Source organism: Thunnus maccoyii, chromosome 10 (genome assembly GCF_910596095.1).
Source record: "Thunnus maccoyii chromosome 10, fThuMac1.1, whole genome shotgun sequence".
NCBI lineage: Eukaryota > Metazoa > Chordata > Actinopteri > Scombriformes > Scombridae > Thunnus > Thunnus maccoyii.
In genome coordinates this window covers 28,962,373-29,539,088 of record NC_056542.1, presented here as the reverse complement: position 1 = coordinate 29,539,088, position 576,716 = coordinate 28,962,373, and the positions used below count along the sequence as shown (strand labels likewise).

At 40.8% G+C, this 576,716-nt stretch overlaps 11 protein-coding genes and 1 long non-coding RNA gene across 24 annotated transcripts; 8 read left to right on the top strand and 4 right to left on the bottom strand.

Annotated features, from left to right (window-relative positions):
- The first annotated feature begins 20,937 nt into the window (after positions 1-20,937).
- On the top strand, positions 20,938-93,578 carry LOC121905409 (neurocalcin-delta A). 4 transcript variants are annotated; one of them, XM_042423626.1, is made up of 7 exons: positions 20,938-21,039; positions 23,357-23,488; positions 43,352-43,417; positions 79,281-79,691; positions 89,137-89,242; positions 91,849-91,968; positions 93,123-93,578. In XM_042423626.1, exons 4-6 carry the CDS (start codon positions 79,314-79,316, stop codon positions 91,944-91,946), a joined length of 582 nt encoding a protein of 193 aa, XP_042279560.1. In that variant the 5' UTR covers positions 20,938-21,039; positions 23,357-23,488; positions 43,352-43,417; positions 79,281-79,313; the 3' UTR covers positions 91,947-91,968; positions 93,123-93,578. The 4 variants fall into 4 exon arrangements, with proteins under 4 accessions (XP_042279560.1, XP_042279562.1, XP_042279561.1 ...); XM_042423628.1 differs by lacking the exon at positions 43,352-43,417; XM_042423627.1 differs by lacking the exons at positions 20,938-21,039; positions 23,357-23,488; positions 43,352-43,417 and adding an exon at positions 56,276-56,573.
- Positions 93,579-98,325: 4,747 nt separating this feature from the next.
- Positions 98,326-112,583, bottom strand: LOC121905733 (grainyhead-like protein 2 homolog). 2 transcript variants are annotated; one of them, XM_042424215.1, is made up of 15 exons: positions 112,167-112,583; positions 111,229-111,415; positions 110,716-111,123; positions 110,293-110,348; positions 109,158-109,314; positions 108,772-108,883; positions 107,264-107,358; positions 102,747-102,905; positions 102,555-102,612; positions 101,301-101,440; positions 101,121-101,158; positions 100,080-100,171; positions 99,906-99,991; positions 99,668-99,732; positions 98,326-99,556 (listed from the first exon to the last, which is right to left on the bottom strand). In XM_042424215.1, exons 1-15 carry the CDS (start codon positions 112,178-112,180, stop codon positions 99,436-99,438), a joined length of 1,788 nt encoding a protein of 595 aa, XP_042280149.1. In that variant the 5' UTR covers positions 112,181-112,583; the 3' UTR covers positions 98,326-99,435. The 2 variants fall into 2 exon arrangements, with proteins under 2 accessions (XP_042280149.1, XP_042280147.1); XM_042424213.1 differs by having other exon boundaries at positions 109,056-109,314; positions 112,167-112,579.
- Positions 112,584-113,217: 634 nt separating this feature from the next.
- LOC121905734 (zinc finger protein 706-like) lies at positions 113,218-117,503 on the top strand. The gene is made up of 3 exons (XM_042424216.1): positions 113,218-113,350; positions 114,326-114,474; positions 115,880-117,503. The coding sequence occupies exons 2-3, from the start codon at positions 114,340-114,342 to the stop codon at positions 115,973-115,975; spliced, it is 231 nt and encodes a 76-aa protein (XP_042280150.1). The 5' UTR covers positions 113,218-113,350; positions 114,326-114,339; the 3' UTR covers positions 115,976-117,503.
- A 4,072-nt stretch (positions 117,504-121,575) lies between these two features.
- Positions 121,576-136,895, top strand: LOC121905826 (14-3-3 protein zeta-like). The gene is made up of 6 exons (XM_042424355.1): positions 121,576-121,683; positions 124,228-124,539; positions 131,410-131,533; positions 134,862-135,025; positions 135,268-135,363; positions 135,746-136,895. Exons 2-6 carry the CDS (start codon positions 124,237-124,239, stop codon positions 135,800-135,802), a joined length of 744 nt encoding a protein of 247 aa, XP_042280289.1. The 5' UTR covers positions 121,576-121,683; positions 124,228-124,236; the 3' UTR covers positions 135,803-136,895.
- Positions 136,896-139,969: 3,074 nt separating this feature from the next.
- LOC121906115 (polyadenylate-binding protein 1A) lies at positions 139,970-146,153 on the top strand. Its single transcript, XM_042424789.1, has 15 exons — positions 139,970-140,794; positions 141,084-141,277; positions 141,444-141,559; positions 142,440-142,579; positions 142,680-142,774; positions 142,890-143,027; positions 143,332-143,427; positions 143,527-143,799; positions 144,006-144,096; positions 144,277-144,399; positions 144,517-144,659; positions 144,977-145,061; positions 145,222-145,352; positions 145,574-145,664; positions 145,787-146,153. Exons 1-14 carry the CDS (start codon positions 140,602-140,604, stop codon positions 145,661-145,663), a joined length of 1,908 nt encoding a protein of 635 aa, XP_042280723.1. The 5' UTR covers positions 139,970-140,601; the 3' UTR covers position 145,664; positions 145,787-146,153.
- A 24,081-nt stretch (positions 146,154-170,234) lies between these two features.
- Positions 170,235-186,812, top strand: LOC121905683 (E3 ubiquitin-protein ligase RNF19A-like). The gene is made up of 9 exons (XM_042424122.1): positions 170,235-171,231; positions 177,985-178,193; positions 178,488-178,632; positions 179,041-179,203; positions 180,411-180,525; positions 180,885-181,046; positions 181,415-181,628; positions 181,734-181,877; positions 183,917-186,812. The coding sequence occupies exons 1-9, from the start codon at positions 170,513-170,515 to the stop codon at positions 184,713-184,715; spliced, it is 2,670 nt and encodes an 889-aa protein (XP_042280056.1). The 5' UTR covers positions 170,235-170,512; the 3' UTR covers positions 184,716-186,812.
- A 668-nt stretch (positions 186,813-187,480) lies between these two features.
- Positions 187,481-200,967, bottom strand: LOC121905651 (sperm-associated antigen 1-like). The gene is made up of 19 exons (XM_042424069.1): positions 200,878-200,967; positions 200,426-200,573; positions 199,988-200,147; positions 199,740-199,862; positions 199,577-199,647; positions 199,288-199,379; positions 199,062-199,167; positions 198,730-198,860; positions 198,422-198,528; positions 197,841-197,982; positions 196,405-196,863; positions 194,184-194,283; positions 193,547-193,699; positions 192,631-192,788; positions 191,365-191,506; positions 190,323-190,449; positions 189,866-190,024; positions 188,694-189,014; positions 187,481-188,474 (listed from the first exon to the last, which is right to left on the bottom strand). Exons 2-19 carry the CDS (start codon positions 200,569-200,571, stop codon positions 188,346-188,348), a joined length of 2,826 nt encoding a protein of 941 aa, XP_042280003.1. The 5' UTR covers positions 200,572-200,573; positions 200,878-200,967; the 3' UTR covers positions 187,481-188,345.
- A 48-nt stretch (positions 200,968-201,015) lies between these two features.
- Positions 201,016-205,676, top strand: fbxo43 (F-box protein 43). Of its 2 annotated transcripts, none has more exons than XM_042424071.1 (6): positions 201,016-201,117; positions 202,265-203,095; positions 203,243-203,992; positions 204,255-204,357; positions 204,632-204,826; positions 205,014-205,676. In XM_042424071.1, the coding sequence occupies exons 2-6, from the start codon at positions 202,287-202,289 to the stop codon at positions 205,260-205,262; spliced, it is 2,106 nt and encodes a 701-aa protein (XP_042280005.1). In that variant the 5' UTR covers positions 201,016-201,117; positions 202,265-202,286; the 3' UTR covers positions 205,263-205,676. The 2 variants fall into 2 exon arrangements, with proteins under 2 accessions (XP_042280005.1, XP_042280004.1); XM_042424070.1 differs by lacking the exon at positions 201,016-201,117 and adding an exon at positions 201,774-201,910.
- Positions 205,677-206,061: 385 nt separating this feature from the next.
- On the top strand, positions 206,062-222,039 carry LOC121904924 (regulator of G-protein signaling 22). Its single transcript, XM_042422735.1, has 24 exons — positions 206,062-206,190; positions 206,274-206,302; positions 206,435-206,497; positions 206,620-206,802; positions 206,926-207,011; positions 207,578-207,762; positions 207,871-208,606; positions 208,853-209,014; positions 209,237-209,423; positions 209,681-209,803; positions 210,023-210,124; positions 211,625-211,819; positions 212,445-212,537; positions 212,958-213,151; positions 213,383-213,545; positions 214,967-215,131; positions 217,566-217,634; positions 218,282-218,440; positions 219,060-219,239; positions 219,328-219,513; positions 219,645-219,785; positions 220,086-220,185; positions 220,867-220,974; positions 221,065-222,039. The coding sequence occupies exons 1-24, from the start codon at positions 206,169-206,171 to the stop codon at positions 221,091-221,093; spliced, it is 3,660 nt and encodes a 1,219-aa protein (XP_042278669.1). The 5' UTR covers positions 206,062-206,168; the 3' UTR covers positions 221,094-222,039.
- LOC121904923 (vacuolar protein sorting-associated protein 13B-like) lies at positions 221,423-563,865 on the bottom strand. Of its 7 annotated transcripts, none has more exons than XM_042422730.1 (68): positions 563,720-563,859; positions 561,872-562,030; positions 559,986-560,129; positions 537,555-537,672; positions 530,010-530,177; positions 528,587-528,768; positions 526,852-527,026; positions 521,121-521,395; positions 517,305-517,400; positions 515,434-515,556; positions 514,718-514,855; positions 511,092-511,179; positions 508,591-508,776; positions 506,133-506,302; positions 504,797-504,991; positions 501,366-501,490; positions 484,875-485,059; positions 468,478-468,612; positions 467,157-467,336; positions 418,520-418,629; positions 415,912-416,044; positions 402,686-402,819; positions 385,573-385,807; positions 384,082-384,299; positions 378,423-378,626; positions 372,980-373,151; positions 370,958-371,072; positions 367,011-367,077; positions 364,539-364,811; positions 364,116-364,272; positions 363,576-363,690; positions 337,785-337,988; positions 332,678-332,804; positions 331,051-331,194; positions 314,345-314,686; positions 313,210-313,618; positions 312,763-312,900; positions 305,733-306,128; positions 291,657-291,859; positions 290,171-290,387; positions 288,069-288,253; positions 279,782-279,978; positions 277,094-277,275; positions 276,218-276,438; positions 275,954-276,085; positions 270,574-270,735; positions 254,404-254,559; positions 251,465-251,731; positions 249,387-249,470; positions 248,634-248,809; positions 244,217-244,387; positions 241,039-241,246; positions 239,075-239,263; positions 237,421-237,567; positions 235,625-235,911; positions 234,747-234,874; positions 234,432-234,628; positions 233,175-233,293; positions 232,035-232,485; positions 231,321-231,485; positions 230,562-230,790; positions 228,549-228,725; positions 228,224-228,394; positions 226,956-227,132; positions 225,015-225,117; positions 223,329-223,497; positions 223,087-223,167; positions 221,423-222,558 (listed from the first exon to the last, which is right to left on the bottom strand). In XM_042422730.1, the coding sequence occupies exons 2-68, from the start codon at positions 562,016-562,018 to the stop codon at positions 222,310-222,312; spliced, it is 12,123 nt and encodes a 4,040-aa protein (XP_042278664.1). In that variant the 5' UTR covers positions 562,019-562,030; positions 563,720-563,859; the 3' UTR covers positions 221,423-222,309. The 7 variants fall into 7 exon arrangements, with proteins under 7 accessions (XP_042278664.1, XP_042278662.1, XP_042278663.1 ...); XM_042422728.1 differs by lacking the exon at positions 367,011-367,077 and adding an exon at positions 365,951-366,092; XM_042422729.1 differs by lacking the exon at positions 367,011-367,077 and adding an exon at positions 365,951-366,092 and having other exon boundaries at positions 363,576-363,687; positions 563,720-563,858.
- On the top strand, positions 415,188-416,014 carry LOC121904926. Its single transcript, XR_006098312.1, has 3 exons — positions 415,188-415,284; positions 415,420-415,589; positions 415,936-416,014. It is a non-coding gene; the product is annotated as an uncharacterized LOC121904926 (long non-coding RNA).
- A 4,133-nt stretch (positions 563,866-567,998) lies between the features above and the next one.
- Positions 567,999-572,261, bottom strand: osr2 (odd-skipped related transciption factor 2). Of its 2 annotated transcripts, none has more exons than XM_042424283.1 (4): positions 572,014-572,261; positions 569,236-569,925; positions 568,787-568,886; positions 567,999-568,484 (listed from the first exon to the last, which is right to left on the bottom strand). In XM_042424283.1, exons 2-4 carry the CDS (start codon positions 569,886-569,888, stop codon positions 568,302-568,304), a joined length of 936 nt encoding a protein of 311 aa, XP_042280217.1. In that variant the 5' UTR covers positions 569,889-569,925; positions 572,014-572,261; the 3' UTR covers positions 567,999-568,301. The 2 variants fall into 2 exon arrangements, with proteins under 2 accessions (XP_042280217.1, XP_042280218.1); XM_042424284.1 differs by having other exon boundaries at positions 567,999-568,402.
- Positions 572,262-576,716: the final 4,455 nt, after the last annotated feature.

Genomic DNA, 576,716 nt, shown 5'->3' with positions numbered 1-576,716 from the left:
GGAGCATGAGAGAAAGCCGAGCATGCAACACAGACAGAGATTCAACACGGGGAGAGTCCACAGTGAAAGACCATTTGACATCAATCAGAGTGACAGCGTGGCATGGCACACTGCAGTTCCTTATACTGTAGGTGTGAATCAAAGGCTTGAAATGTGCAAAAAGAGAATCATATATAAATCCCATAATATTTCTGATGGTATAGCATCCATGATATTTTCATTATATTCATTTAGTTTCTCTGACATGAATCTTTTCTCTTTTCGTGCTGTATGTCCCTCTCTTTTCTGTCACAAAATAAAGAAAGAATAGGAAGAAAAGAGATTTGAGTATCCTTACAAAAGAAGAAAAAAGAGATGGAGCAAAGAGAGAGCAGAGAAGAGAGGAATAGACATAGAGAAAGAGACAGCAGAAGAAAGAACGTGAGATAGCAAGAAATTAGAGGAAAAAAGAAAGGAGGATAGAGAAAGGAAGAGAGAGGGGGGAGGGAGGAAGGGGAGAGGTAGTGAGGGGAAGGAATGGAGGGCACACTCCACTTTCCTCTGAAGAAAAAAAAGAGAGAAAAGTAGACTCAAGGATGACAGCAGGGTCTGAAAGCTGCAGCCTTCTGAGAGGATCATACCTCCTGTCAGACCATCACTCTGACTGTCATAAATTTTCACATGCAGACACTCACACACACACACACACACACTCACACACGCTCTCTCACACACACACGCCCAGAAGCATAAAAGCAGACAGCTCAGTAGGACCTGTCTGAGGAAAACACGAGTGAATAGAGGCGAAAACACTGGGGTCAGCAGAGGATAATGGACACACTATAGTACACAAAACACACACACAAACACTTCATACACCTCAGTTTCCATTCAGTGAAAATTTGAGTGGCATGACGGGGAAACCCTGTCTCTAAAAAATTATGTTTTTATATGATTCATTTGTTCAGATTATGTTTTTTTAATCCACATAATGAGGAAATGTTTATATTGAACATATGTTCAACTGTTTACTGTAATGATTATCTTAATTTTTCCCTTCAATATTTACTCCTGGCTGTAAACATTTTTATATTTGGGCAACTTTGCGGGTGCATCTTGAAAAAAATACAGGGGGTAAGATGTGTTGGTGATGACATGTTGTTTTAGGTAATGTGAGTGATGAAGTAGGATTAAGGAAATCCAGTTTGAGTAACAGATCCATGAGTTTGAAAGCTTATCACAAACAACTCTGGAAAGTAATTATGGCAGCAGTTATTTTATCTTAGATTACGTAAACAGTAGAAATACATTGTGGAAAGTAAAGGAATGTGGGCTTGCATGTAATTAATAGGCTAGCAGTACGGCAAAACTTGAGCCAGGTTCAACTTTTTTGCTGGACAAAGCTGCATATTTTTGTTAGAGCCCTGCGTGTTGGTACCTTCACTGGGTCAACACAGCAGTCCCATTTAAATAAACGAGGTAGCTGTGTTTTGCTACACAGTGCTAATGTCTGTCTGAACACGGCCTTAAAGCCTTTAATTAATGTCAGGGAAAAATGTGCCCTTGGTTTGGTATTGAAAAGGCCAATTCTGACTCGATGCTGGTAATATTCTCTGTTTTTCTTATTGACATCAAATCCAATAAAAAGACCAGAAGAAAATAAACTGATCCTATTAATAAGTACAGTGTTGTCTGTGTACCCAAAGCCTGATATACTATATCTTATTCCTCTGCATCATAGAGCTTCATTGTAGCCCATAAAACTTAAGTCCACTATCACAATGGTAGACATGTTCCTTCATTGATGAAACTATATATTTGTGAAGATCTATGTCTTCAGATGGAATGAATAAGCTTGAGTCTGAGAGCCACAGACAGGGTAAGCTAAATACTGAGAGATGGAGAAACACTGTTGGTTTTGGGTGTTTTTTTGTGAAATTTGTGGACAATAAAATTTTTTTTTTAAAAACACGGAAACACGTTGACAGTTTGATCTCTGGCTCCTCCTGTCCACATGTTGATGTGTCCTAGGCCAAGACAATGAACCCTTATTGCTCCTGATGCTTCGGTCAGCGCCTTGCATGGTAGCTTGCTGCCACTGATGTGTGATTGTGAATGGGAGAATGAGAGGTAAACTGTTAAGTGCTTTGAATAAAAGTTCTATATAAATGCAGTCAATTTTCTTATCTTTTTACCAAGTTTTTTAATAGCCTAAACCTAACAATACATAATGTGCAGGACATGAATATGGGTGTTTATGTCTGGTGCTTTTTATGGCCAGCAATCCATCCCAACTTACTCCCTACAACTTCAGTGTAGTAGAAGGATGTCACACCTCCTGAACTGGTAAATTGAATGTAATGAATTGACTGAATGTAATCCAGGCAGCAATTATTATGTATTTTGTAGCAAGTAAGATTGGAAGGGGTGATACCATCATCCTTGTTAACAAAAATGATGGCAGTAGACACATTTTCCTTGGTAACTATGGAGGCAATTTAATTATAACCCTGTCTGAATTAGCTCTGTCAAATTCAAGATTAAGCGAGCAAACTCATTTCTGAGGTGTGCTTAACTATTCCATGGTGGCATTAGTGTGTTTTTTAAGTGTCACTGTATCCAGAGAGGGCCAAACCTCTCTGAAACACAGCAGAGCAGCAAGGAAGAGCCTCTTCATGCCACTCCTCTTTGTTCATTATCTTGTTCTGTGGTACACTAGGTGTGTGTTGTGTTGTGTTGTGATGTGTTGTTCCCTGCTGCATCGCACCGAGCTGTGTTGGTTGTGTACACTTCCCTCCTCTCTGCTGCGCTCCCTATCACTAATGCAACAGACATTAGCATAGTGTTTGATGTCGAGTTAGGAGACATTTAGCGACTCTCTGTTTAACAACTGTGTCAAGTGTTTGCCACGTCTATTTACTTCTAGAACGACATCAAACAATGCACACACAGGGCCACAATGACGCCCTGGCTGTGGAGGATGATGAGAGGAAGAGAGGGAGAGATAAAGAGTGAAAGGAAGAAAGAGAAAGAAATGAGAGAAGAGCCCTCCTCCATGCTGTAGAAAATGTGAGCGCTGTGAATCAGCAGTCCTGTGAAGAGGCCGTGGTGTCCACTGCAGGTCTTCATCAGAGCACAGTCAAGAGAGGAAGAGCCCACTAACAACCAGCTGAGCTGTTCAATACAGTTTCTTCTTTTTTCCTACTTTATTTTTGGATCAATCTGCACATTCTTCTTCTAAATGAAAGGATAAAAATGTGTTTATGTATGTATGTAAATAGTATCCACTTTGTGATACCTTTGAGATCGTAGTGTTTTCCTGCTGCATGGAAACAGTGGCACAACTACATCTGTGTCAAGTCAAGATAAGTTTATGCATAAAGATTTTAAGAGGATAAAAGAAAAGTCTAGACAAATGATAAATCATTTTGCAGATTTTCAGGGAGCCTGAAGACACAAGACAGACCAATATTACAGTCATACATTTTCTGGTTTCCATCAATACTTATAATATAATTTCTGCTGCTTTCACACTGTGAGAAATATAATCAGCTTCTCACCGAAAGTCTGCAGATTTTCCATGGAGGTGAATTAATGAACTGCATGAATAGTGGATCAATCAACTGGCAAGCTTGTCTGTTGGTAAAAGTTTCTTAAAAGCCAGCGCTCAATTTCCACAAAGGTATCAGCTGTCAAGACCCAATTATATTTCTGTGTTTCTTTGGTTCCCTAGCATGAATTGTTAAATTCAAATTAGTTTTGTTATTTTTGATAAACACAAATAACTAATTTGTGCTCTCAAGTTAATCATCTGTGCTTCTGATTTTACGGATTTCAACCTCATGCTATTCTCTCTCTGTGTGTACACCCTCACTATGGATTGTTTGGATTTAATAAGGTTTTATTTTGATTTTGACTGATATATGATATATTGATATACATGAGGTTTTGACTTGTAAGCACAACACTGTGTTATCTCTGAGATCCCTTGATCTATGATCTATTCTATATATGAATATGAATATCCTGTAGAGACTCATTCTAAGGGATAACTGACTGGATGTTCATTAAAAGTCAGCTTCAGGGTTGTGGAGTGTTTCACTGATATAGGTGGATGCACAATATGTGCAAAGTACATGGCCTTATAGTGAGAAAGGACGTGTGGCTAATCCTGGCTGCTTTGGATCTAGCTTGGATCAGTGATTGACGTTACAGGGGAGATGTCTTCTTCATAACTTTCTTCATACTTCCAGCTGACTGAATACGTTTGGTTAGGGTTAGATCACAAATTATTAAATCAAGAGCACAAATTAATTTTTAGCTTCGTACCCCCCTGATGTGATTTAATCTCATAAAAAACAGTCCCACCAAGAACAAAAGGGTTTAGATTTAAACGTTACCCAGTTCTCCACAACTTTTACTTGGCATGCTGCAGGAGCAACTAATGGGATCTTGAACATGAGAAATAAAGAAGAGTTGCGTCCATGGTTTGGTTTTATCTTAGGCTCAGAAGTGTGTTTTTTTTTCATTCAGAGCTATTTTATTAGTGTTAGCCTGTATGTAGGGTTAGCTCATCAACACCATGAAATCAGACCATTGAATTTTCTGCAATATTTGTGCAACATTTTGTGCATTTTGTATTGCCTCTGTATGTAAAGTGAAAACAACTGAAATTTCAGGGGGTGTATTTCATTCTTTCAGACTGAGATTATCAAACAAGATTCAAATTTATACATTTAAAGCTGCACTAATCCATATTGATCAAATTACTATGTGTAATATAAAAGGTGTCGCTCATGGTGAAAAGCCCACAGAGAATTATCCCCTGACTCTTCTGTTCCCCCCAGCTCCAGTGAGCCCTTAAGCATCTTTTAGCTCATTGCAAACTTCGCTCTCATCAACTTCATTTCCAGCAGCTGCAGGCAGCTGTTTTCAGCTTATACAGCCTATACAGCACCCAACAGCTGACAGACATTAGCTGATTAGCTGGTGAACATAGTGGAGCATTTAGCAACTAAAAAGCCACATATTTTCCTCAGGAGTTGGTGAAGAATAAAGCAGGTAGCAAGAAACACAACTCCAAATGAATGGTAATGTTGCTGGATGTGTAAACTGTATGCTCACATGTTCACCATAACAACTTTATAAGGTGACATGTCAGTGTTGTGTTTACAGCTTATTGCGCTGCCCCCAAGTGGCCAAAAAATTAATAAGTGCAACTTTAACTAGTGTGTTCATGCTTCTTTGGCATGTAAAATTGTTTATTATCTGCATAAGTGCGCGTGCCAGAGCATGTATGTTTGCGTTTCTTCGTATTTTTCTTCTCTCCACCATGGAAGAGTCCAGTAGGTGAAGGAGGGAGATAAGAGGACTCCGGAAGAAAGAAGACCGAGGGAGAGCAAAAAAAGAGAGAAAGCTCTGTGGAAGGAGGGAGATAAGAGGGAAAAGGTGAACAGCAACACTTGTCACAGCCGATGCTGCTTCAGATTGGGACGGGAAGAATTTAATGGAATCAAGGATGGGATGGGCTGAAGGCACAGGAGCTAGTGGGATGTCTCTGGTTGGATATGTGTTACACAGCACTGTAACCAAAAAACATCTGTATATTATTTGCAAACACCTGATCCATCATACATTTAGTTCCACCATACTTTGAAGTAAAAAAAGCTCATTTAAAAAATCACTTCCAACTCTACATATTGTGTGAGGATTTTTTAAAATAATGTTGGTTGATGGTAGAGTAACAAAAGCAGTAAAGAGTAAAAAACATATTTACTATTCTGATTATATTAAATGTAAAAATTAAAGTATAATTCGTCAGGATTTGTAAGATTGTTTTTAGTTTCATTAACACCTCTATGGCCATGTCACAGGCTCTCCATCACATCATTATGCATGCCTGCACTTTATCCCTGCAATCAATATCTGTCCATCATCTTTACCACGCACAGTATTTAAGATGTGTGGTTGCGTCCAGCTCTGGCAGGTGTTTCTCTGTTTGGGCTGTCAAGGACAAATAGTGGGAGGTGGGAAGGTCAGTGGTAAGTGATGAAGAGCAATCTGTAAGGTCCCTCTGCTCGATTCAGCTCCATCAGCCAAAGGCTAAAAGAGGCAACAGTAACTCTGGCAACCAGGGCTGTCAGAGTACGTCAAATGACAATGTTGATGTGTGTGTTTCTTTCTTTTCAAATTATTTTTATTGGTTTTAAAACAAGTACAGATTCTTAAACAGAGTAAAGTGGTTTAATAACAGTAGTAAAAATATTACAGATCAACCTGTGGGAGGGTATTTGGCACCGTACATAATGTCTAACTTGTAGGTATCTAAAAAATTGAGTCAATGGCAGGTTAAACCTCTTAGACAACTGATCAAATGAGGCAAAATAGCTGTCTATGAATAAGTCTTTGAAGGATTTTATGCCTTCTCTGTGCCATTCCTGGCATTGTGTATCCTGCATGGATGGGGAAAAAGATGGTTAAAAGCTATGGGGCCAAGAAGAGGCAGCTGTAAACCAAAGCTTCTCCTGAACTGTGCCCACACCCTCAAAGAGCTGCGCACAACTGCGCCCCCAACCGACCCGTGGAGCAGAGGGTGCACCACCCCCAGTAATGCAGAGAGGGATACGTGTTGGATAGAGTTAGCTTCCATGGAGGCCCATGCTGGGGGATTAGGTTGAAGGTGGAAGTGCATCCAGAGAGCAAAGCTTCGAATGTTAGCCGCCCAGTAGTGAGAACGGAAGTCGGGGAGTGCCATAACTCCACCAGACCTAGGTCTCTGGAGGTACGCCTTGCAAAGTTTAAGTTGTTTATTTTTCCATATATACAATGAAATGACTGAGGCTGGTGAGTTAAAAATGACTTGGGTATGAAAACAGGGATGCACTGAAAAAGATATAGAAACCTAAGTAGTATCATAATTTTCACAGAATTGATGCACCTCACTAGGGACGTAGACAATGGAGACCGTTTTTTTATGTCTTGTTTAACCTGGTTCAGGCATTGAAGATGTGTTTATATTTTCATGCAATGAAAAACCCCAAGGTAAGTGAAGCACTCTTTTTCAATTTTAAGTGGTATAATGGAGTAGTCCAGTTCTAACGCCTATTCATTAATTGGAAATAGTTCACTCTTGGATACGTTTAATTTGTAACCAGAGATTTGGCTGAACTGGTCAAGGAGTGAGAGTGCAGCAGGTAGGTACTTGGGTGAGAAACATATAGTAACAGGTCGTCCACATAGAGTGATACTTTGTGTTAGATACCCCCCAAATGCCAGAGAAGTGGTTGCAACTGCGGAGAGCGATAGCCAGTGGTTCAATTGCTAAACCAAAAAGCAGAGGGCTTAAAGGACACCCTTGGCGAGTTCCATGCTGGAGTTTGAAGGGTTGTGAGTGTATCAAATGTTAAGATTGAAATTCTACATCTGAAATTCTATATTCTTAGTGGAAGGGCTGTATATAGTTGGCTGGCTTACAGGCAGCAGTAGGCTTAGAAGAGGAACGGTCCAACTCTGGGACTACCCAGCAGTTGAGGTCACCCCTGAGTATCCGAGAATGTGTGCCCAGATCAGGGAGAAGGGAGAGGAAGCGTTCCAGAAAGGTGACATCATCTACATTTGGGGCATAGACATTAGCTAAAACCACCTGGGTATTAAACAGCTTTCCTGAAATGATTAGGTAACAACCATGTTGTTTTGATAACACTCGAGGGCTCAAAAGGTATATTTTTTTAAATTCTATCAGTTTTGCTGTCTGCTGCATCCCTCTAGTTCAGTGAGTCCGTCTTGGAAGTCATCTTTTGGTGTTCAGGTGTTCAGAAAATGCTCAGTTGACTAAAGATGTGCACTGCTGGTATAGCATAAGGAGATTGGGGTTAAAACTATAGATGTTTGGAATTGGTAGCAGGAGCTTGATATTTTCTCATCTACTCCATGTGCGCCAAACCGGAAGTCCCCAATGTGTGTGTTTCCAATGCATTTGAGTGTGTGCACCAGTTTGTTCATTTGTATTGTTTGTGTATGTATGTGCACATCTATATAGTATGGTTGCATGTGTGTGTTTTTAAATGTGTGTGTGTGTGTGTGTGTGTGTGTGTGTGTGTGTGTGTGTGTGTGTGTGTGTGTGTGTGTGTGTGTGTGTGTGTGCGTGCGTGCTCTGGAGCATTGCCCTCTGAATCTTTACTTCCTGTATAACAATCCAGCAGAGGTGTGCAGTGGCCAGAGGCCTCTTTTCTTTGATATGAAGAGCAGCCAAAAGGTCTTTGGCTGAAGGCTGATATATGTCAATCAGCTTTTTTTTTTTTTACCCCTCACACAGCAGCATCAGCGTCTGCTGTCCTGTCCGTCTCTCTCACCTACAGCGAATCCCTCTCCAGCACTGATAACACTCCAAATAACAGGTGAGCGACTGCTGGCAGAAAGGAGATTGCCTGACCTTATTGTTTGCCTTCGCCTCCTCTTTGTTCTTCACAAATAAAGGGTTTTTTAATAAACTGAAAGGTCCTCTGCCGTGGCCCATAGAGAAAATGAAAGGGGGCAGTGAGGTATGGTACAATGTGGCGGGAAAAAAAGAGCAGCTCATCAGAAAATAACAAAGGTGCAAGTTAAAGATAAGGCGCCTGTCAGAGATTAATCCAGGCCTGCTTGATTGTTTTCTTTAATACCAGACCTGCTACAGCAAGCGATAAGTTTGCTGAGTAATTTGGTTTTCTAGGGGACGGGCAGCGAGTGGGTGGCTGGGTGCTCGAAATAATATTCAGGTGTGCTCCATAATTGATTTCTTTTTTTCCACCCTCCAGTTCTCAAAGAAAAATGAGATGAAACTCAAAACTGCTTTGACTTGCCTTTCTGTTCACCCTCTCTCTTCTTTTCTCCACCCCTCCCTTTTTTTTTTTTTGCTCTCTTCCCTTCTCTTCTCTCTTTCCCCTTTGGATTAATAAACTGGCTTTGTTGAAGACAATAAAGGGAAGGAGAGAGTGTGCTTGAGGAAGCAGTTTTCTCTTCTTGGTAGCAGCTCCATTGTGATGGTTTCTGAAAGAGGCAGAGAGGAGAGAAGGACGGGTAGCGCACAGTGCAGACAGACAGCAGTGTTTGTGTGTGTGTGTCTGTGTGTGTGTTACATTCTGGTTAGTCGGAGCAAAATGAATGCAAAGAACAATAGATTAAAATCTATTAGCTTGGTAATGAAAAGCGCGGATACAGCCACCCTATGTTAATTTGGCTGCAGAAATAAAATATGTAAATACGGTATGGGAAGGAAAACTAGTTTAAAAAACGTCTCCTAACTCATCTGAAAGGACTTCTTAATTTCTGCAGCAATCTGCAGCAATTACTGCATCTTTTCCTTTTCTATCTCTTCCCTTAGAGATCATTCCAGTAAAGTTTCTCATTTGCTGTATAGAAAATGCTTTGGGAGACCTTGATTCATCTGAAAAGACAGCAGACTCATCAGACATAAGAGTGGCACAATACACACATCAGCTGTGTGCAAAGCTTCCTATATTGTATTTTGTGTTTCTTTATTTCTCAAAGGTGAGTAATAGGCTTTTGCATTTTTGAAAAGTATAGCAGCACACAAGCCAAATCTCAGTGAAATATTTATCGTTAAATTAATCATTCATCATCATCATTTTCCAGCCTCTATATGCCATCAGCACTCTGCCTGTTAACCTTTGTGTATTTGAATAAACAACTTATTTTTACCCTGAAAGAGGAACTGGAGAAAAAGACAAAGAGGGAAAATAAGGCAAGGTTCTTTTATTTTTCATCATTTTGCCATTTTGATGCCAGAATTGATCCGCCTTACAAATCCTTCATCTCTCTGCCTCTCTCCTCCCCTCAGCTCCCTCTCTCTCGCTCTCCTCCATCCCAGCCACTTCTGCAGAAGATGGCCTGTAATCTAGGGCTGTTTTCCAATTACGGCTCAACCTTTTCAGAGAAGGTCATTATAATTAGAGATCCATTTAGCTTTTCTGTGAAAAGCACGAAATAATTTTTTGTGATTGTGGTCCCTGGAAGAAGAAGAAGAGAAAAAAATGCTGTAGTGCTGATCTCAAGTGGCTCTATTATTATGGTTGGGTGGACAGGTTGCATGCATTAATGGCTTCACTTGGGGGAGAGACTGGGCTTTTGCACATTACTACTGCATGAATGGAAAAAGACATCTTGGAAATAGCTCTCCAAATCAATACCAGACCTGTATGTGTCTGTGTGTTCAACTCAGCAAAGAGGATAATGAGCAGAGAAGGACTTCATCGGGAACAGAAGTTGCTGTGGACTATAATGTGTCCAAAAAAATGAATTCTTCAAATGTAAACTGAGAAATGATTATAGAGCTAGTGAGTCCTTTGTTTGAACAGGTCTGGGCTTTCTAAGCTCGCTTTTGCCTTTTTAAGATAGTACCAAAAGCAATGCATTGCACAGGTCATTGTATTTTTCTTAATATTAAATTACCATTTGCAAAACCCTTCCTTTGAACAGTGATTGTCCAATCCTAGCTTTGAAACCGAAAGGCATGGCAGGTCTGTCAAAGCACTATGCAGTGGACACATGGGGTGATACTTTTGGCCTTTCCAAACCAAAAACACAAGAACAAAAGAGTAAGGAAATGTAAATAAGATGCAATCGTTAGTATGTGTCTAATTAGCTTACTACCTACTGCAGTAACCAAGCACTACTTCCAAGGCCAAGTAGCACATATAGGAATTGACTTCATTAGTTTGATAGGTTATGGGTTATGTTAAAAAAAAAAAAAAAAAAAAGCAAATCCACTGTGTAGTATTTCTCAAATGTGTGGAAGCTGGTCCTGGATGCTATTATATCAGAGTTTAGGCTAATATTAGCAGCTTGTCCTCCTCATCTTTTGATTCAGAGAAGTTTACATCCCAGCAACCCCACCAACTCATCTTACTTTTTGTTTCATGCTTATAATACTATGACTAACTAGCTCTACACTGCAGTACAAGAACAATGCTACTCCCAGTAGGTGATTTGTTCATATTTATGAGGGGGGTTGCCCAGTGGGAGGACTGGACTACAGGATTATCATATAAACCTAGCCTTATTCATGATATTATAATTGTGATTATAATTTTGATTTAATAGAACTGCTATTATGCTAAATACATATTTTAATGTAGACCTATTCTTTTACTGGATGTGGACATTAAGCATTTTAACAATGCTTATTTTCCAAAACACACCATAGTAGTTTTGACAGTATAAACTTTAACTTGAATTATGAAACTATAGCAGCTGAGCATGGTGCGATCATTGTAAGTTAATTTCCTCAGTCACATTACCTGCTCCACTCCTAGGTTACACCAAATATCAATAGTAAAAACTATATTTGTAGTCGTGTCTCCCCTAAAATATTTTGTTACAAAGATGGCTAGGTCTGGGGTGTATTTTCGTGTGTCTATGATCCTCTTGCTCTTCCACACCTACAGATTGCTACTTGTCACTTTGATCATGAAGATGACACTATTCTATAGAGTATATAGGCTACAATATAGTATAGAATTGAGTATTTATAGTATATAGTTTAGAGAATAATATAGATCCAAGATTAAACCAATGGAAGGGTGGGACTGAGAGAAAAAGGCACAATTACAAATGTGCCTGCTACTTCAGCAACACGGACAGCATCATGGATTTATCAATACACAGCACAGTTAGGTTAACGATATTTCAGAGCCATGGTTGAGGCCACAGATTCTAACTTGCACAAACCTCAGTCAGAGAAAGGACCAATGAGTCAGGCAGACTAGAGTAACATATTCAACTAAACAACCCCTCTATCCCTGCACTCTCTCTGCTACTGGGGGATGGAGAAAGGGGATGGCAGGTTAATGAGGGGGACCGGTTTTGGTCATTTTGCTAACAAGGGGGATGGCACCCCCCCCCCGTCCCCACTCAAATCGTCTACTGACTACTATTTTATTTCTATGTCTTTTACATGGATTATCAGGATTGTAAACTGCATATGTGCCATGTGAGAACAGAAAACTTGAAAGGCATAGAAACAGAAACTAAAGGGCAGCAAATATTCAATTCTGACTTAAACCAGTAGTCACCCTTCAAACTGTGAGCTAACCCTTTCTCATCAAAAACAGAAAGCATGTCCTACACTGTTGTACTATCGTTACATTATCCAGCCCACGAAGAAGGACTGTAATATTCATATTGATCTACAACACAGTGCATGTGTGTGTGTGTGTGTGTGTGTGTGTGTGTGTGTGGTCCAAAGTTTGTGCTTTTCACAAAATGTATGAGACTGTGATCGTAATTTAGATTTCCTCTGCAGCTATGGATGCACAGATAGGAAGTAGATCCAAGCAGCATACAATGTATACAACAGTATGTTTTCTCCTCTCTGTATTTCTGAAGCAGATGGCTGGGGACCAACTCTGCAAAGTGGTGGTAACCAACTAATTGGTTTGAGGGAAATCGATATGGTGCCGGCAGCAAACCCCTCCTCTCCCCTCACAGTCCATCAATCCCGCTCTGCAATTACCCCATTGATTGGCCAATGCTAATTGCACTACAGGTTTCAGCCAGTCGCTATCACTGCAGCTGAGTTCAGAGGTAAACAGTGCGGAGTAACTGCAGAACATATAGCACGACTGAGAGTGCATACAGGTGCTTTAATGTGCATCAGTAGACTGAGGTCTGTACTGATATATCTGACCCAGATCATGATAATGAAATATTGAACCTCATAGTAAAATTCCTCTCAGCAGAGGAAGGTTAGAAATATGTGTATGAGACATGCAAGTACATTAAAAAGTTGCGAACAGAACAAGGTTTGGACTCAAGTCCTATGTAACAAAAGCAGAAATAATTGATCGATAGATCCCAAATGGTGATGTTATATTTGCCCAGCACTGCTACCAACACCCTCTCTCAACAGCTCTGGTATCAATATGTGACTTGACTGGCTATGTCAATATAGCCAGTCAGGTATAGCGTTCTTCTTTGTTGTGTGTCTATGGGAATGATATTGAGTGTGAACCTGACAAAATGGACCCTAAAATAAAAGTATCCTTTTTTGACTGTTTCAGAAACTAACATGGATTGATAATATTTATATCAGTTTTGTAATTGCAGTTTTTGTGATTTAATGTTTTAATACGTACTGGATATTGACCAAAAGTTGTTGTATATGCATGACACTTAAATGTTCAACAAAGCAAATTTTTGGTGTGACACTGGCTGTGTCTGTCCTGTCCATGAATGTCTATGAATCACTTTATTGGCTCATTTGAGAATGCTCCGCCTATTGTATAAAGGCAATATTTCTGTTGCAATCTTGAATCAGTATCTTATTGTTAATTTGTGAAAAATGTGGTAACGTGGTAAAGTGGACATTTGGTCTCAGTCAAGTAATTTTTAATCTCCGGGGCAAACTGTTGTCTGTGATGTTACTATGATGTTAATAGGCAATCATGCTGTATATATAAATATATAGAAAAAATATATAGTGGTCATCAATTCCCATGTGATATTATTCAGAATCTATTGCATGTTTCACTTTGTTCTGTTTATTTTAATTCATTAGTTGTGCTTCTGATAGAGAGTTGATATGATGAGTGTTCACTGCAAAAATATCCTCCTTAACCTCTTATCTCAGTTGTACTGAGATAATATTCTTAAAAGAAATTTAAAACTCTTATTTAGTTATTTTGTTGATACCAGTTTTATCATTTGTCTCACTCCTCCAAGTTTCATAATAATAAATATGGAGCTAAATAATATGGTAATACTCACATAGTCACAGTGGATGCATAAACAATTGGTGTGTGATTGTAGCAGACTGAATCCACATCCATTCTTCCCACACAGCAGGTGCTAGTCTACTTAACTGTTATTAGGCTAAAGGGCAAGATTGAGATAAACTTTTTTCCTTTCTTTTCTTTTCTTTTCTTTTTTTTTGGGGGGGGGGGGGGGGGGGGGTTGCCCATATCACAGTACAGTTCAGCCTGATTAAGAGTTAAATTTGGGATAGAGAAATATAAGGCAAAACATCTTATTTATGCCCTATGATTGTAAAGGAAGTAAAACGCGGATAGACTGAAAGACACTGGACATTTAGAATCAATCAGTCAGCTATACCTTACTGTGACTAAAATCCACCATGCATATCTTTTGCTGAGAATCTGTAAATGTAAAATGAAAAAGAGGCACTGGGAAGTACAAATACTGCAGCTAATGTGAGTGTTTTTTTTAAATAACTTTATATGTTTCAAGTAAATGCATAAAATGTCAAGAAAAGCACATCCAATATATGCCTCCTTACAGAGTAAATGTACCAACCTGAATCGCCCTGAGCCAAACAAACCATATAGACTGAGAAAAACTAAATTGATTACCACTTTCATACATAATTATTATACTTTCATTTTGATTTCAGTCAGTGGTGTTTTCTTTAAAGCAAACCAACTGGAAATGATGATCAGTTTATCAAGACTATTGTTTTCTTTTCAACAGGTTGTGAACTAGACAGTAAAATGCAGGGTAACAGACGCATCCACACACACATAAATGACTATTCATTCATTCACACACTAAATTCAATCACCATAGTGCAATGCACATGCACACAGGTAAACACATACACACACACACACACACACACACACAGCAGAGTCTCTACTTGTCCTGTTCTCTCCCGTGGGTCTCTGTTAAAATTGACCTTCTCTGCCTTTCATCACAGGAAAATATCACCCTCAAAGAATAATAAGGCTGCAATTAATAAGACACATTAATTAGAGAGCATCTATTTAGATAAACGTCTGAGAGAGAGACAGAGAGAGAGAGAATGTGAGGAGAGTTATTAATATGCAATATAAAAATAATTGCACTCGATTTTTCTTTATCTGTGGAAATTGAATGCAATATCTCCTTGTTGCAACCTTTGTCTTTTTATGGATGTTTATGAAGATAATGTTTGGAGAGGTTTGCTTGCCTATGTATTTCCTGTTTGTGTTATCTTGGTTATCCTGAACATATCTATGTATATTTTAGATTTGATTATTGCCTTGAATAATTTTACTGTTTTGGCAGACATGTTGTGATTTAAATCCTGCTTGCAGTGTCGCATCTTGCTCTGTCAGTCACTGAAACAGCTTGAAACCCTGGCGTTTCCAGCATTGCAGACGTACTGAGCCTCAGTTTTCCTCAGGTTGGGACAGTAACATGTTTTAATGTTGCATGTGTGTGTGCAGGTATATAACATCATGTAAGCTGCCTACATCCTTAAATGTGTATTTGTTGCTTTTGGTGAGTCTGCAGGAGCTCTCACATGCATTTATGTATGTATGCATGTGTGTGACCCTCTGTAAATTGGGTTCTGTGCTCCATCTGGTCTCAGTCAGAACAGTTTGAGGCAGCGTCTCAATCAGAGCTGCTGATTGGTGTTGTTGTCATGTCAGCGCTGCAGCTGCCCGGCCCTCAGCCCAAACACACAGACTGGAACCAGCCCTGTTCACACTTTCTCCTCATATGTGTTCTCAGTCAGCTGCAGAAAAACAGCCCACTCATTCATCTTTTGCCTTCGCTTCATGAGTGTAGTGATTATTGATAAGCAATTAGTGTTGAGTTGAACTCTCTATGGGACACAAAATGTGTAATCTCTATTACACAATTAAAATTCCATTTATTAATCTGTAATAATTGAAGCTTCTGTTCACACACACATTTATTTCCCCTGGTCTTGGTTAATCCTTTGCAGCCTTCAAGTGCCATTGGAAAAATTGCATTTATTAAGAGTTGACACACTATGACAAGGACAGGTTTGAATGTTCCGTCATATCTGTATCTTGCAAAAATAATCATTTAAGACTTGTGAATTGTGATCTATTTTATTGTATGCAACTTATTATATGTTTTATTGTTAGTTATTTCAAATGTTATTCTACATGAAAATTTGCAAGCATTAATCCATCTTTGCCTCTGCTAGAGCACAAAGAAGTAGCTCAGTGCTGCCGACATACAAGTGCTTTTGTCTGCTCTTTAATTTCTTTTTTTTTTAAATAGTCTCTTGACTGTGCGACAGGTCACAAGTGCATGATTTCATACTCTGAGGTTTTTGTTAATGTGCACATTTGAAGTAAGTGAAAAACATCTCTCTCTTGTTGCATGTTCTGTTTTTTTTTATTATTGTTGCTTTAATTCAGTCAGCTACAGAGCAGCTGTCAGTAGAGAGACAGACAAGTTGTATTTGTGTGCTAGGCCAAGGCAGGGGGTAGCATGATGGTTACCAAGGCGACAGAAAAATCTTTTCCCTGTTCTTTTACAGCAGGAAGCAGGAAGACTTCATCAACTCTGGATGACCCCCCACAAACACAGGTGCAACATCTTCCTTCCCTCTCTCTTTGTTTCTCTCTCTCTCACACACACACACACATACACACACACACAAGCATGTCGAGTACACACCACACCCATACTCACATGTACACACAACCAGCAGCACACTTTTACATTGTCAGCTGATCAACTGACTGAAAATTAATCGTTTTTTATTATGTTTATATTATTTTTTATCAATTATAATTTGTCATTTTTTTCTAGCAATGGTTCAGGGCGTCCCTGGTTCCAACTTCTCAGTTAAAAAGATTTGTTGCTTTTCTTTGTCTTATGTGATAGTAAACAGAAATGTCTTTGGTTGAACAGGACTGGCATTATGAGGATGTCATCTTGGGCTTTGAGATGTTGTGACAGGCATTTTTCATTGCTTTCTGACATTTTATGGACCAAACAATTTCATATGATATATGAGTTGCAGCCCCAATGTATGGCTGGCCATACTGATTTCATGTACTTCCAACAATAATGATTTATGTGATTAGTCTACAACAATATTCCTTTTTATCATATTAATAAAATCTAACCTGTTTGGTTCACTTCTCCTTTACTTCTCCTTTGGGGACTGTACACAAATTATTAGGGGCGGAGTCAGAAAAGGGTGAGAGTAACATATTGTTCTTTTTGCAGAAAGGAAGGTAGTATAATTTGGGGGGGTGGGAGGGCTGGGAACATAGAATACATATGGATCTTAATGGGTATTAGTGATTAATTCTTATTGTTATTATTATTGTTACAGTCATTCTCACTTTCACTGTATTCTACATCATAACGGTAAAAGTTATGGTATAAAATTAGCCTATAATATAATATAACATCCCATGTTGCCAACTAGAGTTATTCCAAGAAAGAAAGAAAGAAAGAAAGAAAGAAAGAAAGAAAGAAAGAAAGAAAGAAAGAAAGAAACAAGTAAATTGTAGTAAGTAGTAATAGTAAGTTCATCTTTTATCCATGTTTCAACAGTCTCTAATGTGTGTGACTGGGGGGCAAAAGTGCTTCAACCTGCATTCAAACAATACGCTCTAATACCACTGTACTGTACACTCCCTTGTTTTGACATTTTCACTAATAAAAAACAAAATGACAGAATTTTCTCAGGCAGGGATCTTTGTGTGTCACTCACAAACCTGATTACAGCACCTGATGGAATTATCATATTTACAATAAGACCTTTCCATTATACCGCTGAGCTATTGTGCTTCAGATAGCTGCACTGCATGATGAAATACAACATGGGCAAGATGCGGCCAGTAAATGTCAGACCAATTTGACAGACGGGGAGAAAAAAACCTGAGATAGATGCCTGACAAAATGAAAAATGAAATGGAAAAATGAGCAAAATGACACACTGATTGCAATCTGATGTCCCTGATTTATATACATATTACTGTAAACTGCTCCTAGATCAGATCAATAGTTCTGTGTTTAAGACAAAGTTTTAAGTTTTGTGTGGTCAAAAGGAAATGGAAGGTTAAAGTGTCTCTTAAACATGGAAGACTCAGGGAATGTTTTACATGCCGCACTCTGGTTTGGACCTTTTCTTGGCTCTGTGCCTCATGAGTGTAATTTGGATGAGTGCAGCTCGCTTGCCTTTGGGCTCATTAACAACAATATAAACAGTAATTACTGTGATCGCCTAATTAATTCGTTTAAAAATGCTGCACGGCGTAAAAGGCATGAGCAAATCTTTTCTGGAGATAACAATTTTACGGAATCATTGTTGACATAATTAGCAATTTCATGTTCCAAAATACAACCGAAATAATTAAAAACTTTTTTTTTTGTCCTATTTCATACATTAACTCTTTTATTATTCAGATTGCTCCCGCTTCTTCTCCAAGCCTGCTTTCTGTGAGTTATCCTTCTCTGATCCCGTCTCTGTCTGCATGGCAGCTCTGCAGTCCTGATAAATGTAATCCTCCCCTCTGGACACATCCTTTTGTTTTAGGCCATTTCTATGCTCTCCTCTGATCACCAAGCTTTACTTATTATAGAAATCTTTGCCTTCATTCTGTGGGTTTTGTTGAGGTAAAGAATGGTCATTTGGCCCTCAATTGTCCATTAATTCTATCTACTTTATTGGCCAGTTAATTGTGATTAACAGGCATTAAGATTCAGCTCAACAAAAGCTGGATTTGTTGTGGTTTTGGACAATAGACATTATGAATGATGAAATTTCTCCTACCACACCCACATCCAACAGAGATATTCTCCAAAAAAAGTATTGCAATTAAACCAAGCAATAAGCAGCATAGATATGTTCATGATAATATATTATGGATGAAGCCAGCTTATATAGGAAATTAGCAACAGGAGAGTACCATAGCGCATCCAGGTTTTGTGTTCATATAAATCCCAGTGGCCTTTAATTGTGTACACATTGTTAGATCATAAATGTCAAAAAAACATACCGTATTTTTATTGTAAAATCTATTGTTTGAATTCATCCTTATGCTTTGATCGTACAAACATTAATGCATAAGATGAGAAGCATGTGAGTAGCATGTGACAGAGTGGTTTATGTTACAGCCACAGTCCTCTGACCCTTCAAAACCCCAATTAGTATTCCTGCAGGATTTATGGCCACGCCTGGCATCACTTCTTGTTGATTACCTCGCTACTCATTAAAGTGAAAGTAGATTTATGAACAGATCTGACTGATGCATGGGTGAAGGGTGTGGGGGTGTGGGGGGGAGTGGTGGCAAATCTATGAGTGATCCAGTGCAGTTTGGTTGATGTTTTAAAAGGTGCGAGAGAGATTAATGATAACCATAATTATTTTTGATTTACACAAAGGCAAAGCTAGGTCATACTGGCTAACATACCTTTCCAAAATAGACCAGTGACATTTCAGTGATATCGGAGGTACAGCAAGCCTCTTATCCAAACACTCACACACAATTAAACTATTTTCAGCTCTTAAAGCATGCTGGATTTACACGTAAACATACGTATATAAGGTAATCTGAACTCACTTGTAAACTCAAATTTGTTAACACTGCCAGCATGGAAGTGGGAAAGCTGGATTATGAGCCTATGTTTTGAATGCAACATAAATGAATGGATGGATCTTATCTTTGGCAACTCTGTATAAGTGAAGTGAGGTGCAGAAAATGGGGACATGGAGCACAGCACTTGATCACCACCTGGTGGTCTTATCATCATGTAATACCATGCCCTTTTAAAAATGCAGTTATCCTGTGTTAAGTGTACTTCATTATTGGCATATTCATTCATTCATGTTTGGCATATTCCATATTTCTCTATTTCCCCCTAAACACATCACATAATTTTGCAGTGCTTGTGGTTAATCCACCAGTAATGTAGGTAGTGGCTTTTTATCTAGAATATGTGTTTTCTTTAAACTTGCAAACACTGAACCATTCTGTAATGTGACAAGAAGAAAAGTTGCATCGAGACATATGCCAAAGACATCAAAACTGTATTAGCAAAGAGGCACAGTACTAAGTTCACCAACGATGACCAGTAGTGGAAGAAGTATTCAGATCTTTACCTACTTAAGTAAAAGTACATAAGTATTATCAGCAGTTAAAGTATTGCAGTAAAAGTTGGTTTGGTCCCTCTGACTGATATATTATCATATATGACATCATTAGATTATTAATACTGAAGCATCAGTGTTAGAGCAGCATGTTACTGTTGTAGCTGCTGGAGGTGGAGCTAGTTTGAACTACTTTATATACTGTTAGCAAGTTTAGTCCAGTGGTTCCCAACCTGGGGGTTGGGCCCCTCCAAAGGGTCAGCAGATAAATCTGAGGGGCTGTGAGATGATTAATGGGAGAGGAAAGAATGTTGTATTGTTACATTATCCATTATGTAAAATCTTTATCTGAAAAGTAACTAGTAACTGAAGCTGTCAAATAAATGTAGTGAAGTAGTACAAGTTGAAAGTACAATATTTCTCTCTGATATGTAGTGAAGTGGAAGTATAAAATAGCATCAAATGGAAATACCCAAGCAAATTACAAGTACCTCAAAATTGTACTTAAATACAGTACTTGAGTGAATGTACTTAGTTACTTTCCACCACTGATCATATGAAACTATAGTAGACCCTAACCAAAACCCCACTATACTGATCAAAGATAAACCATTAATTGTTAAATTAATGGTTAAGTTATATAAAGTTGTGTTGTTAGAAAATTGGCAAGATACAATTTAAATTTGGATATTGCTTTGTGAAACCAAAAGCTCTCTCTTCCCTACATGTCCAGTAGATGGCACCAATGTCTTATAAAAAGAAAGATAATATAATAAATCTCCAGCTCTCCAGAGAGGAGGATGAAGACAGAACTCTCACTCTGCTCTGTTCCCGGACGTTATAAATGTAAGAAATGTCTCCTCTCAAAGAAGATGTTTTTAAAATATAGCGCTCAGATTACAGTGCTACAATACACTCTTTTGCAGTAATTCGTTTTTGTAAAAAACGTCTACCATGTGTTACAGGTTTACAAAAACCGTGCTGCATGGCTAAGCAAAGGCGCATGCGTCACAGTAGAATTTTGCAGGGCGGAAGATGAGCCAGTTTTCCTCCAGAGCGGTACATCTTCTTAGTATACTATCTTTGATGTAACTCTCGACACACTGACACTTGTTGGGGATACATGTGTGCCTGTGTGTTGTTCAGTCTACCGACTTACCGGTTTAATGAAGTGGTGGCATCTCTGACCTAGTTTGGTAAGTCGCCTGTTTGAGTTTAGCTAATTTACCTACTTATAGCTTGTTTCCTCTCAGAGACCCTCCTATAGACTCAATACATCGTTAAGCTATGGTATGTTGGGGTAAACTCTGGCTGGTGCATCTTCTTTTCCCGGCCAAAATTAAAAGCAGTGATTTAAAAAATACATTTATCAAATTTACAAATCCTTAAACTAGCTATTCTTCTCAGTTTTGTGTTGTAACATAGGTCAATAATAGTCTATACCAACCGTGTGTAGCTTTTCTTTGGCGTATCCGACAACCATAGCATTTTAGCTTCCTATGCTAATTAAGCGTTGTAGAAACCAACTTATTTGAATGGCTTTTAATGCCAGAAAAAAAGCTTGTGAATATTTCGCATATCCATCGTTATTACGTTTGTAGTACCTACGTTTACCAACATGTCACTGTGTTATTATGCTGTGTTGTTTCCTGTGCTGTAGGCACAAAGTTAAGAGGGATTTAGGTTGAATTGAAGATGTGTTTTGTTACATAAGTTATATAAAATAGGAATTCCCAAATCGTTTCACACCAGGAATCCTCAAAGATTATACAACACAGAGTCATAACTGGGTAGTTTAAAAGAAGTAGTAGTATTTTGTTGTGATTTGGCTCAATCACAGCTCTGTACTTGTACAGTGAAAATGAAATTAGTCATCCTCTCTTCATGTTTTAACTCCCAGGAAGTAAAGTAATAGTAGGGTGAAACCTTTCCTCATTTGGCTGGGGACTGTAAATACAGAGATTTCCCTTTGATCTCCAAGATACAACTTTGCATTAAAAAGTCAGCCACAGTCAAGGAAAGTGGAGACTAGTAAAACCTAAGCACAGTTTACCCACTTTTTATTCGACTTTATTAAATATAATACAATGACATGAACGTTTACTATTAAGATGTATTTATCATATTAAGTAATGTCCAACACCTAGTGGCACATTAGGCTATATGAGAACGCAACTATTTAGGAAAAGCTGAGATTTTTACATTCAGAAGAGGATCTAATTTATATCAGAAACAGTTTAAATGCATGCAGGTTAATCTTTTTTTCAGTTTTACAGTTGCTAGACTGCTAGAACAAGTGGGAATAATACTCTCCTATATTTTTATGGTTTAAGGCTTATGTACTTTAAATATGAATTACCTTACAACCCCCAAGTGTAGATTGGTAGTGTGGTTTAACGTCCCTTCTTAATCAAATCATTTTCCCTCAACAATCAGAAGCACGTCTTTTTCTGTCAGTATGATTACATGTTTTATATGTTGTTAAAGAAGTGAAAAATATCCGCTCACAGTATTATGAAGGTGTTGGCCGGTGCAGATCAATAACAAGAAAGCAGTTGTAGCACCCCCGCTTCTGTATGTGCAAAGTAGCTTTCTCACCTTATCTTCTCAGTTTAGTACATGTAAAGAGAGACAGATGAGCTGACATCTGGGGCAGGTCGCACATCATCAGGCAGTGTAGTACTCTTGACAGCTGTAGTTGGCATCAGTGAGCTAAGTGGGTAGGTGTCTTAGATTGCTACTTCAATAGCATAGATAACCTGAGATTGCGATAAGAGCCGGTCATACAGTAACATCCTACAAGCTTTGCCCTCACTGAGTGTTTCTTCTGACTCCTTGTATCTACTCTGAAGTCAAACCAGGACCTCATGCTTCTGTTGGGTCTGCAGTTCAGTGACCCTGAACCACGCAGACCACACTTGAACTGACCTCAGTCCGCAATACACAAACACCCACTGACCTACTCATTAACTCACCAACACACTATTAACCCATAAACAAAGACTCAAGAGTACGTGCAAGCTTGTGCACATACATTTATGGATACAAATACATACATACAACATACTCACATGTCAAGTAAAGTTAGTGCAGAAACTCTGTACCAGTGTTTAAGATTTAGTGGCATCTAGCAGTGAGGTTGCACATTGCAAACAACTGAATACCCCCCACCAAGCATGTAGGAGAGGCTACAGTGGCTGTGAAACTCGTGAAAAATGCAAAAGGCCCTCTCTAGAGCCAGTGTTTGTCCTTTCTGGACTACTGTAGAGATTTGGCGGTGCAACATGGCGGGCTCTGTGGAAGGGGACCTGCTCTCTATGTAGATGTAAAGGGCTCATTCTAAGGTAACGAAAACACAATGATTCTTATTTTCAGGTGATTATACACTAATTAAAACATACTTATGAATATTATATTCCATTTCTACCAAGTCCGTTCTGCTAGATGCCATTAAATCTTGCACACTGGTTCTTTAAGTCAGAAGTATCTTATTTTCTTTACATCTTTCCTCAGGTGCTGTTAACTTTCCATTAAGGTCATTGGTGGATAAGGAAGGAAAGACACTGTAAACCCAAACACCAGAAGGAGTGACCCAACAGTCTTAAACCACTCACCTGGGCTGCAGGCGTCCACACACTCCACCTGGTGAGTGACAGCTTACTTGTCTGGAGTTAAGACTTATATAAGTGCATGAGTTTGAACATGTGAGGACATCAGTATTTAGACGTCAGACTTATCTTTGGTGTTAAAAGCAGCTGCGTACATTATGGATCCTCTGGGACAGATTGATTTCCCCTACTGTGAATGTGTCTCAATTAGAGCAGCAGTGATTAGTTTTGTGTCGATTGACTAAACAATTCAGTTGATCGTGCCTATAGTTAATTTCATCACAGTGCTTTCTGTCAGGACACACTTAGCGTAAGCTGTGGACAGCACAGTAGTTAACACTGTGGTCTCACTGCATGTGTATGTTTGTTTCCTGAATGTGAAATGCAGGTATATGAAAGTTGCAGTGTCTCTGACTATTGAATGCCAAAAGAAGATGATATCAACATTTCATTTATTCATTTTTGTTTATCTGGAGGTAACCATAGTCTAAAAAGGCACTTTACTTCATCCCAGGACCAGTTGCAGTTGATTTTAAACAGTAGCATACAAATGGTTCTTAAGGACACACAATGTTTTTTCTTTATACAGATAGTGCTTCTGTTATACCTGTGTTTTTTCCAGCTGGGCTGTGTAAGTCAAACATGTGCATTCTATCCAGTTTGTCCAGCCATGTGGTCCCACAAGTATCTGAATACCTGGGCATGTTGTTAGCCAAATATATTGCATTATATCAGTGAAAATGCCCAACTATCAGCACATAATAAGACATCTCTGTAATGGTTTTAGAGAGAAGTACTGTATTATGTTATCTTTTCTTATTATTTCATACTCAGTACTCACTTTTTACAAGTCTCAGTATAATAAGTGTTACATTATAGTGTTACCCTTCAAGACACTTGTACCAGGCCCCAGTATCCCTATTCCAAACATGGTTGGTCAATCAATAACAGTTCTTGAATCACTCTTGGCTGGGCCCGTAGCCTGGGACCAGTTTGCCTTGGGAGATTCTAGCACGTGTTATTTCTCCCTCACAGCTCCCTGCTTCCCAGCAACACAGACACACTTTCACCACGATAAACATGAAGGCAACGCTACTAAGACATCTGGAGGAACCTCATGTAAGAACCTCTGGTCCTTTGGATTAAAGTCTATTAAAGGCTTATAGCCAGTTCAAGTGGTTTGGGCATTTGTTTAGGATGTCCCCTGGATGCCTCTCTGTGGAGGAGCTATTCCAGGGGAGGGATTATGTATCCTATCTGGCCTGGGGATGCCTGGGGATCCCTCAGTAGGAGCTGTAGGGAGTTGCAAGGGAGAAGGTGTCCGAGCCTTCATGACCCAGACAAGCTCCAGAAAAATATTGTACTGACAATGACAAATTATCTTACATTCATACTGCACAAAGTGTAATAATTCACAAAAACCTATTTCAACTAAAGATGGCTAAAGGTTTGTATAGTGTATGTGTAGTCAGTGACAAAAAAAACAGTAGTGAGCAGAATGAGAGCAGCAGACATGCAGTGGACGTGTAGGAATTCAGCCAGGGCTGACAGCATGGCAGCACTTCTGAGTTGGCTGTTTGGTTTTCTTTGGCTGTTTTTTCTTATCAAACACGGACCCACTGTGGGAAACAGTTTCTACATTTGTCCTTCCCTTTTCCCAGGATGGATAGTTCGAATTGTTAGCATTCCACATTGAAACCAAGGACACAGCTACACCGCAGCTCACTGAGCCCCCTGCTCAGAATAAGAATGTCAAACGAGTCAAATAACGGTCAGATTTTATTTATTTTTTTACTTAGCATGTCTCCTTTTATTGGCAAGTTAATTTTAAATACTGAGATGGGAGAGATTTGGAGACATGGGGGGGATCACATGTAAACACGTCAGATCTGACCCCAGAAGTCACAGTCACATAGTATGTGCCTTTAGACCAAGAAGCCATCAAATGCTGACATTATATTCCCATTATATGTGATCAAAAAGAAAAACACCCCACTGAAATTCAAAATGTCAAGGCATGGCCTTCATGAAATATCCTTGAAGCACTACTGTACAGACAAATATCACAGTATCCCACCCACCCTCTAGTGTACAGAGCTCTGTAGTTGTTCTCTCGTGCCTCTGCTCCGCTCAACACGAGGGTGGCTTAGTGGCTGAGATCAAACAGGATCATCAACTGTCAGCCTCATGCTTCCCACGGACATGGCGCTGACAGCTTGAACAAGAGAACATGATGTGCTGCCCACTGCCTTCAGGAGAAGGCCCGGCACACTACACCCCCTCACTCCATCCATTCATAGGCTGATGATTTATAAGTCTAGTGTTTGTGTTGCTGTGTGGCTTACTTCATACCCATTAGGTTCAAATCATTTAAAAATGATCACACAGCTCTGTTCCGCCTATTCTTCAAATTTATATTTCTGGCTCCCATAAGTCACAAAGATGGTCGGAAGCAGTAAACCCAAATGTAAGTGGTGAAATGTCGTCTTAGAAACCTGTGGGTGATATCACTTTGACTACATTCAGGCTTTTTTACTGTCTGTGGTTGTCACCTTCAAGCTACAGCCACAATAGCAAAGCATGTAGTGTTGCACTTGTCATGTTTCCTCACTTGCAACTTTGCATGGTCGTTCAGTGAAATGATATAATGATCAAACCGTATAGCTTGAATTCAAATATACTTCTTTATTTACATTGTTTACAGATGGAAACTACCTCGTAGCTAAATCTGGTACAAAGCATCTCTTCTCAGGATGGACAATGTCTTCAACAGTGTAGATTTTCCAGTTCCACTTTTATATAATTCTGCAACATACAGGTGGAAAACTACAGAGTTCAGCTTTAAGTGAAAATGGCAAAACCATAATCTAAAAAATATTCCATTAAAATTAGACGACCTGCATGCTAAATTTAACTACAAGTCAACAGTACAATGTACTTAAGAATTAAAATGAAAAGTTACTCCCTCTTAAGAAGGATGCATATCAGAACGTCTGTGGTAGTAACCACCGATGTTTCAAAACTTGCTCTCTAAAATTTGAACCATCCAAGTGACATCACTCAGGGGTTTTTCTCAGACTACCCAGCTACTCACAGAGCTACTTCACACTCAATACATCAGTTTCACATGCTGTGTTGAAGTCCCTTCACAGAGAAAATTCATATTGATGGCTACAGTAAGGTGGTTGAAATGGCTAGAATGGTTGTGTGATTATCAAATAGTTTTCATGTAATGTAATCTCATTTAACTGTATTTTATGTCTTGTTTTATGTATAAATATTGGCCCTTCATATTACATGTAGAGAGATTACCTAGAATGAATGGCGCTCGTCATGTCTCGTATGTCAGAGTGAGCCTTCAATCCATACAATGTCGATGACTAAGTGGTGACACCTGGCCTTGTGATTGGTCAGATGGCATTCTCTGACCTGTGAGTCATCACAGCTATACCCTGCCAACCTGTGAGATCATAATAATGGCTGTGACTAAATGTGATGAAAAACTTTGCAGTCTGTCGCACTTATTGATTTGCTTTTAAGCACATGTGCTCTAGTGGCTTATATAATGGATTTGCATTATTGTGCAGTGTTTCCACTAGGATTCTTTTCAGGGGTGTGGTAGACCCCCACGAAACTACTGTGTTGTCGTGGGGCAGCATTTTCAGATAATTTTGAACTATTTTCGATACCGTATTTATTAAAACAACAACAGAGGTTGTACTTTTTCACAAGACATTAGCAAGAAGAAAAGTGAAACAAATATGCTCAATGATGAAGTCAGTGCTGCGCCCTGACCTGAAATTATCCTTTACATTTTTGTGAGTGATTGCTCTGTGTGCCATAAAAAATAATGACAGATTAACATTGGTAAAATGAGGCTTATGAGACAGGCTGTAACCAATAGCCAGTTGTAGGGATGGGTATGGTTAGAATTTTATATTTATCTTACTAAAGAAAACAGGATTAGAATAGATTTGTATTTCAAATATAGCAAAATATTGTCTCTAGAGTAGCAACAGTAATGTTTACAACAGCAAAGTCACCAGATAAACTCAATAATATCTCACTGGGAAGAAATCTAAAATGTCAATAAAATAAATAATATTCCTGACATCAAAATACTGAGTGAAGCTAAGAAAGACTGAAGAACACAGACATTTGTCAGTATCAGTCATTCCTCCTGTCCTCTGCTGCTGAGGTGGTCGGGGGGTGGGGGTGGGCCTGCCAGAAGTTAATTTTACAAGAATTTGACTAGTTTTAATATACCTGACAAACTAAAATAAACAGTCAGACCACATATAGACAGCTTCGGTTTTAGCTTGTTCATTACAAATAGCTGACTAACCAGCGCGCTGTGGTTGTGTAAAACATACCAGGAAACTGCAGACAAAGCAGATGAAAATAGCGCTTTCCCGAATGTTTATGCTTGTTGAAAAGGTGGTTTGATAAATTAGACTTATTGGCTTTTTACATGCAAAGCTTTTATTGCACTTACAGTAATGAGCGTTGTCGTCAACTCGAGTAACATGTCTTCACGTCACTTGGTTCACTGTGTCAGCCGCTGTCTGTCTCTCCTCTGCTCCCCTGTGTGTGAGTATGACTTAAGCCACTTTCAGGGACACAAACCAGACCTAAGACCAGTTGATTGGGGACAGCTTGTGCAGTTGGGGACAAAAGTCATGTCCCCAATTGGTAAAATGCTGATTTTTGGGTCAGTGGTTGAGGTTGGGGTTAGGTTAAGGTTGGGGTATGGGTTAAGTTTAGGCAAGTAGTGGTTATGGTTAGGGTTAGGGTATGTTTCCAGGAAATGAATGTAAGTCTATGTAAATACCCCAAAAGTGACAAACGCAAACACAAACCTGTGTGTGTGTGTGTGTGTGTGTGTGTAGGAGCTAAGCCCTGCCTTCGTGCGACCATAAGTTACACCAAAATGCTGTAGAGACTCTCAACATATTTTCTGTTCATTTGACCAAGGTGCTGTGAAAAACATCGTTGTGAAAGACGTGCACAGTAAGGCGGTTGTTTGTATCGGCGTATTTCTGTACACTGAGCTGAAATGAAACAAGTGCACATAAATTAGGTAAATAACATAAACAAGCATAGCCTATTGTGTTTCTCTCAGGAGGAGCGGTCACCCCCATGGAAATGGTAGGGGAAACACTGTATTCATTGTCACATCAGCCTTTTTCCTTTTTTCATCTCTCTCTTTAATGTTTAAAAATATGAAATTGTTTTTAATAAAACAGAATTCGTACAAAACTCGTACAAACATATTTTTTATAATCTCAGATGGATATACACCTTTTCCAACTATTTTGTTTAAGGGGACCACAGGAAGAAAGAGTGTTATCACTGTCTGTCTTTGTGCATCCTTTACTGGAAGAGATGTTAGCTGCATCCTTTACTGCACCCTTCTGCTGGTATGCATCACATCCCTCTGCGGCCTCTCATTCAAATGTCAGCTGTACGCACCAGCTGGCTGTTATAGCTCAACTCTGAGTGTGTGTGTGTGTGTGTGTGTCTATCTGTATATCTGTCTATGTGTCCATCTGTCTATCTGGCATTACTTCCCTCTATTAAGGTCAGATAGAAAGCCAGAGACCAACTGCCAGTGTCTAACAATGTGGTGATGGGCTTCAGGGCCTGATGCTAAATAGAGCCACATTTCTGTTCCCTCATACACAATTAGAAAAGGGTTTCCGTGAAGTCTCTACTGCATTTGGCTGTTTTTAGCCGTACAGTGCGTATGAATCAGTCAAGCCCATTGTGAACCTGAATAACTCTTCAATGTGTCTGTCAATCATTAAAATACATTGAAAAGCATTGTTTAGACCTACAGAACTTTATTTTGAATTCTAGTCAAGATGCCAAGTTTTCCAAAAATACCACACGTCATGCTGTATCCCACGGGAATGGGAATGATGAAATGTTGATTTTTTTTTTTTTCCATTTGGTTTGTGGTGTAAAACGTTGGGGGAGTAAATGCTTCACTCAATATAGGCATGATATTTGAGCATGGAAGCTCCCTTCTTACTTTGAACAGTATCTGTGACAAAACATCTCAAATCAAAGATCCATGTAAAATCTTTCAACTTTCAGCAGATTACTGTATATGAAAAAGGTCGCTTGCAACTTTACAATTTTGGTTTACTCTAACTGCTCTCATCAGCATCGTTCTCGGCTACAGTAGGCAGCTGGTCTCAGAAAAGCTCTAAAAACTTTAGGTTACTTGTGTAACCTTGGTTCTCAGAGTAGAATGAGTGTGATGTCTCACTATGGGATACGCCCACCTGCGTATTCCTCAGAAGCATTTATCTCATTATGCCAATCCTGATTGGCTGGTGACTACCTTTAAATAGCTCATGCTATGGCGCAGGGTCATTCAAAATAAGAACCTCTTCTTGCTTCACCCCAGCAAGAAGGGTTGTCTGGTGAGACATCTCACTCATACTACTCTGAGAACCAAGGTTACACAAGTAACCTAAAGTTTTCATTCGTAATATTTGTTTCGATGTCTCACTATGGGATATGGAGACTCCCGTATTGCCAGACAAGCTTATCTCAGCAACCACCAGCAATCAACGAGTAGTACTCTGTTCCAGCAAGGGCCCTGAGCCCAGTATTCCGTGAGCCACACACAGAGCAGAGACATCCAGTCTATAAAACCAGACAAAAGTGATGTGGGAAGACTGGCTTGTCGCCGCACAAATGTCCTGAATGGAAACCCCTCTAAACAAGGCCCAGGATGTAGCCAGGCCATGAGTAGAATGAGCTCGCAGGCCCCCCGACGCCTGCAGTCCCTGGCCCATATAAGCTAGAGAAATCACCCCCGCAAACCAGTGGAAGAGCTGTTGCTTCATTTCCCATATGGGGATTAGCCCAGGATACAAAGAGTTGGTTACTTCTCCAAAATCCCTTAGTCCTGGTCATATAGGTGCACAAGGCACAGACTGGACACAGCATGTACAACCGCTGTTCTTCAGGGGGAGGTGATGAAGAGAATACTGTAAGGTCAATGGGTGAGCATGAGCCAACCACCTTGGGCACAAAGGCGAGGTTAGGTTTTAGTGAAAACTCATGACATGCCCTGGGGCTGAGGAAATGGAGGGTGCACCAAAAGCACATGAATATAACTGACCTGTTTAGCAAATGCCAAAGCCAGCAACCACACTGTCTTCAGAGACAGACGTTTCAAGTCAGCCTCATCCGGTGGTTCAAAAGGAACGTCCATCCAAAACCACCGCCAAGTCCCATAGGGGGGCCAGCAGCCTGAAAACAGGAAGGAGGCTACAGGCCCCTTTCATAAAAAAGCAGACCAATGGATGTTGGCTAGCTGTTTTACCATCAAACCCCACATGACATGCAGCAATAGCAGCCAAGTATACCTTAATTGTGGAGAAGGATTTGTGTTTGTCAGTCAAGTCCTGCAATTATGACAAAATCACACCAATCAGACATTGAAGGGAAACATGTTCCTACCTGAGACTACAATCCTCAAACACTCTATATTTACAGTTATAAAGGATGCTCTAGCGCTCTGAAAGGTGTCAGTTACATTCTGAGGCAGCCCCACTGTGCTTAAACTATACCACTCACGGGCCATGCCCATAGAACCAGGCGTTCTGGGTGTGGGTGAAATATCATTCTACCCGCCTGGGACAGCACATCCCTGTGCAACAGGAATTGCCACAGCTGTCTGCACAATATTTGATAAATCTCCAACAGCCAGTGCATTGCTGGCCAGTGCGGAGCTCTCAGAATCAGTGTGCAACCATGCTCCCTCACTCTGGACAGAGTAGAGGGTATCAGAGCCAAAGGAGGAAATGCATACAGGAGGATGGGCAGCCAGGCGTGCTCAAGCACATCCACGCCGAAAGACACTCCTAACCCTCACGTTGACAACAGTGGATATTGTGCATTTTCTTTTGACACGAACAGATCCACCTCGGCCCAGTTGTAACGCATCCACACTTGCATCACAATTGCTGTGTGCGTGAGTAGGGGTGGGCACTTTGGCAAAAATATCATATCACAAATTCAGACAGGTTCATGATCCACAATCTTATCATGATTCTTTTTCATGTTGGTTTTTAAGTATATTTTGCAAGTTACTGAACAGACCTCAAGATTCAAGATTCAAAACTTTATTGTCTATCACATAATGATAGAAGTTTGTCTTAGGTTAGTGGCTCACAAACAGCATAAAAACATACACCCATGAAAGACATAAAGACGTAAAATTACATTAAAACACAAACAATTCCATAAATAAAGAAGAGCAGGTGTGCAAAGCTGCATTAAAAAGTAGTGACATTTGGCCTTGTTTAAAATGGATACTACAGTGGGAAACCAAACTAACAGTACAACAAAACTAATTTCACAGCAGAAAAGCAAATGGTTGATGTTGTGTAGAAGCATTAGTGTGCCGTTTCGGATGCCTAGCAGGATGTGCATCATTTAAAAAAAGGCACCAACAGAGTACACCAGAGCTGACATCATGCTGCTGGCTTGCAGCATGACAGAAGTTAGTGCTACCAGTTAGCAGGGGAGCTAACCGCTAAACAGTGGTATTTACCTGCAGCCCAGTTGTCAGTTTAACATGATGTGCAGCAGGTGAGCTTCCTAGCAGGACATTAAAGCTGCTGTAGATTTCACCAGCAGATTGGAGATGTGGTAAGAGGCACTCACCATGTCGGTGCTGTTACCCGTTAGCCTCCTGCTACTAAACTGTGCTCCATCACAGAGCTGAACTGATACAATGTGCACTGTAGCACAATACTAAAGATCTCTCTGTAAAGGCAGATCACGGAGACATTTATTCGTTCACGATCTAATATCGTCATATAGCACATCCCTAGTGCAGAGTCCATTCTCCGTATAATTGCAGATCCACCCCCAGGTTCAGGACCCCCGGGACGTGTGTCACTCTCAGAGACAGGAGCCCCCCCCCGACGGTTGATATAAGCCACTGTTGTCGTATTGTCCATTTTCAGCAGGAAATAGTACCCACTGAGAAACAGGAGAAAGCACTTCAGTGTGAGAAACAATGCCAAGAGCTCCAAATAATTGATGTGGGACCGCTGGAGACCCCTGCTTTAGAGGCTCCTCACAGACTGGCCCTCGTTTATTCATGCACTCCACTGTGACCGTAACCCTCCGTGCACCACAGCACATCGGATCCAGTCATCTCCTGGAGAATGCGGAGCTTCTCCATGCCCTCGAAGTCCAGAGAAGATGCCCCTTGAGTGGAGTTCTTCCTGCTGAAGGGGTGGTCCTTCCACGAGACCGAGACCTCATCCAGCAGCTTAGGAAAAATAGAGAGAAGCTGTCTTGCTGCCCTCTTGGCCTGGGGAAATGTCATCCCTTCGTAACGGGATGTGGTGTTGTCCGTAACTACTGCAGGCCAAGGGATGTTCAGCCTGAATGAAGCGTGTTTGCACACGTCCTGCATAGCCATGCTGGGGACAGGGGAAGCTGGTGTACTCTCATCCCTGTCACATGAGGCAGACCCAGCTCTAGGCTTTGCAGTCCTAGCAGGAATGAGGAGCAACTCATCCAACTCATCCTCCTCTGATAAGAGGACGTTGAAGTGTCCTCATTGTTGTCCTCGCTCATAGTTCAGCTCCAACACTCAACACTACATGTCACCAGCAGACAGGTAAGGGTCATTACCCGACAAGCTAGCTTGGTGTGTTAGTCATCATCAGAGCCCCTTGACAGTGAAGCAGGCATAGTGCCTGCATGAACCAGGGGCTTCAATGGCCAGACGGGCATGTTCCAGCCCGAGGCAGCATGAGAAGACCTGGTGTGTGTCTTTGCTCGAGATTTTGTTACTACAGCGGCAGAGTCAAGGCCGGAGTCTCCATCTCTCTTGTTGTGAGGTAGGGTGATGTCCACCTTTGCTAGCAGGCATACTGACAGAGAGGAACAGTGAATTAGCTGGTGTGCTAATCCCGTGGGAGCAGAGCATTCCGCTGGCCCACTTGGTGTGCAAGGGTTAACGCTCAACAAAGCACCCGAGCTACTGTGTGGCTAGGTGAAAGAGCACTCCAGGCTATGGTGAAGGCCAGAGAGTTGAAGCGTATCAAGGTAGCTAGCACCCGGCGACGGAGTGTTTAGCTGAAATAGCTCCGATCTGTGGACAGTCAAGCTAGCTATCTATGCAACAGAGTGAGAAATGCTCTGCAGCAAGAGGAGGTGTAGCGAAAGCTATTTAAAGGTAGGTGGAACCACCTGACTTCACGATCACCAGCAAATCAGGACTGGCATAATGAGAGAAATGCTTCTGAGGAATATGCGGGGGGCGTATCCTGTAGTGATAAATTGAAACGAATACTATGAATGAGTACTGGTACTGTACACTACCTGCCTACCATATCAATTTAAAAGGCGATAATAAGTCAGTGTTGTGTTTATATTTTGTTTCCACTGCCACAAGTGGTCAAAACTTGGCTGTTGTAGGTTTCAATAAGCCCTAGAACAAGCAAATGAAGACTAAATTTTGTTTTTGGCTTTGTAGAAATCAGCTTTAGAACTTGGCTCTAAAGATCTAACAAAGAAGTCACATCTGGAGTCCGTTTCACCAAATTTGCAACATGACATAATTTTCTGTTATTAATTTTTACATGTTTAACTAATCAAACAAAACACCATACTTGTTACCTATCCATGAGCATGTGAGAGGGCTCACAAATTCATCTGCAATTTGCAAGGGACAACCATTTGTGAAACGGGACACTAGGACAATTTGAGTTTTGAGTGAAAGCAGTGCTTTCACATAATTTTTGTGGAATAAGACACAGTATCCTATATATACGATACACAGAATACACTAAGAATATGCTCAAAGGGCTGGAGCCATTGGTAGACACCTCTGTCAACATCGCCCAGGTGCTTAAAGTCAGTGTGGAACATTTAACCCAGTGGGGTAACATACCATAGTGCATCCATTTGTGAACCTCCTTAATGGGCAGCAGCTGTGGCATTTCAGTGTGATCTCCCGTTGACTGTCTCCCTATGTCATTCTAGCAGTTCTGTATGTGGCTTCAAACTTATATAAGCACAGGGTGGGTCTCACATTAAAAGGTGAATATTCAGCCAAACATTGACTGAAAGATTTTCATTATGCATTTTTGCTGTTGTTTGTGTCCACACCAGGGCTATAATAGGATGACACAAGCTTTAGCTCCCTTTCCAAATAGTTATGAGCCTGTGTTCCTAGTTACTAGACATGAAACAATCTGCCTCTATAAAATTCACTTTGATATTTTTCTCCATAATAAATGTCACTGACAGAATAAAGTAAACAGCAGCATAGTTATTTTGCTGCTGCTGCTAACATCAGATATGTGTGTCATCTTGTACAACAGCTGCTAAACTTCACTGTGAGGCCTACTTGATCTTAATGCCATACATAGAGATAGACTAATACACAGTGAAGAAGAAACAGAATGCAAACAAGATATGTGATCGTGATTATAAATATATATATATATATATATACAGGTTAAACCACACAATGACATAAAGTAGACAGGCAGGCGGACAGCAAATTGCTAAAAGGAAAAGAGTCAAACGATTACTGGCAAGTATGCATTTTTTTATCAGAACAGCTAAAAATTGCATGTACTCTCACACCCTTAAACCACACAATCCATTACCTCACCAGCTACACATTGACACCCCACAGCCAAGGCCAGACGGATTGTCAGAAGTGATGGCATCAATAGCGGTGGGTTGTGTTGGTAGAGTTGAGAGTAGTTGCTAAGCTTCACTGACAGACGTTGGCTTCACACCCTGGCTGGTCAGGAGTCCATGGGCATGCCCTGAATTAGCACAGGGCTTTCCCACTATGTGAGAATGCGATGCGGCTGGAACGACTGTCACTGTCAGCCAAGTGTAAAGACCTGAGTATGCAACAGACTTCACAGGGGTTTTTTAGGGACTAGGAATATATCTTATTTTTGTAACCCCTCAAGTATGAACAGTTGTCATTAAATACATCTATAAACATTAACTTAAGAGAAATTTTAGATATCTAGGATGAGCAATTGTTTCTGTGTGTGTGTGCAAAAGCACAGCATAAGAATAAGTTGCAGTAATACATTGCACACACTGTCCTACAGACAGTGGAGCATTAAGCTCAAATAACATGGAGAGAAATTAGTCTCAAAACTTGTTACAAATGTGTGTTTCATGATCTGCAAATGAAAACAATAGTTTACCAATGTGTATGATCATTTGTGAATAGATTAGGGTGCTCATAAATGCGTCTTCTCATCCATCACATAGGAAAATGTATTTGTGAACACCATAATTTACTCACAAATAATCATAAATCTTGTTTTCATTTGTGGATCATGAAACACACATTTGTCACTAGTATTGAGACCAACCCCATGTCTTTTTTTTTCTTTTTTTTTAAAGTCATTTTCAAGCTCTGAGATACCTACTGTACATGATTCATTGTTTATAGAGAAAAATCATGAAACAGAGATTTCTTCTTTCTTCTAAACATCCACTGATATACATCAATATATTTTTAACCTTTTGAGAGGCTCATGTATTTTCATGTGGGACTGGTACCACAGAAGTGGATGACTCTTCAGTAACAATAATTCTGGAAATCTTCCATGAGCCCTTGGCAGGAAATATGTACTAAATCAATTCTGCCAGAATGCAATATACTGTATACTAGACTTTTTGTATGTTGTTGTTTAACACAATGCAGTGACAATTAGTTGTAATTTATAAAGTGAGTTTAAGGTTTTTTAAGGCCCTCATCTTTCTTAAGTATAACAGTTTTCTTTAAAAGTCTTTCTGAAGCTAATATGAAGCTTCAGTGGTCCAAATGAGTCAAATCAAGTAGAAACCTCTATCAGTGTTCATATTGACACCTGACTGTTGTTTTAAGACAGACTTGAAAATTTATGAACCTGTCCTTTAACTGGGAGAATGTGACTCCCGAAATTGACATGACAAGAGCGTTTTACTAAAGACTGATCACCATGTTGAAATTTTTGGAACCACAGAAACACTCACTTTGTCCAGTCGCGATTGCAGGGTAGTGTTACAGAATGGAGTTTCTTCCCTCGCAAATGATCTTTGTTTGAGTGCAGACACTGACTGGAAAGAGCACACAAACCTGACAGCATCCAAGTTTAATACTGGCCTTTCATCAAGTTACTCACATTAATGTTAATTAGCAACAGCTGATATAATCAGGCACTGGAGACATTTGTTAAGCTAAAACTTTGTTGTTGTTGTTTTTACATAGATTACTTACTTTGCTACTAAGTGTAAGCAGAAATAAAAGATGTATGAACTGTCAGGGCTTTGGAGTCTATTTTGCCGGTCTGGGTTTTAGATGAGCTCTGATTCACTCGCAAATAATTTTTCACAATCACAGCACTAATTTTCCCCGCATATGCAAGCAAAATGGTTGCACTGTATTGTCCGGCTGTAAAGGAGAGCATTGCTGCAACACTAGCAGGCTGAGGTTGACAAAACTCAGTAGAGTACAGTAATGAAAAGATCCACATCACTAATTCAAGATGCATTTATTACCATAACTGACATTACATCTACAAACCTTTTTAACTAATGCAAGTGAATATGCACAAGTAGACGCACACATGTCTACACACATGAATTGGGCCCACATTCTCTTGACTTCATGTTTCAGTTTTTGCCACCCAGAGTGCAGTAGAGAAGAGGTAGGATGAAAGCTTCTTGGAGCGACAGTTATATGAGAGAAAAGCGGTAATGAGTGGGCTGGAAACCGTGACAGCCGGTCTGCCGCAAGTAGGGGAGCGCGAGAGAAAGAGTGAATAAGAGGAGGGGACTACATGTAGGAGTATACCACAGCGAATATGGTAGGAAGACAACATGTTGCAGCTGCAGCCCAGTTTTATTGAGCAGATGAGCGAATGAGCAAGCAAGCGTGTCTCGTCCAGACACCCACACTGCCTGGGCTGGTGTCCTAGGAGATTAGCAATACATTGTTACGACTTTCTCTTTTTTTTTCTGTATGCATTATGTTGTTTTTTATACCATTTCAATACAAATCAATCACTGTGGTTTTACATTGCCCTGGTTCAAATCTTTCATACTGTCTATTCCTTGATTACAAACAAGACTCATATCATTTCTTTATTTTTGCAAATTTATTAATTAAATTGTGGTTCCACTGTTTGAGCAAGTACATTACTTCAAGGATAACAACAAGCTGAGTTACTAGGTCAGACAGAAAGAATGTTAAGAGATATTATTAAAAGGAGAAAAGTCTTAACTCTACTCTTGTTGACAAAGCTGCTCACATTTGACTGTGGTGGGTCAGGCTTTCTTACACAATAGTGTGAAATATCTAAAACAGCGACCTGTGTAGAATCCAGTCCTCTGAGTAATCAGAAGCAGAGCTACTGGTAGCTGCCTTAATAGGCAGCTTCGTTTGCTTCATGATAATTTGCTTAGTGGTATGAAAACATTTCAGTTCATTTTCATAAAGTATGCCACTCATATGCATACTTTCCATATTGTTTGGATACCTGCACCTTACCACTACTGGAGCAACCGTGATCAGAGGTTGTGATGGGGGCGTGGCACAAGTGGTTTTCCATACAACAATAATGGCAAAGTAGAAATCTCTGTCATACTGAGAGATACCAGGAGCATAACGTTATGACACTAAAATTAAATGTAGTAGGTCATTGATAATACATGTTGAAGCCCTTGAATTACATAATTTCCCTGTTCAGCTGTCAGTATCAGTGGTGTTTGGTCAATTATAAAGTTGCTTTATCCTCATGAATATAACAGGAATAGAGCCTGAGAGCTTCCTGCTAATGAAATGTTAATCCCTTGAATGACACTGTCCTCCTTCTCACTGGACACTGCTGCTGGTGTTTGATGTTTTGCACACACACACACACACACACACACACACACACACACACACACACACACGCTCATTGGGGTTTTTGACCCTTGATCATTCTCGCGGAGTTAAATGTTCTAGTTTTTACACCTGATTCTAGCTGCTTTTTCTTACCTACCATGTGCGCAGAACATGTTGCCATGGCATCAGTGAATAGGTCTCCCTGTTGTCGCATTTTGTTAAAAGAGAACCTGAGCTCTCCAAACTCACTGCTTTTCTGTACCTCAGTACATTTATTTCCCTTATCACCCAGAGACTGAAACCATGCGTCTCCACAGGGGATCTGACCACTTCCTCACAGATTTAGAAACAGATAGAAATTGAAAAACATCATCTTTTACAAAGAATTAACTGGGAAAAATGGAAATAAAACTCTGCTACAGTTGTTGAAAGATCATTTTCAATGTGCTTTCAGCCAGGATATTCTCACATAATTGTATTCCGTTTTTTCTCTGCCAGAATGAACATTGTACTCATAAATCTCTTCACTGCCTGTGGGTATTGTCTGATTATATAATCTCTTTTTAATACTATCTACTTACTATTGGGTTGCTAAAATGGCTCTGGGGTGATGTAATGGCATAGAACGTGATCTCATGCCAGAAAACAAAAGCTGGACTCCGTCATGGATTTTTAGACAAGCTTCTATTTTTAGTTTAGTTTCAACTCTTTCCTCTCTGTCTCTGTACTATATAGCATTAAAGTTATTTAGTAATTCTGTCACTGAGCCAGAAGATACATTCCTTATACAGTCGTCTGACAGGCCCACTTGTAGGTCATTTGTGTTTGTATAGTTTCACAAATGGTGTGTGAAATATGCTCGAGCCCAGGACATATGTATGTTTGTGCGTGTGAGAGAGCAGGCAAGTGAGAGTTAGAGCTTGAATGTGCATAAACACTAGTGCTTCTGCTTTCACTCATGGGACTATCAAAATTGCCCAGAGACAAACCAGCTCTCACTGAACCAGGGGGAATAATGCCCTTTGATTTGAAGGCATCAGTGGATTGAGGGAATTGTTGTTGGCATGTATGTTGATGGATTGACTTTTATCCGTGGTACAAATCCTGGCTTTTTGTCAGGCAGCAAACTCACTCCCTCATCTCTCTCCCTCTCTGATGTTTGGTTGTCAGATGCTGAAGTAAAGTTGAATTTATTGCAGAAAAACAATTGTTTTGTCACTAAAGAAACAAGAGAAATGTTTGCTCCCCAATCAGCAAGATATTTATGGAGAAGCCTCCTAACATAATTACCTAACAAGCGTCGTTATCACATGATGAAATGTGTGCGTATTTGTCTTCATAAGTGCAAAGCCTTCCTACTGAATAACTATTCTGGGAAAGTTACAGAAGCAACACCTCATGTTTGGAGTTGCGGTTGTAACTGTTACGGAGGCCCTTACACAAGAATCTTCCCCAAGAATGGAACAATTGATCTGCACCAAAATAATCATTCAAAAATAAACATTTAAAACTATGTATGTTTCAAATTAATGTAAAATGAATGGCAAAGAAGTTTGCCTGCGAATAAAGGCATCAACTCTCACGCTGTGCAGAACGGACGTCACGTCACAACTCCTTATGACAATCAAGATCCTTTTGATTGTTTGTGTTTCTCATCACCCTGTGTTGTATGACAAAGGACATGGAGACCCCCCTGCATTTTTTTTTTAAACTTTCCAAGTCTATTTCTGTTGTGTTTAGTGAAGTGTAATCTGCACAGACATTTGTTTAAATCACACAAATCCTGCTGTATGTGTGTTTTGTTTACTGTTTCTACATTGATTGATCAAGACTCCCAGTCTGCATGTGAGCTCACCAGTTTCACCACAGGCAGATTCCCCTCACTCGCTATGGTGGGCAGGGAAATAAAATCAATGAATCAATAAAAACGAACACTGCGGATTTCTTCCCGTGGAGCCGACATGAAAACTATTTTGGTTCAGTAAATTTCTTGTGTCAGTCAGCCTGGTGAAGGCAGTTTGGCCGGACGCTGTCTTCTCAGATCTCCAGGAGCTGCTGCTGACAGACGGCTGCTTCTGTGGACAGAGACGCTGAACGCAGGTCGGAGATCATCATCACTGGGTGATGTTACTCGCATCATTTTTTCTGAAGAATGAGCTTTCGCAAATTCATGTTTGTGTTTCAAATTTGTATCGCTGCCAGTATGAATAGTTTTGATGCCAAATATTAGGAGGCGAGTATTTTGCATTTTCGTGTTGTTTATTTGTCATCTCCCCAGTGTGTAAAGACCTTAAGGCTGAAACATGAAAATGTGAAAAAAGTGAAGGGGTCTGAATACTTTCTGAATGCACTGTACACAGTACAATACACTGCCAATAACAAGAGCTCACCCACCCTTGGACTATTTTTTTACAACATTGAATCACAGTTGATGTGATTGTAATTATTCTACACTGGGCAGTAGAAAAAATAAAAAGTATTCACCTTCTTGCAAAGTCTCCTCATGTAGACTCTTAAGCTGGATTTATACTTCACCATTAAGAGTTGCACCGTACCTACTTGGCTATGTGCTCCAAAGCTACGCTGTAGGCTACACTGCAGCTTACAAAAATATAACTACTCAACAAGGCTACAGCAGCTATGAAAATCCCACTTGGGGAATTGGGGAAGGCAACAACTGTGACTGGCTGTCTAGATTTTCTCCTACAAGTTTCTGATACTGGTAGAGATTGAATCAGAGCGAATCCAACATGAAGCAAGTTGAAAAAAGGCTCAGATATCTTCTCCTTTTCAGTAACACACATGTAGCCGAGCCATTTCCACTGCTAACCTTCTGCTGACTGTGAACTCTGCTCTCTATAGTGAATGAAACAGCATAAATACAGCGACTGCACACAACAGTCTCATTATTCAGTAATGAAACAACCTTCCCACTAGTGCTCATTTCACAAAATGAACCAAGACTGTAAAGTGTGGGGACGACACAATCACATACATCCATCGAGTGTTGTTGTGGTAATAACAGCGGACGAAATCCAATGTTAAACTATTAATCAAAAGCTACACCATAAGTTACTACATTGGGATTCCCATTAACCATTCATATCAAGTATGAATCCAGCTTTAATCTTGTTAGAAGACTTTTAATGGAGATGATCTGTGGTGGCACTTCAGCTTTCTATAATGATCACCATCAGTGCTGCTAGTAGCAGCAGTAATAACAGTGGCAGCTCTGTCTCCCATGGGGAGACAAGTTGAAATTGCTGCATCACACTTGGGAAATCTAGTTCCAGCAGTTTAGAACAGCTTTTGTTCTAATGTATGAATGGTAGTTTTAAGTCTTCAAAAAATGTTTTTAGCTCCGACAGTAACATCTATATCTTCAGCATGGATAGATGAACATGTTGATATGAAGCCCGTTTATATACAGACTTTTTAGGTACACATTTTAATCATATTCTGGGAGGTTTACAGAATGGTGTTACATGTGTATAATGTCAGTGACTAAGTATCAGTATTTAATGTTGATTGGTGGATTTTCTTTCACGGACACTCAGACTTGAGTGGGATTTATGCATTGTGCATTTACATTTTACAAGTCTGTGTTTACACACTGTCGATTAATTCCTTTGTAATTATGCTGACTGAAAATAAAACGTGTGTGAGAGAGAGAAAAAATCTTTTGTATGTATGCCTTACAAATTATTCTTCTTTCTTTATATAAGCAGCAAGAATGTTGTATAATGGTGGATATGCTCTTGCACTTGCACTTACACACCCACAAACACGTTCTCACACATGCAGAGTTGTCAGCTTGCCTGCAGAGTTTGTGGTTATCAAGCTGTGCTCTACCAGAGAAGGTGTGTTATTTGAGAGAGCGCAGGGAAGTGAAAGGACAGGAACTTCAGGAGCTGTGCTGTTCCTCAGCCACTGCAACAGGGAAGGTAGCTTTCCTCGTACATTTTCCTGTTGAATGCCTTTCTGCAAGCACCCAACAGGAAATAGCTTTAATGGCATCAGGTTGTGTTGTCATAGGTGAGAAAAACACCTCGCAGGTCCTGTAGCTTCGTATTTAAAAAGAGTACAGAGAGTTGAAGGGTTATTCTTGATGATATGACTCAGCTCTGTAGTAAAAAGCACAACAATGAACTGAAATCCTCCATTGCTGAATCGATACACTGTTGCCATTTTGTCGGTCTCAATTCCCTACTCATTACATTTTATAGTCATGACATCGGTTATAGTTTCATTTTTGTTCTTTAGCGTCTTTATGAAACAGCCTTCCATTCTTTTTATGCGCTCTGACTGGACAAACAAGTTCTTTTAATTTCCGGTTTCATGAAGCTTTCTAATTCTTAAACACTTTCCCTGGGCCATTTATCTTCTTATCATGTAATCTTTTCATTTTGTGCCTTGTATTAACTTCTGTTTATTTTTTCTCATTTACTAAATATTATATTACCTGTCACAAAATGTATAGTTGTGGACTTTTAGTGAAATATTTGATGGTGTGGTTTGGTGAGTCGTGTTATTCAGTCTAAATCTATGAATACAGCACCAGTCTGTTTGTTTGGACACACCTTCTCATTCAAGTGAATTTGAAGGTGTGTCTAAACCTTTGACTGGTACTATATATCAGCTGATATACACGTGTACAATGTACAAGGCTCACATGTGTGGGTTTGATCTGTAAAAACTTTTCTTATTTGCTTTTTAACAGACTTGATAGCACAGGGATGTTTTTTAGCATGAAAATAACCTGTTACAGGCCAGATGAGTTTCGAGGCATTTGTTTTGGCCTAAAGTGAGACTCGGGCTTTGGGATTTTTCCAACTCTCCCCGTACTCTGCTCTAAATATAGAGGACTCACAGACCATGGTTAATTCCAGTAATTCATAGTTAATTAGGCTATTTGACTGTGAAAAGTACAGTAGCCTTGTTCCCCAGCAGACTCTGAATACTTGGATTTATTTGAAACATATTCTTTTTTTTTTTTTTTTTCAGATCTGACTAGGTGTGCCATCTGAGAGGCAGAAGATTTCCCTCTGAACCCAGAAGAAGACGCTAAAGGTTTACACTAAATCCATATTTTCATCCATCTGCCTTAAAACTCACACTTCCAACATTGAAAGTAGTTTTCAGAAAGTCATCCAGGATACACTGACAGCCTTATTGTGCCTTATTTTCTGATGAAAGTATCTGAGCAATTTTAAGGGATACACTGCTCACTTTTTGTGATGGTTCTAACTTCTTTTGATCACATATATTGCATACATCACTGCACTACATTCAACAATTATTTAATAGCATAGATTTTTATAAAATGTGACATGAAGAACATCATGTCAGGTAGGGTTTAAGGCTTAGCAGATAGCAGCAAATTTTAGCTCAAAGTTCTGATGTCTCAATGACTGATAGCAAGTTTTTGAAACACACTAAAAATAAGTTTCCCTTAAAAGGATGAACACAAGATTAACTTTTCTAAATGTTATGGTGAATACTTCCTACCTGTATGTGAGCTACAGAAATTAATTTGAAGCCGTAGATGAGTGGAAAGGACACACTCCTCTCTCCTCTTTTCTCTGGCAGAAGGTGGTGTCTGATGTCTAGAACAGTAAAATGTTGGATGGTCAAGCTGCAGCGTCCATAAGCCCTGTTGTTTTTGGTCAGTGTTGTTTCCCATGACTCAGAGATGAGCCAGAGGAAGCCCAATGTGATTTCCACACAGTTCCCAGGCCCCCAGATCCCTTCAAACACAGGACATTACACACAGTTACACATACACACGCACTCACTCATAAATCAGAGACAAGTATGTGTGTGTGCGTGTGTCTGTGTGTGTGGCTAACATTTAAAGAGATAAATGGCTGAACATCCTTTGCTCTTTGATACACACATGCTCTCTCTAACTTGTCAACCACACACAAACGCACACACACGCACGCACGCGCACACACACGCACGTACGCACACAGGCCTGCGGGGCTGTCAGACTAAGGGACAGCTGCAGCTTGTCCAGTTAAGAGGCCCGCTGCATAAAACAAGGGCAGCCTGCAACTCTGCCTCACACTCTTACACTTCAGGTCACTTGCTGTCAGTGAAACCGCTGAGCTTCCTTAAGATGAAATCCACTTATCTACAGTATATAACAAAACTGAGTACACCACTAGTCACCCTTAAAATGTTACGTAAATACAAATCCTTTCCATTTAATATAATTTTATTTGTTTTTAAGCAATACCCAATAAAAATTAAGCTAACTCACTTGAAAAACAGAATGTTTGACTAATTAAACTATAATGAAAGGTTCATATTTAAGAACAAACTGCAACAAAAGTCAGCACACCTTCCATTAGTGAGACTCCATTATTTTACTTTTTAATATTTTGTATGCTCGCCTTTATTTCTGATGACAGATTCAATCCTCCTGGACATGGATGATGCCAGTTTTGCAGAAATCTGTGTAGAAATGTTCTGTCATTCTTCACAGATAATTCTTTTGAGATGCTCTTTGCTGGAGGGTTTTTGTTGCTCTACTTTCTGCTTTAAAATACTCCAAAGATGTTCTGTTGGATTCAAGCCTTGTCATAGTTTTTTTCACTTTTTTCTTTTTTAAAAAACTCTTATGTCATTTTTTGAGTGTGTTTGGAATCATTGCCTCCTTGAGACTGGGAGTCATCTTTTTATTCAGCATCTGGGTGCCATCTATAAATGTCATCTCCCCTGCGCCTCTTATATTCATGCAGCCCCATATCAGCGCACTCCCACCTCCGTGTTTCACAGTCGGCGCCATGCAGTCACTGTGGTAGTCCTGGCCAGGTCCATGCCAAACACGCTTGACCCCATCTGATCCAAACTAATTTATTATGGTTTCATCTCACCAAAGAATGTGCTGCCAATATTCATCAGGCTTCTTTTCATGTTCTTTGGCAAAGTTTAATCTCGCAGTTATGTGCCATTTTGTGAGCGATGGTTTTTTTTTTTGGACGTCGTCTGTGGAATTTGACTTCATGCTATGTCCTTCGCGCTGTCTGAGCAGTCGCTGAAACACCGATTTCCACAGATGATCTTTGTGCCAAGTAAGAAGCACTTGCCCGTCTGTTTTTCCAATGCAAGGTTGCGAAAATAGCAAATTGTGTGTGCCGTCGTTTTTCGAGGACGACCATTGCACCGTCTGTTATTGGTAGTATGGGTCCCTTAGTACCTCCTATCCACTGCTGCAGCTGTATCTTGCCTCTGTTCAGCAGCTTACTGATGATCTTATACCTTCTCCCGTCTTTATGAAGTCTCACAATCAGGTTTCTTACTTGTTCAGACAATTCCTCACCATGTGGAGCCATGTTGCATTAGAAACAACCGATGTTCACAGGTTCTTTTATAACCTTGTTGACAATAACACATAAGAAAAACATTAAAAATACTTGAAATACATTGTATAAGATTTTGGGTGTAGACTATATGTTGCTGTTGTAAGAAGGGTTGAGTTAAGATTCAGGCTGTTTTTTTCTGTTTTATTTATTATTATAACCTGAGAAATAGTTTTAATGCAGTAATTATCAAGATAATCATTCATGCTAAGTGGAAAGGACCCCAATACAGTGTGTTTCATGTGTGTAAAGTTTGCATTCCTAAATGCTTAATTAATTGCTTTTATTTTATTTACCATCAACACGGAAGTGCTTTATTTTGGGTAGCTAGCTAGTTTCTCCTTGCTTACAGGTTTTATGCTGAGCTAAGCTAACCATCTGCTGGCTTTAGCTTCATATTCAGTGTATAGACATGAGTGGTATCGATCTTTTCATCTAACTCTCGGCAAGAAAGCAAATAAGTGTTTTTGGTTTTGTCATATTAGCTGCACAAATATCTGGTAGCTGCTGCAAAATTAAAACAGGGAAAAAGCTGTAACCTATGCTTAGTTTGTATTATAATATCAGTTAAGTTTTACACATTCAGATTTATTGTATGTGTATGTGCGCGTTTGTGTATATATGTCTTTCACAGACCGCATTTAAAAACACATTTTTAAACTTGAAACCGTTGACTGGGATCAGTTTGTCTCTTCAGCATAATTTAGCACAAACACAGCACAAGTGGTTTCTATCTTCATTAGGGTTGAGGGTAAGGGGTAAGAGCTTTGGCATGTGTGTATGATAGAGTGTGAGAAAGAGGAAGTCCGACAGCTCAATTGGTTTCTCATTTTTCTGCTGTGATTTGTTTATGTTCATTGACCAGCTGTGGTAGCAGTGTGGTAGAACTGTTGCACCTGGCAAATGGATCATCTTAGAGAATTTCACTGCAGTCCTTCAACATTATTTGTTCTTTATGACATGTTTTTCCTTTATTTGACATTATTTAGATCTTTTAAGGGAGCATGACCCCTTTCCTGTTTCATAGTTCAGTGTTTCCCCTAGCTTGACTGCTTTGAGGGGGAGGGGGTGTAACGTGTGGTAACGTGCACATAAATTAGGAAAATAACATAAATAAACATATTTTGTTTCTTTCAGGAGGGGCGGGGGGTCCTGCTGGAGGGGCGAGCCAAGGCGATGGTAGGGGAAACGCTGTAGTTGTTTTGCAGGGCCCCCTGGTCTGTCCCGGAGGTCAGGCTCGATATAACGAAGGTTATGTTGGGTAGGATTACCTCACTCTCCCTGACAGCCTTCCCCTCTTAGCAGGAGTTCACAGCAGTAAAAGTTGGTGTTCTTTTTTTAAGTTTTAATGAGATGCTCTGGGGGAGTTGGTGGAGAAAACACCATTGTACACTGTTATTAGAATACCATTTTTAGACCGATTGTATGAAATTTCTCTGATGGGTCAACAAACATAATCCATCAAAGTCCATTTTAATTGAGGTGTAGAGCAGGTCGAAAACAAGTTTCTGTAATAACTGTAAGATTACTACGCACTTATTATAGCATTACACTAACTATGACGTCCTTATTCCATTATGTATTGAGTAAAAAACAATTTTAATTGCCTATTAACTGACAATACAAATGTTTTGATATGGACATAATACTTTTGGTGTGACATAAAAAACACTCCAGATACATTCTGTTGGATAGCTTGGTGTACTGTGTTGCTTTAAAAGAATACAGAACGCTGAGAGACAACTTTTTTAACAGTTTGACATTTTTGGAAATACACTGATTTGCTTTCTTGTTGAGAGTTAGATGAGAAGATGTCTATATGTTAAATATGAAGCTTCTGGCAGCAGCCAGTTAGCATAGCTTTGCATTAAGGTTAGAAGGTTGTAAAGCCCTAATTAAGTAAGTGTAAATACGTCAAGTCAAGTAGGATCATTCACCAACATTTTTTCCAAACAAATTCAGGGTCAAAAACACAATCAGCTACTTTATATCACGTCCTGCACATCAGTATAACAGCTGACAGTATTTGTCCAAAGGTGGGGAAGAAGTGTGTGACTCACAGGAAGTACCTGGCCCAAAAAAAATCAAGGTGTCATGGATGGCTGCTGCGTGCTTACTCCATGAATCCGGTTGTGTCTGACATTTTATAGGCGAGCTGCATCTGTCCATCCCCTCCATGCCAGTAGACAGTCATCAACATGCAGAGACAATGGCTCTATTTCTGTATGAATATTATTGATGCTCGTGTGGGAGTGTGTGTGTGTGTGTGTGCGTATGTGCTGTATATATCTGTATTCATGGCGTGCATGGAGTCTGTGTGTGCATCAGTAATAGTGAGCAGAGCGTGACTCCAAGGAGAGGTGGTGATGTGTCTTTTTCTTGTTCCCAACCTGCTGTTTTCTGATAAGAGAGGAACTGAGACAGTGGGCTGCGGTTAATTCTCTCTCTGCATCGAGCCTGCCGTCTGCCATGAAGAACAATAGATGGGACAGACTGGTCATCAGTCTTTTCTTCTGGCTTCTGTTTATAGCTCCTGAATCACCAAGGATGGAGTGGGTTGTAATGCTGTTGAGTAACTCTTGAGACACTTTGCTGATTGTATAACAAACCTTTTGTCACTCCCAATTTCCTGTTTCTTCACAGCCCACCTCCCTGGCTATAAATGGGATTAAACAAATTCAGTAAACAACATTCTTCTTGCCACTATGGATTATGAAGAAATATAGACACATCAAAGGTTGAGTCATACTCACTAAGATAATTATTATGACTACAGTACCAAGAGAGATGAGAGAGTCGTAATGCTGCATTGACTCCTGAGAAGAAATTATTTGTTGTTTGTTTGAGTGCTCATTTAGATTTACGTTTTTGAAGTTTTTACATGAAATTCAGACCGTCAAACATCACAATAATGTAATGTGTGAGTGAGAGTTAGTTTATAATCCAGTTCATCTGTTTAAACAGCTCACCTGTTTAAACTGATGAACCATGTAAACAGTCGTCCCTATCACTCTATTCACCATCTCAACAAACTGAATATTTTCCCTCAGTTTCTCTCCCTTTTCTACACAAATTGCAGCATTCATCATTGGGCTGTTTTTGTGATGGTGATGTCGGTCAGTTTGTAAGGCCACAGCTTTGGTTCAGACTGAATGAACAATGAAACATAATGACTTTGGTGATCCCCTGACTTTTCCTCTAGTGCCACCATGACATTGACATTTGTGGTTTTGAGTAAAATGTCTTAGCAATTGATGAATTGAATTAAATTTGGTACAAATGTTCATGACCTCTTCGGTATGAATTGTAACCGCTTTGGCAACCTCCGGACTATTCATCTAGCACCATCATCATTCCCATCAGCCTCAGCTAGGGCTGGGCAATATATCAAATTAATTCAATTAACACAATGTGCACTATGTGTAAAATGTCTAAATCGTGAAAAATTAATGATTACAATATAAACTAAAAGTTTATCTGGTTTATCAGCATCTGGTACTAACAGTCATTATGTGTGTGGGATATCCTGTATTTTATGCATAAAATGATGATGACAGACAGCCTTGAAGGTGATGCAGGTAATAAGTTATTAGTCTTGCTTATCTGTCAAAATAAAATATAATGATATGATATGATATAATAATAATGATGATGATGATGCATTTTGCAGGCAAACAGAAATTAATTAAAACGTAAAATCTACCCCTGTCTTGATAAAAAATGGAGATTTTACTTTTTGGCCATATCGCTCACCTGTAGCCACAGATGTATTTTATGATCAGTACTAATTGGCAAATGTTAGCATACTTACATGCTAAACTACACATCAGCATGTTAGCATTGTCATTGTGAGCATATTAGCATGGTAATGTTAGCATTTAGCTCAAAGCACCACTGCCCCGAAGTACAGCCTTACAGAACTGCTAGCATAGACTCTTAGTCTTGTTGATGTATGTCCATTTTATGCTTTGGTACTGTCACATGCGAGAGTTCATTTTCTTGCAGGATTTCGGTGGTTGCCTAGCGACACTGCTCTGATCATGGTGTATCTGTCGTCCAATACGTTGTCCTCTGTTCTCACTCAGTTGTTTAATGTGTTCTACTTTCTCACTGTGAAGTAAGGTTTGTTCCTAACTTTAATCCTGTTTGTGTCATGAAGGTTATATTGTATTGATTAATCATTAAAATGTAATTATTCTGACCGCCCCAATCCAAGTATAAAACATCCTCAGGCCAAAGTTACAGTGGCTGTATTACTATGGAAACAAAATACGGTCATGAGTATTATAGCTGTGTATCACGATATCTGAATGTGTGAAAACATTTTGTATGAATACATTTTTGAATGTTTAAAAAATATCTGAACAAATAGATTTAATTTTTGATTCTGTAAGGAGATCTGTATACGTGTGTGACCTTTTGTGAACAAATGAACAAGATTTGCACAAATAATTTCCACTGTGTGAGTACGTATAGAATATTTGCACAAAGGTTTATAGTTACACATCAAAGGTTTGTCAGCTGGCTTTGTGTCATCTCCTCTCTCCTGCTGAGTTTTCCATCTTTTCTCCCTCTGTGATTGGTTTTCTTCATGTCTGTCTTTCATCCAGGTGGCCCTTACATTATCTCCCTGGACCATCACAGATCATATATATGCTTCAGTGCTCTGACTCATAAAAATCTGTGTGCGGGGGTTTCAGAGGATGAATCCATTCTTTAGGGACATACTTTATATTAATTGATCACAGTGGTATAATTTCAATTACTGGATTTGGACCACATTATTAAAAGATTTGGTTGAGAAGGACTAAAAATATATAAGAAATGCACATGATGTCTTAACTACATTTTTTCTAAATCTACTCACAATATCACCTTACATGAATGTGTAATTTCACATCACAGTCATTATTTAAATACCGCCTCTTTCGGTAATAAAATTAATCTCTTCAGATTTCAGATTTTTCAGTGCTACACTTGAATTGTCTCAAAATGTGAATGTTTTATGATTTTTCTTTCTTTCTATTTTAGTTTACTGCTCACTAAATTGACAAATGGCTGTTACGTTCGCAGTATTTATCCTGAATGAATGTACATTATCATAATCTGTTTTATTACACAACAACATAGCCCTCCGAGATGCATTTGTCGCTTGTTTTGGCAAGTGTTGCAGTACATCAGATTAGCCTGTTCAATGAGGTGCATCAGCTCGCCCACCTCATGTATTGCAGTTGCATAACACACAAGGAGGAGATTTGTTTTTAAACATTCTAGTGTACTCATTTCAGTGAGTCGTGAATTAACCTAGTGGACTGATATAAAGCTATGAGAACAGCTGTGTGGAAGCTCCTCTTTGTAAGAAACTATAGCTGCTGCAGGTAATCTCTCTTAGCTGACTCTCAGTGCATCATCTTAAAAGAGGCTTTCTTACCGTATGTGAATTTATGCATGGCTGCACATTTACATGTCTGGTGGTGGGGGTGTATGTGGACGTCTTCTCGCTATATCTCCTCTCAGGACAGTGCATAGTTACATTCACAACCATATGGTGTGTGGGAGAGGAATTCACTTCCCTGAGTACCAGCCAGGTTTCTGCTGAGTCCTGTGTGTTGTAATTGGCAGTTACATACCAAGGCCTCTCTTATCATTGTGCAACACCACATTTTCAACGTCATCGTCGTCCCCATGTGCTGTTTCTGTCTTCTGTTGACAAAAATGTTGCATGTCCCAAACAGTTCCTCTTAAGGGTAGAGCAACACTGCGTCAGACAGCTACATCTGCGCTTGATGACTTACGCACAAAGACTTAACTAGAAACTGATGAGGAAGGTTTTTAAGCTAATATAGGCCTTCAGTAAATTGTTGCACAGCAGCTTCCTGAGAAACCCAGTGAGAGCAGACATTGGAATTAGTGGGAGGTAGAGTGAGCTGGGAAAGTGATGTGATAATATGACAGCCAACTACAAAGTGTTTTCTTTGTGGATATCAGAACAGGAAACGGAAATGTCACAAAAGTTTAATGGAGGAACTGCCCACTAATCTCAACCAATTAGGGAACATGACTGACACACTCTCATTAGCAGTGGTTCCAGTCGGAGCTGTAATGAAGTCCGTTGTTTTTAAGCCACTAGTTGTAGGAAGTGTAGCTGTAGGCTTGTGATATACTTGTATGCATACACACACAAGCAGCATTCGTCATTTACTTGTCTACATGTGTGTACATGGAGGATTTAATTGTATATCCAATAGGGGGCAGATAATGTTCAAACTATCCCTAGCTGACGCTGGAATATCTTCCTTGAGAACGTCAGAATCCCAGGATTTAACCACATTGTTCTATTGACTGTTCATGGACATAATTGCATCTTGCAGACACATAGTATTCACTTCTGTGGAACCTTTTTGAGGACATGATAGTATATCTGAGGCATAGGTCACAGAGGTAACTGACTGTGTCCAATTGGTCCGGTTATTCACAATGGGGCCTTTATCACAGGCTCTAATCACTATTGTTCACTGTACAGGATGGTGCAGCTGTAGTATCCCAATTCCTGTATGGAAATTGAGCATTTTAGTGATGTAAATCAAATGTTCCAGATGCTCAGTTTACAGACAATCGTACAGATTACAGGACCAGAACCATACAGTAAACTGTACGGTTCTCTTACTCTCCTTCTGTCACTCAGAACACAAAAATACTCCATTGTAGCTACTAAAATCAGCCCGTTATAAATCCATTCACTAGTATTTTTACTCAAAATAAGGCTGTAAATTTGTCGAGTTGAATGGTGAAACACCAATACCACCCACTAATATAAAAAAATGCTGTAGAATCACTGAGTGTCTGCGTCTGTGTGTCCACGTGCTTTCATTGATTGGTTAGATAAGACCTACTCAAAGCTTGTTAACAGTTCTTGGCATTCCCTCTCCGACAGATGATTACCTAATTTATAATCTGTTGTTATCTAATAGCTCCAAGCCCTGCTGCTGAGATTATCATGACCACTCTCTGACACAGTTCCAACCTTCAGGCTGCAGGTCTCACTGCCCAATAACAACTTTCACTCTCACAAAAACCCTCACAGCGTACATTTGTCATCGCTCACTGTAACCCTTTTAGGTTTAGTCTCCATCTGAGGAATTTGTTGTGGCAGTCCAAGGTTTCACACTGTGTTTTCCTGACTTTTTTTGTACACTCAGCTGATTTTAGTAACATGCTGCAGACAATAATAGGGTTATTTAGAAGTGGGTTTCTAACATTGACACAGTGAGGGGAGTGTTTCCTTTTCCTAAGGAACAACTTCTGAAGGGTTTGCCTTGGAAAGAGAAGTTGTTTTCTCTTCCGCCCATGCTGTTGCTTCCTGAGTCTTCAGGAGGGAGGAATTCCCTCTAGTGCCTGTTACCCACCCTACATCCTAACACACACACGCACACGCATACACACTACAGCTGGGTACATGCTTCTACAAAAACGCTGCCCAAAGAGTCTAAAAGCAGTGAATAGCCCATTTCAAACGGTCATATAAGTGAGTCTACAGATCTTTGTGTCATTCCCACTTTGCGCAATGACTGGCTGTGTACGCAGGGGAGTAAAAATGTCAGACATGCAGTGCAGTGACCTAGTGTTACCTTGAAATGCATACCAATGGATATTTCTCCTTTATAATCCCCCCAACCTCTCATGATATTGATGTCTCACCCCAGTTTCAAAGGCAGTCTGTCTGAACTTTGCCTTTTCAAATTGGTGGATGATGCTTCCCCCAAGGTTATTCAGAAAGTCCATGTATTCACCTGAAGGCATCATCAGTCAGCCCACTAATCCCAGGACTCAGGCTTCAGTCTAAGTTATTTATTCCTCTACCAATTTGCCTACCTGACAGTAAGACTCTCATTTCAGTTTTTTACATCATCTAAGCTCTTTGTTCTCAGCCTCTCTCTCTCCTGATGGCTCTGCTGTGCTCCTCAGCAGGATCTTTACAGTCGTATTTATCCTAGCTGCAGGCTTTATTAAATTATATTTCAGTGCACTCTGTTGATTCTCTCTGCCCTGTGTGGTATTTCATCTCGTGTCTCTGTTCATGTGCCTCTCACTCAGCCATACATACCCTTACTCACAGTAGTTCAGTGGGGGGTGGTGTTCACTTGGCTGACCTCACCCCACCCGTCACACAACCCCACCCTGGTCTGGGCCCCACTTCGCTCCATTCAACTGGCCAGCAGATGCTATTTAGATGAATGTAATCAGACCAAAGCTGTTCATACTCACAGCATGAGTGAGTGGAGTGGAGGATGGGATAAGGAAGTTGTTTGATTGGCCCTGAAATAGTTTTTTTTCTTCTCACATTGCTGCACACCCTCAGTCTTTGTGTGATACTCAGGCCCTGCCCCAGATAGACTTCACACACTGCACAACAAATTTTTGTAAGTGGAAGTGAGGAGTTGCATTTACACTGTTTAGCATATGAAACTATGAATGCAGAGTTAGTATTTTATTTTTAAAATATATAAACACACACACACACATGCAGCAAGGCAGCCACCTGCTCCAATTACATAGATATTTTTAAAACCACAAAAGATGACTCAATGATGATAAAGGAAAACAACGGTGATTATAACTGAGTATTTATAACTGAACACCTGCAAAACTAATGACATTCACATACCTCGCTGTACTTTGTGTTTAGTGGTAATTAACAAGCATTAGCATGCTAACATGCTAAACTAAGATGGTGACCAAGTTAAACATTATATACCTGCTAAACATCAGCATGTTGTCATGTCAGGTTAGCATTTAGCTCAAAGCATCACTGTCACCTCAGTGCTAGTGCCACTAGTGAGGTTGTAGACGCTTCATTTGTATTGACTCGTCATAATTATGCATCAGAAAGTAGTTTTCTCATCACCAGCAAATGTTTCAGTTGCTAAAAGAGAAATTAGTCACAAACTTTGGCCATCAAAATGGTTAAAATGACTATTCAGAGCAAAAACTTTTTCATCATGTCAAAGTTAGCATTTCACTGAAAGCACCGCTGTGTCTAAGTATATTTTCAGACAGCCACTAGTGCAGCTGTAGACTCTCAATCTGGTTCTTTTATTCAAAAATGATCAAACATCATTGTCAGGTTGTTGTTTTCTCTTTGCCTGCAAATGTTTCAGTTGCTGAAAGAGAAATGAATCACAAGCTTTGGCTGTTCAAATGGCTATTCAGAACAACCATCATAGTATCACTGCTTAGAATACAGACCTACTGTATGTGTTTTCTCAGTAACTAGCATAATAGTCATATCCATACTTTAATAATCAAATCCTGTGCATAAATTACTCTCTCATGGGTTTCTTTTACATCCACTCGAGTAACAGTCTAATACTGTGTGAAGACGAACACAGCTACCTGAAAGCATTAGGGCTGATGTGCATCATTAACTCTGACAGAGACAATACACTCATGGGAGATGATTTTGAATTATAATCACACCCACACCCACACTCTTGTGTCTTGTGTTGCTGATTGTTGTTATTCTTGATTCTCTTGTTGCTGTTAATCATAATATTACTTTTGAAATGTAATCTTTGTGTTGCCGTGTGCTTCTTCAGCTCGTCTCACAGTATTATGAAATAACTGAAATAATAACACCATTGAAATTGGCGCTACTGTATTCCCCACTTCCCTAAAGTAATGAAAGTTGTTTAATTTCTCTGGGTAACATTTCTTCTCCACATGCCTTTGTGGAGATATTGTTCTTTTATTAGTGATATGTTCAGTTAATCACAGGAGTCCTTGAGGAATTAAAGATTCTTGAGCAGTCCGTAATGACAACATCGAGGCAAGATTCATGTCTTAAGTCAAATTTTGATTTGCCCTGATAAACAGAAAGTTGAACCGCTATCTTTAGAACCCAATCATGAAAAATATATGGAAATTTCTTACTAAAAAAATCTCAATCCAAACCGCTAAAAATAAACTGACAAAGGGCTTAAAGGGCTTAAAAATACAATAAAAATCATCAGTTTCTAGAAATACTCAAAAAAGTCATGACATGTAAACTTGGTTTTAAGAACAGAACATACTGCTTATTTTGGTTTAAGGAGCCAAAGTACAAGTTCAAAACTGCAGTTTGTCTGGTGCACATTCCTGTTTTAGTTTTTTTTGTTTGTTTGTTTCTGAGAACTGGGGGGGAACCTTTACTCTTTTTTATCAGTTTCTGGTTCTATTTCTCTTTTTTTTTCTCTTCTGCTCAGTCATTCTGTCCAGCTTTTCTAAATGAGTCTGTGTGCAGCACTGAGCTCGTCTTTTACCAGACTCTCTGTATGTAAGAAATTGTATTATGTGTGTGTGTGTGTGTGTGTGTGTATCAGTTGACCTATTGAAATCATTGCGGTGCAGTGTGCCTGTTGCCACGGTAACGCAGGCTTCTCCGTCTCTCTCTCTTTCTCTCCCTCTCTGTCTCTCTCTCTCTGTCTCCCCTCCCCTTTCATTTCCCCTCCACTCCAGAGCGAGGTCATGTGACCGTGCTGACGTCAGGCTGGGGAGGCAGGCAGAGGAGCGAGTTAGGTTGTGGGCTTTTTAACAGACCTCTTGCTCAGACTAGGAGTCTCTAGGAGTCTGTCAGTCACTGCTAACTCTGCCTCACTCACTCACTCTCTCACTCAATTGATCTTCTCCTTCCCCCCCGTCCACTGTGCTATCTCCCTCTTTCTTATTCTCATCTTTCTTTCTTTCTTTCTTTCTTTCTGGTGCTCTTCATTATTCTCGCCTGTTGCTTCTTCTACTGTTGCTGCTGCCACCACAAACTTAGTCTAGAGAGAAAGTGCTGGGTGATGGACTGCTGAACGGCTTGTACGTTGCTACAAAGTGAGGTAAGCTTCATGTGTTTTCTCTTTGTGTGTGTGTATTGTGTGCTTTAGCAGCCGGTGGTTGCTTCCAGAAGGGTGGACAGCAAGTTAAAGCTGGATAAAGGAAAGCTTTCAGCTCATGCATTTGCATCGCTGGAAGAGTCGCATACTTGTGCAGAAGGGAAGTTGAATTCCTAGACAGAAAATGAATGAGCATCTGTGTATGTCAAGGAACACTATTTGTCACCCTTTAATCATTAGCCAAACTTGAACTAACTTAAGCTAAAGAAGTGCAGGAATGCAGTGTAGTGTTTGAGGTTTCGAGAGATCTGTGATGAGGGTTTGATGTGGAAGACTAGTTGCTTTCTCTCTCAGCAAACACTACCAGATCTGTTTCTAAACCCCCTGCAGGAAGTGAGCGCATGATAGAAGAGAGAGAGAAGGCGAGTGTGATCATTACGGGGGCTGAGTGTGTTGTGTAGCCGGGAGTGATGGGCAGCTCCACATGTCGTTTCCTCCCAAAGCGTTGCTAATGTTAGAGGCAGCAGTGGGCTGGAGCTGCTGCCTCTGTCTGCCAGACAGCTAGAGGCAGGGAGGGGGCAGAGCAGCTGCCACCTGCCCCCCTCAGAGGGGATGGGAAAGCCTGAGAGGTATGCGCTGCGAAAAAATGTAGTCTCAAGGTCAGTTTCAATATTTATTTTTTCAGAAAAAAATCAATAATATGGTAAGATAAGGGTGTTTTTTTCAAAGCAGCTTTAGTTTTTTTCAGGAATTTTCTTGACAAGTATCTCGCTTGAGAACCCCCTCTCTCCTCCACCCTTACACACACACACACCACCCCACCTCCCTGCGTGCCGCAAACAAAAGCATGCCGGCCCACATTTAGCCCAAATAGGGTGGAAAGAAAGGGTAATGTCGGTAACAAGTGGTTTGGATCTCCCCACAAAACTCCACTTTCTCATTCCCTCCTCCCTCATCTCAACTTTCTCCAGAACTGATCTGCTGTAAGAGTTTATCTCTTCCTCTCCTCAGCAGTGCCTCTCTCCTCCAATTTAATGAAGTGGAGACGAGCCAAGAGCATGTAACAGGTCTTTGTCACTGTGTCTGAAGTATCCTGCTTGCAGATATCTACTGACTCTATCTAATTAAATGCTCAGCTCTGTGCAGAGGATTAGGACACAAATTAGCATTTGCCGGGCTGATCAGATTGAATTTATGGTTTGGTTCTTATCGAAAGGTTGTTATGACATGATACCTTACATGGTCCGCTGGACTACAAGTATTTATTATCGGTAAATAAAGATAGATACAGATAATGCTTGTATAAAGTAGACTTTAATGAGTTTTTTTAGTGTTGGTCATCTTGTACTTAACGCTTCTAGATAGTAAATATTCCTGCTTTGACAATTAATAGTTCATGCAAGCTACAATTCAAAGCATATTAATCTTCCTCCTGTGTATATTTCCCACGAAAAGCAGTTGCACATATCCTGTAAGCCTGTGGGTTCGTCATTCAGAAGTGTCTTTCTGTTGTGAAATGAGCTGCATGAATACAAGAGGCCATTTTGAGCCAAGAGACAGAAGAGTAATGTGATGTCTGACTTCTGTATCCGTGCCAGTTTAACTAAATAATGTTTTGTGTACCAGCATGTTGTTATCTGATTTGTGTGAGTTTGCATTTTGTGTGTGTAAGACATTAAGTTGCTAAGCCGGGTATGTTGGCAACAGTTACCACACACACCGCTAGCATGCAGCCAGTAGCTTTATCTGACATCCTGCAGCAGTGGATAGTCCTCATTGAGCGTGTGTGTGTGTCTGTGTGTGTGTGTGTGTGTGTGTGTGTGTGTGTGTGTGTGTGTGTGTGTGTGTGTGTGTGTGTGTGTGTGTGTGTGTGTGTGTGTGTGTGTGTGTGTGTGTGTGTGGGTTTTCCAGCCGGAATTTCACAGGCAGTGTGCAGGAAGTGGCCAAGTTTAATATTGATCCAAATGAGTACAAATTTTTCACAATATTATAATCTGGCATGATAAAAGCTTTAGTTTCCAAAGTAATGGCTGCAGTAGATGATCACACACTTTATGTTGGTGCCGCATTGACAAGACAGTACATTAATGTAGTGTTGCAATATCAAAGAGTGATTTATGAATATACTGTGGTTTAGAAATTATTTCCTTTTTATAATGTCAAACCTGTTGTTTAAGCTATCTTTGCACTGTTAAACCAGGGTGAAGATCATTGTGCAGAGTCAGGATTCATTTCATAACCATCAGTTTACTGTAACATTTGTTACTCAACTACTGGAGCTTTTCATCTTTCTTCAGAAACAAACCGGAAAGATCATACATCATCATACACAGATACAGTGTTGAATCTAAACAGTAAACTATTTACTGGAATTTCTTCAATTCATTTTTTAACTTTAAAGTGACTCCTTAATTTCAGCTCAACACACATGCACACACACACACATTAGAAGAAAGGTAATGGGATGGTTGAGCGGGGTGAGATGGTTACCGTGGTGTTTGTTCATTTTGTTCTCTGGCTTTCATTTACACAGAGCACACACTGGGTCAGGTCAGGATTTTTTTCACGTTTTGTCTCTGAGGGTGTCTGTCCTTATCTCTGGGTAAGATGCTCGGTCTAAAGATAGCTTAACTGCTTCACTGCTAATGTAAACATTTTATTCAGTGTTACAATAATAAATAGATACTATTTTATTGCTTTTCTGCCACTATATTACATAGCTGTATCACATAGTGAGCTCGTTACTGTCATCACAACAATCAGGGCAGCAAACCCAGTTTTCTCCGCTCCATTTTCAGTTACAGGTTTTGGAGTTGTAACTTTTGTTAATACATACATAATACCACCTGTTGCTGTTTCAGAGTTAGCTTTCCACTAACTAACCACTGTAAGTCTATAATTGTGAAGCAGCTCCAGCTCCTTGTAGCCTTAGTGAACAATGTTTGCGTCAGTTAAAGAGGCCCTGTGGAGTTTTGTTGTAAAAAAAAAGTCATGTTTACATTGAGTGTAGCGTATTATGTGTGTATCATATCTTTAAGGTCCTACAAACATGTTCAGTGCATTTCCTTAAAATGCTGCATTGTTTACATTCTTGTCTACTAGCTTGTAGTCTTCCTCCCTGCCTTTTCTGGTGCTTTGCTGCTTTTCTTGGCACATTACAGCCACCTGTAGTGCATCCTTGCGCACATTCACCAGACAAACAAAACAAGGACCCACTCATAAAATAACTGTTTCATAGTGCTTCCAGAGGTCAGAAACTCCATGGGGAACCTTTAACTCCTTGCTGCATATAAATAGGTTTACATGAAGCTTAAGAAGACATCAACACTTCATCAAATAAGCAGCATGTTTGGTTAGGGTGCAGTTATTCTAAGCATTTGGAGATTTGGCACACGAAGGGGAATCTTGTCAGCGTCCAGTGGCCTAATGGTTTGTGCACACACTATATCTACTCTGGTTGGATTCCTTCCATGGACCTATGTTGCATATCATTTCTCTCTCTTTCTTTCCTAATTTCCTGTCTGTATCTCTCCTGTTGCTACTAGATGAAGATAAAATGCCTGAAAAATAATCTTTAAAAAATGGTAGTTAACTGCTTAACAGCCTGAAGTGCACTATCCTATTACTGTAGTGAGACCAACATCAATACCGTCATACTCCAGGATTTTCATGGCAATTGAAAATAGACAATAGTACAATATTAAAGAATAATCATAATCATTCGTTGTCATTAGAAGGTGACTAATTCCAATGCTGTCGGTGTCTTTTATCAGCTCTACAGATATTACAAGTAGAACTCTGCATATACATCATCAGTACCGCTTGGATGTAGTTGTGTGATTTTGTGAGCGTGCCATATATATGTGTGGTTGCAGGTGGGTGAAAGTGGAGTGGCAGTTACTTGCATATCACTGAGTGTGTGTCTGTTTTTATACATGTATGTGAAAGTTTTCTGAAGGTCCAGGTGCATGTAAATGTAGCTGCTACAAGTGTGTGTTTGTGTTTAGTTGTGAAACAAATGTAAATCCAGAACTGCATTGATTTAAGATAGTTATATCATGGAAAAAGGTGACTTTTCTCCCTCCTAGTGTTCTTCTGCAGCAGAGCCCACACATACACAGAGGCATTTGAGTGGTGTATTTATGCCCACATCCGTTTCAAAAAATCTGTAGGAAAACTATGTAATTCTGTTACACTCAAGCTTAGCTGAACCGTATGAACCAGGGCTCTAAAACATCCTGTTTTGTACTTAAGGGAGTCTCATGTAACACTGGTGGAAACTAACTTGAAGGCAGTTTATGTAACTGTTGATTTATGACCAGAGTTAAAGAGGGAGACAGAAACTGAGAGTAATATAAAGAAACCCAAAAGATAAGAGAAGAGACAGACACTTGAGCAGGTAGTGAGATATGTTCCTATCTGGATTCCTCTCACTCTTTTATCAGGTGTTAGATAATGGCTGCTTTAAGTGGTGGAGCTTTTTCAAAACAAGGAGACTGTGTCAATGAGTGCAGGACTCTTGAGTGCTTGGTGTACTTAACTGTTATTACTCAGAGTAAGAGAGAACAACAGTATTTTCATTTCGTATCGGTCAAACCTGTCAGGGTTTTTGCTTTCAAAAGCAACAAGCTTCTGACATTCCATCTAAAAGTGTAAGTGTTTTATAGTATAAGTGATAATACACAAGAACACAGCAAACACACAAGAAACACTGTAGGGTGTGTGATGGCCTCAGCAGTTGGCTCATACTGTAAAGTTTAATTGAAGGTACCCAGCCAGTGGAGTTTTCATTGAAAACTAAAACATTCGTTCCGCAGTAGGCAGAAATGTGTATCACATCATGCATGTGTGCGTTCTCATTAGCAGAAAGTAGAACATGAGATGCAAACAGTAAAGGCACCTGTTCATCACCACCACAGGTGGTCAAAAACTCTCCAGGGTCTATTAGTAGAATAAAAAGTGTTTTAAGGTATAATTAATGGTTTATTGTACCACATGGCATTCATTTGAAGTGGAAAAGATTTTAAAATTGACATAAACACCCATTCAACTTGAGCACCATTCACGTTAGAGCTCATGGTTTACATGTGGGGACCAAAAACTCACTGTTAGGCAAAAGGCACGTGACACACAAGGCCTGAAAGTGTTTTGTGATCCTCTGCACTGTTTTTTTCTTTAATATACATTTATAACATAGACATTGTGCCCAAATGTCAAAATGTATTTGTGTTGTCAACATTTCCTGGCCAAATGACTGTAAATGCTTGACTGAGGTGTTGACGCGGGGACCTCTGTGTTCACCGCATTGAGGAGGCTTCAACATCTTTCACTACTTTATCTGCAGTCACATTTCTCCACTGAGGTGTTGCGGTGGTTAGAGTTTATAGCTCAGCGAAGGACTTATTCATTGACAGCGACAGCACAGCCACGCTACATTGATGTGTCATGCATCCCTTAGACAATTTCTATGTTTTGTTTTATGCAATATAAAATGCATATTTGTCTACAATTACTGTAAAAAAGCCTTTTGCTAACCTGCACCGTGGGATAAAACACAGAGCTGGCTTAATGTAGTTTTTGCAGTCTCCATGTAGCCTACATCATCCTCACTATGTGCAGTTAACCATGTCAACTATTGTGAGACACTCTTTGAGCCACTATATGTAGGTGCTTGCATACAGAATAATAATTCAGCCATTACTTTTAAACTGCATTTAAAATCTATCATTCATTTTAGTTATTACGATTTTGTTGTGTTTTACATTTGCAAACTTTACACTTACTTTCACTGGAGCCATGTTTGCATAAGCATTTAGGTAGAAATATGGGTTCATGCTTTGCATATGCACTGCATTTTACTAAATGCAGTAATTTAGTTTGATTGCTGAATTAAAGAGAGAGATATTTTATAATTTGTGCGATGTGTGCACAGCCTCAAGCATAACTGTGGCCTGGGATCCATCAGTGATTGTAAGGAGTGGAAAAAATACATTCAGACGTATAACATTAGACATACTTATGAAAACACTAACAAGCTCACTGGACATGTGACAAACTGCAGTGCTCCATAGTGTTAGTTCTCAGCCTGGATCTTGGAAGAGTTTGTTACAGTTGTATTTATGCAGGAGAAAAGCAATATAGAATCTGAAATGGTGTTTCAGATTTGACCTACAGATCAGCGTATCTGTTGTTTAGTCGAAAGACACTGAACGTGAAAGAATAGATAAATTAAATAAGTGTGCTCCAGAGCAACAGTGTGTAAATAATTTCACTTTCCATCCCTTGTGAAAGCTCCGACACACACACAAGTTGAGTGAGTTGAGTGAGTTTAGCTTGCAGACGGACACATGTTAGTGGTGGATGCGAGAGACAGCTGGTCAGCCATGCTCTTTGTCATTCTCCAATAGGGTTCTTTATGAAAGGGGTCATGGGTCATTTAACCGAAATCCAGCTCCAAGGGGGTGCAGAATACTCTGTGGGATTGCCTGCATTTAAAGGGTCCCACGTAGGGTGATACACTCTGACATGGATGATTTTAAAAGATAACCTTGGCCTATAGGCTCCCATGCATTGGTTTAGGGGAACTATGAGAAACAGATGTTCTATTTTTAGCCACAGAGTGGAATTCACACACGCAGACATGTCATGGTGGACACAAGAGACAAAGAGGAGGAGGAAGAGGAGAGCTTTTTTTGTCTGTTAGCTGTTTTCTAGAATATACTTGCTGGTGGGACTTTAGACCACAACAAAGACCCCCACTGCTGCCATTAGAGAATGTTTCTGAGTTAGTCTCATTACACCACACATCACTATTCACAGTTCACCACTTTTGAATTGAAAGATAAAAATCCAAGAATAACATTATTACGTCAAAGATCACAGTTTTATTTACTTATCTGTCACTGTTGTATTTGTTGTCCTGTTGTTCTATAGAGGGTTTTATCATGTTTCTGAAGTTTCTGAAGACCTGAATTCTGTTGACTGTGTGGTTAACTGCTTTATATTAATGCCGAAAATGTTTTTTTGTGTTCTCCGTTGAGATGTGTTTCTCACATTGTGACGCACAACAGTCGTGGCCACACGCTTTCTCCTGATAGTGTCACAGGGCAAACAAAATGAGGTATTTGGGAATGATTTTCAGTGTTGTAGTAATTGTAACACTTTTTATGTGTATTTGGTCATTTATTCACTTTGGCACTGATGAAAATAAGCTGGTACAGTCCAGTTTCAGCTGAGGCCAAATCATGTTGTTTCCTCTGGTTTATTCCTCAGACAAACTATACATATATAATATGAAGTAAAATAACAGACACATTCTGATGTTCATTTGTTTCCAACATAATATAAAATCAACATGTGATGCAGCTTTTATTTGTTGCTGTGTATTAGATAGAGGGGATGATATCAGTACACATTAGTAGAGAAGACCTTTCAAGTCCCAGTGAAATGAAAAATGCATTCTCCAAGTTTTAATCCTGTGTCCCTGTTTTAATTCATTTATCTTTTGTTATATGCCAAACATATGTCAGAACATCAGTATCACAGTATTTTTACATCAAAATCCCTGTCTTTTCTCTTCCTGTAAAACGGTTCAAATGTTTGATGACTCATCCTGCACTCAGGGGTGTTTACAAAAGTTCATCCAGTCAAATGTGACTTTGAGTGAGTAGCTAGCCACAGCAGTCATATAAAACCACACCTCACTGTTATTAGGTCATAGTAGCAGTATGAGCAATATGGAGAGAGGCAGGAAGAGATGTGTGTTTGGATATCAGTGGGCAAAAACTTTGTTTTCATTTCCAAAACAATGTGGCTGAGGTCTAATTCATTCATCCCTCCCTCGTCTTCCTCCTGATCTAATAACAGGTGAGGGAGGTGTGTGTGGAGCCAACAGTCCTCTCTATCTCCCTTTCTCTCTGCAGCTCCATATCGCGCTAAACTCTAAGCCCTGATCACTTTTTAGAGGTCAATCAAATGTGAAGGATTTAATTTAAATCCCTCTTGTTACCACACCACTCAAATATTCTGTTTCACTGGGAAATACGTCACGGTACAGAAGCTAAAGACGCTCTGACTTCTGTTTCACTGGGACTTTAAAAAAAGGAAGGAAATCAACACACAAGTTCATAGATGTGCTCCATTTTCTCATTTCAATGACCTAATCTAAAAACATTACTTAAAGCCAAAATCAAATTAGTTGTTCTGTCTGTGGGCAAAGCAATGGTTTTCCTGTTGGGTGGGGGGGGGGGGACGACTCGAAACAGTTGAGAACCACCAGTCTGAAACATCATTAAAGATAAGTGAATCAGGTTCAACACTGCATTTATTTCACAAAGTGCTAATGACAGTCTGAACACAGCTTTAGTCTAAATGATGACTGATTAGAAAAATGCTTTTGTAAATCATTTCATCAAGGCTAAATTTAGTACATACAGTCACAGGGGCTGGATGTGGTTTATGCTTATTAAGGCCAAATCCATGATCCCTGTCCAGACTGGGATGTTTACCAGGAAGACTGCATGATGGGCCACTTGGGCTGATGGGGCGCTGTACACTTATCACAGATTAAGGATTTAATAAGTTAATAATGAATTCATCATGGCTTAAAGAATTCAGTGTTACGTTTGAGTCTATTGTTCTTGACAATAGAAATAATATTGAAATTCCTGTAATCATAACAGTTAAGTAATAACAGTTGTTAAAAAAGAATGTCTTGGCCTTAAATAAAGTGTAGCGGGGTCAGTAGAGAGAAGAAATGGTGAATGATGGCATGTTTTTTATAAGGATTTTTGATTAGATACTATGTTCAATTACTTATTTTGAACCAAACTGTTTTTCTACTTTTCACAGAGAGCACAGAAGCAACTCTCAGCCGCTATGGAAGATACTGAATAATTCACAATATAGCATGTGAATTATTTCCCAGAGGGAGTATTGCAGATGACAGTGTGGCAGCTAGGAGGTGATGGATCTCAGAAACACAACTATTTAGAATTCCTCCGAGCTGTTGGCAGTCACTACGCATGCCTAACTGGGAATGTGAGGTGAAAGGGAAGAGCGCTATCCCTGAATTGTCACTTAAACATTACTTGAATGCGGTATCTGTTGGGAAATTGCTTTTCGTGCATTTATTGTGAGCTGTCAGACATGAAGATGCTATCGCGGATAGGGGATATTGAAGTAGAGCTCCTTCTTGTTATGTGCAAACTCATATGTTGTTGTGACGACTGCTCATAATACAGATAGAGATACGGTAAGCCCACACAGATTTGTTTCACTGATGTTGGTTATGAATATCTTCGGCGCAGACATGACAAATGCTGTGTTAGGACTTTCCTTCAGTGTTTATAAAATGCTTTCATTCTCTGTGATTAGTTATCTGCAGAGTAACTGAGACTTCCTCTTGGGTCTTCAGTTATTCGAAGATGAGTGTTAACTCAAACTTTATATACAAGGAGAGACTTTGACTGATAACAGCATTGGCACCAAGTATCCAGTGTGTTATAGTCCATTCTGTCCCTAAACCCCATGACTCTATGCAGCATGTATGTATGTCCTAGTATGAATATCATCAGAAAATTGTACCGTACACACCATAGTTGCGGTGAATGATTGGAAACACAGCACCCTGTTACTGCAGTTTAAATTACAGCCGCTGTTTCCCACTCACACTGCTGAATGATGGCTGAGTGCGACATTTGTTCTGTTTGATCATCTCAGGTGCTAACCTTGTACCTTTTGATGGTTACTCTGCTTTTTATCTCTGACTGAAGGAGAGAGATAGAGTTGTGTGTGTGTGATTGATATAGTCATGGACTGGAGTGCAGCTATTCCATTCACTCACTGAGAGAATTATGACTAGAGATCTCAGTGACTGTTTTGGCTAGAGGCTGTCAGTGTAACGATGTGATTCTTGTTAGATGCTTTCAGTAGAATATTCTCGTTAGTTTATCAATATAGGCCTAACTTGCTGACCTTCATTCATTTCAGCTTGATCCATTACACTACAGTTCTGATTCCTGTTGAACCTCTCTGAGAGATGAGAGGAAACATGGAAAGAAGATATTAATGGAAAAGGAAATTCTTATCAAAATCAGCTTAAAAGTCTACATAAAACATGGAGCAGCCTCATAGTAATCAATGACTGATTTAAAACACCTTCAGAGTTGAAAATTTTCTCCTTGATTTTGGCAACATCTTTGTGATAAGTGGTCAAACATTTGGCGTAGAGATGTCAACGGTTAACGGTTAATCTGCTAATTAGCAGCTAGCAACTAAATAACATGGCTAGCATCGTTAACTGTGTGTAGGCCATTGACTGCATAAAAATAAGGTGTAGCTGTGGTGTCTCCGGTTTAACAGCACCGTGCTGGGCAGGTGACCAGTGTATCTATGGTGTTTGTGTACTCCATGTACACCACGTCACGGCACAGATATAAAGTCACACAGCTACCAGACTGCTGACAGCCTAGCATTCTTATCCTCCAGTCTACATGTAATAACAACGTAGATGTTACTTTGTTATTAGGCCATCACCCAGTTGGTGTGCCGAATGATTGAGACCAATATGCAGCCAATCAGTGTGGTAGAGGGCGAGGGATTGAAAAGTTTTTCTTGATTGAATCATTGTTGTGTGTTGAGAGCAGCCAAACTAATTCTGTTGCAATGACAAGATCCTTACATAGTTCAACATTAGGTCAGGAAATTACTCATTCAAGCTGTCTGTATTCTCAATAATCTTAATCCTCCAAAACATTGTCATTGTTAAATACATCCAAGGTTCTTGGGTTTATCCTGACCCCTGACCTCTACTGTGATGTAACTTCCGTTCTGTTTGTTATTTTCCGTGATGCTATATCCTGTTTCTATATTTTTCTTTGACCGCAGGAAGCAGAGCAAGCTTTGTTGCATCCCCAGGGGCTATCTTCAATCAGAACCATCTCTAGGCTCAGGCTCTGCCCGAGTCACATTTTTTCTCTCCCTTTCTCTTTTTATCCTCCTCTCTGTCTCTGCTCTAACTCTCATAATTCATACACTGTTAGACATTGCCCTCATACTGTACCTACATTACATTCTCCATCTGTTCTTATAGTTTCACTGCAAACATCTTTAATAAGTTATAGCTCAGCTTTGGCCCATTACTTTGGCACATTTTACAGCCATCCCGCTAATGGAAATTTGTATCCAGCAAGTGTTATTGAGTGGAAGACTTTTCTTTTTTATCATAGTCATCAGTTATATGGAAAATTCAGTTTGAACGAACAGAGCAACACAGCCAACAGTTGGTGTATAAAAGACTTAAATTGATGGAATACTTCCAAGTTTCTTCATCTGTTTTCTTTACTCTGCCTATTGTGTGTGATTGATATTTAGCTCAGATAAAACAATGAAAATGAGCACATTTAAGTGTAATTTAGTGTTTTAGCAACAGTCAGACCAGAGGAGATTTATGTTAAAGCTGCTAATGCTAGCAGACTAGATCACAGACACATAATAACTACAGATAATAACAGACAGCCAGACATCTATTCTTTTTCCCTCTGTTGGGACCCAGGGGTTTGTCATACAACCAATTAACCAGGTTCAGTGATCCAGTGCCAGGCAGACAGAGAGCTCCCACCAGGGCACCACAGACAGGGAGCCAAACAAATTAGACACGACCTCCGAGTACAAGGCAGAGAGGAAGAAGAAAGATTCCTCACAGGCACGCAACCAAAGCTGATTCTCATAACGGTCCACAAAATACTTGCCAAATCTGACTCAGCTGAGAAGTTGCTTAATCCACTGTTATCCTTAATGTACTCTGGAGCTTTATACATTTATACATGCAGTGCTAGCAAACCACACCACATAGATGGTAACGGTGTTATGTAATCTATATTTAATACTTCTAATATGGATAAAAGCCCATAGTTGTTTGGGTACAGTGGTCTCAGATCTCTGCACTGTGGATTCACCTTTCAACCTAGGTGACATAACGTAACTCACGTAACCCTCCAAGAGGGCTGCTGTGACGTCAGATAGGCTTCGTCGTTATTCAGGGACCTGCTGGCTAACTTGTGTTTTAGCCCTTCACAAACTTAAATGGGATAAAATGATTCATGATGCGACTTTTCTAGACTTTCCAAATGTTATTGGACCGAATGGATTAAATTCTGATAGTGAAATGATTCATTTGGCAGGGGTTACAGCATTTTACAGCTGTTCCTTTGACCACTAGTGACAGCTCAGCACACCTCCTGAGGGGTTGAGTAAACAGCGCTAAAGAGGGCACTGATTTTAAACCTCATTGACTCTAGACAAGCACGTCATCATTTAAAGACACACCTTCAAGAAGGTAGCCCTGTTGTAATGGAAATGCAGATCCCTGCCACGCCGGGTTGATGTGCTGAGTCAAAACAAGTCAAGCCAAGCACATGTGTATGGAAAACCCCTACAAGAAGTGTGTCATCTTGTACTTCTCACTGGTTTACTCTTTTTCTCCTGAATCAATAGGCACAATATGTGGTTTCCTCCTCCTCCTCCTCCTCCTCCTCCTCCTCCTCCTTCTCCTATCAGGTCTGTTACCATAGCAACCTAATGAAGGCTAAGGAGGCCATTTAAAAGTATAAAGGCTGAAAATAAGAACTGTGGGCAGCATCTAGCTAACCAGCTAGCAACCCCAGTCAATCAGACAAGACTTCAAACACCGTCTGTCTGCTGTCTCAGGTTTGATGTTTAAAGAAAAGGAAAGAGCTTGCACAAGTATAGTCAGCTTTATTACAAAAGAACAAGAAGAACTAAGGATCCTAGAGATCCTAGAAAATGTTGGCTTTAGTCCAAGTGGTACAAACTCATCTGCCCCCCCTTTTGGGTCATCCTCTATCCAGCTACTACCTGGCCAGCTGCCAATACCTGTCTCTGTGTCTTCCCACCTCGCCTCCCAGTGCTAGAGTTTTGTCAGGAAGTTTGAGGGGAGAGGTTTCTCCTTTTGGAGGCCTCTTTGGAACCAGAGCACATTGCAGCCTGGTTTAATGTAAAATGTGGATGGGTAAAATCCCTTATTATGGTTTAGTACAATGCTTTAGGAATCCTGCACTATTTCCTGAAAGAATGTCTAAAACAGGTACATTGGTGCTCAGTTCGGCTAGTTAAACAGTGTGGCTTTTGTCATGAATTATTAGTGAATGGCTTACAATGTCTTAGGGTTTTCCTGCTAGGACAGGAAAAGAGAGAACAGAGGTGTGTCTCTTGGGACCCAGCAGAATGTAGGCAGACACAGTCATCATCCATTCATCAGCATTTTCTTTCTTATTTTAATCTCTATTTCTGTGTGTGTCTTTGTGTCCCTTTCTCCGTCTCACCCCCCACTCCCACCCCTGTTGTTCCTGGTGTCCATTGTTCTGGAGACTCAAGCTGCTGCATTGCACTAAGAGAGCTAAGTGTACAGATGTTTCTTACAAAGAAAACTCACTCCTACTCTTTCCCTGGGAAAGTCTCTCTGTCTTTCTCTGTTGCTGTCTTTTCTTTCTCATTTACTCTCCGCAAACCAAAACTATTCCCTTATAGTTGCACTATCACAGCCCCTTTGTGCGGCCAGCACACATATTATTAGGGGGTTTAATCCCAAACCACTGTGGTTTGCATTGCAAATTTAGCATCTCCACTTTGGTTTCCATTAAACATGTGTGCAAGTGATTCTGGTGGAGATGAACCAATTGAAATAAAGGTAGATTAGTGTTTAATAAGTGCATACCTAAGCATACATGGGCTCATAACACTTTAATGCTAAAGCACATCTAAACAAAACAGAGACACTCCAGATTATAAACTAGCACCATGTATTGCAGAGGACAAAGTGGAAGGAATGTTCCAAGTGAAGTGCTTTCTGAAACAGGTTGTTGTATAGTATGTTGCTTGCTATACGCTAAATAAAATGTATTTTGCCATTGATTGGCTACACTTAAAATGACACACCAGTGAACCTTACAGCACCACCTCAGCATACTGCACTATATGTATGAGTTAGAAAAATAGGCTCTAGAAACATCCTGGACCAATCCACAATACTGGTGTCTTAAGTCTATTTCTATTTTTGGGAGGTTCAGTTTGCTTGTCTGATGTTGGGCTGTTTTGTTCGCGTGTGTGTGTGTTTGTGGGTAATAGAAAGCGTGAAACAGACAAATAACCCTCTGCCACAGTTTGAGCAGACCAGACCACAGCTGGACTGAACAAGGCTAAGCAGAGTGCTCTTTGAATCCAGCTAAGACAGAGTTAAGAAGAAGAAGAAGAGTTACTGAGTTATTTAGCTAAGAAGAGTTATTTCCTCTAAGCTGGTATACAGCACTGTGGGATACATGGGGTTAAGTCATTGACAGGGGCTTGTCCTTGTGTACAGACACCATAGAGGGCCCACTTGTACATACCTGCTGCCTTGCTGTGTTGCAATGTTACTCCAGAGAGGGAGGAATTGTTTGAAACATCCTACAGTATTACTGAAGGTTACAACAGGAGAGCAAGGACACTATTATAACTGCCGGTAGACCAGTGAGTTGTGAAGCCTTCAAATATGAATAAATTGGCTCTGATTGATTACAGCTGTGTCCCACTAAAGGGTCTGAATCCTCCAAAGGATTTTCTGCACAAAGGATAGCCTCGATCAAGTTATCAAGTCAGAATCTTCAAGTTTATCAGCTGGAGGTTACAAGTATGAAAGTGCTAGTTTCACATTACTAGAGTTTCCACTCAACACATGGTGGAAACTGGCAAATACAGTATCAGGCTAATGTTAAATATATCTGTATAACTTCTATTTTGTAAGGAAGCTGCACTTCAAAGCCACAAGTCTCATGACATAATAGGTCTAAAAATGCAGACTTTGAATGATTCAGTTCCTGAAACCATACAAACTAACAGTTCCATCAATCTTGCTGGCTAATGTTCGTTCTCTGGACAGCAAAATGGATTATGTACCCCCCCCATCAGTGCTGGTCACTCGTTGACATATACCAGTTGTCAACATCAAACTGAAACATGCATTTTCTCTCTAAATTCATTTTAATGCACTGTGCTGCTTACTGTTTGTTCTTTTTTTGTTTTGTTTTGTTTTTCCTTGGGATTTATATGTTTTATCATTTTTAAGGAAATTTTTAGATACATTTTTTTATCCTCTGTTGTTGTTGCACTGTACACAAGAAAATGACAATAAACTAAATCTTGAATCTTGAATTGGAAGACAGCCATTGTTTGTCCCAAAATTGTCATAAAGTTGGCAGTGTTGGAGATGGCAGTTTCTTTCTTTTTTTTCTTTCTCAGTTGATTAGATTGCTTACACTTCAACCCCAACATCTTAGACTTCCACAAAAGTCCTTTCACTGTTCTTTTCCATCTGGGATTCCTTCTTGACAGGAATCTGCTGCAGCTGGACCTTAAGCCCTTTCTATCCCTCGGCAACAGCTGCTGCTATAGGTTTGGGAAAGGGGGTAGCCGAGGCTAAAAGTTCATTATAGGAATAATGTTTTTCTGTTCATTTTGTTAGAACAAATGTTAACATTACAGTATAGTAAAGATGTAGTCTTTTAAAAAGTCACATTTTGTAATGCACTCATTGCATCCAGAAGTGAGGTGACAGAGTTATGTGTAAAGGTGTCCCTTTTTTGACTAAAAGGTGCAAATAATTTTCTACCTGCTAATACTTTCAGTATGTCATGTCATTGCATAGTTGTGACACCAAGACCACATTTCCCATAAACCTTGTTGCTTGCTGTCACAAAGAGGATTTTGTTGCTAGGTCCAGTGCAGAAGAACAGTTCTTGCTTCCCATTTTCTACTTTAAATTTGAATAAACATTTGAGGAAATTTTCCACTGAATCTGATGGCACAGCTTGCCAACCTGTTGGCAACGGTCTAGTTCTGTTGCAGTTAAAATATAAATGATTATAATTTAATGTAGAGAATGTTCTTGAGTGGCTGCTCAGATGAAGGATACATATGCAGATTAGATTGCTGTACTGTCAGACCATTTTGTGTCTAAATTATTATTATTATTCGACTCCCTGCTTCACTTCATGATTTTTTTATTGCCTTTGAGGTTTCACAACTCTCGATGACAGTTGGCTGCTTGATACTCATCTCACATACCTGCACCCACACAAGCACCTATACACCTACACACACATGGACACGCAGTCACTGACTCTGTGTGTTTGACTGTGAGCACTGTGTGTACCCATGCGTATGTGTATGTATGTGTGCGCACACTCAGCCGGAAAGCTCATCAATGGCTGTGAGATTTTGCCGGTTGTTACTATGGTAACTGCAGTAAAATTGCTTCATAAGAGAGTGAATTGGTCATGTGTAGGATGCAATAAAACGCAGGATGAAGAGTATGGAAATAAGGTACAGTCAAGGTTGAGGAGAAAGAAGAGTTTATGAATGAGATAGTAGAAAGGAGGAAAGATTTGTTGGAGTGGGATTGATAAAGAACAACAGAGTAAAAATGACGTGTATTAGAGAGAAGAAAAAGAAAGCAGTATGTATGAGTTGAAAAGGTTTCAAATGAAATATATATAAAGTATATATTGTCTCTTTGTGTTTTTATGCTGCTCCGCGTCTCCTCTGCTGCTCTCACCGCTTCAGTCCCCTTCCCTTTCTCTTCACAGAAGAGCCGTCTCATAAATGTATTCATATACTATTAACATCATCATGGTCTTCACAGCCTGTCAGTGCAGAGAGGCCTTGTGTTTTACATAGACATTGTTTTGTCCAACGAAGAAGTGGCTGGAAAATATGTGCAGCTTAACTGGTGAGTGTGTATGTGAAGTGGTTAGGTTGTTACAATGTGAATGTGAATCTGAGCCATGGAACCAGTTCCGCTCAGACTCTTATTAGAATCTGAATCGCTATCCACTTCTGTCTGCATGCTTGATTTGAATGATAATCCGTTTGGTTGAAGTGAGTTCAATTTGAATTAGTGTCCAAATGGTTCTGCAGCTGCACTCAAGTGTGGACATGTGACTGTTCTTACTATTTGTCAAACAGATATAAGCATCCTTTTCTGATCTGCTGTCTGTGTTTTATCAGAGCTGTAATGACGTCACGTCTTCCCTTGTAAAATTTGCCTCACCAAAAAAAACATAACCCTGTTTGGCTGCCTAGCTCACACACTTTTCCAAACAGTATGTTTTCACATTTAATGCTCCAACTGAAAAGACTTTTAGGAGGAATAACAGATATGTTTGGTAAACATATTGCTATCTCAGGTAGCGTTTGCTGGGATTGCCAGTGTAAACTTCCCCCAAATCCAATAAAGAGCAGGACAGAGCTGCTAATGTTAGCCTAAACTATTGATGCCATCCAGGGCCTGCTTCCACACAGTGGGGGGATACTACATAGTATTCATGAACAGGGAAGTAACATAGTAATACTAGTGTTACTGACTTTGGTCTTGGAACGGCTAAAGAAAACACACCATCCTCAAAACTCTTTATATAGGTATTATCACACTTTTACTATGGCGCAGCTGCAGGAAGTGCTTCAAACGTGAGAATCAGAAGACCGAAAGGTTTATAACTGAAAAGAGCAACAATATCAGCTGTGCTTTACAGGAGCGAATACATTTGGATAAAAGTGATTGACATGGAGGAAGTAGCTGTGTGAAGAAACAAAATTGAATCGGTGGACCAACTGAAATTCCTGTAAGACCATCTAAACACACCTGGCTTGTTAACGTGGAGAGTAATCGTAAACTGTCAGATTGGCTGTTTTGGAAAGTTATAGAAATGTTTAGATATACCACCCCCAGCCCAACTGTGAGAGAGCAGCTTTCCAACACTATCTGACATTCTGAAAAACACACTGAAGCATTCAGCAGCCTCAAGGGGCACAGTAATGTTTTCTGTCACTCACCAATGCCTACTCATTTTAATGTCAGCTGCTGTCAATCTCAAATATACAGTACAGTATGTAGCAAGCTCTTGTTCTCTTTTCACCACATATGCACATGCACTGACTGATACTGTTTCTTTCTTCCTTTTACTACATTCATCCCCCAACTCTCTAACTCTTAAATAAAGCAGAAAACAAATTTGATTTTAGGAAATATTTATTTGTGAAATGCACTTATTATTTGCTTTAAATATGAAATTCAAACCTAAATGCAAAGACTAATTATTAAATAACCCCTTGATGGAGTGAGTCCCAAAATATTTATTTAAAGGTGTAAAATTAAAACTGGTTCTCACAAGAATAGAGGTACAAACACACACACACACACACGAAAAAGAAATCCATGTCATCACATAAGTGCATCGCCAGCGGCATTGTCGGCTGGCTGAGCATGTCATCAGGAGTAGCAGAGTGGTTTCATGGCTACGGTTGTGTGTGTATATGTCGAGACTGGAAATAGAGTGTATCATAACAGGTGACGGGGCGCAGTGAGTCAGTAATTGAGGTTTTGTGAGTGTGTGTGCATGTATACAGTGTTACAGCAGTGGACAGGGTCATGGCTGTGGATTCCATTAGTGAAGAGCTTGATGACAGACTGAAGTGTAATCGCTCTGTGGGTCAGTTGCTGTAGCAGCACCTTAAAGAGAAGACAGTACAGTAATTGGCATTAATCGTTCTTTACACTTTTTCCACCAAACCCTCAATTGTGCAGGTTCACCTGCTATCATAGGACCGAGGATGATAAAACAAAACATCATGATACTATTTGTGCCAAAAAACAGACTCACTTGAATGTCTGTGACATGTTTTTGTAGCCATGCTAGCACCATGGCATGATGGATGGCTCTCTCGGTCGATCCACCACTTTGGTCTAAACTGAAATATCTCAACGTCTACTTAATGGATTGGCACGACATTCTGTTCAGACATTAATGGTGCCCACAGCATGATCACGCTGTCATTCTCCATCGTTTCCTTCAGTGGCACCATGAGGTTCACATCTGAGTGAAATGAGTGAAATAATTATTGGAAGAACTGCCATGAAATTTTGACACTCATCTTCCCCTCAGGATAAACATGAACAACAAGATAGTGAACATGGTAAACATTCTACCTGCATAACATCAGTATGTTAGCATTGTCATTGTGTGATGTTAGCATTTAACATTCAGAACTGGCTGTAAATTCTTTTGTTTGTGTCTTACAATACGAAAACTTTTGGTAAAACAGACTAAAAGTAAAATGGAGAATCAGGATATACTGTGGAGAACATATATAAAACCTCCTAATTCAAATATTAATTCAATTTCATATCTGAATAGCATCTGGATATTACAGCTGAGGGTATAGTATTATTATGCATATTAACTTCCACATGGCCTTCAGAGACTCTGCTTTCCTTGTATTACTCTGGATTACAGTCTCCAGGTTATCTTGTTTTTATTGGTATTTGTGCAGCCTGTTAAATTTTCCTATCTAGTTCTGTGTTATCTCCCCACACTGTTTAAATGTTAAGCTTTTTTTTTTTTTGCTTTTTTTTTTTTTGCTATACTACATGTGACTGCAAACAGAGTGTCAAAAATTATGCCCTGCAAAAATCATTCATCCGTGTGCCACTCAAGTGATTGCTCCCCTTGATTATGATTCTGTCCCACCCAGACATCAGAGCCGTTTTCATCATCATGTTTACCAAAGAGAGGTGGAAACTGTTCTGCAGCATTAACCGCATGGTTGGATATTTTACTATGTTTTACAGCACGGCTTGAGCTCAAGCTTTTCCATCTGGCTCTGAGAGTAGATAATTTAACACGCTGATACGTTATCACTTCTCAAATATCCTTGTTCCATTGTGGAATTTCTACTCAGTGGCAGCCTTGGTTGAACCTTGAGTGCAGGTCTATTTTTTTTGTGTCTGCTATGATTTGACTTGGAATGCTGGTAGATTTAAATTCTGTTCTCACTCACCCTTTTTTTCAAAATGTTCTCAGTTTAAAATTGTAGTTGTAAACTCGGCAGGGTAGATGACCCGATCACAAGGATGTGAAAGAGAAACTGTATGCAGTTACTGTCATTTCCTATGGTTTCCTATAGCACAGTAGTATTGAAGGACTTGGTAGGTGGTTTTGAGTACACAAGTGACTCATTTCCTGACACTTTACAGACTGACGGCCAAGGCAACACTAACAGGGCATTGCACAGGGCTGAAGACATACTGGACATAAATACATACAGCCAAAACTCATACAAGATAAACTTTACTCAAACACCAGCTACCCCGATAGCTTGGTAGTGAAATTAAAGCATGTGCTACAGTCGTTTCTATCGTGTTTGGTTTAGTCTTATAATTGTATTTCTTTTACATAAAGGCTCATAATAAGACAGACTAAGTATGTATACTTTCGCATATACACTGAAAGCATGGTCACTGTACGAAGAGCACAATCTCGTAGAGACCAGGAGCAGCCACTTCCTGTTTGTGTCACCAAACAGGCCGACAGAAAACACACTCACAACTTTTGCACTGTGGTTCTTGTCACTTTCTACCTCTCTGACTCTGTTTCCCTGTCTTACTTGACCTCGCCATCTAGGAGCCATCTAGCATCTAATATCAAGGATTTTGTAAATTATAACATTAAGTCTCAGAGACCCAGAGTGACCAGTATTAAATAAAACGGTTAATTATGAAATGAATAAGCATACAAACAAATACAGACAAAATGTGTAAAATAAACATGACATTTTAATACAACTTATAACTGTTAGGATGGGAAGTAAAGATATCCTGCAGTTAACTAGGTTATTGGAAAAACAAGCATAATCATGAATTTTAAAAAGTATTGGATTATTTCATAATTTCATGGTCATATTATACATTTTGTCTGTGTTTTTCATGAGCATTTCATAATGTCCTGTTAATTTATATAAAATTGAGCCCCCATAAATAGATTTTATTTGTGACTTATTAAAAGTATTGATTTGAAGTGAAGATATAATGAGAATGTTGTAATGATATAAATAAACTATTCAATGATTTCTGGCCATTTTGACATATCAACAGTGTCATGGATCTAAGTAGAACAATGAATCTATGAAACATTTGATAGATTCTAGTCAAACAAGTGAATATAGTGAATACATAATTTAACATCTATTCCTCAAGGTGTGTTATGACCTCAATGTCCAGGTGACCGCATGATGTCTAAGCTCCCAGTTAGCAAACAAACAGTCACTTTTATGAGTACTTTGTCTTTTGTTGTCAGAAAGTAATACAGTATGCCTTTATCATGGCTCAACTGCATGTAATTGACTCATCAACGTTACAATTTTGAGTAAATCCTTTATTTCTCACTTTACATGAGCATTTAAATCGACAGCAAACACTACAAAAGGGATTATAAAGCTTTATCCTGTTCATCAAGATCTGTTCAACAAACACTGATATGTCAGTTCCAGGAAGAGAATTAAGACATTGTTTCTCAAGTGGTTATGAATCTAAATGATGTTTGTTTAGCGGCTCAGCTTAAATATCATTTGACTGCACCACCTTTTTCTCCTTGTGCATCTAAGCTGGAGTTTAGTGTGTGTCTAGAGATTTTATAGACTAATTAAACCCATGTTGGGCATATGGCACTGTGTGTACTCAGAGTACACAGCGCTGTTTTCCATGTAATGCTCCATCAGTTTGTAAAAAGGGAGTGATTTGTGTCCTGATAAATATAAAATATATAAAGAAGGGTTGCTTACATTTTTGGTTCATACGCCAGTAAAGCCACTTGAGGACACAGCAGCTGTGTCCTCATGGTTATTCAGCTGATGCATACATAGAGTCCAGGCCTTCCAACCACGTCCCTACATTGGATCCAATTACTGAACTCCCTTTTTATGGTAAGTAGAATTTAATAGGTATAACACAGAACTTGTTTTTCAAAGGGCTGGTTGTAAGACCGATGGTAATGACTTAGGACCACAGAAAAAAGAACACATTTGAATTTTCCTTTACGCTTTTTGGGTTTGGGGGATAAGAGTTGTGTGAGCAAAAAAAGCTGGATATCCGTACTATGGTTATATATCAAAATGATTATTTTATTTATTCCATTCCGCCTGTAATTCTGATGTTAAAGATCTATACATTTTATGTTAAGTTTTTAAAGTTCATCTGTTTCCTTCAACTTGGACCAAAGAATTCAACAGAACAAACATGCAAAATAATATTTTTTATATTATATGTTAATAATAGTATTAAGGATCGTCTTTATAGAGCACTTTTCAAAACCCAATTTACAAAGTGCCATACACAAGGTAGCAAATGAAAATTATTATAAATTTATTATTATTATTATAAAATCAATTATATAATCTGATCAAATGGATTAGATTTTGTAATTAAAAGAAAAGCAATTCCAGTAATTTTGATCAACAAAATAAAAAGTGAGGTACAACTGGGTGTCATCAGCATAATAGTGAAATAGATGCCATGTCTATGGATAATGTAACTTAGGGGAAGCATGTGTAAGGACAGTAAAATAGGCCCCAAAATTGACCCTTGAGGCATACCATACATTTACAAGAAAATGAGGAGACCTGGTTGTGCCTACAGTATTTAAAAGATAGGAGGAAAACCATCGTAAAGCAGTACCACATATAGCCACCCAGTGGCTAAGTCTGTCTGACAGAATGCTGTGATCAATTGTGTCAAAGGCTGCATATTTATGTGTTGCCCTGTAAACTGTCCGTTGATATTCATCACATTCTAAAACCACACCTTTTTATTTTTCTGTCTCCCAGCTGTGAGCCAAGTGATTGACAGGACCGATAGACATGGGGAAGCAGAACAGCAAGCTCCGTCCTGAGGTGATGCAGGACCTGCTGGAGAGCACCGACTTCACCGAGCACGAGATCCAGGAGTGGTACAAGGGCTTTCTTAGGGACTGCCCGAGCGGGAACCTCTCCATGGAGGAGTTCAAGAAGATCTACGGTAACTTCTTTCCCTACGGAGATGCTTCAAAGTTCGCCGAGCACGTCTTCCGCACATTTGATGCTAACGGTGATGGGACAATAGACTTCCGGGAGTTTATCATTGCACTAAGTGTGACGTCACGCGGGAAGCTGGAGCAGAAATTGAAATGGGCCTTCAGTATGTATGACCTGGATGGAAATGGGTACATCAGTAAAGCTGAGATGCTGGAGATTGTACAGGTAAGTGTGCATTCAGACAGATGGACATTTTGCCCAGTGTGTCTTTGCAAACATACTGCATATTGTTCCAAGTGGCTACAATACAGAAGAATGCAGATAAGACAGAAACTTACACTAACAGGAAGAAAGTTCGCAATCCTAACTTTTGTTTTAAGTTCCTATCGCATTATAATCTCGATCAGAGTCCAAAATTAACACCCACCAAGCGTCAAATGTGGATAGATTTTCTGTTTGGCAAGTAAACTAAAGAAACTGTAGGACCATTTGAGACGGTCTGAGGCGAAGGAGCACCAGCCACAGACCGTCTGGAGAAACTAGTTTTCTAGTTTCATGGCACTGTTTACCGTACGGGACATCAGCTACTCTACATCACAGCTCTCTGCTAAACTGTCACTTGCTGCCAGTCTGCTGCTAGCTATCGTTAATTAAATTGCGATTATGTGGTGACATTACATGTTGTGAAATGTACTGAAATGAATGTTTATGTGACACAAAAATGCAATTTATTATTTTGGCCAGTAAAAATATGCTTGGCCAGTGGGGTTTTTTTTCATCTACCAGTCCCCTTGGCAGGTGAGTCAAAAAGTTAATTTTGGACACTGGTTTCAAGTGTTCTGTGACTTATTTGAATTCATTTCCAGCAGGTGACACATACACATGTACACATTCTTTCAGTCATTAACTATAACATTAGCCAGGGGAGTGATTGTCAAACACTGCTGTATTAACAGTACCACCACTGTATCCATAACACGTCCTTTATGAGACTTGGAGAAACTGTGTTGGCATTTTAAGAACAGGAGGACATACATCTCTGCTACAGGGTGGGAGGAAGCTCTTACAAACATGGAGCTGGATGGACATCCATTTAACACATTATTTCTGAGGGATATTCAGTTTGGGACCTTATTCAAATGTCAGTGTAGTAAAAAGATTCATTTAGACATTAAAATTGGAAATGTTCCTTGTCTTGCCAATGAAAGTAGTTTTGGAAACAGCCAGGGATTCATTAGCTTTACTTCATCTTAAATGTGGTTTTTAACCTTATCTACAAAGGAAAAGGATAGATTTTCCATCTACTCTGCACCGTTTACAGGAGCAAAAGGAACTAAAGCTTAGTCTAATCCATGTGTGCCAAACCACGTACCGTACGCTACATTTGTTGCTCCATTCAACATTTTTAAAGATTGGACTGTAGTCTGTATTAAGACTGTACTGTATTAAGTCTTGTTTTATCATGTTAATGCATGCTTGTTTTTATCTACTTCAGCATTAGCATATTTTGTAAAGCCTATTTGGATTTTGGAAGGACATTTAAATTAAGTCCAGGACTGTGTTTAAAAACCTGTCATGTTTAATCTGTTAATATTCATAAAGGTAATGAAGGTAAATGTCCAGGGGGCTAGGCAGCCTTTCAAACATGCTCACCAACATATTAGCACCTTTGTTGGAAAAAAGATAAAACTGACTCAAGCAATTCAATTCAAACCCAGGTCATTTTGTAATAAGGACCATCACTGATTTCCTGATTTTATAGGATACAATGACATTTTTTTCTCACACTACAATAAAAAAATGACATCTGTTTTCTGGGCTGTGCAGCAGGGCACAGCTCACCTTTAAAAAAAGAAAACGACAAGGGAAAATGGGGGGAGCGCGGGTGGCATTTCCTGCACAAGAGCTCCTCATGTAAACACACCATTACATATGAGACTCGTCCCCTCACACTTTTTTTTTTTAACTTCCTCCTGATTTGTGTAACAGCAGCTAGTGTTTCACCTAGTGTCACCTCTCTTTGAGCAGACTTCTCATCCTGTCTTTGTGATGGAAGTCATCTAAGAAACAGGATGTCTCTGTGATGTACGTGAGGAGAAAAGGACAGCCTGTATGAGGAAAGTAGGAACTGCACATAGTGATGGAAAGGCAGAATAGAGGGAAGGACAGGAACAGAAGAGAAGAAAAGATAATATACTTGGAGTGTTTTCTGAGAGGAAGAGGGGCAAACAGTGTGTGAAGTTTGTCTGCATGCCTGTGAATGCACTTCTGTGTGTGTGTGTGTGTGTGTGTGTGTGTGTGTGTGTGTGTGTGTGTGTGTGTGTGTGTGTGTGTGTCTAGCAGATAGGGAGCAACATTAGCATTCATTTGAAGTCATGTTTGTGTCACCTGATACCTCACCTCAGATATTTACTCTGCTTGTAGCTCTGACATGGTCTCCACCAGCTTCTGAGAAAAATATGTCTCTTTAAGAACTAAATGTTCCACTTGTGTTGACCAGCTAGTCACTAAATTTATCTTTGGTATTGGGCAAGCAGTGTAGAGTTGGTTTATCAGAGCTTTTTCACTGAAAACTGCTGTATTTAGAAACAACGTTGGTGAGAGTGAACCAGAATGGTGAAGTTGCTGACTGTAAAACCAAAAAACATTGAGCTGAAAGAGGTTAAAGGTGGCATGGTGGCTTAGTAGTTAGCACTGTTGCTTCACAGCATGATGTTCCTGGGTTCGAACCCCAGCCGTCCCAGGTCCTTTCTGTGTGGAGTCTGCGTGTTTGCGTGGGTTTCCTCCCACCATCAAAGACATGTATGTTAGGGTTAATATTCAGTGCCCCTGATTACTAGCACTGGCAAAAAGAAATGGATTTATTCCCTGGGCACTGCACCACAACTCCCCACTGCTCTTAGTGTACAAGATGGGTCAAATGCAGAGCAGTGCTGAGAAATGCCAATAAAGAAATCTTAATCTTAAAATGCTGTGTAAGACAGAGGGGAACTATAGAGTTGGGTGATGATTCTCTGTAGGTTTTCATATTTAAACTTTTAATTTCTTCTGCATGCATCTGAATCACTAATGGTACAGCCAGCTTCTCTGATCAATTTCCAAGTAACAATAGCCAATCCATAATGCCTCATGTGCCCACATACCTTCACTACAAAGCTAAATTTGCCTCCCTACCTCAAGACAGCAGTGATTCAGACTTCAGCCTGTCACTTCTATATCCTGACGACATAAACCCTCTGCCCACTTTCCATTAAAAGATAGCACTGTTTCCAAGGACAAAAGAATAGAAAGCATGACTCAGACAGTCATGACTAGCTGTCTGCAGTGCTCATCAGGTGAAGCGAATAAAAGGATGAAGAGTGCTGAAAAGTTGATAGTTCTGCCTTAATGATGGAAAATGAGTGCACATTTGTGATCATTAAGCAAATGTGTTTTACGTATGTGGCAGTTGTTAACTAGCCGTAGTTGATTCAGTTGACTATCACCATACATACACAGAAGTGGTATTGTAGGTCTAACTCAAATGTGATAGTAGCTTTTGAAATGCAGGAGCAGGAGCTCTATGTTTTACTCATTAGATTAGACAAGGCCATTCCTCATTGCTGAAGTGCATTTGCAGAAATAGCCCAGGGCCATCTAAGTTTCTCTCTTTCTGTCTCAGACAAACACACAGAAGCTTTTACACATACACTCATGCACACTATTCATCTGTGTTCATGTCTATCTACCCCCTCTCTCGATTTGGCTGACTGACTCTCCTGGTTCAAAGCCACACGCCTCTGCAGAGAGAAAGCAGACTTAAGAGAAAAGTTTTCTGGTAGCGCTAATTTCTGCAAGTAACTGCTGATGTCAAAATGAAGCCTATTCTCACAGTCTTGAGTAAAGTCTGCAGTTTAGCGTGATCACAGTATCTGCTTTCAGGGGTAGCAAAAGGCAGATTAGCAGGTGGATCTCTTAAAGCGAAATCCATCCATTTTCTACAGCTTATCTGGGTACAGATGGTGTTGGTGAATGAAATGTCCTGTTCCACATCTTTACATGCACAGCTTTTAGGCTAGTTTTACCTCAGTATGATTGTTTATAGTAATGTTAGTAAGTGGCTCTTGTGATGGTCGGTCTGTCATCTGTTGGTCCACCACTTTGGTTCAGACTGAAATATCTTTTATACCTAATGGAAGGATGGCTATGACATTTTGTACGAACATTCGAGTTCCCCAGATGATGAATCGTACTGACTGGAGATCCCCAGGCTTTTTCTCTAGTGCCACCAACAGGTCAGAGTTTTTACTTGTCCAGTGAAATGTCTCAACTCCTTCTCAATAAATTGTAAAATAGAAATATTTTAACAACTATTGGATGGATGGCCATAAAATTTTATACAGACATTCATGGTTCTCAGGTGGTATATCTTAATAACTTTGGTAATCCCTTGGTTTTTCTTCTAGTGCCACCATGAGGTCCACATGTGTGGTTTTGAATTAAATATCTTAACAACTATTAAATAGATTGTCATAACATTTGGTACAGACATTTATGTCCCCCTCAGGATGACCTGTAATCAATTTGGGGATCCTCCGACTTTTCATCTAGAGACATCATTAAGTCAACAATTTTATTTGTCCAGTACTTAAGTTTATGACCAAATACCTGCAAAACTAACAACATTCCTGTAAGCCTCAGCTGAACTTTGTGTTTAGTGCTAAAAATGGTAGCATGCTAATACGCTAAACTAAGATGGTGAACAGGTTAAACATTATACCTGCTAAATAGAGCTGCAACAATTAGTCGATAAATCAATTAGTAACTATTAAATTAATCAGCAACTATTTTATTCATCGATGTATTGTTGCAGCTCTATTTAACAGGTATAAAGGTGATCTTTAAGAAAAAGAAAACATCCAATTCTCTGATTCCAGCTTCTCAAATGTGAATATTTTCTGTTTTTTTTTTTTTTTTCAAACCTCTATGACATTAAATTCAATATCTTTGGGTTGTGGACTGTTGTGGACAAAACAAGACGCTTGAAGACGTCAACTTGGGCTCTGGGAAATGACTGGGAAGTGATTGACATTTTTTAACATTTTCTGACATTTTATAAGCCAACAAATGCAGCCTCACAGAGCTCCTAGCATGGCTGTAGACTTTTAGTTTTGTTCATAGTCTTGTCTATACAAGTTTTATTGTATTATTACATTATATTATATTATTGAAAAATATCTTAAAAACAGTTATTTTAATCCTTAGTTGGCAGACACTTTTTTGACATTTTCTCTTTAAGGGATATTGTCCACTGTTCCAGTATTAATATGACCAGCACTTGCCAATGCTTCACCCAAAAGACTGTGTCATTCCTCCCACAGTGGTCTCCATGTTTTCTATTCACACGCGCCTCCATTTGCCGTAGCAACTGGAAGTCAAGGCCCACTCCAGCTAGCTAATGCTCTCTCCTGCAGAGAGTGTGTAAATGCTTGTGATGCTCATAATTGGCCTTGCTGTGGGAGTAATTGAGATGGATCGCAGCCAGCCTCTCTCATCTTCTTCAGATAATGAAAAAATCTGAACATAGGGAGAAAGATAAAACTGCCTCATCCACTCATCAATAGTTGATATCTAACCTTTGTCTACCTTCCATCTGAAACGTGGCACTATCAGCAGAGCGGACAAGCACAGGCGGAAGTTCATTGTCTCAATAAGCAAAAAAAGAAGGGAGAGAGCATTCATACTGATTATTTAGTGAGATTGAACAGAATAGCGGGGTAGATGAATAGATTACTACTCATGCGGATAAAGTCGCCATGGGAAACGTATTCATCTTTGGTGTGAGGGTGAGGCGAGACAGTGTGTGCATGTTGTGTATTTGTGCTTGGGTGTTTATTACCACGGGACAACTCAAACAGTGCTCAGCTGGCTCTGTCAGCGCAAATAAGTCTCAACAAGTGGACGGCTTCCCTCACTCTCTCCCTTTCTGTCCCTCAAACTCTGCCTTTCTACATCTGTCTCTCTGTACTCTCTGATCCAGTCACGGTGTAGAGGGAAGGTAATAACCAGGACATTTATATGATGAAGCGTTCCTCTCATTCTCATTCTTAAATGGCCAGGTAGTGGTCCCGTCAATAGCTACATGCTTTTTTTCTCTCCATCTGTCCTCACTTAACTGTGGCTTTGGCCATTTCCGGCTCCACAGGAGCTGATGTTGTGTTCTTGTCTGGAAGCCCCCCGCTGAAAGGATATAAAAAAACGTCTTTTTTTTTCTCTTTGGAGCATTCAGGTTGTAGTATGTATGCTGATTTGACCACTAAAGCTCAGTGAAGCCTGTCTAAAATGTAAAAACTTCATACTATATGTATGTGAAAAAGAGGAGAGCTGACAGAAATGTCCAGGTAGTTTTCACTGCTGAATTACTGAGAAAAATAAAGAGACTCCATAGTGGGAGGCGAGAGGGGAGAAGGAGACAGACAATCAGCCTTGGATGATACACCAGCTGGCAGAGAGCCATGTGTGAAGAAAGAGAACATAAAAAGCCACAACCAATTAAGACAAGGGTTGTGGTCTCTGGACGCTGGGGGAGACAGGATCAAACCTGAATAACACTGGCTTTACTTTTGATGCAGGAGAGTACTCTGACTTTGAACAACCTCAGATGTGCTATTTAAAGAATGGCTGTGTTAATTTCCTACAGCAGCTGGGAACTGTAGTTTTTAGCAAACATTGCTCGAACATGCAAGAATTATGATCCCTTTATTTTCATGTTTTTCCAGGTTATTGATGTGTCCACTTTTTTGTGTTTGTTTTGAAGCAACATGTTCTAATGGATAAATGAATAGAACAGTAAGTTATGTGGAAAACTAACAGAAATCCATTTTTTATTATTATTTTAACATGCTGTGGAAAAAACAGCCATGAAACAGCACTTTGCATGTCAGATCTACTACCGGCCATTCTGGTTTTTAATTGCACTTAGAATTTCTGGCCAACCACCAGGTTGCTCTCTGTAGCGCTGTGACATTATGTTCACTATAGTGGCTGTTACATAGCTTTACCAAAGAAACCATTGCATGCATATATATATATATATAAAAAGGGTTTTTGATTAGTTGTGACTACTATGCACATATCTGATGCTACAAAATAAACTCCAGAGAGTGGTTGTGTGTTTATTGTAATGAAAGAACATGTCACCCAGTGCACTAGTGTGACTCATTGATGTGTGTTTTAATAGTTTTTGGACAACAATGGAACTCTATAACACAGAGGATATAAGATATATCAGGCTTTGATACACACATAGAATACTTGTTAGTGGATCAATTCATTGTTGGTTTTGGTCTTTTAATAAGTACTTTGTAACTGTGTTTTGAAAGGTGGTATATAAATATAGTTATATAGAATATCTTATCCCTTAAATCAAGCAATCCCTGTCTTTTATGTTTTTAAGCATTCATTGGAATTGTAGATTTAAATTGGTTGAGACTGAACATTTCTCCTGTCTTTGGCTCTAACTGTTTTCATAGCACTGTGTGTAGTCGGGAATATTGAGAGAGTTATAAGCTTCAGATCATTTCACTTCTTATTGGTGGCTTGTAATTTTGGGATTTAGGAATTTAATCTTATTCCACTGCATTGCCCTGGATTAGACCAACAGTTAAATCCCTAACATGTATTATTGGCTAAATGTACTAAGCACTCACAGCAGTTTGAAGGATTTCGATTAATAACAGACCCGGCTCCAAACTGAAATGAAGGCTGATATTAACCGTTGTGCCTCAGCTCCGCTGTGACCCAGGAGCTGAGCCGCCCTGCCACTGAGTAATAGGAGGCATAACCAGCACCTATTTAAAGCTCCCACTGCACTGTAATCACAATCAGCCCTCCTCTGTTCACATGTCAGCTCCCATTCCCCTCAAATCCGCCTCCTTATTAGAGACAGAGAGAGTGGGCTGTGATTTCACTGTTTACTGCCAAACAGCCTGCAATGCAACAGAGAGCAGAGGAGACACAACACTGATAAATAGTCTGTGTGTGTGTGTGTCTCCACCCCACCTTACTGAACCATGAAGATGTAATGGAACGTTGATGCAGTGCAACAAGTTGACATGTTGGTACTGAATGGTGGAAGCACTGTGAATATTGACTCACCTGTGTGTTTGTCTGCGGGTTAGGGTTAGGGTTAGCAGCAGAATAAATGTTACTTATATCAGTAGATTGAATGTCACAGGGACATGTTACATAAGATCCTGTGTGTTTGCCTCCCTGGATCTCTGGTATTATACTTTCACAGTCGTAGAGAGCATTGTGGATGTAGAATAGAGTGTTTTTTGTTTTGTTGACTCCACCGTAGTACACTTGTCAGCAGGGCAAGGTTAGCAAATGAACGACTTGCTCTTTCTCTTCAGATCAGCAGGCTGAATAGAAGCAGCTGTGACTGGACAAACTGAAAAGTACTGCAGAACATTTCCTAAGCATTCAGTGTTAGAGAGAACAGCAGAAATGTTGTTTCTGAATTGAGGTATCAGGATTGGTATCGGTGGAAAAAGTTGGAACTATGGATTTTATTTTTGTTTAACATTTATTTAACCAGGAAGTCGGTTGAGGTACATTTATCTCTTTTACAAAATAGCCGTAATGGTAGGGTAGTTCACACATCCAAAATCATTATTCCTTCATTCATTATTCAATCATTATCATTCTCTGTATACAAGACACTTGATAGTTTAACATATAATGAGCAGTAAATTGAGATTTTGGACACTTGTGAATCATCTTCACAACTTTATTGTTATTGTGAGATTTTGTGGGCAATACAGAGCATAAATTTACACTCAGAATTTGGACACACAAATAAAATGTCAGAGGGTAAATATGGTAGACTGTACAGTAAATGGGGAGTGATTTCAGACACAACAGCATTAAAAAAATGCACATAATTCATTTAGAAAAGGCAGAAGTGTGACTATTAACTGTTTAATTCTTCATAAAGGCAGCATTTCCAAATGAGGTTTGGCATGTAAATTATTCCAAGCCCAGGGTGTATGTAGTATGAAAATGCAGTTATGCCAAGTTCCAAACAGACTAGGGGGCGTTAAAAATCATCCATGTAGATGATCTAGTGTAGCAGTTCCAAAAATCTTTCCATTGGTCTGTATTTCTGACTGCTGTGGATCTAGAAAAGTAACGAGCTGCAAAGAGTTTTACGATCATTTTAACTCATCATGTTGTTAACTGCATATTTAACAGGGTTTTTAATACAGTGATTTGGATATTTATTGCTTATTTCTTCTGTTTGAACATTATCATAAAACTTAGAAGTGAAACGTTAATAGAAACACACAGATCTTGCCTGTCAAGGCACCCAGGATTGGTAACTGCTGCCCTAGTATGATAGAAAAGAAGAGAAAGTTTTTTTTTATAAAGGTAGACAGGACGTTTACCAAGAATGGCTTTAAAGATGAAAAGGTACATATATAAAGGGATAAATCTTCCAGTCAACATATATAGATTAGAATGATTGGTTTGAGATTTTAACATATAAAATAAAAGTGAAAATAACAGAGTTGTGACATTCCTACAAGCAACAGTTTGCATCACAGTACCTTCAGATTTGGAAATAGGTGATTTGGAGATCTACAGATTAATCATTGATTATATGGCTCCACTTGTGTTCTCCGTGTAGGCAATCTATAAGATGGTGTCCTCCGTGATGAAGATGCCTGAGGACGAGTCGACACCTGAGAAGAGGACAGAGAAGATCTTCAGGCAGATGGACACCAACAGAGACGGTACCTCATCTTCTTTTTAGCATCTATAAACTGTTAGAAATTAGTTTGAGTGACTTTAAAACTACTTGTTGGTTGTTTTTGTGTATTAAGGTGTATTAAGAATATAACTACAGGTACTGGCTAGTGTCATTAACTCTCAAAAAAAACCCAGAAATACTGCCACGTTGATTTAGCAGGTAAGAAAAAAAAGAGCAAGTTGTTCGAAGATATTTTGGATTCTAACTTGTGACCTGAATTGACACGTAGTATTAATCATCTAAAATGTCCTTTTGCTTATCTACCCAGATACAGAAAGATAAAATTAAGTCACTGATTATTTGGTTAATTGATTTCATTGAACCGAAGCACAACAGGCATTTCCATTGCAAATGTATCACACAGCTTGTCACAGCCACCTGGCTAGCTGGCCGGCAGCTGTTGTCTTTGTACAAACCAGCCTCATTTTCCATCACAGAAGCACTCCAGCCTGAAGCAGCAATTCATTGACAACAGAATTCACACCTGACCTTAGATTTTAGTCATACACAACACACTTCAGTCACACACAAATGTACCGTATATCCTCAGACAGCAGAAACACTACAGCTGTGATCCTGAGCAAAGGAGACACAGAAATAAGATGAGAGGAACAGAGAGACACATTGAGGAATTGAGGTGAGTAATGTACGTAGGAGAAGATGTAGTGAAAGAAGAAGAAGAGTAGGGGGGAGAGGAACTGTGAGAATAGTGACAGCAGAGCAAAAGCAGCAAGACAAAGTGAGAAGGAGTGTCCTGACCTGGACATGGAAATGTGCTGTCTTTCTTCTGCTTCTTCTAATGAGAATCACGAGTAGTGAGGAACACAGTCTGTCTGCACGTCTGTCTATTACAAGAGGGGTCAGGAGAATGGAGAGCCATCTCAACACTGCCACCTCTTGGTGAGAAGTAGACTATGATTAGGATACACTGTCTCGGTTTATGAAGGCAAGGAAGAAAAGGAATCCTGAGAGATTCATCTTGAATGGTGTGTATTGTTCTCAAGTTTATCCACAAACCTTCGATGCGTTGAACACAATCACAAATCCTGATCATCTCCCACCCCCAGAAGGACTGTTCCGGTAAATAGCCGTAAAGTTATTTGAGGCTTTCTGCCCCATGACCCACCAAGGAATTTCACTAACTTGAGCAGGTCCTTGTCACAGCATGAGATAGCCTATAAAGGAGAGGAGGGGAGGAGAGGAGTCACATATTCACTGTAGAATGAGTAAACAAGCTAATTAGAGAAGAGATCCAACACAAACACTGTTAGTGACGAGCTGAAATGCAGCAGAATACTGTCACTGTCAGTAATTTCTGCCATTTTGTCAGAACAAAATTTGTCCCCCAATAATTTGTTGGAATGCAGTGTTGCTCAGTCAGTGTTGCTCCGTGTCGTTAAAACAGAAGGTCATTTTGTCTTTGATATTACTTATTGTACATTTAATACTCGTTATACTCTACACAGCACTGGACCCTCTGGCAGAACCTGGATCTAGTTTGGCCTAATGTTAATTTCATTAACGAAAACTATGACAAAATATGTTTGTCAACCTTTTTTTCCATGACTAAGATGAACGACAAACATTAAACTGTGACTATATCAACATTCAATATTGTTGACAAAAGAAGATGAGACTAAAATGTTGTTTAAAAAATGAAAACTTTACCAAAATCTCTTTATTTTCTTTGACAAAAAAGAGGAGACAGAATATTATAGACAGGAGTCGCAGCCTGAGCAGCACGTTAGCAGAGCAGCATCAGCAGCGAGTGCTCCGTCTGTGTGTGTCTACACTGGAGGCATTCAGGTGCAGTGTTGAGTGTAGGTCATCCACGTGTTGGTAGCACTCAGAGCCCAATACACACTGACTGTAGTTACACACATAAAGCAGAGGAAAACAGACTTCAGGTCACATTTACATGTATACAGTGTGAGTGAAACAGCCCATGTAGACATCTGTATTGATATAAGTGGCAGTGTATGATTGTTGTTACTCTAGCAAACCTTACCTTGTTTAACCTTTAATATTGATGCCATGTGAACTGGCTTGCTTGACAGCAATTTTGATAACCTTATGTCATTATTGGGCCCCAGTTGTTGAATCATGTCAGTTCAAAATAATAAATAAATAAATAATAATCAGAACATGTTCGCTGACTGAATGTATTCAGATCAGACACTGTCTGCATAGCTGCATTCTTAATGATTCAATCTGTGTTTTTCTTCAGATAATGATAAGATACAATCTTATGTGAAATAAGTTTGACTAAAATGACAATTATTGGTTTGATCAGACTAGATTGACTGAAACTAAACTAGAATAGTTACGGTTTTCTTTGACTAAGATGAGACTAAAATGCCCAGACTTTTAGTCAACTAAAACGTCTAAACTGGTAAACTAACAAGGACATTTGACACAGGACTAAAGGAAAATAGCTGACAAAATTAACACTAGTTCAGTCTCTTTCTGTTCTTCAGTTCTCTGCTATATGGAAGAAGTGCACAAAAAAGATTATATTCAAAATAAAAATATTGTATTCAAAAAGATCATCCCTCTTACCATCTGCTGTTGGTGTTGTGTGTGATTTAGGTAAGCTGTCCCTGGAGGAGTTCATCAAAGGAGCGAAGAGCGACCCCTCCATCGTCCGCCTGTTGCAGTGCGACCCCAGCAGTGCTGGACAGTTTTAAACCTGAGGCATCAACACAACTTGTAAGGCTCACATTCAGCATCTTCACCTGCAGTACAACAAATGTCACCAGACTTGAAACTAAAATTTTTAGAACAGCAAAGTGTAGTGAGTTGGGAGAGGTGAGGGTACTGGTGTTGTTACAGTCAGTTCTATGAAGGTCCATTAGGAGGAAAGGTGAGGATCAGAAGGCGGACAGCCACAGGAACAAAGGTGTTTCTCCTACGAACAGCCTCCCAGGCAGTGAAGACACCTGCTGGAGGGAATCTATTCAGAGGCTGCGTGCACTGTGCAGCATGTGGGAGGGGACTATCTGTATTTCATGGACTGATATGAGAGACTTTGTAGGTGGTGACCTGTTATTTTGAAGCAGGTGTTGCATGCTCCAAAGAAGCTTCTTATTTTTAAAGCCCTGGTGTGTAGGATTTGAGAAATACTGTCTTTGTTTGCACCTCTTGAAAATAAGTAAAATTTAAGTTCTCTGAAGTCCACACATATGATGTAGAAATGAGTTGTGTAAGCTGTGTACTGTGACTTTGAATCTGAGCTGTGTCATCTACAGTATTAGGCTGGTGCAGGCACTGCTGCAGTGATGGTGTTCAAGTCATTGGATTAGCCAAAAACAGACATTCATGTCTTTCTTTTACTTTCCAGAAAATGTAATATATTACTATTGATAGCAATTTTATCTATATTGCCAAACTCTAGCTGGGAAGAGGGAATTGATACATCTTTAATAATTTACCAGTTATATAATTAATTTAACAGTGTATGTATTCAGCATATGAATATTCAAATATGTGAACGTCCTATGTTAAAGGATAAACAAAAGTAGATTTACCTGAAGAAAAGAACACGGATCGATGCAACCTTTTAAAATGGTTGTTGTAATTTATGTATGTATGATAGAGCCCTTCACAAAAACACATTAAATTACCTGGCAGCACTTGACCTGGATCCTGTTTCCTAAAAGCATATTAAGGCTAAAATAACCTCTGGGTCTGATATTTATGGGTTAAGATCATTTTAGTCTTTAGATGCCTTTAGAGAACCGACCCTAATCTGTGTCATATTGTATCATACCTGTAAACCCTGAAATTTAGCATGTGATGTCTAATTACCATATCAACACCTGTTATCGCTGCTAATGTGGTCACCTTCACTTGTCTCCTTGCAGTGCTTCTTTGGGTGACTCTTAACGCCCTTAACTCTCCACTATGGAGCAGACTGATGATGAAGAATGACAAGCTGATGACGATGAAGAAGACAGGCCTTCAATATGCACTGAGGACTTCAAAGATGGGCACAGGAGCCACATTCTCCAGTTTATATAAACCTTCCAAACCCCTGCAGAGACTCAACCTGAAGACTTTCCCAAACCTTCATCAGGTTATCCAACTCCACCGATTGTGTAATTGACCGGGATCCCTCAGTCCTCCTATAAGCATGTCAGAGTGTAAAGAAATGTCTACCGTAGGTTGTATATACAGTTATAAACTGGAGTCTCTGTATCAGTGTCTTTGCTTGGCTCTCTCTCAAGGCTTCAGCCGGGGTGACACAGAGCCTCTATCACTCTAATGTGTATCATAGACAGAGTGTGTGCATGAGACAACGAGAGAGAGAGAGAGAAAGAGAGACATGATGGTGTTTAATAAAAGGACATACTGTAGGTGAGATTATTTAATCTGCAGAGAGGACTGGTGAAGTTTGTCCTTCACTCAGAACAAGTACCACTTTTAGTTTCCTCTTTTCTACTATGAGAATGTGTACGTGTGTTTGTATATTTTGCAAACTCAATAGACTTTGTTTCATAATTTGTGCTGGGGCATAGAGCTGCCGCGGAATTGATTTTTTTTGCTTATCGCACAAATTAGCGAAGCCATTCAAAGTGTTGCGGTAACCGCTATAAAAAAAAATAATTTAAACCTCAGATATTATAAAATAATTGGTTCCTAAATACCGTATTGGCCCGAATATAAGGCGACCCTGATTATAAAACCACCCCCTCTTTTCCAACACCTGTTTTTGGAAAAATACTTTTTGAATATAATTTACATCATAGTATAGTTACATAGTCTCATATTCTCCTACCAGGCTCTTGGAAGTAGTCAAAAGTTATTTTCTCTGTCAGTTAGCATTTATCAGACTGCTTGTTTGTCCTTTTCAGCTCCTTATCATCTGTGACAGTGGTATTTGGCAGCTTGACATATTCCCTTTCTGCAGCAGAGACGTCGGAAGACTCGTCATGAATTTATTTCCTCCGTGGCAGAAAAACACATTACATGAGCCTTCAAAAAATCCTGCAGGTTAAACTGAGCTAACAAAACATTTTTAGGGCTGACTCACTGTAACACACTCACTATAGACAGACTTCAGGACCCTCGCTAGCCTAGCAACATTAATGCTACAAACAACCCATAATGAATCATATGTGTAGGACCGGTACCTTATCTATTCAAAAAGAAAATCAGATATTGTGAACATATAATTGTCTAGACCCTGAGTAGAAGACAACCCCACTTATTCGGACGTATTTCCAGGGGAAAAAAAACATCTTATATCCGGACCAATACGGTAAACCTTTCAAATGCATTTATTCGTCTAGTAATCTATTCTTTATAGCCTCTATAGTCTAAATGTCTATCTTTATGTCATAGCACTCCATTCATCACATTATTCTTTATGTCAAGCCTGAAAGAATAACTAATGTCCCATCACTTGAGCTGCTCACTGAGCAGTGAAGCTGTGATCAGCTTGACTCTGCGGTGGGCGTGATGTAATTGCGATACGGCGGTAATGCAGTAACTGCGGCAGCTCTACTGGGGCAACAAGAAAATGTAATGTTATGCTACTATGCATATGCACCCTAACCAGTAGTTTGATTTTGTGAAGTCTCACTGATGTAATGAAGCATCCCTTTATTCATCATCTGTTCCAGTGGTTTTTCATCAGTAAGAATCTGAGAGAGTTTTGAGTGGCAGTGTATTACTGCACTCTAGCTTAAGGAAACATAGAAAACTAGTCTTTTAAGTATGAGTACAGTGTAGATATGTTAAAGTTCACCTCAATTTGTTAAACAAATTCAGATAGTCCAGAATGCTCTGTTCAACTTTCAGAACAAATGTTGTGAAATAATGAAATTGTTTGTTAATTTAAGCTGTTGCAGGATATCAAGCATGCAAACCAGTCTCCTCTTCTTTTGACATTTACTATGTGAAGAACAAAGACACACTTCTTCATGTTCACTTTTAGATGTTTTTAAGTGCCGCATGTTGAATCAGTCGTTGAACAGTCGAGTACAGGGGGGTATAGACTAAATAACACATATGCATGTGACTTACGCGCATGTGTGTGTTTACGTATGTTTGTGGATACCAGTGACTGAATGACCAGTCACCCATCCAGCTCTGCTCGCTTCTGTATGTAAGTATTGTCATCGCTAGTACTACCAGTAGTCAGTGTTATTGACAGCGAATGGACTGCTGAAGCTGACAGATCTAATGGTTAACAAGAACAACGTCACGGAGGCAAAGCAAGCAGGAGCCGAGGCAACCACCGTGCAGAAAAATCTATACACATGCAGACACACTCACTGTTTGTTGGGGATGCTGGGTAGTCAGAGCTGAGAGCTTTTTTTTCTGTTTCAGTTGAGCTCAATAAATGAAATCACGGCTATAATGTATATGTGACAGAACCAAGCAGTGTACATACACAGAGAGGACTTAAGCAATAGCCCCTATTCTGAGTATGCTGTCAATTAAATAACATGTAAGCAATTTACAGAATTACATAAAATGTCACATACTGTATCAACATCCTAGCACTAACACGAACACTCCTTCTCTGCTTCACTCAGCTGACACAGAAAACTCAAAAAAGCTCTCCCTCCTTTTGATTTTTTTAGGAGGCTCAACAGGACGAGTGTGCCCCTCCCCTGAATGTAACTGAGCCCTCCCCAGGGCTGAGTAAGCCGTTTCAGTTATTGCATTGTTTTCCAATTAGAAAAGCTTTGAATGTTTTATTGAATAACTGCTGTTTTTTGTAAAGAAAAAAAAGATGCAGACAAACAAAACCAAGAATCACAACTACTGCAATGATACTGTCACAATGTGTTGCTTTTATTGTATTTTTATGATTTTTCCTTTTTTAAAAAAAAAAAAAAACAAAAGCAAAAAAAAAGCTGCATCAGGTGTAACATTTCTGTTAAACACAAAATAGCATCTTGTGGTCAAGTGCCAAATAAAAACAAAAACAGTATTGTATAAATTTATACTGTACAATTGTTATCTGTTGAACAAAATGTTTGTAATTGTTGCATTTTGTAGGTTTTGTAAGGTATCCTGTATTTAGTGACTGCAGTTTTGGAACACAGGATTCTGTTTTTCGGTCAACTTTAAAAGGCAAGAATTAAATTTACAATTTATTGTGTGCAAGCATGTATGTGGTGTCTGCTAAATTGTGTTATACTGTATTGTGGTTTGAGTTAAATCCAGGCCGGTAAATCCTGTAGCCTTTTTGCAGATACACTTGTATTGGTATATGTCAGCCAATAAGTACCAGAAATATCAGTAAAGAAATGCAAAAGATAGTTTAACGGCATCACCATTACAGTTTGTGCACCAGAGAGCACAGTAAGATGTCCCGCACAAAAACTATTGACACAATTCTTTAAAAAAAAAAGAAAAGAAAGAAAGTTAGACAATTCTAATCAAAATGTTGTTTATATTTAGTTTTTATGTCTAAAAATGAATATCAACCGATATATCATTATCTCTTTTTAAACTTTAGAGAACTGATATCTATATTGGCCTTAAAAATCCAGTATCTGTTGGGTTCTAGTTTTAGCAATGCTAAAATTAAGTCCACCATATTAAAATGCTCACCAATAAAAATAGTTAAAACACTTTTTATTGTAAAATTAAATGTATATATAGTAAGAGGATATGTGAAGCCTAATTTCACTGCCTTTAAACTACTTTACACTGCAATTTATGTTTTCAGCCATGTTAGCATCTCTGTGAGGCTGTACTCTGCTCAGTGTCGCTTTGAGCTAAATGCTAACATCTGCATGCTAACATGCTCATCATGACAATGATAGCATGCTAATAGCAGGTCATTAGTTTAGCATATTAGCAAACAAAATTTTGCTAATCAGCACTAAACACAAAGAACAGCTGAGGATGAAGGGAATCTCATTGGCTTTTCAGACATACAGACACAGACACAGACATAATGACCTCTACAAGACATGTGGGGAACATTAATGTCTGTACTAAATATCATGGCAGCCCATCTAACAGTTTTTGAGATAATTCATTCTGATCCAAAATCTCAACCTCATGGTGGCGCTAGAGGAAAGTCAGGAGATCATCAAAGTCAGCAGGGGAACTATGTCTACCCAAAGTTTCATGACATCCATCATACTGTCAAAGTCCCTACTGACCAAAACCACCCACTGACATTCTTGGATTTTCAGAGCCGTTTTTCTGAGGTGTAATGTCAAATGACGCCTTTTGCCAGTTTGGCTCGCTGAAACAAGATCATTGTGACCCGTCTCACTGAGCTGCAGTCTGTGTAAAGTACTTTGATCCTGGATTACAGAAAGGAACTTGAATAACTGTTCAAAAGGTCTGATCTTATCCAATATTTTACAAAAAAGAAAAGATTAGAGAATAGTTGAAAAATTATACAAGGGCATATTATTAATATTATTAAAAAGTTTTCATCAACAGAAACCAATCTTACTTTACGTGATGTTCAATTCTAGCTTTTAGGAGACTATTATGTGTAAATAAAAGTAATAGATTTCATCATTTGTTCTTTAACCCAAAAAACATGCAGAGGTGGGGTTGAAGTCCCCCTCTCCCCCCCGCACTGAGGAGTACCTGCTTCAGGTTCCACCATGCAGAGTATGGTAGCATCCAGTATTTAGCCTGAGAGGTCAAAACTCATTATCATCACAGATATTTTACAGAGTAAATCAAATGGAAACTAAGAAAAAAACAGGCTTTTGAACAGTCTAATTTACACAGAACTTTTGCATTGCCAGATTGTAAAAATATAACTTTGACTGACTGAACTCTATGAGATGATACAGATGATTTGGACTAAAATCTTACTACACATTTAGTAATGGGTACTAACATTAATTACTAAATATTGCCAAAAACCAGATATGAATCGATGGCTAGACACCAGATTTTTCACAAACTGGCAACCCAAATGTTGTTCTTGACGATGGTTTATACATTATCTATTAACAATAAAGCTGTTGTTAACAACTCATAAAACCATATAGGGTAAAATAATAATGTTTGATTACTTCTAAAACTGCAAACAACTGGTGTCAGAAGTACAATAAATCAGAGGAGACAAATGACTGCATATAAAACTATATTTATTGACTCATTTAAAAGGCTGTACATCATGGTGCATGGAGTGTACGAAGGATCAGGTGTAAACACAAGCAGTGAGTTGAAACCCAGCGATTAGACTGTTCAGCTTTGATGGTTTTCAATAGCCTCAGAAGAGGATGGTGTAAATGGAAGTGAAGTCCTAATGTCATAAATACTAATGATTACAGTCTCCTCAGTGAGATGAAGAGCAACAAACACACGAGCAGAGGAAGCAAAACAGTTTAACAGCATCCTGGAGACCTGCAGTCTTGTTCCATAATGGTGCTTCATGTAATTATAGATCCTGAGACACCAGCATGTAATCACAACCTGGGTTAACTGGTATTTCACTGGCACTGATTGGAAACATTTAGTACACAGTAAAAAAAAATATATGACCGACAATAAAAAAAATATTGAGAATTAATGAAGAATCTTGTATGTTAAATATTTGCTTTGACTCAGAATCAAGACACGTCTAAAAATAATAGTGCACAACAAAACAATAAACCATTACCATGGGATTTTTAGTGTCAGCAAAAGATTTTCTTTGTAGCGAGAGCCTTTCAAACATCTGATCAAGTCATTTAAAAACTTCCGCCACAAGAAGAGGTAACAGGGAGGATGGCAGAGGAAGCAAACAGCAGTCTCTGCTAATCCAATAAGACTACTAGATACCGTAGTGTCTTCTTCCTGTGAAACCACAGCAAGCTGGCTGGATACCCTGTGGTGGACTGGGTAAAGACCTTTCTTCTGGTGCACCAAGAATCAAGAAGTGAAGACTTGCATAGGCAGTCAGCCAGGAGAGATCAAACATGTTTCCCATCCAGCCACAAATCTGGGCACTTTCATAAGTTTTCAAAGTTAAGCCTGCGTTCCTCCTCCAGCAGGTTGTCTAGTAAACAAGTGCTGCAGCAAGTGAGGCGTTTGCTGGATGGAGTTTAGCCAATGATCCATGTAGAGCAACAAACCCTACCAAGACTCTTATGTGGCCTTCAAGTGACATATTTTTTGTCATCTAATACTGCTAACAACATTAGCATGGCTACAGTTCCACCCAGCAGCAATCCCCTCTGACTGACAATATGATGACAGCTATGTGGCTGTCTCTGACAGGGTGACACGCAGGGAGTCCGCTGAGCTGTCGATAGCCAGGATGAAGGTGTCCTCGTTGGAGTAGTGCTGGATGATGTTGTCATCCATGTTCACCAGGACCCTGAAGAAAGACAATACATGGAAGCAGATAAGAAAGAGTTCTATCGTTTAATTTCCTTAAATTAATTTGGATGGGGTTTTTTTATTATTTGGAGTTTGGCTCTTTACTCACCCTTTTTTGCTTTTTTGGTAAACTTTGACCATCTTGTCAACAGGCACTGCATATTTCTCTGAGATCTGTTAAACAGTGAAGAAACAATGCAAGTTAAACCAGCTGAAGCACCCTGAGGACTGTCATTATTTATAAAGGATTGTCTCACAGTTCTGGGATGAACTAGTCCTGTTTAGCACAACGAACGTCCTGTTATTTCACCCTGCAGCAGCTAAAACTGCACTTTGCTGATACTCACCGCCTCCGTTAAGGCGCTGAGGGTTGGGGAACGCAGCATCAAGGCATCAAACACTTCATCGCACTCCTTCCTCACATACAGCAGAACTGATGACAAGACAAGAAATGAGTACAGATCTACAGTAACTGCAAATGTTTATTCAGGACTGACGAGAGAAAAGTGACATTTACGAACCTTTCCTTTCCTGGTCCACTTTGGGCTTCTTGGGCTGAGGTGGACAGATATCTTCATCAGCAACACATGACACCCTCTTCATCAGAACACTCCTGATGAACACACAGACACATGCCACCACTTATAATTCAATGTCTACATGTGAGCTTTTATCACAGGCAGTGGTGGAAGAAGTATTCAGATCCTTAAGTAAAAGTAGAGAAGTATTATCAGCTAAATGTACTTAAAATATCAAAAGTAAAAGTACTCTGGCTTCTTTTAAAGTGTTGTATTATTATGGTATATTATATTGTTTGTTTTATCACTAACAAATACATGCAAGAGGATTTTACTGTTGTAGTTTATCAATGTGGAGCGAATTTTAGATACTTAAGGTAGATCACTAGTAATAATCATGCATTATATTATATAAGTGTATCATATGTTTTTTATTATAATAATAATAATGTATTGATCTATAGAGCATTGTTCTCACACTAATGCAGCCCTAAGTGCATAACACATTTAAAACAAGAGCAGACAATTTAATCAACAGTTAGAATATTAAAATACTTTATTTTATTTCTTAATCTGAAAAGTAACTAATAATTGTGAGTGGCAAATATATGTACAATACCTCAAATTTGTACTAAAACACAGTACTTGAGTAAATGTACTAAGTTATTTTCCACCACTAATCAAAGGTTTTGGCCTTTGTGTGGACATGAACAACCACAGAATGATTCTCCTCTTGGTTTTTTTCAGATTTTTAGAGTCTAAAAGTGTCTGGTGACCCTGAAATGTTTCTTGGGACCCACTGCTTTAAAGGGAATACTACAGCTTTGTGTTTATTCTTCTTCGGTTCTCTTAGATGTGATATAAAAGGAGTGGAATCCAATCTATTTAACCATGACATACACAGAGTAGTATTTCAGCATGGCCAGATCATCAAAAATAAACCACTCAGAGGACTTGTGACACAGGTGCACGTGGTGCAGTGAGCTGCAACACACAAGAGTTTGAAGCAAACCAGTGGTGTGAAAACAACAGCGTGACACTCACCCTTCCCTGTCGACCTCCTCCGTGTTGAAAGCGAACACCTGTGAATGGAGTACAGACAACATGAGTCAAGACTGGGTCCCACCACGGTCATCAACTCAGCAAGTGTCTTTTGTGTGTGTGTGTGTGTGTGTGTGTGTGTGTGTGTGTGTGTGTGTGTGTGTGTGTGTGTGTGTCCCTCACCTGGCCCGCTCTCTGCAGGTTTCCAAAGTGCACGTCAGGAATGAAGAGGACAGGCTGGGAGTCCAGGTCTGTCATGGTCTTGAACAGCTTGCTGTCATCCCTCTTAATGGGAGAGGTCAGCCCTGAGCTGCCATTTTTCCCTAATCCAGAGAGAGTGTGAATTCAGCATCTGTTGCCAGGCAACCGCTCCAAGTGCAGATTTGATTTGAAGGTTTGATTACATTTTGCCTGGCTCCTCAATTTTGTGCTGATGTTTTATGTCCTCTATGTACTGAAACATGCTTTGTAACCTTGTTTCAGCTGTTTTTAAAATCAACTGTATTGTACTGTATATGTATTACTTCATATGGTGTCAAACAAATAAGTTAAGTGATTAAATGTCAATTCTAATTTCATGTTATTTGCAGGAAGTAAGAAATATGACAGTGAGCATATTAAATTTCATATTGATAATGAAGAAATAAAGTTGCATCAACATGTTTTTTTAGGTATTCTGATTGATGATAGACTCTTGGAGAGAACAGGTTGGTTTTGTCTGCAATAAGGTCACTAAATCTCTTGGGATTCTGGGAAAAATAAGAGGTTTTGTACACAATACATGTTTCTTAACATTATAGTCTAATTTATCCATATTTAACATACTGTAATATTGTATGGACAAGTACTTTCCCAATTTATCTGTTCAAATATTGCTGCTGCAAAAACAGTTTATTAGATTAGCAACTTTTTCCAAAGCTGTTGTACCAAGTGCATCTCAGTTTTAGATGATTATGAATAGAATATTTTTGTTAATAATTCACAATTAATTAATTAATTATCCAACCAGACAAGCTAAGAATCTTCATCTTCCTTTGTATGAAACATCATGTTGTCAGTTTTCTATCAAATATCATGGTGTTATCTTTTAGAATGAAAATGTATATTTAATGGATTCCTTTGTTTATACTGTTAATACAGCGATACTTCTGTTTTTCTGCATTTTTTAAACTATAATTCTACACTTATTTTATAGTGCAATTTTTGAACACTAATATTTAAAATGTTTTGGTGATTTTGTGTGTATTTTACGTTTTGTATGTCTTTAGGGTGTGGTTTTCATATAAGCCATTACACATTTCTACCACACCCACACACATACTTTTTATATTTCATTCATGTTTTTGTTTTTATTTGTATGAAACAAATAAAACAATAAAACTTAAACGTATCAACATTAATTATGTGCACATGATTAAAGTTAGTTCATGTCTTCACCTTTCATCCTCTTCCTGAGCTGCTTCTTCTCCTCATCACGAAGCTTCCTCTCAGCACCCTGCAGAACACACAGGGGGGTTGATGGGATAGAAAACTAGAAAATGCTCATTGATCGAAAAAAGTGAAGCAGAAAAAAATCATCCAACTGGAAATCAAACAAGGTATTTGTCTGAACCAGCAGGCCATCGTCACCTTGTCGCAGAAGACCTTGATCTGAGCGAAGGCCCTATGGATGGGCCTGCTGCTGCTGCTGTTGTAGCTGTATGTGTCGATCTGGATTATCAGCGGCATCCCCTTCACACCTTTCTGTGAGGAGAAGTCTGTGCTCAGACAGTTCACGGAGATAAAGACCTAAGAAACAAAAATAAGACAGAAGACAGGGTCAAATGTGGGTGTTTTGTGACCATTTTTTAGGATTTTTTAATTTCAGAAAGGAATAAGTACAATTGTTAATCAAATGTGAAATTAAATTACACAGATCACTCAGAGTTTATATCAGTGGTTCCCAACCTGAGGTTCAAGACCCCCAAAGGGATCTGGAGATGATCAACCAAAAGCAGAAAAACTCTTGCTACAGAAGTCTGTTCCCAGATGATTGTATGTTAATATTTTCACATTTTTCCTTTTACAAGAAAAAATTATATCTTCAGGCCTATAAAAGTATTCAAATAAAACATTTAGAATGAAGAAAGATGTTTTCACATCGGACGCACCAAAAGAAAACTTGAAAGACTGAGTGAGTGAACACAAATACGCCATCAGAACTAAAAATCTAGTGTGTAGAATTTGATGTCTTCAGGTTTTAATTAGGAAATAGATTAAAAAACCCTTTTTATAAAACAACTTTATTAATTACACTTATTGATGGGACTGCATCATTCTGAGTGATTATTTCTTCATTTTATGATATTAATATATTGATGTTATTGTGATAGTGTTGTTGTCTGCATCTGTGGGTTATTTTATTATTTGACAAAACATTGTTTATTTCTGGTGTATCGTCCACATAGAGAAGCAGGTTTAATCTGTTTTCACTGTTTCTGCCCTGATGACGACTCTGTGAGGTCAAAACTGCTCTGTGTTTTAACCACTAAGCCCGATTGCATAGAAACTTTTAATACAAGTAAAGTATTAAAGTACAGTAAAGTACGAGTAAATCTTCGTTTTAAGGTGTCACAGGCCAAAGTGGTTGGGAACCAGCAGACTGGTGAGAAACTTTATCAGCGTGTCCGTGAGTAATCGTTCAACCTACTTAAATAACTAAATAAATAATCTCAGACATTTAGTAAGAAGATGAATCAGTGTGTTCATCTTGTCAGGACAAGTTCTCAAGTCACACAGGGATGTAAAGCAGGGTTCTTCCCTCACACAAACTAGGAAATTAATCCTTTTAATTCACTCTATTAGGCACAGCTAAGGCAATAACTATAAACCTAAAACTATTAAAAAGGGAACACTGTCTGTATTTTAGCTTTGAGGACCCATGACTCTCCTGTGATCAGATCAGTTAGTTTTACAGCCAGTCAGATCTTTGTTCTCCAATGAATCTCGACCTGACTCATAAACTGTGCAGTGATGAGTGAGTGTGTGAGTGAGTGAGAGGGTCAGTCATGAGGGTCATGAGTCACCACAGCAGCAGCAGCAGCAGTTCACAGGCCAGACACAACTCTCAGTTTCATATGCTGACAAATCAGCTTCCAATCCGTGAGAACAAACTTGTGAATGACAGTGATTTAGGGGAAAGTGAGATTTCCTTCCTGCAATGCTGAAATAAAGGTGGTTTATTATTAATCCAGACCTGTATGTCAATGTCACAGCTCTTAGAAGTTTGGCTTTGGTCCAAAAACTCTTTCCTGGAGATAAACATGTAGCAGAATATACCTGCTGCCTTGCTGAGCTGCTGAATCTTTTAAAAGCTTGTGAGAGAAAAACTGAATTCACAAACTCACAAAATCTTAGCACAATCCTGTAGCCTACTCCCTTTTTAATCATGAAATGTAGACTCAAAACAGTACATGTGGTACCTTTACACAATTCATCACATGATGGAACAGATTCCCATGATTAGTAATTGTTCAAAGCCAAACAATCAAAACCAAGATAAACTCCTGATGGATTTTCCAGTTTAACAGGACCGACAGCTTGAGCAACAGGTCGGCAGAAACGGATAACGGTAAAGATTCCTCACAGCGGCTCAAAAGCAATTTTCCCACTATGCAGCGGCAGCAGCATCGTGTCTGAACCTGCAAAGGTGAGGGCTGATTTCTGGAAAGGCCTGGAGCACAAATAAGCCTCCTACACACCTCCACAAATTCACACCTCCACAGACCCAAGCCATTTAAATTTCTCCAGAAGCAGAGTACGCGTTGCTGCTAATATCTGTGTGTGTGTGTGTGTGTGTGTGTGTGTGTGTGTGTAGGAGGCTTGTTGTGCTTGCGCATCCCGCATGTGTGAGCATTCAAAATGCCTTCCTGCCTTCCTGAAGAGCAAAAAGTTCATGAGGGCACTGTAAAGTGGCTGTTCGGTGCCATCCGCTTAACATGGCACAAACAAACAAATACAAAAACAGAGTCATGCTGCAGGAAGGAGCTCATCTTACATTTCACACTCCATTACAATGAGGAGGATGATGATTGTTGCCTGGCAACAGCAGAGCCATGCCAAAAAAAAAACAAACAAAAAAACCCCCCAAACTAGTAATTTGCTCCAGATATATCCGTTTCGTATGTCAGCATCAGAGCCTGATTGGACATCCAATTATGTTTGGAGAACAACATTTCTAGGTGACACAACAGAGAGAGAGAGCATTCCACATTTCCACAGCTTGCTCATTTCTTCACAATAACAAAGGTGCTTTCTCAGACTCTCCCACCTTATTTCCTAAATACGATAGTCAGTGTGCAGCAGCAAGGCTGACAATCAACGTTTTTTTATCGAGATCACGACAACACTGACACACATTTACTCTCCACAGAACCACCCCACTCACTATGAAGAACTCAATACTCATATTTAACAAGCATGTTATATGCTGCAAATGTTTGTTTGACCCTTTAGCTTTAAAGAAATACAAGGATTTGAATGAAAGTAAAGTCACTTTTAAAGGCGCACACCACCGATTTTAAACATGAAAATCAGCTCACTCATCCTGAAAAAGTACTTCTCAGAACTAATGTGTAACAGTGTGTAATGTCTTCTGTGGCCCTGAATGTCTTTCATTTTGAAAGATATGGACATTTACAAGGAAGGAAAAAGATGCCATTGACTTGCATGATGGGAAACGTAGGATCCAGTGTTATACTAAAGACTAAAAGTCAGGATGGGTCTGTCCCAGCTTCAGCCTTGAGGACTTCACGCACGTTCACGCATGGGCCTGAATATTATTCATATCCAAACAGACAATTATTAGTGAATACAGAAAATCTATTCCTGTTGATGAGACTGATGAGAATAAGAATGCATATCTGACATTGTCAGCATAAATAATAAATATCATATCATATTAGAGCTGCAACGATTAATCGGTTAATCAATTAGTTGCCAACTATTAAATTAATTGCCAACTATTTTGATAATTGATTCATCATTTTGAGTCATTTTTTATAAAAAAAAAAAAATTCAAATTCTCTGATTCTAGCTTCTCAAATGTGAATATTTTCTGGTTTCTTTAGTCTTCTATGACAGTAAACTGAATATCGTTAGTCACCTTGAGCTCTGGGAAACAGTGATTGACATTTTTCACCATTTTCTGACATTTTATGGACTAAAGAACTAATTAATTAATTGTGAAAATAATTATTAGAGGCAGCCCTATACCATATGTTCTTTTATCAATGATTTCAGGAAATATGTTCCTTCCTGAAAAATGTTACCAGACAGATTATATCATGTAATAACAGGACTGTACAGGTGAGCCTACTTATTTTTTCATTACGTGAAACTCAAATAAATTAATGAAAAAACTGTACATGCTGGTACATTTCGGCGGTAAAGTGTAGAACAAGTACATAGAAGAAGCATAAACTGAGCTTGATGCAATATCATCACAACAGCTGAACGCCCTTAAAACAATTACAGCAGAGTGAAGGTGTGTGCCAAACAATAAATATTTATCCACAAACCAACTAAGCTGTAATTACCGCTCTTTCAATCAGCCTGTTTGTGGTGTTCTCATTAAACTCGAGCTGAATGGGAGCCACAGCCACAATCTCCCGAGCACAAAACAGCCTGAGGGTGGGCTGATGCTGTGTGTGTGTGAGGGTGTGTGAGTGTTTACATGCCGTTTGCCGTTAGTCTTTATCCAACTGACCACCTTTACAAAAGGTGAAAGACGAGCAGCTCCTTTCAGGGTCTTTTTGCCCCGCGTGTCTGCGACCCCGAATAATGACCCAACACAAAGCAAGGGACGCTCCCACTATCACGGAGGACAAAGAGGTTGGGGGTGGACAGAGGGGCCTGGCATATGCTCCTGCAACTATTCTGAAACATCGTCTGCAGTGTGAGCTAATTAGACAGTTAAAGATCCCTAAAACAAAAACTTGGGAGTCTTGGAGTTTATTATCCTTAAAAAGACAAATTAAATTCAATAAAACCAAATTATCAACTGTAAAGGAATGTAATTTCAGTGTAATTATTCCTCTGTTAGATCAATCACCTCTTGCATTGACTTCAACAGCACAATCTCCCTCTTTTTTCTTTAGCTTTCTTACCTTGGCTTCTTCACTGACGTCCCATGTGAAAGAGACAGCGTTGTAGGCAATTTCCTCCACGTTTCCAATCGTGCTGAAGCTCTCCTTGTAGTCAGCTGCATGTGAAAAGAAGATCAGAGAAATTGTTAAAGTCAGTTTTAGAGGTGTCAGAACTGATTCTAACATTTCAGGGCATTTGTAATATTGTGACACAAGCAATAATACAATACAACAATATTAAAACTTCAGTTAAGTAAAAGTACAGAGGTATTATAAACCAAATATACTTAAATTATCAACAGTACTCGTTCTGCAGGAAAAATGTGCATGTGACCAATATATCATTATACATTAAATAAAGAGATTGTTAATACTGATGCATCAACATGTAGTATTTTACTGTTATAGCTGGTTGAGCTGTTGCTAGTTTTGACTACTGCATGTACAGTTCGATAGTTTGGTCCAGTGGTTCCAAACCAAGCAGTCGGGCCAAGATGATTCTGAAGAGTCGTGAGATTTAATGGGGCAGGAAAGGTTCTGCTGTACAAATTTACATTCACATTTTGGACTTTTTTCTTCTTCTGTTCTTCTCTGCGAAATATTGTTTTTTAGGTTTTCATATGTGTTTTATGTGAAATCTTAATCTGAAAAAGTAACTATAGCTTTCAAATGAATGTAGTAAAAATTACAATACTTTCCCCTAAAATGTAGTGGAGTAGAAGCACCTCAAATTGTACTGAAGAACTGTTCTTGAGTAAATGTACTTATTCCACCCCAGTTGAGCTGCTATGATGTTGATCTGTCTTTAAATAAACTCAAATTTGTCTGTTTACACTTTTAAATTTATCTTAAATTCAGTATCTGTATCATAATCAGGTGTTTTTTTTTCCCCTAACAACAAACATTTGCCAACAAATGAAGATCTAAATCAGTCAAGATTCTCACAGGTTCCTGGATACTGCTTAAAACACTCATCTGCTCACATACTGAAGTAGTTTCGACTCGTACATTTGGTTATAGATTTCACCATAGTATTGGCATGAACTTGCCACCGACACAACCAGCACAGTGTCTGACATCTCTAGTTCATTCCATTGCATTTTCAACCACAGGTTGAGGCCTGTCTCCTGCTGATCATACAGGATATGGCCTCAGTCCAGGCCCCCACCTACTTCTCCTGTTAACGTCTATGCAAATGCAGACCCACTGGCTGTCTCTTCTCAGTGCTCCTGTGCGAATCGAAGATTGACAGTTATTCAAATTGTACAGGGTTTCGCCTCAGGGTATGCGACGGGATTCTCCTGGAGGTTCCTACAGGTTTACCACCTGCTTACTTTCTCTTTACCTGCATTGTTTTGTGGAGCTCAGGCATCATAATATCTACATCTGAGTGTGATATTTGATACTGAAGTGAGTTTGCCATTTTTGTATCTGGGCCTATTCCCCATCTGTCCTGCTTACAAACCTCATCAATCACTGGATGCAGCCGGCAGGCCCGTCAGTGAGGAGGATAACAATAATCATCTTACCAATGTCCAGGACTCTCTGTTTGGCAGTGTGCTGGTGGGAGTGCCAATATTTCCAGTTCTTCAGCTGCTCATCTCTGCACTTATCTTCCCCAAAGACAACCATGATAACGCTCTGCAGTTGAAACAGAAATATGGTAGCATCAGGCCAAAACAGTAGAAAAGTTTAATAATCAAAAATATGTGTCAAATTTGTTCTGAAACACACAATTTCACACTACCTAACAATGAGATTAAAACTCTCAACCTCTACACTGCCTCTCCATTTACTATCTCCCCTCCCTCACCTGTACAATACTGTCCTGCTGCAGCTCAGAGCCTTCCATGGTGCACTGCTCACTTGTGGATGTGCTCCCATCAGGCCCGTGAGACGGCGTTGGCCCACTCACCCGCACTTTGCCTTGGGGCTGACGTCGGGATGATCTAAAGCCGATCTCTGACAATGTCAAGGCGTAGAATTGGCCCCGGTTCAAGTAAGCCATGGGTCCTTCTCCTTTCTGTGGCCGCAGCGACATGCTGGCGTCCAGACAGTACTGGAAAGTGTCACTGTAAGAACATGAGCATGTGTGGGAACATCTGGCAACCTTCCTTAGGGTACAGTATCACCTCTGATACAAAGAATAAACCATTTTTTTTAAATATATATGTATTTGTATATATGAGTAAAATTAGCACAAATGTTGACATTTTGATGAAAAGGAAAACAACTGAAATTGTTTTCTGACTGCCAGGTGGAAGAAAGGGCGTAGCAAGGTTCTGATGATACTCTTATGGCTCTGAATAAACACTTTTTTTGTTGATTCAAAGTACTCCCATGTGCAACAGCACAGCTATAAGTCTGGTGATATTCTATACTTTTCTTATTGTCAACAAATCCCAACCAGTATGTGTATCCAAAGCCTGATATATAGTATTTTATTTCCCTGTGCCATAGAGTTCCATTGTTGCCCAAAAACTATTAAACACACATCAGTGAGCCACACCGATGCACTGGATGACATGTTCCTTCATTATGATGAATTTAGAAACTGTAGTTTATTTTGACTCAGTCCCACAAACACTGTCCTGTTGCTGTAAATACTTACTAGAGCACCAGATGTGTATTAATCCGCAGCAGGATATAGTCCCTAACATATGCAGTAATTCTTCTTGTTTAATGAACGGCTTTTAAAAAAATAAACTAGTATATATTTATATACTAGTAGTATATACTAATATTTATAAGCTGTTTTTAAAGATGACATCTTCAGTGGAAATCAACAGGCTTGGGACTGAGTGCCACAGGAAGGCCAGGGTAGTTTGATTATATTGAGAGATGCAGTCTTGTTTTTTTGGTCTTTTCATGGGATTTGTTGACAATAACACAAATATATAATATTGCCAGCAATATCCTTTAAGACCTAATAAACACTTCATCGGAACATTTTGTAGGCAGGAAGTACAGTATGTAACATAAAACCAGTGTGACTTTTATTTGCTCTTTATTTGAGTCTTGAGTTTGCTTTTCTTTGAATTTTAACTTACTCTGGTGGGCTGTAGTGCAATTCATCAACTCCTGAGGAAGGACTTCTGTGATACATCTGTAAAAGAAGATCATGTGTGTTTCAAATGCAAGAAACTACTACCAATGGAGAAAAACTCTTACAAGGGCAGTGGTGGCCTACAGGTTAGAGAAGCAAGCTAGTGACCAGAAGGTCGTAGGTTCAATCAGTGAAAAGGCAGTGCTTGCCCCTCCCTTGAGAAAGGCCATTAACCCCCAACTGCTGCTCAGTAGCCAGCAGATCAGACTGTGGTTATACTGGGACTATGAATGTGTGTAACTGTGTGAATGTGATCAGGGTGCTCCTACAAAAGACAGTCTTCCTCTCAGTGAAACTTCCCTGAATAAATAAGGGTTGACTAAAGAAAGACAGCCCCACATCACCCCTCTTGGAAAACCGGTCTCACCTCTTCTTCCACAGCATCCTCATACATGCTGTCTGGAGAGCTTCTCTGTTCATCTTTCAAATACCCAGCAAGGGACAAATCATAGCAGCTCTGTTCATAAACCATCCTTATCTGCTCTCTGGGCTCTTCTCGATAGGAACTTCCAGAACAGGGAAACGGCATGGACGTCTGGCCCTCTGTCTTAACCAGAGCAAGAGCCGCCCCGCCTCCACGTTTACCCTCTCCTCTGTACTTTGAGCCCTGATGTTCTGCAGCGGATGAGTTGTTTAGGGAGAGGTTGACAGGCATAGATCTGAGGGCCTGAAGATGGTGATCTAGCATCTCCAAGCTCCCGCAGTTATCAGGCCCAACAGCAGAGGGGTCTGTGGGTTTAACACCACTGGAGACACATCTCTTCTCTTTGGGAACCTGACAAGGTTGAAGCAAACACCAAAAATAAGATCCACAATAAACTTTAACATATTATGTGACAATTGTCTTATTATTTTGGCTGTCACGTCAGGCGTTCCACACCTTGTAGTAGTCATACAGCAACCCCAGAGCTGCTGCACTGTCCTCATCTCCATTGATGCTCATCATGGCCTTAGTGGCAGCAGTCAGTGGGTTCTCCAGGTAACTCCTCCATGCTTCATCCTCACTGCTGAACACTTTGCGGGAGGGCACAGACACTTCGTTTGGTACCACCACCACCAGCCGTTTACTGAGGAGACAACAGGGCGATGGCAGAAGACACTAAGCCATGCTGTTACCACAAAGTCAATCTGTCATTAACGGGAGCCGTGTCTGCCAAGCCACCAAGTCTGCCCCAGGCTGTTTCTCACCAAACTTCAATGGATCTGCCGCTCCATGTGACATGTGTTTATCTAAGTTCAATTTTGACAAACAACTGCTTCTTTATCACATTTTAAATAACAGAACCACTATTTCAGTTCTGAAAATATCAAGCAGGTGATTCAGGATCAAAATTAAGAGTCATTTTTTAAAATATGTCGTTTTTGAGGTCATTCAGGGAGGCTGCTTAAAAGAAACAGTCTATAAGATCTCAAATATTTCACGTCAAACATTATCTAGTTTTTAATATTCAAAGTTAAGTCAAATATTTAGCAATAATTATGAGTAAATATAAACATTGTAACATTTAATTATATCTCCAGAAATTACAGTAAAATTCCCCAAATTAAAAATTAACAATGATTTTCCGATAACAGACATTTTGGCATTTCTGCAATGTCTGTGATGTTGTGAATATTACTCTTTACATGAGTATCATACAGATAACAGGAATAAACCATTGAAATAATTTCTTGTTCAATTGAGAAACGTTCTGTTGCTTATGTGCGAAGAACAAAGAAACAAAAGACATCTTAAATATTTCAAGTTCTTGTAAAAAAATTTTAATGGCATGAACAGAAGTTATAACCCATAAAACTCTAATAATAATCTTCTCTTACCTGTCCAGGTCCATGCTGCCTCCAGGACTCTTGAGAAACTGGACTTTCTAGTTAGTGCAGGTAACTTTGAGAGGGAGACTGAGAAAACTAGGCCCGCAAAAGGCTGACTCTATTTAACATATCTGTCAAAACAGCCAATGAAATCATCTGTAACCTTGCATACTAAAATATATTCCAATGTCCTTGGCGTCAGTTAAATGTGAGCCTGCTACTGACGGTACACAGAGCTACATGTCTTGCACTAGTCAGGTTTGTATCCTTTTTGGAGAAGTTGGTAAGTTTAGGGATGGGTAGTGCAGCACCTGAAGAAGTAGGGTAAACAAGGAAACGAAAGTTGCGCTGTTGATTGGTTAGATGTTTCTTCACAGGTGGTACAATCGTTTTCCCATTGGTGAATCAGGAGGAGTGGGAAAGGGTGGGGGCTGACCTGAAATTAAGCAAATTTGTTTTATCTACGGTCTCTCCTGACACTGGTATGATTTCCTCCACATTAACTATTAATACTACTTACAATATTATATTAGAAGCTGTACATAAAAAAATAAAGTGACATTTACTGATAGGAACCCCCTCCCTTCCCCTTATATAAGCTTATACTGTATAAATATAGGTATAGTTTGTATTTACGACTATGCCAGGGACCATATCTTTTCTTAATCATGAACATAGTAATATGTAAAATGAGGAACGTAATAGTTGTTCTGAGTAACCTTGGCCTTATTGTTGTCTGTACCGTGACACCTTGTGGCAGGCATTCAATCTCGCACCGTGTAGAAAGAAAGTTATTCATGAATGGACTTCACAAATGTGGTCAATCCAATAGAGAAATATATTCTTTATGGGTAAGGGACTGCTTTCTGTTCACAAACTTTGGTACGTTTTTATTTGAGTTTTTAATTATTATTTTTTTCTTAAATAGCCTTGAAGCTGAGAGGATGGAAGTGATGCTACCTTGAGGTGCTCTCAGAAACTTTCCCACCATTGTCTATATCATTGCAAAACTCAAGGCGTATTTATGAATCCTTGTCCACTTACTGACAGCACTTGAAGGCAGCACACTTTACGGGCATGCGCACTAGTGCAGTAAGGGCAACCCACTTGAAGCGGCGGAAGGTCCGGAGGAGCGTTTCTTGAATCTTATTTTGTTGTTTATCTGCAGTAACTAATACAGTAATTTTTCACTGGTAAGACATTTACCAAATCTGCATCCTGACTTCTTACTCATAATATCTCTATCAGAGTTCCTGTTTTGTGTGTGTTATCCTCCATGCTATTCCTAGCCATCGTTAGCTAACCTAACGGTAGCGATAGCAACCGGCTAACAGATGGCTTGTCTCCCTTAATTAGTTGAGCATTTAATTTGATGTGAAGTTATACTTCTGTCATAAATGTATTAAAATGTGTGAGTTTTTGTTGCTAAGACGACTCTGTCTTCCACAACAACCGCTTGAAACTGTCGCTCTTAACCTAAACTCTCGGTGGTCAGCTAAAGTTGGCTAGCGCTACCGCTGCTAACGTTGTTAAAGCCGAGTGATAGCGATGCATGGCGGACACAGACTTCACGTCTCCCACAGTGCTCATGGGTGGATGAGATTCTATATGTAAACGGTTACTACCCTCTAACACACACTGTTGTGATAAGTGTGGTATTCTTGATCGTCAACAGTTGTATTGACAGAACACTAGTCCTTCCCTCGTCACTATCACTCATAAACAAAGTTCATATAACCATAGCACTGACCCAAATCTATTCTCTCTGTTATAACTTTGAATGATTGTAGTCTGAATTTCTTTGGGGAAATTTCCAAGTTAATTGCTTTATCCCTGTGACCCAAAAAGTGGCAATTAACCTAGTTCTAAAGGTTTTAATTTTCGCAGCCACTGCTGCAAATATTGAAGCCTATTGATCTTATAAGACAATTGTCTCTTCATTGTACATGATACGGTTGCTTTATCAGCTGGTGTGACTGCTTTGCATTCCCAGTTAGTGTGCCTTTCAGTCCCTTGGTGCTTTCCATTTTTCCTTTCCTTCTCAGAAGACATTGTTTGCAGCTAGGTTTATAGTCTTTTTCAGTTCATGGATGCTACTTTATGGTCTTGTGCTGATCAAACTCTAGTGTGTATATATATATATGTATGTATATATATGTTTTTTTTAGGTCTAGCATCAGATATGGCCCGTGGGCACCAGAAGTTCCAGTCCCAGCAGAAGAATGCCAAAAAGCAGGCAGATATCAAGAAGACCAAAGGCCATGACCAGAAGGCAGCAGCTAAGGCTGCTTTAGTATACACATGCTCTGTGTGTCGGGTATGTGCTCAAGCAAATACAGAAAGAAACAGGGCTTAAATAATTCTTTTATGAGCTCATTATTATTTAACCATGAAGTTAGGATGGAAAGATGAACTCAGTAGATGGAGGGACAGGCAAAGAAGCTGCTTGCCTTCCACTACTGAGGATTATTAAATTGCTTCAATTGCTTTGTGAAAGTATATATCAAAGAGGCTGTCATGTAAGTATAATTAAGGCAATGCCTATACCAGATCATCACTCTTTACATTTCATTTTAGCCCTACATCGGGTAGTTACTGGCTGTACAATATACTAGTGAACCAGCTATTGTCAATAGCTTCACAAAGTTATCAGTTCATTTGGTGCCCAGTTTAGCCGATTAAGCTGTAGTCAGTGGTGATGTTGCATTGGACTGCATCAAGTGAAATCAGCCTCTCTCTTACTAAAACTGAACATTAGAAGCTTCATAGTTGTAGGATTCATCACAGGCTGTTGCACTGAGTTGCTACAGGTGTTCCTAACTGTTATGTGTTGATAGCTGGCATATTCCCACCAAGCTAACAGAACTCAGTACTATTGTAGCTCCTTTTTTCACATGAATATAGTTAAGTTATTAAGATTTATTAAAGTCTCATTAGTTGTTTAAAAGCCATTGTGCATGATGGACAGGTAGACCTTGGCTGATCCACCATCTCTCCCTGTTTCATCTTTAGGGAACTGTAACCAGATCTTAAGGTCCATATATGTTCTTTTAGATACTCTGAAAGTGGTTTAAAGCAGGGTTTCTCAACCTTTTGTAACTTAAGGCCCACCTTCCCAAATAAATGGAAAAAAAACATAACATGACAAATAAACTGGGCTGTAAATATGTGTTATGCTACTGTCAGCTGTAAATAAATACTCTGCTTACCCTCAGTGAGACACTTGGGCTTGCTCTGGGAAATAATGAGATCAAGTCGTGCTGGGATTGGTGAGAGGCTGACATTCAGATTAGCATTCAAAGTTGCTTTCAGTTTGTTCCTTGCCTTTGATTTTGTGACAGTCACAATGGAAAGCCCTGACTCACATCAATAGGTGGCAGTCAAAAGCAACAGAAATTTGATTGCCCATTTTGATAGGGATATTGACTGGCAGCCAGTATCTAGAATGAAACAAGGTGCACTTGTGTGAGCTGAAGCCTCAGGTTGCTGTCTGCTGATAGTTTCATCAGTTCATTTTCCAACACAGTGGACAGAGCCATGTCTTCTGAACCAGGGCAAACTGATACAATTTTATGAGAATATAAATTGCCATGATCTGATCCATGATCTGGATACCAAGTATAGTGATAACATTTTTATTAATATGCATTTCATATACTGCCTTGTAAATATATATCATTTTGTTAATTTTCTCTCTTTTTCTTTCCTTTACATTTTATCAGACACAAATGCCCGACCCGAAGACCTTTAAGCAACACTTTGAAAGCAAACATCCAAAGTCTCCGATGCCCCCGGAGTTGGTTGGTGTGGAGGCGTAACCGATTCACCTCTCTTTCAGTAAGACAGTTGGGACTGATTCAGGACAGGTTTCGACATTTTGTAATATTTCAGATAAGAAGTACAACTGCAATTATTCCTCATGCTGCTTAATGTAGTAAAGCAGGGATGGTACTTGCCTGCCTGCTCATGGTGTTTCTTCCAGATTGAATTTGTGCAAAGCTTCCTCACTTGCTACAATTTGATCCTGGGTCAGTACTGAAGGTAGACACACAGCTGCCAGCTACCTTTTCTTGGCATGTGCCAAAAATGTATCTGTTCAATCCCTGATTGCTTGCAATATTTTCTTATCTGATCATTTCAAAATGTAATGCTGACCAGACCAGCTTGTCCACAGGCTGTACTGCCATTACACCATCTCAGGGCTCCCACTGTGTCAGGACAAGTTTCCAGTGTAGAAGAAAATATGAATTGGCACTGCCTCAGCTGAACAAAGTTGCAATACTGAAATGATGATTGTAAGTCATCCGTATCCAAATCCAGTGTACTGTTAAAACCACTATGGATTTTTGACTGAAGCAAAGTTGTGATCCACCAGGGTTGGAGTCATAAATATAGTTTATTCACACTGACTTATTAATTCCTAATGAGCTTGGAAAGACACTAATTCAGAACCACTAATAATGTGTTCTTTTGAATTCATTTCAATTTAGCTCCATTCTGCACTGATTTTTAGTTTTCGTCATCTAGATAATTTCTAAATTGTTAAGTCTGTAATTTTTGTTGATATAAAGAATATATTAAACACATCGTGCTACACGGGTACTGAAACTGCGTTACATTTTCCCCTTACTCTCTCATGTACAGTAGAGGTATAAAAGTTGACCAGAGAGGGCACTGCAAGTCTGCTCATAGTAAACCCTTTCCTGACACAATTTCATGAACTTCGAGCAATGTGATGACTGTTTAAAACATTCATCTTGTCTTTGACCCTGTTAGGAGTGGTCTGTTCAGTGAATTAGGATGAAGATAAAAGTTTGCACTGTGTGTTCACACTAACGATCTACTCCTACCCCCCAGTTTGTTGTAATGAGTTAAGTGACATAATTGTGTGCACCAGTGTAGTATTTGCTAATGATTTTGTTCATCACTATTTGTATTGTCAGCTGTGTAACTGTCCAGAAAACCTGTCACATTGTCATTGGATGACATATGTGAAAAAGATCCCAATTGCAGTCTCACACTCTTTACTGTTACCCCATCATTATGGTGCAAAAGTATTTTGATTCTTACCTGCATTAAAAGGTCTGATCTACATTACACTGTAAGGTAGCTTTGGTTCTTATTTTTATATTAGCTTCTTTTCATAGCATGCTAACAGAGATTTAATTTATCAAAAGAAACTATTTTCAATACATTTGGACCTACAGGTCATTAACCACTGACATTGTATCACTGTGCTAAAGTCTGGACTGACAACCAGCCATGTTTTTACTTTTGTAATGTTCATACCTTTGTCCACGTAATGTAATGTATAGCCTTTTAATAAAGGTGTTACTTTTAGATTAACCAGCACTAAGGTTTGTTTTTTTTTTAAAACTATATTCTTGAACAGGACTTGATCTTGTAGAAGTTTCCGCCTGGATATTTCTTGTCCTTTGTGTGTGTGTGTATGTGAGTGTTTGTGTTATCACCTGCTGTATGGATTATTAGTGTAATGTGGAGTCATATTCAGACCTGACCTGGTGTATTTAGTTTTATATATGCTCTAGTTATTGTCAAACTATTATAGTCACTACCATATTACAGTAAACACTCTCATGTGCACCATTTATAAACCATGCTATAAATGTCCTCACCAGCGCTTCAGTTAAAACTCTAGACCCCACAAGTTTAATATAACTAATAATCTGAGTTTTATTAGCTTGTCAGTTTACACCTTGGTGAGAGTCCAAGACCTCTCTAACAGTTGCCTATTCACTCAGTTGATAATAAAACCCAATCTATATTTACAAGCTAGAAATGTAGCATGAAGATAATAATGAATCACTATTCATGTTAGTTGTTGATTCATCCTGCTGGTGGCTTCTGTTTGTCTATAGACTTGTAATACTGTAAAAAGTCATTAAAGTGGATAATCTATGAAATATTAGAGGCAGAATGATACTCTTTCTATTCCCTCCAATAGTGGTTAATTTTCCTGTTGCAAGTCTCTTCTAGTCCCAGACCTGTAGTGAGAGGTGAGTAAATTGACATGCTCATCAGTGGGTAGAGAATAGTCTACGTTACCAGTAGATGTAAGCATACCTAATACTGTGCAGATGGCAATTTACTCACATTTACAAGTAGAAGTATTTTCTGAGTTCTATTATCCTGCATGTAACCCCAAATATGTAGAAATTAAAAGGGATTTCCATTCACTTAGGGATTACTTCCTATCAGATTTGGGTCAAACCAAACCACTTTTTTTTTTTCAAATGCAGAATTGGCTTTTGTTTAGTTTTTTGTTTATCCATAGATGGATTAGATTTGCTACATAGTGCACAAACATGATTATGTACAAACCCTGCCAAAGTAGTGTTAATACACAGAGAAGCCCATACGCTACAAGCCTGCCTTTGCTTCATGCTCTTTCAGGATGCCTTCACACTCTTGACTGATAAAGAAGCCTACAGCTCATCTTGTGACTCTTGGTATTGTAAACAGTGGGGTCAGCCTGTTGTGCCACTAGGACAACAGGTTTTGTGAACAGGCCTGTACAATAGTTTCTTTCACCCTGAAGACAAATACCACTTGCTCACACCCCCTACTCCAGCCATGTAACACCTGGAACAAGATGAAGGCTTGCAAAAGACGATGTTATGTAACAAGGCCTTATTTTTTTTGTGCGTGTGGATTATATTTTCTTGGTTTTCCTCATTTATACAGAAGTCACCATAACTTAGATGAACAAAAAATATTAGAAAAAAGGGAAAGAAAAAAATAAAAATAAATAATATACATAGACATACACATGCACACATCTACAAGTGCATACAGAAATACCCATATATATACTTACTGTATGTGACATGTTGACTCAGTATGTTTAACATTCTAGTGGGGGGCTATCTTTGTTAGTCAACTAAATGATACATTTACAGAATTTTTTAAATAGTCATTTGTCATTTTTATTGTTTTGTGTGGTCTTAATGGGTAAATTATCACACCAAGAAAATTTACTGCACATGTATTGTGCTGTTTGTTCATTCAAGGGTAAGACTTTTATTACTTCAAACATCAGTGTTGGATTTTTCTCTCATTGTGTAAAAGACAAAACTGTTATAAATTCCATGGAAACCCTCTGATAGCCTGACAAGTGGCAGTGTGGTGACTCTACAATATATCAAATGATCTAACTGGATCCAAAATTATTTTACACACAGTACTTCCAAGTTGAAATCCTGGATACACAAAGCTCTACTACTACTACAAACACATTGTAAAATAACAATGTGGAGATATTATAATTCCTTCTGTAGCACATTTGCCATCAGATTTTAAAAAGGAATTCATAATCAAGACCAAGGACAAAGTTACTAAAGAGACAAATAAATGTTTTGATGTTGTCTGATATGGATTTTTTTTCTTCTCTGCCAATATCCATGTTTTGTGTCTGTGGAAGGCCATGAAAACAAGTTGGTGTATCTCAAGAAGTTTATCCTTCAACTATTTAATATTGCACTTTCATAAAGTTGGGGGATGCACAAAAGAACTTAAAAAAAAAAAAAAAAAAAGAACAGTCAGAATTGAAGCAGCAAAGGCTGAGACATCCTAAAATGTAGTACCTAGTGTGGGTAAAGCTCCAAAAACACTAGATCCTACATTTCCCATAAGGCAACTCAAAAGCGTCTTTCATTAGAGCCTCCCTACTTGGTTCACACCCAGATCTTTCTGTGTCCACACCTCCACTTTGTACTGCAGTAACCCAGGCTGAAATAACTAACACTAACTCAGGGTTAAATTCTCTGAATTGACAAATCTCCCCCAGGGCCACAGAAGACTTTACACAACTGTTTCCACAAGCTGAGTGGGACCAGCGACAAAGAAACTGATGTTGGTGTGTAAAACAAGTGCCCCTTTAAATTTTGAAATAATTACGACTTACAAAAAAATCACACAGCCACATGAAAACCTCACGAATGTTTGTACAGATATTCAAACAAAATGATAATGTGATAATAAATGGATCATTTTGAGGAAATGTCTTTATCATCTATTCCCTTCATGGGAGTCGTTTACTAGAATGAGTTACAGAACAAGTGGAGCCAGTTGGGATTTCGCAATTTCCACAGCGTGAATGCCTGCAGACAATAGAGGCTAAATCTTCAGTCATTCAAGGTTGAACTACTCGACCAACATTCAGCTCATAATACTGTATTTCCTCTTTGAAATTCTGCGAGGTACTACCCCAGAAAATGCTGCAGATGTCATTGTCTCATGAGTAGACTAATAGATCGATGTCCATTAGATTTACAATAAGTATTTAAATCCACTTTTACATATTTGCTGATTAAATCCACTATTTAGTCTAGAACAGATATTTTAGCAAGTGAACATTTCATGCAGGGATTTGACTATTCTTGCAGACCTGTGTATGACAATGGAATTATTAAAATTAAAAGTATGCTCAGCCATTCAACATACATATCTGATAAATCTCAGACACAATGTTGCTGGGAAAACACTTGAATTTGGTAGTAATTTGTATGTGTGTGCATGTGTGTTCATGTTTCTCAAGCTGTGGTTGATAGACTGAATGAGAACTCATCAAACTGGTTACACATCTTGAAGTCATCAGTCATCTTAGTCATTTTTTTCCCCTTCACTTGAAATCCTCTCCTGGACCACACCTTGACAAGTGAGAGGAGCCTTTCACTTGCTTTCACTGGTGCCTGTGCATTTTTACAGCCAATACTATCTGATCTGCCCTTAAATAGGTTACAAGCCTGAAATCTTGGCCCGAGGGGAAAACATGTGACAAGGCAAAAATAGCTTCACTCTCTCCCCTTGGAAACCAACCAGAATGCAGAAATAGTAGTTTCTATTAGGCAAGATATACTGTAGCTTTGTGTCCTGTGTTCTAGTTTGTGATGCCCTCAGCATCTCCAACAAATACTCCTAAATGTTGTTCCAGACACAGTTTGTCCAGGCCACCTAAACTGTGTGGAAAAAGACAGTATCACAGTTTGTTAGAGAAATATCACTGTGCTCACTGAGGAGCTTGGTGGTCTCTAGTAAAAATTCTTTTTTGGAAATGGGTAAAATGTGACCCCATCTCTGGTCAGTTCCATACAGGTTGACGTTCACAGCCATGAACTGTGTCACAGCACCCACGTCTTATTAAGCATGTGATGTTTCTAGGTGAGGTTTTCATAAATGTGCATCTCTGCTTTGCTCAAATATAACACCATGACACATCACACAAACTTCTAATAACATACCATACATACAATATAAAAAATCTAATAACTGACTGCATCATTTGCAATCATAGAGACGAGGTAAGTAATGATAATGTTATGGACACTACAACTCCCATAATGGCTCGTGTTCGGTTGCCTTGGTAACGTTTGACGTCACTCCCCGCCTGCTCTGGCCGTGCCTGTGTAATTGGAGGGAAACCCCGTGGACTGCATTCAGACGGACGGGCTGAGAGAATCAGCTGTAACTCGGTACGCCGACATCACTGCTATCTGCCGTTACTCAGGTATGGAAAAGGACATACAGCTTTTAAAACTGCACTTTTATGTACATAATATGCATAATTAGGCCTTTTAACGTATCGTAAAATATTGTGATAATGGAAGCGCATTTTGTTCAGTTGACTGTGAGGCAGCTCTTAGCGGCGACAATCATCAGCCCAAAGAACAATGGCTAGCTAGAACTACAGTTTGGGATATGGCTAATGGCTGGTTCCAACACCAGAGAAGGAAGGCGTGTCGGGTCGAAGGTTGAACCTCGGACTCGGTGGCCACAAACGTTTGACATGTTAGCCTGTGCTAACCGAAGTGTGTCTGTCTCTTGTTAACGTAAAAAGGCAACTTTGATGGGCATGTATTATCTCAGAGGAATGATAGTTATCGCTGGTAAATTTTGCTGTTACGGCTTGTATTATCTTAATCCAAGATTTTGCGTCTGTAACATTGCAGATTTCCTGTCACAATAACCTCCGTGACACAGTTATGTAAGTGTGTCAATTTATTTATCTGACTATGTCAAGAACAAAACAAGAGCAGCCAAAGTTTGATTCTTATCGCATCTGCCGGCAGACTGGCAGCACAAAGATGCACACATTTTAAAGCTTGACGTCGCGCTAACGTTCGAGACAAACACGAACGTTTGAAGGTGTGTCATTAGGCTTTACCAGCTCGTCTGAGTTGCTAAATAAACTGGTATAACTCTCTTTATACATTCATGATATAACGTCTAACCAATTCTTAAAAGCTGTCTGGCTTGGGACGCTTCCGTTTCAGAAAATAGTCGGCGCCATACTGGAATCGGGTCACGAGGGCCTAACGGTAGCGGCTCTTCATTCATTGAACGGGATTTTTCGTCTGAACGATGCCTGTTAATTTAATGGAAGCGCTTTTGTATCCATGTGGGCCAAATATACTGACATCGGGCACGATAAACCAAGTCCAAACGCGCTTTAATTTCGCCCTAGTTTCCGCTTGTTGGGCGAGCCACAGGTACAGGGATGGGTGTGGTGTGTGTGTCTCTGTGTGTGTGTGTGCGTGTGTGTGTGTGTGCGTGTGTGTGTGTGTGTGTGTGTGTGTGTGTGTGTGTGTGTGTGTGTGTGTCTCTGTCTGTCTGTGTGTCTGTCTGTCTGTGTGTGTGTGTATGCATGCATGCGGGAGGAAGAGGGGGGCACATCTGCGTTTGCCCTGAAGGCTAGCCAGCAGATCAAGTTATCTGTACCGTGACTGTAGCATGCATTACTTGCGTAAATGCCCTCATAAATTCTTACGTGACTTAAGCTGTAATTACGAATTTACTTTTTGTAGCCTAATTATTTACCGATTAAATACATACACACCCTGGTTTCCCATGGGTCTCGTTACATAATGTCCATGAGTATGAACTCGCCAGCCTATCAATGCTGAAACTGGTCGAATCCGTTTGCATTGTTTTTAGAATTGTACAAAACTGAATTTAAAAAAAAAAAAAAAAATCAATGAGTGTTTGTGGGTGTTCCGGGGTGGGTTAAGTAGTGCTACAATTTATTTAATTTTTTTTAAAAGTATCCCTCTGAACATATTACTCAAGGGAAACATGTTTATTACTTCAACACAATATGTGTTAACTATAATACATTTTTTAATGTCTGTATTTGGCAGACATACAACCATTTGCAGCTTTTGTTAAAAAGTAACACAAGTGTACATTGGCCCAAACTTTGAATAAAAAAGGATACAATCCTTGTAAAGAGTATGGGAGTTTAGTTTGATATGGATGTCAGGAGAGCAAAGGGTAACTGTTAAGAAAGCTGTCTGAAAAGCTTTAAAACTGCTCTTAGTCAATTTTGAAGTTGTCAGTAGTTTTTTTTTTTTTTTAATTAAGTTGCTCAACTCTGTATAGGGTGTGAACTGTGGTAAAATTTGCTGTCTTTTCTGATTTCGAACATGCCACAATACATGCACTGTGGAATGGAAAAAAAGTGATTGATTATGTGGAAGCCCGCTGGCTATTTTGGATGGGTCAAACGGATGTAGGCTATTGATCTAGTGATGAGAATTCCTTTGTGTTGGCGTGTGTGTGTCAGGTCTAGGCATAGACTGCCTTTACACAATATCTGCTGGTACCTTACTTTTTCCTTCTATAAGCCTATATAATATTCAGTACTGCTTAGTAACTTGCAGGACTAATAGTGGCTATACAGTATTGCCACTTTTTCAAACCACACCAAGCTTACAATCCTTGTAGACTTGTATTTTTTTTTAATGCTGCTACATCTTTACTTACTGCTCTAAGTTAAAGAACTGAAAGATTTAGTTAGTGTGGTGTGGCAGCTTCAGTGGACTATAGGTTGGGCACCCACATCTATTAATTAATGTATTCAGTTGAGAGCCAACACAGATGGCTTCTCTTCTTCAAATAGTTAAGACACTCATTTGCCTCATTAATTGCTCTTGAAATTGTATTTTACTTGTGTACTTCTGATAAATTAATACTGGTCCAGTTAAAAAAAATCCGTCCTCTTGCCAGTTACTTAATTGACCTCCAGCTGTCCTCTTTGCTTTCCTTCCTCCAGTGAGCAGTCATGAGCGAGGCACCCCAGAAGGAACTGGTCCAAAAGGCCAGATTGGCCGAGCAGGCTGAGCGTTACGACGACATGGCTGCTGCAATGAAGGCTGTGACGGAGGATAGTGAGCAGCTATCCAACGAGGAGCGTAACCTGCTGTCAGTGGCCTACAAGAATGTGGTGGGTGCCCGTCGCTCCTCGTGGCGCGTGGTATCCAGCATTGAGCAGAAGGCTGAGGGCAGTGACAGGAAGCAGACAATGGCCAAAGAATACCGGGAAAAGATTGAGAAAGAGCTGAAAGACATCTGCAACGACGTGCTGGTGAGCTTTATAACATTTCATCAGCCCTTTGCAATTTTTGCCCTAATTGATTAATCATGCTGCTGTAGCCTTTACATTAATCTGATAGCATTCAATTCAGACTTGTGTTGTATTGGAAGTGTTACAGAAATGTTACTAGGTCCAACTCAATGATTGCCGTCTGACTTTCACATAAGCAACTCAGCCACTTATTCAGACATGAAACTGATGTAAAAATGCCATCACATTTACGTAATTAGGTACATGTCTGAAAGTGGCTATTGCCTCATCATGGGGTTAACACTAATTGATCTAATAAAGTTTGCTCATGACTCCGTATGCTGCATGGTAAAAGGTGAAAAATGTTAACTATTCAATCTTATCTTATATCATGCCTTCTTGGGAGAACATTTTACTACGAACACAGACTGGATTAAATATTCTTCAGTGAATGGGGTCACTACACATTGGGCATGTCAGAATCACTGACTATTGAAGAGGTACTCAGAAAAAAAGTAACTAATGAGAGAGGCAAAAGCAAGGCCTCTTGACAGCATTCATAAAATATTTACCTCAGCAATGATCTCCCTTTGATATGTAGACTATGTGAAGAAATGCTGGATGACTGTGGAGTGAGTGGAGCTCCAGTCATACCTCCCTTCAACAGCTCATGATGATGTCAGATGTGTCATTTCTGTCCCTGAGACACAGTGAACCTTTTAGAAAATGCCACACCTTTACTGCTTTATTTCTATTCTTGGCTGTCTGACAGCAATCTGGAGTAAGTTTCAGTCTTTATCTGTCATCAGTGATGACCTATAGCTTGTAGCATTCTTGTTCACACCTGCCCCTGTAATGAAAGAGTTTTTAAGTGGGGTTAGAGTATGGGAAATGAAGATTTAAAGCTTTTAGAATACTTTGCTTATATAAATTTGTTTAATATATTATAGTCTATGAGTTAGCCAGGTTTTTTAACAGTGTTAGGTGGTAAATGTGTGAAGCCTATTGAGCCAGACTGACTTCTGGTAATGCTCCTTGTGGTTCTTTATCAAGTTCTGCTGCACTTGTCCTTTTGGAATGGCACTAACTTTCTACTTGTTTGATCAGCAGTGCAGGCTGCAGTCAAGTTATAAACAGATAGCCCCAAGTCGGAGAAAGTAAGATAACCTAGAACGCATTACCTCACACAGTGCAGGAAATGGTCTGTGTGGTCTTGTTCATATGAATATACAATAGTCATACCAGAACAGTTTTGCAGTGCACCACTTAGCTGTAGCATGCAAGTAGCATGTTCATGGATGTATGCACGCCAGCTTAGCCAAGTTACCCAAGTTACCCATGCCAAGCTGTTTTAATAATAATGTTGCTGCTGTCATTATTATTAAAATATGCGCTGTTATCCCTGTATTTAAACAATATCGCGTCTCCTCCGTCCCCCTCCCCTCTCTGTGACGGTCGGCTAGAGGGCTTCCTCATGTACTCATAGAACTGGAGTTACATCCAGGTAACTATTATTTATGCTTAACTGGCATGTACATTATATAACCGGCAGGCACCAGGAGTTTATCCACCCTTGTTTTTTTCCCCGGCCTGTTTTTGGGGCCGGCCTTTATTTGTTTGTGTCAACCACGCCCTCAGCCATTACCTGAGACCTGGCTTTTAATTGACTACCGTCTTTTATTTGAAGAAATACGGTAGCTGTGTTTTTATCTCAGTTTAGTTTACGTATACAGTAGCCGAAAAGGTGTGAATGTAGTGGTATTATGGTATTTTAAGATGGACAGTATTACAAAGATTGGGTTTGGCTGTATGTCAAGATATTTCTGAATGGGAGTCTTTCTTGTGGCAGGATGTATTCTAAAGTATATGACAGTGAAACTGGAGGACACCTGGGCAGCAAGGGGAACATGACCCCATGCTAAGCATTCTTCAGACCTAGCAGCAGTCAACACCTATGATGTATTAGTATGCAGGGCATTAGAGTGCAATGTTGCCTTTTCTGTAGAAATTCTATGATGCAGGTTGTAATCTGATCAGAAACCACTGAAGGATTCTGTGCCTCATGCACTTGGACTGTTAAGGTTTCTTTACACAGGAAGAAGCTAACTATTTTATGAAAGTTGTGGTGGGTTGCAGGTTTCATCTCTGAAAGCTTAATCAGACTTTCATGCTTTTATCAAACTATCAGCACCCTTTTCCTTTACATAAAAATATATGTAAGATACAGTGTCTAATCAGGGTTTTAACATACAAGGGACAATCCTCAGTGTAGCAATATCCTGTTTCCAGTACATGTAGTCTTGAGGCTGTTTGTTGTTTTCAGATGAGTAGTAATCTGTCTTACAAATCTTGGGCAGAAGGAGAAATACCTTGCTCAGTGTGGCAGCATAGCTTTGAGTCATTCAAATCCACAGGTTTAAAGAGTGATAGCTACACAACAAAGTAAGATGTACATCCTCTTCTTCTTGGGGGGGGCGGGAAGCACAGGCCAGACTCCGTAAGGTTAGTCAGTTTGACAGATGCAGTGATGTTGATGGGTTTAAAATCCAAAAGGACACAGTAAACTCACTATTGATGCGTCCAAGGGACGCAAACTATTTTTTCCGTGATAATGCTACATTGAGAATACCAAATATGTGTTGAAATCATATAGATAAACAAAAGAAACCTCGCTGTCAAAAAACCCTTACCATCTGTGAATATATATCTGCAGCAAATGAGGTAGTAACTATGGTAACAACCAAAAAAACTCCTCATATTCTGTCACACACACAATAGACAGTGAATTAACAGTGTTATGAGTCTCTTTAATTCAGCATGTATCTGATCCACCAATCAGGACTTATTTTAGTGTGAAATCTTAATTTTTGAAACGGTGTGCCTCTCATTCCCACAGTCTTCTCCCAGTAAAAAAGCGCAGCTTACCAATGTCGGCTGGTAGCGAAGTGACGCCAAAAAAATCCAAAATGTAAAGTTTGTGCGCAAATACAGTTTATCTTTATGGATTATATTGATCCCAAATTGACAAGAAGACATTAAACATATGACTTTATCTTGTGTTTCTAGAGTTATGTGTTTTTTTGCAGACACGTAAGTAATTGTTAATGTCATATTTCTTAAAGGGAGTTTGGCGTAATATTTCCCCGGAGAGCACAGGGAGCTTCAGTTTAATTCAAACTGCTAATATGTATATATTTTAATGTTTTGTCACCACTACAGAAACACTGGATAACTGCTAAAATATGATATGGTTGTCTGACGTTGACTGCTGTTAGTTATTGGTTTGGTTAATGATTAAACAGTCTAATAATGTATGTTTCTATTGATTACTGACAATGGCTGATTAGGCCAATTATCAGCTAATTGTACTCAGTTTCTAACAGCAGTATGAAGTAAACGATTCCCCTTTGTGTGCATGTTTTTAAACTACTTTCCTAATTAAACATGATGTGCTTGATGGTGTTGTTAATGACTCCTGATGAAACTTGAAAGCTCAATATTTTGATTGCCCTTTAGCTTCTCTTTTTATAAGTCACATTAACATTTATTACCCAGAAAAAGCTAATATTTCTCTGTATAATATGACCTCTTTCTGTCAGCTGCTGTGTGTCTGCAGTATATTTACAGATTTGGGATTTTATTTGTTTAATTTACAGATACATTTTCAACATACATGAATATAAACATAATAACCATAGAACACCAGGCACAATTTTAACACTGCAATTTGTCAAAAAACACAAAATTTATTGGGGACCCACTCAAATGACCACCTGTGGGTCCCAGGGACTCACTACATGACTGCAGATGTCCCAGAATTTTAGGCTTTCCTGGGCACAGCTCCTTTTAATTGTAGTGCCAGTTCCCCACTAAAGTTAAAGTTGCTGTTACTGACTACTTTCATATTGACCTATGTACATACCTGAAGTAGAGTAGTCATCTGTAGGACCTCTGCTACTCTGTTCTTCTTTCAGCCTGTGTATTATCTGCCTGATGACTCACCAGGTCCTAATCCTATAATGACAGGAACTGAGCCACCAGCGTTCTGGCCCGCTGACCCCCACTTCGGCTATACAGCCTTATGGGGACAGAACGAGAGAGGGATAAGAGAGCAATGAAACAAACTAGTTTGTACGAGGTGTTGACCACATCAAAATGCAAATGTTTAGTCCTGTACCGAATGGCCATACTCGAAGGTGGGTTGAAAAACCAGAGAGGGGCAAACATGATGAAACGCACAAATCCTCAAAGGCATGCATGATAGAGGTAGTTCCATGAAGACTGATAAAGAGTCTATCTACTTTCTCACCTTCACAAATGTGGCAAATTGCTGCGTGAAGTGTAGGGAAGGGGTTCGATAGCATTTTATCAAATTCAAATCCAGTATTGAATCCTTTCAAATCCCTTATCAAACCTTAGTATTTTTGCTTTTCGACAATTCCGCCAGCTTAGCTATTTGGTTATTACGATTGAATTTAATGAAATTTTGAAAGTAAAAAGGCTTAAATAACCACAACTCAAGGATGTCTAATCACCTTTTGTTGGCAGAAACAGTACAGTTTTTAATGGCAGATTACGTAATGTTCACAACCTGTAGCTACAGCTGAGATGAGTAGCATAATAGCGTAGTGTAATAGTCAAGCAGTGGTGTTAGAGTAATGTCTCCTCCCTCACAAACAATCTTTGTGGGGGGTTCAGGCTCTGTTCAAAGATCCAACAAACACTTAATTTGAAGCTGATACTGATACTGGGCACCATTGCCCAAATTGATGCCAACATTAATTTATTATAACTTGAATAATTAATGAACTATTAATATAAAATGGAAATAAGAAAAACTGTCCTTTGTTAAAACACACTGTTATACCTATTTTATACTGGGCAGATCAGGAGCATTGTTGCAGAGCAGGTTAAATAACGTGTGTTTCAAACCAATGACAGACAAGGGTTTTCCCTGTGTTGTCACTTTGGTGTGAAAGGGGTAGAATTGGTTGGAACAAAGTTTGGATGTATTTACAGGTTTGTATGTTATCTTTCCTGATTTTCTTTCACAAAGTTGTTGTGCGTTTGTTTTGACTTTGAGTTTAGCTGTATCAAAATAAGCAAACTCTGTATGCACTGCAGTAACTGAACTTACTGTTTAATCTAATGCTAATCGTGGTGTGTTAGTGTTTCTGCCCCATGCTGTTTGTGCATACCTGCATGCACGCATGCATGAATAAAATTTGCAGAGGCCTGACTTGTGCATTTCTTTCTGAACATGGTTATGTTGCTTGTCCCTCAGAGCTGAGATGCTTTTTCACCTGTTTTCTTAAATCTTTGCTTGTCTTTATTGTCCTTTCTGGGAATATCTCTAAGTTCTTTAAATGCAACAGGGATCTAAAGGAAGATACTGTTTATTGTAGGATGCACATTTACTGAAAATGTAAGTTTCATTTACCGTGAACATTCCTGCTATGGTGGTAATTTGATTTTAGCTATGCCCTTGCCAGTGGCCCAGTTCTACATTCAGCTCCCAGAGGGTTTCCCTGATCCCTCACATCCGACTAAAAGCATTGAGTAAATGCAGGCTCTTAGATCAGCCTTGTTTATTCCATTATACTTGGGATAATGTACAATATGCACTGTGTACAGAACAAGATCTTGCAGAACTTGCAAAAATGCATGTCTCTGAATCCATTTGGAATACTGGTCAAGGATCTGTGTTTGAACTGTTAATATGGTGTAGTCGTGTGGCATGACCTCCCATTACTTTTTTTTTTAGAACCAGCTATGCATTTTTTCAACTTGTGACCTAAATGATCATTTTTGTCTTCTACCCAGGGACCCAGGCTCAGTCCTTTATATTACTATTCCTATGTAGAGAGCATTAGTCGAGCCCATAACTTGTGCTGCTTCAAGCCATAGTTTTAGAAATCAGAAGGCTTTGTGAATTTAAGGGCAGGTCTGGGCTGGGTTTCTTAACAACATGGCATCACTAATGCCGCAGGGAATTACGTTTTTCTGCTTTCTTTAACTCTATATGGCAGTTATGTTTTTATGGCTGTTAAATGAGAAACAACATAAAAATGTCCACATTAAAACTACATTAAAATCCACAGTTAAGCCAAATCTGCACTTAAAACTAAGTATTAAGTCATGTTTTAGTAAAGGTGATGTTTAATCCTCTTTGTCCCATAGCACTTAAACATAGTAGATTAATGACACTTTTCAGCTGGTGTGTTAAATACGGTACACCTCCCACCACTTATCACAATACAGTACATTGTTCCCTGCCTGCTAGCATTCTAGTTAGCAACAGGGAGAAGCTATGCTTGCTTGTGCTCTAAAGAGCCGAGCTAGGCTCTGTGAGTGACCTACTTCCTCAGCAAAAGCTCATCAGGAGTTCAGCAGCCTGTCTCTCTCCTCTCTTTCTCCACCCCCACATCTATATTCCATACTCCCACCCTCACTGTCTCTCTCCTCCACCCTTTTCCACTCTCCTCCACCCTTTTCCACTCTTCACCATCTTCACTCCCCACTTTTCTGTCCAGCCTGTCCTTTTCTCCTCCCCCATGCTTTCATGTTATCCACCATCCACACAGATCCACCCCCCTCAGTGGTCTCTGAAGCATCTGTGATGTAGCTCAGGCTAAGTCCCAGGCTCAAGCCCCGAGGCTATTGGAGGTAGCCAGCTTGTCTCTACCCTCATTTAGGTCTGATTAGAAATGACCCTTTGAGAGTTGGGTTAAAAATTGAAAAAATGCCTTCTTCATTAACGAATTATGTACAACTCTGCTGTTTTCAGTCGCTAAGCAAACTACACACATTACAGTTGACACACTGGATTGTATGTTTCAGAATATCTGTTTTTTTTTAACTTCTGTCTATTTTTCTTGTATTCTGCCACAGGGTCTCTTGGACACTTATCTCATTCCCAAAGCCACTGTACCAGAGAGCAAAGTCTTCTATTTGAAAATGAAAGGAGATTACTTCCGCTACTTGGCTGAGGTGGCTACAGGAGACGATAAGAAAAGTAAGCACTGTCTTAAGTTCCTTTAATACCATCTGTGTGTGGGGGTGGTGGTTGAAATTCATTTTCATTATTTATGTGTGTATGTTTCGCTGGTTGGAAAGCTGGATTGTAAGGACTGATATCTACATCTCCTAGCCTAGCCAAACAGACGTGTTAGACAAGATCCTATTAAATGAACACTTAAGTATTTGGTATCAGCTCTATGACATCAGCTCCTCAATGCTGGTTACAACAGTATCGTATGCTCCCCTGGCAGTAAGAAATGTATGCTAACACTTCCTTTCATTGTTGCTGATGGTTAATAGTCAACTAGTTGATCATTTTTATGGAATAGGTTCATGCAGTGTGTTTTAAAAAGTGAACTTAAAGCAGAGATCTTTCTTTTTGCAACTTTAACCTAAACTGCAACCAATAGGAAATTTGTCAGGCTTCTGACAGGTTTTAATGGGCCTCAGCAAATCTTACTGGGAAACCATGTCAAAAGTGAGATGCAAGTGGCACATAAACGTTATTGAAGCGTTCTGTCTGTTCAATCCACTCCAACCCTGACCCCCCCCTGGCCACTGTCTATAGAACCAGCTGTCCTTTTAGCAGCATGTAGCTCCTGAGGAGCTGACAGGACAACTGCCAGCCAAACTGTCTTCACCAGGCTGACTGGCAGCCAAAATTTACTGAACATGTAGGCTCCAGTGGAATAAATAGGCATTGTTTTAATTTATTGATTTTTATTTCCCCGGTGGGTCAGAGGAATCTGTCTACAATGGAACCAGCAAGCTTATAGCCACACTTGGGAGTCTTGATCAATCAATATAGACACCAATAATAAGTGCAGAACATGTAAACAGTGGGCAAATGGGCCACGGGGCCGTGTCTCAGAGTCAGTGTTGATTGATACGTTGCGAGTGATGGATGTCAAAAAATGCTTTCTATGTGGATTGGTGTCAGGCTAGTCTCTGGTCTACACTGACTGAACAGATTAGGGACATTTCATTTTTAGATAGAAGGGAACACTTTATTTTGATGTTTTTCAATGTTTTCAGATTTTTCATTGAACACAGTGGTTCCTCATCCATTTTTGTCACATTTTCCACCTTTTGGATACAAAGCACCTCACGAGTCCACAAAGTCTCTCTGTCTCTGGTTCATTGCCTCTTTCTTTTGCTGTTAACCTATTTGCCCCCTAGTGGCTGTGAAGAGACATGGCAGTGTCCACAGATAATAGACTGAAGCATAATCATTTACTGACTCTACTGTAAAGCTGTCTGTATTTTCCTGATTACATCCCTGTCTGATAAGGGAGTGGTCTACAACCTAGGGGTTGGGTCCCCCCAAGGAGTCGCAAGATAAATCTCAGTGGTGAGATGGTGAACAAGAAATTGAAGACAGTGTTTCACCATCCAGAATTCTTTCATTTTCTCTAATTTTATTTTTTTGAAGAGAAATATTGGATAGATTCACATCCTTGGCCCCCTTTTAATAATTTAAATGGGAAAAGCTTATAAGTCACTGAAGAGGCTTCACAGGTGGACACTGCTTTGTTTCAGTAGGTTGTAAACCAAAAGGGTTAAGGAACCACTTAAATAAGATATAGAGAATTTGGTGAACAAATTTTACAGCAATGGGTTTCCTCACAGGCTGTTTTCAGCCCACTACCTCCTGCACATTCATTCATAAAATGACTGCCACAGGATGTTGACTTGGGGTTAGGAAAGGCTCCTCTCTGTGTTTTAGCTTTCCACTCAGATGTTGATACAATGCCAGAAGACAACTAAAGGAACTTATGACATAGTGGAAGCTTGTCTGGGTTGTATTTTCTTCATCTATGCACTTAGCAGTACAGGGAGTGCTGTAGTTGCAATCTAGGGAACATTGCTGAAACAAAAGCAAAAAAAAAAAACCTGCCTCTGTTCAAGTATGTCATGACATTTCTCACAGTAGTCAGCCTGTCAGAAGTCGTACAAAAAGCAAATGTAAAAATGATGAATTTTGGTTTCATGGTGGGTTGTGTGCATGACTCCTTCTTGGCTGCAACCAGTGACTTCCTTGGAGGGTGGTTGCCTGGCAACATCATGGCAACAACACAACTTCAGCAAGTTACTGCTCCTGGCCAAGAAATGGTCCTGCCCATAATAACCCCCCTTAAAACCGCAAATTGTGGTTTTTGCTCTTCTGTTTTTGTATTGATTAAACAAACAAGATATAGTGTGTTAATTAGTGAGCTTTATAAGTTCTGTCAGGGGGATTTTGCTGTGTGTCAGCATTATGTGTGGGCCTGTCCGTATGATAATATTAGGTTTTGTAGAATGAAATTAGATTTTGGAACTACTGCCCCTAGATGATCCTCCCTAAGCTTCTGCTACATGTTTGTAGTTAAACTCATTAAAATGGTATTCAGCACACCAGGAAATAGTACTTGTACATGGAGTATTTTATTTTCTCAGCCTGTTTATTGACCTCTTACATCAGCCACTTGCATCAGCCAATACTTCGGATTTGTAATTTCCCCTTCACTTTCCAGACCATTTTCTTGCCCAACCATGAAAGGTAGCTGCTGTGTGAAAGTATGTACTGCTTAGCTTTTTCAACATTGTGTTCTGAAAAAGTTTATTTAGGCCTTAAGAAATGGTTGTGTATTGAATCCCCTCTGATGCCCTACACCTCACTGAAAGTGAGAGAAGGCGTCAGGTGTGGCCTGTCTATAGTATTAGTCATCAGTTATTGTTACTGTATTGCTGTAGAGTGTTGGAGAGTCATTAGATGCTTTGTCAAGCCGGTTAGTGTGCCAGTGTTGGCAACAAGTCAAAATCACTGGCCAAGGCTTGTGTATTCACAACCATTGTGGTGTATATCAAACAGACTGAACAGTTCAGTTGTTTGTTTGTCCCTCTGAGAAATGAGATAGAAGGTTCAGGACAGCAGAGATCACTAACGCAGAGCTCCCTTTTGCATCTCACACAGACTGCTATGACTTAATCTGTTTTAAACCGGTATTAGAGAGTTGTTGATTCAACTTGATATTTCCTCATTGATATAAAAAGGATTGACAAAATATTAGAAAGACCTGAGTATAATGCAGTACAATTCAGCATCACCACAAACTACAGCCTCCAAAATGACCATAAAGTTGAACATTTTCAACTGAACATAAGCAACCATCATGACAGCAGGGCTGTTGTATTACACTCATTTTGTTGTAGCCAAGCATACATAATAAAGAGTGTCTAGTATAGTATCAAGTCTTTTTGTGAACTGAATGAAACCATTATAAATCTAAAAATAATTTCAGTCTCATACTGTTGTTTAATGCTTTTTGTCTTTTTCCCATCAGACATCATTAAAGACTCGCAGAACGCCTACCAAAGCGCCTTTGATATCAGCAAAGAAGAAATGCAGCCCACACACCCAATCCGTCTTGGTCTTGCCCTCAATTTCTCCGTTTTCTTCTATGAGATCCTGAACTCACCTGATCAGGCCTGCCAGCTGGCCAAACGCGTAAGGGCATATCACCACACGATACACTTCACTTTTCATACTTATGGCGACGACATGACACTGCTGTATTGTGAAGACTTTTCAGACTGAATGTGCAACTGTTGTTAATCCACACACAGCAAGACAGCAGTAAAACCTGTATAAACAAACTGACCTGCAACACATACACATTCCTGTCTACTGATGCATAACAGCAGAACAGCATTTTCCAGCAGTTAAAAATGTGTTTTTGAATCCTGCAGGCTTTTGATGATGCCATCGCAGAGCTCGACACACTGAGTGAAGATTCCTACAAAGACAGTACACTTATCATGCAGCTACTGCGAGACAACTTGACAGTAAGTTTTCCCAAATTTGCATTTCTTAAACATCAATGTACCGACTGAAATGATGAGCAGGTTTTGTGCACAGAAGAATAATTTAGGTAATTGAGCTGGCATTTATATGAAAATGTGATTACTCAGTGTTTTATAAATGTTTGTAGTTGACAGTGTGCCCTTTAAACACCTGTACAAAGGAGAGGAGACTATGTGGCACTCTTAACTTTCCATTCAAATGAAACTGAAAATAAAAATAAGTATCTCCAGGCATTAATGGATGTTTCCCTCTCTCTTCTCTTAACTCCCACCCTGCCTCCTCTTTGACCCCCTTGTTCTCCTCCCTCTCTCTGCTCTGCCACCTGCTTCTCTTTCTCCTGCTTGTCCTCTTGTCTTTCCTCAGCTGTGGACCTCTGACAACCAGGGCGACGGAGAGGATGTAGAGGAGCCCAGAGATTGAGCTAGACCCCCTTAGTCATTCCTGTCTGCCTGCCATCGTCCCGGCTCATCTTCATCATGATCATAAACACTGAGACCACCTCATTATCATCATTGTCGTCCAGCTCTCTCCATCTTTTTTTTTTTATTTAGTTCTCTCAACACTCATCTCACTCCTATCGGTTTACTATTTCTTCTTTTGTAGTAACTGTGGGGAAAGGGGATGGGGAGGGAGGGTAAGCTTGGGATTGCGTGGCGGGAAGGTCTGTTTGGAAGGGTGGGATAGGGTCAACGTGGAAGGGTAAAGTGTGTTTGGGTTTGGTTGCCTGTCTGCTGACCTTTTTTGTCTATGGGAGAAATAGGGGTGTTATTATTAAGGTGGTGGGTGAGAGGGCAAGTTCTCAACTCATGAAAAACGCAGCTGGTTGAATTTTTAGAGTCAGAAAACAGTTGTACTGTATGTGTATCCCATTCATGTTAAAAGTCCTGTTATTGATTAACAATCTTTTGATGATACATCTGGTTTGACAAAGTCAGGAGTTAGCTCCTCACATGTGAGGAGACAGCAGCTGTTAGTCTGTACTTGGCTAGATGAATGACAGCAAAGGTAAAGTGGGGGAGGCGATGGGGAGTGCTGGAGACAGAAGGCAAGGTTTTGTTGGAACATAAAGGTTACATTCCATTTACTGTCAGTTGCTCAACTTTCTACTCATTTTTTTCTGTTTCTTTATTTTTCGGGTGACCTGCATTTGTATTTCTATGTATTAATTACGAGGTATAGAAAACTTTGAAGAACAAAAGAGCACACAAGGTTGTTGCTCTTTTGTATGAGCACAGCAGTGAAAAAAAAAAATCCCACATGCTTATCTAGTTACTGCTTTTTCAAATTAATATTTTTATTTGTTTTGTCTTTTATTCTCCTTTTTCTTTCAATACTTGCCTAAACTGCATGTTGGTAAGAAGTAGTTTGTGGAGATGTAAGGAAGGTTGTTGTCGGGCTGGCTAGCTTTGTTCATGTCTTTGGAATTTTCATACTGAACACCCAAGCATAACTGTTATTTGGGGGGAAATGTGTAATTTCATGTAAGTGGAATAAAAAAGATAATTTAAAAGTTTCAACTTGTCTGTTTGAAGGGATACACTGGTAATTCAAGTTAATGACTTTCAACCCTCAGAAGTGGTCATCTTACCTCAAAAACCAGTAAGTTATATTTGAGTGGTAAATCCAGCAACCATCCCAAATCAGCTGCTGTGAATCACTGTAGAAGAATAAGTGAGTCACACTGAGGTGGAGGCTGAGAGCAGACGACGAGACCCACAGAAAGTCCTCTCTCTCCTCCAAACACCAGTTTGATTCACTGTCTCCAATGCAAATAGCCTCCTGTTGCTGTGGTCAATGATGCTGTTTGTTCCATTGTAATGCACTACATCGTACAGATTTGTACTTAGTGGGAAACCAAAGATTTGCTTGTAACCAGGAAAATATAAGAACTTCACAACAAGCAAAAGGGCCACACCCTTGAATACACTGGGCCTGTGGAGACAGAAGACATGGAAAGTTACATGCAAAATCTCATTCACATCCAAGGGGCTAATCTAATCATTGAAGACTTAGCAGGGCAATACAACGACCATTACAAGAGAGCCAGGCATGACCCTTATGTCATGTTACGAAATGAAGAAGCCAGTCAGGTTGCTTCAATGCCTGTATCAACTAAAGGAAGTGAAACTTAAAAAAAAAAAAAAAAATTAAAAAAGGCATTTCCCTTCACACACCCTTCTGGGTGTGTCTGCCCTACTGTGGGAGGAGGGCACTGAGGCTACCGCAGAGGAATGTGGAGCTACAGTGCCACCTCCTCAACCCTGCTCATAACCACAGCACATCCTCAGCAGACAACTGTTCAAGCAGACTTTGCCCTCAAGTGTAATCAAGGTAATCAACTCTATCTTGTGGGTGACGCATATGCTATATATACTGTAAGTGCGTAATATATAGCATGTATTATACATATAAGCATGCATTAGGTAGGTTAGTTATAGTGATCATGATAGGTATAGATAAATTGACTGTGCTGCCCAAGACCCTGTCAGAATCCCCACAAACATAGACTGTTAGTGTGTCCATATAGAAAATGCACTGTGTCGCATGTAGCTTGTGCTCTTTGCAAACCCCTGCAGGTGTCATGCTGAGTTCTGCCTACAAAGCCAGATAATTGACTGTATACCAATAATATTTAAAATATTTATATACAGTCAATGGGCCAGATGTGCATGACCTTAGCTGGAGTGCGCACAGAAAAAGCAAATGAGCATTTGAATCATTTCTAAGGCAAATTACGGCGATATAATCATTACTTCTAAGGTTCATCAATGATTATAGATGACCTTAATGAACATAAGATCTCTTCCAGAGATGTCTAAGGCATAAAAACACTAGCTACTTTGAATTTAAAAAATGTGTCTTATGGGTTTTTTCTATTACCTAGTCGAAATCTACTCCTCTCTCGATGGAAAATCCAGAATCTGAATATGCTAACATGCTTCCTGCTTCACTGAAAACTATGCTGGAAGGAAGAAAAACTGGAGGTTTCGGTTTCCTTCTTACAGTTGTGTAAATTGCACGCTGACCTGGACCTTGACCTCCAAACTAGTTGTGATGTCACAAAGTCTTGTTCATATGTACACGTGATAAACTCAGATTTAACTTGAGAAAACTTTTCCCCTTCGGCAGATGAATGTGAAAACAGCCCTGTAGTGTCAGACCCTGCACAGTGAAAGTCAAACATCCACGTGGTGTAACAATAAGCAAAACACATTTTTGAGTGGAGGGGAACTTTACGCGTGAAGTTCATTCAGTGATTTTATGACTCATGATTGGAGTAGAGTTCTCCGCCATATTTCTGCAGGCGAACAATGTCATTGTACTTATTAAAGTAGTCCTATATAAAATATATGCAGGTGCCACCACTTGATTAAGCGTCTATAAATTTAAAGTGAGGATGTAATATTCTGTAGAGCTGAAGTTGTACTGTAGTTGACGAGAACTGCGTCCACTTTCAGCCACGGTGAGTGTCTCATGTGTGAAAGCTTAGTCAAGCCATATAGCAGCCCAGAATATGTGCTGAGGACAACAACTGATTTATAAATTTCCACAGACAAACTTCAGGGTTAGATGATACTCAGTAGAGCTGATAAATGCATCCGGTTTCGGCCCAGTTTAGTACAGAACTCCCTGTGCCTTTTACATCCACCTACTTCAGAATCAGAATCATCTTTATTGGCCAAGTATGTTCACACATACAAGCAATTTGACTCCGGTTTAGTGGCTCTCAATGTACTTACACAGAATAACAACACAACAAGCTTCAGAAATATACACCAGGAATGACTATATACAGGTGAAACCGTTTCTGTGAACTGTAGACAGGATACAAATAGTGCAAAAAAAAGTGAAGAGTGAAAGGAGTGGTGAGATAAATATTAAATGGTATAATAATAAAATAATAATAAAAAACAATAATAAAAAGACATGTTGCTTTATATACATATAGTAGGTGGTTATTTAAAGTCCCCCTCCAGTCAGAAATAAGTTTTTCTTCTTATTCCTACAGTTGAATGAATCTTGTGTCCTGCAGTTAAACGTTTTAAGAGAAATATATTTGCATATTCATAGATTCTGGATTTTTTTCAATGAGGGGGAAGTGGATGTCATTTTCAAGTTTTTAATTAGATGATCGAACTTTTTGTGGGAAAACTATATAAGACACAAATTATTATTCAAAGTAGAGTATTTTAAATACATCTTAAAACATGTCTGGAGGGGATCTTTAAGTAACATGATTGCTGAGATATTGTTTTTCTAGAAGCCGAAAGGTATCTAATAAGTTTGTTACATAGATATTTATACTTTTCTGACTAGATATAAATTGCAGAGGGTGAATTGTAGCAGATGAATTCAGATTGGATTGATACTGGTTAGAAATACTGCAGTAAGCTTGCTGTCACGGAGAACGTGGTTATGAGTGCATATAGCAGTTTAAAAAACAACACAACACAACAACATCGACACACTCCATACCTACCGAAGAAGCCAATACAATCCTTATTATTAGTTCTCTGAAATTAAAATGTAAGATATCGCGAGAAGTGTGACGTCACGCGTGGTGGTTTCGACTGGCATCGTGAAACAACCTCCACCGACCTTCCTTTCATTCCCGTAATCCGTCTGCGTAGGGTGTGCTCCGGAGCTAGTCTCGGCACACATTTTATTATTATGAAACAAACCAAAAGCTAGAGAGCACACGCAGACATATTTTTATAAGAAAAAAAAAACAAAAAAATCGGTGAAGCAGGATTTGATTTGCCAACTCAAAGCAACGCGAAGAAGACGGAACGAGAAGAACGCGAGCAGGCTAGCGGCGTTAGCGTCATTGTTGAAAGCGTGGGTGACTAACGTTAGACACTTAGATTGTTAACCACTTATTTCTCCCTTTTACGGGCTTTGGCATTCCAGTTTTCATTGTAAATGAAGTCATTTGCTTCAGATACTAATGGGAATTTTGCTTACTAACTTGACTGTGAAAGAATACAGATTGATAGTAGTGAGTTCTGCGAGACACATCGGTTAGGCCACGCTCCGACATTTTGCTAATCAAGCTAACTAGCCCACGTTGCTAACTGTGAAGATCGCAAGTACTGAGAAAATTAACCACTCGTTATAGGAGACTGGTATTAGCCAGTGGTTGTCAACGAAATATCGAGCTTTTATAACCATACAGTTTCCCGTCGTGTCATATTGTCTGAGAACACGCGTCGTCAGATATGAATCCGAGCGCGCCCAGCTACCCGATGGCCTCCCTGTATGTGGGAGACCTGCACCCAGACGTTACCGAGGCCATGCTCTACGAGAAATTCAGCCCGGCTGGGCCCATCCTCTCCATCAGAGTGTGCAGGGACATGATCACCCGCCGGTCCCTCGGATACGCCTATGTCAACTTCCAGCAGCCGGCTGATGGTAGGTGTATAGTAGCGGCATGTGGCACCACCTGACTCCATTTTGAACACGTAACGTTACTATACATGTCAGCATCTCTATTTCGATAAGCACTGGTGGTGTTTAGGGTCAATAAATTGATGGGACGGAATTTAATAATGTCTGATTGATAAGTACTGAACATGTCAGCCATCTGTTATCAAATTATTGACATATCATTAAACAATAACTTTTTACTTGCATAGGGAGTTGTTGCCATAGACATATGGATCTTGTCATAAAAACTTGTCATTTGGGGCCTGTTTTTCAGCTGAGCGAGCCCTGGACACGATGAACTTTGATGTGATCAAAGGCAGGCCTCTCCGCATCATGTGGTCTCAGCGTGACCCCTCACTGAGGAAGAGTGGAGTGGGTAACATCTTCATCAAGAACCTGGACAAGTCCATTGATAACAAGGCCCTCTATGACACCTTTTCTGCATTCGGAAACATCCTTTCCTGCAAGGTAGGTGGAGGCAGCATTCATCTTGTCTGCCTGTGTTTGGGTGCTTTGACCACTACTTTGCATGACTCAACATTGCACCATGTTGAAGCCGACTGTGTGTAATGTGTTTTTGAGATGCATGGTGTTTGGGATTGTTGCTGACATGCTCAAATTTCCCTTTTCCAAGGTGGTTTGTGATGAAAATGGCTCAAAGGGTTACGGCTTTGTGCACTTTGAGACCCACGAGGCTGCTGAGCGGGCCATTGAGAAAATGAATGGCATGTTGCTCAATGACAGAAAAGTGTAAGTGGGATTATAATTACCCTTTTGGTAAATAAATGTTTGGGAGAGTGATTAACAACATCGATGTGTACATCTAATCACAGGTTTGTTTTTGTGTTTAACTGCATCTTGTCCACTGGATTATCTGCCAGTCACACCCAACTTACTTACTTAACAAACGTCCCTGAAAACTGAGGCAGATTAAAACATTGTATAGAATTACATTGGAGGGGGGTGTGTCAACCCTTGTTAAGTGTGTGTGTTTGTTTGAACACTGATCAGATTTTATTAAATTCTGATGAGCTTTCAATGCTGTGTGCAGTTCCACTACTGTTGAAATTAGCGTACAAGTGTTTCCTTGTACCATTGCACTCTGGAAATCACAGCTTGAAGCATTCCAGTTCAAACTCCAAATGTCTTAAACTAAAACTGATTGCAGTCACATCTTTCCTGAAGTCTACACCGCATACCTCCATAGAACGGCTCGAAATGCTCCATAAAATGTCCAAAGACCAAAGAATCTGATCACTCGGTGCATTAATGTAGTTTTGGTGGTTTTGGAGGGAAAATTAGCTGTCACCTCTCTCACCACCTGTGTGATTTTAAAATCTCTTTACACAGTAGATGTAAAAGCCAGACAGCAGCTTTATGTCCCACACTGAAGCAAGTGTTGGGTGACACTTTTTTCCATGTCTTATATGTTTTTCGATCTGATCCTGAGAAAAAGAAAAGAAAGTGATTTCACAGAAAAGCACAAATATGTTAGGCATTACCTAGGGCTTCTCATTACTATTCAAGCAAAAGTTCAGGGGGGAGGGGGTTTACTACTATTGTTTTAACAAAGTTTCATCCCTGTATACACGTCTTGTTCTAATATTTCTGAACATTTGACCAACAACAGATTCGTTGGACGCTTTAAATCACGGAAAGAGAGGGAGGCTGAGCTCGGTGCTCGTGCCAGAGAGTTCACCAATGTTTACATCAAGAACTTTGGGGAGGACATGGATGATGAGAAGCTGAAGGAGCTGTTTGGCAAATATGGTAAGATGGTGATGAGATTTGAGACACTTGTCTTCAACTTAGTGTGTTACCAGTTTAATTTGGCCTGTTAAATGTGTTGATTAGCTGTTGTATTTTATAGGACCCGCACTCAGTATCCGTGTTATGACTGATGACAGTGGCAAATCCAAGGGATTTGGCTTCGTCAGCTTCGAGAGACACGAAGATGCACAAAAGGTTAGTCTGTGTTCTTCACACCAACGTTGTTCATCTGTTAAATGACACATCAGTCATCATCTCTGTGACTCCGCTGATGGGGGTTGAATTTTTAAGCTTGTTTATTTCATTGCAGGCTGTAGATGACATGAATGGTAAAGAACTGAACGGCAGGCAAGTGTATGTGGGCCGCGCACAAAAGAAAGGAGAGCGCCAGAACGAGCTCAAGCGCAAATTTGAGCAGATGAAACAGGATCGCATGACCAGATACCAGGTTTGTCAGTCTTTGTTAAACAGATAATGTCACATGGGGGTGGGGTACTCATTTCTTAAAAATGAAGCTACAGGTGGTTGAAGTATTTCAAATAAGGAATCGCAGTGAAATCGAAATGAAAGCGTGTGGCGCGTAACTGTGTCAGCAGCAGATTTTGCTGCTACCCAAAACCTCACTTTCAACTGGTCTGTGCATGCATGTTGTCAGGAAGTGACCTAAATATGGCTCGCTCCCAAGAGTTGATTTGACTTCATCTTGGTATGTTGGACGTGTAACAATCTCATTGTTGTCTTCTATGTATCAGGGAGTTAATCTGTATGTGAAAAACCTGGACGATGGCCTAGATGATGAGCGTCTGCGCAAAGAATTCTCTCCATTTGGAACCATAACAAGTGCTAAGGTAAAGAAAGAAAAAGGCTAAATGATAAGCAATGTAATTTTATGTAGATAAACAAGATAATTTGTCAGAATAAATACTAATCAGCTTCTTCTCCCTTAGGTGATGATGGAGGGTGGCCGCAGCAAAGGTTTTGGCTTCGTGTGCTTTTCTTCTCCGGAAGAGGCCACCAAAGCTGTGACAGAGATGAATGGGCGTATTGTTGCCACAAAGCCACTGTATGTGGCCCTGGCCCAGCGCAAAGAGGAGCGTCAGGCACATCTAACCAACCAGTACATGCAGAGGATGGCCACTGTCCGTGCTGTGCCCAACCCTGTCCTCAACCCCTACCAGCCTGCTCCACCCTCAGGCTATTTCATGGCGGCTATACCTCAGGTGAGTCCCTGATCCTTCTTGCCAGTTTGCTGAGTTTTCATCACATACACCAAATTTTGCAAATGTTATTATGTTGCCACCTCAACAGTTGACATCATGCTGCTTAGTTAAATGGTAATTAATGATGTAAGCCACTAGTGTAAGTTGTAAGGAAATGGAAAACAACCATGTGATGATAAATCCTCATTGGGTTTTGTCCTTTTCAGGCACAGAACCGTGCTGCATACTACTCTGCCAACCAGCTGGCCCAGCTCAGGCCCAGCCCACGTTGGGCCACTCAGGGAGTGCGTCCTCAGCGTAAGTAGCCACTTTTTCATCACATTTGATTTCATGTGTTTATTTCTAAAATCATGCTACAAATTGAAATGCATGTAAATGAATCTATAACAGTCTCCCATTTCTTACATCGAGCAAAGAACACAACTTTGCGCCAACTTTGGTAAATGTTTGTTTTAACGTTGTTTTGTCTTCCTCCAGACTTCCAGAACATGCCCAATGCTATGCGCCCCTCAGCTCCCAGGCCCCAGGCCTTCAACACCATCCGTCCCACCACGACCACCAACACCCAGGTCCCACGCATGATGGCTTCCCAGCGTATGCGTAAGTATCACAGCTGCTATAACTCAAGAATCTGCTATATTTTGTCCCTCTGTTACTGGTGCTTTGTCATTTGATGTCATGTTGATGATGTGACTTTTTACTCCTTCCACACCCCAGCCACCCAGGCCCTCAGCCAGCGCCCCACCGGTGCTTCAGCCACTGCAGCCCCCGTGCGCGCCATGCCCCAGTACAAATATGCTGCCGGTGTACGCAACCCCCAGCAGCACATGGCCTCCCAGCCACAGGTCACCATGCAGCAGGTAAGAATCCCACTAACTCACAATTTGGTTATTGGGTCGGTCAGTTTCAAATTGTATAATATCTGGGGACTTGGTAAGAAATGTGCTTTTAGCTTCACTTACTGATTCCTGAAAGACATTCTGTATTTTTATCTACGTTGTCTTTTTTGAAATGATTGATACACGTGTACAGTGCTGGTAATATGGCAGATGTCCAAGACTGGCTAGACGGAACAAAAATGAAATATTATCACTGCATGAAACCAGGAAAAAGTCTTTCAACAATTGGCTAGAAGTTGTCCATAGGGCTGACTCAAATCCTTTTTCCACTTCCTTAGCCTGCTGTCCATGTCCAAGGACAGGAGCCACTGACTGCCTCCATGCTGGCTGCTGCTCCTCCTCAGGAACAGAAGCAGATGCTGGGTTCGTATATATATCCTCTTCTTGGATTTAAAAGGAACTAACATGAGTGTTTGGCGGACCCAATGTGATTACTCCTAATGACCACCTTTTAGTCTGGTTTCCTACTTTGAACTGTGTAGAATTCAAAATTCCTGTTTGTTAATGACTGTTCTCCCCACAGGTGAGCGTCTGTTCCCCCTGATCCAGAACATGCACCCCAGCCTGGCGGGCAAGATCACCGGTATGCTGCTGGAGATTGATAACTCAGAGCTGCTCCACATGCTTGAGTCACCTGAGTCACTGCGCTCAAAGGTCAGTCAATAACTTATCTCTTAGACGCATCACCGGAAGTCTGTTCGCTGAGATTGTTTTCTTGTCTTTGCAAATCTTTAAAATCTTTGTTCCTGGTTTCTGTGTTCATCTTCACATGACTCAGTAGATTAAAAGTTTATAGCCTGTTCAGTTTATTGTGCAGCTTGATTGAGTTTAACAGTCCATATGCAGTGGTTCACTAAGTGTTTTTGTTGTTTTAGGTGGATGAGGCTGTTGCTGTGCTTCAGGCCCACCAGGCCAAGGAGGCCGCTCAGAAGTCCACCACTCCCGCTGGTGTTCCCAGCGTCTAAGGTGTGTGTGTGTGTGCAGAGTGGGATTTTTATTTCGTATGAGATTACAAATTCTAGATAACATATGGAATGGATTTCTAGGTGTCATAAATAAATGACTGATATCTTCTCTTTTTCTTACAGATTGCGCATTTTGAAACCTGCTTCACCGATGGAAAAAGAGAAAAAAAAATTAAACATTGAAAAACCTAAAACACTGAAAACATCGCAAAATGATAAATTATTTCTTAAAAAAAGAATAAAACATTGACTCTGCCAGGTCTAGGGATGGTTTGACTAGACCTTGATCATAAACAAAAATTTGTTGAAAAAAAAAAGCAAAATATGGAAAAAAAAATTGAGATGACAAATTTGAATGCATTCCTGTTTTATGTCATTTTACTGTGTCAGTGCTCAGAATATCAGCCATGTACAGGATGGTGGTAGCTGAGCATTTGAAAGGTGATTTGTATCTTAAACTACTGGCTAATAAATTCTCATTCAAAATATATGTCTCTGTTTCATGACTCAGTGTTGTTGTCCCCATTAGTTTTTATGCTTAAACATAATGATACACAAAATATTGACACCGATTTGGTTATTATGTTTGTTGACAGAACATTCTTTGTCAAATATATATTACATTGAACTGTGCTGATTGGACAATAATTTTCCTGTGGGTTAGCGTTTGCAATCATAAGTTAGTAATACTACGATGGACAATACAGTTATCATCCACCAGGTGTCACTGTAACTCAGTTATTCAGCAGGTCACAAGCATTTCCATGGAATTGTGGCATATGTCCTTGATTATTTATGCGTTTCCCATCTGTACTTTCTTTGGACAGTTGTACTAATGCAGGCTGTATGATTTACAGCTCCAGACTTGTTTTCTATATCCCAGGTCTTACTGTGCAATGAATACACAGCAAGAAGTTTATTATTGAATGTGCACTGTAGCCTGATAAATCACCATAGTGAAACAGCTGCATTGTGTGCGGTTCTGATCATCATGCATCATACTCTATTCAAAGGAAGAAGGACAGCTTTGCAGGAATAAGGGACTTAGTGACATCATCTCACAGCCATTCAAGCTGTACTTTTACTTTATCGAGTGCTACTTTGCATAATGATATAAACAGTTTTTCTATTTAATACCACTATTGACTATATTTATCATGTTATCTTCACTTTTTGCGTGTATTTTTGTAAATGTTGAATTGAGAAACAACTTTTAATGTAGATTGGTGCAAAGTTGGCCTAGTGATGCCTTAAATTAACGTCAATCTGGGGAAACTGACGACCATAACCACAGGAAAAAACAAAACAGGCCTCTGCTCAGTTCATCTCTGAAAGTGTTTCAAATCTGAACCAAATTTGGAAAATAGCATGTTATTTTGTCAAGTAAATGCAGTTTGTGGTGTTGAAGCAATACCCCGTCCCTACTATGAAGGAATGCCAGTGCTCCTCTGAGCTAGCATGTGTTCTCTGCCCTCTGTTTAAAGTTATAGCTGTCATCTGTTTATTGTAGCTCTCACTCCACTTCTACAATTTTTCCTACTGCGCCAATTCTGTTTCCTTTCCTTCACTTGAAATAGAACACTGTCATAAATGTTCATAACAGTGAAATGTGCCATTTCATCACATCTCCCCTCCTTCAAACAGAGAGTCTTTCCAACCAGCACAGAGGAGGTCTTGTACAATGTCCTGGAACCAACAAAGCGTGAATGTGTCAAGAGGATGAGGGAGCGGACCTTTGTAGGGAATAAATGCTGTTTCTTCTCATATTGTATTCGTGGGAAACAGAACATGTCGACCCAGTCTGTCGCTTGCCTGCCCTTTTGGAAACAGAAGATCAGTGATGTGTTTGGATGAAATCCTATGAAAAGTTAATACCAGAGGTCATGCAGCAGCCTGTCCTGTATCTTGAGAATACTAAAGTAAAGGCAAATATATTTATTTTATGTCATTTATAAAGGGGGCCTTCCACGTTTGTATTTATTTTTCTAGACAGTGGAAAGACACTGGAGAGAAAGCTCTGGTTGGAATTGGCTCTTGTCTTCAGTGTACTTTCTCCAGCTGAGCTTTTGATCATTAGAGATTCTTTTTAAGTTGGAATGTGTGGTTTTATTACATCTTCTTTTGCTTATTTTCCTGACTTCATTGTTTCATTGGACCAAACACCAATTTAATATATCACCACGGTGGCCAACTTTATAGGGGCTGCACCTCAGCCTCCTTTAATGTCTCCCCTGACACTCCAGCACAAACACTCACAGGCTCAAGATCAGCCCTTGTTAAAGCTGGACCAGACTGCGAACATATTTCATGACCGACCCAAAACAACTTTCCATGGGGATTTTATAGGATTATCCAGCTTTGACTCTTATGATGTTTGCTCATATCAGTTTATGGTTCACAGAGGAAGGGTTTTGAGTAAATACATTTCATCCACACAGTTTGATAGCTTCATACAAAGCACTACTAGTACATGCCTACTGGTTCTCATGCTTTTTCATTTCAGGCATAAGTGCCTTTGTCCTGCACAGTGTAGGATCTGGAGTTGTGTACATACAGCACATACTAAACGCAGGAATGCATGAGCATGTATGTTGTGTACACTCTGATCTGCGCCTATTAGTGAAAAAAAACCCTCAGCTTACCCTAAATTCCTGCTATCACATGATTTCCACGGTCTGGTTCAGGCTAATACTTGTTTTGCTTGGCTTTCCTTCCTAATTAGGCATTGCTGTCAGGAATCCTTGCTTCAAGTAAACAGAGTTTCTAATATGTCAGTGAAGATGTGAATGGCAGCTGTATAATTCCACCAGCTCAATCGTCACTTCCTCTTGTGTCTCTTTAAATAATGATAAACACACAGAGAGCTATCATGTAATCCTCTCTAGCTTGGATTAGATTTGTCTGTCTGGAGCTGCCCTGTCTGCCATTTCATCAACAAAATCTTTTATATGAATGTCTGTCTATGTGGGTTCATGACAAATTAAAAATGAGATTTTTTTTTTTATATGTATATTCATTTGATGTAGTGGATGTCATTTCTGAGACATGAATGAGCTTAGTGCTTGACTTTGAAGTATATATTGCACTCGACTTTACACCATATTTGCTGTTATCCATAATTATTTTCTCCATGCTTGGAGATTCAACTCACTTTGATCTCTCGGGTTTATTAATACAATTTATTAATGACATTTATGAAGGGCTGTTTATTTTAGCCAAACAGATGACTTGATGGTTTTATGGCTGTTTAACCAGTTGCTATGGACAAAGAAGTGTTTGAAGCTCCCAAGCTTGAAGATGACTTCAGGCCTTATACGCCCTTGATCTGTACTCAAAATATTTATTTTAATAAATGTCATACAATTTATTTGGCAAGTAACAGAATGTATACAAACAGAAATGTGATGACAAACACAGGAGAGTGTTACAGATATGTTGCACTTCTTTCTACTCTATGTCTTAAAGCACACAAAGGCCACCAACTACCTGCAGCTGGTTTGTGTTTGGGAATAATAGAGTAGTGAAATAGAAAGAGTTTGGATTTAGGGTTTAAATTAATAATTCAATATCAAAATTAGATTATATTTTTGATATTTTGATTTTTTAAATTATTATTGTTAGAAGTAGTAGTATGCCCTAGTAGTACTGTTGTTATTATTAATAATTTTAATATTATCATTATTATTTAATCTGAATTACAGATTACATTCCAGCTGGCACGTAAAAATGTGACATATGTGCGATGCTCAACCTCGACTATTTTTTTTTATACTGCTTTACTGAAATAAGTATACAAGTTTACAGCACCTTGTGTACTCAACTTCAGTCTACAATCACAAACACGCCAGGGGGACTAAATGTTGTAGTAAGAACAATAAAATAATGAAAGATTTAATTATCTTGAAAGTTTACCGTGGTTATACGTTTTAACAGCTTTTTTTGTTTGTACGTTCAGATATTGAAGAAATATCGTTTAATATGGACAGTCAGCTCTGAAAAGTTTGGCTTTTTGCTTAAGAATTTGAATATGTGGATATTAAAACTGGTCAAAATAGTAAAAGCAAATTAATCAGATAGAGCTGCGAGCAGAGAGTAAAAAGTGAGAGTGGACATGATCAGACCACGGTAGAGAACGTTAGGCCGATGGATCGTTGGTCAAAATCTCGCGATGCGATTTGAATTTCTGTGCTAGAACGAGAGCAGCGAACAACAGAGCGAGATCTGTGCAGGCTGTTGTCGCTCGAAACCGAACGGAAAGGTGGGACCGAAGACAGAGGGAAACAGAAGTACTTCACGGCAGTGCACCGGGACTACTGATTAATTCACTTAAAATTGTTTTTTGGAAAGAAGAACATTTCCTTTCTTCGTTGTCACTGTCTCCGGAACAAGTGTCACCAGCAACAGACGGTACGTTCTCATCGTTTCTAGCTAACCTTGCTAGCCAGCTGCTAACGCTTGCTGTGTTTGGCAATGTTAGCTGGCTGGCACTCTGGTTACCGACAGCATTTCTAGTGGCTCATAGCTATATTTTGCGAACGTCATGTGCCCTATTTTCTGTCTGGACAAGTGTACCAGATGGTGATAATTAGTGAGGTAACGTAAACTGACATTAACACAACACTATGTAGCCAACCGAAGTAACGTTAACAGTCAGCCGTTATTGAGAAGTGGGAGACAAGGAGCAGTACAAACCGTAACGCCAACTGTTGGCATCATCATCATTACTTTATAAATCATACCAGCTGCTTATAATAAATGATTGCTGGACTTCAGTTTGTTGCCAGTGAAAGACGTTGAGTTGTCTTAAACCGACGTCAAGCAGTGCAGCGGTGTTTAACTGATTTACTAATGACTACCATGACAAGATAGAAACTGTAAGCAGTAAGAGAAAAAGTTGTGATTTCACAGTGGTTTGTAACGCTGTGTCTGTCACACAAGCTGTAAACTAACATGTAAAACAGAGATCGGTGTCAGTGGTGAATTTGAGAAAAGTCTCAAGTGGGTAGCTTGCTTAGGTGCTTGATGCTTCTTATTTTTGGGTAGAGAAATTGGCTAGTGTCTGTTTTGCAGATAGATTTTTCTTTATTGGGGGGTTGTCAGGTGACATGAGGATTACTTTGTCACGACCTTCAATGCTTCTTGTAATGCCTGAAAATCCAAGATAAGGGTGGAGACCTCCACTCAGTTTAGATAAAAAGCACATAAAATGCTAATGTGATTATGCAGCTCTGAGGTAATAAAGTGGATCCTAAGCAGCACTGGAACTGCCATGATCCTTGAGTCAACCTGATCAGGATCTGGCTATATCTTTATAAATAGGACTCGGATAATTGTATGCTAGGGACTTACCTGTACAAATTAAGCTTCAGTTCTTGTTTCATTAATCAGCCTCCGTCTTGATCGGGAATACAAGATAGAGTAGCTCATAGTCAGTATACAGGTGAACTGTTGATAAAATGTCTGGCTCAGGCTCAGCTACTTTTGCTAATTGAGGTCTAGTCAGGTTTTTCACTGTACAATGGTGAATGAGTTTGTTTGCATGTGGAACAATGCGGTTATATGTATTTTGTCTGAAAACCGTCCTTTCTGTTGGGTCTGTATTGGCTGTACCAAGTTATTTAATGAGTGATTGAGAACTGTGTACAGTGGTACATTGTAGTAAATGCAAGACACTCTACATTGGAGTGGAAAATGTGTTTTACTTCCCCATCTGACCTCCAGTGTAGTTTTTTATGCTTGGCTTATCATCCTTAGCTGAAGAAAGATTGAACACTTGGTTCAAATGTTTTGGCACACACAGCAGCTGCCCTGTCATTGCTTTTTGCTGGTGGCATATCAAAAATGGGGAAGGATTATACAGCCACAAGGCTGTCATCCTCTGGGTTCTCCATACTGTGGGAACCACAGCTCGTTCCTGACACTTTGGGCTTTGTTGAAAAATGAGCCCCAATAACATCAAAGAGCCCCACGGTGCATTTCTCTTGTAGTCATTTAGTCAAGGATGTGAATTTTTGCTATGTTTAGGATATAAGGCCTCATGGACACACTTGTACACTTATAAAACTGGGCTTTATAGCCAACACTGTTGTCACAATGATATTTCCATTTAGAAAAAAACTGTATAATAGGCACAGCTAATTAAAACCAACATTCAGTAAGCAGTTGTTGGTCTTGTAAAACTGTTTACTAAATTGTTGATGGTGAAACTTGATGTTGAGGTTACTGGCCAAATGTAATGTTTTCTGTTCTTGACAGTTTCACTGCCCTGTGTTGCCCACAGGTTAACAGTGTATTTGTGGTGTATCTGCCAAATATATGTTTTGCTCTGTTGAAAACTAATTTCATATTCCTAGTTACAGTGGGGTCCAAAAGTCTGAGACCACTAGTCAGGATACTTCTATTTTGTTTTTCTATTTGTTTCAGATGTAAAACTATTTTTTCCATTACAAATGATAGAATGAGCTTAACAATTTGAGTGAAAAGTTGAATCTTTGAAAAATTTACACGAATTTCAGAATATCTTAGTATTTGGTATGTCCCCCTTCTGCTTCAACTAGTGCAGTGCCTGATCAAAAATTGCCTGTTTTGAATGAGCCTTGGCCTCTGGTAATGCCGCTTGAAGCTTTCTTGAGAACCGCTCATCCAAACAACTTCACACTTGACACTGCACTTATGATGTTGCTGTTTCAGTATAGATACAGAAAAAACACCCCATTGGCTGCTGTATGTTGTAGCTATGCATCTATGCGGCCACCATATTAGAGAGGTCAAGATCCGTAAAATGTTTTTTTTAATAATATCTTTAACATCCAAACAACGTCACACTCAACACTGCACTTCCTTGGGTCCTCAGCAGTACACCCTCCAAGTGTGAAGTCGATTGGATGAACAGTTGTTGAGAAAAGTGAAGATCAGACACACACACATACAGAGACTACTTCCTTTATAGTTAATGACAGCATGCACTCGAGTTGTTTGTGCAAAAACTGATGACCCATGTTACCGCAGCATGATTTGACAATGTTCCAAAGAGCTTCTTGTGGTGTCACAGAATGATTGGCTTTCTCAGTCTTCAAGTGCCCTCATAAATGTTCAGTGGAGCTGAGGTCAGATGATTGTGGAGGAAAGTCTGTGACACTGAGAACTTCTTGATCTTCTTTGGTCTTCAAGTAGTTCTTGCAAAGATGTTTTTGGGGTCATTATCCTGCTGCAGTGTGAATCCTTCTCTACAATGATGCAAACCGGAGGGTACAGCATGTCTCTAAAGAGTGGAGTGCTACTTCTCCTTGGTCAGGGTGGAGTCAGTTTGGTGCAGGTGTCCAACTCCAGAGTAGGCAAAACAGCCTCAGACTTGAATATTCCCACCACCATGTTTCATTGTGGGTTTGATACACTGCAGTATCATTCTCTCTCTAGTTCATCTACTTAGATCCACCCTTCTTTTACTGCCATAAATCTCAAACTTGGATTCATAAGTAAATAGAACTTTTTCCCAGTCATCCACTGTGAAATGCTGGTATTTCTTAGCCCACCCCTTGGCCTTGTTTCCCCTCCTGAGAAGTGGTTTAGAAACTGCTACTCATCCTCTTGAGACCACTACAAGACAGCCTTCCTTTGACCTTACTTTTGCTGATTGGAGTCTTGCATTCTTTATTTAGCAAATTCTGTATCTGTGATGAAATTGCTTTTCTACGTCTCAGGGAACTAAGCTGGATGTATTGATCTTCTGACATTGTGGTCACTTTTGGTCTGCCTGATCATGCTTTGGATACAACTGATCCAGTTTCTGCAAAATGTTTCCATGCACTGCCCCTTATAAACCTTTAGTCTAGCCATGATTTGATGCTGAGAAAGCCCCTTTTTGCTTAGAATAACAAATTGACTTCTGACACTTTCATGGGTTGTTCACATTATGACCGACAAAGCTACGAAACGGACAGCGTGGCCGGCTACATTGTTGCCGTTTAAGTGTTGCTTAAGCGCTCGTTTGCGTAGTTATGTCGTCATGGGCTTGTGTGTGTCTGCCAGATGGCAGATTTTGCTACCTCACTGCCAGCCCTGCTTGCACCACAATACACAGAAGATAACGTTAGCTAGCATAGTGTCAGACAGCTAAATAACACACTACCACAGCTAGCCATTGTGCATTTAAAAATGTAACGTTATGTTACATACCTGGTACTCCCACAATAGTTGCCACCCTCTGCCAAGCTGCATTTATTTTTTTATTTGTGTCGCAGTAAAAAAAAAAGAGGGTATAGTTAAATAGCACAGGGAACTGGCTAACAGCAAGGATGACTTTTTCTTTCATTTTTTAGACGGAACAGAACAGGAGGCGGAAATGATGAAACAAAAACATATGATTGGTTGACGTCTCATTGGAGCGCTGAAAAAAGTTGAGACCAGCTCAACTTTGATTTGTAGCATGTCAAGTCTGTCATGCAGCGACAAGTGTCGGGCGTCAGTTTGTAGCTTCATGTTGCTGGCTTCCATTGAAAATGACTTGTAGCCTGTTGCTTTGTCGCTGGTGGTCTGAACACAGAGTCACAGTTCTGATGCCATGTTTCCCACCATCACAATGCTACTTAGTCATCAATGATCTTCTGGAAACTTGAGGCACAGCCATATTTATAACAGGTGAACACTGGCTGCAATTTGAGTTACTTGAATGAGCCTCTGATGAGTAGATCAACTTGAACTGAGTGTCATCTGTATGTGTACTTCAATGGAAAGGATACAACTTAAGGAAATCTGACCTTTTGTACAAAGGAGTTAAGTTGGTCAATGCCACAAATTTACTTAAATTTGATTGCTGACCTAGAAATAGTGCAAATATTACTTCTTCATTTTACATGTCATAACTTCTACTGTTTTTAAATGATTCTGAATCCTCAGACTTTGATTATTTCCAGGTTAACATGAAAATATTAGAGATTTTAAATGTGGTCTCAGACTTTTGGACCCCACTGTATATAAAACACCATGTAAGAGGATTTCTGTACAAAGCAAAAACTAGGTCCTACATTTACTGCATCTTTTAGTGGCAAAGCTCAGTCTTGTAGCACTTTCATGTTCTTAGTTTTTCCAAAAACCTTTCCAAGACTTTTTTAGAGGGTTCTGGCCTATGTAGACATTATTAACTATTTACCCCATGTTTGGCATTACCCGTGTTCTTTGGGATGCTTCCTCTGCATATTTTACATTGAGCAGTCATCTGTTTTTGGTAAGACTAGGGTCTCAGACTATGGTCCAAGTATGGAGGATTTTGTATCCTGTACAAGGCAAGTTTGTGATTTATGATACAGGGGCATATAAATAAAAATTGACTTGTCTATGAATAACTACAAAAAAATGCAAAACCACCAATGTGTAAGAATGTTTTCTTATCAAAATGTCCCCACCATCTTTATTTGAATTTGAACTTGTTTGATGTACTTTCTCCACACTCTCTGAATTGGCTGTCATCCTACACTTTCACTATGCAATCTTTCTGCCCCTTTCTTTTCTGTAGTGTGTATTTCTTTACCCCACAAAAGGGTAGACAATTGGCAAGTGGAAGGAGGTTAACTTTATTCTTTGCATTTGGTTGGCTTTTTGGGGTGCCACTTGGATAGTGCTTAAAGAAAGACTGTAATTCTGTTCTATGTTTCACCAAAATATTATTTTACCATGTAGAAAAAAACATGTAGGTAATTATCAGTATTGTTTTATTGTTCAGTACTACACATTTCTATTGGAGACTCCTCCACATCAAATTATTGTGATGAAGCCACATTTATTGTGTTTTTTGAGTGCTAAAGGCAGTCTTCCAGAGTCATCAGTGGTGGGGAGTCAGAGGCCTCCCCGGGCTTAGCAGCATGTTGTCCAGACCTGTGTGTTCTTCCAAAGAAAGGTCATTGGCCCAACGTGGCAACCTGCCCTGTGTTGTGTGTGTGTGTGTGTGTGTGTGTGTGTGTGTGTGTGTGTGTGTGTGTGTGTGTGTGTGTGTGTGTGTGTGTGTGTGTGTGTGTGTGTGTGTGTGTGTGTGTGTGTGTGTGTGTGTTGTCCCTAGCTTCCTCTATGGCAAACACAGCTGCAAGGCTATAGGTGGTGAAGGCCTGGCCAGGGTGCTGTCATTGGTTATGACGTGTGTCTTTCTTTACTAGCACTTATCTGGTTATGCTTAAGCACATTTGATACATCGAAGAAGGATGGTGGTCTGGTCGGTCAGACCAACTCCTGAGGTGGTTGGTGGTTTGTCAAATTTGTAAAATGTAAATTAAAGGATCTTGTCAAGCCACAAGCTGTATGTTACTCCCAACTCCTCCAAAAAGGATGTCATCCAAACAGCGCAGCGCAGAATTACTCAGTAACTCAGCACAGTGTGAAGGATCTCATGTCTTTAGCCAGCATTTAGTGCTACTGACAGTTTTTTAATGATCTGTCATTCGCTGCTGATTTAAATTTGCAGTTTAATATTTGCTATTCCCGCCCTAATTAGTCATGTTGCTACGCCTGTCAAGCTGTCCATTTTAGCACAGTACTAATGCTCTTTATAATGATAACATTTGCTGATTTGGTTTCGAAACAATGGGTACTTGATTTCAGAAAGAAGTTGCTAGCAGATTGAGTCAGCTGTAGCTAGCTAGCCAGTTAAAGTTACCTCTGTGAGTTGGTTGAAACTTTGGTAGACTTTTTAATGATTCCAGCTAACTTGTTTGAAAATGAGAACTCTGCAAAAGTGTCTTAAATATGCATTTGATAGCTACACATACATGATACCATAATGACTCAGCATTGTGTGATGATGCTGAAGATGCTAATGACTGAGGCTAAAGCTTACACGTCCCAGACAAAATGTTGGTATCCTCACCAGTCCATGATCCATGTAAACGATGTGGAAATAAATAAATAAAGAGCTCTTGCTGTTGCTTTTGCAGGATAGAGTGAGTTAGTCAGTTATTGCATCATGCACAAGTGCCCAGCCCACATTGACCAAAATATAGTTGTAGTGTTGAAACATTTGTCAAACAGACAAGAACAAAACTTCTTACTTTACATTGTAAACAAGGAACTTGGCCATCTCTACCAGGCTCTACAAATAAAATCAGCCACACAAAAGGTTCCCTTCCTGAAACACAGCTCAAGTTTCTTATAATCATTCATCAGACACTAAGGACATCTTACTAAATCATGTAGTCCTTAAAGGTATACTATGCAGGATTTTACTAAAAAACAATTAACTCAATAGACTCATACAAAAGTAATCCCTCTCAATCATCACTTATGACCCACTAGACATGTGTGGCAGTGTATTTATCTGCAGAGACTCTGCCCTCTGCCTGTATTTTCTTATTTTCTTATTATTTTTCTGTGTTTGGGACACTTCAGGGTGTCAACCTTTGGGCAGTGGGTGTGTAGCCTTGAGCCAATAACAGCGTGCAGGGTGTGAGGTCGGGACTTGTAGCTTAGTGACCAGGTTACATTGCTCTCTCTGTCTCTCCTCTGCTCTGCTCCGCTCTGCTCTCTGTCTCTGTGTCATGGATGTATAAAGAGCTGCAGGTCTGTGTGTCTGCTTGACAGAGGGCAGGGCTTAGCTACACACACACAGAGCAGAGAGGCCACAGCAGACAGGATGAAGCTCTGCATTCACACAAAATCCGGCAATGCAGCACCTTCCCGCAGAGTTGTGTGGAGGTGTGGTCTTGTTTATTTGTGCTTTAGAACGGAACCGCCCCAAAACAATCAGAAAATAATGTTTTATTTATCTGATTCACAGCTTTGTTCTCGGCAGCGCTGCTCACTCTCTACATTCCCCCTCTAGCTCACCCAGCCACTGCTGCTCTCTCTGTCTCTCTCTCTAACTCTCTCTGTGTAACTGTGCACAGGTCTTTGACTTTTGGATAAATTCTGCATCATGTAAGGCTCTAGACTGTAGTTGTTTTCCATCAGACAATATGTTCTTAATTCAGCCCTTCTTCAGTATGATATGAAAAATGTAAGATCAGCCTGTTATTTCTCTCTCACATAACCTTGCTCAGCTCTTACTATAAAAAAGTATACCTGTACAACAACGCTATGGTTATACTTATTCTTAATTGTTAGTATTTTCAAACAACACAGTATATCATTTTTACAAGGGAAAAGATTTTAAGGATGAGGACTAAGTGATCAGTTAGGCAAATGTTTGCCAAACCCAACAAAGAGCAGGAGACAGCTAGGCCTGTCACGTTGTCCCAGAAATTATTGTGATAAATGATATTATTGTCATTTTACGACCATTTTGTGCCACAGTTGCAGTTAACATGGTAACACTGGTTCAAATAAAGTACTTTTATAATAAAGTTAAATAAAATACTGTCATAATAAAATGTATCAAAGCGGAACCACTGGTGCTTTTATTCTTAAGCACTCGACTCATCTTGGGCAGAAAGTGTTGGGTAGTCAACAGCCGGTCAGACAACAACAGTTAACAGTTAAACGTGAGGATTTATTCACTGCGAGTGGGAAACTGGCGTTCTCTGTCTAGAAGCAGGTGAGATTGGGAGATTGACACTAAAATGAGAATAGGTGGTCCGCTTTAAGTGGGCGTGGTCAGGTTAGGCTAAGCTGCAACATTAATTAACTGACACACTATGGTCTATACTGTACATTTACTGCCAGACTGACAACTTACTGCTAACCTTTTCCTCAGCTGCGCCCGCATTCACTGTCACTTTCTTCCGCTCGCTCTCGCTCAACCACACACTCGCTACGCACACAGATTACGCATTGCTCTATTCTTTAAAGGAACTATGCTACCAAGAGTTTCCTAGGCAACGACACAAAGGTTGGCTCATGTTTTGGAGCAGCACTGCACAGAAGCTCCCAAATGCTATTGATTTCTAAATGAATAGATATTTGGAGTTATTTTGGCATTAAAAACCCTGTGGTGTTTCTGCTGTCAATGACATACGAGAGACCCATAACACTGACCCAGTGCAATGCTACTATTATAATATGCTCTGCTATCTCTGTAGTGAAACGATACAGCATCTCCCCGTCCCCATCCACTCTCTGTGATGTTTCTCCGTCTCCATCGTGACTGTTGGCTTTTCACTCTGCCTTTGAGTGAAGCTGTTTAGATAAATGAACGATAAATACATTTGATTTCCGACGTGGTCAGATAGCACATCGTAAAAAGCAATTATGAGAGAGAAAAATGTAGTTTAAAAGTAAGAAATTAAAAGTGGTGGTTTGGTCCCTCTGACTGATATATTTTTTTAATTTAACCAGAAACTCCCTTGAGATTGAAATCTCTTTTACGAGGGAGACCTTGCCAAGACGCCACATCAGTTACAGTTTAAGTAGAAATAAAACACAACAGATAGGGAAAACAAACATCAAACACACAAGAAAGAGACTAAATCCAGCTCAAATAAGGCGGTTGCAATTCTCAGTTACATGGACTTTAAAATGTTATATTATATATATTATTATATATGACATCATTAGATTATTAATACTGAAGCGTCAGTGTTAGAGCAGCATGTTACTATTGTAGCTGCTGGAGGTGGAGCTGGTTTCAACCCCTTTATTTACAGTTAGACCATAAATCAGCATAAAACAGCTGTCAGCAGGTCCTGACTCCTTGCAAGAAACAGAAAAGTTGTTTTCTTTTTCCACTGCAGCACAACTAAACCGTTTCAGTAATAGTTATGACCAGTGAGCCATTGTTGGACGTTTACATTTTTCAAATGACCAAAATGTTATTTTCTACCTTTTCTTTTTTTTCCTGCTGTACCGATATCGTACCCAACCGTGAGCCCAAAACGGAGGTACATACCGAACCGTGAATTTCGTGTACTGTTCCACCCCTACTGTACATCAACTGAAGGTTTTCTTGTACCCGTCTCTAGCTCAGATGTTCCAGTGAAGCAAATTCTCCATTGTCCCTATGTCTCTAAGGTGGGAGGGGAAGTTTGAATCTCTCAGATGCTTGATGACTGCTCTTTTTTTCCTATCCTGTTAAACTGTAAAACAGCAGTTAGTGCTTAAGCGCAAACTGAACTGTCAGCTGAACAACAAAACATACAACTCCTTCAGGAGCAACCATAGCTTCATACTATTCAAGAGACATGTGCAAGTTAAAGACAGGAAAGAAGATCTGTAAGAAGTCTTAAAATGAGGAGACATAATACATAGTTACTACATGAGTTATTATAACCAGAGATATTGAAGAGATGGATACTTTGGTATTAATGGTATGGCGAAATATCTACCAGTTGACAAATATCTTTGACAAATATCTTAATATGGTCATGCCCAAAATTACAGTTATAGTTGTATTTTTTGCTTCTTCTCTCAGGGTTACCAGGGGAAATATATCACATACTCCCAATTTACCATTTCATTCCTTCATATTTCACACCCTCTTCCTGAGCTCTTAGCTCTCTCAGCTGAGCAGAAATGCCAGGATGCTTACCTCATTTCCTCCCCTCTCAAGTGAAGTGAGGGAGGAAAGAGGGGAAGTCTGGGAGGAGGGGGGCAGCTGGAGACTGTACTGGCTTTGTTGGGGTTGGAAACTTTTCCTTTTCTTCTCCCTGTCGGCTTGCCTTGCCTCTCTTTGTACATTCAACAATGGCTTCCCTGTTAACACTGCTATTGTGCTTGCTGTATGCACCCTTTTTTTTCTTTTGTCTGTTGTAGCTACAGATCCAAAACACATTGCATGACCAGGTTTTTGATGATTTGTTGCCTATAGGCAACAATCTGAACACTAGTGCAAGGTTAAACCTGTCATTTAGATGTAGCCATTGACCACACCCTCAGTTTTCAGCTTGCTCCACACTTTAGTAGAGAGAGAGAGAAGAGAGAGACACTGTTTGACTTTCATCCCACATCAGTCAATAGCTGCTCAGCTTGCCCGCCAGGAGGTTGCTCTGTGTCTGTTCATGATGCAGTGGAAGCCTCACTAATGCATTGACTGTCCCCAGCCCCATAGAAGCTCAGGAATGTGCATAGAGGCAGCATTACACAGGAGACAGGCAGGCCAGGAATGCAGCTGGAGTGATACTAACTGGATGACTACACTGGCTCAGCTGCTGCATGTTTCACTGTTCACATTTATCTGTCTGCCTGTCTGTCTCATTCTAGCCTGTCACCACTGTTGTGTCCCTGTCTTGATCTTGTATACCTGTCCATCTATCAGTCCCTCTTTGAACCTATTATGTCTTTGCTTGTGCCTAGATGTATCTCTATCTCCTTGTATATCTGTGTCCTTGTGTTTGATTTGTGCCGCTTCTATATGTGTTCCAACAATGTGTAATAGGATAACAAATCTCACATTGTGTCGCTGCACCACTGCCATGGCAAGCAGTAGTAATACAGACCTCACATTCTCTTTGTGGGTGGTTTCCTTTGCCCCAGTCATATGTAACTCCACACACACACGCTGCTTACCGCTTATAGAAACACGGCTCACTAGTGAGTCTCTGCTAGCTAAGTTTAGACTCGGTAGAATCCCAGGTCTAATTATCAACTGAGTGGAATGGCAGGCATTCTTCTGCACTGCTGAGTCACCCAGGGTGGTCCTCTCCTTTCTGTTAGATTAAAGAAAGGTGCTGCTTTTACCTTCCCTGGCCTAGAAAAAGACAAGGATTGGATATGGAGAGGTTTGCCCTTTACAATTTCCATTTAGAGTTGTTCTAACCAGGCTTATCTTTAACCAGTGTGTCAACATAGTTGGAAAATAACTCAATGGGAACCTTAAAAGGTCCTTTAACTGATTGTTTGTTTAGTAGGTTTGTTTTATGTGTGTGTATGTTATTGTATGAATGAGTCATTTTCAAAGTAGTTGAGTAAGAAGCTCCCAGTCCTTTCATATTTAGTGGACCACTTAACTCTTTGCAACACATAGGTTGTTGAAATGTGTTTTTGTTTGCTAAAGCTGATAGTATAGAAACTGTTACAGAGAAGACAGTGATGATTAAATGACCTCATAGGCCTACTTTAGCTGTGGTGTTCAAGTAAATGCTATACACATCTTATGAATATTTGATATGTGCAATGTATCACTTAAAGCATACCAATTTTTAGGAAAGTTTAAAATAGACCATGAGGGTGTCAGACCACATTTTGCCATGATAAGTGGGGTCATCATCATTACAAAATTGCTGATTTTCAAAATGTATATGCCTGGTGCACTTTGTCCTTCACTTACACCACTGTCATCAAAATTTTACACATTTGAAATACTTATTTTCTCATTGTATGCTCTGCAGCTTCACCGCTCTTTAAGTAGTTTGGGGCTAAATCCTTTATAATATGAACCTGTCCTGAATATTTCTCCACATTCATGTAGCTGGATTTCGGTAGACATTTAATGCAGGGGAAGATCACAAATCTACACTAAATCTGTGTTGCGTGTAAAAGTTGAGCGTACCATGGTTCTCGGCGTGTGCTCAGTGAGAGTTGTACTCTCCCAGGCTGCAGTAGGTCAGCTGAGGTCAGTACTGGATCTTTTCGTCTCTGGAATGCCTAATGAACTCTGTCCCCAAGGAAAGCTCTGGCACGTCTACCAGCTCTCATCTTTCTATCTGCTTTCTCACTTTGTTGTTCTTCATGATGCACACGCTTACGCACACAGAAATTCTCACCACACTCTTATCTACAGTGTTCTGTATTACTCATTTGTATCATACCCCAGACCTACTCGCGTCAGCATTGAATTGGTGATTACCCAAGATTACTGATAGCCTTTTTCTAATTAAGTAGCGTGGCCATTGCAGTAGTCAAACTCTGTGTCTAGCAGTATAGCACTTCTGTGCCCTCCTGCATATGCTTTATTAGACTACTGCAGTATTGATATTTTTTCCTTATAGCACAAATTAGCAAAGTCATTCAAACCATTGCAGTAACCGCCATAAAAAATGATTTAAACCTTGGATGTTATAAAATAATGGGTTCCTAAATACTGTATTGTCCTGACAATATACTACACTACAGACAGACTTTAAGACACCCGTGAGCCTAGCAACATTAGGGCTACAAACAACCCATAATGCAACACTCTGTGTAGGACTGGTACTTTATCCATTCAAAAAGAAGATCAGATGTTGTGAACACAGATGTTGTCTTGCCGTTAGCAGAGTATGTATACAAATTAACCTATAGACCAACATGCGTAACTGGTCAAAAATATTCTCAGCAGTCAATCCTTTAATGGTCATCAGACACAAGATTAAAGATGCTATAAAGTGTATGTGCACTGAGAGATTTAAAATGTTTACTTTTGCATTCAAGTGACTTCCTGTGTCTCCTTTATGGAGTGCCATCACTACATTGTTTTATGGTGGGAAAACTTGCATTGACCCTTTGGTTTCCAGTTTCCCTTTATTACAGTCTGAAAATCAGCCTGCAGGGACCTAAAACTTGCTTTAATCTGTCACAGTGTACATGTCATCACCTGACAGTTTTGTCAAAGTTATGTTGTTGTTTGGCACAGCTGCGAGTAGAAACTGTTGTTATGGCTGGCAAATTGCATTTTCTCTGCCATTTTTGGATATATTAAAAATATGTATTTGGATTGACTCAACATACACAATAGGAACTGTAAAAAAACAGTTCTTTCCTTTAAAGTAAGACAATTAACAGGTGGCTTTTTTCAGAGAGATTGTGATCTCACCTATGACCTCAAATGAGATCAAGAATTTCACTGTTTTTCCACAACACAAATGTTTTGTTCCTTGGAACCTCATGTGGTTTTCACTAATCGGTTTTGGACAGTTTCTTACAGCAGCTAAGGACAGCCTGTCAAATGTGGGTGCTTTGTCTTGCATCAGGTGTAAACAAACTCCTTATTGATAATTGGGGGATGTGTAGTCAGAGAAGGAGGGTGTGTGTGTGTGTGTTACACACTTGTTTAGGTAGGTACATGTACACATGCATGTTTAACTGCAAGTGAATGTGAATGGCAGATGCTGATCATCCTCAAAAGCTAGTTTTAATTATTAGCGGATGGGCTGGCTCTACGTTGTGTTCAGTTTCATATTTTCCTTTCTAATGTTTATGCAATGTGCTCTGATTGAGGTTATTCATCCTGCTGTAACAAACAGTATTATTGAGTAGACTGTTCAGACTTTACAACAGTCCACAGCTGGGACAAACCTCAGAACACCATGCATAGATCCTTTGTTTCTTTGCTTTTCACAATAGTATGCATGCACAGTTCAGATTTGTTCTTCTGTCCAGTGTGCACCATCATTTTATTCTCATGTCATAGTCATCCTGTGGAGTGTGTCTGTTCTACTTCTGGCCTTACCTTATGTCCCACAATTGGGAAATTCAGTTTCCCTGCAGGGGATCAGTAGTTTCCACAACTACAAAAAATTGACATTTCATCATCCAGTGTCTCTCTACAAAGTTTGATCTCAGCACCAATATTGCTCATATCTGTCAGAAAATGTACTATGAAAACTGATCCCAAGCCTTTCCTCTAGAGCCACTCACCTTTTCAACAAAGTGTTTTCTTATAAGCCATAAAAGTATGTTATTTGGTCCTTAGTGCACAGCTACATTAGTGAGCCAATACTTATAGGTGAAACATAATCTGTTATTTGAGAGGTTTTGGGAATGTTAAGTTATTGAGACCACTCTTACTTTCTCTTCCTTGTCTTTCTGCCCATTCTTTTTCTTTTTAGCTTCCTCTTTAGTGCTGTCACTTCATTTATGAGGAGGAATGTACTGTAGCTGTGAAAAAAGCTGCCAAATGACAGAGCAGGATTTTGTTTTGCGAGAGCTAACAATTCTTCACCTCTCGGCACCCTATGGCCATTTTCCTGACCCTCCATCGTTATTCATCTCTCCATCCTTTTTATGTCTTCCTCTTTCTGTTACTTCTTTTCGAGCCTGTCCTCTCACCTTTTCCTTTATTTGTCTTTCTCTTCACTCTTTCTGCCTCTCTGAGCTCTCTCTCACCGAGTTCAGGCGGACTGGACAGATTTGGATTGTGTTAATGTACTTAAATCAGCACGCTGAATGAGAAAAGCCTTTACTGCTGACCACAGCCCGCAGCCAATGAGCTGACATAGGTGTTTCATTTTGTGAGTGAGACCTAGCCAGAGCCTTCAGATCAGACAGCTGGCCTAGTCTACTTGCATCATCACTCCTCTCATCGCACACACATGCACGCACAGCTATCTGCTCAACAGCGATAAGCTCAGGCAGTCACTTCTTGGCAGATTTTAGACGCAGTGGTAGCCTTGTGACAGACATCAAGGTCAGGATAAAGCACCTGCCCTGCAATCATCTTTTCATGGTTGAATGAATACTATTAGACTTTCACATTCTGTTTATACCACACACTGCACCCCTATATTCCAGTTTCAGCTGCTGTCCTTACCTTTTTTTGCATCCCTGTACTTTGTAGCAAAAATGTCAGGAACTTTGACAAACTGTGTCTACCATGTTAGGTGCATATGAAATGTGTGTACAGGAGAATACCAAGTGTTGACTTGTATGTGTTTACCCAATAACAAGAGAGGAAAAGTCACGTGTGTGTGTCTTTGGGAGAGACGTTGTTCCTTAATCCCGTGCCTCCTTCCATATGTGCTGGAGATGCTAAGGCCAGCCCTGCCCACCACATCAGAGTTTCCTGTTTTCATTGCTGGTCAAAGTGGAGTCAGGGCTGTGGAACAGAGAGGGGATAACTGTCTCTCGCCTTCATATGTGTGTGTGCGTGTGTGTGAATGAGAGGGAGAGAGAAGAAAGAGGGAGGTTGTCTGGAGAAAGAACAGCATGTGTTTCAGAAAAGCAGAGAAGTGTGGTGCTGGTAGTGTCAGTGGTTTGGTTGCAGCTGCTGCGCTCAGTGCCGAGTGCTGCTTTCTGCTTTTGATCTTTTGGTATAGTGTTGCAGATTGAAAGATTTCTGTTGGTTCTGTTTTACTGCATTTGCTGTAAGTGCTGGTATAGTATGCACATATACAGTATGTGTTAGAGAGCATGCTCTGTACACCTCTCTAGTTGGTGTGGGTAGTTTATGGGTGCGTGTGTGTCCTGTGGCACTATTCTGTGTGTGTTTCCACAGCATGGTTCATTGCCAAGGTGTAATCAAAGGCACAGATAAACACACACATACTCATTCAGGGATGGACACCCAACATGCAAGCTGGACCTTAATAGCAACACTCTCCTAAAATAACAGACATTCCTTCTCTGCCTCCCTCATCACCACTTCCAGAACCACTAAGCACAACACTGTAGAATCAGAGAGTACAGTGGTGTAGCAAGCATTGGTACAAACCAATGGTTTACCCTTGTTACCCATCCCCTGAACAGTGTCATTGTTGGACTAACAATGTTTTTCAGCCCTTCTCTTTGGCCTGAGTGTAGATGATCTTCCTTCTCAGATGCAGTTTGACATTGCTCTGTGGGTTTGTTGAAGGGGTGGCCTCTGAAGACAATCAGTGTTTATTGTTTAATGATTTCCTCAGAAACGGTACATGTTACTCCTCTTTCCTTCTGGACAAAGCTCTCAAAGCAAATCTCCAGAAGGCTGTGTAGGAGACAGAATTACCTGATCAGTACAGATGTTCATTTCAAATCCAATCTTTTTTGCATGCAAGGACCTGCCTAGCACAGTTTCCATATTCTCTCTAGTAAAAAAGGCATCAAGGTGATCTTGAAACAGTGTCATTTTATAGATTGTTCTGAAGGCTCCATTGATTATATTTCTATTTTGTTGGTCATTCTGCGTCAAATCAGACAGAATCCAGGAAAGTGGTTGTAGCACTGTTTCAGATTTTGTTCAGAGTTTGTCTATATAATGTTTGGGTCCCAAAACTAAGGCCTGTAAAATATTTTTGTTCAATTTCAATGTTTTCATATATTCTGGCTCTTGATATTTTTTTTTATTTTTACACTCTCAAAAACCCTTGTCTGGGGAGCCATGTTTGGGCATTAATGTCTTGAAAAGACCTTGCTTTTGTGACCTTTTCATGATATAGACAAGGTTTGAACAAAATCTGAGACAGTGCTGCAACAACATTTTCTGTTTTGTCACGGAATGACGCATGTAGGATTTGAGTTGGCTAATCACAAATTAGGAAACAATAATGCAATCAATTAGGGCGATATGACGGTATATATTGTTTGACGATAGAAAAACGTCTATCGTTTCATATTATGCTCTATTGTTTATTTTGTTGTGTCACAAATGACACTCTTTACGACAATATTTTTCGTCATTTGGATGATTCACGGCATGAATGCAGGCAGGAAATTTGCATGAAGGCAACACAAACAAACACAGACTGAACGTGACACAGAACGGAGTAATTCTGAACAGGAGAAGGACTCCAACCAGCCAGGACTAAACGAGGAGCTTGTACCTGAAAGAGGGGCTACTTCTGTCGCATCGACGTGGTTTGGGTATGAAAAGTCTGACACGGACCAGAAAACCTTATTTTGCTAATTATGCTGCAGACTGGTCCCCACAACAGACTCAAACACCACTAACCTCTTTCACCACCTATGCAAGAATCATGTCAAACATTATGTTTCTATTCAAATTTTTGTATTTTATAGATTAATAATATGTATTTTGCACATGCTTAATTGAAAATTTGCACCAAGGTTCTAAATACAAGGAGAAAAATGATCAAATATCTGTCAGTACCTTTTATTCGTCGAGTATATAATTCAAAATGTAATGAGAAATAGGACTTTCCATGTAGTCATTTTATATAAACTTTTCATTCATTGAATTTACAGAAAATGTGCTATATCGTAATATGTATCGTTATCTGGATATGAAATGATTTATATCGGGAGAGATTTTAGTCATATTGCATAGCCCTACAGTCAATAATGTTTACTTTAATGTTTTGTCTTTTACTGTAGCTTTTGAGCAGTGGTGTAAAGAATGTATGCATTATTCAAATGAAAACAATAGCCCTAACCCGCAAAATCTGGTATTGGACAGGCTGTAGCTTCTTTTGCCTCTGCAGCTGTACACTGTTGTAGTTCACACAGTCTCTCTCTGTTTCCCTCTCTTTGGCTCTTTGTTTCTTTCACCCTCTCAAATGTGTGAAATTCTCAAGTGGACAGAACACTCGTCAGATTGATTCAGAAGCCATCTGACCTGATATCATTTTGTGGAGTGACTAGACACATAAACGCGCAAATACCCACTTAAACATGGACACAGTACAGAGGAGTAATTATGTTTTGTCATACAGGAAATTGTGAAATTAACTCATCTACTTGGCAATGCAGAAGAGCCTGCCTTCTTACCAGGCCTTTTAAGGATAAAAAATGTAGTCCTCAGTGTTGTGAATTGTCTTTGTCTTTTTCTGTAATAGTTTGTCATAGGTGTGATCTCCGTATTGGCAATTATGTCCATACCTGCCAAGTTATGCTTGAAAAAAACATTGACCCCTGTCTACCTATTATGCTCATTTGCAGCTCTATATTTTTATTCTGGTACTCCACTAGAGTAGCTTTTCATGATTCACAGTTCAAACTTCTTATTTATCTTATACTGGCCTTTTATACAGCCCCTCAGTTGAGCCTCTGTTTCTTAACAGACAATCTTAGCTCCTGTCTCTTTAAGGCCCCCCTTCAGAAAGTTGTATCAGAGTTGTGTTATGTTACTGCTAATGAAAACCCAACATTTCCTACTTTACTGCTTTGTATTAAATGACTAAATAATGGGAGACTTGTATTGTTACAGGAAATGAAACGTGTTCCTCACCGCGTTAGCAGAGCTTGGTTAGCTATGTTAAAAACCAGAGAGTAGAGTAGAGTAGAGTAGAGTCGGGCAGCGGGACGACCGCCTGAGGGACCTGTCCCTCAACTTGACTGACAGCTGCCCCACTGCCAATAGCCAAGTGAGCTGTGATGGAGGTAAACCAGCCAAAACCAGACAGTAACTAGCAGCTACAGCTGGTAGTGAATCACAAATGAAAACAAACATCAGTGTCTTCTATCAGAAACTGCTGTGGTCACCCAGCTCGTCTGACGGAGGTTTGAGAGCAGCTGTCAATCACAGCTGTCAGTCACAAGCCCTTTTTATATCGTCAAATAACTAAAAAGAAACTTATCAGAAAAATGACCACTTCAACATAAAATGACAGAAACCATCTTTTGGAAAAACATGCACTTTGATTTTTTTGTTTGGCTCACATCCCATCTGCTAACATGGAGGGGGCCGGACTTATATATCAACCAGCCACTGCTGGGGGTGATTGAGATGTTTTGGCTTCACTTTTTGGGAGCTGTCATGTCGTCCATCTTTATATACAGTCTATATTATTGGCTGTTTATTGCTGTTCAACTAAAGATGATCCATTCGTACAACAACCAATTGTGATTTACACTTGTACCCTGAATTGCTGGTGCATCAGAAACCCATCCACCAAGGCAAACCCTCCTCAACTCTTGACATGCATTATCTCACATTTCCTGCCGTTTCTCACTATCAGCAGAGGACGGTCTGGAACCAAGCCTTGTCACTGTTGATCTTCCAGACAGATCAGTGCGCTGTCTCTCTGCGTCAATACAGTCCAAGGTTGTCAACCTTCTGTCCTCTGTTCCCAGATCTGTCGCTGACTGACTGACTGATGGCTATGCAAACTTGCACTTTGCCAGCTGTGATACTGACTGAGTGAAGAGTGTCAAGAACTAGCAAGTACATTGGAATAATGCAGTGTGTATTGTATAAGCTGAGCATTGTAAGGCTGAGCTCAGGGAGTTAAACAAATGGCATTAATGTGCCATCAGCAGACCAGATTAGATTTTGACAAAATAATTTAAACTCAGGGTCCAGTAACTGGCATCTTCCAGGCTTTCAGTCACACTTCAGGGTCTTCATCAGTGGATGGAGTTTGCTCAGTTGTCACGGAGATGGCTGAGTTAAATCATGTGATGTATTTGTGAAACATTGGACTAGACCTGCTGTTTTACCACTTAAATGTGATGTCAAGACTAAATCGTTTGTTTAGAAGGGGAGAAAGGGTGTAGGGCGTAGACTGATGAGGAGAGAACGTGCTTAACTGTGTTCTTGTCATATTTTCAGTCAGTTTTTGGACACCCACATGCATCTCTTCAAGTCTAATACGCCGTTATTACCTCAGCTAAACACACACATATGCTTGACAGAATGGTGCACCTGCAGCTGAGAAAATTATAAGACTCCTATCCTCTTCTCTTCTCTCGTCCCCCCTCCCTCCATATGTTTTAGAGAAAGCGATACCATGTACCAAACTGTCAGACGCAATGAATAATGTTCCTCCTCTTTCAGAACTGCAGGATGTGATTTGATTTATTGTCTTAGATCGACTTTGATAAAAAAGAAGATGAAGTTGCTGCTGTCCACCACTGAAATGTTGATTTTGTTTTTTAGTTTACTACACTTTGAGTCATTTCTTTTAACCTTTAACAATGTCTGAATGAAAAATGACTGCATTTCTGATTTTGTCGTATTCTCATATTGAAATTGAATATTGTGTATTAACATCTTTTCACTTCTCCTCTCTCCCCCCCTACTCTTTCTTCTCTCTTACCTTTTCTTGCCTTTTTCTACAACTCTTTTCTCTTACTCTCTCCAGGTTCTGTTGCATCAGTTTCACAGCAGGTGACCCCCCCCCCTCCGCCAAAATCCGGCTATTAGATGTGACCACGAGGTTGATCAGGAGAAGCCACCATGTCTTAAACGCAGACGGGCCCTCCGGAGCCCTGTCCCCCCACCCTGGACCACCCTCCCCCTCCCCCATCCACCACCTTACCCCTTCTCCCAGCCCTATCCCACTCCCAGACCTCCCTGCACATGTGAGGGACAGGCTACCCAGCCCTGGCTCCCCGCTGGCACACCCCTCCCCTCCCTCCGGAGAGATGAGCTTGCAGAAGCACCAGCAGTTGGGTGGTGGTAGTGGTGGGGTGATGGGCTCTGACAGGGACCTGCAGTCCACTGCCTCCTCCATTTCCCTGCCCTCTGTGAAGAAGGCCCCCAAGAAGAGACGCCTCTCCCTGGCCTCTCTTTTCAGACGGCGAGGACGGGAGCCCAAATCAGGGCGCCAAAGGTCTCGAGAGCTCCAGTACCCTGGACCCGGAGGGCTGGGAGGGGTGGATGGCATCGCCAGCATCGAGAGCATCCACTCTGAGATGTGTAATGATAAGAACTCTGCCTTCTTTTCTGTGGCTGGGACCGGAGCTGCCTCTGCTGCTGCTACTGCTGCTGCCTCCACCTCATCTGCCTCAGGGCCTTCTTTCTCCACTTCCTCCTCCACCTCCTCCAAGGTGGGGGGTGGGGTGGGGACAGAGCTACTGGAGTGCCCGCTGTGCCTTCTGCACCACTCCAGGGAGAGCTTCCCTGACATCATGACCTGTCACCACCGCTCCTGCATTGATTGCCTGCGCCAGTACCTGCGCATCGAGATCTCAGAGTCACGTGTCAACATCAGCTGCCCCGAGTGCTCGGAGCGCTTCAACCCGCACGACATCCGCATGATCCTGGGTGACCGGGCGCTCATGGAGAAATACGAGGAGTTCATGCTGAGGAGGTGGCTGGTGGCTGATCCTGACTGCCGCTGGTGCCCTGCGCCGGACTGTGGGTAAGAAGTGAAAATAAATAAAAGCACATGAACACAGCAGCAGTGACGTACACTCTGATTATACTAGGGCTGTAGTCAACCAAAGAAAATCTTGGTCGACTGAAATCGTACATAATCTTCAACAAATTGATTGGTCGCACGGGGGTAATGGGAGTGTACAGTGAACTCAGCAGCCACACATTTCTCTGTTCTCTATTTCTCTGTTTAGCGTCTTCAGGTTAGGCTAACCCATTGTTGCTAACTTTGGAGCTAACCCCCTTCACTTTTCCAGCACTTGGGGAAACAACAGACGTGACTTTTTAGAATTAATTAACTGTTACACTGCCAGACTGACAATTTACTACTAAACTTTTCCTCTGCTCCACTCGCATCCATCTCGCTACGCAAACATACTACGCAATGTCCTATTCCTTAATGGAGTTACGCTACCAATAGTTTCCCAGGCAACGACACAGAGGTTGAGTCACGTACCAGAACAGTGCTGCACAGACTCCTAAAAACTATTGATTTCCGAATGAATGGATATTTGGCGTTAATTTTGGCATTAAAAAATATTTTTTTGGCCTGGCGGGGGTTCTCGTTTTGATAACTATAGGAGAAACACTGACTCAGTAAATGTTCAGTACGTTCAGTAAACGCTCAGTAAATATTGAGTACAGTTAGACCTAGCAGTCGCCATTAGTTTGGGCGAGTTCAAAGTTCTGAGAACAATGGGGGTTTTTTGAATACACCCCTGTTTTTACAGGTAATTTGTCTGTCCCTCCCGTCGCAGGAAATAATGGATTAATCCTGGAAGGCTGTTGATGTAGCACTCCCCTCCTTATGAAAGTAACACAGAGATTATTCGACCAGTGAATAAGCATATCGACCAACTAGTCGACCAGCAGACTACAGCCCTAGATCATACTGATCTTGTCATTTAAGCCCTGAACATTACATACAGTATTTTCTCTAGATTTTTTTCTTCCATCAGATGTGTCCTTGTGTGTCCAGGGTGTCTCAGGTTTTCTATGTTAAAGGAGTTGAATGTGGTGTGTGAGATAGTGTAGTGTGTGTTGTCTGATTCCCATACTATATAAGTAACAAGAAGATAGCCTCTTACATGTGTACTGTTGCTCGTACTTATTTAATTGATTCCAAAATGTCAGCAGTATTTGTAAGAACACAGTTCTTGCTCCTGTTGAGCAGCTAATACTGGGTGCAGACCCATTAATACAGAACCATTAACTAATAGTGGGTGCTTTCCCTGAGTAAATTAAGATAAAAACTATTTTCTTTAATAAAATGCTCGTGTCTCTGCAAGTATTACTGCTGCAAGAGCCATCTGTGGTTGTCTTATGCTACTGTTTTCATTATGATGAAATAGTGTGTGGTCAGCTGTCAAGTAAACTGATCATTGCTTTGACTAATTACATGCAGTATATTCCATGTACTGTGATCTGCAATGGTAAATCAATACATTGCAGTAAATGGTAACTCAATATGCTAAACTCCAAAGATGGAGGAAAGACTGTAAGGACAGCATGCTGCAACAGCAGAAGAAGACACAGCTCTTGCCTTGCAGGCCCCAGATGGTGCAGAAAGAGAATGAATGACCCTCTCATGTACTGAGCAGCAGAAGAGAGAAATGTTCAGCCAGAGATCCTGCAGGGATTTGGATTATTGTTGTTTACAACAATATCCTCAGCTGAACCCCATCTCGTTCAGCCCCAATCTTTCACCATCAAGTGCCCAATACTAGTGTTTATGTATGAAGAATTAATGATAGCTACTTCTGAGTTTGACCTATATTGTTTGCTCTGAACGCTTGCCTTTTGGGGGTTTGGCCACAGCTCAAGAGATACCAGTTAAATAGTGCAATCATGGTCATTTTTGCTGAATGGCTCACTGCTGGTGACCTGAACAAGTGGTTGAAGGAAAGCATGAGGTATAAATGGAGCAAAAGAAGCACAGAAAGGTCAAAATAAAGGATGTAAAGCAGAAATAAATATTTAAGATTTTCTGTTCATTGAGTGTTTGCTTGGTCTGTAAGGCTGCGCTCAGATCAAAAACAGCCCTAAGTGGAAACAGTGCAAGTATCTGCGGTGGTGGGGGTGTGTTTGAGGTACCTGTGAGACAATGAAATACAGTCCAGGAAGCTGAGTTGGACCTACAGATTAATGTGTTTAAAGGCTTATCAGAAGCCGAACCACTGCACAGCGCATTTTACTACTCACAGACAGGATTTTACTACTCTGGAAAGTTATCACGGCAGCAACTGTTTTATCTTTTGTCAAGACGATCACGAGGTAAACAGTTGAATATGGTGTTCACATTATAGTCGTAGTAATCCATGAGGAATGTGCACCTGCACGTATGTGATTGGCCAGTGCAGTGCCTTGCCGGATAACGTTGGGTTGCGTTGTGGCAAAATTTGAGCCCGGTTCAACTTTTTGTCGGATGACTGCTGTGTTTTTTTTTTTTGCCGAGCCATCTGCAGTGGCACCCCCCACTGCGTGATCGCACTGCCCCCATTAAAATGAATGGATGTCGGTCTGAATACCCCCTAACAGTGTATTATGCCACAGGGACACTCACAGTACATCTTCCTGCCTCTCTCTGAGTCTTTCAGACAGTCCTTTCTGTACCAGAAGTCTGTCTTCTTACCTGCCTTCCTTTCTTTCTTTATGTATTTGTTTCAGTTCTATCTGTCTTACTGACTGCATGCCCCTTTTAAACAGTAGACCGGTTTTGCCTGACTGTTTTGCTGATGGCTCGTTGGCTTGCTTCCACCCAGTCCCCCACACTGTCAAGTCCTGTAGGGTCAAATGGTGACTCCAACTCACTGACAAATCAAATCAGCAGCTCATTTATTCTGGGTTGAGTTGACATCTGTCTTGCGTGCCCTAACTGTTGGCTCTCACAAAAGTAAGGAGGCAGCCAGATTTTACATTCAAATGAACTATTATTTTCTCTGTGTGGCTGAATATGATGATTATGGAAGGAATAGTGGTATATTTTTATGATGGAAAATGGGACCACAGTTTTGTACGTCAAAAGTTGAAACTATTTGAACATTTTGCCGCCACACCAAAACAGTCAACGTAGGGGAAACACTACTAATAAGTCAATTTATATCATGTTTATATCATGTTCTCCTTCTCTTTGCCCTCTCCCTCTCTTTCTCGCAGCCATTTCCTTTTCTTCCAGGAATTGTTTGAGGTCAGGTGGCTATAAAGACCTCCTCCCCACCCTATTAGACTTTCTTGAAGTACTGTTTGTGCTTAATGCTAAAGCAATAGTAACCTTGAATACCTTGGTCAGCGGGATGTTTTGTTTTGTTTAGTGGGATGTCCTGTTTTGTAACCTTGACCAGAATAGTAGCAGATGTATTTTAAGGGTAAGAATTGTGGGAGGCATCACATGTTTTATTGTGCTTTCAGAACAGTTGAAATGACTGTTGGATGAAACAATGATAGATTCGGTGCCTTGGATTTGCTTTCCTGCTCTGCTTGGAGGGAGAGACTAAACGCCCTTGTCGGGCATATTTACGCAGTGTGCCTCGCAGTCTGATGAAGATACCCAAGGACTGATTGGTTAGGTTTAGGCATGGGGAGTGAGACGGTTACCGTTAGGGCAAAAATATCATGGTGAGAGCCAATCAGAGGCAGAGTAGGGCATACACGTCCATGCTACTGGGTACCCTAATATTTTTGACACAATTTTTAGAAATGACAATATAAGATGCATTCTTGTATAGATATTCATATTATGGTGCATGACTCATCAACTCAATGTTGTCACAGTGTTTTCTCTACATTTCCAGCTCTGCTGTCTTCAGCTAACACTCCTTTCAGTCTCTAGGGCCCTCACATCAATCTAACATCTGGATATCAGAATACTTTTGCCCTTCTTTGAGCGTTGTGACTGACCATTGTGCTATGTTAACCACCATTGGCACTAGTTGACCCTTATCGATGTCTATTTTGCCAGTTGAGTGAGTTGTATTGGTGGCGGCAGCAGTCAGTGAGACAGAGCACTGCCTTTCCTCTTTTTTTTTCCACAAGAAAGAGATGCCAGGTTGACAAAGCCAAAACAAAGCAAAATGAAAGTTTGCAGTAGTAGGTGCAGCTTATTGTCAGGATGTAAACAGATTACTGAACAGCTATTTCCTCTCAGACACAGAATGTATATGCATGCTGGTTGTTGGCTGTAGCATTTGTAGTGCACAGTGTTGTATCAGCCAATCTATCAGCACAAGTTCTTTGAGTTCAGTTCGGTGTGTCATTCTCCTTAGTTTGAGTCCTTCCTTCCTCTCTTGTGTCCATGTGTGTGTCAGAGTGAGACAGCAAATGTCTATCTCTTGTGCTGAGAGACTCGATTTTATTTTTGCACTCCAGAGTGGCTCAGAGGAAACTACATTGTCCTTCCATTTTAGTTTTTCCATGTCTCTGCAGCTTCACTCTACTCTGTCCTTTCCTCTTGCGTGTTCCTCTTTCCTGCAGCTCTGAGGCTTCTGCCAGTTTAATATTCCAGTTTATCACGCAGTTTGTTAAGTGCATTGTTTCAGAGAAGTTCAGGGAAATGCACAGAACACACATTTGGACCAATTACCTCCTCCTGGAAACAATGACTTTAGCCTGCTGTAATCTGGCTCACACAGTCAAATGCACCCTGTCCAGGGATCAGACGTTCTGGGCCTGAAACCACTCATCCATCTGGCCATCTGAATCAAGTTTTTTTGACGAATGTTGTCAAGATCAGCAGCATTATTGATTAGAAATTAGAATACAGAACTGTTATGGATAATGTAGTTGTACAGTATATTGGCTAATCATTGAAAGCTACATTTAATTCATAAATCAAACACAGAGAGAGGTAGAGAACATAGGCATCAGTACATTTAAAATACATCTCTTTTATTTATAAGAGTTATTATTTTTCCAGTGGCTGTGAGTGTATTGCTGTAGTCATAAACTAACATATTTGAGTACTGAGTTCTTTTATTTCAGATGTTCTGGTAGGGAGGATATGTGATGTTGTGTAAATTTGCTGTACAAACAGGACACTAGTGTTGCAGTCAAAGTTATTGATGTGATTTTAAAATGTGTAAAATAGTCTTTCAGAGGAAGTGATCATAAAGAAACTGCGGTGATCTAAATTCATCTTTTGCTTTTGGTTTGACTTCACCTTTTGAACTTGTTCTTTCAGGGGATTTTGACACTGTGAGGTGATGTTTTGTGGTTGATTCTACAGCAACGCCTTAGACTTATCAGTTTCATTTGCATGGTGGGGAATTTATGTACATCAGGTAATTTCTGGCAGTATTTTTATAGCAGTTGTGTGGTCAAATTCATATACTCACACTGCAGTGCTAAAGCCATGGTCCTCTCATTTCCTAACATCTCTACAGTCCTCTACGGTCTGTAGTCTGCATAGAGTTTAGTGCTGGTGGTATCCAGAGGAGGGTTTTAAAAAGGATTGACCTTGTCTTTGCTTTTTCTTGCTGCCTGTCTGCATTCTAGACACAGTCCTCAGTAGAGTAAAAAGATCCACAACGGAGGAAGTCTCCCAGGCTCTCCGTGGCTCTGTGATTGAAACCTAATCCTTAGGTCAGTCACAGAGGGACCTAGAGGCTTCTGATACAGTCGGATACAACTACGTCACACACTCCAGGGTTTCCCTCAGGAAATCAGCTAGTCACTATTTTGCAGCTGTCATCTATGAACAGATTAACTGTTTTTGAACACGGTTTCTTTGTCAGCACTTGCAGCTTTTCTCTCCTGTCTGTCAGCTGAAAGCATCACACATCACATCACCTTCGCTCAGCTCAGCTCAGCTGTCACTCTGTCAGAGGTGATTTGCTGTGCTCTCTATGTTATGTAAATGCACCTGCCATTGCTGGAGACACGACAACTGGAGGAACAAGGCACAATGACGACTGACTCAGCTTAATATACTAAATCTCGTTAAACTATATAAAAATATCCCATCCATATTAACATCACGCTTTTGGTATTTAATCAACAGATTATTCCCTTTTAAACCCAGAAAGTGATTATTTAAGAGAAGTTTTGTAATGTTCAGAAATGAAAGGCCTATGCTGTGAAGTTTTTATGATTTAGCAAAAATACAGTATGTTGTGTCTTGTGAGATTTGTGGTGTTCCGCAGGGCAAGCAGCCTCTGCAATAAAAGTGGTTCTGAGGAACTTTGGGTCTCAAGCTATCAGCTGGTCGATTGGGAACCAAAAGTCCACTGAGGGTCATTTTCACAGGGTCAGAGGCACAGATCAACAGACATATTTAACTTTGGCATTTACCGGACACACACACTCCTACAGCCAACAGAATGATTGAGGATGGACAAAGCATCATTACTCATGTCAGGAGTTTTCCGCAGTCTAGAGATGGATCACAATGCCAGTGAACAGAGGGAGACAAAGTGGTTGTCTAATTTGCCATTTTAGAAGCTTCGTAATATAAATTGTGAGATGAATTAAGCCAGTGTTTTAATGTTAAGATATGTCCCTGCTGCATTAGCTGAATTGTTAAAAAAGAGCAAAGTTCTGCACTGCTTCTTCCCAAATGTCAGCTGTCTTAATTTGTCATTTTATATAAATTACTTTTACATGGATTCGCACCATTTGCAGCGATGTTCTTTTCATTTGTACCGCACCCTGTGACCTTGGTGCATTTAGACGAAACTCATTCTGTGATATCACTATGGTGTATTAAATATTAACTTTTCTCTGGAATGTGTTTGTTCTCTATTAGGTATGCGGTGATCGCCTTCGGGTGTGCCAGCTGTCCCAAGATCACGTGCGGCAGGGAGGGCTGCGGTACGGAGTTCTGTTACCACTGTAAGCAGCTGTGGCATCCCAACCAGACCTGTGATGCAGCACGACAGCAGAGAGCCCAGAGCCTCCGCCTGAGGACCGTTCGCTCATCCTCCCTCAGCTACAGCCAAGAGAGCGGAGCTGCAGGTTGGCTGACTGAACACACACACACACACACTAAAGCATGCATAGCTGCATGGCTGCTCATTTAATCTTCTGTACGCCATGCTCAGTGCATGCTGGTCAGATCACTCACACGTCTTTAAACATGAGCGCAGATTATGTCCAGTATATTGCCACAAATGTAATGTTGAGAGGAGGATTGTGGGAATTAGTAGGGAATGTTTCTTTATGCCATGATGTTATCTGATAGGATAGACAGCGGTTTACATCTACAGTAGTAGGGGAGACTATGTTATTCTTCTTTTTTCTGCCTCTCAGCTGATGACATCAAACCATGTCCACGCTGTGCTGCTTACATTATCAAAATGAATGACGGCAGCTGTAACCACATGACCTGCGCTGTCTGTGGGTGTGAGTTCTGCTGGCTCTGCATGAAGGAGATCTCAGACCTGCACTACCTGAGGTCAGTATATGCACACAAAAGACCAAATACACACAGACACACTTTAGAAGATTTTTGTCATTTAATATGTGGGCATCAGTATTTTGGATACGCTTCAGGTAACGATGTTCAACAGATATAATAAATATAATATATCATTTTTATTGCCTGAGTAGTGGCTTAGAATATGAACCTATTCAGCAAGTTTGGTTGTTCCACCTCTTAAAGTTTCTGACCTGCCTGGCTAAACTAAAATGATGTATTTTTGGAACAGCCATAAAGCTAGCCAGCACTCTGAGGGAGTAACTTTTTCCCTCAGTTTTGTGACAAGAGATGAAAAAGCTGAAGACCTACATCACAGTATGAATGATGTAAGCATAGGCCCCCTTCACCATTGCTTATAATCTTTCCCGTCCACCTCTCTCTCAGTCCGTCAGGCTGTACTTTCTGGGGGAAGAAGCCATGGAGCAGGAAGAAGAAGATTCTGTGGCAACTGGGAACACTTGTGGGTGCCCCCGTTGGCATAGCACTCATCGCCGGCATAGCTATCCCCGCCATGATTATTGGCATCCCTGTATACGTGGGAAGGAAGGTGAGACTCTGGAGACAAATTCATATAGTGGGAAGGAAGGTCTGGAACATATTCAAGTTTCTCTGCTTACAGTTTTCACTACATGGGTCAGGCGGAACACTGGCTCATTCTGACAGACACTTCAGACTGGAGGATCTGTCACTGTGTCGATTTACTGCTCAAACACTTGACTGCATTGAGCTGTGTGGATTATTATAAACACATGTGGTATCTGAGTATTGCCTTTAATAGTTTGAATAACTCCTTTGCATTAGAGCTCTGTCTTCTCACACAGCACTCCTCTGAAGCATGATCTTTTCACCTGTAAACATAATCAGTGTTACGTAACTGGCCAGAAACCAGCACTACATATCAATCAGTAACTAACTAGTCATATCTAAAAATCAGCACACACACACTGTCATGTATCTTTCTCACGCTCTGAAGTTCTCCTAAGCCAGCTGAGTTTATTTCTCAATAACCTGCCCTATGTGTTGTGTGTCTGTGTATATACTCTTGTGTTGTTTTGTATCTCTCATCAGTCTAGTTCTGTTTAATACGAACTTGACAGTCCAATAAAATGAAAGGATTCAGACTTTCCAGAATTCCCCTCTTAAGCCTGCCAAGAAGAACTGAGAGCCAACAAACTTTTTTTTTCCCCCACTCACAGAACCAGACCACATCGAGTGGTGATCACATGACAGAGCGTCTGAGCATGAATCACCTGCATTCCACATGCAGTAGATGAATGTAGCTGTTCAGTCTTGATGTTAAATCCGCATCCTGGTGACTCACTGCACCAAAGCCACGGCTATTTACATGATAGATGGTCACGTTTTATTTTCTCTAATTGTCAATATGAGCTCTACTGTTTTACTGTTGACTGATTAATAAAGCAGAAATGTTATGATAATAGTAATAAGCAGTCCATGCCATACTTCTCAGTATTCGGGGCGTATATTTACACTGTGGTTATTTATTCAGACCTTTCAACAGTGTACATAACACTTCAACTATCTTTTACAAGAATTTATCTATTTCCCAAATCTAGCTAGCTTTCACATAATGACTAGTCTATGACTAGTGCAATCTCTTCTCTCCCCTGAGTCATTAAGGCCACGGCACTTGGGTTGTGTCAGTAGTTGGTTTAGATAATAGTTGTGAGAACTTGACTTCTCAGGGTTTTTTTTCTGACTGTGTGACTCATTGCTCCTCTTATCTCTGTCAGATCCATAACCGCTATGAAGGCAAAGATATCTCAAACCACAAGAGGAATCTGGTGATCGCTGGTGGAGTGACACTCTCTGTCATTGTGTCTCCAGTGGTGGCTGCAGTCACTGTCGGTCAGTCTACTCTCTTCTACCCCTTCTCTTCCTCTTTTTCTCTTTCTCTATCTCTCCCTCTCTGCAGCACGTCTGTGCATGCCTGGTGATCTTTATTGACATTTCTTTGTTGGACTTAGCTAGCTTCAGTAATTCCTTTTGTTTAATATTTTAGTTCATATTATGCAAAAGTTCGTTTTCAAAGTCAATTGGTTTTATTATGACCTGTTGCATAAAGATGGGAAAGTTGAAAGAGAGTCAGACCGTTTTGATTGCTGTGCGTCAGCATAGTGGCCTCCATGTTTTTTTACAGTGTTTTTGGCTAACATGTCGCTGGTCTCTGTGTGTCTTTTTGTCTCTTCATTTCTTTCATCCGTCAGGCATTGGAGTTCCCATCATGCTGGCTTACGTCTACGGTGTGGTGCCCATCTCGCTGTGCCGTAGTGGAGGTTGTGGTGTCTCAGCTGGGAATGGCAAAGGAGTTCGCATAGAGTTTGATGACGAGAATGACATGAATGCTGGCAGTGGGGCAGCTGCCACTGGTAAGCTTCAGCATCCCCACAACCCACGCTGACACCCAGCAACCTTGTGTTTATGCCCAAGTCAGCAAACAACGCAATTTGCTTTTTGCTGACTGATGCACTACACTGTCCAAATGAAATTTGCTGTCAGTTTCACAGATGTCAAGTGTTCTTTCATAGGAAAAAATCTTTTTTTTTTCTTTTTTTTTTTTTGGCCTCTTTTGTGAGACTAAAATTCACTGTTGTTACTGTACCGTTACCAGTTTAGAATTTCATCAGAAATATCTCATTTTTAGACACAGTGCTTGCTTCCTTTTTGTTTCTGCAAAAGATTATATCTTTATTCCTTATTTCCATATTTTCAAAATCTATTTCATGGTTTTCTGTAGATACTACATCAGTGGCAGACACCAGGAACAACCCCAGTATAGGTGAAGGCAGTGTTGGGGGTCTGACAGGCAGTCTTAGTGCCAGTGGAAGCCACATGGACCGACTGGGGGCCATCAGGGACAACCTGAGTGAGACAGCCTCCACCATGGCCCTGGCTGGAGCCAGCATCACCGGCAGCCTGTCTGGCAGTGCTATGGTCAATTACCTAAACAGGTATTTTGGCATCAACACATGCTGTGGGATATCAATGTTCATGCAAACTTGGATTTCACGGTACTGTTTTGTATTGTCTGAATCTCCCCTCTCACATGTTGTCAGGCTGGAGGTACAGGCTGATGTGCAGAAGGAGCGTTGCAGTCTCAGTGGTGAGTCTGGCACTGTCAGCCTGGGTACAATCAGCGACAACGCTAGCACCAAAGCAATGGCTGGATCCATTCTTAATGCCTACATGCCTCTTGACAGGTAAGAAATCACCTCCATTTGGCTGGAAGGAATCACTGTGTCAGCATTTTTGTTGTTCTGTGTTGCCGGTGTCCCTCTAGACAAAATATGAAATAGATTGTTGTGAAATACCTTGTAAATAAACATGCTGTGATCACATAAATACTAAACACCAGCAGAAGAAAAACATGAAATTGTTTATATTTGATTTTTATTGGAAGAGGAAATATTTGAGCATAAGTGCTTTCTCTTTTTTATTAATGATGAGAATCCAATTATTGTTATGGAAGCATTAACTAGAAAATGATTAGAACAGATCAGAATGTTAAACTATGATTTCGTTATGCCTAATGATGCCTCTTAGCAGTTGCAGACTCATCAGGCACTTTTGGACTGGAGAAACTTTTTCATAGTACTAAGAGCTGTTGCAGGAAGTACCTCTTTTTTATTGTATCCGCACTGCAGGATCTGTGGATGATTGTAGTTCTTAGAACGTTGTTTTGAGGGACTTTTTTAGCTCCTATTTCAGCGTAGGTACTGTCTGAGGATAAGAAGAACCTTGTGTGACGAAAGTGTATGGTAATTGGTCGAACATATGAGCCAATTCAAACCACAAGGAAACCATAAAAGAAGGAAGGGTCATTACATCACAGTGTAGCGTGTGAACACACATTGGTGCCGTTGGTGCTCACGCAGTTAGCGTAGTGGTGAATGGACAGACCACTCCTTCATCTCTCCCTTCTCAGTTTCACATATCGTTAATCTGGGAGGCACAGATATTTTATATATTTATGGCTAAGCTTCTTATGCACATGTGATTGAGGTTAGTAACAGACTCAAATTAGTAAGTTAGCTAATTCATAATTACGATGCATTATTTTCTGATCAAGTTTGTTTAAAGTTTTTCTAAAAGTTTCTGATAGCCTTGACATTAATGCCTTTGTTGTTTTATAGTTAAGGGTTAGTTTATAGCCTACCAATGCACGGATCAAAATAAAAGGAAGAGAGAAGGAATGAAGAATACAGATTTTCTTAAAGTTACTTCAAGGAACTTTCATTTTGTGTTAATTTTAGCAGCCCTGTGGGCAAAAGCGGTAGTGTTTTCCCAGAATGAAGACTACATTTCCCATGAGCACCACTGCCTCATGTCGTAAAATGTTGGCTAGCTGGTGCGTTTGTTTTGGAAATGTGTGAAAGAAAGAGGCTACTTATTTTTAATACTATTTTTCTTTTTTCAAACACAGTTGTTTGTAGTATGCATAGAAATGAAGTAATGTATCTGTTTGTGGCTATGTGAGATTAATAATTGTAATATGACAATGGTGAAGCAAAGTAAACTTTGTTTTAGTATTGTTCTTTTTTTCTCAGGATTATGAAGTCATGACCTGCCCTACTCTGCCTCAGATTGTCTTACCCTGATATTCTTACCTGAACCATTTTGAAAAATCTGTTTCTTAAGTGTGTTCTTTCATTTGGTAGAGTAGTGTAGTGTAGATAAGTTAGGTTTTAATGTGCTTGTCCATGCATCTCGCATAGACTTAAATAGGAGTTGCACCAAGCAGAGCATTAAAACGTTGGTATTATGATGTAATGACCCTTCCTTCTTTTATAGTCTCCTTGATGCAGCACTGACAACCGCCATTTTTAAAAACCTGTATAAAGCAACCGCATAGTCTAAATTCATGTCTCCTTTCCAATTCCGTTATTATCATGAAACCCACGACACACAACAAACACAGAGCTCTGATCGCAGCGCCCTCCATCTTGTTGTTGTTGTTGATCTGGCGCAGAAATAACATTACTATACCAACCACTGGCCCCAGTGTTCCTATTGGTGGTGTGAATGCAAACAGAAAAAAACCCTTGAAGGTATGTAGTTCTCAGAGGAGCTCCCCGATGTGTAGTTCTCTCAGGGAGTCCCCAGAACTGTTTGGTCCTAAAGCGCCTATTGTAAAACAGCCTTCTAAGGCTTATTGCTTAATCAAACACACACATACTGTACTTTTCTTAAATGTCTTATTTCTTTGTTTCTTTGCTTCCCTCATCATCCCGGATTCCAGAGATGGGAACAGTATGGAAGTCCAGGTCGACATTGAATCCAAACCCGGTAAACTACGGCATCACAGTGGCGGCAGCAGCGTGGATGATGGCAGCCACGTAGGCCGCTGTGGCTGGACCTGCCCCTCCAACGGCTGCACCTCCTCAGAGGGCAAAGGAACCTCCACCAAGTGGGCCAAAGAGGCATCCTGCTCGTCCTCTTCCAGCTCGGGGGGCAAAAAGAGCAAAGGCAAACTGCGCAAGAAAGGCGGCGGAGGCACCAAGATCAATGAGACACGGGAGGACATGGATGCTCAGCTGCTGGAGCAGCGCAGCACCAACTCCTCAGAGTTCGACTCTCCTTCTCTGAGCGGCAGCCTGCCCTCGGTGGCTGACTCCCACTCCAGCCACTTCTCCGAGTTCAGCTGCTCCGATCTGGAGAGCATGAAGACGTCCTGTAGCCACGGCTCTGGTGGAGGTGACTACCACACTCGCTTCGCCACCGTCAGCCCTTTACCTGAGGTGGAGAACGACCGCCTTGAGACCTGCCCGGCTTCCTCGTCCTCATCCCAGGGACAAGGAGCTGTGATCACTCCCCACTCCCCCACCTCCACCACCTCCTCCCTGGGCCACGGTGCAGAGCTCTCCCCTCTCTGCTTCATCACAGAGGAGAATGTCAACCTGGTGTGCCCCGCTGACCTGGACTCTCACAGCAACACCGGAGAGCTGCTAAAAGAAACCAACAACAACCACCATCAACCACACCAACCAACCCAAACCCAGCAGCAACCCAAGAACTCCTGTATACAGACTGACATATAAAATCTCAATACCTTAAGTGCTGCACAGACGCTCTGTTTTTATTTAACATCTTTTCCTCCACGAAACTAACAATCCTAGTTTACAGTTTAACCTGCATTATCTGTTATTCCCTTGTAAAGGGGACATGTTACTTTGGGATCAATGTCTTCATAAAAAGCAACCTTTGAGTAAAGAAGGGGACCTGTGTGTCCACTGACTGTCAGTAAGCTTGTTAGGAGTATTGAGAGGTTTTCACAATGCAGCCATGTGAGAAATGTTAAGGTTGTGAATGCTGGTGTTTCTGCTGTGCGACCCGCAGACTGCTGACACACTTTCAATAGTTCACCACCACTTGTAACGGAGAGCAGCCCCCTGATTTGGTCGCCGTCATATTGATATGTGTAGGTTTAAATAAAACCACTGTGCCAGTTTTGCAAGTATTTGATTTTTGGCTCTTCAATGCAGATGCAACACCATGCAGGAATCTTAATGTTACAGCTTTCCAAAAGTGAACTCAAACAGGGACCAGGCAATATGATTCACAACTCCTTTTTTTCCCCAGATTGACTTATAAGTAAAAGAGGAACCTTGTGTTCTTTTCTGTAATTATTTGAAAAAATAAAAAGATTTTTTTTTTTGTTTTTTAGTTTGAAAGAAACCCTCTAATGTATAATTTTGAGGCCCAGGCTCAACATCCAAAATCACTTTAGCACTAAAATCAACCTGTAACACAACTGAGATTCTCTTCAGATGGATGCACATAGCTGTATTCCCATTTTGGAAGATGGTGTTCGACAGCTTTTTAGCAACTTGGTGACCACTGAGTTTAGACCTATAGCCCAAAACTATCAGCGTGCTTTCAGTGCTAAGATGGCTTTGGAAGCTCCGGCCTTTTTGCTCATTTTGTTCTGTGGAAAGCTTGTGATGATATGTTGGGGGGAGGGAGGGTGAGGGTTGATGGAAGCAGATTTGAGAAAGAGGTCTCTGGAAGGCCACGGTTATCAAGATAATGCTGAAAGTCATTATAATACCATTAACCAATGGGTTGGTCAATTCTGTGAAATTGTATAAAGAAAATGTTTTGTCCTGTTCAAAGGTGATTTATTCAGGCTGATGGTCTCGCCTCACTGAGTAAGAGAGAGCTTTGATATCTTTCTTTGTTAACTCATGGTGCCTTCAAGAAGCTGTTTGTGTTCTGTTTGTCTCTCTCTCTCCACTGTGTCTTCAAGACTTCAAACAAAAACAACAGCAACTCATTCTAGATAGCAGAATGTCTGTCTGTGTAGGAGGGACGCTCTCATGGTATTCATTCACATACACATCATACTGTGGTAGACATGGTAAATGAAGACTTTTCAATTGCCTACCAAAGACAGCACTCAGGCTCTTGTTAAATCTTATACCTTTGACTTGTCACCTGTAAACATCGTATGGTGCATCCTTTTTACACCATGGGGATGAATGAAGACAAGACCCAGGATGATACAGACATGCAGACTGCTGTTTCATACACGCTTCACAAACGCTACGCAAATAACTGAGGCCGCAGAACGGCTCAAGGCACCTGCACTGTTATCCGTATTTCTTATTATATTGATGCTCTGCAATGCACAAGGTTAATAGGAATGCATAGGTATGTTATGGGTTATCTTCCCTATTGATTTGTCCTGCGATTCCTGTTTGTGTTGCCAATCGGTGCTGCTGAGCAGACTTGAAGTCAAATTCTGTTTTTCAAGTGTTTGCTTAAGCCTGTCTTTACTGCTCAGTGGTCCACTTTATTGAGGCCACTGAGTCAGCTCAGGTGAACCTCTACCAGGTAGGTAAAAGCATCTTGAATGGTATTTTCACCCTGGTCTGTTACTGAATGAACACTCAATTTGGTTCAGTGGATAAGGCTAAATGCTGCAGTCCTCCCCGCATTAAAGCAAATGTCATTTTGTTCTTCCTCCCTGGTTCTGTTTCTCATTCATCACCAAAACTCCAGTTTCTTGATCCTAATTTGAACACTAGTGCCAGATATAAATGCAGAATGGCATAAGGTATTTGTATATTTGTTTGGTAATTTGCTTTACTATATGCGTGTAAATGCATATCAGAAAAATAAAAAAATATATGAAATGTTGTCATCTGGTTTTTCAAGCACTGTAAATATTCCATCGTAATTCAAGTGTGTTTCTCAATGGTTTAATTTCATCATAGCATAAAGAAGAGAACCTTTATATTTTTCCAGTTTATTGAATAGCCCACTGTGTATATTGAATACTTTTCTTTTACATCTCTACTGAAATATAATATTAAAACCACAGTGAAGAGAGACTGTGGAACATGTTAAATTATTGCCTCTTGTGCTCCAACTTGTCTCCCTGAACTAAATTTGGTACATTCATGTAGAACTGATAAAACATTTGAAAACAATGGTTTGGATTCAGGCAGTCAAATTTGGGTGACTGTAATATTCAATAATTAAATACATGAATATAAGATCTTTAAATTAGCAAATAAATGATACATTTGAAACAATTATGTGCATGGAGTTAAGTGACAAATATACTCTCTCTTGAGGAGTGTCTGTACACTCCTCAAAATGTAAATTGATCCCTAATCTGAAATCCAAGGCACACATCTCATAAAGATGCTGCTGCTTCTCTCTGGTGCGTCACACATCTGCATGTCTGAACTGCTGAAGATGAATGTGAAGATGTGCGTTGGCTGGCAGGCTAATTTGGTAAACAAATAGGGTGAATGACTTCATGTCACTCCTTATGGAAAAGACACAAACACCAGCCTTTAAGAGTGAGTTTACATTAGAATGCAGATCTAATTGCATAGCTGAAAAACAAAAAAAGCATCTGAGTCATATAAGGTTACAAATGATATTTTCTCCTACAACACTGTCAGTAGATATCAGTTCAACAGACAACTGTTATCATACTGCACAGAACAGCAATAATATCATGCAGGCCTATGTCTTCCATGAAGATAATTCAGTACATACAGTCATAATAAAACTGTAACTTTATCTTATGGTTTTGTCCCGCAGTAAGGACTGAGTAGCTGAGTAGCAAATTACATCACTTGCTCCTTTCCTAGTTAATATTCAGCATGCACTGAATATAATTTCTGATCTTGGCTGGTGTTCGCCGAGTAGCTCTGACAGCAGCTCATTTATCAAATGACTACTATCAAAGGACTGACAGGGTTCAAGGACCAGAAGAACTGAGCTCAGTGCGGGGAGTACAAGCCCGTCCTGAGCAAACAAAACTGCCTGTAGGGGAAACACTTGCCTGTAGGCTTATGTAACAATGTACATTGGACCCTACTTATCAATACACTAAAGTGATAGGTCCATAGTACCCAATTGTCTGCCTGTTGTACAATGCAAATGTTTAGTGGTGGTAGAAAAGTAAATCTGCATAGCAAAATGTTCTGGAGAGAAAAATATATTCCTTATACAGTCAGTCAAACATACAGTGTCAGATCATTTACAGCACAGACCAGTAAAGTGAATGTGACTCAGTTCCATTGTATTGCTCTGGGGCACATTCTGCAGCTTCCTGCCTTTGTGTTCTCAGTTCTTGTGCAGTGTTTTGCATAGATCCAAGAGTTGTAGTGGTGCAGCAGCTCATGCAGCAGGGAGCAGGGACAGGAGGGTCAGATGTATTTGTTGGCCAGGTTCTGAACATCGTTCTTTGTGAACTCTGTGCTCTCTACAGCTGACAGATGCTCGAACAGCTGAGTCATGTGGCGACGCTCGTCCTTCTCCAGCAGCATCAGTACAACCTGCAGAAACAGCATATCATCATTTATCACCCAAACCTCAGCTGCTGTGGACAAAGAGGACAGATTACTTATGAAACTACATTATCATTTATGAGATAGGAGATTTTTATATGTGACTTATAAATAAAGCTCAAGCTATTTTTGCTTTAAATATCTTTTTATATTGAAGGTTTTTGTTAGTTATAAAACTTTGTTTGAATGGAAAGTAAACTCTCTTACCGAGAACCTGTCAGCAGTGTGCAGATGGTTGAGGTGTTTGTAGACCTGGTTGGGGTCTTTCTCCAGGAGGTGGGAGTCCAGTGCTTGCATGATGAAACTGAGCGTGTGTCCGTCTAGCTGAGTGCTGAGGAACTGTGGAAGCATCTCTGGAGTTGTGGAGGCCAGCAGCTCAGCGCAGGCCACCATGTTCCCGCTGCTGTGAGCTAGGTTTAATGCTTGGCCGAACTCGTATGCGTTGGTCGGCTGGAGGTTGATGGTGACATCCTCTCTGCAGCTGCTGTCTGGGTTAGGAACGGCTGACGTTTCCTCGTCACCCTCCACCTGAGGAGGAAGATAAACAGAGGTTGTAAAAGTGGTTTTACAGAGAAAAGACAGCAGGGGGGCTTTATTACTGAATATTATTACTGATTATTACAAATGTAGAAAACTGTGTAGATACAATAATGTAAGGTGAGAAATCTATAGAAGACTACAGAAAAATACTACAACTACAACTCCCAAGAAGCATTGAGATACACAGAACACAGTCACATCCATCAGACACAGAGCTGATACACTTAAATCTAATATTTTCAACAGCTCCTGAAAGATGTGCTGCTAGATGCTCAACTTTCTTAACTTATATAGAAATAGTTGAATAGTGAATGCACACTGGGTGCTGGTCATTGTAGTTGCATATATTGAAGAGAAGACTTTCTTCACTTGTCAATCCTTTACAATACTGTTTCTTGCTGGGAAAGAAGTGTACAATTGACTTCTGATTGATGTCTAAGCTTATTTGCTGGAAATAGATGCCTACAGTTTCATATGTGAGGTTGAGGAAAGCAGAGATACAAAATCATACAGTCTATTGTACGATCCGGCTGTTGGAAAACCAAAATAATGATCTCAAAGTGGTTAAAAGCTGCTAAAACACAGAGTTGGGTGTTAATTGTCAGTGGGTTCTTCCAACCCTCTCACAATAAACTTTAATTTAGTTTTAAAATATATTCCTAATGTTTACTTTGTCAAACTTGGATGCAGATGCATAATGCTACAAGTTTTTAAAGTCTGTGTTTCTGACCATGGCCACTAAACCAAAATCACTGCACAGTCCAGTGCTATTCAGGGGGTTGATGGCAGTCTGTCTCCGCCCCTGCTTGAAATATTCAAAAAATGGCACGTGCATTCACCTCTGTGATGGGGACGATCTTCCTGGTTTTGACTGGTGAGGCGTTGGCCAGACTCTGTCTGAGCAGCACTGTGACCTCCTCCAGCTCCTTCTCAGCCTCCTGCACATTAGGGTCCTGCTGCAGCACCTCCTGCAGGTCAGAGCTGCACGCCAGGTAGTCCTGTTGCAGGGATTAACAGACAATACTGATGCTGACACAAACACAAAACCTCTGTGTGCGTAAAGGACTGTTGCCAATCATTGCATTGAAAATGTGTGAGGGCTCACTTAATATGTGAATTCTACAGAGAAATAATGCCTTTGTCTATGAACCCAATATGTGCAACTGACATTTTTAAACACGAGATGAATTATTTTAAGGTTTGACAAATTCAATTTAATCCCTCTTTGACACAAAACAGCTGTTAACTGAGCAGATTCCTCAGAGGCATTAGTGTTTAATGGTCAGCTCCCTTCACCTTGAGGCCTTTATTGGCCAGTGCTCGTCTGTAGAAGGCCTTCTTATTGGTTGGCTCCAGTTTCAGTGCTGCATCACAGTCCTGCTTGGCGTCAGTAAACCTTTCCAGCTTCAAGTAGCACAGGGCTCTGCAAACACAAATACACACACGTCACTTGTGATTTTTATTTTTGTCACCAGCAGCTAATCTTATTTGAGGCATGACTAAAAGGTATCATGAGTTTGTGACTCATCGCCTGTGAATCAGACTTAGTAATAAAGGCTGAAGGAATGAAAATGATTATTTTTCTATTTCATATTTTAATATGAAATAGATGAGACAAGAGACAGAATTAGCATCTCTGAAATTTGCTCTAATAGCTTCTCCACTTGTTTTTCATTCACTGTCAGTTGTGTTAGCCTGATGGGTCTCAGCAGCTGTGTGGAGGTGGCATTCAGGTGTTTGCTCTGGTGTGGCTGTACATACAAGCTCTTTCCATAGCAGACCTCAACATCCACACGCAAATACACAATAGGAAATTATTCATGTCAGCATCACAGTTTCCTCTGCAACACGATCAACAATCTACCTACTATTGTGAAAAGAAAGCAGGGGAGGGCAGTGGGAGACAGAGAATGAAGCTGCATGTGCTGTGATCACTGTGTTTCTCTCTAGATGGAAGATAATATGGTGGAGGCTATAAGTGGAGTAGTGATAAACAGTGCCGAATCAAGCAGCTGTTTCCTGAGTCACTCTGTTCCAACTTACCAACAATACAAACTAATTTACTACCACTGACAGACAGACGACCGGTTGGGATTAGCTACAGAGCTCAATGTGCCGCCTGACAGATGACAGCTGGGGATAATTGATCAGTCTGTCTTAATTTAACCAAATGAATGACTGGATTTTCTCTGTGTTTTCTGACATCCCTGCTTTGTAAGGCAACAAATCATGAGAGGTGAAAAAATGTATTGCAGAGTATTAGTCACAAAATATTGAGGAACAGAAAGTGAAAGACCACAGCAGTGTGTGTTTGTTCAAGCTTGGGTGAGTGTCTAACCTGTTGGTGTAGATAGCACACTCTTCTGGCTTTAGCTTAAGGCATTCAGTATACTTTCCCAGAGCATCCTGGTATTGGCCCTTCTTCACAAACTCATTCCCTTCTTGCTTCAAAGCTGTAAAACGGACTTCTGCTTTCCTTTCTGGAAGACAAAATAAAATGATTACTTGTTATTGCTTATTCACAAAAAGAGCAACTCAACTCTTGCCTTTCTGTTTAAGTAATGAACCCACACTCAATCCACACATTTGCAATGTAGTTTAATTGACTTCCTTTATGTCTAAGAAAACCTCACACAAGGAATTATGCCAGCGTTGTAATGCTCGGGGGTTTAAATCCTCAAAATTAATGCTGGGCTTGCTGGACGTGAGGCACGAAAGTTAAGTCAGCAATCAGTCACGGTGTGGACTAAGGGCTAATCAATCTGCTGCAAAGTGTCTTCTGGGAGGAAAAACTGTGCCAGTCTATCTTTTCATTAGAGTTTAAAAATAACAGCTGTAACACAGCCATGGGAATGGAGAAACTGCATGGTCAGCGAACAGAGGGGACACGTTCACTTATACAAAAATTAGGCCTTTAACATCTCCTTCATTTCTCAGGGGGCAGTGACAGAAACCAGAACAGTGAAAGTTTTAATGGTCAAAATTTAGAGCTGATTCTCATTTATTCCTCAATGTTGATGTCAAGCAGTGGTAGAAGAAGTATCGCGATACTTTATTTTGTAAAAGTAGCAATACTGCAATGTAAATATACTCAACAAGTAAAAGTTCTGCATTAAAAATGTTACTTACCATCACCAGTTACAGTGCTCATTGCAGAAAAAATGGTCCCTGTGACTGTTATATAATATGTCATTGGATTATTATTACTGACGCATTCATGTTTAGGTATCATTTTGCTGCTGTAGTTGGTCAAGGGGGAGCAAATTTTAAGTATTTTATATACTGTTGTGTAGTCCAATATATGACAATTTTATGGAGAGACACTTTTAAAACACTTCTGTCACTGAGGCTTTTCACACGGGCGTTTCCTTGCTCAGGCATAACGTGGGCTTTAGAGAGCACAGGGCTATCTTACCCTGATGCCTCCCTCACAGAGGTTTCACTAAGATCAAGCTTAAGGATTTGTACAGGAGACACACGGTGACATGTTGAGATTTAATTGCACAAATATTTCAAACCCCAATTCACACCATGAGTAATCACATGTTTCTACAGACAACTTAGAAGAGGTTCTTATGATTTAAAAAAAAAAAAAAACACAAACCAGCATCCCTGGCGGCCTTCTCCGCTCGAGCCTGGAGGACCTCAGCGCTGGGTGGCTCCTCTCTGCGGTGCTGCTGAGCTGACAGAGGCACCAGGGGAATGTCCGGAAGCTTCTCTCTCCACTCAGAACCATCCTGATCAATCAGCATCCGGGTGATCCTGGAGGAGGATAGAAATCACTTAATACATGGATGTTACATATTGACACACATGCACATACACAGTCACACACAGACAAGTAAGACATGAAAAGACTGAAAGAAAATTACTCCTTAAGGTTTATGCATTTGAGACTTTTCAACTGCTTGGTGTATTATTTTAAACAAGCATCTAAGTTTAGTTTTGTAGATACTCTATAAGGTCAAATACTGGTTCTACTCCTGGACACAAAGCAGCCAGGTGAGTTTCCGTATTGCGTAACAGAGAGAGGACATGCAGTCTGAGAGCCATAATTAGCCTCTAGCTGGAGCTGCTTTTCAACAGCAGCTAAATCTGTTAACCGCTAATCAGACTTTGTACATTTGATTTGTTTTCTTTTGATTCTGTTTGGTTGATTTTCAATATAGAAAATGATTCAAATTATGGAAAGAATTTTGTGTAAGGCAGATACAGCAAGAAAATCTCTAATTTCTCTTATTTCCTTATCTTAAATCAGCTAATAATATTATGTGTCACTCATTATTAAAGTTGATACTTTCATAGTAACTGCCTTATTCAGTACAAATAAAAGGCAGTAACAGTCATTAACGCTGTCATGACTGTAATATTCAGCCAAATGTTGGCTTTGTTTTGCCCATCAGAGCATTCAAAATGTGAGCATTAAAGTCTGAGCCATTCAGTCAGTTCTGTGTTTCAGTGCCGTCATCTCCCTGCTCCTCTGCAGCCTCTCAGCTGAAGTGAGAGGTGAAGACCAATACCTGTTGACACTGTCATGTGCTGCTTGCACGCTGATGTCTATCTGCAGGACAGTCTTATAATCCACGTAGGCCTTACGGTAGCGCTCCAGAGACTCATAAGCCATGGCCCGGCGCAGGAGGGGCTTGAGAGAGAATGGCTGCAGCTCCAGGGCTCTGGTTGGTATAAATAGATGTAATGAGACAAGAGCAAAGGATCAAGTCTGGGTCCTCTGCTATAGATTCTGGTGTCTGAAAGTTCTGTCCTTCTGGATTGAGCACTATAGGTGATAAATTTTCATGTGGCTGCAGTCTTGTGCTGTTGTTGTATGTAAGTATGTAAATGTGAGTGTGTTGGTGTAAAAATCTTATGCTGAATCTGAAGCTTTCACATGGGAGATTCCTTCAGGTTATACTGACTTTGCTGCTTATAAAACCACTTCTAAAGAGATTAATCTAAAATCCCTTGCAGCACACCCCAGTGCAAATCCCCTCTTAAACTGATAGGGATCTGCTACTGAGGTATGCTAAATGATAAAGCTGAAAAAAACAGGAAACCATAAAAAGGTTTTTGTTGTAATTGTGAAATTTGGGTCACAGCTAACATTCTCACTCCACTTACACAGAAATAATTACAAGGTCAGTATACAAATGCTCTTACTTTGTGCAGTCCTGTATGCAGTCTTGACTGTTGCCATCTTTCAGGTAGCAAGCTGCTCTGTTAGAATACAGAATACATAGATCCTCTGGACTATCAATCCCTGTATAAAAAGAGACAAATATCACAAATATAACATGAATCACACTTTCAAAACACCACTTAGAAACAGTATATGTTGCTTATACTGTTACACAGAATATCTATAAGGTGGCGTCATCTCAAATAGACTTGAAAGAGCCTCTTGGCTGGCTGAAGTGGGGCTTTAAAAGGTGCTTATTTATCATATGAATCACTTATAATATTCAAAGTTGCTGCTGACATTTAACATGTTCTGACCTGATGCAGATGCTCTGCTCAGTAAGAGCACGGATTATAGTGGAGGATTTGGTGTGTGTTGCAATAATTGGTTTCTGTAATTACTAAATGAAGAACTTTTTTTGTTTGCATAAGCGTTATAAGCATGACTTTCAAAACCACTTAATGGGAAGATACTAACTGTAGTAAACTTCTTCTTGCACTTCAGACTAATAAATTAAATGATTGATACAGTACATTTACAATGCAACAATTCAATGTATTTCAACACCTGAGGTATGAGTCCACACAGGTTAAACCAAAGATCTTAAACTTTTTGTTGGGACACAAGCATCACCTTGTCTTACACTAATACACCACTGTATCCCTGTGTTGCTATTTTACTAAAGTGGCACTATGATTTGTTATCATGAGATAAAATGTCTCATTTGGTTCCAGGGCTGACTAGTTGGAATGCACAAGGAAAATGAGGAAAAGCTTGTCAAACTACCTCCAAGATATTTTCTCCTGAAAGTTCAATAACTTGCTCAGGCAGTCAACGCACAGTATATTTGCTATTCTCTCCACTTGCCAAACAGGAAGTTCACTCCAATTTTCATTATCAGTGTACTGTAACTGAGGAAGGCAAACCAGACAGGCCTACAGTATATGTTACATACAGAGCAACATTCTTCCACTACACTAAATACTGTCAGCTTAGCATGCCACCTCATCAGATGAAATTAGATTATGGATGATGACACAGTAAAGTGCGTGTGATGATGTCTCAGCAGCTTCTCAAGTGAGGTTTCTGTGACAGTAGAGCATGTACGGTGTGTTACAGGTCTAGAGAACACAACATAACTTGGATACGCTGTAAAAGACAGTTAGAATGTCAGAATGAGTCTGAAATGTCCCTTTTTGACAACGTACTGACATGCTGCATGTTGTTGTGGGTTTAAAAGGGTTCACAGTGTATCCTCATCTCTGTCTGTCCGCAGCTTTCACTTCACCAGTCATATGGTGGACCTTGGATGATGCCCAGTCAATTTAATATCCAGCAGCACAGTGGGCAGTGAGTACATTATGGCAGTCCACAGAGAAGACAGAGAGGGTGTGTGTGTGTGTGTGTGTGTGTGTGTGTGTGTGTGTGTGTGTGTGATGGTGGGTGAGCCTGACAAGCAGCAGTTTCTCTCCCTCCATCCATTGATCGATCCCTCACTCTCTCCCTCCCTGTGAGAATTATAGCTGCGGTCCCACAGATTCAATTTCACAGTGAGTGGTTAGCAGTCATGTGACCTGGACAGACCTGAGCTGAGAGGCTTAGCGCCAGGCTGGAGCTAAAACAGAAACACTGTGCATGAACACCACAAGAGCCACATTGTGACGCATTGCTCCAGGGACAAAGTCACTAAATACACCAAAAACAACATCCCAAAATTTAAACTCCTGAACAGCTCTTATTGAATCTTTATAAGCATTTCTACACTGTATGTGCACTGATTAGGGCTGCTGATGGAAGAGATCTTTCTGCTGATTAGGTATCCACATTTAATACTTTGTGGTGATTTGTAATATCCTGCAGTGTGATAAAGCAACAAGAGATAAATGGAAGACCTGCCATTCTAACTGCAAGGTCATGACCTTTGATGTACAATTGTATCAGTCAGGTACAGGACACACCATGAAGCTAAATTTATTGAAAATTTGGTGAGACAGATTATGAAACATCAGTCAGTTAAACTTTAGAGGCCCTCACAGCCTGCTTATAACACACTAATGTCAGTCTAAATGTGTTGGCACACAGTTTACTTCTCTCCAATACAATATGTCAACCCATTCTTTGTACACCATGTGACTGAACTACCAACCACCTCAGATTAAAATAATAACAACAGCATCAACCATGAGTGCTCTTTAACCCTACCTGACTCTGTGTAGCCTTGAATAGCTTGTGAGTATTTCTCCAGTGCATCGGCAAACTGTCCGTTTTTAAACAGCAGGTTCCCTTCATTCTTTAGCCGGGCCAGAGGCAGGGGCAGGGCTCCACATGGGGCATCAAGGTTGACAGTTTCTCCTGCATTTCCTCCAACAGTATTTCCCTTGCTGCTGCTGCTGCTTTGGTCAGCCTGGAACGAAGCTGTCGAGCCCCTCTTGCCCGTTCCATTGACTACCTTTTCCTTGGACTCCTGCGTGACTTTGTACTTGTCTGAGCTGCCTCCCTTGCTCCTCCAGTGTCCGTGGTGGGAGTTGCTGGACTCGCTTTGTGGACCCCCGTCCCCTCTGCTGTGGGGCTTCTTTTGCGCGTTACCCATGTCTCCCCTTTCGACAGGAGCAGCTGAGCTCTCCTCCCCTCCCACAAGCTGGCTGTGTTCAACCGGACAAGCTAGAAAGGAGAGGGAGGGAGGGAGAGGCAGAGAGGGAGAGAGTGACAGAGAGAGAGAGAGAGACAGTGGGGGGAAAACACACCCACAGGAAGTAGTCAGTGTTACATCACAGTGGGGGAGGGTTGGGACACACATGACACAGAGCCACTTAAAAGAGGGAGTTCCAGGAAGCAACCACTCTCAACAGTGAATTATGAAAGTACTGGGTGGGGGTAGGGTGGATAACAGACACGCACACATAGTATGTCACGTTACCCAGAGGGACAAGGGGTTTTTCCTCTATCTATAGCACAGCAGAAAGAGTGGTATGTGGGCAAAATGACTTCCTTTCTATTACCAGAAATGCTGAAGCTACCTCTGATATTTGTATAAATAAAGAGTGGATTAGAGAGTAAATCCATAGCCAGGCATCTACAATAGAGACTAAATCAAGCATGAATATATAGATAGACTACAGTGTGGTGTAAAAATACAGATGAGATCACAAACTACTGAATATTAAGTGCATCTTATATATTTAACTCTGACTGAAACTGCTCTTTTGGTTCTATAAACCAATATAATTCAGTCAGTCTACCTACCACAGAGCTATAGATTTGCTGCTCTTAGTTCTTCCTTTTGTTTTAAGTTTTTAATTTTAAATCAATTCTTACAACTGGTAACTAAGGGCTCGTTACTCAATGCACTGCACTGACATATCGACAACCATTTTCAGGCTTAACATGTTGAAACTACCACAAAAATGCAGAGTTATACACAACACATGATTGATTGATTTTTGTGGTTAATGATACCTACTAAACTGTTCATGTTATGTTAAATATAGCTTACTGTAGCTTAAGTTCATTTAAATTGAACATAGATTTCTGGCTGAATTCAGGGAATTATGAATGGGCACTAGCTTGTTTATAGTCTGTGTGTGTGTGTGTAAATCAATTATTGATATTGATTTTGGAGGCGTTCAAACAAATCTCACCCGTCTGCTCTGCTTTTGGCTCATTGTTACTGTTGTCCTCTTCCTCATCCTCTTCCACTTCTTGGATGAGGATTTTTTTGCCTTTGCTTTGCTGTCCTGGTTGAGTTTCTCTCATCCTCTTCTCAGTTTCAGACAGAAGTTGCTGAACCACAAAAAATTTACACATAAGATTACACAACAGTAGGAACCTGACCCATTTCTTTTAAACACAAGTCAGCAAAGGTGACAAACAAACTGATATCACAATCATCTACAGATAATGAGTTAAAGTGAATGACCTGTGTGTGATTCTAAGAGGAACACCTTTTCCCTATTTACCTACATTACAATTCCTAATACATAATTAAAAGACATGCCGTGTAAACAATATTGTGAAACATGATGACTAAATAAAATACATTCTGAGCCCACCCTCTAACACAGGACTTCTGAAGAGCTGCATCATTTTCCATTTACAGCAATGATAGACTGCACATGATTTTATTAATACCTGCTGCAGCTGCAGTCTGTTTTTTCAGTGCCTGATCTCACACAAATACAGTGACACCTAGTGGACATGCACCAGTACTTAAGTTACCTACAGTAGCTGCAGCATTGTGCGGCTCTTCCCTCAGCACCATCCTCAGATCTTCCGCAGCCATTTGGAAGTTGCCCACGTGCTTATGGACAGTGGCACGACGTAGCAGGGCTGAGGATAAGGAAATAAACTACATATATACCTGACACACATTGATGCTACTATCCACGACTGTGTTGTAGAGTTAGAGATGTGGTATGTGACAAGACAACATCCCTTCAAAAAAATTGGTTTCACAGAAGTAATGAAGAATAAGTAAAAATCATATTTCTGTTTCATCTTTGATAAAGCGCTACGTAAAAAAAAAAGCACCTTTCATGTTGCCTGGTTCCAGTTCCAGTACTCTCTGGCTGTCCTTCATGGCATTGTTCCAGTGCTTGAGATTGATTTCTGCTTGGGCTCTGTTGTTGTACGCAGCCACAGTTGACATAATGGAAAGACTCCTGTAATTGAAGGTCAAAAATAAAATAGGCCTTTATTTACAATGAGGTTAATGGATAAACACTCGGAGGCATTGTAAATGGGAATGAAATTGGATTTCAATGAAAGACAGCAGTCTAATAAAATGCCAGACATGAAGATATAATCTCCTTCAGAGATGTAAAATGCTTTGTATAATCAATAAGTTATTTTAAGAGTCTGACCTGGAATAGTATGTTACTGCCTCCTCATAATCGTTTGCTCTGAATGCTTCATTGCCTTTGTCCTTTTCACGGTTTGCCAGGATGAGCTTCTCCTGTTGTGTCAGCACTGGATGTATTACAGAGACCACACATTTTACACATACAGTATATCCCACACAACTAAACTACACTCTTTGCTTGTCAACGACCACATAATAAATATGAGATACTATAGATAATCCATTACATGAGGTATCCACTTTAGTCCTGACTTTGGCAGGTTGATCATTTCTCACAATGTTCCCATCAATTCTTTCACATTCTTTGTCCACGTCAAACCTAGAAATAGAGTGAAAGATTTAGTTAAAGGATGCTGTAGAGGTTGCGACAGTTCAACTGTGGAATAATTAAAGAAGCTTAGCTGAGGCCAAAGTAACATGCACAGGGAATCTGTCAGATACCCTGCCTGCAGCTGCTGAAACAATGTGTTCTTTCTTCTGAGTATAATAGACAAATGAAGAGACAAAATGACTCACTTGTCCCATTCTTGATAATCTCGTGGGAGAGCACGTTTTGAGGGATTCCTCTTTTCTTTTGGATCTGAATTCTGTGATTTGAAAAGAATTTTTAATTTTTTGTGATCTTCCATACGTAGATATACAGTACATGGTTATGTACATGATAGGAGGTGAGTTTTACCTGGATAAGTGGAACAGAGCACTTTGACCCTCTTATAGGTGGCATATTTTCTTTCACACAATCATCAAACATTGGCTGCTGTTCTAGCAAATTCTCTATCTTTCTGGTTTCTTCTTCCCAAGTCTGTAAAGAAGAAAATATACAATATTAAAATGCTTCTGACTAATTTTCAAAGAAACAGCCACATAAAAGAACAGAGGGCAGTAAGCAGGATTTATAAAATAAACACACTACAATGTGTAGCATACCTTCAACTCATCAACAATATGGCTCCACTCCTCTACAGGGATGCTGGCTGCTGTGGCCACAGGGTTTTCCTTCCTGAGAGCTCGGCTCCTAGGGTCCAGTTTCTCCAGGTGACTCTCACAGAACTTGATCAAATGAGGATAAATACCCTCATCGCCAGACCTTTGCAGGAAATAAGACAATATCTTCTGAAAGCCTGAATTCCTAGCAATATTGTCAGTCAAGCTCATCAGGCTGTATTGTGTTATTGTGCTCTATTACCCTTTGGAAAATTGGTGATAATTACTGTATGTACTCCAGTATTACATTTTGCCATGATGATGGAATGATGAATGAATTAACTTGATGTGTGGGTGAGTGATTTATTTAACTAGGGAGAGTTTTATACATATATCAAAACAGTTTCGCCACATCTCACCTACAGCTCACACAATTTTTACCTCAGTAGTCTCAAGATCTTCTCCAGGTATTTCACATCTTTGCATTTTTTAATGTAATCATAGTCCAGGTGCTCCACAGGAACCTTCCCACTGTAGTCAACGGAGGTGGACTGGCTTTGAAGGGAGAAAAGTGCATCTGCACTCATGGCTGAGTGAGAAGAATTTCAGCTTATTAAACTATGTCAAACAGACTATTATGTCAATAGTTATCTTCGTGCTTTGAATGATATATAACTTTTGCTAGGCAAATAAAGTTAGCTGATGGTAATGTAATGGTTAATGGTAATTTAGCTAGCGTTAACACCATTTTTAAGAGACTGACTGTGATGAAACGTTATACATTCGACAGAACAGAATAATTTTCGTATGAGAAATTGCAGTGTTCCTCTCAGCTGACAACGGTGATATTCACCTAACTTAATGTTAATTGTGTAAACTTAAGGAAACTTTACCTGCTGCGCTTTGGTTCTGAACGCTCGTCTGTAAAGCAGGGACTGTTACTATGGTAACTACACACGGAAGCCCAGCGACACGCCGTAGCGGAAACACGTGACACACTCAACGTTGGGCTCCAAATTTGAAAACGTGGCCGTAAATGAACATGTAGCGGACACAAACAAGGACGAGGGCCGCAAGCTGAGGCCTAACAACACTGCAGACAGTCTACGCCATTAGCCCAGTGTTTTCTTGAAGTAAGTATTTTTTTTCAATTACTTGTTTAATGTCAAATACTATGGTTCAATGCAATTTATGACAGCTCGTTGGGGACTATCTTATTTAACGTTACTGCATGGAGACACGGTTAAAAACTGAGCTATTTAACGATGTATCTTACAAGCCACCACCCACGTACTTTAACTCGACATTAACTCGTCAATTGAAGAGTTAACATAATGACATGTATGTATATTAGAGTAAAAATAAGCAATCTGATCTTTAGGTCGACGAATCTCTCCGTACAATAGACTAACGTTAGACCACTCAAGCAGTGACACAGGTGTTTTCACATCATGCTAATTGCTCAAACAAAGATGAGTTTGTTTTGTATCTAAAATGAAGACCTTTAGCGTTAGCTTAGTCTAAAGTGCAGATGATATAGTACTTTCTAAATCCATATGGGTAACATCTTGTGCTTTCTATGTGCACGTTAACATGATTGTTTTCGGCCTCCTTACTTAGTCATGAAACTGAGACCAAGCCTATAAATAAACCTTCAGTTATCTCCATTAACTTTCACATGTTAACCCTTTAGAGAGTAGCATACATGACCTCTAGGTGTGCGGTGAGCAAAGGGTCGGGCTCGGTTGTTTTGGCGGCTACAGCTCGCTTTGTAGCGGCATCACGCGTTCTCATAGCAACGCTCATGAAACAGCTGAGAATGTTTGGTGTTGAACCAGCTGACTCCTTTTACAAACCGCTAAGCTGCACTGCGCAAGACGAAAAGACATACCTACACCCATCACCTGCCTCATCTCTTACTGCAAAGTGAGTCCAACTTGACTGCACCTAGAAATAAGACTTAGCAAGAACAGATCACATTTAGATAGCTTAGCTTGTGCTGTCTGGTGTAATATTGTTCTCTGTTTAGTTAAGCTCATAATTTAAGGTTTGACTAGATAATTTAATTCCCCACTCAATTTTTAAAGGTTTTTTTTATTAATTGACTCAGAAAATACAAACAGAAAAACTAAAGATGCACAATTCTGACAATTAATCAACAAACAAGTGAGTCTTACCATTTCTAACCCCCTCCAAGCCCAATGCTGTCATGGATACTCAATGCCGTGTTTGTTAGTTTTCTTCTAGGAGTTTTATTTACTGCTTTTCTTTTGTCCACAGGTCAGTTGACATCATCAGGAAAATGCAGTGCACTCCTGAGTCAAAAGCCTACCATGACAGCTGCAAAGGCCAGCACTGTTACGACTGTTCTGACAGCGGCTACTCAGGTTTGTTCCACAGTCCGCAGAGCATTAGTGGAGCGGACTCCTGTAGATCTTTGTCTTCAGTAGACTTCAATGAAACACCTAAAGAGAACCTCAGGCTTTCTGTCACACCTAAGGAGAGGACCAGAGAATCAGTCAGGTATTTGGGCAAAGACTCTAGGGAGGTACAGTGGCCATCAGCAGTTAGCTGGTGTGAAACTCCTAAAGGTTACAAGAGAGATGGCTCACTGCGACACAGACATCTCATGTTCAAACCTGCTGTGGATGTCAAAACTGACAAAACAAGATCACCATGCACCAGTAGGCCTGAATCTTCTGTAAGTGTGAGGTCTGAGCACTGGCTCAGTGTGTCGTTTGACTCTCTTGACACTGTGACGGGGGCTTTGGCATCAAGCACTTTAAAATTGGAGCGGGACCTGCAATTATCTGGAAGGAAACGTCGTCTCCTCTTCTCTCAGATGAGGACCTCCACTCTTGAAGATGGTAAACTCAACTCTGCTCCCCTTTCCAGTTTAGCGAGGCAAGTTTCACTCTCAGATGCAGATTTTTGTGCAAGCATTTCTGCCTCTGATCAACTTAATGTTGAGACTCCACGCTTAAGCAAATTCAAGCCTGCCTCATCTAAGGAGAACTCTCAGTCACCAGTCAGCGGTGTGACAAATGACCTATATGACAGCTCAAGTGTCTTGTGCACACCGTCATCCTCACATACACCCAAATACATCAGGTACGGGCTTTTTTTGACATTTGGTTTTCGAAATTTAGTAGTAAATTTTCCCAACTGATGAATGAATAAATAATGAATGAATAAACAATGTTCCCTATGTTAATTTGAAACCAAGTCTGAATTAACTCCCTCCTAACCCCCCAACAGGTCTGTGTGTGAAGACAGTGGTTTCAGTTCTCTAGCCCTTGATAAATCCCAAGACTCCTCGGTGGACCATGACGGCTCTTTCCAGGAGCTGCTGCTCTCTGCCCCCAGAGGGAACTGTAAAACCCCAAATCTGGCAGAGGCAAAACGGCGCTCCCTTTTGCAGCGTCAGAACAGGCTTTCTACACTTAAAGAAGGGGGCTCTCAGTCTGAGGAAGACCTGACGGACAGAAAGCATGAACGTCAACACCACAGCTGTTCTAAAGAAGATGAGGTTTTTGCTGACAGTGCCACCCCTCGCAGGGTCCTCTCTATTAAATGTGGTAATACCACGACCTCTGATGGTTTGGCCTCTGCAAAACAAGACTATGCCACCCCGCTAAGAGCAACTACAGCCAAGCCAGAAAACATGACACCTTTTAGCACAGCCCCTGCTAATCCAGATGCAACTCCTCTCAGGACAACCCCAGTAAATCTCTCTCTGACACCAGCCCTGCAGCTGGTTCACGCCATGTGCCAGCAGAAGGCCCAGATGTTTGTTGGCCAAAGTCCGAGCCTGAAGGAGCAGCTGAAGTCCACAGCAGCACTTGCTGAGACCCCGGTGACGTTCAGGACCACTATGCCATTGGCAGGGCTGATCGGTAGGAAGATGGGTCTGGGGAAAGTGGACATACTCACAGAACTGATGAAGAGGAACCTCAGGCATATCCTGGCTGTCATACTCGGCCACCTGACAGCCGAGTGCATCTACAGGTGAGGAGTTGATGTTTTCAACAAAGTCGGCTCTCATTACTCACAGAACATTCATAATATTTGTTATCAAATATTTTCAATAATATTTATTATCAAAAACTTGTATAAATTTCCTTTTTGAATGTTTGTTAAATGACTGAGCCTGACTATTAATCAGATCAGACAAGTCCAGACTTGGTAAGTAGTCGAGGACAGATAGTGAGTATTAACAGTGCAATGCGGGCTAGTAAGTATTTGTCTCATGCATGTATTTGTTTGACAGGTGTGGTCAGGTGTGCAAGAGCTGGAATGAAATCATCCAGCAGGACAAGCGAGCAAGCTTTAAGAGAAGAACTCACCTGAGTGAAGTGGAGGCTGCTCTTGAGGTAGGAGATTTTCTCTCATGTCTTCTCATGTCAGTATATGGGTGTTGGGTACAGCACTGTTGCTTTGCCTTCTGACTCAAGCAAGTATTTTCCATCAGCTATCAAAGTAAAAACACATGAAGGTCAGCAGTACAAATGAGTTTCAGTTCATAGAGATCAGTGCTGTTTTCTGACCCGTGACACATTGCGAAGTAACATTTGTTTCACCAACATCCAGTTTGTCAACATTGATTAAATTGTTGATATCTTCTAACTTTGTGCTGTTGTCCTATAGCTTGGTGGTTCTGTCCATGTCCCAGATGCTGAGACCAGACTGACTGTGCTCAAGAGGTCGGCCCTCAAGACTGTTCAGGCCCAGTCCAGGACCTCCAGCTACTGCACCCCGCAGTCAGGAAATGGCACTTTAACCCCGTTACAGCACAGCGCTTTACATTCAGGCAGCAGCAGCAAACGCGAAAAGTTTCTAGAAGTGAGTTTCAAAACCGTAAGACTGTATATTATTTTAAATATTTAGACCATATTTCATGTTGGGATAAAATGTCATTGTATTGATTGCTGTTCATCGGAGGGTGGAGTGGGATTCTTATTAACCTTATTGAAGGAAATGCTGACATTTATTTGATGTAATTTTCATTCATTTTTCGCTTTCCTTTCAGGTTGCCAAAACCCTCTTCAGTGACGAGAGCCTCAAACCTTGCCCTCGATGTCAGCATCCTGCAAGGTGTCACTCAGTGAAAGGGGAGGGTGTGTGCAGCAGCGCTGACTGCGGCTTCCAGTTTTGCACAGCCTGCTTGTGTGCTTTTCACGGCTCTAGAGAGTGTGGCAGCAAGTCTGTTGGTCGTCGCAGGAAGGACATACTTCTTCCAGGAAGCGCTCAAAGCAAGCGAAACGTTAGGAGACTATGAGCCTAAAGTGGACTGTGTTCCTGTTTGCTATGCCAAAGTCACTTTTCTATTTTTGCTGCTGAGTGGTGAAGACTAGGCTTACCAACGAAGAAACTTATTTGTAGCCAGTACATGTGAGCAACTTTTGTACTCATCCATGTATCTTCATGCCTTTATACCTATCTATGTACTGTATTTTTCCAACTTTTTCGACGCAATTCTTACTTGTGTGTTTTTAATTATGAATGTGGTGGAAGTCTCACCAGCAGACAACAATGTATGAACATTGCTGCTGATGTACTTACACATACACATTGATCTGCTGTACAGTATGTTTTTTTTTTTGTTTTTTTTTGGAATTCCTGTATGAGATCTTCAACTTTTACCAATGTGTTTTCAGATCAGTTTTAAAATAAATTAGATTTTTTTTATATATACCTGCGTCATTGTCTTTCTCATTTGTGAAATAGTCATTTGGTCTTTGACTGTCTCCACTGGTCTATAAAAATGAATTTGTCAGTGTTTGGCGCCATCCAGTGGTATGACCTTACCTTGCCTTAACTGCAACAACAAAGTCATTCTCTCATTTAACTTTACTACATACAAGAAATCTTAGATGGTTACAATAGTGTAAATTCTGTTTAAAAAAAAAAAAAAAAAAAAAGGATAAATGTAGTTCTCAGTTCTGGAACATCAAGAAGAAATACAAATTTCTCTATGGTCTTCACTGGTTAAACTTTTACCGCCCCTCTGTGTTTTGAAAATGAGCCCACTTCCATAGCAACCTGCAGTGTGTCTGTAATTACACTGAGAGGTTTGCGGCTGACTTTGCCTGACCTAATGTGATGAAATGTGATTACCTTGCTCGACTTTCTAGGCTTCCAGTTTGAAAATACTGTACAGGAATTTGTATTTTTGAGGTGAACGATGTGTGGAGTACTTTCAACTGGTAAGTAATACTTTAAGAAATATATTTTACTTTTTGGAATATAGATGTTGGTTTTCTAACAAGTTTTACTTTCTATGTTTAAGAGTTTCCACATCTTACATCTGGCAATTTCGTGAGTACAAGTTTTGATTATTGACATTTCATGATTCTTCAGGCTGTGATGAGTTTGGTTTTAGCAGAATTCCATAATTTGCTTCCTTAAATGGATACTCCTTAGACTAATCATGTCATTATCTACATGCAGGAGAATTTTCTGGCCTCTGATGATGTATTGGCTCACTTCTTCAATGATTTCTTAAGTCTGCCGGTAAAGTAGAACTAACATATAGATGTAGTATATTATTGACAAAACCAGTTGCGAGTTATTTCTCACACTGTGTTACATAGGTCTGTCTATACACATATTTAAAAAAACATATGTCCCCTCAGTCTTTCCCAGAGGCTTTGATGTACAAACAGGAGACTGGACAGTTTGAGGTGGTGAACGGAGCAGCTGAGTTTGTCTCAAGAAGAATCAGATCAGTACTACACCACAGCAAATCACAACTCCTTACTCATGACCCCACGGTGCTGGCCAAAAGCACTCTGATAGACAACCATTACACTGTCTGTGTAAGTAGTGAAGAATATGTTTATTTGGAAATCAAAAGTTGAATTAATGTCTTTTGGAGATGAGGAGATATGTACTGTAGCTTCACAGAGTTGTTTTGAGGAATGTCTGTCTGACGGTTGCAGTGCCTGGACAGAGAGCAAGGAATTCAGTGGATCATGAAGGAAAGATTGCCCTTTTTCCTTCAAAGTGATTGCTACTATGAATACAGGTACAGTACCGCAGATGCATGTACTAGTACTTTACACACATAAAGCAAATGTTATTTTAGACAAGACTTTCCTTTCTGCATTTTCTGACTTCATTGTGATTATTTCATTTCTGCTACATCCATGTTTGCATACTAACACAGATTTTAAAGAATTACTTCAGTCAGTTTTCAAGGAATGCTTTTGATGGTGATTATGCAGTACTAACTTCTTGCAGTACGATGCAGAATATAGTGGTTACTGTCTAGTTTCTAGGGATCTTTGTGATTGTGTTAAAGACCTTTGACCTACTTCCCCCTTTCTTTTAATCTGCCTAATACTTTATGCATCTTGCCAGAAGCCTCAGGGCCATATCGTAGTACAGATCAGATGATGGAGTGACCCACACTAACTTGCAACCTTCACATACAGTAGAAGCATTGATAGAGAGATAACAATCATTAAGTTAGCAAATTACATAAATGTTATGAATGTATAACAATTAATTAAGTATTAATGCTTAAAAAAAAAACACTTGCTTATGTATACTGTGACTGGTGGTGTATCGGTTCTTTCTGATCTTTCCCAGACTAGCCAAGTTGTTGTTTCAGTGGGACCCAAACTTCATTATCCAGAGGAGGAAATGCAGCTCAGGTCAAACCACACTGTCAGCCACACAACTGTGTTTTTCCTCCCAGTTTGACAAGGAAAATAACTATGCCCTGAGGGCCCAAACATGCTTGCATGGTCAAGAGAATATTTCAGCAAAACAAGGTATATACCTGAGTTTTCCAAAGGCACAAACTGTATATGCGTCTATATATGTGTACTGTTTGATTAAATCTTGTTATGAAATTAAGCGTTTCTTTCATCTGTTTACAGGTTCTTTTAGGATGCATAACGTTACATGTCTACCCTCTGGTCAGATGGGACATATCAACACAAAATGCAGTGAATCATCCAGGTGTTCCTCCAGCTGCTCTGAGCCAGAGAACTCTTCTTCCTCTTTGTCCTCTGCTTCCTTCTCCTCTAACTTTAAATGTGAGAAAACTCAGGAACTTCGAAGCCCAAAAGCAGAGTTGAGCCTCTACTTCACAGAGTCATCAGCTGCTGCTGGAGAGGAGCAACATCTTAAAGAGTCCAGTAGTCTGAATTATGAGTCTTCTGAACTACAGCTGGAGTACTTGGCTGCCAAAGTAGTTAAACAGGTGCTTAAAGATGCAGTGGTCATGGTGGATGGACAGAGACGAGCAAACACTAGAGACCTGACAAATTGTACCACAGACACATCCAGTGAATGTAAAGGTTGTCAGTATTCAGCTGATGAGGACAGAGAAAGATTGGAGGGGAAGAAAGAGAAAGTTCAAGAAGCCAAGAGGGGGAGTGGACGGGAAGAAAAGGCAGAATGGGACAAGAAGAATAGGGAGGTGGGGAGTAGGGGCACAGACCAGGAAACTGTGCTTGATATGTGTTGCCATGGTACCTGTTACCATGACAATAGACCAGGCTTGGATGAGTTCATGGAGTTTTTGCGAGGAACACCAGGAGAGAAGCTGCTTAATCTCTGGATGGATATAGAGAGACTGAAAGCTACACAGCACAGAGAGCGGAAGAACAGGTGAACATATCAACACTACAAGACAAACTTTTTCTTAGTGTATGATTATGATTATTATATCATGTGTGCAAAAGGGTGATAAATTAAACTTGGTCTTTTTGTTAGTGGACAGAAGCAGAGCGAACTGTAATATCAGAGAAGGTTTGATATAGAATTCAGGGAAGAAAAAACTAAAATGCTTGTCTTTTGGAAATGTAATGAATGTAATGAAGTATCGGATGTGATGTAATGTGGTATGTGGATCAGGTATTTGGTCCTGATGAGGAGCCGGTACCTGCTGAGCAGCAGCCAGAGCTGTCTGAATGTGGAGCTGCTTTCCAGACTGGGACTGACTACCTCCCCCTGCTGGACAGAAGATAAACTGCACTCAGTTCAGCCCTGCCTCACTGAGTCTCTGCTGCACTACTGGTGAGACACACAATTCACACAGTATTCAGCTTCCTAATGTCAGTGATAGACTGTATATCTGTGTATTTATCTCTGTGTGTAGTGTACATACATATTACTGACTACATTTACCATTAAAGTACGTTAGATCTAAACATTAACATAAGCTGAATATAACAAATATCAGAGAGTATTTTTTGCCTGTATAGTAATAAGTCCTTTCTCTCTCTCTCACCCCCACAGGGCTCCTCGGTTCTGGACATCCCAGTATATTCAGGCAGACCGTGACGACTCCCCTCATATGGGGCAGTGGACAGAGTGTTGTGTTAGCCCTCCATCACACATACAGCCCCACTGTGGCTCAATGACCCTGCCTCCCCTCTGCTCTGATATCTGGCTGCCCCGATCCCCCCGTACTGCCAGCACACAGGTAAGAGCATTATGATATGATACCATAAATAGCCCTCTGAAGCAACATGTGACATGAAATCAAAACACAGAAACCAGCAGAGATGGAGCCATTTCTGTCTGGGTTGTGCAGAGTGTGTTAAGTGATGTGAGGTTAATTTTTCTTTACTCGTGAGTATGTTGGTGGTTATAGTTTATTATTTGTTAGTTTTTATTGTTTTATTTTTGTTTGTTTTCTTGATGGTATGTACATTTTCTCCTAAATGTGTGTTTCATCAGTTATACTCCAGCAGAAGACAACTACTGGGCAGCAGAAGAATTGAAAAGATGTTACAAGCTCTCTGTGCAGACTCACGTGCCGGTTTATACTTCACACACTACTGTGAACAATCTGGAAACCAGGTACAACAGCAGCTATTGAATTTTAATGTTTGCATTTTTTGTCTGCATAGTCCATCATATTATGGATGTTATGCATATAAATAGTAGCTTACAGTACATTTAAAATATCATTTTTATCATAATATAGAGCAATAATGTCCACTTGTTATACAGATTTAATTACATGTGATGAACACAGTCCATGATGATAACTATAGTGATTTTTGTGTCCTGTGTCAGCTGTGGGAGAATGCAGTTTACTTCTGGACTGACCTGCAGTGTTACCATGAGCTGTTCTACCAGGACGGGCTGGACCCCTACAGAATACAGAGAGAGGCTCAGGTCAGCACGCACACACATACACACACACACACACACACACACACACACACACACACATACATACATAATACAAGCATTCCCTGCACAAGAGTTAATACTAAAATGTTGTACCTGTATCTGGTTCAAATACAGTATGTACACTATAATCTAAAAACAAATCAGTAGCCATTTAACACAATCACTAACCCTGCAGTTAGCAAGCATCAAGCAAAGCAATAATGTCTGTAAATCAAAATAAAGTAGAAGGAAACATGTTTTGTCTATAACACAGAAACCCAAACATTTCTTTACAGAAGAATAAAATACATAACGTTTTTGTGAAATATTTTGAGTCTGTATGTATCTATTTGCTGTTTTAGAGTGCATTTGCTGAGACATTCTTACTTAGAGTCGAGTTCAGGCCGGTTCTGCAGGCAGTCTGTTACCTTAGTGATAGGTTTTTCCTGTCACATAACACTCCTCTGAGAATAAGTTAATTTTCCTTGCACCTAAAAAAATAGCAACAAACTATTCCAGATAATAAATAGTTTGATTTTATAATTTCCCTTATTTATCGTCAAAGTCTTTGTTGCCAAGACAAACTGTGCAACATCAAACTAATTTCAAGTAATGAAAATATGGGTACATTTATGTGACTCATGTTTTCTGTGGTAAAAATAAGTTATGGCTTATTTAAAATTCTGAAATTAAGATACAGTGGAATACAATACCCAGAGAGATAAAGAGGCCTCCTCGGGAGGAATTACCAGGAAAAATAAATCACAATAAATGAAAGTTGCAGAGAACCAATGTCTAAAGCTGTATAAAAAGCAATCTGTAATCAAATACAAAGTCTTTAAAAAGGCAATAAAACAGAGAATGTTTAACATTTTCTTTCCCCTCCCTTTTACTCACACACACGCGCACACCTGCTCTTGTTTGCATACTCTCTTGGCCCGCCACTCCCGTTCTCTCTGCTTCTCTCTACCCTCTTTACCCCTCAATAAGTGGAGAGATTTAAACGCCCATAAAAACAAGTGAGTCAGACCCCCCCAGCTCTGCGCCAGTCCAGTAACCCAGAACCACCCTGTCTGGCTACAGTTGGACCAGAAGAAAGCAGAGTGGTCCGCTCCAGAAAACCTCCCAGTGAAATCTATTTTCCTTCAGTTAACCTTTAGTTCACCAGAGGAATGACATGAAGCTGATCTTTCCATCGTGTCATGGCCAAGAGGGTTAAATGAGTGACATTTATGTGGTGTGATGGCAACAGTGATGAGAGATAGTGAATATTGTGTATGAGCGCACTGAACAATCGGGATGATGAAAGTGATGGCGGTTGTGAAGAGAAATGTTTCTGAAGTGATGACATTTTTATGATTTTCTCTCCTCTCCTCTCCTCTGACATCCTGCATCTCACTCCCTGCATCTCCTCTCTCCTCCCTTCCTCTCTCCTCTCCTCTCCTCTCCTCTCCTCTCCTCTCCTCTCTCCTCTCCTCTCCTCTCCTCTCCTCTCTTCTCCAGCTCCTTTACTCTACATATCTTTTCAGCTCTGCCAGGAGGAGCCTTGATGTTGATGAGGTGATCCGAAGGGACGTGTATGACCAACTGATGCCTGCTTTTGAGGAGCTGTTTGATGAGGTTGAAGAGCACACTCTGAACATCCTGCTGGAGCCCTGGACACTGCTGGTGGGCAGGGACAAGGAGTCCCTCCAGCAGGTAACCACAGTACACACACAAACCAGTCCACGTCCCTCTTTTCCACTTGAGGAAGTGGATTTCCTTGAATAAGTTTACAAGTTACAGCACATTTTGCCTGAAACTCATGAAATTATTACTATACCAAAATTTACTATTAGTTTATTGTATGTACTGAATGTCTCTGGTTGCCAACAACAAAAAAGGATGCAGGCTGAACCCCAGTGAACTCAACCAGCTCTCCTCTGTCACCCCTCTCGTTGTGTGGTTCAGGGCCAGCCTGCTCTGATCCTCTTCTCTTGTTGCTAACCGTTGCCAAGTCGTTCCTCATCACAATTGAGGGTCTGAGGTTAAAGGGTGTTGTTTGGTGTACAGACTGTAAAGCCCTCAAAGACAAATTTGTGATTTTTAGTGATTTTTATATAACAAAAACTAACTTGACCTGACAGTGGCCTAGTGTTTGGAAAGTTGAGGAGGAGGTGACTCTTCCACAAAAAGTTTATGTAAACAAAAGTTTATAGAAATGTCTTAAAATGTTTCTGTTGAAATTGATTTGATTAGACTTATTCATTTGAATTCAAGATTTGTGCTTGTGTGTGTGTGTGTGTGTGCGTGTGTGTGTGTGCATGTGCATGTTCGTGTCAAGGTGTGTGTGCAGGAGGAGGTGCGCTGCGTCGACAGTCAGGAGTACAGGGAACTCCAGAGTCTGTACGAGGAATCAGAGCGGCGACTGAATCAGGTCAGCCAGCATTCACTACTGCCACAGATTTATAAAATGCTGGTGTTCAGTTAATAGCCAATAAACACACACCTGTGAGCATAAAACAGCTAATGTAAATATGAATGTGAAAATGACGACTTTCCAGTGTTTATGCTTCACTTAGTAACAATGTTGGTTATCTGCTGTTCCAAGACTATATTACTTGGCATGAACGTGCCATTTACAATGGTGTGTTACTGCTGTTATATAGAAGAAATGATCCATGTGACTCTGTGCTTTACAGTGACTTTAGAACATCTAAAAGGCAGCACTGGGCATGATGTGATGTGGAAAAATCCCTGTTAAGACTTTTGCACCACACCTTATTTTTCTCTCTTTCTTGCCATCTCTTTTCTCTCTGTCCGTTATTCTCTCCTCTCTCCTGCTGTATCTCCTCAGCAGGTGGAGCAGTGCAGCTTCATGCTGCCTCCTTCTTCTGTTCCTCCATCTATTCCGTTTTCAAAGGGCACCCGGGCTTCTGACTCTTGGTCCAACGTGTCTTCACGTTTCCAAGGTTACCGTCTAGGTTCCTTACTTCGCCACCGTCATGAGATCGGTCACTTTATGTCCTTCCTCCAGGATCACGATGCCAGGTGAGCTGTGCTGATATAAATGGTTTTATATCAGACTTTTGCCCTGGTTAGACCTATATCCTCCACTTTCTCTAAACACATATATATAATATATGTACCTGATTTACAAATGTGCATCATATTTACATTAAACTGAACTAAAGGCCAGATGGAAAGACACACACATTATTTTGTAGGATATATACAATGCACTGAAGTTTGTGTGGAAGTAACATGTGTGTTCCTGTTCAGTATCCATCTGACGTGCTGGCTCGATCTGGAGCAGTACAGGAGGACTCCTCAGAGGGACAAGGCTGTCAGACAGGAGAGGTCGTCTCACATTGCGAACAAATACCTCGACAGGAAGTACTTCTTTGGCTCTGAAAGCCCCGCCTCAGCAGAACAGCAGAATGACGTACGTCAGTCGTTCACATTTAAAAGACAGTGTGTTCAATTTTCTTGCACTTCTTTCAAATCCACAAGACAAACACACCCATTTTGGTTTAGTCACAACTCCAGTGAGTTTAAATTATTGTCAGCTTCCTGGGAAAGCATTTGGGGCAGAAACATGGTGCCCGTGACATGTCAATCCCATGATGGGATGAACTCCAGCTGAGGCTCAACATCCAGATTTGATAAACAGAGGCCGCTGTGGCTCTCACACAATTTCCCATCTCCCTTCTTCTGGCATCCTGCAGACTTCATGCTGACAGCTCTGACAGCAGGGTGTCGTTGGGGACCAGGGGATGAGAGGACATGGTTAGAATTAAAAACAAGGAGGAGGAGAGGAGTGTGGTTTGGATCCGGAAGACAAAGAAGATCAGCTCCAGTAACAATGACAGAAGGATGAAATCTCTCCTGACATTTATAGTCTGAGATTAGGTTTCTGGATTCTAGGATTACTGCAGGAGGGCATGGTATGTAGAGTTAGGATGAGTAGATGGGACATGATTTTCTTTTCTGGGACATCAGAGATCTGGGGTATTTAAAATAACAGTTATTTATGTGTATATATGACATACTGAGGTTTGTGCCAGTATGTCATAGTCCTGATATCAGGGTGTTCTTGTAGCTTCCTGGTTTAAGAAGAGAGACAAACAGTGAACTTGTTGATATAGATTCAACTGTGGTGCGTGACCTTTGTCATTTGTCATCCGCATCTCATAAATACCATCAAACTGATCGTTAGAGCTGTGCATTTGAATGAGGATGCCAATTCTAGTGCTTCTAACTCTGTAGGATTGGCCCTGGCTGCCGCTCTTACATCTCAGCGTTGGTTCTCGTCTGCGTGAGCGATGTAGAGAGACTGACAGCTTTACTGCTTTGGCCCCTCACTCTTTCAATCACTCAGTCATCCAGTCACAGATTGGCCTCCTTTCATCTACTGACTCCCACTCTAGTGCCACGACTGGTTCTCATTTCTGAAGCCTGTGTGTGTGAGTGAATGCGTGCATGCTTGCCTGTGTGCATGCAGAAAGAGATGAGAGAAAATATAAAGGAGATATAAATAAGGAGACACGGCCAGATCGATGCAAGAAGACAGAAAGCAGACAGGGGAGATGAAGAGAACAGAGGGATTATGGGAATGATGGAGAGCGCAGTGGGAGTCAGGAAGGAGAGAAGTTTTCAGTCGCGTTTCCCCACTGTGGGCAGTTTTTCTCTGAGTTAGTCCACCTCATATGTTCTTCATGTGGTTTTATAGAAATCTACAGACATGTACAGTCTTTAGCGTTCATATCGAACGCATGAACACACACATGCAACCATGTGCTTCTACTGTGTCTTCAACTTTGTCTTCCTTATGTTCTGTTACTGTGTGTGTGTGTGTGTATGTAGATATTGCGTCTTGCAGGTGGACTGGAGCGTCTGAAACTAGAGTGTCTCTCAAACCCGGTTGTTATGGAGATCCAGGACATCGTCAGGAGTCACATTGAGAAAACATGGCTGCCTGTGTTTCTGGCTACGTCAGAGTTCACAGAGAGACAGAAACACACACCAAAGGTGACATCTGGCTTCTTCCTTGTATTTATAGAGCTGATAACACACACACTGGTTGTATTGGAGGTGCATAGCTCTTGGATAACTATGGCTGTTAAGAGCTAGTGGCATGATTACATTTACGAATGTGGTTGTCTCACAATAAAAATTTAAGGGGTACTCCAGTGATGTACTAATCCATAAAGTTGAGGTATTTAGAGAGACTGATGTCCTGACTTTTAGTCCCTGGTACGGGTCAAGCACCAAGAACGCCATCGCACCATCATGCTACAAAAATACAACTTGATAGAATCTTTTGTCAGACTCTCCCTGCCCAGTAAATACTCCACAATCCTGGTACGTATCACCAGCTTTTTGTTAAACTGGCGGTCTCCAGCTTTCCAACCTGAGATAAACCTGATGATGTCATCAAGAAACAGACCAGAACAGGAACTTTCAAACTGTAAACGTGACAAAAGAAAGTAAATTAAAAACAGTCAGTATGACGAATAAAAAAAATCTGGAGACTATTCTCCCACCATGCAAGACTCAACAGAAATAGAGGAGCTGCACACAACTGCAAAAAATTGGATGGTGGTGAAACAGTTCCAATCCAGCTGCAAATTTTGGTTCAATCTCAGCGCTCTCATAGCGTAATTTTCGGCCGCAGCAGGCAGCTGTTTCCAGAGAAAAAGCTCTAAAAACCCACTGTACACCACTTGCTCAGCACCAAATGGCAAACAGACACAGTTATCTGTAGACTAGCTGGTGAACATAGTGGAGCATTTAGCAGCTAAAGAGCCAGATATTTCTCTCAGGAGTTGGTAGAGAGCAAAAACAGAGCTAAAAGAGAGTGAATATTTGATGTTACATTCACCAGGTGGACAGAAACACGACTCCAAATGAATAATAATGTTGCTCCATAACTGCTGGATGTGGAAATAAGCAGCTGTTTGCTAACGAGTTCAACATAACACCTTAAAAAGTGATCATATGTCAGTGTTGTGTTCAGAATTTGTTTCTGCTGCCCCCAAGTGGCAAGAAATGCAAGTTAATGCAGATTTAAGTTTAATGGCGGTGGCGTTATAAAGTCACAGTATTGCATCATATGCTATTAGTATACAACTACTTACTATAAAGATTAGTGCATACTGTATACAGTACAGTACTGTATACTGTCACAGCCACATGTCCATGTTCTTCAGGATTTTAAGTTAAGTATTAAAACAAGTGGATACAAGTTCATGTAAAGGTTAAAGAAAACAGCTGACTCTTCCACAGTAGCCTACATTTAAAAACAATTCCACTTTTTTACACTAATTAATCGTAGCTGAATGGATTTACAACTAAAGCACAAAAGTCAACAACAACAACATACATTACCTCTCTTTCAACTTATGTTTCTTGTTGTTCGGTATTCAGTCATTATTCATACACATCCATGTATCTAATGGGCCTCCATGATGGCGTCAGCAGTGGATGCTGGGAGATTTAGCAGAGGTTAAAATCAGTAAAGAAGTCATGAAAGGTCGGACACCACCAAAAGCTTGTGAACATGATTTCTATGATGATGTCATTTCACTTTGGAAAAGCATACAAACTAGCTGACTGTTAATAGTTGTTGCTACTTATTAACTACTCATTTCTATACATACGTCCATTAACTGAGCAGGATGTTTGGTACATGCAGAAATTGTTGAATTTTGTTGGTTTTATTTAAAATGCAAATATTATTTCTTACACTGGGCTCCATTTCTTTGATTATCTGTCACAGAATTCAAAAAGTGGCGGTAATTTAGACGCATTGCCAACCTTGAGTTCCTAATGTGTATAAATTGTACTCGTATTAATATCATGTAACCTTAAAGCCTTTGATTGCTGCTGTATAATGGCCTTGAGACAAGAGCAGACAGAGATAAGAAGTCAGATGCGCATTAGTGACTCTGCATTGTGAGAAACCACTGAAACGATGTCACTGTCCAGTCGCTCTCTCAGGTTGCCTCATCAAGTGGTAACACATAAACCGCATATTGCACTGCTCTGCCTCATTATGTTATCAAGTTTACTATGTTTGGTCACATGAATCCTCTCATTAAGTAATGAGAGGTAGAAGCAGTTTAGCGTTACACACTGGAGGAGGAGTGCAAGGCTGGAAAATATAGTTAAGAGGTGAAGAGGAGGACGGATGAGGTCAGGGTGGGACAAAGATCACATCAGGGGGGTGAAGATCTCTCTAAGAGGAGATTGGAGGAATTAGAATACAGGAAATGAATAGTGAGGGGAGGTGAAAGGTAAAAAAGAGGAGACAGAGCTTCAGTTACTGCCAGTGACAGAGAGCAGGAGAGTGCAGAGCAGAGAGGTGTTCAGTATCCCTGTTTATCCTAGTTTACTCAGTTTCTGACTTTTGACCTCTGTGTGTGTGTATGTGTGTGTGGGTGTGTGTGTGTGTGTGTGGTAGCCCCAAGCAGCAGAAAGGCTCTTGCAGAACGCCTACCGTCGACGCAAGACGAGGAGAGAAGCCTGGAAGGTAAGGAGAAATCCTCTGGGGAAGCTGGATATTTTGAATGGAGAGAAATAAGGCATTTCCTGGCCTGAAAGCATGTGTGATTTAGTTCATGACTTGGCTTCAAGCACTGGCTTTGTCAAACACCATTTTGGCCCTGTGGTTAGTTTTCCCAAATTGGATCCAGGATAAATAAGATTAAAGCATCAGCCTTACTAACCTTCCTTTAATAGTCTTTGGAGTGTTTTCCATGCAGCTCTGTTCCCGTCCTCTCATCTCAGCTTCACAGCACAACACAGATATAAAACATGAACATTTCACATTTTAAGCAGGATGATTACAGGAAGGAGTTTTCATACATGATTGTGACTATCATCTTTATGATCATTATCTCATCATTGGCAAAGACCAGATTCTCTGAATAAAGGAGTGTCATTATCTCAGTTTTCTGTGAGCTAAGACTGCAGCTCATTCTGTAGGTCACAGATCATCTTTACTGCTGTTGTTCAGGAGCATACTGTATCTTCTACTGCTGTGCAAATTAATGTTTTCTGCCGGGAAAATATTCACACATAAGTAGGTGATGATGACTTTTATTGATCCCTGGGAATCCCTTGTTTCTCCTGAAGGAGTTTACTTGCAGTTAACAGCGTTGATTTTCCTTCCTGCAGGCTGAGGGCTTGTGGATGACTTCTTCCAAAGAGATCCTGCTGTTTCGACGGATCCTCCTCAACCCCGTCACATGTATGCAGTTCCAGCACTTTGTTTCTCTGAAGGGAGACTACCTGGAGAATGATGTGCTCTTTTGGCTGGAAGTGCAGCGGTACAAGGTACAAAACACTATAAGATGTGCTGGTGGGTCTCAGCCATCTTTGTTCTATACATTCCACTTCCACATCTTTCTTGTTTCCCTCGCCCAACTAAAACTGGATTTTTGAGGCCAATACAAATATTTGAGAGTTTAAAAAAATTCTGATGATTATGTATTGCTCAATATTCTTTTTTCTTTTTTTAACTTACACTGGGTCATTAAGGAATTTGGACCATTTATATATATCATATAATGAGACATTTTAGAGTTGAAAAATAAACCCATCAGTGCTCTCTGGTGGACAAACTATGTAATGGAGACAATGTTTCAATTGGTCGATATGCAATATAATATAATATATTAGTGATAAGATAATATTAGCTGGTTTATTGGTCTAGCCCTACTATTAACTATAAAAGGAAGTTAAAAGTAATTGAAGAAACAGTCGAGGACAAGACACATACTGTAGTGTGAAGGTATTACGAGTATGCTAACCTCTGTAGTTGTCTTCTCTCAATGCAAAAATTCCCTTTTCACTCCTCTCAATTTCAGTAATATTCCAAATATTTCAGGAGCAGTGGTAACTTGGAAATGGTTCCTATGTTGCCGTTCATTCCTCCTCTGCTCCCTCTCTGCAGGACCTCTGTCATTCCCACAGCGATGAAACCACAATCCAGCGAAAGATCTCCACCATCATCAACTGTTTTATCAACTCGTCCATGCCACCCGCCCTGCAGATAGACATCCCTCCTGAGCAGGCTCAACACATTCTGGAGAAACGCCACGAGCTGGGCCCTTACATCTTCAGAGAGGCACAGGTAGTGTGTGTGTGTTTGTGTGTGTCTAACAGTATGGGTTGTGTTGTATTATTTACTGCATGTGTGTGATTGTTCTCTGTGTATTTAGATGTCAGTTTTCAGTGAATTGCTGAAGGTTTGGCCTGAGTTTCAAGAGCTCAGGTGCAGCGTCCAAGAGGAGCAGCTCCTTCCTCTCCTGGAGGAGAAACGAGTCAAACACAGAGCCAGGGTACGGAGACAGAGGAGAAAAGAGGAGGAGGAAGAAGAGGAAGAGGATGTGAGGAGGAGAGCCCAGGTGAGGAAAGAAAGATTAGTGAGAGTGACAAGAATGTGGTTATGCAACTTCTAATATTTCTGCAAGACTTCTAAGTAAAAGAAAATCTCTGATTGAGACAAATTAATTTTAATCGGACCTCTTTTGTGTAGGCAGAGCTGGAAAGGCAAGATTTCAGTTTTAGGGAGGATGAAGAGACGGACGAAGATGAGATGGAAGAAGAACAAGAGAGAAGAAGTGAAAAGAAGCTGTCAGGGACACAGAGCAGAGCGCTGCTGACTCCTGCACAGCCGGTAAGAAGCTGTCTGATGTTCCTAATGTTAAAACATTAAGAAGGTTGAGCTGAAGATATGTTTGCGTAGAGTGTATCCTGTAAAAGAAGCCAAACTAAATTATTCTTTGATAAGTATCTGAAAGCACAACATATTAAAATAAAGACTGCAGTGATAAAGAAAAACTCAATTACAGCATGAAGTCCAAACAAGCCATCGTTGAGACAAACCACAGACTATAAAGAAGAAACTCTATCCTCTAATTGAACCGTTTTTCTAATCATGTTTGATTTGACTAGATTTCTGGAAATGTTCCCTCAGTTGTCGTGGTCCTACTCCAAGTATATGGCAGCTCTGAAGAGAGAGGAGGTGCTGCTGAGGAGACAGAGTCAGCTGGAAGCCTCGTTCTCCGCAGTCTCAGGTGTACACACACATACACACACACACATTCCCTTGTCTCCCAGGGCTCAGTAAAACTCCCACATCCAGCGCTTTTGACCACTCTCTGCTACTAGCCAGACTAAATGCAGGAAACCATAACACTGAAATGACATTTAGCCATTCCCACGGTAAAATCCAAGCTAAATTTCCAAGGGTCTGATATTACCTGGCACTCGAAGCCAAAGCATTGTAAAGCCGACCCCCTCCACATGTCAGAACTGTCTCATTATGTAGAACTCTGGCCAAAACAGCCACTTCAGCCTGTCCATTAAGTGTCAATGTTCTGTGCAGGAGTTAGTCCGAGCCCACACTGCATGGACGTCTAAATGAAGCATGATGCTAATGCAGAAGTTAGTTCCAGTCCATAGTGAATGAGGGTGAATGGAAATGAAGCAGAGTGCAAATAGTGTTTTAATGGGATGGTATAGAGGAGAAACACTGTTAAAGACACAGATGGAGATCATCACTGACTCCTACATGGTGGAGACATACTGAGTACAAAGACCTGAGAACTCATTGATGATTATGGAGATGGTATCAGCAGTCTTTAAGGCATAAATAACCCTTCTTATTCTCTGTAAAAAGAGCATCCGTCAATATATTCAGGGCCCGTACAAGCAGGTGCTTAACACTGTCATTCAACTGTCTCCCTTCCCTCCAGACTCCTCCTCTGACTGCAGTGTGAAGTCAGCAGGCAGTAAGCACAGCTACTGGCAGCCTTCACATCGCTCCTCCAGAACAGACAGTAAACAGTGTAACAGATACAACAGTAAGTGAACAGCAAAACACAAAGATGGAAACGCACTCAAAGCGCTCAGTTTGCCTCTAAAACATAATTTGCTCTCATATTTTACTGCAGGGGGTGTAAGAGTCTGCAACATGAAATGAAACCAAAGTGTAAGAAGTAACAAGTTTGACACAAACAAATGAGTGTGACTGACTGTTACTGGAGCACAATGAGTGAAAACTGAGAGCAGAGCTGCTACTGATATCTTCATGATAAGGTAGATGTTTGAAGCTGGGTGTGTAACCATTAAACCATGTGTGATAAGGATCTAATAACTTGATCGTGATGATACCTGGCTGCAGGAGTGGTGTATGTTCATTATATTTTCATATTTAAGAGGACTGGTTACAAGACAAATATATCTCACTGTACTTGTCATTTTTTCTTTTCAGTTTTTCTTACATGGTACACAATGAATTAATAGCACATATCATTTTTAATATTTTTTTATTAAAAGGGTTCTCTATTAATATATTATCCATTTACAATAAATGCATTGGACTTAAATCTTACATAGAGCTCAGTGTTACAACAATATAAAAGGCAACAATAACAATATGTTTGCATCATGAGGGTTGGCATCAATATAAGGTTACAAAGAACAGTGTTATTGTGAAACAAGTATGTTACATCATCTATAAAAACATTTTGGTTGACAGCTGGTATCTCTAGCATCCATCAACATGTATATAATATTGCACTTAACACTGGGATGAGACACACTCACTACATGGATAATGTAAACACTGAGAGCTTATTCTGCAAAGTGAAACATTACAGACTGTTGTGATAGAAATGTAAGAGATCTGTGTAACTACTGTTGGTTCTGTACTTTGTATTTCTGTCTGCAACACTGAAAACGTTTCACACTGACTGAATGAGCCCTCATTTTAAGTTAAAAGAGAAAACACTTGGTCCAAGTAGGTTGACAACTCTTACATGTTTTAGTGTTTACTACAGTATGCGCTAACTGAAATGTATAAACTTGCGTGTGTTCCTATGATTAAAATGAATTCTAATCTCTTTTCTATGATGAGTTTGTTGTTTCAGTAGAAAATATATCTTTCAAAGGCAGTTCATAAGAATTCTCTACGTCCCTAAGGCATGGATGACTTAAATATATGAAACTGTTCTTTTACCTCAACAGGTATGTTTTGCATAAATGGGTAGTTATCTTTTAAAAGCCAGAGTTCAGTGTATCCCAAGATTTTTTTTAAGGCTTAATTTAAATTGGAACAAAAACTTTGTTTTTCGTAGCATAAAGCTGATTTCGTCATATCTATCAGTCTCAGAGTCACAGATGTGTGTTACTGTGTATTAGTGGAATCCGATGCGTAAGGCTTTATTCTTCACCATTATGAACTTGCTGACAAACACCTTGGCGAAGGCGGGATCTACCAGGTAGCAGTAAGACTTGGTGACAGAGGGCGGAGGCTCGGCTAGCGTCACTGGGGGCTGCAGCTGGAGGGAGGCAGTGGAGGGGGAAAGAAACTGGGAGGCTCGCATCACGTAATCCACCAGCCGCCGATACTGCTGCTCCGACAGACGCTCACGAACGCCGTCACCCTGAGGGAGGATAGACACATGATTACAGTACTCTGAACCCGGCTCTGGTAGTTAACCCTTCTGCAGGTGGTGTCCAATCATGTGCCATCAAGGACACATGATGGAGTGTTTTGTTAAAGTATGTTGTCATGCCAACCAAACAAAACACCAGCTGCTCCAACCAGGGAATTGGTGGATTTCATCAATATTATAATTCCTGATCAGTCAGGCTCATAGCTTACTGCCACGTTTAAGATTCAGACATTCAAGGTTGAGAACACAATGAACTGCTGAACAAATTTAATATTAAACCAACAAACCAAACGTCTTTTTAATCAACATATTCAATAAATCAATGCATATTTGGTATCAGAAAAATACTGAAAATACTAAAACATCTGTCTTTTAACTGTAGATGTGGCACATCATTTACTGACAGACTGCTCAGCCTGTCTAAGCACTTTATAAATTAGACACTGTGTAATTCGTCTTTGATTTCTGTCATGTGATCCCTGTGTGGCTCCATTACTTGCAGTTTCAGAGTCTCACCTCTGTGTCACTGGCTACTGTCTGCTGCTGTAATGTGAGGGTGAGGTGGCCCTGCTGTTCTGGCTCCTGCTGACACTCCACCTGCACAAGACACAAGGTTTAACATTCACTCCACTCTCTGCAAAACAGCACAGCTAAAGAGACATTCACTGGACTGTCACAGGAGCTGTTTTTCAGTCTGGTGATGAGATTTCTGTTGTGTGGAGTGCCTTTCTCTTTTCTTCCAGACTACTGTCAGTTACCTCAGTGATGGGGAAGGCCTGCTGCTGGGTGTCCTCACTGAGGCTGACCACAAACAGCACCTCAGAGGTGAGCAGCAGACATCCGGCATGCTCCTGACCCGACCCGCTCACTATGGTCACCTCCAGGGCCATGTGGAGCTCTGGCCGCCCCAGAGACTGGAGCATCTTCCTGTGGTCAGAGAGGAGAGCAAGCAGGGATAATGTACATTTTAAACAAGTTATAAAAACACATTTATAATTGTGCCATTGATTTAGAGAGGCATAATCAGGAAATTTACATGTCATCAGATTAAAAAAGGGTTTTATTTTTTTCTGCTTGATCAACACATGTACTGTAGGTAACAATCAGATACACACCCTTTCCTGTGTGTATGGATTATGTGCATATCCACACTTCCTGTAAACACAGGACCACACAAAGTGCCCGACTAACCTCAACACACACAAACAAGTGACCATACGTGTCTGCTTACATCCTGTAATTTACATTTCTACGTGTTTCTGTGTGGTTCCTATTACACACATGTTCGACGGGGAAATATGTGTGCATGAACTGAAGCGTTCAGTCATGTTTCTCTGACGGTGTGTTTACTTTGGAAGGCAGGTGTTCAAATTGCAGAGCAGATGTTGAAGCAGCAGCAGTAGGGACAGTTTGGTTCTGTTCAGTGTTACTCTGCTCAAACAGTCTGACCCCTCAAGTGTCTGGGCTACCTGTAGTAGTAAAAATAATTGATGGACGCCTGATGGAAACCAGTTTGACTGCAATGCAGCAAGAATAAAACCACAAGGGAGCATTATCTCAGCATTCATGTATTTTTATCCTTTTTTTCATCTTCCTCTAACATTAGGACAGCATACTGCTAACCCCTCGGGTGATGACAACTAAAGTGGAATGTCTTAAAGAAATATTGTATTTAAAATTTGGCCTTTTTCCTCATGGCAGTTGACAGTCGACACTGACTGCTATTAGAAGTAAATGTTTCATAACTATGGAAACCAAACTAGATTGCGGAAAATTCATTATACAATGCCATAAATGCCTTTTCTACAGCTCTTGATAACCTTCTGGAGACACAGGCCTCTTATAAATTTTTATGATAATATTAAGTGTTCCACTGAGAGAGCATACTGGAATCTCTGGGAACACTAAGATCTGATGCTGTGCTGTAGATGCAGCTGTGCTTCTAGCTATATTTTTACGACACAGGACCCAAAGGTAACCTTCTGCTTGGCGCAACATGCAACCTTTGTAAACTCAGTTTCTCACAAGCTCCAAACCATTCCAGCACACAAAAGAAGGTGTTCCTCCTCCATCTGATGGCACAGAGAAACATCTCTGGATAGACTCAGAGTTAAACAACAAGAACAATTTCTAGCTGGCGGCTTTGGCAGAGTGCTTATAAAAACCTTTTACCATGGCTCGATGAGAACAAGGGAGGGCAGGCTGGCTACCATGTGTGTGATCAAGGTCAAACATCTTTCCAGACTTTTTTTTTTGGGGGGGGGAAAGTGGCTAATGAACCCTCCAAGGTTTTTTTTTAAACAAGACAGCAAAAATGATGAGAGCTAAGGGAGAGAAAAAGAACAGCAGATCCTGGAGAAAGTCCAAGAAAAAGCAAAGGCGAGAACACATGTCCCACTTCTAAGGAAGAGCTTGATGAACAATGAAAGGCTTTGGGGTCATACCAGACATATTTAAGGTGGCTGTTGAGGGCCTGAGCAGACTTCTCCTCTGTAGGCAGGTACAGTTGTTTAGGAAGCTGCCATAGTCCTGCTCCGTGGAGGATCCCTGTTAGAAGAGACACAATCATAAACATCAGCAAAACTGCCAGCTAACCTTGATCTGTGTTTGACAGTGTGTGTGTATTACATACATGCATATAAGTACTACGTGCATTGATTCGATAATGCAGATAGGTACCATTCTAACTTAAATGTTACTTTGATCATTTTAAACATTCCCTTCTCTGTCCGGTCACTACATGGACTTGTAAAAAAATCCTGATCAGGATGGTTCAGCGTACATGTCAGAGTGAGTTCATAACCCGTGTGCGTGTGGTCAGTTTTCCTTCATCCCATTCTTGCTGTCAGCAGAGCGGCAGCAGCAGCGAGCCAGTGAAGTCATCAAGTAGTTAAACCAGAGTCATAAAGAACACAGTGAGCTCCATTAATGATGTCACTGCAGTGGTGCTCAACGCTGCTCAGCTCTGAGTGAGTGTTTGAAAGTGTGTGTGTAGATACAGTATATCCATGTGTTTTATATGAGAGGATGGAGTGTGACAGAATTATGACACAAATCAATGCAGTTGATCTCCCAATATTACCAGCAGATTGAATTTTTTTCTGCGTATGTTGTTAGTGTGAGTGCTGATGTGTGTGCTGGTGAGTGTGTCTTTCTGTTGAGGCAGCACAGCTTTGTGTGCGCTCACGTGGATCCACGTGCATATGCAGACATTTGTGCGTTTGTGTTCTGTTGAGCCTACAGTGCTCTGAAGGTCAGGTAGATCAGAGCCATCGCTCTTATATCGTTCACCTTGTAGGTAATTTATGTGCTGAAGCCGAGACCTGTTAGCGCCAACACACACACCACCGTCCAAACAACTCCACACACCTTAACAGCCTGTATGTTCATGGTTTCTGTGTATGTATGATTAGGCATATGAGTGTGTGTGTGTGTGTGTCAGGGGCTCTTTCAGCAGCTCTGTCCTGGGTCCTGCACTACTGAAAGTTGGCCTAGTAAACACTTGGCTGCTGCCTGGAGTCACAAGGAGAGAAGGGGACAGCCTGTCCATCCATTGATAGATTTACAGTGTTTCAGACATACTAACTCTGATTCATGTATGTGTTTATTACAATATAGTTGCCTGAGGCTGCTTGGAAAGTTTTACACAAGCCTTATTTGTTGAGTTGTCCTGAATAAATCTGAGACCTTGCAGCTTATTATTTGTGCATGGCCTCTCGTCACACTTCAGTTTACTGCTATGTTGCAGTGATAGTGTGTACATGTGTGTTAGAGGAAAATTCTGGTTTATTTGAACCTAATTTATTTCCAATAAATGTGGCAGTCGTGGCTCTATGTTTCATGCTAACTTTGCTCTCTGCAGCTCCGTTATTGAGATTCAGACTGAGACTCGGGCGAAGGAAGCCTCATGTACAATGATGGTTATCAGGGCAACGTCTGTCAGCCTCCTACCGCTTTTGAAATAAACATGAATTGCTTCAAAAGTTTGTTTCTGAGCCTGAATGCAAGTCAACATGGGAACTAGCTGTCTGTAGTTTGCGTCTCTACATGACTTTGCAAATATAATTACTTCAGGTTATCTAAACACACTGATCAGTTCCTTGCCAAAAACAACTAAGAGACTATTAAAGACTATTAAAAAGCTATTAGCTTTCTACAGTTCCAGGAGTCACATAACATTTTATATTTATTCCTTTGGTGGACGCTTTTGTCCGAAGGGATGTTCTTAAACAGTTGGTATCCAAAAAGGGTTGGTCCTCGTGTTCATGTTGTGGGAACGTGCTTTTAACTTTTCTGTTTTGTTTGTGAACGATCATGTGCCATAAAAAAATAAACATAATAAATTTATTCATCATCTTATTTTCTTCAAACCATCCTGAACTTACCGTATCCAGTTTGGGACACCAGCTCGGCTGCTCCTCCGATGGGCTTCGTGAAAACCCCCACGATGCCTTTCCCCACTCCAGAGATGACCCCTTTGGCTTTGCTACCAGCTGAGCTCTGCAACTCCCAGTTCCTTTGGAAGTTCTGCATGGGCTGGTCTACGATGCCTGCTATCGCTCCTGCAAGAGCAAGAAAGTCTTTGTTTTTAATTGATGTGCTTTGAAAAAAAAAAAAAAAACAGATAAGAAACTTAAAATGACAAAATGCAAAATACACATATAGTTCACGACATCTGTGATTTTTCATTTCAGAGAGACATGGGAAACAGTATCCAAAGTTCCATAAATGGGAATCACACAGATTCAGACATGCTTTTGCCCTACAGAAAATATCTAAACATTCATTTTACATATGACACAGATGTTGTGATCAACAGGGTATCTCAGGAATTATAATCCACTGTAACCCAGAGAGATGCAAGCAGCTGTTTGGTTTCAATGACGATATGCTCTGTATGTCTTTGAGTCTGATTTGAGACAGACTTGAGTTTTACTGCCCTGGGGGTGTTTATTGAGTCCCTGCTGTGCTGTCTCCACTGCTCGCTCTCATGGCTCTCTGTGTGATTGTGCACAGCACAGTGTGTGCGTGTGTGTGCCTCTTTGAGTGTGTGCCAATGGAAGGCAGATGAAAAGTGTGTGAGCAGTCTCTGTTTCCATACATATCGGGTGACCTGATGTTGAGGCAAGAGTGATCCTTTATTGGGCTTGATGATGAAAAGTTATTTAAAAAAAACAAACAAATAAAACCTACATAATTACTGCTAAAATCAAACAAAAGGTTATTAGTAAGTGCACTACTTGTAAAGACACTTACTTGCTGTAACCCCAAAATTGTTATTGTGTCCCTTCATGACTTTCAGAGTCTGGCTAACTACCCCTGGTGACTGAAAACACAACAGTATTGATGTCAATTGTTCCTGTCATTTGTACCATTCCTCATCTAAAACCACTGATTCTGTTGTTGAGAGTATGAATAATTATGTGGATAGTGAGTTGCGAGACACAGGAATAGATTTTGGATAATTCAACTACATTCTGATTTAGAGCTGTGATGACAAAGATGAGAAAAATATTACTATAATGTGCAGCAATATTATTGATCAGCAATCTTGAATCCAAAAGTAGATTTAAAATGTAAAATACAAGTGTAAGAATGGTGGTTACATGAGATGTGTGTGTGTGCATGTGTTTATGAGCATATCCTCACATACCTAACAAGCTAATGCCGAGTCGTGACAGTCCCTGCCTCAGTCCATCCCCGAGGCTCTCTGGTAGCTGCCGTCTCCACTCCTCCTGCCTGGTGTAGTGCTCCTCATCCAGAGACAGACGGTCCATGTTCCTGGCCAGGCTTGTTGCTAAGTTGGTGATTGATGTCAGGGTGCCTGAACACAGATGGCCGTGTTTTAATACGATATTCAGTTTTCAATAACAATTTCAAACTATTACTTTATATTTGAGATCACAAATAAAACTTTATGTGTGAAAAGACAAATTAACATTTTTGTGCTGTGAAGACATTCTGAACATCTGTGTCACCTTTTGAGATATGTTTGACAAAGGAGGTGGTCCCTCTGGAGACCCCACTGACGAAGGCTCCGGGTCCACGAGTCAGACCCTCATATGGCAGGCGGAAGAAGTCGGATACGCCGTTACCGATGCTCCGTACCAGGCTGGCAGGACTGCCCAGGATCTCCAAAGACCCCACCACCCAGCCTGAGTCAGTGAGAAACAACCACAAACACAGGATAGTTACATTCGGTGATGTTACACAGTGACAGAGATTTACACATGCACTGTGTAATCAATCTCACTAGTGTCAGATTTTTGCAGAGAATAAAGATTTTCTAAACTATTTTGGAGTACCTTGGATCTGATTTATTATAATGCTACAATAGGTTTCAGCTTAACCATCCTTCTCTCTGATTTTCTAGAGAGAATTTTGTCTTTTTTCAGTTTAGCTTCATAAGAAAATCTTGGACGGGAAGCAATATTTAAATAAGCAAAACTTTATTTCTATTATCTTTGGAGGTGACCACAGTGGTGTTATGAAACATAACTTGCAGAACATTCTGTATAATCCCACAGTCATTTGTTAAACTGCTGAAATGAGTTTTGTATTCAACAGAAATAAAAAGGAATACATCTGGAGCACCTGCTCTTAGGAGGAACATTCCATATACAAGCCCCTTGAGTAAACTCACTTTCTCAAGCCTTTACTTGCCAAAAGCAGTTTAGAGTGGGAGACTCTCCCAATAAAAACAACTTACAAAATGTTTTACATCACAATTATGTTTAACATTGTGTTAATTCCATCAGATTCCTTTCTCAAAAATACAACACAAGCACATATACATATATACACTCATGCACACAGACGTACACACTCCCGTATGAAATCATACATGTGCCACAGCTAGATTTACAGCCTCCTACTATCTCACCTCTCTCATTCAACCATAGAGTCCCCTTCAGATGGCATGGCTCATTGATATTTATGCGCTGACAATTGCATCACAAAAATCAAATAGCCATTTCTCAAGACGCCAGACCCGGCTCTGCTCTTATTCTCCGTCAATTTGCACTTGAGTGATGGACTTTAATGGTAGAAAATCAACTCCAGTGGGGCCTAGAGGTCGTTTCTGCTTTACATGGTCTCCCAGTTGTGGTTTTGGTAAAGCATAAAGTCCTGACAGGAGCTGATGTTTACAGGGCTGAGTCATGCTTTTAAACACACACACACACACTACCACACACACACACACACACAAGGCATATGCATAGATAGTGTATGCCTTTTAATATCCATAAGTCTGTCTGTGTGTAAATGTGGTACTGTACATCCTGAAGCTAATCAGTCCCAGAATGCAATGCTTCCCCCAACTCCATGATGACTCAGGAAGAGGAGAGTGTGGCGAGGTGACGTGTTGAAATACGAGCAGAAATGAGGGCTCTAACGAGAGACAGCGGGAAGGAAGCGTCCGGCCAGAACGGTGATTTCTGATGTGGAAATGACTGGGTTAAATCAGACCATGTGTGGAGGCTTTGACTAGACAGCAGGACAGCACAGGACAGGGGTAGGGAGGCTTTAGGGCCCGATAAGTCAGACTTAGACCTGGTGACCGTTCACAGACTAACCATAATGTCCTGCCAACACAAAGACTACGAACCATCAGTCAAACCTTATGATAAAACAATAAACTTTGACAATGAGAAAATCTAAATCTTTTCAAGCCTCCAGTGATTCACAGTCTTTTGCTTCCTGCAGCTCCATAGTTTTACTGCACTTTCTGCCACAAAGCAATGGGAGCCCCTGGGTGCAATCATATGGAAGGCTCAACCCTAGATTTAGTGAAAATAAATCATGGAATTTCTCACTTGAGCGCACACCCGGTTATTTTCCTGTCCATATCTGCCACAATTGTGACATGAAACCTACCACATACAGATTATGAATATGTGTCCCTGTGGTGTGAAAAGAAAAAGAAAGTGTATGCATTATCAGTTGGGTGTGAATATGTACAACACAACTCCCTCCAACCACTTGCGTACCGGCTCTGAAGAGGGCTCCAGCAGCATAGTGCATGGCCAGAGCGTGGACCAGTTGTCTGGCTGTGGTGCAGAGCGGCCCTCGCTCGAACAGGGAGAAAGCGAGAGGAGTGTGGTCTGAAGCAATGTACAGCTTCAGGGAGGCATGGATGCTGACCAGCAGGTTGACCGGTTGGATGGTCAGCCTCTGCAGCCTCACAGGGTGGACCAACGCCTGTATCGACTGAAGAACCTGGATGACATTTAAAAGAGTGTTATTATAAGAGAGGAATGTAAAAAAATAATATAAATAATGATTATCACTTCATCTTATGCCTTTAAAAATACACAGCACAGACATACATTACTTAATAAGACATAGAGATAATGGCTAAATTAATATCACAATTATCTTGTATCTCACACATTATTTTCTAACATAACAATATGAGCTTAACATGTGACAAATCAGTAACGGTATTTGCTTTTTTTGTATCACATCGTCCATCTCTCTTCTCATCATTAGAAATATTACAAAGATGTGAAAGATCGGCTAAATTTAAGCAGTAGTTTAAACATTTTTACAGCAACAGAACAAGACTGCTGGAAATGATTTGTAGGCATGTTGTTAGACATAATGAGGTTGAATGGTACTTCCTGTATGTCTGGCCTGAGCTGAATGTACCACTGTGGTAATAATACACTGAGAATGCTGTGACTAAACCAGAGAACATTCAGCTTCTTTGGTGCCTAAATTAAAACATTATGTAATGAACAGTGCACCTGCTCGGGGAGAATGGGAGCTGATCCAGGCTCTCTACTCCTCTGGGTCTCTGCTGTGGCTGAGGCCAGGGCAGTGTCAGGGATGTAGGTGTGGAACAGGGTCTTAATGTAGTAAACAAAGGTGTCTTCGAGGTAGACTCTGGCAGGCTGGAGCTGGAAGCTGACCTAAGGAGAAAGCACACAAAGCTGTTATGAGAACTGCTGATTCATGATTGCTTTCAGGTGTCTAAGGGATTAAGTCTTTTTTTGCAAACAGCAAACATCAAGCTGTGTAAGAATCTACAGCTTAATTACAACACAGAGTTACATAAAACTTTAGCAGCCCCTGAAATGATCCTATCCCAGCAGCAGTACAATGGAGTACTGAGAAGATAAACTACACAATAAACTAACAAAGACTAAATTCTCTAAAGTATATTTATGTCCCTGAGCAAACTTTGCTTGTACTAGGTCACTCTGTCAATAAGTTGTTGCTAGGTGGTTATGAGGTTTTAGGTAGTTGCTACAGTATAGTACTGCATGGTTGCTAGGATGTACTAGCAAACAGTCATAAAGGTAGTTCCTAAAGTGCTCGTAGTAGAAGTGCATCAATAAAAGCTGAAGAAACAGGAAAAAAATTAAAATTTCAGCAAATGTGCAGGACTTTAAAGTGACAGCAGCAGAGCCAACAGCAACAAGGAAAATGAAATTAAATGAAACAGGACTGAATCCAACCTCCTCCACAGTGCATCTGTCTCCAGCCAGTGTTATCCTCAGCTGGAGGAAACAAGAGTGTTTAAACTCTTCCAGGAGTTCAGGAGACTCAGAGGGGTTGGCATCGCTGCTCCACTGAACCCCGGGCTCAGCTCCTCCTCTCTGCTCCTGGCAGAGCAGCACGGGGAAGTGGAAGCTGGCTCGGTTATACAGCTGGTTGTCCACTTGCAGACTGGAGCAGTATACTTCGATCAGGGAGGCGCCAGGCATAAGAGCAGAAATGGGTGCTGCACCCACTCCAGGGTCAATGGTCAGCTCTGGGGGCAGGAAGGTGGGTGCTGGAGACAGGCTGAGCAGCAGTTTGGTTAACGTGAGTCTCAGCAGCTCCACAGAACCAGAGGGGCTGGTGATGTCATCACTCAACACCACGCTGGCCTCACTCAGGAGGACTCTAAAGGACAGCTTGGTAGACCTGAACACAAAACAGAAGTTATTAGTTTAAAGTATGATAGTTAGATAAATAAAGACCAGGAATGGTTTTTACTGACGCAAGTCTAGCAATTTTTTAAGCTGTTTAATTTTATTTTCCTTTTTTGCCCTCACATCTCCATGTCAAACATATCTTAAGTCTCAACTAAGCGTGTGTGTCATTATTTTGATTATTTGCAGAGAATAAAAAGAGATTGAACTAATTAATCTTGTCCTGTTGATGTTTCATGAGTTTCCTACTACCAGCACACCAGAACATTAACAAAGATCATTGACTGAGGTAATTTGTTTACATTTACCTAATATATGATTATATTAATTTCCTGTTTTGCCAAAATGACAAAGCAGTTAAGTGTTGATGTAATGGAATAAAGCTGTAATGCGATGTTCTACTGTACAACTAATTTCACTCATGACAACACGAGGGTTTTATTGCCCTCCTGTGGTGAAAACGATGCCTGTTTCTTCATGTTTGGAGTCTAGTAACGACTGCTGCATGAAAACATTGCTGTTAACAATAATCACAAAGCAATTTGAAGTCAACACAATAAAGGGCGCATGGGTAGATACCTCGAGGTTAGGAAGAACAACATGCACGGATGATTTCTTAAGATTCAAATATGTAAGGAGCATAAAACAACAACAATCAAACCACTGCCTGTGCACACGTACCTGCTGTGCTGGCTGATTACTGCATCCACGCTACCCTCTGGTGCCAGAGACAGAATCAGTGTTCCTCTCTCATACACAACGTCTATGTAGAGACAGCCAAAGCCTGGCAGGAACACCACCTGAACAACAGCAGAATACAGATATGTGGTGACATTGTTGATTAATACACTTTTTCAAACAGCTATGGACAAAGTGAACACACTCATTTTCACCTTGAATAAACTTTGACATGTTAACTTTACCCATTCATAGCTCAGCACTCTTTCCACTGTCCTGTGCGTGTAAGAGCATGCGTGTGTCTGACTTTAACCTCCACCACTCCAAGTTCAGCATGATCAGCCACTCATGTGACGAAAGGAAGCAGATCCCTGCTGAACACTTCGCTGAGCAGTCATAACAAGTCTGACCTTTGACCTCTCACCCCTAGCACAGAGGTCAGACGAGGACCTCACAGTAACCAGAGATACACCACCTCGGCCTCAACCCCAACCTGCAGCTGGCTAGACACAACACTAAACATTACACGCACAGCTCCTTAACATCTTGCTAACCCCACACTACTTCACTGACCAGACCAAAAATACTTACGCTGGCTCTCTACTCGACCCCACTGGGCACACACACACACACACACACACACAAAAAACACAGTTGAAGTAAAATTGTATGAACAAGCTTCATACAAACCCTCAGAATTAATTTTACACTTAAGATGCCAAGGTGATCCGTCAAGATGCCATTTGTTTTTCATAACAAAGATAGTTTTGGGAAACTATAAAGGGAAAATTAGGGTTCACAGGGATCCCTTCCAGTCATCATGTATCTGGCTGTTATTAGTCAGTTAAAGTCCAATCACTACAAGGCTATAATGGGACTATTCTTCTTTGTGCATAAGCAATGAACAATGAACTCTGGCTCCATCTAACTGCCAAGTGGCTGTTTCAAGCACTGATTTGTTATCACTGGGAGATGTGAAGTTCTTGAATGTGCATCAGTTGTGATTAAATCTTCCTGACAATGAAAGCTCTCAGGAGGAGCACTTAAAGGCAATTTTTGTGTTGAAATAACAAGTACGGAAGAGATTTATCCATCCAAATGAAGTGTTATAACCCTACACTTAGTCATTAAAATCTACTAAGAAATAAACAAAAGGTAAATGTACGATATATATTGTGTTGGATGATGTGACCTGCCATCACATGAGGGACAAGTTCCTGACATGTTTACACCTCACCCTACCTACAAGCATGCTTTTACCTGAGTGCCGGGGCAGTTGATATCTATGCTGTCAGTCCAGTCTGTAGTGCTGTGGTCTGAGGTGGTTTTCAGCAGCAGCGTGGGCAGCACCTCTCTCTGCCTGCAGTCAGGGAAACTGGAGAAGTGGTGGTAGAGCTCATGATGCAGGGAGCAATTAGCAGGCAGAGGACGACAGTGTACCTCAGTCCTTGGAGTTTCTGTAAAAGATCAGATAATTGATAATTGTAATCCCCCTCAAAAGTTGAGAAAAGGTCAGAGAAAAGGGAGCGAGATGTGAGGAGAGCAGTCAAGTCCTGTCAGTCCGTCTCTTCCTACCTTTGACATTTTCCTTAAGCAGCAGTGGGATAGGACATTTGTTGTGGATCAGCATCCGAGGACAGGGGTCCTCATTCAGAGTGATATATGTCACCCCAAGGTGCTCCTGATACGTCAGTACTATTGCTCTGAAATACAAATACATAGAAATACAACTAAACAAAGCCATAAATAAATAGTCCAAAGACAGCTTATATCCCAACCTCCTTCAAACCAAACACAGATAAGAGACCACACACCCACCCACATGTCAAACATCAAATTACTGATATGTCCATTTTCAAATCTCTGAGGTGCATCCATAGGCAGAGCCCTAACTAAGCATGGGAACTGACAGACTGCTACTCTGTGTGTGTGTGTGTGTCTCCATATTTGTGTTTCTGTTTGTGTGTGTGTTTGGCTGCACATCTTTACACACAGAGTAAATTAGAATAAGCTGGCCGGTCAAACACCAGAACACAAGGGTGTATCTGCAAAGAAAATATGAAATATACTCATTGGCCCATTTACTGTGAATACCCTTTCAATGTGTTTTGGTAATTGGAAGATGAATTAGATTTTTACTAGCCCTACTCTAGGACAGAAGATTTAAGAGTAAAATAAAGACAAAAAGACTGAAGAAAAGAAAGAGAGAAAGTAAATAAGACAGAAAGAAAGTCATGAGACAGGCTGAAAGGAATCAAGAGCACAAAACAAGCAGAGAGACTGACAGTGGAAATGTTGAGGGCATTTCTCCTTTTGCTTCATCGCCAGGGTTTAACAAGCTGTGACCAGTTACAGTGCCTCCTCGCTTTATGTCCTGTGCCAGCTTGGGTTTGATACCCTGCTCTAAATGGACTGTTGCTGCCAGAAAACCACAAATGCTCCAGTTCACCCACCTGCTGCTCAGGCCACCCCCAGAGTCTGGTTCCCCAGGAACCGATAAACTCTGCCTAGGGAAGTCTGGTCGGATGGGAGCAGGGAGGCTCCATGCTGTAGATCCAACTCCGGCATCAGGCCTGGGAAATGAGCTGAAGAGCATGTGTTTGAGCGGCAGAGGGAACCCCACCTTTCCCTGCTCACTGGTTTGGAGGAGGTCCCAGCATGGCACTGAGCAGGGTTTGGCCAGGGATGACTCTTCACAGGGCACCAGGGTGAAAACTGCTGTCTCTGGTATGTCACAGGTCTGGGCAAAGGACATGATATAAACATCATAAGGAGGGATGAAAAGGAAAGAAAACAAACCAGGAGAGGAGAGGGAAAATAAGTAAATTTAAAAAAAAAAAAGAAGAGGGAAGCAGATTAGGAGGGAAAGAATATAAAAGATTTTATAGAAGAGAAGATACAACAAAAAAGATATGAGGTGTGGAGAGAGAATGAGAATACGGGAGGAGACAAGTTGGATAGGATAGGAAAGGATATGAGATGGGACATTGAGTGGAAAAAGCAAAGAAAGAGAGACAGCTAAGAAGATGCAAATGATTACAACAAAAGATACATGGTAAAACCACATTGTTATTGTATTCTCTTCTTTCTCCCACTGAGCTTAGTGCTAAATTGGTAGCAGAGAAGCCCTGCTGTGCTGGTTTAGCAGCCAGTGAGCAATGAGTAGTAGAGGACTATAGGGATTAGGCACTAAGCATGATGAATAGTCAACTAGAAAGACATTCCTAGCCTTGTTTGTGGTCTGTGTTATTGTTAAGCTCATCGCCCACTATTTAGTTTTTTTTAAGCCCCTTTTTTAAAAGGTTTTTCAGTCAATTAGTGGCAACTGGCAAGCCCTGCCATCCTTCTTTAAGGGGATCTGAAAGCTCGTAAAATGACATCACTACATTGTTGCTCTCTTTGGGGACATGCAGTAGATGAAAGCGAGAAGGGAAACCTGCATCCAATTCTGGGTGTTTGTCTTATGTCCCTATGAAGTGCCATTGCCACATGGTGAGAACAGTGGAGGGAGAGAAGGGGGGGGCAACATGATCTGATGGAAAACGGCTTGCTAAATCCCTGCAATGTGTATGTGTGGTAGTAGTGGGTCGGTTGGATGGATGTGTGTGAGTAATGTGCGCAGGGAATATACAGTATATGTGAAGCTTCAGCAGGACGGGACAGACATGATGCAGGGCCATACACATACAGTACCAGTCAAAGGTTTGGACACACTTTCTCATCCAAGGGAATGGGAAGATGTGTCCAAACTTTTGACTGGTACTGTACATGAAACATACACACAGGCCTTATGGTTATGAGGTTGCAGTATGAAACTGAAGCTATGGGTCCAGTAAGTTTAAGAAAGTTGGAGCTAGCAGTTATGCTGGTGAAGACTAGGCAGGTGTTATGATATATGTATGTAATACTGTAATATTTTGCCTCTTTAGCTCCAGAACAGTGCCAGCACAAGCTGTTGTTTTATAAATTTAAATAAAGGTGGGGGAAAAAAAAAAATTCTGTATTTTTGAACTTCATATTTTGCCATGCAAAAAAAAATCCAGAGTTGAACTGATTGACATTTAATTAAGTCAAAGAAGAGATCCTTTGTACTCTTGTGAAACTTCCTTTGAGTCATTCTGCTGAGGTTTACTTATTGCAGGTTTGTGTTCATTGCAGTCTGAAAACAGTGTGACTCAGAGAAAAAAAACTCAGTTCAGTCCATAGAGACAGAAAAAAGCCTGTTCAACAGAGCATTTACGCATATTACCTGGTCATCATTTCCCAGTGCATGGTCCGTCAGCAGAGGCCTGTATTGTATTGTGTAAGGAGTGTTGTTGACTAGAATTGTTCTGTCCTCTATCTGTAGGATCTGGATGCCATGTCTCACCACAGACGACACGCAGAACTGACACAGCTACAGAGGAAACAATAGACACTGAGATGTCAGCCATAAATGGTAAAAATGTTTTTATTACTTGACAGATCTGGATATTAGGCTCATCTGGTGAGATAAAGAGGAAATAAAAATGTTGCAGTGATCAAATACACAGTAAAAAATTATGTCTGTTTTCCATAAACCACATTGTACTGCATTGTAGTACAAAACAATTTCATGGTACCCACTATGGCCTTAATATAAAATTAAATTAATTTCAATAACTACATGTCACTGAAGTCAGAACTTAAGTTTTATTCCTTCCTGGTTTGTTTTTTTCAGATCAGTATACTTCTTTTGTTTGTAACTAAATATCTTATTGGCAGAAAATTGCAACATTGAATAAAAACAACAAAAAATGTTTGTTTCAATCTTTCATGCAAGTCCTGTTGATAGATTCATTTGTAGCTCCTTTTCCAATGTTGCCATAAAATGATGTATGTATGGTATTTAATGCTTGCTGTTTATTTAGACATTTTACTAGTAGCTACTACTTCCAAGGCACTAAACAATTTGATTTTAACTACAGTTCAAAATGTTGCAGAAAAACAGCTGACTTGGGCTATACCTGACATGGATCAGATTTGGCTTTTCAATACAAAGATTCAACTATTCGTTCATTTTTCATATACACTATCTGGCAATCAGAAAATCCATTGGCATGAGTTTTAGTGATGATTTTGACCATATTCACATAGTCAAATGTAACAGAGTCATGGGAACATATTTTTGAGCATTTAAAATCAATAAAAGACAGCTGCATATGATGCAAGATTTGAGTTGCGGCCTATTTGAATTGCCGACATATAATGTCGGGCTACCATATGGATTTGTTGGAATAACGAGACAGGCGGCACACATGTATTTCTGTTTAAATCAAGCTCTTATAGCCTATTTTATACTTTAAACATTAAAAACAACATGTAAATGAATAATAGCTTCTCTGGTCAGTTAACCAACAGCGCATGTTGTTTCTTTTTTAGCAAGCGCGCCAGCTAGCCCTGGAATATAAAAATATATTTATGATTCCCCTTATTTATAATTCCTCATTGAAATATTATCCCTGTGCATTTTTATAATGCACACTGACTGACAAACAAAGAAGACTGTTCGTCTTGAAGAATCTCAGTTGACTGAGGGGTCTCTGACAGATGATTTCAACTCGACTTTCAGGGGGCAGCCCTACAGCTGATGACTAAAAAGAGCTAAAACTGCCATGTAAGTCAACAGACACATCAGGATGTGTAAAATACATTCTGACATATTGCTACAAAGTGCCCCATTAAAAAAACAGTTCTGGACTTCCACTGAGAATTCAATAAATTACGCAACTTTCCCTGTTTGGAATACACTATTTCAAAATTCATGACATTCAATGAACAGTAGTGAATGTACAGTATATCATATAAGTTTTAAAGTTATATAATACTCTTCCTACTTCCTATAATACTCTATATAATACTAAAACTCAAACTCTTCCCCTCACCTTCTGCTTGCCAGGGAAGGCTCCCAGGGTGATGTCGGCTTCGACATATCCCTCCTCATCCAGAGTGACTACCTCTGAGCCTGAGCCCTCTTTCCATCGAGGAGAAGTCAGGTCGTGGACCAGTTTCAGTGCTGTCGACTTGTGGACGGTGTTAGTGTGAGCCCAGTAGATACCAATCTGGAAGGCTTCCTGGAACGTGGGAAACGAAAGGAACGGAGGGGAGAGAGAGGGAACAATGAGTGGGTGAGAATGGGAGAGTGGGAATCAGTGCTCAAATTATTGTCAATTACATCAGGCACTATTACTATTTGATTGCATTTTGGAAATGGTCACATGCTAGGGTCAGCTGTGGCTTCACTTCCAACAACTCAACTCAGTGTCCCTGATGGTGTACATGTTCCCTGCATAGAATTTCAAATAGTCTTGGCAAATAAAGAGTTTATAACTTCCATTACTGTTGACTTTGTTAGAAGAGCATAATTTAGATGCCCTACAGATGCCTAAGTGACACGCTGTTCATCTGGCTCATGAAACATGCTGATCAAACACCAGTCTTCTCCCATAAACCGATCAACTGTGAGTCCCAGCTGAGACCAAGTCTTCTCTCCACTTGTCGTGGTTTGATAAATAGCAGGGTGCTATGGAAACAATGCTTTATTTGTTTCTGTTTCACAGACTATTACACATTTACAACTTTTTATTTTGCTTTTTTGTGTTGAACCGTATCAACACTTGTTCTTTGATATGCTGCCTTCCTGCTTAGTTAGTGGCAGAGAAATCTGTGTATGTGTGTGTTATGTTCCACGGGGGAAAACCATCTGCAGACCTCTTCTTCTGATCTCAGAAGCCAGTGAGAAGACATGCTTATAGGATACAGTGACAGAGCTTGGCTGCGGATAAAGACTTAGGCAGGGAATATTGTTGTAATGCAGCTCTGGTGAATGATCTCAGGTTTTGTACTTATTAGTCAAAACTGAAATGAGAAGAGGGATGGTTTCATAATGAAGGCTATCCTGCCATGAAAAGAAAGACTTCCTGGTCTTGATCTACAGACAAAATATATCTTCAGTGCAATAGGAAGATCATAGTAGATCATACAATGCCAAAAATCTGGAAAGTCTAGTCTATTAATGTCTTTCAGAATCAAACTAGTTTTGAACTAATAGGAAACTATTGAAAGTTGACATTCTTGTAATAAGACTCCTTTGATGTAGCATATTAAATAGTGTGTAAGTATTATATAAAAAATGTACGTGGTGTAAAAAAAAGAACAGAAAACTTCAACATATACTTAAAGTGGCAATCCACTGATTTTACATATAAAGTTCAGTTTAGTTGTCATGAGGAGTACTACTCATCCTGTTATACATGGTATGTGTATAATGTCTTACGTGGCTCTAGAGGGAGATTTCTTAAGTCAGAGAAAATAAATAAGGGCCACTTCACAAACTGGAGGCGAGGGCTGTGCCTGAATTCACTCCTTTAGTGTACTATATTTACCTTCTGCCTTTTTTTGAGTGTCCGCATTCTAGTTATGTAACTTTATCCACCGTATAGCGCCCTCAAAAATTCCACAATGGAATGAAAAAAACAGCGTTCATGTCATGTACGCTACTTTCTACTAACAATCCCACAATACAATGCCCCGAATTTTATAGATGTGAAATTTACAGTTGTGCGACTCCACAGCTGTCAGTGATTATGCTAAATGATGATGATTAGTAAGTGTCTGAAATTTCAATTTACTGCTCATTATGGAGTTAACTACTGAGTGTCTATTATATAGGGAGTAATCAGTGAGTGAACGAGGGAGTGATTTCAGACACAGCCATGGGAATTTAAGAGGCAGTGGGAAGTATAGATGCTGTTGAGTTGACCTCTTGACCTCTGCAGCTTTGATTATTAGCATTCTTTTTTTTTAGTGTTTTCTCTTCTGGGTACACGTACTGTAGATGGCACCCTACCTTGAAGTTGGGTGGTACAATAACCTTGCCAGCTGGTATCTGCAGAACGATGGTCTCTCCCTCAAAAAGCCAAAGGTCCCATTGGGAGTGGTTGGCCAGCAAGGCCCAGGGCAGCAGCTCCACCAGCAGGGTGTTCAGGCCAGACTTCCAGCAGGATAACTTCACCTGCATGGGACTGTCCCACTGGGCAAGGGGCTCCAGCACTGACCTGTGGAGGTAGAGGACAAATCACTCTAGTAGCATCAGATTATGGGAATTTGATTTTACTACAGCAGCTGATTGGCAGGTATAGAAGAGACAGATAATAGAGAGTGATCCACTCATACAGAAAGAGCCAGTGGAGTAAAATGCATACATACATTTTTAAGCATGAATGAACTGACTGGGAATTAAACCTGCAACCCTGACAGTGTTGATGTCTTGTTCTATGTAATGCGCTAAACCAGATGACAGCCAAGCAAGCCGACATGCTGATCAAATGTCTACTGTGCTGAGCTTGTTTCTTATTTAAGCCGGGGCAGTAATGCTATGGGACTGTAAACACTTCACCCTAGACACATAGCCATAATGACATATATATAGACAGAGAGACAGACACACAGCTACCTGTAATGCAGTATTGATAAACAACTATTATTGTCAGATCAGCTTGGTAATGAACCCATTTTGCTCAATCACCAGGGTTAAGGATATCATTTCCGCTTTCTGCTTGGCTGTGGGCTTGTTTTACACACTGCCAAATATAGAACACACTTAAACAGGCATTTAAATGTCTTATAAAAACAAACAATTCTTATACTTGTTATACTACACAGACCATTAACACACTGACAGGCTATACAAATACAAAGAAAGAAACAGTCTGCAAACAAGTTATGCAATACAAACAGATACAGAGAATAGTTGACAAGGCATCTGGGAACACACATGGGCATGTTGAGACACAGACAAACAGGCAGACAGACAGAGAAACACACAACCATTTTTCCACCAATCCACTGACACAGCAGTCATTTCACGGTAATCATGGTCTTGTGAGCCCTAAACAGCGCTGAGTGCCAGAAGAGAGCCAAACAAACAGTTCTCTCAGACTTACTCTGAAGTTCAAAGCCATCAAAAGCGACCCAATCTTCCCTCTCCCCCAAGGCCGCCTCGACTCTCCTCAACCCACCTTAAAGTATCTAACTTGTCACACACCCAAAGACTCCTGCTGTGAAACTGACCAAAAAAGAACTGGGGATAGTTATTCTTTAACATTTACTGGTGTTTGTATTTGTGTGTGTTTAAATAAGGCATTGACCTCAAGGCTGAGGGCAGCTAAGTGCAGAGCTCATAAATCACATTACAGAGCTCACAAAAAGGTAATTGAAAGAAATGTGCTTAGCAGCTTCTGTCAAAACCCTCCAACCTTGGAGTTAAGGGGTTTCAGAAGTGTGACTTTTGAGAAGCACACACACACACACACACACACACACACACACACACACACACACTCCAACCACTACAAGATGTTTGTTTAATGATTGTGGAGGTGCCCCTCTGCCATTAAAAATTCTACAGAGAAAGAAAAATAACATTTACCACTTTCAACTTCCTCTGCCACTTTAAGACAAAATATTTACACACTCCCTGCCAAGGAGTTCAGTTGATTTGGTTTCTCCACTGTGCCAGAGAGATTGAACCGTCTTTCCAAATAGCAAACAGTATCACTGTTATCAGCAGTGAAGAAAAATATACAAATTAATCTGTGGCTTTCACTTGCTGTCCAAGTTCTGAGTATGTTTAGAGAAAGCAATCAGTGCTATTAATTCACTAATGGCACTTTTTCCCCTCTTCCTCTTACTATATTTCCCTTATGTTGCTTTACATAACGTAGCGAGACTTCTGGGTTACAGACAAACTACCACTTTCCATGATGGGAAATGTGCTTTGGCCTTGGGCTTTTGTTTCACAGGGATGGATCATAGAGAAGAGAGAGCCCTGACTGACAGAGAAACCCAACACCAAACCAGTGCCTCCACTGAGATGCAGTGTGTGTGTGTGTGTGTGAGACATTTAAAGGTGAGCGATGTGTATGGCTGTGTGCGTATGTAAGTGTTATGAGTGTGTACACACATGTGTTGGGTAACAATCTATGTGTGTGTGTGTTTGCGTATGTATAGAGAACAGAGAAACCCAGGCAGAGAAACCCAGGCAACCACAGGCAGACATATGGCCCACATGTCCAGCAGATCCACTGGGACTCTTTGTAACTCGGAGCCTGTGGGAGAGCATGTGGCTACGTCTTCTACCGCTGCTATCAAGATGTGATTGCTTTGTGACAAAAGATGATTCCCAGAGTGACATTTGCGGACAGATTCACATGTGCATACTGCCCGACAGTATACGTAAACTCATGCGAGAGCCACGTAAACACACATGCGCATCCATACACATATATGCAGGATACATACTGTACGCTCTGCAAACCTGTGCCAAGTTTTAACTGGATGCAAGGCCCTGTGACTTGTGTGAGAAAGTTAGACTGTGACAGAGTGACTAAATCTCCGGTCTGTGGGGATGGCAGTGGGATGCCTGCTAACGTCTGATGCATGGTTCAGCATTGTCTTTGCAGTTAACCGTTTTATTATTTGAACAAAGACTCAGCAATAAAGAAAAGCCTCCCTCATTAAAGACTCTCTTGCACAACGCTGTGCTTTGAAGAGGGATGCTGTATGAAGCTTACGATTTAAAAAAACACACTGGTGGGTCTTCGATGAAATTTTTGTTATGAAATACTCACAGCCAAATTTAATGCTTACCACAAAAGTGCTATTATAAAAAGGAAAAATAATACATGCTGAGTTATTAGAGAGGATCATGAGGTGTCATGGTGTCTTGGGGAGATGACGGCTTGGACACTCATCATGTTGCAAGTGTGAATCAAGTGTGGCTCACAACTTGCGTTATGACTCATTATTTCTCCATGCTGCCTTGCGTCACCTTGTTCTTCCATGGGCTCCTCAAGATACTGTTTCAAAGAGTCCCATAAAAAGATGACCATTTTTGACTTACCACATGTGTACTTAACCTTTATAGACTCATAAACGTTTGTTGTACACCTTCCAGTAGCTTTAGCTACAAAGGCATGTTCTCACAGTTTCAGGGCACTGAAGATACAACAACTAAAATGGAGTACCTGTCAGTATCTTTGGTGACATAAGGCCACGGTGGCTCAGTGGAGGTCTTCGGACCATAGAAGTCGGCCAGGATGTGTTCCACGTTGTCCTCATTTCCACTCTTGTTCACTATCTGTTTGATTAGGCTGGTGGAGATTGGTACAGCGCAGTGGGAAGCATCTTCATCCTCCCTGAGGGATGAAACACAAACACAAATTCATTACAGATTTCTCTGGGAAGACCTGTGATACATGTGTTCATTTGTCTATGTCAGATTTGTAACAATTTCAGTTTGCAATGGATACTTCACAAGAGATATATATTGACCGGGATTCTAAACAATGTGCCATCTTGACCCAAGAATGTGCAGTTCCTCCTGCCAAGGAGGCACTGTACCAGCTGATATCACTTATCTTGATTATCTCCTCCTCTGTGGTGGATGTGTGATAAGTGATTGCTTGAAATGAAATACTCTTAGGGTCACAAAGGCACATGGTTCTTAACCACTGCTGTGTATTTTGTCAGCAAATCTGGCTTGGAAGCATGTTTACTTATTCTATGCCAGAAACAATTCAAACATATTTTTGGCTGGACCGCAAAAATGGGGCCAGCCCTATCAATGTGAATGTCTGTCCCTGACTGACTGAGTGACTGACTGATGAAGTTATGTATGGTGTAACTTCATCACTCGTCTCAGCCAAGTGTCGCCACTTCCTGTATCAATCATTTCAGATTAAAAGCCCTCTGGCGTTTCATACACGGTCTAGCCATATACTAGGTTTTGACCTAGTCTTGTTTATTTCAGTATAGAACAAGACATCTCTTGACAGCAGCTGACTATTCCTATTGTTCTGCTCAGTACAACTAAAGTGACCCCCGGTTAAACTTGCTTTTACCCTAAAACCTCGAAGAGCCTTGAATCTGCCTTTTGTTTTGGATTTTTTTTCCTGACATGCAGTCTTGCCTTATAAACACTACTTCAAAAAGATCATAGAAAAGCTAAACAGCAGTAAATAATCCTATTGGATACCTCAGCCCCAGACACTGGTCAATTATGGCTTTGCAACATGAAGAAAAAAATAACTAAATCCAAACACTGTAATAGCTTCTCCTCTTTCTCTGGGCAGCATCCAGTTCCACTTGGCTAAAGCAAAGCAGCCCCCTTACCCCAGAGCAGCAGTTTATTAATAGAGCCCATTGTGCTATAAAAGGAACTCAGGGGCTATTGCTTATGGATCTGGGGCAAGACAGAGGAGAGGGACAAGGTGTTGACAGGAAGCTTTTCATCCAGAGCAGTTCCTGAGGGGGGATACTGGAAGAGGCTTCTGATTGTAACCCTCAGTTTTCTAATGTGGTGGCCTATATGAGGAGAGCAGGACATAACGGTTTTGGTTAAGACTTGTCTGTGTCTCTTGTGTCGCAGACCGCAACTCTGCTCTCTACCTCGTCCATTAGAGGCCACAACTATGTGTAATTACAGGAAGGAAAGATGAGCTGTTGACCAGCGAACATTCAAGATTGGATCCGTCCTAGAGGTTTGGGGTTTGGGGGACTGGTGTGCATGTGTGTGTGTGTGTGTGTATACAGTATATGTGTATGTGTGTGAAGGTACGTTTACAACTGTGGCTTGTAGTGTGTGTGTGTTTGTGAGGATGGATAGGGATGAGGGATGGATTGAGTTGGGGGGACAAGGGAGGGGGGTATGTAAGTTTGTGCGGTGAGAGGCAGTTTAGGCAGGGGACGCATCGTAAACACAAGAAGCATTGTGGTTGCAATCCAGAAAGACAAGACACTTAGTTGTTTCTGAGCTTGCTTTTTACGCACATGAAAAGGATTTATCTACAACAACAGGGGCCAAATATATTCCCAGTCACTGTATGGCCACTGTGGTTCCTTTATGGCAGCTGAAATCAAAACAAACTTTGTGACCAGATATCTAAACACACAACAGTTACAGAAAAAAAATTCTCTCAGGGGGAGTCAATTACACTCAACGTTTACTCTGTTTATTCAGATCACCACTAGTTGCTACCAAAAGCGTGATTTTTCTTCCATGGATTCACATAAAACAACATAGATTACATATCTACAGATAACAAATACAGTAGGAACAACAACAATACAGTATGTACATATGGTACTAATTTCCCCTGAGGCCACCCATACTGAAACATACACTCGTGTTACTGAAAGACATTTTGGACCAAAGCATCTGCCATTTATGTGTACATGACATGTACAAGAGGTATTGTGGCAATGTTATTCAATGATTTTATTAGCCATATAACCTAAAGATGAATTACAGATGCATGGCATTTCTTTTAAAGGCAAATGTTGATGCAACTGAATATTGAAAAAAAAAAAAAAGATTCAGCGTAGTGGAACCTACTATGAGAAACTGGATAAAAAGCTGTCTATTAGAGGATGATATGGACAATATGAGCAAGTGTGAACACACAATGACAAACTAGGACAGAGAAACAGGCCTAGTAATGATGTATGTGACAGACTCTGCCCATGATGAAGTGGCGACTGTCACACTTAAACTGGCACATAACTAACCAAGACAATGACAGACACAGACCACACACAGATATGAGGACACTCATGCACATACTCATCTACCCACACAAACATGTGTGCATACACACATGCAATCCTCTCTCTCTACACACACACACACACACACACACACACACACGCACATACAAATACAGAGCAAATGTGGGGCCAAAAACCTGCTCTCTGTTAGGGCATGTATCTAAATGAAGTGTAATTATGGCCAAACCTGACATGTTGGAATTGGAGCTGTGTCTCAGCAGCTGCCAAGCTGGCTTCCTGCTCTCCTGAAATGTGCCTAGATCCCCCTGGATCATGTCTTCATACTGGCTCACAGAAACCAGAATGTGGTGTGAGAGAATCTTAAGTAAGTGTCTCTCCCTCTTCGCTAACTGGAGGCATAAAAAACCCATTACAGAAGACGAGAGTCAGACTCTGTCCTTTACAGCAGTATGAGCTGGTAGCTGATGACATAATTTAATGCTGGTTTGAAAGAACTAAATTGTCCAGTTAAAGGTAAAGTCAGCGATTCTAATTCGTTACACTTTTTGTCAAATACAGCGAATATCTCCTCATGGTCTACTAGCTGTCCGTTGTGTGTGTGCGCTGAAAAAAAATACGGTGTTCATACACAGCACTGGCTCTGCAAATGTGCATGTAAACACAGTGGCTTGGAGCCAGCCACACTACACAACTCCAGCCAATCAGCAACAGTCAGGTAGCTATCGTGCTTGTGCACAGGACAGGGGGGAGTCATCAAGGCAGTTGTCTGTGTGAGGACATGACAGTCTCCCGTCTCCGGCACCCGTTGAATGGTGGGGGAGGGCTGGTGAACTGGAGAGAGAGAGAGGCTGTGGCCAATTCACGTAGAAAAAGTTTTCTCTCACGGAACAGATACGCTTCCATTTTATTAAATGTATCAATCCACATTGAATCTGAGACAGTCTCACTGAGACCCCCCACTTTTACTCTCTAAGTTTGTTTCTATCGCATTTAGTGAAGCGTAATCTGAGCAGGCAGCTGTTTAAATCACACAGATATCCTGCTGTATATGTGTTTTCAAACACTGTCAATTTCTTCCCGTGGAGCCGACATGAAAACTATTTTGGTTCAGTAAATTTCTGCTGTCCGTCAGAATGGTGAAGGCAGTTTGGCCGGACGCTGTCCTCTCAGCTCCCCAGGAGCTGCAGCTGACAGACGGATGCTTCTGTGGACAGAGATGCTGAACACAGGCTGAGTGAGAGGTGGGGAGGCTGCAGAGAGGCGGAGAGTGTGGATGGACTGTTGTGCTCATGAGATGAAATTTTTTTCCACTGGTGATAAGATGTAAGAGGAACAGAAGTGACTCTACAGCTGACGCATCACTCTGGATTCCTCCATATCTCTCTTTTGCTTGTTGCCAAGGCAATGCACATTCATGAATTTGGAGGCGAAGCTTCTGAAGGAGCACGAAGGGAGGGGTGTATTTGTTTGGGGGTTTAGTTCAAATATCAACAGTCTTTCTCCAGAATGACTGACTCTACCTTTAAACTGTTCTGCTGATCAGCAACCATCTAGGTTATGAACAAACAGCAAGGATGAAAACCAATGACGTGCTAAAGATGAAGTGGCAGATGAAGGTCTGTGTCAGTCTGACTTGTGTTAATATTAATGGAATGTGTAGGAAATCCAAATGACCCAATCTAAATGACCCACAACAAACTAACCAGTTTGTTGTGGGTCATTGAGATTTTTAAAAATGTATTTTTATAAGATCTATCTTAGTGCGTGGTAACTTATTGTAATTATCATTATATTATATTATATTATATTATATTATATTATATTATATTATATTATATTATATTATATTATATTATATAGTGTACATTATATTACCTGGCCTGGAAAGTGAGGTGGTGGGTGAGGTCAGCCTCAGTGTTTAACAGGGGCTCCTGGTGGCCCTGTCCTTGTATCAGCTGGCCCTCTCTCAGTCCGAGGCTCCTCTTCTCTACGTGGACGATTACTGGATCTGGCAAGTGACTTCTCATGACAAACAATGGACTGAAAACCACCTGAAACAGGTAATCCATACAGAACAACCATTAGAAGGAAAGACTGAACACACTCTAAACGTATGGGCTTAAACTGGCAGGAATAGTTAGCTGAAGGTGATGATGAAATCATGATGAAAATCTTAGATGTTCAATAATTTGACTGCAGTGAATCCTTAGCGCTTACCTTCATATTTTGGACTAATCAGTGAATTAATAATCTTAATATGTTACACTGGAATTGAAAGTATGGCAACTCTGAGTAGCAGAGAGACAAAGTGTTGAGATATTACAACTAGAAATAATGTAACCACTGTACAGATCAACCAGGTAAATACAAATTAAACAAATCAAGATGGTTAATTAATGTAATCCACGCAAAAGATGGACAGACTCCAAATGACGAAAAATAAAGAGTGTGATTTGTGACACAATGAAATAAATGATAGAGCATAACGATGGACATTTTTCTATTGTCACACAATATATATATCATCAAATCGCACAGACCTACAACAAGTTTTAAGTTAAAATCCCAATTTTGTGTCACAATGCGGAAATAAACACTATAAAGTGTGTGTGTATTTAGGACACTCACCACTCTCTGTTGTATGTGAGAATCAGGTTCAATAGTGATAAGAGTACACCACACGTAGAGCAAAGACCCACTGGAACATGGCACCTGAAAGTAGACAAGCTGCTTGTTATTGGTAGTCTCATCATTTCAACACAAGACATACTGTGCTTGGGCTATTTTCAGCGATTCTCATATCTTACTGTACCATTATTTAAAGGGTTAACAAGAAAAAGATTAATCAAGAACAGTCAAGGGCGACTTGTTTGTGTTTGTTTGTGGTTAGAAAGTAAAATATGGATGTCTGATGACTTAAACGCCTTTGTATCCTCTCACTCACTGATGGCATGTTTATAGCCTCCATCAGTAATACATTATCATGTTTTGTTCTAAAAAACATTGCTTCTTGGCTTCTTCCAGTAGTTAAAAGTTAAATCTCCCCAAAGCCCTGCTACACAATATCATGGCTGAGGTGACTGACAACTATTAGTGCCAGATAATAGACCATTAAATGCAGTTAAATCTTAGCAAGATTTAAAGGCTGAGAATGTGCCCACCGAAGGCTGAGCACTCTTAATGTGTCACTGGTGTTTGTCCCATTTACTCCTCACTCCTCATTAGAACCTTGGGATGCCAAGGCACATTACAAGTGGTCTAGTTTATGACAGACTGGGGACTTCATTTACTGGTGGGGACAGCAAAGTGGAGAACATTCAGTTTTAATATGAAGGCTCTTGCAAAACAGTCTTGTTGGGATGAGGGAGTGAATTTTTGGCAAACAGATACTCTATAGCCCTGATCCACCAAAAACACTCATCATTGGAAAAAGGTCATGACGACCTCCTGTGCTTTGTCAAAAGAAAAGGACAAGGGCACAAAAACATAATAAGAGTAAGGGAGGAGGAAGGTGAGATATGGAAGAGGAGTTACTTCAGATGGATTACTGATATGGAGAAGCAGGAGACAGATGGGAAAAAAGGCAGACATTGACAGGGGAGAGAATTATAGCGTGGAACAGGTGGACAGGCTGGATGCCAGAAGATGAAGTAAATAAAGAAGAGGAGTTAACTACAACAAGATAGATGAGTGAGCCAGTGTGTGGGTGAGAGAGTAAAAGAAAGGGAGGAAACAAGAGAGTGAAATAGCAGGAGACAGACAGAGATAGAGAGATCTAAGGACTCAGCTACTAGTCCAGGCAGCTCTCTCATTCAGAGCCAAACCTCCATATGTGTAATGAATGGCTGATCTGAGGAGAAGAGATAACAGCGGAGGTTGGAGTGAAGTCAGAGATGTTCAGACCCACACACAGAAGCTGGAGCAGTAGAAATGACTAGCTGTTAACAGCATGGGCTCATAAAGCAGGAAAACAGAAAGAGAGGGAGACCAACAAAGACAGAGAACAAGAAAAATAAAGAACAAGAGCAAGACGAGCAGGGATGAAGAGAAGGAGAGATCATCTGGCGCAAATCCAGTGGTGTGAAAGTGCCTTCAAAGCCTCTGTCTGTGCCCACATATCAGCTAGTGTTTCCTGTCTATGGTCAGTGTTGTTATGAGAGAGCATAAACTGTATTTTCTGCCTCTCAACATTGTTGGGTTATGGGTTGGAAAGTGGAAGGCCTTTGTAAGCCTATCTGAGGGGACAATCTCAATCTGTTTTCGAACAGTGAGTAGCAGCTCTGCCACTGTGGCCACCCAGGAGAAGAGGATCCGGTCACAGTTGGTGGTCCAGTCACCAGCTCCAAACATGTGTGTATGTGGATGGAGAGCTTGATGGAAGTGGTGATGTGTGCAATGTGTGCTTCTATCTGTGTTTGTCTGGCTAGCATATTCAACAGCTTGCATGTGGACAATTCCATGTGCTACGGAGCTGCTATGGTCTATATGTGCGTGCTTTCCCATCTGTCTGTATATCCATATCAAACGTGTTTTCAAAAATGACATTTAAAGTAGCCTATCAAAGTAAAGAGCATGCAGACAAGTCTGAACAAGCACCGATTCAGTTTGGTTGTAAAAAATCAATTCCACTAAACTATGGCTAGAGTATGGCTAGAGAAAGGTCATGTAGTGTGTCTTAGATATTCAGTCTATTTGTCTTACAGTACCTGTACAACAGAGCTGCTGCTGCCCTTGTCCCTCCTCTCCAGCTGAACATCCTGGGACCAGTCTTCATCCCCTCGAGCCCTCACACACAGCTCTGTCATCTCTGCGTCCTCCAGTACATAGGAAGGCAACTTCTCCCCCGCCTCCAGGCAGTCACAGTGTTCTCTGACAACTGTCTGACTGTCAGGCCCCACGTAGTGCTGTACCACCCGCAGCTCGATGTCCTGAGTCAGGTAGCTGCACATCACCTGCCGCCCACATATTATTACCTGGACAGAAGAGGGTTACAGGGGGAAAATTGACACAAATAAAATAATTCATCTCACTGCAGCAGACATTGTTGTGTTTACAGTGTTCAGCATAGCGCATGATGTAACAGAAGGATGGTTAACATCTGAACTTTAACCACAAAGCAGAGCAGAGTTCAACTCTTTCTTAAGTCTAGATCTGGATCAGGTTTCTTTTTTGGGCAACGTTATAACTGGTAAATCTGTAAGGGACGCTGAAAAGCCAGGGACTGTTGGACCTGATGGCAAAGGTGAGTCTAGCTGTTTCTAATGGCAACACTTAAAGGTGAGATGAAAAACTAAGCCGTCATAGAGAGGCAGGAGACGTGACAATCGTTAGTCATTCTCTGAGGGAATGCATGGTATTGCACTCAGTCGTACACATGAAAAAACACAATAGTAGAATGTGAATTATTTAAAAAAGAAGCTTGAGAGAAAAGTTAAACATGTTTTACCCCCTCACCCTTGTCCAATCACTGCATGAAGAATGTGTGATTGTCACAAAAGGTCATTGGTGCTAGAAAATTAATTGTGCTGTATCTGAAAGCACTCTGAATCAGTACAACTTCAAATTCAACTTTGCCTGCTGCTCTAAATGATTCACAGGGCCTGATGCCTCTGTAGCTGCACTACTGCTGTCTATGTTCTTATCAAAGGGTTGCTCTATGGAGCCTGTTTTCTTCTTCACTGCCTGACAGCTTTCCAAGGTCACTATCTATCAATCCATATATGCTTACACACACACACACACACACACACACACGCACACGCACACGCACACGCACACGCACACACACGCCAAGCCACAGCCACAGCCACCAGGGAGCTCTCATCTGGGACTGACACATCAAATTGTGCTCAGAATTGACTGTTTCCACCACCCTCTGTGAATGTGTGTGTTTATGTCTTTGCATGTGTTTGCATGGCTGTGTGTGTTCTGCAGGTTGTGGGACTGATAATGATCTTGGAGAGAAAGATGTTGGCCCCTAATGAGTGAAATCTCTCCATCAATCATTTCTTTATATCCATTCACAGACACACTCGCGTCAGCAGCTAGCTGTAATATACACACACAGCACCGGAACACACTTTTTTTCCCTGACCGCCCATCTTCCTCTTCCTCTCCTCCCCTCTGTGTTGATACACATATGTGCAAAAAGAAAAAGAATGACAGAGTGAGACAAAGTCTGTTTCAGAGAGAATGAGAGAGAAAAACCAGAGAGCCATAAAAACAAATAACCCACTGGGAGTTTTAGAGAGAAACAGAAAAGATAAAAATGTACATTTCTAAGCACTGAAATGAATAGTCAATTAATTGATTAGTGGATCATTTCAAAACTGACAACTATTATGATAACTTATTCATATTTCATGTACTTCATCAAGCAAAAATGCATTCACAAGTTCCAGTTCTCAAATGTGAGAATGTGCCACTTTTCTCTACTTCTCTATGTGACTGTAAATGTAATACATTTTGGGTATTTTAAGTAATTTGAAGACGTCACTTTAGACTTTGAAAAATTGTGATGGGCATCGATATTTTATGACAGTTTACAGATTAAATGATTACTCTATAATTAAAAAATAATTGAACTGATCATAACAACAATCGTTGGCTGCGGCCCTGATGCCTTCACATATGTCCTGCTGGAGGCAGTGTGATTGTTTGTAATTAGAAAATGAATGAGTGTGTATGCGGTTTATATGAGGGGGATTTTCAACAGCAGTTAACATGAGGTGCTGATATAATTAATAATATGGAGGCCATCATAATAAAAGACCAGAGAGGAAGAGTACAGTTGTGGGAGTACCCCCCCCCAACTCCCCCCCTGCAGGCGGGAGCCAACTTTCTCTGTAGTGGCAGCCACTGTCCCACTCTGAGGCTTTGTGTTGTGAATTGGATGTGACCAATGCACATACCCTATCATTGGATCCAATGGGAGCAAGATGTAAGCGGTGTCTGGGACAGACGGAAGAAGGAATGCGAGAGGCCGAGTCTGTTTTGTCTGGAGGACGAGTGGGAGACATGTGCAACACTTGACACTGTTTACATAACAAAGTGTCACCGCCATAATCTGATGGCATCTCCGCATTTTCAGGAATACAGCGACTCTGCCTTGTATTTGTGGAAAAATTCAAACATGATTCACCACTATGATTTGGTTTATGTTGGTTCATGATTTCTTGTGATCTTCTTTGTGGATTGATGGGGTACATTGTGTTTTTGGATGGCTTCAAGCTCATAAGCTTTTGTTTTAGTGCTATAAAACAGATTACAAAAACTGACAAAAACAGAATACAGTCTGTTGTTAGCCGAGCAACTACTAAATCATAACATAAATGGAAAAAAACTGGGCATTCAAAAGTGCTCATCCCAAAATGAGTGCTGGGAAAAAGGCCAAGCTTCCAAAGTGACACATAGTGGTGGTCCACAGGCACAATGTAGCAAATAGGTTCCTGCTCTCTGAGTAATTCTGAACCGCTAAAAAGATTTGTTACAGGTTCATGCTGGATTCTTTTTTATATAACAAATTCTAATGTTTGTAAAAGGATATTTGCTGGATGAAGAATGTAAATAATGTGTTTACTATGTTTTAACTATCTTTTGTGGGCTTGTTATTACCATGACAACCTGAAAAAAAACACAACTGTACCTGTTTCTGGACACCGTTGAGCTGCACCACTTTGATGATGAGTGAAGCGGTGCGTCCTTTATACTGAATGGTCCTCAGCAGAGTCCCTACATTGTCCACGCTGAAGGCCTCCGACCAGCGCCAGTTCCCCCAACCTTCGATGCAGATGTGGAGCAGCTGCAGGATGGGACAGAGCAGGACACACACACAAAAACAGAGACAGAAGACACCAGACATCAGAGGTTAGTCTTCTTGCCCTTTATTTATCCCCGAGCAAAAGGCAAGTAAACAACAAGATTCTTTGTTTAGAAGATTTTGGTAGGGGGGAGAAGAACAACAAAGTTCCTGTTTACTGGTGCTAAGCAGGCCTGCTGCTGTTGGAAGCAGAAATGTAAGGTCGCACACAATAAACTGGCTGGTGGAAAACAGCTGATGTGGAAGCTCATTATGGCTGCATATGTGTGTGTGTGTGTGTGTGTGTGTATGTGTACTTGTGCGGTTGGTTATGGAAGGCTCTGTTCTCCACACATCTAAATAAGAGGCAGATAGTTTGGCTCTCAACCTTTTCAGCTTCATATCCATCACTTCAATGTGGAGCACATCCATGTGTGTGGCTGGGTGTAAACACAGACTCAGGAGGACAGCAATAAACAGACGCTGTCCTATCTTTTGACATTCAGTGGTGACCATTTTCCGACCATTTTTCACATAATTCCTTGTTTTGTGGGCCACGACATGGCAGTCGGGATGAAAATATATAAAGAAACATGATTTCTAAGATAACGACATCTGTATCTGCAAACAGTCTGTGCAGACAGAGGTTTTAGCTTTCTTCTCCATTAATCCATAATATATATTGGTTTGGTTTAAAAAAATATTTATTTTAAGGTATCATGAAGTGCATATAGCTGTGGCTTGCAAGCTGTACAAAAGGCAAGTGGGCTGGTCAAATGTCCATTGATGCATAAAGCACATCTGTGCTACAGTGAGGTCATTCACAGACTATCTGTCCACTTCTTACCACAGGATGCTGAGCACTACATGACTAGGAAACTCATTTGTCAAACAATGTGAGTGTTGTCATGAGATTATGGTCACAATACGGGAGCAGAATCATAAATACGTGGGGAGATCTAAAGCCTTCTCCCCTCCTGAGGCAGCGAGTGTGACCTTCCACCTGACTGAACTCTCTGTGTCAGCCCTGCTGCCAACACAACTTTAAACTTGCAACAGTCAGAGAGGGAGGGGAGAGAACGTGAGAGAGACAAAGAATGTATGTGACCGAGAGAAGAGGGGGCTCGGGGGTTCAATATTCTCCCAGAGGAGTAGCGACCAGATTGAAACACTGAAAAGCGTTTTTGAAGATTTACACTTTGGCTCGTCGCTTCAATGTGCCGAACATTTAGCCAATCTGTTTAAAGAAAAACAAATTACTCCTGAGGTCAAAGAGCATGGGGGGACCCTGGTCAAGACCTTATATGTTTCTCTCCGCTGCAGTCTTTCCTGACTGTTTGAAGGCAGATTTCTTTACAATAACATTCTTAATCAAAGCCTGAATTCCCTTTCTTCAAAATTGTCACTCCTCCCTGTCGGCTGAGTGGAAATGACATCATTTCTCAGAGCTCCTTCTCAGTGGACTTGCTCACAGTGAAAGTGGCAAAGTGGTGTAAACAGCCAGGTGGAGGAGGTTAAGGTTAAGCCTAAGGGTGGAGAACACCTAGATGATTCCCTAAACCAGCACTAACATTACAGTCAAGCCAGTTAAGATCATGGTGGTCTGAGAAAAACTTTGAAAAGAACTGTAATGTGGGATTTTCTTCCATTCAGCTCCCACTCTCTTTATAAAGGGATTTTGCCCTGGATGGGACAGAAACCTTTTAATTTGCATTCAACTTAAAACCTGCTTGAAGTTCCTAATATTAGTTTCAGTCTTTGAGATTTTGTGAAATATGGTCAAACTCTTGTGGTGGTGTGCCCACTGGAGATCTCTGCTGTGCCTCAGCACCATCTGCAAGGACCGATTTGTTATTTCAACACTTCGTTCTCCTTTAACCTCTCTGTCCCTCCCTCTTTTTCTGTGCACTTTATCACGCCTGTGGCTCAACTTGACCTTTAAGGGAGAAGTCATAATAATGTCTCTCCTCAAACTTCAAACGGCGACTGCCGCTCTTGTTTTAATTCATCACTGCTCTGACTCAAGCAGTGGAAGAAAAAAAAAAAACAGCAGTGACACAGACGAACTGGACACGTAGGACAACAAGAATGAAAAATAAGAAGCTGTTTCGCCTCTTTGTGACTTATCCAAGTGTTGTGACACTGAGAAAACCCAGTCAGCCACATGTGCTGGTTTCATGCACATGGATTAAGCCTGGCACTGACATGCAACTGAACAGAGAATTTTACCAAGCGAAATCTCTGTGTGGAAAGAATCTGAGGCAAAAATCAATAGATCACACTGTCCCTCCTCCACTCTTTGTACTTAATCCAGAGTTAGAATCAAATGTTTCTATTTTATTTATCGTTTTGAAGAGAACAGTAATACTGTGTAAACTGTAGGTGACAAGATGACAGTGGGGAGATGAAACTGCCTGACAAAAATGAAAAGGCCAAAACTGGTCACTGTGCTCACTTCTAAAACCACATAAATGTATTTTTTCACTTAGTTTTTAATTTTGCTGGTGGTGCATGTTAAGAAACCACAATCACATCTGCTCTTTAATGTGAAGATCACAAACGTCAAGAACCAAAATGATGAAATACCCCCTGAGGCCTTACATGACAGTGAAGCCCAAGGCTGTCTGTGCTGCATAATGGCTTGACAAGGTCAGCGAGCCAAGGTGACAAACAAAACTGGACTGAAATAAATGGAAAATATAATTAATTTGACAATATAGTTTAGTTTACAAAAAAGCTAACAGAAACTCTACAATATCTTTATCGACTGTGTAAAATGTAATTACATTTATCTTCTAGTATCTTGAGAAAAACAACATTGTGAACAAAAGCAGCCATCAGCCTGTAACCTCAGATCCTAATTAAGTTTTTATCTCATTTCCAAATAAATCTTTTTGAAAACTCCTATACTCACCCTAAGCAACTGGAGCCAAGTTGAAGAATTAGTCCAAAACCAACTAGAACCCATCTGTCATATTATGATCATTTCCCTGTTGGGTATTGAGTGTGAAAGAAATGTGAAATTGAAATCTTGAATTTTTCCTCCTTTCTCTTAAATCCCCAGGGAGTGATTGTGATTATGGCTGGCTGATGGTGGACAGTTTGCTTCCAGCACATTACTTGGCTCCAGCTTTGGAACTAAAGTGATCTGCATGGGGATTATTAAACTGTGATTGGAGTGATTGGATGTAACCACACAAAGCATTTTCGTTCTGTGACTGTACTGTACTGTATATAGTCTGTTATCTGTACACTGATAATACAGTTTGACCAGGGTCATGTCTTACTGTAGCACTTCCAACAACAACTCTGGCCAAATTTCATAACATTAACAAAATACACGCATTCTTCCAAATTCTTTGGATGTTACTTGACCAACGTTATTGATATATCAATAAAATGCTTTGGTCAAACACATTTTCTAATCATCAATATAATTAAACTACAATTATTCATTCCAATTCTTTAGATATGAACTGACTACAAGTTATTGATATGCTTTTGGGTTCGACAGTACATCCCAGCCTTGTATCATCAAGAAGCTTAACAGTGACATGTTTGCCCAAATACACTAATATAACTAAGCTACAGATGATTCATCTCAATTCCATGGAGATGAATCATCTGATTGATTTGACAATGAGATTGTCCATTCCTGCTTGACCTGAAACAACTCCATTCTTCTTTGGTCTAATATCCACAGTCATCACAGAGCTTACTCGCCTTGTAGTGGTCAAACATGGCTATGATGAATGCTGAATGTCACTTTGATATGCTTTGTACATTACCATATTACCACTGGGTTCACTGACCCTGCCACAATCCAATCTGCTGAAATAACTCAAAGCCTACAGATTTTGTTGAATGTTGAGCACATAATGACACTTTGACATATGTTTTTAACTCTAAGATTCTGCTGAAAGTGTGACTGACCTAAACGTAACAAGGAACACCTGGCTACTAAACCATATCAAAGAGTCAGAATGATGACGTTAAAATCCACAAAGATTCTGTTGGGATCATGTATGGCCTTATCACAAGATCGGTAGCACATGAACTTTTTGAAACCCCATCACCCAGATTTGCCAGTTACTATGGAAACTAAATGCAAAACCCAAACATGGGACTGACAAATTCAGAAATGGTGTTAACTTCTGAGAATTACCATCCCCACCCGCCTAAACTGTAAATTATATTCAGTGAGTCAATCAACCATTCAAATTCCATCATGGGTACGATGTCATGTCTAGTGCCTGGTCCATTGCTTAATCCTGTCCCAGGAGAAAATCATTAGTACAAAAGATTCCTGTAAAAGACTGTAAGATATCAGTCAGTCATAACCAAAGCAATGACTATTAACTTCCTGGTAAACAGAGAGTCATTACCTCATTCGGATGGCAAACACTCAAACATCTGCTTTGATAATGTGGGTGTCAGGACAAACCCAGGAATAAACACAGATGGACAGAGACACAAAATCTCTCTCCCTTTCTCACATGTACGTGCACGCACATGCACGCACGCACACACACACACAGACACACACAGACACACACACACACACACAAACACACTCTAACCACCAATGCCCTCCAACCCATGTCTTCCTGCAGACAGAATGAGCCACTCCTGCCGCTATAACCACTCTCCGTCTATTGTCCTCTAGAAGGAATGTGCTTGGGTGCACATTACACAAATTAAGTGTCTGTCTGCAGCCGGGATGTAATCAGAGTTCCTGGATGCTGCACAGATCGGCTGACAAAGCTACAGTGGTCGTTGGCTGTCTACCCATTACTACCATTCCTTCATTCCATCTCACTCAGACTATAATAGAAAATTGGAGACATGGGTATGAGGTATAAACATCAGTAGCTTTGCTCACTAGTTGCAACAACAGGCCTGAAGAGGCTGCGGCAGGTCTTAGATGGTTACCCCTGAATTCCACCTAAAGCAAGCCTTACATGAAAATTCAGCTTTTTGAAACCTGAAAATGATTTGAATTCAATTTTATAAATTGGCTGTTTGAAAATAGCCTGACAAGTGTAATCTAGGCATATATGTGGAAGAAGGGATATGGAACAGAGGTCTGTCTTGTCTGGTGAAATTACTTTGTGACCAAGAAGCTCGCTAACCACCTAACAAATGAGAAACAGGTTTATACCCAGACATCAGAACAAAAGGACATGAATTACTTTGTCCTCTAGAAAGGATGACTATGAGAGAGAGAGAGAGTGAGAGGTAGACAAAGTTGAATTGCAGGGAGAGGGAAAAAAGAGCGTAAATGAGCTTAAGAGAGAACAGAGAGACACAACAGCATCCTTGCCAGGGCAGTGAGGGCTAACCCATGTAACATGAGGGAATTATGGTGGCTTTAACAGCTGTCTGCAATGCTTCTCTCCTCCTTGGCTCCCTCCCTCTGACAAAAGAAGCAAGGCAGTGCAACATCAAAGCCCAGATTTGCAAGTCTAAGAAGCGGTTTTAGAGCTGGAAGAAGGTACAGAGAGAAGGCATTGTGTGGGTCCGTGGTTGACAGAGGAGACGTTAAGAGGTTTATGCTTGACTAACATTGTTCCATAGTTCTCCCTCTGGTTTCTACCAAGGCATCTCAGACATCCAGGGCCTCAAGGGTTCCAGAAGACGCAGACGCGGCAAGTGTTTGCACCAAATGAAGGGATTTGACAAAAGGAGTACTGTCTGAGAGGAGAAAGGTTTGAAAACCGCATGGTGGGAGTTGAAGGAGTCAGTGGTCGGGGACCCTTGGAAGGACAGAGACCCTGTCACAGTCTAAGAACATAAAAAAAGACAAAAGTTTGCCCTGGGCTTCTGTAAAGTTACAACAGAGGGAAGCTATTGTAACATGCTGCACACACAGAGAAAATACACACACACATAGCTTCACCCACAGCATGTTCATAAAAATATCCATCCAGGAATCCATCCATCCTTTCTATCCCTTATTCCTGTTTCAGGTCATATGGCATTATAGTGGAGCTCAGTGTACACCAGGTGAACGGCAGGAAAACACTCTGGAAATCAGTCCACTGAAGGACATACATATTATATTTGTTCAGACAAACACACATACTGTACATGTAAGTGAACAAAAAGCGGTATGTCCTTGATCACAGGCTGACTGGGCAAGAGTAGACCTCCATCACCCGTACCACGACCACAACTAGAGTGCCTCTTAACTACTAGTGACTGTGGGCTGACTGCAGTCTAACTCAGACAACATGAATGCAATTGATGTCTCCACTGGTTTGACATCGCAATGCACAGCGCAATGTAGCACTTCACTACAGAGAAGATTGGTTCACTTCAATGAAACCACAAGTTCTCCCGCTAAAGAATAAATGCAGCAGGGGTTAACCCTATACAGCTACCCCTAACCACAGAATGGTAGATTGTGTGATGAAACTGAAGCCCAGGAAAATGTAGAAAACATATCACCACATTATGCTCATACACTAAAAAAAACTTTCTTCTGTTTCCTACAGGTGCCGCTAATAACATGTACTTTAGTGTCTCTCACTGGTGTTGCCTAGCTGATGGTCCACACACATGAATGTCACACAAATAGCATCTTGATAAAGCGCTTGGCAACTTTTAAAAAATATACAAATGGCAGGATTTTAATGTGTATGATGTTAAGAAAAAAATCGTCTTAGTTTTACAGCTGTTTCTTCTGAAATGCTTTGTTTGAGGATGTACAGTACAGTAAATGGCAAGAAGCCTTTTTGCGTCCCAGGGAGTCACATGACCTGTAGTTCCTTCAGTGGCCATTAGGTCAAAATTGCCATGCAGCCCAGTGCTGGTCCTGTGGGACTGGTCACACAGCACTAAGGTGCTGTCTGTGGTGCTGAAGCCAGGGCAGCAACAATAGGACCGCTCACTGATTCTGCACCTGAACCTCCCCATCTTCTAATTCAGGTGAGAATCAAGCAGCAGGCTGGAGCAGACAGAGAGGGCAGGACCAGCAGCTGCACCCAGCACTGGAGCACTGGTCAGTGAGCTGTAAGCTGATCTGGTGCTTGTCTCATTCACTCTCTAGTCCATTCTGTCAACCTCTCTGCATTTGGGACCCTTCCATTAATTTATTAATACTGATGTTTAAAAGTCATTACATGTAAACATAACAGAAAATCAATATTAGCCACACGTATTCTATCGCTGTCTTTCACACAACTGTTCTCGCCTACCAAAGAGCTCACAAAAATGACAACATTTGTCCCATGTGTTGCCATTTCAATGGTTTGTAAAACACAGTGGAAACACAAGGCAGAACCAATCCCTGGTTCTTAAAAGTTAAGGATCAGGGAAGCTGTAGGTTACGGGTCGTTAAGTTCCTGTAGTGGAAAAGACCCAACTGTGGTCTGAACTCACAGCCAAACTCTCAACCTGGGTAATTTGATTTGTGTGGTGACTATATAATCCTGTGTGTTTTCTATTTCAAATTTGAGTGTTGCACAAGTCAAGTAATCCTGCCTGTTGTAGCTACTCTTATCCTGTTAGATTAGTGATAGTTAGACAGTCTATTATTTTTGTCTGAGAGAAGCTTTTCCATGACAAATACATTTTAGAGGCCCTTTTGACTCTAATATTCATAACTTTGTTAGTGCTTTCACAGTGTTTAAAGCTTCTGAAAAGCATTAAACACTCTAGGAAGGCTGTCGTGGTTCTCCTGCCTGGGTGTTTGTTTGTCTCTGTGTATTAAAGTGCTACTCAAATAAGTGGAATACCACTACTGAATGTGTTAAAGGTCTACATTAATTGTTAAAACAGCATTTTGGGGGTGTTCAAAAGGTTGCGGATTGGAATCTTACTTATTATTTTGTCACATGTTCAGTCCTTACTCAAGTATCTTTCATGATTTATTTTATGTGTTCTATCCTGACAAGAAACAGCCAAGTGTGTGTATTACATATTCATAACACTGTGGGCTTAAATCTGGCAAACAATCTTTGTAATAATTTCAACTACTAACCCTAACCTAAGACACAAACACAAAATAATGTTGTCACAAGGTTGTCAAAAGAAAAGATAGCAGCTATGTAAAAACAAAAGACATCGGCCACAGTGAGAGACCACATTCTGACATCATGGGTTGGTGAAATTGTTAAGGTTGGGATCTCAATTGAGTAAATCTGCTGTCACAATGTGGCAGAGGGTCATTAAAACATACCAACACTTTTGTCATGTGGAGACCAACCAGAAACAGTTTCGCTGCCCAATCGGGGTTGCAACCCATGGTTTAAGATCCTTTGTTGTAGTTTCAAGGCCAGGAACTTGGTGGGGAGGGTGAAAACATATTTTTTAAACTGCTAACACATTGACATGTTTAAAAAGATTTACATAGAAAAACAAATATGAGATTCTAGCAGCTCCGCTCTCATCAACGTGATAATTAAATTAATCTTCACATGTCAGAGGGAGAGCTTCCTCTGGGACAAACTGCACAGGGAGTGGAATTACTCAAATATATACACATACAAAAAGAATCATGACCGACCAATAGCTCATCGGATATACACCATGGAATCATAATAAAATGTCACAGCATGTCAGTAAAAGCGAGAAAACAAACTCTTCTAAATACTGGGCTGAGTTTGGAGGGATGAGCAGAGATAAAAATTAAAATGGGGTGGTGAAGGTGGATACTGATTGACCTCACATCTTCTTTCTCATGAAAGTCTTGGCTGTGGAAGCTGTGGTAGGGAGCTGGGGAATGTAGTACATTGTTTTTAAAAGGTTGGACGGGGACCAAATGGTGGGTTGCAGAAAGATGAGAATAGGTCCCCAGAATATTCAGCAGTCATTGATTTGCAACATTATGTTGTTGAAACTTCTGGAGACATAACCTATTAATCACTAATCAAGCCAGCTCCCAACAACTGGGAGAAATAGTTTCATCCCTCCAGTGACACACACTAAGAATAAATACTATGAAAAGGCAAGTGCATATTTCTCAAAAACAAAAGCTTTAGTCTGAGAGCTTGTGGGTTGGAGACAATTAAGGAGGAATGGCGTACAGGAGTTATGGTATTCAGGACCTGTTGGGTGCTTAGTCCTGAAGCCCTTTGGCTAATATGCCCATAGTAAGCTGATATATACATATATATGTATGTAGCACTGGAAAGTATTAGCATTGTGCACTAGAGGTTCAGGTGATGATGGACCAATTGTTTGTACGGATAGAGGCATAGGTACTAGAAACCTGTGAACTAAAGGCTCCTGCGTATGTGGCTGATCTACTTCACCCTTACTCCCTTACCTTGCTCTCTTGGGTCAAATATGCTAAACTTGCTGTATGTCCCACATACCCGCCCTAAGACCCGTGGTGATCGAGCTTTTGAGGTCGTAGCACCTAAACTATGGAATGCTCTGCCCGCACCCTTATGGTCTGGTGATTCTGTGAATTCATTTAAAAAGCAGCTAAAGACACACCTGTTTAGACAGGTGTTTGGGTAACCTGTATGCAACAAGTCAGTATTTTATGTTTTTATTGTGTATTTTTATTGTGTATTGTGTTTTTTTCAGTGTGTAGTGTGTTTTTCTCATTGTGTATTGTGTTTTTTAGTTTTGCACTTTTTTAAACACGTGATTTGGGTGGTAACTTCATCTGCTATGATTTCTTTCTTTTGTATGTTGCATTTATGTCCTTGTAAAGCACTTTACGACTAATGTCTACCAAAAGTGCTATACAAATAAATTTTACTTAAAGTGTGAGGCCTGTGGCCTGGGAAGCTATTCTAAAGATCCTGGGAATATGAGTGTGATGATGCTTGTGTATGCATTTCAGTTTAGCATATTATTGGTCTTATTATGTAACAGACAACAAGACCAAAACTCTGCAACCATGCTAGCAGCTCTGTGAGGCTGTACTTAAGCACATTGGTGCTTTGAGCTACATGCTAACGACAATGCTAACATGCTGATGCTAAGCAGGTATAATCTTTACCATGTTAACTATCTTAGTTTTGGGTGTGAGTGTGCTAACATTTGATAATTAGGACTAAAAACGAAGTACAGGCATGGCTGATGGGAGTGTTATTATTTTTGCAGGTATTTGGTTATAAATGAAAGTATTAGACAAATTAAATTTCTCATTTGATGATGGTTACTACAATTATCCCTAAGTGGGATGTAAATGTGTGTACCAAATTTCATAGCAATTCTCCCAATAGTTGTTGAGACATTTACAATGTAACCTGGACCAAGAATGTGACTGTGAATCGTGCATAGCTGAATGAGACTGTAACCTCGCCTAACGGTGACTGTTCTGTTTGTCTGAGATTATCCTAACTGGGAAGCCATGATCATAATGATCCTCTCTGTCTAGGGACTGACTTAGCTTCTGACCCACTGACTCACACACAATTTGTATCCTGTTACCATAGCACCTAAATGTTAAAATAACCAGTACACAATGCATCTTCAAATATTTTAATATTTTTGCCAATTTTTTAAATTTTTTAACAATGGCTTTGCATCAACGATCACTATGGTGATATTTTGTTTTTTGCTATTATTCTACTAGAAGGCTGTTTCAGGAAACATGCCTGGACAAGATAGAGAGCGTGACAGTACAGAATAAATGACTGTACTGTTAAACACTGATGAGCTATGGTTGATGACTCAGTGGGAGCGAATTTCACTCAACATGAATGTGAGCTTAGACATAAACCATCATGAAAATGTATTATTTAGTACGTGGCTAGTATTTAACCTTTGCCTAATTATACAGTTTTCACTTTCAAACTGCATTGTCTTCATATTTTTTCAACTCTGGAAATTCCTATAAGTACAGGTCAATTTAAAAAAAAATTCAGACTTCCTCCTGGACCCAACCCAGCTCTGAGAATAAACAACAGGAAAGTGTAGGTTTTCTCCAGGGATCCAACTGGACAGCAGTCCCTTTCATCGCCTTCTTTCTCTCCCTCTCTCTGATCAGTCAGTGAGTGGGTTAACCTGAGTGGAGTTAATATCTCCCAAAGGATCAGCCTAATCTACAGCAGTTAAAGCCACAATCTTAGATGAACAGCACAACTAGACCACTTCACTTGAGGGCAGTGTTTCTTAAACAATGGGTCAGGACAGTGAAATATGAATCCTACTTGACTACTTGAAGAACTGATTTTTATCAATTTCATGATCATTTTAAAGATCAAATATACTTATTTTGAATAATGCGCTGTAAACGTCAAACCCTGCTGTAGGTTGAAAACAAGATCCCATATCAGGTTGACACTGCAAAGTGGCTCTGCTAAGTAAGCATCAGGACACACACACATTTGCAAAGCTCCTCACACACCCACATAAACATACACACACACAAACAGGCACATAGCGTACAGTGATGTAAAAACGTTCTCTCACTCTTCTTTCACACACACACACACACACACACACACACACACACACACACACACACACACACACACAGAATACCTCCCTGTCATGCCTGCTTCCAAAAACACGGCCAATCTAACCACAGACTAATAGTCCTGGGCTGATATCTCTAACACATTACCCTTGGGAGCCACACACATGCACCAACACATCCAGAAAGAGAAAGGGAGAGCTCTACTGTACAAGCCTGCTGCTGGAGTAAATTACTATTTATTCAAATTCTGAATATTCCTTGTAGGCACTTAAAAAGTCCTTCCCAAATCTAGGGGGCTTTTTACGCCCCTCTCCCTGCTAACCACACTAACCACAGGGATTTCCAACAGCCAGGCTGCATCCTGTACCGAGCAGCCAGATATTTCAACCATCCACACCACACCACACGCCAGAGTCCTGAAAAACAGTAGGGTGGGGACAGTGAGTGTGTGTTTGTGTGTGAGAGATAGATATAAACTGTTCATAATTATAGAGAGTGTGTTCATTACAGAGTTTTTAATGGATGTTTCAATCTATCTCTTTATCAATCTATTATATATATATATCTCTTCTCTTACATATTTATATACAACAAAATAAGAAAATATATAAAAATGGGGAACACCGTGTGTGTCTATAGCCTTCTTCACCTTGGCTGGTAAATGCTGGGGTGTGAAGGCATGCTGAACTTGAAAGAGAGAAACTAGACCGAGAGGCCTGACAGAGTCCAGGCCTTAGGAAACATTTTATCACAGTGTATATGTGTGGGTATGAATTTGATCAAGGGTTAGACGACAGCGGGCTCTACGGACGTGACTGCCTCAATCGACCCTTTTAATGCATCTTATGGTTATGACTGACAGCAGAAGCGGGGGGGGCAGAAAGAGTGGAAGAGAGACGGAGAGAAACAGAGGAGCAGTGAGAGGGAGTGTGACCTGAGTCGAGGTTCACGTTTCACTGCAAAAACACTCTGCTTGAGCATTCCTTCTGAGAGAAGTGACAGATATTCTGAGGTATGTCAACAACATGGGAAGTGTACTCTGGTTAGACCGCTCAGGATCACACACATTAAACACTCTTCTTTCACACACAGACGCACAAAGGCACACACAGGAGATTGCAGGATTTTAAATACGCCTCACTGTTTTAGTTCAAGCTGAAACAACAGCAGGCCTGTTCGTTTAGGAAGGTCTCTCTCTCCATACTCTTTCTGACTAAATCTACTGGGAAGCGATAGAAGCAGTAAGGATTTATATTATGACACTAAAGCACTGTTGGCAAATCTGCTCATTTATATGTCCTTAATGGGATGCCTGTGCATCATGAACAGAGAGAGATGTGGGAGGTGGGAGGGACAGAAAGATAGAGAGCAGACACATTTTTGGCCGTATTGCCACTGTAGAGTTCTCTGAGCCAATCTTTGAGTGTTAAGAGCATGGCTCATCCTTTGCTCTTGCTTCCCTTTTCCATGTCCTCCTGTTTCTCTCAAGCAGGCCTGTACAGTATCCCCCTCGACAACTCTTTGCTACCCTCCTTTTGAATTTCTCATATTTCCCTGTCCATTCTGCCGTCATCTCTCTTTCTTCACTCCTACCATCTCCCCCTTCTTCCTCTTTTCAAGATGATCTCATGTCCAGTGAGTTCTCAGGGGAGTCAGAGAGAGAAAGGGGGACAGATTACTTTACAACAGCAAATTAGAAGCTCTGGTTTGTGTGTGTACATGGGGGACAGGTCAGCTGGGACACACACATCATACCAGAGCCATGAGGACTGGCTGATGGCCTGCCTTGTCGACAGGCCCCAGGCCTCCCAGACAAATCAAGACTAGCCATGAACAACAGGCCGTACTGTACCTTAGTATGTGTTGGATAAAACAAGGGACAAGGTTGGAGGTGGAGATAGATGGACCCTGGATAGAGTGGCTGTACTAATGTGGGGTTTGGTGGTTGAAAAGGCCAAGAGGGTAAAATTAAGGGAGGAGGAGCCACACTGCATCCAGGAGAGTGGACAGAGTCAAGCCAGGGCTACCAACTGAGCAATGTGACCATGGATGATGTATGTAGGGTAAAAGGTGGAAAACACAAAGAGAGGTGGATAAAAATGGAGGAAAAGCTAGAGTGGCCAAAGAACAGATCAGACCAGATGCGGAGCAAGTCTTCAGGGGTACTCCAAGGCCATGATCCCAAATGAGAGGACAGCACTTACTGGGGTGTGACAGAGATTAAAAGGACACAGTCGTCTTCTAGCCAGAGTCCAAGACAGAACAGGATAGGCAGGCGGAGGCCAGCAGCACGACAAGCCAGACAAGGGCTAATGAGCTCAGCCAGCAAGGTCCTAAACACCAGAGCACAGACTGTACAAGGAGGACTGAGAAAGGGACAAGGACAACTCTGGGAAGCTGTGTGCTGTTGTTGGAGAGTCTTAAGAGAAAGGCACAAACATCCAAGTGAGACCCTAAAACAGTGTGGAGGCCAGATACTGTCCAGGTCTACTGATCTCATCGAGCTGATGGAGGTGAGGCATCAGGAATAAACGGAGAACTGGATCAAACTGTCATCGGGGAATATTGTACAGCTTTTTTTCTAAGCTACGGCTTAGGGTGTGTGGCCTGAAAAGGGGCTTTTGGCTTGTGTCTGGTGGGTCCCTAGAGTGCATGGCAAGAAAAGACACAGAATACTATGCATGGCATTAGCATAGCCCCAGTACCATGTGAGCTAATTGCACTGTGGGTCCCAAGCTGAAAAGTGTTTACTGGTGTTCTTGGAGGGGTTACAGCATTGGGGAATAGGGAGGGGATCAGGGTATATGTAAAAGTAGAGGAGAACAAGACATGATTATTATTATGAATGGAGCTCAGACAAAAGAAAATGACTGAAAGCTCAAGTCTACTAACTAGACAAATACAAATCCAGAACAAACAGCTGACTATGCAAATGTCATTACACAGTTGAGGTTTATCATTCAAACAACCACCACTGTTTGGAGGCACAGTGATGAGCTGCTGTTTAACGTGGTTATTCAAGAAAATTGAGGAAGAGAGGGATGAGCGGAGTTGAGGTGGTGAAGGAGAAGGAAGGAAATAAAGGAAGAGGGGTTTGGAGAAAGTGAGGAGAAGATTGGCTGTCAGGAGACGATGGGTTCATGAGAAATATACCATACAATAATATATAATAATGGTATGAATGGGCAGCCTGAGGACTTGAGATTGGCAATATAACTGACAAATAGGCGACAGGTCAGCGGTTAAGGGGAAGGTCTTGGGATTGAAATGGAGGGCAAGCTCACAGAGAGAAAGAGGAAAGGTTGCTTGTGAGAGAGGGGAGGCCTAGGGAATGATGGCTCATGATGATCAGAGTTGTTTTAGACACTCCAAAGCATCATGGGACATAAGCAAAACAGCACAACCACTTAAGACTCCGTCTGGAAACTGATTTGTAAGAGCTACAAAAACACACTTGCAGGACCAAGTTACCGTAAAAGAAATACTACCCTTTCTGTTATCAGTGTCGCTATTTTTTTAACCCCGAAATGTAATTAGGTGTGTGTGCTACAATTTGCCTAGGCGGACACATTGGCAGGCATTTTATCATCAAGCTCAATAAGTTAGCTGAGTGTTTTTGGCAAAGTTGCACTATTTCTTATTTATCTAGTTTCACAAATCATGTTCATCTTAAAAACACATATTTCATATACCACAAACACATGATGGAATAACACATGACAGAACAATCTTGGAATCACATTCTTCATCTATGATGACATTTGGCCCATTCGGACAATCTTTCTTCCAAAACATCCCTGAAAATACAGAGGTCATTTTGACTCACTGCTAAAATGAGATGTGGTATTTGCTGTGCCGATATGCCAGATTGGCACTTTCCAAGTGTGTGTGTGTGTGTGTGTGAAGCAAGAGTGAGGTAAGAGCACAGATTAACCATGGTCGATGATTAATACAACTTGACTTACTGACTTACTGCAAGCAATTATGGCCATGTCTTTTCTCAAGCTTGACTTTCTCACACTCAACGTGGAATACATAGGGGTCCTGAAACATGTGTGCATCAAATACACACACATATGCCTCGGATCGCCAGCCCACCCTCCGCTCAACCTCAAAACCACAAAGGGTTAAATATAATCAATCTTCTTTAACAATGCTGTCAGGGCACTGTCTGAGAGCGCTGACAGAAACACACTGATAGTGGCTGCACGCTGATGACGGTGTGTCTGGTGTGTGTGTATACCTCTGTTAGTTTGTGTACAGTATTTATATGCCTGAGTCGCAATCATACTTGTACTTGTAGAGAGTGTATGTTTGTGTGCAAGTTCATATAGGTGCAATCTGTGTATTAGATTTCTATGCATGTACAGCGTGCACTAATACTCTACAATGTAAAAACTCTACTCTATATATGTGGATGTGTATCTTCATATGTATTCCATGTACATATAGTAACATGTTCTTGTCGTTCTGCATACACTGTACAAAGGGTGTACTAAAGTTGTGTGTGTATGAGTATGCATGTGTGTGTCTATCTACTTAAAACTCCAACTAAAACCACAGGGCTGAGGGCCATTTCCTTGTCTCCGGGCTTCGTGTGTGTGTGTGTGTGTGTGAGTGTGCGTGCGCGCTACCTGAGGGGACTTGTGGGATCTCCAGCTGTACTGGTGGCTGTGGACGCTGGCCAGCAGCACGTTCTCATCTGTGTCCACCTGGCCAAAGCGCAGTGTCTCGTGGGTATCGTTACAGATCACATAGTGGCTGTAAACTAGCTCCTCGGCCTCCAAGTTCCCATTCTGAGAGAAAACAGCAGGGTGAGGGGTAGATGTAGGATGGATGGATGACGAGAAGGAGTAAAAAAAGAGCAGTGACATTAGAGAGAGAGCTTGTAAAAGAGTAAAAGAGCAAATACTTCCAGGTGTTTATGCTTATTATGTGTTCATAGTGTATAGTATATGTGTATAAGCGCATGTACAGGTGTCAAGAATGTCTGTGTTCTCAATGTCAAAAATGCAGCATCTTGTTGGGGCAGTAATCAGCCAGTAGGAGATTGAGGCGAGGGATCTCATCTGTGGGAGCAACACAACCTCAGTGGAGGAGTTAATCATATCACAGTCTGACAGCTATCCAGGCTAAAGCAGCTTGGACAGGGCTTCAGTCTCACATCTACCCCCTTGTACCCACAAAAATCTTCCAGGAGGCCTCTCGGTTTTGCAAACCCTCAACTTTTTCACATCTTTCTTTAAGCAGCTAAATGTGAGTTGTTGCTGCGATACACAGGCTTGGAGATGTCAACTGTGTGGCAACTCTGTTTGTGTGTGCATGGTTTTTCCTAACATTTTCTCAATGCTTGGAACAAAACGTTCCACTAAGTAGGCATTCCTGTTGGTAAGAGTCATCAATATATTGCGGTTTGTTAGGAGAAAACAATATGGTGGAGTCTGGCCCACCTACAGCAATGGGTCAATGAGAAAGCCTCACAGAAAACACAAGTCATGCGAGTCGTACAGGGATGCTGTCCACTCATACGTCACCTTGCATGCAAGAGAGGAGAGCTCACTGGCCTGCTATTGAAAACACTGGTTTAACAGGGAGAGGGAAGTGTGTCAAGTCTCCTGCATACAGGAATTCAAGTACACAATTTCAAAACAGCACACAGTGTGCATGTGAGTGGGATAGTGAGTGCGTGGCTGCAAGTGTATGTGTAAGTTTTATTTGAGCTCCTTCCAAAGGCTCTTAGGCCCTGATGGGATCTCTCCTGCACACCCCTCCCTGACTCTTGACGCACATGACTGTGGTTCAGACAGCTTCTTAATAACTACTCAACTATCCCAACAAAGAGGGACCCCAGCTTGCTCTATACTTTTAAATGGCAGGGGGGTTGATGGTTGATGGTTAAAAGAGGCTGGCAGTAAAAGCTCAGAGTCTGACTGCCAAGCACGTTCAGGGTCCTGGGGTTGTTGATGCTATTGAAAACGGATGGGAAAGTTTACACCATTAAAAAAGCACTTGATGATAGATGTGTGAGAGAGAGACGTAGAGAGAGCAAAATATAGATGGGACAGCTGCGACAGTGAGTTCAAATCCATTTCCAGTTTTATAGTGGAACACTATCTGCGCTCCCTTTCGAATCTGACACTGCGATTTACAAACTTCCTGCTGCCATCATAAGATGCCATTGCTAAGCCCACTCTTTGATGGTATCGTCTTTCCGCTCCGATTCATGAGGCAATATGATACGCACATCACAAAGGCTTCCTCCAGTAATCATAATCACTCTCTGTCTATCCAGGGACTTTAAGTGGACAAATATTAAGACAAAGATATTTAAACAGTCAACACATCTTCCTTGTTAAAGAGCAAAGGATGACAGCTTCTTCTTCAGACACAGTCCTACCAGGAATCAAAGTATCCATTTCCCTAATCCACCCAGATACTATTACTTTAGTTTTCACAGAGTCTAGGCCAGATCTGCATGGCAGAGTGGCACATATATAAATGACAAGGTACAGTAAAATGTCTGGAATACAGATTGTAAATAATGACACCCGCTCAAGAGAAACACACATGAAACGAGACACCATGGAGGATGCAGAGAAAAGGCAATAGCGAAACCTGTAAAATGGACATAATGAAACAATAATCAGACCTAAAATAACCTATATATTCTTCTATAGATGATCCTAGCCCACACATCTGCTACAACCAGAAACATGATCACTTTCTTTCCGGTTGCAAAGGAAAGCAGAGAGTCATTCAAACATGGGAAGAATGGGAAAAAAATAACAGGAGGAACATTCCTGTTGTCTCAATTGCACATACAACAGCCTGTGACCATTCTGTGAGAAAGCAGAGTGTGTAAATACTACTGGGCTTTTGTGTGGCTTTCCACCAAAGCCACTTCCCCGGGGTTAGGGGCTGGGGGGAGCAAAGATTGAAAGTGGGGCTGGGGACCGACAATTGAAAATGGAGGTATGGGGCCTGAGGTTAAAGTGGTGGGGGGCTGAGGTTGGGGCCATATGGGGCTATCGAGTGCAAGGCTATGAGCCAAAAAAAGACGAATTTAAAAAAAAAAATCCATATTCTTTTTATGATCTTTGAAGCCCCTAAATACACTGTAGTTGTACCTTAATCTTCATTTGAAGCTTAATTTGACCTAAATTTACCATCCATCTGGCTTCAGAATTACTAAGGGCATGATTGAAGGCAGAACTAAAGGAAAGCACTGCGGTAAAGGTGAGGAAGAAGAGGTGAGCTTTCTGGCTTGGGGAAACACAGAGTATCAGAATAGATAGAAATTGCATTCATGTCAATATGAATAGGAAGCCATTTGGATTGTGCACTTATGACTGCCAAGAAGGTCTTGGTGATGTTATGCTGGATACAAGAGGAGTCCATGCTACCATGACTACAACAGTGTATTATTACTGATTGTGTTATATGAGTGTAAATTACAACCATATACCAAGAAGAGCCTTTTATTTCTATTTATTGCTATGCATCTGGAAGTGCTCCAGCTGTTCTGGTTGTGGTGGTGTGGTATGACCATGCCTGGGTTGTGAGGTTTCAATTGTGTGGTAGTTGAGGAATCTTCTCCATGGTTCAATGCTGACCCTGCAGGCCACATCACAACAGGCCTGCCTGCCAGCCTTGACACCAGGAAACATGAAAATCACTGAAACAATTACACACGTTAGGATACATCCTTCTGTTGCGGAAGGACAGAGCCTGTTAACATTTCCAACTGCTTCTGATTACGTTTTCAATTAGGATCAAGTTTTTCTATGCATGGACAATGTGTGCATGTGTGTGTCTGGAATGTAAGCCTCTATTAGATCAAAGATACATTTCAGCTTCAATGGGCAGGCCTTTACATCCATCCGTATCGTACACCACAACACCACCAGACAACTTGACAAGTTGTCTGGTGGTGTTGTGGGACTGACTTGTGCTTAATCGTACCCATATAAGGTTTTCTCACCACCTAAAAGATTTACTTTCAGTGAAAACCGCCAAAAAGGAAACAATATTCCATGATTTAATTGTTCACAACTTCTTCTGAAGTGGACCAAATATTTAAGATTTTGTTTGATTTTGTGAAGGATCAGCCTTTTGTACTTGACCTCTCTCTACCCCTCAATCCAGAACTACCGTACCCACATGCAGCACATTTGCCTTATAATTATGGTGTGTTTTTCCCTTGTGTTCAGCAAAGTGGTGAAGGCTGGAGGTAGTTAAAAGGTTCAGTACAAGTTACAAGGCTGCTGCTGTTTAGACCAATCAAGACAATATAGCAGGCTTAATTATTTCATGAATCAAGCCCCAATGAACATGTTAATGCAGCCTTCAGGGTTTCTGTTTGAGTGTGCATATATCTGTCTAAAAGGCCATTACTGCATAGTGTATAAAAAGGGAGAATGGTATTCTGTTTCTGTATAACATACCTCGAATGTGTGTGTTTCTGTGAATACACATTGTGTGCCTCTATTTTGGGTTCAAGTTACTGGGCCAAGTTGGCATCCAAAAAGCCAAACATATCACCCAATCAGTATCAGAAAAGCTTTGCCTGACAGGATATGACCAACTAATCATGTTTGGCATGTTGGGTAAAGCCCACCATGGATACCAACATGTCCAAAACACTACAGTAAAGCTGCAATATGACCTTTCATTACAACACCACCATCGCTCTAGAGTCTTATTTATGGCTAAATTAACCAGCAGAAATAGGGAAAATTCGCTAGCTTGCACTAAATGATGTAAAGATGAAGCCAAGGGTCAAATATGACCCATCATCCAACACGGTCAGTTAGAGCTTTTGATGAGTCAATGATGCCACTGAGTGAAAACAAAGGTATTAAACCACTAGCCAGAATAATCATTTATAGTAGATTTTCTATACAGCTTGTTTAATTTTATTTTCCACAGGTAAAAGAGCACAGCTGTTCCTAGAAAAACACAAGCTATTATTGCTCACCTGGCAGTGAGAGTCTGTATGCATGTAAAACCATGAGAGTACCTCACGTCTCCAGAGGCCAGTATATGAGTCAGCACAGCCACAGCTGAGCTGAGCAGAGCCATGATAGGGCATACAAAGCCAGAAAGGCCGGTGTGTGTATGTGTGCGCGCGCGCGCGTGTATATGCAGTAGACAAGTGGGTGGAGGACCTGGGCCAGATGAAGGCTTGGCAGGTGTCATCACTCAAGTTTTACCGTGTTTTCATGGGCATAACTTCATACACAAGTATCCTGGCTACCAGAGGCAGTGCTGAGAGCTGAGAACTGAGAGATGACGAGGACCATAGCACTAGAAGCCCAAGAACAGACACATTGTAGCCTCTTAGTCAGAGTTTACAGCAAACCGAAAAGGCAGTTCCATCTTGCAAATTTTATTACTACTGGCGTAGAACCAAAACTATTCTCGTGAAACTCTACTTTGTTGTGAGTTTGTTTAGCTGATACTCCATCTGGGACAGAAGACTGTCTTTCAGCATATTCTGTAAAAGAACATACATTTTCTAGGGATTTCCTCTACAGATTTACTAGGCCCCTGCTCCTTTTATAATGGCTGCATGCAAGTGCTAGCGATCAAACAATAGGGAAAATCCCTTGTTGCCTCAAATGTCTGAATGCATCCCGCTGTTGAAATGTATGTATGTAATGTATGTAAAGCAAAATGTACAATTGAACATCCTCAAACACACTGCAATTGAAACGAACATATTACTGAGTGTTTGGGTCACTTAAAAAGCACTTCAAGTTATATGGACGTCACCTTTGTATGTTTTCATGTGAGAAATAAACTCTTTTGGTTGAGGAATTAGCTACAGGTGAGGAAATCCCCTACCTACATTACCACAAAGCTTACAATGCCATACCAGTGATGTACAGTATGTTAAACAATGTGCCTGATGTTTGTATATTAAGTCACAGAGTTTATACTTTATTGTATTATTTGGAGTGAGGTTTAATATAAAGTATGTTGCAGTCTCTACAGCCCTAAGCGCTTTGTCACCTTTTGCCAGCTGTGCAGGGCAGTGTCCAGCGTGTGGATGGCATATTGGCTGATATTGAGGAACACTGGATCAACGAACACATTTGCATCCAACATGGTGTTCTGGGGGCAGCAAGTGGCTGTAGCCTGGCCCTGAAACACACAAGACATGAAAAGCTCTATGAACTTTTTGACATTTCTTAAACAATACATTTTCTCACAAGGAAAGCTGCAGGTCTCATTATTTGGATAGAAATAAAGACAATATGAACAACTCAGCTGTACCTGTAGTAGACAGGGCTGGAGGAGCTGAAGGTGTGTTAGGTTTCGATACTCCAGCAGCTTGCAGTCCAGCTGGGTGGAAAAGCTGAACTCCTGACAGTGGCGTGGTCCATTGCTCCACTGGCGCAAGAAGACCCGCGGCTCCCGGGCACCAATAACCATGAACTCCTGTTCCTGAGGCAACTTCCTGTCTGGCAGGAAGGGACGAAGTCGTCGAGATGGAACTGGAGGAATGAGACACAGTATCTGTGTTTAAAGACTAGACTGTTAAGAGGTAATCTAAATATCACATAATTTTGGGAATTTCCTCCTGATAATCAAAAAACCTAAAGATTCTCTCTCTTTTTTTTTTAGAACAAATAGGAATAACATTCTCGTCATCCAAGACAATGGGTCTGAGTCAGGTTAAGTCAAATTCATTTATACAGTGTCTCAAACGCAACACAGTGAATCCACTGTTGTGAGTAAAAGTGTGTTTTAAGCTGTCTTAAAGTCATAGATGGACTCAGGTAATCAAATACAAGGTTATTATAGACTATCATAGATTACTATTAATGATTTATAGAATGGAGACAATTATTGCCACAGTTTCCAGGTGATGTTCACCGTGGAAATTAACAGCTGATGATGATGTTGAATGTAATGTAATTAAGGTGAATGGCCATTTGCTGTGTAAATTTGCTGCTACTATGATCCACATTGAACACATAAAGAGAGGAACTTTTTTTTCCACCAATAAAAGAAAAATACAATTTTGAGTCACTTTAACTTACAAGTTCTCCTTATAAACTTTTAACTATTCAGATTTGGAAGGCAGTTATTCTGGCTAAATCAGCTCCCTGTGTGTGATGTAGTGTGACTGGGTATTGTGTGTCCTACCTGTGCCCAGCTGCTCTAGATGGTGGCAGAGGTGAACTTCCATTTGTGCTACCTGCAGGGACACGCCCAGGGAAGGGACAAACCAGGGTGCAAAGCAGGAGTCTACACGGGTGCAGGCTGCCAATGCCATTGGAGATACCAACTGATCACAGGGCAGCTGGGAGCCACACTCACTATCCGAACTGGAGGGAAGAGGAGGTCCAGCAGACAACAGTTACAGATTGCAGATTGCAAAACATTAAAAACACTTGAAGTGCTAAAAAAATAAAGAAATCCCGCCTCATGGTTGAAAGCCTCTGCCAACCAGTCAAGTTCCAGTTTATATCTATGTCTGTCCAGACTCATATAATATTTGTAGTGAAGATTTTGAAAGAATTTAATAAAAGGCATTGAGTGTATTTTCCTTATGTGTTCACATGCTTGGCCAATAAAACTGATTCTGATAGAAGACAAAGTTGTAGCCATGATAGTAGACGATGCTTCAGATACGGATGTTGCTGCAAAGTAGCTACAAATTCTAAAATGTGGATGCTTCACACACATCTTCAACCCGGCAGCACAGAAGATCTAAACAATCACCACAGTTTCAAGGTGGACACCCGAGATTAGTGTCACCAATTCAGTATCCGACCAAATGTGAATTATGGTCTCAATCTCCCCCTCTGTTCCTCAGTTATAGAGTTGAATAATGGCCATAAAAATATGTTTGCAGAACATTATGATGTCACAGTGAAGTTGACCTTTGACCTTTTGGATATAAAATGTCATCACTTCATCATTTATCCTATTAGACATTTAATTAACATATATATTCTTGAGTTATGGCCAAAAACGTGTTTGAGAGGTCACAGTGACCTTGGCCTTTGACCTTTAAACACCAAATTCTGATCAGTTTATCTTTGAGTCCAAGTGGATGTTTGTGCCAAATTTGAAGAAATTCCCTCCAGTCGTTCCTGAGATATGCATGCACAGACAGAAGGACAACCCGAAAACATAATGCCTCTGGCCACAGCTGTCGCTGGTGCAGAGGCGTAAAAACACAAACTGAAGGCACCCTGTGACACTAGTAAAACGAAAAATTATGTCATATGGAAACAATAGTGGAGAAAAAATTAGTAATATATGACCGTGATTCCGTATTTGACAGCAAACTAGTAAACAGTTATTGCTTTTCTATCAAACCTTGTTTTATAATATCAAAGATATAGACCCAGCTGTGGAATAATAGCCACAAAAATTCGACTCACTAATTAAAATTGTCTGATGCTCATTTGTAGCTGAATGCTTTTGTCTCTTGCCCAGTGAGTTACAAATGTGCAACATCCTCGTCAGAAGTCTACAATGAAACAAACACTACAATTAATCAGAAAAAAGGAATGAAAAGAGACAACAACGTGGAGAGGGCCTCCTCGCTGTCCGAGGCTGTGACTTAAGGTACATTATTACTGCCGCAGTTTCCAGGAGAACCTCTCCATGGACATTAATTGCATGTCATGGTTGATGATGCTGAATGGAAGGTAATTGAAGTGAATGACCATTTGCTCTGTAATTTGCTGCTACCATGATCCACCATAAAAACTCCAGCAGGAAACGCTCAAGACCTGAAAAACGCTGGTGCAGCAGAGTGCTCCTTAAAAAGATAAGCATCATATGTTGACAATTTTCATTACTTCCAGTTGGCAGGGCAGCCAAGTTATTTTTCTGGTGGAAACTAAAGTAAGGCAGATGAAACGAGTGAGTAGGGAAAGGGGAATCAATTTTGATCAAAAAAGACAAATAATTTAAACATAAAGGAAATGTAGTGTTTGGAGTATGATTGTAATGAAACGCAGATGTATATTTTGCTTTACACTGTATCTGGTACTGTAGAGTTTTTTCCCTGTTTCTTCTCTTACATGTTTTCTTATTCCTCCCTTTCTGCTCCTCTGGAGCTCTCTAAGCCACACAGAATGTGGGCTTGGCAATTCTCTTCCACTTAAAGTTCCCTAAATCCCGGGAGGAAGTAAAAATGGGGGAGAGAGAGGAGAAAAAATGGGTAAATTAAGATGAGGAAGGAATGAGAAAAAGACAAAGAAAAAAAAATGGGTGAAACACAAAAGAAGTTGCTGGGTGAGATATTAGGGAGATGAAGAGAGGAAGCTGTGGTAGCAAGGAGAGGGGAGTAAAAGCAAGCTCTTTGAGGTGTTACAGTGCTTGACAGACCCAGTCCAACCCATCCCTTCCCATCCCAATTCAACCCAGCCCAATGAGGGCCAGGCCTAGGAACTTATGAGCCAACCCAAAGGGGGCTTTTACTTCTCTTGCTTCCCGTGAGCTTCCCCTCGATTAGATACACTCAAGGTAAGCAGGATGGAATCCGGATGGGCCCTGACAGGCACTTGGTGTGCTGGGAAATCTCATTAGGCCGATCTGAACGCCTTCCAAGCCCGCTCCCTGCTCCTGCACACCAGATGTGGGGCGAGGGACACATTGCTAACTCTTTGTGCTCGGCGGCCTGGGTGCGCTCTCTCTTTCTGCTTTCCCTCACACTGGACGGCACACGTACTATAGATCCACACACACACACACATATCTGCTTGTAGGCATACACATGCTCTCAAACACAAGCCTCAGAGTACTGGCATGCACACAACACATACTTGAAAGCACACAAAGCAGCACAAGATAAAATATAGAAGATTCTTTCACCTCTGCTCATCTCCTCCCTCTCCATTATTATTGAGTACAATTCTCCACAGGTCTGAGGCCACCAGCTCCTTCTGCTGGTCAGTGAGGCTGAGGCTGGGCAGCTGCAGCTGGCAGGCACTGCTCTCTGACAGGCTGAACTCCCGATATGGAACAAAGGCCTGCTGGAGCTCGTCCCAGTACTCCAGGCTGCATGGTACCTGGAAAGAAAGACACAGCAAACAACTTACATATGTAACCCCCAAGTATGTATTTTATTTAGGTTTCTATACACCCTATCTACTCCTCCTGAGGCTAGCAGCATCACATACTGTAGTAATTGGTGTCCTTCAGCTCAGGTTCAAGCTCCCTTAATGGTAAGCAACTACCCCTCTGATGAAGATCAACATCATAAAAGATAAAATCGCAAACACTAAGAATATTTTTTTCATAATATGTCCTGTAGACATTATGATAGAGGCCTTGTGGCACCATTACTACTTTATGCAGAATATTTTTAGGCATTCTATGACTTCACTAGAAAGCCAGGAAACGAGGGAGACAAATATGCAACAAAGGACCAAAAGTTGAACTCAAACCAGGGATGCCGCGGCCCACAGCCGGCACCCCAGCCCCCAGGCCACAGGAGCACCCCTACTTATGCAACAGTTTCAAGTAAGGACTACATGAAAAGTTAAAGAATGCTAAAGAATTATAGTCAAAGTCAAAGTGAATATGGTACAAACCTCTGCTCATTAGCCAATAATAACTAAATTCCAAAGACATTGCATAACCAGTGTGCTTCTTTGCATTCATTTGAGTTGCCTCATGGGGTTAGACTGAGCCCTGCAGCAACTGAAGCAAAGTTGCTACTGAAAGACTAACTAAAAAACAACACTGGTTGTTGTTGCTAGTGAATATATCTGAAAACACAGCAACATGCCAGAAGACTTAAATTATACTGTTTTCAACCAGTAGATCCCACAGATATTCCTTGCTTAAGCTGGTGGCTTTGCTCCATCAAATGACAGCATTTTACTGAGTGTTTTCATATCCCCCACTTAGTCTGCTCTGCTCTTCAGATGGACACTAGTGGATATTCTTACTATTGTATCCATCAGTTGTTCATCACTTTAACTTGAGGCTCCAATCCAAACAAACAGACTATTGTAACCCCCTCGGTGTAACCCTGATTACTCATCAACAGTAGGATTACTGTAAAGCTTTGTTATTGCACAACAGATACTACTTCAGTCCTGTGGATCCCCCGGTTACACATAAAGTATTAGGCAACTGCAGTGGTCTGCTAATCATCAAGTGTTTGATACTTTACTGACCCTTTCAAGACACGGGGAATCCCTGCCTTAGAGAAGGAATGAGCAAGTGATTTTTATGGTACCTTCAATTTTACTCAGACGAACCAATCTTTAATTTCTCGTCTAGTTGGAAAAACCTACAACACTTTGACCGCAGACCACCAACGTAGCAAGACGACAACTCATCTCCATAACAACATTGCATGACCACAGCATAACTAAACACCAGGCAACTGTATGCTATAAGACAGCCATTAGCATTTGAAGTCCTGGAGCTGTTTCTCACACTGAATAACAATCAGGTTATGTGAGAGTTCTCACATTATGTGATGACTGGTAGGGCTCCATTTGTTCCTCTCACATTGTGCCAAAATTAGCATAAATGTGTCTGGTGCTCCTGTGTGAACTAAACCATGTTCTCAGGTTCCCTCGACCACCTGCACAACTCAGCTACTGATGGATCAGTAGTGGCAGGGAGCTCTCAGCAGCACACCTGAAAGATGCCAGGCAGTAAGGCATGAGTGTGTGTGTGCATGTGTAGTTTATATGGGTTAGCAAGTGCATTTGTTTGTGACAATGCAATGGTTTACTGAAGCTATGGTGCCCAAGAACAATTACTGAACTCATGGAACTGTCAGAAAGTTGGTGTGTGTACATATGAGAAGAGAGTTGTGTGAACAAAGTGTGTGTTCGTACAATTATATGTGTGGGGCTATAATGTTAGAGAGGAATGGATGAGGTAACCGTAGCTTACATCATGTATGAAATGCCACACAGGTTTTCCTGGAATCAACTTCTCATAATTGTACCTGACAGACTTGTGCACCCGCAACCCCAACACCGAGCCACCGGAGCGGAAACACACTGAATCTCCAAAGAGAATTCCCAGAACTGCGTTACTAAAACACAGAGGGTGTTTTTTTCACCTGTGATACTTTATACACATGACAGCATACAGAAACGAATATGTAAGGTACATATATGATACAGTCAAATACATTTACATGGTTGAATTTGCGTCATGTTCTCCTTGACTCGTGGCCATGGCCTCAGAGGAGAGTGGAGATTAAATTGATAAGTAAAAAAAATGCTGTAGAGATGATGGAAAAAGAAAAAAAAGATGAAATTATTTTTTTGGCTATGCTGAGTTGAACCTCTGGCACTGGCACGTGGGAGGACAAGGCACCTGTGTATATGTCAAATGGATTATGTATATGTGTTCAAGAGGAAGACTATGTATAATCGTATGTATGAAAGACAATATGTGTGTATACATATGTGTATACACAGGTGTGCATATGTATGTGAGTGCATGATACAGTCTGGGCAGTGTCAGTTTCCGCTGCCTGATTGTATGTGTACCTTATCTGATAAACAACATGTAACCCTGAATAGCTGACATTCCCTTGGCTGGATGGGTCCAATCTGTGTTTCCCTCAAGCACTAGACAAAGTGGGCCTGGCAGCTAGACTTCAAGGTAAAATATCAGCCGATGGGTTACCTTCATTTTTGAGTTAAGGTTCCATTTTGGAGATGGATCAAATGCCTGGAAAGCTATGTTGAGGACTTTTTAAGTAGTTTAAATATTCAAAACTATTTACAAATATATTTACATCCAGGACTGTTGGCAGCATTGTGTATACAGATCTGATTTCCATCCTTGTCACCCACCTCTGTTCCTGCCAAACCGCAAACTACTATTCTGCATAGAGTTACTTTTCTGGGACTGATTGACCCATCACGTTTTTCAAAAGGTTAATTAAAGGCAGGCAAGCTAAAGCAAACACACAACATACAGAAATGATTTCAATTTCCATGATAGACCCAGGTGTGATCACTGCTAAAGTTCAAATATGTCTCTGCAACTGAAGACTCCCCTAGCTCTCTCTGAGGCTGCGGCTGCCGACATCCACAGCCTTGTCTGCCATTACTTTTATTAACAATATCAACACTGCTATTAGGTCTTCTGTTATTTCACTGATGCCTATATGTCTAAAAATTCCACTGCTTGCTACCTCTTATCAGCCAGCAGACAAATTGAATTGACATCGGCTTGAGCAAATGTTTACTCAGGAGATGTAATGAAAATTGTTCTGAAAATGACTCCCGCTGTGCTGTCTCAGGTGGGCTAATATACATTAACATTAATCAGTGTGGAAAATCAGGAATAAGCCCATGCTGAGATCTTCGCGCCCAAACTTTTTTTTTTTTTTTTTTTGTTTTTCCTCTGTAATGCCAAACTCGTAAAGGGGACTGGAGTTTTGGTGGATGAGGTGTAAAAACTCCAGATCAAATTAACCACATGGACAGTCTTTTATTTTTATAGTGCATTAGCTGTGACTAATGCAGGTCTACTTGAGCGCTGTCCCACTAAAATAATAGTTATCTTGGCTAAAACACACTCCTGCTCTTTCTGGTTCAATGTGTCGCTCTCAAGTGAAATACCCCACTGACACTGATTTAGACAAAAGAGTGCATATTTTCACTAATTGGAGACTAAGTGTATATTAATAAAAAGGGGTGTGCCGTGGATGCGATGCTGATGGTGGACCTGTGTTTTTCATAATGACAACAATGACAGAAACAACAGCTGCAGCAGTGGTTATGGCTGAAGGTTGCTGGTTCATCTCAGGCCACAGAGCTTTAATATCGGTCGCAGACAAGCAGAGCCATGATGGCAGTGCAGAGGCCTGCTGGGACATGAAAGGCTATCCCACAGTGCCATGCACGAAAGCAACAGCAGGGGAGCAGATGGTGTGATGTTTGTCTAAAAAAGTCAGAGCGATTTGGGCAACTGCCTCAAACAGGGAGTGGATGATCAAATTTATACGTTTGTATGGCATGGGAATAAGGCAGATGTGAATGTGCTCTATTTGTTTTACTATAAGCTGAGGCTGACCTCAAGTTGTTGCTCTCCACTTTAACATACTATCCTCCTCGTGCTCTCCTGAGCTGGGGTCAGGCTGAATCATAGCTCCTGTGTTTACTCCGTGTTTCTCAGGCTTCAGAACCCCACAGAGAGGCAGAAGGAGGGGAAGACAAACGAGGGGGATGGAAAAAGAGCAGTAAGGACACCTGCTTATGATTCAGAGAACTGGACCACACGGTGGTGAGAAAGTGAGAATGAGTCACCTTCCTCTCTCCGTCAGTCTCTTCATCACTTGGGCCCTCTACAGGTGGGAACCTGCGGATGCTCCATTGGGGATCTGTCGTTTTTCAGCCGCCCCCCCCCTCCAAAATCACTCTAATGCTCCCCTAGTACTGTGTGTAAAAACAGCGCGGGCAGCAATTTGACTTTGAGTAATGGAAGGAGGTTTGAATTCCCCCTTCGAGATACTGGAACCAGTTGGGAAACCACAACTATTTAAATGCAGGAAATCTTGATTTTATAAATATGATCTGCTCTGGGGACAAGCGAGCAGCATGGCTCATTGCTGGAACCATTCCCCCCTGCACCCCCCCACCCCCTCCACCCCGACCTTCATCTATTCAGAAGGGTGGAGAAAGGGAGTAAAAGAGAGGAGGAGGAGGGAGTGTGACAAAAGTAGGGAGAGGAGAGAGAAGAGGAGGAGGAATAGAAGGAGGAGATAGATAAAATATGGATTGTATTTTATTCACCTGCAATCTTTTTATCCCTCCACCTGCTGGTAAACCACCCTAATTGGAAAAACATTACTGCCTACATGACTGAGAGGAGTGACAAGACATCTCTATGCTAACTATCACTCCCTCTTTCCTCCTTATTTCTTTTTCTTTCCCTATGCCTCTCACTTTCCATTTCTCAAAATCTATCAGCCTCCATCTCCGTGTGGCCACATGGTAATTTTAGAGGCCTGAGAAATTATGACTGCCTTCTTTCTCTTTCCCGCTCTCTCTCTGTACAGTCTAGATGTGAAGTAAATGAAATTCCTTTGGAACAGAAACTGAACCATTACTGTTTTTCGGATTTTTATGGCTGCATTTCCGTTCTCTGTAGCTGGACTTTCTTTCTGGTCTTGGGAGAAATAAAGAATGAATTAATTGAGACTTCTGAAGTTTTGCATGAAGGAAAGCTAAATAAATTGTCTGCCAGAGGCTGAAATCAATTACATCTGGGCTCACAATGACTTTGGCTGATGACCAAGGGGTCCTGTTCAAATAACCCCCACAAACCCAACCCTTCTGCTCACACACAACTGGCTTAATGCATGTTTGGACAAAAATATGAGGTAAGTAGGACTGTGTAACATATCAGTAAATGGATCCAATGTCTTATAATTACTTCACAATCACCTCTTTCAAAAAGTCCATGATACATGATACTGTTTTTAGCAGTGTTGACAAAATGCATCAGAGTAGCTTTCAACAATGGATTTAAACCAGTTTAACATCTACACTTTCTACTTGATGTTTTTCATAAATGTTACCAACAGTACCTTTGTTGAACAAGCCCATTGCTATAGCCATCTACGTTTTCTATTACAGACACGGCTGCCGCAGGGCCTGCTGGCCAGCATTTACATGGATGTCATACAGTAGTAACACAAGCAGCAAAGTTAGGAGACACACTGACTCATAACTCTCTTCATGGCAAGCTGTGCCAGTGCAAGTTGCATTTCTCTTTGAAATAGAGGCTAATAATGTACAACTGTTTAGACTATTTTTTTAGATGTCAATACAAATAGCTCCTATTAAAAATCCTAGACTCCTACTGCTTTCCTCCAAAGAGGCACTATCTCACCCTGCTGCATTTCATTCCCACATGAAGCGGTTTCAGTAATAGCTGGGTGCTCGGAGCCTCATCTTTTCACCACGTCCACCATTTGAAAGCACATCACCTGATTCCTTTTAACAGACTTGTCAGAAGAGACAGGACCGTGCCAGATGACAGGAGGAGAGGAGTGGAAGATGTGGAAACTACATATTCATCAACCACAGGATCCACATCTCCTGCTGTGTATTACACGCTCACACACACCAATATGTCCGTAGTCACAGGAGTCCGTTTTTATGCACACGCACGCACATGGCTTTGCTTGTCTACGTGGTATTTTGGTGCCCAGAGCAGCACACACGCTACACAGTTGGGATGAGAGGTGGAAACAGGTGAAAGGTTCATTCAAATGAGGCAGCACAAAGCGAGCTTTTGGGACTATGGTGAAAACTCGGTCTTAGAAGTTGTGCTGAGAATTAGTTTCTGGCGCAAAGTCACTCTGCCAAGTGATTAAAATAGGGCCTCATGTGTGTTATGATAGTTTGGGAATACATGCGAATAACGTGATCTCTTCTGTGAATGTGTTTAGTGTGTGACTAAATATCTGTAGATGTACTGTATGTGTGTGTATGTGAGGTGCTGTGCTGGAATATCAGCTTGGTGCATCTCCTGTCAGACCAGACACATGGTTTCATAAGCCGTTCGTCTCATCAGCTGGTGAAGAATCACCTCTCTCCCCCTTGGACGAAAGAAAGTGTATTTTCACACAGATTCCTTTACACAGAGGCTCCTGTAAGCATCACAGAAGACAACACCTCCCTCTGTGACTATCTATCTCCACTCATTCCATCACTTTTTCTCTCTCTATCTTCCCTCTCTTCCTTCCTGTCAATGTACTTCCATTAACCAGCGTCTCCCTATACCAACTCCGTCTATCACTGCCTGTTCCTCTGGCGCTCCCTCCTCTACACACATCAGCTCCCTTGGTTCCCTACTGTAACTCAATATGGGGCTAATCAGCTAGAGGCTTTGGAGTTTTGGTCATTACAGACTTTACAGCTGTGGGGCCTCGTTGGGAAGTCAAACATCTGCAGCACCTTCCAATATCTTGCCTCTCCTGGGCCGGCACAACTAACAAACAGAAGAAAACATCTGTACTGTAGGTGAAAGGATTGTGGGAGTCCAGGAAGAAATCTGAGAGATAAAGGGAGGATATGGGAAGATGAGAAACTTCTGCTGCAGATGGAGGAAAGAACAAGAAAGAAGAGGGAAGGTATATTAACCCTAAAGCCTGTAACAACTGATGAATTTAATATAAAAATGTAATAAAAACTCCCTCTAAATGAAAATGTAATGAAAATGTAATAAAAACTTACTATTGGAAAAGGAAGGATCAGTTAATGTCACTTAAAATTAAAAAAAATATGAAATTAATCTGTGATAATGCTGTGAATAAGAAATGAGTCATGTTTTATAGAACATAATAATAATTTTAATAATAATAATAAAGTTAGGTCAAAAAATAAGCCTCCAAAGTGACTATAGATATGATATTGTCAGGCAATTTTACCCCAAAATAGCATACTCTGCTCCAGTTGGAGGAGGATTCAAAAGCATGTGACTTTGACTATGATGATCAAGCTGGAAAGTGAAGGAGGAGATAGAAATGCGGAGGATGAGTGATAGAAAGAAAGGTGGGATGTCCTGTCCCCCACTGAGGCCCTGCAGACTCAGTAGCTGCTACAGTCTGCCAAAATATAACCTCATCTGGGGTTGAAGACACCTGGTTTTCACACCAGAGCATGCCAGATGACTTCCACAGCTGTCTGACCATGTATTACATGTTTGGAAGGACAGCAGGGGTCTCTGTCATTCAATAACATGGCGGGTATGGGAGTTCTCATGACTCATATCATGGGAATCATAATGGCACACAGCCCAGCTCTAAGACAGTTTATTTCTCTTTCATTGCAGGTGATGTTAAGCAGGGAGCAGTGAGAGGGATGTGTGGATTCTTTTCTCATCGTATTCCTCTTCCACCTTCTTCCTAGCAGCAGGATCGTAAGACCACTAACACATCTTGATACAAACGATGTAATAAATTAAAACATGTGGATGCATAACACAGTGTCACTCTTTTCAAAGAGAAGAGAAGCACCTGGATGTAGTTTGGGCAGTTTGAAACAGTTGAACCTCGAAAGCTGTGTTTGGAGTGTATTTATCAATAGCTGCGGTATGTGTGGTAGTAACCTACATTGTGGTATTTGTTTCTAAAATCAACATGATGTGTGTTCATTTCTACCTGTAAGGCGTCCCCTAAGTCGGCTGTGCTGATCTCCGGGTCTTCTGTGGTGTTGAAAGGGACAGGGGTTATCCTGACAAAGGTAAGGACACGTGGCTCAGGGTACCTCCACAGCATCACCCCCGGGCTGTCCTCTGTCTCGCTGTAGAACACCACCTCATGGGGTCCTGGCTGTCTCTGGGAAGCTGCGAGGAGAGAAGAACAATAATATCAGAGTAACTTCAATTTAATCTGTCAGTGATATAAAAGCAAGGCTTGTACTGTGCTTTGCAGGAAGACATAAAAGCCATAGAGGGAAAACATATGGTGAGGGGATAAGAGAGTAAGAAAATGAGGCGAGGAGCACAGTGGAAAGGAAAATAAGGAAAGAGAAAGGTAGAGGAGAAAAATAAAGCGTTATACTGCAGCTGACTGATTTAAAAGCAGAGGATGAATAGGAAAGAATCCATGAATTTTATATTTTAAGATAGATTACTAGTTGACTGTGCTGCATTCTTATTTCTGGTACCATAAAAACCCACCGCTACACAAAATTCCAAAACAAAAAGCCTTTATTGGCCCCCTCAAACATTTTCAGATGCTTGGGAAAGAAACAGAAAAACAGAGGTTTAAATAAATGTGATTAAAATTCTGATGTTCTCTAATGTGGGTGTATAATATTGTATCATTCTTTTCACATTACGTATTCACCTTTCATGGCAAAAAAACTGGATACATCTTTGTTGCAGTGATGCTTATAGGGTTATTTCTACTATGGAATCTGAAGCCTACAAAACACTATTTCCTAAAAGAGCACTGTAGATGTTTCCATGCTTTCAGAATGTTTATATGCGTAAGAGGCCGTATATAAATAAAGTGGCTGAGTAAACATTTTTGCTATTGAGTAAACAGTCATTGACTGAACCATGCCAAGCACCTGCAAAAGCTGGATAACACTGGATCTAAACTTCTGAGTGGTGTTTGACTTAAGTTGTGGCTGCTGTTTGGGATTCAAGTCCTTTGGAAAAATGTTTATTTGAAAAAAACAGTCAGGCAGAGAACGGCTGCTTTGTTTGGCCCTTGGGGGTACAAACACTGAGACTCTCTTTGCAAAAAGCACATTTCAAGGGGCAGTGAAATCTTGACTTTGGCTAATTTTTCCTTTTATGTGAATCTGTGTGATGCTCACTTGAAGGTGGACAGTGTATTGTTCTTTTGCAAACAGGGAGATGAAAGAAAAGAAAACCTAGACAATTTCATGAGGTTTTGCTTTCATTAGCATTAGCTTGAATGTAGAGAAAGTGAGGGAGAAAGACAGATCCCTTCTACTCCTCTCTCCATCCATCTTTCATCTCCTCCTCTGTCCATCTATCCTATCCATCCCTGTGTCAGGCCCCGGGGGGCCACTCGCCATTCTCTTTACTTCGGGGCCTGATTTTCCCTGGCTGTTGACAACATGTTGCCGACAGATTGTCCTCTCTGTTCTAGTTCACTACTGTACGTTCTCCTGCTTCAGCCAGCATATTAAATGCATCAAAGACCAGTGGAACAGTGCAACAAACAAAGACTCAACCACAGCTGACAGAGTGGACGGCTGGTCTACAGCCAGAGAGAAGTTTGATCCTCTGTGTATAATGTTCCTGTGTGTGTCTGTGTGTGTGCACGTAGAGGACAGCACACACAAAGCACAAAGAGAGGGAATAAACAGCATGTTACTCAAGAGTGGAACCAGGCAGACATGTCCGATGAAACTCCTTTCCACAGAGGGCTTTGATCTGACTTTGATTTAAACCGATGTGTATCTTAAAGTGACATCTCACTTTGGTAAAAAGGTTCTGTTTTTAGTTAGTACAAACCTAATAGGTGTTCATAAATGGTGGACCATTGATTCTGTCCATCCTATGGATCTAGCGACCAGTTTACCACCTTTCCATCCATTTTAAAAACTTTGTCAAGAAATAATCAGGAGAATCTATAACAGGTAATATCATTTTACTCCCAGTCCAGGATAATTCTCCTTAAGAAGCTATTTTGTTCTGTTTGAAATTGCTGCTATGAATGCAAGATGATAAAGCAAACACCAAGGGCAATCAACCTGTGCAAGATCAGCATGTAACATTCACCTGAGTCCTGGATGTACTGAAAATGTCCTGTGCGCAGGTCATCAGAGCTGTGCTCTGTCCGAGGAGAGGGAGAACCCGGGGAGGGAGGTGGTTGGGTGTGGCAGGCTTTGCCTTTCAAAAAGCTATCAGTTGAATCCCCTTTCTGAAGGTGGAGATATGCCTGTAGGTGCTCCTCCACCAGCTTGAGGCAGTTCAGATGTTCTTGGCCCCAAAACACCTGTCAAGACAGAGGGAGAGAGGGTGAAATCAAGGCACAGCGAGATGTAGGGATGGAAAGAAAACGAGGGACTTAGAGGAAGTAGAGAGAGAGCTAAAGAACAGAAACAGTGATAAATAAAAGCTGGATAGTGACACAGACTCACAGCTTATGCATAAATACCTACATCGACAATTATTCAACTTTCTTTTCCAAAACAGGAAGAGGGGCAGTAAGCTTACCCTTGTCATCACCTCTTCACATCCTTACTAACATTACCCAACATAACCTAACATCCTCCTTACTTACCCGCGGCATTCCCCTTCCCGTGCTCCATCAAAGCGGGTTTGCCTGGGGTTTGGACTAAGAACCAGGAATCTCTGAGTCAAAAACTCTTCACACATGGAGCTGCCTGCCTGCTACTCACTAACTTGCAAGGGTGGGTTATGACTAAACTCTAAAAACAGGAAAATTTGGGGAGTTTTTTTCAGGTTTTTGGAAAGAGAACACGAGAAGAAGGAAATCGGAAGGAATTCCGGTGGTTTTTGTACAGCACTTGATTAAAACACCACAAATGCCAATATTTTCAGAGGGAAATGTATGATTACGTATTAAGTGTTGACTTGCGAGTGATGTTTCTGTTAATGGGCACGCAATAAAAGCATTAAGGGAACTATTGAAAATAGGGGGGTTGGGGTGGGGGTTCCCCCTGAACTTGTAATGTGGAATAAATACATTAGTATTAACGCATTCAGTTAGTCACATTGAAAAAGGGACTTTTCAGTGTGGACATTATGTAACTTCTCCCAGGAAAAAAGGCACATATACTGTAAGATATAACTCCCCTAAAAATAGTCTTACAATATTCCACCATTTAACCAGCAGATGTGATTCAAATCTACAGTGGAATTACAGCATGCAATTTCTGCTGTCAACACCTCAACTGCAAAGAGGACAGAGGCTATGGCAGAATTGAAGAGGAAGAGCAGATTTAAGAGGAGTGCTGAGACTGAGATGAGCTGCGCCCGTGGGTGTCAGCCTATGAGTATAATTATTAATTTGGAAACCAAAGGCCCTTTTTTAAGTGTGCAGCAGCGTTGCCTTGTGATTAGAGGCTGAGTTTGTACTTGTAAGTGCCTTGCTCAAACCCTTGGGTGTCCTTGAGCAAAACACTCAGTCCCAACCAGGTGCAGAGGTGCTGATCTGACCTTGACCTCTTAAAACTGTAACTGTGCTGGGTGATAAATCTTGCCATAGAGGATGCTCAATTAATCTTATGGGTATTCAAACCTGCAGCAGGCCTCCCTTCAGGTCCAGCAGCAGTTTAGGGGGGCCAGGCTCAGGTCCAGGGCTACCGCTGTGCCGACACCACCGAGCCTCCAGGGAGGTGCTGCAGGAGAACGGCCCCAGCAGAAGACGGCTTCGTTCCTTCAGCCCTGTTCTCACTAACACATCTTGCAGCTCCAGCAGCACAGAAGCAGCCTGAACTCCATCTAGTAGGACAGAAAGAATAACAATAAATGACAAGTACAGCAGAGGGTGGAACTACAGTAGGACAACTGAGGATACATAATATGTCAAAATGATGAGTCATTGATACTGTATATATAACATAGGTTGTGCGTAAAGCACGACTGGTCATTAATATATTGATTACACTTTGGAGTAAATAAGTGAGAGGGTTCACATAGACAGGAAAAACATCAAAAATCAATACTAGTTTGAAAGTGAAATATTGATCCCTCTAATTATAGATAATAACTAACACAGTTCATGCATACAGGTGTAACCAAGCCAGATTTAACTGAAACGTATGAACAATCCAACCTCAAGTTGCATGAATGCTTGCCGCTGGGTTTTGAACTAAGTTCAACTATCTCAGTCTGGCTATGTGACATCAAAGTAGCAAAATATACAGTACAATTACATCAACCACATTACTGGCCACTGAACAATTGTGCTCATCAGATGTTATTAGCTACAGTAAAAGCTTGGCTCCCTGTAACAAGGGAGCATTATTTTTCCTTTTTAACAGTTATGTGCATATCTGTTCCTACTGCTGCCTTTGTGTTCTTATTTGATAAGCTAATAGCCTATTAAGACACACAGGTTCTCTGATTTGAAGAGGACTGGTATGTATAGAGGAAGTTTTTAATTAGACTGAGTATCATGGTTGTAGAGTGATAAGAATTTACCAACATTTGATCTGAGACTAAAAAAAAGTGTTTAAATCCCTGCCACACATCTTTACACGCAAATTAAATTTGTTGATCTGATTGGAAAAAAAGGTAGTGTTCAATTATCAATTAATAGGAAGAATAGCTGTGTGTCTCTGTGACAGAGGTGTTCTGGGGTCATGGGTTCACCAGGCTTGTTTAGATTCAAGTTCAAATTCGGGGATTCTATGATTTGGTAAACCAAAAAGCTTAACAAACAAGATGACCGTGAGAAAGTCCTGGTGGGATCCAGACAGAGGAGCCAAACACCCACTCATGCTGAAAGAACCTCACATAGTCCTTTCCATTTAAATAGAGATGTGTCACTGTGGTCACGGACTATCCTGTACTTGTCCTTTTGGTCCCTTAAATCAGCAAACTGAAACCCCGTTTACTAGCCGTTGACATGGGAGGGCTGATCTGGTCAGTTACAGCTTCAGCAGAAGCAGCCCATTTGGAAACCTCAACCCTGGATGACTAATAATGCCCTGAGAGGCAGCTCTTTAAATGTGCCTTTTAACTTGAGAAATTCTCACTCCCGTCTGCTTGGCTGTAAGTCTGGGAAAGTAAAAGAAAGCAGCGACACACCTGTTTCAATGCATAAATATACGGTAAGAAAAAGGAGTGACTTTAAATACAATTCATATTATTTCACTGTGTGATATTTGAAATTTCAACAGTTGAAAAGAATGTAGACTGACATCTTAAAAGATATTTTCTGATTACAACATTCACATCACTAATCATCTAACAGCAGTGATTTTTGTTTGTTTTTTGTTAACACTGTAATAAGCACTTGTATCTCTAAAACACAACAAGGGGTAGCCATCTAGAACATGAAGATTTAATTACATGACATCAGTAACCCAATGGTGAATGTATATGATCAAAAACTGGCTTCTCCTTTAACAAATCTACAGGCACTCAAAAAGAAAAAAACATGCTCTGTATTGTATTTATTTCCTAAGTAATGCCTTGTGTGTCTGTCCAATACCTCAATTTCATTTGGACAGATAGGGTAAATCCACGTCCAAGTCCCAACTGAGAGCATGGATGTATTTTTACATATCAACAACATTCCTTACTTATATCACAGCCCTTTGAGGAAAGACTTTGACTACAGTGGCTTAGGGTTCACTTGGGGTAAAGCAGGATAGATGGGGTTTGAGGGAGAGATGGAAAAGCATATGAAGGGAGTGGGGGAGGAAGTGATAAATGAGGAGACAAATAGACATAGACATAGAGGGAGGGAGAGCGTGTGAAGAGTCTGAACCAGAGGGTGTCAGAGAGAGAGCTAGCTATGATATGATGAAGATATGATACACACAAGTACTTAACATCTTTCCAGGCTTGGTAAACTGACTAAGGAACATCTTATTCAACATTAGAGCCAAATAACACAACAGGGGGGTTCCAATAAAAGAGGGCTTCTCTTGTATAAATCATTGTGTGGGAAATATTATACTAGGATGACTCATTTCTCGAAGGAAAGACATTGTTGATACAAGTTGGCAGTTTACCTGCTAGTACCTTCTGGTGTTGCGGTGCTGATAGAGCTGTTAGAGATCACTTGCTGAAGTGTGGAGATCAGGTTTATTTTCATGGCTAGGATTTATTAGACAGCACGAGGGCACTCCCAAACTGGCTTGTTAAATGGAGAATCTTTCATTCACGTATAAGCGTAAAAGGAGACGCAAGCAGATGTATCTGAAGTGCAGACACGCATACATACCGTACATAATCTGGAGTACATAAACATGTACCAAATGTCTGCATACACACACATGTAAATGTAGACGCACACTTGTGCACACCCAGGTGAACAAGTGGAAAAAAATTCACACACACACACACACACACACACACACACACACACACACACACACACACACACACACACACACACACACACACACACACACACACACACACACACACACATACACGCATATCAAAGCATTCTCTTCTGTCTCACCATGCGTCATTTACAGCCCAGCTGACCGCAGCATCCTGGTGTTAAAGCCAGCAGCAGCAGCCAGCACTCTTAATAATCACCCTAATTGGGAGTGGTTTTAATGAGGGGGAATCCCTTTCTTTCCTCATCCCATCCTCCATTCTTCCATCCAGGCAAGTCAGACACACATTTCTCCACCATCTCTTCATCTTTGCCTTAGCCCTGCATGACCATATTACCAGTGTATAAGTTTGTCTCCAGAGATGTGTCAGCGAACAGCCCAAAGACATTACACTGCTGAACTGTGAAGTACTGCCATAAGCAGGGAGGAGCAGAAGGAATGTTTAAAAGAAAAAAAAAAAAAAAGACCTGGGAAAATATTTGAGAATGAGGCAGGCGGTACCTGTCCTACATACAGTATGCTGTAATATTTATGTGACATATTTACAGAAGATGGGTAAAAAACACAAAAATAAGAGAGACAATGGGGAAAAGAGAATGATGCATGCAAAAAAGATAGATATGGACATAGAGAGAAAGAGAGAGAAGAGAAAGAGACTGTGATTGCTTAATGATAGGGAGAAAATAAAACAGCAGCAGCAAGTTACTGGAGAGTTTTGACCTCAGACACGTGGTTGCGGTAAGAGAGATGACAAATATTGGATACCAGTGAACCGATGGTTATTTCCCAATCACGCCTTCATACAGGGACACCTTATGAGACAAACACCTGAACACGGACACAAATGTGCATGCAAGCTCATGAAATACAAAGACTTTTTACAGAAACCAAACAAAGTATCATGTCATGGGGACAAGAATATTGCGTTATGTCAATGTTAACCATGTGGTTGTCCCATATGTAAAAGACATGCACAATCACACACACACACAGACACACACACACTCGAGTTAATGGACAGCTGTTTGGGGGTATTTGACATGGCTCCAATTCATGTGTTTAAGGTTTAGAAAACTGGCTTAGTCGGAGCCAAGTGAAACTGATCCTGGCATATGAAAATGGCACTAACACACATATGCGCGCACACATACGCTTTAATACTATAACGCTTTGTTTTCAGTTTTACAAAAATAGCATACTGTAAATAGTACAATACAAACTGTAGTACTGAAAACACAAAAACAAAATATTAGTTTTCAATACAACCATTTAGCCTCAATTAATGGTACTGTGTACATAGCTCTACTGTACACATTTAGTGACTGCCAGTAACTGCAGACACAGAGCAGTATTTTGCAAGTACTTTTGACTTGGGAACATCTGGAAAACCCTCAGTCTATGGACATTATTGAAACAGCCACATATTTATTCAAGCAGTCTGCACTCATATCGAACTGTGAAGCAGCATGAACAACAGGCTGATGGAAAAACACAAAAACCCTCAAACACAATGATATACAGTACAAATACACAAACAGAGGGGGTGAAAAGTATAATCCAGAGGATTTGGTCCATGTCTGGTTGACTGAGCTACAATAATTGAATAATATCAAAATGATAAGAAACTTAATTGAGAACTAACTTGATCAGGTACAGATCTGTACACTATTTACACCTGGCAGTCAAGACACTACTGCTCCCCATTAACAGTGACCAGTTCATTTGCTACTGATGCCCCCAGGATCCTAGCCCCAGTGACAATGATTCCCTCTGGCCATCCTTTCCCCCTAGTGTTGTCCCTTACTACCCCTGCTGGCCATCCACTACTTCCACAAGTGCTGTGATTTGCAATAACAGATCTCCCCCGCTGTTTTTCTATTAAGCCTCATAGGGGAGCAAATACACTGACTGGCCACTTCATTAGGAACACATTTTAACACAATCCAATACAACAGCTCTGCCATAAATTCTGCATTTATGAAGGTTATACATTTTCAGTTCTTGTTGACATTGTCAGAAATTCTATTTTATGTTTATTATTGAGGTTGTAGTGGGTGGTGTTGGTGTACTGGAGTGCATTATACTGAAAAGTGTTCCTAATATTTTGCCCCCCCCCCATGTATGTTAACGGAGTGGATAAAATATTAGGAACATCGTTCAATATAATGCACCCCAGTACATCACCACCACCCACTATCATTTCAATAATAAACATAAAGTAGAATGATCACCTTTCTGACAATGTCAACAAAAACTGAAAATGTATAAGCTTTGTAAATGTAGAATTTATGGCGTTTCCTGTTTCCTCTCCCTCTGCTCTGTCACCAAACAATTTTGGCCCCTTGAATGTGAGATCTCTTAGTAATAAATCTTTTATCATTAATGATTTTATTGTTTCTAATAATCTGGACTCTTGTTATGACTATTGAGACTTGACTGTCACCAAGGGACACTATTCCCCTGATTGAGGCAACACCCCCTGATTTTGTATATTCTCACATTCCCAGGTCATCTGGAGGAGGGGATGGTGTAGCTGTATTTTTACAGTTAGGGCTAAAATGCCATCCTGTCACTTTTGGTAATTTTATTTCCTCTGAAGTGTTAAGTTTCTTAATTACTGGCCCTACCCCCTTACCCTGCATCTTAATTTATAGGCCTCCTAAATCTGTTTTATTTCTTAGTTTGTATCTACTGTTATGCCTAAATATGACAGGGTGCTTATTCTCTGTGATATTAATATTCATGTATGTTGTCCTTCCCATTCCCTCACCTCTCTCTTCTTTAAAAAAAAAAAAAATCTTCAGACTCTTTTAACCTCATTCAATATGTTAAAGGGGCCACACATTCTAAAGGTCACATTTAGATTTAGTTCTCTCCTGTAGTCTCTCTCTCTCTTTCTCTCATGTCAATTTGGTGGATATGCTGGTAACTGACCATAAAGCTGTTGTTTTTAAAGTTCCACTGCAGCTTTCTATTCCTCGTCTCCACCCTACAACACATTCTTGCATTCTCAATGCTGGTTCTGCAGCTAAATTCTGTAATGCTTTTAATTTATCTTTCTTTAATTCTACATTATTTTCTCTCAATCCAGATGCTCTGGATTCATTTAACGATCAGTGCCAAACCATCCACGACCAAATTGCACCATTTAAAACTAAGAAACAAAAATCAAATAACCTCCCCTGGCTGAGCAATCACACTTGAGCACTAAAAATCTGAACGTCATTGGAAGGTAAACAAGTCCAAAATAGCACATAACACCCTTGAAACCATATGTTATCTTATCAGAAGGCAGTTAAGGATGTGAGATCAGCCTATTTCTCCGAGTTAATATCCAGAAATCACCACAATCCTGAAGTTCTGTTTAGGGTAATTGATTCAGTTATTAATGATCCCTCCACTTCTCCTTCTATACCTGACTGTGAGCAATCCGAAAAAATTCTCACTTTTGTTAATAAGGTCGAGAGTATCAGGTCCCAAATCCAGCCTGACCCTTGCATTGTTTCTGTTTCCCATGTTAGTTCTGCCTTTTTTCCAAGTTTCAACACATCACAATCTCAATGTTAGAGGATACAGTCTCCCATATGAATTCCTCCTCCTGCAGCTAAGACATCATCCCCACTAAACTGCTCAAGGAGGTATTTTCCACTGTTGGCCTGGTTATTTTGCAAATTTTTTAACAACTCTCTGGCTTTTGGTACTTTTCCAAACAGTTTTAAGCTATTATTCACCCATTACTAAAGAAACCTAATTTTGGACCTCCTTTCAGTAAGTAACGACAGACCAGTCTCTGTCTTTTTTATCCAAGGTTCTGGAGAAAGCAATTTCATCCCAACTGATATCTGTTATGAAAAATAATAGTGTTTTTAACTGTGTTCAGTCTGGTTTTAGATCACTTGATAGTACGGAGACAGCTCTTGTTAAGGTTACTAATGACCTCCTGCTGACTGCCGACAGAGGTGACAGCTCAATTTTAGTTCTTTTAGATTTAAATGCCGCATTTGATACAGTCGATCATATCCTCTTACATCGCTTAGAAACTTGGGTAGGCCTCCAGGGCACGGCTCTCAGCTTATTACGTTCATACCTCTCCAACAGAACTTTTTCCGTTACTCTGGGTAACTCTACTCCCTTGAGGGCTCAGTTGAGTTGTGGTGTCCCTCAAGGTTGTGTTCTTGGCCCCCTTCTGTTCTCTATATACATGCTGCCACTCGGCCGTGTTATTCAGAAGCATGATGTGCTTTACCACTTTTATGCTGATGACACTCTGATATTTGCCATTAAAACCCACAGATCCTAGCAGCCTAGCAAATCTTACGACATGACTCTCTGATATTAAATCCTGGATGACCCAAAACTTTCTCAAATTTAATGAAGATAAGTCTGAGGTCATTTTATTCAGTCCCCCAAATTTCATTAGCTCTTTTGGTGCTAATCTTGGTGATCTGTCAAATAATATTATGCTGGCTGCTAGGAATCAAGGAATATTTGATGCTAACCTCTGTTCTGACGACCAGATCAAAAATGCTGTCAAGTCAGGTTTCTTCCAGCTCAAGATACTCTCTTAAATTAATCATTTTTATAAGTTGCTGATTTACAAAAAGTTGCACATACTTTTATCTATTCTCAGCTTGATTATTGCAACATACTTTATCACATGATCACATTACTCCTATGCTTGCCTCCCTACATTGGCTTCCTGTTAAATTTTGCATTGATTTTAAAATCTTACTGCTCACTTTTAAAGCCTTAAACGGCCTTGCACCTAAATATATCTCTGACTTATTGACCTGGTATGTGCCCTCTTGGCCATTAAGATCGGCGGATGGAGCCTTGCTGTTTACTCCCAAACATGGTTGGTGATTGGGGATTTGCTATTAGAGCTCCCACACTATGTAACTCTCTGCCTCCTGAAATCAGACAGACTAATTTGCCAGTTTCTTTTAAATCTCTTCTTAAAACTTTTCTCTTTGTAAAAGCTTTTGAAAATGTCTGATATATGTTTTTATTTGTCTCATCCTATTCATTTTATTCTCTCTACTTTCTTTTTATCTGCTTTGTCTGGTTTTCTTTTCTGTAAATCATTTTGTAACATTGTTAAGTGCTATATAAATAAAGTTTATTATTATTTTTATTATTATTACACCTGCATATCTCACTGTAGACTTGCCAGGAACCCAGTGCACACAAGCACATGCTCCGCAGGCTAACATACAACTTATGACACCCGAGGAACAAAGTGGGTGGTGGAGGATAGGGTGGATGGAAATCTTCCTAAAGTGAAATACATCTCTGGCAAACGCTTGGGTAAGATTAGAAAGGATCGGAGACTGATTTACCGTGTCGGTTTCTCCCTGGCAGCCGTTATCTGACCACTGCCTGGCTGATTTATACCCCAGGACGTACTGGTATCAATTAGGAGAAACCTAAAGGAGTCATTACCTAACTAGCAGAGGCCCCTGAAGACTGTCTGGGATGGTAAGAGTAATAGAAGTAATATACTGTCACTCACCACAGAAATACACTATTCACTTACCACAAGACCACTATAGGACACTAGAGGAAACTGGTTTCGTAGTGGGGGACACAGTCGGCCAACATGGCACAGTGCAGGGAGCTGTGCGTCATCCAAGCCGTTACAAATTCAGTAAGTAATGAGTGTTGATTGGTTACATATGGGCCCAATGACAGTTGCAAAGCATCTGCAAATTAGGTATAGATATGTGTTGATCTTTTTTATATATTCAACTTTAAATTTGATCTTTCTAGCATGACATGTATGAAGATAATACTGCAAGTAGATGGACCTTGCTGTCTTTCTCTCTCTCTCTCTCTCTCTCTCTCTCTCTCTCTCTCTCTCTGTGGTTGCTCCAGTGGTCTGTGTGTGTGTGATATGTTGCAAGAAGGACATGCACTGCCCAGCGGGAAAAGAAAAAGAAACAGAGAGACTGGCCTAATGTTACATTAACCAGGCAATCTGATGGTCAGTAATGGATGAAATAAAGCACAATGGGGAGCTTCTTAAAATCCCTAGTGACTGAGTGAATGCTTCTTCATCATAGAAACATTATGACCTTGTATGACCCATGACCGTGCTGTGATAGTTAAGCTGGGAAAAAAGTTATGACTTTTCTAGCAACGTTCATCTGGCAAGTTGAGCATGATAATAGAATAACAGGGAAGGGCTGATAGTTTGGGCTGCAATTTGTGTTGGTGGGTTGCAGTGCATTATTCTGTGTAGGCCATGTATTATACAGTATGTGTGTTCTCCTGGGTTTAAGTTGTTGAAGTAAGATCAACATAGCCGCATTCTGAAAGCCACCAAGGTGCCTCAAAATAAGAGCTTTGAATATTTAGGGGAACTCCAGCTATTTTACACACCAAAGTCTGATCACAGGTCATGGGGAGTACTACTATGTGTAATAAGTTGTCTAAAGCCTTTTGTGAGCCTTTTGTGGCTCCTGAGGACCTGCGCAAAGTCTGATAAATTGACACTGACTGAAGTGATGTCACTTGAGTCAGTGTGGGTTGGGGCTGAAGACTACAAGTTTGAAAATGAAACAAACCAGGGGGTGTGAAGTTAGAGAGGTTCCCAGACCTCTGTTTCCCGCTCCTCATCCCTGCATGAGGCTCCAGGCTACATTAGCTGCTACTAGCATAACACACCCCAGTCTCTGTTGGCAGTTGAGTTGCATTGTGGGCAATGTAGGCACCAGGTTTGGACAAGGAAGAACAACATGTGGAATAAAAAAGACAATATCTCTGGTTATGCTGCATCGATTTTTACCCTTTTCTATTGCAAATGTTATAGAATGTTATAAGAGTGCAATAATTAATCAGTGGAGTACAAAATACTTCTATCCTGATCTTTGCCTTTAGATATTTTATTACAACAAACTCACATATCTCTCTTACTGCAGCAGACATCTTCATTTGACTCAGCAACTGTGTATTAACAAATACCTTGCTGGACAGTTTATTCCCCCATGTCTTCTCTGTGACATATTTCTATTATTAATGCAGTGAAAACAATTTAATAGTTCAGTTAGCTTGCCAAATCACAGCAGGGTGTATTTCCAAATATAAATCTCTTTAAGTTTGGCTTTGCTACTCCCTGACTATTGAAACAGAAATAATATGATAAATGGAAAAGAGTGGCTTTTTTCAGTAGAGTAAACAAACTGACATGACTGTAATTCAAAGATTGGCAAGGGAAACAAAATAAAACTTGAAAAACATGAAGAGACATAAATAAATAATGTGTAGCTTTCACTTTGTTCCACGAACAGAAGTTTTCCTTTACAAGTGTGCTGGAGTAAATCACCGTGAAGAAGCAGGGGGTCCACAGAGGCAAAGGACCGAGGAGAAAGTTTTGTGTGTGTGAGTATATTGTTGTATGCATATGAAAAAGTGCGCACTAGTCTGCTGGTGTGTGTTCTTAGGAAATCGGGGGCACTCTATGGGCAGTCTGATGGAGAGCTGAGAGATTAGGGAGGGTCTTGTTTCATGGACCTTAAGACATCTGTTCTCTCTCTCTTGCCCGCCTCCCTCCTTTCTTTCATTGAACTATAAATGCCCCCCTACCTTGGGGAGTGGTGAGCCGTGGACGGAGGGAGGAATGCGGGGCTTCCACTTGCTTTTCATTAACACAGGATCTGGTAACACACCTCACTGTCAACCTAATCCCCTCTCTCTCCATCTTGTCCCCTGGCAGACGGGGGCTGCCATGACCAGGTACAGAGCCCCAGATGTTCTATGGATGAGGGGGTGGATGACAGGGTCTTCAACCCGCTGCAGCTATGGATGTACGCTGATGAAGACAGGGTGGGGTGGGGGTGAGTGTACTGACATATACGGAGGAGACCCCTGTTACTGCCTGTTTTCTGTTTTTCCTCTTCTGTCCTGTATTATATCTCATTCTTTCTTTTTTTGCCTTTCTTTCTTCTTCCTTCATGTCTTTGTCCAACCTTCTCTTTCCTTTGATTCTTGACCTCATATGCTCTTCTGTCCTTTGAACACAAATTAACAAATTTTCTCTGATATTCTTTCTGCTCAAACTGCATTTTTCTCTTCTCATGTTTTGTTTCATATTACATGTTTGATTTAACTTCTCCTTCTCTCCTCTCACATTACTCTAACTCAATATCATTTATTTGTCCTTTTTTCTCTTTCACTCGCTGCACCACACTCCTATTTCCCTTCTTTTGCAACTCTTACATTTTCCTTCCCTCTTACTCCTCCTCCTGTTTTTCCTTGCACAGTGGTATCATTCTCAGGACTGCTGTGGTCCATCAATCTCAGCCTGCCACTGAGGGCCAGCAGAGCAACAACAGCAGCAACAGTAGTGTACATACTGTAGCAGTAGTAATACTACATTCTCCTGTCTTACATCTCTCATATACAGCCTGTCCCAGGGGGGTCATTCCTGCTGACTTATTGTGGCAGCTCAAACGCTCAGCGTTACAGAACGAGAATCCTAACCTTTATCTTTGTAAAATTCCAAGGTATCCGTTTTCGGAGGTATGGAGCGGACTGGAGAGGCCAGAGTGGTGAGTGATGGAGGCAGGGCAGCTAAGGCTAGAAGTCAGCAGATACATCTATTGTCACCAACGATCAGTCTGCGTAATTGGAGACAGTTTGTCTACTTTCAATGGCAACAAATCTGGAAACGCTATGTGAAGAAGCCCTTGGGGAAAATAGCTGTGCTGGTTGTGACAAAGATCTACAAGTGTGCTAAAGTTATCAAGAGACAAAAAAAGAAAACAACTGGGTCAAGACAAACATTATTCAAGAGGAAATATTCAGGCATTTGCTTTAAAATACCATTTCCCACACAAAAAAAGATCCTTTTTGGGGGCATATTTGGTGAAAAAACTTCATAGTCTTCCACTGGCAACATTTGCAGGTGTCACTCCCCATGAACTTTCAACATGTTCTCAGCCACGAGGCAAACTGATGAAATATCAGGGGCTATAATGAGATCTACATAAAGTATCTTGAACCTCACAGGTATTTCAGAGAGCACTCAAATATGATGCATGAAGAGCTGAATAAAACTTTTGCAGCATGTGATGACAGCATTAGTTTTATGGCAGTTATTATACTGTCTTGATCAGAACAGACATACATGAAGTTATGCTTTTTGGTCCATAACAAAAACCAGTAAGAGTTTGTGGCCAAACTGGGGATGAATGATCCAATCGATGTCAATAAACACCAGTGGTCTTGAACCCAACGTTTTTATTTGTGTCCAGTCAAACCGTAATGTCTGAGAGCAGCAGTGGCTTTGTTTCAAGGTGCTGGTAATTGTGGGGAAAACCATGTCCATGAAAAGGCAGTTCACTGCACACTAATCTCTAGTTTCCTGTGTTTACTATAAACAAAGAACTACTATTAACAAATCTCTTTTGAAAAGTATTACTATGTGTAAAGGAAGCACAATCACTATAAATAGTAGGGTCATTTGAAATCAAAGTGAGTGGGTGGGGATTAGCTTTCATATTAGCACAATTGTCTCTAAACTCCATTTCTTTTTCCATTGCATTGCATACACAGTTTCAACTGTGTTTATCAAAGTCAACACATCAAAGATGGATGAAAGCTGAAAAGCTGGTGAAAATCAGTGCAGGGCAGCAGTGCTGAGTATTGTGTCACCATGCAGTTATGCAGATTTGAGTAAACAAAGTGCAAATTGTTTGAGGTTTTAATTAAAATTTTCGACAATCATTTTATCTGAAGTAACCCTATATAACAACATCTGTAAAACAGATGCAGGCACTTAGGGAGCCCAGTTCCAGCTCTGTCCTCGTCCCTCAGCAACCTCAGTCATAAGGGGATCTGTTGCTCAGCAGCACCGAGGTACAAACCATCAACTTGCAAGTATTCCTTGTTATCTACTGCATGTGGCAGGTCAGTCCTTCGCTCTCTTTTATCTTTCTGTTTCCATCTGCTGTCCAATTGGAAGACATAATGCAAAATTGCAAAAACTGAAATGCAAACCAAAAATCCTTGATCATCTGTTACAGCACGCCGGCTCACACCCAACGGCACAAAGAAATTGGACGCTTTTTAATTTACATTAGCATTAGCAGTTCTGATTGTCATAATGGAAACATTGTGATGCCTCCTGGATAATAGTCAGTGTTGATGAGGGCAGGGTTTGGTCCTGACACGAAAACAAACATCTCGCTCTCACACACAATCATACATAAACGCATGAAAATATCTTTGTCTCTCAGGCCCTAAAACACACATACCCATGCAATCAGATACACACACACTCATAGTTTCACAACAACTTTAGATCCAAGACTAACACAAACATCTCACTTTACAGTTTACTGACAAAGCTTGTTTCTGGCAGATGAAGGCTTTGCTAGCATGTGTAAAAAACAGCTAGCATATTCCAAATCATACTGAAAGCAATACTGGTATTTGCTTCCCGACCTTTGCCAGCGCGAGTAAATGACAGCGTGTCAAATCTTCCAAAAATGCATCACATATTCTTCAACAAACAAGGGAGGAAGGTGGAAAATTTGACGAAGTGCTACGTAGTGAGATACTGTTAAATTCATTTTCAGAAACAATTATTTTCTATAATTCCTCATTTGTGTTAATGCACCTCTTCATATGCAGTAGATCCATACTATTAATGACTGCGGTATTTGAAAGGATTTATACAACCTGCTGTTTAAAAACATTCTTGAGGAAATGTGTTTCAACACTTCATATTTATACAGTAATCTGAACGAATAATAAATATGAGTATGAGATGCAATGATTATAGCTCTTCAGAGTTTGTTTGTTTACATAAGGACATAAAAAAGAACAACCTGTACCCATTACATTTTTGTATCAGATATTTGAAGCTCTGTGTAACTGTACTTTATTTTCAAAGGGGCCTGGATCCATTCCTGTTGGCTCACATAGTGCAGTTGGTTACTAGACAAATGACACACCACAAAAAAGCATCTACATTTAGTGTTGTGTGTTACTGAGTCTTAAAAATGTGGTTTCTTTAAAAGATGATAAAATCTGCCAAATGGGGTGAGGTCATTACAGTTGTTTCAAATGTAGCTCCACCTGTTTCGAGAATTTCCTTGTAACAAGTGGCAATACCTTGAAATACAGCAGAATAAATAATAATTCAGCAAATTGTGGAAAGTGTGCTACTGAAGTACAATAAACATAACTCGTTGCAACTGTGATGCAGTGCTTAAATGCTTTAAGTCTCTGCCCACATAACCACGATGTCATTCTTTAGTTTCTGCGAAAACTTAAAGATGTTTACTCACCCTCTATCCTTGGCCCCGACTTCATGTTCAGACTTCCAGTCATCGCTGACACTGACACTGTCACGCTGGGCCTCATTGGATGCGCCTCCGTCTCCATGACTACTACAATCTGGGCAGTGTGGAGAGAGACCTTGTGGAAGGACAATGCCAAGGTCTTGACGCTGCTAGTTTTCCCCAGGCCCAGGGTCTGATGGTGGGGGTCTACACGGGGTGGAAAGGCCTTGGGTAGCGTCTTCATAGGGGATGAATGAGGGGTGGAATAAGTGGATGGTGGTTTACTAGAGGTGTCCCATGTTTGGTTTGGTAGGACTTTCTTCAGGTAGGCTTTGGCCTGCTCCAACTTTGCCAGTGTGGGGTTGATTTTCAGGGGCCGTGATAGCTCTACATTCAGCTCAGCTGTGGAGAGAAGTAGAAAGAAAGAAAATTAGGAAAAACAAAGATAAGAGACAAGAAAGGGTGACTAAATTAAGACTAAATTAATAACATTACTATTGTTTTCAGGACCGGGTTGTCAGCAAAATTTAACTCCTCCCTCTGTAGACAGTTTCTGAGCAGTCTCTAAAAATAGCAGAGTATCTCAAGTGCTTATCCTGTATCTTTTATTTATGAAGTAGCGAGTGATAAAGAAAACAGGACAGGAAGTAAAGGGAGCAATGCTTTTGGGCAGGTAGTAAAAACATGACTTTATTACTGGGAAAAAACAATGTTACTTCACATAGGGGTAGTACATTATAAGGTAAAACATGCACACAAACACTCCCTGGATCTCTCTGGGGCTCTGTGTGTGTTCCACCTTCTATGTTTTTGTGTTTGTGAATGGGAAATTGACATTTTATTTTATTTTTTTAAGGTTGGCATAGTGACAGACTGTTTAGTATTTCTAAAGTGCAAAAGCAGGACCTCTTAAAATATGTTAACCCAGGACACAAATTAAATAAATTCATAGTTGGCCAGGGTCCTTGCTCTGTAAAACCTACTCTTGTCATTTGAAAATCTACCATAAAGTGGAAATGATCCATTTGGGGGTTTTAAGAAAAGGCAGGCTTCATCAGTGTCCTACTGAGAAAGATCTGCTGCTCTCTAACCCACCGGATGAGCATGGTACCATGTCTCATAAATCAAACATTGAACTCTTCTCTCTTCTTCTAATCACTCAGCTTTGCATGCAAGGTCCTGTTAAAGGACAGCTGTGTCCAGTCTCAGTGTCTTATATGTGCACATATGCACACACAAATTACTGGCTCTCTCACTATAACATCCTAATGTGACACTGCGGAATAGCAGAAGAGAATCTTTTCTTCATGCCAGCCACATAAATCCAAGACTCCTCGTCTCTCTGCCGTTCAACCTCTTTCTCGTTCTCTGGTGCACTGCAGCCTTCAAACACTTGACTGGAATTTACAGAGACACATGAATTAACTCAATGCCGTTTTACACCACTTCCATTATCCCATTTTTCCACTTGGTCATGATGATGGGAGAGGGAAGCAGCTGAAAACAAGCACAGCTGTTTTTCATGGTCTCATCAAGGCACCAGTGTTTAGAGGCTTTTTAAGGGTTTTAGGCCTCCCGTCTGTCTCCTTCCCAGGTAGGAGCACTGGATGACATGAGTGGGAGCGCTGCCAAGAGAGGCAAGCATGCATGCATATATGCATATGCACACACACACACACACACCCTCAGGATTCTTTTTCATTTAATCCAGTGGAAGTGAGGCACATGGTCAAATGGAAGGATGGCTCGAGAGAGGAACTGGAGGAAAGATAGGTGGAATTTGCTGTGCAATGTAGCTTATCATTTCCACTTGACTTATCACCAGGAAACTTTCCAGTGGTGGAATAAATAGCCTGTATGCAGCTGTTCATCCAGGTTCCTCTGCTCCCCTCCCCTGTTGTTTCACCATTTTATTTTCTCCCTCTGTTTCATGTAGCCCATCTTTCTGTTTCTTCTCTCCTCCTCAATCCTTTCTATCTTTTACTTTTCCTCCACCCTTCGGCCTAATCAACCCCACCTCAGCTGTAATCACATGAAGCTGTCTCTGATCACCCAGTCAGGGCCATCACCGAGACCTGGGCCTTGCCTGGCTCTCCACACAGTGAGAGCTGGTTCTGATTATTGATTGTCCTCCTTCCTCAAATCCCTTTCTGCCCCCACCCTGAAAAAAACATCCTACGCTCACACCTAGCCAGTTCTGACCTGATGGTAACAGATTAATTATCCGATTAACCTCTCAGAAACTCACCTGCCCCGAGTGATCAATGCAATGGATAGAGCATACTACATTATAACCCTATATTTAACTTTTACTTAACCTGTGTCATTTATCATGAGAAAAATGTTCCTGCACTTTTAGCTACAACACATATTTCACTAATATGAAATTTGATTCTTATTTGATCGCTGCCAGGAGGACAGTTAGGGTTAGACTCAATGCATGTTTCACTGCCTCAGTAGGCAGTGACTATAGTATTGTCTCAAAAAATGGTAACGGGTTCAAACACATTCAAATCTACATTATGATATATGGTAATTTCACAGACACCGAGGAACACTAAGTCAGAACCTTGTCTGGACATGGTTGTGGGAGTTGTCTCTTTTATCAGAGCTACCACATACGTCTTTCTGCATTCACGTGAATGTATTACTGGGCACAACAGACAATTATACAGCAAGATGTTCCAGTTAATTGCTTGTTAACTCTACACTGCGCTAGCAACAATACTATAACTTCCATCAAAAAGATTTATGCCTGTAGCCCAAAACTGTAACGATTTATCATAAATGCAAAAAAAAAAGGACAAAAAAAACAAAAAAAACATGAAGTACTGCTAGTTTATTACTTTTAAAATCATAATGCTTCCCCCTGGCTTTTTCCAGCAACCAATGGAGCACATTTTTACTGTAGTGGAGCAATGTCAAAAGATGAATCTTTCAGAGAATTCTAATAAAATCACATCACAGCATTATATGGCTCCATGTTGAGTACATCCGTGTCATTTTCCTAAGTTTGGTTGTTTCTCTGGAGCTGATATGGGAGTATGTAAGAGACAGCCTTTACAATGATGTTCCATGTGGTTTCACTATTCAGGCAAAGGAGGCATAAAAAGAGGAAACTAAAACCTCACAACAGGAAAAGAATTTTTTTTTAAAAAACTAACTATTTACAAGCCATGACAGACTTATAAGTTTTACAAACTGAGCTGCAAATTCCTATATTCATGGATTAAGATGTAACACAGCACTGTGATAAAGACTTTCAGCTGTTTTCACCGCCACACCTCTTGAACACTTTAAAGTGAAGAACTGAGAATACAGTACCTGGAAAACTACAACCATTTTATCTTCATCTCCATTTTAGTAATTTTATTTAATACCACTACCTGTTAACCTTCAGGAGGGCCAGGACAGGCTGGAGAGTTTGTTTTTTTTAAAGAAGGGAGGAAATATCAATAATTAAAAGAAAGGTGGTGGTACTTTCATCGCAAAGCAGAGGAAGTCAAAAGAGGGCTTTTCCAGCAGTGGCATTCTCACACGCATGAGTGTTTTTATTGGGAACACCTTAGCTTCAGCTGTAAGACTGACGGCTATTTTAAGCTGGAGACTGTCAGTGGAAGGCCTGTGCAAGGAGCGGGCATCAAGCCTAGAGGTTGAGAGGTGGTGTTGGTGTTCACATGCCTTTAAAGAACAGGCCTTAATGTGAACAGGCTGGGGGGAATCATAGACCGGCCCTTCTCAGGTGTCAGCCTCTATTAGCACCGGAGAAAGTGGGAGATCAAGGTCTGACAAAGGCACATACACACACATATATATCTCTGCAAAGTGGTGGGGGAGATCAAATATGCTTATTACCCAGGTTACTGTGCCTTTTTGGCGAGGTCATGCATGACGCCGTCCCCACTTTGAACCTGGTGTTGGGTATATGTGTGTGTGCAACCATCACGAACATTGTTTTCATTCTCACCCCACCTTTGATTCTCTAGCTGACTTTTACGCTTGACTCTTGACAGCAGAGAGCCTGTGTCAGACACAGGTGGCAATGTGTCCAATTACACAGGGCCCGTATGTGAAGGGTATGTGTGCGCACGGCTGTGTTTGTGCAACCAATAATGTTTGAGGGGTATCTGTAGAATCCCACTGTCACAAAAAAAATACCTCATACCTAGTAAGGCCAGTGACACGAGCCTCAGATGCCATCTGATTCGAATTAGAGTGGTTCTGGACGGTTCGGAGGGGCACAGGCTTGTATACAGTAACTGACAACATTTCTAAAAACCCATAGCTTGACGGGAACCAGGGACACGGGAGAGTAATGGTTCCAATTTGTTCTAGCTAATCTATCACCTGCTGCCTCTCTACGGAGGGAGGGCTGATCTCTCGTCTCCAAGTGGTAGCAGTTACATCTCTGGACTCGCTCACTGACCCTCTCCAAGACTGGAACAGTGTAGGAAAGATGAGAGAGGGAGGGAAGGAAAGTATATGTGTGTGTTTGCGTGTGCGCTGGTCAATCACTTAACTCTGCTCACGTTGAAAAACGCAAATCCAACCCTGCCTTTTTCATGTATGTGTTTGCTGGTCAAGCCTTGAACTCCTGTATGTATCTGCATTAGTAGTGTTTATGTGAGTGTGTGTATGTGATGAGCGGCTGCTGAGTGAGGGTCAGTGTGGAAACACCATCCAGTTTACAGTACGCATGTTATAAGTGTTTCCCACTCGGCATCCTTGGGAGGGCAGCTTTGATTGGTCTTGCAGAATAAATGCTGCTGAAATTGCGAGCATATTGCTGTAAACACACACACGATGTGGCCTCACGGTGGTCTGCTCTCCGTTTGCGCCTCGTTGAAATAAATCAAATGTGAAGCACTGTCAAATCAAAGTAGAACCACCAGACATGATACATACACATCACAGCACACACACATAGGGAAAGACAGTTATAGGGACTTGCGCACGCAAATAAACCATCTGTGAAAACAACAGGGGATAGATAAATAAAATGCTGGATGCACTTTTTATTTTTAATTCTATCGTCATTTATTCTCTCATCTTGCTGGCACTGTAATTAGTTTTATATCCAAATGTGGTTATTCCAAACAACTGACAACTTAGGCATCTCATGCTGTCTCACTATGTAAAGACATTTACTGAACCTTCTTACTAAAGACGCTGATGCTTCCGTTAAGACAGATACACTTTGAAGATTTGAAGATCAAAGTATATTTAACAAAAGTCAGCATCAGTACATGGATTGTCCGGATATTTGTAACTTCTTCCTTTCCTCCCCCATCCCTGCGGAGGATGATATTCTCCACCATAGTCATCTAACCAAACACAGTAAAAAAATGTGTGCGTATGTGTGTGTGTGTTTGTGACTCTGTGGTTGAAGGGGAACCAGTAGCATGTGTGGTCAATTCAAGATATTTCCAGCATAGTCTGACCTTGGGGGCAACCTCACACTGAGCCTGGATCCTGTCTGAGTCATTGGGGAGCGTGTTGTTTGTATGTGTGTGTATGTGAGGAGAATGAATGTGAGTGATTATGAGTGAAGTTATCCTACGGAGACAAGGATAGCTCTGCTCTTTAGTAGTTCAAGGGAAAACACCTGACTGTAATTGCACAATGCAGACGTCTGCACTTCAACCGCACACTAGAGTCAGAAGTACATACAGCGTAATATAAATTGTCTTGAGATATATGACAGGCAGTAACCCTATTTAGTGAAACATCCTGTTAAAAATGAACTACATTCGTCCATACTTTTGAATGGTATTGTAAAGAAACATTGTGAACCTAAATCTAAATATTTATCTAATCTTTGGAAAAGATACTACAGTTCATCTACTGGTGTTCTTGTTTCTTGCACCTCCCCAAAGGGAGATGAGAGGTCAGTACATACTCATTACGTTAAAAGACTCTCTAGTCGCTACATCAACTGGCCTCTCCAGTGTACAGTGGATCCCAATCAGAAAGGAATCAAATTTACCATATAAGCTCAAAACCTGACTGAAAATCTGACGTAATTCTTGCCTCATGCAAAGGTCATGCTCACTGTGATTTGACTGCTGGCGTCATCTGTAATGAGCAGAGGGGTACTTGGATACTGGTGTTGTGTGGCTGTATTGTGGTGTACAGAGAGCTGCATTGTGTGGTGTTGTGTGATTCCAGGTGGACGGAGAAGCTGAGGGCTTTTTGCTGACAGCAGGAAGGGATGCGTGTGGGCGGGGAGTGGGGCTATAATCTTCTTCAAACCATCATCAATAACACCTACAATCCAGCCTGGAGCTTTTTTTTTGCACATGCACAGAGTGTGCTCATGATTGTATGCAGGTGGAAAAAAAAGGCACCCTATATGTCAGAGTATGTCCGTGGTTGGGTGTCTGTATGTGTCTGCATCTGCAGCATCTGGCCTGCTGGGTTCAGGGAGCTGAACTCTGAAGGATGTCCTGCGCCTACACACACTCTCCATGAAACCCTCATAGGGATAAAAAGGTTGTGCACACTCATACACTCAAAAGCCCACTCACACTTTTTTGCATTTCAGTTCTATTTGGATATCATCCACACCCCTTAGGTCAACATATCATATCAGTCTAAAAATAGACAACCAAACCCTGTGAAAGGCAAATCCACAGGAGACTGAAGTTACAAACACACACACACACACTCAAATCCACAGGAGTTTGTAGGCTGCTGTTCAAAGTTAGTATATTAGTGACATGAGTGGCTTCCGCCTCCTGCAGAAAACATCCCCAACGTCATTTACATTACTCATGATCTGCACAAAGAGCAGAAAAGAAGTCCTTTGTGTTTGCCTCTGGTATGTGTATATGTGTGGGTGCGCTTCTTGCTGCTTCAAAGAGGTGAACATTTTCTCTGGAATGGGATTAAATGTGAAACGGATGCTTTAAAACGGTGAACAGAATGTTAGCGTGAGTGCACAGAAGTTGCATGTGTTGAAAAGTGTGTTTGTATGTCTGCCTGTGTGTGTGTGTGTGTGTGTATGTGTGTGTGTGTGTGTGTGCATGATCCCCACCTGGTCCATTGAGGAAATCTTTGATCTGGAGGCAGAGCAGAGGGGGAGGGATGCCTGTTTTACTGTCCACTTCGCCTGCTACTGTCTGCAGCCAAAACACATTGTAATCCAGAGACTCTGGCAAAGTCTTTCCTGGGTCTGGGCAGAATAAAATAGATGAAGTGATTAATGAAGAGAGAAAGAAGAGGAAAGGGCATGGAGAAAGGTAGAGAACAGGACAAAAAATTCTTTTAAATATATAATAACACATTTCATTTAATGTAGTCTATTAGTCTTGTTATGCTGATATAATGAGCTGGTAATAAAGTTACTTTTCCTGTACCCTAAATAGGGTCTAACCTTATCTTGATCTGGAGATCTAAATTCCACCCTTTGCTCTTACCACAATCTATAAAGTATCTCTTTCCAAACCAAACATTGTCATCCTCTTTGCCTAATCTCTCTTACCTAGGCACTTGTAGTCAGAAGCTACTCCTCTTAAGGCCACATCAAACACAGACAGCTCCATTCTCTGCTTGCGGTGGTGGCAGCTGAGCAGAGCAGAAGGTTGCATCACCTGGAGGTAGAGCAGGGGTTCCAGCACCTGGTCTCCAGTCCCTCTTCTCCCTGGCTGCCTCACTATAGTCACACCCAGCGCTTGGCGTGCTGAGGAGCGGTTGGGAGTGGGCAGGCCGTCTAGGGACAGCAGGCTGCCTCTCAGCAGTGGGGAAGCCGGCTGGGAGGTGTTGCTGTTGAGGATGTCTTCAGCAGTCAGGCCGGCGAGGGAACTCGACGGAGCAGGGTCTGGAGTCGGAGAAGTCGAGGCTGGAGGAGACTCAGATGTGATCTCAGGCTGGTTGAGGGCACTCTTTCCCACCTAAAGCAGGTGCAGAATGATTATTTAGTTCTGTGTAGAACCTTGTTTTGCACAGAATTCAATGGAATTATTTGGGGCATTGATTCAGTAACATGCTGGAAACACCTCTACAGAGTTTTGGACCATCATAGCATTATATAGTATATACAGATCCTGTTGACCATATCCTTATGCTTTACATGCATTGAGTTGCAGCCACTGTTTGGAGGGACTGGTTGTTCACAATAACCAGGAACATAAATTTCACAGTTCTGAACTCCTGTGAATGCTGCAGTATTTGTTTTTATTTTTTGTGTGGGATACAGTAGTGCTTCAGCTGGTGGTCAGAAGTCTTTCAGTTTCGTATCTGCTTGGATGACATTACCTCTGACTATGTGTGAAGAGAAGCTTTTCATATGCATCAGATTTGTATATTTAAAGGTTATAGCATAGGCCGGATAGGCAGTGACAGATTAACACATGAGTTCCTGTACAAATCCATGTCATATGATTATGTTGGACATTTGGATTCTACTCTCATCAACCACATAATGTGATTCCAAATTATTAAGTTGATTTCAAAACTGTGTAATATTAATACTTTGTACATGTACACCACTACACTGCTCACATAAATGACACATCCTGTTATTGTGTATTGTATGAATAATTATACACACATGGACAACTGACAGATCCAAGAACTGACTCATGCGAGAGCTTCCATGTCACAGGCCTTTTGTTTACCTTATCCCCAGGCTCCGTCTTCTCCGGTGTGCTGGGGGTGTCTGATGATGAGGGAAGGGCCTTTGGGGGACTGGAGCAAGCATAGGTCATGACAGACAGTCTACTAGCAGTAAGAAAGATGTCGAAAGGGATGAAGCTGAGGTTCTTGGTAATGGTGGACTTGTGGGAGGGCCTCGCAATGCAGTGGTGGCTGGTCCCGCTCTGCTGTTCTATTTGGACAATGCGGATGCGAGCGCTGTCGCTGCCAAAGCCGCTGTCCTGCCCAGTCCCACTGTGACGAGATGAAGAGTCAATGCCTGCTGCAGTGTCTCGAGTGCCACGCTTCTGCTCATGTCGACGCACCTGTAAATAGAAACAATGAAAGGTAAGGACATGTTCACACTGATGCAGACTTTTTTGGATGTTAAAGTCAATGAGAGGAGGCTGCAAGTGGGAAGAGAAGGTGGCCACTCTGTAAACAAAGTGCTTTGCTTGCTCTTGTATAGACAGAGCAGAGGTTTCATGCAACATGAGCAAAGGGTGGCTTCCAAGAACAACCAGAGTGAAAAAGAAGAAAGAATGACAAAAAAGACTTTGCAGTATCAGATCACTGAGCGTAATGACCAGAACAAAGTTTCTGGTTAAAAAAATGTGATTTGTACCTATTGTAAGTACCAAACAGTACTCTGTTGGTGTGCTAATGCAGTTTGTTCCGTTTTGATTTCTGTACTGCAGACACAAAATAGTGATATTTGAATGTTAAGAACATACAGTAAGGTGCACCCGTCAAACAGCAGTCACTTGCTGACCTCTGGAAAAGACCTTTTCCAAAAGGTAGAGGTAGAAAACCTAATCTCTAGGTAATGTAATTTAACTTGTAAGGGCAGCTGCTACCTGTGTAACTACACAAACACCTCTAAACATGTGTAACATCTTGATAAATGTGACCAACATGAGCATTCAATTTGCATTAAAGAATGCTTTATCTCAAACCAAATCAAGATGGTTTGTTAGCATTCAGAGAGGGATGAGAGCATCAGATAAAAATGGAGAGGCTTTTTTTTTTGGGAGGCAAAGACTTTACAAGAGGACACAAACCAAATAACTTGCTTGATTGAAACCATGGACAAATTGACTAAAGAAGGAGAGCATCGTATAGCCACAGAGACATTAAAGGCTTGCTCTGGGACTTTTTCTGTGGTCTTAAAATCATTTTGCACTTCTTGCAATATTGGAAATGTCTTTAAAAAAGGGCCTCACCCCGGTAAATCGAATTGTTTCGTGCAGTGACTGTGGTATTGTGTATAAAGCAACAGAGATTTTATGCTTGGCTCCAACTAACGGATGTCGGGAGAGTTCCAGCCGTTGTGGCAATAAAAAGCTTTCAGTGACAGATGATATAAATCAATGTGAGTAGGTTGCTGGGTTTCAAGCGACAATGAAAACAGGCATCTTTATTCTGCTACCAAAGCATGCCATCTTCATGACTATAAAGAAGCCGCCACTGGCTCCCATGGGGCAGGAATGAGACAAACATATAAAACTAAATGCTACCTACCAAATAATAAATTACTGGACATGTTTATGTAGAACTGACACGTGTGGGTAAAAAAAGCTGGAATAAACAGAAGCGTTTAGTTTTCAAAAATTTCCCAAGTGCATGGAAAATATTTTGTAGATGCTGAGAAAAAAAAACACTTTAAACCATCTCCACAAAAGCACTTTCTTCTCACTCACACACTAGAGCTGAGACTGACGGGTAGACAGAAGTAAAAATATGACAAAAGAGATGTCAGAGAGGGCACATGTGAGCATGTAAGTCTTACAATAAACTAGAACAACCTTACAATGTACGGCTGTTCCAGCTTCTTCATCCACTGCCTCACATCAATTAAACACTCTTGTAGCCACAGGCTTGTCAGGTGCATCATAAAGAGACTTGGGCCTATTCATCATCATCATTTCCAATAACACGTTCAACACTGTAACCCCATTATTACAGTCTGTCCCCCATGTTTCTCATCCATGTTAATGGGTATAATGTCAGTTTCAATTAGCTACTGCTGTCTTTTGAAACATGATTATGATAAATTGAAAAATACAGAAGACATACAGAAAGAGAGTTTTCAACAGACCCAAGGTGTGTCCCACCCTATCCCACCCTCGTCTACTCCAACCTGCACATGGTTGCTATTACAGCATGTACTCTCAGCTGCCCCCTCGCTCTCTCTACATCACTCCCTCCCACCCACTCCATGAGAATTTTAAATGTATATTATTGCTGTGGCGGAGATAGTGTTTCAAGACCTCCAGGCAAATACTAAACCCACTGGCAGCACATTAGACAGAATACTTGACTTATTAGATATTTCCTATTCTAAACAGTGTCATCAAAGGCTAAGAACAAGAGCCATATAAAACGCCGCGGCATGCCTGCCTGCCTGCCTGTTCTGTTCGACCAGGCTCATGTGTAGGGCTTCCATAGGATCGGCCCTGCCAGATCCCTCTCCTTTCCCTGGCCTAATGAGGACAGGATGTGTGCACTCCTTTTCTGTAGAAATGTAAGATTTTCCAAGCAATGGGGAGGGGAGAGAAGGCAGAAAAGGGCCTGGACCTGTCTCCATGTGTGTTGTGTTAAGCGGGTGAAACTTGTATTGAGGTAAGGAGGTATTTGAAAAGGCATTCAGCAAAGGCAAAATGTCCACTCCAAGTAGCGCCCCACGTTGGAAGGGACAAATAAGCTGCACAGCAGCTGGGAAAGAGCAAGAGCCAGGGGAAACTGCCAGATACTCTTTACGCTTTACTGTCTCTCTTCCCAAGCTTAGGCTGTACACATGCATTTACAATTACAGCAAATACCCCGTCTTCTCTTTAACCACCACTACTAAGAGAGTGCCCCCTAAGCAAATTCTTGGTCTATATTTAGATGTGCTTACAAGTGGAATAAGGGATAATGGGGAACACAATCGGGGGCGTAGAGGAAAAGAGACAATGAGAAAACATACTGCAGTGCACAGTTGTTCATACAATGTAGTTTAAATCAACGCATGCAATCAGTACATTCACAAACATGTACACATAAACACACATGAAGTCAGTTGCTTTCCCAGGGTTTGATCTCTATAGTTTTAAAGCACACAACTGCCTTCAACCCGTGTTTCTGGGCTTAGTTATATCCCCATTGTGCTTACTTATAGAAAAAGAGAACAGGTATACACAGAAAACATAAACCTATGGCTCTGTAGTCTGTATGCTTTAACCTTTCGCCAATTTATTCATTGACAGAGGGCAATAAATTCAGAATACAAACATGCACTGTAGCTACAGGCCTGGTCCCAGCTGAAATCCCCTTTTCCAACCATTACTTTCTATTATATTATATAATAGCTGCACTGAAGCGCTGTTTCCAGATCCCAATGCAATCTTTCTCTGGACTTAGTTGATCACGATCATGAACGTGTGAATACACACACATACACACAACCCCCCTAACCCCCATCGGCCAATCATGAGGTCATCCCCTCAGAGTCTCTAGGCAGAACATTCTGGAAAATGGAGGATAATCCCCAAAGTGTGAAACCATGAGTCTCCAAAGTGCCAATCATATCAGAGCGCATCTGTACGACTTCTGACCCCTATTTCTGTCAGTGTAACTCAGAACAGCTTGGCTAGAATAAGGCTAATAAGCGGAAGCAAATGTCACATCATCCAAATGCCACCCGTTTACAGTGTTGGCTGGCTAGTCGAATATGACAACATAACTTTTACATCTGAATACCACATATGCAGTTGATTGTTTCCAGATGAATCAAAAGTAGGTTGCGATTCAGGTTCAGAGATCAGGGAACATGAAAATCTGGATGTTTTAAGACGGTAGGGAAGTCCATGGTAGTCGACAGGAAAGAACACAATAAATTCAGTCCAAGTAACAAAGGTGACTATTATTCCTTTCAAAAGGTCTATTTAACAGCCAAATATCTTGTTTGAAGTCTGAATCCAGTCATTTAATACAAGAAAGGCTTCCAGGATGCCCCAGTTTAGCTTGATGGCATGGTGTAAGACATATGAATAAACTGCATGACAAAACAGTAAAACATGAGAGAAACACCTGATTGTGACAGCAGGGAATCGTCAAACGTCTGTTGGTCAAACAATCAAAGCGGGACTGCACTGATGAATGGAAATGTTGGTTGGGTGACATCACCAGGAAGTGACAACAGTGCTAATTGTTGGAGAAGGTCACAGCAGAGGTATAAAAAGAACTTGAACATTAGTGTTGAGTGAAAGAGGACTTGACGTCGTTAGAGAATTACATAGTTGTTCTGAGAAAAACCTTGAAGATGTCTGAGTTTTCACAGACATTACAGGCAAAATTTCAAATATACGGTCAATCCTGTTTTCTTCCAAATCAAATATAGTAACTGCACAAATATTATGATTCCATTTCTGGCTGTCAACTCCTTTTCAAATCATGGTCAAATATATTTTTATATAATATATGTATTTATATATAAGTTTTATTTTAACAGATATGACTGTGGAGCAAAAACTAGAATAAAAAGAAACTTCTGTCCTTAATTTAGGAAACAAATATTAGTAGCACTTTTGAGGCTAAATGAAACCAGCAGGAAGCACAAGCAGTAGTCTCAGTAGTCAGGTGAGGTCAGCTTAGATGTTGAGCTGCTTTTCATAATTTCTTGTTGAAAAATTGTTGCATGTTTATCACAGTTTTCCCATGTTCTCCTGCAACTCCAGTAGAATTCCCATTGAAAAACATGGGAAGTCATATAACTAAATCTTTTTGACAGAAGCATTCAGTTGAGCTACTTGCTTGCAGGACGCCTGCATGGAAATTAACTTCTGTATCTTGACTACATCAGAGTTTACAGGTTAGGCCCCTGTTGTGCTACCCGCTATTGTTTACCAGAACCATAAAGCTGATAGCAGGCCTCTGTGCTTTTGTGCTGATGGAAGAAAACCTCAATGCAGCAATACCTCATCTTAATCAAAAATAATAACAATAATACTTAACCAAATGCCATGAAGACCACAATTTATTCTCTCATTTTCTTGTGGAAAACACAGGGGGGAAGACATTTATAATATGAAGTCACCGCTCTTTGTACGCCATAACAGCGGTCACAAAGCAAAAAAGGGCATCAAAGGCAGTCATTTAATACATTCAACTTTGTTTCAATAACAAAGGCAACCTGCTATGCACTTCAACTGAACCACAACAAAGAAGCAATGGAAGGTCGCGACCTCGGAGCTTGCAAATGGATGCTGAGTGCTTCAGAGTGACTGTCAACTGTACTTTAAACACAGCGTACTCCAAAGCTCAGGGCGCAGAGTGGGGCCATTTTAACAAGCTCCCTCCACCCTGTAATGCTTGTGGGTGGGTTTTCTCCTTCAGGGTTTAACGGCATGTTTCTCAAAGGAACACAAGACAATATCCTATACTTTTCATTCTCTCTTCCCAGGCCCCCAGCATCTCTCCCTAGTTCCTCTCTCCCTCTATCTCTGCTTTGGACAGGATTGGAGGAATAACAATGTGAGAATATTTTGATTACCGTGTCAGAGACTCTTTTGTTCCCCTGATGCCACATGACATACAGAGGGGGGATAGCAAACATCCAGGTGACAGTAATATTTATGCATGTTGACATTCCTGAAGCGCTGGGTCAGTTGGAACAATTTCCACCCAGAAAGATCAACTGGAGGAGAAGCAATGAGAGGAAAGCACTGAGTGTGACATGGCTGCTCTATATCGAGGAACGCCTGTGAAACACCTAACTTAAAAAAAAAACTAAAGAAAAGAGGAACACAAAAGAAAACATGAATACAGAGATGATGTTCAGTTGTCAGCTGCTTTATGGTTTGGAAAAGCCCTGGCTCAAAAACAAAGATGCAAAATGATAAAGGCTGGAAAATGAAAAGAAAAATTGTGAAAAGAGTGAGTTAATGTGGTCCATCTGGGGAACTACAGTATGCTGCTCAACAAAAATCTGGCTCTGGGAGATGTGGCGGCCAAAGCCTCCGTTTTATAATTGTTTGAACTTCAAAACCGGTTCTCTCCTACGACATTAGTTTGCTTACAAATATTTTGCCACAAATAGAATGCAGATTGCCATTGCTTAGTAAAACCTAGTTGTATCCAGAGCTCTGACATTCAGCAGGCTGCGGTGCTGTGCTCAACACGTAGAGTTTAAGACCTAGGCCTTCCCAGTATGACTCCAGGCTCTCGCCAAACCCACCATGCCCCGCTCCTAATCTTCAGCAATCAAGAATGATTTAAAAGGTCTGACAGACACCCTTACAGCTCAACAGGAGACTTATTGCATCAGTCATCCTGAACAGATCCACCAATATAAACCAAAACCCTGATTCAGATCCACCAATCAAATCCAACGGTTGGGTTAGGGGTGATTTTGAGGACACGCAGGAATTACCCCATATCGCTACAATAACACTGGCTATTTGTATAAGCAGGATGCGAAGTAGTTGTATTACTTAGTGCAGGAAGTGTTCAAAAATGCCAGAAGACAATTTCTAGATTAACACCATGAATGTGCTAGTGAAAACAAACAGAGGGGAAAAGTGGCTCGACCGTCATGATGTAAGTATTCAGAAATGATACACAGACTCTCTCTTCTCGTCCAGCATAATCTCTTGGCTGGGATAGGATGCTGCTGAATGGACTTCATCACCAAATGCTTCCATCATTTATGATAAACAAGATATCAGCCACATGGTAAACAAAATAGGGACGGCAAAAACAGAAAATTTATGATTAAGTTATCGCAGAGCTAAAGCTAGATGGAGAACTTGGCGGAGAAAATGTCGCTGATAAATGGATGAATGGCCCTTGCGCATGTAATATAAAACATTTATATTAACTCCTTCTCTTACATCCCCAGACAACTGAAACAAGTCTCTTAACATTTCTTTGGTGACTGATTAAATTAAGATGAAGGCCAGATGTGGAAAAAAGGTGTGATTATACTATAAGACACACTACAGCAAAAGTGTAAGCGAATGAGAGACAGAAGCACCCTTGGGTCTGTCTTAATTGCAGTGATTCCAGCCCCCAGAGAAGCAGAGTGATGATCATCATCTTTCTTTCCTTTGTCCTCTCTTCCTGCCTCTCTTCGTTCTTTCCATGGGAATGGAGTAGAGAACAACTGGCTCTCATTAGCTGTCACTGTCCCTACTTAGTTTTGAGATTTGTGTGTGGGTAATTTTCTAATCTAATATTCAAGCTGCAGTGTTTACACTTGCCAAGAGTCCCTGAGTGAGGTGGTCTTGATGGTGGCGGTGACGTCTGAAAGTTGTGGGTGTGACAGTGTCTGTGTGTGGGTGAGCTACTGTGAGAATTCCTGCATGTGACTGAGATCAGAGTTTGAAATACAACGTGCGAACTTTTGAGTGTCATTTGTGTACACGCACGTCTATTAATTGTGTCTTTGGAACATAACAAATACATTTTAAGGAGTACGGACTCAATATAATCCTTCTTTTATTCCAGCGCTGTTTATATTTAGTGGGTAAAGCGAAGTGTGGCAATGCACCACAAAACACAGACACGCACACAGTGAAAACACATACCCAGTGCAGCAGAGTTATACAGCAAAGTAATCATCAGGTTACAGCCTGGCCCTCAAGATCACTCATCCAAGCTTTCAACTTAACATCATTAGCTTTGGCATTATGTTTTCAACAAACAAACAACAAAAGAGACTTCAAACTGCATTGTCTTCAGCATGAGCTCGGCGGTTCACGAAAGCAGACACTTGAGAGACTTCAAAAAGCAGCGGAGATGCCTTTCATTAGGTCATGGAGTGTTCTTCTGAAACGCCTGCTTGCGCTGCCTGGCGGCCATGTCTGTATTCTCTGCTTTAGTAACAAGGTTGTGGGGAAACAGCAACAGCAGAGAAAACAACGGCGACCTGAGGTGAGATGGGGCTGTTTTGAGAGGGACGGGGTGGGAGGTGGAGGGTTGATGGGGAAAGAGCCCCAGGTGGTCTGCTGAGGACTGTGAGTGATGCTGCTGTGATCAACCCACAGCCTGGGGAGCCAGCACTCATGGTTACAAAAGGACACACACTTGCAAGCACACACCAGCCCGGATTCAAGAGAGGGCGCACCCACACACAGTGAACATGTGTGCACAAACAAACGCAGAGAAACACACACATAGGATCACATACAAATTCAAAGAGCGGCATGAAGACAAGAACAATCCTGGCTCGCTGTCTATTTACAGAGCTGAAATTAGAAGAGGAGGATTGAAGTAATCTTCCTTTAATTTCTGTCTGGATGCACTCCCAGGGCTGAGTGAGACAAAGGCTCTGATGTGTTGTACGTTAGGTTCTCAAAGGAGAATGATGCAAGACCCCCTGTCCCCTCATCTGGGTTATTGGGGAGGGCCTTGATAAGGGGGACGTAAAGGACAAGGCTAGAGGACCCATCAGTACAAGTTAAACCATGGAAGAAAAAGCTAGTATGACTACAAAAATGACCTTCAGATTTCAGGATAACTTGGCTGAATTGGATGAGCAGAATTCAAGAGGATATTGCAGGAGAAGGAACAATTTCAGGTGTTTAAAAACATGATCACTGGTGTACTGGTGGGTTTCACAAGCAGAGTTAAAGATGGAAGAAACACCTGTAACACTTTAAACTGAAAACTAACTCATCAGCACACACGATTTTTTTTCTGTTCTGGCTAGAGTACCGGGATGTCAAAATACTGCAACTCAAATGAACACATTTGAAGAACTGACTTTAGCTAAGGACTACTCCAGGTGTTGGAACATATGAAGTGTGTTTTATTCATCTTTAACATACACATGTAAACCACTGGAACGGCTCCAAACAGACAAACTGAAACAGGTGAGCTATAAAATCAAGCCCCCCCTCCACTTGATTATCCAAATCATTTGAGCTATGTTTTTGAGTTGGGTCTCAAGTGGCTACATGGCACCTATCTGTACATATCTATCATTGCCTAGACTTCATTTGGGCCTCTCTCAGGTTTCAGGGCCGGTCACAAGCCATGAGAACAAAGACATCATTCATTTCACACATACATTCATAGAGAGGATAATGTTTGGCTCTTCAAAAATACACTTGAGGAAAAACTAAGACACAATAAGACAATCCTTAAGGGCACAAAACATGTTATAATACGGTTAGGGCTGCAACTAATGACTACTTTCACAATCTCTTGATGTTTTTTTTTAAAAATAACTGATCTATAATGCGTCAGAAAACAGTGAAAATGCTGACCATGATTTTCCAGAGACCGAGGTGATGTCCTCAAATTGCTTGCTTTGTACAACCAAGAGTCAAAACCTCAAAGCTGTTTAGTTTACATTAACAAAACAGACTTGAGATTTGAGATGGTGGAACCAACAAATGTTTGGCATTTTTGCTTGATAAATGACTTAAACAATTAATCGATAATCAAAGCTGCTGTTGATTAATTTTCTGCTGACCGACCTATTGATTAATCAACTGAACATTTTAGCACTAAATAAAATCTTGGATGGCTTTGACTATGACTAGAGGATTAAATGTGCAGACTCATCATATTTCATATTTTACCCCTATGTGACCTGAATCACATAGTAGCAGGGATGCTGGGAAAAAAAAACAAAAAAGTGCCTGCAGCCATGGAAAATCTTCCAAGTCTCTGGAATGATGTGAGAATTTTGTTTTAGGGTAAATATTTAGTTTAATGAGAGCAGTCCAAGAGGAACTCAGTAGTACTCCAGTCAACCACAGGACTTGAAAAATTACAGAGAATGAGATACATTAGTACGATCAAATACAAACACATCCACATGCATGCCTGTACACACATGCAAACCCACATGCACAGTCACATGCACACACACTTTTACTACACTATCCAGGTTACGGAGAGAGAACTCAATACTCTCCATCACCTGTTATTCTAGGTGGAATCTTGCTTATACAGGTGTAGAGAGAAAAAAAAAATCTGTTTCCTCTTTTCATCTCTTCAGACAAAAATTCTGGGCTTTTTCACTGAACAAAGTCTACTATGGTGTGTGTACATATGTGTCTGTACTAGTTGGCCTGGTGTGCCCTGCTTTTACTAGTCCCCTGGGTCTGTGACCCTGTTTCCCTTGCAGGCAGAGAAAGAGGGCACTCCTGACTCCTCCTCACCTGAGTCGACACCCGATCCCGTGGTTGACGGCGGGGGCCCTGCTGCCTCTCCTCAAAGGCGCCGTTTGTTTCCCTGCTCTAACAGAATTCCAACCTTTGTGATTTTATCTAGAGTTTTCACGCCAATTTTGCCAAAACTGATTGAGGAGAGAGCAAATTCAGCTGCTACTGATCTCAAATAGATTAAGTTTCCAAGGGGCCAATTTAAGAATGTGCCACGGTTATGCTTTGAGAAGAAGGTAGGTCGGGGTGCGGGGGCTGAACAGGGAAGGTGAGTTGTTATGACTGGCTGTCAATTAGCAGTTGATTCACACAGGAGGGTCAGTGAGACATGAACAAAAAAGGAAAAAAAAGATATGGTTTCATAACAAAAGAAGGGCAGCGAGATGAACACTAGCTATGAAAATATGTATGTTTAAGATAAGCTGAGACAACGACGCTTACTTAACAGATGTAAGGCAGCCAAAATGGAAAAGGAGATGGCTGCGCAGGGAGCCTTATTTATTATTGCTCGCAGCAGCAACAGGGCGAATGAAAATATTGCTAAGCAGGATGGGAAGAGGTCAGGGTGAAAAGGATCTGGCCCTCAGAGAGGGTTAATAGCCAGGTTGACTGGTTAAGAGCTGACCTCTTAGGAACGTCAGCTCCCACATTTACAGACGAATACTTTGGACAGAGCCAGGAATCAAAGCAAACACCGGATTTGGACTCTCTTTTTCTCACTGTGTCATGTCTCATCTCTGCGGATTTCTCCCTTACTCTTGTTCCCTCTTGCATTCTCTGTCATTTTGGCCATCCTCTCTCAAGCTGTTTCCACTCTCTTACTGTCTGCTCTGTTCCTTTTCCGTGGTTCGGATTTTCACTCTCATCTTATGTCTCCCTATTTCTGTTGGCCAGCAGAGTACATAAAAGCTCCTCTGACACCTCACTGTCCTGGAGAGATCGGAGGTCGAGAGAGAAACTTCTCTTCTCAAAGCTCAACAGCTACGAGACAATATGAAACACTCATCACAAAGAGGAGTGGTCTTGGAAATGGTTTACTTTAAACATACACAGACAAGGATCCAGCCCCAGGTCGCTCGCTGAGCCAAGCTTGTCAACAACACCATGGCTTAGATAAGCCGTCTTATGTGCTTTTGACATTCAGTTAATACTCCTACATGAATGAGAGCTAAATTGTTATACAAGAGAGCAGAATAGGTCACCAAGCTTCCAAGCTCCCACAGTGTAACATTTAGCAGCGTTTGGAGTGAAGACTGAGGTGCAGAAAGCTCTTCATTTGTATCATAGGTTTTACTGTTTTATTTATGTACAAGCAAAGCCAAAAAAATGACTGCTGATTGATCTACATCACAATATGCCTTGTTATCAAAAGACAACAAAATATTGGAGAGCTCTGATACTCCAATTTATACATCAGACAATTTTGAAACATACGAAAGAAACAGTGAAAAAAAAAAAGATTGTTCACTGTCCAAATACATTTGACTTCATTTGAGTGTGGCTGTGTGGGTGATGTGCACAAAAAACACATCCATCAGTGAAACACTGCCTCCTCCACACTAATAACTTAAAACTGCTGTCCAAACCCACTGACAAACCAAACCAGCTACCGACCAGCGTGTTCGTGCCTACTGTAAATTCACTTCTCACAGCAGTTCGTCTTGGCCAGCAATCTACCCCGCTGTCTAAGTAGTGTATTAGTCCAGCTTTGCGTGAGAGTGCAGCCCGCGTGCGTCCTTAGTGCAGGCGTTTAGGACTACACAGATGTACTAGTACAGTAATATCATAATCTACAGACTGTCAAATTCTATCTGCCTCTAGAGGAGGAACCCTCTCCACTGTCAGCCAGCTAGCTACGTAACTAGCCAGCTCTGGAAGGACCAACACTTTTCCAACCCAGGAGCTGTGCCAGTCCCACGAGGAAAAAAGAGATGAATGAGAGAAGACAAAGAGCATAGAAAAGAGAGGAAAGTGATGAAAAAGGGGAGCGAAAGAAAAGAGTTGTATAAAGGTTAAAATAAACAGGACACTGAGAGAGAAAGACAGTGTAGGGTGTTAGATAGAAGCCTCACAATATCATCTGATGTGGTATGTGATACAAAAAGGAAGGAAATAAAAGAAAAGAGAGATAAAGAGGGAGAGAGGAAGAATAGAGATAAGGCAGGTAATGGGTGATTGAGAGGTTTTAGCCATGTGTGTTTACTAAAATCTGTAATTCAGAGGTTCCTGTGATGCCTGATACCTTGCCCTGAACCTGGGTACTGCTTACTGCTATGTTTGTGTGTGTGCACTGGCATCAGTGTGTGTGCGTGTGCATGAGTGTTGGAGGAAGTCTAAAGCCCCGTTTCCCATGCGTGTAATCATCCCAGGATGAGGTGGAGGATGAAGCCGAGCGGGACTTCCCCTGCACCAGAGGGTATTTTCCTCTCACACTGTGGTACAAGCACATGGCTGACCCGGGCTGCCTCTGTATGTGTGTGTGTCAGAGAGAGAGAGAGAGAGAGAGAGAGCGCAAGAGAGCGAGAGGGCGAGACACATACAAACATGGGACAAGGGAAGCGATTTTAAAATATTCGATATTCTTGCTCTTTACCAGTTTGATGCGACATTACTAAAATACTTTGAGCTTGTCATTGTGGCAAATGCGTGACAGCCAGACAGTGATGAGAGGCTACACTATAAAACTTGTATAACGGAGTCGTTGATATTCAGGTGACAAATAAGAGAATGATATGGTGTTTGTGGAGGAAGAAGGAGAAGCTGCTAGATGAGAAGATGAGAGAGTTGTACGCTTTCACACAAACTCGTTAACTTCTCCGCTGCTCTTTCTGAAGAACAAATAGCGTCATAGCGGAGCCGACACACACACACACACAACGCAAACGCACACATGCGCACAAACACACGCATAGGTCAGCTGTTCAGTCATAAAGCAGCATTACAGTACTGGCTCCCAAATAAAAGGCTGCAGGCAGTTGCACGCAGAGAATGTGGGGACCATGTGTGTGTATGTGTGTTTGTGTGTGTGCGTGTGTGTCGGTATACACTTCTGTGTTGCTGGGTGACAGTACCGATGACAGACCAGTGAGATAAGTCCCAGAAGCCGCTCTATCATCTATTCATAGCTCCCTGTCTGTGAGATCTCCTGCTGCTGAAAGCTGCCTGATCTCAACCCAGCCTCACTTTATCATCATTAACATCAACCAAAAAATACGGAGATGAAGTCAAACTGTGACGGACCGTAGCTAATGCTGTGATAAACATCCTAATAATGCCGTGATTTAAAGAGTAACAAATCTGCTTTTGGACTGCTTAGAAATCAAGTTGCATTTGCTTTGCTTCTTAATCATGATTTAAGTGGAAACTGGTATACAATGGAAACTGTGGACAAGAGGCTACATTGCACAATGACACAGAATGTAACAGATAATATGAAAATAACAATCTAGGACAACATATGACTTTATCAAAGCAAAGCTCAGTGACTCGAAATGACTGAAATCACACTCAAGGCTTGCACACATTGCCCACGCGCCTGCCTTGCCTCACCACTGCCAGGGAACCCAAAAGCCCCTACAAAACAAATTCATTAACCCAGACAATAAAACACAGCTGTGAGGGGCGATGGGAACTGTTTGAAATCAGTGCCCGGGATTGTGGAGAATCTGTTCAAGGCAAACAGCGTGTTCTCAAAATGTCTAGGAAAGGGGAAAAAAATGTAAAAAAAGAGGGAAGGATTTGGAGAGAGTGAGCAAGGAGCAGTGTTTAATTTAAACTCTTGCTGGGGACAGCGCTGACTGTGGAGATGCTTTATTGAAGCACAACAACAAAAACAATTCCCCTGCACCAGATGCTGCACCGGGACCTGTTTTTAATTGAATCCTTTGAACAGGTTGTATAAAGGAAGTACAAACAAAACTGTCAAATACTGTAAATATCACAGATGAAGTTGGATTCGAATTAAAAAAAGAAGAGATACCTGTTCCAAATCTAGATTCTGATATTGTGGAAACTGGCAATGGAAATACATCTGAACTTTATGATTATTATTTGTAACCTGTTAGCAGGGGGTGGATAAGCATCTGTTTTACTCTATTCGATTAGTCTATTCAAAGAATTTCAAAAGCCTTTACCTTTTCCAAACTCATACTCCAAACAATGTCAGTGCGCATACTACTGATATCATTTGATGGTGGTGTGTCTAATGTGTTAGCAGGGGGTAGACAGGCTGCTGGCAGAGCAGACTGTGAGTGAGGAGAAGCAGCCCTCTGAGCATGGAATCACATAATGTTGTAGTCAAACACACCACTAGAGGGCTCTGCAGCTTGCAGAATGGGCTTCTGCAGACCGGAACACACCAGACCCAACCATGTCTTAGTCATACTGACCTCCCTGCTGCAGGGTCTGGGCCAAGCAGCCGGACAGATGCAGTCGCCAAAAGACTTACGACACTGAGATAGATGGAGGTACAAATAGTTTTACAAAGAGTGTCCAAAAAGTCAAAGCCAGACCACATTTACTCAGAGTAACCTCCGTGCTCTGCAGCTGCACAGAGGTGAAGACACAAACTGACTGACCTCAGTGTTAATGATACTGTTAGGCTCTATAATGGCACTACTATAAAACTAAATGAGTAAAGAACATGGTATAATGCACCTGAAATGAATATGGTATAATAAAAATAAAAAGTGAAACACAGTGAGCTCCCAACAACTGTGACCAAAAAGCTAATATTAAATAAAAGTAGGGGTATTTTCCCAAGCATATATTCCTCATTTCTCAATAGTGAATGGATGATCATTATATTACATCACTCTGGACCTGCGGGTCATTTCAATTTCACTTAATTCAGCTGGAGGCAGTAATAACACAGCAATTATATATGAACCTCTGAACAAAAAGTTAACGGTTCCAACCTTTGGATAAACTGGGAAACAACTTGAGCAACTACCCCTTAATCCTGCTCAGAACAAATGAGCAGAAACCCGAAAACATAGAGGAAGGTTTCAGTGCGCATGTGTGGAAACAAGCAAGTGTGTTAAGCAAGGTGGAAAAGTTAGAAAATATGCTCGGTTTGCCTTGAGAAATAAAGCTAAAAAAAAAAAAGTTTGAGGTTAATCCAATTTGAATAACATTCTCAAGTGTAGCAAAGCATTGAAGAAAAAGGTCGATAACCACATTTTTAAATTTTCATCTATTGCCTGGACCTCCCAGAATAGTTGCTGAGCTTTCCCATCGTGCCTTGAACCTGGATGAACCCTCCGTAGCCGTTAGCTGCCCCTCAACAGAATCAATCCATGAATCATTACAAGTCAGGGGTGAGGGCTCCGAGATCACCCAAATTAAGACCAGATGCACAGCCGGCACCTCCTTAAGACCGACTGTATAAATAACTAAATAAATTAATAAATGAAAAAAAAACCCATTGTCAGTCTAATATGTTTCTATTATGTTACTTAAACAAATTTGAGAGAAAGATTGACTTTTAGATGTCCACTGTAATGCTTTTTTATGGTGTATAAATGTAACATGGTACTGCTTGTATTACTTACTACAGCACTGACAAGAACATCTGTAATGGTAACAGAAACAGAGCATGATCACTTTACCGATACCCATTCATCTTTTTTTTTTTGTTTTGTTTTTCCTAAGAAGCCATCAACATAACTTTATAGAAGCCTTTACAGGATCTGAGTCATCTGACGCAGTCACTGCACGTCAGCACACACTTCCCCCCGTAAGAGAAGAGAGAAAAGATAACAGTAAAATCGCTCTGTCAACTCACTTTATTTCATCCCATTCACCCTCCTCTTCTCCCCTTCCCTCTTCTACGACTCCCATCTTCACCACAGCTGGTAAATATTTTTATATTGTGTTCCATTAGAAAGCTTTATTAAGCGGTCAGACGGGGCAAATGGCGCCTGGGAGCTCCCTGTCCTGTAAACAATAGGAAGGGCCCTGAAAGCTGCAGCTGAGTACAGTGCAGTAAACTAAGGCCACATTAGAGAACTGCCTTGCTCTGAGTGAGTAAATATTTAAATGTGTTAGATTCACCCAAAATAGGCAGGGGCGATAGTTAGGGGCGATGTATCAGTAAAACTTTTGTGATAGATTTTTGAGCGAAACTGGCTTGGTCCTGTGGAGTGATTAGTGAACGGATGTAGAGAAAGAGAGAGGTGATCTTAGGGACAAAGTGTGATGTGTGAGGGTGTGAATGTAACTGTGCTGTACGACCAGGCTTCATATGTCCTGATGTATGTGTGTGTGTGTGTTTTGGAGTACAGCACAAATCATACAATCCATAGAAGAGAATTCAATATTACAACTATTGCATTCTGACGTTTGACTTTCAACAGGCAACATAGATTCTCATGTCAAAATAGATCAAAATAGATAATCAGTATGGTTCACTCTAATGTATGTAGCTCTTTGTATATAGTATATGTTATATATAGTATCCGTTGGTGAGTGGATGTCATCATGCATATGTCAGTGTGCATTAGTTCTCTTATTTGTTGATATGAAATATGTACCTCAGTGCTTTTCTCAGGAGCGTCCATGCCCACCATGTTGTCTCTGAAAAGCTGCTGAAGAAGCTGCACCTGGGCAACGCTGAGGTAGAAATCCAGACTGCTGGTCACGTTCACCTCCAGAGAGTGGCCACACACCACTACCTCCTAGACAGATGAGGGAGAGATAGTACAGGGGGGGAATGAAAAGAGGGAGGCAGGAGGAAGGAGCCGGAAACTCATTCAAAACAACATCGGGATTGATTGTGACCTCATGCGCTGGCTCTCTCTTTTCTAACTTTTATACTCTTTCTCAGTCTATTTACTTTCAATCTCTCCTCTGTTTTGCTCCCTTTAGTTCATTTGTTCCCTCTCTCCCTTCTTCCCTCTGTCCTCTCCAGGGTCCCACCCACAGCCAGCAGTTCAAACTTCAGCCTTGAGGCTACATCTAACAGGATATCACTGACTAATACTCAGCACAGAACCACACACACACACACACACACACATAGCCCAAACCTACAGTAACTACACACAATGCTGTTTACCACTGCTGTGTAAAATAATCTATTCAGCTGTTAAACACATAAAATGTTTTTTTTTAAATATCCAATATAACCTTCACTCCACAGTTAGTTCCTGCTTTTAATGTATGATTGATATGAAGTGTTTTTTTATTTTTATTAGTAGTAGCTGAAGTAGTAGCAACAGTACTTAACACATAAGGTCATTATATCATGAGGTTACAATAATATTTAGAGAATGTGTTGCAGGGGTGAATACAGATAGCTGTTGCATTTGTATAATAAGCATGCATAAATCTGTTATAAGCAGTTAGAGGCTTGTTGAAAACGAATACGAATATTTTATAGACAGTGTTGTAATTTATCTACAGTACGTAAAGTCCTGCTCTGTTTGTGTTGTTACTGGCTCTGAGTCTCCATATCTCAGGGAGTTATACAAATCGTGTGTGTGTGTGTGTGTGTGTGTGCACGTGTGTGTGAGCGCATGCATGAGTGTGTGAGTGCAAACTATGAATTAGCTGTTACGCATTGTCAAGGGACACGTTAGCGTGGACGGACAAGGCATCAAAGAGGCAGGAAGTCTAAGAGCTGTGCCAGAAAACATCAGCTGTATAAGCAGAAAGGTTTGAACTCTGTGGGTCAAAAGCCTCCATTACATGGTGCAATGGCTGAGGGATTCCTAATGAGTAAGTTACTGTATGTTAAGAGGCAAAACGTAAATACTTCTGACATCTCACATAATCAATGTCTATTTTCATATGAACAACGTATTGTGAGAGTAATGGTTGCAATCATGGTTATAACAGGTCATGGTCAAAGGTCATAAGATGTCAGTGTAAGTAGTGAACAAACTTCTACAAAAATAAATGAAGAAAAATATGCAACCTCTGGCTGACTGTTTGAATTTTTGCAAATCGCAACATTTTAGAACTTATTATCAATTATCCAACTACTTTACTTTGACAGTAAAAAATGTTATTATAAATATAGTTTTTAAAAAAAAGTTTTTAGTCGATTTAATTTACAACAATACAGATATAATAACTCTTTTTTATTTGGATTGAAATACTTTTAAGAGAAATATGTCATGTCGGATCCTTAAAATGCTGTGCTGAGTCCATACTGACCTCTGCCTGTCCACTTTCGGGGGACAGATTCTTGCTGAAGATGATGGCTGGGGCAGCAGTCACTCGAACAGAGAAGTCAGTCAGGATTGGTGTCAGGATGGCCCGGCGCTCCTGGTGTCTCCTGATACTGAACAGATGCAGACAAGATCATACTGTTAGCACTTCTTCAGGCAGGTTCCCTAGCTTGGATGTTAATGTTAATAATAACTGTAATCAAGGTTCTCCAGGTAGAGATGTATATTTTCAAGCAGGTCTACGTATAATTTAACTTAATGGAAATTTAATTTAAAAAAAATACTTATTTCTGAATCATACTTTAGTTAAAAGTGTTTAGTTGTGTTAGTGTTAGTGTTGAAGTGATTCTAGCATTACACTACAATAGTAAGAGCATCCATAAGGGACCACTTATTCACTAAACTTCCTCAACCTTTATTTACTAATAACTTGTTATGGTTACCAGTTGTAAAATCTTTATATGACTGTCCCATCTGCCTAAGAGAGACAAGTCAACACAACACAGTCAAAACCACAAAATGTTCACAACTGAGCTATTGTTATGCCCCTAGCTGACAGCCAGACACACATTTCAAACTTGCTCTGGCATTTCAAATTCAAACCAGTAGGATGAAAAGCTGAACTCAAAATAAGAGACTTCAAAATTGATTCTTCCTTTCAGGCCAGACCTGTGAATTATTTCCATAACTGAGCTTTTTAAATTTCTGGTCTAACACATTTTAGCTGGAAGCTTGAATACGGTAACAGAGACGGAGTGAGACGTTATTTGACAAGTCTCAATTGGGAACACCCCTTAATTGTATACACAAGATCAAACTGAGACCTTCTCACATCAGCTCTCTCCATTTCACTAATGTTCATTCCCACAATCAAGTCATATTTGTGGGAACATTTGTTAGCAGTAAAACAAATATACAAGTGGGCTTTATAAGGTGGTGTTAATTGCCACATCTGCTGCTATTAAAACAATCAAGCCGTACAGCTTCCAATATTTATAGTTGGCCAGGATTATAAAAGTCCCTGTTTCTAGGTGGCCTAGAGTACAGTACTTGACCAGAGCCAATATCATATTCACTTCTGCTACACAAATGTGCATTACGAGTGCCCTTAAGGGATTATTTTCTGACACATTTCTTTGCATAGAGAGTTTGAGGGAGGCCTAATTCGGAGCTGAAATGATATTTGAGGCCAATTGGTGTTGGCTAATCTCCCCTCAGACAGGGATTGAAACAATGAGTGTCTCGTTGCAGGGGACAGGTGCTATCATTCACCAGCAAGGCAAGCAGGCGTGAGGCTCCGTTTACCAGTAATATTGGGGCCTCTTACTCGGCTGGAGAGCTGTGTGTGTGTGTGTGTGTGTGTGTGTGTGTGTGTGTGTGTGTGTGTGTGTGTGTGTGTGTGTGTGTGTGTGAGATTGTGTGTGTGTCTGCGCTTTGGAATGGGTGTGGTGCAAACAACAAAAGATGGAAAGAATGACTTTTCTTTCATACAGTGCTTCGGTAGTGTGAACAGTAAGTGGAGATTCAGTGGCATGGGCAAAAAGGGAGAGGCCTGCATTGGGTGGCTGACAGGAGGGGAGGTGGAGGGAGTTCACAGCTCCCTGACACAGGGTCTTTCCTAGCCGGCAACTACACACTGTGACGAGGACAGATCCTGTCAGTGGATCCATGGTGCTGGAATTTCCTCACAAAACCTCAGGAAGCCAACTGAGGCCACTGCAGATCCGCAACTACTGGAATTGAACCCAAAAAACTTGCAGAGTGAACATGCCTCTAGTCCAAAGCTGGAGAGAGAGGGGGGTATCGATGTAGGGAAAGACGGGAAGGTGTGAACTTTGGAAGTGGTGTGTGTCAAAACTTGTTACAACCGAGGTGGTGTATTTCTGCGGGTGATTGCAGCAGACAAGTAAAGCTGTGAACTTGACTCCCCTTTCCTCAGTGTGTTGGAACATTCTAAATCACATGTTCAGTTATGACTTGGTGGTGGTAGCGGCTGAGGCTGGGGTATACACTGCAGCACACAGCAGTACAGTGAAGCCCATTTTCCAACATAGCCTCCATTGCTGTTCCCGTCACGGCAAGGAGTGTGGGAACAAGGAGGCAACAACCGCCACCTTCAATGATTTGTTTGGAAGCTAAAAGTGAGAGTGAAAAATTAAAAACCTCAACAGCAGCAGCAGCAGCAGAAGCAGCAGCAGCAGAAGCAGCAGCAGCAGCAGCTCAGACCTCCTCAGCTTGACTACACAGAGACATATTTGCTTACTGGTGTGAACTTAAATCATAAAGAGTATGTAAATGTGTAGAGATGAAAGGAAATAGCAGAACAAATGCTGCAAGGAGCTAAACCTTCTGATTATTACATGATTTATTACTATGACATTCACAACAAGTTACTGTCAAACCTAAGTGAGCTGCTTTACAATATAACACTGTGTGTCAATTGTTTGAGTATAAAAGCAACTGTTAAGCTACATGTTAGGTCATCCTATAATCAAGTTCTGAATCAAAATCCAGACCCGCAGCTATAGTATGTTGGAAGTTGAGTCTACTCAAAAGGCATTCAGCATCTTCTGGAGCCCAAAGTGTGAGCCCAAAATCTCACCTCATTGCCCTTTCAGACAATCTGACCTTGGCACTGGGCCTGAGCAGCCTTGTTTTCATTCACAGAGAGAAAAATTGAGAGTAAGAACGAAAAAATGTGAGTGAATTGAGTCCCAGTAGCCCCTCGCTCATAGCGCTAATCAGATTCAACAGTAAGATCGCCAAGCAGAGCGTAAGATTCTAACGTAGGCCCAAGTCCGCTACTTAAAAGGGCTGTTAAAAAAAACAAAAAAAAACATAGAGAATTTCAACACAAGTGAGGAATTTGGGATGGATGGTCAAAACTACAAGGGAAACATAGCAAGAGTTAAACGAAATCAGGGTGGTTTATTGGTTACAGATACCATCCCATCTATCCTCTCCTTTGTCTTGTTGAACTGTCAAACACTAAAGCTCCACTTACTTGGTCACAATGAGTCATTCTGGCTGAAAGCATCATTTAAATGACAATGACTGATATGAAATATGAACAATAAGACATAAGAATCCTTTTACTGACCAAGTGAGTACAAAAAACATTACTTATTTTCTAACCAATATGGCATGTGACTTGCAACAAAGGCCCCTGGCCGGATTTGAACCTGGGATGCAGCGATTACATTTTCTGAACCCCAAATGATTGTCTTCATGTAAAGAAAAAACAAACATGAAAAAACAGGGAGACAAAACTGGGTCTCCTGTAAAGAAATCTTAATGGTTGTTGCTAAAGGGTCTTAAAGTGCAGTGTGTAGAATTTAGTGGCATTTAGTGGAACAGACTTGGCAGAAATGGAATATAATATTCATAAGTATGTTTTAATTGGTGTATAATCACATAAAAATAAGAATCATTGTGTTTTCATTACCTTTGAATGAGCCCTTTATATCTACATAGGGAGCGGGTCCTCTTCTATGGAGGCTGCCATGTTGCACCGCCATGTTTCTACAGTAGCCCAGAACGGACAAACCAAACACTGGCTCTAAAGAGGACCTTTCGCGGCCACTGTAGGTTGTCCTACATGCTTGAAAGGGGGGGATGTATTCAGTTGATTGCAATCTGCAACCTCCCCGCTAGATGCCACTAAATTCTACACACTGGTCCTTTAAGACAGATCTGATAGAGTGTGTGTGTGCGCGCATGTGTAAAGTAAATATAAGTGTACATGATGAGTACGTATAAATGTTTGCACGCGTTTGCAATAGCGTTTGTGTGTGTTGAAAGGTGTGTGTGTGTGTGTGTGTGTGTCTGTGTGTGTGTGCATGTATCTCAGCCAGCCTCATTCTAAGCCCTGATGACCTGAGAGCGTTCAGTCTCAATCAGGCCCGTGTTGATTTTGCACTGCATTCTTCCACGAGGCTTATTTTTAGTTGACAGGGAACAAATCTGGACTCTTTGCCTGTGATTCTGTGATTTTTGGGTCTGTTCCCTCTCAAAACATGAGTGGAAAAAAAGGATGTGGGGCCAAACAGGCTGTTACACTTGTGCTTGTTTTAGCTCCCGAGTCTATAAAAAAATGACAGGGTTTGTAATTATGACTGTGCATGGAGAGGCTCCATGATAGGGAGCTAACTCAATAACTACATGCTGCTCCCACATCAAGACTGATGAGATAAATTACATTCACAGTAGATCACCCACACAGCACCTGACTAGGGTTGCATCAATTTAATCTAGCAGCAATTCAATTCAAACTTTCAAAATAATTAATAAATAAAAAATTAGACAATTGAAAATGGAAATCTAAATGTATCCAATCAAAACTGACATAGAAATCCATTGTTGTCCAATTCCTATTTCTAAGTTGCTTTATAAATTTGATGAGCTGAGAGGAATGAATCGCACTGCTCATCACGAAGGATTCACCCAGATGGAACAGTATTGTATATCTATACAGATAATAAAAGAATCATTGGAATACATCCTCTGCGAACCATGAATGTTTGTACAAAATGTTGTGCCAATCCATTTAGTAGATATTGAAATATTTCACTGGACAAGTGAAAGCTATGACCAGCTGGTGGTGCTGGAAGTCGGGAGGGCTGGGGACTATGGATGTCTGTACAGCATGTCATGGCCATCTATCTAATAGCTGTTGAGATATTTCCTTCTGGATAACTTGTGGACTGACTGACCAACTGACATTTCCATCCCTGGAGCCATGCAGCTACAGTGGCTAAAAAAATGAAATAACGCTAACTTAATCCTGTAACACTGCATTTTGACCACTAGAGAGCTAGAAGTCAAAAAACAAAAGCCCTGAACTTATGAACGTCTCATGGCTAACAGGTTAGTTTTCTTTCTGGCCACTGTAGGACTATAAGTCCAATAATCAATAATGTTTTAGCTCTTGTTTAATCTGCCAAGTCTTAAAAAAATATACGGCTCTGTTTGGCTTGTTAAATGTTCAATTTCACCTCTCAGTCATTTTCTTTGGCTTACAGCGGTTTAAAAGAATGAATCATCTAGTATCTTTGTGTCAGTCTTTACATGCAAACACTGAAATGTCTCCTGACCTGCTGGCCATGTTCCACTCCAGAGCGGGGTTCTGGGAGCTCCTCTCACTCTCCGCTGATACACCTCCTTTGATTCCCTCCTTCTCTGGCTTGAGTTGCTCCCACTGGGCTGTGCCGATGTTGATGGACTGAAGGTCAATCTGGTACTGACGGTCCTCCACCTCTGAACCCGGGTCACGCAGGATGCCGAGGTTCAATGCACGTCTAAAGAGAAAAGATGGACAAGGGGTTTGGTTGATTTACTGTACAAATCATGTAATGGGACAATAAGTCCAGGAAGCTCAGGCTGGGCTTAGCCTTAGAATTTTTAGAGAAAGTGCAACAGGTCGCCAACATACACCGTAAGAAAGAAAGATTAGGCAAAGTGAAAGGGATTTCAGTTGTGTAATGTAGTATAGATGTTAGGAGGTAGTGCTAAAGTCACATTCTACAGACAGGTGTCTAAATCCAACTAAACCAAATGTATAAAACATTGAAATGTTTTATTTACTGTTTTGAGGTCACATTGGGTCGGGCTTTATAGTTACAATGAAGTACAATGACTCGGAGGAGGTGAACCAGTAAAGAGCTTCTGGCATCGAGCCCTAACCACTATTGACTGCTTTCTTCCTTCTGCTCAGTCCGTGGTTTAGTAGCACAAGTTTCTTACAGGATGATTTATGACGAAGCCTCTGGTACTTGCAGAGCCGGACCTCAAATAAATAACCCCACAAGCCTCAGGTGAAATCATTTGCCTTTTATAAAGTTCTGATTTATTCCAGCTTATCATGGGCTGTAAACATTGCTTAAACCCTGGCTGGATGGCACAGTAGTCTGGAGACTGAGGCTCTCTTTCTATTTCTGTCTCTAGAAACACAGGACTTCTACAGTATACACAAACTGTAATATGGTAAAAGAGATGTAGAGATATGTAAGGAGTGGGCAGTGCTGTCTCTGTAGTTGAACTGCTACAGTCAAGTGAGCAAACAGTGTCCCATCAGCGCCAAGAAAAAATGATGTCATGTATTTTGCCTTTGAGAGACAAGATCCTGACGAATTCACGAGGCAAAAGGAATAATCAAAATTCAACATCTGCATATGACATCAGGGCTTTCGGTTCGTTATGATATGTTTATTTGTGCTGGTGAATTCAAATGAGAGCTTAAATGGTATAAGGGCTTAAAATGGCTACAGATGTAGCGGCAGCATGAGTAGTTTTATTTGTTTCGGCAACGTCAATGGCAATTTTCATATAGCGTTTCCTTTCCTTAGCCACACTGGAAAAGGCCTCTACCAGAGCGTGATGTTATGACAATAAGCACCAAGTACAAAAACAATGGCAATGGGAGATCAGAGGTGTGTAACTGGATTTAGCTGGATTTGTTGACATACAAACAAGTGAAACAGATCCTTAATCAAAATTTGGAACCGCATTTATCAACAGAGTATAATATAAATCAAACCAAGAGCCCTGTAAGATTTGGGTGGGATGTGTCAGTCTAGATTCATTAGGGCTTTTGTAACAGTACCTCCATCACCCTCCCCAATCCCAAACTGTATTTTTCACATTAAACAAACCACAGTTACCTCATATGCTTTCCAAATTATCTCTTAACTTCAGCTTATTTAGGAGAGTTTCTTACTCATAATCAACATAACATGGGAGTCTGCAGCCAAGTCTCTGCATTGCTGAGCTGCAGGGTCATCTCCAATGACATAAATAAATATGATAAACATTTGTCTTGGTCATGCAGCCAGTGGAAACCGGTGTGATTTAATATCAAAAGACATATTTCAGCCAATCGCAGGAAACGAGAGAGCTTCATTTCTGACAAATGAGGAGGGGAGGAATTTTGGAAGTTCCCCTTGGGGTGCAATAATAATTGAAGCCAGATTTTCTTGTTGTACATGTGGGGGGAAAACACTGGCGGTTTGACATATTTGATTGGTCATGTGAAGACCACACTGCTTGGCCAAGAGGAATCAGAGAATGCCTTGGGAAAGCACGGCACTCACTGCCCACCATATACACGGACGAACTAAAAACATACAGAGCGAGGCAGGTGGAACACACCCTTCTGCTGGGTCTCACATGCCATTATCAGACATCTCCCTGCCACTACCATGTGGAAAATATGAAGAAAAATGAAAATAACAAGTCATAAATGACATGCTTTTGCAGATGAGGAAGGCAAGGAGGGAGGGAATGTAGAGGGGGGAGAGAGAGAGCAGGAGAGGGAGAGAAATTTTTCTCAAACACAAGTACTTAGTTTCGCCCTTGTTCCTGAGCCAACCTTATTTTAATTGCAGGAAAAGACCACAGAAACATTATTTTTTACGACAAAATTCTGCTATTTATAAAAACGGATCAAAAGCTCTGCAGTAAGAATGCTCTGTTTCATGGCATTCATGGCTATTATTTTAAAAAACATTTCTCCCTCTTCTGACACAATTTAAACCCAATTTGAGTCCGAAAAGCCACTGGGCCGATTTCGCATCAGAGCTGAAATATGAGGGCTCCCATCCAAAATTATTATGGCTCCAAGTCAAACCCTCTATCCAATTCAAGCCCTCCAGTGGGAAACTGTAGACAAAAAGTGAAGACATGGCAGTGTTATGTATCTAGAATGTAGGACTTGGAAAGAGCCATTCACTGGTACTTTATCACTGAGGAAAAAAAAAAAAAGATGTTCCAAATTCCTTTGAACAGAAGTTATGCAGACAAATTTACAAATGGGCAATTAATTGCAAGTTATGTTCCTCTGTTTAGCATTCTTTGGGTCTCTGCATGTGCTGGGCAGAGCATCAATCATGATTTGTGTTATTAGGTAGACGTGTGGGAGGACTGGTGCTTAACATGTAGCAGATTTGGGATCGTGTGCTGAAGTGGTAATAAGAATAAAGGAGGGACCTTCTGGGCACCTACAGAACATACTAGTTATCAGACACATTAGCTAATGTACATGTATATACTGATAAACAGCAAGTAAGCACGTAGAGACACACACTGCTGCTGCTGCATGCCATGGAGCCATTAGGTGTAACCAGTGAGAGATTTACTTAGCTGCTCCACACAACTTTGAAATAAAATCCAGACTTGGAATATAGTATTTGCACGACATTAGAGAAAGAATTGTTAGAAAAATAAAGTGAAATACATTTAAAGAGCGCTACATGGATACAGAATCATATTGTACAGAGCCAATGGGAAAATAAGTAAAAGGGCTTGTTGAAAAAGAGCGAAAGTGGAATCTTGGGAGAGCCTGATTACCATGCTGAAGTTTTTAAGGCTAACCGTGGTTCAAGGTTGTAAAACAAACCACAGTGGGATCTGGTTGAGGCTCAGAGCCTGATGATAGGAGAGTGGGAGCAGTGGGCTGTGTTAAAGCCTCTTACGGAGGTGATCCTGTGGGGCAGGGTGTACCGTGGCCCTTGGCTTTAAATGGCCTCCCACCTTCCTCTCTCAACCTCCATCCAGCACCCCCATCCCCATCCCCTGCCCCAGGCCAGTGGTGCAGGAAGCACCAGGGTAATACCAAGCCCCGCCGGCTTCTGGATCTCGTCACACTGAAACCCGCAACCTGAACCCGCAACCCCAGACCTGTTTTTCACTCCATTTCCCCAACAATCACATGCAATACATGTCTGCTTACACGTTGAACAGAGGCAGGAGTATATGTGAATGTGTATGTGTTTAAGAGAGATGGGGGCCCTCTGTTCCCGCTCTCCTGGTAAAACATATATACTGAGTAGAAATTTCATTGAGAACTCAGGCCTAATTCGGCCAAGTCAAGCTAAATTAAGTTGGTACACAGATGTGTTATGTTTCATGAGTGTTCCATGTTCTTTGTTTTGAGCAGATCCTGACTACTGTATATTTGAACTGAAAGAACACATACAATGTGAGTTACTAACGCTGCAATTACTGGCTGTGTCATTTCATTTTGTGGCAAGGTCTCAACCACTTTGCTCAAATGCTAACGTAACATCCAAGAGGCAAAGTGTTTTTGTGAGACCAGCATAAATAGTATCACTCATCCATAAATTATAAAAAAAAAGACAGTGTTGAACTGAGGTTTCGATATTCTTTCTCAGTGGCTCCAAATGTTATTAGCCAAACACCATTAGCACCCAGCAGTTCCTTAACGGAATTTCTGTTGTGGAGAGGCCTAAGCTGCACAGTGGCTTCTCAATCAGCTTGCTATGACTCCCAGTGGCTTAAAGCGGAGTCCCACTGGGCCAATGTGTGTACCGAGGGGGAATTCATACGCATTATGATTCATGAAACTTGCAATTACTTAGTAAGTTAAGCACCCCAGCCTACGGTGGTCCGCTCTGAATTGCCAGAAATTCGGCAACTTCTGAGCTGTGGATTTATGACCCCAGTCAAGTCCAATTGCTGTTAATTTGCATCTACCAATTATAGTAATTAAGGCTCTGAATTAGAATGCTGAGCAGCCCTCGGAGTGAGAGGGGAAAATGATGTCGTGGAACATGGCGAGTCAGCAGAATATAAGACCCAGTCACTCAGCGCTGCTACTAAAATGATTTTTGATGACTGGAGCGTTTTCAACAGGAGTCAAACACAGTCACAAAAACAACAAAATATCCAAGACAACAAAGCTGCAACAATGCTCCAAATTTGTCACACTTGGCAATAACAAGGTACTTACTTGCGGGTGTTTTAAGCCAAGTACAATAATTCCAGTTGATAGTTGATTTTTTCTCACTGGCTCAATACACAGTAAACACAAATTGCAGCTTTCCTGCATTGTGTCTAGGCCTTGATGTACTGACAAATTCCCATGACAAAAACTCAATAATCTTTTCTTTTTTAGCCCAACACAGCATTACTCATCTCCACTGCTGCTCCCAACAGAAGCCTGTTATTTATTAGGCTGATTGCACTTTAAAGACACTCATACTTGACTAATTATATCATATTTACACAAGATCTTAGGAGGAAACTATTACTTCTATATACAACACAAGCAGGGCTTAGCTCAAGCTCATACCACCCTCATGGCAATGGTACATGAAAGTGAGGAGTTGAGAGAAAGCACTACAGAAGAAGGCCCTTTGTTTACAATGACATGGTGTATACCAAAAGTCAGTGTTTGCACTTTGATTTCAACATATCTTAATCGCAGGAGTAATTTATCTCCTTTGCAGTTTACATGTCAGAGAAGTTACATTGTTATAAACATAGTCGGTATGAGACGTGTTGCTCTGAAGACACTGGCTAACATGTGCTCACCATGATGGCCTGTCAGTCTGGCCGGTTTAATTTATAGGCTCATCGTGCACTAATTCAAAATCTGCTTCTTGCATTAGAATCCCGTGTTGCAAAGAAGCCATGTGTGAAAACTGAACAGATCTTTCATTTGGCTTCAGCTGATGTGTGTTTCATGGAATTCACACATGCCAGTGACTATTCAAATTAAGTTGCTAATCTTTCAGTATATTCCATGATTCATCGTACAGTAAAAAACATACAGTATGCAACAATCACATAGTGGATGGTGACTCATTTATTAACACATTATAACAAGAAAGCATTTTTAAAGCCGTATAATATCACATATCCTTGGCTGTACATCAGTCGAAATGTTGATGCAACTCCAAACTTACATTTCAGTTTGAAGTACTCTGCAGTTTGTCCCTCCTAATAGCGCTGCGAGGGCCATTTATTGAAAAGCACATATGTCGTCCTCATCTCCACTGCTTGCGCTCTGCTTCGCCTTAAAACACAGACACACGCGCGCACACACTTTGCCTGGTCTGTTTAGCCTTAACTGTGTTCTTCTCCTGCTTCTGGTTGCATGTAGCTCTAAGCACGGAACATTCCTGGGTAACAGGGACAGTAATTCACCGGCTTTTTAAGGGCACTGACTTTTCACTGGATTCCTTCATACAGTAGATACATCTGCAATGGATCTACTGAAAAGGGCACCTTGGATCCTCATTTGTGAACAACTAAAGTTGTGGCTGCAGATAAAAATCACTGACCGATTTGCGTGTGTGTGTTCACATCAGTTCCTAAGAAATTCTTCTACAATATACGCACTTGAAATTGCTGCTGAGAATTACTAGGAGTCATCTCTGTGTTTGTGTGCGTCACTGCAGGACAAAGCTACCATTTTTCCCATAAAATTGAGTGGGCTCGTGCTTGTGAAATCACTTCCTCTGTTAGCAGCAACAGATTTGATATGCTTCCTCCCTGCTCAGAAAATGGACATAATGCTGCTTTTATAAAACTTGTCAGGCAGAGTTTTAGCAGCGGGTCCCTGATGTAGAGGTGTGAAGGGAATGCCTCGTTGACTTCCTCAGACCTCAGATTGAAACCAGATTTGTGTCCCCACCAAGCAATTTCACAATGATGTAATCACACCGCCATTTTAATTTGAGAGGCCTTATCTTTAATTAATCGCTAAACACATGCGTGGAATAGATTATTCATAACTGGCTGCAGTAGGGAACATGGCAGGGGTAGCCAAGGATCTGGCTTGCACTCATATGCAGTCATTTTCATCAAGCTAAAGTAGACCAGGCACATACCTCAATGCTACTTTTACACTAATTAAAGGAAAATAATCCTTTCGCTAGAGGAAGATTCCAGATCTAAAGTCTCTCCCTGTTCTCTGGCAAGGCAGTCGGCGTACTTGCTGCTGTGATTGACAAAACCTGAAGTGAATCAAACCTCTTTTGAAACATAAAGAAGTCAGAATCACCCAGCACCAAAACCATTTATTCCAGCTGACGCAGTTTCAAGTAGATAGACGATAATTGATGATACAGCGAGAGCAATGCTGTACAGCTGCACCTCACATGTTGTGTTAGACATGCCTTCCAGACTGTCAGAAAATACAAGGACTAGTGGAGCATACTCCTCTTATCATCCCCAAATCTTGTAACTTACAACTGTTGAGCAGAAATACAATGGAGTTTTCAAGTCCATTACACACTACACATTGTCCAGACATGGACTATGGCAAAATTGTAACTTTGCACTATTCATTAATACATAAACTCACAGGCACATGCAATATACATTCACTGTATGATATGAGTCTCAAACCAAGATGGTTACAGTCTTCTGAACATTCTTTGTGATTTACTTCTGCACATAAATTGTTCAATCCGTGCTCTGGCAAGGAGGGTGTTTTATGGAGCTGTAAAATTAGGCCCACTTTATGGATCCAACAGCATGAGCCACTACTGTTTTTTCCACTTGATATTGATTAAAGGGGACCTATTATGCTCATTTCCAGCTCTATATTTTTATTCTGGTACTCCACTAGAGTAGCTTTGCATGATTCAGAGTTGAAAAAAACTCCTTATTTATCTTACACTGACCCTTTATGCAGCCCTTCAGTCCAGCCTCTGCATCTAGCAGTCTTAGTTCCTGTCTCTTTAAGGCCCCCCTCCTGATGAGCCTACTCTGTTTTGATTGGCCAGCTTTCTGGAGGTCTGCCGAGAGGCAGCTGTATCAGAGTTCCTGCTGATGCAAACTCAACATTTACTGCTTCACATTAAAAGCTTTTAAGTGACTAAATAAGGGGAGACTTTTATTGTGAAGAATTTACAGAAAATGAAACGTGGTCCTCATTGAATTAGCACAACTTCATTAGCAGCACTAAAAACCGGTCGACACAACAAGATATGGAGATACAGTGGAAACCGTTTACAGTGATCATGTCTCTCCAGGTCAAATAACTATAAGCGGATGATTATTATGACCAAATTATGCAGATTACCATCTAAGTGGCATTTGTATATTTATTACATGAATATAAACTAATGAAATTGGCAGCTTCGGTATTTACAGAATTTTATTGACTGTTTGAAAATACAGTACAGCTGTTTCAAATGGTTGTTTCGCTGCTATATCTTGTTGGCTTGTTTTAGACTATGTTTTTCATTGAGAGAAAATGACTATCTTTCTCCTGTCATGATTTCAGTGTGCACACAGCTCCAGCCTCAGGTAACCAGCTGGCAGCAGACGGGGGGTGTGTTTAGGTGAAAGTTGAACCAGAATCAACTTTTGGAGAAAAGTAACGCTGTGGTGGCCAATCACAGCTGGTGAACAGACTGATTAGAGCTGTAACTCTGTCATGAGGGAGGACAAAAACATCACTAGGAAGAGGGGAGGACATTTCTCCTCGTTTGATAACGTTACAAGTGAAGTTACGCTTTGATGTTGTCTTCCTGACTCATTTAAAAGAGATGAGAGAGAGAGAGAGAGAGAGAGAGAGAGAGAGAGAAGAGGTCTAGCGAGCTAGAGAGTGGATGAGGAGAGCGAGGAGTGGTAGTGAGAAAGCCAGTGATTGAGAGGAATAAGAGGCACGTCACAACGCCTGATAATGGTGCCGCAGCCGCTAATTGCATGTCATATGTGTATCATCGGAGTAAAATAGAATTACCGCAGATTTAAAATGTTTTTCCATATGTTTTCCTGTATGAAAAGACCTAAAATGAACACTGTAAACGGACTACTTGATTACTATAAGCAAATCATTCAAACAGCATTTGTTAGGAATGATTCTGTCCCGAGCTTTTTGATCCATATAAACGGTTGATCACTGTAACTGTGATCACTATAAGCGGTTTCCACTGTATTTGGAGCTCTTTGTTCAGCAGCTCAGTTAGAAATAATGCAGGGAGGAATAGTACAGGCAGAAACAGCCACAGTGATGATGATGTTTTATAAAGAGCTGCAGATGAAAGACACACCTCCAACAGGTACAGTAAACAACTTGTTTTACTTTGCCCTGCTGTGTAATGGAAAAACACTTGCAGCCTGCCAGCTCAACTTGAGTCATGGCTCAGCGTGACTACCCCCAAACAATGGAGAGATGCCATAATGTTAGCAGAGCAGAGCAGTGAACTCGTGCATTGTGCATGGAGCAGATGACCATATAAAGAAGTCTGTCACGAGCCGATGTCGGCTCGGGCTGAAAGTAGAAAAAAATGTTGGAAACTGAGCGTTCTGAGCAGTCTGAAGCCGGTGCTTTTTGCTCACAGGGATTACTTCTACATACGTTCATCTCAGTATTTGACACTCAAGCCACGTTTAAAATGAACATCCAACATTGTAACATTATATATATATGACTGAAAATAAGGAAAAGCATAATAGGTCCCCTTTAAGCGGTTCAGTATTGCCAAGCTGGTTCACATTAGTATACACATAACCTTATTGTGTGTATTTTTGAAGATGCTCATTTTTATCTGTGAAAATTAGGGTCTTTGGCAGAGAACTTTGAAGTTGATTACACATTGTTTACAGCAATTATTGAATTCTGACAAATGTTTAAAGCAACGAGATTACATATCAAGGCCTTATCCTTCTTCAGATAAAGAATGAAAATTTTCCTAAACAAAGTCAGGGAAATGATGGCCATATTTGATTAGGTTAACGTATGCTACAGGTTTAGCAGACAGGCTGAACAAACATGTAATCGGATAGCTAAAACAGTAGGTCTTTCTCGTTGACGTTTGCCTCGACCTTAAACAACATTTTGTTCTAATTCAAATTTCCTTCCAGCAAACAAAAGGCAGAGTGAAACAAAATACAACGACTTGCTGCTGGAAGCTCCCACATAATGGAATTAAAAACTTATGTCTAAATCACAAGCTTTAAGGAGAGACAGGTCGGACTTTGAGAATATGAAAGCAGCTTAGAAAACCTCTGGTGCTGCCCAAGACTACAAGAGACTACAACCGCTTTCTCATGAGATAGTGTCCAAATACTTTTATGTCAGCAAGGAAAAACAGCATAAAATAATTACAATAATCTGGGGCACACATGCTTCCTACATCAGCTAATTCTTCCTCCTCTGTGAATGACTGCGGAGCCAGTGTTTATAATTCTGAAGCGGATCTCGCATTCATCCAAACCGCTGAGTGTATTTATACAAAGTGACATTTCTATATGGGAGATTTCCCCCCTTTTCCCCCCTCTAACTGAGGAAATCACATGGCGGGAGTCAACTCCTGTGCTTATCTAACTCCGCTGGTGATGCTGTTGATTTGGGGAGGGAGGAATGAAGAAAAGGTACAGAAACAGGACATGAGTTTAGAAAAGAGAAGGGGACATGAAAAGATTAGAAACAACAGAATGTGAATGTTTCACAAATGCATGTCAAGTAAAGGAAGGGAAGAAAATAGACTGGGATGTGAGCAACTTTGCTCTGATGATACAAACTGCATAGAATGGAGTATAAACTTGAGGAAAAAAATGTGCCGGAAGTTATCCAGTATCTGGGAAAACCTCTCCACACAGTGACTGTATATTCATATATACTTTCTTAAATTAAAATGATTGAAAAATATCATGTTAAAGCATAGTTCCACGTATAAGTCTATCATTCCTCCTAGTAAAAGAACATCAGGAAACACATCAACACAAATCACAGTCCATCATGGCTGTGACTGTTGTGACAAGTGATGTAGTCAAATAAGTTTACATGTCATCACACCACTATTCCACTGATTCATTTGCAAGTCAGATGATCCAACATCTGTGATTTAAGTGAGGTGAAAGTTCTGCTCACTTCCTGTGTAAACATATACTGTGAAATAACGGCTAAGAAAACGTCCAAAAAGATTACAGGTAATTAATACAAAAGTCACATGAGAAGAGATTGGTGTGATTAGAATACCCTCACCGTCTATCAGGTTGCTAAATATCAGGGATCTTTACCAGGCAGGAGCTGGAATAAAGGCTGTGTTCAATCAGCCTCATCTGGAGCCTGTCATACTGTACATGTGCAATGACAGTGCTCTCTAAGAACCAGTTGGAGCCTTGTTGTTTCTGTTTGTTTGGTGGCACTGCACCTTGTTCCAATAAGGAAGAAGAGACATGCTGAATGTGAGAACAACAAAAGGCAGAGAGAAGTTGAGAGAGACGTTAGTTACAGAAAGGGACAGAGGAAACAGGGTGCTGAGGGAGATACAGAATGAATATAAAGATTTCAATTAAAGTGATTAAGAAATGGTGTACAAAACAATAAAAAAAATACTCAGAGATAATGACAGAGAATGTAACAGAGAGGCACTTTTGTGTGGAAATTAATCAAAATAGATTCCTGTTGCAACACTTCACCTCTAATACCCTTCCCTCCATTACTCTTCTTTTATCGTCCTGTCTACACATCATCTTAACATAATTTCTTTACTGGGCTCCACAGCAATTTTATTCTCATCTTTTAGTATCCTCCTTCACTCTCTCCTCCCCTTCCTAATATCTTATTCTTTTTTCTTTCCCTCTCCTCTCTTGCCAGTCAGTGTTTTGGTACAGTGACTCCAGAACAGTGAGAAGGAAGTGGCCCCTGCGGGCCAGGCTCCTGACAAACCACAACTCTAAACAGGCAGTGCTGTGAAAATATGGCATTCAAATAACACAATGCCAAAACTTCTGACCACAATGCTGACATCCAAACAGCTGCAGGCACTGAGAACCTTTAATGGGAAAAAACAAAGAGAAAGAAATGGATACAAGAAAGGGACAAAATAATAAAGAAGTAGCAAGAGGGGGGTTAAAAATCAAAAACATGCACAAACTGAACTTCAGTAGTGTCTGCATTGAGCTGGAGACTGGACTGGTCCTTGGTTTTATTAGAACAAAATGAGAGATCAGAAAGACATGATGCTAACACGACAACCCCTTGAGCCTCTATGGAATGGAGTTTATTCCCACTGCTGCAGTCTTTAAAGCATTCATACAGAGGAGCATAACGCATTGCAAGAGGCTGCAGCATTGACTGTATATAAACATGGATGTCATGACAGCTCATCAAGAGTGAAGCCAAAACATCCCGATTACCCCCTGGTGGCTGGCTGCAGTATAGGTCACGAATCCTGCCCCCTCCGTGTTAGCGGAGGGGACAGGAGCCAAACTAAAAAAATCAAAGTGCACGTCAAATAAATTTTTCCTAAAGATGGTTTCTGTCCATTTAGGTAGTTCTTATCAACGCTGATGTTTGTCCAAGTGCTCATTTTCTGATAAGTTTGTTTTTAATTAGTTATTTGATAGTATAAAAAGAGGGTTTGACGTCATGATTGACAGCTGTGACGCGGCGAGATGGCTGTGGGGGTGTGTCCCGCGGGCCGCCATCCTGCCACCTGACTACTGCGCACACTCTGGCTCCAAATGGGATCACACAAGCAAGATGGCAGTTCCTAGAAAGGAGATATTTTGGCTTCACTTTTGCACAGTGGTAGGAGGTGGAGACACGTCGTCCACATTTATATACAGTCAATGGGCTGCAAGGAGAGAGTGAGCGAAGGATGGGGTAGGAAGGGAGGGAGGAAGGAAGAAAGGAAGGAAGGACAAGAACAGGGGAATGAGTAGTGCTTCTGTTGAGCAGAAAATCTGTTCAGAGAACATTCCAGGTGTAAAGAATTAGAGGAGATGGCACATCAAACGGGGCTGTACTCGGCCTCTTTCCTGTAGCCCTGGTGGCAGGAAATGCTCTACAGCATCCTGTGAGCTGACCAGAGAGAGACAGACGAGAGGGAGCAAAGAGGAGTCCAAATAAAGTGGGAGGTCGAGAACAGAGGAGGGCATATGTAGAAAATGTTCAACAACATCCTGCAGAGAAGAGGGAAAGTATGGGACAGAGAGGGTGGGGGGTATAGTAGGATACATGAAGACTGAACCATGTAGACTAATACAAAGCAGGCATGATATGAGAAGCTGAACTAGGCCTGTTTAAGCTGGATGGAGAGGAAGGGGAATTAATTAAGGACAGAAAAAAACATGAATTTACAGCAACGAGTACATTAGGTTAGGATATAAATTTGGGTGGGTTTAATTATATAAAACAACAATTCTCCGAGAACTAGTAAAAATATTACACCAAGGTGAAATTTTTCACATCTCAGCTCACTTTCATCTGTATTTCTACATTTAGCTTTTTGGAAAGGTAGGATCCCTCTGTGGTACTGTAAAAATAACTGATATGGTGTGTGTGAGATAATGATAGTATGTGTCTCTGTACAGAGTGTGCATGTCAGGTTGTGATGTGTGAGCCTCTTGTCTCCCTTTGCTGTGTGTCCAACATGTGCCTGTCAGCTGGATCTCTCCCCTCAGCCTTCAAACCAGCCTTCTCCCCCTTAAAAACTCTTATGTGGCTTTAAAATGCTAATAATATCAGTCCATTACCAGGCTACACATAATGTGAGGCCTTAAAAAAAAAAACTCCTTTCAAAGCGCTTCAAATGCCGTCTCAGTTGTTAGAAGGGGAGATGGAAAAATATCAAGGGGGAACAATGATGCTTTAAACACTGACTCCTCGTCATTACTGAGGAATGGAGGGAGGTCTTGCCAACAGTTGGACATTTCATTTCAGCATAAATATATGGAGCAAAGCATATTTGCTCAAGTTAATAATTTTTGCCCCGAATACATGCGTGTAACTAGAGCTGTGCATGCGTGCGATGATAAAGTGACAGGGGTGGGGTGCTGATTGGAGGGCTGTGGTGTGTGTGTGTGTGTGTGTGTGCGTGCGCCCGTGTGTGTGTGTGCATGTGTTTGTGTGTGTGGGGTAAGTTATGGAGAGAAGAAAGGGGACCACCACAGTAGAGTTGTCTACATGGTGGCTTCACATTTCTCTCTGTGGTTCTCTCAAACCTGCAGCTGAAGTAACATGAATGACACACACACACATACTGTACCCTGTAGTAAAGCTTCAACCTCACACTGCATGTACCTGCCATCCTGACAGTCTTGATCCCATGGATAAAATAAAGCTGTGGCGAGTGGGCTTGGACGGTATCAAGGTATTACGGTGTACCAGGGTGCTTAGAAATCCCGAAAGTTATGATTTTCAATACCGTCAATAATATAGGCGCTCCTCAGATATTGTGAACGATTATGTGTGTTCACAACATCTGATTTTCTTTTTGAATGGATAAAGTACTGGTGTAAAACTGACTCATACATGGAGTGTTGCATTATGGGTTGTTTGTAGCCTTAATGTTGCTAGGCTAGCGAGTGTCTTAAAGTCTGTTTTTGACTGCTTCCAAGAGCCTGGTAGGAGGGCGTGTGAGTATGTGACTATACTATGATGTAAGTTATAGTCAGAAAGTATTTTTCCAAAAAAAATGTTGGAAAAGGGGGTGTCATCTTATAATCAGGGTCATCTTACATTCGGCCGATACAGTATTTCAGAACCAATTATTTTATAACATGGTGAAATGTATGAAGATATGAAAAAATAGATTCCGCACAAGCCTAGTGGTGAGTTTAATAGGATCAACACTATTTATAGAATCACTTTCTCAGTGCCAAAGATGCAGGATGAGAGCACAACCATTACATCTTAAGAACACGGACACATCTTGGTCAGAGGGCCCCTTGTAGAGACAGTAACTAAACCTGTGCATCTATACATTCACAATAAGTCATCAGCTCCTTTAAGTGCAATAAATGAAGGATCTGCTGCAGTCTCCATTCAGTTCACTTATTTCATGCAGATATTCAAAATAGCACAACATAAAAAGTGCTGGGATCCACCTTAAATGTGTGTCCTTTACCAACATAAAAACCTATTGTATACACTTACAGAGGCTTTAAATCATGTCATACTACAGGTGCACTAATCTGGATGGTTAAAAAAGTGACTGCTTTAAGATCTTAAAGTCCTAACAAAGGATATTAAATGTTCACATATTGTATTTGTTTATTGAAGAAGAAATCGTGTTATGAAAGATGGTCTATAAATAGCAGAACAAGACCGAACATAGAGGGACAGAGAGGCTGTTCTAAAAGATATACTAGAGTTAAAAATATACATAAAATAAGCTATTATGGAGGAGGATGGAGTAAAAACAACTGGTAAAGACCAGGAGGAGGAAGACAGTTCTGAGCCCACTTTAGTGCCAGCTTCTGGTTCTTTCAAGTCTGGTTGGGCCTCCTGGGGTTGTAATGTGCCTCTTATTACACAAGCATTAGGCAATTATGCCACTGGCTTTTCATTGGTTTCCCAGAGCCACAGAAGAGCTTGTGGCTTCACACATGGACATGTGAAAGCATCTGCACATTCTTTCTTTCTTGAGGTTGACTTCCTTCTTTTCTTGAGGTGGGAAGGACACTACTGATCCCACACACACACACGCATACATGCACGCATACATGCACGCACGCATGAACACACACACGCACGCACACATGCATGCATGCATGCACGCACACTTACGGAAATACACACATGCTTCTTAACAGATGCATATACTGTATACAGAAACACAACTTTTCGGCTGATAAAATATTAAACAACACCACACAACCACATTATTTTGTATAATTAGGCAAAGAACTGAACTGTTGACAACTCTAACAGCGCTGCATTTTAACTACACACAAAACCTCACTGCTATAAGAGAAAAGTTGCTATGTGAACAACTTTCAAATTTATCATCTTAGGCCTTGCTTTAATACTGACATATGGCTCAGGTTCAGCTATTTTGATGTAAATCCTACGGAAAGAAACTAGACAAAGTGGAGACGCACTGACAATCAATACTGTACCACTGAATTCCCCTGATAGTCCACCTGGCCTCCGATATGCTGTGTGACGGGCCAAACAGAGTCTCCCTGTCAGTGCAATGACAGCTTCAAACCAACCACACAGGATGCCAGAACATCAACATGTCATGAGCAGTGAGAAAAGGAACAAAAACACAATAATGTGCAAGGCTGGGATATGACTACACACACAGACACATGCACAAAATATATGCACGTACAATTTCCCGTGCACATGCACACATGTCACACTTTGACAGGGTAACACCGGTAGAATGTATCGCATGCTGCAGTGGAGCACAGAGTTTCCTAGTTTATGGTGTGGGTGTATTCTTAGAACCCTTATATCCTGCTTCAGGATGAACCATTTACACTCACACACACACACACGCACACTCATTGAGGCTAGAGTCCTGTGGCCAAGCGGTCAACCCCTGGATCAGGCCCTTTTATGAGTGCAGGACAGCTGAGGGGTGATCCCTCTCACATCTGTCAGCATGCATCCCGACCTGACTGACAGCAGTATGCCAAAACATAAGAGCAGTTTCCGGGAAGCTCTCAAACAAGGTCTGTCACCTTGAGCGCCACCAAACAAAGAATGCAGAACTCCACACTGCATCCAAAAGCAACACGCAGACAGATGTTGAAGAAAAAAAAGAGGAAAAAATAAAGGGGAAGGGAATCCGTAGGTGTTTTAGCTGTGCTGTGAATGGGAATCACAAGTTGCTGTCAAAGAGCTGACAAAGAGGTCAGTATCCATGAGCTCATTCAGTGAGCTTGTGCAAGTTTAAGTGTAGAGGACATAAACAAAACTAAAAAGTCTATAAATGTGCTGGTGACCCTGGAAACCCTGTATAGAAAATGCAAATGTCTGAATGACGCTACATAAAAGGTTGAGATGTTAAATGAATTGAACATGAACATGAATTTGTTCAGCAACTGTCAAGGCAATTTATTACAGTTAGAGATATCATGTGTACAAAGTTGAAAATTTAACCTGAGGAGGTCATAAAAATCATCGGGATTCATTCTCTGAGGATCATGATTATCCACAGCTGACTTCATGGAAATCCAATCCAAGACTGGGGTATGGACGATGGATGTCCATAGCAAATTCCAAGCATATCAACCCAAAAGTTATTAAGATATTTCAGGCTGGACAAAAGTATTGGACCAGCAAATCCATTGACGAATGGACCGACATCGCCATCCCAACAGCCACTCAACTTTATGCCAAAAAAGAGAGGGAAAATAAGTTGTGGTTTACTTGTTTGATTCTCCTGTGGTGAGTCCTAATACCCCCTTCTTTCCCTCTTCTCCCCTTTCTCCGCACACTACATCGGAATCATACACATAAAATGGCCATAAAAATGTATAGCAGGGCCCAGGCTGGGGTTTTCTCCCTCCTAATCCCCCTAAACCTCTAACTGCAGGCCGAGGAATACAAGTGTTGTGGTGCAATCTTCTCACAGAGCAGAGGGCCTGAGAATAACATCACAGAGGCCACAGATATTTATGGAATGAACCACAGGCTGTACACAGAAGTCAGCAGACACCACAACACAGCACACAAGACGCTGTATACAGCTCCCTACTCATATACAGTACAAGACAGTGCTGGCTAAACACATAGTGAAGAGCTGTGGTCAAAAGCTTACAATGATGGATAAGTGGAATTAGAGGGACAGGAAGAGAGATGATAAAGACACATTAAGATATATAAGTATGAGTTATTCATATAACTATGAATCATTAATTTTATTTAGTACTCATATGAATTTTACTTGTAATAATCTGTTTGAGGGCCTGTAGTCGGACAGGAAGAGGGACGACTGGCGGTCAGTCTGGACAGCGTGGAGTACACCCTTAAGAAGACTGATAGCCTCATACTGAGCGGTTGGCTTGAGTGGATACAGCGGTCAGGTACTCTGGTTCACAGATCAAAGATCAAATCCACTAACATTCCTCTGGTTTCCTCTGTTCTGCTCTCGTAACATTAGCTCCGCAAAGACAAACCCACTCTTTCCTTCTCTCTTACAGCACTAAAAGCAAATGGCATTTTCTCCCTTTCCTGGAAATCAGCTTGCATGTCATGTGATACTGTATGTTTGCTGTATCATCTGGGATCACCCTGGTTCCCACAGAAACGAATGACAAATATCACTTTATCTAAAGAAAAAAAGGTGAAGGGTGGAAATAATCCACCTCAAAGCCACAGCAGTATTCAGTGGCTGAGTCTAAACTTCCTCTTCACATTATGACACGTTGTCTGAGGGCTGTTTCAACATGAGCCCTTCCGAACCCATTCCCAGTCTCATCTGTCGGCTCTGCGCAGGCGATCCTGTCTGATTCAAAACATAAATTGCAGGGCAAGATTTAATAAAAGGGGGTGTATGATTTACTCTGGGTAGCGGCTGTCCCCATTTTTAAAACAATTTGATGCTGCATTAATCCTGGCGTGTCAAGGCGATGTGAAATATGTCTTCTGCGTTTACCAGCACCAGGTGTTTCATTTGCTGGACTGACAAAAAACAATGTTTATTCTGGCTGACCCTCCAATCCTTGCTTATTTTATCTTCTTTCTCTAGAAGAGAGGGACAGCGTTAGTATACATCTAAAGTGAGAGAATTGAAGAGAGGGTTAAAATAAAGGGGGAGGAACTAACTAGTCTAAATGACTTACAGTTGACCAAGAAAGGTCCAGCTCTAATCATCTCAATAGGACGTCTGTTTCCTCCGCCTCCTAGGCCCAAATGGAACACAACAGGAATGAAGCCGGGGCCTCAGAATCCCTCAGAGCCATTCTTGTTGATGAGATCTTCTGCACTATTGGCAACTTTACCTCTGACTGCTGGGTGGGTCTGCTATAGAGCTCTTCTGTTGGCTGGCTCAGGTTCAACAAACCCTCATGGCTCAGTGCCATTTCCCTTTTTCTGCCCTAAAAGCTCAGATTGACTACTGAATTACATTATGATGATTGAACAGTTGACTTTAATGCACTGTAACTACACTGACTTTAATACAATCATGTAATATCAACAGGGTTTACTGTAAAAACATCTTTTTTTAAGTTGGGGTCATAAGAGAGGCACTAAGATACAGCAGTGACATCAATATACACGCATGAACTGAAAGATCAGAACAGCTAGTTAGCCAGAAAGGACCAATGCAATTAAAAAGATTTACGAAGTTGGTTTGGTTTTGCCCACAGTTCTATGTTAATGACACACTGGCATATTTTCACAAAAAGACAAATTTTAGAATAGCAAGAGTGTAGACTAGCAAATTAAAATCCTCTGATTATATTTTCAAAGTCTGAATGTGAAGACCAAAATAGATAAAGAGAACTTTGATTCAAATAGCTCATGTCTGGCTGGGCAATCCCCACACACACCACCTCTACCGTTCCAAAACGCTTCTCTGCACACTCAAAGCACTCTGTAGCAATGTACTACACCAGCAGGGAATCATTGAGAAGTTTTACAACATAACCTCTTTCAGCACTACTATTACAAAATTTATTTTTGGTTCATAAAAAATTTCCCTCACGAATGCTGCTCATCATTTAGGCCTCTCTGCAGTGGCAGCTTAAAAAATTCATACTAAATCAGAGTTATTTAATTCTCTTGATACGGATATTACAATCATTGTCATCATTGCCTCTGAAAGGAGTTTATCATTAAAACCTGCTCAGCAGCCCGGGCAGATTTTAAAGCAACTACTAAATCAGAGTATATAAGTGTAGGTCCTGGGTGTCACTGTGTGTGGCCCGAGCAGCTCTTCCCCTCCGCTGCGGCAGCACAGCAAAGCCGGCGCACTTTTTGCTGGTATAAACAAACGGGGAAATGGGGCACTTGGCAGCAGACTAAAGTGAGTGATGAGGCAAGTGTGCACTGAAGCATCTAATGAATCATTTGCTGGGAACACTGGGTTTTATGAGGAAAAGAAAGATGAGGAGGGAAGACAAGAAAAAGGGGGACCAGCTGAGAGCTTACAAAAAAAGAATGGCATTTCATATGAAACAAAAAGAAAATAAAAGAGTCGCAGCTGTCATACAGAGGCCTGTATGGATCATTCAGTGTACTGCCTGAATGTGAGGACAAGAGATTAGAATGCATAAAACTCACAGGGTCTCCTAATCCTACTACTAGCACAGCAGCAGCAGCAGTATGTGAACCCCGGTGACCGCTGGTGAATTTACTGAGGTGACTGGTGATGCTGTGACAGGTCTGCACCTTTGAACAGAGCTGATGTGCTGAGGGCCTATAAGCAGCTTTATTCCACACCTTGCCCTCACTCCTACTGCCTCAAACTAATAAAAAAGAGAAATACTACATGTGCTACTCCTACTGAATGAACAAACAGTGGAGTCTAGAAATCAGTGAAATCTATCTTTGCTAAAGGAGAGATCTGACGGCCTGTAAATGTAAAACTGCAATATTCAAAGTAGCTGATTGTTCATAGCAGCGAAACCAACAATCTATTACACACTGTTACTACACATTCACTCTATTGTTAAGTGGTTATTGTAATGAAGTTGTCTCTGTAAAAGGTCATAATTATTGATTACATGTTATAAAAGCTGTTTTTGAAATCTGCATCATTGAGTGTAATGTAATGACAGTTCCCACAAATAACCTACAAACTGACAGGTTTAATTGTACGCCAAGAGTAATTTGTGAGAAGATGGAAATGAGTTCATAAAATGTTCTAATGTGAAACAGACAGTTATTTAGATAAAAATCTCTTCAGGACGCTACAATGCAGGCTTTGATTTTTTCATCCTGTGTATAAACATTGTAAAAAATATGGGTCCATTTAGAAAACTACAATTGCTATCCCATAATTTTCTGAGCAGGTGAAATCATTTATTGTCAGGCGGTTGGAAAGAGTAACACACCCCTCTCGTTTTCTCCACCTCTCTGGGGACTTGTATCCCTTCATCCACACATCCGTGGCAAGGACGCTACTGGGGGAGAAGGGTGCATGTAACGTACTGCCAGGGAATTTTATTAGTAACAGGCAGGGCCCTGGCTTCGGCGGGATGTGTTTATCTGTGGAAGGGAGATCCCCATCACAGCCACTTATTAGGACATATATGTGGGCTAAACCAGGAAGCCGTTCAACAGCAATAAGGGGGTGGCTTACGGACCACAGTGTGCTGGGACTGAGACCAGTTTAACCAAGAGTGGAGAGATGGAGTAGGAAAAGCGAGACAAGAAGGAAATAACAAATAGAGATGGAGACACAGAGAGAAAACATTAGAAAAAAGTTATAGGGGGAACATGTGGGGCAAAAAGGACAGCAGAATGTGAGAAAGAGTGAGCTGTACTGGATGGAAGTATGAAAAAGAGCTATTTAGACATCTACATATACCGCAGCCAAAAAGGAAGAGCAGGAAAAAGTAAATGAAGGAGAGGAAACAACCACAAAGGGAGAAGCGTAAAAGGAACATTCAAAAAGAAAGTTAAGGGCAGAAAAGGAAGGAAGGAAGGAAGGAAGAGTGAGTAGGAAAGGGGAGAGGAATGAAAAGCGCTGCCAATAAAGAGAAGAGAAAGAATAAATAAACTATCCGGTTACAACTATCAGAAAATGTGAAAATGATACATTTTTAAATTATATTATCATTTATAATTATATAACGTATTATTTATGATTTTGAAGTTTTTTTCTAAATCGCAAACACTAAAAACAAAAACATGGGATGAGGAAAGAAAGTAGGGAGAAAAATAGGCATTAATGAAAAAAAATGCTACAGTACTTACTCTGGAAAATGAATAAGAAAGAGACACGAGATGAGGGAGTGAAATAGACAGAGTCCATTGATACAGCCACATCATGTTGACTTGGCTCTGCATCACTATTGACACAGCAGCCTTCTCTGCCGTTACCATAGAAACACAGGCATGTGCACTAATAAAAACAAAAAAACAAAAACCATATTTTGCGGCAGCACGGGATGCTCCCTCAGTCTCTCTCGGACAGACCATGAGGTAACCGAGTATGTGATGGAATCTAGAGCTGTGTCATCTAGGTGTGGGGATGTCGGGAAATGTGGGGGATATTTTGAGACATAAACACACACACACACACACACACACACACACACACACACACACACACACACGTAGAAACACGTGTAGAGACATGGATGCATAAGTCTGTTTGCATCCATGGGAGGGACAAACACAGACACACCTAAACTGGCTAACCTAACCTTTCCTTGTTAAACTTTCCAGAGACAATTCTGTCTGATATCAGGCGAGGCTTCCCTGTCAATCCAAACTCCTTCCATATTCTCACACCAAATACTGAGTCAGAAATTAATAGCTGAACTAGGCCACGTGTTGAGATGGTGTCATTTTAACTGGACTTAAGCCTTCAATCTGCTTCGAACTAAGTGATTTAAGAAAGTGTAAAAGCATCTGAAACCCCCGTTCTGTCAGCAAAATTGTAATTTTCTCGAATAGACGATCCAACAATCACACCGACCTTAAACAACAACTGTCCTGGTGTGTTGACGTGTAAGACTGGGCTGGATTTGAACTTCTCTCTCCAGCTCTCTTTTTTTCATTCTTCACAGAAAGTCTATAATCACTTTTATATTACATGATATGAACATTATTTATCACAAATATGTATATATTGAATTTTAAAATATTTAAAATATATAAAATTTTCATCTGCAAATTAACTAAGGCCAAAAATATCTGATCTAATTTCTGGTTATGTCCTGTCATTAAAGTTATTGGACTTGATAAGGATCAATATCCGGCCAGGATATTGGAAACTTAACAATCTATCATTTTAACCCTCACACAGAGATGTTTGAACATGTGTTTCTACATGTCACACAATGCCCTTAAAAAGGGGCATCTAATCTCTACAGGGTTTTTGTTAGAGTGGTCCCCAGTCACCCCAGCTCCATGGCCTACAAGAAGCTTTCAATTAAGTGTTCCATGAACAAAAAAAAAATTTCATTGGAAAACAAGAGAGTGAAAGAGAAGGAATGAGAGAAAATAGGAGTGGGGAGTAAAAGATCTGTGAGATTTTACAGAGGGCCCAAACCACAAGAAAGTCAGGGCTGAATGCATGCTGGACATTCCCCGGGCCGGCGCTCATGCACTTGGAAAAAGCCCGCTTTTTCAAGACAGGAAAATGATTTCAGCTGTGTAAATTGACAGTGGCCTTGTAGCTGAATATGGAGAGGGAGAAAGAGGGGAAGCCTTTAGCTCTGTGTCATAATTCCTGCTTAGTAAAGAAGCCGCTGGGGACCTACTCCTTTAGGGAAACAAAATTCAACATCACATGATCAAATGAAACAGTGTTAATTCTTACCAAATGAACGCGGTGGTGGATATCAACGTAGCTCTATAGTCTTACAGTCAAACAGGTTTATTTGAACTTCTTTGAAGAAGTCTGTCTACTCTAAATGATAAATACACACTGTTCCCTGAAAATGTTGAGGCTGAAAGGTAAGCTGGGGAGCTTTGAAGTGTGTCAGAAACAGTGTTAGTAGAACTGTATCAAGATATGCTCCGTCAGGATGTTTACATGTACTGGCTATTTTAGCCTTCAATCTTCTCTTCTCTCCCAGGGTGGCATTACAGTAAATCCTGGTTTGAGACATTGTGAAGCAATCATTTCATGTACAGTAGACAATAACAGCATAGCTGCTTAGATCAGTCATTCAATTATGACAACGGATGTAATTAGTGGTGGGCTTTAAACAGAAATGCAGCAAATGGCTACCGGGACTCACAGACATATTTCTTCCTATAGCCACAGTTGGTTATAGATTGTAAACACACATTGGTTTGCTTGATTACAGACTCTCACTTTGACTTTCTCTATAAGACTTTGGGGAGCACACACAGTAGAATTCTGCACAGATAAAGCACGCAACAGTGCTTGATAATGGTATGTAAACAAGTCCCTGATCTCAGGGTTATCAATCATGTGACTCAGAAGTGTGATCATCCTAAAGTGGAGGGCAGATGTGAACTGGAAAGGTGGTGAGAATAATGCATGGTTAGGACTGGAAGAATGAACACGGAGAATGGTTTGACATAATTCCTAGGTTTCTCTGCAGAGAGGGAAGTGGTGACTCTTGGCTTCTGTGTGCAGAGGTTAAGGGGTGATTGAATGTGGGTGTGTTTGTACACATGGCCATGCCTGCTGCTAGTGTTTGTGACAGTGTATGCATATGTGTATTTCTGTGTGTGCATGTGTACAATTTGTGGTTGTGTGCATTGCATTTGGGTGTGAAGGCATGACTGAGTGTAGGTAGGTTCATGTGTTTATGAGTATATGTGTGCCTTACTGTGTATATTGTATGCCTGTGTACGTGTGGAAGACTACATGGGTGCGTGTGTGTGTGTGTGTGTAAAGGCCAGGGTGGAGCTTTGTGAGAGGCCATCTATGTCTATGAGTAGATGTGGGCACCACAGCCACAGAGTCCTCTAACTACCAGAGGCAGAACATTACTGGCCAATATGAGGTGAAATTGCATGGCTGGTCTAACTGGTTTTTGGGGTGAAAGTCTGAGAAAAACTCCAGATTATTTTCCATGCCCACAAGATCATTATTTATCATTTGACATGATAACAACATGGCCAACATGTCAACAAAATAAATCTAGGCACAGTTTCCATGGAAACAGAGTAGTTTCATCCCATTAGCTGTACTAACTTGCACCAAAACAAACAGCAAACATCTCAACACAGTACACTGTGTGAAACTGGTGGGAATAAAAAAAATACCCCCACAAGTCCCTGCAAAACAGTAGCTATGGTTACTGATCAATACCATCCTTGCTCCAATACATCAAACAAGTAAATGAAAGACTGTGAGAGCGATAGCTGGGGTACTCTGGAAGAAATTTGGACAATGTTGGACAGAGTGCGGTATTTCTCTCCATCTTGCATTCATGGTTACAGATTGTCAGACATGCCCAAAGGCCTAGACCCCCTCTGCCTCCCTGCTCCATGCAATCCCCCTGCTTATGACACATCCACCAACTGAAGGCAGCAATGAAGGATAAAGTGGCCTCTCCTCTCCTTTTGTTGTCCACCTTCCTTTTTTTTCTTTTTCTCCACTTCATGTCTTGTGTCAGCTCACATCTCACTTGCAGCTGCACAAAGCATTAGGCACCACTTTTATCTCCCTCATTACATGTGTTTGCCAGCTCCATATCTGCCCATTCACACAAATGCTCACATACACACACACGCTGTGAGGCTGCGGTTTCGAGGCAGCTATGACACAATCCAGATTCTCTTAGCTGCCTATAGCAGGGAAATGTGTTTTGCGCGGAGCTATTTCCCTCAGAAGTCCAGATTTTTCCTGCCTAGCAGCTTTGATCCATATGGCACGGGGGGCTTGTGTCAACAGTCTTGTGTTTCAGCTGGAGGGCCCGGCGGACCCCCAAGGTGTCACTCATTGCTCTCTGTCATTGCTTGGGTAGATTAACCACTATGTGGCGCTGTCACTCGCTCTGCTCTAAAAAAAAAAAAAAAAAAACCTCCCACGAGGCAGCAAACATGTGCACCCAAGCAAAGACACATACACACACGCATGGACACACAAACAGACACCAGTAACACTTGCCTCACAACAGGTTTTATGGAGTGTGACTTGAGGTCAGACAAATTTGAGCGGCACCTTTAATGAACTGTGGTCAAGCTGCAGGTTTTGTAGTACCTGTGGTGTGTGCGTCTTCGAGACGGAATGTGATAAAGCTGTGAGGGTGTGATAACAGGACTGGTGTGAGAGACAATAGTTAACACTTGGAGCAGAGGGGAAAGGAGACTGTGAGGTAGAGTCAGTGATAAATGTCTTGCACATCATCTGAAGAAACTGAGAAACTGAGGATATACTGTACATACAGTATGCCAGCAAGTGCACACAGAAGAGACAGAAAAATAGCAAAGGTTTAAATGTAGACTGTCGTTTTTAAATCAGCCTGCCGTGCAAGCAAAGTAACTGAGAATTGGGAAGTTTAATTATTCTGCATGAATTTAAAAATGTATTAAATTGATAAATGGTGTTAATATGCATCTGATTATACTGCATTTTTCTTTATCACATTTGAAAAAAAATTGGCTTTTATGAATTATCGTAAGACATTCTGTAAATATCTCACTAAAACCGAGTCATAAATGGTGAACTTTAAAATGGCTTTTATATGGAAAACAGTAAATATCAATTTTCCTGTCTAACATGTAAACCCATTATATCAATTTTACAAGGAGGCTGTAGCGAGAAGAAAGTTTGTCTTACTGGTAGATGTCTTTTCGCAGCACGGTACGGGTCAGGGGATTATCAGCTTGAGGAGCCATGCTGAGGGAACCCAGCTTTAGGACTAGGGTGTCTTCTTTTTTCACATGGGGATCTGCTGACACACACACACACACAATTCAAATACATTGAATAGAGGGACACACACACAGACACGCTCACACGCACACAGACACGCACACACACACACACAAACAGCCTTATAGAGCTTTTTTTTTTAGTACAGTTTTACCACTATTAGTCATTACAACAAGCAGACAAAACAATGATTTTATGATCTGTAGGAGTGTATATAACTGTGGTTGGTTCTTCAGAACCTCAGTTATTTCTCTTAGCAAATGTCTCTGCATACTAATGTGGTGGCTCTGCTATGTCTGGTCGGCCATGACAAGGGCTTTCATAAAGGCCCACAGACTTGAAGAATCCAAAACATATCCCGTGACATAATACTGTCCCATTGTCGTAAAGTTTTCCATGTGTGTACACAAGTGCGCGTTCAAAAGAGTTGAGGAGTTCTCTAACCTGATGCTGTATGTTTGTCTTGTGTTCCAGGGCAGAAGACTCTGATCACACTGGTGTTGATGTAAATGAGAGGCAAACACCGAGACGTCAGCGTGTGGCTTCTCATTGGCTGGCCTGCTGACTTCCCACGCTCTCTGTAGCGTCTTGGTACTGTTGCCTGAAAATACATCGAGCCAGAATGTTACAATGAAGATCACATAAAAGTACAAATAATATATATTTGTTGTTGTTTGTTTTCATGGCAGATTCAAAATTGCAGCAACAACAGAAAAATCCTCACCAGAGAGTAGCGTACCAAACCGCATTAAAAATGAGAGAGTTTATGTGAAGGTTTTCGGTTGTTTTGTTGTTGAACATGTGGCTCAAATCTTGACATACAACACTGGTATTACAGACTGACAGACGCTCGGTTTTTCTTCCTACCTGAAACACTCCTGCAACAGTGGCCAGTAAGGGACAGGACAGCAGCACATCAAAGGGCTGGGCTGTCAGCAGGATTTCTCTCAGGTACTGAGGTGAACTGTCAGCTAGAGGATCAGTGGTCACCCGCTGACTGGCAGTAGTAGCACTGCTGCGTGATGGCCTTTCAGGCCGGGTGGTGAGTTTGTGACGGACATTTTTGGTGACAGCCTGCGTGTAGGTGATGGACAAGAAGCCATGCTGCTGGTGAGAGCCCTCCAGGACCTTGGCTGCCGTCTGGCCAGTGGTGAGACAGAACAAATCATAATGACGATAGGAACCATCATCACGCAGAGCAATCCCAGACAAAAACTTTGCTCAGTGTTATTTATCTTGGCCTGATTTCTTGGATGAAGGTTAAGCCTGGTTAAAAATAACATAACTCAAGCTTTCACAATATAAATACCTTTTGGGGTAAATTAAATTTTTTCTTAAAAAGAAATTGGGCAAGATTTACTGACATGTATATGATTGAATTTTAAAATTGATTTATTCAATACGGATCATTTTAGAAAAGCTATTTTCCCAAAATTGAACAATGCTTCTTTTAAAATTGCCCAAACATTCGAGATCTAAATTTTATGAGTTTGGGACATAAGGTTTATACTGACCACTTGCTTTTCAGAACAAGACTTAATTTCTGCCAAGAAAAACAGCCCTCTCTATTGCCATACACAACTCTAAAAGAGCCAGCCAAGCTGAAGCTACCAGCAAAAAAGGGTTCTAAAGCAAATTTTCTTATTTTCTGTGCAGTAATTTAGATTGGAGTTGCAATTCAAGCCCCTTTATGAGATGCATAAATTTTATCTATCTATATTCTTCTGGGGTTGAATTAAAAAGCATATTTCTGTTTTTTCAGAAAAGCCAGATTTCCAATCTAATCACTGATTTACAAAGTAAAGTGAGAATCACTCAAATATTAATTAAATAAAAGAAAATAATCTCCAAATGCTGCATGATTAAAAGAAAGGCAGATCTGTTCAAAAATTAAGGTAGTCTGCAAAAACACCCAGCAACAGTGGACTAAACAGCTCTTCATAATTAGCGTATAAGCATAAAGTCATGTGCCCATTTGGGAAGGGTTCTGCAATAATTATAAATAAATACATTTTAAAAAACTCAAATTTAGAGTACATTCCTCAGAGACAAAGTGTGTATTTTCCTTTAGAGCATTATGTGAATAATTTTATTAATTTGTGATTGTTGCTTTGATTACAGTTTAGTGGTGAACATTTTCAAAGCAACAGTAAAAGTGTTAAGGACCAAATCAAAGCACCAGCCTCTTAAACATCTCTGAGGAGCACACAGAACTTTTAAGCCACTGTTGATGGAGGTTAAGCAGAACCTACTACAAAGAAGAAGAGCTGTATTCTTACAGGAGGGAAAAAGCCAGAGAAGTGGCTGAAAGAGTCTTGCTTGCTGACGGGTCGAACCAACACAGTGCGTCTGTTCAGCTTGTCAGTGCAAGACAGGACCACTCCTCCACAGCTGCCCGAGCTCCGAATACCCTCCTCCATACTGGAGGTGAGGAGAGGGAAGGAGGAGAGAGAGAGAGAGAGGGAGAAAGTAGACACAGAAAGGGATAGAGAAGGAAAGAAGTCCCGAAGAGGGGCAGAGAAGGTAAGTACATGTATTCAGACAGAAAAAAGTAATCAGAAAAAGAGAAAAGGAAAAAATAGATAGAGGATAGAAAAGTATTTAAAAATTTTGGAAAAATTAAATTCAGAGTATATTGATTAAAACCAAAGGGATGTTGCACCAGCTTGAACCAGCTGAAATATTGTGGAATGGTCTTATACTTTCTCAGCAATAACACTTATGTAACTGTTTAGTTCTGAGATGAGTAGTAATTTGAGTGGAAAAAGTCGAATTTAAAGGTATTTGAAATCCAGGACTTCTACACAAGATAAATATTGAGAAACAATTTTTTCAAATTATTAAGTATGCAGTCCTCATTGTTTAAATAGACTGATTTAATAATGTAAACTCTGCCCTCTGCGACACATATGCAGGAATCCTTACTGTAAATGTGTCTTTGGCACAAGTATAAGACCATCCCCAGGATAAGATTTAATCAACATGAGAATGGAGGCCCCAGGTCTCAGTCTCCTCCCCTCACACACAAAGAAAAACGGTTGTCATCAGATTTTTATTGGCTCAATTATTTAGCCACTGGAGAGACAGGGGAATGTAGTACTGTAAATTTATTTGTACTTTCATTCTGTTTTCATCAAAATTTTAAGGGTGTATCACAATGCTACATGTGTGGACACCCTGAGTTGCAGCCAAAAACAATCATATATTTTCCTTTATTTTCCTGTCTGTCCAGCATGAGCAGAGATGAGGAATCTTGATTAGGAGCAGCAGAATAGCAGAGGCACAGTATACAGAGGCCTAATGCTGCTATGGCTGCTCTGGGACACGCAGAGGCCTCACCGCGGCTATCTCCTTGCACTGCAGAATGAGTCCTTCACAGTGGCCAGAGTGCCAGCCCTGCCCTGGCCTGGAGAGACACACAAGGCCAAGCTTAAATTGGGCATCTGGGACTTCTTGTACTGCTGTGCCAGGGACTGATAATATCTCTTTAATAGCAATAGTCTGTAGTTACAAAATAGCTTTTAGATAAATGAACCACAGGCTGATATTAACATTTTTTATCAAACTTTCAGAAGCCTGGAGGAGTGCAATGTATGTAGCTAATGTATGTAATGTACTGTATGTATGTAAATTTAGGATTTAGGCTTAATTTTAGAAACAGTCCACGGAGGTATTATTAAAAAATGCAAGACATGCATTTACAGGAGGAAATGACCTAAACATAAATCATGTGAAGCATATTATTTTTGTGACATTGAATTTCCGTTTATTGTTGTGGTCATCCATAAGAAGCAGAAAGCACCTGTGAAGTAGAAATTAAAAGACGTTAACATGAAAACAGACAAAGCAATTATCAATCGCAATTTGCAGCACTAAAACCCGCACAGTATATAACCCACGCAGACATACTGTATACGTGCACAGTGTTATTACAGTTGCTGTAGGGTGCCAAATCATGCACAACACATTACTGGCAACACGTTTCACACAATGGAAATGGTTCAACACCATCTGCGTTACTTCTTTTACACCACCCTCTCACGCAGCTTGCCCCCTGTGCCTCCATTACACCCCATCAGGACACCAGGAGTTCAGTAAGTGAAGAGTTGGCCTACTACTGAGCGTGTTTGTGTGTGAATGTCTTTCATGAATCGTTATCTTCTGTGTGTGTGTGTGCGTGTGTGAGACGATCCTATTTGTGCGTGTGAATATCTCTTTGTAATCTCCCCTCTCAGCTGTAAGAGTGACTAATATATATGGACCCCCCACGCATCTCCATCTCTCCCATCATCCCTCTCTTTTCTCTCTCTCTCTGCTTCCATCTTGTCATCCCTCACTCCCAGCCATTTGTGGAACAGCTGGAAGACATCAGCTTCAATTTGTGTGAGCTGGTCCTTGGAGTGAATACGGGTGAACTGTCGCCGGCCATCCTCTCTTGGGGGGTGTCCCTGCGTTTCAGAACAGTTTAAGGAGTACCGTTGCTAGGGGAGAGTTGGCTACGATGAGGAGGAAAAGCGGAGTTTTCTAGTTTTCTGGACTTCCCACTGGAAAAGAAACACCCACCTACAGAGTTTAATAACCAATCACCCCATCACCTCCTTACTTCTATGTCCCCTTTAATTCCCCTCCTCTGCTCCATGATGAGAGAATCCCACACCTCCATCCTCCCATTTTACTCCCTCTCTGTCATTCTCCTTCCCTCATCCACCCTTTCTTGTCCTCCTCTTATTTTGATACAATCAGAGATTCAATTACTATATATATTTACCTCGCATATTGGCCTGCCCTATCTAACTTTCCATTCATTTTCCAGCAGTGAGATAGCTGAGGCCAGATGAGACATTCTCTCTGTCAAGCTTGATTTAATCTGACCCGCTGCACACAAATAACCTGGGCTTGGTGCTCAAATACCAAACAATTATCTGTTCAGAATGATTAATATGGACTCCAACCCCTGTGGGCTCTCTTGTATATGTGGATGATACAGATTAGCGTGGGCCAGGAGCCCATAGGTCCTCCATTGTGTCCTAAACAGCCATGACTGTAACCTGGCTTGGATGATGGAGAGCTTCTGTCTGCCAGAACTCTGGTGGGTTAAAAGTACGTTGAGACCGTGTTGTTAAATGCACATTAAACTAAAATAACCTAGAAATGAGAAAATTGACCCATTATCTACTTAGGAAGGCACAGAGATCTACTAAAGAGATTAAGGTTGGCTCTGTCTCAGAAGCAATTGGACACACACCTGTGGAGAGCAGAGTAGTATGATATAATGACCCACGACACCTTCACGCTCAGAAACGGTCTAACCACTGACACTGTCCTGGCTTGAAGCTGATACCGTATACTGTATGTAACATATGTGGCCTGACAGAATATAAATCAACTGACTATAGAGGAACAGGGAGGTCTGCAAGAACCTTGCTAGATCATGAGGTTCAAAGCCAACTCAGTTGTCTCAGTCCCTCTCTGACCTATACCGACATGCCTACTACTCAGCTAAGGTGATTTAAAAATCTGGCAAATCAGAATTAATATCTATTATCATATCAGTGGTGCAAGCATTGATTGTTAATGATGGGGTTCAATATGGGCGCAGGGCCCAGGAAGGTCTATCTCCGGCTATCTATCTGGCTCCATCAGAGAGGAACGTATCTACACGGGCATGTAGGCATACGCACTTGGAAACACACACAAACACGCTCTGGTCCACTGGATGCAACATGCTGGAGCAGTAGAACACTGTTTCATTATCTCCTCAGTCCAAGACAGGGGGAATTGCCTCCCGCTAAGTGGTCTCTTCCCAACAGAACGAGACCTCAGGCACGTACACAGCGCACACTTAGAGCTGCTGACTCCATCGCAGAGGTATGTGATCAAGGCGAGGATTAAGAAATACAGAGAAAAATAAGGATTTAGATTTAGAGTGTGTGGGACGTAGGAAAACAAAACAAACAAAAAAACCCTCAAGTCTTTAGTCACAGCTTCAGTTTCATTGTGTTGCAGTATGTGCTTTCATAATTTAAGAGCCCTGAGTTAAATTACCCAATTTTGACTGGAACTTGACGTGGAGAAGGATTACCATAAGGATGCAGTGGAACATCGCCCAGCGGTTTTCCTCCCCTAACAACGTGTTAATGTTTCTGTGAATCGATTCAGACACCGCAGGCAGAAAGAAAATGACTGACGGACTGACTGAACTCCTCTGCTCTGTGAGTCAGAGTTGGGCCAGCCCAGAGCCCATTCAACTGGTCCATCCAGTCGTTTGGTCCATCTGTCTGTCTGTCTGTCTGTCTGTCTGTGTGTCTGTCTGTCCGTCCATCTGCCTAATAGTCTGTGGTCACCACCGCAACAGCTGTCTGGAAAGACGATGACGCTGGGGTGATAATCCGAAAAATCACCCTTATGAGCAGAAGTGGGAACAGACAAAGTGTTAGTGGTATTGGTGGTAAAGAGAGCGTGTGTGTGTAGACTCTTAGAGCACAAGTGTATGGGGCCAGCAGCGTGACCTGGCGGTTACAGAAATAGTCCTCTAACTAGAGCGTCCCAGGTTTTATCACTGTATCAGCCAGTGCCGAAACATTTAGGCATGACATTAGCTAGATTTTCATCCAAATGTAGCACAGATCTGAACAGAATTCCCAGAAAATTGCTAAAAGAAAATTCAATTTAATGCTCGTTTACATCTACTGCCATTGTGCAAATATTAGGAGTTGACTCATCAAGATAAACAGTTGGTGGGGCCAATTTTCCAGTCATAACTCATGAACCAAAGAACCAGAACCAGAGGAGGGCACAACAAGATGGCGTATTTACAAGAGCAGATGGAACATGATGGAAATATGGCATTTATGCTTGTTTCATGTATAATATAATATAATATTTGAGTGTTAGAGCCTCTTCATCGCTCCACAAAAATATGATGTTTTTGTCTGCTGCTATTTTTCATCTCTTCAGTGGAAGCTTGAGTGGGCGCTGTTTCATGTACGTTATCATTTATTCGCTAAATCTGTTTCCATTACACTATGTCACATTTTGATTTACCAATACACCAACTTTCCGCCAAGCATAAAAACTTTCTTGCGATATTTTGAGTTTTTTGGCATTTCCACTCAAGTTTTTTCATGCCCAAACTGAAAATGCAAATAAAAACAGGTGGATGGAAAAGTACCTACAGTATAATGATCAATCCCATTCCTGCTAGCTGACTGAAGTTCAGCAAAACAACAGCATACATACAGTATATGTACATGTATTTAAATTCACTTCTAGTAGACATACTCTACCTGCATCTGTAGTGGTCGATGTTGAAGCTGCCAACTTTACATTTGATCTTTGTGTAAACATCCTGGACATCTACTGAGGCACTCAGGTCTTCAAGTTCACTGATGACGCACATTTCTGATAGAAAATAACAAAAAAATAATTATGTTTTTAACATTTTCAGATTATTACTTTAAGTAGAGCGCAGTAGAAATACATATATCCATTACGCAGCTTAACTGTGCATGAATCCTTAGTTTATAACACTGCAAATGTCAGGAGTGTCTCCCTCTGTTTTTGTTTTAGCATGCCGCATGGCTCCCCTAGTACTTGGCAAACACTGAAGGAGTCATACTGAAAAACATGGGTAAGAAGGCAAAAGATCTCGTCTGACAAATATGATGAATAAGAGCCCTCAAACCGCCGCAATGAGGAGAGTGTGTGTGTGTGTGTTAACGCAATACTGAATGTTCATATAGACCTTTCTGTCTATGTATTTATATAAATGTATTGCATGTGCATTCCTCAGTGCACCTTGTGTGCAAACAAACTCACCCACTGCCAGCAAAGTGAGTAAGCTTCATACTCTAGACGGACTGATTAACTTTGTATTGAACCAAGCCTGTGAGCTTAACTGTCTTTCTCATTGTTTCCACTGAGAAAGTCCCACAATCACAGGCTAGCTTGGGAAAATGGACTTCAAGCATGTGAAACTATGGTTGTTGTTGTTGTACTGTTGCCTTGTGGTGATTCTGAGAAACACAGAGGTTCCTAATGGCTTATTAATACTGAAACACAAGGCTTGTCAGCTTTATTGTGGATACTGTGTGGAAAGAACTCTCCCAAGTTGTTAGATACTCAGAAACTCATAGTCTCCGAACACGGTGTTGATATTGATGTATGAGCTCTAAACCCAACCTGAAAGAGTACTGGAAATCCTTAGTCCCTTCGTCTTAAATGGTTCATCTTAAAAGAAGGAAAGTGTACCACTGATTTGTGCCTTAAGCAGAGCCTCTGGAGACTCGTGCTTGAATTTCTACCTCTAATCTTCCAACACATAATAGCATAACATTATACTCAAGAACCAATACCTCTGGAATGGCTGTTTTTCCATTTCTCTGGAGAGACAAGAATCTTATTTCCTTTGCAGTTGGAAAACATATTACATCATAGCAGATTGTCTGCAGTCATCTCTGTGATTCGCTTATCTCCAAGAATGTTTTTGTCATATTAGGCATCTAATATTTGCATACATACAATTCTAGTAATATCCTATGTGCAAAATTGTTTTCAATAACAAGCTTAATGCATTGCATACAGAAAATCTGGTGTAAGTTCATCTTGCAACTCAGATGGCACATATTAAGACGAAATCCAAAATAATGCCTAGTTAGGATGTCTCTAAGTCAAACCATCTCTGTGAGGTCCTCCAAAACATTCCGTTTCCACTATTAAAGACGTTAAGCTGGGCGATCTGGTTGGCAGATGCTAAATATTACAGGCACCAATTAAAGGTAAATCTAGCCTTTCATCGCCCCAGTAAATCTAAAGGGGACAAGAGGCAGTTCGCTTGGGATTCATCACCCGTTTATTTATTTGTCTTTTCCCTCCATCCCTCCTTCTCTCCAGCTGCTGCTGGAAGAGGCAGGGGGTGATCACTTTAAGTGTTGATACAACAAGACTGTTAAAACTCTGAATAGCTTCCTGCAATCTTTGACACTACACACTGACAAATCTGTGTTAAAAACTAATCCCACTCTACATTTGAAAGTTCACCCTGTTCTCTTATTACAAAGATTTATCAGATCTCAAATTTAATTTAATAACAGATAATAAAGTTTATTCAGACATTTTCACTGCCACTAATCATGCTGTCTAGCTAGTTATTACATTTTTTCCATGTTCCTGTTGCTGCAGACATGAACATAAAGCACAGAGATCTTACATCAAATCAGCTGTTTGAACACTGCTGTGATTATCAATCTATCAACTCGATCAATTTGTGACAAAAAAGAGCAGTGAGTGTTATGTCATGGATAAAGTACCTGTCTTTTTTGCAGTTGGGTCAGGAGCAAACAGTTTAACAGTGACCTTGGGTAACATCCACTGCATCCAAAGGCTGACCTTCCCACTGGTGCCACCAATGCTGCTAGTTTTCTGCTCCAGAGTTACAGTGTCAGCAAATGGACTGTCATCTCCGGCTGGCACAGAGTCACCCTAGGGAGGCAAAACAGAATCTGTTCAATCAGGGCTTATTAGATGGTAACAATCCATGATTTGAGCCTGAAAATTAAGCATATGAGTCATTAACATCTCACATTTTTCTTAGTAAGACTTGGTAACTAAAACACAAAACACAAATAAGAAATGACACTTCATGGTAGAACATACACATGGTTACAAAATTTACCTTAAATATTTGTCTTGCATCTGTTAGTTTGTCTATTTGTTTGTATGCGTGTCCAACCATGTGTTTGGTGAATGTATACGTATGTTTGAAAGTGTTGTCGCTGTGCATGTAGCCATAACAAAGCAACCGCCGGCTTTCGAGTCTTTTGCCGTGTAGATGACATCAGTGTCTGGTGAGCAGAACTCCACTCAGAGCCGAGCGATGTGGGGGGAAAAGGACCATTGTGTGGAGCTGTCACTGGTGTTAACCCCAAACTAAGCCACCAGCACCCACATGGCCTGCTTTCACTCAAGTGCGCCAGGACACACACATCTTGCAGCCTGGGAGAGAATGGGAAGTGAAGACCGGAGGCGGGGGAGGAGGTGGGGGGGTGAGGTGGAGAGGCAAGCAGGATGCGGCGGAGGAGGCTGCCTTCTGTGAGCTCTCATCTTATTACTAGGGGTTTGGCAAGGCACATAGGATGACAGCACTAGGGACATTTTTTATTTCTCTCTCTGTCTTCCTGGTAAATCTGTTTTCCAAACATGTATCTGCCTGGCTGACTCGGAAAGTGAAAACCCTGCAAACAAACAATATAGCAATTTGCAGCACGGGCACTGCAGGGTTTTAACTTTTTCCACAGCTTTTCCCATTGCAGCGTGGTAATGACAGATTGTGTCATGGTTATCGAGCCTGGCTGTGGTTGGTGAGGAGGTTATCAACCATCTCAATTAGAAACCCCACAGCTGCTGGGTTGATTACAGTGTCTTAAAGAGGATCCAGATGAGGAAACTATGTCCCCATTCCACAGCTGGGGGGAGGGATGAGGGCCCCACACTAATTTGCAAATTTAATTTAATCACGCAGTTGAGGGTGACTGACAACAGAGCTCAATAACAACAGATGACAATCATATAAATAAATTAAGGATTATGCCGATTTAAAAATAGATTCAACATTACAGTGTACGGGGACCACTACCAACTGATGAGAAACATGTGCTCCATGAATAGTATTTGCTTTCAGAATAAGAAAAGTGAAAATATCTTTTCAGGCATTTTCTTCAGGAAGTATTTAGATTTAAAATATATCAGATAAAAAAAAACAAATTGAGGAATGCACCAGAAGTACAAGCATGAATTTAGGCAGGAGAACACTGAAGGAGAAAAGCGAGAGCTCTGCATGCAAGGGAATTACAGTCCTATATTATATCATATTGCTCTATCTACATACAGTATATAACAAAATATACAGCTTCATACCCCTCAAAATGACGAACTTATATACTGTACGTATGAATAGAAATACCACAAGTACAACAACATTGAATGATGTGTGTGTGTGTGTGTGTGTGTGTGTGTGTGTGTGTCTGTGTCTATGTGTGTAATAACAGTGACTGGCAGTGAGTAATATGAGCCCAGTAGTAATGGTGTTCAGTCAGTCTCAATGAGAGATATTCTAGTGTCAACTGCCATTTGGGGACTAATTATTGTTGAGCTGGAGTCAAAACATAGCACTCTGCGAGTGTGTGTCTGTGTGTGTGTGTGTGTGGTTAGGACTGTTTAGTTTACAGTTCTGGCCAGTCGGTAGGATTAGGCTCTGTAATGTCATGTGTGGAAACAGGAGCCAGCCGCTGGCGCTGTGGGAAGTTCAGACCACTGTGTACTGTAGCGTGGTTACGCTGGAGCATCGGACACCCAACTACCCCTGCTTCCCAGCCAGAACCACTGCTGTCACTTTTAAACTCTCAATCTCATACAGGCTGATTTTACTGGGGTAAGAATAAAGAGAAATTATGAACGGACTGACATCCCTGCATTTTTGTGAATTACAGAATTGTTTTTAAATCAATCTTAAGTCTCAACTGAGGAACTTTGCCAATTGTGAATAGTTTCAAATGTAAGAAAACAAACAAAACCATAAGAAGTGCTTTTGATTTTAACTGCTGTGCATCTGAGTAGTCAAAATCCAAGATATCTAAATTTTCTTTAGCAAAACAAACTAAGACTTTCAAGATGTTTTAACGGGTACCTGGAATCCAAGACCAACTGAAATATGTAAATAAAGAAGCAAAGTTGTCAAATGAAGTATACTTTCAAGTCAACATCTGAAAAATTCTAAAACTATAATTTTGCATTTCTATCACAAGAAAATGCATAAGTGAGGGTAATATTTACAATAATGGTGTTTTTTAAGCAGATGAGATTAAAAAGTGAGTGCAAAAAAAAAGAATGCATATTAAAGGGAAGATCATTAATATTTGTATTTACAACACAAAAAAATACAAATATATATATATATATATATATATTTAGACATTGTAAAGATGATACTTTGAAAGTGTTTTCATTATTTACCAAAGTTGCAGTTCTTGTTTTTATCAGTGTATAAAAATGCCCCCCCCCCCCTCGCTCCTCTCAGCAAGGTGAGGCCTTGAAAAACAGATGTGGTGGTTTGGTGTTGGTAGAGGTGGGCTCTGCCACGTTCCTGAGCTGCCAGATTGGGGCCCCAAACACACACAGAGACACACACATTCTACGAGGGAGCTATTTTCCCACACCTCTACAAGCCAAGTTGTAAAGTATACAGTTTAATTCCTAGGCCTCTGTGCTATAAACGGGCTGAGGATCCGGGTTTATTTTCTCTGCAGAGTTTGTCTTTGCTCATCAGAGAGACCCAAACACTGGAAGACAACAGCAGGCTGGGAAGTGTCAAAGAAAGATGGAGGAAAGGACAGACTGTGAGGGAGGACAGGAAAGAGAGAATGGTTTAAACACAGGTGGAGGGATAAAAAAAAAAAAAAAGTTGAGAGTACAAACAAAGTACAAAGGAAAGGTTTAGTGATACAAACAGATAAAAGATTAAAAAAAGGAAACGATAGAGAGAGAGAGCGGGGAAACAGCTGAAGATGAGAGAGATGTGGTAAGAGAGAATGACAGTAGAGAGGAGAAGAAGGGGAAGTGCGAGAGGTGGAAGAAGGATGGATGGAAGGACGGGTGGGTGGAGGAAAAGAAAGAATGAAAAGATAAATATTGACAGAGACGGGGGAAGCGAAAAACAGAATCAGAGCTGGACACGTGGCTCTTCCCATCAGGTTCTGACCTCATTTCTTAATCCTTTATATATAAATGAAATGAGTCATTATCGCTGGTGGTAGTCAGGTTTTGATCAGGTTAGGAAGAACTCTTTTTTTGGGGGGGGGGCTATGGTCAGACTCAAAATTTGGTGAGCTGAGGTGGAATCAAGATGAGAAGAAAGAGAATTAAAAGGTATAAGTGGAGAAACCAGAGGAAGGAAAGAAAGACTAAAGAGAGACCTTGTTTAATAAATATTATGTTATATCAACTCATATATACTAGCAAAAGACATTCATATGAAATTGTCAGATTACTGCTTTAATTCAACAGTGGAGAGGGGAGTAAAAGTTGGGAAGGGGCTGTTGTTAAAGGGCTTTTGGGGTGTGCTGTAGCGTGGATGTAGTTGAAGAACTAGAGGAGGGAAGCAGGAGGGTGGGGGAGCGTAGTTGTTGGGGAGAGACTGCTGCCACTACTGCTGAGACTTATCAAAACAGCTCCTACATTCTTGCTCAATCACCCAGCCTCCCACAGGACTAAACACTTCTACCAGTGTTTGTACTTAGGTAAACAGTGACAAGTGGGCTGTCAGGGGCCTCTGTGGCCTTGTTATAGACGCTCTATACCATAAGGCCTTCACTGCTGTACTGAACTGCTGCCACTTCTACGGGTCCACATATGACGCAACGCACATGTTGATCGCACGGAAACAAATGCAGACACAAATGCACACTGACATATGAAACACTTTTTTTGTGTATATGTGCTCACACAGACACACTTTATTACCTCTCAGGGTGGTATTATGGTGTTGCTGTGATCCCGAGGGCCCCACATTGCTGACAGGGCCCTAGTGGTCAAAGAGCCTTAAACCCTGGGCTGGTTGCCACTGCTTAACAACACAAACACTCTTCACAACCATCATTTTTATGCATCTGACTTTTCTCTCACAAACACACATACTATACACAGCACCCCTGGAGGCAAAGGCCCCGAGGCCATGGAAACCCCAGCTAGTCACTGTTGCTGCTACTGTACTAGACAGGAGGGAAAAAAAGTACTGCCACATTGTTTCAGCCTGAGATAAGCATCACCTAGGAACGAGAGGAGAAATAACATTCAACATTTGTTGTTGTCCCCCAAAAACTCTGACTGTAATTTTTCCATTGGCTTTGCACATGCCTGCACGCACTGCTTCACTTCATACTTCACTCTCTGGGTTTGATATTTTATCTGAGCAAAAAATGTAAATACAGGTTATTGTTTTCCCCAAATTAAGAGGCAGGTTTATACTCAATCAAGGCCCAGCTTACATGAATCAAACAGAGCTCTCAGTCTATCTGGAGTATCTGTTCTGGGTAAGAAAAAATAATGTAAGAAACACAAGCACTGATGTGATTTTTCCCAACTTTGAAAATCCTTTCCAAACAAAACAGTTTTTTCTAGACAAATTGCATGTGTTCGTACTGACTCAACCACTCAAAACAATAAAAAATACAATATTTGTTCTTAAAATCATAAATCAGCAGCAGAACTATGTATACAACAAAGGCTTAAATAGCATGTGTTATTGCATGACTCATAGCACCTTAGTGCTATGAGTGCTGGCAGGGTATAGTAAGAGTAAAGTCTCTTATTAATCAAATAGCACAATATGAAAGGAGTGATGCCAGAAACACATGTTGGCAATGACAAAAAGAGTTCAAAAGTAGCTGATACTGTGCTGTATACTATTAAGGAGCAATAACAGCAGTTAAATAAATCAGTAAGTACACAAATGAATGGATGAAATAGTGAACTATTCCAAAGCAAGAGTAACTTAAGTATTATTACATGATTCATTGGTAGCAATGGTGCAATGTGTTGGCTTGCAAGTGTATAAAACTTTTAGCTCAAGTGTGCAGACTCATCATTTTCATCTAATCCCAGACTTGCCTTCACACAAATAATCAAGGAACAGGGAAAGAATACAAACAAGCAAAAACCTCACTGACAAAATGAAATGTGTAGCTGAGCAGAACAAACCTCGGTGGGGGAGCCAAAATCTGCAGAGGGGCTGCAGGTGCTGGTGTCCGGCAGCGCGGTGCCAGCACTGCTGCGCACTGGGGAGGACGGAGCAGCACCAGCTGGGGGTTCTGGGATACTGGAAGTCTGACGCAGGATGCCATGCCTCTGGAGACGAGCCCACGTAGAGCTCCAACTGAGCAGGAGCTCGTACAACAGCTGAACCTGGAGAGTGACAGAGGCGAAGAAGAAGGAGAAAAACAACAGATCGAGAAATGTTGTTTTTAGTACTTTAAGTCACAATGATAGATGTAGTATTTTGAAATAATCTCATCCTTCACATCTATTGGGACCAAAATCAAAAGATCACAGTTCTTGGAAAAACATCTATGTAAGAAAAAACAGAATTCTCCTGTCAATTCATGTTTTTCTTTCTGGTTAAAGAACAAGTGATTCATATACAAAGCTACTATCTCTCATCATCCACATATAAGACATAGCTTTGTAACCCAAAATTGACCATGGCAACCCAGCTGAATACACTTTCAATACATGAAGTCTACTGTGCCAATTGAGTGCCTTAAAAGACAAACCTAACACACCACAAGTAGTCTTAATATTTGAAACCAGATTCAAATGTATTTTAGCCAAGTTCTGACTCAAACAGCTGCATTGGGGAGTTTTCATGTAGTTCTGACTTCTGAGGCCATTACCATGATTTGGCTTGGCAGCTTTGTAGTTATGTGACACTAAACCTAGTTAAAGCTGAGAGAGAATGAAAGAGAGGAGGAAGAAATATTAGCCAGAAATGGACGACTATCCATTTCCATTTCTTTCTCTCTCCAACTTAATGCTCTTTTAGACTTTGTGCTTGTCATTTAGAGAGGCCTCATTTCACAAAAGTGATGTAAAACCTTTGGTTCATGTTTCGGTTCAGTGTGTGATCATTTCAGAGGGACAGCATGCTCATACACGTGCTTCACTGTACAAATTTGTTATCCATAACAACAAAAATCGCGAAGAAACCTACACAGGAAAGTTGTGTTGTGTCATCAATTTCCCCTGAAAGACTCACCGCGGTTAGGAAAAACTGAAGGTTTGGCGTCAAGTGTTCTCAACTATTTATCATGTGCTCACATGAAAAGAGGCCTTAGCTTTAAACAACAACAAAGCCAAAAACAAGAGTGGAAAACATGAGGGGAAGGCAGGGGAATGTGATGTGATGCTTTCAGTTATTCATGCATTCACTCAGTGTTCTTTAGAGGAGAGAGAGGGAAAGAAAGGAAGAAATGCGACGCTCTTTCACAGTGAGCTAATTTCTGGATTTCAAATGCTTCGCTTCTGCAGCCAACTAACCCCCCCGACCACCCTACCACTGAGCGTCCCTCAAAAGTAAAGGTGCACACACACACACACATACACACACACACGCGCACACACACACACACACACACACACACACAAACACACACACACAAAATAGCTTCACTCCAAACACATTTTTACTCTCTACTGCTCACTCACACACATGCACGCCTGTTAGCACACACATTACAGGGAGGCCTTCCATAAATAAGCATAAATCAAATGAAAAGCAGCACAATACATTACAGCTGGGCCATTTCAAACATGTCCAGGAAGAGCTGCTAACGCCGATCCAGCAGCCGTCCAGGGACAGGGCCAACAGCTGTCTGCCATACTCAACCGAACTGCACTGCAGGCAGGAGAGGTACGGCTTCACGCTCCCTTCTCTGAGAGTCTGGGGCCTGGAAGTCCAACCAAGCACAACAAGGCCTACTGCACTCAGTAGCAGATGTGGAGGAAGAGAGAAGAATGTCGAGTTGGGAAGAAATGGGAAAGCGTGAGTACAATGAGGGTAAGATGAAGAATACATGACAGGGTTGTTAAATAACCTGTTTTTAGCAGGAGTCTGGAGTTGAGTCTTATCCCTTCTTTTATGATGAGACTTTTAGCACATCTGACGGTCACCAAATTCCTTTCATCCACACTCCTGTCATCCACCCTTCATATTTCATTTTTCACCATCCCTACCACTTTCTCCTTTATTTCACATCTTCCCTCTTCCTTCTCTCATTTGCTCCGCTCCGTATTTACATCCTGCTCATGATATCCCAGCTTAGTGGAAAGTAGGGTCAGTTAGTTCAGATCAGCTACTGCTGTCTGGCCAGTGGGCAGGTTGGGCCACACACTCATACAAACACACACACACACACACACGCTTACATGAGCTCACAATACAGATGCCATATTTCATGAGTTGGGGAAGTGAACAGAACATTTGGAGGGCTGGGTTCTCCAAAGACCTGTCATCTGTAGATCAGGAGGCCTGCTAGGCTGCAGTAGTACAAACTGGAGACTGAACAGAGGCTGCCACAGCCATTCATAAAAACACACAGATGAAAGACGGGAGAGCATGCAGATGGTGAGTGTTCTTGTGCCTTTATCTACGCACAGTTTACATAGAAACTTCACATAACTGACATATTGTAGAGTATATGTGGTAGCTAAGCGTGTACATGTGTACATATACATGAATGTGTTGTGTATGTGTGTGTGTGCGTACATGTTGTGTGTGTGTTATTTGAAATGGTGTGGAGTTATGAGTCAAAGGTAAGAGCAAACCTTTGAGGTGTGAGTGTATGTGGGGCTGCAGATTTCGAGGTGGTCCTGATAAGGTAAAAGTGCAGCTACTAACCTTTAACTGTTGCTACTAACTCCATCCTTCATCCTCACACACATCATTCACACTGACACATACACACAGACTCAGATGAGAGACACATTTACTGCACTACAAGCACACATGTGCAAGTTTGATGTGATCACTATTACATAAAAGGTTTGTTTACAGCTTAACAATAATTATGTATTTATGATTCTCATAAGTATAATGTTGAATGTTGCTGTTCGACAATTACAACAGTCACTGCCATGTGTTGTGACCATGACTGTATTCAAATAACAAAAGAACTTTCTACACTCTGTAACCAGATTTATAGTAAGTAACTCCTCTGCCACAAAGTGTGTGTGTGTGTGTGTTTGTCCTGCTCTGTTTCAGGATGTGACTGTTAACTTTGGATGTTCTGTGCTGAAATAAAATAAAAATGTGATAAAAACATGCATCACAGGTGATGATCCCGTATTTGCTCCTTCATTTCACGTGTTAGCATGAAAATGTGTCATTGCATGTCATTCGGACATGGAATATATAACATTGAGGACTTCATCTTGAATCTTTTACATTAAAGATTCATTATGGCTTGACTTAGACATGACAGGACATTTATGGAAAGAGCCACAATGCTGGTGCGATATATGTTACCTGGTGAGAGAGAGTGAGAAAGAGAAAAAGAGCAGCGGTGAGTTAAAAAAAGAGTGCTTCTGTTTTGTTACAGGCTGCTTTACTGATGAGTTTTAAACCTTATTTTGTTGTTGATGTCATTATTAATCATTAATTAATGACCATCGTGAGAGCGATCTGATGCTTGCCATCACTCCTCACAGTGAATCCACGGATACAGCTACTGTCAATTTCCTCATTTAACGTTATTAGAGAACAAATTCTGCTGTTCAATGTGCACATGCAATGAATGATACGGCATTTGCGCACAAGTGAAGATGACTGAGATAATAAATGTATTACAGTGATGTTTATGGGCAGAACATGACGCTCATTTAATCTCTCTCTCTGCACGTTTAACCTCGTGCTGCTGTGGTTTTTGTGTTACTCTGACAGCGTTTAGTTCAGACTTGTATCGTGTTGAAAGTGATATGGAAAGGTTATTAAGTCCGACTCAGTAAAGTTTTATTATGTAAAAGTGACTTGGGCACTTATTCAGAAATGAGTCCGACATGTTAAATTGCCATCACATTAGTGTAATAAGTTGCATGTCTGAAAAGGGCTTAAGAATACCTTAGTTTGTGCCATGAGGTAATCCACTGCATATTTTGGAAAATCTGATTTAATATCATAAAAATGCAGTTTAGAGGCCAATCTTTCATTTCTTTCGTTTCTTCTTTTCGTTCTTTGTGTATATGCGATTAGATTAGAAACAACTTTATCGCCGTTTCACACAGTAAGTATCAGTAGAACGAAATACAGTTTAGCATCTGACCAGACAGGCCAAACAGTAGAAAAAACACATATAAAGATGTATAAAAGTAAAATATGTACAGAACAAAAAATTGACCAATGTGGTAGTGAAAGAAAGAAGGGATGTGATGAGTGATATATACAAAATAAACAAAACCAATAAATAAAATGTAAAGCAGCTATGACAGTATGTTACTATAATGTAGCATGTATGACAGAATCAGATAAATATCATGTACAGTATAAATGTCTGGTTATGTTATATGCGGTATGAACATTAATCAAGTATGAAATATGTACAGAGTTAAATATATGAATGTCTCAAAATTACATGTAACTCCACCATCCAAACTCCTCCCTTTGTCTACACCCGTCTACATGTCTTCTCATCTAACTATGTTGGTGGTACTCATTGTGCAGCAACTGTGCAGCGCACTGACATCCCCAAATACATTCCCACAAATGGCAATGCTAATTAGAAAGAGGACTAAGTAGTGTGAGGTCCCTTTTGTTCTTAAGGGGTGGGGTTGCTCTGGCAGCACTTCTTAAAGAGCTGCTGCATGGCTTGAATTGGTGTTAGCTTATAACCCCCCTTCAAGTCAGAAATTTACACAGAAGAGGGAAAGAAAGAAGGGAGGTGAACAGATGGGAGAGAAGAGAAGAGAAGAGAAGAGAAGAGAAGAGAAGAGAAGAGAAGAGAAGAGAAGAGAAGAGAAGAGAAGAGAAGAGAAGAGAAGAGAAGAGAAGAGAAGAGAAGAGAAGTTTTCATTGGAACCAAAAACTAATAATGACTCCTCATATAATCGCAATAAGCCTTCCCAGCTTTGCCAGACACAGGCACTCCATTTGAAAAGAAGAACAGAGAAGAAGAAAAGAAAAGAAACTTTCCCTCAATAAATGAGCAGCTCTCCTCATCTCTGGGAAAGTTTTCACCACCAACAGATTAAGGCCTTTCATTTGGTTTCTGGTACCAATTCCTCTCAATATCACCATGGCTCATCACTGTGGTCGGAGACATTTAACAGTGTGACCACTCAAAAGGTCGCCCCAATTAAGTGTTTAGAGAGGAACCTAATTCAATACAGCTAATTCAATTTAGAAAAAACAAAACATGTGTAATGGTACATGTAGATGTCATTATAGCGCTGCAACAGTGCAATGAAAAACAACACAGCGAACTAACTGGGAGACAAACATGTTCCGTTTCCAATCTGTCCATATTCATCATGCTCTCCCCAAAACATAATAACACCCTGTAAAACAATGATGATGATGAGCTTACAGTTTCCTGCTCTCCTTCACTCAGACCCAAAAATGTTTGACCAAAACAAACAAGGCAACACTCTCTTGTTTATACTTCCATTTTCATGAAAATCATACGAGGTAAGAAGATGAGGCACTTTGTTTATCAGAGTCAATCTATATCAGAACAATGTTGCAGAGGGAGGCAGTTCCTGCCAGGGTTCATGTGTTCATATTTCAGGAAAGTTTATAAGAGGATGATTAGTATAAATATACTTGTAATTGTGATGACTACTTTGTGAGATGCAGGACTGTCTGACTGACCTGAGGGTTGGAGCACTTGACGTGGACGGGCTGCAGATCAACATGGAGGCAGACTACAAAGGAGTGCCTTCCTTCAGAACAGCTCTGCAGCTTATGGGATGTGACGGCCAGTGTGGACGTACAGCCCATAGGCTCCAGCAGGCTCAGGCTTCGCTGCTGCCCCAGCAGAGTGTACACACTGAACTGACTCAGGCTTATTGTCCACGGGAAGGCATCACCTGGTGGTAAATATGTGAGAAGAAAAAGAAGGACATGTGAAAAAATGTGGGAATAGGATGAAAACTGTGGGAGAAACTTACAATCCAGAGATATTGGCAGAGATTGAGAGGAGTAGGGAGGATGAAAGACACGCCATGTGAACGGACAAAAAAGTGAACAAGCCAAGTAATTGTGAAAATGTGAGGAAGACGAAAAGAGGTGCAAGAAAATGCAGGAATAGAAATCAGCAATACTTAAATCACAATAAAAATCATTATGAAAACTCCATTGTTACTTCCACTTACCTTTAACATCATAGTCAATTACATGGAGTGTGAAAGTTTAATGGAAAACATGAAAGAGGGTCTAATTGGTAGTATCCTATCCCAAAAAGGATCCCATCAAAACACACTGTAAAATCTGTGGGCCTGAAACAAGATGCTACACTGTGAGCACTTGAACTGTCAACTTGCCGACCCTGGTAGGACCATCTGACAGAGGGCTAACTTGTTGGCTAGCACAGGGCCATGAAGAGTACATTTCCCATGCACCGTGGGCAGGATGCTTTGATCCAGAACATTAAAAATGAGAGATGAAGAGCTTTTCAAAGAGTAGGAATGAATTACTAAAACCATGGGTTGTTAATTTTAACGGCAACATTGACAAGGCTGCTGATGTCACTGTTTTTGCTGTCGTTTTTCTTTCTCCTCCGCTTTTGAAATCTGTATGCCCAATTCTGATGTCATTGGAGAGTTTAGAGAAAAAAAGGAGGGTCCCCCCTATTTTTCTTCTTCTAAAGAGAAAACACTGCTCGACTGTCTGGGTGTTGCTTATGTCAACTCTACCAGGTGTGCACACCACATGTGCAAGATCTATCTCTCAAAGTCTCTCTACTTAAGTTTGTTTGTCTTTTGTCATGGTAAATGAGTAGTAGTCGGTCAAAGGTTTGCTCAGTGTTGAAAAGGCCATAATGATGATGAATTCCCATTATGTAGCCCATTACTATTATGAAACCATTCATTTCAATTATTAATAAAAGCAAATTCATTTGTAATTCTGTAGATTTTGTCCACCCATTGAATATACTTTCCAAGACTCCCATTTTTAACCTATGAACCTATCACCATCATTGTTTTCTGAAGTGTAAAATTTTTGTTTTCTTATTTAAACTTTCAAATCAGTCTTTTTGACATCAGGTCACTTGGTGTTTCCAGTGTGTGTTCTTCTGCCAGCAATTTAATCATTCTCATTGAAGTTGAGATTTCATAAGATACATACAGAATGAAAACCTACCTTCCTCCAAGATGGGCTTGGAGACAACAAAGGGAAGCTCCTGCAGCGGTTCCATGTACTTGTGCCCGGCACTGAGGACACTGATCTGGGGTAGGCAGACTACCAGAGTCCCGGGCATGGAGGCCTGGTTGTGGTACCAGCTACGCACGGTGCCAGGAATGTCACCGCAGATGATGGTGCTTGGGGAGGGGAGGCTGTCATTGGGCAGGAACACACAACATGGCTGCACCTCCAACTGGAGAGGAGAGAGAAAAATAAATAACACATGAAATCACGTTAATCAATTCAGTATCACTTGATCACTGACTACCACTTGGCTCTGCCTCCCTAAATCTTTTTCAATGAGCTGTCCATGAGCAAAGTGCTCAAGGGGTTCTACTTTGTGCCAACATTAGAGGCCTTTGGTTGCAATGGAAAGGACCTAATAAAGAGTGTGTGCACAATGCTGGGTGTTGCTGGAAAAGACTAAACATGCTTAATAAACCTTTCCTTGATTTAAAAATGGAAACAGTCCACCCCACATTAAGTCATGCATGCTGTTCTGCTGATGCTGATGATAAACTAAACTTTGTTATACTGGTAAATGACCACTGCTGTGTATTCTCTACTATCATGTATATAAGTCTTATTACTGCTTTGGACAGTGAGATTTTCCTCCAAATAACTTCAGAAAGTATAATTAGAGATTTTGAATCTCCATTTAAAGGACCAGTGTGTAGGATTTAGTGGCATCTAGCAGTGAGGTTGCAATTGCAGCCAACTGAATACCCCTCCCCCTCCCCTAAGAACCTGTGGTGGCTGCGAAACTCACAAAAAATGTGAAAGGCCCTCTCTAGAACCAATGTTTGGTTCTGGGCTACTGTAGAAACACGGTGGTGCAACATGGCGGGATCTGTGGAAGAGGACCCTCTACCTCTGGAGATATAAAGGGCTCATTCTAAGGTTATGAAACAGGATTCTTATTTTCATGGGATGATACACTGATTAAAACATACTTATGAATATTATATTCCATTTCTGCCAAGTCCGTTCAGCTAGATGCCACTTAACTCTACACACTGCACCTTTAAAACCATTTAAAATATGAAATTCCATATCAAGCAACTAGAACACCTTTTGCAACTTCAGGCACTTTTGACAGTTTATTCTTAAACTAAGGGTTTGAGACCCATTTCAGCTGTACTGTCTTACACATATTTCTGTTTAGTCTAAAAAGCAATTTTACTAGCCATTAGGTCAGTAACCAGTAGCCAGTATGGGGTTAGGGTACGAGCAGTGTTAAACCTGTCTGAGCTTTAATGTTTCTTTGTCTTTTTCCATTACACTTGGGCTGCACAGATTTAAAAGGCCAGTTAACAGAAAAAAGAGGAGTATAGGGTCTGGGGGCAGACAGCAGGTGCTGCCAGATACTCTCTCTGTGTGTGTGTGTGTGTGTGTGTGTGTGTGTGTGTGTGTGTGTACCTCTATCTTTGTGGGGACCAATTTGAGTTTTAGACACTGAGAATGAGGACATTTTGGCTGGACCTTCAAAGGGCTAGATTTAGGTTTATGTTCAGTTTAAGTTAAGGGCTGGGGTTAGGCATTTAGTTTAGATGCAATGCATAATATCCATGAGGGTCCTCACAATTATAGAAGTACTGTGTGTGTGTGTGTGTGTGTGTGTGTGTGTGTGTGTGTGTGTGTGTGTGTGTGTGTGTGTGTGTGTGTGTGAGTCAGAGAGAGTCTGGTATTTGGAGTATATAAAAATCTCTAATTCCACCAGGGGCTATGGTAGTGATATTGTAGTAAATGTTCAGTGTAAAATACACACGCACAGACACACATCCTCCATCCAAATTTGCATATGCACTTAAGCTTAAGTCTTCTAATAACACACACACACAATTGTTGGAACTGACAGGCCTGTGTATGGAGGCCAGTTCTCCCAACTTTAATGTGAGTCGAAAGAAAAATGGCAAGAACCGCAGAAACTGACAAAAAAACTGAGAAAGAGATGGAGAATAAGAGAGAAAGAGAAGGCGAAAGAGGGAGAGATATGGTTACACATTCATCTCACGCCGCTTCCTCTTTTGATTACTCTTCAAAGGGGGGTTTGAAATCGGAACACTTTTGCACACTGACACATAAGGCTTTGGCCTTTTTAAGAGCCGGCACGCAGGAAGAAAATCCATTGACACTGCCTGGTCTGCTGCAGATCTTAGCAGGGTTAAGCTGTAAAGCAGGCAGACACACGGAAACCGCCGGGTTTAACACTGTGACTCTGGTCTGCACCTTGAGCTCACTGCCTGAAGCTAATGCGCTCCTTCTGGACATCTTGGTTTACTCAAACACATTAATACACATTACTTCTTCTTCTTGGGCTAATTCTAATCATCAAAAATATTTATTGAAATATGGTATTGGCTGACACAACAATAGGTGTGTCAGTATAATGAACATGAGAGCACACGAAGGAGAACAAAGGAGGAACGATGATTAATAGTTTAGGGCTTCAACTATCTATCATATAATACAAAAAAAAGAAAAGTATGTCAAAAATAAATGATTATTACAAGTTACCGGAGGCCAGAGAGATGTGATAATATTGTTTTGTTTGTTTTACCAAAATTACAAAACAATAAAGTATTCAAATTACACCCACATGGAAACAAATTTGAGAAACTGGAGCCTTCAAATGTTTGGTATTTTTGCATAATCAAGTACTAAAATAATGAAACCATTATCAAAACTGTCATTGACTGATTTTTGGTCATTTCAGTCATTTCAAGACTAAACTCAGGATCCAGATCAAATGTAGTTCAAATGTATGCATGCAAGTGCGTGTCTCTGTGTACATGTGTAAGTTTAACCCTATTACTATAATAGATAATATACATACTCAGTTCAATCATAACAAACAGAAAGCAATCTTACACTTCAACATTTACTGTTTCAAATGGGTCATTTCAGAGCACAGCCTTTTCCTCTGTATATAGAATGTAAATGACCAGACTAAAGTTACCTAAATGACTTTAGTTCCCATACTGTGTCTGATGGTTGACTACATCTGTCACCATATATCAAACTTTGTGAGTAAGACTTCTATACATAATCATAGAAAATATTAAACACTAAAATAAATGCTTGCTGATGAAGGTGCATGCTGGTAAAGGAAGTTGGTCTGTCTGTGTTTGAGAATACAGACATGTAGCTTTAACAGTCTTTACTATACAGGACATTTCATTTTATACTGACCTTTTTATCAGCAACTCTAGGATATTTTTAGCTTAATTAAATATTATGCAGATGTAGATTTAATTTACAACTATTTGGAAAGGGGGAGTGTATTAAGGCAAGGGGGGCGGGACTCTGAACAGGGTTGTGCCACCAGAAGATGTATCCAGAAATCTTAATAAAAATGGGAACCTACTGTATAAGGTGCCAACATAACTGATACAGTGAGAGTGTACAATAAAACATAATGTAATACACTTAATGGTGTTTGCTTAAGACTTTGCTGTTGTTCCCCATGGCAACACAAAACCAAAGATGATGTCAAGTGTATGGTAGCTACAGACTGGCCACATCACACAGTGAAATACTGACAATAAACAGATAACATCTCACAGATGACAACAGAGGAAAATGTTGAACAATTGAATGGCATTCACTGGGCACAGAGATCACAGTTTCTAGATGTTTACATTATGACAAAAAGGCTCAAACTGCTTCAAAGGGCCTAAGTATGTAATGGAAAAGAAAATGGCATGTCAGTCCAAAATCTGGGTGATACAAAACTAATCTTTGGTCGTTTTTTTTCTCCTTTTTTCCACACTTTTGGTGACAGCTAATAAAAGCCACAAAAAACACTGAAACAAACATGTTGTAATTCACAATGGCAACAGTGCATGAGTCCATCTGAGGGCAAGGGAGTGAATAAAGCAACATTTGCTTTTCTCATGAGTGAGGGATTAGGTCAACAGGGTAGATACGAACAACAGTGAACTGGGTATTGCATGTTGGGGATCAGAAGCTGCAGCCGCTGAGTAATATCTGACGCCAAATCACACAGTTGCCAGAAAATGACTACACAGAAAGACAAGGGAAATAATCCTCTACCAAACAGATTTGAACTGTACCGGTGGTCAGTATCTTACCAGAGCTTAGACTGAGTCATGCTAAAGTCTGTGGGGCCGGAGAGTCCATGAACAAATACTTATTGTAACCCATACCTGCTCCATGAGGCAACACAGTTACTGGCTGAAGTTGTATCCAAGACAAATATGGTAAACAAGTAAGATGAAAATAAAATCACTCAGGGAGTGCATGCCTCTGCCAAGACTGCACAATTGTCTTAATTTGTTGTTTTAATAGTAGAAAATGTTTAGGAATGTTTAATCTGCATGAGGATCTGGAGCAAAATACACAGTGTGATAGATAATCATGGGATACAAGTGCCAGATTTTTTTAAGTATGTACAATAGTTCATGAGAAAATAGGGGAATTATTTAAAAAAGCCATATCCATATAAGAAAAATTTATGTTACGTGGTCCCTTTTGTTTGTCTATTTATCAGTTAGCAGGATATCTTATTAATAACCAGAAAAACAAATGGGACAAAAAACAGAACTTCATTGGTGAAGGTTATGAGTTAAACTACACATCTCAACTCAACACAACTCTAGTGTACAGAATTTATGTCCTTTGGTACACCAACACCACCATTTAATATTTTTAATCTTAACTTTTTTATTATACAAAGGAAATGAAAAGCTGCTCCTATGCAGGGTGGATCATAGACTAAATATGGACGTAGCCACCGTGACGTCACTCACTGGTTTCTGAAGAGCGGTTTTGAAGCTCAAAGTGGGCGGATCTGGCCGTCACCATCTTGGCAGTGCCTGCCTCGCCTAACTCCCAGCTAATCCAAAATGGGCAAAGAGGTGGAGCTGAGGCAGGCTGAATGAAGCTTGGTTGCTGAAACAAGCCATCTAGCGGCTAACGACCTGTCACTCAAAGCCAACCTGTCACAGTTGTCATGAAAGGGGAAAACCGTTTTTTGTACCAGGCTGTAAACATGTTTATTTCTGCTGTAAAGTTGGGCATTTTAACATTGGGGTCTACGGGGATTGACTTGCTTTTGGAGCCAGCCTCGAGTGGCCATTTGAGGAACTGCAGTTTTTGGCCCTTCCTCATTGACTTAATTTTACAGCCCCGGAGGTTGCGGCTTGGGTGTGATTTGCTGGGGGGATGGTAGGGATTTCCCCCCTACTCCTGGCATTTAACCTTTTGTTTTGTTGTATATGATCACATCTCCTATGTGTCTGGATAACGAAAGGACAAGGCATGAACTTGACATCACATCGCTGAGAGTGAAAATATTGCGCTACTTGATTAATTAAATTTTTAATTGATTAAAATATTCCTGTAAATGCAATGGTCAAGTTCAATTTTCGCAATTGCTTTAAGTTCATAATTATTTTATTAACGTTATGGTAACAGCTGCAAGAAATAGCCTAATAGGAATGTAAACTCTGAGTTCTCTGAGACTGGCTATCCTCCACCCTGTGCTCTGAGCTACCACTAACAGGAGGGCACCTTGGTTAACCTCATGACAGCTCCCTCTCTGCTGTCTCATGTTTGAACTCTGACTCACACACACACACACACACACATACACACACACACAAACACAAAGAGAGAGACACACACTATCCAAGCAAAGATGACAGAGGTAACAAAGGGCAAGAAAGGGGAACACTGGCACTGCTGAACAGCGCTGACAGATCCGCAGAGAGGAATAGTCTGAGGTCAGAATGTCCCAAATGCATCACTCTTTGACCACTGCCAAAACCGCTGACAGCATCTCTTCTCCCTGACCAACTCTATATTCCTCTATCCGTCTGTCACCCTACCCTCATATGCCTCTGTCCTTTGGTCCCTCTCACTGCTGAGGCCTGGCTGTTGGTGTCCAGGTCTCTCACCATGACCATGCACTGATTCAGGATGGAAAGTCTGTGTAGAGATGTTGTGACCGGAGCAAAGGCAGGGAAGAAAACCCTAGAGAGGTTGAAGGGGAGGGAAGGAAAGGAGCTGGAGGGAAATCCAGTGTTTGTGTTCAGGGTTATGGTGTGGTTGCATACACAGCAAAAAAAAAAAAAAAAAAAAAAAAAATTCAAATGCTGTTGGTACTCACAGGTCAAAACGGAAAGAGAGAGCATGTGTGTGTTTCATGTCACAACTTCAGGTGTAAAAGTTCAGTTGAGGTTGCGCAGGGTCGTGTTTGGTGTTCCCCACAATTGTGTTTAACAGCTCTGTAACAGGCCAATAAACACAGCACTGGAAGCAGTTAGCCTGTGTGACAATGTCCCCCTACTGTGAGCTGATGGGCATGCCAGGTTTGTGTATGTTGTGTGTGTGTGTGTGTGTGTGTGTGTGTGTGTGTGTGTGTGCACATGTGTATATGTGAGGGAAAGAAATGACATGCACAATGTCCTATGACAGGACAGGAAACTAACTGACCAAAAACTCAGTTTGTTCCGTCACATGCTTGGGAGGTGAGAGACATTTGCAGCGTGTTACTGTACTCACAAGCCACTCATAAGGTTCAGCAAACTAAATTATATTTTCATCCATAATAGGATAGTGGAAATTTATTTTCTATGAGGGTAAACCCATGGAAAGGCAGCTTTTCCAAGTGCAGCAAAAGGAAAATTCTAAAATGAATTTAAAAATAGAAATGGGCACAAATAATAGTTGAAAGCCAGGAGCATAATTGCAGTGTGGAATATCTGTTACACAACTTCATCCTCTGTGGGGTTCAGGGTAATGTGGAATAAAACTGCAGCAAAAAAAAAAGACAGATAACACGGCCTCTGGAAATGACTCAACAAACAATAAATACAGCGCATGGTTGTTCTGCGCATTTGTGTGTCAGTGTGTGAGTTTGTGTGGCCTATGTTTTTACAGTCGTATGGGTTCCACATGCACTTCAGATTAGGGGAAGGTTATCTGGAGCTGTACCACATTAGGAGAAGGACTTGTGATTATAATAAAGATTTGGATTCAAAGTCTACTGTTGGTTAGAAGTTTAAGAATGGCAGGTGTGTCCATACACTGTATGTCACTATACAAGCTTCAACTGTGAAAAGAGGAGTCAAAGAGCCATGATTCCTCATTCCTTTTGTCCAATGACATCATGTCCTGTGAAAGTGAAACCAAATATTTTAACATAACAAATGAAGTTAACTGTCAGTTGCCTGGGACTGCACTTCAGTTACCCACTGCCTCTAATGATAGATTCATTCAAGAACACTGAGGAACACTGCGAGTGTGTGCCTGTGTGTATTCAGGGGCAGGGTGTATCACTCGCAGCACACTCTATTAATATACTTCAAAAACGGCGGAAACACTTTTCAATTTTGACCAGGAAATCTCCGTTAAAAAAAAGATTGAAGCCAATCAACTCCTTATGAGGCTGCACGTGCCGGGCCTTAACTGCAAAAACATGCTCAAATGACATACTTACACATTTACAAAAGCACACACGGACATATATCATAAGTGTGCTTACATGTTCACATACAGTGCATGCGAACCTGAACGTACACATAAAATCACAGATCATATTCCTTCTTGCAATTGCAGTAATTAGTCATTTAAAAAAAAAACAACACAAAAGCCAACTTGAATTCAGTACGAAAAAGTAAAAAAAAAACATAAAATCAAATAAAAACCCTCTGGCCTCAAGCCAAAACACCTGAATTAACATCCCCCGTCTTCTTTTTCTTCAAACAAGTTCTGTTCTGTGAGAGCCCCCTTCTCTTTTTAATATCCTTGCTGAGACTTGGCGCTGTGGTTACCACTTCCTCTGAGGGAGGGCACCTGCAACAGCATGAACTAAAACAAAACTGCTGAACTTAGAAAGTTATATCCCCCCGTACTACTGCTGGCTGTTGAGTTAGTTCAGTACAACGAGCTTGTCACAGGCTGAGCATCCTGTCTTCCTACTCAAATATGTTTGTCCTGAGGGTGTAATCACCACAAAAAGCTTCTCCTAGGCTGAAATGACTGGGAGACTCCAATATGATTCATACAGAGTAGCAGGGACACTGCTGTTTGGCATAGAATTAGAGACAGAGCAAAGATTGTGTGTGTGTTTGTACTTATATTGACCCAGTTGATGCATTTTAGTCATTGCTGTCTGTTATTGGGCTGGCTTGTTCTGACAGAATGCAGCCATGAGTTTACAGAGACTAGATGGAAATAATATAGGGATCTGTATATAATGTTTTTGAGTGACAACCTGGTTATTTAGTAGGTGACCATTACTTATCCGGAGACTTAGGCCTTGATCCCTTCATCTTAGCCCTCTTAATAAACAAGGATCTTCTTACACTTTGATCTACAATCACTCAGGCACTAATTCAATCTGGATTCTGAATCAGGAAGCCAGCATATGCTCTCAGGAGTAAATAAATACTACTAGAAAAGAGACGGAAGAACAAAAAAGCTTGAAACATATCCATTTGGAGGGTACTTTGATTAAATGGTAAGATGCCTAAAGACATTTTTTTTTTTTTTTTGTCTATTTCTTCCTCTTCATCCCTGCCTGGCGTCACATCACAGAGTTCTAAACATGGGATTGTTCCATTTTTTGTGGCAAGTTCTGCTCAGTTTTATTCCTGATCACTTCCCTGCTCCATCAGATAGCATTCAGAATCCAGCCACATGTGTGGACCCTGTTTCAAATCTTTCAGTCTTAATACCCCCAAAAAGCGTCCCTTGCTTTCTCCTCTTCTGAGCAACAGTGGGAGTGCATGATCTGTCTTGTGTAGCATTTCTCCCTTGAGTCTTTGTGAAGATGGTTTATCTGGTTCCAGCAGAGCAGGTTCTAATAGAGAGGAAGCTGAGGGCCAAACACACTTAGGCTTTAAAAGGCTGGGGCCATGTGGAAATGGCCTATATAACCACAGGAGGCTCTTCGGATTTGCCGGGCCTCGCCAGTAAATGACAGGCCAGTGAATTAGATGGAGGACAGCCTGTGAGGAGCAACTTCAACTGAGACAACATTATTCTCAGATAGTCACATAGTTAGACAGTTAATGTTTCAGACACAGATGAAACATTGACACAGATGCAGGAAAACTAGACAGTCCAATCTAGTCTGACAGAGTGATCTAACATTTTTGCACACCACAAGATTACATGCTCCATGATTAAAACAATGTAGAAATGTGCATCACTGATCAGTGAATCATAAGCTGTGTCTGGATGAGCGTGAGCTTTTACTACACTATGTGAACAATCTTTCTCCGTGTTTATTTACGCAATGTTAAAAATTTATTTATTTTTACGCAATGATTTTTTTTTTAAATTTTTGACTAACCGCTTTTTGACTAAGCAGTCCTAACTGAGCCCTTAATCTTATAAATGTGGATCTATGTATTGACTGTTTTATCTGACAGACATATGGTTCCCTGTGCTTTCTATTCTTGAAAAATATATTTTCAGCAATACTGCCTTGCTACAGCACATAATTCTTGAACTAAATAGAATTACTGTCACAGTCATCTAACTTGGACCCAGGCAGTGAAATATGTGTCTGACATTTGTCCTGTGGCGCAGTGGTCAGATCCGCTGTTAGGCTTTTTTGTTTTCATATCATGCAGGGAAAAGAAACTTCGAGGCCCCGGCTCTGTACAGACCTCAGGAAAGCACAAACCCTGTAGGCCAAGATCACCTCTCTGTGGAGCGACCCCACAACACGTGAAGTGCACACACAGGCACATAAACTTGTACATTCAAGCACGTATGTACTGACACATTTTTCTCACATTTTCTCAACCACACACTCTTTCACATACACACACACACACACACACACACACACACACACACACACACACACACACACACACAAATAATAAGCTAACCATGACACACAGGAAATCACCCAGAGATAGAGGAGAGGAAATTAGAAACACCCTCCCAGCATCCCCGGTGAAAACATTTGCAACTCTGGAGCAGAAAAATCTCAGTGGAGGGATCGGCAGCAAGCGGAAAACACATCCCTTTGTTTTTAAAAACCTGATACCTCTCCAAATGTAATCTTCCTGTGCCTGCACCAGACGGGACACTGTGTGGATGAACAGAAGGTCCACAGAGCACCACCCCCCCTCAAATCTCTCTGGATACCCCACCCACTGTTAACCTTCTGCTCTCCCTTTATATCCTCCTGCATTTCCAGCTCTGTCCAAAAACACATTTGGAATAGCGGGTGTAATAGTATAAATAGTGTCTTCCCGTAAATTAAAATGATTAATGTGTGTATCTGAGGATGAGACTGTGCAGATGTGCATTGTGGTGCATGGATGTACACACATTAAGTTTGTTGCAACCTCAGAAAGCTGCTTTCTTCCCTGATGTCTATGAGAAAGGCATTTAAGCGTGATGCTTCCTGACAACAGATAGGCTAGGTCTCACCCACATGCCACCACAAGCAATAAGCTCGTGGCCTGGCACAGCAGCACAGCCAGGCAGCCAGCCATCCCTGTGGCCCTACATTCCTCTCTCCTAACACTGCTTACAGAAGCTGACAAGCGCTGGAGGTCTCCCTGGCCGAGGTGGAAATCTGCAAAAATAAACGCTTTAGGTGACATGAAGGCTTTGTTTGTTTCTGCTGGCCCAGCTGTTTGTGTTAGCGCGGTGGGTTAATTGCGACTTTGATCGCTGCGTTTATTGATCCAACAGTGGCCTTAGGAGTGTGGCTGGCCTGGCCTGCCTGGCCTGCTCCCACCCCCCAATCTCAAACAATCACCTCTCAGCCACCCCAGCGTGCTGAGCCACTACAGATGGGGTCTAAGGGGTGGCCCAAGCCAAACTAGGGCTTAGGATGCACTTGAGGAGGGTGGTTGACCTCTCGGCTGAGTAGGGACAGGGACATATTAGGGAATAAAGAATTGCTGTAAGCCTGTTGTTGGGAATAGAGTGAACTGGACTGGAATGGAGCCATAGGCCATAGGTTAAGCAAAATGCATTGTATAGCTGAGAGCTTAGACAAAAGCCTCCCCATATACAGGACTAATGCTGATCAGGTTGGACTGTAGGTTGGTCAGGTGTATGAAATAGGCTTAGCTTGGTTTATCTACAGTAGTGGTGTGGGCAGACAATTTTGCTCTGGGCTAGATGAAGCCAGTGGAGGGGGCTATGATTATGTTATGCAGTATGTAACTCTTGGCCAAGTTGGATCAGACAGTGATGGACTGCAGATGAAAAGACCTTTTATTGGCTAACGTTGGCGCATTTTCACTACTATTGATTTATGCAGTGTGACCGAATCAAGTAGGCCAAACTGGGCTGTTCTGAACCTCAGCTGATCTGATTTGACCTGTGTTTGGCATGGCTTCCTCCTCTGTCCCAAGACAAAGGGTGGATGCATGTTCCAACATTTTAAACAGATTCACCTCCAAACAAGCCTTCCAAAACACATTCCTAGATCAGGGTAAATACCGTACATCATTTTTCCCTGATATTTCATCAACATCCCAATCTAGAAATTGAGGCTGCTAAGACAATTTTGTACTTGCATGCTGCAGTGTGTCAGAGTTTTTATCCTAATTAAAATCAGCTCCAGGTCTCTAGGCCTCTGTAGTTCAAGAGGTTACAAACACAAGAGAATCCTGTAAGCACTTTTCCAGTGAAGTCCGGTGAGAGGGTCAAATGTGTGTGTGTGTCTATAATGGCTGTGAGGTCATCAGTGTATTGACACAGCAGCAGATGATGGAATGGGATTCTGGCCACATGTACACTAGTGCACCCATGACACATACACACACACACACACACACACACACACACACACACACACACGCACTCACGCGCACACACACACACACAGAGTGTTCTCACCCAGTAAACAGCTAATGACACATCCACCATCTACTGTTACAAGGAGTCTTGATTTAGATCAGACGATACCAGAGAGGATAAGTGTGTAATCGGAAGAGAATGTACATTCTTTCTCTCACTTGCTCCTTCTTATTCCCTCAGTACCTCCCCTGTATCTGTCTTTGTTCTTCCTTCTCTCCTTCCTTCCTTCCTTCAGATTTGTTCTGCATCTCAGTCTCTGTGTGGAGATATTTGTGATGGCTCAGTGATAGAGAGACACATCGTGTTCTGCCCTCAGCATTAACCTCTGTGTGTGTGCACTGCAGTCATACAGTACTTAGCTTTCTATTAGATAACCAGGGACTGCGAGCTATAATAAAAGCGTGTTCCTTTTAAGATAAACACAGCATGCCATTCCTATCACGAAAAAAGGTATGCTATTATGCAGATTAATAATAGCTCAAATGTGTGTTGTAACTGCCAGTGTTGAAGTAATAAAAGCTTGCAATGTTTGAAAAAGAGTGAATGTTGAGGGATCTCTGAGTGAGCGCACTAGGGAGTGTGTGTAAGGGTGACATATTAATTAAACTGCAGTTTTATTACATCTGTTTTATTATAATGGATGTTCTACTGAATTGTCCAAAATATACAGTAAGTGTTTTTAACTGACATTTTATGGAAAAATATAAACCTACATACAGTAAATAAATACATAAACAAATCTGAGCTTTCAATTAGTAACTTATAATATTTAAAGCTAGAGCTGGGGCTTTGCTTCATTTTCACTAAGGCTAATTGTAATAAATGTAAGTATGCACTTGTACCAGCATAGAACACCTAAAGTTTCAGCATCTACAAAGAATGTTTGTTATGATTTAGATGAGATATCAACCCTCAGGCTTTGTAACAAGACCGTCATGTGTGCACAGTTTAAAAGGTTGTCAGTTTATTACCACAATGCTCAAAGAAACATTGTGTTTTAAGTGGCACACAATTAAAGCTGTAATTGCAAATCATTTGGAAATTGTGGGATCTGACAGACAGGGAGGATGAGGTGTTGAATGGAGGGATGATAGGATAGAAGGAGGGGGGCAGAGGATGAAGTAATGTGCCTGCAGAAAATGCTCCAGCCGGGGGTCAGATCCTGTTCATGGAAACCATCTGGCCAGCTCAATCTGAGCCACACCAAACATACAGTACACATGATCCTCCTTCTCTATCTCTCTCTCTCTCACTTTCCTCCTGCCTTAAAACTCACCTTCTGCCCATTTTTTCTCAGTCTTCCTCTTTTCCCAACCTCCCTCTCATTTCCATCACTTTACCTTTTCTACCCCACTGCTTTTTCTCCGCTTTTTCTCTCTCTCAAAAAAATATCCTACTCATTAATGCATGGCAGCTGCAGGGAGCAGTGTTACTTCATTTTTCCATGGCAACGGTCTCTCTGTTTCAGCAGATCCCATTTCAGTTTTGGTAGCAACGTGCTCCTTTGCCAGCGCTGAACACATTCATGTGTTAAATTGAAGGAATTATTGCAAAATTCCTGAAATAGAATCACCGTCCTGATCACTTGCAATTATTATCAGGGCACAGAGAGAACATGGGTGTCCTCGGGGAGAGCAGGGAGGAGAAGGGGAGATGACAGCACGAAAAGGGGTAAGGGTGAGAGGTGGGGGAAAGTGGGAAGGCAGGAAATAAGTGGTGGGGGGGGGGAAACGCAGGGGACTGAGAAGGACACAAGAGGTAAAAACAAGGGGGGCACAGTGAAGAGTTCCAGAGATATACTGTACTGTATGCGAGGAGTAACAAACAGTAATATGTTGGAGCAAGAGATGGGAGTGAGGCTGAGGGTCAGAACTCCACAGCTGAGGGCAAGTGGCCATTTCAAGATGTGCCAGGCCACTCTGGCCACGGCGACAATTGCAGCAGTGCCTTTCAGCCTTAATGTGAAGTGACTTCTAAAATAACACCACCTACACATATTATGGCCTTGCATGACCAAGAAACTTAGCTGCCTCATCAGGGGAAAACACACACACACACTCTGTCCTTCATTGTGTCCACAACATGGATGATCTGTGCTGTACGTAATGTCAAGGAGACTCCACCACCTTGGGCCTGAGGGGCTCAGTTTGGATGGTATAACCTTCTTACCTCACCATGCCTGTTGCAATGGCCTGACACAGACACTGGCTCGTTTCTCTCTTAGTCTCTAAGTCTTTCTTCTCCCTTTCTCAAGATTATCTCTTTCTCTATCTTTCCTAGAGCGTCTAAACTAATCAACTACTGTTTAAGAATGTGGGACCACATTCTTCCAAGCAGTGATTCACATAGCTATATGTATAAACTGAACTATTTCTCTTTGAGCCTGCCGGCTTGTCTGTTTTCAGCATTAGCTGCCCATCTGTCTTTATCATTGACAGTTTTTTTGAGGAGATTAAAGGAAGCTCTCTGATGACTTTGAATGGATTACGAATAATGTTTCGGCCATTTTCATTGCTGGGTAAAAATCGCCTATCATTCCTAGCGACGTAACAGGAGAAGGAGGTCTTTCATACAGAGAGAGATAGGAATGTGATGCATTTGAAGTCGAAGAGGAACCATGGATCAGAAACGTTTCTGGGGTTTGGTTCAAGTACTCAGCCACAGATAGAGCGTGACACTCATGGATTCAGATAATAATCTGTGCCCTAACCATGCATAACGGGACATCACCAGGAATCAATGCTAACTACAGTGTGCCTATCATTGAAAAAGACAAGTATGGTGTAAAGGGTGCTTTTAGAGCAGAAAGCTACAAATAGAAACAGTGCATGTTCTGCTTTTTCCAGCTGCTATTCTAGTTTTAGACTTTGAGTGGGATATGTGTCTAAGACATTACATAAGATATATTCAAGTATAGAGTCAGTGTAATGAATTGTACAGTGCAGTGGGACAGAACTGCTTGCACAGATTTTTTGTGGTTTCTTGAGGTAAGATAAGGGATGATGCAGCAAAGGGCATTAGACCTAGAACAATTTAAGTGTATGATCCAAATGTACGATACTAAAATGAAAATATATAGCATGTTTTATTCCCAGTAGTTTCTGCTATTTGTGAACTGCTGACGCAGGTGGAATAAATGACAACAGAGCTGCAAATGTAAACCAAATGTACTGTACATTTTCCATTCTGCATTATCACTATTTTCTTACCTAATTCCTATTAAAATGAGCCCAAAGTCTAGTGACTGCACAAGACCTCTACCTTGCCTCGTGTTGTGAATCCGTAGGAAAGCATTTATTTCATATCGACAAAGCATCATGACTGAATCTGAGACTAGAACTATGAGATTTTTAGAAACAGTTTATACAATCACCAGCTATCACGTGTCCCTATTCTGTTTAAACAGCTTTAAGTGGTCTCAGCAGCCGTAGAATAATAAATACGTTTGTAACTTTTTCTCCCCCAATCTCATTCCCCCACCTTCCCTCTATCCTTCTTGTTCCTCTCTCCTCTGTAAAAGATGGAAAGAAAGCCCCGAATGCCAAATTGGGCACATGTGCAGCAGAAGTGTGAGCCATTAGGTATTCTGTTTACACCACACTAAAATAAATGGAGTGGTTTAAGTTTGGGGATATCCAAGGCCTGGGGTACCAGCTGTTGGGTTGTTCGGTTTGGTCCGCTTCCACTCCCATGTCAACAGGACAGACTGTTTCCTAATTACTGCTGCAGTACGTGGTGTGGTCCCAGTCGCACAGCCGAAGGGGACAGAGGAAAGTGGAGGCAATGACGGGCTCAGCAAACTATTAGAGGGTTGAGTTAACTTTTGTGGAAGTACTGTAAACAGCTCAATGGGCTGACATGGGACCTGGGCTCTGGAGCATTATTTCAATTCACATGCGTCATGCTCTCTTTCATCTTTGACTGACATCAGTTTGTGTGGTCCTAGCAATGAGAATCAAAAGGGATTAAGAATGGTTGGTGGACTTCTGCATCATTGGTTATTGTTTACGTGCAAAAAAAAAGTTACCTATAAGCAATATTGCAATTAAAGATTGATTCAGCTGTTTACCTGTACTTTCTATTCTCTGCAACATATTATCTCTTTTGCCTGGAATAAACCTGTTAAGACCACACCTCTCTGCATCTGAGATGACCTGCCTGCATGTACAACAACTGTTAAATAATGATCTCTGTAGTGACATGTGACATTAAAACCTTGTTTTAGTCTAAGTGTGTGCTGACAGAGAAAACCAATAGTCAAAGAATACTTCCATGCCACAGTGATCTGTTGGACATTGAAGTAAGACAGGCATCCTGATCAGGTCTCTCATCATGAGAATATGATCTTAAATGGGATTTTTAACAGAGTTCTGATGTTTACTATCACCAACTCAAACCCAGGATATTTGAGTACCCAATAACTTTGCACTATAAAGCAGCTGTCATAAATGAACATAATCTAATGAACACACAGCGGAGTCCTGTCAAAGAGTTGTCAGTACTTCCTGATGTACTTCAGATAGGGCTGGTTGTGATGTGGGCTCTGCTAACTGGTCCGGTCGAGATGCAGCAAGCAGCCACACAATGGGAGCACTTAACTATTCAGTTAGAAAGTTTAAGAGACAGACAGGGACAGCCAGCCAGCAAGTCCAGCAGAAAGTCAGCCTTGCCTCAAAGGGACATGTGACGCTACATATCCATCTGTATGTAAAAGAGGCTAATGAGCTAACAGCTAACAGAGGTCCCTGGAAGCCATATGGCCACAACCACAAAGAGAGCTAAGCTGGGCTGGGCTGTGCTGAGCTAAACCTCAGTTTACTGCAACAGATGAGAGAAAGGACAGGGAGAGGGGTCAATGGTTTCTAAAGTAGATTTGGGAAATGTAGTGCTGCTCCCGGACATCTGTGTACAGCCAATAAATGCAGGAAAAAGTCAAGTGAAAAAAGAATAAGGCAGTAGGGGTGTTGATGTTTAATGCTTGTGGTTAAGGCTGGTATATTCTGGGAGGTTAAGATATTCAAAGTTATTGATAGATATGAAGGTGGAGGATTTCAAAGAAGCTAATATCAATAATGTGAATTCAGTGTGTAGCTCAAAACATTTCAGCAGGGTGGACTCTCATTAACAGGGGGCTTGACACCCTGTCCTGGAGTATAAGGACACCTTCAGTGTTCACCATTCAAAATCAGTGGTACAAATGGCTACCTTGCATACCTGCTCCTATACGCAAGTACAACTATAAGAGTAGAGTATGGTTTGGTACCTGTAGAGTAAGGCGTTTAACAGCATCCCAGGCATGGGCAATTAGCTCCTTCATTCTCTCCTCTGAAGTTGTCCATGACTCCACTGCTGCGGTGTCGGGCATCACCTTCATCGGGATGGAAAGGGGACGTGATTCTGTGAAAGAGAGAAAGTGACAAATTCAAACGACACTGGATTCATACATCGTCATTGAATCGTATCCAGACATCCTTTCCAGTAGTGTGCGTAGCAAGTATTAATGTGAATTTGATTTGTTTAAACTTTTGGTCTTGTGCTGTAATAACCTCTTTACCACAAAAGTAATGTAGCACCTTGTGAAATATTAATAAAATCAATATATGCTACATGAGAAAAAGTACTGTCCTGTATTCATCCCTTATTTAACTCTCTCCACAGTTCACTGTTATTTTCATTTGCTGTACAGTATCATGTTATATGATGTTCAACTGACACTTCATTGAGGTGATGTAATGTTGGCACTCAGGTTTCTTGTCTCCTACAGAGGGAGAGGGAACTATGAGAACTGAGAGAATGTGCACACACAAACACAGAGTGTCCTAGACATGACATTTTCTAGTGCGCCTGCTGTGGTCCAGACGAAGGCCGATTGTCTGTGCTGACACTCATGGCAACAGCCAAGCACACAAATCACACGGCAACAACCCCCTCTATTAGCCTTTGCACTGACCTTATGAACCTGAAGGTCAAAAAACACCTTCAGTGGTCAATGGACAGGTAGAGTGTGAGAAAGAGACAGAGGAGAAACTGAGTGTAAGGTACAATACAGAAGCAGAAACAGAGAGAATGAGACAGACGTATACAGACAGAACACACATTCTACCAGGTTAGCACGAGGTCTGTGGATGTTAAAGCCATCAGGGCGTCAGAGGTGAGGGAAGGGGGGTCTCTCTGAAGACACATTAAGACATATTCCATGATTTAAAGGTCTGCCTTGCTCAGCAGCTCTATCCCACAGTTGTCATGAAAAAGCGGTGATGTCACGGCACCACCGTTCCTCCTCGGACACCACGCTCCCAAATATCACTAAAACAGCTAAACGTGTTGGCATGGCAACAGGAGTGAGTTGCTGAGGCAACGGACGAAAGGCTAGTTAGTTATCCTGGTTTGTGGTTGCTGTGGCAACTTGCCTAAACCGTGTGGGTGGGAGCGTACGTGTGTGTGTGTGTGTGTGTGTGTGCACGTGGCTGTATGGCTGAGTGACTAAGGTCACAGGTGCATGCATGTAAAGTTTGTGTGTGTTATGTGGAAGAAAGGAAACTGAAGTCAGTGATCATCATGTCTAGACTCTCCTACAGTATTTTCTCACACTCAGCATCCAGGTGCTTCTGGCACTTGGGGACCATGAAATGGATTGTATTTGTCATGATGTCTACAATCAGTGTTGCATCATTATGTAATAGGAACAGTGCTTTGACCACACCGTACATTTTGTATATTTGTCAACCCATATTTTCCAATCTACCTTCTCCCTCACTCTTATTCTTCAGTCACATTGTTTCTGTGAGCCTTGTGCACAACCCATTCAAGTGTCCTTATACTTTACTAAATATCCACAGTCACAGATGGCAAAAATTGACTATGACAGGACAGATTATGTTTCATGGGACTGTCTTTCATTGAGTAATGTGCAGAGAGTGCTGCATAAACCGCTGTGATATCATTGGGTTGTCAATAGCGTTTTGTTGTAGAGGGCTGTGTGTGTGTTAGAATATTCCTGTCACACTGCATTAGAGAGCTGTTTCCTGTTCAGCTCTGCAGGGGATCCATATAGACATGACAGAGTTCTGTGGCTGCTGCTCTCTGTCATGTGGCTCAGCTGTCTAGACCAGGGAGACTTTACCCCAGGGACTGCCCATGCTCTGTGTGTATACGTTTGTGTGTGTGTGTGTGTGTGTGTGTGTGTGTGTGTGTGTGCATTTATTTGTAAAGTAGGTTGTTGAAATATAATGTGTCTGCATTTTTCCGCATCTTTATGTTTGTGCATTTATCAAAGTCTGCACCCATGTGGACAACAATGTCTGTGCACACACACATTTTTGAAGCATGTGTGTGAATATGGGTGTGTATGATTTAAAGTCCATTGGTGGTTACCGCTGGCAATACCACAGTCTCAGTACATACGTCAGTGTCCTGGTTATCCTCCCCCATACCCGGAATACATCCTAGCCCAACCAAACAGTGCCTTACCACATCGGAAAATACAAGGCAAACATATACTGTACACACACTGCCCTGAAAACACACAACCAAAAAGCACTAGAACAGACCCCAAAATGAGTTCACACCCTCACCAATCATCATTGATGAAATCTTAAAGTAAACAGAGACCACCCCTCTGAGCTTCAGAAACATCAATCCTGGTCACACACACTTGTACTATGTCCCTCTGGTTTACCAAAATAATCCATTACACACCATGAGTGTGTTAGCATGAGGGTGGAGTGGCCCCTGCATGACTAGAGGAGGGAGATTACTTGGCTGTGTCTGTGTGCCTTCAAAATTACCTCTGTAATTCCTTTTTAAATGCATTCTTACAAATATGACAGATAATGTGAGTACATATGCTGTGTGCAACCTGAGGTATGCATTCACGTAAACCTGTGTGACTAATTTCATAATGCACAACAAGCAGTGAGCAATAATACATTGTGTACATATGGGCACACTCACACCTTAGCACAGCATGAAAACAGGCCAAACAGAGAAAGACATAGGCAGGTAGAGCAATAACCATTAAATTCTGTTGAAACACCTTGACCTACCATACCTTTTCACCTCAAATCTGCAATACTGCCTTCAGAATTTTAATCTGAGTCATTGTTCTAGAAGAACCCATCACTCTTCTTAAGATTATTACTTTTTGGCCAGGCCTCAAAGCTGGTACTGGCTGTAGTTTTAATCTAAAAACTATGGCCCTAATCCTTTAGACCTTAAGGCTAACCTTGACCTGAAAGGAAAGAATTTTGATCATTTATTTTTTAAGTCTTTTTTGACTTTTGGGGGTGGGCCAGACTGTGAAAGTCCTTCCCCAGAGAAAGTCTGTTAGGCCAATCAAAAAGTGTGTTAAAGTACAGCATAGGCAGTAACAATGCAAGGCCAGTCTGCATACAGCTCTCCGCTTTGTTTTAAATACCATTCCAGGACTCTGTTTGTTAATCCTGGGGTCATTATTTGGAATGAAACTGCCATATCTTGTTATAGTGACTTGGCGCCCGCCACTTCTGAAGGGAGGGGATTGAGAGAGAGCGAGGCAGGCAGGGACAGAGAATGAGAAAGACAGAGAGAACACAAGAGGTCTAAATTCAAATGAAAGAGAAATATGACAGGAGCGCCCAAAGCTCTTAAACCTGCCCAGGCCTAACAAGTCCTGAGAGTCTTCTTAGAGCAGGGTTATTCCCCTTGACTCGTGCCATCTCAGCCAATGTCCTCATTTTCACCCTCTGTTAGGCCATTAGGCTAAAATCTTACCGGCCAAACTCTGACCATACACCCTTCCCCTTCTCTATTCCTCATTTGTTTTGTTCTCACTCTCTCCCACCACTCCCTCTGGTCTTTCTCTCTTACTGCTCAGCTAGTGTGTAGAGCTGCCAGCCCAATCCCCTATAAACATTCTAGTGTCCTGATGGTGATTATCCATCCTCTTTAACAGCTCCATCACATCTCCCAGCAAGTGAAAGGCCCGGGTCTTTGAAGCCCAAAGCCTGAGCATGTGTCAAGTGATCAGAGAAAACGCAGAGACCAGAGCCCCATTACAACACGCTGACTTTAAGGCGAGAAGCAAATCAGTGTTGCCTCATTTCATGATGTACAACACAACACCACCGCAGCGGAGTAACATAGCTGTAAAATGTGTGAGGGCGTGTGGTGTGGCGAGTGTAAATCGCACATCATACAAATGTGCGTTCCACATTCAAAATCGAACATACGCATGTGCACGGACGGGGACACACACGCACACACACACAAACAATTCACTCTGATACACCCAGAGACACACAACACTAACATCATAACAGTGCCAGTAAACTCTCCACTACAGATTTAAGAGTCTTCAAAACAACAATGGCATAAAGTACCCATATGTCCTTCCTGAGTGGTTGAGCAATTCAACTATAAAAGCAGCCTCATTGAGGGATCTCGGCATTTCTCCATGCCGCCTGCTATCTTTCTGGTATGTTCCCTATTACAAATGGTTTACAGTGAGTTGAAGTGTTGTATATTCTGTTACAGCTGCGTGCAGGGGCAGTAATGGGGCTCTTTAATAAACCTGCACGCCTATTTGTTTTGGATGCAAGTTGGTGTTTATTTAAATATTTATGTGATTCCATTTGTTACGGCACTATTGAAACCGCTACGAAAAAAGTGATGTTGTGGCCAGGCTGACTGGAATGGGTGAGGAATGAGGGTGGGGGGGAGATGGGAGTGGGTGGTTGTTTGAAGAGTTTTATCTTACCCATTTATTTTTTGCTACTTCTCTACACACACTGCATTCATTTGCACTCTGCATGATCTTTCTTTCTGCCAGTTGTGCTTTAGGAAGTCCCCTAACCAGTAAAGGTACAGTAATTTGTGAAGGGAAGATGTTTCGATTCAGGCATATGGAGAGACTCTGATGTTACTGGCAAGGAAGAAAGCGAGGAGATCACACACATTTCTCAATGCAGTCGTCATCACTTTCATCATCATTACCATCAGAGTTCAGAGTACACAGCATCGCTATCCAATCCACACAATATTCAGTAAAGATACTTATCTAAATGAGAGGAGAGCTTCTGCCAGCCAGACCATGACACAACACGTAAAGAACGAAAACAAGAAGACATGTCTTCTCACTGTGACACCAAGTCTCTTTGAAACGTCCGCTGTGGAATCATCTGAACCCACTTTCCAATCCCTTCCTGTTCCCCTGTCCTCTGAACTAACCCCCCCCCCTCAGCCTGAGCACTAATCTACGCTATGTCGGATGAACCACAACTCAACCCCAACTTCCCTCTCTGCTCCTCTCACTTCAACCTCAAAACCCACAGCCAACATCCACAAGGCCTAATACCCTTATCATTCATGAAAGCAGAAAAGGGATACACAAGGACAAATTTATCCCCTATAGACTGTTCTGTCTGTCCTGGAGTCAATGAAAGGTTTGTATGGGCTCATCAGTGTGGAAAGGCCAAAATCATTTGAATCAAGCGAGCAGAGTCCCCTACAGACTACAACCATTCTTCTTGGGGGGGGGGCCTCCTATCTCATTATTCCTCCTTTTTCTTGTTTTCTTTCCCCACTCCAACCATCATTACCTTGATAAATTATTGACTTTACCAGAAAAATTAAACTATATAAACTCCACAATGAAAATATTATCCCCTTCTGAAAAGTGCACAGCAGCCAATAAAAACCTGCCTGACTTCCATCAGGCTACTTGGGCTTGGATTATAGTTATGTATGACTGTGTAGTTCTGCCTGAAGTCCTCTCCTCACTTCACTCTTTTATATTTGTATATGCATGTATATATGGTCTCTCAACCATGAAAACTGGACTTTCTTTCCTGTTCCCAACCTCCCATTTTTTTTGCTGACGCACTAAGGTTGAGATCACTGAAAAGCCATCAGTACAGGAAAGATTTTGTGAGCAGTACTGCCCTGACCACCACCAGATATTGTCTACTACTGTAACTTGCAGATTAACAGTATGGACAATGCAAATGTTTCCATTTCTCTCTTTTTGGTTCTCCCGGTAAACAGGAAAATTACATCTAATCCCATCATCCAGACCACTAGCAGACAGGAACAAAGACAACAGTTCTTGTTCCAACCTTTAGGAAACACAGCCAGATCGGAGGATAGGTTTCTCAGCAAAAGAAGTATGTTCTCAGAGCGCCAACGGCTAATTTTAGGATTGAAAAGGAAAGCCAGTGAGATCATTACTCTGGTAGATGTTAGAGAACAATGAGAAGCTCGGGACTTGCGAGGCTCTCGAACAGAAACATGGTACTGCTGCCAACAAGAACATTCATTAGGGACAAATAAAGAAAATACTTAGAGGCTAGTTTTATGTGAACCAATTTGTGGTGTAATTGTGTGGGCAGACAGAAATCGACCTCAAACTGAGGAGAAACGACTTGTTTTCAAAGTCTTCGCTCCACGGCCTTTCTTGTAAAGGATAATCAGACAAAAACAACCGTTAACACTTCTGTGATGATGTTACCAAGCAACATTCAAACAAACCTGTGATGTGAGTAAAATGGTCAGTCTTGTGTTTTGTTTTTAAAAATGAAATCAAAAACCTCTATCGACCATCTACCAGAATATTTAGTCAGACCATATAACTTTGACCAGAAACAAAAAGCCTGATGAACTGACCAGGAGTATTGGCTATGCTAAATGCCAGCCAGAGTCATAGAGCTTTAAGAGAGAATTCTGAGAGGAAACTTTTAAGACCCACTGTAACCGTCAGTCTCTGCACACAAACTGTCTCCACACTGCTGTTGTACAATATATGATAATGTGTAATAATATGACATTGACACGTGAGATATGTCATTCCTCATGTGATGGAAAGCCAGTCTTACTTGCAGACCTGTGTGTGTTTAGTAACATATCTATAATATCTTTTACCATGTGCTATGTTCTCAGTAAAAGTCTCTGTCATCCACTGGAACTGGCCTCAATCCAATTCAGCAAATGCTGGTTCTGAAAATCAGTGGTGTCTTGTAACATGTACCCTGTATATTTAACATGTGCAATGACCAAAACCAGAGAGGAAGAGCAGCAGAGTGAAATATTTTGTTGCCAAATGGAGTTGAGTGGATATGGGTTCTGAGATTTGAGCTGGGCAGCCCCACAGCTCCAGTATGATATCACCTTGCCCTCAGTGCTTTCTGGGGAAATGATCTGCAGTGAACTGGTTCTGTGTGTCTCCGTACATTTGCCTACACATTAACAGGCACCTTCCAAAAGCCTGCAGGAAAGTCCCCCTTGATTAGTACGAAACTGTAGCTAGGCTGAATGTGGTAACAAAACAACATAACACTCTCTTTACATCATAAAAGTGCCAGGCATGCGTTCAAATGGCCAATTGGAAGCAGGGACATCTAGCTAGTACAATTGTTCTGAGGAGGCTTTGAACTGCTAAAAACTCTGAAAATGATTTTCTCCCAGTGGATTATGATTTATTCTGTTAATTCCCTGAGGTGATTTCTGTGGGGAAATCAATAGCTCCAGTGGAAAAATATGATAATCAATAGGCACAGAAAAAGACTGCTCTCGCCAATTTATAACAAGGCTGAACAAAACACCACTCTATATCAATATTCCATACATCCAGCACATCAGGCCATTTAATCTTGTAATAGTATGTCAAACAACCTCTCTGGATATGTAACCTGTTAATTTATTTTTTCTAATCGACCACTTTATCATGGTATGTTACTATATCACATAAAGCAGCAGTGGACTGTTTCTAAGGGTTCCTTTTAAAGAATGAATATGTGCCTTGTTTTTAGTATGTTTCAATAAGGGAGTAACAGTGGTATTGAAGCAGTTGAAACTACTATTCAGAGGCCACTCGAGAATTGATAAAAATGGTCAAAAATCCCTCCAAAATACCACATTAAGACACCAAAACCTTGCCTTAAGGAACACCATAGAACAATTCATGACCCTGATGAAGACTACGTGTTGGTCTGCTTGATTGCCTACGCTCAAAAGAATAAATTCACTATATTATTTCACCTGAAGACAGAGTGCGTTTGTTTTTCTGTCTGCACCATTTAAGGTAAATATCGAGCAAGAATTGGATTTTGTTTTTTTATTCATGCTGTGATTTGTATCTGTATCAAAATCTTTTGACATTTGGAGATTTCTGTAAGAATTACATTTTTCAGCGATTCGATGGCAAGCACTTCTGTTCTGGAAATTGCTCAGAAACCTTTGTATTGTCAATATACCAAGAAAAGCCCTACATCCTCTGAATGCCCTAGGTCTCTTGTTTGTGGCTTAAAAGTTTCATTAAGGCTGTGATTATCCTAGAGATCACAATAGTGCATTGCACAGTGAGGTCAAGTTTCAAAAAAATGATCTCACTACAATGAAACTGCTACTACAGGAACTAACATCATCACATTTGAATAAAATTGGGTTCATTGAATCTACAAGAGTCTCAGCTTTCCAGTCATACTCAATTTAGGCAATTCCAAGACTGTTTAGGGACCCCAGTATGCAGAAATATTCAAATACACTATTTTTAGAATAGGCGAAAATATTACATTTATACTGCATGCAAAAAACTACATGGCTTTTGCCAAAGACTGCATGGGATTAGCATAAAGTGGGCATGTCTGTAAGGGCGAGACTCAAGGGTAGCCATTTTCATTCAGATATCTTAAGGTCAAGGGACCCCTTTGAAAATGGCCATGTCAGTTTTTCCCTTGACAAAATTTAGCCTACCTTTGGAGCATCATTTAGCTCCCTTCCCGACAAGCTAGCCTCGTCTAGTTTCATATGATATCAGTATCGTCGCTGTAGCTTTACAACTGAGCCTGCTACAGCCTATGAAAGACAGTAATGTCAGCCAAGGACGCTGGTGACCTTGGGGAGTGGAAGAGGTTAAAAGACTTCATCTGTAACATGTAAAATACTAGCAGCTCCTCTCACAAAATGACTCATGGGAAACCCTGAAATGAGTAACCAAGACTGAAGTGTAATACATAAATTATGATCATTCAGGGAGTAAATATTGGAGTTGCACACTTGTGGTAAATTAATTTGCAACAAAATACAGTCTTATGGTTCCGATAAGAACCCAATGACGTGTCTCTCGTGAAGGTCAACTGAGTAGCAGCACCAGTGGCAGTCCAGTTGGCTGACTGCCTCTGTTGAGCAAACGCCAGTCTTATGTGTTTATTCCCTTTGCGTCCTTGTGAATGGCAGTTTGAACACGTGTTGACTCCAACTGGCAAACAACCTGTACATCTCTCCTCTGTTTACCTAAATAGATGACTGAACACTGAAAAATAAAACGTCTGCTCCAGTGATTACCAACCCCCTTGGAGTCCCCTGGGAAATTATATGCCAGCAATAAACCTGCAACTAAAATCGACCTTGTCATATATCTGGACGTTTATTTGGAGTCACGTTAAAACAAGCACATTAGAGCCATGGAGGAAAATGCCAAATGATAATTTAGCAAAAAGAGTAAAAAAAGAATGTCTTTCTGTGTACCCTCTCCAAAAAGGAAAAATGAGCTGGGCCATTTCAATTCATCTCTTACAACAACACAATTTTCTTCACAGGCCAATTATTAATTTGCCTGAAAACCTTGCTCCGTCACAGCTGATGAGATTAAAGCCCATCAAGACACATTGGTCATTTCTCAACTACATCCACATCAGCATTACCCTTCCCGAAATCATTATGGCCTATTGATTAAACCTAAGCTAAACAGCTGGATCATATGTCCTGGAGTAAACACGCAGCAATTACAAATAAAATCTGAAAAAACCATCAGATGACTCGCTCTACGGGCTAAATGTCTTTAGAGATGAAATGAATCATGCTGACAAGAAAAAGCAGAAGACAGCTTTATGTCCAGTTAACAGTCAACAAAGTATAAACACCACAGGCAAACATGATAAACTAATAACCAAGTTGCAATGAAGGGCTGACCTAGGGCAATGTTTTTTTTACTTAACAGCTATAACAGAGTAAGCATCTCCCTCCTGTTTAAACATCCACCTCCTTATTTACAGTGTGTGCCACACATGCTAAAGCAATTAATAAATCATCTTTAGATAGCCTAATTCCAATCATAACATGTTAGATGTCAGCAGCCCTTCTCATGAGGCGACTGGGGGGGAAGACTTTAGAAGGGAAAATCCACCTTAACAACAGAATCCACATATTATTCCCATGCATGACCTTGAGCTATACAGGAGTCCTGGCTAGCCATGACTCTTAAGTTTTTGACGTACATTTAACTGTGTACAATCATAAATTTTACGTGTGTGAATTCAGTTTCGGGGTGGATTTTGTACCTGAGCTGCCTCAGCAAATAGCTCTTTCCACAAATTTATGCATTAAACAACTATTTCCCAAAAGGAGGCTAAATATCAGGATAGATCAGTCTCCACCTACGTCAAGTATCTGTGTATCAACTATCTACCCCTCCATGGTAAGCCAACCCTGGGGAATATTAAGAATTAACATTCCATTTATTAACCCCAAAATAATTAATCACAGGAACACTGGATTATTGAGAGAAATGAGGTGGAACAGAATTTCAATGCATGAATTTCAAACTGTGTATCAAGTATCAGTACAATCCAACAACCCAAAAAGATGTGGGAACTTCACATTTTTAATTCATGACCCATGACATAAAGTCATCTTTGCATAGAGAGAAACAAGACAGTTAATTGCAGGAAGGATACATTATTATGTGATGAGGATAAGGATGAACTGGAGAAGGGGTACAGAGAAACATAGTACCTGCTGTGCTGTAAGCTCCTCTGGTGTGTTGAGCTGCAGTTTATCAAGATCTTCTGACTGCAGAGAGGCTTATTGTTTCACTATGATTAAAACCACAAGGGCTAAATGCCTCTGCCCTTTTCTTATTCTGATTGCTCACGGAAACAATTTGTAACTTTTCATTACATCTACTACTGTGACACCGCAGCAATTTCCAGAGAAGATGCTATTCATTTACTCTCAAGCTCTATTCCAATGTGGAGTGTTCGAGTGGGAGCACTAAGGGTTGAATTTGAACAAAATACAGTACCAGTACCTAGTTACCAATGTCTTGTTTTCACTTCACAAGAGAAATATTTGGATTAGAGAGAGCTTGACTCTGATTCAGTATATGTTTCTATCTAACCAATGCAGCCCAACAAAGAGATGCCATACACAAATATGTCTAACACTAAACACTTCAAAACACGCAATTTCAGGCCAGATGTGCAGTCCACTTAACATTTCACAACAGCCAGAACACAGTGTGTGTGAATGTATCCATGTGTGTGTTGTCAGCTCATTCTTAAATCCAGCCTTGGCTTTGTTTCAGTCCTTTACCAACACCTGTCTGGTAGACAGAATGACAAAAATGCAGACAGCATGACCGCGAGAAAAAAGTGTAAAATGTAACAGAAAGACAGACAGACAACTAGCCAGGGGGAAAAACATCTTCACAGACAGAAAAACAAAAAGTTAGACAGCAAGATGAAGGACCAGTCACAGAAACAGACAGCTGGTGGATAGGAGGTCATGCACGTTGATAGCCAGTGTATTCTAGTAGGTTGAGTGTTGCTGAGAAGCTACAGCATGACTTAGCTATGTGTGCAGTATGGGAGCCAAGGTGACTGTTTACTGACGACTCCTAATTAAAGAATATACTGTTGAGATGTAAGTAAGCAAAGATGTTGTGGTATGGAAAAGCCATTAGAGCAGATTGGATAAAACAAAGAACAGAGGGAAAACCAGGAGCAAAAGGCGAAATGACCTTTTAGTGGTGGGTTTTAAAGCGAGCACGGAAAGAGCCCTAATGGCCTTCTTTTAGACTGAAATGTCAAAGGAGCATTTTTCCTATCAAAACACTTGACATGGGGGAACGGCATACGCATGCAATGTTATTTACAGCTACAGGATGACTTCACTCAAAACAGGGATTCATCACTCCTGTTGGGAACACATTTCCCAGGGACTTAAAAAAGAAAAAAAAAGACAAACAACCCCTTGCTTATTTCCCCTCACTCGTCATTGAAATGCCTTGGCAGTGAATGTTTCAACCGTTAAAGTGTTTAGAGGACCTGGAGCCTAAACACTGAGATTCAAACAGTAGAGATCGGGAAGACTTTTTAATCTATTTATTTATTCTTTTTCAAAACTCTGAAACTAATTCAGTTACATTAAGCTAGCCAAGACATTCCACTGGATCACATTAATTAAATATCTATAGGGGAACATGAGAGAGAGAGAAAGTGGCCCATTAAGTTTATAAATACACCATATGAGTATTAAATGAAAACCATTTCTGCAGTCAGTAAGGTTCTGTGTTGTGTCATGGACAGCTCCTACACAGAGCGACTGCTCCAGCCATCCTCCCAGGTAGGAGTGTAAGAATACATGTGTACAGTACTGTGTGTGTGTGTGTGTGTGTGTGTGCGTCTGTGCTTGATGTTTTGGGCTTCCCATGCATACTTCACTATACAATATCCCTGTAGTCCACTAAACAGTTTCCTCACACTGATGAAAATACCATAACAAGTACACTGTATCTGTACACTCGATGTATTGCCAGTAACTTTCATTCTACCCTGACCTGTCCTGCCACCACCAACAATCCTCTAAAAACTTCTATATACTGATGGTGTGCTTAACTGTGTGTTTATGACTAAAGCAGGCAGTCACATCCTTGACAAGTTCCGGAACTGCATCTATCCTCCCTCATCTCTGTCTCCCTCCATGCTGTTTCTCCAATCTGTCCATCTTGAGTCCCAAAAGGTTCAGAGTTTCCAACTTAGAGACAGCGTCGATTTGGAAAATGCTGGAAAGGATCTAAGGGAGGACCGCAGAAATGCTACCTGTGTGCATGTGAGTGTCTGTGTGTGGCATGCACAGGTGTGTGCACGTGTAATGCATGCATGTGTGTGCGGACATGTACGTGTATGCTGTGGATTTGTGCAGGCGTGTGTATCTGTGCACTGAATGTGTTTGTTCTGAGTGAAGGGGGTCCCAGAAAGTGGAAAACTGGCATAGAAGAAGGCTACACACAGCCAAGCCACTCATCTATTCTGGGCATCCAGAGCCCAAAGAGCCAAAGTAATACTACTAGAAGAGGAAAACAGAGGAGGACATGCCTGGATATGTGGTGTCCTCTGAGGAACGGGGTCACTCAGGTGTCAGCACACTGTAGAGTGTTATGTAACAACATAGTAACATGGATTCATTGCATAGAAACAAGGTTAAATACAGTAAATTGTTGTTATTCCCCTAGTGAAACAGCAAATCCTTATACATAGAAACAGTGGCAGTTATTGCAAATATCCAGGGAGATGTAAATGTAATTAGAGTCATTGATCATTCGCTGAACTGCAGGCCAACATCATTCACTTGCGTGGAAACCTCCCTGCAGCGTAGAATTTATGTTGTGTTGTTTACAATGTGATACTGTATCTTCAGTATCATACCTATGGTAAAGGTTGGGGTTGGTGAGCATACCTGTCACTGTCTTGGTTTTGACAGGGCTGCTGGCATAGTCTGAGGCTTGATTGGAGGGCTGTTTGGCCAGTGGTGTGCTTCCCACCGACACCTCATCATCTCTCCTCTTAGCCAGAGGAACTGGACCTGGAGTCTGCAATGACATCACAGCACGAATGAGCACCTACACGCCCATGTGAAATGAAAAAAAAATGAAAGAAAAGAGGGAATATTCAAATATTGTTCTATATTGTACCAACATCATTCTGTGTTGGTAAGGCCATGATCTGGAGATACTTTTAGTCAATCTTCAGGATCTGGGTTAATCAGGAGGCACAATGTATAATGCAATGCAAGAATAAAGGGGAGACAGAGAGAGAAAGAGAAAAGAAAAATGCAGTGGAACACAAAGGAGACCTCCAAGACCAACAAGGACTAGTGACAGCTCCCTGTTTTTTTTGAGCAGTCTCCCATGCTCCCATGCCAAACACACTAACACACAAACACACACACACACACACACACACTGGCTGGCAGTGAGATGGGTGAAAGACAGATGAGTGGAAGGTTGGTCTGAAATAAGGAAACCCCATTAGCATCAGCCAGCAGCAGCACTAGGCTATGATGCAGCTGCACAAGGCTGCAGGCCAACCACGTACTGCAGCCTGTGTAAACACACACACACACACACACGCATGCACACACACACACACACACACACACACACACACATAACATTGATGCAGTTGTTTTTTGATGACTGGGTCGGAACCAAAAAGCTGGTTGTGGTAAGATTAAAAATGGGCCCCTAAATTACATTAGTATTTGAAGCTACTGACTGAGGTATTATGCCAAATCCTTCCCAGGTTCTTGCAACTTAATATAGGCTGAATAAAATACTGTAGGCCAGTAGGTTAGTTGCCCAAAGTCAGTTAAACTCAAAAATCATATTCAGGACTTCTGTAGATCTACAAAAAGAATGTTCAAAATACTCTTTAATTAGAAAACCACTCCTAAATCACTCATGCATGTTTGAAAAACAAATACTCAAATACTCATACATAGACTGCACATGACACTGAAATACTCCGTTTGACAGTTCATGTGTCAAATGGTTAAAAATATTATATAATTCCGTTTGTGCACTTCATGGAAAATATGTGCTTGGCCACATCTTAATACTCTATGCTAAAAACAGGTACCTTACCCAATGACCATCGCTCATTCCTGGTGGATGACATAATATGAGCTAACTCCTTTCTACCACACACACTGAGGGGTGGGGGGTGTGGGGGGGTGGGGGGCGGGGGGGTGAGAACAGCCAAGGCAAATGCCTGTTTGGTTCTCAACCTTCTTTTTTCCTATTATTCCCTTTCTCTTCATTACCCACTTCCCCAGCCATCTCGCTTCAGTTCTCTTATTTCTCCTGTGCTTGCTGCTCACTCTGGTAGTTTGATTTACTTTTCATACAACCCCTCTCTGCTTTTTCTCACACTCCACGCTCCTTCTATATCATACCTCCATGTACCTCCCCTCTCTATTGTCTTTTCCTCAACTGCTCTCTGATACTTCCACTCATCTTCTCATTCTCCAGTCAACTTTTCCTGTGCTTTTCTCCACTTCTCTTTCCTCTGTACTCCCAAAGCCCTTCCTGTTTCTTTCCTCATGTCACACATACTTCCCTCTCCCCTCGTCGATCCCTCTGAATGTCCTGTTCTCTGCTCTCAGTACCTCCTTTCTCATCATTTCCTGCCACCCTGAACTTACCAGTCAGTGTCCTCACATCTGTCCTTCACAGGCTGTTGTCTGGCCTTCAGCTGAAGGCCTTGTCTAAACGAGCCAGGCCTTGAGAAGTGGCTGTGACAGGCAGCTGAGGTAAATGCCCTCACAGAAACGCAAAAATGAACGCAGGCGAGAGCGTAAACACACATGGACACAGGTCTGCTACGGCATGTCCATACACACAGCAGCCAGTGTTGTGTATCCTTCACACTGGCTGCAGTTCAACTCATAACATGTGTTTACCCTCGTACAGCAACAACCTCCAGCGTAAGGAGTTGGTGCAATTAACTCCCTCTCTCTTTGTCTCTCACACACACGTATGCCGACAGCCCTTCCAAACTGCAGGAGGCATGAAACAGAGCAACTTGTTGAAAAAAAAAAAGACATTAAAAGTATTACAATATGATACTTTCCTGTACTATATATATTTATGTGCCTCTACGGGGTGAACCTGTGCTATATCCCAGGCAATCAGACTAAGCATGCCTGTGCATGTATGTATGCGTGTGTGTGTGTTGTGTGGGCACAGAGCATTCAATGTCCATAACCATCACCATGACCCCTGTCAAATAAATAGAGAGAGACTGGATGGAAGACAGGGAGCAGAGCACATGGAAAAAGGTAGCTGGGAAAGAAAAAGCAAGGGAGATGGAGGGAGGGAGGACTACAGACATTTACAGTCACTTCAGGCTTTTATCCAGTCCAACTTAGGATGAGTGCAACTGTACAATATACTTCAAGTACTTTATTAATATAAATTATGAGGTATAACATATTTGCATGCTGACACAAAGGGCCAAGAGGAGAAATGGACAGATCTGTCTGAGAATGTGGAAGGATCAGGTACCTGTTGCTGTTGTCTGCTGCTCCCTCGGTGAGGCTGGTACAGCAGCCATGTGCAGAAGACTGGGTCCACGTTGACAGCTATGCCCTGGACACTGACCAGCAGGACTGCACCTGGACAACGCAAAAAACACACATACAGAAAAACAACAAATCAGAGTTTCAATAGCGCAACACTGAGGCCAAAGACAATAAAAGCCATGATAAATGACCACTTTTTCAAAAAATAAAAATAAAAAACTAATAAGAGCGGATATACTGTACATCTGTCTTGCCTTTACAAAATCAAAATTACTGCTAGCAAACACATACCAGTTGTTTGAAAGCACTCAAGCAGTGTTTTGACAACGCTAAACTTGAGTGATCAACACAGCTAATACAATAGGATCCAGATCAAGAGATGAACAGTGTGATTGACTAAAGTGGAAACTATGTGAACTCACATATACAAAATGTTCAAACGCTGCTGCTGCAATTGTTTCTGCGAAGTAGGAGGCACTTCGATACGGATCACTGAAATCATTGTAAGGTAATAACCAATGAGTGAAGGTGATTTAAGCAAATCTGCTCAGATTGAGTGTCAGGTTCTTCCGCACAGTTTATACTGCGTCCTAATAACATGCTTGTGGGTATCGAGCCTGCTTGTTGGAGAGCAGCAAGGAGCACAGTTAGTTTCAATTGCGCTCTTCAGAGTGGTATCACACTAAGCCAAGAATAACATTTTCTTTTGATAAATTTCTATGAAACTTGAGACTTTCTCTTGGTTTTGGTTTACTCTTAAATAATAATCTTTACCAACAATAAGCGGGCCCTGAGGTAATGCATTAGGATCCTATCAATAATGATTCCCATGCCGGCAGGATTAGCGCAGGGTCTCTGGCGTGCCGTGGAATGTCCCAGCATGACGATAGGAGGATGTTTCAGCTCTAGCAGGACTTTCAGCAGTTTAATGGAGCTTTGGACAAGACCCCGGTCTTCTGTTTCAGACCCTGAGGCAAAGTGGAGTGTGTGTAAGTGTGAATGTGTAAATGAGTGAGTGCGTTTTACCTCCAACAAGACCTAATTTGCTTGTTGCCTTGCACATATTTTAGTGTCACTAAAGCATAGACAAAGCACAACTATGAACTTTCCCTCGAAAAACACACACACACACGCACACACACTTATTTTTTGTTACACCAACTCTCCAGCTTGGCAGGAGTTACTCTCTCGTCTATTATTCCTTGTGAACAATGCAAATAAAACGGCTCTAATTTGCTCCGCTTTTACAACGTTCAGTGATTTGTGGCCTGTGAGCTTGTGCGTGTGTGTTTGTGTGTGTGTAATAAATGTGTATGACTGAAAGCATGTGCGATGCGAAATGTGTGTGTGTGTCAGTACTGTTGAATATGAGTGTGTTCTCTGTGTGTGTGGAAGGTGTGAGGTCTGTGATGCGTGTGTGTGCATCTATTGTGCGATTTAGCTGTATATACAGTGTGTGTGTGTATGCATGTTTTGGTACTGGTGTGTGTGTGTGTGTGTGTGTGTGTGTGTGTGTGTGTGATCATTATTCATCAGGTGCACTTTAATCCTCAGCCATGGTTTATTACTGTTACAGAATACTTTCTGGGCAAAGGAGAAATTTTCTCATTGGATCAAGTCAGACTCACAGTTCTTCCTCTATTTCTTCATCTATCTTTTTACTTTACTTTCTGTCAATTCAATCCTTCTGTCTCTTCACTATTTCCCAGTCCACCTACACCTCCAAATTTCTCATTTCAATAACAACAGCTTTGGTGACATTTTTCTCTGCTTTAATTCCATTCTAAAACCTTCTCTTGCTTTCTCTTTTCCATCTTCCCTCGCTCCTTCATATGTATCCTCAATCTCTACCTCAACATTAGAATTTGTGCCCTTTCCGTCCAGGTCACTCTTTCAACCCTGGTCTTGTCCCTCTTTATCCTCTTTCACCCCTCTCTACCCTTCCTTCTGAAACCATTCTTCCACCCTTCCCATCCTCCCATCCTACATCCACCTCTCCCCCCTCCTCCTGATGAGGAATCATAACCTCAGCCCTGTGGCTTGAACTCCTACACCACAGTGTGGCTGCTTAATAGGCTTTGGCTGTGGCTGTAGTGCTGGGGCCCGACTTCAAGTGGTTTCATCATACCCCAGAACAGCATGAGCAGTATAGGACCCAAAAGGCTGGGAATGGGCTGAGTAGTGAAGATGTATTCAATAAATTGAACCCAAAATCGCGGTCTACGGGACATACTGAGCTTGACAAAGCGCATTCAGCAGAAATGAGTCATAACATAAAAAAATCATATAACTTTGTAGATGGATTGTTTATTCAGGAGTTATTACACCGATAAATGAGCAAATAAAAAGATATAAAATGCCTAATTGCAAATATATCTCTCAACCAGAGCAGCTTAGCTGTGGTCGTTGAACAGCATCAATATGTATTACAGCCAATACAGCCTTCTGGCACACTATAATGTCACCAGTATTTCTCACTCTAAACTTCAGGGAAAGCCCCAGTGATTTTACACATCAGGTTTTGGGGAACACTACTGTACATGTGAAAAAGTTTGTTTAGATCCTTTTGTGGCTCTGATATATTGCTCTGATAAATTGCCTCAAATGATGACGCTTGAGTCAGTGTCTGGTGAAGACTGAAATCTGAGGTTACCAGTCATTTGTAGCCTGCTCCTCATCTCTGCTTGAGGCCAGTTCTAGCATAACACACCCAAATCTCTGACCAAATTGTCAGACGTTGAGTTGTTTTGTGGGTAAAGGAGGCAACAGGTTTTGACAAGGAAGAATATGTGGAATAAAAACACAATTTTTTTCTTCTTCTTTCTTTAAAAGAGTCACAAAGAGAACAGAAACTGGACACTTTGCAGGGGGGAAAAAAAATCACTGCACTTGATTTCATCTGAGGATATCTAATGAAAAGTTCATCTTTTTAAAGGAGATCACATGACATAAACTGCATGTTTAAGTGACTTGACTAAATCGGAGGAAGCAGAATTTCACACTGTACGGATGACTGTACAGTGCCAAAGCCAGTGCAAAAAGCCTTTTCATTTCCATGAACAAATACAATAAACAAAAACCCACGCATGTAAGTTTCCATTAGGGCAAAACTGTTTCATCATCAGATGAATGAAGCTGACTTGTTGAGTGTATTAAAGTCTAGTAAGCTGGTTTGCTAAAATAACTAAGTATTCTGAAGTAACTGGCAGTGTTTCAGCAGGGTTTTCAGTGTCTTGCCAGCAACTGTCATATAATTGTGGCTGTGTCATGTCTATTTGGCTTCTGCCAGTGACAGCCATGGCCACGTTGATACATCACAACACCACTCAAAAAGCTCTCTTTCTGCGATTAACAGAGCAAACAATCTACTCTCTCTCAAACTCCCCCTATGTCAGTTTGACAGTGACACAGAAACAAAATATGTGTTGACCTGGCATTTGAGGCTTTCAAGACCAAGGCTTTACCATCCACACTGTGTGTTCTTGTTTCATCATTGTGTTGACATTACTGCCGGAGAGTGACACCTCCTTTGAAGCGTGCAGCACCATGAAACGACCTGGCATGCTTCGAGGGCGACCTCGGCAGCAGGCTAACTGTTGTTTTTCTCTGCTCTAACAGGGTGGCATATGGGTAATTACAGAAAGTGATGACAATGATAACAGAGGTGTTTTTCTTACTTCCTAAATGATTCCTCACGAAAACACCCCGAGAACTGCTCAGTGGCCTAGACTTTGAAAATACACACAACTGCACAATATATGCGCAGGCATCTGTGAAGACACACTTACCTTGACTCACCCGCAGTGGACCTATTAATGTCAAAGGTGTTTTTTTTTTCTCCGGTGGCTTAAGACCAGTAGAGTTAAAAGAGAGCAAGGGGCTGCTGGTGTTGTTTTACGGTTGTCTGACATCGGGCTGCTCAGCCTGAGGCTACAGCGAAGCACCAGGCCAGACTGAGAGAAGGCCTCTAACCTTTAAGCCCTGGCTAAATTCTTCTCAGTTTCCTCTTTACTGGGTCAACAGCCCCAGTAATCTGTCTGCCGCACACCTTTCTGTCTTTATATTGTCTTTTTATCATGTTACGTTGGTTAATACATTGACATTTTTGAATGCAAAAATCTGCTTTTGTTCAGGCACTGCAAGCATGAAATTCAATAAAAATGGGAGCGGTTAGGTCAGTGCAAGTTCAACACCAAGTCCCACAGTGGAGCCCAAATCCCTGATTGGGGTTACAGAGGGCACAACCTCCAAACTACAGGGCCATGACCCCACCATCAGAGTTACAGACAAGCAAAGAGAGTTGGGAGGCACTCACCATCCACCCCCCAGGTAGACAGAGGGGGGAGGATTCATGTTCTAGCCAGTTAAGCGCCCCCTCAGAATCGCTTCATTGTTGGACGTGAGGCAGCACTGGGACCCTGCGTCCAGCTTCTCCAACAGAAAATAAATAAATATAGCCCAGCCCGCGTCAGCCAGATGACTTCTGACAGGTTTGGTTAATTTCGAAGCCAAGTAGCAAAACAAAACATTACGCCAGCGTGCGGGGCCTACGCTGCCTTTAATTGCTTTTCCGATGAGCTCATGACTCGAAGGTGTCCTGGAGTGAGCCATGCAGCCCGACAGGTGTTCTGCTGGTGTGTGTGTGTGTGTGTCTGTGTGAGTGTCTGTGACTATGAATGTAGAGACCTGGAGCTGTTGACACCACTGAGAAAGGGACTCAGCTGTGTGTGGGTGGGTGCGTGCAAAGAACAGTGTGTGCAGTATATGTAATGTGTGTGCATGTGTATCATAAAAGTGCGTCTTTGTCAACATAAGGAAGTGTTTCTGTTTGCATCCATTTGTGTACGCTGTGTAGAAGGGTGAACAGACACTGAGACACATGAAGCCACACATCTCTCTCTCTTATTCATTCACACACACACACTGCTCTTTGACACACATTCACTGTGCGGCTGTTCCCCTGCCGTGCTGCGACCCAGCAGCCCGGGGGCAATACCGCTGCAGGAGCCCAGGGGCTCAGGAAGGACACAGGCAGGTTTGACTGGAAACAGACCCTGGCCTACGGAAAGCCTGCTCTCACTCTGGGCCCATACAACTCTCTGCACTGGAAGCCTGTATATGTGTGTGTACATGTGTGTGGTTTTAAGAGAATATAAGTGTACATGAGTAAGTGTGTGTGTGTGTGTGTGTGTGTGTGTGTGTGTGTGTGTGTGTCTTTCAACATGGCTCAACTGCAGTAGCCTGCAGCTGACAGGCTAGACCCACCTCGTAAAGGTTGACTATGGATGTGGGTACAGTAACAGTAACAGTAACAGGGAGGAAGAGAGCTGGAGAGTGATTCAGCCAGTGAGGGAGTCAGTAAAAGGAGAGAAAGATGGAGTGACAGAAGCAGCGAAACACCTACAAGAAGAACAGACTGAAAGACAGAAGGACAGAGACACACATTCAGAGAGAGAAACAAAAACAGAGACAGACAAAGACAGAGTAGACAGAGATACAGTACTTAAGCAGACGGAACATAACAGAAAAACATTGGATGTAGAGTAAGTAAGTCATTTTCCTAATCTACATGATAAGTGAGAGGGCCTTAGAGTTGGCCAAGAATCTGTATGATTTATGGGATGGCTACGATAGGTCTCCATACATGCGAAGTCCTGTGAACCGGATATATCACATACATAAAGACTGGACATGCATTAATGCAATAGTGCATGTGTGTGAGCTGTCCTATCATTTATGTGCCTCTGCACACAAGAAGAAAGGACATTTATGTCTGAAAGGTCAATGTACAATTCAAAACTGTGTATGCACTGTACACACACTGATATGCAGCAGGCATGAGTGTCAGCATGTGTACATGATGGTTATGTACAGTATGTAGTGTGTACAGGGTTGTATCTCATCCGCAGAGAGAGATCTATCTCCGTTCCCACCAGGGCTGAGGCTTTTTTTCCCATCTGCTGGGTTTGGTGACTCACGGTTGTTAGCTGTGGACTCGACACATTTTTTCAGGCTAATGTTCAAATTCATATAACAGCACTGATCATGTTGCAATGCTGTTGTCTGGAAAGCTTTGGGTGGTGTTTGACTCAGCAGCAGCAATACTTGCCCAGTGTATGTATATCACTGTGTCAATGTGTTTTTGTTTCTATTTTAAAATTGATTAGGGTGATTTTTACAAATACTAAGATACACATCAGGCTGAGTAAGGTCTGAATGAAGCCCAACTCAGCCAAACAAAAGTTAACTTTTGACCGCATCTGAGCAAGTGACTCTGAAGTGTGATCAAAGCTGTTTAGTGTTTGTACATTTTGGAACAAATTCTATATTTTTGTCTTACTCTAAAATAGAGCACACAGTAAACATTTGACCATGGGAAAATGGACTTCTATCCATCCATAGTATGTATTATAGACCAGTAATGAGGCCAGATGAGGGTTGTAGGACAGCAGAAGAGCAGTTCTGTCGAGCAGATGTTGATAAGAGGCTCCATAGCCATACATATCCCCCTTCTAGATGATTCCTAGCCTTCATAAATCCACATCAACTCCCTTGGTGTTGAAAAGACAACCAGACCCTGCACAATTGCTGCCTGTGCCCCTGCTGAAACCCAAGCAGCCCTGATTCAGAATATTCCAGCTGTTATCTCTCTTCCTATCCTCTTTCTCCTTCACTGATATGCCCACGAAAGTACACTCGCTTTCTGTCTCGCTCACTTCAAATCACACCGAAGGAAAATGCTTAAAGTCATGACCAAATGTGACCTGGCCCTTGTCAGCAAGATAGCTAGCCTTCTTAATGAGAGACAAAACAGACTTGGTCCTGATTGCATTAATGTATCATTACCATATCCATCATGGACATACAGTGCACTGTGTGAACTCTAAATGAGCCCCAGTGAAATGTAAGGGGAACAAGAGAGACACTTCTGAGCTCATTAAAATAAACAGACTTCTGCTTCTGCTGCAGCTTTCCCACACAGTTTGAGTTTTGCATAGTTACCTTGAAAACTCCTTATCGCTGCTATCATTCAGCTGGCTCATGGGCTTTCACTACAGTTCAAGCTGAGTTCTCTCAGTTTGTCATAAGGAGAGGGGGAGTCAAGCAATTTAATGTCTGTCATTAGCTGGGGCTCCTTCCAAATATTTTTATATGAATTACAATGTAACAAATTGAAAAGCTTAATACAAATGGCAAAATCTGAAGTTTCCTTGAAATTGCAATAGTGGTTCTTATACTCTTGAGTCAACAAATGTCCATGAAGGAGTTATGCAATAAACACCAGAGGAAATACTTTGCCAAATGAATAATGATGTTGGTCTTTCTTCATGCAAATAGTAACAACTTGAAGAAGACTGGAAGCTGTTTGTACGAAAAAAATGTAATTGTTTAGTGAAGCTTTAGACGCACACAAATCAAAGTGAGAAAATAAACATGCAACATACTGTGACATGCAGATGGGCAGGAAACCTCAAGCATCCTGGCTAAGGAAGAACACTGAGTTCGAAATGCATTGCCCTCCTATCACCATGAAATACAGCTAGAATATTACGCTAGACAAAACTTGACACCAACTGTTTTTGATGTGTTTGTTTCAGCTTCAGAAGTTTCCCCCCATCTTGCTCTGCCTAAGTGTGCCTGAAATTTCTTTTCTATTATCAGTTTTTTTTTTATCTTCAAGAGCACCTCAAGGTTTCCTGAACTTAGTGCATGTGAAACTTGAACGAGCACTTGGCCTCTTCATTTTTCTTCACCTTAACACTGTATTTGGTTAAATCCAGCTGATGAAAAAACATTTAAAGAGTAAGTTCACGTTTTGCATAATTGCACTGGTCTTTATGGGGGGAAATGTATGACTGTCTTGAATCCATGACACACCCAACGACAAAGTCAGGTCATATTTGTTGTAGTTGTGACCACACCCAGCTGTGATGTACCACTCTACATCACTGCTGCTCAGGGCATGTTGTCACCACTACTTGGCAGGACAGGCCAGATAATTAGACTGAGCGCAGGTACTCCTTAATTTAAACATTTTTTACACAATGTTTGAACAAGGCTGATGTGGCTTCCTTTCTCTCTTCCATTTCTCTTTCTTACACTTCCTGCCTTTCATTGGATTTATTTATATACATATTTGACTGTGTTTTCTCACCTATTCTTTTTTAAATAATCTATGACATCTGTAGTTACCTCTCCTATTGTCCTCCTCTCCTATATGTCTCCATCCAGCAACTGACCAGCTTCATGATCCACCTGTCTTTTACAATAAACATCCAGCTGATGGATGCCCAATCCCATCTTCAGCTCTCCTCACAGCCCTCAGCTTTCAGTAGAGCATGCAGGACAACCGAGGACGAGATCCTGTCTTCAATTACCTTCAAGAGTCTTTCCACCTCTCTGCAGAAACTCTGTTCCCTCAGTCTTTCAGCTTGGCCTTTTGTCAGTTCAGTAGACTTAGTAATGATCTCAGTGACAGATCAAAGTCCTCTGGCTGAGATTTGAGGTCACTCAGGAAGCTGGGAATGCTGCACTGAGGAATCTGATGTTTGCACGGCAATATGCAATGGATCCTCTCCTTTGGTCTGTCTGTCTGTGCGCTGTATCTATCTGTCTACCGGTCTGGCTGTCATCCAGTCGACTGGTCAGAGTTTCTCTGACAGGCAATTTGTCTGTTTTGTTCATGAGTGAAGTCAAGTTCATTTTAAATACTCTTCCAATTCTGGCAACATCTTAGGTGATAAGCGGTCACTGATGAGGCATTTTTGCACTCTGCTCCTCAGAGATCAATAAAATAACATAGCCAGCATTGGATGTTCAGTTAGTTGCTGCTCATGTCAGCTCCTGAGTTCTTACATTTATTCCAAAGAAAATGTTGTTGCTGCTGCCAGAAATGGGGAAAAAAACATAATTTTCTGCACACCAGGGGATTTCTTCCTGGGAAAAACCTACACAACACCAAGTGTTGAGAAGAATTCTAGTAAAAAAAAAAAACTTCAGGATCCAAAGAGGGAATCAGTATTTCTTAACAAGTGAGGGTGCACTGAAATAAATTCAATTCAAGGAAATGATTATGGTTTCAACAAAACACATCACAGCATGTTTGCCAGTGGTTCAGTGTTTCATTTTGCTAGAGCAGTTAGTCTTTCTGAGGGTATAACTGTTTTAACTCCACAGGTGCCTGGCTATCAGTGTCTGTGTCTGTTAACAGTATGTGTTCAGATGATAAAATTAGCAACTGTAATCTATAACTTATCCAAAATATATGAGTCCTTATCTGAAATCATTATTTAAGTCCAGGTCATACACTTCCATCTACAGAAACAGCATTTTCTATGTATGTTTTGCATGTTTGTGCAACAGAAAATAAGTCTGATCATGTGTGTTTTCACTTTCTTTTAACCTCAATAACTATCACAGTGTCAGCCTCTCACATTCCCATGAATGTGATTTTACACTTGCTCTCCAAACTGACAGCAGAATAATAAATACATGAGTTGGAAACAGAGAAAGACAGAGTATCATGGGGGGAGCGGAGGGCTGTTTATATGAAATAGCTAATATCTCTTAACCCTTCCTCCTTCTGTCTCTCCCTCTTTTTCTCAGTTTCGGTCTCTGTGGGTCCGTCTCAGTTGCTGCTCCCGCTATCCACCTCATCCTCTTCTTGCTTGCCACAGTAGATTGAAGATTACTCTTCTTAAAGACATAGCCTTAAGTGGTTGCACATTTGAACCATTTAGCAATTTGGTCTAATGGTTTCAGGATGAGCTATTTTAGCTGTGATGCAGGGACGGAGGGATAGAAGGATGGAAGGCGTGTACAGTATGATGAAACGCTAGCTCTGATTGGCTGGTTATCCTTATACAGGAAGGGGGTCACTGCGGTGTCAGTGCTACGAGGGATGAGCTCAAACAGAAATAGGATGATTATAACTGAACAATTAGAAGTCAACAGAGCGAGAAAAATGTTTCAAGATATTATAGAAAAACCGAGGAGGAAGAAAATTTATGGTTGTTTTAGATTCGTAAAGGTTTTGTGTTACAGTAAGGTCAGGGCTAAACTGATATAGTGGTCCTTTTTTTAGTGGAATAGTACATCAGTACAGACAGCCAGAGATTCATGCTTTCTTACTGGTGTGTTCATTAACCCCAAAACCCTGACTTTTGCATAAAAACTTTAAGTTACGAATTCCATAAGTCTAGATAACGAGAGGGATGATAGCTCTCCAAGGACATGCAGTTATCTGTGTGTGTGTGTGTGTGTGTGTGTGTGTGTGTGTGTGTGTGTGTAGGAGGGGGCATGGCGGGGTGGGGGTGGGGGGGGGTTGTGAAACTTCAGAAGAAGAGCTCCTTTGCATCTTTGGCCTTTTATTAGTCACTGTTGAATGAAGCCATGGTTTGAACACTCCTCACTGACAGCAGAGTAAAGGCTGAGTGTGTGTCTTGTTTTTGGAGGATGTCCCTCCTGTCTGCACACACACTGATGATAAGTGGGAAGTGTTTACACCCATCAGAGCTGTATTTAATACAGTCAGACATCACACATACAGACAGACATGTACTTGTGCACACACAAAAGCTTGGGCCACCTGCAACACAGGACGTCCAAACTACTATCAGCTGCCATACATTTACAAACCGTGGCACAATAACAGTGATGAGTCAGCTACTCTAAACACACTTGAAATGCTCCCCAGACTGGCTTATTGCAGACCAACAGGACAGATAGGGAGGAGAGGGAGATGTGGGGATGATAGGGACAAAGAACACGTGGGAGGGGAAGGGACAAGAAAAGGAAATGATGGGAGGACAGAGGTCAGTTAAGAGAAAGGAGAGAGGGAGGGCAAGCAGGAGAAATATATGGGGAATGGGAGGAAGAGCAGAAGAGAAGGAGGGAGGAAGGACAAGTCTTTGAAGGTAGAAAAGCAGCAGCAGCTGCTGCCAAAAAGGCTGCACTTATCCTTCAACCTCTAATCTAAGAGTTATCATCAGGACACAGTCTACATCTAGTGGGACAAACCCCCCTCTTGGTTCAATTACCCCTCTCTCAAATCAAATTCCTAAAAAACAACCTAATTGGGTTTGAAAGCACACATACTCTCATGATACTGTTCATATGAAGACGAGCACACATTATACTGATACACACAATACACATGTACAGCTGTCAGGCAGAATGAAGAGCAGGATAACACTGGACTTGTTCTGTAGACTGTTGTTCATCTCATAACACCGCTGCACCGTTCCATATACATGTAATGCATAGACGGTGAGAGCCGCAAAGGCCAGCTCGCTGACAATCCATCTCCTTTCCTTTCAGTCGTCTGCCGACTGATGTAAAAAGGGGAGATGACATATTTGGCCATGGAAATGGGACAAATCCCGAGGTGATCCAAAAAAGACCAAAGCGACTGTCTCCGTGGAAATCTTAAATTTGATTAAAATGTTTTCTGTCTAGACTCATGAAATTCACAAAGGAACATACGTTTTTTCCCCCACGTTGAGAATTAGTGGCCCACGCCATTTTTAGGAATATAATGGAGGAGTAAGAGACATGTTGGAGGAAAACTGTTGTGACCTAGAGTATCGCTTACCAAGATTCTGATACTGCCAACAACAGCTACAGCTAGAAATATCCATGTCTGAACCACAGTTGGTCAATAAGACATATAGTAACATTACATAAACCTCCAAGCAGCGGAATAATGTAAACCAAGACCCTATTTGTTAAAATCACACCACAAATTTACTCTTCAGACCATAACCTGCCAAGATAATAGCTTGTGATATCAGAAACCATGTTATTGCACAAGCCTCCTGACTCATAATTATCACTAACAACTTCATATGGCAGGCCCCGTTCCACACATCAATTATATGCTCATTTTCAGATATGCGTGAGAGCCTGATAAGCAAATAAAAACGTTCCCCTCAACTTGAGCCGCCCATGTAACCAAGGCCTACATTTATCACGGTGTCATGGCTGTGGATTGTATTCACATAGCAACTTTCAGCAGACGCGGCGACTTATTAACCCTTGTTTATACAAGCTGACTAGGTGCACATTTGTTGTTTTTTTAAGCAATTGTCGATGGCAGTAGTATCAGGGGTAGGAGGGCTGATGTGTGCCCAGTTTACATTTCAAGTTCAAGGGAAGGCAGTGCGTCCAAGAGACTGAGGTGATCTAAGATGGGTATTCTACTATTATTAGAAGCCTTATGAACACGTTGGCTAAACTTTTAATTATGAGCCAGAGGTTGGTGGAAGCTAATCTCTAGTGGCTATTAGTGTCGGGAACTAGTCCTTTCATCTGCAGGGCTTGTATATGCTGTGAGGGGAGGAGAGTGGTGCTAGAACTGCCTGTGTTTACTGCCTGTTTATCTAAGTGGGCATGTGGGGGGCTGGAGGGCCACGGCAGGTCAAACCACACACAGCGAGAGGAGTCCAGGACCCCCGGAGGACCACTCAAAGTGATGAGATTTTACAACTACTGCTTGGTCTATGACTACTGCTGCTGATGCACACATATACACGCTTGTAGAAACAGACTGACACACCCCTCCACAACCCCCCCTACTCAGAGTCATGAGAGTTTATTACTACTGTGTTGAGAGTAAGTGCCCCTGGGCAGGAAGAGGAGTTGAACGTTTCTGTGGACCTTAAGGCCCCCAAGGCAAAGACAGGGAACCACAGCTTTAACAAGGCCAAGTATGTATACACTAGATTGTTATTTTAAATCTGCTGTACAACTACACTAATATAATTTCAAGCTAATTACAACACTATAGGCCTTCTCACTTTATAGTATCATTTCATAGACAAAATCCGAAAAAAATCTTAACATTGAGTCTGCTTAGGAAAAGGTGAAAGCACTTAAAACAGATGCTTGTATTAAGGCAACACTTATCAGAAGCATCAACCTGCAAGTGAATTCAATGCTGTTGTGCCTATGCTGCCCAGGAAGCAAAGAGAATTTTCCCTCATACCATCATACCACCAGGGTGATCTTGATCTTTAGTACCAGTGCCTGCACAGAGGACTGCTTTGTGCCTACTGAGAGAGAGAGAGTAGGGGATACTGAGAAAGCCACTAGCAACCAGCAAATCAAAGGCAAGCAGTCTGGTTTGTTTTCTCACAGTACAGGGCCTGAGTGAAAAAAACGGCTAAATAAAATAAACCTTTAATTTGACTGAAATTGGAGGCAACAAGCGCTGCTGTAAGAAAAGGCTGTGAAGTGTGATTTCTTGCGGTTTGGGTTAATCCTGACTGAGGAGCCCTTGAGTTGAAATGTCAGCAATATGAGACTAAAACAAAAATAATTACTCCCAGGGTTAATGAACACAACTGCCTGAGGCATGGGGAACTAGAGAGGAGAGAGAGAGAGAGAGAGAGAGAGAGAGAGAGAGAGAGAGAGAGAGAAGGTAAAAAAAGACAGAAAGAGAATGGGAGTGATCTAAAGAACAAGCTGAAGGGGCTATTTGCCCTCATTTTTCAAACAGAAAGGGTCAAAATCATAGACCCGTATTTGTCTTCATCCAAGCAGCTAAACCACTAAGTCCCATCGCTAGAATAATAAATTGTAAGTGAGCAGGCTGGCATTCTGATACAGGGCCATCCATCTGGGCCGTTGCTATGCTCCGGGTACCATTTCCCCTCAAGGATAATGGCTTGTATGGCTAAAGGATAAAACATGAAGTACGGCAACACCATACCTCCCTTTTAACTATTGCCATGCTCTACAAGTTTATACCATCTCTCTTCAACCAGCTTTCATCTTTGCTGTTATGTCTACACACACCATCTCAGCTGTGCAGGGAGTTGCCCATTACAATAACACTGGTCACTGGTGCTATGAGGCACCTGCATCTTACACTACTGCACTAATGTGTGTGTGTCAGTGTGCATTCACTCTGGGTAGGTGTGTGTCTAAAAGAAAATGGCTGTATATAAGATATGAATGTATATATGTCTGTACATATGTACAGGATGTAACCTAAATTAAATCAAAACACTGTAAAAAAAAAAAATGTCTGTGAAATTAACAGTGAAATGCTGTAAAATCATGACAAGTGTAAAAAAACAAAACAATGAAGCAATAATATTTTGTAAAATACTGAACCAAACACAACTGTTAATTTTGAAGTAAGAATATGTTAAAAATCATATTTCTTTGTAGAATTTACAGATTACTGTAGTTTAAGTAAAAATAACACAAAAAGCAATACAACACAGTTAAAATTACAACATGATTGTGATTAAATGTTTTTTTGTCAGGTAGATTTATTTTATACAGAAAGAAACCGTATTACATTTTACAAATTCATGTAAGAGATAAGATAAGAATACGTACAAATACAGTAGAACTATGTTAATATGAAGGGTTTAAATAAAAACAGGTGATGTGTCTGTTTAGAATTGAGTGGGCCTATATTTAATAATGTAACAGTAGGCTAGTAGTAAAATTACAATAGTAGTAGGTCACTGTAAAAAGAAAATTGCATTATATGTGAACTATTTTTACAGCCTCCCTGATAAAAGAACTCATGAGTAAGTGTAGCTAACAGCCGAGGGATTTTAAAATTTTACATTGAAATGTTCCTTAAAACCTGCACTTTCCTATTCATGTTCACAGTATAAAATAAAATGTGCTTGGTATACTGTAGCTTAGTGCAGGTGAACATGGAGTATATTGTTAATATTGTGGACAGATGAACGACAGATTTGTCCATAAATATTAGGACATTGACAAAAAAGTTATTTTGCCTGCTGTCACAACACACAGGAATTGAAAGAAAAATCATTATTATTTTCTAATGTGTAGATTTTCAAGTTTAAATTTTAATTTGAAGGTATTTACACATAAGGTGACTGGTGATGGAATTGGAAAAATTTTAACTTTGTCTTCCAAATGGATAATTAACTGTTCATCTGTTCTTTATCTGCTCTTTATTTTTATTTTTATATCTAAAGCTCATTTCTATTGGGTTCACAATGTGCCTGCACCCTCTGTTACTGCTAGAGCCATTGTTACAGATTTTAAATGAGCCATTTCATGGTGTGAGCGCCAATTTCACACAGTGAAAGAACTTATATCCCACTTAAAAGAGCATATAGTGGACAGGTGACCTGTGGCATGTCCAGTAACTAGTTGTAAAAATATGTTCACTGTGAAATCATCATTTACTGCTCATATGTCCAGGAAACATAGAGCATGTTCGCTGGATAGCAGAAGACATGTACAGGGAAACTATTTCATAGTCCTCTGCTGTCACTGCATGTGAAGATGCTTCCCAGAGCATCAAATGATGCAACAACAAATGAAAGCATTGAATTGCTACAGAATTTCAATGAGACCTTTCTTAGAAATGTGTGTTTATTCTACCTAAAATTGCAGGGGCAGTTCCTTCTTCCAGCTTCAACAATATAGACGATTGTCAAAGAGATGCAACATGTGCATGAGTTGGGAGAGGATTACACTTGAAGTAAACTATGTTCACTTATGAGATGACATGTCTAACATGTTGCTATTGCTAAAATCTGTTCAAAAAATGTTCAAATACATAGAGCCTAAAAAAGTAATGTTAGGAAATGATGAAAATATGACACAAAGGTTTGCTTACTACATACCTGTGATACAAACAATAAATAGCTTATTAGAATCAAAACTACAGAAGAAGTCAGTGTCACATCAGTCATGTGAAACAGACTCAGATGATTTTGGTGACATTAGTGATGGACAAAACTTTAATGAAGTTAATTCTGTATCAGGATGATTTTGAAATTGTCAATCCCCTCTGTTCTGCTAAGAAAAAACACAAAGTTGCTGCAGTCTATTTTTCTGTGGCAAATGTACCTGCTCATGTGCGGTCCAATACTGATCACATGTCCCTTGTCTTATTCTGTGGAGAGAGTGACCTAAAACAATTTGGAAGTGTTAAGGCTTTCTCAGAGATGTTAGTGGATTTAAAAGATTCGGAGGAAAATGGAATAACTATAGGTTGTGAAACAGTCAAAGGGGCTCTGTATTGTATTGCTGGTGATACTTTGGGTTCACATGGCATTGGTGGCTTTACTGAAAACTTTAGTGGTTCTCAGTACTTTTGCAGGTACAGTGAGTTTCAGAATGATGATGCAAATGTATGTGGTCCACTGCGCACCCCTGAAAGTTTTAAAAAGATTATGCTGATTATGCTGATTGAAAGATTATGCTGTTGGTGATCTACAAGCTTAAGACAGTCAAGACATCAAAGGCATAAAGGTTTTCAATGCCATGACATCTATTCATGTTTGCCAGCCTGCTTGTTGACATATCTGAGGGTGTCTTATCCTATGATATTGCACTGTACATGAAGTATTTCATTGAGAAAAAAAAATTATAATGGCCTCGGTCCAAGGGGATCACCCAGTTGGTGTGCCAAAATGATTGAGACTGATATGCTGCCAATCAGTGTGGTAGAGGGCAAGAGATTGAAAGAGCTAGTTCAGTACCTCAAGCGTAAATACATAATGCCATCGAGAGCTACTGCGACTAAACGTATTGAGAAACACTTTGAGGAGAAGAAGGATGAACTAAAAGTCAAGCTAACCAGGGCAGACAAGCTAGCTCTGACCACCAACTGTTGGACAGCTCTCAAAAGCTACATAATGAAAGCTACATCACAACCTTTCATAAAAATTTACTGGTTAGTTGCCGGTTAATGGGTGTCAGTCTATTGAAAGCAAATTTAACCGAAACTGACACCCCTAGTTGCTGTCTGTATTAATTGGTGACAAAGTGAAAAATCCAGAGGATGATGTGTGGCAGTTAACTCTCTAGTTTGAAGATACTGTTAATATGATTTGTGTGCAAAAGATTTCACAGTCCACTAAAACCAAAACACCATTTCTTGCAGCACTATCCAGCACAAATTTTGAAAATTGGCCCCTTGATCAGATTATGGATGATATGTTTTGAAAGTAAACATAGTTACTTCAAGAGATGTGCCGGGCATTTGAAAAACTGAAAACATCTGCCAAACTTTATCCAAAAGACATCAGATGTTTCAGGCATATCTTTCAGCTGGGCCAGGATGAAGTCAGCTACTGCAAGTCAAAGACAGTTTTACCCCAACCTTTACAGTGACACAATCAAACATGCAATGAGGAGTTTGGCTTTTCAGAAAACAATACTAGTGTTTCCACAGACATGCAGTGTAAAGGTACATCATATAAAAGGGCATTTCCTTGTGTCAAAAAGAGTCCATGAGTCCATGGAGTTTGGAGAAGTTCTCATTATTTTAATTCAAAATGATGCAGCTGTGTATTTTGTGATGGATATACATAAAGCTGACTATCATTCTGATTAACATCTGTACTCAGTGACAAAACAGAGTACAAGAATGCAATGTCTTAACATTAATGACTTGGTAGATTTTTATCCATTACTATCATATATTGTTAACAGGCACCAAGTCATTCCGCTGAAACACAGACGTTGGGGTGAACTTCTGTTCACCCTAAATGTCTTCCAAGAGCTGCCAAAGTCCTGATAGAGACTGGGTGGATACCTTCATGATACTGTGTGATAAGTTCCCAGAGGAACTGATGCAGTCATTGGAGAGAGGAAAACAACCAAGTCCACGAATGAGAAGGGAGATGGTCCGGATTGTGGGGTCCAGATTGTGGTTTGTGAGATGATGCGAAAAGTTCTTGCATAAGTAAAAGGAACTTTACTGAAGTTGCCAAAAAGATGGTGGAATTATCCAAAATCTCTGCAAGACATAATAGAAGGAGAGGTGATTGGGCCAGGGTATCACTCTCTAGTCAAGTAATTGCAAAATAGGATAGAGAATGTGAAGTGATCAACGACCCCAAAAATAAGAAAACTAAAGCATCACACTGATGAGTCTAACACAGACGAAGTCTGTCCAGAACGGAGAGCAGCAATCCAGGACACTAATGGGTGCATTAACTGGAATTTAAAACTCTTGTCCCTTGGAGAGACCCCAGAGAGCCAGCAGGAGAAGAAAGAAAAAAAAGTGAAGATGACGTTTCAGCAAATTGATGCAAATCCAGAGGAGGTCAAACTTCTGATGAAGTTGACTTTTTACACACAGTGTTAAAAGCCAACCAGAGGAAAAATATAAAATAACTCCTGGAATAGTGGCTGTTTTGGTTCTACGAACTTGGCATGGCAGTCCACTTGAAGGAACTCCCCGATTTTGGGCTTAAAGAAACTTTCACACAGAATGTGGATCTGAAGGGGAAACAGCTCCTGAACTAAATGAATACTGTTTTTGTGAACAAGAACAAAAAGTTCTACAGGCTGTAACAAAGTTTAAAGTGATGAGGGGAGAGCTGAGTGGTTGCTCTGAAGATGTCAGATGTGAGATGGTGCTGCTTCTGCTGTCCTTCTTTGATGAGAAGGAAGACGTGATGTTCTGTTATGTGGAGGACATATGCCTGGCAGGGGAAGTACAGATGGACCAAGTTTACTTGACTCCCACCATTGTTATGTTGTAAGTTTTTTTTGTAACATTTTTTTTTCTTTCTTGGTCTTTCTTTCATTCTCCCTTTTGTATTTCTCTATTCTTTCTTCCTTTTCTTTCTCTCTTTTCTGTCTATTTGGACACAAATTCATGCTGCACAATGTTTTGTGTTGCTGTAAACTCTGAAGGTTAGTCGAAGTGGCTGTAAAAGGCCTTACATTTCTCTCTCCTAAACCTGCACCTACACTGATCTCTGTATTGATGATAAGCAACTTAACTGACCTAGAAAATTTAAAAACATATATGCTCAAATTGTTTTGTGAAATGTTTCAGGAACACAAGTCTTGTTTTAATTTTTTTTTAATTATTTCTTTTGTTGCTGTTGTTTTTTTTTCTTTTAAGGACGATCCTTAAATTCTTCAAAATGGTTCATGTTAAGTGTGGATAATGACAACATCCCCTCCTTCATTTGCACCGCCCTGTGCATGATGTTTGGGAGCTATCATTGCTCCGACATCCATTACCCATCAGAGCTGGTGTCAACCCTGGAATTTCTGCAGAGGTATGTCTTTTTGGATTGGCTTTATTCAACATTTTCACTTTATTGAACCGAAACAAATTTAAAGTAGCTGCTGCAGTGACTTGGGGGTTTGGGAACTTGTCACTTTATGCTTTTACTATTATAAGTGGCTTTAAAATAATACTTTGAATAAAAGGATGATTCATGTGAAGTTTTTTGTTGTTAATGAAGCTATTTTAATATTAATACAGTTGTCTGTTTTGCTTCTAATTCCATCAACCCAGACAGGGGCACTAAAGCGGAGAAGACAATCCCACCTTCATGTGAACTGTAGAATCCTTACCTTGATTAAGGAACTTTTGGATTATGAGTGACGTGATTTCTGAATATGGACTAAACTCAGTAAGATTCATGGAAAGTGTTGATGTGCTCCACTCAGTTTGAAGGTTTGTTTCAGCTCATTATCTACTCAGTTCTTCAAACTTAAGAAGTAAAGTAGAAAGTAGTATTAAAAACAAGAATCAAGTAAAAGTTTCAGATGAATTTGTTAGAGTTTGTTACTGAGTTTTATTGCTCTTGTAGTTCCTCACTTGCATGCCTGTACATCAATTTGAAGAGCTTGTTTGAAGATATTGATATATATATATATGTTCTGTTTATTCTAATAAGGAAATGCAGTAATCCTTAAGGTTATAATCTTGAAGATTTTCATTTAAATAAATGTCTGTTAAGACACTATCTATCGCTGTATGAGGTAACACAATGGTGATTGAGCCTGTTGCCCGCTGATGAGAGCTCTTGCATTTGCATTATTATAATCATTATGAACCAGGTGTCTGTGGCGACTTTCCCGCCATGCCTTCAAATCAGCGGCGCAGCTGGTGATGCGTTTCCCATCACCCAGTGGTTGATCCGTCAGAGAAGGTAGGCAGACCTAACGCAACAGACTTGCTCTTCAATTCACTTGTGCTAGCGTAACACAGCGACTAGGGGTGGAGCTGTAGCGAGGTTACATCGCTGTCTCCGTCCCTCTCCTCTGCTCCACTCTGTCTATCTCTGTGTCATAAATAGCTGCAGGTCTGCGTCTGTGGCCAATGACACCACAAAATTTTTATTTATTTTCTTTAATGATAAGTAATAATGAGTAAGCCTTTTTCTTACAAAATTTGTGTTTTATTGTGAATTGTTTTTGCTTTTTCTGTTGTAAGTACTTTATTCACTACATATGTTAATTTAACCTTGTGAGTAAATGTTTGGTAAAAAAAAGAAATCACTCACTATGTGTCAGTATAACGGCAAGGTCAGATAGTTGTCATTTGTCCTGGTTGCCAAACAAGGTGAGTCTTGTGTAATATGTGCATGTCCAGCTCAGACTTCAAGGGGGGAAGGGACAGAGAGAGAGAAGGAATGAAACAAAATCACAATAGAGTCGGCATGCTGCAGAGTAACAAGAAAGTTTTGTTGATGATGGACCATGGATGATAACCCTCATCCCCAAAGTATTTTAGCTTAGTTTCTGCCTGGTATATTTTAGCCTAAAGTAACTGATAGCAACCCTGAGCAGTGAGCCATCAGTGGCAACACTAGAGGATACTAGAAATACCACAGTAGACAAGTCAAACCTGTCTGGGTTCAAGTAAAGCCTGGTCCTCACTCAGAATATAGTGCAACCTGTTAGTTGGTATAGCTATAAGGCTTAATATTAATTAAATCCTGTTTATGTTCAATAAAAACAAATTTCTCCAGTACTACCTGTGTCATGACAATAGGCAGAATCAGTATCTGTGAGAACGTAATCACAGGACTTCCCTCAGTACATTTCAATGCAATATAGTGTCCATATGTACAGTATATATATAAATAATCAAAAAGTACTCCATCGCACACCAGGACACTGGGATAGACACTATTTATTGAAGAATTACATTAAAAAACAAAAGGGGCGAACTACGTGTTTCGCACGTTGCTTTATCAGATTCGCTCTGATGATGAATGATGAAGCAACGTGCAAAACATGTAGTTTGCTCCTTTTGTTTTTTAATGTAATTCCTCAATAAGTAGTGTCTATCCCAGTAACCTGGTGTGCGATGGAATACCTTTTTGACTTTCTGTAATTTGCCCTGCATCAGCTGGCACCAAGGAGAGAGGCATATACATATATATATGCACTGTAGTCTTATGATATCTTAGCACTGCATGCCCAATAAATCCATTTTGTACCCTTTTTGTAAACCAGTTTGTATATCCATCGTGTATGTGTGTGCACCTCACTTCATCTTACCCTCAGTGCTCTTAAAGCTGGCTGCCCGGTGCACAGCTGCTAGAGGGGATGCGTCCAGGCAGAGAGCCCCAGAGAAACAACAACAGCTCACATCAAAGGAGTTCCAGTGGTGGAACATGATTATCAACTTTTATCCTATGAGTGTACGAGTCCTCCCTTTGCCTAAGCATCACTCACTAGCATGGGGAGGGAAGGGAGAGGAGAGGATGATTTGCTAAACACAAGCTGACCACAGACTGATCCCTTACTCATCTCTTCCTTTTGTTTTTCTTTCTTCTTTTGACCATCTCTTTTTATCTGTTCAACTTTGGTCTATTTCCTTAAAGCCACATACTGTAAATGCTCAGGCAAGTCAGTACATATTAAGACACAGTCAGATTGAGTCAAGTCCATTCCATTTAATCATTTCACTCTATCCATCCAGGTCCTCCAAGTTACATTCCAATTTCTCATCGCGAGTCCAGCTTAAGAACCATTACTCACACAGTCCCCTGTAGGTTCTATACCTCCAGCAACCGCTGAATAGATGTCAAATAGTGTATTCCACTAGTGTATTCCCCGTGACCCTAACTACCACTAACATACCTCCAGCAACTGTAACTCCAGTTATATTCAGCGGTGAGCCAATTCTTTTTCTGTCACATTCCATTGTGGATATTTCAATTTGGAATCAGACTCTCTTTTTTGATGCATTGTTTCTTCAGAAAGCATTCAAATTTTCCAAATTAAAAGTACAGTATAATGTTACAATAGACAATCTATGCAACCCTGTTCCGCATTCATTGGCAACTTAACTATCCAAGCCTCTTCGGAAGGCAGGGGAAATCATGATCTGAGTGTTAAGATTTTCTTACTTTCACTGTAAGTCATCGGGCTAATATGATCTTGGTGGTGATACACTTTGGGGAATCCAGGCCTTGGGCTGGGTGCAGCCAGTCATCTCTTTCAGCTCCAGAGGAGCTGAGTAATAAAGACCAGACAACAGGCTCAAATGAACTGATCTCTCATTCCAAGCCCATGGGATGGTCAACATGGGTCCGCTGTGCATTACCTAACTTTAAAGGATTGTGTTCAGCTCATGTTTTGGTTGCTGTGAGGTCAGGACCCTGAAACAATTTTGGATCAGACAGGAGATAGTGTTGCAAAATAGTGAGCTATGCTGCAGCAAAGCATCCAAGACATGGACCTGACCCGTATGATGTCACGTACCTGGCTTAGTCTTCATGACAAGAACAATGAGGAACTCACATTGAGACACACACACACAGTCTAAAATCATAATTTTTGCATGCATTAGTAAATACATAACACTTGTTTGCACACAGTGTTGTGCAATGTGCAATGTGCATCCATACCTAAGGGCACACAATCAAAAATTATGATGATAATAATAATAATTATCATCATCATCATCATCATCATCATTATTATTATTATTATTATTATTATTATAAGAATAATATAAGAATTTTATTTGTAAAGCACTTTTCAAAACAAGTTACAAAGTGCTTCACAGAGCAATGATCAACACATATTACATAGCGCACCCAATTTCTCATTTAATATAGTACATTTAATGTTCCACACCACCCCAGATGTCAGAAAGTCCTGTTTCTGAGTGAGTCTAGATTATATCTCAGATGTGCTTCAACCTAACAAAACAATTTTACCAGTAGTCATATTAAATGGCACATCATTTTACTGCTGCTGTTAACGACCAGACAGAAACACAATTGACAGACACAGTTACCAAATCTACTTCAGACACTTAATCATACACACACAATACAAAAACAATACTTTCAAATACACATTACATTACACACAGCCACAAACTTACACACACACACACACACACACACACCAAATTGTAGTGGAATAAAAATGTGCAGTCAATGCTGGGGATAATGGGCCTGACGTCAGGCGGACCTATAAACCCAGCTCAGGTGTGGGTTTATTTTTCTTGGACCTATCAGACAAGTCATGAAATAAGAATCTCACTGACAGACTCACAGCTAAACAATAAATCCCTACTCACACTTTCAAAAATGTTAAGTAGAATTGCTGTTCAAATAAACCCTGGCACCTCCTCAGGCACGCAGGCTATCGTGCCATCTGACACATCTCCCAGTTCCACTACTTGCACTGGTGTAACACCCACCGCTACATCCATACAGTGTATGTCAGGGCCATTGTATGGTTGGTCTTGCCCCTCTGCAGCAGTGCAGGACTGCTGCTGGGGCAGAGAACATCTGGACAGGGCACAAGAGTTGCTCATTCATTGTGAATTAAAAAAAAGCTACTCTAAGACACATTTAAATGTTTTACTCACTCGCTGTTGAGTCATAACCAGTGGATATTATAAGGGTAGGAGTTTGCATTACAGAACTGATTACTTTATGTGCCTTTGGGTAAAATGAGCTAAACATTTTCAAAAATGTTTCATTACAGTATAATACAGCTGCATACACCCATTTATAATGCAAAGGTTGGCTCTGAAATGCCCTTGGGTGGACAAATACTGTATGTGTAAGTTCCACATAGGTCAACAGATTAAAATTGAAGGGCAAAAGATTGTGTTTAGTTTTGTCATACACTGAGAACATGACATTTAAAACATGTATAATACTCGTATTATGGAAACAAATTAATGTTATCAGTATAGCTTTCAAAGGAGAGTTTTAATGCCTCTTTGTGATGCTTCAGCTGCTTTTCTACCTTAACCAACATTAAATTCTGGGTAGAAATATGAATCTTTTTAAAAAATAATTTTTGTCATGAAGATCGACATGATAAATTTACTCATTTAAACATCAGGTTCTCATATCTGCTTTAACCTTAAAAGGCCCATAACTGTAACATCTTTATCAGTACACTGGTACTTCATGGATTTAACACAAACTGACAAGTTCAGCCACTTCCCCAGGCTACTGTTAACTTCTGGCCTTTTCACATTTAGGATTCAATGATACTGAAACTGTCCTCTGGCCCTGACCTCTCACTGCACCCTTTCAGCTTTCCTGTCATCCCAACCCACCATAAAGTTAAGGGAGTGTGGACATATTCTGTGAAACTGCTGGCTCACCCCACTGTGACCTGCCTCAAATGCTTTACTACATCTGATTACATCTCTTTCTGTTAACCACGAAGACACTCCAAAGAAAGGTTACCTCCTTGGAGCCCATGATACCTCAGAAAAATCTGCCGTGTTTGGGGTACATCCTACATAATACACTATGTATTGTAATGGACCATAGTGGTAAAAGGGGAGATGAGCAACAAAGCAATGCTCTCATGTTGTGACTCTCATCTATGGTTTCAAGCCATAGGTCCAAGCAGTCTAAACATGATTCCTGCACAGTGTTGTGGTCTCACTCTTTATGACACAGTAAAGGGTCCAACAATTTGGGAGGACCTTCACATCAAGTTACAGCTCCTTTGTGTTGAGAGGTGCCAGATGAGAGTGTTTGGGCACCAACAAGACAGTCTCAGGAGATGCTGGTGGAATGACATCTCTCACCCGTCCTGGAGTGTTTAGGAGGAAGCCATTAAGAAAAAGGATGTGTGGGCTTCTTGCCCTGTTGACAACATGACCCAGACTTGGATAAGAGGCAAGACAATATAAAAGTGGAACTGATTATCTATGACAATATTAAATGTTTTGTGTATTTTTAAAGTATATACTGCTGTTGGTTTAAATCAAAACAACTTGAGAGTATTACATGATGTAAAGCTCGATACTAACATCATATTTCTAAGGGTGCAAATGACAAATTGAGGAGGAAGAATCACAGAATTTACCTGACATTAGAAAACATCATTATTTAAATGAGGCGTAGACTGAGAAAACAGTCTGGAATTCACAAAGTTCAGCATAAGTACCACACTTCCATGTCATGTCTGGTTCAGAGTTTATAAAATATTACAGTAATTTCAAGATGCTCACTTTGAACTGTGTACTGTGATCTCAGGTTGTGATAACTTCATAGTGTAATATTTATGTTTTTTGTAAACAAAATAATTCTGCAGACACACTATCATCAAAATCAGCCAAGGATCAACACAAGGCCACATCTGATGAGGAAACTCTATAAAATATCACGAATGTGGCAATAGTGACAAAATTTATTGGAAGATGAAAAATTATTTTAATCTTTAATCTCATAGAGGAATATCAATTTAATTAAATAAAGTTACATAAAAATGAGCCATTGTTCACAAGGAACTAATTTATAGAGCAAAAGCCACAGTTCAAAATACACCGCCTCATCTTAATCAGTCTAATATGTAAGAGACGTACTGGAGGAGACAGATCTGAATCAGAGTTCATAAAGTTACACCTGAACTCAGAGGAGACTGTTGACAACACCCGAAAGCCTCACCCATCATCTGACAGAATTTCTTCTTCTCCCCTTCATATTTCTCTTTAATTACTTATGCACCATTAGATTACATGAAATTTCTACAATAAAGCATTGAGCAGTGCTAAATGCTAGCTAAATGTTGGCAGCTATGTAAGGCACTCTATGTTCTAGTCAAAGCAGCTATTATGCACTTTGTAGAATACAATAGGCAGTTAGAGAGTGGTGAGGCATGGAAGGAAATCCACCAGGATATATCATAATAACATATAAAAATAATACATAAATCAAAACAAAGATCACAAGGTCATTCAGTACACTACTTATTGTAGTGTACTGAATGACAGTAGCAAAATCATGCAAAGGGAGTCACAAACAGCTGACCAGTGAAGGAGTATGTAGATGCAGTATAGCCATTTACTCTTATGAGACTGGCTCTGTTACCATCAGCTCCCTTCACCCTCCAGCAGCCTTATAAAACTATGCATGACCGTAAACAAATAAAATGACAAACACTGTCAATATCACTACAGAGTTTTACTTATTTCTCTCTATATATCAGCAAGTCTTTATCTCTCTCTCCATCATTCTCTCTTTCTTTCCAGCATGTCAGAAACACAGACACATCTGTGCCCCCCTCACCACCACCAGAGCGGAGGTTTATTTGAATAGAAAATTACCCTCCTCGTGTTTAACATATCTCCGATATTGTCATCACCAAATATTTATTTGGAGAGGAGAGGACCTCTGAATGGCCACATTCCTTCTGCTTTGCAGCATTTACACAACATTTTGCACGAGCACACATACACACAAACACATGCGCACAGCCGAGGCTAGATGTGTTTATGAGAGTATTTCACACAACCATCTTGAATATTTATATGCGCCTGTGTGTACTCGCCTGGGCGAAAGTCAGTTCCATTTGGAAAGTAACTGGGTATGATCATGGCTATTTCTAAGAAAAATAAATAAATAATAAAATAAAAACAACACTAGACTTCTGGCCCTCTCCCTTCCTGTTGTGTATACTACTGTTGAACTCCCTTCAGATTATTACATTGTGCATTACATTATTACATTTCCTCAAAAGGAAAACACTAATCTAAAAGTTTCATATGACAAAGTGCCAGTGAGAAATAAAGCATGTTTAACATATGGAAGAGAATGATCACACACTTATTAACAATTCAATTCTTTTCATTCACACTAATATTGATTTGGTCCACTTGCCTACTATGTATGTATGTACTATGTCCTCATCATCAAGACATGATTTTGTTTTGTAAATCACATCATTTACAGAGATAATAATCAAGGCTGTGTCCATGGCCGGGTCACAACAATGTTCTGATAAATGTTGTTGAACTAAGACCTAGGAATCATGTATTAATAAGCTGCTTTAAAATTACACCCTCAAATCCATGTTTAATGACTTATTTTAAAGTGAGTCTGCAGCAAACTCCTGAACTCCTGACTACCTTTGCAAGGTCATACAGACCTGTGTGTGTCATCCAAACCTGGTCCACTTAAAATAAGTGTTAAATAAAACACCAGAGATTACTTGCTTTGCTCTGTTTCTTTATACTGCACAATGAATCCCAGGATAATTTACTTGATATAGTTGTCGTGCCCAGGGGGGTGGTCCTCCATCAAGCAGACAGTGGTGGTGGTGGTGGTGGGGGGCACCACATTATGAACAGCACACCACAAGGGGGCAGTGATGTAACTCTAACAAAGGTCAGAGAGGCTTCCTCATAAAGAACTAACAGAGAGAGAAGGGAAAAGGGAATATGGGGGTGGGGGTTGAAGGAGGAGGGAGTATAGGTGGAGGAGAGATAGAGAGAAAAAAAGATAAGGCAGGAGCAAAGTCAGAGTGTCAAAGAATGAGAGAATGGGGTGGGGGGGGGGGGGGGGGGGGGGGGGAATTGGGGGTTAAGAAAAATAAAAAGGAAAGTAGAAAGAAGGATGTCTGAAAAGAATTTAGGACAGTTGAGGCATATATACAACTGCAGAGAGCAGGAAATAACACGAAAGATTAAGGCCACCGAGTGTCAAACAAAACCAGACTGCTTAAATAAGAGAAGTCCATTTAAAGACCACCCAACTTATTCTCACCTGTAAGCTAAAAAGTTAATGGTTGATTGAAATAGTAAACAGAATCATCATTTCCAAAAAACCTAACAAATAACAACACTCTGACCTTTATACTCTTCAAATACTGACCAGCATTCTAGCGAACCAGACCAAACAATCAAATCTTCATTTAGATAGTGTACTAAAAATATTAAAGCCTGTCTGCCAGCGCTGTCCTTTGAATGGTGGTGCATAGAAACACAGATGTATACACACACACAAACACACACACACAAACACAAACAAGAACTATTGGCCTCCCAAGGAGCTGTCCCAGTAAAACCACAGGTCCCAGAGGGAGGCGCCCTGGTGTCTCTGCAGTGACCCGTTCCTTAAACAGGCCTGGATGTTTTACTGCTACAGCGAGCTGCTGGGTCCTGCATACACTGCAGAGGAAGATGTCTGTACTATTGCTCTCTGTACCACAAGTTTGTATGACCACACGGACAGTCAATGACCATTGTAGTTGTCATTGGTGACAACCACAATGGTCACGTCTGTGGGCTATCACACACAGTGGGCCTCATGCAAGAGCATTTTCATATTCTTCTCCTGAATTTCTTACTGTTTCCTGCAAGTCTAAATCACTTGTTTTAGCCTGATCGATGCCAACTATTCATGAGGAGACACATTTGTGACATTTCATTATTAGCATCATCGATCCTTAAACAGCCATATCAGTCTACCTGTTACAGTCTGTTTCATTCACAAGTATCTCACGCTGTGGAGCTTCAGGCTGGAAATTTGCAGACAAAAACAAATTCAGCTCTGTCAGTTGCGATATTAGAAGACCTGAAGCAGATAGAAAAGATTAATAGTACTGCGTCATCAGAGCAGTGCTGTACTATGATAGAAATAAGGAGGGAATATACAGTTTGACAGGAAATTAGATACTGAAAAAAAGTCTAAAGGAAAGCAGTCAAGGACTAATGGGAGAGGAATAGAGGTGTGACTCACTGAGAAATTAGAGGAGGGAATGTTGTAACCTACAGTAGGTGATGTTACGCTGTCAGGTGTGACGGAGGATGATACTGGACAATGACCTGCGGAAAGACCCTGAGGCAGCTGTCGGAAAGAGAGAATTTTCCTAACTGAAATGTGTAAGCTGCTGTGCTGAAATATGTCGATATGGCTACCTGGCTACTACATAAAAGGCAAATAAATAACAGTACTGAAACAGAATATTTCTAGGAGACACTAATGGAAAAATTGTTAATGGGAAACTTAAAATCCCATTTCACAACAAAGCTATCCCTGTTACACTCTGTTTACTGTCTGTATGCTTTTCTTTCAAACATTCTGCCCTGGTTCCTACCATCTCTGCCACACACTGTTCAACTCCCAGTTTCTATGTGTGTGATATTCTGCCAGCCCAGATGTCTAAGCCATGGCCTGTTTGTCTGTCTTAATACCCCATACTGAACTCCTCAATGCTTAACATGTCTCTCTGCCTCATACTGTTTTTCTCTCTGCCTGACTGTTTAAATGGCAGCCTGCGAAGGGCAAACCACAAAGATGAGGAGCCCAGTGACCAGTGCAACACATGTGGCACAGCAGAAACACACACTCATATAAAGCCTAGTATTACTGTAGTACTTGCTACCAAACCGCAACCAATTCCAACCGAATTCAGTACACACTCACTCCACCCAATGCTGTGTCATCCTGACAAAGCATGGGCAATAAACAATTCAGTATAAGGCCAATCGTGCCAACACACGAGAGGCTCAGAGCAATACTGAGTCAGAGAAGCCTGATTTCTATTTTTATAGTATCTGTGAAAACCTTAACTGGGAAAAAATAACCAAAAATGAACACCTGTAAAACAACTTTTAACATCAGAGTGATTAATAATTTAACACTAGTACAAAAACAAAGCAAACCGGATCAAAACAATCCTCTAGCCCTTTAATTCTCCTCTGTATATCTCTCCCCCTCCAATCCCCATTCAGTAATTGGGTTTTCTGCAACATTTTTGTGTGCTCACTTCAAAAGCTGCTAGTAATTACTCACATGCATTAAAGTGGAGACCACAAACAGCCACGATGCCGCACTCTTTTCAAGTTCCAAATGGTGTTTATTAAGCCGCTGTTTCAAGACCAAATTTGTCCATTGTCCATAAAGTGTTGCATTTTAACTCAGTGGCAGCTTGCTGCAGTGGTTTCACATTAGTTCCATTTTAATGTGTCCATTGTATCTCATTTGTGTGTGTATGTGCAGACTTCCACATGGAAAAAGTTTCACAGGTATGGCATGATGTGTTCTGTATACCTATTTAAAGGAGCCAGGATCAGCTATTTTCCAGCAGCCTCAAAATAAATACTTGACAACTGAAATGTTTGAATTGAAAGGTATTTTGAAAATTTTGTAATTTATTTAAATACATGAGAGCACCTTACAATACACTGCAACAAAATAACACTCTGCACTGCGTTTTTTTCAACAACTTATTTCATCTGGTTCATTCAATTTTAATAAATGATAATACATTTTATTTATAAAGCACAGTTTTTCTTCTGTCCTATTTCATTTTATGCTTTCAAAAACAGCAGTACGAGTCCACTACCCAGACTGTCAACCAGCTAGTGGAGTAAGACCATCTAACCATTGTCTGTCTGTCTGACAACCGTCTCCAGTACCCTGCTGTTCTGTGCTGTTCTTTCCCTCCCTTGGCACGGGTGACCCCATGTTCACACCTTGGATAGCAGTAGGGGGTTCAGCAATGTTCTGAGATAATCCTCTACATCCCTGATACCCTGGTAGCTCTCTTTCAGGCTGCTCTGTGCCCACATGTTCACCCTACCACCTACTGTGTGGGCACCAGCTGAGGGGATCTGTTGGATGTCATGATAAGGCATCTTCCTTTCAAAAAAGGTTTGTTCATCTCATTTCCCTGGATTACACTAGATTACACTGGATTTAGGCAGGCAGCACAGATCATAGTAACACTTCAATTCTAAAATTATAATTTAATACATGTATTGAACTAACTTAAATCTAACCATATGATATATGATTCTAAATCTATACAAATAAACTCATTTGGCAGATATGCCTCTCTCTTGGACACGGTGTGCCTCTGGCTCCGAGCTCTGTAGCCTCTCTAGCTTCCCTGTGGCCACAGAGGAAGCTCCTGTGAGGGTTTCTGATAGCAGAGAAGAACTGGTGGCTGATAAAAGAGGTGTGAACAGCAGTGTAAGCTTGTCACTGCAGGGGCTACAATGACAGACCATCAAAGGTTAGAGGTTTACAAGGCTAGAGGACTAGACGACAGCGGGCAGACCTACCTGTCATGGCAGGGATCTTTCTTGGTTTGTTTTGAGATCGTTTACTGAGAGCCATGGCTATGATTTCTATGAAGATTACATAGTTTGACCTAAACTGGGCTTACTGGCTAAACTGGGTTGGCTTTCTATGAAAATTATAAATTTCATTTTCCTCTTTTTTAAGGATGAAGAGCAAGTTTTTGTATCATTATTGTATCAAACCTGTAGTGGAGTGGAGTGTTTTTGCTTAGGGATAGAGTAGAGACTATAGAGTCATAAATCCACCATGTGACTTGGTGATAAGGTCCCTTTGGTGAGCCTCCCCCGTCTGCTTCTTATCACACCATTGCACACCCCCTCCTCTCCACCATCCCACCTTACGCCCCCCTACATGTTGTGGAAAAGCATGATGGTGTGACCTTTGACACCTTAATCAACGGGCATTAAAGAGCCTCTTAAACAAAACTGACGAACTGGGCAGATTGGACTGACAGGGCGACTGACTGGCTCAGAGGCTAAGAGGGATCCGGAGGCAGTGGTGCTGAAATGCTGCCGCCAACACATTGGAGGTGGCAGAGGTGGTGGGAGAGTGTTGGCCATCACAGGGCTTACAGATTAGCCTGGCTTATTAGTTCACTAAAGGGACCTTCCACCCTTTCAGGATTGTCACACGTCGCTATGCTGCTTCGCCCGTTTAGACCCTGTCTCATACAGGCAGGGTGCCTGTCTGTCAGAAGCAGATGGAGGTGAAAGGGTGAGAGTGATTCAATGATCCTGTAATGTTGGAGAACTTAACAAGAGCCGCCAAGTTCAGCAACAAAAAGGCACACAAACCCCGGACACCCACTTGCATCAGAAAGTACACACAGACACACATGCGCCGAAACACAATGGTTTTTGTGCAGACTGTTACGCTCCAAGATTTTCACCACAACAAAACTCAGCATTAGCACATGTCTACATAGATAAAAGACTTCTCCGTTTGAGTTTTAATGATTTGTAAGAAGCGGTAAAGTGACAGCATGTGAAAAATATGCAAAGTGCACCAAGAGGACAATAGTGCAGTCACAAAACATGGCGATTAATCAGAGAGAAAATGAGAATTAGATCAATGTGTTGATATAGCAAGGATAAAGGAGAAAAAGCCTATAACTTATACTGAAACAGCGTAATATTTCTAACTTATGCTCCAGTGTAATAGTGACCAGGGTGGGGGTCAACCAACGGTTATCCACCCAATGCATTTCCAACAAATCCACTAGAGGTGGTGTTTCCCACAAAATCTTCAAACTATATGGTTGACAGAAATATTTGTTGGTGCAAAACAATTTATGAACGGATAAAATACAACATGACTGGTCACCAACAAGCAACATGCACTTTTCACACATGTTCTATCCTAACACAAGAAGGAATGAGAAGGACTGACAACAGGATCAACTCATTGTGGGAAACATAATGGATTATGATGGATAATGAAGAATTTGCATCTATGTTGCCTAAAATCTCTTACTCATATCTCGTAGATCGTATTCACTGAGTAAGCATTGAGTCATATTGAATTTTCTGTATGAGGTAACAGGCCCCTGTGTGTTCTGGTCTACTGAATGCAGAGCACCACACATGTAGACATCAAGTCATCTATCTCCCTGTGTGGAGAAGCAGACTGGATTTAGTGTCTGCACCTGGCCAGAGATCTTCTGCCTGTCCAAAAACCAGACCTCATAGTGACACTTTAAACAGAGCAGACTCATTCAGCAGTCAATCAGCAGTCTCCCTTCCTCCCCTCATGCTGTCTGTCACAACTCCCCCCCTACCCCCCCTTCTCTACTCAAATACACTCACTATCTCCACTATAATTTTGATTTTCATTGTTAAATATGACTAAGGTTGTTTCAACATCTCAGGATGCTGTGGATCGGTGAGATATTCACCCACATTTTCATAAATTGCAAAATCTCAGGGCAGACGAAAATCTTTCCTAAACTGAAAGATAATGAAACAGAGATTAAACTCTAAATTTCATGATCATGTACGAGTCATACTCATTCATACATCCACACTCAGAGACACTGTAATGCACTGTCATGGTTAGTCAGCAGTTACAGATGCTCTGCAAAATCCCAGATTTTTTGGATTTATGCAATTCTTCCCAATCATCCTGTGTGTCCTTCCTGGCAAACACACACTACCCCTCAAAACCTCCTCTCCTCTGGGAGAGGCTTGATGCTGTAATGACCCTTAACTACTTCCGTGCTGCAAGGGGTTGACAGAGGCTAGAGTTGAAGTTTCATCCTGCGGCTGTTTTTCTTTTGTGGGGTAAAGGTTTGTGTGTTTTCTTGTATGCATTTGTGTATATATTACATATAGTCTGTGTGTGATGTATGTAAGCTTAATCTTTACTCATTCTCTTGAAAGACAAAGTAGATTGCATGCCCACACAGACAGGAGAGACGGGAGCTTCTGGCTGCTGGTGACCAACGGGAGCGCAGCAGAAACGCTAACCATCTGTGGAAGTTTAACGTACAGTTCTAGACATGGGTACATAATACATACATACTTCCCATTCTTCATGCACACACATAAGCGCACACACAGTCACACAACAGCAGGGAGCTTAAAGTGCACCCCACTGCTTTCATCTCACCTTCAATCAGATAAATTAGCTGCCTGCTGGTTACTGGCCGGTGTGCCTCCTAATTCAGGGGGTTTCACGCCTTTTTCCCCCAGCAGGACAGAAAGTGCTAGAAACTGTATCAGGAACATCTTGATACCAGAACAGCTCCCACTCGACCCACAGTTCACATCGGTCTAAAATACATCAACACAAACTAATATGATATCCACACACTCGTACGCTAAACCACTGTGGTGCAAGAGCTCATACATTCATACTGTATAAATCTTATGTCATAGGCCTTGACCGTCTTTCCCAGGCATACCAGAGAAGAAAGCCCCTAATGGTGTTGTCAACCACGGAGCTGACAAGGGGCTCTGAGTTCCGAGGGCCCCGGAGCAAAGTCTACACCTTGGCTGTGGAGATCAGTCTCACAGAAGCAAATATGTAGCCCCCAGGCTGAGTGTCAAAACACCCTCCCAGTCCAGACAGTTTATGCAGTCTAAAAGCTGATTAAGCTAATACACACAGTGGGTATAGAGACACATTAGCCACAGCTTTCAAAACACCGGATCAGATTTCATGGCAAAAATGTTTTCCTTATTAATTTCTGTAATAAGTGTGTCGTTAGGTAGGTGTGTCGCCATCTTCGTCTCCCTCGTTCTCGCTCTCTGATCTCACAAAGATCTAGATGTCAAAAAATATGTTTATGAGCCATGACATTTTTTGGGGGGCAATGGTCTTTTTAGGCCTTATTATTTCTCTTCCTGTGAAAATAAAAGAAACCCCAGAGAAGCAAAGGGCATGAGTAACCCCAAAATTCTGATGCTGCCGATAAGGCTAGAGAGTAAGTGATACATATGAAACCCAGGTTAGAGTAAAGGCACAAGGTTAGAGAGAGAGGTAAACAGAGTTGGAGAAGCTACAAATTAGCAAGCTTCATTTTGTGTAAAATTGCCATCAGCATCTGACTTATGAAAATAAATTTTGGACTATGCTTGTTTGGGCCCATCTCTAAGCTATATAAGGTGAGAGAGAGAGAGAGAGAGAAAAAAAGAAGAGAAACAGAACAAAAACAAGGAGTGCTCAGAGTCAGAGGATGACAACTGGCCATAAAAGTTTAGTTGAGTTGAAGATGACCAGTCACAAGGCCTTGCCTGGCCTTCAGAAACCCTAAGGCTCAGGTTTCCAGGAGAAGCTGAGGGGCCGAGGGAGTAGGATGCTCTCCTCACCTAAGAGACCATAACTCTCTCTGGGCCAGAACCTCTGTCACTGGAGTCTGCCCTGGATGGAGCTCCCAATCACCTCTGTTCTCATTGACAACTTCCATTAACATTCCTGCCCAACCTGGCAGGAGAGTGAATGAAGGTTAAGTGGGGTGAGAGGGTGGAGGGTAAGAGACTGGGATCAGTTCTGAGGGTTCAGGGAGAAGAAGAGCATGGGAGGAGGGTGGAAAAGGGGAAGAAGAGCAGAGAGTCACAGATGGAGGGCAAAGGGGTGTGATGAGCCAAGTAAAGAGCAGAGAGAGTGATGGAGGAGAGGGGGGGCAGGGGCGGGGTAGACCAGTACAGGGATCTGTACCTGTAGTCTGTTTACTCCACTCTGAGTGCAGAAGGACACACTAAATCACTGACAAATAAACACCACTTACAGGTCTGCACTGCTGGTGCTTAGAGAGAGAGAGCGAGAGGAGGAAAGAGAGAGAGAGAGAGAGTGTGTGTGTGTGTGTTTGTGTGTGTGTGTGTGAGAGAGAGAGAGAGAGAGAGAGAAAGAGTGGAGAGAAGAAAGCAAATAAAAGAAAGATACAATAAAAGTGTTTCTATTCACTTCCAGTATTTGTTTTCTAATTCCTGTCACATCTTGCCAATTATGAACATAACCACTGTACAGAAAAACAGAAAGTAAAACAACAGGGAGGAGTATCATCGGGGGCTGACCCCTTCTGTCCCGGGTCAGCAGTGGACAGCAGAGTGGACAGGTTGACATGAACCAGGATACTGAGCACCCACTTCCTCCAGCCATTATGGATGAGAACTGAGCTAAAGCACCTCAATCACACTCTGACACCAAGGGTAGCATAGAGTGGAGGTTAGCATTAACATCAATAAATCTATCATTCAATACAATATATAAAGTTCTTGTTTCTCTGAAACTACTCACTGCCCGTCTGTCCAACCACATGCCTATTTTCCTTTGCACATAACCTGTACATGTTGCTGTACAGATCATGCTAGCGTTGCAAGCCTTTCCAAAAAAGGAACAAATACAGCCCAAAACAAATGCAAAGATCAGAACTAAGAACAAAAACAAAAGTCAAATGCCTGCATTTTTGTTTATTGACTTGTTAAATCCTCTGCTTCAATTTGTATGTCTGCCAGCCTTTCTGCCATCTATCAACTTAAACTGTATGACTAAAAACATATACAGCACACAAAAAGCTGTAGCCTGCAATATGTAAAGCTATCACTTACATGGATAAATGTGGACCCACGTATAGTTCAGTACAGACAAAAATGTCCGTAGCGTACCTTACAGCACCTTTCATACAACCAAATAAACATAATAAACATCAGGAAGATCACACATTAAAAACTAACTACTAGGTACAAAGTTAAAAGGTTGTGATGACAAAGTCCACTGATGTGTGCATCTGTTCATTTGAGTTTGTTTGCAGGGATATGAACTGCAATTAAGTGAAAATGAAAAAATAAAACAGAGAGTTGTGGCTAATAAAAAATTGGAGGCCAAATCATCAAATACAAAGAGATTAATATGTAGAAATCATCACTGAGACTTTCAGTGAAAGCAAATCATAAGCCATTAAGGAGCAATAAGACATTTAAGGAGCAAGGACATATGATAGTAATTTCAAACTTTGACATAATCAATTTAAATGTTGTTGTTTTCAATATAAACAATGTCAATGATTACTGTGATGTGAGTTAGACACCTTATAATGTTATAGCCTGATGCATAGTGGAAAAAGTGTCATAGTGAGAGCCGTATGCAGACAGATTAATATATAGCATTTATCTTCAAAAAGTACTTTAGCATAAAAATTAAACAAGCAAAAGGTTTAGGGCAATTTAAATCCATTTGAGGTATTTTTCTTACTTAAGAACAATCTGACAGTTGTGTAAGAAATGGAGCACTTGATGCAATGCAGAAACTTAAAGCAAACATGTTTAAAATGACTTTGTAGTAAAGCAAAAAAGAAAAGTGAATTATAGCATATTGCTTGCCAAATATAGACGTTCATCAAAAAAGCAAGAGCAAAGTAAAAATTTGGAAAAATAATAAATGGCATTTTAAAATATACAAAGACATAACACTTTATATTTTCCTATAAATACAGTATGTTGACAAGGTTTTTGGTGTGACTGTATTAGCATTATTTTCAACAACAGTGACATCATCCTCAGACTGTATGTGAGTATGTGCATATGTCTGTTTATAATTAATATAAATGAAAGGCTGGTCCATGTTTGATTGGAATTCTGAAGGCATATGACCCTACTACCCTCAGTATCCTCGATGAAGGATTAACAGGAATTTTATGAAAGTCTCACCTTATTCACACTGTGGTCCATAAAGACCAATCAGTCTAATCCTACAGCTGAGGGTGACGGAAAAAAACCTTTGTTTGGCAACATTCCCCTCCCCTGGCCGGTAACATTGTTAAAAGTCAAAGCTTATACAGTTCAACTGCTGACAGCCAGTGACATGAAAGTCACATATGCATAGGTTTATTTTTTTTAAAAAGCAAACTGTAGCTAGAAAACAAGCAGGCTATAAATCCCACAATTGTGGTTTAAACTTGAAACCAGTGAATTTGAAGTTATCATTATTATTTCATCATTATTGTCTGTAGTTTGGACATACAGAAAGTTATAGATTGAAGCTCGAAATCTGTTTCATTTCCTCTGCAAGTCATTCTACTGCCGCTAGCTGGTTAAACCTGCATTTACTTAGTCATCCCAACGTGATTTTGGTTCTTGTATGGGAAGTGACGCCAAAGATGATCCTGTGTGGTCTGAGGGGGACTCTGAAGACAAATGAAAGCTCTGCATACAAAACGAGAAGAATTACAGAACTCTCAGGCGGGGGAACTGCTTCCATATTTAGGGGATAAATATGTGACGATAGAGTGAAGGCTCTGAGAAGCCATTCTTTAGTCTGTCTGTCACTGGGACAAATCACAGTGGTTTTGGATGTAAGAAAGAAATACACTTTGAACAACAGAGGGTCAGGGTGATGCAAACAAAGCCTTGCATAATCCCCGTTTTTCCTGTCTCTTCTATCTCCCAGAAACGGATGATTCTAAACTGCGGTCTCTGCTAGCTCCAGCAGAGTTTCTGAACATGAGTCAACCTTGAACAAGGCCAAAGACCCTGTAATTGGTACTACTGAGAGTCATCTGTGTGTCAATGAGAGTGTGTAAGAATAAGCTAGTTATATGGGAGAATTCAACATAAGTGCGGCTTGCGTTACATTCCATTCTTGACTGAGCCACACTGACCGCCCCCCCCCCCCACCCCCCAGTCTGGTTCCTACTGGCTGATTCTGTTAATTACTTTGCCATTTTTATTCTTTGAGACTTGTGAGAAATCTCTCTCACCGCCACAACTGTCCCACCCAAATCTACACCACAACCCCACAACCACCATTAGCTTAATAAATTACATCTCAATACAGCGCTCCAGTAATAATCTCCACATCAGCATCAGAAGAATATCATTTTTTCCCCCTTCTGACCCCAAGATTGCATTTCAGCCCCCCCAACCCCCTTTTCATCTTTTCATCCTCACCACTGCTGCTTTATGTGGGACTGCACTTTGCCCACTAACTTTTAATATTTCCCCTTTTTGTCTTTTGAAGAGCTGGTGCTGCTGCAGTTCCGTGTGGTAAAAATTTGTCCACTGTGTGTGCATACAGACTGATTTGGGCCACAGCATAGCCTGGGAAAGTGTGTGTGGAGGGCAGAACAGGAGGGGAGTGTAGGAGGAATGGGAGAAGAGACGAGGGGAGGGCACGGTACGAGGGAGGAGGCGCGCCGCGGCAGCTGAGCTGTGAAGAAGCTAATGGGCTCTCATCCCCTTCCCACGCCCACCGTGTGTTTTCTGATGGGCACTCAAGCGGCGAGACACATATTGGTTTGGCTACCGGCACAGAGCTCCAGTCAGCTTGCTTCAATACTGCTTTGCTAGGCCTATTCGGCATCCTTCTGAACTCTGGTTAGCCTGTATGTGACTTTAGAACTGGCAGAGTATGAATAAGTAACCAACTTCTAATAATGTGAGGAGGTGGTGGTTGATCTCACTCATAGCTGGAACAGCAATAATGAGAGATGAAAGACAGAAGCATGGCTCGCAGACAGTCAGCGAAACTAATAAACTAAGGGGTGTGATGAACAGAGAGCCACCACTAATTAATATTTGTCTCTGTAAGCAAAGATGGGAAAGATTTAGACAAGTAAATTTTCTGTCAAAGGGCAACCACAGCTAGTTGCATCAGCGCATCTGTCCAGTTCATCATGAAGCAGAAGAGAAGATACTGAAAACATCATCAACGACAATAAGATGATAATGAGAAAAAAAGAGGTTTCTAATTCATTTCTCATTAAATATTGTTCTCTCAAGCCCATCAAAATCCACACAATTACTTTATCAACGTAAATAATGGTTAAGTAACATTTAGAACGCTTATATTCTAACCGTTTGATGTGAGAATATACCAGTACAACTAAAGTGCTGTAAAAGTGCTGTAGCCAAATGGTAACTAATCCAAATGCGCATAACTAAAGACAGTCTTCTGGCCCTCCGCAGTCAGTCTGGACATTATCCCCTCTAATTTGTGAGAATAAAACCCCAAGCCCCTGATTAGGTGATCCGGGGAAGCCAATTGTTTTGATTGTGTTGTGTGATGTGTGATCTGACTGTGTGGAATGTGGCGACCTTTGATCCAGTGACAACATTCAATTAGATAAGGTTAACTAAATTGACCTCCCCCACCTCTGCTACTCAACCCAGAACTGGATAAAGAGTAAACAGTTTGTACGCTACACATTGAACCAGGGATTACTGCGGTCCACTTTAGCAAACAGCCAGCATACCCACTCCCAAACACAGCACATACACAACATGTGCAAGATGTTTCTGTTTTAAAAACAGTGAAAACTACACCAATTACCTGTTCCTCTTTCCTCTTAACTTCAGAATGGTGCAGTAAGAATCTCACAGGATACAGCTGGGGAGTTAGGGAAACTATAGTGCTTTTACTCTCTTTCTAAAGAGCTTAACTCGTAATTACTCATTGTAATAACTGCAGTCGCATGGGAATTTGAAATGGTGGGAGTGTATAGAACTGGGGGGACTCTTTTGTGGACTTGTGTCAGGCTCTACACTGAATATCTCACTGACAAACATTAAAATTAATTGCACCTTTGTGGGAAATGAATCAGGGTGCCCTGGGAATTACATTACGCCCAGTAGCTGACAAGCTAGATCTCTATTTTCCAGCTGCTGAGTAGCCAAGGGCAAGCATTTCCCTCACCCCCACAAAGAGGAAAAAGAGAAATGCAGGGAAAGCTGTAGAAATACAATTACTTGAAGTGTTGTCTCAGTGTGAATAGAACATAAAACTCAACATTAAATGAGATGCTACTCATCTGTTGCCAAACACCAAACATCATAGAACTGCTATTCTGATGCAAAAAATATAAAAGGTCTTCCATCCACGCTATGCTGGCCTTTTTGACCCCTGAGAACTTCTTCAAACGTTTTCAAGTTTGGATACAATGAAAGCTTTTCAAAATGCAACGTATGACTCATGTGAGCTGGCATACAGCTGCTGTCACAAATATCCCGCTCTGAGTGAGCATGAGCATGATGATTTAGGAATTTTTTCTGTTGTTTTGGTATCCGATGTGGATGGAAAACTTTTAGTTAACAACCTGAATGAAAACGTTTATCTGTATTAGTATTGGAGATTAAATTCACAGCAAATGTGATAAAAGTGACCCTCTTATAGCCATTAAAGGCAGTCATTGGGTCTCTACACAGATCATCTTAATGAAACTGATGAGCTAATATCGTCTCCACTTTCACACGGTGAAAAAGGCTAATTACCTCTCTCTCCCTTTGACCCAGCCCTTCCTAGACGACAACTTTTAGAAGTGAAAAAGCAGTGACCTAGAATGACCCCTCTTCACACTCAAAGGCTAAATCTCTCTCACTCACTTACACACCACCGTGCTGCATTACACTGACAGCTAACTCCAGAAAAGCCTTCAGTTTTACCACCGTGTTCCCCTAAGCTGAAGTTAGTCCTGGGTTTCTGCAGCTCCAGCCCTGTCCTACACTGAGCAATACTAAATGTTAACATCTCCTCGCTTCATGACATGCTCTTCTGCTAACAGCCAGAGAGTCATGCATGCTATTGTGTCAACTAGACAGGATTACTGTCATGGTCTTTTGACGGTCTTCCTACAGTAGGAATACTATTGCACATTACATTACTTTTTTTTGCACATTTACAAGTACTTAAGACTGCTGCAGGAGGAGAGACCACATCCCTCCAGTTCTTAAATCCTAGAAACCTGTGTCTTTAAGTGTTCTTTTAATGTCTTTAACATTGTGGCCTTACTTATGTCAACGTTTTGAACAGAAGATATGTTCCAACCAGAGCCCTTAAATCGTTGCAATTTTATTTTATTCTATTTTTCTCTGTTTCCTTCCCTTTGCCAATTTAATTATATTTTATTTCTGAATTGATTTTATATCTTTATTGTTATCATGTATGTCATGTAATATAATTTATATTATATTTTATTATTGTTTTAGCCTCACTGTGTTTTCCTGTGACTTCATGCTTTAAAAAGTGCTATATGACTAAAACTGTTATTAGTATTATTATCGTGCTTAGAAATGATTTTTTTCATTGATAACAGTTTACATTTTTTGTTCTGGTGTTGTTTGTGTAATTTTGGCTGTATTATGGTATGTTCTAGACTACCTGGCTGTCCGAGTTATTTTTATTTCTCATTTTCTGTTTTGGTGTACTCTTTTACTGTGCTGTTGACCAACTTCCCCACAGGGATCAATTAAGTATCATTTACCTTCATCTACTCAGCATGAACCACAACTTCTGTCCATTTTGAATCTGCAAATGATTGGGACTGATGTAAAGTGGCTGGTGCAAAATAGCCACATGTGAGCTGTGATATCATGTAAGAGTGGAGGCTAGCCTGAACAGCAGCTCTAGCCCAAGCCACACTCCAACCCAACCCCAGCTCTAGCCTCAGTATCAGCTCTTATCCCCATGTACGTTGTCCCCAATCTCTGCCCCCTGCCCCTCAGCATCACACTCCAGCCAGACTTTAAGCAATGTGAGAGTGGCCTAAGTAGCCCAACACTTCACAGATGAACAGTTTCAGTAATGGGCCGTGATTGACCTCAATAGCCAGCTCTGAGTGGGTTCCCTCGGGTCTAATCTCCACATTACCTGCTCTGCTTCACACACGCTGACTGACGAGACATGATGAGAGGGGTTGTCTTGAAGATTAAACAGATTGTTGAGGAAGTTACAGGGTACTTAAACAAATAAACAAATTGAACAGCCTATGATGGTCTATTTTCATGGACCTAAATTAAATCTAAAATTGAGTGGGCCAATTTTAGGCTATATGCTGCAAAACCTGGAGAATAAATTTTAAACTGCACTTTAAAAGCACTTGAAAAGCAAATGTGCACTTTCTGCATATATATATTTACACTTCTGCATATATACTTCCAGAGAAGTAGTTCTCTCAGGCATTTAATATCATGTCAAATGAAGTTTTGGTCAGGTCCCAACAGCTACAAAGCTGGTCACATCACTTTACAGAATAAATTGCCTCTTGTGTTTTCTCATATGGACGTAAAATACATGTATTTTTAGTACCATTTTGTCTACTGTTGGTCTATCAGCCAGAGAAAGTTCAAGCCAGCAGCTTAAAGCCATCACACCGCTGCCTAAGACAAAGCCAGACTGTTGATTTAACACTCAATGGAGTGAGTGAACACATGCAAAGGAGGGAAAAAGAGCATGATAGATTGACGTATGAAAGTACGGCAGGCCTTTGAAAGATTGTAATGGAGGAGGCTACCAAGGGAGATCCCAAAATTCACACCCCATCTACGGTGAAACCCATTCAAAGGCTACGGTTTCAGAAAAGAGAGCATGTGTGGCAAGTGTTTCTATGTATGCATGCTTGCGCGTGTGCATGCACTACCAAGTGAGTGTAGTGTGTGTGTGTGTTTGAGTGAAATGGTCAGATCAAAGTCAGGTGGCGCTTCATTCCCACCTGCTCTCATTAGTCTTTGGGTCTACAGACTTGGAGTACTGTAAGATCCCACCTGTCTCTGACTGCTGTGGACAGGTCTCTCAGGACACACACGCACACATGCATGCACACACACACACACACACACGACAGCATGGATATGTCATTATATAAACAAGATACCTTAATGTGTGTAATGTATATATAATACATCAAATCTGCACTGATGAATTTCTGTCTGCATGTAAAAGAGTTTGGAAGTATTGACACTAACTGCCAATGGGAACATATTTTATTTTCCTATAATAACTTCATAATAAGTATATTACAGTGTAACACTGTGCATCAGTTTTGAAGAGTGGACTAAATTCTACATTAACATCTAACTCTAATTTTCTTCCTTCCATCTGTAATGTACAAACAGTAATTGAGAAGAAAACAGCTTTAATATCTATTAGGGAACTAAATATGTTTAGTATTACAGTGCTTGGGGCATTCTCCAAGGATTAATTCCATGTAGCTTTCATAATTCCCTCCAATATGTTTAAATTAAGATTAAAGATCACTTTGTTCCCCTATTCCCACAGCTCCCATGGTATGGTAAAGAGATCAAAACTGGAGGGCTTTATAGGGAACATCTTTAACATTTGCTCTGCTCTCAGTGTGCTTGATTAAATGTAACATTTTGAGATCCCAGAGTTCTGAGAAAAGCATAAATCATTGTCTCGCAGCTGCTGGCGTGCCTGGGGAAAACACATGCTATCCCTCACTCTCTCTCTCTCTCTCTTTTTGTCTTCTCTATGATCATAAAGCCCACCCGACCCAACCTTCCCTCCTCCTCTGGTGCAAGTCACGGTGGTGGAGGGTCGGGGGGGGGGGAACACCTGCAGGCTGCCGCTCGCCCCGAAGTTCAGCATAAACCCCAGCTCCTCACACGCCCTCTAGCCCTCTACTCCCTCTACTCCTTCACACTGGCCTCGTCCAAGGCCCCCTTAGTCTTTCCCATCCATCAGCAGTGACAAGCCCAAGACCAAGCCAAAAAGGATAGTCAGCCAGCCAGCCACTGTCCGGGGATCAAAATGATCTAGAGTAGCACTGATAATTTACACTCAGTGTAGCACTGGAGGTCATTATGAGTGACATGGCCAAGGATTTCTAGTCCTAGTGATCCTTAAAGCACTGTTCTACTCTGATTAAATTCACAAATAATTTATAGATATAATACCAGTTAAGGAATACAGACATCAGTGCCGGAGTGTGCTAGTGAAGGATGACATGTCCCTGGCTCTCAGCTGGGCCCATGTGGGAGACCTGTGCCCTTCTGATCCAGCCTGCCAACCCTGAATTGCTGTCTGCTGTGACTTAAAAGCAACTAACTTACCCGCTGAGCTGCACAAGTACGACTCCTTCTATAGCTGCCTCTCTGTCTCTCTAATTCCTTACGTTGGTATTTCATGCTGTTCAATAATGGCATTGATTTCTCATTATCCGTTGTGTCATATCACAGCCTACACATGAATCATGTAGGGGAGAAAAGGAAAAAGAAAAAGGGTGAGAATAGTTGGCTATAGTGATACTCTGCAGCTGCCAAAAAATCGAATCGTTGTTGGGTCCATCTGGAACAATCGCTCAATTAGGAGAAATCATCTGGGACTGTCACATTGTAACGCAAAGGGTTAATGGCAAGATATGAAATTGCTATAAGCCTTTGGATCCATAAAAGAGGATATTTCAAAGCAGCACTGCTTAGTTCTTCTGCATTAAAACCCACGCCTTTAATTGTGTTTAATTTATTAGAATGTTCCAACCTCAACCCCGTTAAATGAAAACACATTAGTCTGGATATGCGGTTTCTAGTTTCTACAAGTGTATAGGGACTCCCTCCAACCACCACCCCTAGCCACCCAACCCCAACTCCCCTCTCTTCATTTTCTAAGTAAATTGGAATTTCGTTTTAATTCGCTGGTAAACAATTAGACAGAAAACAGATGTCATTGGCCATATTTGAAAGCAACTCATCTCCTTAGTGAATTAACTTTGCATGAAAGAGTGAGAAAGAGTGACAGAGATAGAATAAAGATTAAAACATGTGTCAAAGTTGCCATTAAAATGCTGGTCAACAAATTCAGTTATTGTGTGATTGGCTGTTAATATAGAATTTAACTGTCCATGAGACCAAATATGTTGAATCAGAAGTGACCTCAGAGTTTTGGGCCTTTCTGAGCTATAAAAAAAGGGGAAAATGTAAGACATGGAGGAAATGGCTTCTGGGACGAATTAAAGGATCCATAAGTAAAGTGCTGGTGATTTCCAGAGCCTGTCATATCTACTAAGAAATGAGACAACACAGAGATCACACATAAATGGCCAGTGGGGAAACACTGATGGCAAGGCTTCTCTTGACTTATAAGTCAATCATATACACCAAAACATAAAAATACAAATCAAGATATATGCTTACACAACTACCATGTCATGAGAGTATATATTCAAACACTTCACTGACTGCACACTGGTAGCTTGATCCCGATTACAAACAAGCTCCCCCCTTCTTCCTTAAATAAATATTGTGCTTTGAGAATTGGGCGGACAGATCCCACAGCACTGCTGTGCTTTGTGTTGCATCTCTACAAAAACCAGAAGCGACTAATCAAATGTAAAATAGAATATAAAAGTCGATTGTGGCTCATTATATCTTAATGTTTTCAGTATGTCTATGGTGTAAGAAGTTAGCTTTTTTCTGACTCCCCTACCCCAGTCCTACACTCGATGTATAATGATCCCGCTTTAAGAATTTGCTAAATGGAATCAACAGAGCCACATGGGACGAATAAAATGTGTTTGATGCCAAGGCCAAGTGCTCCAACAATTCAGAAATGTCATGATCACAAAATGTTGAGCCTCTGAGACGGTCCTATGGGAGCAAAGGGTGCAGCGCATTTAGAGTGGTGCTACTCCACCTTTCATCTCTGGCTGAATGAGGCGTTGCATCCATCATTCCATTAACGCTGCTCTAACAGGCTCCCAGTCACCCTCTGGATGACAGCGGGGACATGGGACATGTGGACTGACCAAAAGCTTTGATGTAAGCCCGACCGCTATACAATACACAGACCTATAAGTAGACACCCAAAAATGCCTGTGTGCGCACACACTAACGTTGCAAACTCTTCCCTCAGAAGCATGTTTGACAAAACACACATACACATGAAGAGAGAGTGAGAAATGTTCCAGTCTGGTGAAATTGTTACTGTCAAACCACACTGCTGTCTCCAGCTTTGACTCTATTGACAGGTATATTGCAGATAAAAGAGAGATTTCTGGCAGAAGTACTCTGTGTGTGTGTGTGTGTGTCTGTGTGTGTGTGTGTGTGTGTGTGTGTGTGTGTGTCTCAGTGGTTTAAAATTAAAATACAAAGAAGTTAATGTTTAAATCGCCTTCGTTCACTAAGGTTTCTTCTTTTGCATCCGTCACAAGCCAATGATACATTAACATCTCTAAACAAAGGCACAGAGGTGTATGGATATAGAGGGGAAAAGAGGAAGAGAAAGAAAGTGCATGTTAGATGTGAGATTATAATAAACCAAAAGATAGAGACAAGATGCAGACAGAGTGAGAAATAAAGCATGAAAGCAACCAAAAAAGCAAGAAACAAAGAACATTAAAGACAGAAGCAGGGGGAAAAAAGAGAGTACCGAGGCAGTGATGAGAAGGAGTGCAGGCCTCCACTGCTCCACATCTGCTGGAGATATATCCAGTGCTTCTGGGAGTCAGCCCCCCCTCCACCTCCCCTTCACCTTCATCTTCTCTCCCCCTCTTTTTGCTTCCTTTTGGTCTTCTGGTTTGTGTTCAGATCAGGTTTTAATATTCAAAAATATGTACTGTCTTTATGAGCCATTGCTTTGCTGAAATAATATGCTCTCTAAATCAAAGTAATAGTCTGAGGCTGTGCACTAAATAGAATTTACCAGAGTTCCTAAAAATATTTATCTATGACTGTGAGGTTGTAAAGGGTGAAACAACCTATTGTCAGAAATATAACGTTGCTTTTAAAATCTACTCTTATGTCATTGTAACGTTCAGGAAAATTTATTCAATGACTGTCCTGACATTTATCAAACTCGGAGTTGCCTATGAAATGTAAGCTTTTCCCTGCTTTACATTCTCAATTTATAGCAGTGTCCTGATGCTCTGTTCACAAGCAATAGGATAGTGATTGACTAGGTGACATTCAAACAGCAATGGAATTCCTGGTTAGGGATGACCTCCCAAATCCACTGTCTCTAAACCATACTTATCTTCTTACTTCACTACACCTTAAGCTACAGCTGTATCTTCCCTTCACAGTCTGAAAGAGCCTGAGGCCAGCTCTATCTCCATCTCAGCGCTGACATGTTTAAGGCTCAGGGGCCTGATGTGATTCAGGACCCCGTTTGGGGGTTTACGTAAGTCAAGGCCGTACGATGAATCTCTGCAGCCCTGTATTAAAAGTGATGTACAGTTGTGAGTCTGAAGGCAACTCTGAAGACAAATACTGCAGGTGTATTGTTTTACATTGTCACCCCAGGCTTCTCCAGTATCTGTTGTTTGGCAGGAGGGGGTTGGTGGGACAGCAGCCCAGAATGTACTTTGAGAGAAGTCACCTTTTGTGGGCTTTTAGAGACCTGGGACCAGCTGAAGGCCATGACATAGGAGAGACTGTCGAGTACATCCACTTCCAAACGTATCAATCTTCTTTGGGAGCCCAATAGGGCTGCCCGATCGGAGGACTAGCTGCGGTTGCAGGAGGGGATGAGAGTTTAGTGATGACATACTGATATTCATGGCCCCCTTAACAGAAGAAAGCATTACACGAGCAATTTCAGCTTAAAAGAACACTGGAGACCAAACTGTAAGGATGAGGACGTACAGTACTTGACTACTGCTATAGATACATGACACACACCGAGCTGTAGTCATTAAATTATCCAACTTACTAAATCAAGCACTATAGCCCTTTGTAGCTCTTTTGGAAGAGCTACTGAATAATCCAACACCCCTCCCTCTGATTATACAAGCATACACCCACATACTCTCACACAAATACCAGAAATATAATCTCTGGTCTGAGGATGCAATCAAAAACTGCAACCTGACATCAGTGCAGCCTTCAGCAGCAATCCTCGAGTGGTTAGCTGTTGTTAGCCAGCTCAGCCCAGCGCTGACAGAGACTAACTGCTGTTTAGAGAACTCTTGCTGCCTGTAAAGAGGCGCCGAGTTGCCAACCCTGCCTCAAGAACACTGGAGTGGAAAACACTTATCGGCTTTACTAAACAAATAAGTGAAAGGGGGCACTGCGTGACATTATGGGAGGAAGGAAAATATGACGACCTAAACAAACCGAGAAACTTGCATTAGATCACCAATAATTGAGATGGAATATGGACTACCAGTGCCTGTCACGAATCCAAACACCACAACCATGTCAGGAAAATGAGCTAAAAAACTGATATATCAAAGCGAGGTTGTGATTTGTGATTTTAAAAAACTACACAGCTTGAGTAGGAAACTGTACCACCAAGGAATGTACTCTGATGAATGCAGTGGAAAAAGAGAGGAGAAGAGAGGAGAAACTGCAATGCATGTACTTAAAACATTTCAACAGCTCTTACCTGAGTTCCTGCAATCGTCTCCTTGCTGAGGGACCTGAACAGAAAACGCCAGCAGGTCAGGGGCCAGAAGAGATTCAGGCTTGCGGATCTCATTAAGCCAGCGGCTCATATGAAGTTCTTTGGTGTCAGATGGGCCTTGGATCAGAGGAACTAGCTTCTCCTTAACCCCCTCTCCTGAACCTAAGAGATAGGAGTTGAAGCTTGAAATAGACATTGCAAATTCCTCAGTTACCAAAATAATTTAAAATTAGAAAGACCTGAAATGTGGCCAAGGGGATATAAAAAATGTATCTAAAAAAGGCTAGTCTTGAATGCCTGACGGATTCAAAAATATCCACTTCATTTGAATCACTTTGTGACTTGAATAAAAGGCATTTTCAAAGTCCAGCCCCCCACACTGTACTTACAGATGCAAGAAAATGTAGAGAAAGAAAAGTGAAGACACTGAATTACAGTAATTACTGAGTTCCTTATGCTGCAACAGCCTTTTTTTGACTGTACAAGTATGTAAGTTGCCATATGTAAGATGTGTTTTAATGTCTAAAAGAAGGACTAAAGGAGGAGACAAAATAATCCGAGACAATTTGTGCCAAACGCAATAACCGCAGAATTTGTCCGTTTTTTAAGTATTCTGTCAAGTAGCAATTTGGCTCTTCAAAGCAACATGCGACAATCAGAAGACATCATATCATCCATGTAAAAACTGCAGGTGACTTGGTGATAAAAACGCTGAAATGTTTGATTCGTCATGGAGACAGTCTTGAAAACAGCCAAACCAGCCGAATCAAGGTAAAACTGAACAGAAATATGGTAGACATGTACAGTAAGCTGCACGTTAACAAAACAGTATTACTAATTAGAACCTAATACCTCCTAGCTGTGTTTGCAGCGATTAGTTACCTCAAACTCCTTATGTGTACATTATTTTATACATCCCCTATAGATGTTAATTTTAAAATTAATTGCATATGCTTCTATTTCTTTGTATTTGTATATTGACAGCTGCAATAGATCTTATAATCCTTCTGACATCATATGTGCAGTTTGACCTTGTGAACTCGGTGCTATGACACTAGCTCCAATAACATCCTTGCCATCAAAGACATGGCCAGAGCCCAATGACAGCGCCCCAGGAGAAAACAGCAACTGAATCACACAGCTGGAAAGAAATCAAGATAAAGATTGAAATAGAGGGAGAGAGAAAGACAGAGTGGAGTGTGTAAAAGTATAAGTTAAAGAAAGTAAAAGAAGAGTCTAGTCGGTCTCACTCTCTCCCTCCTACACAGGCAGTAAAGTTTTAACAGGGCACAGCTGCACACACCTGGGGTCCTGGCACACACTTTTACAGCTCCCACGGTTCCTGAGGCGCATTTCACCGTCGCACGGCTGCAGAACTTCAGCTCCAGGTTTTGGACCGAGCCCTCGAGAGTCGGTGACGGGCCAGGAGATTTCACACCTAATAAAAAAAAAAAAACAAAGTGAAAATGAAGTGCAGTCCAGCAGGTTTTAACACCGCTGCCGAGGCTTCGTTAAACACTTGATTGGCCTTTAATTGTTCTTGACCCCTTTCTTTCCCCTTTTTCTCTCCCAAAGAAAAACCAGGTGCTCTAAAACACAGATATCACCGACACCAGGCAGAGTGTGTCACATTCATCAGAGTTCTGGCGGGGATACTGGTAGTGGACTCTGTTTCCAAGATTGACCTGATGTTTTTATTCCGTGATAAACACATAAAACAAGCCAAAAAACATTTGGATATTACGGAATGTTATAAAATTTTGTTTAAAATATGAATGCTCTCCCAAAAGTTACAGCCCAAATTACTAACTTTACTGTAAGGTACATGCGCCTTCATCGGCACACGACTTAATTTGTTTTGCTACTAATCTATGCTTGTCCCTATTAAATAATTTTTTATGTGTGTATTTATCTATGAGTACATGCTGACAGGGTTGAAAGATTTATAAGGGGGGACTTTTTATTTGATTCTATTTTTCATTCCTCTGGATTTGGAAAGTTTCCTTTCCGACATCACAGCCATAATGTTTTAAAAAGTGCCCAGGAAGGATATTGAAAGAGATAAAAACCCTTAAATTGTCAAGTGCTTTTTCTAAATGTTTTACAGGTTCCCAGTAAATCTACTAAGTTGAATGACTTGAACATTTTGAGTTAAACAGGGACTATTAGGAGTATGAGTAATAGGCCAATATAAAGGATATATCTTTCCAAAACAATATCCAATATAGTCACTCCCGTGTCCAGCTTAGTGTCAACTACAACTCACCTAACACCAGCATTACATCACAGGAGCCTCAAGTGCTCTTCACTCTATGATTATTTCTCTTAATGGCAGCCTAGTGTGGAAGAACCTTCCATCTGCCATCTTTCCAAAATGAAACTGTTTGCACTGTGGTAAGGAGAGGGGGGATTACATACTCACCATTATGATATGTCAATGTTATTTCTATGGTGAGAGGCTATTTCAAACACATAACAGGAGGAGGAGAGAGAAATAGCTGGATGGCTAAAAGATATTATAGAGTTTAGGGAGTTATGTGCCAAACCGCCTGTTGAGAGAAGAGAGGAGGATCCATCCATCACATGCTACATTCTTCCAGTGAGCTGGAACTGTCCGAGTGAATCACATTAAATTCTTACATCACCTGTTCCGATAAGGCTTTACTTCTCAAAATAATCCCCTCTTACAGTGATAGCACTTCATTTCCTACTAGTGTCCACAACACTTTTTGTCTGTGTTTACAACCGATCGGGGCTTTTTCTGTCAAATGCTGGCCAAGTGACACTAAGATCAACAAGGCAGAACAAACGGCAGAGAGAAAATCAAAAAGCTTAGAAAAAAAATAAATGCATTCAAAAAATGGATGTACAACTTAAATAAATAAAAGAGGAGAAGTGGATAGCAGGCATTTATTACCTACTGGTAAGTGAGAAGGCTGCATTAATAAGGCACAGATGAGCGGTGCTACCAGAGAGGCTATGAAAGCTCCCCAGGTCATTATTTGGTAACCGCTTATGAAGTCACCAGAAAACAGAAACCAGTCTGCACCCACATACACTTCTCTGACTTTTTTTTCTTACTGTTCTTATCAGTCGTCATCATCATTATCACTCTCATACACGTTTTCTCCCCCAAACTCTTTCTCCATCTGTTCATGTTCAGATAACTACTGTAAATGTAATTTAGGTATGTTGTTTTAAACTGAAATTGGCATCTTGTGCTCTCTACTTTCAAGTAAAAAAGGGGAATATAGTATTATTTTTTGAAGTTGTTAATCCCAATCAACCAGTAGTCCAAGGTAGGTTTAATGTAAAAGAGCAGGCGGGGTGAACAAGGGAACAATTCAGGTAGACACATTTAGAGTGCATTTAACCAAGGGAATTACTGGCAATTGCTAAAATCCCTAACCACTGACTTCCCTCCTCTCCCTCTCTCAGACAAATTACCCAACAACCTCTTCACCTGCTGTCTGAGAGGCCCTCTATCAGCCCAGATGGAAGATGGGAACGTTAATAACCCTCCTTCTGTCTCCCTGCCTGCCTCTTAATGGTCAAACAGAGCGGTATTGCATGTCTCTCTGTGGCTTTGGTTACCTTCCTCTCTACCAGCTTCCTCTGTCTACAGGACAGATGTTCTAAATGAAGTGTGGAGATGGTCTATGTGAATTATTTCATCCCAGAACCCAAACCCAAGCAATCAACATCTTACTCTTTGAGCCTGATTCCAACAACAGTGCTGTGTGTTGCATGCATAAATGCATTTTTAAGTATTATTACTGTAAACAAAAGATAATACAGATAAAATGATTAGCAAGTTACGGTGATTTTGTTGTTCTGACTCTCCTTCCCTCTCTTACATTGCTGAGTGTGTGTTGTTTTTGTGAACATGTGAAGTGTCTTACTGCTGAATTTTCAACTCATGGTCTAGGATATTGTCTCTGACAACTGTTAAAACTGTTTTTCACTGCAATTGCTTTAGACGAGTTTGGTCATCGTCTTATCTGTCCACATTTACCAGATGAATAGCTTTATTTTAGTGGTAGCCATGAGTTGAGTTACTATACTGACCATCTTTAGAGAAACATCTACAGTATGTGCAAGCTCAAGCCCACATATGCATATACGGACATACACATAGGTTCACACACACAAACATACACATCAAAGCGTTATCTGATGTGATCCAGTGCCAGAGGGAAAGACAGAGAATGACATAGGCAGTACATAAAGCTAGTCTCCATTCTCCCAGTGGAAACAATATAGCTCACATACATTTGCCATAAAAGGATTGCACTAGACATTTGGCAATATTATTGAGTGTATCTCAGTGAACCTAGAAACACATGAATCACCCATCCCACTTTAAAAGAATGATCATACAGAATAGATATCCAGATCCAATGACCGTTTGGCCTTCTTTAAAACAGTACTGAAGGTAAAATGACTGAAACAGTGATGACAAGGCTTCCACATAGCCTGACTATTCCCTTGAGTCATTCATTCTTTGTGGAAAAGATGGAGATGTTAAAAGTGCAAGCCAATCTGGAACATGACAAAGGCAATTCCCCTGCCTCTGTTTGCGCTTTGATAAATGGCACTAGGCGTATCACTGTAACATATCCCCCTTGACCACGTAGATGTCCTAAAGGGCACGGTGCACCTGCTGGGGTGGTGGTTGTTGCGTGGGGCGGGGGGAGACTCTGGACAATGTTTTGGACAGCTGTTAAGACTATAAAAAGTGGGGTACACAGGAAGAGGAGAAACACAAGGGTTGGTAGTTTGTCGGCTTGAACAGTGGAATTCAGTTTGGTATATGTGTGTAATGCATTAGTGTGTGTATTACAGCCAGACGTGTGTGTGTGTTTCTGTGTGTGACTGAGTGAGTGAATGTGTGTGGTGCTGTTATTCGTCAAGCAAGGGCAGGTGCAAGGAGTACATAAACACACAGCTAGGGGCCAGAGGCTACGGCACTCCATCAAACACTGTGAGGGCAACCGTGGGCAGCTGGATTTGCCATCCTGAACGCTGAGGAGAGAGTGTGAAAATACGAAGAGAAGGAGGGACGGAGAGAGAGTAAAGAAAGAACGAAAGAGAAAAAAGAGGAAACACACAGTGATGGGGCAGTATGGGACGCGGAGCTCAGTGTGTGTGTGTGTGTTCATATGTGTGCAGGACATCTGCGGACTTGAAAGCCATGTTTTACACATTAAAACATGTCCTGCTCTCACTGCTTTGAGGAATGATATGGGAAAGTTGTCCGCCTACAACACTTGACCAGGCGAGTCTACACTCTAAAACTAGAAGCGAGGTGTTGTATTGGCCTACATTCACAAAACTCTAGATAAGCAATTTTCATTTCTGATGCTATGGAAAACATTTAGTGGATAGGCCATGACATTCACACGGGAACGCTGAAATGTTATAAGATCAGGAATGGGAAGGTCTCTGTGTGAAAAGTTTGTAATGTCTACTCTCACACTTCAGGAAGCATCCAGAGGAGCCATTAAGTGCTGATGCAGAACCTGTAACTGCCACTACTGCTAGAGGTGAGATCAAAGTATTAATTATATCAGGGAATTGGTTGACGCACGCTACGTGACCGAAACAAAAACAGGCTGAAACAGACATGGAGGGAGGTACGGAGACATACAGACTGTCCCACTCAGTACATATCTTGGTCAGAACTCTTAATGTTAAGGGTTGCATATCAAAAATGTTTGTTTATGTTATGTGTCTGTTAAAAAATTAATATTGGGTGATATATTGTTATCAGATTTTTTTTTAAATTCTCGAATATCAGCATCGGCCTAAAAAAGAATCTTGTATCAGTCAGATTGAAGAGTTCCACTTTATTTCAGATAATCGGTCCCTGGCACGTATTAATGCATTAGGGATCAGTTTTATATGTGATGATGATCAGTTGACAAGAGGATGTACACTATCGCCAAACCCTAATGGGCAGGTAGACAAAGACAGACAGAGAAGGAAAGAGAACCTAAAGTACTAAAAGCTCAGAGTCTGGCAACGAGCCCATAGCAGCTAGAGGGCTGACAGAAAAAGAGGTAGACACAGACAAGTTTGGGTAGACTGAAACCAGCCAGCTGAGCCATTAAGTGCTGATGCAGAAACAATAACTGTCTCTCCTAAGTCAGGAGGGGCTGAAGTAGAAGCAGTAAGTAGGAGCAGGTGGTCTGCTGGCATCTTGCCCAGCACTGACACACAGCAAAAATACAGACACATGCAGAGAGAGCGGGACAGGAAAACAGACAAGGTGAACCAGTAGTGGTTTGTCCTGCAGTTAAAGCTGAGAAGAGAGCAGGTCTGGCAGTGGGCAAACACAAATCTACAGGTTAGACAATCATGCACAAAATCTCAGTTCTAGACTGAGAGACCTTTAAAAAAATAACTTTAACTTTGAAGAAATAGTTTTTGATGTTTTGATAGAAAATGTCCATTTTGCTTCTCTCTAGCAGCAACTGAGAAAAAAGGGTATATCAGCCTACACTCAAAAAATGAAAGTAGTTACAGTAAAATTACCACCCTAACACTTAGTGTGCATTAGGGCATTTGCAGGAAAACGTTGGTTACACACAGGAAGATGCATTTTATATTTCCTGTAGCTTCAACACTAGCAGAATAAACTGAACAAGAACTGTGCAGTTTACACAAGCAGTGATAGTTACCATTACACCACACTAATACACACAAAGGCCCTCTGCCAAGGTTTTGGTTATTACAGTATGAATGAAAAACCTCAACCAACAGTTCATACTTGTGCACATACATGTATAGAAGCAATACTTAAACTACAAGAACCCTCATATTTTAATGCTGCTGGAAAACACATGCAAACAAGTGTCTACACACAGTATGTAAATACACAGAAAAAATATGTCTACCCATGAGAGAGCCTAGCAAAGCTGCTTCCAGCACATTGAAAGGTTAGAGTGTCAGGGTATACAAGTGTTACTCACTGCTTATAACAGCCGTGGTATAAAGACAGTGATGGGGTGTAAGTGCTGGTGGTAGCGGAGGCTGGGGGTCTAATTTTCATGATTACCATTCCCTCCAGGTGCTGCCTGCCTTTCTGTCTGCCCACTAAAGCAGTGACACATGTTCTCTGCTCACTCAAACCGTGGTTCTCTCTGCCACCGAATTACCACAATTAAGGAGTCTTCATGCGGAAGCAATTTGGCCAACACTAATGGGGCTAGGCAGTGGGGTTGGGAAGACAGTGAAAGAGAGGGGGGGGAGAAGAGGGAAAGATAGAGTGAGATGCAGAGCAAAACTGAAGGAAAGAGTTATAGAACAAGTGAGAAAGATGAGAGAGAGTAAGAGAAAAAGGGAGAGACAGATGTGTAAAGAGTGACAGAGAAACATGTGCTGTGACATAGAGGATTCCCGCATTGCCACTTGTAAGGAGACGATTAGTCGGTGGTGAGATAGGCCATTAAAACACAGTTCTGGATGAGAGGGCCTGCCTCTCAATCTCCCATATCCCCAGTCTAATGCTGCCCTGACAAATTTGGTTAGCATAAGAAACAAGGGCATTCTGGCTTTGAAGTAACAGCCAGGATGGAATGCCAGTGTGGTTCCACCATGAGAGAGATGCTCGAAACTACAGACCGCAGCTAATGATGCTAAACCAGCCCCTCCGTCACTGAAATGTTACTCTGGATTACTGCGCTCTTTCTCTCTCTGACTCTCAAGATCTCTGTGACTCTATAACTCATGGTTGCTCTTTTTCACATGATTCCTCCCCCTTTCCCCTTTTCTTATGAAAGAGAATTAAAGTGAAACCCAGCAGAACGTTCTTGTTTATCAATAATCCACTGAGATCAATATTTATGTCTCAGCTTTGCAGAGGCTGACTGTGTCTGTGTGTGGTGGTAGCCAAGACGTGACTGGGGTTTTGGTGCTGCTGAAGCACTTCAATGGGAGTTGCAGTGGAAATTTATGGCCTTGTGACGTGGAGCTATGTGCTCGGTCGGCACTAGTCACTACCCTTAGATGGGATGGTTGATTCACAGCAGGGAGCCAGCTCTGCAGACACTACCAAATAACATAAATACAAACAGATTTATTTAGGGCTGTCATTGATTCGGGGCTTAGTATCATTCGGAGAAGTCTGCTGTGGGTGCTTTAAAGCACATTCTACTTATAGTGCATTTTGTTTCATGTCTCAGTGACTCCCTCTGCTTTGTGTATGTAAGGTTTATTAATCTAACTAATAAATGATTATCTTCTTTTTAAGTTATGCACTGCTATATGCAATCCATATGATGAATATTCTTCCCATTATTCACGTGGGGATGAAAGTAAAGGCTTGTGTTGAATCTGCCTCTACAGTTACCGCTTTATTTTATGCTTCAGTGATACTTCGTTGTTGTTGTTCCACTCAATGATTACCTGATCCTATTTTATTCACTTAGACTTATTAATATATTTAAAAATGCAAAGTCTGTGCTGCAATATACAACAATCTATTCCATACCATAAGTGTATTCTGCACACCTTGACATGTCTTCCTAGGTCTGGTAAACACATTACCTAATGATGACATATTGTAGCAGCCTACAAGTCTTTACCACGGTAACGTTTCATAAAACATGGCTGCAGGGGGGTTTCATATCATATTTCAGTTTATCCTCCCAAAGGAGACAAGTTGAGTTCAAACTCTGAATGACAAAAGCTTAAATTTACAAAAGCTCTACCCATGCTTGGCCAGCTACATAAACTGCTACAGTGCACTACCAATGACCAGCCAGGTTTCTAAAAAGCATGATAGATCTTTGTGATTAACTACCAATTTAAGGGCTATACAGTGCCAATTGTATATTGGATTTAGTGGTAAGTGGAAAGATGCCTCTGAGAAACCATCAATGATTCATATCAGAGTGCAAAAATAAAAAGTTGGACGTGAAACCCAGGCTTCCAGATCCTGTACTGGGATCATCCATGTTCTCAAACATGCCTGGAATCACATCTTATTTCCCATGACAGAAAAGTGGGCTACTATTCAAACTAACAGCAGAGAGAAAATCCTTGGCGCACTCTCAGTTGACTTCTGATTTCTTTTAAATATCATCTTTCGCCAGAAGCCTGCGGACGGTGTGAGGAAAGGGGAATGATGAATGGAGAATCATGGTAAGAAATGACAAGCCTGATGTCCCCTGATGAGTGTCTGACGTCACCATGAGGTTAATGTGTGTGTGAGTGTGTCTGAGAGAGGGAGTGAATGTATATGTTTTACGTGTGTGTGCATGTGTAAAAGGCTTCTTTGGTGGAAGTTGACTACAAGTGCAGTTTGATGGACAGGCACTTCATTTTCGTCTGATCTCATTAAACGTACAAATATCTGTGTGTGTGTTCCGTAAACCTATGTCCAATTGTGAGACAACACAACAAACCTCTGTTTGCCATCCACCTCACGGGCTTCTCTTATTAGTTTGAGACTGAAGTGAGCGAAACAGAAAGAGCAGAGAGATTCAGGAAGACAAAAGAAAAAGAGGAAGGCCTGAGTCTGGATTGACTTAAAACATCATCACAATCTGCCAGGAGTGGAGCGAGGGCCGTCTGTGGCTCATTGAAGTTTTCATTGACAAGAACCGTCTCAAGTTCCATCCAAGATTTATTTATCGGTTCTCTGATGCTGACACAACGTGTTTTTAATGTCAGAAATAAGGTTGCGTATGGATGAAAAAGCCCCTCTTTCTTTCCTTTCCCTCCTGCTTTCTTCCTGCCCTGATGTCAATCCGTGAGGCAGACAAGTAGACAGGCAGAAATTTCTCTCAAACCAATAAGTTACCTCTTCAAAGAAGAATGGATACTTGAGTGAGGGGCCAGGCCACGCTGAAACAGACATCTCAGGGTTTTCATTAAGCTTCCCATCTCTTTACTGACATTTGTGACAACCACAAACCATGAAAAAGGCTCATGTCCTTCGTTCTTTCACTTTCATTGTGGAACAATGAAAAAGGACTATCAAAATAATCTCCATGAGCTAAGTGTATGGGCCCATTATATGACAGGGCAAAGCTGCATGTTCCTCTGGCTTGTCTTGATTAATAGATAGGAAACATTAAGGTTCTGAGTAAGAAGCACATGTCAGCCAAAATCTGCACAGGAAAACAGTGGAAAACTGAGCGCGCTTAACCTCCTCTGTTCAGTCTCATAGCCAGGAGTATGCTACCAACAGCTGCATTATAGGCAAACAAGAGAAACTCCAAGGAGGGTGAAAAGCAGGGAGAAAAGATAGACGGGTATGTTCTGAGACCAGACAACATAAAGTGCACAACATACCAGGGATCGGCTTACAGAGGTGACAGAGTGATATGGAAATGGACACTTTTTCCCCTCCAATAACACTGAGCTATTACCGACACTTATTGTGCCGCAGCGTCACAGGGGGATTTGCGTCAGACCCATACTCCTGAAGGCAGTTAGATCACAGGGATGTGAACTGCTGGCCATGACAGGAGCAGCCTTTTTCATGCAGTGCAAAAATGCGTAAAAACTGTTGTTGACAAGGTCTAAGAGATTGCATTTGTTTCCAAGCAATGGGAAATATCAGTGTGAAGCAAAGTATAAATAAGTCTCCCTGACGTAACCTTGAATAGTCTTTTTTCCATTCTTTCCCCTGTTTCTCTCATGACCACCCCATCCCCCCATTTTATGTGTAGGGGGAACTTGTAAAAACAAAAGACCTGTTTTAATAATGATACTGTTATGAGTGAGAGCATAACTCCTGGACTATTATTATCAACATGCTTGTAGTCGCTATGCAATGAGAGCATAGGCTCACTGTATCCAAACATTCTTGCCATCATTTGCCTTAAATGGGATCGTATGCTGTGAGTTAAGGAGTACATATAGGATTTGCTAAAGATGGAGGTGGGCATGCATCTGTGCATATGCATGGCTCTTTATGTGTGTGTGTCTAACGTGACACTCAATTAGGTGCCAAAGCTGGCTTTAATAAAAGCAGAGCCAGAGAGCCAATGGTCAGTTGTGTATCTGAGCACTGAGGTCCACCCCACACTCTCAGTCTCTTTATTTCCTTCTTTCAGACACTTTTCCCCTCAACCTTTATTTTCCTTCTCTTTTTCATTTTTCATTCTGCTCATTATATCGTTCACTCTCTCTCTTCCTCTTCCTCTGTTCTTTTCCCCCTATATCTGTCATGCTAAAGTTATGTCACAGCTCGTATATCACTCGGCAATCATCTAGAGCACGTCTGGTGACCACCACCAACCAACTTCTACCAGACCCCCCTCCTCCTGTCCCATAGTCCAGACCACCACAGAGATCTGCAGCCAGAAACCCAGCTGTGGTAGCTACATTAGAGCTGAATCCATCATTGGTGGAAATGCCAATTTTATGCCGATTTAAATTACCTTGACTTTTTGTCTTTCAAAACGGAGCTTTTTTCAAGACACTAAAATAGGAAAGCACCAAAATGACCAAAGTGAGCTTGGCTCAAACGCAGAGAAAAATTATTGATAGGCTCATGCTTACTGTAGCTGCCACTCTATCATGGCAAAACGGATTTTCCTCAAGTTCATCATCGTGTAATCCTTGTAAAGAAATATCACTGATCTACATTCAATAAGTCATTTTGCTTAGCAACAACTCTTTCAGGCCAATAACAAAAAAGGGAAAAAACAGGATATGAAACATTTCTACTACTGGCTGTGTTTAAAAGTAATAGACAGGAAAAATCATCCTTTTATAATGAGCTGTCTAAAGTTACTGTCTCAAGTCTGGAGCATCCCAGCCTCTCTGTGTGTCATCTGGAGTGTTTACTGCCATGTCACGGCACCGAGACTTCTAATTTCAATTAGATCAGCAAAAAAGAGCGAAAACACAAAAAGCACACACACATGTATGCAGTAAACAAACACACTTATTCTCACGATCACATGGTCACAATATAGGCAATATTTACAGTACAAGGGCAAGAGATCAGTCATATTTTCCAAGCCAGAGATGTACCATCTGCAGGTTTAAAAGTTCTCTGTAACTCATCAGTGTGTACTGCACTATAAATATGTCTGTTGAAATCTTAAGACTTGAGTCTGCTGGGGATGCAAGTGCATGAATTTAAATCCAATAAAGCTATCAACAACAATGAAAAAATAAAGATGACAATAAGAAACATACAGATTATGTGTGCTCATAGCAATGTTCAGAGTCAGGATTCTATGATTCATCAAGATACATTTCAGTCATAACATCTATTCAAAAACTAGGATAGATAGTAAGAGCTATAACTATCGTTCATTCACACTGTCATTTATTGACACTGGTGTCAATAATATGTATCCTTCTGCATTTTTCTAGCATTTTTTTGTACATGCCGTATTGTACGATGGACAATCTCTTATTTTCAAATGCCATGATCAAAAGGCACATGCATGGTTTGCCATGTTTTGGAAATATGGCATGTTTTCTACAGGATTCAGGTTTTTCACATGTAACAGAAACCAATCAGAGAAAATGGAAATGTGTACTGACTTTTTCAAACACTGAATATCCAAGTGTTTTTTGAGAAAATGCACTGAACAGTGAGCAATGAGAAAATGAATTTGTGCACTGAGATTACACTTTCCCTGAACTGTAATTAAACACATTCTCACCATATTCTTTTGCACAACATACTGTACTCTCACACAAATGCATGCAGACTCGAGCAGTGTGTGGGAGGTCACTGTGGTCAGTCTGTCGCTGAATCTGAGGTTAGCAGTGGCTAGAAGCCATGGTAGGCAGGAATTACAGGCTCCGTTCTGCTACTATTACTGCTGCTGCTGCTACTATGGTTGCTACTGCAAACCACAAAAGCATCCTGGAAGTATAAACAAAGAGAACATGTAATACGGGTTGGCCACTGACAATCGCAGCAGAAGAGGAGAAAAAATATATATATATACAGGATTAGAGGAAGAAAAACGAGATGGCGTGAGACAATGAATGCAGGAACAAAACAAGAAAAGAGTGACAGATGCACAAAAGAGAAGAAAAAGAAAAAGTTGGCAGCACAGAATTGCACAGAAAAGATGGAAAGAAATGACAACAGCAAAAATTAAAAAGCAAAAAACAAAGCAATAGATTAAGAAAAAAAGACAAAAGAAAGCAAGCAAAAAAGAAAGAGCGGGTTCTGTGAGAGCAAAAATGAAAGAGAAACTGCAGCAGGGCAGAGCTGAATAAAAAAGGCAAAGAGTTGTTTCTACCCTCACTGGGCAGCTGACAAGGCTGAGGTTTAAGGGGCACATGCTGTTAGAATGCATGTGTACACAAAACACACACACACACACACACACCTCCCTATGGACCACCTCTCCATTTTCACAAGACAACCAGACACATAAAGTATGACATACTGTTTTCTGCAGAGCTCACCGATAAAACACAACACTAGTGTGAGCTTCACTGGAGTGCAAAAGGACAACGGCGGAATAATGTGTCACCATAGAAGACTCTGCTCATATCTGAATCATGCACATGAGACCACCACTGGAAATCAACATCTTGCTACAAGCAGTTGTGTGACAAACCGAGTTGTCATGCAACAGGCAGTGACTGACGATGTCTTTTGGATTAGAGAAAATTAGATTTTACGCTTTGTTTTCTGATTTCACTCAATCATCTCTGGACTCAAAGACCAAACACGGCCTACGCTGCATAGGCTGCTTGCTGGGTTACTGTTGTAGCTGCCACTGAGCAGTACAGTAACCCGCAGTCTTACAAGTCCTAACGGCTGTGTTCCAGTCAGTTGCAATGATTTTAAGTCTCTGACTGTTTCTTTAAAAAGGAGTCGAACAATTATTTTGAAGAACATTTAACAATCTGTCAGTACCTTGAGATTAAAACTTTTGTTTAGTTTTCTCCCTTACTGATTCGTGTAATTTTCTTTGGACAGGGAATGAAATCTCATACCCAAATGGCTCCCCCGCGAAGGACACTGACCATCTGTGTTATCAGCTAGACCTCGATATGAAACACCTTCCACTATTGAGAAACCATGTAACATCAAAAGGATAGAAGGGAGTATGAATTCCTAAAGGAATGAAAAAAGCACATGTTCAAAGTGAAGCTTTTGTTTGCCGTTTGAACGTTTGGCCTCAGCGTGTGTGTGCGTGCGTCAGCCATGTCCTAGCAGTGACCATCAGGTCACTGGTTGGTGACACAAGAACGAACTCAGGACTCTACTCTGTATCCAGATCTAAGACTTGAGCATTGTAACAGACCCACCGCTTTTACCATTAACAGTCGGCAACTCACACTAGAGGAAAAATGCAGCCACTGCTAAGATGGCAAACACTTCTACCACATGGAGGGCCTAATAAGTGGCACCACGTCAGCAGTTAAACAGAACATTCCCCACAATTATCGTTAGATAGAATTTTTAAAAACAAGCTTTTCATCAGCGGATATGATAGTAAGGGCTCTGTAGAAATCACATCGGGTTTGCCTTACTCAAGGAAACAACTCAAAATGAAGCGGAGCAGAAGAGTGAGCGGGAAGGCAAGTAGCCAGCTGAGAACAGCCAGCGAGGTCCCATCATGACGTTACAGTATGGACTAATCCCATAATGCACACAGAAACCGAAAATATTCAGCAAGGTTGCACTGGGTGTGCAGGCAGATGCATTACAGTAAACATAGTTAACAACAGTTTACTCTTCTGCTAACTTTACTCCTTTTTTCTTCTTGCATCTTCTCTTTTTCCATTTATCTTCCACACTTAAGCTGTCACACCAAAGATTGAGAGGGATTGGGACAGTTAACATCTTCCTTAAGGCCTATGAGTGTCACGACAATTTCAAAAGCAGATACACAACTAGACATTTTTGGTTATATCATAGGAATTATTGCTGAGTTTTTTCCCCACTAAACATATACTTACACAACACATCACCTATTCCCCTTCACTCTCCTGCCTTCTAAACCAAAACTCTTTCCCCCACTGCTCTTTTTCTAACCTGCCAGCACACGGACCAGATGTGCAAATGTTTCTCCATGTTGCTATTCAAGCCCCTTTCCAAGAGAAAGGCAGAGTGAGGGGAGAGGAATATTTGACTTCACTCCACGGGAGACCAGTTTCATAAATTTTGGCGGCTACACAACGGTGAAAAAGGTAGCTTGGCTGGCTTGGCTGAGGGAGAATGTTGACGGCATACCAAACAACATGATCCTAATGAGTTGGAAAATCCCTGGCCCTCCAGAGGACTGTCCAGATGCTACCGTCATGAGAAACGCTACTGTTTTATTGAATTCAGGCTCCCTCCCTTTCTTTAACAAGGGGCAAAATTTATTATTTGACCATTAAGGCATCCTAGGCGACATGAAGCGTAAAACTGTTTCAGAGTTAATTTGCCCTCGGCTGCAGGTCCAGTACCCCACACTGGGCACAAAACAAGTTGATCTTGCCAAAGTGTCTCACATGAACTTGTGTATTTGAAAACCTTAGGTTTTGGATATGTGCTTGCAACCCTGGTATAGGGTGTGCAAGTCAATTTGCCCATAGCTAACAAGCTACTATCAGGTTGACTTGTTTTGGGCAAATCATGGTCTGGCACATGATGGGCTGAGCCCTGAGAAATAACTGTAAATTTTTTCATAAAAGAGTCAAATCACTTTAAGCGAGAACCGGTACTCAATTGGTCCCAGTTCCTGACTGGTCAGTAGCAAAATATTAATAGGCTCCTGGACAAATAGTGCTGCTATTGGTATTTATATGACGTTAATTCATTCTAACATTTTCAAATGATGACGAATGATGATCCCCTAACGATGACGAAGCTGTTGGCTTCAGGCAATTATATTTGACGTTGCCTAACTGCGTGTTTACATTCTGTGCTCTCCAGTCATGGCTGACAGACAGACAAACAAAGGACAGTAAATGTACTTTATGGGGAAAGAGAGGGTTTAATAAATCAACTACAAAGATGACCGCATTAACATCTAGTATAATATTCTAAAAGAGACCAGATGGGCAAACTGATGTAGTTTCTCCATTGTTCTTTGACTATTCATGCTAGTAATGATGCACAGAATGAGTCGCTAATGGATACATTAATCTCCTGTGTGGGTATTGTTTTGTTTTGTGACTGAGTTGCCATTGCAGAGTTATAATTGTGTCTCTATAATAACAACTGCATTATGAAAACAGCTAAAAAAACACAAGGAGCCCCTTGCTATGCTAAGCAATTACAAACACATACTGTGTATGCTGGAAAAACAGCCTTTGCTCCACTTTGACATACCCGTTCCCCACTGTACTGTACATACAAGTGAATTTGAAAGCTGTGAAGACATTGGAAAAGTTAATGAGTCACGTCTCCCTATCTTACTGGTTCGTTGCTTGACATCCCTTACACATTAATTGCTATGCAACAGCTGCTCAGATATCAGCAGAAAAAGATCCTGATTATTCTCTCGGTCAGGTATCAGAAATTCATGAAACTGGACTACAGTGTAGGAGGGAAGTAGGGCTGGGCGATATGGCAAAACATTTGATCATGATCATTTTTTCCATATTGATCAATATCGATATTTATCATGATTAATATAATTTGATAATACTGCCATTTGAATGAGTATCCTGATGATGACTGAAGCCTGAAGGAACCAGAGGGTTTATTATTTAAACTTTAGAATATAGTTTATTAACATAAAAAATAGAACAACATTATGTAAACACTGAACTGTGCAAACATGATTTGGTTTAGAATAGATTTTGTTATAAAAGAATATAATGAATACCATTTTAATGTAAATATTTAACTTTGCAAACATACTTTATCTGCTGTAACAAAACAATACAAGTTAGCTTGCCTTGTAACTTATTAAAAAAATGTAAATAAAACTAAAAGCTATGATATCAATTTCCTTTGGCAGGGCAGCAAACATCTCAAATGTTTGTAGAGGTGCGACCAGTAAAAGTAAAGAAGGGCCCACAAAGGTAAAATAAAATAAATTTAAAAGATATTAATTATGTACTGGGCTTTACTGAGGTAGAAAGTTAAAAGTGCAAAATTGTAATCCAGTCGTTATTCTACATCTTTTATATACAGTATATATTCTGCTGTAACCTCTTCATTTATTTTACCGACTACATTATTTTCTGTGCTTATTCACATCTCATTAGATTCACTAGTTTTTTTTATGAAATGACACTAGTGTTACTAGTGGTGACTATCCTTTTGTTGCTACTCTGTTTACTAGCTCCGAGCTTAGCCCAGCTTAGCAGTTAGCTTTGTGCATTCACAGTCAAAGCAGCCTTGTGAAAGCGATGGCGTGTGATGACTGTTCCACTGGAGAAATGTGTCCATGAGTTAAAGCAGCTTTTTTCAGCTAACATTACTTAGACATGACAGGCACTCCACATAGTCGTAGCTCTGCTAGTGATAGCGCTAGCGTAGCCTCGTTGGCTGTGGTAGGAAATGGTCGTGTACTTTGAAGTGCAAGCCAAAAACTGCAGAATGACTGGCTATTGTTGTGTTTATTTCTGCTGTGTGATAGGCTGTTAGATCTATCCATATCGAGCAAAAAATGTCCAAAGTTTAACATCATTATCTACATAAATTTTACTGTGATCCCGTATGGAGATTGTTTTATCGCCCAGCCCTAGAGGGAATTTCTGTAAAGAAAAGCTTATCTCAGTTAACTTCATAGGGTCTATTGTAAACCATTTTTTTACCTGGAGCTTTGTAAACCTCATTGAGCAGATTTTCGCTGAGTGTCAATGGGGCTCCGGACACCACGCTGTGGGTCCAGCTCTGGCAGATCGCTTGGAGCAAAAGTGTCTGAGCCCTTGTAGCCTGCACAGTGAAGTGAGGAAGTTCAAAAATACACTCTGTGGTGAGGACCGAAGACCTTTTGCTCCTGAAAGAGAAGGACAACAGACAAAGAGAGACAGGGTTACATCACGGATAATACATGAGGTGAAAGAGAGACACAGAGAGATTCAGGATATATTGACAATAATAAATGAAAGAATGGAGAGTTGCGCATAAGCGCCAACATGCACTGAATGAAACAGACACTGGTGGAAACAAATGGTTCACAACTTCCACGAATCCATCAATATCACATCGCAATATAAAACAGCTCATTGATAGCACGCGGGGCCAAATAGGTAGAACTACATTCCAACAGCAAATTGAAGAAGTACCAAGTGCAAGCCAAGCTTTCCTTAGTTACTTGGCAGGTAGATGTAGTTTGCCTCTTTGCCACCGACCCCACTCTCCCCTCCGTCAAAACTGTGATGATGATTTATGTGAAGAGATGTACAGCCCAGAAACCTGACCCTGAAAAGAATCTCTACGCATTTAACATTTCATCTGTCTCCAAGAGTGTGGAGAGAGAGAGTCTGTGTGTGTGAGTGTGTGTGTGTGTGTGTGTGTGTGTATGACAAGCTGATGAGTTGAGCGTTCAGGGGGATGAGGTAACAGCAGAGTCGGATGGAGTCCTCCAAGCCCCCGTCCATCAGAACCTCAGTGGACCGTGCCCTCATTTATCATCTGACACACACACACTCACACACACACGCAAGCACACACACACTTTAATTCTTCTTTTCTAGTATTCGCCTCACTGTGTCCCCTATTCACCCTCTAATCACTCATACATATCCAAACACATTCAAGCACACTTCTCGTACATCTCTGATACCACACACACAAACATCTTGACACACATACATGCCCTTCAAATCCTTGATTCAGGCCTCAGAGCTCTTTTTCTGTCCAGCCTGTGAAGTCATGGCTCCTCAGTTCATATGATCCCATATATGACATCAGCAACAGCAGATGGAGGGATTCCCCAAAACACCGACACACAAACACACCAACCGAATCATGGCATTATACACAGCGCTGAGACTGATTTAACCCTTATCGTTATGACTACTGATCTCTATCCTTCACATCTCTCTCTCTCTCTCTCTCCCCTGTGTATCGCTCCCTCCCTCTGCGTCCAAAGGAACCTCCGTTCACTGAAAAAACACCCAGGGAGCCTAATCTATAAACACTGCATAACAAGCCTCTTCAGTTCCACTTCTGTTTTCCTCTCCTCTGTTCTGAGAGGCTCTTGGGCTGGCTTTTTCAGGACTGGCAGTGCCCCCTGCATAGATACATATCTACTTTTTGGGTGTGTGCACACATATGCTCACTTGACTACATATTGTAATGGAAGTAAAGAGGCATTGCCCTCTGAGCGTCGCTTTCGGTGAAAATAGAACCGTGACTAATTCCAGGGATGGCTGCGGCGTGTCAGGAACGAGCATCACAGTTCATTTAATCACACATCCATTTTGGTATGGTCCCAGTTCAGAGTGTGGGATATGTCACGGGGTCTCTCCCTCCGCTCAGCAGCTCTGCAATCGTTTAACTCCTCTGCTTCCCTCCCTCTCCTTCTCTCCGTGTCTCTTTATCTTTCCCTTTCTTCTGCTCCTGGGTGGTTCGGCAGGGTGACATGAGCTGTTAGCTGCACACAGGCAGGCCCAGAGTTCTTAACCGCCTGCTGTCTCAGGGGGGACTACTATGAGACACAAAGCGAGAGAGAGTTTGATAAAGAGAGATGTAAGAGTACAGAAAAAACAAAGGGAGAGAGAAAGAAAGAAACTCCAAACCTGACAGGGTCAATGAGTTTACCTTGACAGCACGCATATACATTTTGAATTCCCTTGCAACATGTGGTGCATTTGGCACCATCATGAACCAAGCAATGTCATGCTTCTCTGCTATTAAAAATCACTACTGTTACATGTTATACAGCAAGACATCAATCAAACTGATTTTCATGTGTTTTTGTGTGTTCAAATGTGTGCATGCCCGTATGTGTGTACACGTAGTTAGATATCGCCGCTGAACAAAAGAAAGTGAAGGGGACCTAGCAACAATAATGTCCCCACATGCAGAGCAAATGTGCCTGCAAAGCCACTTCAATGGGAGGACTGGCAAGGGATGAAAGTTTGTTGGCTTATTCGAGTGTTTATAGCGTTTCAGGGGAGCTGTCATGTGCATGTGGTCGTCTAAAACTTTAATTATGCACCTGTTTTTATTATATTATGCCCAATTCTTTGCAAACAGCAACTTGGATCTTGGAGTTAAATAAGAAGCAGAAACTCTCATTAGGGTGTTTCGGGAATGCTGGATGTGAGGACAGCCAGACACTCATCGGATTTCATTAAGTAGCTGGCACAGTCAGTGTTTCTTGCTGCAACATGGTAAACAGCTTTCTGGCAGGCAGCTCTTTCACTGTTACCACAGGCTTTGAAGGAAACAAAAGTGTCCAAAAATAAGGAGGTAAAAATAGCAGCACTAATAGCTCTTGCATCAATCAATTGTAACTACACTAAGATTACATATATCTTACTTTGTAAAACACATAGAGTATGCATGGGACAACTAACAAATGCCATTTACTGCTATGGTGCAGAATTCACATTAGAAACTGAGCCTGTAGCCTGGGGAGCAAAACTCATTAAAGCATACTTCTACTCTTATAATGTGGAGACCCACCAGAAGTGGGCCCACAACTCATTTTGGATCCTGACTCATAATTTAAGAAATCAGGTCCTTGGCTTGAACTTCAGTGCCTCATTGAATAGGCTGTCTCTGACCTCACAGTAGTCCTTTAAGTCAATAACTTTTTTTATTAAAACACTGAGGCCACCAGGAATATGTTAAAAGGAAATCAAAATTAGTCAGGAGCTATGAAAAATTAGGTGTTTCAATTTCAGCCAATGAAATATGCTTTCCTCTGGTGCATTTCAACAACATTAGGCCTCATTTCCCAACCTGTCCCCTGTTGGTGCCGTGACTGAGTGACGAAGACCTAGACCGAGGCTAGGACAGGCCAGTTGGCGGACTTGCTCACTGCTTGGCTAGGTTAGTGGCTGACTGACTGGCACACAGTCTTCCTGTCCACTGTCCCTGTCAGAATCAGGAAAAACAGGGCATGGTGTTGTGCAGAGGGCATGAGTCAGAGTCATGAGTACCATACCAGCTGCGGTGCTCTTTGCCTAGTCTGTTTCCTCTGTGTACATGCTAAAATGTGGACATGAAACAGGGATTGCAAATTATTTTTAGTCATTAAAATGAATGAGTGAAATCTAAAAGCAAGTAGACTTAACAGAGGACCCCTACTAAATACTTTTTGTTACTTAATTACTCTAAATTAGTCTGGGTGTGTAGCTCCAATCATGGCTCAGAGCCATCTAGTGATACATTATGCCAGTACTAACATGAGGTATCACTACTAACCTTTAATTTAAACAGCCTCTGGGTAACCCCATGTCTGTATCGAACCCTTTTCACATCATAAGAGCTGAGATCTATTCGGGCCACTGGTTCTCAGGCTAATCAGCTTCCTGGTCTGGTCTGACTATGGTCACGACTATATTTAGACAAATACAGCTGGGGCTCTAGCTAACAGGCTGTGATTGCTGCTTTGCAGAGGCCACACACAAGCACATAAATGCACACAGATACACAAAACCACAAAAATGTACATACCTGAACAGACACAGATGCATTGATGTTTGCAAATATGCACATATACTTAGGTGCCAAGACACATGCTGTCACAAAAGCATGCAAGTAGTCACACCTGTACGCACATATGCCCAAACAAATAACAGCAGGTCGGTCAGCCAGAGCGCAATCAGCAGCAGTAATGAGTCCATGGCTGACAAGAGGCCTGCTGCTCTAACAACCTGTAACTGGAACAATTATAAAACTAGCTGCCAACACTAAAGTCTCAAAAGACATGATGAAGTTGTCCCAGATGGCGTGAACTGATGCAAATACACGTCCGTGCCGTTTGAAAATGTTTCAACTTGAGCGAAAGATTTGTGCATATCGCAGGGCTTTATGAATGTACCTCGTGAATGTACATACAGAGAGGACAGAGGAAAAAGGAGAGACTGGAGGGAAATAAGGAAAGAACCACAGTTCCTGGTGAGTTCTGAGTTCAGTCAGAAGCTGAACTCAACATAAACACACAGACACAGTCAGTGCCTTCCGTTGCTAGCTAGCTTAAAGCTAATGTACAGTAATGTACTTTGACTGTTTCAGGTGAATAAATACAAATGAGCCAGTGGTCAAACTCGTGAGTAAATTGAGGCGACAGTTTGCTTTGCATTGTGTCTGAACACAGCATAAGGCCCTATTCAGACCTAATCAGGTGGTGGCGTACAGCCTCAAATTTGAGCAGAGGTGTTTGTTCTAGAATGTAACAGCTGTGAAACAATCAGAAAATAATGTGTTATTGATCTGATTCACCGGCTTTCTCGCTACCAGCGCTCCCTGTCTTCATTCACTCTCTTGCTCACTCGACCACAGCTACTCTCTCTCTCTCTCGCTCACTGGTGCTGTCAGCTCTCTCTCTTTGTATCTTGTCTTTTTTAAATTAGCCAGGAAGCTGACAGTAAAGTCTAACTTTACTTTTAACGTTATCAAACAAAGAGAAATGTCTTCCCCTCCTCCTAGTAACGTCTTTGTTCTCCCTCATGGCAGAGTTTACATCTCTTATCAGTCTAAGGTCGTATTCAGACCAAATCAGGAGGTGCGGCGTTCAGCCGCAGGGTTGAGCGGAGGTGTGTGGGGGTGTGTGCGTGTTTATTTATGCTCTACAACGTAACAGCTGTGAGACAATCAAATAATGTTTTATTGATTTGATTCACCAGCTTTCTCGCTACCAGCGCTCCCTCTCTTCATTCACTCTCTAGCTCGCTTGACCACAGCTGTTCTCTCTCTCTCTCTCTCTCTCGCTGGTGCTCTCAGCTCTCTCTCTCTTTTTCTCTCGTCTTTTTTAAAATGAGTCGGGAGGCCGACAGCACAGTCTACTTTACTTTTAACGTTATCAAACGAAGATAAATGTCCTCCCCTCATCCTAGTCATGTCTTTCTACTCCCTCATGGCAGAGTTTACAACTCTGATCAGTGATCTCCGGATGTGATTGGCCACCGCAGCCTTCAGCTGCAGTGACGTCAGGTTGCGTTTCTCCAAAAGTTGACTCTGGCTCATTTTTCTGGCCGCAGTCCGGTGTGGCGCCGCAGCAGCCAAAATGGCCGCAGCAGAAACGCACTACCCCTATTCAAATGGATGGGACGACTGGCGTTTTCACCGCACCGCCGGATTTGGTCTGAATACGGCCTAAATAGTGGCAGAATGCAAGTACTGCACACTAAACAAAAAGGGAGAAGAGAAAATGAGAACAAGAAAAATATAATGGAACCATGTAGAAAACATGATCAAGAATCAGCAAGCAAAGGCAAGAGAAGCATAGAGACCGCAAACCTGCAGGTCATATGTTATTCTCCAGGTAAAATAATACCTAACATGGGGAGTCTCATTAAAAAAGCCATTTGGAAAAGCTCCAGTACAAACTCAGGAATAGCAGAACTGGTAGGTTGTTGCTTTGTACTTTACAGACAAAAATAAATGTAGCCTAATTAAAAGGGAAGGCTGGTTGGGGTGTGTCTGTGTGTATATACAATTATATGAGTGTGTGTTGCGTAAATGTCCAGTAATGTGTCGAAATCTGGATATGTTGGCATTAGTGCAGATGTTCTGACAGAGGACCCTACTGAGAAAGCAAGCGTAAAGCAAACTATAATGCGATGCCTGAACTGCTGGGCCAAATGTGGTCAGCAAATTCTTTTTTTAAGATCAGCATCTTGCCGTGATTTGAAAGAATATCGCCAAGAGCAGCTGGTCCTAATGGTTTACACAGTGTCCCAGAATACAAGCTTGGAACCTGCACACAGTTTCCAGAATGTTCATTTTTGTTATTACTCATATCCTGTACAGTACAAAAAAATCAGTTCCCTCACTCTTTCCAAAATACAGTGACACAGACAGCTGTGGGGGCTGGGAGATCTGCAGGAGATGTGGAGCAAGGTGTCCATCAATGAACCACAGAGAAAAAGGAGTCACACTCAGACAAACACACATTCCCTGACACAGGTGGATTTTGTCTGTAATGGGAGCTGAATGGGAAATTCCGCATCATCTGGAACATTCTCCTCCAATAAACCTTTAAAAGTTAGTGGAAGTACTTGAGAAGATCATGTAGACTAGATTGAAGGTAGTAAAAGAAACAAAAAGTCAATAAGATAGTCAAACAATTTTGACTAGTTTCACAATGTACTACTTTCTCTTGACTTTAACTTATCTGAGTCTGTTTACAAAGTCCACAGCAACCCCAATGTAATCCGTTATAGGCTGACATATTTGTCTGATAGATGCAACAGATAGCCACTGTCTTGGGACCAGTGATAAGTTATCTGAAGTTTCTACAAATCATTCACTGTCACACCCTGCCTTAATTAACTAACACAAACATTCCCAAACACAGTTAACAAAATCCTCTACTGCTATTGTTTTCCAATTTTTAAAACCCCTTTGGAGGGAATCAGGCTGAAAATGGAGGGAAGGGAAGACTGGCAGCTCATACCTTCAGTCTATTTTTTTCTTTGTGGTGCAGATTGAAGTATTGCAGAATTCCCCATCTCTCCAAGCCAAGGTCACCGACCCCTCTTGAAAATAACCAGAGTGAGTTATGGGCTGCTCTCAAGTCCCCTCTTTTATCTTACTACAAAAGACTCACTACAGTGTCTCACAAAGTCTCTAAATGAACATTATAAATCATGCAAGCACTTCACACCGAACAATAACACCTAAGTGGCCAGCTTAGGGGATGGGGAAAATTTGTTATTTTACCACCTGGATGTCTATCAGGTTGAATGGGTGGGATTTGAAAAAAATAGAAATATTACTACCATGAAAAAGCCACCAAGTCAAGCAAAAAAAAAAAAAACCAGAAGAAAAAACTGGTACCCCATTCATTTATTTGTTTCATTGACTCTACATGGGCTATATCATTGGCTTGACGCTGAGCAAAAGTGGAGCTGCAGCTATAGAAAATTTAGTAAATGCTGTTTTCAGCAGCAGCGATAAATTATTAGTCCCCTAAGCAGCGATAAATTATTAACAGTGATCATTACAGCTTGTCTTTAGTGTCTTTTAAATGCAGATGTGCATATGTGGACTCTTCTTGAGCAGGTGAAGAAGAGAAGTGGTTATTGAAGAGACTTTTCCATATTTGGTTCAAGTCATATTAAAGCCATCTTGCCAGCACACAGTGACCATTTACATACTATAAAACACATATATCATATGCGTTTTGAAAAATCAATTCATAATTTAGAATGTTCTAGTACTGTAAAAGCAACACAGAAACAATATATTCTAGTTAGATCCACATTACATCATATGATCAGACTCATTTTACAGAAGTAAAATGAGTCTGATAATTTTTCTATCTGTAATGACCACCATTCCTAAACCCCGCCCAACTCTTTAAAGTCTCTGTGCTGGATCTAGGTATGAGTTAGGGTGAGGCGGGGACTGTAATTGTGGCCACAGCTCAGACTTTTGTGGTTCCCCAGGGTCAAAGGTGTTCCATGTGTGCATTTCTCAATCATCAGTCCTGAACAACCCTAACTCCTCATAGAAAGAAACGCTCCACTCTCTCTCTCTCTCACACACACACACACGGCCCTCCCCTTCCTCCCATCTGGAGCACCCCTGACCCAAAACACACACACACATAGGCGCACAAACTTACATACACACACACTGAGATCCATTCTCAGGAGAGGGCTTCATTACACAGGGATTACTAAAAGAAATGTTTTAATCAAGTTGTGCAGACAGCTGCAGACCGCAAGGCGAGAAAATGGCAATGACGTGGTTCATCAGGCGTTAAAGGAAAACACATCAAGAGGCCTGTGTATGTGTGTGTATAATGGTGTGTCTGTGTATGTGCATGTAGCTTCCTGCCTCTGTCCAACATGTCCAGCTGTGGAGGACTTGCGGTTCCTTATAAGGACACACAGAGATAGGAGACCTTTGTCCAGAGACGACAGACCAAATATCACATTTATATGTTCAAAATTTTGCTGCAGGCTTTTTTATATCCCGTTGTCATAACAACAAATGCAGCAGTCAACGAAAGTATCATCTGTCCTTTATTTTGATCCAAATGAGTTGTCTTCAGTATTATTCTCCCAAGGCCTTTGACCTTCACACAGATGGTCATTGAAAATAAGAAAATGGACTCCAGTGAGGTTTTTTTTCCGCCTAAGTTACCTAATTACATAAAGCATTCATTTTTTATTGTGGTGACAACCAATGTTTCCCTTAAGCAGTGAAAATTGGATGAGCTTGTTCCTGGGAAGCGATGGAGCAGGAGTGAGGCCTGGTGGGGAGGAGAAGACAGTGGAATGCACACCACAGTAGATGATAATCCACTCAGAGCTGATAATCCATCTACCCTTCCCTATTTCCCACTGTTCTCCCTCCCTCAAGCTTCAGTTCCTCAGATGACTAATTCAGGCATTAATAGAGTCTTTCAGTCAACTGAAAACATCTACAGCTGCTCCTGAATCCACCATCTTGGCTCTGGCTTATACATCCAAATATGGTATAGTTAAAATTCAATAGATATTCTTGGATTGCAAGAATATTGCCTCTTGGACACATTACAGCCTATAATATACACTTTAGGGCTGAGTTAAAACCAGTGTTTATTTAAGCTACCAGATGACACTTGTAATCATAAGGGCAAGTGCACTGCTTCTACAGCAGAGTGACTATGGTTTCTGTATGGTTTCACTGAGCGGTTGAATGCTGAAAGAAAGGCATGGAAGCTTCTATCAGGACTGAGACGTCAATCAGTGAGAGCACAAGCTTTGCATTCACTGATGCCATTTCCTTAATACGAGGTTCCTCAATACGTCCATTGATCTCTGTCAGCCATAAAACCAAATAAAACTGTCTGACACCAGATGTAGAGAAGAAAAAAAAATCCAAACCACAAAGTTGGCCAAAATACTTTATAGACTGTGCCACACGAAATATGATGTTTCACCTTGCAGCTCACAATCCTTTGCACTCCTGTGCTTCGGAGAGAAAAGTGGAACAATATTACATCATATGCCATTCCAGGCTTTTAATACACACCTGTTAATACATAAAGCTTACTTGTTATAGTGTGTGCCTACATCCCTCCAGCTTCATCATGTGAACGCTTTTTCTTTCTGAAAACATTCCCATGTTTCTTCAAGAACAGGGAAGGGTCTACAGTAGTTCATGCGTTGCCTTGTTCAACTAAATGAATTCTTCGCTGTTCTCCGGCCTCAGAACCACAACTCAAAGCTGAGCATGACCACAGCAACCGCACGCTGATTTAAGGTCATTCAATTATCCTTCACCATAACAGCTTTTAGTAACTTTAACCCTGTCTACACAGACCTCTCACTTAAGACCTTGATGAGAAATACAAGTGATTACTTCATTATGAAATCAGCACTAATCAAAGTTTGGTTGAGGGGCACAACAGTTTACGCAGAAGTTGTGTGTGACATCATTCACAAGATCTCTGTCATACGTCATGTAAATGTATACCAGGAGCACAGAAATGAGACTTTTCCATCCAGCAACCACTCCCAAATCAGTTTTCATAGGCCAAAGTGATTATTCCAATTCAACTTGTTAATGATATTGCCTGCCAAATGGCTAATAGACAAATGTAACAGCCACAGTCAGTGTTCTCACCAGTGAATGCTATTCATGTGCATTTGCTAAATTTGACTTGGATCTCTGTGGCTCACTACTGAAGGACACAGAAAGCATTTGTCCTCCTGTTCTTGGCTGTTCTTGGAGACATAGACCAGGAGCAGCTTGCTATGACTAACTATGAACGGGAGTAATGAGGCATTACAATCACACCAGAAGCCTCATGCTTCAGATGCCTCAAGCAGCCTTCATAAATCACAACATGAGCTAATCTAGAGTCTAGACTACTGGTCCAGACATAGTAATGGACTTCTCAACTTCACATAAAAAATCCTTCAGGTAGTGCTAAAAACTGAAGTAACGATTGACAATGTAATAGAGTTAGACCAATAATTAGATATCAAGGGAAAACCAACATTCTTTTCTATTCAGAAACGTTTGCGGGGCAAGTCAGCTTTTCGTGGCTATATAACATGCACCTGTAATGCCACATGCTTTAAGAAATTATCCCCTCAGAAATAGCTGAGCGAGAAACAGGGGCTGCTAAAAATGCCACATAAAAGCTGGTGTGGGGCTGAATTATGGCCTGCAATGCGACGAGCCACACTAGGCTGCTGCTGGTTTGTTGGTAGGTTGGTTGGTGGGCCCCGGACTTGGCCTGCCTCCATATGCTGCTGCCGTCAGGTGGCCTTGCATAGGGAATATTATATGGTGTGAGCGCTTGTGTGTGTGTGCTAGAGAGTGAGGTTAGGTTTGGGGAGATCGATGCAGGTGGCACTTCTAAAGTCCCAGTCCTACTGCCACATCCCTCTCTCTCCATTTTTTTTTTTTTTTTTGCAGGCACTGATTTTATCTGGGATAACAGGTTTAACAGCCAGACCAATTGAGACTCTCTGTACAGTCCCTGTGAAGTTGTCGGCCCCATACATTGCCTTTCATTATGGATAAGTACAGCCTGATGCCTCTCAGCTGCGCTTTAATTCACTGGAAGTGAAAGTTCATTTCAGAGGATTTTGGCTTTTTGCTAACCAAATGACTGCTTGGGTTAGTTCATGGTAGTCTACATAAAGAGGGAGATTAAGTAACATACATGGACAATTTAGTCAATTGCATCATTAAAAGTCTAGACGACTCGGATGTTTGTAGGTGGGATTACATGATGTAAGTGTGAACGCTCTAAGAATATTGTACATGGTGAGTATGTTTTCTAATCCCAAAGAAGTTGAGAACTTATCATAACTGTGCTAGCATAACCAGTCTTACTGTACCTCCAAAGTTTAGACTGACCACGCTGATCCTATTTATCCAGCAGACTTATTTGTGATTTCTACAGTTTCCAATTGAAACCTTTGTGAAATCTGAGTTTTATTCAGCCATTAACATTTACACTTTCATCCACAAGTCTTTATGGCGCTGGTGAAACTGTAATACGCTGCTGTTGCAAGTTAACAAAGATATTCAGACTAACTTAAACACAATCATATTGAAATACTGTTAATGTATAGATAAATGTTAAATCTTGTTTCCTTGTGGAATACCTACTGCTCAATGCAGATTAGCATCTTTTATAATTATGGTGTTTGTTTTTTTTACCCAAAAGGAGCCACACAGTTTGCACAAACTGGACAACACAAGGAAGCAAAAGTCATTGGACTACATGAAGAGAAGAATAACTATCATGTGGATTCAAATGCTCCATGTTGATCAATATGAGCATCTCAAGAAATGGCCAAGTGTGCCAGGCTTAAAAAGCTTACACTGTAGCTACAACACTACAGTATGATTAAGAACAGGTTAAATCCCCTTCTAGCTTTTAGTTCTTCAGGTGATCAAAGTTAGTGATGCTATCTTTGAAGAAACCTTGTCTTAATCAGGCACCTACGGTAGGAATCTGGAAACCTCCCTACCCCCGACCAAAGATCTGACAGTGGTCAAGTGGATTTAAGCTTAGTTATTAACAACTAACATTCACTTTCAGTTAAATATTATCCATAGTGATGCCTAGACACAATGTGACAGAGAATCAACTTTATTATAGTCAAGACAACCAAATGACACAATTTCAGTTGGTTGTGCAGTTTCCAACCTCAAAAGTTTATTTCCACAATGACAGACACAACAAGTCTGCATTACAACATTTGAGGTCATTTTAACTGAGGCCAGGAGGTTGAAACACAATTTAGTTGAGGTGCCCATACAAGGCCATTTTAGGGAAAGGTAGAGAAGGTTTCAACAGTCACCCTACACCGACTTGGAAATCTATTGCTCACTTTTAACTGACTCAAAAGGAGAGATTATTGTCGTAGGATTGCCAATATTTTGGTTTGACTGCTGTTTGTTGGGTGATGTCTTTTCCTTTCTTCAAAATTTCCAATATGTGGAGTCACAAGATCAGAGTCTGCAGTTGCTTGGGAGCATTGCCCTTGAGTTTGCTTAAAAACTGAGGAAAACAAAGACATTTCTAATTGGATACATCCAAGGTCTCAAACACATTAACAAATGCCCAGTTAAAGCCAAGGCTGGCAGGAAGAAGATGTCAAGGCAGGGCACTTTCCCCAGTGAAAGTCCCTTGCTGCCCACTGTGACAAGCAGGAGCCTTTGTGGTGAGACTTAAGGAAACATGAGCTATAGTATTGGGCCAACTCATCAGGAGAGGTGCTGGGTGTTCACAGATGCCCAGTGCCTCTCCAAATCCTCCATGATCACCTGGCAGCCATATACACTTGCTTAAGCATGAGCTGGTTGCACAATGACAGTGCAGGCGCATGTGTGTGGGTGAGAGAGAGAGAAAGCAAACTTACTGTACATCTGTATAAAAAAATGAAGTTAGACAGGAAAGAGAGAAACAGAAGAGAGGGATGCAAGATGTGTGCATATGACATCACCCTCTCTACTTCCCTACTACCCTTCTCTCCTGTCAGTCACTATTCCCTTTAATACAGAGTCCAGAGGGAGACAAATCTAAAGCTACCTTTCAAACTGGTAATGGAAAAACGAATCCAAGAATCTGCCTAACAAAACTAGTGAAGACTGACAAAGAAACTGGAGAGACTCTTTTCTTCAGATCACTCTCTCACTTACTGCCTCTCTGTGGCACCTTCACCAAGGTCTAATGCTTTACGCTTTTTTTCCGTACAGCTTCAAAACTTCAAAAGCTTGTATAGCTCTGCGGCTGCTCACACAACAGAACATCTTGGAAAGGGGGACGAGTGTTGTTGGAATTACATCAGCGCTGAGGAGCGGTCCCAAAACAAACATTAATACAGTCAAATTAAATGCTACCACCTGGTGGGGTGCATCTTTTGGCTGCTACAATGACCCAGTGCATCACTCTGGGCTCAGCTTTCATTTCTATAAGAGGAAGTGGGACTGTGCATCTGTCATCTACAAATTTAATCACATTTAATAAGCAGTATATTTGTGTTGGTACCAATGGTGTTGAAGTTCTACACAGGAAAATCAAATGTATTAGTTAAGAGTATACACTGTCCATCCGGGACTATTTATATTTTTTCATCCACGCTAAAAGACAAAAAGGCAGTTCTGTGGCAGCTATCCGTGGCCAAAATACCATGGAGAACATCAGCACAACAGGAATCAAATCATGTTATTACTACTTACTTGTTACTATAGCTGGTTATCACTCGGTCCCTTCTATTTCTCTCTTGTATTTCTTCAAACCACTGTCCCTGTCACACCTGCTCATCATTATTCTTCCAGGAGCAAACTGTCAAGTTGTGTTAATTAGATTTTGACTGTAGCTGCACACAGGTTAGAAGGCAAGACAGCTACACCTCCCGCTAAGACACAAAGACAGAAAGGGTCAAATATGAGTCACTTCAAGCCTGAAATGACAGGTTTAGAACTCATAACCCTGCATAATAACACACAGTCCCATTATCATCTACAGGAAAGAGATTGACAGCGAAACAAACAGGCAACTGTTGGAAAATGCGAGAACTGCTACTAACCTGTTCAAGTGTCGGAAACATCAAGCTATATTCAAACTAGGGATGAGGAAAATGAGATGAAGTGGAAATAATCATCTTAAGGGCTTTAGAATTATCTAGGGTATTATGTGTTCACCTATTTTGAGGTATGACTGCAATGCCATCACGTAGTCTAACATCTATTCAAAACACACCAAGATAAGACCTCCTGGTGCATAGTGTTACTAGACATGTACATACTGTATTCCATCAAAGGCATGCTTACAACAAAGAATAACAGAGCACTTTCTTAACGTGTCAAGGAGACTCAGTGAGAGGTTGTCAGTGTTATTTCTAAGGGCTGGTCCAGGCTGAAAGAAAGCCATAGGGGGGCATTGATCTAGAGGGCTTTCTGGAGATGAGAAACATCTAGTGATTGTCAGAAAAATAACATCCGTTTGACATCTGAATCCACTATTTGAGGTAGGCAGGGCAGAAAAGAGGGGGCTTGGAGATCAAACAAATAGCTAACAGTCTCTTATTGGGAGCAGAGAGCACAGGGAATCAGGTTCTGTCTACAGACACACTCACATACCACTTTGAATGAGGGCCTTGTGGTTCCCTATGCGGCCAGCTAACCACTGTACAGTAGATATAATGTTTGGCTGGAGAAGAAGTCAGGAAAAGTCTAAACCATCTGCAGCTCTTTGACATGTTTAAATCTAAACTAATGGGGGGAAATCGATTCCCAAGCCAGTGCTCTCACACAGGTTTTCCTGTTTTAACAGGCACTTTGACTGCAAGGTGTGAGAGAGAGGGCACAGGGTGGGCGTGAGTGTGCGTGTGTATGTGTGTGTGTGTGTGTGTGTGTGTCTGTGTGTTAGCTTCAGGGGTTTTCCAGATGATTACTAGTGGACAAACACTGATGGACTGAATGATGGCAGGAATTATTTTCCCAATACACCTCTGTATCTTTCAACATTTGAAGCCAATCTTAGAACCGACAGACACCTTATCTAAGATGTTTGTTCCGTTCCTGGCTTTGCTCTCTCTTTTTCCTTTTCTCTATCCAAACTCCTACAGCATCTCTCAGTGTTTCTCCTGTGAGCTCCCTCCTCCTTCTTCTAACCCTCTCTCCATCCTCTACATCAATTTCTTGTCCATCTCTACTGGTCTAACTGTTAAAATGCACCATTTGTCCAACTGTGCTCCAAACTCTGAACCTTATTCTTCTTCTTTCCCTTCTTGTCCTCTCTTTCTCTTCCTCTCTCCTAACCTCTTCTCACCTCCGGGGGACATCCCCAATGAGTCATCCTGTCTGGTACAAGGGCAGGAATATAGCAATATGTTTTTTCATATCCTTTGACAGCGTTGTCTTATTTTCCTCTCCTTGTGTTTCAAACCATCTGAGAAATTGATGCAGTTGTTACCCGATGACTCTGTTTTTCTGTTTTCCCCACCAACCGTTGAAGAAGTGGCTCATCCATCACTTTAAATACCCTCTGATGCACTGCCCGCAAGAGGCTGCAATCCTCTTCAAAAGTAGTACAAAAAAACTACAATACATGGGCCTGACACCACACACACGCACACACACATGCACACGCGTTCGCACGTACTGTATACAGACAGTCAAGCATGTATATAAACACTCCCAAACACACTTACTGTAAACCTTTCTAAAGTCAATTAGTGTACATTTTTTCCATCTAATACAGATACACATTCATATTAAAATACAAAATTTAATGTGACTAAGACAGAGTCCTTATGGGGTTAGATTGATTATTGTTGCAATCACCTTAAAAGTTAAATCACACGACTCTGCACCTGGACCCACCAAAACTGGTACAGTACTCGATCTATTGTGCACCAGACTTGTAGCTACTCCTATAAGCTACTATTTTTGGAGGTGTCCTCAGGATGTTTTCTGAGCTTAAAGACAGATTCATGCTTGTTTACTGTTGTGTTGGCCTTATTTTAGGGCCATCTCAACTGTGCTGCTTACCCACAATTAATTAATATAAGCATAAAGAACATGCATAGCAGTCTTCATAATAGCCAGAACTAGCAATGAATGTTAGTTGAAACAGACTTGCAGAAAGACAAACCATTTTGAGACACTGATCCATTTGTGTTAGGATTGAAACAGCACTTCAAGAGTAAATCAAACATGGAACAAGTGTGAACAAAATAAATAATTTAGACTGAGTAAAACAGGTGACATGAAGTAAGTGTTAAATTAATTGGGCTCAGAACTGGGCTTCACTTCAATGTGCATCACCTAAATCCAAATCATTTCAAGGGGCAAATATTAAATGCCGATGCCTGCTAACAATTTGCAGAATAACAGTGGAAATGATAGCAAAACTATTGCAAAAAATGCCCTGTCCTGATCAAATAATAAGCAATGAAAACTTCTATTTATGTCTGAAGTGGAAATAAACATTTTGCACCCCTTGCATGTACATTGGCGTTTTGGTGATTGGCTCAGATTTAATAAGGGAAAAAATAAGAGGCTACACAGTTGTTTTTCATGTGCTATTGTTTTTAACCCTCTAATTAGCTTTGTGCCATCTGTCTGGCTCTTATTAGGTAAGACCAACCTTCTTGAAGATTGGCAAGAAACCAAAACACAAATCACAACCTGCAACCGTAACACAACAAACTCACCAGTATGCAGGCATCTGAATCAGCTTCCCATAGAGTGCAGTGCTGAAGGAGGGGATAATGGGAATGAGAGGCAGGAAACCCCCTGTACTGTCCTGGCATGTCAAGCCTGCCTGGAACCCAAACACCTGGAAAGAAAGACAGAAAAAGAGTGGGAGAGAGACAGTGGAAGGGAGAGAGGAGAATGGGAAGAAAGAAGGGGGGAAAAAAGCAGAAATGAAAATTCAGCATTGTATAGATCAAACTATTTACTGGATCCATACATAAAAACATGTCAGCTCTCATTGAGTTCACACAGCTTCTGAAAAGAAAACACAGACGCACACAGCCAGATCTGCTGTGGTTCTCTCATCTCAATCGCCACTAAACTGATTTGGCCTTATCTATCTGCAGCTGAGCTGTCAAATTAAAATATGCGCTTTCATAGGCTCTGGCTCTTACAGAGACACAGGAAAGACAACATAATCTTATCATCCTTGTTTACTGTAAAAAACAGCTTTCAGCAGGACCTTTAAACAGCTTGGGAGGCACTGTTAAAAATATCCTTTTGCTGAATCCTCAGGAAAATTCATGCAGTGTATGCTTTATGCACTGTAGACAACTACAGACAGCTGCAAGGGTTTTGCTCTTATAGTTTTTCAAGACATAATTGATTACATGGCTGAAGTGATGTGACCACTGCACTGTGATTTAATGAGGACACACATTGCTGAGTGTTCAACACACTGTGGCTGGCTAAAAGGTTTGCGGGTAGTTTACCAACCAAGACACATTTACTAACATATACTAGTGTATGTACAGATTGAACTCAAGTTTTCAGAGTTACTCTGAAGTTAAAATGAGTGCACATACATACAGTAACAATGACAAAGTACAAAAAGGCACTGTTGATTACTATAAGAGTAACACTGAAAAAAGATTCTGGTGATTTCTGGCAACACACTTCATATGAATCAGACTGATCAGGTCAAGACCATAGCAAGATTCCCATATTCCCAACGCTCACTAACCTCAACGTGGTGACTTTTAGTGACAATGTGTGTCATTATCATATTATCATTGTCTAAGTTGTTGGTAGCCACATTACCACCCACAATGTACTGTAACCTCTATGTTTACATAATGTTTAAATAATGAACATGGTGGATGAAGTCTGATTTAATATTGGAGGTAGTGGATGATGGCTGGGCCCAGCTGTCCCACCTGCAGCTGTTCTAAGCACAGAGCAGGATTCATGCAATTGCTGAAAGTGAAGGTCTACCAAACCGCTTGACTGTGCAGATGTCACAGAACACACAAACCTGAACTAAAATGATAATTCATTCATTATAAGACAACTGGCCTATGGACGTAATATTAGACACCATATCTATCTATAGAATATCCAGTTGCATTGTGTGATTGCCAGATCCAGATTTTTACATAATAAAAATCCCACTTTGAAATGCAAGCTTGGGGCCATACAGTCACAGTTTGATTCATTGCAGCTTCCTCTGGGAGACTACATTTGAAATTCTGTTCTCTTTTCAGGAGCCCGAAGCAACTAGTTATTCAGATAGCCCAAGTTTTCAATTACTATATGATAGGTCTATTGACTTATGTGGCCTCCTTGTTGAGCAAACGGATTGACTTTGAGCTCTCGTCTACAACCATGGAAAAGTGAGACAATGGCTTACCGCTACCCTGAAGACAGATACCTTAGCTCTGACAGCCAGTGTCAATAAAACACAGATTAAGATAAGCCTCACTTTATACCCATTTCAAATCACTTCCTGAATTGGGTGATTTGCGGTCAGAATGACCTCCACCCTGTCATGATCCCACTGCCAAAATCCAGAGGTAGTATTAGTACCTTGGCAGATACAGATGCTCATTGGCTGATTGGTCAGAATGATCCTTGCCCACTGACCAGTTAACTGTTAACCCTGCAGTGACCCTGTGATAAGGACTACCAGCATGATGTCCAGCAAACATCCTGCCTTAAAAAAACACATCCAGGCCACACTGGGCTACCCCAGATTACTCCTGATCAGTTATGCAGGCTTCCTAAAAGTTGGATTAGCCGAATTTACTAAAGTCTCTACAGTTCTTTATGTACTCCATCATACATCAAGTAAAATATAAATACAGAGATTATCACATCTTTATTTCTAGTATTTAAAGGGACATTTGAAAAGCAAAGAAGGAGACAAAAATGTACTTTACTATAGATACTGTAGCCATCAGATATGGCTTCACCTTCACCTGTATTTAAATGAATAACTAATCAAATAGTGTGTATGTATGATAAACAATTTGTGTCAAAGCTGATGCACATTCAGAGGACAAATTATCCTTTCCGAATGCTGTGCTACAAACATATACACTATTTGTGGAGAGGTAAGGAATACGTGCATGATTGCTGATCATAAAATCTACTGCAGTTGCTACTGATCTCTTGTAGATTATTTCAACTTGTAAATGTTAGGTAAATAGTAGAACAAGTGGTATGAATTTTATGTAAAAATGGCTATCCCAACAGTTGATTGTTCTGAAATGTCTCATGATTATTGCCACATTCAGCTTAGGAACTTGCATGATTTTCTAATAACATAATCTGTACATACTGAAAAACTGCTTATTTAAATTGCCTTTATGAGATTAGCAAACCTATAAAGGCATGAGTGACAAGGAATGTAGTCCACTGATTTAAAACTTCTCTGAAGAACTAAGGCCCCAATTTGATGTTGTTGGCAACTGTTAGTGTCATTAACAAAGCAATTTATCTGTTGAGCTTCAAACTATCAGTCAAAACTGTATAACTAATACAGTAACAGAGGAATGTCACAGCTGCACAATACAACCTTTAGCATCCCATCAATTTGGTAGGTCAAAACCATGAAATAGACCAGAGTTGGACTGGTGCTCATCACAAAGCTCAGTGCTGAGATTTTTATGACCAGGTGAACAGGGGTCATCAAGGTCATTAAAAGGGTCATTGGGGTCATTTTCAAAATGGAGTCACAAGTGTGGCCATGCGGCTGACCTATTGACTTTGGGGTATAGTGCATGAAAACCTAGTGTAAAAATGATGTATATATTGCATATTTTGCATATTTTGTGTCAGCTTGGGAAGATGATACATACAGACACAAATAAAAAAAATGAAACAATTGTTACTGTTTTGTAGATTGTTAAGCAGATCTGTCGGACCTTTCTGGAAAAGTCAGGTGTATATGAAGGATACAGTTCCTAACCTAGAAACCACTCTTTTATCAGCATAATGACATCATTCATTAAAATCATTATTAAATGCATAAGAATCAATTGTGCTTCATTTTCCATATGTCTCATTTTTGTTTTATAGAAACTATAGCTGGGATTTTTCTATATGAGAAAGGGAGATTTTTTATCATCAGAATCAGTACTACAGAGTAGAATATCATCCTCCTCACCTTGAGGTAGAGGTGTGCATAGCAGTGATGTAACAGGTTGTCAGAAGGCTGGCTGAGACTGCTGACAGTGCTGACCAGCTCTGGAGCATACATGGGCACTGAGTGTTCAATATTCACCCTCTCCACCTGGAACTTCACAGAGGGTAGAGGGCGCACCGGCTGAAACACTGATACGTTGACGGGCCCTGGTGCAGCCTGGGAGATTGAAGACATAAAAAGGGGAAAAGGGATTCAAAGTAAGTATACATATCACACATACTGCTAATGTTGTAGTATTTAAACTTAAGTCATCTAAAATCTAAAAGTGTCCACATCAGTCTCCATATATCTCTAGGCCCACTCTTTCTGACGAATTTTAATTAAACAAAAATCTGTAATAAGAATTCTGCTTACGACAAACCTGCAGAGTGTGATTATACTGATTTGCTACCTATTTGGATAATCGTATAGAGACAGAGCGCATTTAAGTCCCACACACCATGGAGGGGAAAACAATTCATCCCTCCATTGACTTTGTAGTGAATGAAGGTGCCTCATTGTCAATTCTGTCTGCTAGCAAACAACAGAAAAATGCCTAAAAGCTGCTGTGTGGTGGGATGCACTACCGACAAGGCAAAGAACCCAGAATTAAGTTTTTATAAGCTGCCGAACTGAAAAACTGAGCCTTTAAGAAGACAAAAGTGAATGATGTTACAGGGCTGTGTGCCATGCGGTGGGAGAGACAGACCCCACTTGAGCTGCACGGACAGCCTTCAGCTCAAAAACCTCCGTAAAAATGACACAAATACTTGGACACACTGCTAGTCACAGAGAACATGCATGAAAGTAAAAACAGAGCAGCTGTTTAATTGAAAGGTATGCAGTGTTTGTAATGGATGTTTAAATCACAGAAGAGCTAACCTGCATACAGCTGAAATGCTAACTGTAAAAAGAGCCTGAATAGGGAATGATTGCATGTCTGTGTGTGTAATTTTCCCACCTGTGTTTACAAACTGTAGTCACCTTATCAGCTGTGAAAAGTGTCATGCCAGTCTGTTACGTGGTGGAGTTTGCTATACAGTTGTGCTGTCTCTACTGTAGACGTGATGTCAGCCCTCTGCATCTTAGCATATACAATATAACTGGTTCCAGCATATGCTATAAACTACCTTTTCCTCTCTGGCAGACATAGGGTGCTAAAATAATCCTTTGACATGCTGAAATCTAATGTTTTTAAGCTAGCTAGTTTGTTAACGTTTCAGCCCTTGGTTGCATAACATGGCGCAGACTGTTTTCCCCTTCATTCGGCGTGGTTTTCACAATATATGTATATATAAAATTTTAGGCGTGCACTAACCTTGCTTCCCATGATGACAGGCATTAGTGTGTGAAGGAGGTTGAACTCTGCCATAGAGACAGTGACTGAGACTTGGAGCAGAGTGAGACAAGTGAGTCTGGTTGGGATGAATTCCTCTAGGCTTGATATCTCTTCTGGAGTGGCTGGACCATGGCTCTCCTCAACCATTTCTACAGTGACAATGACACAACAGAAAGAAACATGTTTGTATGTGCAGTAAAGGGAGGGGGTGAAGTGTATTTTTGACATAATGTGAAGGAGTGGGAAAGGTCAAAGACATTTGGATTTGACCAACTAAAATTGTTTTACAGAGAAAGAGGTTAGTTGTAAAGCACACCAATTTCTTTGAGTGGGCGCCTCTCCCTTATGCCTGCGGCATTAAAACAATAAAAATGTCTTTTCCAACAAAAACCACCACCTCATACACTAAATAAAATAAACATGCACTATAAAAGTACTGGCAATTTCCAAGCAATATTCATTACAGTGGCTGTTTCCCAGTAGCTTTGTTTTTGAACTCCCTCATAAAACCACTCATTCAATCAATAACCAGAAACATCCGGAGAGGCAGACAATGAAGTGAACCAAGTCAACATGGAATTGAGGCTAACAAGGTCAGCACTCACCAAAGTCAGGAGTGACCAAAGCACTGAACCACTAAACCATGTCCAGGTCCTGAGGTGGACCAAAACCTGAACCCTTTGTTACTGAACAGCCTTGGCTCTGGTTCCAGGACATGGGCTTGTTTCAGTTCAGTAAAGGTTCTGTTGGGCTACATTCCCAGCTCCAAGGTGGGCTCAGAACCTGATCCCAATGCTGTTTTGCTCTTTGGCCTACCGCCACAGCATGCATCAGGTTCACCTGGCACTGACATGTCCAATCTAATCATATGCCAGGGCTCAAGTCAATATCCACAGTCAACATTAAAATTACAAAAAACAAGTAGCTCACATGGTAAACAAGGGTATGATTTCAAACACCATACATCTTCTATTTAAAGCACACAGAAAAGATGAAAATATGACAAAAAGAACATTCAAGTGTGCACTCCAACACACACACAAACTATTACTCTTTAAACACACCCTGTATTTTCCTGTTCTACTTAACAGATCCAGCTCTAAAATGCTACTTTGTTTCTTCTATTGTTCTTGAGCAATGTATAAAAAGGATTTCACACAAATGAACACACTAAGTAATTTGCAAGTTGGAACCTCCTGTTCGAAATAGGGCGAGATGTTATAAAACACCAAGCCACCGGCCAATTTGGCTTCCATTTACAGCTAGTTTTGGGGAGGAAAGAGCTTCTTCCTGAGATCTTGGCAAAAAGTGTATGAGGAGGCGTGACAGGATGAGTAGAGAGATAGTCATGTATTTAACCTCCTGACCAGGACTTCTCTTCTGCCAAGCACACAAACACTGCCCTCATGAAGAAAAGGCCGGAGTAGTAGAGCAGTTGCCCCAAAAATAATTTATAGACCAGACAAGACCTGGACCATCCCAAAGAAAGTCAGAACTGGGCACCATTTGTGATATAGACAAATCCATTTTACGCACAGAATGATGCTTAACAGCAATAATTGTTTCATAAACTTTGACAACAATTGGCTGATCTGTAGAGGTATTTTTTCCACTTGCCAAGTAATAAAATAAAATAATGTAAGTCGAGGAGGGCAGAGGAGGGTAGAGGAGAGGAGAGGAGAGGAGAGGAGAGCTTGATTTAGGAGAATATGTAAGGCTTGTGTTATTTTATCACTCTATCTGTAACAGTTATCTTATCTGGTTATTTATTCTAAATTTTTCCATCCCTCCCAGAGGTCTAACTATACTGACAGAAAATGCCAGAGAGCACAGACACTTATAGAAACAGGAAGGAACACACTGACCTACCCAGTTTTAGTCAAAAGCTCTATAGTAATTACCCCATCATCCATTATCTATCACAGATGCTGAAACAACCGAAACCTACGGATGTTATTGTTTCGCCAAAATGAGAGTTATTGCTACAGATATTACACACAGACACACATTCCATGTTCTTTCACAACATCCCAGGGATGAGCTCATCAATAGCTGTGCAGGGCTGATCACTAACAAAGGTGTTTGGCTTAACCTCCCTCATGTGGTCCAAAAGGTCACTACTTTCATGTACAGCTGCGTGTTGAGAGATGGGTTGCGCAAGGAAATAACAATGTGATGAGGATACTGTAAAGTGCAAAGTGTTTCAGTTTCTGATCACTGACAGAATAAAACTGAATAAAATATTAGAGAAGAGAAGAGAAGAGAAGAGAAGAGAAGAGAAGAGAAGAGAAGAGAAGAGAAGAGAAGAGAAGAGAAGAGAAGAGAAGAGAAGAGAAGAGAAAAGAGAGTGTTGAACGTTAGTTGTGAGCTGACTATAAGCTAATTTAAGTCAGCCCAGTAAAACAGATGGAGCAACTGTTAGCATGTGATGGCTAACCTCGCTGTGGTTTGCAGTAGGGCTCGTACTCATGGTCCATGGCACAGGTGACCATCTTGAGGATGCGGTGGACAGCGCTGCTGTGCAACCTTACGTCCAGAGGTCCAACAACCAACCTCTTGATGGACGTCTCTTGGACAGCAGGCACCACCTCCTCCATACTCACCACTGAGAAGTCCTGAGAGTCTACAAACGGAAACACACATATGCAAAATACTTCAAATATATACAGGAGATGGTGTCTTCTATTATAAACTTGAGGATATTTCTGTCAGTCAGCAAATTTAACAAACATATAAAATCAAATTTGAGAAGTAAAGTACAGTACACACATATCACCTACTGTATTAAGGGGAAAGAATTGTGGTGTTTGACATACATTTTTAGGGTAGCAACATTTTTCTCCCCCATATTCCCCTACTCAAAGAAAATATAGGAAAAGAGGTTCTTGTGTGCAATTTCTTGATTAAGTACAAGAATAGGATCTGCTCATCTGTTGGGTGAAAACCCAACAAATATGGCAGTGGTGTAATGCAGCAGCAGGACTCAGCTCAAACAGCCCTGAACCACTGGAATGATGAATATTCCAAATGTCCACTTCTCTCACACAGCTGTCCCTTCATTCATCGCAGGCCTCTGTTCCAGAGGTCCACTTAAAAGACTCAGCTCCCCGGCAATAAAAAGGAAGAAATTAAAAATAAAAGAAGGGGGTGGATGAATGGCAGAGAGAGAGGAAGAGGACAAAGGGTCACAACCTGCTTTATTCCCATTACATAGCACCACTACACTGAACATTCTTACAGCTCAGAAGTCAACACTATGAATTTAACTTTGGCTGAAAAGGCTGGCAGATGGGGGAGAAATTCCCAATGAATTTGGAGATTTATAAAGGGCAACGGGCGATGCCACTTCCCCTTCCCTTCTTCAGTGAGATTTGGCTATGATGGATTAGGCCTAATATCAACCATATGGCTGCAGTTAGAACGGTCAGTGAAATGATTAAGAGGCTGAATTTACGTAGGATTAAGACGATTTAAAAGTGTCTCCATTTCCCAAGATTTAAAAAAGAAAAAGTTTTCATCTACAGCGTTACTCTAATGTGAAGTCAATGGTGAGTGTGACCTGGGTCGGTTAGTATTTCAGTTGACTCAGAGTTTACGTTAGTCCCGTGGCAATAGAGACTAATTTGTTTGGTTGACACTGGATCTGGTCCGCGTCCGAGAAGAAGAGAAACACTGACAGAAGAGAAGCATTCCAATTGGCAAGGGTAACCACAGCCGTCCCACAGGAGAAGGAGACTGACACTTATCCTGCTGTCAGATATGACTTTGACAGCTCAGGATGACAGTATCAATGTTTTTTTTTAATTTAGATTATTATCTGTAGCTGACAGCAGGAGGAAACAATAGCCTAGTCAGAAAGAGATAGAAGTAAAATGGGAGAGAAAAACAGGAAGGCAAGTGAAACAACACAGGTGACTCATGATGAAGCAAATTATCTGTTCAAATCATTTAATTGGTTCAACCAGATATCATTTAAAAACACAACTGTGTGCTATGTCCTCAAAAATCTCTGCTTAAATTAATCATTACTGTAACTAATCATTTCCACTTTATAAAAGCACAATAACATAGCACCATATTTGTTTAACAGTCAATGAGATGAAGGCCTTATAGCTTTCTGATTATGCTTTTGCCATTAGACACAGTAAGAGGCTTTAATCTAATGTTTTTCATTGAGTGCTGAGCATGTTATTTATTTGGTTGGTTTTTTTTTTTAGAATTTGTGAATATCAGCCAGGTTTCATCTTTTCTAAGCTTCATTGTCACACTCACACAGAGAGCAGCTTACCAGCAGCTTTGAAAAAAGAAGCTAAACAATCACACACTAAAGCACAGAGACATTTGTGGGCCAAATATAACATTTCAAATTGAAAGGAGAACGTTTTATCTCTTAATGGGAACTTCAGATCTTTCAGACTTGAATAAACATTCTTGAGTGCTGCAGCTGAGGAATGAGGAATCCTGTACGTCTCTAAGCGTCTGCCAGGAAGAGTGACACCTAATTAGGCAAGAGGGGCCTATTCACTTTCTCAAGAGCTTACAGGTAGAGAGACAAGGGGGAAACAGTGTTTCAACAAGCAGCGGGGAGAAAGAAACTCAAATACGTGTCAGCGCAGACTAAACACTTCTGACAGTTGCCCTCCAGGTAAGTTTGGGGTGAGAGCGAGGACAGGAAGGGTCAAGGACCAGGTGGCTGTGACTCAAACAAGACAAGCTCTTTCTTCAAGTCTCCAGGGGGCTTGTTTGACAGAGAGGAGAGACAAGAAAAGAAGAGAGTGAGAGAGAGAGAGAGAGAAAGACAGAGAGAGTAAAAGACAGATAGGAAGAAAGAGAGAACAAGGCAGAGAAAAAGAGAACATGACAGATGTAGAGAAAAAGAGAGAAGAGGTGGCAAGGTGAGCAAACAAGCTCTGTGAAGAGGAATGAATTAGACAATACCTTTGTCGTTGCTGTTCTCCATTGTGTAGAGGTAATCCATGTAGAAAGCACCAAAGCGCTGCATGCCCGCTATCTCCGTGTAGGTCTCCTGTCAAACAAAAGTAGAGTAAGGTAAACATGGCAGTAAGGGAGCAAACAAGCTGATAGCCTTTAAGAGTGGCAGTGACTGGGGTCATGCTGGATACGACAAAGGGGGGTCAAATCAGAGATAAAAAGAGTTATTAAGGGGTTGATCTACTTTTAGCTAGATACCATTTTTCATTGGCCAACAATATCACCAATATTTGCAACTATTTAAAAAGACTTGAAACAAAAGAGATACTGAGATACTTGATCATAGCAGGAGGGCAGAATTTAAAGTCTCAACTGGTGTGAAACTAACCAACTTTTCAATCAATTTTTAGTGTGTAAAAAGGTCAATTAAGTCACAGGTGAGACACTTAACTATTGTATACATTAGTCCTAACTTCATTATGCTTCATAGCATAGGGAAGTACTTTACAAGACATCAAGCAGGTTGTTTATTGAGTAATAAGCTATTGATAAATGTAAGTGAAAGTTTCATCATTCAATTGGTTCTTGGATGTATGCCACTGGAAATATGTATCTTATCTACTAAAAGATAGGACTTTTTCATAGTAAATCAAAAGTGCCTGACTGAGATTATGATTGATACCTTCATTCTAAAATTGTGAAATGTTAAATATTTACTAAGATAGCAGCATTAAAAAGCATGAATGTAATGCAGAATGTAATTGTACGCAATATGTACAAGTTTGGAAAAAAACGATGATTAATGATTATTAAATCACTTGAGTTTCCCAACACTAGAAATAGTGTTATGAAAGCTATATATTCATCTGGCCATTTTCTGTCCAGGGTTGTGCAGCAAACCTGGACTGTCCAAGTGCACAATAGGCAAGAGGCAGAGTACACTCTGGGCAGGTTGGCAGTCTATCACAAGCCTAACACACATAGACAAACACACTCACATTCACACCCATGGGCAATTTAGAGCTACCATTTGACCTAAACCTGTATGTCTTTGGACTGTGGGAGGACACCAGAGCACTCAGAGGAAAGCACAACCCACACAGGAAGAACATGAAATCTGTACCAAGAAAAAGCCCAGCTGGCCAGGCAGGGTCTGAGCCCAGGAGACAGCACTAACAACCAAAGCCCTTTGCCACCCTCAAGTATTTATTTACAATTATTGTTAACAAATAAAACCTAGATATAGGTAGAAATGTGGACTTTTATCTAATTTTTGTTCTGCCTGAGTGTCAATGTATACTTACAACATAACTTGTCATCATTTATTAGTCTGTAGGTCAAAAGCTATTGACCCTGTCCTAAAGAATATTCAAAATGTATATTTCTGGAGAGAAAGAGTGAGCACACAAGAAAGTGAGAAAGAGAGGGAGAACAAGAGAGGCCCCTCACACACACACACACACACACACACACACACACCCACTACAGACTTAACCACTAGTTCTGCAAACAGAGATTTCAATGGAGCCTTATCAGAGAGGCAGGTTAATGAGTAATATTTATTAGGGGACCTCTAATGGCTCTGGCATGCTTTTGGATCAAAGCCATTGGCTGGTTTCAAAACCACTAATGAATTAACACTAAAACCTTTGACTCTTAGACTTTAAAGTATGGACAGATGGATGGATGGATGTCCAAACAATTGCTTCATTGAGGGTCATGAACATTTCTGAGCCGGAGTCAACACTGGAGCTGTGATGGCTGATGAGGGGAGCTGAGAGTTATCGGGGATAATGGTTTTAACACTACTACTTAGATAGCAGGAACATTCCTCTACTGCAGCCAGCAGCTGGGTGACTGACAAATAATGTCAGTGGTAGTGATTTAAAGGTAAAATGAAAACCTTCATCAACTTAGCACCACTAAATATTGAAATAGCTGTCATTGTAGATTTTCCAGATTAAAGCTCAATAAATGCTGGATGTAATTACATCAGATTATTGTTTATTGACCCAGATAAACTACTGTATTAGCAAAGTAATTAGTGTGCTTGCTTTAGCAAGTCAAACTTAAGCCGTATCCATACTACTGTGTGTTAGGAAACCTCTTTTTTTTTCACTGCTTTGGCAGTCACAGGCCTTAAGTGAACCCTTTATATTTCTAAAAATACTGGATCTTATGTCTTATGTGAAATTTCCTTTCATCAGTTTGGTGAATCTTTGTTCTCTTAATAGCTTGGCCATCTCAGTGCTACAGATGTTGTGTTTGGTAAGGTCTGTGTCAATGTCAAGGTGATGAATGAAACAACACCAGTGAACACATTCGTATTGGTTGAATGAGTGTGTTACTTTGTAGGCCTGTAGGCCCAGCTGTTAAATTGGTTGTTGGCCTGGCTTGTAACTGCTTAATTTTTGCCATATGGTTCCAGTCTTTGCTATCAGTTCTGTGGGTGAATGCTTCTGAAGTCTTCTGAAAAAATGCTTGAATGAAACGTGAATAAATATATCCCAAACAACCAGTAATTGTTGAATTTGAGGTAGATGCACTCTGAGGGTCTAAATCTGAAAAGCATTTGGACCTTCCATCCAAGCAAAGGCTGGGTTTTCAACCACTCAAAACAGATTTTTTCCAAAACAAAATTTCCAAAATAAATGTTTGAGGATGTTATTTGTTGGTACTAGGGATGCCCCTGCTCCAAGTTTTTCTAGCACCGATCCGATCAGAGTCCTTTCATATTGGGTATGTGGTGATACCAAGTCCGATCCAATACTTATATTTACATAGCAGCAGAAGAATCACAATGTTGAGATAAAATGTATCTGGCACATTGAAATAACAGGTGTAGCCTACTGACTTCGGCGCACATTTTTCACAAGCTACTTAATAACTGGAGAATGTGCCTCCTGAAATTGACACGATGCAATCCGCTGGAGAGAAGACGTATCACTCTGATGGAGTTGGTGGAACAACAGAAACACTCAGTCCACTAGCGATTGAACAGTGGTGTTACAGAGTGGAGGTTCTTCCCTCACAAATGATCTTCGGTTGAGTACATACGCCAACTTGCAGAGAGCACACAAACACGACAACAGCCAAGCTTCATTTTGGCCCGTCATCAAGTTACTCACTGAGTTTACGTTAATTGATGACAGCTGATATGATTTACCCCGTTAACATTTGTCATTTTAACCGGCGAGAGCAATGTTCAGCCCCGACTAAAAATTAGAAGCTGCAAGCTGAATGTTTGTTATACTGCTACTCTTTGTAAATGAGGCAGAGAGTTTGAGTTTGAGTTAAGCAAATCAGTGTATTGTTGCAAACCAGGATATCAGAATTCAAAATCGCTCAACCCATTCTGCCCAAATTATTTATTTTTATAGGCTGTTGTATAGGAGAGCAGTGCTGCAACACTAGCAGGCTGAGGTGACTCAAACACTGTAGAGTAAAGTAATGAAAGGATCAGTTTTACTCTAACCACCGTTACCGATCCTTTAAAATATGCCTGGATCTGCCCTGATACCGATCCTTAGGATCAGCTCATAACATCTCTAGTTGGTACATTAGTATGGGAAATGGGAACCTCTAGAAGTCCAGAATCTATCATTTTGTATCATCTATCATTTTATTATGACCTTGTGATTAGCGGCATCCAAGATGAACTCAGCCCTGACTCCATTGTTTTCTGGACTGCGGTAGTCAAACAGAGAGTTGGTAAGATAGGTCATTCCTTTACTGCTTAGGCTGTCCCCACAGCTGAAGAACACTGCATCCTGCAGAGAAACAGAGAAAAGAGGAAAGTGAGGAGAGGCATGAAGGAGAGGATGCACAGAGAGTATAAAAAATATTTAAAAATATTTCAGATGTAAAATAATAATCTAGCCCAAACTACATCAAAGGGTCTTATCCCGATATAGTTTCAAAGAATTTAATGTAAATGATTTGCTGCCTTTATGAAATGTAATATACCATAGGTGAGCACACAATTCAAAAAATAAACTTTAAAACACAGTTAATACACAGTTGATGAAATATATTGATTTTAATTGAGCCCAAAAGCATTGCACTGTGCATGAGCAGATGGTGAGACTGCTGTTGACAAAGTGATGTATGTGGCAAACACAGAACATTATGGTGAATTACAAAAGGCAGCTGTATCACACGCTTCCATAAACAAACCAGACCACATCTCTACCTCCTTCTGAAAGCAGTTGGGAGCAATAGAGGCCACAGGGGACATGGTTTAGGTGAAAGTGATCCCTTTTCTGGGCTTTTAAATTCCCTTTTAATCTATTTCACTCAAGTTTTTCCTCTTTTTCATCTTTCCTTGAGGTTTTTAAGCTGTCTTTACCTCTTCACGTCGGTTCATGTTTTCTTCAAAATCCCGTACTCCCATGATGCCTTTCAGGCAGAGTGCCCGGCAGCCCACAAAGCCAATCTGACAATCGAAGAAGGGCTCCCCCATCATCAGCACCTGGAATAAAAACCAGAGGAAGAGACTTAAACCACAGTTTTTATACTCCAGATTTATTTACCTCTGCATAAAGAACAATGTGGGAAATGAATAGGCTCTGGAGCCTTTTCCCTCCAGGGGGGGAATAAAGAATACAAAGGCTTATCCAGTTAATAAAACCACAAACCATATTAATTAATAAAAATGAATATGAATAACTTTGCTGGGTGGTACGGGAATTTGAGGAGAGACACGAGAATGTGACAGTATGATGTAAGTTAAAACTGAAGAGAATGTTATGAGGGGAAAATGCCAGAGATTAAGAGTCCTTTCCTCTCCAAAGAGAACACCCAGGACGTAAAATGTCTTAAAGCAGTCAACAGAAGCCCAGTAAAATCATAACAGTGCAATAATTCACAGAAATTAATTTGACTGAATTACCTTTTTACATTGCAATAAAACATAAAATGTGAAATTAATGACAGTTTAAGACTCAATTTATTGTTGACTTGTCACAATCAAGGTTATCCACTATGACCAGTTTGAGGCCATGTTGGTTTGTGGTGCTGGCGAGGTTGTGGGCTCATTTTACTGAGATAAAAAGAGCAGGGGTCAGACAGCTTCCATTTTCCCCTCAAGAATGGTGCGTTCGTGTGTTTGTGCGAGAGCAGACCAGCGGCCCCCGTAACAAGGAAGGTGTGGTTCTCTCTCACTCACCGTGCCTTTGTTTGACCCAGCAGACAACTAAACAGAGAGCAATCCAATAAAACTTTACGTTTCACCACACAATAATTACAAGGCCTAGTTTTCCCTGTTTTACTAGCCATTCCTTTGCCTTTCAACGCTCTCACTTTTGGTCTCAGTTCAGACTGCTCTCTCTCTCTTCCAGCAAAAGCATAAATTACAGAAATTGGAATTGGAAATATCTCAGAATTCCCACATCTGGTAGAAAGCTTAGGAGCAGAAAACCCCTTTCCTACTCCAAACAGGTAATCAGAGAAAAAGGTTTAAAAATATTTTCTACGCAGAGGGGGAAATGCGGAAATGATCAGACTTGGGCTTGACTCAGGCACAGATTCCGCTGTGTTCACAACAGGCCACGGATTAGTGACCTGGAGAAGCTTTATATGTGTACTTATGGAGGGGATTAAGATAAACATCAATACAACAGTGAATAAGGAGACAACAATAATAATCATAATAATAATAATAATAATAGAGGATCAAAAGGGAGGACAGGGATCATTACAGGTATGTTTTATACATGATGGGTAATAAAGTTGCTTTCCAGATGGGTATGACTGATAGAGGGAAGATATCACTGACAGATATTTCCGTTAAAATTATAGTTGAATCCAGATGAGGTTTTTAAAATACTAATGTTCATCGTCATTAATACTGTTTACAATGCACAATATGACCTAAAATCAGGATATCAGGATACATTTTTATATTTACCTCAATATCCAATAAATGTAACAATAACACATAGTGCATGGTATTTCATTTCTCATTATCTGATGAGATGGGTTAAAGTTTATGGACTTATGAATTGAAATTTGGGCTGATTGGTTAAACTCCAGTTTTGCAAGCTGTCATTGGTTGTTATAGCTTTCTCAGTTTAATCATATGGAGTTTAGAAAATCTTTTGATTAAAAATTGCAGTATGAATAAAGAAGATACATCTATCATTCGTGTTCAATCCTATTACAATTAACATTTTTTCAGGAAATTCTTTGGTGCAACAAATTCATTCAGATGAGTCTTACCTCAATAGTGATTCCCTCTTGCTCCAGGCACAGGACCTCTCTTGACTTGACCTTCTGAGGACTGTAGTAGCTGCTCTCGGACTGGGTCTCTGTCAGCTGAGACAGAGGACAGAGGGACAGAATTAATTTAATATTTTTCAGAAAGGTCAAAAATTGATTTTAATAAGTCTGAGTTTCTAAGTTAACGAGGGTAGAATAAGAAAAGCATCAAATACTAGAAAAAAATACGACTCAAATATAAATTCTAAGTGAGATGCTTCAGTGGGGGTCCCAAAAAATATATCAAATTAGTAGAATTTACAAAAAGAATTTACAAATAGTTTAATTTGTCGTCACGAGTAAAGCTATGTGACAGTGCTGGGTTCAAAAAGTTCAAAAATGATTTAAGAGCCAGATCATAACCAATTAAACAAGCCTAGAGCTTCAAATGAAAAGTGAGCAACATTGGTTAAATATAGAGGAGATTTTGCCACCTGAAATGTTGAGAGTGGACAGAATAAGTCATAGTAACTGCAATAAAATGGATGTCACAAAAATGCAACATTAAAAAACTGGAAAGCATATGTCTCATTTTGTGTGTGTGTGTGTGTGTGTGTGTGTGTACCCCCATTTCACTGCTGAAACAGATACATGATTTGAAAAATAAACAAAAGCTATGCAAGTCTTTGGATGTGAAGGGCAATGAGGCCCCGGAAAATAATGTTTAAAACCCTAAACAATAACATCCAAACAAGGACAGATGACATTTTCTTAGATCAGAGACAGAATGCCAGCCTTGGGACATTTTGGTCGTTTTCTCTTCCAAGTTTGGATGCAGGCCAAGGACATTCATCAAACCACATGACAGCCACTCCTCCCTTATTCTAGGGGAGGCCCTCTCTGGATTTTTAGGGACTAGTGCAGTGCCCATTCAAAATGTGCCTGTTTGGAACTGGCTGATTACTTATTATTTCTCTGGAACCGCATATGTATGTATCAATTGAAAAACATAGATTAAAATAATAACTAATAAAAAATAAATTAAATGGTTTAAATCCTGACAAAAACACCGGTGTGACTAAACTGAGGTTAAACTGTAGAAGCAGTTCACAGCCTTCTATTGGTTGTTTCCGTTGCCAATCAAACAACGTTTGCACTCCTATTGGCTAGTTTTACAGCCTCCGCCTTTGTTTTTTCCTCCTGTGTATGCTCGTCTTCTCTCTGGAGCAATTTATCTGAGTGAGGCGTGCGCCTTTGTCCTGCTTAACAAGTCAGAGCCCAGAAGCCCCGCCCCACTGGGATGTGACAGTGTTTATATCAAACAGCGCCTGCTGCACTCAGATACAGAGCTGAGCGGCTCGCTGTTAGCTTGTTTATTCAAAGTTTATTAATATTAAACGTCCAAACTGCACCAATTCGACACTGCACATCCTTGGGTCCCCAACAATACATCTGCCAAGTGTGATGTCAATCGGATGAACAGTTCTCGAGATATGCAAATGAAACACATAGATACAGACGGACAGACAGACAGACAGACAGACAGGCAGAGATTCCTTGCTTTTAAGTTAGATGAACTGCAGTGCCTGTTCAAAACATATCTGAGACATCCTGCAGTAAGTCTTGAACGTACATGCCCAGTTTCCTTCACAGTACACAGTTCAATAGTAGAGTTTAAGTCTCTTAAAATTTTTTCAAGTTGTTTATGAGGTATTTTTATATATTTCTGAACCTGCCTGAGACATCCTGCACTGAGTCTGGAGCTTACATGCCAAGTTTAGTTCACAGTAACAGTAGAGCTTAAGTAAACTTTTTCAAGTCATTAACACTACAAGGTATTACATATTTCTCCAGAACCACTCATCCAAACAACTGCACTCGACACTGCACTTCCTTGGGTCCTCAGCAATACACCTGCCAAGTGTGAAGTCAGTCATATGAATGGCTGTCGAGATACGCAAAGGACACACATACAGACAGACGTACAGACAGAGGTTCCTTCCTTTATGGTTAAATGACAATCAGAACATGACTGAAGCACTCAAGATACCAAGGAAACTGATAATGTAAAGAGAGAGAGCGTCTGCTGAAAACTAGTTGGTTGGGGTGAGTGAGGTACAGAGCTGTGATGCTTTTGAGTTTAGCCAGTCTAACTGTTGGTACAGAGCAGAACTATACAGGCCCCAACCCATTCAACTTTAACACAGGAAGCAGGTGCAGAGCAAGAAGCAGCTGTGCCTTATTATCCCTACTGATGGAGCAGACTCTCTCACCCTCACTGCCTTCCTCTCTTTCAATTCCAATGGTCTAATCCCATGTGGGGGACCACCTCAACCCAACCTGCAGGTCCCCTGGAGCAGCGGTGAGCAAGGATGTTAAATTATCTGACTAAAGAATTGCTCTGTCTGACAACATGAATGCACAGTGGCATTGACACTGAAGAGCTGCCGATCAAACCGAGACTGTACCTACAGTCAACCTGAAACAACACAGCAGGCAGGCAGAGAAGCAGCATAGCATTGGAGAACCAACACAAATGCTTAATACAACCAGTAATACATAGAGTTGTTGCTGCCACTACCTTCCCTGCTACCTCTCCTTTATTATATTTCAGCCCTTCTAAAGGCTTTGGATTCCAACACAAATCAAATGATTCTTTATGAGGCATCTTGGAAATGTCATAACATTGGATGTGAATATTGGGGTACTTTGTCTTTATGTCCGTTTCTCCAAAATGTAACATGGTGGAAAGGATCAGATGGAAAAGTTGAAAGACTTTGGGAAAACTTGAAATTTGCTATTGTTGACATAAATGAAAATACTGAAAATAAAGAAACAATGTTTCTTAAAATGAAAAATGGCATGAATTTTGGCATGCAATGAGAGCTTGGCAGGTGTGCAGAAGTGAAAGAGGGGAACAAATGGTCAGTGCTAAACTATGCATTATGTGTGTAAAAGTCATTAAAGTATACTGCCAATTTCCCTGATCAAACAGATCTGGAGAGTAATGCGTCAGCAATCTAAAAATACCTCTCTGATTTCACGTCCATGTCAAACTCTGGTTCAGGCAGTGGCTGTTCAAAGACATGAAATTCCCTCAAACTAAATACTTCCTTGTAGGAAAGAGACGAGAACGTTTAAAAAACCATCCTTTCAGCTGTCTGCAATTACTCTAGACGAGAAGCAATTAATTGATTAAAAGAACTCAAACAATACAGGAACAATTTAAACATTATTAGAAAAGCACCAAGGTCTGGTTGGCCTGAGACATACCTCCCCTTCACCAATCACACATGCTGTCAAGTACACACATACACACACACACACACACACACACACAAGCAGTAATGTGATCTGAAACGCCTGAACCTGAGGGGAAACGCAGATGAATTCCAACTATTCTGAGTGAGCAGGCAGGATTAAAGTTAGGGATCAATTTCTGAATAGTCATCATACCATGTATAATGTTTAAAACATTAACGTGACCCGAGACGCCAGTTAGCGGTTACACTACCCTCCCCTGTACCGCACACAGAGACAAAGAGGATTGGAACTTCCTGGAGATCAAGCTGTTCTTTAAGACTCAAAATGACCACAAAATAAAAGATGTAGGGGTGGGGTAGGCAGTAGGAGTGAACAAGCAAGCAATAATGGTAGCAAGGAAAAAAAAACTAATTGCTAACACAACGATATACACGGATTAAAGACATTCACATTCTTGTCTTCAAGCCTATCCATTCTCATATGTTTTTTTTGGACACAAAAAGGTATTCAAAGTATTTTTGTTGACACTGTGTACAATACATGTGTGTGTGTTTTTTTTAACAGTTGAATTACCTTAAAGGTAACAGAAGCTTTAGTGCAGTAGAAGCCTATAGAAACGATGGGGTCCTTGGGTGTGTGTTGTTGGGGGCTGTTGGGAATGCCTCCTGTCTCTCTCTGCTGGTAGAGGCCTTCCTCTCCTTCCTCCTCTGTGCCTACGATGGCTGGGACGAAGGACCAAGCCCAGGACACCCAACCCTGGTCTGCCTCTTCAGGATTCCCAGACTGCATATAGAAGTCTTGACTGGAGTACTGGCTAGTCCCCTGGCTCTCCATATCCACATCCATCCCTAGAGGGGAAAAAGTCTTAATTAATTATAATGCAAATATAAACAGATTTTACTGTTGTTTAAATAGTGGTGGAACAAAACTGTCAGGGTTACTGTCTGCAGGTCATCTGTCTTTCACTCCTAGAAAAAGTATGTTTAAGATGCTTAACATTAATAATTAATTCCAAACATTGGATGATCTGGTTTACACAGTGCAGACATAATAAAACATGCATAATTATCTTAAATAAAAACAGAAGGTCATTGTCTTATGCAAAAACAAATGTGTTACATTAGTACAAACTTATATTATATTCAGACCAGGGTTCAGATTATTAACACTCAATTCTCACATTAGAATGATTTTACTCTAATAGTTAAAACAATTTCTGTGGACAAACTGGTCAAACAGAGAAAATTCTTGATAATGAAAGTGTCTGTGCCCAGTGCAGAACACTAAATTAATTTGTCCATGCCTTCGGGCTAATTTAATACAAGCAAGTTGTTTCAGCTGTCAACTGAACACACAAAAACAGCACAGACCAACGCGGTTTCACAGTAGTTACTGCCAACGCTCCAGTATGCAGGTGTGTGAGAGTATATGTGTGCTGCATGAACTCACTCTCTGTACATCTGTGGAGATTGATTGTGTGTGTGTGTGCGCGCACGAGTGTGTGTGCGCACGTGTGTGTGTGTGCGCGCATGCGTGCATGTGTCTGAGAGGAAGTCTATTCCAATGGAGGCCAGACAGAGGTACGGTGAAGCCCACTCAGTTCTATCTTGCCCCTCTTTTTCAGCAAATCATTTGGGGGTGGGGGGGGGTCACACGTTTGACCAAAACGCCACACACCACATCGTCTCTGATCCTGACCTCTGAACTTGTCCCATCGTGTCTGTTTCCATACACGTCGGGAGAGAGGAAGCTGATGTCAATACACAAGAATGTGTAATCCCATTCCTTGCAGCCTCACGTCCTCGAGAAAACAATATTGTCCGTGAGGTCACAGCTTAGGAATCCCAGAGGCTAAGGCGGTGAAAATTATGACATATTTTAATTAAATCTTTCACTTTGCGAATTGGCAGTTGGAAATCCCATGTTATGGCTTTTTATCTCTCTTCCCCAATCTCCCTGTCCGATTCTATCTCCCATTTCTCTTTTTTTATCCTTTTTGTTTTCACTCTGTGGAAGCCTTTGAGGTGTCAGTTCAACAAGTTAAGCTCTTTCGCTTCACGTCACAGCCCGACGAAGCCTACGTTTGAATTGCAAGGCAATCAAAATAAAAGCGCAATTACCAATCAAGTGATCAAAACATACCGGCTTAAGGAGACTTTGATGTATTAATCCAAAGAAGTGAGTGAAAAATTCCCAGAGAGAGATGTGGGCTGGCCAAAATGTATCCTGCTGTGGGGTAGAGCGATATGACAGCACAGATGTGAAATACAACCTCCACTGTTCTCTGCTTCCCTATTAGAACAATCAAAGCTTTAATGACTGGATCTTTTTTATGGACAACTATCAATATAAGTGTTGTACCACATAAGCGTCCATATGTCTGTAAACAGAGCTCAGAAGCACCATGTATCATCCATCACTTAGGGTCATGGCTGGTTATCATGAGTCCAAGGTCTCCAGGCAGTGGTGTATGTGTAAGTTAGCAAGGGAGTGAATGTGTAAGTCAGTGAATAGCTGAGTGACATTGAGCCAGTGAGAGAGGAGGAGTGAGAGAAGGCAGTGCCCTCACAGGCCAGTAGATGTCCCTCCATGTTTATAGAGGAAGAGGTGGACTGGTTACCTGACCAATAAAAAGGCTACTCTGCATCTTATGTATCTGCTGAATGTGCATGCATGTTTGGGCATACGTGCATATATGCACATACTCAAGCTAAACTTGATAGATATTCAGGGCTTATCACATAAAACAAAAGTACATACCAAAGTGTAATGCTTTCCCCACCCTCTCCTTTAATTTGTCCAGTCACAGATTATCTGTCAGTTCATCACTTCCTAACAGGTAATACAGTACCTACATATATTGACACACCCTTCAGTGTGCTACTTTGAAAATAATGGAACACATACCAACATATGCATCACATATTGTTTCATTTTAACACTACCAGTGTGACATTAACATCAAAATGTTTCAAAATCCATTTTAGCAGCCATGGCAGGAGAATATAAAACAACACTCTGCTACACAAAAAGCTGATTAATCCATAGCCACAGACTTCTAAACTCAATGCCCTACGCCTCGTCACACAAATATTGCAAAGTGAAAAGATGATTAAAAAAGGACCTCTCACGCCACTGGGCTAGCATAAGGGAGCCACATGAGGTTTATAATGGGGCGATAGCCTGTGGCCTCTAGCTGATAGTGTGATGGTATGGTCCATTCGAAAGGGCAGAGAAGGCGAGCTCTCCTTCAAAGCAAACCCTCAGCCCTACATGCACACTGTACAGAACACAAAACACACACACAAACGCACAACAGCTCCAGTCAGTCATACACATGCTCACATGCTATACAGAGAGGCGCGCATGCATGCATGCACGCACACACACACACACCCTGCCACACTTTAGCAGCCACAGGCCTCGGTTCGTAATTCTTCACATACTTGTTGAAACCGTACAGCTTTCGCTGCCGTGACCAGCTGGTCCATTCAAGCATGTTAGTCATCTATGTTTCCGACCACTGAAATTTTTACAGTGTTTCACAGACTTCATTGAATTTCAGACAGTAGGAAAACTAGCCGTCTAATCCTGACTGAAAGGCTGCTTTGGTTAGTGACACACAAGTATCCCGCGCCATTCACCTATTAGGGCTATTCATTAATGAGACATTGGCTCTTACCTAAAAGAGAGATTCAAACAAACAACATACAGCCACAGTGAATCATGGGCATATAAACACATTACAAGGCTTTTTCCACTTCGTTAATTGGCAAAAAGAAAAACACCTTCACATGGGGGAAAAATTAATATTCCCTTTGAAAATGTTCTAGAAAGAGCCGCTTTCAATTAAAAGTCACGGCTTATTAATACAACACAGAGTGGATCCAGATTGAATCCATTACTCTCAGCTCAATCTTTTGTCCGCATATCCGCACACACATACACTCATACACATACGCTAATTTTGTAAGACGCACACACAAATATAAGCCTCAGTCCAAGAGCATCAGTTACAAAATCCTGCTCACAGCAAGAGTAAAAAAAACAAGGAACACACACACACACATAGGGCATTGAAGCCAGAGTGTACAGCAGAGACACCACCAGCAGCCTATGGGAAATCAAATGAATGTGATGAAGTACCATGTACGATACTGAGATCATGTTCCAGAAATCATGTGACAATGATTGTTTCCTACAAACTACAACCCACAAAAATAAATATGCATGTAAGCCAAGTCAGTCACTATAAGCATCAACATACATGAATGTTGTAGTACTCAGAACCTAAAGGCTGTACCAGTTTAAAAAATATACATCATATTTTCTTATTATAAATAATAAATCATTTCAGCTATAATTCTGCTATTATTATCAAAAGACGTAAGTTTTGTTCTTTAAATCTGAAATGAATACACCGAAAACCACATGTTCGTGAACAAGCCTGAAACCCTCTCAACCCCCATTCCAACAAACACACACCCACCTACTGCATACACGCACAATTGCCCCCCGCCCCCTTTCAGCTTCTTCACTCTGTCGATTACTTCCAGCATAACAAGATCTGGGGGCGCTCAGGTTCCAAGAGCTGGTCCCCTCTTGTATATTTTTGTGATGGGATACTAATTCATTCTCAGAGGCTCTGCATAGCAGTAGCATGACACCGACTCTTACATCTGGCATTGGACACTGAACTGGAAGCTGCGCCAACTTGCAGTAAAAGTTCCAGGCCAACAGGCAGGGAGTAAGTTAGAGGGAGTGAGCGAATAGGCTGTATTGTGTTGGGCTGCCTGCTTCCCCTCTGCCCACCACTTCCCCTCCACCATAATTTGCTCCTGGTGCTACAGAGGCTGATTTAGCCCAGTGGGACCTACTGTAGGACTTTATCCTGTTCTATTTGGCAGGGATGGGGATGAGCAGTTGGGGAGAGATGAGATGGGCGTTTCGGGAATGAGGTGGGGTTTTCGTAAGGGGGTTTACGGGGGTGGCTGCAGCTATTAAAAGTATGTATAAATATGTATATGTACGTGTGTGTGTGTGTGCGTGCAAGCGTGCGTGCGTGTATGCTTGCGTGAATGCAAGCGTGCGTGTGCCTTTAACTCCTACTTTACGTGTGCAAATGCTGCAGGTGACTGTGCATAGTGGTATGCCTTCTTTCACAGGCATACCGCATACTGTACATGTCTGTATGCGGTATGCCTGTGAGAGAAGCCGACTGCATGTGTGTGTGTATCGCTCGGCTCCTGAATGTAGGGAGTGTGATTTCCTGTGGGGTTCCAATCAGAAAGGCAGAGATGGGCCTGTGTTTGATTCATCCTCTTCCCTTCATCCTCCTCTCTCCTGCCTCTATACACATGGAGGGGATCAGGCCTGACGACAACGGTCTGTGTTGAGTTACACGCTCCGGCGTTTGTTTGTGGAAAAAGCAGGAGGAGCGCACACCATGGTCAAAGTGATGTTCAATGTCCCATTTAGGATCAACAGCAGCACATGGACAGACAACTCCCCCCCCCACCCCCACCCCCCGAACAGAACAAGGCAACATGCAGCGCATCATGGGATGAAAATGCTGTCTAAGGAAAAAGTCAAAGCTTTGTGTACAGTCCGATGGCTCATTAACCACTTCAGAGCTTTGAAGCACATTTTTTTTATTTTGAGAAATATGACTGCTACAGGAACCAGACTTCTGTATTCACTGTGAAACTTAAATATATCACTTCCAAATTAATTTTGATAGAACAGAATAATGCCTGTAGAAAAAAAATTACTATCACAGTAAAATTTTGGTCCATTTTGCTGTACATGTCCCTTGCTTGGTACATGGAGAGAAATGTACAGCTACAGCACAGCAGTTTCAGCAAAAAGGATGGCGCTCTGCCTCATTCTACTATACTGTGGGTAAATGAATAAAGAACAAAATTCTATGTAGTCACTGGGTGCCAGCTGCAGTAGTAGCGGCAACATCAGTTGTTGCTGTAGGGCATATTCAGTAATAGTTGTTATTAAAATATTCAACAGCAACAAATATTTTTATCATACGTAGGGCAGCATCTGCAGCTGCAGATCACCAATCTCATACCATCCTTACTTAACATGCTCACGCAAGTTCTCTTCAGGGGCCACTGCTAGTCATAAAGTTTCAAATTCTACTGAAAGCAGCTTTAAAGAAACTCTGCTCAGATCTTTTGAAAACATTTGAAATAAAAAAAGCAACCCAGTGTTTTTTAGATTACAATAAATTAAAAACAAAGAGAGAACTGTCACTCCCCTCCCAAAGAGGGCTCTCTTTCTCCTCACTCACCAGATAAACTTGTTCCAGCCTCCCTGACATGACCACTGCCCTCTTCTCCCTCTCCTTCTTTGTGTCCTCCGATTTCCCCATAGTAGAGGGCAATAATCAGCTCTAAAATGCGGATAAACATGGGTAGCTGCTGATCAGTAATGGACAACTTCAGGCTCTCCACCATGGTCTGGATCTGAGGAAACAAAGAAGAAAGCATAAGAGATGGTTTAAATTTTGAAATTTGATTTGTTAAATTATATGTTTAGATGTGAAATGGGCTACAGGCCCAACCACCTCTGGTGGGCTCCCACATAATGTGAATTGGAATATTTAATGAAAAGGTCCTATAAGAACTGGTATGGATTCCCCTCTGGCTAACTGATGGATGATGAGTGTTGCATGTGGAAGACACAATTTCTGCTCCTGTTAAACAAATATGCTGTTATATGCTGACCTACAGCTACAAACCGCAAATTATGGTTTGAATGTGAGTAGATGTACAGTATAGAGTAACAAGAAGGAAGTAGATACATTCCACAATATAAAGACAATGTCAGAATAAAAGGAAGTCAGGTCCAAACTGAAACAAATGTACCCACATAATACATATAATGTGAACCAATGTGTTTACTGTAATCATCTACTGCAGCTACAAAACATTTCACTCAGGCACAAGGGGTTGTATTATACATTTTTTTCTCTTCAAGAGAATAAATACAGTATTAATAAATTATAAATAACAGAAGACGTAACAAAATACAGTCAGAAGTGCACTTGCTTGCATGTTATTCTGTAACATGCTGCTATAACAGACACAACTACTCTAAATGTGGCAAACCATTCATGTGTGATTTTGTTGATGGGTCATTGTGAAAACCTTATTCAATAACACTAAACCACAAAGCTTGTTACTGACTGTATGTAGATGGGAATGCGCCAGTTCTGCTTTAATTCAGCCTGTTGACAAAATTAGTTTCACAGATAAATGGGATTGAATTAAATTACCACAATGTAGCTTTATAGTGGAGAGATGACAAATGCAATACACAGAAACATGAACCCACAGACAGCCACAATCGATTTTCTGGCTAGAACCTACAAACGTTCACAAAATTGACTTATTTAAACCAAGAGTTTTAGAGGTTAAAATGCATCAGTAAAAGAATTAGGTTAACTTCTTCCATCAGAAATAGTTTAGATATTAACTACATAAACAAAACTCCACCACATTAAGGAACAAGACATCTAAATCTCTAATCTGTGATGTTCACCAAACATCTTTCACTGCTCCACTGACAATGAGTAGAAAATTACTTTGACTGCCTGTGATGATTCTCTAGTAAGTACTTTTTTTCTGAACAAAATTGTTATATTATTTGAAATTAAGCTATTTTGAGATTAATGTTCAGACATTAAGCAACATTATAAACTTGCACCAATGATGTTTCATAGTACATTATCAGTGTAGTCCAAAAGCTGTTTCTTCCAGACATGATAACTGTCTAGACTGGGTGTTGATCACTGGATTAAGACATTAGGCTGAAATTAGTCAATATCCTGCTATTGAGTTCATAAGAACTAACCATCACAAGTAAGTCACATATTCCTATAATAACTGTAAGCAGCTATGACAGGCTTTAACTTTCACTAGCATGTATTACATGTTTGGATGATAGCGAGATTAACCCATATAAAAACACATTCTCTATATTGAGCTTTGGCATTGTTATTGCTGAAATTTGGAGCAGCTTACTTTGATCACAGATGGGATCTTGGAATTGATGTTGTCGTAGGTAAAATGGAGACGTGTTCTGAAGGAGCATTTGTACAGCAGCGGGTCCTGGTAAAACTCGATCTTGCCACTAGCGTTCCTCTTGTCCAAGCACACAGTACAGTCAGCAAAGTTGATCACTTTCCTAAGGACCAGTTCTGGAGCTGCACAGCGAGAATAGAAGACAAAATGAATATAGATTATTTCATGTACAACACATGAGAGTTTGACCCCTACATATACTGTGCTTGACAATAAACCAACATGTCAACATGTGTATTAGACGTGTACGTGCACAGAAAAATGTGAGCCTTCAGAGTGGTATCATTGGGGGATATTATTAAGCATACACAATTACACCTAACAGTAAATCCCCATTATCTGTGATCTAGAAAGATCAGGGAGATGATACTCAGCAGGCGTCATAGAACTCTTGTGTAATGTTGAATTCACAAGGGTTGTATGTGGGTGTGTGTGTGTGTGTATTTGTCTTGTGGAATGGTACCGTACACATCATCAGATTTTATCTTGTCACTGACTCACTCACCCCACCAGACCGATAACAGCACTCATCATTCCCAGAATGATTCTATTCCTCAGTGCCAGTAACTACTATTATTTTAACCACTATTTGTTTCACTTGCTGGAATGAGGCTCCCTTAATGAAAAATTCCACAGTGATAACAATGCCTGAAAATGACCATTCATGATTTCTCCGTTATAGACTTTTATGATGGTTTGAAGGACTAGCTCTCTCTTTAAAAGTTATGGTGGTATTTTAAGTTTAAAATATGTGTATTTCTCTGGCAGTAACCTCAGAAAGCCAGGAGTGTGTCACTGTCCAGCAATGAGAAACATTATGTAACTAATGGGATAGGTAATGGCACAGGTAACAGGAGCGGTCAACACGTTGATTTTGATCAGTCTCATTAGGTGTTCAAACATGACTGAGCAGCTTGGTTTAACATTCTCATTCTTTCCTATATGTAATTCATGTCTCTACCTCAAGGAATTGAAACCAAAAACAACACATGAACCATGTAGCCATCAAATGCAAGGGCCCACAAGGATTGCATTTCCTACCATTCTATTTACAAGTGGTATGCTAAGGTTTAAAATCCCCCACCTCATTCATCTTTTGTGGTTTTAAATTTGAGCTCTTCTGTGTCAAAGCCCACTCTGCATAGGCCCTACACATGCTGCTATCAGACTGGGGAGTCTGAATATGAGACTATTCTGGCAGCTGACTTTGGGCATTTAAACAAACAGCCACGTTGCCTGATGTGTACGTTTGACCTTACTTTGAACTAACAAAATTAAACACTTACTGTAGTATATAGGTTCTTGTCTCAGCAGATTTACTAGTTAATCCCACTACCAAGGAATGTAAGCAGTCATTGCTCACCAGTGATGTCCATGAAGGCCCTCTCCCATATATCGTCCACAGTGTAGCACTCTGCTGAGGTAATGTTGACCGACAGCACAATGTCATCTTCCACATACTTCAGGATCAGGTTGTTCACCACAATATTGACATTGTTCACCACACGCCTGATCAGACTCTGCACATAACCTACAAAAACATAAGCATACACATGAGAAACATGTTAAATGACACAATTAGTACACATAAAATAATACACAAAAACCATACATACATAGAGACACACATGCACACAGGAGGACAAAGTAGCTATATTAGCATACATTCACTAGCATATATCAGGACTAGATTAATTTTGTGTTGAGACACCGTAAAAAGAGTGAAATCCAGAGCTGCATTCCCTGAAAGTCTAAGCTCAATACCACTGACCCCTGCCATCCTCATGGGCTCATAAATAAGAGGAGGTCCTGACATGTTATTTTTCGCCACAGTCTATCCCTTGGACACGTACAGTGAAAGGAACTAAATATCCATAAGAAAACATTTTTACTCCCACCATGCCTGAGCAGCGCTACAAATCCTGGGTGAATTTATGAATCTCTGAAGGGCTCTCCTCTCCTCTCAGATGCAAAGTCCTGTTTAACCCCAAACTATGCACATGCTGCCTCAAACATATCCCTCCCAAGCCCGTTAAAACAACTGAGGAGCCTGCATGTTCATACGCGGGCTTCATTGCATGAGAACACACATGGATTAGCACACAAACACACACACAATACAGGACTATACATATTTATACAAGATTGAGTAATCGATGGCACAGTGAAACTCTGGCCTTGGGAATGCCAGGATTCTAAATGAATGACCCACTCTACCAACGCTGAGAAGAAAAAAAGAAATGGGCAACGTATGTTGAAAAACACTCACTCATCACAAAGGATATGATAACAATGAGAGACAGAAAGGGACTTGTATATTTTGTGGTGATGGAGAGCAAAGGCTAGGGAAATCAATTTTGCACAAATGGAAAAAAAAACAGGAATATAGAAATAGATTTTTTGGTGAGGGTGAAAATTGGGAGGCTGGTAGCTTTTGTGGTGAAGAGGCGGAGGGATGTAGTAACCAAGAGCAAGAAGGAGAGAAAGAGCAGTCCCATAGATTGGGTTTCAGCAGAGCTGAGGGAGCCATCCTGCAGTGTTACCAGTACCTCCTAATGGCCGCAGTGACGCCCAGAAACAGAAGCTTCGCAGGAAAAACATACATGGTAAGGTCATTACTCAACAAAGTAAGAAAGAACTTAAAATATTACAGACAGGGGAGTTTCGACCATAAAATATGAAAATATACACCAATAAATCCTCCTAACCACAGGACCAATGGCATTATTCATTCCTCCCATGTACTGTTAAACACAGTCACTACAAGTTAAAACATATAAACCTTTAATGCTTTCCTCGTATTTTCCAAACCAAATGTTTGTCTTCCTGTATCTACATGCCTGGCCCAGGGCATAACAGAACCGATAATTAGGCAGAACTAAATGGTGCTGTTGATGAAAATATTTATATGAATTGGTTAGCTGTTCTGCCACTTGTACACAGGCCTGACTACACATTAGCATAATCCAATTGACAAAATTCTCAAGAGTTTGCTGCCTGACCAAACAGAGTGGCAGGAAGAGAGGATGACATAATATAAACTCAACTAATAAACGCAATGTGTGTTTGTGACATTTGTGCGTGGCCTTGCATGCATGTATGTGCTTCCCTGAGTCTGAGTGTGTGCCTGGCTGCTCTCTTGCGTGCATGAATGTGGCTGTGTGTGGCTGTGGTTCTGGGGTCAGTCAGAAAGCTGCTGTCGCACCTGCAGCCTAGGCAGTAAAACCAGCACTTTACCCCCTGCTATTTCCCTCTCTGGATCTAATTTGCCCGTGTCAAGGTGTCTCTCTTTCTCTCTTGCACTCTCTTACACTTGTTATACTTCTTCTTGCCTTGCACCAAGTCCAGGGCCCCAATCCTTCTCTCTGCGAGCCATCGCGCTGCTCTGAACTTCTGTAAACAATTGACACAGCCAGCACCTGTGCTGCGGCCCACAGGGAAGGAGCCCACTTAAAACTGTTCAACCATAAAATGACTGGAAAAAACAGCTCCTTTATGTGATCTCAGAACAGGCCAAGTACTCTCTTCTGTGCAATACAGGAAAGAAACACTATACTGTCCATGTTCACCATTTTTCCTGTATATGGAAAGTATTAGCAGCTATTAGCTGTGCCAGTTATTAGCCACGGAGAGAAAGATTGACAAGTCCGTCAGACAATAAATATACTGTAAGTTGGTCCTGCTGTGTTATTCTGAAATGTAATTAGTACAGTTAGCAAGGTAGCCAAAAGAATACATAGCTACTGTGGACAATAGCCCCTTTAAAGTGCTACATATAATTCACAAAATCCTATACATTCCCATGACAATTTGAGCTTTTATATGTAAAATTTAAAACACCAGGATCGTAAACATAGTGAAGCAAGGATCTCACATCCACTATGGCAACAGTTTCCTGCAGGATCCTGGAAACATTGGCCTATATTTTTGGCTGGACGGGCACAAATCAGCCCTGTAACCCCAAATGTCTGTCCATAACTGACTCACTGAGTGATGAAGTTACACCATTGGTTGGACTGCCCAGTGTTGAAGTTTCCCTATTAACCACTGGTCTTTCAAAATGAATTGGTGCAAACAGTTTCTGTTAAGTCCTCAGTGGGTGTTTACAGCAGAGCCCCGAGCACAGCTCGAAATAAGTTTTAAAAACACATTTACCAACTGAAGCGTCTCACACGGAGGCTGGCAGGAGCACGAACCCACAGATACAAAGAGACCCGCTGGATCCATTTTACCAGCCTGCTAGGCAGCCAGCAGCTAGTTACCATGGCTAGCATCGTTAGCATAGCCGTGCTGTGCTGTGTGTAGCCTATGGACTGCATAAAAATAAGGTGTAGTCGCAGTGTTTCAGGTTTAACAGCGCCGTGCTGGGCAGGTGACAGGTGTGTTGACGGCGTTTGTGTGCTCTGAGAGACATCACGTCATGGATATAAAGTCACACAGCTGACTGACTGTTAGCCTAGCATGCTAATCCCACATAAACATATGGATGAGACCATATGTTTACAGACATCCACAGATGAAAACAGATGAAAGAGCAGGGGGAGTTAACAGATAATTAGAATAGTTATAATTAAAATTAAAATAAGTTCTTGTTCAAATCAAACATCCCAAGTTATGAGTGGAAAGAATTGTTCTTGCAACCGCATTGATACCCTTTTTAATCCAAATGCTACTTCAGTACACTTTAACAACAAAAATAACTGGGACCACTGCAGAAAATTGCTGATGAACATTTAATATCCAGGTATTCACATTATAGACACTACCACTGACTATCCCTGTAAAAAATTGGCCACAATTTTGCATATTGACCATACACGGTCCAGCCATATACTAGGTTTTGACCATAGACTGTAGGTTTGGACCTAGTTTTGTTACAAAGTTACTATCATCAGTAATATAAGGCGTCTAATTATGTTAGCCATTCTGTTAGCTCTTGGGCCTCATATACTGTAGTAAAAGTGTAGATTCACAGAACCTAACTATGCATGGTACAGCAGGTCTCCAGAACACAAGAAAGCTCCAGATGGAGAAAGCTCCAGCCTTTACCAGTATGGGATATTCTCTATTCATAAGTAGCATTTCCCAGTAATACCAGAACAGCTGCTGTATTTATTCTGTGCACAGAGGCCCCAGTACCAGGACAGCAGTAGCACTGGACCGTGGATTTATCTCAGGAGAGTGTTTGCATTTCAGCCCATGCAAATCTCAATCTCCTCCAATCACACGCATACTTACACAACCATGCATGCATGCACAATTCTTGGACACACTCAAAGCAGCACAAGTACACTCACAATGGACACATAAATTTAGGTGTACACATTGTACTCACACAACAGTATGTGCACAAGCACGTAAAATACACACAAACACTTTGGCAAAAACAGGAATGAAGGCGCCCACGGTCACACTAAACTTACACATGCTGTGCTTTTATGACAGGGTGGGAGACAACAATTCTTTCAAGACAGCAGCACCTTAAATCAAAATTGAGTCTATCATCCAACAAAACAAAAATGGTTAGGACAGGAATTTGCTCCCCAATATTGTGTGATCCACGTCAATGTATTAGGTCAACGGGGAATAACAGGAGAAATGGTCGCCCAATGCTCTAGTACTAGGATAATCCAACTATGTAGATGTGGAGGAACTTATACAAAGCAATATAGTGCTTGGAGATGCACTGTTCATTAATGTTTCAATCAAATGTCCAAAATAACAACTTATCATATGTGACAAGAAAGAATTTGGCAAGAAAATTCAAACTCTCTAGCAGATGTCTCCCATCACAGCTGTGTGCAAGCTTCCTTTACATACAGAAACCGTCTTACTGTAAAGACATTTCATACTTAATGTCGCAATGCACTTGCAAAAACTAACATTTTTGTGGGTTTTTAGGGGAGCTCAGCTTTGAAAGTGCAAATCCTGGTCTGAGTACAACTTCGATCCACCCAACCCACAGGTAAACAGCTAAACCTAGACTCAAAGCGAGACAGTACCACTATTAAATCTCTTTGAACTCATAAAACAAAACACATTTTCAACAGTGTGAATAGGGTCAAAGCAGGCATCCAATGGAACAGAGAAATGCGGTTCTCGCAAACGGTGGCCGCTGGTCCCCCACAAGCAGCAGTAAACATAATCACTCACAGAATTGCCCAAGGTGGAAGCACTTGGTCTTTGGTCTTTGTGTGGCTACCAATCCCATGGCATATAAATTAACATCACTATTTTCCACCACAGGGAGAACAGGGAGGATAAATTCATTCAGCATGTGAGAGCTTAGGGCCAAATGACTGGATAATTGCTGGTGGCTGCTTTTTAGTGTCGGCCGTGTTTTGTTTTGGTTGTTTTGAAGGGGAGGGGACCAGACGCAACACAGTGGTTTGTCGACGTAGATGCTGACGACGAGGTAAGACTGGCCATTGCCTTGTGTTGGTCTCACTCCTAACACAGGTCTTCTCTGATGTACGTTTTTCACATCTCTACACACTGCCACCCTCCTATCACCCATCTACACACACAGTGACTACCTGTGTCCATCACTGCCTGCTGAGACAGAAGCATTCAAGTGCACTGTAGATGTGGTGCATGTGATTAACTAACTTCAAATTTGGGCAAGAATAAGTGTGACATTAAAATCAAGAATGAAGGCCAGAAAAGGGACGTCTCAATCGCCTGTTTTTTCCTCCAATCCTAATCAGGATTAAATATTGATTATTTGCCAATAGCAAGTGCAAACCAAACCATTTTTCAATTATATTTTTATTTATCTTTTCTAAATAATACAGCTGCAGTGTACTGTATTAAAGTGGATATAAGAAAATATAACTTTCCCTTACTGGTTTCCTATAATATTTTATATTGTCTTGTAATATAGAATGAGATTAATATTTGTGTAATGAATAGAGAGGACTGTCAGTATCTGTTGTGGAATGAAACTTTTGACAGCCTCTTTAGAGGTGTGGTTAACCTGTGAAAATACACAAAATTTCAATTTTTTTTTAAAAGTTTTTTAAATCAGAAAGGACTCATAATTAACTGAAACTGCTGGCCGCTGTTGGTTTAGTGTACATGCTCCATAGTTTTCATGCTGTTTACTCACTCACAACACTGAACAGTTCTGCTGTGTTCTTTGATGGCTGATAATCAATCCATTAAAGCTCCAATGTGTAGTATTTGAAAATATCTGCCTTTGGCAACTCTTATTGGTAGCATTTTAGGATATACAGTATGTCTAACAGTACGAGGCCATACAGATAATCAGTATTTTCTTTGGCAGAAATGGGAATGCAATAGTTACTCAGGACAACAATCTATTCATAGCAGTGGACTATAAAAAGTCTAAAGAGAGGTACTCGAGAGGCTAATGAATGACAAAATTGCCTGTTTGCCCTGAAATGCTGCGCTGTGTCCTCACTCTTTAAAAACATCCTTTAACTACATTAAAGACCCCTGACAGGTTTGTTTTGTATCTCATTCTTAGGAAAACATCCTCTGTCTGAGTCATAGCAGGTTAGTTACCTCGTCTACCTTTTAACCTCTACCTTTTAATTAGGCGGGCTGGGATTACAGCATTCATCTGCTTCCTCACTGTTATTGAGGTGCTGCAACCTTTGACACCAGAGTTGTCTCTACAGCCTGTAATGGGTTGAAACAAGGTCCACTGCTGGAACAGTCTGGTCTGCACACACAAATGAACACAAATACATACACATACACACATGAGGTTACACACAGGCAGACAAACACACACACACACACACGCACACACACACACGCACACACACCTGGGAGATCAGTTGGAGGCAGGCCCAAAGGGAGATGCTGGGGTGTGAGGCACCCTGCTTTAACAGCTGGGGAGAGATATTATCTCATAACATCAGGCCTGGAAATGGATCCTCCCCTGATACAACCAGCCAGGAGTTTCGGTTCATACATTCATGCATACTACGGCTCTGGGAGTGTGCCTCATGGTTGGGTGTTAGACTATGACCTGGCTCTTAAAGCTGAAGACCCCCAACTCTCTATTTTATTCTTCTTTGTTTTTTTCCTCTCTAAAAGCCATGTGTCTTTTCTTTATATCTCAAATTCCCCTCTGGCAAAGTGAGCTTTTCCATGCCTCTAGAACTTTTCATTGGTTCTTTCTATTTCTTTTTTGCTACAAAGCTGTATCTGAAATGTTGTTACTTTTATACAGTGTTTGTTGAGTATTTCAGTAGGATTACTGGGGTTGTGCATCCTATTACATTTCTGCATTAAATTTAAAAAGATTCAAATAGCCTGTGCCAGGATAAAAATAAAGGGAAAAAGTATGCTAAGAGGCCTGTTTATGTGCTTTTTATGGTGTAAGACACAAGCTTCTCCTAACAGAGAGTTACAAAATGATAAAAAATGTCATAAATATTTTTAAAAGCCAATATCCAGCCCCAATTAAACCCTTCTTTGTGAGGTGCTGTAAAGTGCTAAAGTAAGGCAGGCATGGAATCCATTTCCCTTTAGGAGGCATGTGGTCAAGTGGCCTTGTTGATAAGAGCCATCACAATGTGATTTATCGCAGACACATCCCCCATACTCTCTCTGACTGATTTACACTAGTGAAAAATGCAGTGCTACACAACTCATCCCAAAAAGAGTATTTCTCACTGTAAACAGGCAATACCTAAATCTGTTACTGACCTCTGCAGGCACTGGGCTACTAACAAGCTAGTGGATTTAAATCCAAGTATTTTATGTCTAATGAGACCAGAAAGTAAAACCCATGTTTCTTGGTAGTGTAAATAGGTCCTAATCTCTGCTTCACTCTGTGGCCCTGTCCTCCCCTATTGAGGCCATGCCTGCCCTGGTGGTCAATCTCAGAGCAGGGAGGTAGGGTAGCCTCACTGGCCCCAGGGCCATCACTCACCTGGGGGCAGGTCCGGGTCGCTGGGGGCAGCCTGCTGGAGGCGGCGGGGCTTGGCCACAGCCTTGGAGCTGTCTGACACACTGCGACTGGTGGAGCTGGAGCCACTCTCGTGGTCGTCCTGATGAAAAAACAAACAAGGCGGCACGTGAAGATAGGCAGTTAAGTAAGCACAGACTTCCACACAGACCTATACAGAATTTGGTGCCTTTAGAAATGCTGTGACAGTTATTCACAATATTATAACCAGATTAAGTTCTTATTTATTATTATTTTACTATAGTGTATACTAGTAGAAAAGTACATTAATACAGTGGAGTGTGCAGGTCCTAATGTCCACAAGCTAACCTGTGTTTCTATGTAATGCTTTGATTATGGCAACTACCATGGATATATGATAGTTGATCTCTCAACCATCATGTATCCACAGATTATCTTGCTTGTGTTAATCAGGTTGTAATCACAGTAACCACAGTACCCACACTGAATTATTTCACTCTGTCAAATTACTCTTGACATGTATAAACAACTATGTGTAGTTCTCCTTTTCTGCACATGCACCACAGAGGTTAAAGAGTGAAACCAAACTCTAGTAACTGGAAACAATGTAACCAGTCTAATCTAACTGTTACCTTTATCTGGTTGTTGAGGGTAATCAGGTTATTTGTCTGTGTGCCTGAGTATCTGTCTTCCTGCATGGTTGTATGTGCAATGAGCACAGAGGTGATTAGGGGGGTATCAACCATACACCACTGTTTTTAAGGCCCCCTTTACGCCAAACCTTCCCACTAACCGTCCTCCCATACCCATTTAACAACCAGCTCTGTGGGCTCTACAAATAAACTCTGGTCCTTGGATGAGAGGCGTGAAGGTCTCTCCTCCACAACATCACATGTCATCAGCACTCAGAGACCAGCGGCCTGTTGAGCTCAGGAATGCAAGTACAAGATCTATGTGTGTGTTTGTGTGTGTAGAGTAATGACGATGAAATGGACATCCCCTTCAGAGATGAGGCTGAAGATAAACAAAATGGGATTGGGGATGAGGAGGTTATTTATTGGTTCAGCTTGGAGAGTGCCTCAGCCTAGCGGGAGCTCTGTGACTAAGACATAAGGTGCAATTAAAACAATAAGGACATGAGGAGAAACAGTGGAGGGGTTATGAGTTTGCAGTTAAAGAGCTAAAAGCCAAGGATTTTCACTAGATCTATAAGGGTAAATACAAGTTTAACTTAAACCTGCAGTGTGGAACTTTTCCATAAAAATGAACCTACATTACATTCAAGCCCTTGCCAAATGAGTTCACACAATGCTGATTAAACCTATCACTGCCAGACAAATTTCTCTGTCTTTAATATAGTGGGGTTTTTAATCTGGTGTCAGGTTTGACATTCCTGCACTGGCCAGATGAATGCATACTGCGCATGCTCTATGGGCAGAGCATGAACACCAGAGACTTCCACTGGCCGAGCCAGCTAACTTCCGGTTTAGCCCTCTGCTTACTTAAATGGGGATGAAATAATTTAATCGTGTGGCTCCTCTACACTTTCCAAATGTTATCGGACTGAATGGATGAAATTCTGGGTTGTGTGACGCTAAAAAAAATGTATCCATTGTTTTGCAGCCGCAACAGTAGCAACAGAGTAGGCCATGGCGGACAGTGTTGACAGTGTTTTTGTAATTACTCTCACTGCCAGAAGGGGGAGATAAAAGTCCCGCACTCCAACTTTAAGCATACCAAATCCACAAATGCACAAAAAGAGAAAATCATCTAATAGGAATTCTTATGCTGTTCCTGTTGATAATACTTCAATTTTTGAGCAATATGTTTAAACACTCTCCTAAAGTTTAAAGCAGAAAAAACAAGGCTTTCATATCTGATGTCATCAACTGACAAACCTTGGAGAAGCTCCATTAACAATAAAGAGACCATCTTTGTGGACTTGTAAAATTTCTACTAGCAGATTGTCATCTTCTCCAGAGGGTCTTGGTCTTGGTGTTTCCAAGTTTTAGCAGAGGCTTGTTGTCTTGTTTCCAAGTTTTAGAAGGACTTGTTCATGTTCGCAACTTTTTATTTAACAGTTCATAATCAGAGGTTATGAGCTTAAAATTTGTCAAATCTGTTTTTGCACGCAAAAGACAAATATTTGTCCAATTTGGAATATAGCCAGCACTGCTGTAAAAACCTCTTCTACCATAAATTATAAAATTCTAAGAATAGGGGAAAGCGGCCTACATCAGAATCAAAGCACAAAAGACATACTATGACTACTATAACTAAACTTCTCTACAGCTACTATGTATCATTGAACAAATACCTCATATTCATATTCACAGTAGACATAATCCTGCGGCTGAAGATGGTAGGAAGAAATGAAAAAATAATTAATGCACAGAAAAAGTCTACCATAAAAGGGAAAAAGAAAAGAAACCAAACACATTAGAACCATTCTAAAAATAGAGATGTCAAGAAAAAGGTGGAGGGTTGAGTGAGTTAACCCCCAGTATGGCATTGATTAGGGGTTACTACAGCACTGTAACCTTTTCACAGTCAGCCTGGGCGGTAAGTTAGTCAGACAATCCAGACAAAGAAAGGGAGCGATCACATGTGTTTAGCATTTAAACGGGGGATCAGTGTGGCAGAGTGTCTCAGGAGTCTCCCCTTATCCTGACTAATGTAAACACTAAAGGTGTCAAAACCAAATATATTTGGCTACTCCATGCACACACACACACATGCACACACACTTATTCACACATGCTCAAATGAGCAAATGAAAACCCACAGCCACACCTTTCAGGCAAGTGACATGCTGTATGTACTTGTACACCACACAATTAACACACACACATTCTCTGGTTCTGACATTTAATGATAATGAACCCCTTTCTCTCTGTGTGTCTGAGTAATGAAGATTAGGTTTTAAACATACTTTGCATAATTTGAGTTGTGGACATACTGACAGAGAAGCAAGTATCCCCCAGTGCGGTAGAGTAAACATGCAATTGCCAAAAGAGACGAGAGAGGCTCTGGCAGAAATATTTACACTTTAGTTCAGGAAGGTCTTTTGCGGTAGAGCTGCACTATGCAAGCAGTTTTTTCTTCATCACTGAGTGGTGGGAATTGGTAAACAGAAGGGGAGGAATAATAAATACTTCATCAAGGTTCCAAAGAATAGAGATTGGCAAATAATAAGATGTAAATTTGTTGCTCATTATTCACACTTCATTTGTTAACTTGCCATCACTTCAAACGGTGCATCTACACCATTTAGAGATATGTCAAAAAAAAGAAAGGAAAAAGAGTGTTTTTCCGATGAGATAACTTTATAATGAGACATGCTCTCATGTTGAGGTGTTTAGTTTACATCACAACACGCTACTTGAGCACATTAGAATTAGAAACAGTCTCCCTCTCCAGTAGACTCTCACATCTATACCTAAAGGAATGCCTTGCCCTGCAGGCCAAGAGTACACTGAGTTCAACAACTCAAACTGCCACTAAAGGACATGACTGCCAAATTTGGAGGTAGCGCAAAAGTGCTCAATGTCACCGTGGGCAGTGAGCTATTCTCCAGAGGCGAAAAATGCCTTTTCAGAGGGAAGCCCTGGGACAAATGAAGCCTGCCTCAGCTGCTGCCGGGTAAACTGATCCCTCCAATGCCACGGCAGGGCACAGGACAGGGAGGGAGGGATGGAGGGAGAGAGAAGGAGGGAAAGACAGAGGGACTGGGGAAAAGGGGGGGGCTTGCTTCCCCTGCAGGCATGTCAACTCAGCTGTTGACCAAAGATGACGGTAGCAAAAACGGAAAAGAGAGACAAGAGACAAAGAGATAAGTGGAAAAAATAACAGAGTGAGAGAAAGTGAAACTGTTAGACCGAGAGCAGTTGAGAGACAGCGAGAGTGAGAGAGATAATCAGACCAGAGCAGAGGCATAGAAAAAAGGAGTAGGTCCTGGCAGTGTGAGTGACAGGCGAGGGGGACCCCCTACTCAGAGGGTAAGTGGGCACCCATGGAGGGTTAGGGCACAGGAAGGCCAGACCTGACCTCTGTCCCCCTGCAGACGTCTGGCTCAGTCAGGGACCAGGAGGCAGTGTGTTGAGCATGTCTGGAGGGTCGACCCTCATCTGAGCTGCTCAACACATTAGCTCAATGCCACCACCACCTCCAGCTATTGCAAACAGCACCTTTGTAGATACTGTCACGGTTTTCCTTGTACAAATAAACCAGCTATAGTTCACAAATTCCAGAAACCAGTCATATCTTAACTGCCTTTTGTGGAAGTAATTTACATGTAAACTGTTGTGTATATATGTTTTTTTCAGCTTTATTATTAAGTGGCCCATTTCAGGTCACAGCAAACAGAACATTGGTACAGTGTGATATGAGGACACCTGACAGGATATAGTTACTGAAGTTGCCCACTTCAATTTCAATATAAACGGGTATGGTTTCTATGTATCTGAAACTGTTTCACAAATACACTGAAAATAATTTCAGCCTACTGAAAATCATATACAGTACCAGTCAAACCTTCACATTCTCTTGAATGAGAAAGTGTGTCCAAACGTTTGACTGGTGCTGTATATACACACACATTACAAAGTGTAAAGTGTGGGTAGAGAAAAAATAAGTAATGGTCTGCAATTTCTTGTCATTTGTGGCTTTCACAGTGAAATGTGTTGGCCTAAAACAACAAAACTGCCACTGTTTGTGTTATTGCTCAATGCAATATTTCTGAAAAATAAAATATGACATTTTCTTTTTCCTCCCCAGATTACTAGGCAATTGTTCAATTCCAGTAGAACATACAGGGAAAAAATGAGTTGGCGGAATTTAGCAGCAGACTAGCCTGCCTTCCTGAAACTGCCTGATCTTTGAAACCCAAACATTTTTAAAACTGGTCAATTTCACACAGTTTCAGCAGATTAATGGGAGCATGCAGAAGACCATTGCTGGGTAAATACACTCTCTGTTATTGTTGTTTTTCCTCTGCAGGTCGCTGGCGAACTCATGCTGACATCAAAGCAGCAGGCCTGGAGATTGGAGGCCAGGCAGCGGAGGGCAAACGCCTATGGAGTGAGAAAATAAATGAAGGAAACCCAATAGCTCCTTATCTCAGACAGACCTCCTCCCAAATCACTCAGACAAACACACAGACACACAGACAGGGTCTGACATGTAGAGGCCCTGTCCTCCATGTGAGGGCCCACAGAGCACCATCCCTGGGGAGGGTCCAGCAATCAGACCTCCTCCGTACTACTACAAAAACACTCACAGACAACACATTTTGCCATCCAGCTTTCTTCAAACCTAATGCCAAACTTCTCTAGTACTGGCTGCCGGGGAATGGTAGGAGACACTGTGGATGTGATGGATTTCAGATTGTTTTGCCAGGAAAACACTGAAAACACTTGCTGCTAACGTGATACACACACCCCACAGTCAGCACAGACCACATTGCTCTGCTCTTAGAACAAAGCTTCTGTTCTCAGCCCTATTATTTGTCAGGTGGATGTAACAAATTACATTCAGTCTTGTTACTGTAACAAAGTGGGATTTTTGTGTACTCCTTGGCCAGCCCTACACATGCAAAAGCCTGTCACTGACTGAGTCACTGACTGAGTGATGAAGTTACATATTTGGCCACAAAGGCCACTGAAGATAAGTATCCCAGAATGCATTTCGCAGCAACCGACAGCAAGCAGCAACGGCAGAGATTAAGCTGTTGTAATTTTCGCTGTAGGACTGTTAATATGTCACTTTAGTTTTAATATATTCTCAGGCGAGAACAGTGCCACGATTACCTTCTGAAGGAGACTGTTGTGTGACATTTACAAGTGAGAAGAGGATCTGTTCACCGTCACCAGTGTGACTTAGTGTCAATGTCTGCACGTTACATGCATCTAGTGCTTTTTAAAAATAAAGCACTTCCATGTGCATGGTAAATAAAAGCAATACAACAAATACATTTATGAATGCAAACTTTACATAAGTGAAACACACTGTTTTGGGGTCATTTACACTTAGCATTAATGATGAACTTGGCAGTTAATGTATTAAAACTATTTCTCAGGTTGTTTGTAAATTAAATAATATATAAAAAATATAAAAAAACGTCTAAATCTTAACTCACCCCTTCTCACAACAGTCCAATATAATCTATACCCAAAATCTGGTACAATGTAGTATTTTTAATGTTTTTCTTGTGTGTACAGCACCATACGTTACAACTACTGTATGAACATCTTAAAAATGCTGCAATGTCCATGTCTGATGGTAACCAGGCAATGTACAAATTAAAAGCCCTCTCTATTCTAGGTTTTGACCCGGTCTTGTTTGAAAGTCTGCCTTTTATTCTGCTGTTAAGTGGAAAGCTATTTAAGTTATATAGCTTAATAATGCTTAATTCACCTCTTTGGGTTCCATAGCCCCATAGCCCTTTTTATTTATTGTTAGTCATTTAATTTAATTGTCTTGAGTTTTGTCCCAAGATTGACAATCAGTGGTAAGCACTGGCTGCAAAGTGCCTGTCTATAGAAAAGGAATGCATTGTTGGTTTGGACATAAGGAATCAGTGGTGCAGTTCTCACTCAGGAACAACGTGATGTTGTTCCACTAGCATTCACTCTGTAGCCTAAAGGTGCTTTTTAATTTAAAAGTTCTATCATATAACATTATCATATAAAATTTTTTCTCCCTTGTTTTAAGTGATGACCATGGTTCTCATAAGAATGGTTTCCAGCTGGCACCAAGAGGAATGAGACATGAAAAGTGGCTCACTGTTACAAACATACAGTCACAGTTTGGAACGGTTCCAGTAATGTCAAATTGTATGTGGCCACTTCTTTTACACTTAAGCTGCTCAGCCCATTGATGACGACCCCACTGGAATGTAAGCTGAGGGGAACAGAGCTCATCGCAGTTGACTCAAATTACCTTTTCTTTAACGTCCCTTGGCTTCGAACACATCCATCAGCTCAACTAAAAATTAGCTGCTAATGGGTTTTTAATGAAACTGTAACAAATGCAGAAAGCCATTACACCATGATTAAAGACATGGGTTTCATTTTCTCCTCAAAACGGAGGTAGACTAGGGAAGGCCGCTGCAAGCCAAAGCTGTAAGGACTGAATTTCACACACTCTCCTTCACATTCAAAACACTCTGCAAAAGTGCTTGAATATTACTATTATGCTCTGTAATTTCTGTAGATACCGACACAGACACCACAATCATATACTAATGACTGAATACAACATTATGTACAAATGCATATACACATTCAGCCTAAATATAAAGAACCATACTCTTAAAAACAAAGTAGAGCTGTGCAGCTGGAATCCATGGCAGATTGGAGGGATTAGGGCCCGAAATGAACCCAGATGAATATCACATCGTGTGACATTCTGAATAATTATCTCAATGAAAACAGCTCATTACAAAAATGTGATCTCTCTCTTTCCCCTCTCCTCAAGTAATTAAAACCACTACTGGGAAAGAAAATCCCTGTTTACAATGAATGTACTGCACTAATGAAATATTACAGTCATGAAGTGTACACAGTGTGCTGCAGTATTTAAACTGAATTGGTGTATTACTTAGCCTTGTTTTTCTAAGCAAATAAAGTGTGAGGCAGTATGAGATCAATAAAACAGTGATAAATTCTGAAAAAGTTCAGCTTACAGGAGTAACCAAATCCACCAAAACATATAGCTACTTTTATGATTTTGGAATCTGAAGTGTTTCTATTAATAATCCAACAGTGTGTGGTGAATTGCAGCTTAAATACCATATCACAAACTTCTACATTTTAATATGTAAACACTCAGTAGTCAGCAACTCTTTAAAAATGGCAAGGGTGGATGATTTTTAGGACAGTTATGAAATGCACAGTTAACACAGTTACATAATTAACATGCTGCCTCCTGATGTCAAAGGCAAAGCTATAGTGTTCCTTGTATAGTCTTTCCAAGTCAATTATCTTTTGTGAAACCACATATTGCAACTGTGGTAAATACTCAGCACATACTGAATATTAACAGTAAGATAAACAAAATACTCCTGATTTTAAATGAAGGAGACACAGTCCATTAAAATATGTATCCAACTTGTTTATTTCATTAGAGTCAAATGAATTATCTGTAATCTGTGTCTTTCAAAACCTTCATACCTACATAATTGCCCGACCACATTAGAGAATAGACAGACGTGTGGGATTTCTTTGGAATCATTTTGAAAGAGGGCAACTTTTTACAAGGTCTGTAATAGCAGAAGTGTTACTAAGTACATGTTATCCCTGCAAACTGTTACAATAAAAGCTCTAGGTTAATTTTCCAAGCCTTCTTTCTTTCAGAAGCCCAAAATATAACATGTTCATTAAAGAGGAGGTTCAGGGGCATGGAAAAGATTCAAATGGATCTGCCAAAAGCAGACTGCACAATTACAAAACTATTTCACTCTAAAGCGGGAAGAATCACAACGACAGTACTGGTGATGTCATGCTGGAGATCTCTGCCAAGAGTGCCTCCACTGTACCCAAATCAAACTGGCTATGTTTAATATCTGCCTCCAACATGCCCAGAATAACAACAAAGGCAAACAGGGATCCCAGTTACGGACCAGACCCACAGGGAGCAACAGACGGATTTCTTGACGTCTCTGTATTTCGTTTGGACATCTTGTTGGGGGATTGTCCTTGCGTTGTCTTTACCTGAGAGGACACGATTGGTTACAGTTGTAGAACAGAACTGTAAAAATAAAAGATCTGTAAAACAAGGGCTTGATGTACAGTAAGTGCTACACGGTAAAACAACCTTAACTGTTAAGAGCCACAAGTCAAGCCTTAAGCTTAATGCCCTCTTCAAATGTCTTCAACACTGTATAGACATTTTGAAGAGGCCTGTTTTACAGCATCTTAGTGACATGGACCGATCAATGCCATTATTGTCCATTACTAACTGTGACCTGTTTAGGTGTATTTGAGCACTACTATAGACCTATTACATTCTGTGGTATTGATTTAAAACCTAAGACTTTTTCTTTAGTCTTATAAACAAACCTCAAGTAATACAAGCAGAAACAAATCTTGTGTTCACGCTACAGTAGCTGTTGCTGCTCCAGTTAAAGTGTGCATAATTCTCCATTAATCTAGTAAATCTCAAAGCCAGTGTATTCGTGCATGAAATCGGTTTCTTTGTTACAAAATAGCTTTTTTTTGCTGGACATTTACCACAACAGTAAGCAGGTCAGCAATAATACATTACAAAGCAAAGGGAGCTCTGGGGTCACTGCTCTTTCATCCTAGCTAACAATATTTGTTTTCCTCAATTGTTGTTCAAACAAAAGATTTTAAGTCATAGTAACTCCAATCCCAAGGCTTGATTAAAAGCCAAGAACAAGGAATTCAGACAGGCTAGTGACTAGTCCTGATGTAGGTGCCGTGATGGAATTTGGAACCAGGCTGAACAGTCTAAATCACTGCTGTCTCCTTTTTCTTTTCGTTGGAGCCTATTCAAATTCTGCCCAGTGACCTCTTAATGTTAACACACCATGTTCCTGCTGGTGACCAACACTTTAAGTATCACTGCACCTGACACACCTGGCTGTACCACTGGTGAAAATGAGATAACACAAAGGAGGGAGGGAGAAAGGAAAGAGAAAGAATAGGAAAAAAGAGAAAGAGAAAGAATGGTTAAGACAACAAAAAGCCAAGACAGAAAAGAAGAAAAATCAGAGAGGGACAACAGGAAAGTGGGGGGAAAAAAAATCAAAAGAGAAGGAGACACAGAGAGAGAATGGGAAAAAGGGAGAAATTGTTCCTGATTTAGATCTGAGAGGCTCTGGTCCTTCAGATGTCTCCATCAGCTAACCACAAGCCCAGGCTGAGCATGTGAGGCATGCTGCTTACGCTGGCACAGCTACCCCCTAAATGCTAATAACTGCAATGTGTTAGCTACAATAAAACACTCCACACAGACCCCTGACATACACACACACACACACACAGGCATGTGCAAAAGACACACACCTCTTAGTCAAGTCAACTATGTCTCACATATGGGATTTCCCAAACGAAGGGCAAGTTTTTAATTTAACCTGTTCGTTAATTTCTAATCCAAATAATCACTAGTTTCCTAGATATTTGCCAGTTATTTATAATGGAGTTCCACTATATGAGCAAACCAGTCATTTTGCTTTATCAATTGAAATTAATTATTGATTTTTGTAAATGGTAGATACAATCAGCATCCTATAGAGATCTGTCTATCTTCTCTTTATTTTGGTTAGTTGTCGACAAATAGTTATCAGGACCTGATTTGACCGTGAACATTGTTAACTTCCATCTTTCAGAAACTATGCCATCCCTATTCCCAGCTTCGCCCATCATTTCATATACAATATTAGGCACATAATACAAGACATAAGCACCCCTTGAACAATGTAAGCACCAGCCTCCAAGAACAGCACAAGCAGGGGCTGAGGCTACTCTGACAACTTAATTGCACATGTGAGGTGCAGCTGGAAGGCACGAACTGTAGAGGCCTAAGTGTTCTTGGAGAGTATCAATGTTCTGAAACCAGCAAGATAGAATAAATCAAACAGAGAGAAATGGGAGAGGACTTTCCGTCAATGTTGAGAAATACCAAAGCCATATTGCAGGAGGTTTGAGCACGCAAGCGGAATGCAGCAGGCCTCATGTTTGCATAGCTTTTATACACCGGGTTCCAAAGCAACTGAGGTACTGTCAACATTCATCAACTAACTTGAGAGATGGAAAACTGTCAACCTTACTTTGGAAACAAATCATTTCAATTGCGTCCTTGTAACATCTTGGAGCTATAACCCAGTCCTTGTCCATGGATCTCAGGTCTCTTATTGTCTTCATCAGTGTAATGAAAAGAGACATGCTTCATTCCTTAAAGGGGAACTCCACCAATTGTACACATCAAAGTCTGTTTAGGTCTTAAGGAGTACTACTGCATATGTGAAAAAAAGTTGTATAAAAGGCCTTTTGTGGCTCCAGAGTAAGCTACGAGAAGTCTGACAAATTGCCTCGGATGATGTCACTGATCTGTCTGCTGTCTAGTTAAATACTCAGAACTAGAATTTGAAGGTTTAAACACGGTTTGAAAACTTGAAATGGGATTTGAACATTTAAAATTTGAACATTTATAGGTTATATTTCTAAGAGTCAGAAATTCCTTCTCATTAGTGACACCGGTGGCCATTAAGTGAGCTGCAGTCGACCAGGACCGGGTCCTTCACATAGAAATCATTCCACAGGCTGTCACAGACGAGAAAGTCAGGGAAGGTCTCATTTCTAAGTTATGTTACAACTCATTCACTCATTGGCAATAAAAAAAGCTTAACACTTGTAAATTGCTTCACAATTCTTACATATAGAACCTTAAATAATAATGTCTGTAATGTTACTACATTTTTATTTCAGAGTTTCTATACACAGCTTCAGATTTGAATCTCTGAACGTCAAGTGTTAAACCTCTGCAAGTCAAAGTTTTGTATTAATGCAAACATTAAAAGCAGTTACTAAACACATTCAAACCTTTGAACTTTCACATCCTATTTTTCACTTTTTAAGCCATCGCTTTAAATCTCAAGCCTTACTCTTTACCTTTAAAGTATTCATTTCAGTTTGATTCAATGTGAATATGATTGTACCTCATACTACTTGCACTGTAACTCAACCAACCAGCATCTCATTATCTCTAATCTCTGTTCTGTCAACTGGAAGTTATAACTGTCTGAAAGTTTTTCTGAAAGATTTGGAGCCAATGCAACTCAATTATAACATGTAAGTTCAGTTCTTATCATGTTGGTCATTTTAGAGAGGCAACGTGGTCTGTGTCAAGCCAGGGCGATACACTCCTTAAATCTGCATGTTTATTATCTTTTCAGCTAACCATATGCCCTCTCCACACAATCTGCTTTTCTCCTCTCCCCCACCATGGAGAGTGACATGTTGTGCAATTATTCATATCACATTCTTCTTCTCTTACCCACACATTACAAGGGCCCTTGCCAGCCAAGATAAAAGCAAACACTACCAACTCCGGCACACTCTGGGGTACGTGGAATCTAACTCATATACCAACACACAAAGTAGAGCAGGGGAGCTACAACTGAACAACACTAGGATCAATATTCTTCTGGCTTTAAGAATCATAAAGCTTTCATTATAAAATGTGTTATAATAGAATCTAATATAAGGAAAAATAAAAGATTCACACTCTACCAAAAAGCTTGCTACTAGCTCTCCATAGGTAATTTAAGTGGTTAAAATGTCCTTCCTTATATGGCATTATCATTTCTATAATAAGAGTGAAATTATTCATGGGTCAAAGGGGTGAGGGTCTGCTAAATGGAGCACACACTCACCCTGAGACATAAAACACAGACCACCCACAGTTTGTGTAACATGGAGGCATACAGCCTACCTTTTGCCACTAAGAAATTACACACAAAGGCACCGAGTTACTGTGTTACTCCTTTTTGTGCCTTTCCATCTCACCCAAAGTAAACTTAAAAAGTGAGATGTGTCCATCTCTATAAATATGTTTAACGCAATTACAGGAAGAGGAAAAAAAGAAAAAAGTCAAATCTGGTGGCCTTACTCTGAACAACAACCAAAAAACTAAATCATTTTTAACAATGTCTGTTTAGATTTAAGAATAATAAAGCAAACCTAACTACAACACAATATCTTCCCAGAATTTCTGTCAGAAGAAAGTACTAATAAAGCAAACATTAACCTTAATTGCAAGGTATTCGTTTCCCAGACTGCAATATCACCAGGAGCACCCAGCAAATAATAAGCTCCACTGAGGGATTGCTGTAGTCCGGATGGCCTGAGAGCAAGGATTAAGCTGTGGAGCGGCAGCATCCTGCCCAGAATGTATTGATCACCACTTGACTCACTGGATGCAGGAAGCCGCTGGGTTTAATTTTTCCCCCAACTGCTTTCCTGTGTCTGAAGACTGTCTGAGGAGCTGAAGTAACCTCATCCCACCAGGAACCCAAACCTCAAAGACAAAGCAGTGTAACACTGTGGGTTGTGTATCGTTAGCTGACTCAAAGGCAATGGTGGCTGGCTGCAAGGCCTTCAGCTGGAATGACACAGTTTTGCTTTGCCTTCTGCAGATGCTTTAAATTAATCTGGAATGCCAAACAGAGACCAGTGCAATAGGTCACTCTGACGAAGCTGAGAACTTGAATGAGGGGACAAACAGATATAGTAAAGTGAATTACACGATTGGTTTGAGTCCTAGAATTATGATTTGTTGGAAACTATTTATTTGGCTTGTAGACTTTTTACTCAGCATGAAACAGACTTACTGACCAGAGCCTTGTTTCCCAAAAGTATCTTAAGGCTAACATGATCGTAAAATCCATCTTACGAATCTCCTTAATCTTAAGAAGAGTTTCCCAACAGCATCACAACTGAAGACACTCTTAGATATGATTGTGAGCTAACAAGTGACTCCTACCCACTTGTAGGAGGCTAACAGCATCTTAAGAAGCTCCAGCAGCTGCAGGAGGAACCAAAAACTATACGTGTTTATTGTATTTTTAAGTCTATAATTTTATCATGAACACTGTTCTTTGTTAAGTGACATTTGATATAAAATTAATGTGTAATGTATAACTTAGAAAATAAGAACATAAAACTAAAATAACACATACACATTAAATCAAGAATTGATTTTAACAACTGATCTGACATTTTCTGTCATCACTGTCCCCCTCTCCATGCTCTCACCAAAAATATTCATCTCTTCTGGCTAAAATGACATTTTCCTGATGGTATATTTTCAGGTTCTGAATCTTCTCTTTTCATTTAATTTATGGTACATATGTTGTTTGCCACACGCTTACATACAGCAGGTCTAATACAGAAAACGTTTAATTTCTTAAACTGACTTCCACCCAGTAACATGAATAATAAAAGGCAGCAAGCTGGAAGCTGTAGACTGCTTACTGCACATTAAGCTTTCGTTTTCATACTGAACAATTTCAAGTATAAAACATTTCTTTGTGTAGTTCTTGTGTAGCAACATTTACGCTATGGGATGTGTGTATTTTCAATATATAACACGGCTTACGCACAGTCAAATATGCAAATTTTTATTTCAAATGTACTCAGTATCATCTTCAGCACCACGGACAGTCAACATTAAGAACGGTGTGCACTTTTAAAGTACTGCTTTGGGAACTGCGTGTAGAAATTTGTTTCTGTGAACACGCTAAGAAAATACTCTTAAAGATCCACTCCAGACATGTTTTAAGACATTTAAAAATACACAGCTTGTATTAATAATGTGTGTCTGATATGGTTTTTAAAAAACAAAAACAAAAAAAAAACTCCAATTACCCACATTAAAATGACACCTCCTCATTCTCCCTCATTGTACATATCAGAAGTTTAACTGCTGGACACAAGATGCCTCCTACTTCATTGAAATGACCATTCTCAGTGTATGCGCACTGGAGGCTTCAACTTTCTACATCAAACTTGTGTAAATGGTATACTGGACCAGGGTTGGCTCCCAAACTAGTTATGATGTCACAAATTATGCTCGTAAGTACACGCCTTAAACTCACTTTTTTTTTTAAACATAGAAATTTTCCACTTTCAACAGATGAATGTGAAAACAGCCTTCTAGTGTCAAATTCTCACATACTGGCGGCTGTGACTCAGGAGGTAGAGCGGGTCATCCAATAATCAGAAAGTGGGCGGTTCGACCCCCAACCCCTCCTGTCCGCATGTCAGAGTGTTCTTGGGCAAGATACTGAACCGCAAATTGCTCCCGATGGTTGCGCCAGCACCTTGCATGACATCGGTGTGTGAGTGAGTGTGTGAATGGCTGAGTGAGCAGCAGAAAAACACTGTAAAGCTCTTTGGATAAAAGCACTATATAAATGCAGCCATTTACCATTTACCATTTTTACATACATCATTCTGCACAGTGAAGCTCAAACATCCAACTGTAGGAAAAAGAAGAACAACACATTTTTGACTGAAGGGGGATTAACTTTTAAGATCAATTGTTATCAGGAAATGAAGCCCAGAAAATCTCAGCATTATTACAACATCCAAGCTTTCCTTATATATGAACAATCCTGTCACCAAGTGGGTTGGTTTGAGGCTACAAACATAGTTTGTAGGACCAAGACAGTGGGAACCTTCATCTCTGGTCATAGTCTCCACTGTCATCAGATCCAGTCTCACCCAAAACATCTCCCAGTCTTGCCAATATGAGTCAAAACACTGATGTTATTGGTTGACAATTTGTTAAACTTATGCACATCCCTGCGCGTATTTCAATTGTTAGAGGGCAAATTTGTGGATGGGTCATTAAACAAACAATGGACATGTGCTTCAGGAGAAGTTTACATGAATGCCTGACAAACTATAAACACTCTGGAGCCTTCATCTTCATAGCCATGGAAATGCTGCCATTCTTAAGACAAAATGGTCAAATACAAAAACAAATATAAACGCCTACACACATAGGCCCTTTCCTAACCACTCCCGAGTAAATATTCTCTGATGTTTAACCTACTTTTGTCTCTCTATATTTCTCTTTGTCTCTCATCAGAACACTTGCTCTGGCTTCCAACCTGCCTGAGGAATCCACAGTGTGCCAACATTACTCCATGTTTTTATTATCAGTCAGAGATGGGTTTTGTTACTGCTACGAGGGGATGGATTCAAGGAAAATAGATTCTCCAAAGCTCCATGTCTTCACCCTCTGTCTCCTCAGTCCTGAAGACAAGGCCCTGCTGAGCTGATGATCAGACGGATTTATGGTGCAATCTCTGTAAGCCATTTGCTCCCTGCGAGCCGGAGAATCAAAGGCAAGATTTCCGGATGGCATCGGGACAGAGATTATCCAGTTTGTGCTATCTGATTGCAAACTCCCACAGGCTGTTTTCTTTTACTTGTTTAACTTTTTCCTTTGTGTTTCCTGACTTGTGAAAGATGAGAGTTGCACAAGCACAAACAGACTGGGTCTCATTCAGTCACAAGAGACTGTATACTATGGAGACTGACAGTGAAGGTATATTTGATTGCATAATAATGTACTAAATCACACTGACATTTTTGAATAATATCGTCCTCATTAAAAATGAATTTTAGAGACTTTATTTACATAAAATGTGTTGAATGTTTTAATTGTCACTCTGTAACATATTCACAGTCTATCAACAAGAATTGCAGTTTCTTAATTTAAACCATAAAGTAAAGCATTACTAACACCACAACAGGCTACACACAGAAGGTGGTAACAGTCCATACATCAAAGGTTTCCTATTTAGTGGGTTGTGGATTCAACCCGAGTGGTGAAACCACACGTTAAAGCGTTAGCATCCAAAGTACAACAGCTCCAAAACAGGGAATCAACTGTGCATCTGAGGTCACAATGTTTTAAAACATGTGTGCAAATAATAGTTTGACATTCAAAAGTCATGTATCACATCTATACATTTCTGTTTAACTTCTGAAGTAGTAATTGCTTCTATTAAGTGGTAGATTTCGTGAAAGAATACCAACTTTGAGTTTTTAAGAATTCAAGACGGGGATCCCTAATTCACATGTATTACCCATTATTTAGGAGTAATGCTGTTTGGTGGTGTGAAGCCCTAAAAATAGTTTGGAAGGAATCTAACAGAAGAAAGGGCCTAGTTGGACCATATGCCAAACCAACAAGTCTCAGAGGCACCTCCCCAAATCATCTTGAGGCAATGCATCAATCAGAACCTCCACATCAGTGGCAAATGCACTCAGCGGCCATAAAACTCCCAGATCAAGCAGCGAGCTGAGCCAAAACCAGAGAGGCTCTCCTCGGTAAACCCAAGCCCTTATCTTTGTCTCATAAAAAATAAAGAGTGCTTGGGAGTGTTACTGTAACTGCTGTCCAGCCAGTTCCTCTCTGTCTTTGCTGATCACACCTCATCTTCAACATCTGGAGCAGTTTACCAAGATGTCAAGAAGAAAAAAAAAAATTTGCCCGTAATTTTGCTACATTACATCAATGTCTTTCATTAAGGCCTGAGTTCAGTTTTGCCTATTTCTGTTCATGTGCTACAACTATCTACAAATACAAGAACACAACTCCTAAAAAAGCCACAAAGAAAATCTGAAGAGATTCTTTCTCCCTCCAGAGGTTTTAAGTATCTCTTCAAGAAGGGGAAGCTTGAAGGCGGTGATGCTTTAACCAAATGCTAAGCATCCAATCCCCGACATCTGAACTAAAAACTTTAAAAGGACCAGTGCATAAGATTTAGTGGCATCTAGCAGGACAGACTTGGCAGAAATGGAATATAATATTCATAAGTATGTTTTAATCAGGGTATAATCACCTGAAAATAAGAATCGTTGTGTTTTCCATACCTTAGAATGAGCCCTTTATATCTACATAGGGAGTGGGTCCTCTTCAACAGAGGCCGCCGACATGTTGCACCGCCATGTTTCTACAGTAGCCCAGAACAGACAAACCAAACACTGACACTAGAGAGGGCCTTGTGTGTTTTTTACGAGTTTTGCGGCCACCATAGGTTCTCGTCCAAACTTGGAAGGGGAGGGGGAGGGGAGGTGTATTAATTTGGTTGCAAATCTGCAACCTCACCACTAAACGCCACTAAATCTTACACACTGGTCCTTTAAATGACCACACCACCTAATGACTCAAATATAGAAAACATTTCAAGAATGTGAAGAGTTTGGTATGGAGAAAATAGAAACAGTGGAAATGACTGCTAACCCCCTCCATGAGACTTCCATGGGGCAAATAAGATACTTAATGGAGACCTTATGAGTTCTATTAATAACTCCAGTTTTCATAGGAGCTCTGTATATAGACTGACAGATTTAAACCCACTGTTTCACCCTGTACAGCTCTTGACATTTTCAGATTGCTTTTTAATTTAGAATGGCGACAGATCAAACAGTTTATTCATATCAAGTAACTCAAGAGGGGACACATTGTGTGTGTCTTTGCACCAGAAGAAAGAAGTTGACTACTACAAAACCCTTTCATCCCCATGACCAATCTCCTGTTACATACATTGAGCTCTTACGCATAGATGAGGGCTTAGTTTAATTTCACATGGAGATGTCCACACTAATAATTCAATTCATACATGAACTACAATCATTCGAATTTTTGGATTTAAACTGAATAGTAAAATATATGGGCTACATGTAAAATAAATTTGGAAACTAAACAAGGATGGTAGAGATTTGAAAACAGAGATACATGCTAAAAAAAGCATGTACGATGTCTAATCTTCAAATGATGATTTCTAAGCTTGCCTCAGAGCATCATGTGACTTTAGGACACAATAATACACATAGAGGAACCTATGTATTTTGTTTGTAAATGGCCTCCGGTTTGTAAAATTAATGTCAAAAACAAGTTGACAACTATTACCATACTTTCTGCTCTACAAGTCCTCATTACAGCTTATTTTAAGCAATTACACTGTCAGCAGGAGCTGTAATCTCCAACTGCTGCTAAACGCCCAAATTTCCACATTTGCTGGAAACTATAATTGTGAACTGCTCTTGGTGCTTTGCAGATGGGCCCTATTGAGCAATCTGAATATCCCTAATATTACCCAGTTCCTCTCGAGGGGAAACACGAACATTAAAAAGCTCCAAATAATTTTGGTCAAATTACACAACCCTTAATGAACTTCAAAAGACGTGCGGATGTTTTTACAGGCCAGTGCTCAAGCTTTAACTGTAATTATGAAAACAAACCATATTAATGATATAATTTATCATTTCCACACTTTGGCCGCAGAAGTCCCACCACAAAGTTCCTGTCTCTACTGGACAAAAGAATCTACTAAATTTAAAATGTAAGATTTTCCATACACAGATCAATTTTTCTGCTTCTTGAAAATCCTGTGGGCCATCACCCAAATTACTTGAGGGCTTCAGGGAGAACTGTCATAGCCCATGTTTTGCATGTACTTATGCCAAACTCCCTGCATCTCTGCTAGAACCTGATTAAAACTGGAGCAGGGCCTGACACGTATATGAACAGGATATGTTGTAACCCCCAGAGAAATATAATCTAGTTTCTGTGAGACTAATGTGACAAAGGCCCTCAGACCTTTTCCTTCAATCAAGGAAATCAGCTGACCAGAGTGGGAACCTGCCACCACAGAGATGAAATGGCCAATAATCCTGTTTTCTAATGTTCTAACTATGTTGAAAGTGCAATGAACATGAAATGAAGCTAATACACATTACCAAATGACACAAATCTAAAGGATATAAGGAAACTGGCTGCTTTTTCTTGGCTTACGAACACAGTAGTCAGTCGGGGCCCTACTGCCTCCCACTCGCATAGGAGAGAAGTGTAGCGGCTCATTTAAATTCCTCATGCTAGAAGGACTTCTGCTGTGAGTCTGGCTTTGCTCCAAATTATGTCTCATGGGTGTACATACCACTGAATAATTTGTCCAAACGTCATTTGCAATTCCCCCAAAATCTTTTCTTGACTGGAAGCCTTTACAAAACATCTGTAACAAATAGTTGTTTTGAGACTACATGTATTACACCGGTATCAGCACTGGTACATGACCTTAAGCTGTGTATGAAGCATAAAAAACAAGTTTAAATTTCCATCTAACTAGAAACCTGATCGCTTGAGCAGTAGCCACCTGCATAGTATGATATTTACCATTAGTTCTGGGCAGCTCAAGCTCATGTGTTACAAATCTTTTTGCCGCAGTCTATATAATTAGCTGTAATTGACTTCCCTTGAAATGTGTTTCTTCTGGGACATCTGGCCTTGAAACTTCAACCTTCCCATAAAGGGCCAGCACTGAGCTACACTTTCAATTTTGTAAACTGCATGGGTGGCAAAGGCACCAGGCTCTTCTGCAAAAATAAATATAAGAAATATGTCATTCATATTCCACACTTCAAAAATGAAAATATTTATGACTAACCTAAATACAATAATATAAATATTTCTCTTAGGATAACTGATTTCAGATTTATGTCCATGATGATGCATGATAGGGATCAAAAAGTTTTAAATGATAAATTTACAAGGCTAAAAATCACACTCTTGTTGCTTAAGCATCCTGATCTGACAGAGATGTGAAACCATCTGTAATTATAAATTTTGTGACAGAGAAGCAGTGCTCACTGCTTGGAGACTAAATAAAAAAGAGAGCAGTGACATGCTAAAGACAGACATGGCCAAATAGTAAACAGAACTGGTCAAATTTATTAAAGTCACCTGGAAGTTTTGAGTTTTCTGAATATTTCTGGTCAATGAAGCTCTTTTTAAGGAAGAAATGTGCTAAGTGAGAGTGCTTTCCTGAGGGGAGGTCATATTGACAAAGTAGAACCAATCATATTTAAATAACAGAGAAAAAACAACAATAAAAACAATAGCTAAAATAGGTTTTATCCTGAGTCCATCTTTTTTTAAATTAAAGGCAGACACATCTCTTGATAAACTGAAAGAGGACGTGTAAATAGTTAATTTTGTTGGTATGAATGAACACACACTTTCATCCCCAAACTCTGAAAAGTCCTTCTCATTGCAGACTATCGTTATGGCACTTTCTGTACACAACAGATTTTTTTTCACCCAAGAAGCCTTTGAAAATGTTGATCAAAATCCAAATCACTGTTTAAAAAGGCACAAATTCATAATTTCACCTACATGAGGCAGTGTTATCTTTGTTTGCTTTCCTATTGTTTTAGTACATTTCTCATCAGACCCAAATCATCAAGACTAATTAAGCATAGATGAGAAAGACAAAAACAACTGCTACTTAGCTGTGTCAAATTAGCAAGTTTAAACCCTGCCTCTGAAGTGCCTCACCACACCATAGCAAAATTGGAATAATATGGTTGAGCTCTGTCGTTACCAAGTGTGGCTGCAGTACAATATTCCATAACAAATGTTCCTGACTTAGTGAACCGAAACTCATATTTTCACTTTGATGCTTGTGTGTGGGGTAGATAGCTGTTATCATGCCAGCAGCAGCTCATTACAGATGGAAACCTCTGAATTAGAGTTGCACAGCCAAAAACAATGTGTCATATTTAGCTGAATGAGCACACCCTTGCCTAACAAATCAATGTGAAGAAAGAGGTGGTATGAGCAGTGGGATGTAAAACTCCTGAGGGCCAGATCAGTTGATGGAGTTGATTTAAGAATTTTCAGAAACAGCTGGAGTTAAAAACTGCAACCATAGTAAGTGCACTTTACCTGACACCCTCGCTCTTAGAGTGTATTTTATGACACAATTTTAACAGTTGTGGCTTCCGGCACGCTGGATTTTTAATAAAACTAAATTCAGTAACTTTGAGGTTTAAATGCTAAATGAGTCTTAGCTGTAATTTGAGAATGTTTACATTCACATCAGATGAACAGCATAGATATTGCGCCACTTTTTATATGTAGTCTTGCAATTTTAGGGGACAGAAAGTAATAGGACGAGTTAACAAAAGCTTATATACATTCATTATATTTATCATTTGGTCGCAAATCCTTTGCACTTAATATCAACAAAGTCTACAACCCACAGACATTAGCAGACTCTTTGTATCTTCCCTGGTGTTGCTCTCCCAGCCCTGTACCTCCCTCTTTGCCTCTTGCTTTTTGCCTTCAATCTGTGAAACCTTGTCCAGTTGGATTGAGGTCATGTGTCTTATTTGGCCATTTAAGAACATTCACTAGCCATGAAAACTTCCTTGATGACCTTGTCCATATGTTTAGGTTCATTGACCTGCTGTGGGAACTATGTATGTACAACATGCAAAAATGGTTATTAGTCCTGTTTAACCAGTATGAATGAGAACAACAGCACTTTAACTTCATAGCAACTGTGTCTTCTTCTAAATACCTAGTTATGTCAAAACAATGAAAAACATAATAATACTTTCTAATTGCACTGTACTTAACAGCCTTCTTCTTTAACACTAAAAAGAATACCTGTGACTTTTTCAATAAACAATATATAATATTTAAACATGAGAAGTATTTGTAGATAACTGATGCATTTGCAGTTGATTGCTGCAAATACAAGATGACATTACTGCAACTTTAGGATTTTACATTTCACATAAAACCTGAGATTGTAATACGCCTTTGTCACAGCAACCCCACCACAGGATGAAGCTTGACAGGGTCAAAAAGTTCAACATGTTGCTCACAAAAAATAATAATAAAATGTTTTTTAAAAAGGCCTTTTTCCATTTAAAACAAAGGCCATTACAAAACTTCTTGGTAACACAGAGAGAAAAAGGAATGAGAGAGCTTAACTTTGGCATGAGGAAGAATTTCACATAAATAACAAGAAGATCTGGCCAGCCTTGTTTTGGCCCTGTAGTGAATTCGAGGATAACATGTTTCTCATACCAGTAAAGAACTAACCTGAGCTCCATCTCTCAGCTTGAGGATGCACTCCATGGTGTTGATGGTGATGACTACGGGCTCCGAGCCCAGCTTGGTCCACGGTACATGGATACGCAGCTCATGGATATGACCGCTCATGAATGTAAAGGGCAGCTTCAGCTCCTATAAATATGCAAAGACATAATAAAGATAAAAAGAACAGATAGCTATGAAACTATAGTTTGAATAACATGTACTATAGTATTACATCTGCCATACAGACAACATTGTAAAGGGCATGAGGCAATATGGTTGCTTAGACTAAAGGAACACTTGGAACCTTCATCCATCCATTTCCTAAACCGCTCTTTGAAACTAATATTTGAAGACGAGAGGATAGTAAAAACAACAGCTACAGATTACATATTGGTCACGCTTTTAACAAAATCAGTCAGATTTTCTCAGAGGCAAAGGAATAAATGTTCTGCATCTTGAACTACTCTGTGTGAGAACATGAAAAGTCCCATGAAACCAGACTGCCTACACACAGACTTCACATGCCTCCTCGATAAATCCAAGCCAAAAAACAAATAACCAAACATATTTTTGAGGAAAAGCTGTCATGGATTTACAGCATGTCTGCTCGATAACTCCCACAATGTTTCATTTAAAATTACTCTTCATATTAAGAAGATTATCTCTAATTACACATTTTAAATGAGGTACTCTTCAAATTAACTGCAATAAAGAAAAGGCAAAGGGAGGACAATTGGCCAGGTTTTGACGTGGCATCACACATCGAAATCTTAACACAATTCCCACTGTTGGTTGGCTTAAAGCTGCTTCCAATAAGAACTTTCATCACAATCTCTGTTGGGTTAGGTAGTGTTTTGGTCTGCTCTTCAGAAGCAGTCAGAACCCGCTCTAGAGAAAAGAAAATTCTTTTAACTTGTGACAGATTGATCTAATCCAGACATTACAAGTGTAAAAAAGAACACTGTGTCAAAATAACACTGCAGAGCAAAATATCGGAGTAAATCTATCAAACTTCCTCCAAAATGACACTAAAGATACTGTATCTGTGCTTGGCTAAACAGCACAGCTGTGGTTCTTTTCTCATTCTAATCAAGGCAAGACATCTTAGCTACACACACTGTAGCTAATATGTAGACAAACCTGAATGGAAAAATATGCTAGTGAGGGACATGCTTATCCTCCACCCATTGATTTATTTTATGTTATAAGTAAAACAACTTAAAATCTGACCTTACTGTAAAGACTTTCAGCAATGTTAGCATGGTCATGTTCACATGATTAGCTTGACAATTATTCATTTAAAAAAAGAGACGCTAGCCATTACTAGCTTAGCTATATCTTGTATGTACCTGGATGACCAATGTTAATGAATAAATGCAATAAACAAAAGTGCAGTAAACTACAAAAAAATCAGTACAAAAATAACAAGTATGAGCAAACACACCTTTAATCCCCTGCGGTTAAGATTAAGATGTGAAATGTAAATATATGTTTCTTGTTGATATAGAAAGAGATTTAGTATTAGAAAGAATCACAGCTAAGGATCATACCAGTGGCTAAGAACATGTGTGGATCAAGCAGTATGGACCATTAAGTGTCTATGGAAACAAAAATACTAATAATAAATAATAATATTTAATTAAATATATATAAATATTTATTTATAGATGTATAAATAATTCATATTTCTCCCACTAGCAGCACTGAGCAATAGCCCACAATTATGATCCATCAGAACTGCGTGTAATTCCTGTAAACAACAATTACCACAGTGAGTGTTGTGTTTATGCACAATTAAATGTGAAAATACAGCGTCTGTCATCACAATCATTCTTGTCTTGGTCGTGTGAAAAAGTTAATGATAGCAGAGGTTGCATTCTTTACAGTACCTGTTCCAGCACATCCAGCTTCAGGTCCAACTTACTGAGCACCACATCTCCTCCCCAGAGAGACAGCTGAAGGTCAGATGGCTTCAGATTCTTGATATACTTGTTCACATAGCTCATCAGGAGCGGTGTGACATAGGACTCCAACATCTTGTCCCTGTCCTAAACATCAAAAATTGAACAAAACATTGTGATGTTATTTAATGGTAAATGGTCAATGCACTGCATTTATATAGCACCTTTCTAGTCTTCTGATCACTCAAAGCACTTTTACACTACAAGCCACATTCACCCATTCACACACACATTCATATGCGATGGCAGGGGCTGCCATGCAAGGTGCCAACCTGCTCATCAGAAGGATCTAATCATTTACACACACATTCATACACCTATGGCACAGCCATCGGGAGCAATTTGAGGTTCAATATCTTGCCCAAGGACACTTTGACATGAGGACTGGAGGGGCCGGGAATCGAGCCACCGATTTTCTGATTAGTGGATGACCTGCTCTACCTCCTCAGCCACAATCACTCAGGAGGTAATGCGGTCATTATTTGTACATTACAGTATTTATGTAATAAATCCCCTTTCGCCATTGTATCCCAGTCTTATTAAAAAACACTACTGCCAGGCCAGAGCATAGACATTTATCATAGCAGATATTCTGATATATCATAGCACAAGAGGACAGGTGTAATCAATCTTCATCTTTATCGGCCAAGTATGTTCAAACATACTAGGAATTTGACTCCGGCTTAGTGGCTCTCAGTGTACTTGCACAGAATAACAACACAACAAGCTTCAGAAATATACACCAGGAATGACTATATACAAGTGAAACCATTTTTTGTGAATTGTAAACAGGATACAAATAGTGCATAGAAGTGAAAAGTGCAAGGAGGGATGAGATGAATATTACATGGTAAAAAAAAAACAAAAAAAAAAAACACTACTTTCCATGTAGTAGGTGGTTATGTATAGTACATACAGCCTGGTCAGAAACAGTATACAGTTGTAAGTGAAATGTATTGCACATTTTGTATTTTATAATATTAATTTATCATTCATGTGTGCCAGTTCTCACTACTGTGTGTTTAATAATTAGTGGCACCTGTGCTGTTCCAGCTATGACAAGTGTCTGTAAATTCTGCTCTATGTCCATATGTTACAATTTTATAGCAAAAAGTGCAGGTTGTTTTGGTTCTAACCCTCACTAAGACAGAGAAAATGCTCCTTGGTTGACAGTCTGTAAACGTCACATCTTTATCCTGTAATGGAAGGGTCGTAAATATGAAATGAGCATTTAAAAACTAACCAAATTATAAGTTATTCAGGAAAGCTGAAGATGTAACTCCACATATAGGCTAGCTGATATTGAAGCTCAACAGACGCACAAAGATTATTCTATTCGCGGGGGACGGAGGTCGAGCTTTAACTAACAGCTAACTTTTTAAAAATGAATGTCAGCGGTTCTACTTTTAAATGGCTTAATTTTAATTCACACTAGTACCTGAATTAGCGTGCTAGCTAAAGTCATTTCACTTCTTGTGCTGGCGACTAAAGGGGAAACCCAGTAGTAACGTTAGTTCGCAACTCCATTTCCTAATGCAGAGCAATGTAGCTAAATATAACTTGTTTTTAAATGAAATAGTGCAATGCTACGTAGTAAGAAATGTAACTAACTGCGGAGTAGTTAGCCAGAGAGGCTAACTATGATCTCCTGTCATCTCTGCAATACAAGCAGCAGAGCAAAGAAGCTAAGCTAACTGCTGACAATAAGTCGCCATAACTTCGTTTAAGCAAACTAAAACGTGTGGTCAAAGGCAAAAAAGAAAAATCTGTCCTTACTTGACTCCCGCTTGTATCCTGTAGCTATTTCTTGAATTCAACGTTTAGTTAAGGTAACAAATTCATCCCGTTAACTAGCGTTAGCCACATCTCTCAATAGCTTCAGCCCAAACGTCATCAGTAAACATCAACGCGGCTTCCGTATGCCTGGTGTTGCCTTTCATTTCTGTAGGAAACGTGAGTTTCAAAGTTTCAAAGCACTAAGCCTATAGTGCTACAAAATAGTGGCAAGAGAAACGCTAGAAATCCCCTGTTATACATCAGTCGGCGAAATTTGATATTTAGAGAACCAACTTCGGTGATCACTCAAAATAAATCCACGAGAACATCAAGCAATTGCCTGATGCAGTGTCTTCTAGATCCGGCTGCTGCAGAAGCAGGTGCCGTAGTGTAAGTTGGATTTAGAAAATAAAATAGTGGCACATATTTTGTTTTTAAAAATCAGTAGGCTAGTCTAATCAAAAGGTGTTCGTAGTCTGAACGCCGGCCTCTTGAATATGTAGAAATTTACGGAGAGTTCAGGAAGGCATCACTACACGTAATATTTGTACTCTCTTTGGCACGCCCCCAGCCCTTATATGGAAGCTCACCTTTGCTGAGGGACCTCACAAATAGTGTCATTGTGAAGGACACTTTTCCTCGAAATGATTGAAATATTTTTTTAAAAGTAGGCAATGTCATTCATTTCCATCGCAAATCAAGATTCAAGGACAGAGATTCCTTTAGACAGCGAGACTTGTGCAAAGTCAATGGAAGTAAATAATGGAGGCTAATCAAAGGATCTTTGCCTTTCAGTCACACAGGTGACTTGTCTGTTTTCAAATTTTTTATCAGGTGGCTGGTCTCACCTTAAACACTTACTATGTTGACATATGCAACTGGTAACTGCTCACTTAAATTTACAGTATAGCTACTGTTACTGGAATAATAAAGAAACAGACTACTGTAAATGAAAATGCAGTGGCAAATAAAATGAATGATGAATATTGACAAAAACTGTATTCTAAGAAAAGAGTATAAGTGTTTCAAGAACATGGGTGACCATGTTATTATACAAGCCTGCCTTATTATATAAATATGATTTCGGAATTCATGAAAAATCAGGGTTACGCTCCTTCTTCACTTTACAGTGGAACTGGACGCACCAGTGATTTCTGCTGCCAGAGGCTTCTTTCGCCATGTCAAATCTTTGTTTCTGAAATTTTAATATTGCTAATGTTGCCACGGAGCCGTTTCTAGCTGGACAATATTAAAATGATAAATTAAAGCACACAAATAAGTCATAAACAGCAAAAACTACAATCTCTGAGAAATGATTGTGCAGTTTTTAAAACTATAAAGGCCCTATGTTGTCGTGAGTTCCTTTCATGTACCCATTTAAGCAGATTTTAGGGATTTTTCAGATTATGGCAATATGGACAGTGTGGCTGAAATAAAAAAGGTGTGTGTCTGTCACAGGCCATGGAGGGTCATATGGAGATCATATGAAGTCAGAGGAGTGGAGCTCAGTGGCCTGCAGCCAGTGCCGCCTCTCCCCTGTCAGCTAGATAAAACTTCCTGAGGACACAGTCCACAAAGGCCAGTCACCGATGCAGTTCACCATGTGACTGTCCACTCTGTGCCAACTGTATGTAGAGTGTGTGTGCGTGTGTGTCTGTGTGTGTGAGTGAGTGTGTGTGTGTGTGTGTGTGTGTGTGTGTGTGTGTGTGTGTGTGTGTGTGTGTGTGTGGCTGTGTGTGAGTGAGTGAGTGAGTGTGTGTGTGTGTGTGTGTGTGTGTGTGTGTGTGTGTGTGTGTGTGTGTGTCATTGCTCTGAAGTCATTTAAGGCCAATATGTGCTCTAGTAATTAAGAGAGTAACATGCATGATGTCTTGTTAATATCACACTTCCTCTAAAGACGCACTGACTTGTTCTGCGCCCGCTGACAAGAGTGACTTATATTTAGTTAACTGATATATACACAATATAGTCTAGTTTGCCCATTGTGGCCACATTTTGGTGTGGCCACAAACGTCGTTTCTTTGAATGCATTTTAAGTCGACATGGCAGTGTGGAATAAAAACGTCGAGAACTCGATTGTATCTGTTTCGATGATGTGATTCTTGAGAACACTTAAATAAAATCTATTTTTTCCTCACTTTTTTCTTTTTTTTTTTTCACCAAGCAGCACAATCATTCCCTTATATGGTTACAGATACATTTCAGTTGAGAAATGTCTTTCTGATCAAAATTTAAATAATAATAATAATAATAAAAACGAATTCAGAAAGTTAAAAGACTTGCACCTGTTTACTTTGAAAATACATCACGATTTGTCGCCCCTTGAGAGGATAAAATCAGAATTATTCTCTGTAAATTACATATTTCAGTTATATGAGGGTGTATATCAGTTACACATACACACTTATTTGTCGCCTTCAGCGTCACCCTATGAGGCCATATTTAGACCACAGAAATGTTTTGTTTAATTAATCAAAATTGCTTTAACTAATCGAATTAGTTCATCTTAAGTCAATACAGATTTATACGATTTTTATCAGTTACTTTCACTCTCCAATCAAAATAGGCACTTTTGTGGTTATTATATTTCTAAAAATAATAATGATAACAATTATTATGTTGTTGCTTGTATTTCAGCATACATCTTTTCATATTTGCCTCGTGTGCAGGTTTTAATTTTTATGTTTGGGGTTTATTGGTGAATGTGCATGTTTTTTCTACGATTGTTAAGTAATTGTTTTTTGTAAATATGCGCGTGCTGGACTTGTTGAACTCTGTTGCCTCTCCATTTAAAAAATAATTAGGAAAATACTAGCCTGCAATAAATACGGCCTTGGTTAATGGCCTTTCAGCAGCAATAAGAGCCGTTTTAAATCTTCTGTTGTTATTGTAACAACTTGTTCCAGACCCTATTTTCGAACCCATTAAAGCTAAATGCTATTTTTTCAAGCAATTAATTGCACTGTCAGGTGAAAATCGGGGTTTTAAACCATTCCGCAGTAGTCAATAATGGCTGGTGAAATCATGCAACAACAGGCCTGAAGGCCAAGTAACACAGAGAGACAGAGCGATGAAGAGAGAAGCAGAGGAACAGAATCTAAACTCTGCACCGAATAATAATAAAAATGAATAGGGATCACCTTTTTCCTCTCAAGCTCCAGCTCCGATGGTTAATATTCAAGCGTATTTTGATCAAAGGTTAGTTGGATGAAATCCAAATCTTACACTTAATGTATATACACACAGATCTAAACCTGCGTGTTAACGCATAGCGTCCAAAGCACTCGCCATTTCCCAGTGAAGCTGCTTCCTCATAGCTATACTGTAAGATAAATAAATTACATAAATCAATCATTTTATATCTAACTAACTACAGCTCGAATATAGCCATTTTTTAATTTGGAGAATAGAGTCATATTCATCTCCTCTGTTGAGCGCCGTTGATTTTGTTATAAATATACACAATAACACGTGGTAGCAGGTTGATGGACTGCAGGTCTGAGATATAACAGAGCAGGCCTCCGGTGTCTCAAAAAACAAAACAGTTGGATGTTTTGTTTTTGTTTTTATTTTGTTTGTTTGTTTGCAGTGGAAGTGATGAATTAATTAAGCCTGATAATTCCTGAACTATAATCTGTTGATCGTCTGTCTCTTTGAGTCGAACTGCTTTCTTTGCACAGGTGACTCCTTCCGCCGCTTTGCAGGTCACTCATGGTATCAGAGGTGATGTAGATAAAGACATGTGATATGGCTGCTAATGCGGCTAATATAATACTAATCAGCCTCTGTAGGCTCTAGATATTGAAGATAATAATGGGGCTGAATAATTCCGAGTAGGTGGGTGGCAGACAATGCTGCATATATAACCGTAATATGACATTATTATTAAAGGAAACATTATAATTCTTTACTATATATAAGTAACTATCACTCAAAAGCACAGCATGATTTTGTCTTTTAAGTGACTTTCCTGTCTGAAAGATTTAACAGCTAAAGACATTCTTGTCGTTTCATGCCTCCTGCTAACTGATATCTGCTGGCCTACTATAAAAAACCCAATAAGTAAGCCACACTAAGCTCTCACTGCCTGCTGACTGTAAACATATAGACTATTAACTATAAACTTGATGGCCGTGGTTAATGGTTTCATCTAAATGTTGCCTTTTGGGCCGTAACATTGTGTCTCGTGTTTCAAGAAAAAACATGGAAATAAAAACAGAACAAATGCAAATTTATAATGGAAATATTTATTTCTAAAATACAATTTAACATACTTTAAACTTATGACTGTTTTTGACAACTTTATCATTTCAAGGTCAGAAAAGAAAATAAAAAAAACAACATTATTTACATGGTCTTGATATTTACAGGTGGTGTGAAAGCTGGACATGGCCATGGCTCCGCTGCTGTCCCACTTCAGGTGCAACCAAATCCCACTCTATGATGTGCTGCAGTAAACGTGTCCAGATTTGTTGATTGTCTTTGAACAAAAAAAAAAAAAAAAGAAAAAAAAAGAAGAAAAGAAGTCGTTGACTTGTCTTCCTGTGTTTTGTCCATTTGTTATTTTGTTAGTCTGTCCAGGCTAGTAGTCCTGATGTGGGCTGTGCGTCAAACTGTGCCGTCGCAAGTCACAGTTGCGCCGAAACACCTTTCCGCAGCGGCCACAGCTGTAGGGCTTGATGTCTGTATGGGTGAGAAGGTGAGTTTTCAGGTTACTTCTTTGATTAAAGGTTCTTCCGCATGTGGGGCATTTGTGGGGAGACTCCTGTTTAGATTTAAAGCAAGCAAAGGATTATTCCCTTTAATTGTATAGAATGTCTATCATTAATATCTTTCAATCATCTAAATAAATCCACTACTGTGTCAGCTATAACTCACACGGAACTTCTATGTGTATCTCTCACTTGTTTTTCTAATTTTAATTTGGTAATTGGCCAAATGAAACCGTTTGGCGAGACTTATTAATATCCCCATGCATGCAGTAGGCCGTGTATAATAGGTGAATTATGATCATAAGGTAAAACATAGATGGTGGCTGTTAATATTTTCAGATTGTAGGCAGCTTACCTGCATATGTAAGGTTTTATGGACGGCTAGAGTTCGAGACTGACAGAATCCCTTCCCACATTCTTGACATTTGAATGGTTTTTCCTTGGAGTGGATGTATCTGTAAAACAGGAATAACACTTCATCAAATGGCTGCTCATGCAACGATTTCCTTGTAGCTGTTACAAACTCCAGAATCGTAGGGCGAAAAAATCTCCACTGTGAAAGTTATCAACTTGATGCGTAAAAGCGCTTTAGCGCCCTCATGGAGAAAACTCTGGGAACAGGTCTGCATATATGTTGCCATAAAACAAAGTATAATTTCTTGTAATTTCTTATTTTCAGAAAGTCGTTTAAAAAAATAAATATGTTTGTGATTAAGAACTGTGTTAAACTCAGGAATGCAGCTTTAGAGTCCCCTCCTAACCCAGTGTATAATTAGTGCAGTATAAGGTATAAATCAGCCTTACCTGTGGTCTCTGAGATGGTCTTGTCTTCTGAAGGCCTTGTGGCAAATGTCACAGGTATAGGGCCGCTCGTCTGTGTGGGTCCTCTCGTGGATGAGGAGGTTATATGACTTGGTGAAATGCCTGCCGCAGAACTTGCAAATAAATTCCTTTTTAGTCTTGGAGGGGAGCCTGCCCCGGGTGGGTTTTCTGTCCGGGGACAGCTTGCTCAGCTCGGAGATGGTTCCTCCTAGTCCCGATGCCAGCTTCGCCAGATCCGCAGCTTTCGGCGGGTCCTCCTGAGTGGCAGCGAGGGCCAGGTTGGCGAAGTCAAACCTCGGTCTGTCCTTGTGCAGCGAGGGGATGCCGTGCGCAACGGCGGCTTGTTTTGGATGGAAGAGCTGTGCTGCGGCTGTGAAGGGTAACGCTGGGAAGGGAATCCTGGGGTCCATCAAGCCCTGGGCGGCTGCCATCTCTGTGATTGTCGACCTCAGTCCTTGGATGTGCGGGTAGCCAAGAGTCCAGTGGTTCATATGCATGGTTTGCACCGCGCTGAGGCCGTACAGTCCCTGCAGCTGGTCAGCGGGGAAAGTGTTGACGGCCTGCAGGAAGGAGTAGTTTGTGAGCTGGAGGGCCGGGTGCAGGGGGATCGGAGCGTGCAGGGCTTTGCTCCCCATCTCGGCTCAGACCTCTGCAGAAGGCACGGTGATAAGCCTGGGGTGAATGAAAAAATATAAAACGATGAGTGTTGTGTGTAATGGCACATTAGAGCCAGTAATTATGTGGTGACAAAGGCAGGCAAACTATGACCTTATTTTGGTGACCATGATACAGTAAAAACCACCTGTTTGCCACCACAACTATTTACTTGAAATACACATGTAAGTACTATTTCATACATTATTTTTTATTCTAATTTAACATGATAACATTTATGTCATAAAATTACGTCCGCCCACAGAGGTGACTGTATTATCCCCAGTAATCAAATATGGATTTTTTTCCCAGGGCGCAAATTAAAAATGACTTTAACCACTTGAACATGACGACAGGGCTAACTAGGTAAATAAATTGGACAACGTGTTAAAGTGCAGCAGTATTGTCCTATACTGATAATGATATAATGATGAGTAAAACACTGTGTGTTCTAAGCAAAGACACTGAGAATACGTATTTCACGCAGTTTTAATTTGTTTGTCCCTTTAAATCTGAGATGCGCCTCAAAACATTTTAAAAAGCAAATCAGTCATCGAAACTGTAATTAAATTAAGTGGGTGTAAAATGAATCATATGGCAACAATTAGCACTATAAATTATATATTCACATCACTCTAAATAAAACACTAAATCTCACAGTAATTAGAAAAGACACATTGTTGTTTTTGACGGTTGTACTTCATGTTTCACAATGCAAAACAAGTGCTCTGTATGTAGATTTGTGAAGTCTGAAATTTTGCCAGCAGTGATCAAATATGTTATTAGTTGCATGAGCATGAGTCAGAGCAAAACACACAAATGCTGGCTATTGCCCACAAGAAAGTTACTTTTATCTTTGCTGGAAAAGCATGCACTTTTTATGTTTATGGTTGTGGTAGTAGCCAGTTAATTTTATAGGCTGTAATATTTTGCTTATAGGTCTATTTTATTTCATGCTGCATGTTTTTGCATGAGGCGGTCTTCCCTTGGGTAAAAGAACATGGTAGCAAATATCCTTTGGGCATTTTAATTTACTTTTCTACAGAAAATGTTTGCTTTAAATAAAAACAAGCAGCTACCTTGCACTCATAATGTAGGACAAACAAGGTGAGCTGACAGTGCAGGAAATTTAAGGGCCTGGATCCATGTTTGTGTGGGAATGACAAGTTATGTTTTCCCACACAGAAAAGTTTACCGTGTAAGTTCAAGACTCCGGATGGTGAAAGCGCGACTGGCAGTGAACCAGCGGTGCCACTGACCTTTACATTTACAATGAAAAATAAGAAAAAAACGCCCTCTTTGTGTGTTTTTGAATCACGTGTTATTATGCTGTTTTTCACTGATCACTCCAAATTAGATTTCCACATTATTTTTCATAGCCCTAGGAACCTGAAACTTTCTGGAGATTAAGGCATTATTCACACTTGGAGAAGGCTTGCAGAGTTAAAGTCCTGCTTACATGGTAGCCAGAGGACTGGTCGCTTATTTCAGTCAGGTCGTTACATTTGCTTCACAGATCTTTGAATTCTGTCTACTTTGCTTCCCCTTCCCCAGCCGGGATGGGGTTAAATATAATTTTGCACAGGTGCAACATAAGTCACCGTGCAGGCACTTGTTGTTCTTTGCCCACATGTGCAACTTTGTTCAACCTGTTCTCTTCTCAATAACCTTTGGATTTTCATTTCCACTTTGACAGTAGCTTAAGTGCCTTGTCGTGTTCTTTAAATCCCTGTCAGTTTCTTTCTTGGCCGAAGGTTTTACATTTCTATAAGTCGTGACAAGTCTTCACACACGCGAGGGCCACTGCTTGTTTTAGTAACCTTATGTGCTGTGGACAGAGACCAGTGATGTCAAAACGTGGGTGAACTATGACCCCCACCTGGTGATCATCACAAAGCAATAATCAACCGTAGAAACGACATTTAATTTAGTATTTCTTCAGGAAAAGTTTTCACTTTTACTAGGACTTTGCTCTCTTTGGTTGAATAGCTCAATCAGTAAAAGTTAAGTATTTTCTTTAGATAAAAAGTTACAACAAGCGAGTTGAGTTAGGTTTGTTCCTTCCCTGCAGTATTCTGACATATACCCCGCCAAACAGAATCTTACCCCAATAAATAGCTGCCAAAGGTCCTGCGGTATGTCAGTAATCCACAGTAACTATAGAGGCGGCGAGCTCCAACAAAGCGTCGCTAAAAGTTTTCCAAGTTCCAAGTCCATGAAACTCTCATGTAGCCATGCAGCCAACTCTGGTGTCTCGGACCTTTGCAAAGATGTGACAAGTTGTGAAAAATTGTGGAAAGAGACGAAGAAGTTTGGAGGAGAGACAGCAGCAGCGTGGGAGTCCCGTCCGGAGCTGGGGCTGGAAGTGTGCGTAATGCGCACCGGTCCTTCACTTTTCAGGGCTCCAGCTCTGGAGCGCTCTGCCCGCCCTCCGACACGCCTCCCCTCCTCCTTCTCAATCATTAATTCCAATGTTCCTCCTCTGTTTATTTGTGTTTGGATAGCAACTGAGGCTCCAGACCATAGTAGAGAAACGTGTTCAGCTCAACCTGCCTCCTCTGACACCTCTCATATACCATATAGCCAAGGCTGATACCTTCTTTTGGAGAGATTATTGGAAGCGCAGGAGGAAACCCTGATCCCTTTTTCCCAAACTCCACGCTTTTGAAAACGTGCTTTTGGATACTTGAGCTGCTTACAAGATTTTTTTTGAAACCATAGACCCCATTTGCGAAAATGGAGGGCACATGCAAGAGCCACCACATTAAATCGTTTTATTTCATTGTGGTAAGAGTAAAGAATTCTGAGGTTTGTGTGACCAAAAAAAAAAAAAAAAAAAAAAAAAAAAACCATCCTGAGATCAGCAGCATGATGAACAAATACAACGTAAACAGTTAACGCGACTTGTCTTCAGACTATGAGCTGCCCTTCTGTCTTCTGTAAAGTTAGATATTTCTGAATTGTATGAAAACACTTACATTGAACTGGTTAATTAAATGGTCATGAAAACGTCACACAGGTTGCCCGGACAGTTTTACCTGTGTTATTTACAACTAAATAGGCTTATTCCCACATAAATCATCTCATATGTTCTGCAAAAATTATCTGAGATTTTATTATATTTGATAAAGTGTGTGCAATAAAATAGCCTGTTATGTGCTAAAGGACAATATGTAGCCAATGTGTTGAGATCCGCTTTAATGATTTAAAAAAAAACAACCTTCCTATTTGTTCAAAAGCAGATAATAATTCAGTTTCACTCTCATACTCTTATCATTTCACACTCTTTTCACTGCGTCTATGGAAAGTGGCAGAGAATAATTAGGCAGCTCTTTAATTAGTCTGTGGTTTGTTTCTGGCCACAGATTTAGATACAGTGTAAATAAGACCTGTGACAGCCGAATCAAAAGCTCAGTGTGCTTCCTACACAGAAAAGTGACATGCTGTTACCAGGACAAACATCAACAGGTTGTTATTAAACGAAGATGTTTTATTTGTCGAATTTTCCCATCTAAACGTAAGTCACTGATAAGCTTGTTGGATATGATTTTATATATTGAACATATATTTAAATCAAAGCTTTAAAAAGCCTCTCAGTGAAATATCAAAAGCAGCGAGCTTATTTTCAGTTATTTTATTCTGTTTTTCCTCTCATGACTGTATTTTTTTTTTTACTATGAATGACATAACGACTGAGGGTAGATTTTTAGTTTTGAACATGAATGTGCAATGCTTCAATGGTGAGCGCAGGAGGACTGGCAGAGGTTTGCAGTTGCTGCAGTTCTGGCTTTGCTGTGGACTGGCTTTGCTGTTGGGAGTTGCTGTGCAGAATGCGTCTGAATGAGTCTGCAGCGCCGCCTATTGAGACTTTAACACAACAACAAGCTGCTTCCTCTTCTACTCAACTGTTTGCGGCTCTGACACAAAACTGTCTGCTGGAGCAACTTTATATATTTTCCGTCGACATCCTTCCGAAAAGAGAGCTTTATCAAAAACGACATCATCACTGTGGTGAATTATTGCTTTTAATATAACGAATATTTACAGTACATAGACTCGGATATTTAGAAAAGAAACGATACTTAACGTAAGAATTTAAGTATATTTAATTACTGCAACGGATCAGTGGAGTTTGTGACCTTTTCATGCAAGTCTTTAAAGGAGAGTTAATGAGCAAATGAGAGAAAAGTGGGTCGACAGATCCCAGTTCATTATGTGAGAGATAACGACTGCAGCACTTGTCTAAGACGTTTAGTCTATCCAAGAGCTCATGTAGTTTAATTTTCGTTTTCTTAGAGCTGCAGAACATTTTCTGCACACAACATGCTTGTGGTTTTCGTTCGGTTTCATATCACCCAGGCCTCTATCTTCACTGTCAAAACACTGAACAATTGCAGGCAGATTAGAAGACACACAAGCCCTCAAATTTTTTTTACATTACACTGATGATGGTATTTTCTCAACATATCCGTTCCACTGTGGAAATGTATAACAATGTAAACTGTGTTTATTTTTAGTCCTTAGAAAGAATCCATCAAAACAAGCAGTGGGAATTTAAATATCTGATGGTCTGGGTTATAATAGACTCACCAATAATTAAATTTCAATTTAGCAGTGCAATCAGTGTAGTCGAAATTCATAAAAATCTTACAAGATGTAAAATTATTTCTGCGATGAAAATACTGACTTCCTGTGGGAACCGAGTTTTTTTTTTCTTTAGAAACTCTGAATCATACAGCCTCATTTCTTTAACCAAACACCCACTTTGAAATATAGGCTAACATTCTTATATAATATCGATTTTTATAGTACATATTTTATAAAGATTATTTTACTTTACAATATTTCTACATCTTATATTGTTGTTAATAATACTCCAATTCTATTCTGGCACGTAATAATACTGTAATAGTCATATTTACTTGTGTTTGAATCTCCTATGATATGATTTTTACACACTTATAAAATAAGACTCATCATGAGTCATTAATAAGTTTATAGCGACCCCCAGAACTCTGTCGAGTTTGATCTCTTTTTAATGTTCCTTGTGTGACATTTGGTATGTGCTCTCTATTTAAAAGTTTTCCTGTGAAATGTGTGTAATATTGTTACTGTATTCTTTATAGTTGGGGTAATGTCAGAGCCAGAGAGTTAGTGCCTTGCCCTTTGGCCCTGCCCTGAGTCCCCTGCAGCCGCCATCATTCTCTCTGATAATCTGACTCCCACAGAGTATCAGTGTCGCAGCTCAGTGCAGCTGCCAAGCCTGTAATGGCCGACACTCCTCTTCCAATAACACAGAGTGACAGAAGAGAACTCTATTGTATCAATGAAAACACAAAAGATCTGGGTACAAAATTTCACTTTCAAATTGTCAACGTGTGACTGAATTAAGAATATTTCCTTTTTGTGATTTGTAATCTTTTAACATAAAAAAGTGTTTAGTTGTGACATTTCACATCTAACTAATTGAGGTTTTAAAAGACAAATTCATACATATGTCAGTATTCAGGCTTTTTCTTAACCAGTAGTGTAATAAAATCCTTTCCTGACAATATTTATCATGTATTCATAGTGTATATTATTTTAAACATCAAAGATGAAGTTAAATTAAAGGGGGGAAATCAGATTAATAAATCAACAGATTAGGTTGAAACATGTTTAGATCAGAGTGCTTCTCCTTTATTGTATATTAACTGTTAGTAATCAGTTTCTCAGTTCCTCCGGTCTGAATTCCTGTCTGATACCGTGACACAATATTCAGCTCAAACACATGTATTTTGTATTTTGACCTTTATGTCTCCTGTCATATGGCGTCATCTTACTTTCAGTTACACCTTACCTCTACTACGCAGTGTCCTTGATAGATAACGCGGAGCTCCTGTCTTGTTCTGGAGTCTGACTGGGTCTGTCTGTCTTTCTGTGTTGCTGTGTCTCTGTGCATGTTGCCAGACAGGATGTCAGGTCCATATTGTAAGAGCAGGGGGAGGCAAACCTGTTACTGTTACCTGCCTGCTGTGGTTTCAGAGGCCCCCACATCTCCACCTACACTCTCACTCATCCTGCCCCAGCAGCAGCTCTCAGGATGGGTGTTTTTCACTCAGAGACCCTCATAGTCATATTTTCCTCCACATCAAACCCGTTTACATGAAAATGTGCACTTCTAGAAAAAAGGGGGTTATGCCTCTCTCACCACATTAGTGCTTGCTGCTTCAGAGTAAAGCAGAATTTAGTTTCTTCTTATGCTTTTTCTATGTTGAATGTCATTTTTGGTAAATTGGGCAGTGTTCATATTGCTGTAGACATTAACATTTTTACAAACATAATAATAATAATTATAATAGTGATAATAATAATAATAATAAACTGATTCAAATAATTATTGTGTAAGTAATTAATATCCATTAGCAAATGACATAGGAAAATAGTGAATGGCTCTTTTAGCAGATATTGTAATATATCTGGTATTACAATGCTGTCAGTGGTTAAAATGTTTGTTTGGTTCAGCCTTTCTTAGTGGTCTGATGACTGTGGATTACTAAGCCTTTATTATACAAAATAACAGTATTTGTTTATGTTGTGGCTGCAACCCTTTGTAGAGTGAAGTGCAAGTTTCAACAAGTTCATTTGAAACTGTTTTAAATTATTGTCATACTGTTTGAAATGTGGTACTCAAGTACTACCAGTTATTCAAGTGAAATAATTGAAATAAGGAAACAAGAGTGTGGACTTATCAGAATGTGTCTTTCATCTGTGTGAAAACTCTACATTTAAAAACCTCTAAAGCAGATTTTTATACTAAATTGAAGATA

Excerpts from the sequence above, each read along its gene's own strand:
- LOC121905733 (XM_042424213.1), bottom strand. Across the intron at positions 102,906-107,263 it reads ACGTCAGTGAAGAAGCCAAG|GTCTTTATCTCCGTGAACTG; the intron begins GTAAGAAAGCTA and ends TTTGTTTCTTAG. Across the intron at positions 101,441-102,554 it reads GCTCAGGAAGAGGATGAAAG|GGAAAAATGGCAGCTCAGGG; the intron begins GTGAAGACATGA and ends TCTCTGGATTAG.
- fbxo43 (XM_042424070.1), top strand. The coding sequence starts at position 201,789 with ATGAAACAGCTGAGAATGTTTGGTGTTGAACCAGCTGACTCCTTTTAC. Across the intron at positions 201,911-202,264 it reads GCCTCATCTCTTACTGCAAA|GTCAGTTGACATCATCAGGA; the intron begins GTGAGTCCAACT and ends TTTTGTCCACAG. Across the intron at positions 203,096-203,242 it reads CATACACCCAAATACATCAG|GTCTGTGTGTGAAGACAGTG; the intron begins GTACGGGCTTTT and ends ACCCCCCAACAG.
- osr2 (XM_042424283.1), bottom strand. The coding sequence starts at position 569,888 with ATGGGGAGCAAAGCCCTGCACGCTCCGATCCCCCTGCACCCGGCCCTC. Across the intron at positions 568,887-569,235 it reads GACCATCTCAGAGACCACAG|ATACATCCACTCCAAGGAAA; the intron begins GTAAGGCTGATT and ends CCTGTTTTACAG. Across the intron at positions 568,485-568,786 it reads ATAAAACCTTACATATGCAG|GAGTCTCCCCACAAATGCCC; the intron begins GTAAGCTGCCTA and ends AAATCTAAACAG.
- LOC121904924 (XM_042422735.1), top strand. The coding sequence starts at position 206,169 with ATGTGTGGAGTACTTTCAACTG. Across the intron at positions 206,303-206,434 it reads ATCTTACATCTGGCAATTTC|GAGAATTTTCTGGCCTCTGA; the intron begins GTGAGTACAAGT and ends ATCTACATGCAG. Across the intron at positions 213,546-214,966 it reads CAGCAGAACAGCAGAATGAC|ATATTGCGTCTTGCAGGTGG; the intron begins GTACGTCAGTCG and ends GTGTGTATGTAG.
- LOC121905683 (XM_042424122.1), top strand. The coding sequence starts at position 170,513 with ATGAGCTTGCAGAAGCACCAGCAGTTGGGTGGTGGTAGTGGTGGGGTG. Across the intron at positions 181,629-181,733 it reads ATGGTCAATTACCTAAACAG|GCTGGAGGTACAGGCTGATG; the intron begins GTATTTTGGCAT and ends ACATGTTGTCAG. Across the intron at positions 181,878-183,916 it reads GCCTACATGCCTCTTGACAG|AGATGGGAACAGTATGGAAG; the intron begins GTAAGAAATCAC and ends CCCGGATTCCAG.
- LOC121905409 (XM_042423628.1), top strand. The coding sequence starts at position 79,314 with ATGGGGAAGCAGAACAGCAAGCTCCGTCCTGAGGTGATGCAGGACCTG. Across the intron at positions 79,692-89,136 it reads AGATGCTGGAGATTGTACAG|GCAATCTATAAGATGGTGTC; the intron begins GTAAGTGTGCAT and ends TTCTCCGTGTAG. Across the intron at positions 89,243-91,848 it reads GATGGACACCAACAGAGACG|GTAAGCTGTCCCTGGAGGAG; the intron begins GTACCTCATCTT and ends TGTGTGATTTAG.
- LOC121905651 (XM_042424069.1), bottom strand. The coding sequence starts at position 200,571 with ATGAGTGCAGATGCACTTTTCTCCCTTCAAAGCCAGTCCACCTCCGTT. Across the intron at positions 193,700-194,183 it reads TGCATACAGGACTGCACAAA|AGCCCTGGAGCTGCAGCCAT; the intron begins GTAAGAGCATTT and ends TATACCAACCAG. Across the intron at positions 190,025-190,322 it reads TGGCCAATAAAGGCCTCAAG|GACTACCTGGCGTGCAGCTC; the intron begins GTGAAGGGAGCT and ends TCCCTGCAACAG.
- LOC121906115 (XM_042424789.1), top strand. The coding sequence starts at position 140,602 with ATGAATCCGAGCGCGCCCAGCTACCCGATGGCCTCCCTGTATGTGGGA. Across the intron at positions 141,278-141,443 it reads GAAACATCCTTTCCTGCAAG|GTGGTTTGTGATGAAAATGG; the intron begins GTAGGTGGAGGC and ends CCCTTTTCCAAG. Across the intron at positions 144,097-144,276 it reads TCAGGGAGTGCGTCCTCAGC|ACTTCCAGAACATGCCCAAT; the intron begins GTAAGTAGCCAC and ends GTCTTCCTCCAG.
- LOC121905734 (XM_042424216.1), top strand. The coding sequence starts at position 114,340 with ATGGCCCGTGGGCACCAGAAGTTCCAGTCCCAGCAGAAGAATGCCAAA. Across the intron at positions 114,475-115,879 it reads ACACATGCTCTGTGTGTCGG|ACACAAATGCCCGACCCGAA; the intron begins GTATGTGCTCAA and ends ACATTTTATCAG.
- LOC121904923 (XM_042422728.1), bottom strand. The coding sequence starts at position 562,018 with ATGTTGGAGTCCTATGTCACACCGCTCCTGATGAGCTATGTGAACAAG. Across the intron at positions 306,129-312,762 it reads AGATTTCCTCAATGGACCAG|CTGAGCTGAATGTAGAGCTA; the intron begins GTGGGGATCATG and ends TTCTCTCCACAG. Across the intron at positions 237,568-239,074 it reads CCTTCCCTGGCAAGCAGAAG|CTGTGTCAGTTCTGCGTGTC; the intron begins GTGAGGGGAAGA and ends TTTCCTCTGTAG.
- LOC121905826 (XM_042424355.1), top strand. The coding sequence starts at position 124,237 with ATGAGCGAGGCACCCCAGAAGGAACTGGTCCAAAAGGCCAGATTGGCC. Across the intron at positions 135,026-135,267 it reads CCTGCCAGCTGGCCAAACGC|GCTTTTGATGATGCCATCGC; the intron begins GTAAGGGCATAT and ends TGAATCCTGCAG. Across the intron at positions 135,364-135,745 it reads TACTGCGAGACAACTTGACA|CTGTGGACCTCTGACAACCA; the intron begins GTAAGTTTTCCC and ends GTCTTTCCTCAG.